Source organism: Schistocerca serialis, chromosome 4 (assembly GCF_023864345.2).
Source record: "Schistocerca serialis cubense isolate TAMUIC-IGC-003099 chromosome 4, iqSchSeri2.2, whole genome shotgun sequence".
In the NCBI taxonomy this organism is placed as follows: domain Eukaryota; kingdom Metazoa; phylum Arthropoda; class Insecta; order Orthoptera; family Acrididae; genus Schistocerca; species Schistocerca serialis.
This window is the reverse complement of record NC_064641.1, coordinates 635713682-636290397: the sequence shown is the minus strand read 5'-3', so window position 1 is coordinate 636290397 and position 576716 is coordinate 635713682. Positions and strand designations below refer to the sequence as shown.

Here is a 576716-nt window from a genome sequence, read left to right as displayed (position 1 = left end):
GAAACCAGATGGCAGTTATAAGAGTCGAGGGGCATGAAAGGGAAGCAGTGGTTGGGAAAGGAGTGAGACAGGGTTGTAGCCTCTCCCCGATGTTATTCAATCTGTATATTGAGCAAGCAGTAAAGGAAACAAAAGAAAAATTCGGAGTAGGTATTAAAATTCATGGAGCAGAAGTAAAAACTTTGAGGTTCGCCGATGACATTGTAATTCTGTCAGAGACAGCAAAGGACTTGGAAGAGCAGTTGAACGGAATGGACAGTTTCTTGAAAGGAGGATATAAGATGAACATCAACAAAAGTAAACCGAGGATAATGGAATGTAGTCAAAATAAATCGGGTGATGCTGAGGGGATTAGATTAGGAAATGAGACACTTAAAGTAGTAAAGGAGTTTTGCTATTTAGGGAGTAAAATTACTGATGATGGTCGAAGTAGAGAGGATATGTAAAATGTAGACTGGCAATGACAAGGAAATCGTTTCTGAAGAAGAGAAATTTGTTAACATCGAGTATAGATTTAAGTGTCAGGAAGTCGTTTCTGAAAGTATTTGTATGGAGTGTAGCCATGTATGGAAGTGAAACATGGACGATAACCAGTTTGGACAAGAAGAGAATAGAAGCTTTCGAAATGTGGTGCTACAGAAGAATGCTGAAGATAAGGTGGGTAGATCACGTAACTAATGAGGAGGTATTGAATAGGATTGGGGAGAAGAGAAGTTTGTGGCACAACTTGACTAGAAGAAGGGATCGGTTGGTAGGACATGTTTTGAGGCATCAAGGGATCACAAATTTAGCATTGGAGGGCAGCGTGGAGGGTAAAAATCGTAGAGGGAGACCAAGAGGTGAATACACTAAGCAGATTCAGAAGGATGTAGGTTGCAGTAGGTACTGGGAGATGAAGAAGCTTGCACAGGATAGAGTAGCATGGAGAGCTGCATCAAACCAGTCTCAGGACTGAAGACCACAACAACAACAACAACAATCGTGGTATTCCATGCACACCATGGTTACTCTGCAAGGTCGCATACTGCCAAGGATTGTGTGACCCTTTCGGCTGATAAGGTCCATCCCCTGGTACAATATTAGTTACGCATAGGTCATTCTGTGTCCCACCAGAACAGGGGACGTGATCACAAAGTTCGTATCGTCCGGGACTAGTTTTCTAAGCACGACGACGAATTGTCGCATCTCCCCTGACCACCAAACTCACCAGATATCATTGAACGTTTGTGGTCTGCTTTGGAGAGAAGGGTGCATGATCACTATCCATCTCTACAATCGTTACGCGAAATAGCCACTGTTTTGGGGGAAAATGGTATAAAATTCCGTTGAAAATCTTACAGGACTTGTCTGTATTCATTGCGAGATGACTGAAAGTTGTTTTTGCATGGCAAGGGGCTTCCTGGACAATATTAGGCACGGTAATGTTTTGTGTTTTTGGTGATTCGGTATATCTCACCAACGCCTGAAAGTCCCAGCTCACGCAACATTCGGTCAACAGATACTGAAATACTGCTCATCAGTCTGTACATATACCTCCGGAACTAATATGATAGAGAGAAGATATGCCGAAGAGTGCCGTGTGTTTTGCCATCACCGAAACAACACGAAGGGAGCTGCCTAAACAGCAACAGTAAGTCCGAGATGCGTTACGGATGACCTCAACAGAGTCCACTGGTATACTCATTATGGACAAAAGAGAAATTTAAGAGTAAACTTCAGGGAGCGTACATTCTAGGAAGAGTTGGGCAGCATAGTACAGGGTGTCCCACTAAACCTCCCTGATTTTAAGGACCCAGGATAGAAAAACCACTGTAGATACGACAATGAAAAACGCACCACATTGTAGAGCATCTCAAAGAATTTATATTCCCGTATCAGAAGTGCCAAGTACCGTCGCCAGAGAGCAGCATGGTTGCATGAAGTGAAAATGGCGACTCCACAGCAGCGCGCGCAAGCAGTAGTGTGGTTTGTAGAAACAAAATCGCCGATTACTGTGCAAAGAAATTATTGTCATATGTATGAATGTGATCCGCCTGATATGAAAACAGTTAAGGAATGGTATAGGAAGTTTCTGGCAACAGGAGGTGTTCTGAAACATTCTGGCAGTTCCCGTTACGGAGTTTCAGAAGAGACAGTGGAGGACGTAAGACAAACGTTTCTCAGACGTCCACGTAAGTCAGTTTGTCAAGCATCTCGGCAACTTAATGTACTTCGATCAACATTGCATCGTGTAGTTCACAAGCGTCTTCGTATGTGTGCTTACAAAGTGCAAATTCTGTAACATCTGATGCCGAACGACAAACCACGCCGACAACAATTTGCTGCCGATATGCTGCAGCGTATTGATATGGATGCCAGCTTCCTGGAAAGATGTTTATTTTCAGATGAGGCAACCCTTCATCTACCAGGAACGGTTAATAGGCATAATGTTCGGATTTGGGGTTCGCAAAATCCGCACGTTGTCATTGAACATGTTCGTGGTAGCCCTAAACTACACGTCTGGCGTGAGCTAACGCAAGACAAGATTGTTGGACCGTTCTTCTTTACGGAACAAACAGTGAATGGGTCAGTGTATCTGGACATGTTGGAGCAGTTTGTGTATCCTCAGACACAAGACTTGCAACTCAACATCATTTTTCAACGAGATGGAGCTCCGCCGCATTGGTCAAGGGCTGTTCTCATGCTCCTGGATAGGAAATTTCCCAGTAGTTGCATTGGACGCTGAGGACCCATTGTCTGGCCACCACGTTCACCCGACATTACGCCGCTTGATTTCTTCATGTTGGGATTCATGAAGGACCGCGTGTATGCGACCAAAGTGGACGATATTCCTACGTTGCGACATCGTATCACTATTGCGACTGCAACAATAACAGAGGAAATGTTACAAAGAACTTAGCAGGAAATTGAATATAGACTCGATATTCTTCGTGCTACAAATGGTCCACATGAACAGGTATATTGATGATAAATAAATTCTTTGGAATGCTCTACAATGTGGTGCACTTTTCATTGTCGTAATTACTGTGGATTTTTTCTGCGTCTTTGAAATCAGGGAGGATTGAGTGGGATACCCCGTACTTTCTTTACCAAAAAAGTCGTGAAGAGCAAAGGAGGTAGAAATCATTCGGAAGCTGACCGACAGTCATTCCTCCCACGCACCAGTCGCTAGTGATGCAGGAAAAGTGCCAGATGGAATAGGAATGAAAATTGGTAATATTTTTACGATTTACTCTCCATCATGAACTGTGCAGTGGCTTGCGGAGTTGTTATGTTAATGTAGATATACTTGCAATATTAAGTGAAATAATCGCATAGGCTCAGTCGCGGGTAAAGCATGTATCAGACTTCTACTTACTGGTAGAATACTCGCCAAATGCTATCCACATAGGAGATTGGCTACAAAACACTAGTGCGACTCATCGTAGAATAATACTCAAATGTGTGTGACCAGTGGCGTATAACGATACTAGGGAATATTGAACGTACACAGAGAAGGGCAGTACGAATGGATAGGTTTGTTTGACCCATCTGAGAGAGTAACGGAGATGCTGGAAAAAAAAAACTGAACTGAAAGACACTTAAGTGTAGACACAGACTATCCCGTACAACTTTATTCATAAATGTGTGTCTTGATCGCACATTGATATACAATTTACAATGACTGTTTTGGGCTTACTTCCATCATCAGATTTGTTACAGAATAGAAAAAACAGTGCTATCAAAAAAAGAAGTTCAATTGGCTGAAGGCCCATTACACAAAAATATCTAAGAAAGGAATATATGGCTGACAACCATAACATAGCATTAAGAGTATTCTGAGACAAGTGTCAACGTCATATAAATTGCACACAGGTAGATCAGTGTTAACGAATGCCTGTGGGATCATACTCCGTGAAAGCCTAGTTAGTAAGGCTCAAGAACGAACTTAAGTGAGAACTTTTAACACTGCACCGCGTCAGCAATCGTGAATAATTTAATGATTATAAAGAATCCGCCTGTATTGCAAATAGAAACCGGATGTTGACCTAGGTTTCGGCGCGGATAACCACGCCTTCTTCGGAACACACTAACTGTTGGACCATGCCTCTTTAGGCAATTTGTAGTTTTAGTGTGTTCGGAAGAAGGCGTGGTTATCCGCGCCGAAACCTAGGTCAACATCCGGTTTCTATTTGCAATCGAGGCGGATTCTTTATAATCACCAACTGAAGTGTTTAATGTAGGGATGTACTTTCCGTGAGGATTGAAAACACCAGATTAGACAATTTACAGAGCGCACACACTAGTTTAACCCTCGTAATACCAAGGGGTAGAGGAAGGTGAGGAGGGGTGCTTTCTGCCCACCTTTTGAAAGTATTTTAATTTAGTATTTACTTTATATTTTACAATTTCGAAAAAATATTTGTTGTTTCTAATAGATGCTTCTACAAAACTCCATATATGTTGTAAAATTTTATGTCAAACTTAACCCAAAAATTAAGTCTTAGTAGTTGATGTCACTTTGCCCAGTGAATCTCATACTGAATATTTTCAGCTTCGGGGCCTTATTTATGCATCAGTATCGTTTTAGAGAAAACCGTCGCGAGTAAAAGTGGTCATAAAGTACACCACCTCGGTAGTACATGATATTGAAAGTGTGTTGATATTGCTAAGTGTGTGCTAACAGATATTTTCATATTTTTGACACTGCTGACACTTCAGTACTTCTGAAACAGGTAAGTTGTTAATGTAAGTTAACAACAGTTGATGATTTTTTAATGTTTTGTAGGATGGGCATAAGTATCCTCCCTCAGCCCCCTTCCCTTGGCAACGCGCGTTATTGGAAATGCTTTGGTATTGCTAGGGTTAGGCAGTCATTCTTCCAGCGCTCCGTACGTAAATGGACCAGGAAGAAACTCTAATAACTGATACAACTGACACAGTGGGAGTACCCTCTGCCATGCTCTTCACAGTGGTTTGCGCTGTATGGATGCAGACTTAGGTGTGCAGTGGTACTAGAATTACCCACAGCCAGACATCTTACTGTGGGTTGAGGAGCATTTACGTAGATGTACGACAGGCCCTCTTTAGTCACATGGATTTGTCTGGTGTAGCTGCAACATTTCCGCTACTACGGAAACCGAATTGCCGCACGATATTCCTATTTATCAATGGGTTGCGGCATCTTTTTCCTTGCTACTGTGGCCTGATACGATACTGTGGCGTGGGAATTTCAATGTGCACAAGCCTTGGAACATTTACCTGTAAATCAAGAAAAATATTAATGACGTAACTTCATTTTTTCGAGGTGGTTGCTTGAATACCCCTAGCAGATCTCGAGACTAAAGCAGAAGTCTGTCTTGAAAGTGTCCAGCGCCAAAACCAAATGAAGTAGCGCGGCAGGTGCGGGGTGGTCGCCAGGTGGTCGAGGCTGGGGCCTTCCGGCAGAGCGCCAGCAGCGGCAGCAGCAGCAGCAGCTGCTGCAGAGGCGTCGCGGCGCGTGGGCGTCAGCGTCAGCGGCTGGGCTTGGGCCGCATGCAGTCGATACGGAGCGGCGCGCGGCCCGCTGCAGCCCAGGTGCGCCTGCCGCAGCTGTGGGAGGGCCTGAGTTACGCACACCCGCAGACGCGTCGGTAACACTGGAGGACAGTCCATAAGTCGTAGAAAATGTTTTTTTTTTGGCTTTCCCATTTCGAAGATGTGAACCAGCTTCAATAATCCCTCTGGACGAATTACGCCATCTGATCAAAAATATCCGAACACTTATTGGTGGACTTTAGTATGCGGTGTGTCCACCCTTCGCCTCTGTCACTCCTCGAACTCTGCGGGGGACACTTTCTGTGAGGTGTCTGAATGTCCGTCTAGGAATAGCAGACCATAATTCCTCCAGAGCCGAAACCAGAGAAGGTAGGGACGCTGGACAGTGGGGTGTGGAGTGAAGTCGACGTTCTAACTCATCTCTAAGGTGTTCCATTGGCTTCAAGTCGGGACTCCTGGAGGCCAGTCCTGTTCCTCTACTGTGTGTGGTACACAATACCATAAAATGTGCTCATGTAAGTTTTAATTTAGTTTTCCTGGCCCTCATAAGGGGACTACACCCTTGAAAAGGTGTTTATTTACACGATTGTGGGAGGATCTGTTGTAGGATGAAGGTGGTGAAACGTCCCCTTAGAAATTTAAGAATTACACTGCTGATAAACCTCTTACGTTATTTGTTTTTCAAACAGCTGAGCAGAACTGAACGTACTCAGACATTTCTGTCTTTACTTATTCTGATCAACACTAAACTGACACACAATATTTTTTGCGCAACGCAATCTGACATTCAATAATCCCTACAAAAGAATGGTCCTGACTAACAATAACATGTACCTTTCATGAATCACTTACCTCATAAAAATATTCGTTACTCGAACTACTGCAATACAGCGAGCGGCAATACTGCCAACTGAATAAAAGATTCTAACTACAGAAGGCACTAACTACTGATAAGCATAGTTAGCAAATGAAAGATTTTGATAGAGAACAAATAATGTATTTACCTTAATAGTGTTCAAAAGTCATTATATATATATATATATATATATATATATATATATATATATATATATATATATATATATATATATATATATATATATATATTATATCAGTTCATGACATCCAGTCTTACAAATTTACTCTTTCTGATGGACACAAGTCCAGATCGTCCGCTCTCAAAATTCTGCCATCTCTCTCCCCACATCCACCACTGCTGGCGGCTCACCGCCAACTGCACAACGCTACGTGCTGTTCACATCTAACTGCCCAACACTACAATAGCAAATATTCCAAGAATGCAAACCAGCCACAGACTACACACAGCACAGTCAGTGATTTTCATATAGAGCGCTACGTGGCGTTACCAACATAAAAACCTAAACAACCTACTTACAGTGGTAGTTACCAATTACGAAAAGGGAAACCTATACCTATTACTGATCCTCTTACTGATTTCTGTCCTGTTGCTATGTACACTCTAAAACAAAAAAGACGACACACCACGAAGGAGTTACCGAATGAGACGGAAATCACTAGATGTGATGTACGTGTACAGACAAATAAATGAATACAATTTCCAAACAAAGCTGAATGATTTATTCAGGAGAAAGAGCTTCACTTATTGAGCAAGTCAATAACGCGTTGGTCAGCCTCTGGCCCCTATGCAAGCAGTTATTTGGATTAACACTGATTGATAGAGTTGTTGAATGTTGTCGTGCCAAATTCAGTCCAACTGGCGCGTTAGACTGTCAGAATCCCGAGATGGTTGTAAATGTTCTTAGTTGGGGAGAAATCCGGCGACCTTACTGGCCAAGGTAGGGTTTGCCAAGCACGAAGACAACTCTCGTTGCAGGGGGGCAGGCATTATGTTGTTGAAAAGTAAGCCCAGAATGGTTTTCCATGAAGAGCAACAAACGGGGCGTAGAATGTTGTCGACGTGCCCCCATGCTGTAGGGTTGACGCAGATGACAACCCAAGGGTTCAAGAATGGCTCTGAGCACTATGGGACTCAACTGCTGAGGTCATTAGTCCCCTAGAACTTAGAACTAGTTAAACCTAACTAACCTAAGGACATCACACACATCCATGCCCGAGGCAGGATTCGAACCTGCGACGTAGTGGTCTCGCGGTTCCAGACTGCAGCGCCTAGAACCGCACGGCCACTTCGGCCGGCAGAGTTCAGTTACATAAGATGTCTACTCACAAGAACAGGATGGACTTCTATGGATCAAGACGTTCCACATGGGTGGACATTGGCTCCTTTCGAGCACTGAAGTCATGGCACCAATTTTGACTCTAAAAGGCTAAGTTCTCTCGCAAAGGTAATTTGAATACCAACAAACACGCACTATCCCGAAAAGCGCTGATGCCATCAGGATTTATCGCGTCATATTTTCCTACCTCTTGCCAATGAGATGTCTCGCTTTTAAAATAAGTAGGAAACCTCGCTTCTGCCGTTGAAGTTAAACCTCGTGTACGCCGAACGCATCACATAGGCCACTCAGAAATGTGTCAGTGTCCAGCCAGCTTGTTTTTTGGGACGTCCATCCTGCTATTCTCCCGACGAAGCTAACGGAAACACTCCCTCGCCTCTCCCAGCAATACAGAGAAGAACCCTGCTTCAGTCCACTGCTAACGTTAAAACATGCATCTCATGCAGGGTGCAGAATATGCACAGCCTATAGGCTGCTGATCATATAGAGCGATACAGGAAACATGAAATAAAACATATATCCCTCTCAACTCGTCCTCTAGACATTAGTACAAACAAACAGTATATGAGTCAGACAGGATAGTCAGTATCATACCTATACAAGTCAGAGTTAGCGTTAAATCTTTCACCCTAACTACGAAAAACACCATCGTATCATAACACCACCTCATCTGTACTTCCCTGTTGACACTACACACGAGCCGGCCGCGGTGGTCTCGCGGTTAAGGCGCTCAGTCCGGAACCGCGCGACTGCTACGGTCTACATCTACATCTACATTTATACTTCGCAAGCCACCCAACGGTGTGTGGCGGAGGGCACTTTACGTGCCACAGTCATTACCTCCCTTTCCTGTTCCAGTCGCGTATGGTTCGCGGGAAGAACGACTGTCTGAAAGCCTCCGTGCGCACTCTCTCTAATTTTACATTCGTGATCTCCTCGGGAGGTATAAGTAGGGGGAAGCAATATATTCGATACCTCATCCACAAACGCACCCTCTCGAAACCTGGACAGCAAGCTACACCGCGATGCAGAGCGCCTCTCTTGCAGAGTCTGCCACTTGAGTTTATTAAACATCTCCGTAACGCTATCACGGTTACCAAATAACCCTGTGACGAAACGCGCCGCTCATCTTTGGATCTTCTCTATCTCCTCCGTCAAACCGATCTGGTACGGATCCCACACTGATGAGCAATACTCAACTATAGGTTGAACGAGTGTTCTGTAAGCCACCTCCTTTGTTGATGGACTACATTTTCTAAGCACTCTCCCAATGAATCTCAACCTGGTACCCGCCTTACCAACAATTAATTTTATATGATCATTCCACTTCAAATCGTTCCGCACGCATACTCCCAGATATTTTACAGAAGTAACTGCTACCAATGTTTGTTCCGCTATCATATAATCATACAATAAAGGATCCTTCTTTCTATGTATTCGCAATACATTACATTTGTCTATGTTAAGGGACAGTTGCCACTCCCTGCACCAAGTGCCTATCCGCTGCAGATCTTCCTGCATTTCGCTACAATTTTCTAATGCTGCAACTTCTATGTATACTACAGCATCATCCGCGAAAAGCCGCATGGAACTTCCGACACTATCTACTAGGTCATTTATATATATTGTGAAAAGCAATGGTCCCATAACACTCCCCTGTGGCACGCCAGAGGTTACTTTAACGTCTGTAGACGTCTCTCCATTGATAACAACATGCTGTGTTCTGTTTGCTAAAAACTCTTCAATCCAGCCACACAGCTGGTCTGATATTCCGTAGGCTCTTACTTTGTTTATCAGCCGACAGTGCGGAACTGTATCGAACGCCTTCCGGAAGTCAAGAAAAATAGCATCTACCTGGGAGCCTGTATCTAATATTTTCTGGGTCTCATGAACAAATAAAGCGAGTTGGGTCTCACACGATCGCTGTTTCCGGAATCCATGTTGATTCCTACATAGTAGATTCTGGGTTTCCAAAAACGGCATGATACTCGAGCAAAAAACATGTTCTAAAATTCTACAACAGATCGACGTCAGAGATATAGGTCTATAGTTTTGCGCATCTGCTCGACGACCCTTCTTGAAGACTGGGACTAGCTGTGCTCTTTTCCAATCATTTGGAACCCTCCGTTCCTCTAGAGACTTGCCGTACATGGCTGTTAGAAGGGGGGCAAGTTCTTTCGCGTACTCTGTGTAGAATCGAATTGGTATCCCGTCAGGTCCAGTGGACTTTTCTCTATTGAGTGATTCCAGTTGCTTTTCTATTCCTTGGACACTTATTTCGATGTCAGCCATTTTTTCGTTTGTGCGAGGATTTAGAGAAGGAACTGCAGTGCGGTCTTCCTCTGTGAAACAGCTTCGGAAAAAGGTGTTTAGTATTTCAGCTTTACGCGTGTCATCCTCTGTTTCAATGCCATCATCATCCCGGAGTGTCTGGATATGCTGTTTCGAGCCACTTACTGATTTAACGTAAGACCAGAACTTCCTAGGATTTTCTGTCAAGTCGGTACATAGAATTTTACTTTCGAATTCACTGAACGCTTCACGCATAGCCCTCCTTACGCTAACTTTGACATTGTTTAGCTTCTGTTTGTCTGAGAGGTTTTGGCTGCGTTTAAACTTGGAGTGAAGCTCTCTTTGCTTTCGCAGTAGTTTCCTAACTTTGTTGTTGTACCACGGTGGGTTTTTCCCGTCCCTGACAGTTTTACTCGGCACGTACCTGTCTAAAACGCATTTTACGATTGCCTTGAACTTTTTCCATAAACACTCAACATTGTCAGTGTCGGAACAGAAATTTTCGTTTTGATCTGTTAGGTAGTCTGAAATCTGCCTTCAATTACTCTTGCTAAACAGATAAACCTTCCTCCCTTTTTTTATATTCCTATTAACTTCCATATTCAGGGATGCTGCAACGGCCTTATGATCACTGATTCCCTGTTATGCACTTACAGAGTCGAAAAGTTCGGGTCTGTTTGTTATCAGTAGGTCCAAGATGTTATCTCCACGAGTCGGTTCTCTGTTTAATTGCTCGAGGTAATTTTCGGATAGTGCACTCAGTATAATGTCACTCGATGCTCTGTCCCTACCACCCGTCCTAAACATCTGAGTATCCCAGTCTATATCTGGTAAATTGAAATCTCCACCTAAGACTATAACATGCTGAGAAAATTTATGTGAAATGTATTCCAAATTTTCTCTCAGTTGTTCTGCCACTAATGCTGCTGAGTCGGGAAGTCGCAGGTTCGAATCCTGCCTCGGGCATGGATTTGTGTGATGTCCTTAGGTTAGTTAGGTTTAAGTAGTTCTAAGTTCTAGGGGACTGATGACCACAGATGTTAAGTCCCATAGTGCTCAGAGCCATTTGAACCATTTTTTTTAACACTACACACGATGGAAAGTAGCGTTCTCCAGGTACTCGCCACACCCAAACCATTCTTTCGGACAGCCATGGGGTATACCGTGAATCATCAGTGCAGATGACTAGTTTGTAGTCATGCACTGCCTAGTGGTATCACTGTTTACACCACCTCGAGCGCCACTTAGCATTGACCGCACAAAATTGGAAATTTGTGGTAAGATCTTATGGGACCAAACTGCAGAGGTCATCGGTCCCTAAGCCTACACACTACTTAACCTAACTTAAACTAACTTACGCTATGGGCAACACACACCCAAGCCCGAGGGAGGACTCGAACCTCCGACGAGATGAGCTGCACGGACCGTGTCAAGGCGGCTACCCCGCGCGGCAACGCAAAAATGTGTAGCCTTTGAGGAGCTGTTTTACCATTGTACCCCGTTCTTTTCAACTCCCTGCGCACAGTAATTGTGCTAACTGGGCTGCTGATAGCACTTTGGAACTCACAAGTGACTCCTTCCACTGATTTCACCCGATTTTTTAGTCACCCTCTGCAATGCTCAGCGGTCCCCTGTCCGTCTTACACGAAGTCTGTCTGGACTTGGTTTACCTGTGAGTGTTGGTTAGCGTTTCCGGTTTACATCACGAAAAGTCGACTTGGACAGTTTTAGAAGTATTGAAATGCGCCTAATGGATTCGTTGCTAAGGTGACATCCAATCACTAATCCGTTGATCGTAAGAATAAACCTGATGTAAACAAACACAAACGCGGTGATTAGTCAGAAGCCGTAGCACACGTATGCTGATGTTGTTACGCTCTTGAAAGTACGTCCTATTTATGTATTATATATATCTTATTACTAATTTATGTTAAATAAAACTTTTAAATACTCAAATAAATTAACAGCCATCAATTAATGAAATTTTCACTCTACAGCGGAGTGTGTGCTGATATGAAACTTCCTGGCAGATCAAAACTGTGTGCCGGACCAAGACTCGAACTCGGGACCTTTGCCCTTCGCGGGCAAGTGCTCTACCAACTGAGCTACTCAAGCACGACTCATGCCCCATCCTCACAGCTTTAATTCCGCCTGTACCTCGTCTCCTACCTTCCAAACTTCACAGAAGCTCTCCTGCTGACCTTGCAGAACTAGCACTCCTGGAAGAAAGGACTCCTGGAAGGCGACAGAAGAAATTGGAGGTAGTAGAATTTTTCTGCAGTCTGTCGCGAATTTTGTTTCCTAAACGTGATCAACAGCTTTTTAGTATAAGTATAGTCTTCTTTCCCAAACACTCTCGTACCGATCGAACTCACTGGTAGCAAATCTAGCAGCGTACGTCTGAATTGCTTGAGGTCTTCATGTAATCTGACTTATTAATGATCCCAAATACTTGAGCAGTACTAAAGAATCGGTCGCCAAAGCGTTTGTACTCTGTCTACTTTGGAGGTGCGCAGAACTCTCCTTAATACCTGCGCTATACCCCAAAACTCTCCCAATAAACTATAGTCGGCCTAAGCCGAAGCTATGAAGGCAACTGGCCCTTCCCAGTCACTGCTGCGCAAATAGTTTGCTAGCGCAACGCTAACTTCCGTCAGGATCATTTATCAGCGTCAGTAGCTTGTGACACACATCACTGTCGGCTCATTTATTGATGGTCAGATGAGACGTCTTACAACACGAATCATCAGTCCGAAGGCTGGTTCGTACACCACATGGCTATACTATGCGAAACTCTTGGTGAAACCGGGATCTGAATCAACCTTTAGACTATAACATGTTTCTTAACCTCCCACCAATTCAGTGCTAGACAATGACAGAAATTCGGCACGCGAGAGGGAGAGGAATACTTGGTGTGAGTCCTATAGTATTACAATTTACATATTTTCATATTTTACCATATAATATTCTTGCTAGAAAGGCGCACCATTTTATCTTCTAATCATATAAAAATTGAGCAAATTTTTGTGTTAATTAATGCTTGAGTCGAAAGTTTGGTTTATGTATCGGCCTTGGCATTCGACTGTGTTAGTAACTACTCGTGTATAGTTACAGAATTAAACAGTAATTGGTGACGACATACGTAGCAGTCCACACTTTTTGGCTGGAAATTTAAAGTGATGTGTGTTGCATAAAGTGAATCTTGAAAAACCATACTTGAGCTACACCTTTATTTGGTAATACCATACGTCCGACATAATGACAAATGATGCGAAAAGGTCTTCGTACGCATATCCGCCATGCTCCACCTCTGAAGTGGAGAGCGTGCTTTATTTGTTCTACTGTAGAAAAGGCTCCTATAGAACATACGGAAAATTGATTGCAAAGTGTATGTCAAAGCAGAAAACAATCGAGCAAACTAAAACTCTGACTCTTGTTCGTCAGAGAAGAAAGCAAGACGTCGGTGACCGTCGTGCAACCAGGGAATGCAATAACGAACTTCAGTAAGCTAAAGACGAGGGAAAGGAGTTGCTTCGCTGTCGTTCGCATGCTATGTTTGTTTCGGTCATTATCATGCAAACTGTTGCGTGATAAATAACTGTTGCTTTGGAACCATTCTAAACTGAGACTGAAACTTGCTCTTGTCATGAAACAGAGATACTATCGGTGACAGATGGCAGCATTTTCGCAAACTGCCACCGTGCAACTCTGCTTCCATGTGGAACAGTAGCTAAGTAAATGGGAAACCGTTGTATTGATTTCCGTTACACTTGAGCTACACTTAAATCGTCATTCGAAGAACGTATTGCTAGAAGTGGCCTACTTTTGTGCTGCATATGCTGTGGATTTAGTTAGAGATTTTCACATTTGAAAGGATTATTTTACTTGGCTACTTGTGAATTCCAGTGTATAGGCGGATAACTATTCCGTTCCTGTTTACAAAGTCTAAGAAAAGACAGCCAGTCCAAGACTAGTGTAATGCGTCGTTTACCATGTTTCTCGTTCTCATATCGGCGATTGTGAGATGACGCACAGAATCCGAAATAGAGCTGAAAATGAATCGACACCCACGCCTTTCGTAATGTCCTGTCAGTAATAAGATGAGATTCATAGACCTTTTCCTTACTGTACTTTAATTTCATTCCTTCAGCACTCTGCCTCACGTTCTTCGTCGGTGTCTGTACGGTCACATGGTATGTACAAATTTCGTTTTTTAAACGTGTGTGAAATGTATAAGATAAAGCTGATATCAATCCGAAGGGTTGTTTGAAAACCCTCCTCGCCCCCTGCCTTATTAGTCACAGTACTGTTGAAGGGTGTACGCCCTTGCCTTCGTACAACCTTTGACCTGGCACACCCAGCCAGGGTGACGTATGGTTTAACGTGGACTCCGAATCATGGTGAGGGAAGGGGGGGGGGGGAGGGGGTTCCACTGGGGGCCGAACCGCACAGCCTGGGTTTTGTGTGGGGCGGCGGTGGGGTGAGTGGACTCCTGCAGCCTGTTGTGGGATTGTGTACCACTAAGGGCTACTGCGGGGACGAAGCCTCTCCGTCGTTTCTAGGTCTCCAGTTCAATACATACACGTATACCATTCTTTCCTGCAGAGGGCATTTTTCGTATGTAATCTCAATAATTACTTTCTCACATATTAGGTAAAGATACCTATTTCGTGACTGAGTGAATTTCTTGAAATACTTTAATAGTATCCTTAAATGTATATATACAGGTTGGCCAAAAGTCACTACCCATCATAACCTAATTGAATACCAAACAAAGAATTGGAATCCTAAAAATCTGAACTAATTATTGAAGTTACAGGATTACTAATAACATCCTTTCTCGCATTGTTTTCCGTCTTTGTTGATACCTTCTCGTAATTCATTTAATATTGTCTCACAAAACTGAAGCATACGATCAGGACCCATGTATGAGATGAGTTATATAAGGTTTGAATTGGGTCTTATGTAATATTTCCATGTAGATCTTTTAGAAATATGTTGTTCGAGAGATAGCCTGAGTAGACTTTTTAGGTATCTAAATAACTGCTTATAAAACTTTAAGCTCAATTTCATCACTTACTGATAGTCTACCTGACCTGTGGGAATCTGCTGCAGATCCACTTTTCTCAAGACGTTTCTGCAAATTGTAGACAACCTTCCTTGTAGGTGGAACAGTGTTGAAATTATTATTCCACTCATTTATTATTAAATTATAACCGCATTTGTACCACGTTTTAAAGCAAAAACTATTTCTTCATTAAAACATCTTCAAAGAAGGTTACAATCAACATTGAACAACGTCTGAAACGTTTGATTTAATAGCAGTGCCCTCTGGTGTTTGCATTAACAATTATCTGAAAAAATTAAGCAGTACACTCTGGTGTTTATATCTATAATTATCACAAGCGGACAAGATTACCTTAATTTATTCAATGGGACACAATGAGAATTGTTTTTGTACCACCCCATACATAAAGCAGTATTTGTGTATGTCCGGGAGCGCCCCCAAATCCTTCGATCAGTTTCAGCCAACAGCGGCACACAAATGGCGTACTTCACAAGTATCAACGCTGTGGTGTTTATATCCTCCTAGCTCCAATAGGAATGCAAATAAGGGCAAATAATATGTCTGTTCAGCTCCTGTCCTATAGTCTGCCCTGCAGGACATATCTGTTTAGTGAAATAGTATCAGCCTGCGTTATCGACCGGCTTTACTGGGCAACCTACCTCACGGACAAGAAACTGGTTTCAGGCCGATGACATATAGGCTGCCCTGCCTTATAGAAGTGTTGGAATAGTACTGGTATGCTTAATCGACCTGTTTTGCAGGGACTACACATGAAAATGGGCATGGCTGGGGGAAGGTTGAGATGGGCAGAGGAGATATGCACACTGAGAGGGGGGATAGAGAGGGGGTGAGAAAAGATGGACAGAGGGATATAGAGGAAGGGGAGGTGGGTAGAGAGAGGGAGGAGGAGCTGAATAGAACGGACATGGGGAGAGATGAAGGATACAGAGGTGGGGGAGGAGGGGATGGACAGAGAAAGAAAGAAGAGGAGGCATGTTGTACAGGTGGTATTGGATTGCCTTGCAGGGTCTACAGGTGTGGATGAGCACAGCAGAACAAAAAGAGGGAATGGAGAAGATGGACAGTAATAGAGGGGAGGGGGAAGATCAGAGGGACAGAGAGTACAGGAAAGAAGAGATGGGCAAAGATTGTGGAGGAAGATGAGATAGACAGTGAGAAAGGGGCAAGGAGGGGATGGCAGGAAGAGAGGAACGATGACATATGTCCTACATACGTGTCTAATGATACACTAGTAAGTAAATAAAACAGTAGTACACAGAAATAAGCACCTCAGGAAATAATATATAAAGAAATAGTGATTCAGATTATAAAGGAAAAATACGCTGTGCACGACAGAATTGTATACATAATATGTGGACGATCTGCGACGTTATCTATGTTAACTATACGTAAAATATCTTCGTGACTACGTTTGCTGTTTTCACCGTGTACTGTGCACTGTAAAATGTGTGAGTGATATGTGTTTCTGCGTAAATGCACCACAAGAAAACCGTAAGTAAAAAGTTTTATCCAAATTCTCAGTTAACTTAAGCAAAAAATCTATCATTAACTACTTATACTGGTTGCCCAGGAGGAATGATCGATATTCGGGGATATAACAGGACCGACCATTCGAAGCAAAGAGAGTCTAGTAATCACTGGCTCTAAAATGCATACCTTCAAAGCTGCGTGCATTTCTGCATCTTAGATACTGTGAAACAAATCTCTCCTACTGCAACCCCTACGCTTTTCGTATTTTGAGAGGTAGTAGTATGGACCAAACAAGAAATATTATTCGGTAAACATAGGCTATAAAGTGCATACGTTAAGAGATATGCTCACTTGTTCAGTAGAAGACATATGTTTCGAAGCAGCGCAGATGAACAAATGCTCATACATCTTAAGGTTTTTATTTTACAGCTCATGTTCACTAGCCAATTTTTTCTTCTCTTTTTGTTTTAGTCCAAACTACCTCCTCCTAAAATATGGAAAGCAAAGGGTTTTCACTAGCAAAGATTTGATTCACATTAACGAAGATGATATAGTGCTCGTAGCTATTAGAGAATGCCTTTTAGAGCCTATGTTTCCTGGATTTTTTTACTTCGATTGATCGTTCCTGTCATGTCCCTGAGTCTAGACCATTCCTCCTGGGACACCCTGTATATTACAGTAAAGGTCCCAGAATAATGCCGCCCGTCATACATCAAAAACGTCACGCAAAAATGGCGTAACATACGAAAAAGCGCACTTTAAATTGCGAATCATTTCCCGAAACGTGTCTTGCAAGAAACAAAGAAAATAAAATCGTGACTGGCAGCAAAAAAAGACACTTCATAAGCAGATTTTTACCAACTCTTTCTAATAGGTAAAATGAAGTTATCAAGGATGGATCGTTATTATAGAATAAGTGTGTAACTACGTTTTTCAAATACATGTTTGTGATTAAGCTCATTACATAAACAGCACATCAGAAAAAAACTTCTTAGTGTCTGTATCGTCTAATTTCTAATATGTGAATACGAATAGAGCGAGGTGGTGTAGTGGTAAGACACGGGACTCGCCTGCGGGAGGACGGCAGTTCAAATAGCCGTCCAGCCATCCATGTTCATGTTTTACTGATTTCTCCAAATCATTTGAGGAGAGTTCGAGGAAAGTTATTTTAAAAATGACAAGGTCGATTTTCTTTCCCATCCTTCCACATTCCGTACATTTGTTCCATCTCTAGCGACCTCGTCGTCGACTGTACGTAAAGTCCTAATGTTCTTTATTTTTTACATCTGCAGGACCTCATCATCCGTAGAAACTCGCTATCCTTTGAGCTAAGTCTCAACTTGAAGAGAAAAAGGCAATACGAAGATTATAAATGGTGCTCAGGAGATTTCAATATACTCCAGCCAAGTAGCAGGTACAAATTCTTAGTCTGTCTGCTGGAGGCTCGTCGTCATGCTACAATTAGATGTTTCTTGATCTTTGACCTGTTTCTTTCAGCAGCTCTGCTTTTTTTTTTAGCAACGCGTTTCGAATACTTCTTCACGCGGACCGATAAATAAAACGTCTCCTTGTCTCTGTGTGCCGTATGTTAGGGAAGAAGGAGAGAGAGAGAGAGAAAATGTTCTCTCCACTCAGAAGAAAATTGCGAACCAATAGATCTTGTAAATTTTTTTATGACTGGGGAAAGGTTTACGCATAGATCTAGCAAATTTTCAGCAAAGTTGCTGCCACTATTATTTTTTCCTCTAACTCATATTTCGGTCATAGCCTATCAACAGCGACGGCAGAACTAATAGAACGGGTTAGAGATCCAGGCTGCAGTGTGCAAGGACTTTTATTTTTCAATTTACGGTCGATCGCTAAATTAAAACCACGATGAAAATCCGGTGAAGTTTTGTCAAAATGTCTCTCTCTCTCTCTCTCTCTCTCTCTCTCTCTCTCTCTCTCTCTTTCTCTCTCTCTCCTATGCCCGCCTATCACGATACGTCGTACTTTTCAGTTCTGAGCACACAGCGAGCGTGTAAAGATGCGTAGAACTACAGTGTCTCCTGCCAAATGTGAAACCCCATTGAGGAGTTCCGCCCGATTTCAGGCAGCCCACATAACCTAACAGGCATGCTTTTTCTTCTTTGTGAGGGTTCTCGGCCGCATACTGCAGAGGCAACGAAGACTTTCTTGCAGTGTTTTCGATGGGGACTGTCTGATCACCAACCATACTCACATATCACTCACGTGAACTGTTAACTGTGAAGACAGCATTTTAGCACAAGTAACGAGCTGCAGGCCAGCATAGGGAATTGACGAAAGGCACAGGTGGCTGTCTTCTATGATGATGGTATTGGAAAGTTGGTACCAAGCTATGACAAATGTCTGTGAGGGGCTACGTAGAACAGTAGCTGGAAGATGTGGCAAAATCTTGCAAACAAAACATTTTTGATTTTCACTATGGTTTCCATTTCACAACCGATTGACGTTCGGAAAAAAAGAGAGAGGGAGACCTCATGTAAATGAACAACCAAAACGCGTTTTGGGGGTTTTCAGCCTCTTTCTGAGGTGGATATGGTGCTTTACATATGCATTTTTAAGTTATTCCACTAAGCTGAACACTGTAGGTTTATGACATGTACTCACCTTTTGCCAACGGATGCATTCAAAAACATAAACAATCCAAAGATTGTCTTATCGAAATTTGTATGCATATTCTTCAAGCTGCAATAAAGTACATGGCAGAAGTTATCTTATACCACTGCTAGTCATTCTCTTTCATGTTCCTCTTGCAAGCGAGGGAAATACAACTGACTGTATGATTCTGTATGAGCACTGATTTATCTTATCTTGTCTGTACGGTCCATACGCAAGAGGTAGGTTGGTGGTAGTAGAATCGTTCTGCAGTGTCTCACAAATAAGATACTTCCCATCCGTACCTATGCAAAGAACATTGACATACTATGAATCTTTGTATAATTATTCGAAGTGCCTTTTTAGCATTATATAGAAAATCAAAAATGCATACAAGTGTAAAAGTTTTTATACGGTTCCTAAATAAACACACAATCTTTTTCTAAACCTAAACTTAGTTTCTGTCGAATTTATTGTGGCACTGAACAAACATTCCGATAGCATGTATTTCAGTAATATGTATTGACAACTGAAAATTTGTGTCACTTCGGGATGTGCGTCTGTATTACCACTTTAGAGGTCGCAAGAGTAGCCACGTTTACGTCCGTGGCGAATTCTGCGTCTGCCCTCACACTATGTGTCACACGTAACCAGATAGTGGCGACCATTTCTCGTGACAGCTTTTTTGTTCGATCAAAAATAATCAGCCTCTGGGATATGTATTTACTAAGAATGATCTGTAAAATATTGAAAACTAAGGTGAGATTTTCATAAGAGCACTGCTCAGCTTATACAAAAGCCAGTACCTAATGACAAATGCCGAATAAAAAAGTGACTACTCGTGTTTCTTGCTCTATATTTGAATTCTTCGCCACACGCTTTGCGTACCTTATCTGGGTATTCCTGTAACGGGGGTGCTCGATCCAGCATTTCCCCAGATATTGCGTCACCGCCCCCACTGGTGCTGTCCTTCCATTCCAGATATGTTTCCGGGAAATGGAGCTGCGCACGGTGATAAAAAATTGTGGCTCTGTTCTGGTCGCTAGATCGGTACATCATCTGCGACAGATCCCCAGCTTACGTGTGTGTGTGTGTGTGTGTGTGTGTGTGTGTGTGTGTGTGTGTGTGTGTGTGTGTGTGTGTTTGGGCGCGCGCGCGTTGAGGAGGGGGGAGGGGGGACGGTAACAATAAAGTTCCAAACAGTCCAGTTTTCTTGTGTGAGGTTGAAAAAGTGTAAAATAGTGTAATTTACAAGCTAGTAAATGAAAAGCTGTAAAACGTTTCAGAACTCTAACGGAACACATTCACGTTTGTAGGCACACACACAAGTTCTGTCACCACACGTCAAATCACTATTGGAAATATTGTAGGAGGTGTCTTCGGGATTAAGACACTGCACTCGCATTTCGGAGCGTTGGATGGTTCAAATGGCTCTGAGCACTATGGGACTTAACATCTTAGGTCATCAGTCCCCTAGAACTTAGAACTACTTAAACCTAACTAACCTAAGGACATCACACACATCCATGCCCGAGGCAGGATTCGAACCTGTGACCGTAGCAGTCCCGCGGTTCCGGACTCCAGCGCTTAGAACCGCACGGCCAACGCGGCCGGCGGAGCGTTGGAGTTCAGATCTCCGTCCCACCATTGTCATGTCGCAGTCGGCCTGGCACACTACGATTTGGACAAGCGATGTAGGGAAAATAGTTGTATGATACGGGGAATGTGATTAGTCTACTAAATGGCCGGCCGGGATGGCCGAGCGGTTCTAGGCGCTACAGTCTGGAACCGCGCGACCGTTACGGTCGCAGGTTCGCATCCTGCCCCGGGCATGGATGTCTGTGATGTCCTTAGGTTAGTTAGGTTTAAGTAGTTCTAAGTTCTAGGGGACTGATGACCTCAGAAATTAAGTCCCATAGTGCTCAGAGCCAGTCTACTAAATGATAACCGCCATTTAACAAATTAACATTAAGTAAACTTGGACCGTGTGATCAATGTACTCGTATATATCAATAATCGATGTACCAGTCCTATAAACTAATCACGTTGATTTAGTGAGCACTGAGTTAATGCTAACTGACGTCGAACAGAGGTGTGCGCCTGTACGTGGAGGAGGCAGAACTTAATTGTTTACATTGTTGTTCCGTTTAACGGTTAGTTAACTTTTTTTCGACTTTCGTCTACTGTGCACTACGGGAAACAATTGGCTCGCTGATTAGTCTTCTCTTCTTTGGTTAAGGTTCCTCCTCCTCTCCTCCGGCTAAATAATTTTGGTCCCTGTACTTTGCTTTTTCTGAACATCTTCGTCAAACTTCATTCGAAATAGCGTTTGATCCTCCATTCCCTTCCTTATTCCTTCAACAGATTTTGTGGTAGCTTTTAGTTTGATAATGTAGTTGAAGATTTTTTTTTCTCCCATTTGCATTGGGTCGTTCTGCAGAGAACCCCATAAAACTTCATCCTTCTCTTGCGTGTTGTGTCTGATCGTCTCAACATGTTCATACAGATCGTTTTTTCTCTTCTTTCATGTCCCGCCGTATTACTTTTGCGGGCCAAGGATATTCTTTCATTCTTCTCTGTTTCTTCTATTTCTTGTTTCTTATTCAGTATCAGGCCTATGAACTTTAAAAGTGGTTCTGACTTCACAAATGAGATGTGATGCCTAATCTCTTCAGTTCTTGACAATCATTTTATGTAGTAAGCCCCTGTAAAGACGCATGTGACTATTATTCCAAATGTCGATGACAGTTAACCTTCGAAAGGACAACAGAAAACAGACTTGAATATCAGAAGAAAATAATTAAATTTATACGTGGTGAAGCCTTACTTAAGCACCACCACTAGTTCCTGAATACAAACCGAAGCCGGCCGCTGTGGCCAAGCGGTTGTAGGCGCTTCAGTCCGGAACCGCGCTGCTGCTACGGTCGCAGGTTCGAATCCTGCCACGGCCATGGATGTGTGTGATGTACTTAGGTTAGTCAGGTTTAAATAGTTCTAAGTCTAGGGGACTGATGACCTCAGGTGTTAAGTCTTACAGTGCTTAGAGCCATTTGAACCATTTTTACAAACCAAAAATTCACCTGAACTGACGAAAGCAGACCAACAGGGAGTGCTGACTCCGCTGTTGCGCTTACTATCAGTATCCTGTATGCTTACTTACCTAAATATGCTGAAAGTCACGCAATAATAATGATAATAATAATAATAATAGTAGTAGTAGTATTTTAGGAAAAAAACAACGAAGTTTCGCTAAACAGTCATATTCTAAGCATGTGCTCCGTTAAGAAAACCACTCATTTTGCAAAATAACAGATGTACATTAAAGCTCGTTAATCAACATCGAGATTCCAGCAAAGTACAAAACAAATAGGTCTCTTTACAGGCTCATAAAATTATGCCAAAGGATCAAACTGGCTTGTTACTGGGAGTTAGGGCGATTTAGCATCTCTTATGATCGCGGACTGCAATGTAATGTGTGGTCTATGTGTGCACACGACTCAAACCCATCCACAGAGAACCAAGTTCCGTTTTCAGTCAGAATGTTAAATAGAAGTAAACGATTTACTGCTCGTAAGCACGACATATAAGAGAAGGTTCTTCTCACACAACGCAGCCGATTAATTTTTCAATGCTTCGCTTGAGCCAAAAGGATGCAGCGATCCCGACAGACACATTTGCGGAAACATGAAGTGGAATAGCAACCGAAGCCCACGTGGGCGGACAGAACCAAGTCAATGGCTCACACCACGCAGCCGTTCAAAACGAACTCGCGTGGCATACGTTGATTGGCTTCCCCAGGTAATGATTCTTACCATGGGCCTTAGAATTTCTATTTCGTAGTCTTCTGCTGCCGATCCCTTCAGCGAGTTGTTCACTGCGATCTTCACCTCCTGCACCTCCGCATCACTTCCAAAACATTCCCTCCGAGTAACCCTTTGAGCTTCGTGTAAATCGCTAGGAGGATGATCTGGAGGGCGGAAGACCAAAATTTCCCATCCAAACTTTAACAAGCCCCTGATTTCAGGAGACGCAGGGTGCCGGCGAACGTTGCCATTGTTGTAAAGCAGCTCCTCAGTAACACGAGGAAGAGCCCCACACCAGCAATTTAGGATTGATCGCTGCAGGTTTTCACAATATCGATCTGCATTGATGGTAGAGCCTTTTGGCATGGAATCTGCTGAGAGGATATAGTTACGACCCCAAAAAAGCCGTTGCCATGAGTTTTCTTGTTGACATAATGTGCTAGAATTTACATGATTTTTTTGGGTGAACGGTGGTGTGAGGAGTGAAGTAAGACCCTTATGTGTCACGCCGGTAACAGTTTGATAAAGAAATTTTCATATTTCTTATAACGTTTTAAACACGTCAGTGCCGGAGCTATTCTCTGTGTTTTGGGATGGTCGCTAAATTTCCTTGGAACTCACGGTTCACAAATTTCGCTACATCCAAGCTGTCCGAATGCAATTTCACCACGCAAAGAAGCAGAAATAATTGGGAATGAAATAAGTAGCTCTGTTGGGTTTAACGTCTGCCTTGTAATATTTTGTTCTACTACTGATTGTTTATCTGTGATGAGTATCGACTCTCCGGTTCTAGCTTCGTCACGTACATTTCCTCGTCCATTGTTAAATACTTCACACCAGTTTCTTTATTTCACGCTAAATTTTCTGCATGTTTCAACTCCCAAACATTCAGAAATCGAATAACAATTTTATGTTAACTGAAGGGGAACCTGCTGTCATACAGTCTGTTTAAGGGGAGACGAAAAGCAATTTTTATCCCTATTCTGCCAATGCTATTTTACTCTTTGAATAGGTACACTTTCCAAAAGAACGGTAAGTGAAAAAACAATGAAATTTTTTACTGCATATATATATATATATGCCTCAATTTACAAGTAAAATGAACATAATACCTCTTATGGTTTTTAAGGAAAAAATTTATTCTTTCACTAGTAAAAATTTAACTTTTTTTGTACATTAATTATTATAAAACAATTTTGATTGTTTGTTGGTTCTCAATTTACTTGTAATAACTTATTACTATCTGCAGTACAAATTGACCAAATTTCATGTTTCCAACTCCATTACTTTATCAAATAATGGTACCTGAAAGTAAAAAATGTAGTTTTGAGAAAAATCCATTTAATGTTTAACATTGCAATTCTGGTATAGCTATTGATGAGAATTAAATACCACTAATATTTTCCTGCACCATAGTGAGCATCATCTGAATTATACCGATATTCTTTTCTTCTCTTGATCCCTCTTCTTTTCTCTACGGCTTCTTTTGTGCATTTTAAATTAGCAATATCTGCTTTGCGGATTCTCTCTTTATGTATTTGCACCAAGGATTTTGCAGTATTTCCACTAAATTTTATGCCCAATAATTCCAAAACATCCAGTTTTCTAATTACACCATCATTGAAGCATAAAATAGCATCATAAACACCAAATTTGAGGGTTGTAAGGTGAACAAAAAAAGTTTTCGGTAACCGGTTCCAAATGACAGAATTCACACATTCCTTTAAATTTTGGGTTTTCCCATGAAGACAGTTCTTGAACAAGATATCTTTAGACAGGTCTCTAAATATGGGTTTAATTTCATTCATTACTGATGAAAATATGAAATAATACACAAGGAGTAAAAGAATGCTGTGCATTGTCTATTCATAGCGCAAAAAGGAAGGTGTGGCATTTAAATGCCAGATTGCACAGAGCGTCAGGAAAACCATCATATCTCACAAAAAAACTGTCCTATTTATATAAAACATACGGCTGGTCCCGGCGGAGGTTCGAGTCCTCCCTCGGGCATGGATGTGTGTGTTTGTCCTTAGGATAATTTAGGTTAAGTAGTGTGTAAGCTTAGGGACTGATGACCTTAGCGGTTAAGTCCCATAAGATTTCACACACATTTGAACATTTTTATAAAACATAAACTGTTTCACACAGGAAAGACCAGGCATTTCGAATATGCTAAAATCTAAAAATCGAATTTTTTAAGCCCACTTGCCTTCCGTATCCCCTTAAAAAAAAGTCAGAGAATGCACTGTAACAATTTTTTAAAAGTAACACTTCCTGAATACTGAGACAAGATGTCAATATAACCATCTGACCTTTGGTGTTAGTCAGAGATAAATCTGTGTTTGGGGAACCCGCTGTAGGTCGTTACGTTGCCCTGAGTGTCTGGCGCCATACAATTGAGGCGGAGTCAGAAGCCTCTTGTTGCTGGTACAGAAGCGACCGCCGTGCGTCCATGCACCGCTGCGTGGCCTTATCAAAAGTTAGCCTTATTGCGAGGCACCTCCTGAAAGGCTTTCCTTTTTTTTTTTTCTCTTGCACGTCCTGGAAATAATGAATCCGCCCGCCGGCGAAAGAGAAGCTGCACAAAGCAGAGCAGCCGCTCCACGTCGACCTGTGTGCGCAGTTTCCTGACGATGGCAGAGAGCACACAACGTCGAAACCACCTCATATTCGCACCGAGGCATGCCACGTGCGTGCGACTTTTAGCCGTTACCAGCGTATCTCAGTTATTATAATATATTCCTAAACGGACTTTTCTTTAAAGAAAGCACAACAGGCCGGAATAAGAAGCAGGGCATTCAGTGCTGTAGTTGTAAGCAAGTATAAGTCACAGCAATTCCTCCGTAACAGTATTAAATATACGTCCAACATATTTTCTCCTTTTTTCTGTCGTTATAGAGCTTTCACTGTAACATCCATCTACATCTACATTTATACTCCGCAAGCCACCCAACAGTGTCTGGCGGAGGGCACTTTACGTGTCACTGTCATTACCTCCCTTTCCTGTTCCAGTCGCGTATGGTTCGCGGGAAGAACGACTGCCGGAAAGCCTCCGTGCGCGCTCGAATCTCTCTAATTTTACATTCGTGATCTCCTCGGGAGGTATAAGTAGGGGAAAGCAATATATTCGATACCTCATCCACAAACGCACCCTCTCGAAACCTGGACAGTAAGCTACACCGCGATGTGGAGCGCCTCTCTTGCAGAGTCTGCCACTTGAGTTTGCTAAACATCTCCGTAACGCTATCTCGCTTACCAAATAACACCGTGACGAAACACGCCGCTCTTCTTTGGATCTTCTCTATCTCCTCTGTCAACCCGACCTGGTACGGATCTCACACTGATGAGCAGTACTCAAGTATAGGTCGAACGAGTGTTTTGTAAGCCACCTCCTATGTTGATGGACTACATTTTCTAAGGACTCTCCCAATGAATCTCAACCTGGCACCCGCCTTACCAACGATTAATTTTATATGATCATTCCACTTCAAATCGTTCCGTACGCATACTCCCAGATATTTTACAGAAGTAACTGCTACCAGTGTTTGTTCCGTTATCATATAATCACACAATAAAGGATCCTTCTTTCTATGTATTCGCAATACATTACATTTGTCTATGTTAAGGGTCAGTTTCCGCTCCATGCACCAAGTGCCTATCCGCAGCAGATATTCCTGCATTTCGCTGCAATTTTCTAATGCTGCAACTTCTCTGTACACTACAGCATCATTCGCGAAAAGCCGCATGGAACTTCCGACACTATCTACTCTGTCATTTACATATATTTTGTGAAAAGCAATGGTCCCATAACACTCCCAAAGGAGTTCCATCGGGTTTAGATCGCAACTCCGGGCTGTCCAGATGTCACTGTCCACAAACCATTGCCTCACAAATTCTGATTGTAAGAGGGAGAATTGTTATACTGATACAATCAGAGTCTCCGAACTGAAGATCTGCTTTACGCAGTACACAGTGCTGTAAGATGTGTTAATATCCTTCCGCAGTGAGCGTTTTCTTAAGCGCAATAACGGGACCACACCCCTAACCACGAACAACACCCCCCCCCCCCCCATACCGTAAAACCCCACTGCTCCACATCCCTCCGTTTCGGACAAACAACGCCTCCTTTTACATTGTCGCGTTCGTCTCCCCTGGCATCTAGTGGTCAATTCCGCATTACACAGGGGTGCCCCGACGTTTTTCATCAAACAGCTGTCACACGTATCCAGTCAATTGCCAAACTCAAACCCTTCCATCGGATTGCCAATACAGTAGTGTCCCCCCTCCCTCCTTTTATGCTGTCGTATTAGTCTCTCCTGGCATCTAGTGGTCAATTCTGCATTACATACGGGTAGCCGGAGGTTTTTGATCAAATAGCATGTGTCTGGAACGGTTCGAAATCACTCATTATCTGATTTCCCGGAAACAATTAAGATGAGGGATTCCTATGGATGAACTAAATTTTCAAATTTTTCGTGTGCAAACGATTCCATCTGCTCGAAAACAGATTCAGCATTATGAACTTCTCTCTAGATTTGTTCAAGAACAGAAGTTTAGTGACCAATGCTCTCCCACAAGGGTTTCTTTGAAGTGGCCAGTGGTCCCCGACAAGGCCAACATGGCCGGCCGGAGTGGCCGAGGGGTTCTAGGCGCTACAGTCTGGAACCGCGCGACCGCTACGGTCGCAGGTTCGAATCCTGCCTCGAGTATGGATGTGTGTGATGTCCTTAGGTTAGTTAGGTTTAAGTAGTTCTAAGTTCTAGGGGACTGATGACCTCAGAAGTTAAGTCCCATAGTACTCAGAGCCATTTTTGGTCCCCGACAAGTATGCCGAAGCTCGTCCAGGTCGGGGGATGGTAGAGTGAGCCCTCTGCTTGTTAAGCTATCGGACGGTATTCTTTGTTCGAAACGGAGGACTGTGGAGCAGTGGGCAAAGCGTGAACTCGCATTCAGAAGGTGCGCGGATCTAATTCCCGTCAAAACAAGCAGTTTTGCCTTTTCCGTTGTTTCCCTGAATAACTTAGAGCAAATCCTTTCCTTCTGAAAGGATACGGCCTATTTCCTTCCTCATCCGTCACCAATTTCTGCTCACCAACGAAAGAACGTTAAGTACGGAACTTCTCTCCTTCCGTTCTGTGATAGCAGTTTTCCTGGAAATCGTGTTAATTCTAATCTCAGCCAGCCTTTTGTGTAAGAAACCGCCGAGAACCGACATACAGGACAGAGTTTTCCTAAGCAACCGACACAACGTGCGCTCCTTTGCACTCCCTAACAGATGGACGTTTGCTTCTGTCTTAAAAAGTAGTATCACAGATGTACAGCAGTTTCAGTGGCACAATATATTATTATACTGCATTTCACGAGTTCCGCTATCGGAGTTTTAATGGTGTGTTCTTCGTTAAACCGTCAATCGTTGCATACATTGTGTACCTTACGTAGTTGCAACAGTTTACAAACAATGCTTTCTCTTGTCTGTTGTCGATCTCAAGATGATCGCCGCTCCATCAAAATTGCTCCTCCTTGTATACATTCTAATATAGCTGTTTGATTAATATTCGTCCCCAATAAAACGTATTACGTAGCTGTGGGCACAATACAATCTTACATGTCAATGCATAGCATCAATAAAACTTAATGACTACTCTTTTTAACTGCTTGACAGGGACCTTGACCACTCGAGAAGCCTGTCAGAGCCAGGCTACTGTTGTCGGTACCTCAGTGTTCAGATCCCCGAATGCAAAGTAATGGCTGGCCCGTAGCAGTTGAGCCAAAGCCGTTCAGCTGTCACGAGGCGGCCCTTCCCTTCCGACGCTTTCGCTGGCCGGCCGTGGCTTCGCCAGCCCAGCCGGCCCCGTCTGACCCTTCTTCCCGAGGCCTCTCGGTAGACGCCACTCTATGCCAGTTGGCAGCTTTCCCGCCGCGCGCCACTAGCCCGTCTGCGCCTATTCGTAAATCCGACGCAACCCGCTCCCCACCGCAGCGTTGCGGGTCACCAACTTGCCGAGAGCTGGCACTTTCTCTAGACTGGAATCTACACCGCCGACCATTAAAGTTCCAACGCTGGGAAGGATAGCAAATGACGAAAATGTATTTAAGACTGAGTACCGAGTACATTGTTTTTGTTTAATCAAACTAACTTTCGGCTTATTAGGCCATCTTGAGGAAACAACTAGCTAGTGTCTGGAATGAACACTGGTTCTTAGGTAACCAATCATTATAGGCAAAGATACAATAACTTACATAGAGAGTAGTGCATCAAACTTGTTTCTTAAGTTTGAAATTACTCTTTACAAAATGGGCAATGTTAAGCACAATAAATAATTAAACCACACAATATTCCAGGTTATATACACTCTGACCATTAAAATTGCTACACCAGGAAGATGACGTGCTACAGAAGCGAAATTTAACCGACAGGAAGAAGATGCTGTGATGTGCAAATGATTAGGTTTTCAGAGCATTCACACAAGGTTGGCGCCGGTGGCGACACTTACAACGTGCTGACATCAGAAAAGTTTCCAACCGATTTCTCATACACAAACAGCAGTTGACCGGCGTTGCCTGGTGAAATGTTCTTGAGATGCCTCGTGTAAGGAGGAGAAATGCGTACCATCACGTTTCCGACTTTGATAAAGGTCAGATTGTAGCCTATCGCGATTGCGGTTTATCGTATCGCGACATTGCTGCTCGCGTTGGTCGAGATCCAATGACTGTTAGCAGAATATGGAATCGGTGGGTTCAGGAGGGTAATACGGAACGCCGTGCTGGATCCCAACGGCCTCGTATCACTAGCAGTCGACATGACAGGCATCTCACCCGCATGGCTGTAACGGATGGTGCAGCCACGTCTCGATCCCTGATGGGGACGTTTGCAAGACAACAACCAGCTGCACGAAAAGTTCGACGACGTTTGCAGCAGCATGGACTACCAGCGCCGAGACCATAGCTGCGGTTTCCCTTGACGCTGCATCACAGACAGGAGCGCCTGCGATGGTGTACTCAGCGACGAACCTGGGCGCACGAATGGCAAAACGTAATTTTTTCGGATGAATCCAGGTTCTGTTTACAGCATCATGACGGTCGCATCCGTGTTTGGCGACATCGTTGTGAACGCACATTGGAAGCGTGTATTCGTCATCGCCATACTTGCGCATCACCGGGCATGATGGTATGCGGTGCCATTGGTTACACGTCTCGGTCACCTCTTGTTCGCATTGACGGGACTTTGAACAGTGGACGTTACATTTCACATGTGTTCCGACCCGTGGCTCTACTCTTCATTTGAACCCTGCGAAACCCTACATTTCAACATGATAATGCACGACCGCATGTTGCAGGTCCTGTACTGGCCTTTCTGGATACAGAAAGTGTTCGACTGCTGCCCTGGCCAGCACATTCTCCAGATCTCAATTGAAAACGTCTGGTCAATGGTGGCCGAGCAACTGGCTCGTCACAATACGCCAGTCACTGCTCTTGATGAATAGTGGGATCGTGTTGACGCTGCATGGGCAGCTGTAGCTGTACATGCTATCCGAGCTCTGTTTGACTCAATGCCCAGGCGTATCAAGGCTGTTATTACGGCCAGAGGTGGTTGTTCTGGGTACTGAGTTCTCAGGATCTGTGCACCCAAATTGCGTGAAAATGTAATCACATGTCAGTTCTAGTATAATATATTTGTCCAATGAATACCCGTTTATTATCTGCATTTCTTCTTGGTGTAGCAATTTTAATGGCCAGTAGTGTAGTTATAATGCTTTCTTCTTTTTTGTTAGGTCTTGACATTGGTTGAGAAAGTGTTAAAGTGAGCATGCTTCATTTGTTTGGGCAACAAACATGTTTTTTTTAACCTTGTAAAGTAAGCTTTAGGCAATGGAACGTATTACACACAATAATTAAAATACCTGGCAGTGAGACCCGATCGCCTGGTGCAAGTCTTTTGAGGTGAAGCCACTTCGGCGACTTGCGCGTCGATAAGGATGAAATGGTAATGATGAAGACGACACCAACACCCAGTTCCTGAGCGGAGAAAAACCTCCATCCTAGCCGGGAATCACCGGACCTCCCAGCATGACAAGCCAGCGGGCTGTCCACTCAGCTACGGTGTCGGACATTAAAATACATAGTCTTACAGTATTAAAGGTTATATGGTTACGTTGCCGTATTTTTTGTGCGATCGTGACAGTGGCCGAGAGCTATCTGACTGAGCACTACTAACTTACGTGGAGCAACAAACATGTTTTACATTGTATATAACATTTTTATGTAATGGACAATATCAAACACAGTAAGTGCTTAAGATGTACAATTTTAAAGTGTTACAACTTTTAATAGTTGTATCAAGTTTCAATGGTTAAAATGCACAATATGAAAGTGTAACAACTTGTAATAACCTCTAACAAGATGTAATACTTTAATACTATACATTTAACCATGTACTGTGTTTATTATTGCCCAATACATAAAAACGTTATTTACAGTGTAAAACATGTCTGTTGCTCAACGTAAGTTACTAGTGCTCCGTCACATGGTTCTCAACCAATGTCACGACCTTAAAAACTATGGCATCGTAACCGTATAACCTATAATACTGTAAGATTATCTATTTTAATTATTGTGCATCATTCTGTTCATTGCCTAAAAGTTTGCTTTACAATGATAAAAAACGTCTTTGTTGCATAACATAAATCAAGAGTGCTCAGTTCAACAGTTTCTCAGCCAATGTCAACACCTCACAAAAAAATATAGCATTATAACCATTTGAAATGTAATATTGTGTAGTTTAATTATTTATTGTGTTCAACATTGTCATTGTGTAGAGTGTAATGTCAACGTTAAGAAAGATGTTTGATGCACTACACTCTTTGCAAGTGATTGTATCTTTGCCTATAATATTTGGCTGCCTAAGGATCAGTGTTCCTTTGAGACGACACTCAGTTGTTTCCTGAAGATGGCCTAATAAACTGAAAACTAGTTTGAAATAAACAAAAATCAGTAGAACAAAAACAGTGTGCTTGTTATTCAACATAAATATGGAATTGTTCTACGAAGAAGTAACAAAAAGATCCATAAGTAAAATGAAATTTTACTCTTATACGAGGGCTGATCAGCAAAGACTGATTTTTTTCGCAGATGTTTGTTACTCCATTTCAGTGTATACATGATCCTGTTCAAACTACTCCCCTCTACTTGCGTGCACTTTTTATAGCGGCTCTGCCAGTCCTGGAACACATGGTGTAGGCCATTCTTTGTCAGGTCCTTGAGAACCGCCTCACTTTACTTGAGCACTGTTTCAGAGTTCTCAAATCCAATGCCCCACAGCTTTGCCTTTAGTTATGAGAATAAAGAAAATCGCAGGGAACAATACCGAATCTATATGACAGACGCGGTACACAGGCAATGTTAAATTGACCCAGAAACTGCATTATTTGATTTGTTACGTGAGGCCGCTCATTGTCATGATGAAGTCACCATCCAATCCGAGAAAGTTCTTCTCGTTTTCGTGCCATGTGCTTCCTCATGTTAGCCGATATTGGCGTGTAGTATAGTGTCTGTAAGAGTAGTGTGAAGGGGAACTACATGCTGGTAAATCATGCCTTGACTGTCAAAAAATGTGATCAATGTCACTTTCTCTGCAGATGGCAACTTTCGCCTGTTTGGTGTTGGAGAACCTTGAAATTCCCATAGCGTGCTCGAAGAGACTCAGCACCTCAGGGCTTCTCTCCATTCACACGGCCTATTGTTCGGGAGTCGACAGTCGTGGCACCCAACGCGCACAAAGACGCGTCATATGGAGATGATCATGCATAATCGTAAAGACACCGCCAGATGAAGTTATTAATAATTCACTGAGATATTTAAAGTTATCCGCCAATCCTCAAGGACAATCACAACAGTTGTGTTGATGTTGACTTCAGCCACAGCAGTAGCCGACACACCAGGTCCGCCTTCCTTAACACAGACCAGTCGGCCATCTTTGAAGTCCTTGAACCACCTAAACACTGTAGCAGGACCTAGTGCATTTTTGCTATATGCTTGTTGCAGATTTTCGTAAGTTTCAGTGGCTGTATGGTTCAAACAAACACAGAACTTAATTGCGCCGTGCTGCTCCAAGCGCGTCACCTCCATTGTTTGGTATGCGAAATACAAAGAGTATCTACAGAACACAGCATTACTACCAGCTTACCGATATGTGAGTGAAGCTGCCTATGGAATTCAAACATAAAAACGCGCTCTTCTCAAACATTCATGATACATGGAACTACCACGGGAGCTACAGGAAAAAATCAGTCTCAGTCTTCGTCGATCAGCCCTCGTGTATACACAGCAAATACGCAGCACAGATTATTAAGTTTGTAGGTTGTTTGGGAGAATAGAAGTAAAGAAATTTAGTACAAAGTGCTGCCACCTCTGGCACCAACAAAGGCTCTAACTCGGCTGCATGTAGAGTCAAACGAAGCTTGGATAACAGATATAGGCACGTCATTTCATGATTTATCAACCCCATGAATCATACTGGCTTCTGATGGGTGGAGTGCCGCTCTCTTGGCAACCCGTAAAAAGATATTTTCGGTGGGAGAGCGATCTGCAGTTCTTGCTGGCCAGGGCAACAGTCTAACATCATCCCTATCGTGGAAAACAACGGGCAGCAAGCGGTCTTGCGTTATCGTACTGAAAAATAAAGTCACGGAGGCCGCTAAGATACTGTACGTCCACCTGCCTTAACACCTCGCGAACGTAACAGCTGCTTTCGGGCTTTGCGAACCAGTGGTCATCGAGTTGTGTACACATTGGCACCACATACTACATCTCTAGGTTCTGGGTCCGTATGGCAATGACGGATACCGTATAGAAATGTTCGTTCTCCTCGAACCCTCCACCTGCACATATGTTCATTTTGAAGCTACACTCCTGGAAATGGAAAAAAGAACACATTGACACCGGTGTGTCAGACCCACCATACTTGCTCCGGACACTGCGAGAGGGCTGTACAAGCAATGATCACACGCACGGCACAGCGGACACACCAGGAACCGCGGTGTTGGCCGTCGAATGGCGCTAGCTGCGCAGCATTTGTGCACCGCCGCCGTCAGTGTCAGCCAGTTTGCCGTGGCATACGGAGCTCCATCGCAGTCTTTAACACTGGTAGCATGCCGCGACAGCGTGGACGTGAACCGTATGTGCAGTTGACGGACTTTGAGCGAGGACGTATAGTGGGCATGCGGGAGGCCGGGTGGACGTACCGCCGAATTGCTCAACACGTGGGGCGTAAGGTCTCCACAGTACATCGATGTTGTCGCCAGTGATCGGCGGAAGGTGCACGTGCCCGTCGACCTGGGACCGGACCGCAGCGACGCACGGATGCACGCCAAGACCGTAGGATCCTACGCAGTGCCGTAGGGGACCGCACCGCCACTTCCCAGCAAATTAGGGACACTGTTGCTCCTGGGGTATCGGCGAGGACCATTCGCAACCGTCTCCATGAAGCTGGGCTACGGTCCCGCACACCGTTAGGCCGTCTTCCGCTCACGCCCCAACATCGTGCAGCCCGCCTCCAGTGGTGTCGCGACAGGCGTGAATGGAGGGACGAATGGAGACGTGTCGTCTTCAGCGATGAGAGTCGCTTCTGCCTTGGTGCCAATGATGGTCGTATGCGTGTTTGGCGCCGTTCAGGTGAGCGCCACAATCAGGACTGCATACGACCGAGGCACACAGGGCCAACACCCGGCATCATGGTGTGGGGAGCGATCTCCTACACTGGCCGTACACCACTGGTGATCGTCGAGGGGACACTGAATAGTGCACGGTACATCCAAACCGTCATCGAACCCATCGTTCTACCATTCCTAGACCGGCAAGGGAACTTGCTGTTCCAACAGGACAATGCACGTCCGCATGTATCCCGTGCCACCCAACGTGCTCTAGAAGGTGTAAGTCAACTACCCTGGCCAGCAAGATCTCCGGATCTGTCCCCCATTGAGCATGTTTGGGACTGGATGAAGCGTCGTCTCACGCGGTCTGCACGTCCAGCACGAACGCTGGTCCAACTGAGGCGCCAGGTGGAAATGGCATGGCAAGCCGTTCCACAGGACTACATCCAGCATCTCTACGATCGTCTCCATGGGAGAATAGCAGCCTGCATTGCTGCGAAATGTGGATATACACTGTACTAGTGCCGACATTGTGCATGCTCTGTTGCCTGTGTCTATGTACCTGTGGTTCTGTCAGTGTGATCATGTGATGTATCTGACCCCAGGAATGTGTCAATAAAGTTTCCCCTTCCTGGGACAATGAATTCACGGTGTTCTTATTTCAATTTCCAGGAGTGTATATACAGAACCGGAACTTGTCTGAAATGACGACTTTGTTCCACTCCTGTGTCCACTGTTGTCGTTGGGTCCATCACTGTCAGTGTACCACTCACTGCCGCCACATGAAGTGAACCTGCAACAATTTTTGCTATGCCGCCCGTCCGTGGTGCGCCATTCGTGACAATGTTGTCCAGGTAGACACCTGTCCTGCTGCAACAAGCCCAGTACTTGACGAAATGATCCTGAACGCCCGAACGAACAATATATCTGTCCTCTCGGGCGCTAGTCGTGTGGAGCCGCTGAGATCCTACGCATGGGTTTCAGTATGGTCTTCCTGAACTATGGATTCCACATTCATATGACAGTCGTGCCTCCCTGACCGACGAAACTAGCAGCTCGCGGAACGATAACTTGTAGCCTCAATAGACTACTATCCTACCGCTGCGGAAGCCATTTCTCCTTCTTACACGAGGCACAACACGATCTTATCAGAAATAAACAACATTCGGATGTGATTTCTGTATGAGAAAGCTGCTGTATGATCTATTCTAATATACACATCATATATGGTGTGATACTCTTACCAACTTTCTGCGGTTGTGCTAAAATGCTGATCTTTCGCATATCACTTCATCCCTGTTTGACGTTTGTTACGTACCGTCTTCATGGTGTTGCAGTTTTACTAGCAACTTGTGGATCTCCTCCCTTGTTCGAAAGTGAGGTTCAAAGCCGAATAAACTCCATTAATATTTCGCATTGCTCCACTCCTTGATGCAATCTTCATAACGGACTTTGAAAACTTGAGACCAAACCACATCTTTACCCGTCTGGATTGGCCTGACACAACTGCAGCCTTTTCGTGCTGCCGAAAACGAATTGCCTCACCATATTCCACTCTATCAAGGGCTGTGCCGTCTTGTTTTGGCTCCTCTAGCAGCAAGTTACGGTACTGTGACACGGGGATATCAGCATATACCTGGACTGCGGACATGTATTTGCAAACAACAAGACATTAACTACGTACCTTGATTATTCGGTTGTTACAATTACTACTATGACTTCCCCTCGTTCAGTGCTGTCTCATAAGAGATTCGGAGAGAAGTACTGCCAGCGGCTTCTCTCCGATACGTGTCGCTCCTTACTATTCCTGGTAATTATTGCTGGGACTTAAGCAAAGAAGGAGGGCGGGGCACTTGATGTTCATTATTTTTTGTTCCCCTGCTTATTCCAGGTGTAGTAAGAACTTTTTTTATACTGACAAATTCCAGTGCACTTGGATATTGGACGAAAGTCTATACCGTAATCCAATTTTCGACATAATTTTTATCAATATTGAGGCGCTTACCATAATAATTAATAAATCTGTTAATTTCATTTAAAAAAAATCTACCGCCTGATTTGCCAGCCGCAACTGAATGGCCGTTTTGACGTCATCGTCGTCGTTGTGCCGCTGCCCGCCTAAATAATCTCTGGATGTGGCGAACTGTTCCCAGAAAGCTAATGCGATAGTTCCTTAGATTTGTTGAGTTGTGGATATGTACCACCATAAAGCAAAAAAGAAATTGTTTTCATAAGGAATAGTTCTCGAAATTTTACGAAATTCTTTGGATAAGGACGAAATCCGAAAGCGCTTGTTTTCCTGATCTTCTGGACCAACTATAGGCATTTAGTTGTCCGTGTTCGCACATTGTTCCCCACTTCGCACGTCATCATGGACACTATGGCGTTCATATTTATATGCTCCGTCCTGTTTTCTCGCCATTTCAGCGCCCATAGTGTTTTCTCCATAGCCTTCACCAGTGTGTCGATGAACTGAGATTATTTCACGTTTTCGCATGCAAAAAAAAAAAAAAAAAAATTGCTGTGCGTATATAGAGTTGGGGGGATTTTCAATTAACTGAGGCATTTTAAATAAGTACAAACGAACACGAACGAACGGCCTCTGGGGGTATCCAGTATACAGGGTGTTACAAAAAGGTACGGCCAAACTTTCAGGAAACATTCCTCACACACAAAGAAAGAACATATGTTATGTGGACATGTGTCCGGAAACGCTTACTTTCCATGTTAGAGCTCATTTTATTACTTCTCTTCAAATCACATTAATCTTGGAATGGAAACACACAGCAACAGAAAGTACCAGCGTGACTTCAAACACTTTGTTACAGGAAATGTTCAAAATGTCCTCCGTTAGAGAGGATACATGCATCCTACCTCCGTTGCATGGAATCGCTGATGCGCTGATGCAGCCCTGGAGAATAGCGTATTGTATCACAGCCGTCCACAATACGAGCACGAAGATTCTCTACATCTGGTACCGGGATTGCGTAGACAAGAACTTTCAAATGCCCCCATAAATAAAAGTCAAGAGGGTTGAGGTCAGGAGAGCGTGGAGGCCATGGAATTGGTCCGCCTCTACCAATCCATCGGTCACCGAATCTGTTGTTGAGAAGTGTACGAACACTTCGACTGAAATGTGAAGGAGCTCCATCGTGCACGAACCGCATGTTGTGTCGTACTTGTAAAGGCACATGTTCTAGCAGCACAGGTAGAGTATCCCGTATGAAATCTGGCGGTGAATCGAGGAAGTACAGTACATACTGACGAAACTAAAATGAGCTCCAACATGGAAATTAAGCTTTTCCGGACACATGTCCAAATAAGATCTTTTCTTTATTTGTGTGTGAGGAATGTTTCCTGAAAGTTTGGCCGTACCTTTCTGTAACACCCTGTATACAGGTACTCAACGCGGATCCTCGAATTCTGTGTGCAGTGATCGTATTTAAAGGCTACTTACTGCTCACCAAAACTACGCGTCCTATGCTCAGCGCTGGGTTATTTTACCAAAAATGTAAAATGGCTCACATTCCTGCATTCGTGAAAACTGCAAAAATAAGCAATGATCATTCTAGCTGTCATCCAGCAGCACGTATTAGAATTTTTTATGAACCACTTAAAAGATGTGGAACGAAATGTTCTGTACTATGGACAACCTATCACAAAATGGTTCAAATGGTTCTGAGCACTATGGGACTTAACTTCTGAGGTCATCAGTCCCCTAGAACTTAGAACTACTTAAACCTAACTAACCTAAGGACATCACACACACCCATGCCCGAGGCAGGATTCGAACCTGCGTCCGTAGCAGTCGCGCGGTTCCAGACTGTAGCGCCTAGAACCGCTCGGCCACCCAGACCGGCAATCTATCACACCACAGTGAATTTTGCAGTCAAAGGGATCATCACAAGCGAATGTAGATGTCTCTCAAATGTATATCGAAGAATGAATCGAAGAAGTAATGACATTAGCTGCTAGTGGGAATACTGAAAATTTGTGCGGGACCGGTACTCGGACCCGGATTTTTCCGTTTCTCTCGAATGCTCGCGTTGACCGCATCGACTATGCGGACACGGTCCCTGCCCCACTCAAATTTCCAAGTTGTCCACACACTACTGACATGTCCGAAAGAACAGACAACATATGTGTATAGAACAGCTGCTTATGGTATTTGGGGAACAAGTTTTTGCAGCCAACACGTTTACAATATATTACAAAAATTGCTTTAGGGTGATTATGTTGCTGCAAGTACTGGAAATAAAATTATTAAGTTTTACAACATCAACACCTCGGGATTCTGTCTTAACGTAAAACCTTATAAATCTGTTCAAGCGCTAGAGCCATAGAGAGCAAATATTGTTGGGGAAGGCAGAGATTAGAATACATCCGATAAATATTTGAGGACGTTGTGTGAAAGCGCTACAGTGAAATGAAGAAATTGATCAATGGAAGAAATCGTGACAAGCCACATCAGACCAGTCAGAAGTAGTCAGTTGAAACAAGTTGTATGTAAAACATCGCCTCATCTCCCGAGGTGGCGCTTCACATATGTTGTTGTTGTTGTGGTCTTCAGTCCTGAGACTGGTTTGATGCAGCTCTCCATGCTACTCTATCCTGTGCAAGCTTCTTCATCTCCCAGTACCTGCTGCAGCCTACATCCTTCTGAATCTGCTTAGTGTATTCATCTCTTGGTTTCCCTCTACGATTTTTACCCTCCACGCTGCCCTCCAATACTAAATTGGTGATCCCTTGATGCCTCAGAACATGTCCTACCAACCGATCCCTTCTTCTGGTCAAGTTGTGCCACAAACTTCTCTTCTCCCCAATCCTATTCAATACTTCCTCATTAGTTATGTGATCTACCCATCTAATCTTCAGCATTCTTCTGTAGCACCACATTTCAAAAGCTTCTATTCTCTTCTTGTCCAAACTATTTACCGTCCATGTTTCACTTCCATACATGGCTACACTCCATACAAATACTTTCAGAAATAACTTCCTGACACTTAAATCTATACTCGATGTTAACAAATTTCTCTTCACATATACGTAAAAGTATAAGCGGCTGTTACAGTACAGTTAGGAACATTTATAAAATTGTTTCAGTTCCAGCAATACGCTTGTATGTAGGTGTCGAACTTTATAACTGTTGTACAGGAATTTCGAGTGCAGTTGTAAAGAATTAAATAATTCCAAAATAGTTCTAGTATTCCCGCACGGAAGTCCACCACTGTTGTGATTAATTTCTCAGACCTGTAAGACTTCGTAGGGTACTACCTTTGCAGAGTAGCGTGTTTCATAAGGCCAACTTGGGCACTTAGCACTAAACATACGGTGAATTATATTCTAAGAACAATATCCAAAAATGATGCAGGGAACCATATTTTACTTTACTGAAAAAAGTTTACACATAACACATGGCCCGTAGAAAGGTCGTAGTGTTTTTTGAGAAGCAGTCCCCAGCTGAGAGTCTATTTGTCACGGAGAATGCTACAGGCGTTAACGGTGGCCCTAGCCTACAAGATGACGTCAGTCGAGACCTTCGCGGCGCACCGGGAAGTCGTAGTAGTGCGCGCAGCACAGAATCACTCCATCAGCAGGTCCACAGCAAATTGGCGGAAACCTGCTGCGTTGCTGGAGTCCACCAACGTAGAAATTAACTTACCAGACGTATACGACTTCGTACTGTACTGCTTTTGCAGAAGACCGTGTTTCGTAAGCTAACTTCGGCGGTTTCCATGACGTATACGCAGAGGTAATAATCTGCAAACAATATCCCGCTATTTGTTACGCACTCGTACAGACTTTAAGGAGGTTTCTCTTTCTTGAAGTGCTAACAAACACTCTGACGAAAGCAAAGTGTGTTCACGGAAATGCTGCGGAAGAATGTTAGCTATAGATTATTATTATTTTCTTCAAAAATGTAACCGGCCGCGGTGGTCTAGCGGTTCTAGGCGCTCAGTCCGGAACCGTGCGACTGCTACGGTCGCAGGTTCGAATCCTGCCTCGGGCATGGATGTGTGTCATGTCCTTAGGTTAGTTATGTTTAAGTAGTTCTAAGTTCTAGGGGACTGATGACATCAGATGTTAAGTCCCATAGTGCTCAGAGCCATTTGAACCATTTTTCAAAAATTTAAAGTGTTTGTATTGTTTAAGAATTTCATAATATAAACTAGTTAGCTAAACAGTGTAGCGGCGTAATATATATTCTCGAAGGAGTTTTGAGAGAAAGGCTCTTGGCTTAGTAATGATAAATCATGTGCGAGATTGAAACGGTAGCCTGGATAAATTGAGACTGTTAAACCGATATTATTAATGAGAAACATTAGAAAATTTGAACTAGAAAGTCAAGAGGAACATTTGTGGTAAGTTATTACGACAAGTTAAGTTATAGAAGACTGCTACACCCAATTTTTGTAATACGATAGCATAGTATGGTTGAAGGTATGATGCAACTGAAATAAGTAAAATCATAAAAATCGAGGAAATATACATCAATCAATAATCTGTTTGCTGAAAATCTAGATTGCAACCTCTGTATGGCTATCATCAGTGCATATAATATGTACATATAATGTATGCATACAATAATACATTACTGTAAAATGCATGCACGGATCAAAATGTATTTGTTGTATAAGCTTCGTACAGTAGTAGAGGATAAAGTAACATATTGGTAAGACGTAAATCGAATCATCGTTATTGCTTGCCTATACAATTATCCCTTACTAGAATATCCATTTCCGTTCAAACTGAGGCCGCTGCTTACGATTACTACTCAGCTGACCCCTCGTATACATGTCTGTAAACAGCGGCCTGCCGCGCGGGGTTAGCCGAGCGGTCTCGGCAGCTGCAGTCATGGACTGTGCGGCTGGTCCCGGCGGAGGTTCGAGTCCTCCCTCGGGCATGGATGTCTCTGTTTGTCCTTAGGATAATTTAGATTAAGTAGTGTGTAAGCTTAGGGTTTGATAACCTTAGTAGTTAAGTCCCATAAGATTTCACACACATTTGAACATTTGAACAAACAGCGGCCTGAGTATGAACTGAAATATTGAAATTTTGGAAATTTGGGGTAAGATCCTATGGGACCAAACTTTGAGGTCATCGCTCCCTAATCTTACATACTACTTAATCCAACTTTAACTTATGCTGACAACACACACACACACACACACACACATACACACACACACACACACACACGCCCGAAACGTGACAAGACGCCCTAGATCGCACGGCCACCCCCCGCGGCAATGAAATACCGAGATGGATCGTCTAGTACGGGCTGTCTGTACAGGCAAGCGATAATGATGATTTGATTTACGTCTTACCGGTATGTTACCTTATTATCTACTCTTGTACGAAATTTATGCAGCCATAATACGTTTTGATTCGTGCATGTCTCTTATTGTAATGTATTATTATATGTTTTTAACACTGATGATAGCCACTCAATGGGTGAAATCTAGATCGGCAACAATAAGAATATTAGTGAGTGATTGCTGAACATTTTCTCAATATTAAATAAGTCGTTGACTACATTCGTTCCATATGAAATTGAACCTGAGAAAAGTAATTGTATTTCAATTCCAGTCAGCCCACTTCAAGAATCGTACTTCCCACAGAATTTAAAACATAACAGATTACTATTTATCCACTTATTCTGGGCGGGCACGACAGCCTCAATACATTTAAATTATTTCTGTATGTAACACTACTAACTGGCTTCGAGCTTGTGCTGATTCTCAAGAGCACAATAGATACAGATACTTCACATTCGTAAGTTGTACAAAACAAAGTAACGTTCTGTGCACAGTTATGCTAACTTTGTCGTCAGTGGCCAGGACGACGAAATAAGTATCCAGAAATGACGCATACGCATGTTTGGAGTTCCGCCACATTTGTATGTGAAATATTGTTGGTAACGACGATAGAATTTTGGAAATGAGGTAAAAAAATTGCAGCAGATAATGAACAACACGGGAAAATCGCAATAAAGTATACCGTGGTGTCATGATTTGGGGATGTAGTCTACTTCGGGAGTAGAACAACTAGTTTTTATAGAAGGGTACATCGACAGGATTCAATACTCGAAGCTCCTGCAAGAGAATGTGAAGGAAAGTGAACAAAAGTCGAGCCTTGGCTGCAACTGATAACAGCATCAAGACGACGACGCAAGGAATATTGCAGACATCTACCAACTGTGGCTACTGGCCGGCCGGTGTGGCCGAGCGGTTCTAGGCGCTACAGTCTGGAACCGCGCGACCGCTACGATCGCAGGTTCGAATCCTGCCTCGGGCAACGTCGCCCGAACATTGAAAACACGGCCACCAGATATAATCCATATGAAAGATTTGCGGACTAAATTCAGGAAAAGGTTGCGAAAGCATCACACCATTATTCAATCAGACTTGAAGGCCCTCCTAGCGTGTAAATGGACAAATGTTACACCATATACAAAATTTCACCGCGAATCAGTTATGACGAGTCGTACAAGAGAAGAGAAATACACCAAATACTAAAAATAAAATAAACCTGGTTGTAAAGGGTAATGCACAAATAAAGTTCTCAAAGAAGGAGTTGTCCTGCTAATGGATGAAAAGATCCAATATCGTTAGACTAATCAGCCACAACTTTCAGGTAAGCACACCGAAAAAAGTATTATTCCTCCCGTCGCCCCCTTTAAAACAGGATACTGTCAGTTCTGGAACGGTCTAAACGGCGTAGAAGAGGTGCCATGCGGTCATGTGACCCTCCAGCGATGACGTGTCGTAGCAGAAGGCGTGTGTTTGTGCCAATCGGTTTGCGAAATCAGTTCAGTAAGATGGGTCAACGTGGAAACCTGACAATAGTGGAAAGGAGCTGTCGTGTTTGGACGTGTCCAAAGCCACAACATCACTGACATTGATCGATTTGTTGGCGTATCAACATGGACTAGCCAACGTGTCTAAAGGGAGTGGTGTACCATGACAGCCATGTAACAAGGCGTAAGAAGAGTGGACGGAAGACTATAACCGACGGCGACCGGAGACGAGTACCACGTCTTGTCGACGACGATCCGCTTCGATCTCCTTGCCGAATCGAAGCCATTACCAAGGTTACGGATGGTGCTACATGGTATCAGCGTGATGACTGCTCGGTAAGACTAATTTTGTGTGTAGGGTGCTTATTGTGGAACATCTGTCCCGAGCGATTAGTTCATTCAAATGGTTCAAATGGCTCTGAGCACTATGGGACTTAACATCTGAGGTCATCAGTCCCCTAGAACTTAGAACTACTTAAACTTAACCAGCCTAAGGACATCACGCCCGAGGCAGGATTCTAAACTGCGATCGTAGCGGTCGCGCGGTTCCAGATTGAAGAGCCTCGAACCACTCGGCTACAGCGGCCGGCTGATTAGGTAATTAGTTAGTTACATGCTCTAAATATAATTCGAACGATTATTTTATCGAAATGATGCCGAACGAATCTGTTTACAGGATACGTATACATGGTTAGCGGTATCATCAATCAGCACATTATTTTTTAGTATTACTCCCAGTGTTTTTTTTTCCTTTAAATTGGATTCCATACCTCATCTGGATAAACCGGTACCCTTATAGCATTACTTTGCTGTCCGTCTGCCTGTCTGACCGTCTGTTAAGACCGATTTTTCTCAGGAACGGATAGGTGTATCAAGTCGAAATTTGTGTCAGATGCTAAAATATGCCGTCCCTTGGCGGTGTAAAATATTTAAGCTTCCAAGTCAATGAAATCATAAGATATCGTCATTTTTGACGCGTTTTGAAACTCGCAAACTCAGGCAACGAAACCAATAGATAGACATTGTACATAGTTAAGTTTGTACAGAACCCTCAGACCGCGAGTCCTATTTCCACTCGCCCTCTTTTTTTCTTTCTTTTTTTCCCACAGGCTACCAGGTTACAAACAGAAATGCGTCCATCTAATACAAATTGCCAAAGAGAAATGATTTTAGGCTAGATTTGAAACTTGCTTTGCTACCTGTCAGATATTTTTTATTTTTTTGGGCAAATGATCAAAGAGTTTTATTGATGAACTCCTTTCTGAGTTACTTATAGCTTTAACAGTTGGTAATAAAGGTCTTTTTTCCTCTTGTATTGTGGTTATGGACATCAATGTTCTACTCAAATTGTGATGGATTGTTTATGCCTAAATTTCATGAGCGAATATATTTATTATGATGGTGCAATTAAAATGCCTAACTCCTCGGGGGGTTGCTACATGACGACCGCGAGTGAACACCACGTATTACCCTCATTGCTCGCTTTTTTGCAAGCAATGCTTTCTTTACAAGTGATGAATTACCCCAGAAAATTATTCCATAAGGCATTATTTAGTGCAAATGCGCAAAATCCGTTACGAGATTCATTCGTTTGTTTCCAAGACGAGCAATTAGAGAAAAGCTAAAGTAGGTGAATTTAATTGTTTGGGAATCTCAGTAATATGCTTCTTCCAGTTCAAGTTTTCATTAACATGTGCACCTAAAAACCTGAAGTATTCTACCCTGTTTACTAACTCCATGTTCTACATCAATTGTTGGCATGACTATTGTTGGAATGACTATTATTGTGCAAGAACTGAATATAGATTTTATTCTCAAAATTTAGGGAGAGCCCGTTTTCAGTGTGCCACTTAATTTTTTAAAAAAGAAAACCTCATTGGCAATCTCTTCTATTGCTTTCTGTCTAAAGCTATTTATTACAATACTAGCATCGTTTTGCAAAAAGTACCAATTCTCTCTATTGAATGTTAAGTAGAAGATCATTCACATACACAAGGAATAGGAGTGGACCCAAAATCGAACCCTGTTTGATTTCCTTTGTGATTTCTCCCCAATCACTAAAATTTTTCATCCTTCCAACATTGTTTCAATGATTCAGCACAACTTTTTTGCATTCTCTTTGTTTAGTGTGATCCATACCAGCTAAGAGTAAGCCATTAATTCTATAAAACTTCAGTTTTTCTGACACTACAACACGATCTACACAGTCAAACGTCTTGGAAAGATCATAAAAAATTCTAACTTGCAGTATTTTATTATTTCAGGCTTACAGTATTTAGTGGTTAAATGTAAAAACAGCATTCTCAGTCGCGCAACCCTTCTACAATTCAAAGATTTAAGTAAATTGTTTCAACATAAATGTCATACTACTCTTGCGTAAATTAGTTTTTTAAATATTTTGGAAAGAAAGTCAGTAATAAAATTGGTCAATAATTATTTAAATCGTTCCTGTCGCCTTTGTTATAAAGAGAATTAACAATTGCATATTTTAATCTATCTGGAAAAATTATCTGTGCCGATGATACATTACATACAGTACATCACTAAGGACGTTACTTACTAAGTTACAGCAAGTCTTTAGAATTATATTTGAAATTCCATCACCAACATATGAGCTTTCGTTTTTTTTAAAATCAGTTAATTATAGTAAAGGATGCTGTTGCTACTTCTAGTAGCTTAAAGTTCCGTGGAACATCATTTTTAATATATTCTCTTGTTTCTTCAACTGAATCACACACACATATTTTTGCTGCTACGCTTGGAAAGTAACTTTTAAAAGTACTCGCTACTTCTGAATTATCAGTCACAATAATGTCATTAAGCTTAATTAAACATGAAATGTTCTCATAAATCTAGCCATTGAATAGGCAGATTCAACAAATACGTTTATTAAATGAATCCTCGAAATAACAATCCACGCAGAAAATAGGTCGCATACAACACCCTCGTTCGACGTATTCTTATTGTTCGTCGATCTGAAACACTTACAAAGACGAGTTAACAGAACAGATTAAATAGATCGAAAGAAGAGATGCACGTTTCATCAGTGATAAGTTCAGTAAACGTGAGAGTGTCACAGAGATTTTCAGCGAACTGCAATGGAAGACACCAGAAGAAACGCGTTGCGCATCGCACACAGCCTTCTGAATTCCAAGAGCTCGTGTTCCCTGGCGAGTCAAGAAACATGTTACTTGCTCCAAGACGCATCTCGCGTTATTCCCTCGATACTCATGTTAGAGAAACACAGGCTCATACAGAGGGCGTCTTTCTCACCGCGTACCGTACGTGAATTGCACAGGATAGTAGGGAATGGCGGGGATAAGGGTGGAGGGAGGAGGGATAGGGACATGTGGGTGTGTGACTCTAATAAATAATTCAACCCAAGTCACATATCAAATGGTAGCTCGCGGAATACAGATGTAGAAGTAAGGCAGTCTTTACACTTTACGTATACATGATGATGATGTTGATGATGATGATGATGATATTTTGTTTGTGGGATGCTCAACTGCGTGGTTATCAGCGCCCGTACAAATTCCCAATCTTTGTGCTCTGCAATCGCCACTTTCCCGAATGATGATGAAATGATGAGCACAACACAAACACCCTGTCCTCAGGCGGAGAAAATCCCCGACCCGGCCGGGAATCAACTCTTGACTCCGTGTTCCAGAGGGAGCAACGCTAGCACTAGACCACGAGTTGCGGACGTTACATAAACACTATCTGATCAAAAGTATCCGGACACCTTTGTGTAATGCGGAACTGACCACTATATTTCACGAGGGGTGGACTCGTCAGTGCTTAACGGAGGCGTTGAAAATTGTGTTGCCGGTAGAAAAGCTGTAGCAGCAGGATGGGCTCGTGACCTCGAACATGAACCTGAGAAACAATTCCTTCAATTCTTCTAAAGCTGCTCAGTTCGACTGTTGGTGATGTGACTGTGAAGTGGAAGTGCGAGGAAAAAACCACAGCTAAAAAGAGATGGACAAAAACAGACCTGTTTACTGGTGGGTGGTTGTAAATAACTATATGAAATCAGCAGAAGTTCTAAAGTGCTACCAGCAATCCAGGTAGCCCAATAACTGTACGTAGAGAATTAGAAAGAATTCACGTATTTCTGAAGTCAGTTCTAAGCGCCGCTTGAGGTGCTGTAAAAAACCACGCCACTGGACATAGGATGACTGCAAATGGAATAACGGAGAGTGATCAATCGCGCTATGCCATGTGGAAAACCGATGGAACGATTTGGATTTGACGAGTCCCAGGCTAACGTTACCTGACAACACACGCGCTTCCAACATTAAAGTACGAAGGAGGTGGTATTAGTTCCCTCGCTGCGCTTAAGAAAACGCTAAGCACAGAAGACACATTTTTTACAGCACTTTGTACTGCGCACATTAGAGGAACAATTAGGAAACGATGGTGAATTGTATCAGCAAACAAATACGTCTGTCACGAAACAGCATCTGTGAGACAATGGTTTATGGACAGTAACGTACCTGAAATGTCCTGGCCTCCCAAGAGACCCGACCTGAACGCAATGGGACACCTTTGGATTAAGTTACAACGTAAATTTTAGTTCATATCCCGGTCCAACATCGTTACCTTCTCTAGTTCCGGCTCGTGAGGAGCAATGGGCCGCCATTCCTTCACCGGCCCCTCATTCTACATCTACACGGATACTCTGCAAATCACATTTAAGTGATTGGCATTGAAAGTGTCCCCAACAGAGTTCAAGCCAATTTAAAGATCAAGGGCGGGCACACTCCATATTAGTATCCACTAATGGTTGTCCAAATACTTTTTATCAGAAAGTGTATGTGACATACAGTTGTCACTTGTAATATCTGACTGAGTGAGTCGAACAATGTTCGTACCATTACACTTCACTGGTTTGGCAAACTTATCGTGAATCACCGAGAACTCAACATTCTTTTCCATGCACAGGCAATTTCTTCCATGACTGTATACGTACGAATATTTTAACTCGCCGGCCGTTGTAGCCGAGCGGTTCTAGCTGCTCAGTCCGGAGCCACGCTGCTGCTACGGTCGCAGGTTCGAATCCTGCCTCGGGCATGCATGTGTGTGATGTCCTTAGGTTAGCTAGGTTTAAGTAGTTCTAAGTCTAGGGAACTGATGACCTCAGTGCTTAGAGCCATTTGAACCATTTGAATATTTTAACTTTATGTGGCTCTTGTCCCACAATAACAACCGGAACTGTAGGAAGCCTACCAACGTTCTGAATATCATAACACATGGAGGGTGTGGTATAAGACCGACGCGGTGCAGCTGTTTCTTGAAAGATCCGATATTACGGATCAGGCTTAGGAAGCGTTCGTAAGGTCTGCTTGTACCGGCAGCTGCATACCAGCGAGGGTATACTTGTGCGTAAGCTCTTCCATTACTTTTGGACAGCTCCTATCATTTTTTTTGTTCCACATAACTCTGACTGAATTTCTAACTCTAGGCAGGTCATATTTCGATTGTATTTAAAGCACTCGTCAATCACTGAGTGGTAAAAGCATAGTAGATTGGCGGAGTTTCAGATTTAAGACACCATACTAAGTACAGGGTGGCGCACAAAATGTGTTACCATTTTGTATTTGAATATAAACTTTATTGTCAATACAATCTGAAAGGAACGTATGCTACAATGAAGAGCCGTCCATGGAGATTTGTTATAGCTCAGCACATGCTCAATATGTCCACCATTTCGTTTCATAACTTCCTTCAAACGAACTCTGAAGTTAGTGATTACCCTACGGAACATGTCTTCCGTAATTTCACTGCAAGCTTGAAGAATAAGTCTTCTGAGCTCCATTAAATTCCACAGCTTCTTGCTACTGCCTTGCCCTTCAACATGCAGTGGTTCATGCAAGATGGAGCAAGGCCACATACTGCAAACACTGTGTTGGAGGTTTTACACGAGCATTTCGACATGCGGATCATTTCACTCAGGTTTCCAGGTCGCTTAAATGACGGACAAAATTGGCCCCCCAGTAGTCCAGACCTCAATCCATGTGACTTTTTTCTTTGCGGGTACCTAAAGGAAAAAATTTTCCCGAAACGTCCACGTGATTAAATGGAGCTCAGAAGACTTATTCTTCAAGCTCGCAGTGAAATTACGGAAGACATGTGCCGTAGAGTAATCTCTAACTTCAGTGGTCGTTTGAAGGAAGTTACGGAACGAAATGGTGGACATATTGAGCATGTACTGAGTTAGAACAAATCTCCATGGACGGCTCTTCATTGTAGTATATGTTCCTTTCAGATTGTATTGACAATAAAGTTTATATTCAGAAACAAAATGGTAACACATTTCGTGCGCCACCCTGTACGAGATGTAAGAATGTACTCGACCAATACCAAGTTCCGTTAAGATTCGGGTTTATCATAATTTAGCCTCCATAAACTTAAATAACAGCACTTCTCAGTGTTAAACGGCTGTTTGTAGAGAGTTATGTCTAACGAATGAAATGGATTCTTCTGCTCCTCGTATTATCATTACCTAACGTAGAAATTTGTTACACTAACGTATAACATACGAACGATGAATTATAAATAATAATTTAAATTTAATAAATTTAATAAATAATAATTTAAACCTTTTTCTATCAAAGATTCACAAAACACTAAGAATCACTATGTGTTGATAGTGTAATGCGTATTTTATTTATCAATAATTACTTTTGTAATTATGTAATTATCAAAGAATAGCTGTATGTTAAGATATGTGTGTCTTAGAGTTACATTATAATGTTATCTGAAGTCATGTTAATTTCTCGTTATTAAAAATAGCGCCATTACGTAGAACTTATTTAGCATTTGTAGTAATATTGACAGCGAAAGAAATATTTAGTTAATATATTAATTAATGCTTTCACTGACCTTATATAGCAAAATTCTTTGTTGTTCATAAAAATATTATAAGTGCCTACGTTCATCCAGGCCAAGTCTCAAGTTAAGCTTTACGTCAAAATTTAGAAGAAAATATTTAGAAATTGTACTGCTCAGCTTCTCTGTTGTTTTGAAAGTGAAACAACTCAATTTAAATCGTTGCAGGTATTGCGCCTTTGGCACGTTTAGTTTCAGTTCATATCTGTCGCGTTACAGTGGCTGCTGCAGCTCGTCAATGATGATGCTCGAACAGGTAAAAATGCTAAATTATGAAAAATCTTAATGAATTTAACATGGAAGAGTATCTAAACTTTGTGTTCTGCCTTACGGCAGGTCTTGTCGTGGGGGAATCCTCGTCAGAGAGGTCCACCGCATGAGCGTCTAGGGAAGTGACTCCAGTGGTGGCTTCCCGTTGCCTTCCACTGGTGATGATGAAATGATAATGAGGACAACACAACACCCAGTCCCTGAGCGGAGAAAAATCTCCGACCCAACCGGGAATCAAACCCGGGCCCCTCGGCGTGACAGACCGCCACGCTGACCACTCAACTATCGGGGTGGACGAAGGGTATCCACAGTACTTAAATAATTCCAACAAATGCTCCACTATCATATAGCGATTTACAGACACACACACACACACACACACACACACACACACACACACACACACACACACACCTCTGATTCCTCACACAGATACACTTCGACCATTAACATCTAAAGCAAATAGAAGAGGGTGCGAAACGTGTAATGGTTCCCTTTTCTTAATAACGTAAAATTAACATGACCTCAGATATTATTATAATGTAACTCTAAGACACATCTTTTTTATATATAGTTATTCTTTGATGATTACAACAATTACAAAAAATAATTATTGATAAATAAAATACAATGTACAGTTTTCAACACACAATGATTCTTAGCGGTTTGTAAATGATTGGTAGAAAAAGGTTTCCATTATTGTTTATTATTCATCGTTCCTAAGGGCATGTTATAGACAGAAAGAGAAAAAGTTGAAAACATATCGACTGAGTGCAATACCCAACACACCTGCGAACAGCACACTGGTTGGGAACGCTGGCCAGACATAGCTCTGCTTTGGGAGCACGAGAGCAAATCTTGGTGCTTTCTTCAAGCTTAGTTTCGGTTATGAGAAACACGAGTTCCAGTTACTTGAATTCCAGTATTCTTCAAGATTTTTGTTGAATTAATTAGAGGATCAGGGTAATATTTCTAGATTTATTCTGTTTCGTACTTTTGCAACAATTTATCGTCCTTCGTCTGTTGTTCTCTCTCTCTCTCTCTCTCTCTCTCTCTCTCTCTCTCTCTCTCTCGTTAGTATTATAGACATAGATCGAGAGCTGATTTGAAAAATCAGTAGTATTCTTATCTGCATCCACGCTACTGAAAGTGCACATAGACATTGGTCCTACGCTGTAGTAGAGCACGCACTTGAGTACTTGATATTGAATGCACCCAGTCCTTACATGATTCGATGCATTATGGATGAGTCTCCAGAGAACCGCTGTGCACTTCGCAGATGCAATTTTCTTCAGACTTTGGCAGTCCCGAACGTTTGTTACGTGGCGCAGTTTCGCAGAACTGGAGCCTGTTTCATATACTTCCATAAATATTTTGCTCCAGTTTCTTTCCTTATAATTTATTTTAAATCTCTAATATTCCAAAATTTTAATCACAGCAGAAGATCGCAATTTTACGTCAAACTCCGGAATATCAGGGCCACGTTTAACACAAAGGAAAAGAAGACAGACGGACAAACAGAGTACCGAAATCATTGTTATTATTGAAAAAAAAATTTTCTATAGGTTTTTAGAAATATTTAGGTAACTATTGCATCTGTATTTAGTGCAACCTGGAGAATAAAATTTATTAATCGAATTACTATACGCATAATGAATTCCTTACTGCATTTAGGAACCAAGGAATGAATTCCGCGCAGCATAAATTGCTAACGTGATAAATTCTTATTCGTGGCAACAACAGCTTTTATATGTCGTGACAGTGTCCACAAAAGGCTGCGGAGCTCCCCAGAGGGCTTTTTCTGCTGTAATTAGAATATTATATACAGTGTATGCAGTAGTTAAATAAAAATCTGTATAAACTATAAAACGCGAAATGCTGTGGGGAATACTTGATTCAAAAGAAACTATTGTAATATCACTGTTGTTGTTGTGGTCTTCAGTCCTGAGACTGGTTTGATGCAACTCTCCATGCTACTCTATCCTGTGCAAGCTACTTCATCTCCCAGTACCTACTGCAGCCTACATCCTTCTGAATCTGCTTAGTGTATTCATCTCTTGGTCTCCCTCTATGATTTATATCCTCCACGCTGCCCTCCAATATTAAATTGGTGATCCCTTGATCCCTCAGAATATGCCCTACCAACCGAACCCTTCTTCTAGTCAAGTTGTACCACAAATTTCTCTTCTCTCCAATTCTATTCAATACCTCCTCATTAGTTATGTGATCTAGCCATCTAATCTTCAGCATTCTTCTGTAGCACCACATTTCGAAAGCTTCTATTCTCTTCTTGTCTAAACTATTTATCGTCCATGTTTCACTTCCATACATGGCTACACTCCATACAAATAGTTTCAGAAACGACTTTCTGACACTTAAATCTATACTCGATGTTAACAAATTTCTCTTCTTCAGAAACGCTTTCCTTGCCATTGCCAGTCTACATTTTATATCCTCTCTACTTCGACCATCATCAGTTATTTTGCTCTCCAAATAGCAAAACTCATTTACTACTTTAAGTGTCTCATTTCTTAATCTAATTCCCTCAGCATCACAACAGGATTAAAATTTCTGAAATGATAACATTTGCGCCTTCGATTGTAATCATCGTTTATTTTCCTCTGTTGGTCACTCTCGGCTGTTACGCCACTGTCAAGTGGCAGTTGTCGTGCATGAGGGAAAGCCACCAAACCGTTCAGCACCAGCGTACTGCGGGCAAATTTAAATCTTACGACAGGTAGTCCTGCGAACAATTGGTTTAAAAACAGTTCAAAAGGTAGTATCATGGTACAGAATGCTGTCTAGTGCGAGTCAACTATAGTGCACTGTCCAGTCACTTTAATGTGGCCACCTGTCAGAGCCTGAATAACCACTTTTTGCAGCGCGGTCGGCTGCGAGACCTGCAGGAAGGTTGTCGTTGAGGTTCTGGAGGTTATCGACAAGGGCTGTGGAGCCCAGCCGACTCCAGTGCCGTGGAAAATTGCCCTACGCTTTTCGGTCGAGGATCCATGGCAAGCCGGCCGGGGTGGCCGAGCGGTTCTAGGCGCTACAGTCTGGAACCGCGCGACCGCTACGGTCGCAGGTTCGAATCCTGCCTCGGGCATGGATGTGTGTGATGTCCTTAGGTTAGTTAGGTTTAAGTAGTTCTAAGTTCTAGGGGACTGATGACCTCAGAAGTTAAGTCCCATAGTGCTCAGAGCCATTTGAACCATTTGATCCATGGCACGAACAGCTCGGTCGAGGAGATCCCACAGATTTACGAATGGGATTTAATCCGGGGAGTTCGTTTGGCGGAGAATTACGTCAAACTGATTCTGGTGCTCTTCGAACAACGCACGTACACTGAGAGCTGTGTGACACGTTGCATTGCCCAGCTGGGAGGCGCCATCGTGACGAGGAAAAGACAAACTGCTTGTAATGGAGAACATAGTCCTCAAGGATAGATGCATAGTTGCGTTGACCCATTGTGCCTAATACGAGGGTAATCCCAATAGCAAGGTCTCCTATTTTTTTATAAGTACATAGACCGGTTTATTTCTACAATGGTTTACACCAGTTTACAGCTTGAACCTTTAGCTATTTTTCGACATAATCACCATTTCTGTCGATGCATTTTTGTAGACGCTGTGCAGTTTTTGTATGTTCGTGTCGTACCAGCTTGCCGCCATGTTGTTCAGAAAGTTATGAACCTCTTCTTTCACCTCGTCGTCGGAGCTGAATCGCTTCAATGCGTATCCAGGTTAGGAGCCAGTTTTGCTGTAAGAGGAGGCAGATCTGCGTACTAAATTTCGCCCCCTGTGTATCATCGTACCACCTACAGACTTAATCACTCGTTCTTGCTACTGCACCGTATACAAAAATCTTTTGTTCTTTTTCTTGTGCCTCTTTCCTGCGTCGGCGCAGGCTCGGCACGTTTATTAACGGATTTGGCTTGGTTAATTTAAGGGGTGGCTGAAACAGTTTCTGTCACCACCCCCGGGAGGGAATAAGAGTACCCCAACTGTCTTCGTGTATTCATGTGAAAGTGAGCGAAAATTTTCTAACTGTTTACGAATCGTGTAACTGAGGCGGATCTTTGGCACCAGCCCGGTATTCACTTAACAGGGCTGAAAGTTTCCTTTGTAAATTCTTTACTTTTGATTCGATTTTGAACTCGTACTGGCTTGGTTGGTTAGTGTAACTTTGCTGTTGTTAAGCTCTGGGTGACGTTGTGCATTTTCAATAAAAATGACTTACATCGTCATGTGGACAATGTTCTCAGGTGAACTATTCCTTTAACAAACTGTTTTTAAATTATATGATATATTATTACTTGTATGCAATTCATGCTGCAACACTCATTAATATTAACAAAAATAAAGAAGAAAAATACCTTACAGCGAAAATTACTCTATCTTTAATGAAAAATCTAAAGTTCCCTGATATGTACATCTGATTCAACAATGATTCTAAACTACAGCCACTGCAGTGCCACTAAAGAAAAAATATTATCTTCATTCCTCTTCGTACTCTTTTCTAATCTCATTACATCTCATTTGATTCCAAATCACTAACGGAATCTTCCTCCTTTGTTTCACAGTATTCAAACAGATGCACTTAACTTTACGTCCACATTGTCACGAGTCCTCTGTTCGGCGTCTCTCTCACTACTCCTCAACGACAGAACTCCCGCGCTGCTCGCTGCCAAACAGCGATGACAAAACGAGCACACCCTCCAGCGACACAGCTACTCATCAAAGACCGCGCGCAGTTGATAAGCGATTCAAGATAATCGCTTCGCGTTTGAGACATCCAAAGTATGCACAAATTCCAAAAATGCAAATAAAAACTCCCACTCGACCTGTTTCAGGGTGTGAAGTCCCATGGTTCTTTACAGAGCGTAGGGGAACGATGCGGGAGACCCGCACCGCTTTACTAGGCAAGGTCCTAATGGAGGTGGTTTGCCGTTGCCTTCCTCCGACCGTAACGGGAATGAATGATGATGATGAAGAAGACGACACAACAACACCCAGTCATCTCGAGGCAGGAAAAATTCCTGACCCCGCCGGGAATCGAACCCGGGACCCCGTTCTCTGGAAGCGAGAACGCTACCGCGAGACCACGAGGGGAATACTGATGACCAATTATCTGAAAAACTTTGATAGAGCCCTGAAATTTTGCGAAGTGTGGCATAATTAATTTTCTGATTGCTGAACCAGGTTCAGAACATACAGACAAATAATGCATTATTTACAATTTTTTAAAATTATATTTAATTTTTTCTTTAGAAACTCCAATTTTTCCCTCTGTAAGTAAAAAACCGTTAGCGGCAGATGTGTCTTGGCGGTTCAGTAGCTACAATGTACTGAGTGGTAACAAAGTGTAAAATTAGCTGTAGATATCTGTAATAGTTCCTGAGATAATGGGTCATTTATTTTTAGGAAATCAAATTCAATGTTTCAGATAATATCAACTCACATGCGAGGCTTGGAAGCTCCAAGAAACAGCCGGGTCCATAATCGGCATTCTCTGTATTCTGCTCTTGATCGTCCTGCAAGCCTAGACTCTTTCTTCTTTGTTAGCCTCTTGCTTCTTTTATCATTCCTTTTGCTGCAAGCTGGGCTTTCATGATACTAAATCGATCCATTCGTTGGAAGGCTCCTATAGTTGGGTTGATCTAGGGGAGGAGACCAAACTGCGAGGATGGGGAAGGAAGTCGGCCGTACCCTTTCAAAGGAACCATTCCGGCATTTTCCTGAAGCGATTTAGGAAAATCACGGAAAACCTAAATCAGGATGGCCGGACGCGGGATTGAACCGTCGTCCTCCCGAATGCGAGTCCCGTGAGCTAACCACTGCACCACCTAGTGCCCCTCTAGTGTGGTTATGTTCTGTAATACTCTAATTCTTCCCTTGTTATCATTATTACACATTATCGCAGCATCAAAACACCCAGAATAGCATTCCTGGCGGGATCAGGGATTTTCTCTGCCTCGTGATGACTGAGTGTTGTGTGATGTCCTTAGGTTAGTTAGGTTTAAGTAGATCTAAGTCCTAGGGGACTGATGACCATAGATGTTAAGTTCCATAGTGCCCAGAGCCATTTGAACCATTTTGAACCCAGAATAGCGTTTTCATTCCCAGAAATACTATTTGTTGTATGTATGTCCAAATGACATCACTGAAAAACTAATTCGGGTTTTTCGTTCGATCATGGAGACATTTGGAAAGAAGATCAGGATGAGCTAACACTCTGTACAAAACTTTAATAGCTTCCACCATTGCAGAAGGTACGCTTTTTTGTGCCTAAGCTGCCTGAGCTTTGCAGTACTTGCACCGTCAATCAGCACCCAATGGACAAAGATCATGTAGGGGGGTGTCATCAGCGGATTATTTGGGGAAAAATTAGCCAACATTGTTTTTTTTTACTTTCTTGTAGGTCATATGGGGTGTATCTTATTGCCATTCCACGGGGTTTTATTACGTTTGCGCATTCACTTTGAAATGATGAAAAATACATTTCCAATTGGAAATATTCGACAAATAATACACAAAACTGTTCAGGAGAGATTAAATACTATTAAGAGATAATAAAATGTTACTTTACACCAGTTTCACAGCATTTAGTCGTCTGAAAACCTCAACCAGGCAAGCCGGCGCACAAACCCTTTTTTTAAAAAGAATTCTTTATTAACAAAACTATTATAATTATACAAAGTTAACCCACTTCCTTATTTCATTAGTGGGTCATAATACTTATACATTTTATACTTAGTTTGCAGCTAGTTACAGTTTTTGAGTGAGCTACAGTTAATTTTAACATACAATGGGCATCTAATTTCTAATATCTAATTCTTATAACTTAATTCCTATCGTCTGCAGCGTCACGTGTGTGCCAGTGAAAGATATAAACCTACTTTTAAGCTGCCTTGCTCTTCGAGCCAATCCCGAAGAGCGTGCCCCTGGCACTGGGCAGGCCACGATGTTAATTCGCTGCAGTTCCCTAGCATAGTTTCCTAAAAACTATGTCCTACAAACTAACTTATCCTACGTCATTTCAGGTGCGTGTCATTATCTGTGGTATTGACCCCTACTCCCCCTAATCCTGCGCGTGGCGGATTCCAACTAAGATGAAAAGTCGGCCAGTCCACGCACAGGCGGTATGGGAATAGGGCTCTGGACCCAGTCAGTGGTGGTTGTCTTGGTTATTTAGTTTATCTCTCTCAGGTATTCAGTTAAAACTTTTCGCGATACCTCGTTAGCCAATGTGTTTAAGATCTGGAAAGTGTCCCCCCGTCTAAGTAGTTGATATGTGTCATAGTTTGGTAGTCTGTCTCGAAGTGTGTTCGCAACATCATTGAAGAGGGGGCATTCGTAAACTACATGGTCGGGCGTACTCTCCGAATCGCCACAGTCACACGCTGGTGTAGCCCTCTTCCCAAACCGACATAAGTATGTCGGGTAGGGTTCATGGCCAGTGAGAAAATGGATCAGTCCTCGTGTGGGCTCAAAGTATTTCATTTCCAAGCGTTCCCTTACATCAGGTATGAACTGGAAAGTTCTACGTCCAACCTCTTCTACCTCCCAACACACCTGTCAAAGATCCTCCCCTCTTTTCCTTATTTCTCTTTTATACCCCACTCTTATACCCATGATGTCTGCAATCTTCTCATAATTTCCCTTTTTGGCCCAGTACCAAGCCGCTTGTTCCCTTATTTTGATGTCCAGAGGGCAGAGCCCCATTATGACTAATAGGGCCCCCCCCCCCCCTGGAGATGTTCTGTAGGCCCCCACAGATCTTAATATCATGCTTCTCTGGACCCTTCTCACTGTCATGGCGGGCACAACCCTCGTGAGCCTGTGCGCCCAGACTCCCTAGCCGTAACCCACAACTGAAGTTAGGATGCTATTGTGGTAAAGTTTAATTAGGTGTGATGGGAGATGGAATCTTTTATGACCTATTGAGATGAGGTTATTTAATATCTGGAGAGCTCTCTGGGTTATGGTGTCAATGTGTTTCCCCAAGCTCCACCTCCCATCAATGATAACTCATAAATAGCGTGTCTCACGTCGCCAGAGAACTGGTGAGCCGTCAATTCTGACAGTGGGATTTCTGATTAGATGTCCTTTTAGCAACAGGTATGTGGATTTGCTGGGTGAGATCGTCATTTTAGTCGTATGGCACCATTCTTGGAGTTTATCTATGGCTCTCTCTATTTTTGGTTCAATGTCTTCCCGGCTACGGCCGCCGACCAACAGGAGGTGGTCATCCGCGTAGGCTATCACCTTTACCACCTCATCACTTTGTTGTAACCTGTCTAATAGTGGCTCCATGTGGATTTCCCAGAAGAGGGGCCCTAAAACGGATCCTTGGGGACATCCTTTGGTGATTGTTTTTCCAACTCTTTCGCTAGGGGATGATAGCCAGACCTCCCAGTCCTTACAATAGCTCCTCAGGCAATCGTATAGCGGCCCTGGACACTCTTTCTCCCGCAAGCAGGAGAAGAGCGAAGGCCACCACAGGTTGTCGAAGATGCCACTGATATCCACCACGTATTTGTGCGGAGTCGAGCCGCAGACCTCAGCTGCCAGGGCAATTGCATCAGATGCCGACCGCTCCGGCCTGAAGCCGAACTGCCTGTTGCTCATCCCGCACAACACTCGGCGTGCCGCTAATCTGTCAGCTAGCAATTTCTCCAGTACCTTTCCGAATAGATCCAGCAGGCAAATCGGCCTGTATGACTTCACTTCTGCAGGGTCCTTATGAGGTCCTTTCTTTATTATAACTACGTTTGCCATTTTCCATTTCTTCGGAAACTTCCTTTGCCTAAGGCATTCTTTGTAAAGATGAGTAAGTGGCGCAGTCAGCTGGGGCGTCAGGAACTGCACCACCTCCGCCACAATGCCGTCTGGCCCAGGTGCTTTTCCTCTTTGCAACGCACAAACCTCTGTCGTTAATCTTCTTGGCGTATCCAATCCGGGGCCGGCGACCTCCCCATCCCAGAAACGGTGCGGCTATCCAGGCGGATACTTCAGTGTAAGCACACAATAATTAAATCGTCATTATTTGCAATCCTACCTGATATTGCAACTTTCACGGCCAACAGTGTAGAAAGGGAGTTCGCAGACTGATTGCTAGTTTCAACTCGTGCTACTTTATAGTAGAGCAGTCATTTAGACTTGGGAACAGTGAGCAAAGTATTACACGTGAGTGTCCCCACATTGCCGAAATAGAAATACTCATCACCAACCCCACCCCCTCCCCTTATGCGTAGTTCAGGTGACAATTTTTAATATCATTTATGTCATAAAAAGGCAAGGAACCCGCCCTCACTGAGGCACCAGAAAGTGTCACACGCAGATCTTGTCGTTTCGTGGTGCATTCGGAAATGCATTAAACCTCCCTGTCCACTCACTGGGGGAGGGTGGAAAAGAGAGATCCTAGCCCATGAAAACATCACGGTCTTTTTTATTATTTTTTTTCTGTCCTATTCGGTATCAAGCATAGTTGCACTGAGATTCTGACGGTCGGCTTCGGACCGGGTTCACGTAAGACTTTGGATTTCGCGTGGTGCCTCTCCTTACGCCCTTTTAGGAATCGAAATTTGCGCAGTTCCACTCCATAGACCTCGCATGCCTTGTAAACCTGTCTGTTATCGGTTATGGTAAAATGGTTCAAATGGCTCTGAGCACTATGGGACTTAACTACTGTGGTCATTAGTCCCCTAGAACTTCGAACTACTTAAACCTAACTAACCTAAGGACATCACACACATCCATGCCCGAGGCAGGATTCGAACCTGCGACCGTAGCAGTCGCGCGGTTCCGCACTGCGCGCCTAGAACCGCTAGACCACCGCGGCGGGCTCAGTTATGGTACCTTACTTTACTTTCGTGTTGGGGCCTTAGGATTTTCTTTCGAAAATTCCATGCAATAGTAGTCCAGCGCAGGTGTCTCTGCCATAGGACGCATTATCCTGTTGACTTTCAGCATTAGCCTAGAGCAGACGAGTATTGACCGCTCACAACGCCTGAAAATGCCGCATACATCTTTCGGTCACACCGGCGGTCGCAGGTACAGACGGCCATGCAGCAGAGTCCCTAAAAACAACAAACCTCAAATTCCTCTTCTTCACGGTGTTATTCCTAGGTTTTCTAAGTACCACTGAAATGTTGTAGACGGAGCTCTGTAACAGGGCGATAGTAAATTTACTCGGTATACGCAAATAACATCTCTAGCGTCACATTTCTGCCCGTAAGCAGGTGCTTTCAGGTACGTGACATTGGCAAGGTGACCGGCTGTAGCATCGATCGACCAGTGTTAGAGAAGGCGTCCGTGCTTGGTGCACAACGTGGTGGGCATGTTGACCTTCTGGAAACACGGTGACGTCAGCTGCACGGGCCGCACCCCTCTGCTGTTCCGCTCCCTCCGCGGGTACGGCCTTCGACTGCTGCAGCGGCGACCGACGAGTGCCGCGTGTCGCATCACTCAGACACAAGGTGTATAAAAGCGTCTCAGAAATTTCAGGGACTTATTCTTGACATCAAAACATTAGAGAAAGTTCATATGAATGTGGGCCATTAAGAAGGTACGAAAGGAATTCGCTGTAGTAACCTGTAGTGTAATTTATGTCAAACGGTATTTTTGCTCACTTTCTTGGACGTGGCATTTGTTTTGTTCTGCCTGATTGTCGTTTGTTCTGCTTTACTGTAACTTCCATCACAACGACGTATTTAATGTCCGAAATGAAAGACATGCTGTACGTCCATGGTCCAGCAGATGAGAACGCGGAAGCAGCACGTAAATTTATGCTAAAGCAGTTACTTTGTGCTAGAGCGTTTATACGACTCATCAAACGCTTGCGAGAGACATGCTCACTTGAGAAGAGAGCTACAGAATGTTGGAGATCACACAATGACGAACGCCTGAGCTTCAACGGGTTTTTTGTACGGTGGATGAAACTCCAGCTAGTACATGTAGAATTTAGAGAAGCGATCTAGAAAATTCTGCATGAAGATCTCCTGTACCCGCATCACTTTCAACGTTTGCAGGCTTCCAGCCATTCTGTCAACGCATGTTAGGTAGTGTGTTGTATGTCTGCTGTTCTTAGCATCTGGCTTATTTACTGATGATACTGGCTTTTCATGTAATGGGATCTTCAGTTCTTATAACGTTTGGGCTTATTAAAACTCTGATGAAGTGCGACGAGACAGATATCAACAGGCTCAACATGTAGGGTAGAACCATTCATGAACATCTCACAGGCCCCTACTTCTCCCCACAGCGTCTCACTGGAAAAACGTGTACGCAATTCCTCAGACACGAGCTGCTCATTAACTTGAAGATGTACCTCTGTAGGTCGTCCAACAAATGCGTTCAAAGAACGAGGGTGCTACACCTCAATTTAGGCAAACAGTTCGCCAATATCTCGAGAGCCAGTTTCCGAGAGGAATCCACTGCGTGGTCTGCCATATCCTTAGATGCAGGTTTCCTGGCCAAAATTGATATGACCAAACACGGAACATACCAGTAGCTTGGTTCAAATGGCTCTGAGCACTATGGGACTTATCATCTATGGTCATCAGTCCCCTATAACTTAGAACTACTTAAACCTAACTAACCTAAGGAGAGCACACAACACCCAGCCATCACGAGGCAGAGAAAATCCCTGACCCCGCCGGGAATCGAACCCGGGAACCCGGGCGTGGGAAGCGAGAACGCTACCGCACGACCACGAGATGCGGGCTTACCAGTAGCTTGCCACAACGTGCGGCAAAGTATGGAAAGCAGGCTCAGGGGATGCACGCAAGCAGGAGGTGGTCACTACGAACAATTTTTTGTGAATGTAGATTTTTTGGTAAACGTTATCACTTTTATGCTGTGGGTAATAAAACCTTTCATACCTCGCTAACGAAGAATTTCAGATCCGTGTTCATACGAGCTTTTCGCGATATGTTGAAGGCAAAAATAAGTGCCTGAAGTGTGTGGCGCATGTATACGGCCAGCACCGCGCTCAAGCCTGCACCCCACCTCCTCGGCGCTGCGGACCCGCGGCAGATACTGGGCTATCGTATTGCCGGCTGCTTCAGTCGCTCGTCGCCACTCAAGCTTGCGTGAAGATGCGCAGATGAAGTGAGAAACGCAAAATATATTAGAACCTGAGGCATCCGGCAGAGAAGGACAGGAACGGAGGCTTCATATCGACATTGCGTTAAAAAACCTCAGATACGCAGTTTTTGTCCTCGTTAGACTTAAGCTCAAGAGATTTTCCGTGCTTTGTGGTTATCAGAAGCTTGTTAATTACATTTCCCATTCCTGCCCTTAAATCTAGTAGCTTTTAATACGTTTCAGCAGTTTGCTTGGATAAAGAAGCTTCTTAACTAGTGTTCTCATTTTTCGGGCCACATTTTGTTTCTTTTAGTAACGATAACACCTTCATATATAGACACATCAAAGAATGTTTTGCATCATCCCGGTTCCCAGAACACTAGAAGATATACATTGACTTGAACATTATATCACAGACACAGTCCCTGTGACTGTTCAGAGATGTCACTAAACCCGCCCAAAGATGTAAACAACCATGCATGAAAATGGTTCAAATGGCTCTGAGCACTATGGAAATAACTGCTGTGGTCATCAGCCCCTACAACTTAGAACTACTTAATCCTAACTAATCTAAGGACATCACACACATCCATGCCCGAGGCAGGATTCGAACCTGCGACCGTGGCGTTCGCGTGGTTCCAGATTGTAGCGCCTAGAACAGCTCGTCCACTCCGGCCGGCCAACCATACATGAGCAGCACCTATTAGACGGAGGGGGTTCGGCAGCCGACCAGTTCGAGTCATTCCGCCAGGAAGGAGGTACACGGCTCGGGTTGTCTGTGGTTCAACTATGCCTAGACGGTCAATACCGTACTTCGATCGCGTCCGCATTGTTACTTTGTGCTAGGAAGGGCTCTCAACAAAGGAAGTGTCCAGGCGTCTCGGAGTGAACCAAAGCGATCTTGTTCGGACATGAAGGAGATAGACAGGAACTGTCGATGACATGCCTCGCTCAGACCGCCCAAGGGCTACTATTTCAGTGGATGACCGCTACGTACGGATTATGGTTCGGAGGAACCTTGTCAGCAACGCCACGATGTTGAATAATGCTTTTCCTGCAGCCACAGGACGTCGTGTTACGACTCAAACTGTGCGCAATAGGCTGCATATGCGCAACTTCACTCCCAACGTCCGTGGCGAGGTCCATCTTTGCAACTACGATACCATGCAGCGCCGTACAGATGGACCCAACAACAAGCCGAATGGGCCGCTCAGGATTAGTATCACATTCTTTTCACCGATGAGTGTCGCATATGCCTTCAACCAGACAATCGTCGGAGACGTGTTTGGAGGCAAATCGGTCAGGCTGAACGCCTTAGATACTGTCCAGTGAGTGGAGTGGCATTATGTGGGGCCGACGTACGCCGCTAATGGTCATGGAAGGCACCTTAAAGGCTGCACGATAAGTGAATACCATCTTCCGACAGATAGTGCAACCATATCGGCAGCATATTGGCGAAGCATTTGTCTTCATGGACGACAATTCGCGCCCCCATCGTGCACATCTTGTGAATGACTTCCTTCAGGATAACGACATTGCTCGACTATAGTGGCCAGCATGTTCTCCAGACATGAACCCTATCGAACATGCCTGGGATGGATTGAAAGGGGCTGTTGACGTGATCCACCAACCACTCTGAAGGATCTATGCCGAATCGCCGTTGAAAAGTGGGACAATCTGTACCAACAGTGCCTTGATGAACTTGTGGATAATATGGATAATATGCCACAACGAATAAAAGCATGCATCAATGCAAGAGGACGTGCTAATGGGTATTAGAGGTACCAGTGTGTATAGCAATTTGGACCACCACCACTGAAGGACTCGGTGTAAGGTGGTACAACATGCAATGTGTGGTTTTCATGAGCAATAAAAAGGGCGGAAATGATGTTTATGTTGATCTCTATTCCAATTTTCTGTACAGGTTCCGGAACTCTCGGAACCGAGGTGATGCAAAACCTTTTTTGATGTGTGTCTAATACTGGAAATGACTTGCACAAATTACACGATCCATCATAGCAATAGTGTGGCGCAGAAATGCGTGACGTAAGAGCCATAAAAATATTTGACCACTAACCCAGTGATGTACAGAATGTAACAGATAAAATTAACTTCAAATAAAAACTGAACTCATATACTTATCACACATTCAGGCATCCTTAGGACTGCCCCAGGGAAGTGGGACAGAAGAGCTCTTGTTCCCTTCACACCGTCTTTCAAAAATACTTTTACAACCTTAGGGGACAGGTTCCTTACAAGAGTGAACAAAAATAAAAGTGTAGTAAATATGGGCTCGAAAATGCATACCTTACGAGCTACGAGAACTTTTTTCAGTAGAAGATATGTGCTTCACAGTAGTCAAGACGAGCGAGTTCCCATAGCTCTTGAAGTATGCGTTTTAGAGCCTGTGTGTTTTAATCGACACTGCCTCCTCAAAAAGAAAAAAGGAAAGCAAAGAGCTTTCAGTATAAGAGACGTTCAACTGTACTGAGATGAACAAGTGCTCATAGCTCTTAAGATATGTATTTCTTGTTTCAGTGTAAGGAACCTGTCTCCAAAGTCTGCAAAAGATTCTTTAAAACTCCCTGTATACATAAATGATCAGACGGATAGAGTGAGCAGTAATTTGCGATTGTTTGTTGATGGCGCTATAGTGTACGGGAAAATGGCGTAGAGTGACTGCAGGAGGATACAGATTTACTTGAACTGAATTTCTTTTCGGTACGACCAATGGCAGCTTGTTCTAAATGTGGAAAAATGTAAGTAAATTCAGACGAGTAGGAAAAACAACCCTGCAACGTTCGAATACAGTATCAGTGCTGTGCTGTTTGACACAGTCACGTCAGTTACGTTTCTAAGCGTAAACCTGTCGGCACACGGACCGTGCATCAGTACGTTGAGCGTACCGAGTTTCTGACGTCGTAGCGTGGAATAGCACGTTCGGGAGTCTTTCCGAACGTGCATAGCAATATCTAGCATGTCAGATATTCTGAGCGTGCGTCTGAGCGTTGACCAATGAGATGGCACGACGCCTCCTACGTCACATGCACGCCGTCTCCCTTCAGCACAGAGTTGTGAGGCGCAATATTGACATTCATTTCAAGCATAAACGTATATATGCCGTTTCTGAGCACCAGCAAATTGAGAATCACTGGAAAACCCTTTGTTAACTGTGTGATTCGTTCCAATAAAATAATGAGAAACATCATATTCGTGGCAAAAGAATTATTGTAACTTGCATATTATAAGAGTATGCTATTTGAAGGCAGCGACACACTGAAGATCCACCCAAAACCCATTGCCCTTGGTGCAATTTGTTATAACTAAATTTCAATCAGTAACATATGTACGATTAAAGTTTTCAGCAAGTGGTAATATGCTATGATTGGTTAGCAGCAGTGTGTCGTAGCTTTAGCGTAGTGAGTAGCGTCACCAATCCTCAAAGATTGAAACCTAGGGCGGTGGTTTGCGTCCTAGAACTTTCGGTTTTTTTTCCTTTTGCGTTTTTATTAGGTTCGGATACTTTCTTATTAGTTTAATATAAGTATATACTATAATATTTGATGTTATGTAAATATAATTCACGTTTTTTCGAGGGGTGAGTTTGTTCGATTCGCTTAATTTACAGAACAGCTTGCACTACTTGTATAAAGATATTTTGCTCCTTTTTCTTTTACGCTGCGTAATTCACATGTTGCAAAGATTCTGCCACTGGATAGGAACAGTGATCAAGTATGACTGACCTTGGGGCTTTACTAAAATGTGGGAATGATGAAATAATGTTTATGTTATGTGGAGAAGTATTGCAAATTTGTAACGCACTGTTTGTAATCGAACTTTTATAAGCCTGTGTCATTGATTGGACATGGTACTTTCCTTTTCGTGGACGATGGAGGAAATGCGCGTTTAAATAGAGCTAACGTGGGAATTTTACGCGCGTCCGTTTAGTAAACAGTGTGATTTACGAACTAGAAACATCCCGCAACTGCCGCTGGAGTGCGTTGTGATCGTTGGGGCCCACGTACCGTAGGCACAAGTCGCATCATTTCTGAGCGTTCAGCAGCACGTTGAACTTAGCACGCTCATCGTTGACGTTCGACAGCACAGTCTGTGTGCCGACGGCTTAACGCTGCAGACCGATAGGAAATGGAGCGAGCGCACTGGGTAGGGGAAGGCGAATGGTCGACTTCGATTTATTAGGAGAACTGTAGAAAAGTGTAGTTCATCTATAAACGAGACCACATATAGAACACTAGTGCGACCCGTTTTTTTTATTCTGCTCTAGTCATTGGGATGCCCACCAGGCCGGATTAAAGGAAGACATCGAATCAGCTCACAGACATGCAGCCATATTTGTTGCCGGTAGGTACGACCACAGCACGAGAATCTTACGGAGGTGCTTTATAAACTCAAACGGGAGTCTTGGAACAATATATAAATGTTCAGTATATCGCCATATTTTTCTCTGAGAAAGAATTCAAAAAATGGTTCAAATGGCTCTGAGCACTATGGGACTTAACATCTGATGTCATCAGTCCCCTAGAACTTAGAACTACTTAAACCTAACTAACCTAAGGACATCACACACATCCACGCCCGAGGCAGGATTCGAACCTGCGACCGTTGCGGTCGCGCGGTTCCAGACTCAAGCGCCTAGAACCGCTCGGCCACTCCGGCCGGCTGAGAAAGAGTATTAAAACTGTAAAACTATCTCGTTCCACATCATATAGATAATCGCAGTTATAATATGCAAACAGCTAATTAATTTCGGTGTGCGTAATCTATATTTAAGTTTCATAGAAGAATAATACTTCTTTGGGCAGTGTTTTCCAATTACAAAAAAAATAACGCTGCATGTAGTCGAAAAATATCTCAGAAGAACTGTCTTTTTTTTAAATAGCCTTATGCAGATCATCTAGTTTTTCCTCGTACTATAGTGCAATAATCGTGGCATTGGTATCATTAAATGTAAGTAAGAATTTCCCTGAATGCAGAAGAATGCATTGTAAGATTTCTGGGGACCTGCTGCATTTTTATCATTTTTGTCCGGATTGAAACGACATATTCCTAGCGCCTTCTAACAGGTTTTACTTCCAATTAAAAATAGGGATACCATCTGTTGTTTCCTATAAGTAAACGACCTCATTCCTATAGTAACGCCGGCCGCGGTGGCCGAGCGGTTCTAGGTGCTCAGGCCGGAACCGCGCGACAGCTACGGTCGCAGGTTCGAATCCTGCCTCGGGCATGGATGCCTGTGACGTTCTTAGGTTAGTTAGGTTTAAGTAGTTCTAAGTTCTAGGAGACTGATGACCACAGATGTTAAGTCCTATAGTGCTCATAGCCATTTGAAGCTATAGCGACCCTCACACTGAAAATTACGTCTAAGTGCCATTTACTATAGCGTTCAATCAACACGTTCGTACCGTTGTAGCAGAAAACGTTCCAAATTGCCGGAATCCCGATGCTGAAATATCTATTCAGGCGTACAGCGACGAGATTCTACGTGACTTCGCGGGAATCTTATAATAATTAACTCGTCAGTCGTCTGGAGAACCATGTGCAGTGGCAACCGACCACCAGTTGGCCGGACATGCGTGAGTGGGAAAACACGCACCAGCAGTACGAAATGGGTCAACAGCGTGTCACCATGGGATGAAGAACGGCAACGAGAGACCACAACAAATCAACCCAGGTGAAGCAGCGAAGTTGCTTAACCTACGAAACACAGAGGGTAGGAGCTGTCGAGAAGTTACGGCGGCGGATACAACATTCAGCATTCCCCAGAGGTTTCTCACATATTAGTTAACACCTCCGTATATCTGAAGAATCTCTCTGATCCTTCGAAGTTGGTGTATCGTACTCTGACGTAAGTTTTATGATTTACGCTTCACGTGGACATGTGTGTCCAATGCTTGCTGCCTTTTGTGCGAATCGCAAAGCCCGTGCGACGCCACATCCGGACTCGCTCGTTTGACAGTTCCGCGTGCGCTGAGAGCGGCTGTCTCGCGCAGAGTTCCCGTCGGACGTCACTGCTGCGCGCTGCCCAGCGGACAAGCTGTCGCGCCCAACCACTACACAACACCTCGGGGATGTTTTCCGTCTGACGTGTCACAGCCTCGTTGGGGCGCCAGTGCACTTGGTTTGTATCATTCGAAAAGGGAAAATCGCAGCCTGTCGGACCGCACTACACGGCTCCAGTCGGTTATTCAGTTTGTATTGTTTGGTCGACTAGAGGCCTGCAGGTTTTTGTTCCATTGTGTGCATGGCTTAATTTCCGCCGGAACGCGCCGAAACCGCTTTCAGACGCCCACCGGGGTTTCTCTCTCCCTTTGTTTTTTCTTCTTTTTAGCTCTCTGGAACAAGTCAGCTCGGGAGATTTAAAACAGTACACGTGTATTAAATCACAACTTAACGGTAAAACTTGATCTTCGTTCCTAAGTTGTGTTGCGTTTGTATAAAACGATTACTCATTTACTCGTAAGATTTATTACAAATTTTAAAAAATCGAAACTTATAATTTCTGTGGCTGGGAGGGAGGGTTTGGGGGGGGGGGGGGTTGAAGAGATGCGTTCTGGCACTTAACTGTGTGCAATGCCATTTTGCGAGGTGCCGGACTCCGTATATCGAGTGCTTGCAGTGTCATTCTTAACGTTTCGTGACGAAGTGGGTGGGACAGAAAGCATTTACTGCCAGAACTGATAGTGTGGAATAAAAGACTGTTCATTCACGAGATTCAGAATGGCACGCATCGTCAGAAGCGAACACAGCTTTTGGCGTACCCCACTGCAGTGTGGTACAGTCTGTACTTTTAATTATACAGTGCACATAAGTACAGCGTGTCCTACCTAACTCTGCCACGTCATATATTTCCGAAATGAAACAAAATGTGAAAAATTCAGTTGGCCAGGGATGTACCTATGTCAGGGGCTCACGCAGTGGGCAGGAATGCATAATACATATAAGTCAATGAACATCACTTTCAACACAAAGTTTTTTTTATGCCAGATTTATGTTTTTTCTAAAGAAATAAATACTAGACGTACAATTAGTGGTGGTAGACTTGGTTCCATTGTTCTGAAACTTATACATTCTGAAATATGTGACTTCAACAAATTGACTGCCACGTCGTAATTTGGACCATGTGTTGCTATGCCACATTGAAATCACAAGTATTACTTCTGGAGCGGAATTGATTTTTTGCATCATATGTCTTCTTTTGAACATGTATAATTAAGTTACTTGATGAAATGTCAATTTATGACTGATCTGTACTGATAACAGGCGTGAGCCATATACGGCTCACGTGCCCCAACAACAATATTTTAATACAATTATAATCTGTGGCCACATGAGCCACATAATTTAAAACCACAAGAGGTATTAAAAATCATTTTTCAAGAAATGATTCCAACACTTAGTTTATTTGATTATATTAGCTACATATAATATTATTTACATTTTTTTTACTTGGTCTAACAATGATGTTCATGAATAAAGATCTTAGAATATTCTACTTCAACACAACATTGTAAATGTCACTAAAACACTCTTTGCAGATAAAATTGTCACATTTATTGCTTTTAGTGCACACCCTCTTCACTTTCTTAGAAGAATCTTTTCGCTATTCTGTTCTTCGCAGGCGCTTAAAATAGCCCAGACATCACCTTAGACTGCTCTGCTTTGGTCCCTCTACTGTCACAAGGCGATGGCTGTTATCATCGTGGAATGGTTGTAGTCTTGCTCGTGGTTGTGGATCTTTGGCATTCAATAGCAGTAGAGTTAAGCGCTCCCTGAAAGAAATTATTTATATGTGAGACTTGGATCCTTTGTTTGCCAACTTGTACAGCACTTGAGCATTTACATCAAATGATCCAAAAAGGATTTCAAAAACGATATTTCTGCACCATTTAACTGTACGCCGAAGTTAGGAATCACCATGGCTACCAACTGCAAAAATATTGAGTGCTACGAGCATGGGAGTATTCAGTGGGGACACCACATTCAACCCCTATAGTTGAAACGCATTATCTGTAAGCCCTATGAGGCTCAAGAGGCCTCTAAACACAACTCTTCATCTGAGCCTATTATGGCTCACGCGGCCCACAGTACAATGTATACGTGAACCAAGTATGGCTCATGTGGAGTCACAACCCATGTAACTGTGAGCCAACATTGGCTCACGTGGCAGTCAATGTGTTAAGGGATGGCAATGGCACTGCGGTTTCTGCCGTAATGCGCAGGGCAAGGGTTGCCTACACAGTCCTGCAGCCTGTTGCGAACAGACCACTACCAGTACGCACGTTCTGCCTACACTGTTCAGTCTATTAATGTTTCCTGCTCAGCCTACTGTGCCCTTGTGTGTGTCAAACAGAAAATACACTGACGCATTTCACATACGTTTCGGACAGTACTTTTCCTGTTTTGATGTGGCTTGTGGCATTTGCTGTCGTTTCGTCGATGTGCTGGTCTTCAGTAATGAATAAAAACTAGATATGATCTTAATTTATGGCGAATGTCACAGAAATGCAACCACAACTGTAGTAGCAGTTTACGCTAAACTCTACCCAGACGGACAGCGTCCTTCATGTCCTGCCATTTCCAGCACGTGTTCAAGTCTCGTGGAAACAGACAGTTGGACATCCAGAAAAGCGTCAACGCACAAACACGGCAACTAACCATGGCAACGAAATAATTGTTTTGATTCCTGTAGCGCACAGTCTTGAGGAGAGTGTATGACAGATTCCACGTGGTTCTGGAATAAGCCGTAGTGATCTGCAGAGAATTTTACAGTTTCACCCATATCATATCTCACTCTACCAAGAACTGTACGGGAACTACTTTGAATCTCGCATTGAATTCTGGCGTTTCGCACTTCAGCGGTTGTAGGGTCATCCTGACTTTCAACGTGATGCGTTGTTTACGGACGAAGCTTCGTACACAAATCATGGTCATGTGAATCGACGGAACATGCGCTACTAGTCCGTCCAAAATCCCATTGACTTCGCGCAGTTGATCATCAACGACAGTGGGATGTCAATGTTTGGTGCGGCATCGTTGGTACTCGTATCGTAGGTCCCTACTTTTATCAGGGAACATTAACCGGTCGGCTATATGCATCATTTCTGCAAGACACTCTACGCCTTCTGACGGAGTACGTGAGACTGGAAACTCGCCTATCAGTGATGTTCCAGCATGAAGCGCGCCCCGCACGCTACACTCGAGTTTTCATGGAAGTTGTGGATGCAATGCTTCCAAAGAGGTGGACAGGACGAGGAGGTCCTGTGAGCTGGACAGTCCCGTCTCCCGACTTGACGCAGTTAAGTCTCATAGTGCTTACAGCCATTTGAACCTAACATCTGAGGTCATCAGTCCCCTACACTTAGAAACTACTTAAACCTAACTAACCGAAGGACATCACAAACATCCATGCCCGGGGCAGGATTCGAACCTGCGACCGTAGCAGGCGCGCGGTTCTGGACTGAAGCGCCTACAACAGCTCGGCCACAACGGCTGGCTGACGCAGTTAGACTTCTTTCTCCGGAGTGCAGTGAAACAGTGTATGTACCACAAACCCCCAAGGACACCAGAGGATATACAACAACGCATTGCCGCCGTGTGTGCGGCAGTATCTGTGGAAACACTTTAAGATGTGTTACGGCTAGTTTTTCAGTCTCCACAAGTATACTGATGCAAGCGGTGGGCGCTTCGAATCTGTTGGCGTGACGCATGTACATCAGTCGTGACGTCACCGCTTATTTCTGGGTGAGCTTTCTGTTCTGGATGTCATGCACAAAATTTAAGTTTCTGTGGGCTATATGCCACTAACATTTGTGTTCAGGACATAGCAACCACGTCTTATCACTATATTGTACTTCTTATTTTCCACCGGCCGCTGTGGCCGAGCGGTTCTAGGCGCTTCAGTCCGGAACCACGCTGCTGCTGCTGCTACGGTAGCAGGCTCGAATCCTGCCTCGGGCATGGATGTGCGTAATGTCCTTAGGTTAGTTAGGTTTAAGTAGTTCTGAGTTCTAGGGGACTGATGACCTCAGATGTTAAGTCCCATAGTGCTCAGAGCCATTTGAACCATTTTCTGAAATCATATTCGATGGCTCCCCACACCATGGCGCCACGAGTAACACTACTATGTCTCTCCAAAACACTGGAAGAAAGGCACCTCTTCCCAGATCACCATCATACTCTGCGGCGATTGTCACCCAGGACAGTGCAGAACCGTGATTCGTCGTTGAAAACAATGCGACGCCTTAAATCAGTAATCGCTGCTTTCCGGCCACGGCACTACTACAACGCGGCCGTCTGTGTTGTGTTGTTAACGGCAGACTACGAATGGAGTGGTAATCGCCTAGTCCGGCTCCTATTAGTCTCCGACAAATGGTGCGTAACGACATACAGCGTTGCATAGAGTCCACTGCATGTTCTCGGGTGGCAGACGCAGATGCGAAGTAGTGTATAATTCCATTCTGGTGCTCAGAAGTGGTAAACTGGAACCTTGACGACGAGTATCAATGTTCTCCGTTCCCAAACAGTCCAGCATCAGGCCACTGTCATATTCCAGTGCCCCACAAATCTGTATATTGCACAATTCGACAAGTCGGCCAAATGGAGACCGGATAAGGATCCTTTCAAACTCTGTCAGGTGCTGATAACACAGTCTCACATGAGTGCATGGCACGTTCACACCCTGTTATGACACTAACAAAACTAAATACGCACTAATGCACGCTAATGAGCGTTCTACCTGTCACAGAGAACTGCAGATGTCATCCTGTAGATGTTTTGTATGAGTAAGAAGTTACATTGACATCCCACCATTTGTTCATGGTGCCAGTATATAAAATGCAGATTGGCAATAGCACTGAAAGTTGTTCTCAAAGCAGAGACTACTAGATGTTTGAGAAATGTGATGAGACTGACAACACTGCGAGCGATCTGTCAACGCTGTGTCGTTCTACTTGTGTAGACCGGTGTGTTCGTCCCTTCCAGATGCTCAGTCCGAGATTCAGCTGCGTACAGCCTTTATGTGATTTGTGAGACCGCCATGAGTGAAGCTGTGCTTTTGTTGTGTGTTACGAAAACGGAATAGGGGAATTAGAGCAAAGTTATAGCATCAAGTTTTGTCTGTACAACGAAAAACCAGCCAAAGCTGCAAATTTCACTTTATTTATTCACTCGATGAATAGTTTTGGGCCGGGACCCATTTTCAAACATTGTAACAGATGACTATCTGTTACGATGATTTGAAAATGGTTCTCGCTCAGAAATTAGTCATCGAGCGAATAAAAGAAAGTGAACTTTGCAACTTTGGCTGGTTTTTCGGTGTACTGATTAACAGAAGTTGCTGACCTACAATTATTCAAAGATGCTGGAAGTTCATCAAGTTTTGTGTTAAACTTTCGCTGGCACAAATCATTTTTGGAAGACCGAGAACATTTTGAAGCAGGACCCCGCGCAGAGAGATCTTCAACTTCAAAAACTGACTAAAACTTCCAACGTGTGCGTGCTCTTGTGAGATCAGACCGACGTTTAACAGTAAGGATGGTGGGTGACCTGTTAAAGACATTCACCGTGCATCAAATTTTGAACGAAGTTTCGCACATGCGAAAGGGTTATGCCCAAATGGTGCCGAAAAACCTCACAGCTGAGCAGGACAGTCGAAGAAATGTGTATTTTGATCTTCTTGAGAGGATTTCCAATGAACGCGAATGGTTCAGATGTGTGATCACAGGCGATAAGTTCTGGATTTTTGAGTACGACAAAGTGGAAAAGTGAGGAGTGGCACACTGGACCGGAAAAAGCTCGAATGAGCAAATCAAAGATCAAAAAATGCTAATTTGGTTTTTTGACAGTAGGGATACCGTGCATTAGGAATTTTCTCGTGCTGGCCCCAGGAAAAGAGTAAATCGAGTGAGACTGGACAAGTGGATGCTGCATCAGACAACACCCCATGTCATAAGACAACTTTCATCACGGAATTTTTGACCTTTTGTTACACAGCCTCTATTCTCCTGATATGAGTGCTTGTGGCTTTTTTCTTCTCACAAAATTGAAAAATTTCTTAAAAGGACATCATTTTGGAATTCTAGAGAACATTCAAAGGAGCGTGTTCGATTTGTTAAAGGCCCCACCAGTTGAAGCCTTTCAGTGCTGCTGTTAAGACTGGGAACAAGGTCTCTGCCGGCGTGTAGCTGTCGAAGTGTACTATTTTGAAGGTAACGATATTGTTATTTAAAAAATAAAAACTTTGGTAGATAAAAGATCTATCCCGTACTTTTCTCACAGACTTCGTTAAGTAGGGCTGATATTTACTCGCAGCGGGGAGGACACCCTGTGCAGGCGATGACAGCGCGTCGCGCCTCGCCTATGAAGGCGGCAGCGGAGCAGACAGGCTGGGTGCTGGATTCCCGCACGCCGCGTTTTCCACTCAGCTCCGGTTCCGTAGCGCGGCGTCCCGTGGCTCAATTGAATCCTGCGGCCGCGCCTCCTCTGGAGACCGCGGAGATCGATCAGCGAGCAGACGAGGCGCGCTGCCCTTCCCAGCCGCGGGGTCCCCAACTCGGTGGAGGCCGCCGGGCCAATAACCACGCCACATTACATCCTGCTTCGTAACGGCGAACGCGGCTACTAAAAACCTCGGCTACCACACATACATACAAGACCCCATGTCGTCCCATCCTCATCTTCCCAAATCTCCGCCTCTCCCAAGTTCTGCCAGTCCCTCCATATCCCCTACTTCCCGCATCCGCTTAACCTTTCCCAGCAGTTTCATGTGCTAGTCTAACCTCCAGCAAATTAAGAACCACTTCTACAGTTACAGTGTTTGCTGGCCATCAGACATTAATACAACTTTAATGGCCGCAAGAAAATATGTGGAGTAGAAGGAATTGACACAGATAGATCCAGAAATGCGGCGTCTATCACAGGATGCACCCAGGGACATTTGATAATGAAGTGAGCAAGTTCAGTGACTACCACGCGGTGTGGACGACAGTAGCACAGATCCTGAGAAAATGTTTCAGAGGCTATTTATTACCTGCAGTCCAGCACTGGAGTACAACGCTGCGAGACGACGAAGTCGCAAGGATACAGCAGCATGCGACATGTTCCCGAATTGAACAGTGACCCAAAAATAGAATGAATTTCCTATACTTCACAGCTATGGTGACAAATTTTTATGTCATCAGTCTAGAGGTTTCGGTGTATAATGACCGTCTTCAGATCTGCAGAAAAATATGGGAAGAAACACAAATACAACTAGCAGAGTGTCTACAGCTTAAAACAATAAAATAGACTATGATTACTGACATACGTGTGCATTTGTACACTTTAAATATGATGAGATGTATTTGTTTTATAAAATCATGTCTTAATACACTGGAGCCACAGTGCCATCCTCAAATGCTAAACACAAAATCAGCGCCAGCATCGTCAAACATATATAAATATTACTATACACAAGAATCATCTTGTCAGCAGCACTATTGTTCAAATCAAACTGCTGTACGGTAACTAAAAAAATGTTTGTGTCGTAAGTTCGCCAGACGTCGCTACTATAAGCGTACACATATTCTTTAGTGCTAATTGTACGATGTAAAATAAAGGCGATACAATCGGTAAAGTCTGTAATTGGATTATAAGGTACAAGAGGCATTACAGTAATAAAAAGCAATGAAATAAAGCACGACAGAGGTTAGACTGTTAAAAAGTAAAAAAGTTAAGAGACAGTAATTGACATACGCTCAAGTGGCGATATTGCTTTTTATTACTGTAATACCTCTTGTATCTTATAAGCCCATTACAGACTTTACTGATTGTATCCCCCTTTATTTTACATCGTATGATTAGCATTGAAGAATATGTGTACGCCTACAGAAGTCTTTTGCACGGCAGTCTGTTTTCAACTGCAGTGCTGCTGACAAGATGACTCTTGTGTATCCCATTATTTATATGTGTCTGACTAAGCTGGCCTGATTTTGTGTTCAGCATTTGACGATGCCACTGAGGCTCCAGTAAATTAGAACATGTTTTGATAAAGCAGGTATGTCTCATCATATTAAAAGCGCACAAATTCATGTATGTCAGTAATACTTTTCATCATAGTGTATTTCATTGTTTTAAACTGTAGACAATCTGCTAATTGTACTTGTGTCTTTCCCATATTTTCCTGCAGACCTGAGGATGGTCATTATAGACCGAAACTGGTAGTCTGATGACAAAAATTTGTGACCATAGACGTGAAGTAAAGACAATTTATTCTTGATGGGGCTTCATGAAGAGAACCATCTTCCGTCTGCTGTGCGGCCAGTTGTATCAGAATCTTTTTACTTTCCCACGCGGCTTAGATGCGTGGCCGGCGTAGTTACTACCGCTTATAGCGGAGCCACTAAGCCTACAACGTCCACGATCACTGCAGTCGATGCGTCTTGCTCCATCGACGGCAAAGATAAATGATGTACCATCTGATAAATATCCCACACCTCCTATCGTCAGTCCTGTACCTCGCTCAGTATCTAATCTCAACACCCACTCCATCCCCCACCTATGATAGATGCGTCTCTGTCATCAGGTTCAATCTTCCTTCCACTTCAAGACCGCTCACATCATTTCCCAGGGTAGTTTAAAACGCCTTCCCATCCCATACCACGAAATCTTTCCTGAAATCTGTCCATCCTGCCAGCTACAATGATGGAAATGGAAAGAGTTACACCAGGAATATCTTAACTGAACGGCACTGGGATGCCTGCAGTTTATGTTCGTTAAGATTTCACGCTTATGCCAGTTTTTTTTTTCAGTATAGCAAATGATCATTCTTTCTGTTGACGAATGGTGTGAATACATCATGTCTGTTGGGCGTGTCTAACGATACTGGAACTTTTCAGATGGACACTGCAACACAGAATGTTCACGTGCAGCTACATCTACACCTGTGCTCTGCAAACAGTTGTGAAGTGCATGGCCGGCGGTACGCCCCACTGTATCACGTATTAACGCTTCTCCCCGTTCTATTTGCGTATGGAGCGCGGAATGAATGATTGCTTAAATGCCTCTGTGCACGCTGTAATTAGTCTAACCTTGTCTTCGCGATCTTTATGGTGTGGGGCTGTAACGTGTTACTAGATTCGTCACTTACAGCTGGTTCTTGACACTTTCTAAGTAGGCTTTCATGGGATAGTTTGCGCCTAACTTCAAAAGTCTGCCAGTTCTGTTCTTTCAGCCACGTGACACCCTCTCATGGGTGGAACAAACCTGTGACCATTCCTGTTGACCCATGCGTGGCTCGCCGTCCCACCATTTGGTATTTTACATCCTGTTTTTATCTATTTTCATCTCACCACGTTGATTTAAATTAGTGGCGTTACTGAGTTGCTGTTTTGCCTGACCGTCATCGGTGCTAGTACCGCGTATCGCTATATCCCCTCTGATAGGATCTTTGCTCGGCTGCTATTACTTCCCTGTTGTCATCGGTCATGGAGTGAGTCGGAACGTGCGAAGAGGAGAGTTCACGGCGGCAGTTCGGGTCGTGAGTTGGGCCCTGGTAGTCAGTTGCAACGCGTGTGGAGCGCAGCCCGGGCCAGCCAGTCGCCGGCTTGCAGCAGTAGTGAGCCCTGCGTGGACATCGCCCGCCCGACCCTTGCCGCCACGCATCACTTAAGCCGGGCCTGACTTTAGGTGCATTGTTGGTCGGTCGGTTGGTCCGAGGACATCTCCGTGCGGCGTAGTCGACTGGGCCGCTGGCGGTCTCTGCGCAGTGTCGGAGTCTGTCTGGAGCTGTCCGATCGCTAGTCGAGCATAGTCGCTTGCCGACCCAGGATGTGAAAGTTGAGTGGTTAGGAGTATTACGTTGTTGGTTTCGGCGTTGCTGTTGTGCAGGTTTTCCTGTGAGCAACAACGAGTGAAGTGTTCGAGATAGCCGCCGTCAGGTGGAATTGATCAAATTAATTTACTCATAGTCAAGTGCACCAGCGGAATTCTCTGCCTTGTGGCCGTTAGTGTTCTGGCTATGTCCCCTGGCCGCTAACGTAGATTTTAGACTGTCTTTTCCTCACCTGTTGTTGCTGCCCAACATGGTGTGTAGTTTTGGCTGCTCAGTTCATATACGCGTTTTTTTGGGGATAGTGATACTTGCAATTTTTTGGGGGTCTTGAATTCTCGTGTACTCCGTCGTGGCAAGCAAGCGGTTGGTCGGTCTGTCCGTGTCTGTCCCTTGGTTGGGTTCGCACTAGTTTTAAGTGTAGTTGGACTCACCACCTGTCTCGCCTAAGTGAACGAGGGCAGACCGATCCACTGCAGACTCCTAAGTGCCGTTCTCTTAATTATCCTTCTGACAGTCTTAATGTTGTTGTAATTTAACTGTATTTTATATTTTTAATTTGGCAAGGTTAGTTGTGGGCCTTCAGCCCTGGAATCATGTTCTCAGCGTTTCCTTCAAGTCCAAACATTATCGCCTTCTGCTCTTGAAAGGTTATTGTAATTTCCTCTGAAAGATTTTACAAGTTATTGTGGGCCTTCCGCCGTTGGTGTTGCAAAAAGGAAATTTTTAAACTTAATGTATTGTTTTACCGATTGTTGCAATATATATCTCCTTAATTTGCAGAATTGAACTTTGCGGCCTTCAGATATCTTATTGCGTTGTTTATCTCCTTCTGTGCACCTTGTGGGCCATCGGCCCTGTTAGCATCTTAAAACATTGTGGCCTTCTGCCTTCAGTAATCATCATAGTATATTTGGAATTTTGAAGATTTAATCCAGCGGCCTTCAGCCGCTCCACTTGCTGATCTCATATATGTATACGATTTATCTTATTCGTAAATTTAACTGTGTGTCATGTCTTTTCAAAATTGAACTTATTCTAAATCATCTGTTTGGAGGCCCTCAGCCGCGAACCAAATTTCTTTCAAAAGTGAATTTGTGAACTAAATGATAATAAATTACAATTGTGAAATGAATCCGACCGTAACTCCCTTGGCCCTTTCCACAATCCTAATTACCTTTTAGCCCCGCGTGATTTAGCGAGCGTTTCACCTGTTGTCCTTCATTGTACGCGTCCAGTACTCTCCCGTTAATCCTGTGTGGTACACGTCCCCATCTCTTGAGCAGTATTCCAGGATGGGTCGCAAGAGTGTTTTGTATGCGATCTCTTTGTAGACTGTTTGCATTTCCCTAGTAATCTACCAATGAACTGCAATCTACCACCTGAATTATCCACCACTGAGATTATGCGATCTTTCCATTTCGTACCTCTACAAATTGCCACACACACAACTTTTTGTATGAGTCGACCGATGCCAATCGTGACTCAGTGTTATAGCCAACTTTTCTTCGTTTTATGAGGAGCACAATTTTACATTCTGAACGTTTAAACCACGTTACGAATCTTTGTACCACCTTGAAATCTTATCAATATCTGAATGAATAACTACGCAGCTTCTTGCAAACAGCACTTCAGTACAGATAACTGCATAATCTGCGACTAGTACGATATTCAACAAAACAAACATCAACAAAAGCAAAACAAGGATAATGGAATGTAGTCTAATTAAGTCGGGTGATGCTGAGGGAATTAGATTAGGAAATGAGACACTTAAAGTAGTAAAGGAGTTTTGCTATTTGGGGAGCAAAATAACTGATGATGGTCGAAGTAGAGAGGATATAAAATGTAGACTGGCAATGGCAAGGAAAGCGTTTCTGAAGAAGAGAAATTTGTTAACATCGAGTATAGATTTAAGTGTCAGGAAGTCATTTCTGAAAGTATTTGTATGGAGTGTAGCCATGTATGGAAGTGAAACATGGACGATAAATAGTTTGGAGGAGAAGAGAATAGAAGCTTTCGAAATGTGGTGCTACAGAAGAATGCTGAAGATTAGATGGGTAGATCACATAACTAATGAGGAAGTATTGAATAGGATTGGGGAGAAGAGAAGTTTGTGGCACAACTTCGCCAGAAGAAGGGATCGGTTGGTAGGACATGTATTGAGGCATCAAGGGATCACAAATTTAGCATTGGAGGGCAGCGCGGAGGGTAAAAATCGTAGAGGGAGACCAAGAGATGAATACACGAAGCAGATTCAGAAGGATGTAGGTTGCAGTAGGTACTGGGAGATGAAAAAGCTTGCACAGGATAGAGTAGCATGGAGAGCTGCATCAAACCAGTCTCAAGACTGAAGACTACAACAACACCAACAGTACGATATTACTGTTGATATCGTCCTTAAGATCGTTAATATACAGCTTGAATAACAAGTGTCCCAACACGCTTTCCTGGGGCATACTCGAAGTTACTTTTACATATATCGCTGACCATCCGTCCAAGACAACTTCCGGCGTCCTACCTATCGAAAAAATCTGCTTCCAGCCATGTATTTCGCTTGATATCCAATAAGATCATACTTTTGATAATAAACGTAGCTGCAGTACTGAGTCAAACGCTTTGGGGAAATAGAGAAATGCTGCATCTCCATGAGTACTTACCGGCATCTTTCGCATTCTGAGGAACGTCGAATTATTGGCATGAGGGACATGGCAGCATTACATCGACAGATCTCACAGGCTGTAATGTAGTGACCGCAGAACGAGTGGGTGGCGAGATGGAGTCAGGACAACAGTGTACAAAGAAGAGTAGGCACAAAGGACACCACGAGAAGATAAGAAGACTGTTCGAATGACTTTGGCGAATAAACGGACGACATGTACTGAAACCCGCTGAAAGTTTACAGGCAGTGTGTCACCACGAACCGTCGGGAACAGATTACTACACTACTGGCCATTAAAATTGCTACACCACGAAGATGACGTGCTACAGACGCGAAATTTAACCGACAGGAAGAAGATGCTGTGATATGCAAATGATTAGTTTTTCAGAGCATTCACACAAGGTTGGCGCGGGTGGCGACACCTACAACGTGCTGACATGAGGAAAGTTTCCAACCGACTTCTCATACACAAACAGCAGTTGACTGGCGTTGCCTGCTGAAACGTTGTTGCGATGCCTCGTGTAAGGAGGAGAAATGCGTACCATCACGTTTCCGACTTTGATAAAGGTCGGATTGCGGTTTATCGTATCGCGACATTGCTGCTCGCGTTGGTCGAGATCCAATGACAGTTAGCAGAATGTGGAATCGGTGGGTTCAGGAGGGTAATACGGAACGCCGTACTGGATCCCAACGGCCTCGTATCACTAGCAGTCGAGATGACAGGCATCTTACCCGCATGGCTGTAACCGACCGTGCATCCACGTCTCGATCCCTGAGTCAACAGATGGAGACGTTTGCAAGACAACAACCATCTGCAGGAACAGTTCGACGACGTTTGCAGCAGCATGGACTATCAGCTCGGAGACCATGGCTGCAGTTACCCTTGACGCTGCATCACAGACAGGAGCGCCTGCGAAGGTGTACTCAGCGACGAACTTGGGCGCACGAATGGCAAAACGTCATTTTTTCGGATGAATCCAGGTTCTGTTTACAGCATCTTGATGGTCGCATCCGTGTTTGGCGACATCACGGTGAACGCACATTGGAAGCGTGTATTCGTCATCGCCGTACTGGCGTATCAACCGGCGTGATGGTATGGGGTGCCATTGGTTACACGTCTCAGTCACCTCTTGTTCGCATTGACGGCACTTTGAACAGTGCACGTTACATTTCAGATGTGTTACGACCCGTGGCTCTACTCTTCATTCGATCCCTGCGAAACCCTACATTTCAGCACGATAATGTACGACCACATGTTGCAGGTCCTGTACGGGCCTTTCTGGATACAGAAAATGTTCGACTGCTGCCCTGGCCAGCACATTCTCCAGATCTCTCAGCAATTGAAAACGTCTGGTTAATGGTGGCCAACCAACTGGCTCGTCACAATACGCCAGTCACTGCTCTTGATGAACTGTGGTCTCGTGTTGAAGCTGCACGTGCATCTGTACCTGTACACGCCATCCAAGCTCTGTTTGACTCAATGCCCAGGCGTATCAAGGACGTTATTACGGCCAGAAGTGGTTGTTCTGGGTACTGATTTCTCAGGATCTATGCACCCAAATTACGTGAAAATGTAATCACATGTCAGTTCTAGTACAATATATTTGTCCAATGAATACCCGTTTATCATCTGCATTTCTTCTTGGTGTAGCAATTTTAATGGCCAGTAGTGTGTAAGTTAGGTTGAGATTTGGAGCCTCCATATGTATTTACCGCTGAAGACACAGACTACAGAGTCTTGCGTGCTGTAAAGCCGGAGTCAACTTGGACACTGACTGGCATTCTGGGACGTTCAGCTATGAGTCTCTCCGTAGGCGACTTGATGTAAGCTCACAGGAAGCAGTGAGTCTTGTGGCTCTCCCCTGCCCAGATCTTGGTATGATGGTGTGGGGGAGCTATTGAATATGGCAACAGCACTCAGTTGGTAAATGTTGAAGAGGCGCAGAACGCTCGCCAGAATGCAGCAAGAGTGGTCCATCTCTTCTCATGGTCTTCGTAACCAGAGTAACAAACGGTATATTAGAGCACGATATTGTGAGCCACACAGTGCAGTTCACACTACAAAAGCCTTGAGGAAGTATGGATCCCTGACTGGCGTACCTTAGTCCGCTGATAGAACATGTCTGGGATGCGTTGGGGAGACCAGTCTCCAGCCAGCAGAATAAATAAATTGACACAACATGCGTTTCAAGTATGCCAATAAATTCATGAAGCCGTCATTTACAGGCTGTTTGCTTCGATACTATAATGAGTACAAGAGTGTATACATGCTCACCTTATGTTGATGAAGATGGACATCTATTCCGAATGGAAGTTTAATCTTTCAATACGCGTTATGGAAGTTAGAGAAGTATCGAACTGATGTAAATTACAAAGGAATTGAAAATTATCTTCTCTGTCATTTCCAGTTTTCAGCCAAGCTTCGCTGGTAACAGGATTTCGGCCGCCCGTTCAAAGTACTCGACTTCTTACCGAGTCAAATTCTTAATCCATAAAGTAATTGCAAGCATCGGCCAAATTCGACCATCGTGATCGCGTCGCTAAATCGTGGTTATGTCTGATCCAGAAATATCCGTTTCAAATTTTCGAGGTAGAATAATTTTTAAATGTGGTAGTCTACGCTGGAAGTCCCAAGCACAAATACGGAGCCACGCTGCCCCTATGACCGTCCATAACTGCGAAGTTGTTGTCAGTGCAGGGTTTTGCGCACGAACTGACCTCTCGATTAGGTCCCATAAATGTTCTATGGGATTCATGTCGGTGATGTGGGTGGCCAAATCATTCGCTCCAATTGTCCAGAATGTTCTTCAAACCAGTCTCAAACAATTGCGGCCCGGCGACATGGCGGCGCTTTGTCCTCCATAAAAATTCCATCATCGTTTGAGAACATGAAGTCTACAATGGCTGCAAATGGTCTTTAAGTAGCCGAAAATAACCGTTTCTAGTTAATGATCGGTTCAGTTGGACCAGAGGACCAAGTCCAGTCCATGTAAACAAGTTTGCTTGTAGCGTCTGCCCCACGGTTTGCCAGTCGTCCAGGGTCCAACCAATATGGTCACGAGTCCATAAGGCCTGCTGCAGGCGATGTCGCGCTGTTAGCAAACGCACTCGCATCGGTCTTCTGCTGCCATAGCCCGTTATCGTCGTATTTCGCCGCACTGTCCTGACGGATCGTCCGTCGTACGTCCCACAGTGATTCTGCCAATATATTACGCATTGTTGCTTGTCTGTTAGCACTGACATCTATATGCAAACTCCGCTCTTCTCGGTCGTTAAATGAAGGCCATCGGCCACTGCGCTGTCCCTAGTTAGAGGTAATGCCTGAGATTTGGTGTTCTTGGCAACTCTTGACTCTGTGAATCTCGGAATATTGAGCTCCCTAACAATTTCCGAAATGAAATGTTCCCATGCGTCTAAATCCAACTACCATTCTGCGTTCAAAGTCTGTTAATTCCCGTCGTGCGGCCATAATCACGTCGGACACTTTCTCACATGAATCACATTAGTGCAAGTGACAACCCCATCAATGCACTGCCCTTTTATAGCTTGTGTACGCCATACTACCGACATCTGTATACGTGCATATCGCTTTTGTCACCTCAGTGTAAGTGCCTAACGCCAGACCGTGAGCTAATGTCCCCATTTGCTGACGATGGTCTATGCCGAAATGAGTCGCCTTTGAATGACTGTACGGGCGGGTTCAGGATGAATTGGACAGAATTTCTTATCGGCTCCATGAATTGGTTTGAATGTGGAGAACATGTAAGTTAATGCGTATCAGTAGCGGAAACATTCGTATAATGTTCGAATACATTACTAATGGTATGCTGCCTGGCTCAGCCACGTCCGTTAAATATCTAGACGTAATGTTGCGAAACGACACGAAAAGGAACGACCACATAAGGCTAGTTGTAGGGAAGTCGAACGGCCGACTACAGTACTGGGAAACGGTACTGCAACTATAAAGGTTTTCCCGTACAGAAAGCTTGTACGATCTTTTCGGCAGTAGCGCTTAGTTTGGGATCCCCATCTGGTGTGATGGCATCAGAGCAATTTTGATGCGCGTTAATAGACTGTCATCAATAGGTTCAATCAGTGGGAGAGTATTAGGTATATTCTCCGTAAGTTTAGATGGGACTCCTTCGTTGGAAGAAACTGTCTTTCCAGAAGACGCTGTCGAGGAAGTTTAGAGGAACAGCAGTTGCGATGTACTGGAAAACAGTTCTGTTGCCTTCAACGTAAGGGCTGTAAGGACAAATTAGGGAGATTTGGGCCTGCTCACAGCCATACAGGCAATCACTTGCCCTGACACTATTGCAAAGTGGTATAAAAAAAGGGAATGACCAGCTATGTTACAAAGTACCCTCCTTCATGCACTGCACAGTAGTTTGCAGAGAATGTATGTAGAGATGGAGTTTTAAATCCCCAGCACGGTATTGTGGAGTAAGGACATACGAGAGCAAGGAAAAAAGTTATCTGTCTGACAGCTTCACAGGTGTTTTTCAAAAAGATATGCTTTTATTTTAGACATATCCTATTAGACTCCAGACGTTATATACCCACTCATTGCATAAGATTTGTAATAGTGGAAGTCTTGAATTTTCCATCGGGGACATCTGAAAGCTAAATTTCTCAATTTGGTATTCCTTTGAAAAGAAAAAGTCCACAGTACATCATATCCTGACATCAGAAGCTTCTGGGGACAGAAAAATCGCTCCGGAACTGAATCCATGACGTAAAACCAACAGATGTTTCGCAAATCTTGGTACAGCTATGTACATGGAAGCGGCGATTTAGTTCACCACACACTACGCTCGCATTGTGGTGATTCACATCTTCTACAAAGTGGCAGTTCGCTCGGAAGTTACTGAATTAACTTTCAAGGTTATAACTGTGAGCCCCAGATCTGGTAGTTCAGACCTCACTAACATGTGGTTCAGACACACTCTGAGGTAGACGCTTTCGGTCCATCCCAGGTACTTTATTTCTCTGGTACCAATCATACACGGTTCGTATTCCTCTATCCGCTACCCAGGGAGGTGTCCGATGTGAGAGGTCAAATCCATACGTTGCTAACCGAAAGATACTTATAAATAAAAATCATCCTCTGGAAATGCAAAAATTAATCGCTGCAAGGCAGTAATTCGTCCAGAATGCACATATGCATCAGAGACACTAATTTTAGGCTCAATAAAAGAAAATGAATTCATGAAAAAGGAGAGAGAGAGTGAGAGGAAGGTATTAGGAAATATAATAACAGTGGACTCACGTAAATTGAGAAGCACTACAGAAGTATAAAGTCATGTAGAAACAATTAAATTGAGTTAGGAAAAGCACAACAATTTTCTGTAGGCACATCCAAAGAATGACTCCCACCGAACTGACAAGAAACACGGCACAGCATTTTGAAAACTTAAAAGACAAACCCAACTAGCCTGGAATAGTGCATGCGGACATAAAAGAAATTGATGTAAACAAGTAAGAAATTAAGGACGGAACAAAAGAGATGACAAGATTCAAAAAAAAAAAAAAAAAGGTCAGGGGATAAAATGCACAGCAGAAGAAAGAAAATTAAAAAGTGAAGAGATTGATTACTGGAGAAAGTGTAAAGCTAGCTAAGGGGCTTAAACGTAGTTCTTAACTGGCCTGTAACCAAAGATGAAGAAGACATGCAAATGCGTAATTTAAATAGCGAACTGTTCATCGCTTAGCTTATCCTGCATCCTGATATGAACTGCCGCTTACCTTCCTTAAACTTTTCAGTCTTGGTTGTCACAGGCGTCTATAATTATAATTCTAGTTCCTAAAACTTACAAGGGAAAGCATTTCGATTTCTCAAGCTGTAATCGCTTTTGTTAATCTGCTGATAAAACAGTACCTGACTATTTTTGCAGTTTCACAAACAACACATGCTATCTGCTATTGCATTACCAAATGAACATCTCGCATTTGTCGAAATACACAAACACTCTTCTCAGGTTTCCGCCATTTACTACCTCTTGTCGCCGGATGTTAAGTCATCGCCCCACCGTCCAGATCGACGTGTTTCGTGAATTCCCCAAATCTCTTAAGAAAAACGCTGGCCCAGTTCCACGTCTTTGTGCAATACGAGATGTGCACCTACCTCGTTGTTTACAAGACGTTAAGTGCGAGGGCCCGTTTCTGTTTCATGTTGCCTCTTAGTATGTCATATGGTAAGAGTCTGCTTCTTTTAATGTATGATTTGCTTTTACACCAGTAATGTTTGGAAATACGTCTCCAAAGCTGAAGTCACAGTCGCAATCTATTGTGAAGTCTTGATGCTATTCAAGAGAACGTGCTGTGTGCCGATCCCACCTTTTCTTTCATTTCCTGTCGTTCATGACTATCTTCCACATACACTTTAAGACAAAAAAAAGACGCATTCCGAAGGAATTATCCGAATGAGACGAAAATCGGTAGATTTGATGCACATGTACAGACAAACAAATTATTACAATTTCAGAAAAATTGGATGATTCATTCAAGAGGATGAGCTTCAAAAATTCAGCAAATCGATAACACGTTGGTACACCTCCTGCTCTTATGTAAGCAACTACTCAGCTTGGCATTGGCTGATGTAGTTGTTGGATGACCTTTTGAGGGATATTGTGACAAATGCTGTCCAATTGACGCGTCTGATCGTCAAAATCCGAGACGTTTGGAGAGCCCTGCCCGTAATGCTCCAAACGTTCTCAGTTGGGGAGAGATCCGGCGGCCTTGTTGAGAAATTTAGGATTTGGAAAGCGCGAAGACAAGCAGTAGAAACTCTCGCCGTCTGCGGACGGGCATTATCTAGTTAAAATGTAAGCCCAGGATGGCTTGCCATGGAGCGCAACAAAACGGGGCGTAGAAGATCGTCTGGGTGTGCTGTAAGGGTGTCACGGATGACAATCGAAAAGGTCCTCCAGTGAACCATGGCAGATCATCGCTCCCTCTAGTCGGGCCGTATGAAGGACGAATGTCATGTTGGTATCCCACCGCTGTTCGTGGCGTCCTCAGAGACGTCTTCGGCCTGGAAACTCGTTGAACGGATTAAAATTGTCTTCAGTGATGCATCCCGCTTCCAATTGAGCCCCTATGACCAGCGAAAAAGTGTCTGGAAACGCCCCAGGCAGAGGTGCGATACTAACCTCACTGTCACCCGCCAAACCGCCCGACAACCAGACGTGATAATCTGGGGTGCCATTTCATTTCATTGGCCAGCAAGATAGCTAGATCTCTCCCCAACTGAGAACGTCTGGAGCATTATGGGCAGGACCCTCCAACCAGCTCGCGATTTTGACGCTCTAACGCGCTAATTGGACGGAATTTGGCACGAAATGCCTCAAGAAGACATCCAACAACTCTCTCAATCAGTGCCAAACCGAATAACTGTTTGCATGAGGGACAGAGGTGGACCAACGCGTTATTCAAAAAATGGCTCTCAGCACTCTGAGACTTAACATCTGAGGTCATCAGTCCAGACTTAGAACTACTTAAACCTAACCAACCTAAGGACATCACACATATCCATGGCAGAGGCAGGATTCGAACCTGCGACCTTAGCAGTCGTGCGGTTCCGGACTGAAGCGCCTAGAACCGCTCGGCCACAACGGCCGGCCAACGCGTTATTGGCTTGCTCTGTTTGTAAAGCTCTATCCTTTAAATAAGTCATCCAGTTTTTTTGGAGCTGTAATCATTTGCCGATTTCCGTTCCATTAGAACAATTCCTTAGTGGGGAATCTTCTTTTTTTGTCATAGAGTATATAAAGATACGCGCTGAGTCTACTACGCAGTGGAAAGAGAGGGACACAACTTCCGTATTTCAGTACGTCCACGAAATATCGGTGAAAATGGGACACAACATCCGGATTTAACCTATACTGGACTGCATAATAAGTCAAACAGACAGTATTTTTCAAATCAGACTAATCGGTCGTAAGAGCACTCTACAGCAAGTAGCACTGTAAGATTTTGTGCAGAATCCATAGTATTCTCATCCAGGCGTATCCTAATAGGAAAATGTTTTTTGAAAAGCGACGAAATGCATTGGCAACGCGGATACATTAGTGTATGACGAGCCAAATAAGGTTCTGTCTCACTTGTCTCAAAGCCGGCCTCAAGAGGTGGCAGCGTGCTAGGAGCAGCATGCTCTACACTAGGGGCTCCTGCTATTGGATTTCTCTTTGGAAGTCGCCGTCTTATTGGCAGAGCTGTCCGATGGAGGAAAAGTATCAATCTGTCACAAGGACCATCTCCGCGAAGAGCCAGCGAGTAACCGGCGACACGAGTCTCTAAAACACTATCAGCTGGTCGTCGTATAACATGCTTATTAAAAAATTTATAAACAAAAGAAACTAATTAGTAAGTGAAAAACAAATATTATGAGAGAGTATACGAATAAATAAAACCTTACACAGAAAAGTTACTAGGCACTGCGAGAAGCTACTGTACAGAATAGAAGGAGTGAGCCACCAGGAAACTTTTCAACGTACGTTTGAACGTTTGGGGCTTATCACTCCTTTTTTTAAATTCTGCTGGAAGACTATTGAAAAAGAAACTTGCTTTATAACCTACACCTTTCCGTACCATCCTTAAGGAAGTAGTTCCAAAGTACAAATCATGTTCTCCGTCTAATGTACAGACTTCCACAGAGTGCTTCATCGCCAGTACCTACGGGCTATTGCGTCCCACCAACTGAGGCCATTTGGGTAACACCAACGGTTATTTTGGCCTATCAGTCACGATATAATCTGAGTAGGCTATATTGATTAACAACACCTGCAATTCACCGTGTACGTACTTTACCACGTGGTGGCACTGAGCACTAGTGCTGAAAACTGAGACGGACTCAATGAGCTGAGTTACAAAATAGCAAACATTTGTACATTTTTTACAATAACCTTGAAAATGCATAACAAATGACAGCAAACAGCCTTCAGTCGCAAAGTTCACTTGATCTCCAGCAATTAAGAACCTACACCTTTGAGTTGTATCCAAATGCCACAAATCAACTAAGTAACTCCTATCAATCACCATTAAACAAGGCTGAAGAATTTATAAAAGACTAAGAGCTATTATAAGACCATATCGAAAATCAGAACACAGTTAAAAAGCAGCTTAATGATAGTAATAGCGACATTTGAAACAATACTACAGAATGATTATAACATAAAAATCAAACGTTAAGAACAGCAGCTTCCCTTCAATAATTCGTCAATGTTTCCGGGTTGAAATCCCGCACAGTCTACTTGCTATTAGCCGGACATTGTGGCCGAGCGGTTCTAGGTGCTTCAGTCCGGAACCGCGCTGCCGCTACGGTCGCAGGTTCGAATCCTGCCTTGGACATGGATGTGTGTGATGTGGGACTGGTGACCTCAGATGTTAAGTCTCATAGTGCTTAGAGCCATTTGAACCATTTCGACCTGCTATTAACATCCACCTGCTTCCATTACACATGCGACTGGTAAACAATCAATCCTCATCATCAAGCATAATTTACATCACAATTAACAACGGAGATACTTACCTCAAACAATTCAATGTTAGTCACAAGACACAACAACATGTTACATCATCAGCTTAAATAGCATTAAATAATAACTGCTTCTGAAACGTTGCACCTATTAACAGGCCGGCCGCCGTGGCCGAGCGGTTCTAAGCGCTTCAGTACGGAACCCCGCGACTGCTACGGTCGCAGGTTCGAATCCTGCCTCGGGCATGGATGTGTGTGATGTCCTGAGGTTAGTTAGGTTTAAGTCGTTCTAAGTTCTAGGGGACTAATGACCTTAGATGTTAAGTCCCATAGTGCTCAGAGCCATTTGAACCTATTAACAGGAAAGGCATCTTGCGGAGTGTAACCTGGCCAGTACACAAAAAACAAGTTACACCAGTTTTCATGGGACAAAAACAATACAACCACCGCAGCTAAGCAAGGCAGAATTAGCAGAACATCAGCTTTCAGTATCTGAGCGAAACGTCACCTCTCTAGGCACATGCTAAACATATTTATTTGCAGGACTTGCAATAATGTAGTTCGTTCATCATGTCAGAAACCACAGCCATAGCTCCTCTCAAAGAACCAGAGAGCCACATCATGCAAACGCCATTGTTGTTGTGTTGTTAAGAAGAGTGACGCAATGTTCGTTTGGACATGCATGCAATTAAAATGTCCTCCACTGTACGTAATTACATAATGTGTGTACAAGTACAGGTTGTGACGCAGGAATGTTGACATACGGAAGTTTGAGTCAGGCTGTCAGTGGTTCACGGACAGCCAAAGCGCTTAACGCGACCGCTCTCGTAAGGCGGAAAATCCGGGCTCGAGTCCCAGTCAGACACAAATTTTCATTGTCCCTTGTACAGCTGTCGGTTGTTCCTATTCGCAACTGCGAATACATTTCATGATACGACACGAGCTGCCTCCACTGCGATGTCCGTTGCCGCTCGCACTCCACAGTCAACAACACTCCTCACTACTCACAGCGAAAACCCCATCCACTCACAGAGCCGCGAGATGTCACCGTTTTCGCCAGAGGAAGCAAGCACAATCTCTGGCCAGCGACTCAATGAACCACAGTAGTGCCAACCTTGCTACCAAAACAAAAATCTTGCCAGCCTTGACCCAACTAAAAGTAACAGTGAAACTACTATTCCAGGGAGTACGTATAAAGCTTATGTGAAATTACACTGTTTATAATTTACCTACATACACGTAAGTGAATCATTAGATGCATAAAATTTATTATATTTGGAAAGATACTCCACATCCCACTGCAAATGTATATTAAACAACTAGCTGTGCCCAGACATGTTGGTGTGGCTCATTCTGACTAAAGGAAAGAGAAAGAAAAGAGAAGCACACCCTAATTCCCCCCCCCCCCGTAACCTCCTCCCCCTCTATTTGTCTACCTCCTCCTCCTCCTCTTCCTCTCCCTGTCTTTCTTCTTCTCCCTCCTCTCTCTCCCTCTCTCTCTCTCTCTCCATTTCCTACCATCCCTCTGTTCTCTATCTGTTCATCTCCCCCTCTGTCTGACCTTCAACCACGTTTATTGTTGAAACTTCCTGGCAGATTAAAACTGTGTGCCGGAACGAGACTCGAACTCGGGACCTTTGCCTTTTGTGGGCAAGTGCTCTACCATCTGAGCTACCCAAGCGCGTCTCACGCCCCCTCCTCACAGCTTTACTTCTGCCAAACTCGTCTCGTACCTTCCAAATTTTACAGCTCTCCTGCGAACCTTGCAGAACTAGCACTCCTGAAAGAAAGGATATTGCGGAGACATGGCTTAGCCACAGCCTGGGGGATGTTTCCAGAATGAGATTTTCACTCTGCAGTGGAGTGTGCGCTGATATGAAACTTCCTGGCTAGTTCTGCAAGGTTCGCAAGAGAGCTTCTGTGAAGTTTGGAAGGTAGGAGACGAGGTGCTGCCAGAAGTAAAGCTGTGAGGACGGGGCGTGAGTCGCGCTTGGGTAGCTCAGTTGGTAGAGCACTTGCCCGCGAAAGGCAAAGGTCCCGAGTTCGAGTCTAGTTCCGGCACACAGTTTTAATCTGCCAGGAAGTTTCATATCAGCGCACACTCCGCTGCAGAGTGAAAATCTCATTCTATGTTTATTGTTATTGCAAATTCAGATTGGCTAGTCTGAATGTTTAATAGAGCCTCATTTGAAATTCGAAGTAAATCGGTCAAGAATTTTTCGAGATTTTTTGCTAATAACATTTCATTATTATATATTTATACATTATATACGTATAAACATATTGCCTATATTTGTCCAAACGCTTATAACAGTAACATGTAAAAATTTGAAGTAAATGACTCAGGACCATTTGGAGAATTTTGGTAACAATCATTTCCCTTCATATATTACATATATATTAATAGAATATATATTAAAAGTTTATATTCTATTAGCCTCTGAATGTTCCCGAGAGTTCCGTGTAAAATTTTAACTAAATCCGTCAAGAACATTTTGAGATATTTGGTAACAGTGTCTCCCATTCGTATACTAAGCCTGTGTCCGTCCGAATGTTCATTAGCGTATGGAGTTCAAAATTTGAAGTAAATCGATGAAGAACTTTTCGAAATTTTTGTAACACCGTTACCTAGTCTACGTCGGGCTTGAAGTAAAATCTACACAAAATTAAGTTAGTTTTGGAATAGTGATGATTCTTATGATTCACTATTCAAAAAATTACGTGAAATAGTAAAACTAGATTGCCAACCTGACGCTGTCACCATTGAGGTGCCAACAAACACCAGACCTGCTGTCATGAGTATTAAATAACAAAATGTTGAACAGCGTTGTGCTTCGCAAAACGCCTGTGACTTCTAATTGCAGGAAGAGGTTGACGTTTCATCAATGATAATTGGAAATTGTATAAAATCCAGACTCCGGCGAGCTCCATACCTTCCATTTTCAAGCTGTCTTTTTGCGGAATAATACTGTCAGATTTGGAGGCGCTACCTATGATTTAAAATTGGAAAACTATGTAAATTAGTGTAGGTAAGACGGCACGAAACCAGTTTTTTCTGGATCAACTTGCAAACGTAACAAGAATGACGATACGTATAAGCGCATAAACATCGAGCTGATTATATAGAGACATACCAGTAACAGTAATAGATTTCACGCCGGCCGAAGTGGCCGTGCGGTTAAAGGCGCTGCAGTCTGGAACCGCGAGACCGCTAGGGTCGCAGGTTCGAATCCTGCCTCGGGCATGGATGTTTGTGATGTCCTTAGGTTAGTTAGGTTTAACTAGTTCTAAGTTCTAGGGGACTAATGACCTCAGCAGTTGAGTCCCATAGTGCTCAGAGCCATTTGACCCAATAGATTTCACATCCAGAATGCTTAATCGCCTTACACAGCTGGTTTTTACAAACTACACATATGTCTACACTGTGAAGTCAAATTGTTGCGTTTCAGTTAACCAAGGCAACGCTAGACAGGGTATTTTTAAGGCAAAACAGCTTTTGTTTCAACCAGTTCGTATAAATGAATTCCGCTTCCGAGGACAAACGCCCGAAAAAGTCTGATTAAAGTGTCAGACACCGGGCGGTAAGCATCTTAAAGACATAACATCATCAAAGTATGGTGAAAACAAAGAGTTTAATGCCAGCTCGAAATATACACATAGAAGTAAATACCTGTGAGAGTTTCAACATATTTACTAATATAAAATTGCTGATCGGTAGGTATTGTAGTAGCCCTGTAGAACTTGATCCTTACTAGATATTACCTAACACAGTACCACTTAATCAACGGCTCTTCTGAATTTTATTTCGCTCGATGTTACAGCGATATCACTGCAGCATTATTCGAATTTGTTATTTATTTTGTTCCATACGTTTTCAAAGTGGTGGAATACGGATTACGTTCAGCTTGCCGTTTGTTTGCAGTTTAGGACATTTTATTCAAATTAACGATAGCAATACAAGAAAATTTAGTAAGCAACCGTACAACAAATGTCTACTACCATTATGTTCTTAGTCGACAAGAACATAGCTTTTAGTGCAGCCTGTTATAACAGGTAGTAATTACATCTACCTCTACACATCTACATATATACTCCGCTAGCCACCAAGCGATGTGTGGCGGAGGGCACAATTCGCGCCAAAGTCATATTTCCCCCCTCTGTTCCACTCGCAGATCTTGCTAGGGAAAAACGATTCTCTGAATGCCTCAGTACGAGCTCTAATTTCCCTTATCTTTGAATGGTGATCATTGCGCGATTTGAAAGTTGGTGGTAATAATATATCCTCTACATCCTCGGTGAAGATCGGATTTCGGAATTTAGTGAGCAGCCCCTTCCGTTTAGCACGCCGTCTATCTGCAAGTGTGTCCCACTTCAAACTTTCCATGAGATTTGTAACGCTCTCGCGATGGCTAAATCTACCAGTCACGAATCTTGCCGCTCTTCGTTGGACCTTCTCAATCTCTTGCATCAGACCCAACTGGTAAGGGTCCCATACAGACGAGCAATACTGTAATACTGGACGAAGTAACGTATTGTAAGCTATTTCCTTTGTTGAAGGACTGCATCGCTTCAGGATTCTACCAATAAACCGCAATCTAGACTTGTGTAATCTGATCATTCCATTTGAGATCATTTCGAATAGTCACGCCCAGATACTTGACGGATGTTACCGCTCCCAAAGACGGCATTTATTTTGTACTCGTACATTAATGGGGATTTTCGCCTTGTTATACGCAGTAGGTTACATTTACCAATATTGAGAGATAACTGCCAGACATTACACCACGCATTTATTTTCTGCGAATCCTCATTGATTTGTTCACAACTTATGTGTGATACTACTTTCCAGCAGACTGCAGCAGTCTCAGCAAACAGTCTATTGCCGCTGTCAAACCATCAACCAGATCGTTTATGTAAATCGTGGAAAGCAGCGGACCTATTACGCTGCCCTCGGGCACACCTGAAGTTACGCTTGCTTCTGTTGAAGTCACCTCATTCGGGACGACATACTGCTCTCTGTCTGTTAGAAAACTTTCTATCCAACCGCATATGTCATCGGACAGACCGTAAGTGCGCACTTTTTGAAGCAAACGACAGTGGGGAACTGAGTCGAACGCCTTTCGAAACTCTATAAATATGGCATCAACCTGAGGGCCGGTCTCTAGAGCCTGTTGTATGTCATGCACATAGAGGGCCAGCTGTGTCCCGCATGACCGCTGTTTCCTAATATCGTGCTGGTATCTGCAGATGAGCTTCTCAGAGTCTAGAAAGGTCATAAGATCTGAACACAAAAAATGTTCCATGATTCTACAACAAATCGATGTCAGTGAAATTGGCCGGTAATTATGTGCATCTTATTTTCTACCCTTTTTTGTAGATTGCTATGACCTGGGCCTTCTTCCAGTCCAGTGGAACTTTCCGCTATTCCAATGATCTCTCATAGATGCTGGATGCCTTCCTGGTGCCTAAGGATTTTAACTGTTTTACAATTCCAGATCGCCATCTTTGGTTGTGTGGAGGCGTTAGTTGTTTGCGGTGTGTGTATTGCCTTTCTGCGCATCGTGTATTATTTGTGTCTTGAAAATGACGATGTAAGAGTGAAACGCGAGTTTTTCCTGGCGTATAAACTGTCCAACAACTTGCAAGTATGCAGGCGGGCGACGTCTTCGACAGTCGTCGAAATTTCGACAGATGCACATCCTGTCATTTTGAAGGCACAGTCGGAACGAGAAAGCTCTGCCCAGAATTACGACCATGAACTATAACATGGTGAGCAGTATGGCAATCAATATTCATTATCGACAACTTCTGACGATGACCATCTTTGGTTGTATGGGGGAGTTAGTTGTTTACGGTGTGTGTATTGTCTATCTGCGCATGGTGTATTATTTGTGTCTTGAAAATGACGATGATAACTGTCGAAATATCGGCGGATTTCGAAGACGTCATCCCGCTGCGTTCCCGTAAGTTGTTTGAACAGATACATCTACATCATACTCCGCAAACCACCTAATGGTGTGTGGCGGAGGGTACTTTTTGAACCACAAACTGAGCCGTCGAACGCTGTTCCACTCGCGAATAGCGCTTGGGAAGAATGATTGTGGTAAGCCTCTGTGTTGGATCTAATTTCTCGAATTTTCTCCTCATGGTCATTAAGCGAGACGTATCTAGGGGAAGCAATATGTTGTCCGACTCTTCCCGGAAAGCGCTCTCTAGAAATTTCAGTAGTAAATCTCTGTGGTGCCCAACGCCTCTCTTGTAACGTCTGCCCATGAAGTTTCTTGAGCATCTCTGTAACGCTCTAGTGCCGATTAAACGATCCCGTGACGAAACGTGCCGTCCTTTGTTGGATCTTCTGTATCTCTTCTATCATCCTATCTGGTAGTGATCCCAGATTGATGAGCAATACTCGATAATGGGTCGAACAAGCTCCTTATAAGCCACTTTCTGTGTGGATTAGTTACATTTCCTTAAGATTCTTCCTATGACTCTGAGTTTGGCGTCTGCTTGTCCCACTTTCGTTTTATATGGCCATTCCACTTAAGGTCGCTCCGGATAGTTGTTCCTAGATATTTTACGGCTGTTTCCAGCGGTTTGTCATCAATAGTGTAGCTATACAGTAGTGGATTTCGTTTATTACATATGCGCAATATGTTCAGGGTCAGCTTTCAGAGCCTTCGCCATTCATCAATTCTCTGAAGGTTATTTTGCAAATCATTACTATCTTCAGGCGTTGCTACTCTGTTGTAGACAACCGTACCATCTGCGAACAGACGTAGAGAGCAATCGCCGCTTTCCACTAGACGATTTGTATAAACTGTAAACAGTAACGGTCCTAGCACACTTTCTTGGGCTACACCAGAAATTAACTGTACATCTGTCAACTTTGTTCCGTCAAGAGCGACGTGTTGACTTCTGTCTGCAAGGGAGTCTTGAATCAGCTCGCAAATATGCTCCGTTACCCGATAAGCTCATTTTTCTCACTAAATGGCAATGCGGAACGGTTTCAAATGCCTTCCTGTAGTCAAGGGACACGGAATCAACCTGAGCGCCATGGCGCTGTGGATCTCGTGGAGAAACAGAGCGAGCTGAGTTTCCGAGCGGTTCTAGACGCTTCAGTCTGGAACCGCGCGACCGCTCCGGTCGCAGGTTCGAATCCTGCCTCGGGCATGGATGTGTGTGATGTCCTTACGTTAGTTAGGTTTAAATAGCTCTAATTTCTAGGGGACTGATGACCTCAGATGTTAAGTCCCATAGTGCTCAGAGTCATTTTTCGAGCTGAGTTTCGCAGGATCTCTGTTTGCGAAATCCATGTTTATTTTTATAGATGAGATTTTCCTCCTCCAAGAACGTCATAATTCTTTAGCATAAAACATGTACCATAATAGGTCTATAATTTTGTGCACTTGTCCTACGGCTCTTCTTAAAAAAAAAAGGACTAACCTGCGCTTTCTTAGTCGCTAGATCAAGCGATCTACGATAAATTACGGCTAGAAGTGGAGCAAGTTCTTTCGATCTTTATAGAATCCTATGGGTATTTCATCTGGTCCTGACAAGTTTCCACTACTAAGCGATTGTAGTTGTTTTTCTGATCCCCGATCGGTTGTCTCAATATCCGTCATTTTGACGTCCGTACGACGACTGAAAGGAGGGACCGTTTTTACGACCTTCCGCGGTGATGCAAGTTTGGAAGACCGAATTCAGTATTTCGGCCTTCTCTCTGTCATTTTCCGTTTCGGTGCCTGCGTGGTCACTGAATCAATGAATAGATGATTTTCATCCACTTACTGATTTTGCCGGAGTGGCCGAGCGGTTCTAGGCGCTACAGTCTGGAATCGCGCGACCGCTACGGTCGCAGGTTCGAATCCTGTCTCGGGCATGGATGTGTGTGATGTCCTTAGGTTAGTTAGGTTTAAGTAGTTCTAAGTTCTAGGGGACTGATGACCTCAGATGTTAAGTCCCATAGTGCTCAGAGCCATTTGAACCATTTTTACTGATTTAAATACGACCAAAACCTCTTTGGGTTTTTACTCAGATCGGTTGACAAAGTTTTAATTTCAAAGTCATTGAACGCTTCTCTCATTGCTCTCCTTGCGTTCATTTTCAGTTCGTTCAGTTTTATTTTTGTCAGCTAGGTTTTTACTTCTCTTGCATCTGAGGCGAACCTCTCTTTGTTTACGTAGCAGTTCTCTAACACTGCCATTGTACCATGGTGCGTATTTCCCATCCCTTAAGACCTTACTCGAAACACGTTTGTGTAGGGCATACTGCTCGATACCTTTGAATGTTTTCCATTTGTTTTCCACGTCACCGAATATTCGATGCTGTCTGCTCAGATACTCTGAAATTTGTATCCTGTCACTCTTTTTAAACAAACATATCTCCCTACCGTTCTTAACATTCTTTGTCAGACCCGTTGTCATAGATACTATCATAGCCCTACGATCACCGATACTTTCCTCTACCTTAAGTGATTCGATAAGTTCAGGTCTGTTTGTTGCCAGGAGGTCTAAGACGTCACCCTTGCGGTTTGGTTCTCTATCTGTTCAAAGTATTTTTCAGAGAAGACATCCAGAACAATGTCACACGAATCCCTGTCGATGGCACCAGTTTTGATAGCATGACACTCTGTCTATACGTGGCAAGTTGAAGTCACCACCTGGTAGAACGGCATGATCAGGAAAATTACTAGCGATATTCTGCAAGCGCTCTACTACTAGTGCTCCCGACCCAGACGGTTACCATTTTTGACCGATCTTTGGTACTTAACTTCACCTCGATTAATACACACTCAGAATCCGTGACAGCCTCGCTAGATTTTATCGCATTCTTTACTGCAATAAACACGCCGCCGGCACTGGTGACTAACCTATCCTTACGATAAATATTCCAATCTGAATTTAGGATGCCGTTGTCATTAACGTCCGGTTTCAACCAAGTTACTGTTTCTAACACTACCTGCGCTTTACAACCTTCAGGAAGCAATACTAGTTCTGGTACCTTACCTTGGATGCTCCTGCAGTTTATTAAAATCGTATTAACTTTTTCTATCTCTAATCTGCAACTAAGAACGTTCTCTGAATACAATGTCACTAATTTATCAGGCAAATCGTGTTTGATCCCTAGGGTAGGTTTCTCTAACCTAAAAGTTTTGTAGGCGTCAATATTATGTTGCTACAAAGTGTCGCTTTGCAGCTGGTGACAAAGTGGCAATAAAGAGGACTACACAAGATCGTTGTCAATCTATGTATTCTCCACGCAGTAGAGACGCGTCGAAGCTAATCGAAAGACTCATAATAAAAGGAGGTAATAACACATTATAACGCTGCAGGTCGCGTTCTTCTGTCAGAATGTAAGTCGTTTTGGGATCAGTGACTGATCGGGACAACGTGTTTTTGTTGCCGCGTACAGATGCGAATTTCGCTTCACGTGGCTGATAGAATAGTGATAGGTCAAATGTAAAGGTCATTCAGGCTAGCACATCTGTTCTCAAATTCATTTCCAGCAAGAGGTAACAGTACATGCTTAGAGCCACAAAATTAATGAAGCCTCGGCATATGTTATTACGCTAATGTGTGTCAGCGTATACGATCTCCCGCTGCAGTTAGGGCGTGAACAGACATCAGACTGTTACATAGTCATCTCTGATCTACTCCTGTTCCTGAATATGTAACCGTTTTTTTCTTCCATCGCCAATATTAGGGAGGCAAGGGATGAGAAGTGGCAGCGTAAAATATCTGATCAGACTGTACACCAAAGCCCTGCTCAAATCCTAATCCTCTCGTTAGTGTCTCATTGGCTGAAAACATGTGACAACTCCCATTATGGTGATTAAGTTGTCACTCTTGTTTTCCTTTTTAGAAATTATGCCTAACGTTGCAAACATTTACTGTAAATTAGAACCAATTTTAATTTGCATTGAGATAATAGTTGTGGGGCATAGCTTCCACAAGCCAGTCCCACCAAGTCTAACTGGGAGCAGTGCTTCACTTATTTTACGGCGCTTTTTAAAAACAGCCTACTGAGCGACTGATCTGTCTCAATCGAAGCAGGGTCTATTTTCTCGTAAGGTATTTCAGTTAATATCACATAATTAAAACCTCATAAAAATGCATCCACTACTTCCCAAATATATTGCTTTGACAAAATTTGATTGAAAATTCGTACTTCCCAAATGAATTGCTATTGTTTGACTTACGCAATAGTAACATGTTAATCAATTTTTATTTTGGCCGTCTTAAGGCAAATTTTATGGCCATTGCGTCCTTACATCAATCCGGGTGAGCCAACTTACAGGGTTGCTCGTAAGTATCTCCGGGGTTTCAGAAGACAACTGTGTAAAAAAAACTGCAAGACGTACAGAAAAATGACACTTATCAGCGGACAGAGCATCTCTCCAAATTTCGATTCGTAACGCACGCCATGGATTGTTACATTAACCCTTTGACTACAAATATTCTTTCAAAATCATTCATGTATGGTTGTTTTAATTAATGTCTTAGTCAGAACTATCATTATGAAAAGAGTCTTTCCAATCGTTCCCTTTTCTAACAGGGTTAAGGGTGGGGGGGGGGGGGGAGGTGGGGGTAGGACACACAGGATTTTTCGTAAGTACCTCCAGGGTTTCAGAAGACGACTGCTCAAAACATACAAGACACACTGAAAACACACACACATTAGTGGGGAGAGCATCTCTCACTTTAGGTGCTCAATATGGCCTTCGTTTGTGATGTGGCAAGCATCAATTCGCAGGCGCAAGTCGTTGACGAGATGAAGCTGCGAAGGCAGCCCCCTTTGCGAATCTGGAAACTGGGATGCCTGTCTGCAGGTGCGAACTAATTCGATTTGACAATACGGAGACGAGAGTTCACAATGAAACTTGAGCTCAGCGCAACCTACATGTGCAGCTTGTAATTATAAGGCTTCCTTTTACCAGTAGGACACTGGTACATAGCAATAACATGCAACAAATTCCAGTTGGTTCTTTGATAACTTATCGTAGGACACGTGCGCTTCGATGGTAGTCAAAGGGTTAAGGGACAGGCGCATTGAGTTAGTTCGCTCCTGTACATAGACAACCCAATAAACATATTTCCAAATCGGGCTTTAGTCGCACCTTCCTGGGCAGTGTGGGTTAGCAACTTCAGTGAATTACGTTGCACGTATTGACGTTTGCTGTGCCACATTACTGGTGTTCATCATCGTGCCCGTGTTGAATAGGTTACACTTCATATGTCTTTATTGGAAGATGAAGGCCAATGTGCCGTACGGTTCAGCCTCTTGGAGTCGGTCCCAGAGCGCCGGTTTCGTATGCATCCAAATCACGTTCACAATACGGGTTTCTTCATAAGTAACTGTGGAGTTTCAGGAGAAAACTGTGTGGAAAGTGCAAGACGTACAGAAAATAGACGCATATAGTGGATAGATCGTCTCTTGGAGTTTTTAACTCACATTACTAGTGTTCAACATGGACACGATGTCGAACACCAGTAATATGAGTTAAAAACTTCAAGAGACGCTCTATCCACTATATGCGTCTATTTTCTGTACGTCTTGCACTTTCCACACAGTTTTCTCCTGAAACTCCACAGTTACTTATGAAGAAACCCGTATTGTGAACGTGATTTGGATGCATACGAAACCGGCGCTCTGTGACCGACTCCAAGAGGCTGAACCGTACAGCACATTGGCCTTCATCTTCCAATAAAGACATATGAAGTGTAACCTATTCGAGAGGAGTAGGCTGTCATAAGATTTCTCTCCTCTATCACCATCGTTGATGATGACAGCACACTCTAAAAATCCACCCATTAGTCACTCACATTTCGTTTACATTTAATCTGTCTGGCAGGCCACTGTCATCAGGAGGAAAGATTTGGATATTAAATTTTTATTGGTTTGGTCTCCTAAGGATTACATGAAATAACTTATGTCTTCTTTCTTTTCTCTTTTGTTTCATTCCAGCAGTTTTTCATTCTTTCCCTATGTTTTTGCCTTCTTTCTTCTGTCCATACTGCGTCTTCATTTCTTTGTTTCCTCCTGGAAACTCTTCATTTTTTTTTAAACTTTTTCTCTGAATTTTTTGATCCTTTCTCCTGTTTCTGTCTCCATTATTTCCATTTCTCTCAGGTGTGCTTTAACTTTTTTGATCCCTGCCATTGATGTTTTTGGGTTCCTGTCAAAAAACTGTTCTGGTAAAAATTCTTTTTGTTATCTTTTTATCTAGCCATTCTAGGTGTCCATAGAGTGTAACTCTTCTCTTCTTCATTGTGTCTGATATTGGTTCTATTTATTTTCATAAATTTTTTATTACGTCTTTATTTCCATTTCCGAATCTCATATTTTGGTCCCAAGAATTTCTTTCTTTCTTTTCTAATTCTCCTAATCGTTTAGCTGAATTTAACGAAAGTCATTCTGAAGCATTGGATATTATTATTATTATTATTATTATTATTATTATACGATTTGTGATGCTAAGACGTTGATAACACTATGTCTTACATTCTGATAACTCTCATTGATGCTAAGTGGTTATGGTGATAACAGCTTTGTTGTGCCGTAGCAGGTCAATAGTACTGTTACCGAAGTTTTTGGCTTTTTTCCTCTCTTTAAGTTACTTTCAGTTCTCCAGTTTTCCGTTAAAGTAGATACAAAGCTTATTTTACTACGTTCTGTGCACGTGTATCTGTGAACGTGTATCACATTTTAAACCTTATGTTGCGTAAGTAGAGAGTTTTGATGACATATTCGGACAGTATAGCGCTGACATTTCAAACTCTAGGTTTACTCTCGTGTACTTCTGTCACTACCGGTCTAGACAAAGGGAGATGAACGTGGTTTCTAACATGCAATACAATACTGGTTCGAATGCACCCCTGAAAAAAAGCCCATTGGGAGGGAGTTACAGTGTCGCAGTAATGTTTACTGGTGTGTTGAAAGATTTAGAGATCAGTAAACCCATGCTACATTATGCCTCCACACTAAACTTCCACTGAGCATATGTGGGATGTGTCGCCGACCACCCATTAGTTGTCTACCGCCCTGCTGCAGGAATGGAACGACCTGTCATAATAACTCCCTATAAACCTCGTGACCAGCATGGGAGCACGTAGCAGAGAGTGGGTTTTCGCCCAGGATAGTCACACACCATAATGAGAAATTTGCCCGCTGTTTGTGATGTCCAGTTAACCATCACGAATCACAATGACTTCAGTGTAATCATTGTCTTTCAATGAAAGTGTAATTTCTGTTCGTCTCTTAGCGTGTTTCTTCCAGTAACCCTTTGTACTATACTGTAGCAGTTCTTTGTATGTATGGTCCAAGTTTCATAGAGCTATGTTACTTGAAAGCGAAAGTTAAGCTCACCAGTGTATAACTAATATAATGTCCATTTGGGCTCTTCTGGACAGTGATTTGAGATTCAGTGATTCTACTGTGGTAACAACTGATGATACACACTACCTGAGTGGAGCCGTGCGTGCCCTTGTATCCGCATTGGCGGATGGATGTGCGCTTGAGAACTATTTGCGCGAGGTACGGCGGGTGCATAACATAGTCCATGTTATGAGCGCCCTCTATGTCTTCCGACCATAACTATGTGGCACCTCACTGTAGGCAGGCCACACCATATGGTTTTTCTCTGAGAACGGCTGTGTGCGGATGTACTGGTGGACACAGCAGACAGTATGCGAAGTGAAGTAACATCCATCCACCTACAACAACCTTCTGGAAGCAATGATGAGATGAGCCTTGGGAAGGATTAGGAAGGATTTTCTGGGATCCTGACAGCTGTCTCCCAATCACTACACCTTGAGAGGCACATAGCACAGTTCCAGTGAATCCTGACTTGTATCTCAATGTGCAGGGGCTAACTGTCTGGACAATAATAAATCTAGATTGGCTGTGATATCAATTACAGTAACTGGTGTAGTACTGTGTAGTGTAGTGTTGTGTGGCAGTGTTGTCAGAATTATAAATTACAATATTTATGACCTAACAATGCAGCATAGTGTAGCAGACCAGTAGCATGTGTCTTCTAGATTTCGGATGAACATATATCCGTGCACTAGATGGCCAAGTGGATTACGTTCACATTTTTTTCTTTTTCAAAAATTGTATTTTTATGTAGATATTTTGTGTAACTTTTTTCCCTTTAAATACCGTAATGTCTAGAATACTAATACATTTGAAACTTTCTTGTTGCTGCTTCAACCATGTACAAAATTGTAAAACATTTGAAATTACATTAAAGTATAATGTGTTATATTCAAGCCAATTCATGTGGAACATTTGGTCTGTTCTTGTGTCTAAATAACAGACTGAAAGAAAACAGCAAATAAATAAACTTCAATAAACTTCAATGACAAATGCTTCTAAGTGCTAATAAGGCAAATTAAGTGTTTCAGGAAAATATACGAGTACAATTTAAAAACAGAGAAAACCGGTCAGCGTTGCTAATTTGTCTCCATTACTCAGTGCTGATGAGAGAATAGTAGTTCATAAATCGAAAGATGCATTATATTTTAAGGCTGATTACATTGAAGGAAAGCGAGTAATGGAATAAGAGATAACATCTGTCCAGGGATGCAATATTTTTGCCGCAAGGCTGTTGGACGTGTCTGTGAATTTAACGACTGGGTGCTGCCAAAAGCATTCCAGCCAATTCGGGAGCGATGCCAGACGCAGTCGCTACTCTTACGTAACAGATTCCTACGCCAAAACAGATCTGGATGTTGATTAAAATGTGCTTGATTCTAATGAACTTGCGTGTCTGCAATGTAAGTGATGAACGGCGAAAGCTCCCGAGAAACATCTGTAGAAGTGAAGTTCTTGCTTCCTCCATCGTCCAAAGATGTTGCGCGTGAGTCGTCTTTCGCAATACCGATTTATGGCACCAGGCTAAACCATGGCTTTCGGTACACATAAACATAATGTTTCTGTCCGGCATGGATACAGAGTAATTATAATCCAGCCGAGAACCGTCATTAATCCTAGAACAATAAAAGGGGGGGGGGGGGGGGGGGGAGAATGTTACATTGCTACTAAACTATCGCAAAGTTTACTGCTCCACCTTTTATACAAAGAAGTCATATTTTATGGGTATGCATTAGTTAACTTCAATTATCAGATCTCCAATGGTATGTTACATACAAAATTAAGTACAAAATTTCCTATTCTATACATTGCTGCAAACGTAAATTTCAGGGTTCACTTGCCACACTGTTTCAAGACAACCAGTGAGACATTTTCCTTCGGAAATTTAGCCAAACATCACGTTTGATGCAGCTGTCTAATTGTTGATAAACATTTTGGCTTTGTTTATGAAGGCATTTCTGGCTACTGACATTTTGTTCCTCGACCAAAATTGTAATTACACACAAGTACAGGGTGACAATTATTGAACTATATGAAAAAATTTTAAATTAGTTGCAAACCACAGCGTGCAGTCACTTTATTAAACATGTAAACGTCGCTACAGATATTCGGATTTAGGTTATGATATGTTCGATATGCCTGTCAGCCTTGGCGATGATGTGGCGCAGACGAATAGCGAAGTTCTGCATGACCCGCTGAAGTGTCGGAACGTCCATACTGTCGATGACCTCCTGAATGGCTGTTGTCAGCTCAGCAATGGTTTTGGGCTTATTGCTGAACACCTTGTCTTTAGTATAGCCCCATAAAAAGGAGTCGCACATGTTCAGATCCGGAGAATATGGCGGCCAATCGAAGCCCACGCCAGTGACCTCTTGGTACCACAGAGCCAGAACGCGGTCCTCAAAGTGCTCCTCCAAGATACCAAACACTCTCCTGCTTCGATGGGGTCGAGCTCCGTATTGCATGAACCACATAGTGTCAAAATCAGGTCACTTTGGATAATGGGGATGAAATCATCTTCCAGAACCTTCACGTACCGTTCGGTAGTCACCGTGCGATCAAGGAATATCGCACTGATTATTTCGTGAATGAATAATGCACACCACACAGTCACCCATTGAGGGTGAAGAGACTTCTCGATCCCGAATTGCGGATTCTCAGTCCCCCAAGTGCACCAATTTTGCTTATTGACGAATCTATCCAAATGAAACTGGGCTTCGTCGCTAAACCAAACCATACCTGCGCACACTAATTCCCATCGTGCCCCGCGGCCAATCGTGCATTTTGAACGTCCTAACGCAAATCATTAAGAAGTTATGACAATTTTATTTAATATAGTTGAATAATTGTCACTCTGCATATAGCGGCGATTAGCAGGGAGATCGTACTTGAGATTAAGGTTACGAGTTTTTGGACAGATTCCACATAAATGTTTCTCACACATTATGAAAAGTTACTTTGAGGTCGGTCGTTTACATGAACTCTGAACAGGTTGAAGCCACCCTCTTTTGTAACCAAGGTCGCTAACTGACACTAGTGTTAAGTTTACGATTCACCTAACATGCAAATGGATTCATCTGAATTTATTCGATTATCTGGGAGCATTATACATGCAGTCGATGTAGTCATAATTTGAATAAATTAAGAATACACTTTACTAAAGAAAACAATAAAGCACAGCAGTTAAGATAACAATAAATAATTTCAAATTTACTTGCAAATTTATGGACAGTAAGAATCCAAATGTAAAGCCATCCTATCTGCAGCGAATCTCTGAGTTGTAAAAAATGTCTTGTTTAAATGGCATTTTGGTAAGTCGTTCCTGAAAGTCTTTAATTAAACAGGAGTGATTGTGGACGTTGTGCATTTAGAAATTTATTTCCCAGGTACATATAACTATTCTGAGTTTTGCCAAGCCTAGTAGTGAACTGCTCGGTCATTAGTTCGTGACGTGTATTACATTCAAAGACGAATCCAGGATTTTGGTTGGGGCGTGGACTGAGCTGATAGCAGTTTTGTACCATCGTACTATCTCTAAATTCTCTAGAGTAAGCAAAGGTGGTTTCCTAATCTGTTATAATACCAGTTACAACAGCGACAAACTTTTCGAGATTGTCAAGTCTGAAAGCCACGTTGAAAAGATTTTTTTTTTAAAAAAAAAAGGGAATACAGTTCCATAGCCATCGCCCACCTCTCTCCTGGATTCGCCTCTGATTACGTTGATAAATTACCTTAATGTGTACTTCTTTATCCTCTCACATACTTCCCATTGCGTGCGACTATTGGTAAACGTGTTCTTCGTGTTCAGTTGTCGCATACCAAACAAAGAAACCAAAGCTCGATTATAACGTTTCTTCCAAGGTTTAACGTATTTCTAGTCCACCGCCCATAAATTTAAAAACTATATAGACAGTTATCAGAATAATGGAAATAAAATGAATTAGCGTTCGACTATCATTAACTTGCAGTATAGTTGAATTCGTTATGCGGTGGATGGATACACTGCATAACTTGCCCCTACCCAATTTTATGCCATACCTCATACAGACCAACTCTTGGTGTCGTCAAAAACGTTGGGTCGCAAAATCTGTACCGAATTCTTTGCTGTAAAACAAACTACAGGCACTCCTCATTTACCAAGACGATGCAAACAGTCGGAAGGTAAAAGTCGTCGTCAAACTGCATCCAAAAAGTGATGACTTGTTCATCTGCGCTAATGTGAAATACATCTCTTCTATTGAATAAGTGCTTGCACCTCTTGAAGTATGCATTTTAGAGCCCATGTTTACAAGAATTCTTTTCTGCCTCGTCTCTGAATGTTGATCAATCCTCCTGGGACACCTTTATTACGTACAGATTTATTGCATACATTCAGCTTTCCTGTCACAAGTAAGAAGGTCAGTTTCTCCGTGATTCACAACAGTAGTACGCGTTTTCGACACAGTTGCGTATGCAATTAGTAATACCCAGCTGTACTACCCATTATAATCTCTAAGAGCACTGGCGTACCGCGAAGCTCAGCAGATTTGAATAAAACAGATATATTGTGATTTTTAAAACACCTACAAAGAAAGAACACTGACTGACGAGCTTAATTGTATTGAAATGGGTAGCGGAGAGACCCTCTTCATAGAACTTGGATAGAAGAATATAACGCAAAAATTACTCAGATAATTGGATAATGACAATCACGGGTAAATAAGTCTTCGACAATGAGGGAAGCGAGGGACATACACTTTCAGGTAATGATACAACGACAGTACAGCATCTGGCCTTGCCATAAGTGCTGCAAAAAGGGAAGGAACGAAAATTAGGTTCAAAGCCCTGTCGATAACGGGATCATTGCAGGCGGAGCACGAGCTCGGATTACGGAAGGATGGAGAAGGAAGTTCGGGCGCAAACCTTTTCAAGGGAACCATCCTGGCATTTGCCTTAAGTGATTTAGGTAAATCGAGGCAAATCTAAGTCTGGGTGGCCAGACGGGGATTTGAATCGGCTTTCTCCAGAATGCGACCCCACTGTGCTAACCTAAGCACTGCGCAACCTCGTTACGTCACAGTGGCTGCAAGCATAATGTAGTGGTTCGGTGACATTTGTACCCGTACATTCGCGCTACCATCACTGAATTAGACAGTAAAAATGTAAATGTCGTGTGACTAGAGTCTCCAATGGGGTGGAGCATTCGCCGGGTGCAAGTATTTCGATTTGACGCCACTTCGGCGACTTGCAGGCCGATGGGGATGAAATGATAATGATTAGAACAACACAACAACCAGTCCCTGAGCGGAAAAACTCTCCGACACAGCCGAGAATCGAACCCGGACCCTTAGCATTGACATCCTGTCGTGCTGACCACTTGTTTTTATTATTATTATTTTAAATCTCATTTTGTTCGCCTTAGTTCGTTGCATCTGCTTGGGGCCGGCATCGTAAGACATCCGTTGAAGTTCGTTGTGGATCGAGTAACTCAGCTTTTTTTTATTATTATTATTACAGAGGGCAGCTAACCCTCTGACCGAACACGCTGAGTTACCGTGCCGGCATAAATGTAAATGTCGTCTGACTGCCACTCAGCTACCGGGGGCAGACAATTAGACAGTTAGTCATTGCGACTCAACGAGCAATAACACGCTTGAAATGACTGCTCGTTGATACGGTAGCCTTGCCTAAGCTCCCGTCAGCAATTAGGTAAACTTCTGCCACCATGGCGCCTAAACTGTCGGTCTACGTGATGCAGTTGGTGCCTAACACTGGTCACCGGAAGCACCGTGTTGTTCGTTTGAAGTACAGCCAAAGAATAAGGGTAGCTGTTCCTCCGTGCTTCTACTTGAAAGTCCCCGCACCGCGCATTCGACTAACCAGAGTGGCACTCCTTTTACGGTTCGGCTTTTTGCAGCAGCTTCTGAAAGAACCATTCTGGTTGCCATGATGTGGCTACCTTCGTAAGGTCAACTTCCGTTTTCTGGTAGATCTCTGTTAGTGAAACCGAGCTCTTCTTTAAAAAGACTCTATTCTAACGGGGATCGCCATCTTGGCGATAATGTGTAACCTATTAATGCTTTTAATTATTTGGTCGTAAAATTGGAGGAAAATATTTGTATACCTGTGGAACATCGTTATCATCTCTGTCTAAAAAGCTAATAACTAATTTAATATGTCTGACTGACTACCTGAGCAATAGAAGCGCACTTGAATATCACGGAACAGGGTTCACTGTCCATGACCACACACATAATGGTGTCCCTTCTCCTGCTACTGTTACGCCAAAATAATTCAATAACTTCTTCTCTTATCTATGACAGGTGAATTAATTCCACATACGCAGATACGCACAGTCACACGTACATAAAACACGTACAAATAAGGAACCACGGTAACTTTTCTATAGCTATTCACATAGATAAGTTATTTCCCTGTTATGACTGACTTACTGTTTATTAATACAGTTAGCGCGACTTTTCTTGTGTGTAACTAGGAATGTATAAATTAAATTGAAGTGAATTATTGAAATTTATTGAGCAATCTGCAAGAAAAATTATAATCGGGCAGAAGCTTGTGACATGAAATGTCTACCGAAAGATGCTATCGTGTCAATCAAGTTTTGTTTTATTAATACATGTTAACGGGAAACGTTACAAATGGACGTATCTTTACAAACAAAAATTTAGCCTAAATTGCGAAGTCACTAAAGGCAGAGAAGTTAATAAATGAGACTCTGTTTAACGCTTTACTGTCAAGAAAGTATGATTTCACTACTGGAGCCAAAGAATGGAGCAAAACATTGGTCTGAGAGAAAATTCTGTGTTTGAGTGTGAAATCAAATATATGTCAGTTTATTGTTCTGAATTAATTGATGCGGTTTCAACTTTCTTCACTGTCATTTATCTTTAGTTAAAATCTGATATGTGCTATTTGGTTCCTGTGTAAAACATGCACGAATCTCAAAAAAATTTTGCCCAAAAATTAAAAGCTTTACTGGTAAACTAACTACAGAGACGGACGTAGCTTCGCTTCACCTACTTAAATTAATTCTTTTTTTTTTTTAATCGTACGATACAAGTTGCGTGGAGCGCCCAGGACTCGGTGTTGCGCCGGGCTAGGCGCTGTCGTCCCGGTGCGAAACACTTCGACTAATGTACAGCTCCAGCGATTGTCAGCTGCTGCGGGATACTGCTCTTTTGAGATTCGTGCGTGTTCTCCTCTATGCAGTCTTTCACATTCGACTTTGAGCAAACTGTTCGGTAAAAAAAATCGATTTTTCCTCATCTTGCAATGAGTCGTCTCGAACAGACGAGGTGTGATTGGAAAATTTTAAGAATGGATCCGCTACTGCTTACTGGTTTGGCGGGCAGGCACACGGAGGATGAGGAGCGAGTCATTGCCTTGTCCTTGAACGCCCTCTGATAGGAAACTGCGCTTTATTCAGTTCGTTCTGGCAGTTGGTTGAGTGCGGGTCTGTTAGGACTTGTTGCCAGATTCTGTCTATGTGAAAATGGATGTAAAAACAGAGCAACGAGTTTGTGTGAAATTTTGTTTTGAAACCAGGAAATCAGCTTGTGAGATACGAACTATTAAAAACAGCTTTTGGAGATAAATGTATGAGCCAGTAAAATGTTTTTGTCTGGTTCAACAGATTTAAAAATGGTCGCAAATCATCTGAAGACGAACCACTGTCTGGCCCTCCTTCCATCTCGAAAACGAAAGAAAATGTTGTGGATGTTCGCGACTTAGTGCGTTCTGATCGTAGGCTTACAATTAGGGAGATGGCTGATGAACTTAATTTAAGTTTCTATGCAGTTCAGTCAATTTTAACTGAAGATCTGAACATGCGTCGAGTGTCCACTATATTCGTAACAAAAGTGTTGTCAAGTGATCAGAGACAATACTGACTTGAAGTGTGCCAAGATCTTATTAATCGGAGTAAAAATGGCCCAGATTTGTTAAATAAGGTAATTACAGATGGCGAATCGTGGGTATATGGATATGATCCTAACACCAAAGTGCAGTCTTCGCAGTGGAAGACTCCAGGTTCACCACGACTGAAAAAGCATGGCAAAGTCAGTCGAAGGTGAAGACAATTTTGGTGATTTTTTTCGATTCTACCGGTATTGTGCATCATGAATTTACCCCTGGAGGACAGACAATTACCTAGGAATACTACAAATGTGTCCTTGAGCGTTTGCGCGAGAAGGTGTGGAAGAAAAGGCCTGCATTGTGGAAAGACAGGAGTTGAGTGCTTCACCGTGACAATGCTCTGGCACATCGTGTCTTTTCCATCGTTGAATTTTTGACCAAATTCAAAATTACTGTGCTTCCACAACCGCCATATTCCCCTGATTTGACCCCTATGGACTTCTGTCTGTTTCCTAAACCGAAATTTTCACTGAAAGGAAAGCAGTTTGACTCGACTGAAGACATCCACGCAAATATGGAGAGCGTCCTTGACACACTAGAGGAAAAAAAATTCCAGGAAAATTTCCAAAAATGGAAACACCGTTGGAGTGGGCGTGTTCAGTCAGAAATGGGCTATTTTGAAGCAGAAGCATCACAGTAGCATGTAAGTATCACCATTGTACAAGTACAAGCCCATTCTTATAACTTTCCAGTCACACCTCGTATGTAAAGTTGGCTGTAAGATGGTAAATGGCCTAAACTACTTGCTTGCTGATAAAGACTCTTTAACTCTCCAGAATGGGATGTGCTGGCATGGTATACGAATATAGTTTTAAGCCAACAATAGATGCTCGTGTAACAAAGTATTGGAGTGGCATCCATTTATTAATAATTTACTGCCAAATTTAATATTTTTTGGTCCTCACAGTAAAAGCTTTTAACGAACAGTTCCTCAATTCATAGTCCACTTCTCAAACAAACACAAATGATCGCTAGTAATCGCCTTTATAACAGAATCCATGCCACCGCAGTAGTTCACGGTGAACTTCCTCATTTCTTGCTCGAAATAATGCAGTCTCTGTTAGTGCAGGAATACTCGCGGCTTGTGCTGATGGCTGGTCCGTTCTCATACTTTCAATGTCTTGATCATCTTCTACCTTCAGTGTTGATCTACTGAATCTTTAGTTCTTAAATCTTGTCTCTTAAGTCTTCTTCCTCTTCTGTCTTTATTTTCTCCATTGATAGACTCGGTAAAATTGTGATCTCCTCTTAAATTTTGGTATTTCAGCGCAAAAATGCTGCTATTATTGTTTCTACTGGTTCTGACCATAATTCTCGTCTTGAAGTTATCCCTTCATGCTGTTAAAACAAAGAAAACTGCCTCTTTTCTGCAAAATTATCCCAGTTACCCACTAATAAACGACATGTCCCTTCTGGCTGTCCTTACATTGCCACGTCCCAGCTTAAATGGCCTTTTTCATTTCACTTCCCTCTTAATAGAAATTTTCGGAACTACATTTCTCCTATCAGCTCAAAGCATTCACTTTTCCATATAAATTACACACAGTCAAAATTAAGTAGAACGTAATAACATATTTTCAAAATACACTGAATTAGTTTACATTTATATCAAAAAATTAATTATGTACAAATTACATTAAATCATCATACGTATCATTGAAAATACGCTGTGTCAGTGTGCAACAGAGAAAATCTCCGTCACAAGTCGTCTCAAGAACATATATTAAATTAATATTCCATTTTTATTACTTATTGATTAACAAAATTTTCTAATTAATTATCGACTTACTTACTTCTCCCACAAATTCAACGTAGTTTTTGATTTTAACCTCGGTATGGCCACCCCTTAAGAGTGTGTCGTGACCATCCGTGGTGTATCTTTGATTGAGGAATATTCTGAAACTTCAGCAAAGGTTGCAACTGCACCTTCAGGAAGAAGGTGATTTAAAGCCCCCTAGAATGCCTGCAGAGGGAATCAGACAGTGATCCCCACATGTAATTTTTTTAGAAGCATTAAATCTTCAATGCGACAGTTAAGTGAGAATCGTTTCATCCGTTTCCAAATGGCAGTGATGAGTTGCATACAGAGTATTAAAGAGAAAACAGGATTGCCAGGTCAGTCGTATCAACAGGGAATGGCATCTGGCATCCCTAGACCACTAACATAGCCAAATCCAATGTGATGTCCCCGTGAAGACGCTGGGTAGAGCCAATAAAAAGACCACCACCTTATTGTAATTTCAAGCATTTCAATCAGTTGAATACAATTTCTGCTGGAAGAATTTTGCAGTTGTATATGTCTCTTCAAATGACGATCCAGCTAGTCAAAACCTGCAACAGACATCCGATCTAAATTTAAAAACTTGTTATTCAGCTTCTCAGTTACTCAAAAAGCACCAAGCATTTTTTTATGATTATTAATTGGATGACCCCACTGAACACTTTGGCACTGTTCCCTACAAATAGTATCCAAAACAAATACAATGATCAGCCAGAACATTATGACCACCAACCTACTATCGATATAAACCCATCCAGGCGACAGCAGGGTCTCTTGGCGAGGAATGACTACTAGTCAGACACACAGACGGTGCTTACACTCTGAAGAGCCAAAGAAACTGGTACACTTGCTCAATATCGTGTAGGGCCCCACGAAGTGCCGCAGCACAATGTGGCATGGACTTGACTAATGTCACAAATAGTGCTGGATGGAATTGACACCATGATTGCTGCAGGGCTGTCCATAAATCAGGAAGAGTGCGAAGGGGTGGCGGTCTCTTCTCAACAGCACGTTGCCAGGCATACCAGATATGGTCAGTAACGTTCATGTCTGCAGAGTCTGATGGCCAGCAGAAGTGTTTAAAGTCAGAAGAGTGTTCCTGGAGCCACTCTCTAGCAATTCTGGACGTATGGAGTGCCGCATTGTCCTGCTGGAATTTCTCAAGTCCATCGGATTTCACAATGGGCATGAATGGATGCAGGTGACAAGACGGGATGCTACCTACGTGTCACCTGCCAGTCATACCTAGACGTATTATTCAAACTGTACACGCCCCACATGATTACAGAGCCCCCACCAGCTTGAACAGTCCCCTGCTGACATGCAGGGTCCATGGATTCATGAGGCTGCCTCCATACTTGTACAATTCCATCCACTCAATACGATTTGAAATGAGACTCGTCCGGCCAGGCAACATGTTTCCAGTCATCAATAGTCCAACGTCAGTGTTGAAGGGCCCAGGTGAGGTGTAAAGCTTTGTGTCATGCAGTCATCAAGGGTGTACGAGTGGGCTTTGGTTCCGAAAGCCCATATCGATTGTTTTGTTGAATGGTTCATGTGCTGACACTTGTCGATGGACCAGCATTGAAATCTGCAGCAATTTGCAGAAGGTTTGCACTTCTGTCACGCTGAACAATTCTCTTCAGTCATCATTAGTCTCATTCTTGCAGGGTCTTTTACCGGCTGCAGTGATGCTGGAGATCTGATGTTTTACCAAATTCCTGATATTCACAGTACACTCATGAAATGATCGTTTGGGAAAATCCCCACTTCATCGCTACCTCGGAGATGCTGTGACCCATCACTCATGCGCTGACTATAACACCACATTCAAACTCACTTAAATCTTGATAACCTGCCATTGTAGCAGCAGTGACCAATCTAACAACTGCACCAGACACTTGTTGGCTTATATAGGTGTTGCCGATAGCAGTGCCGTCTTCTGCCTGTTGACATATATCTGTATTTGAATATGCCTGCCTATTCCAGTTCCTTAGGCGCTCCAGTATAGTATCAATGAGTGTGCTGTCCGTGTGTACAATGGGGAAGGCACGCAATCTATCCGAGTTTGACCAAGGGCTGATTGTGATGGCCCGAAAGCTTGGCACGAGCATTTCGGAAACTGCACGACTTGTTGGGTGTTCGAGGAGTGCTGTACTGTGCTGTGTATCTTCAACACGTAGCGAAACCGAGGTGAAATCACATCCAGATGGCATGGGATTAGGCAGCCGCTCCTCATTACAGATGTCGGACGTCGTAGACTGGGCAAACTGGTAAAACAGGACTGGCGACAAACTGTGGTAGAACTAACACCAGACTTCAGTGCTGGGAAGTGCACAAGTGTGTCTTAACACACAGTGCACCAAACACTCCTAACGATGGGCCTTAGCAGCCAATGACCCATGCATGTTCCAATGTCAACATCTTGACGTCAGCAACTAACTACAACTGAAGTGGGCACATAATCACAGGCACTTGATGTTGGCGCAATGGCACAGCATTGCCTGATTGGATGCATCCCAATACATTCTTCATCATGCTGATGGGAGGGCACGAATCCGTCGCCTTCCGGGGAGACAGCTCCTTGACACCAGTACAGCAGGATGGAGACAATCCCAGCTCCATTACGCTCTGTGAAACATTCACAATGGGCATCCATGCATCCAGTGGAGCTCGTGCAAGGCACCATGATGGCCAAGGAGTATCGTACAATGGGTTGACGATCATGTTTTGCGACGGCAGTGGCATTTTTCAACAAGATAATGCACCATCTCACAAGGCCAGGAGTTTGATGGAGTGGTTCGAGGAACACAGTGGCGAGTTCCAGTTGACATACTGGTCCCTACTTGCCAGAGCTGAACACAATCGAACACATCTGGGATGTGATTGAACAGGGTGTCAGAGCTCATCGCCCCCCTCACTGGAATTTGTGGAAATCAGTTGAGTTGTGGGTGCAGATGCAGTGCCAACTTCCTCCAGCGACCTGGCAAGGCCTCATTGCTTCCATACCACGCTGTGTCACCACTGTTATCCATGCCAGAGGTGGACAAACTGGCTACTAGCTAGGTGGTCATAATGTTCTGGCTGATCAGCTTAAATGCTTGTGATCCATCTTCTTTTCACATGTAGGTGCGACTGTTGCATCAAACAACTGCTGTGGAGAGTAGAAGTTCAGCAGTTGATCACTAGGGTCGATATTTTAGTTACCTAAAACACAGCAAGCACTTATGACAAAAAACTTATATAAATATGACCTAAAAAAATAAAATATGACTTATATAAGTTTATCCAAAAAACATTGTTGATTTTTTAAATATACATTGTGATACAAAATTCACTTCTAAAGATGATGTGAATATAGCACTTAAAACTAACTACCACTTACTTCTGAAATGTCTGCATGTGTTTGAAAAAAGACAAGAAGTATGGTGAAAACAAAGGCATGTATCCAAACAACAAAACCAATATTTTACTACTGCACAAAACTTGTTTACAGTAATCCAAATTAGATAACATGTCCTGTCAATCTTCAGTTTCCACTGATCTGCACTGTATAACAAGTTCCATTTTCAGATTTTCCATTTCCAAGATCTTCGGTTGTCAGTGAGGTTAGTATTATACCCAGAAAAGCTCCTTTCCATGTCACAGGAGAGTATTTGAATGAGGCAAGGCCACTCTGTCTTCTAATGTTGTGGCATTCCCAGAAAGACTGTCGCTAACTTTGGCATATTGTAGAACATGCAGGATTCTGCTGGAAAATACTTCGCAATTTGTTGTTCACTTTGTCAGCCACATGACCATGAGCTTGTGCAGCTCACTCAGCACATGTTGCACAATATCCAGGGCATCACACAGTTGAGTACCATCAGCTTCCAGGCATGTGGTGGCTGCTCATAACACTGAAAAGTTGGCATTCACATATGCCAAGTTTCCAGACAAGGTATATGTAAAGACCTCTTTCACAGTTTTGATGGAACTTTATTCATACTATCAAGCCCCAAAAAAAAAAACATCATCTTTATTTTAGTATTGTTAGTGCAGTAATAATCAGCAGAATTAAGCCAAGAAATGCATTGTGTAAGAACGGGTTGATGGCAGAGTGGCAGTGAAGGTGCTTGGTCCTTGAATTTTTGCAGCTGTAACAAAGCTTTCACATGTACTTTCTTGCCACAGTAAATTAATTAGTTCACATCAGGGTAATTTGATTGCACCTCCTCTGCCACTCTGTGTAACTCATGTGAAAAATGAGTGACATACAACATTGGGGGTTAGAGAAGCTGAAGCTCCTTGGCTGCTGTAGCCATCTATTAAGCACCATCTGTTACTAGCAGCAAAACATTGTCTCTGTTTACACCATCTGGCTGCAGTAACTTCATGGAGTTGTCAAACAAAAGGGCAACTATCGACTTGTTTACTCTCTCAAGAGCTTCACATGTTAGGAGGAACATTTCTCCAGGTCTGTCAGCTTTTAGAACACCAACAACAACATTTGCAACATAATGCCCACCCACATCAGTGGTTTCATCTATGGACACCCAGACCTTCTGATCAGCAACACTAATTTGAATTTTGCTAAACACCTCCTTGTACAACACAGATAAATAGTTCCTTATCAGTGGTGATTCATATGGAACTGGATGTGTTGTGTACTTTTCCAAGAAGTGGCTGAAGCATGGGTTCTTCAGCTTCTCCAATGAAATGCTGCAAGACACCATCATCTCACACAGGTCCCTGAAGGAGAATTGCATGGAACCTGTCTGCAAAAATAAGGGCTGTGGTACGCAAAATCTCCTGCACAAGTAAAAATGGAAGAAAAATAGTTGGAGAATTTAGGGAGATTAATTAAGATTGATAATTACCTTGTGTTGGTGAGATCAAGTGAGGGAAAAGGTGTCTTGAGTCACAGGCAATTCACTAAATTATTAATACTATATTACTGCTATATCTCTACTACCTCAAGAATCAATGTATATGTCATGTGGCACTGAATAAATGCTTCACAGAGTTCTTGCCATGTCAGATTTGTATTCAGTCTCAAGCTTTCAATGACTTCATCTGTTGTCATCATCTGGAGATTTTAGTAGCCCAATTGGTACTTGGTAGTCGGCAAAATTGTATCATATAGATGTCACAAAGTCATGGAATTCCCATATGCTACCAGAGATTATGCCAACATCTGTTAATGAAGAATATTGGTAGTAATGTTCATTTCATTATACGGTGGATGAGATAGCTTATTTCTCTGTAGCCTTTCTTCATCATGTGCCTGTTTACATGCACCACTAAGGGTATGGCTGCAGTCCCGGTTAAAGTTGTGGTTACACACTGTTTGTTGGATGTCTCATGGGTATCCACACTCATAAGCTGTAAAGGTTAATTTTATTTGCAACCATTGCCCACCCCTCGGTTACAAAGCATGTGCTTTCCTCTTAAACACAGCTATTTTACGGAAGTGGTAGTAATGAATGCTTGTAGCACTCTGTGTGTATTTGTATTGTTTATAGTTCTGTAGGGGTAGTAAGAGGAGGAGGAGGAATAAGCAGAGCAGGAGATAGTGAACAACAGAGCCAGTACATAGCCGGTACCACTAAGGAAGTGGTCCCCATCTGATAGATGGCTTACCTTCAACATTGTCACATGTCCTCACTCCAAGAGGCACTGAAGAGAGCTTTGGGATATGATCATTTCAACTTGGGCCTGGAGTTTGCTGACCAGGAACTGTAGCCTATCACCTGGCACCCAGCTCGCCAACCAAATACTGGAAATGAAAATTTCTTCCACCACCATGATTCAAATTGGCTACTCAGCTCAGATTTGAGTGCCCCCCACACGAGTGATAAGTGTTCATTATAGACCTCAGTGTAACTACAAGTAGTTCAAGAGTAACATCAGTTAGTGGAACTCAGGACTAACCCAAGCAAAATTACCTTTTACCAACTGTGTTGTGTCCCTTTACCAAGCCATACTGGTGGCGCACACGTGACACCAAGCTGTAGTTCATAAACCTGCGAGTATTATTTAGTAGCTAGTATACAATGACATACCTTGCCAAAGTAAGTTCATCAGTTGTGAACAGACTGCTCATAAATACATTTACATTTTTTAAGAACTCTTCTGCCATTAGATTTGCTCCTGAATGTTTTTCATCTTTACCAGAAACAGAACCAAAAAGAGACCATTGGGGTGGGAAGTCAGTGATGCGGTCAGTAGAGATGGACTACAAGCTTGGATTAGGAAAGGATGGACAAGGAAATTGGCCATCCACTATCAAAGGAACCTGTCATAGCATTGCTTTACATAAAAAATTTCAAAAAATTATGGAAAACCTAAATATGGATAATCAAAACTATCATCCTCCAGAATGTAAGTCCAGTGTCTTAACAAGTGAAAACTAACTAGTTTCAGAAGACCCAACACTAGTGCAATGAATCACTTCTCTTTTATGTAATTGTATTATGCAGTTATTCTGTAGCCAAAAGTGCTAACACACACTTGTGCAATGGTACTTAACTTGGAAGTGTCTGATTCGAATTCTGATAGGTGAAGAAATTTTCCATTGCCTCATTTGGCCAGCAAGTGGAGGAGAGGTTGGTGGGATACAACCCCACTGACTATGAAACTTTGCATCCATGTCCTAGGTTAAATTCCATACTCTCGACAGTGCATCATGAATTGAGGGCATATGACACTACCTACAGCTATCTGTCTGTAGGAGGTCAATGTTAGCCTCACAGCACCATTGGTACTATGAGTGAGGAGCAGGCTGTGCAATGTCCCCCCACCCCCCCCTCCTCTCTCACTCTCTCTCTCTCACTCTCTCATTCCCCCTCCCTCCCTCCCTCCCACCCTGGCCTCCCCCCCCCCTCTCTCTCTCTCTCTCTCTCTCTCTCTCTCTCTCTCTCTCTCTCTCTCTCTGTCTCTCTCCCTCTCCCTCTCCCTCCCTCCCTCTCTCTCTCTCTCTCTCTCTCTCTCTCTCTCTCTCTCTCTCTCTCTCTCTCTCTCTCTCTCTCACACACACACACACACACACACACACACACACACACATCTTTGTCATTAAAAATAACAGCAAAACAACACATAACATGACATGAAATCCTATATACATCCATCACTAACCACCTGCACTGGAGAGATAAAACTTTTACATAGACTTCAAAAAGAACGTGTGCCACTGTATATGAGCAAGAAAAGGATTTTGTGTTAGGCAGCTGAACAAAATCCCACATATCTCCTAGCCAACAATGCCATAATACTTTACCTTTTCACCTCAAAGAACATAGTGTTAGTTTCTCTACTGTTACTATTTGCAGTTTTTTTTATGAAACTATGTTATCTAGTTTTCATCCCCTCATTCTTTCACTCTCACCTTCCACAGCCTAAAATAGAACCCCTGTCAAAGCTTCCTCATGGGTAGGAGACACTAAATTGTGGTTTGACTTAATATGATAGTATCTGTTGTACTGATATTTCTGAAGTTTAGGAACCAGTGGTACACTGTTATATGTAAAGTAATCCCTTTGAAAACCAAATGTGAAAACTTAATCATGATCCTAATACACCACAACATATATAACAAGCATTATTTTGGCTCCTGACATTGTTCTTAGCTTAACTGTAACTTTATGTTTTGTCTGTGTTATGTTAAAAGTGAATAACTTGTTCTACATTAAAGAAAATGTAAATGAATAGTATTTTGATGCACTAATTAGACAACATACAAAAACATTTTGTAATTTGTTGTCTTGGTTTTTCATCTGCCACATAAAATATGCATGATGTTACAGTAAACGTAGAGTTGCAAGCAGAAGAAAAACTTCATATGATGTAAGCTAAAACTATTTTCTCATTTTGTTACAGGGGAAAGAATTCTCTAGAAACAATTTGTCTGCTGTTAGCATACAAACTAAAGTATCCCAATAACTTCTTCTTACTAAGAGGGAACCATGAATGTGCAAGCATTAACAGGTAATGGAACTTGCATCACTAATTGCAAATAACTTTTTTCTGACTCTGATATTAATATATGTTGTGTACAAAACTCTTCCATAATTCCATTCTTTTTTTCAGAGTTTATGGGTTCTATGATGAGTGCAAAAGGCGATATAGTGTGAAATTGTGGAAGACCTTCACTGATCTGTTCAACTGCCTGCCAGTTGGTGAGAAACACTTATCATTTTCACTTAAATCAAATTAAAGTTTGGATTACATGTAGTGAGTGAAAGATTACAATGATAGCTAAGTTGTCGAATTGAAAGGCTTTCATTGCTCATGCAGATTACCCAGATAAACTCTGAGAGGAGTAAGCAGTTGCTAAGAGTTGAGGAGTGTGTGGAGACTATACTCTGTACGACCTAGTCATCTTGAAAAGCCAAAACAGTGCTGTCAATAGTGATGTGCCTGACAGAAACTTTATAACTAACAGAGTTGATTCTGTTATGTACATTGACACTTTTCTTTCCCTTCTTTGGACCAGATTCTGATTATAATGTTTTTTTAGAACTGTGTCGGATTTACACTCATCAGCCTCAATTTGAATGTTGAGGCACCAGGAGGCAACAATCTCAACCTCATCACTACTCTCCCTCTAGAATCTAGACTGTTGAGCCAGAACTAAAATAAAATAAAAGTTTTAGTAAGAAGCAGACTTGTAAATATAGTGATTACCACAAAATTAATTGAAATTAAAAACATCAGTCCATTACTAACATAAATTTTTGTCAGGTTACACAATGCTGCATACAACTGACCTTCTTTTACTAAATAATCTAATACAAGAAATAGTTGCATGTTCTAACTTACACTGAAACTAGCAGTACCAACAAATAGCCTTTTTATTGTTATTGATGTGTCTGAGTTCATACATTTTACTACCGCATCATCTAAGTGAGAATTTTTTTCTGTCTCTGAAAGGACTGGCAAAAAATAGATTTCCCTAATTTTGAATTGAATACGTAAAAGTGAGTGATGATTATCAGGTTTTACAATGCTTGCCTGAGAGATAAAATGAATTACTTATCCCCGTTCTCAAAAATGGTGAAAATAGCTCCTCCAGAGTTACTGACCTATCTTTGTTGTGCCAATGATCTCAAAAATATTTGAACCTTTCATGTACAATAAATTTTAAAAAAATATTTTGAAAAACAAAATTTTTGAGGCTTTTGCTGCCACTTGTTTATTTCTTGCTCATTGGCTTTTATCCCAGGATCTTTGGCCAACATTTAACAATTATTCTGACATTTTGTGAGCACAAGTGGCTGATACTGAAAAGCATTCAACACACATTGTGCTGGTGCAACAGCAGCATTTATACATCATGCAGCCAGACCTATTTTGGAAGAATGTATCAACCAATTTAGCAAAGAAATCTTAGAAGTGTCCTACCTCATGTGGAAACAGAAATATATGTGTAGAAGCAGTTACCCCAGAATGACATACACTCCTGGAAATTGAAATAAGAACACCGTGAATTCATTGTCCCAGGAAGGGGAAACTTTATTGACACATTCCTGGGGTCAGATACATCACATGATCACACTGACAGAACCACAGGCACATAGACACAGGCAACAGAGCATACACAATGTCGGCACTAGTACAGTGTATATCCACCTTTCGCAGCAATGCAGGCTGCTATTCTCCCATGGAGACAATCGTAGAGATGCTGGATGTAGTCCTGTGGAACGGCTTGCCATGCCATTTCCACCTGGCGCCTCAGTTGGACCAGCGTTCGTGCTGGACGTGCAGACCGCGTGAGACGACGCTTCATCCAGTCCCAAACATGCTCAATGGGGGACAGATCCGGAGATCTTGCTGGCCAGGGTAGTTGACTTACACCTTCTAGAGCACGTTGGGTGGCACGGGATACATGCGGACGTGCATTGTCCTGTTGGAACAGCAAGTTCCCTTGCCGGTCTAGGAATGGTAGAACGATGGGTTCGATGACGGTTTGGATGTACCGTGCACTATTCAGTGTCCCCTCGACGATCACCAGTGGTGTAAGGCCAGTGTAGGAGATCGCTCTCAACACCATGATGCCGGGTGTTGGCCCTGTGTGCCTCGGTCGTATGCAGTCCTGATTGTGGCGCTCACCTGCACGGCGCCAAACACGCATACGACCATCATTGGCACCAAGGCAGAAGCGACTCTCATAGCTGAAGACGACATGTCTCCATTCGTCCCTCCATTCACGCCTGTCGCGACACCACTGGAGGCGGGCTGCACGATGTTGGGGCGTGAGCGGAAGACGGCCTAACGGTGTGCGGGACCGTAGCCCAGCTTCATGGAGACGGTTGCGAATGGCCCTCGCCGATACCCCAGGAGCAACAGTGTTCCTAATTTGCTGGGAAGTGGCGGTGCGGTCCCCTACGACACTGCGTAGGATCCTACGGTCTTGGCGTGCATCCGTGCGTCGCTGCGGTCCGGTCCCAGGTCGACGGGCACGTGCACCTTCCGCCGACCACTGGCGACAACATCGATGTACTGTGGAGACCTCACGCCCCACGTGTTGAGCAATTCGGCGGTACGTCCACCTGGCCTCCCGCATGCCCACTATACGCCCTCGCTCAAAGTCCGTCAACTGCACATACGGTTCACGTCCACGCTGTCGCGGCATGCTACCAGTGTTAAACACTGCGATGGAGCTCCGTATGCCACGGCAAACTGGCTGACACTGACGGCGGCGGTGCACAAATGCTGCGCAGCTAGCGCCATTCGACGGCCAACACCGCGGTTCCTGGTGTGTCCGCTGTGCCGTGCGTGTGATCATTGCTTGTACAGCCCTCTCGCAGTGTCCGGAGCAAGTATGGTGGGTCTGACACACCGGTGTCAATGTGTTCTTTTTTCCATTTCCAGGAGTGTATTTTAGACTCTTGCAGTTTCATATCTCATGTGGCTTACTCATGTCAGTAACATTTTAAACATAGAAAAATATGACTGTACAGTAGGCTATATGCAACACTTCTCCTATGGAGTACAACACCCCCACCCCCCTTTTTTTTATCTGGCGTAGAATACTAAGAACTGTGAATCTACTTATCCGTGTTGCTACATTCTTTGTCGAAAATAATATTAAAGTGTGTATTGCCAAAGAAGCAATTCACAAACACAACACCAGAAATAACACAAACATTGAAATTTTTCATGGCACAGGCTAGTAAGACGAGGAAACTCCAATCAAGTGAACGCTCTCAGAATTTTTAATACATTTCCTCTCTCCACACAATCCATGACATTTAAAAATTTCAAAACAATTACATAACTGGCTGACAGAAAATAGATGTTAAAATAATAAAGATTTCTATTATAATTACAATTTTGATTTTAATATTTGAGACTGATGCTTTCCTCTTTCATCTGATAGAACAGTGTTGTTTTTTGTATTAAAGATTCTAACTGTACCTTTAGGTTTGAGTACACTACCTATGACAAAGCCTATTTCATTGAGAATGATACATAAATTTAAAATGTGTAGCCTTTCCAATGTCTCACAATATACAGCTGCACGGATTGTTGTTCATGATAGCATTAAGTCTTGTGACCTCCTGAAGTGAAGAACTGCAGAGCAGTTTCACAACATGACTTGATGGACAAGTGACAAACTCATTTTTATAGTAGTACAAAGCTATTACTCTGCTGTCACATATGTTTCAGTAGTAATTATGTTGAAAAATAATTAGTATATGTTAAGTCTGGTGCAAAATTATGAGATAAAATTGCAGCCTATGATCTTCAGGAGCCATAATTTTCAGTTGTGCTGATAGACACATGTAAAAGTACATGAAACTGTCATTACTAAACTGACAAACCGCTTTAATGGGCATAAGAAAACTGTCTGCCTTGGGAGAACCTAGTGCCCAGTCGCAGCACATGCTCTACAGTGTGACTCAAAGGATCCGAGTGAGTGCCTGCTTCACGAGTGAGATGTATACACTGTCCTGTCACTTTAATGTGACCACCTGCCAACAGCCTCAATAGCTGCCTTTTGCAGCACAGACCACTGTGAGATTAGCAAAGAGAGTGTCAGTGAGATTCTGAAAGGTACTGACATGTGGAGCCATGCCGACTCCAGTGTCTACACTAGGTTTCTCGGTTGAGGATCCATGGCATGAACTGTCCGATCAATGTGATCCCACAGATTCTCAATTGGTTTTAATCTAGGGGGTCTGGTGGCCAGGGGAGTATGGTAAACTCCTCCTGGTGCCCTTGGAAGTGCACACATACACTGCAAGCTGAGTGACATGTTGCACTGTCCTGCTGATAGGTGCCATCGAGCTGAGGAAAAACAAACTTCATATAGGGATGGATGCATTATTGTGCTGATCCATTGTGCCCAGGAAATGCCACAAAAATGTATCCCAGACCATAACGTTCTCTCCTCCGGCATACGTATTTACTTTCGAATGTTTCATGCTGAACACGCCAATGGCCATCAGTCCAATGGCACATAAAATATAATCCATCTGGAAAAGTTACCATCACCACTCAGTAGACATCTAGTTTTGGTACTGGTGTGCAAATTCCAGGCTTCATCACTGATGAGCAGCACACAGCATTGGTGCTTGAATAAAGTGCATGCTGCAAAGGCCCATACACAGCAACATCACTGAACAGCTGTTGAGGGGACACTGTTAGTAGCCCATTGGTTCATCTGGATGGTCAGTTTGCTTAGCAGTTGCATGTCAGTTCACCCACAAACAACTCCCCAGTCATCTTTCACCCCTGTCATCTATGGCCCTTGGTGCACCACAGTTGCCTCGGCACCAGTTTTGGATAGTGCCATTTTGCTATAGACAATAGACTTTAACCACAGAAGCACACAAACAGTTTACTCTTTCCATTTTGGAAATGCTTCCATCCTTAGATGAAAAACCAGTGACTGTCCCCTTTTGTGTGTTGGATAAGTTGCTCTGTTTCCACATTATGACAACAACTGCCCTGTTTTCTGCATCCAGCCCGACACACTTTATATACCTTCCACTGTTGGTGCTGCCATCTGCCATCTGTGCATGGTTAATGAATGTTGACATTGAACATTGGCAGGGGCCTCAGCTTTCTGCCAGAACTAAGTTAGCTCTTTGCGAGCCTCTGATGGTGTCTGTATATTGGGCCACATGGGTATTGTTACTTCCTGGTTTCATCTTCATACAGCACTGGAAGTGGTGGCCATTCTGATCCATTTAGACTCTGCAGTAATGATATGCAATCTTTCTCTCCCCCCAGACCAGCCTCCTACACTTCTGCTCTTTTCGCCCTCCTTCAATAGCTACCTCCCCCCTTCTTTCTCCTTGGAGATTTTAATGCTCATAACCCTTTGTGGGGCAGTACTGCAACTACTGACTGGGGCAGGATTATTGAGGACCTGCTGACAGTGCTAGATCTCTCATTTCTCAACACTGGAGCCCCCACACACTTAAATGTGGCACGCAGCACTTTCTCAGCCATTGATCTTTCCATCTGCCTGGATTTGTCCCCTCTGTTCAATGGACAATTCATAACGATTTGCGTGACAGTGATCATTTTCCAATCATCTTATATTTTCATCACTATCAATCTCCTAGACCCCTTCCAGCTGGACCTTTACTAATGTGAATTGAGATCCTTTTCCTTGGCTACCATCGCAACCACTCAATCACTAGACACTGATGAGTCTGTATGGAGTTTGACCTTTGCCATCCTCTTGGAAACTGCTTATTCCTTCTTTCTCAGGTTCTGCCTGATGGAACACTATCCCTTGGAGGACACCTGAACTTGCTGTGGCTATTAAAGATCACTACAAACAGCATCCATCTCTTGAAATCCTCTTCAACTTTATAAATGGCTTTGTACTTTGGCCCATTATCCTATTAAATACCCAAAAAGGATTTGTTGGGAACAACATATCTTTGCCATAGGGCAATTCCCTCTTCCCAGGTATGGGAAAAGATCAGGTGCATTTTTGGCCTCCATATTCCTACAAGTATCCCATGAATTTCTCTGAATGACGTTATCCTCACCAGACCAGATTCTGCCTCTGAGGATTTTGCCCAGAATTTTGTCCAGGCCTCAGCATCAGTCCACTATCTGCCCACGTTCTATCTTTTCAAATACCATCTGGAGTGACTCCCTTCATATTTTGTTTCCTGCTGCCTGGAGCTTTATAACATCCCATTTTGTGAACAGGAATTCGCCAGCACCCTTGTTGTCTGTCCTGACATGGCTCCTGGATTGGACTGAGTTGGGTGCACACCCAAATCCTTCAGCACTTATTTGTGGCTAGCCATCATCTTACTAGCCCTTTTGAAGCATCTCTCAAGCGAGAGGGAATTCCGTTCCCACTGGTGAGAAAGTGTAAGTTTTCCAGTTTTGAATTTGGAAAATTGCTTCATCTGATGGACAGGTGTCGTCCATTTTAACCAATATCCTCTGCGAGTTACCTGAAAGTGTGGTAAGTGGAAGGCTGTATTGGATCCTTGAGTCCTGGGACCTTTTGGCTTTGACTCTGGGTGGTTTTCTATTGCAGATAATTTAGTCCACATTGAGTCTGATATCTGAATGGCTTTTACCCAGCATCAATATACTTTCCAATAGTCTTTGATCTGCATAAAGCTTATAATATCACATGGCGCCACCACATCCTTTCCACCTTACATGAGTGGGCCTCCATAGCCCACTCCCAAACTTGGTATTTTTTTCATGTCACACTTTCTAGTTACAGGTTGGCACCTCCCATAGCACCTCCTATGTACAGGAGAATGGAGTTCTGAAGGGTTTTGTTTTGAGAGTCGCTCTCATTTTAGTGGTGGGGTTTCGGGTGGTTGGTTTTCGGGTTCCGCTATATGCAGGAGGCGGCTACACAGGTAGCAGAGGCTGTGTGCCGTGGACTGGGCAGTTTTTTAGGTTAGAGGGTCTCAGGAAAACACAAGAAGGGCTTCAGCTACAAAGAATGCAGGCCAAACACAGGAAGAACATAGATACAGGAACCATTGGTATAACAGTTGTAAATTGTTGTTGCTGTGTTGGGAAAGTACCAGAGCTCCAAGCACTAATAGAAAGCACTGCTGCTCAAATCGTTATATGTACTGAAAGCTGGCTAAAGCCAGAGATAAGCTCAGTTGAAAATTTTGCAAAGAACCTAATGGTGTTCCGAAAGGTTAGGCTAAACACAGTTGGCGGTGGTGTGTTTGTTGCTATTAGAAGTAGTTTATCTTGTCACGAAATTGAAGTAGATAGTTCCTGTGAGTTAATATGGACAGAGGTCATCGTTGGCAGCTGGAATAAAACAGTAATAGGATCCTTTTACCGACCTCCCAATCCAGATCATACAGTTGCTGAAAGGTTCAAAGTAAACCAGAATTTGATCTCAAACATGTACCCGACTCATGTGATAATAGTTGGTGGAGACTTTAATTTACCCTCAATATATTGCTGAAAATACACGTTTAATTCTGGAAGTACACATAAAACATCATCAAAAATTTTGCTAGATGCATTCTCTGAAAATTATTTCGAGCAGTCAGTTCATGAGCCCATGCAAATAGTAAATGGTTGTGAAAACACACTTGACCTCTTAGCAACAAATAATCCTTAGTTAGTAACGAGCATCAAAATGGATACATGGATTAGTGAACACAGGGTTGTCGTAGCAAGAATGAATATTGTAACCCCCAAATCCTCCAAAAATAAACGAAAGGTATACCTATTCGAAAAAGCAGATAAAATTTCACTTGACACCTTCGTGAGAGGCAGTCTCCGCTCCTTCCAAATTAATGATAAAAGTGTAGACCAGATGTTGCTTGCATTCAGAGAAATAATATCAGCAGCAATTAAAAGATTTATGCCAAATAAATTAACAAATGACGGAGCTGATCCTCCTTGGTACACATAATGGGTCAGAGCACTGTTGCAGAAACAACAAAACAAACATGCCAAATTCAAACAGACACAAAATCCCCAAGATTGGTGCTCTTTTACAGAAGCTCAAAATTTACCACAGACTCCAATGGGAGATGCTTATTGTGGTGTCACCACCAGACACCACACTTGCTAGGTGGTAACCTTTAAATCGGCCGCGGTCCATTAGTATACGTCGGACCCGCGTGTCACCACTATCAGTGATTGCAGACCGAGCGCCGCCACACGGCAGGTCTAGAGAGACTTCCTAGCACTCGCCCCAGTTTTACAACTGACTTTGCTAGTGATGGTTCACTGACAATATGCTCTCATTTGCCGAGAGGATAGTTAGCATAGCCTTCAGCTACGTCATTTGCTACGACCTAGCAAGGCGCCATTATCAGTTGCTATTGATCTTGTTAATCATGTACCGTCAGATCGACATTCACCATTTATGGATTAAAGTTAAGTATTCCACCAGCTTCATCCGTTTTTCTAAAGTCTAAATTCCTTGTCCTGTTCCAGACCTCACGCCAGCCTGCGTGAGCTAAAACGCGTGCCTTTCGGCTTCCTCTAGTTTTCCTGGGTTGGCTCTCCTGCCAATCCACAACATTTATAACAGTTTCCACAATGAAACTTTGTCTCAAAACCTGGCAGAAAATCCAAAGAGATTCTGGTCATATGTGAAGTATGTTAGCAGCAAGAAACAATCAATGTCTTCTCTGCACGATAGCAATGGAGATACTATCGAAGACAGTGCTGCCAAAGCAGAGTTACTAAACATAGCCTTCTGAAATGCCTTCACAAAAGAAAATGAAGTAAATATTCCAGAATTCAAAGCAAGAACAGCTGCCAACATGAGTAACGTATAAGTAAATATCCTCGGAGTAGTGAAGCAACTTAAACCACTTAATAAAACAAGTCTTCTGGCCCAGACTGTATACCAATTAGGTTCCTTTCAGAGTATTCTGATGCATTAGCTCCATACTTGACAATCATACACAACCGTTTGCTCGACAAAAGATCCATACCCAAAGACTGGAAAGTTGCACAGGTAACACCTATATTCAAGAAAGGTAGTAGGAGTAATCCACTAAATTACAGGCCCATATCGTTAACGTCGATATGCAGAAGAATTCTGGAACATATATTGTGTTCAAACATTAAGAATTACCTCAAAAAAATGGTCTATTGACACACAGTCAACATGTGTTTAGAAAACATCATTCTTGTGAAACACAACTAGCTCTTTATTCGCATGAAGTTTGGAGTGCTATTGACATGGTATTTCAGATTGATTTATTATCTCTGGATTTCCAGAAGGCCATTGACACTGTACCAAACAAGCAGCTTATAGTGAAATTGTGTGCTTATGGAATAGCGTCTCAATTATGTGACTGGATTTGTGACTTCCTTTCAGAGAGGTCACAGTGCATAGTAATTGATGGGAAGTCATTGAGTAAAACAGAAGTGATTTTTGGTGCTCCCCAAGGTAGTGATACAGGCCCTTTGATGTTCCTTATCTATATAAACAATGTGGGAGATACTCTTAGATTGTCTGCAGATGAGGGCAAAACGATTTAGAAAAGATATCTGATATCTGAATGGTGCGAAAATTGGCAGTTGACACTAAGTAACAAAAAGTGTGAGGTCATCCACATGAGTGCTAAAAGGAATCCATTAAACTTTAGTTACATGATAAATCAGTCAAATATAAAGGCCATAAATTCAACTAAATACATTGGAATTACAATTACGAATAAAATTGGAAGGAACACATAGAAAATGTTGTGGGGAAGGCTAACCAGAGACTCTGTTATTGGCAGGACACTTAGAAAATGTAACAGATCTACTAATGAGACTGCCTACACTACGCTTGTCTGTCCTCTTTTAGAATACTGCTGCATGGTGTGGGATCCTTATCAGATAGGACTGAAGGAGTACATCGAAAAGGTTCAAAGAAGGGCAATACATTTTGTATCACGTAATATGGGAGAGTGTGTCACTGAAATGATACAAGACTTGGGCTGTACATCATTAAAAGAAAGGCATTTTTTGTTATGACGGAATCTTCTCACAAAATTCCAGTCACCAACTTTCTCTTCTGAATGTTAAAATATTTTGTTGACACCGACGGAGAAACGATCACCACTATAAAATAAGGGAAACCAGAGCTCCTACGGAAAGATATATGTGTTCGTTTTTTCCGCGCGCTATACGAGTTTGGAATAATAGAGAATTGTGAAGGTGGTTCGATGAGCCCTCTGCCAGGCATTTAAATGTGATTTGCTGAGTATCCATGTAGATGCAGATGTAGATGTATTGTCTATCAATGGCCCAGTGGCAGCTGCAGGTCCTACTGTGGCTCCTTTTTTGTATGCTGATAATTTTTGCATTTATTTCTGTTCATCCGTGAAGGATGTTGCTGAACACAGGCTGCGGGGTAGCAATATACTGAGCGCAAAGTTGGGCTCTCACTCATGGCTCCATTTTTAGGCTGCCAAGGCCTGTTTTATGGATTTCTGTCACCTCCACACAGTCCATCTCCATCCATATCTGTACCTTGATGGCCAGTCCCTCAATGTGGTGGACACCCACCTTTTTAGGAACTAGTCTTTGAAGTCCAGTTGATGTGGTTCCTCATCTTCACCAACTAAAGTGGCCATGCTGGTTGCATCTCAGCCCTTCAATGCCTCAGCAACATCAACTAGACCAAGGACTGCTCTGCTCCGCTATGGCTCTACAAAGCTTTGGACCAATCCCATTGAGATTATGGAAATCTTGCGTAGGGCATGGCATCGCCTCTGACATTACAGACATTGTACCTTATACACCTCTCAGACCAGCCCAGTGATCTCTTCTTTTTGAGGCAGGGGTTCCACCATTGCAGGTTATATGCCAACAATTGAATGGTTATGCGTTACACAACTGCGGATCCCCAGAGCACTTAAACTACCATATCTTCTTTCGAGATACAGAGATCCAACTCCCACTATGGTGGATCAGGTCTGGGGTCATGATCGTCATTCACATCCAGTCCCTTTTTTCAATACTCAAGCTTTCACCTCTATCACCTCTTCTCTGGACTCGCACATGTACTCCTGCATAGCACATCTCTCATACGCAGCTCTTTCTTGAGCTACCACAAGGTTCAAAAGACTCCACTCAGCCTGAGGCCCCTGCTGCCAATTCTTTTTCATTCTTGGCATGTTTTGGGATTCAGAAGTAGCCTGTACTGATGGCTCAATGGTTGCTGGTCAAGCTGGCTTTGCTTACATTCATGTGGGGTGTAATGAGCTCTGCTCCTTGCCAGATGGCTGCAGTGTCTTCACTGTGGAGTTGGTATCCATCTCTCGTGCTCTTGAGCTTATCTGTTCCTGCACTGGTGAGTCCTTTCTCATCAGTAGTGGCTCTTTGAGCAGTTTAAAAGCTCTTCATCAGTGTTATCCTTGCCATCTCTTGGTCCTGACTATGCGGGATTCGTTTTTTGACCTCAGACAATGTGGATACGTGGTGGTCTTTGTCTGCACTCCAGGTCATGTTGGAATCCCAGTGAATGAACTCGATGACAGGCTGGACAAGTTGGCTACTGGCAACCTGCCTCTTGAGATCATCACTCCATAACTGGACCTTTGATTGATATGATGTCATCAAGTGCTAAGGATATGGAATACGAAATGGCATACTCTGACTTTGCCAAACAACCTACAGTGCAAGGACTCTATCATCCTTTGCCACATCCACCATATTTGGAAGACTCATGGACATCTCCTCCATTGTGAGGATCCACCCTACTGTCATTGTGGTGCCCATTTGAGAATGATCCACATTTTGCTAGGCTGTCCTAACCTAGCCTCCCTGTGGCAGACTAAATCTTCCTGAGTTGCTCCCCTAGTGCTTGTGCAAGTCTCAGAGACTAGCCTGGTTTTATGGTTTATTTGAGGAGGAGTTCTTACAACTCTCTCTAAGGAAGAGCACCTTAGCCTTGTCAGGCCATTAAGGAGTTGACAGGATGCTATGTTGCCTCCTCTCAGCCTCGTCAGCCCATTGAGGAGTTTGCGGTATGCTATATTGCCTCCCCTGCATTGAACGGACAGTGACTGTCAGGGCTTGGTGGTGGCACCCCAACCCTTACCCTACATGGTCTTTTGCTCTTCTTCCCCCTTCTCGCATGTTTGATTGATTTAGTGTTCTCCCTTTGTTTTCCTATGCTTCTCTCACACTGAACCTGTCACTAGTCTTTTTTGGGTATTGTTGGGTGGGGTGCCTCTGGTATGTGGTAGGGGTATGACCTCCATCACACTTTCTGCCTTGGGGGCCTCTGGCACTCCTGGGACAGGGAACCCTGTATGCCTTTCTTCCTTTGCCCCCTTTTCTTCTTCCTTGTTCCTTTCTTTAGGTCTTGATGACCTCGATAGCCCTTGGGGTTTCTTTCCTTGAGTTTTGCACACTAGGACTTCCTTTGCCGTGTAGTTTTATTAACTCGCCTATTCCAGGTAGGAGGGACTGATGACCTTGTACTTTGATCCCTTTAATCAGTAAACCAACTAACCAGTGTACTGGGGTACTTTTATCATATCTTTTACAAAACACCATGGTCCTAGCTTTTATAAAATAAAATTCAGATCTTTGTCCGAGTAATACAGACCTTATACTTAGTGCTGTAGTTACGAAGTGTTATTTGTTGTTAAGAAATCAAGTTGGTCGCCCACTTCCAATATTATCAATACTGAAAAGCTGGACATCACACTCTTTCATACGTTTTTCTGCTGTGCTTACAGATGTTTTGAATCTAATGAATGCCCAGTTGTCTGTACAGTTGTAAGGTGAACATGTATGTGTACTCTCATCCAGTGCAATAAATCAACAGAATCAATTATTGAATCATGGGACAGCATACAAACATGTTATTTCTACACCTGCATCTACAGCTACATCTACACTATACTCTGCAAACAACTGTGAAGTGCATGTCAAAGGTTAACAACTAATCAATTAAATTCTATTATCTACTCCATACAGGATGATGTCGCAGTAGTATATGACTTTGGCACAAAAAATCAGTCTGTTTGGAAAGATCTTAATATAACAGAGACAAATTCCTACGTTCCCAGTCTACAGTAAATAAATGAATCTAGGTGTTTACAATGACAGTTTCAGTTGTCATTATTCCATCTTGTATTTTGCATTTCTTGGGTGTATTAAGAAGTTCCACACATATTTAAATTAATGGGCATCACTTTCTGGATGATGCAATAAAACGTTCAGGTGGAAAAAATATTACTAAATATATAATAGAAACACTGTTCACCTTAGAAATGAAATGTTCTAAATTGTCACTGATTCATCTCAATGTTAAGGGCAAAGAACAACTCTTTTTAAACATCATGGCTAAAGCTATAAACTGCTTAATGCATAACGAAGAGGAAGCAACAATGTTTTTTTTTCCAATTTTCAAACAACATGTTTGGGATCATGAGTACCTGAGAATACAAAAACTATCTTGTTGTTATGGGTTGCACAAGGACGTTCATGAAAGAATTGTAAGGGAGTTGTATGTGTGTACCAAGAAAATGCACATTAGCAGCAAAAATAATTTGTTGAATTTGTTGCCATCCCAGAGGGCTTCAGTGATAACTGTTCACTCAATGAGATTGTTTTCAGATCTTCAGCAATTGAAGATGACATACATCTTAATTGTATTGGTGGACCAAGACCCACTGGATAATTTTTTCTTGCACATTGGATGAGTTAGTCATTTCCACTTGAATCCTCTAACAGAAGTAAAATGTTGATTGCAGGTGCTACTTTTGTGGCACAACACTTATGATATTCATCTGTCAAATGAAACTTAGATGGAGGCAGACAACAGTGACAGATTCTTGACAGCATATCTGTTTAGAGGTATTTTGCCCAACATAGTGAAGCACTGAAAATGACAGAAAGTGAAAGAGAGCTGCAGGATATTAACTTGCCTTTTTCAACTGCACCAGAAGAATTTGCTGTTAAAGAGGAACCTGACTGCTCCGCAGAAGAATTCCATTACTTCTCTGGCTACATCACTCATTGCACAAAGAACTATGGTGACAAACTTGAAATGCCATCTAGTGGTTTAATTCTGCCTGCTACACATCTGGAACATGTTGGTTGGATTGAAGTTCTGTCATGTGATGGGCTTACAGTTTTGACAGAGGACTGTTTATGTAAACCACCTCAGTTCGAACTAACTTTTAATGAATTTAATGGTTTGGATGGTATTTGAAAAGAAAGAAATGTAGCAAAATCAATCTGTGCTGGTGCCCAAACAAAACTTGCTGATTTTTTGCCAGAAATTATAAAAAATTTCATGCAGTTCCTGAATATGAGGCTGAAAATGAAAAAGACTGCAGTTGTACAGATTTGAAAATCCTTTCAGTGGCCTCTTCATCCACTGCTAATGTCTAAACAGGTAAACCAACTGCTTTAAATAATTTTCTGGAAACTTACTGCAGTTATTTGTGTTTATGAATCACTTGGGTCATCAGCCATGGCCTTGTTTTGCTCTGATATGTCTAGTGATATGATTGTACCAGCCATTTTTGGCCTTACCTTTCTTTAAATAATCTTAGATTAAAGAAGGAAATTCTATGTTCATAGCATTTGCAGATTTATAGAAAGCAGTTGACAATGTTGACTGGAGTATGCACTTTAATATTCTGAAGGTAACAGGGATAAAATGCAGGAAATTATAAGTTTTTTGCAACTTGTACAGAAACAAGACTGTAGTCTTAAGAGTCAAGGACAAGAAACAAAAACAGTGGTTGAAAAGGGAAAGAGACAGAATGTTATTCAGTCTGTACATTGACCAAGCAGTGGAGGAAACCAATTAAGAAATTTGAAAAAGGATTAAAGTTCAGTGAGAAGAAATAAAAACTTTGCTGATGACAATGTAATTCTGTCAGAGATGGCAAAGGACTTGGAAGAGCAGTTGAATGGAACGGGCACTGTCTTTAAATGAGGTTATAAGATGAACATCAGCAGAAATAAAACAAAGGTAATGTAGTCTAATTAAATCAGGTGGTGCTGAGGGAATTAGATTAGGAAGTGAGACACCAAAAGTAGTGGATGACTTTTTTCTGTTTCAGCACCAAAATAGCTGATGGTGGCTTAAGTAGAGAAGATAGAAATGACAAGGAAAGCATTTTTAAAAAGGAGGAATTTGTTTAAGATGGAATATAAATTTAAGTGCTACCAACTATTTTCTGGTGGTATTTGTCTGCAGTGTAGTCTTGTACAAAAGTGAAACATGGACAAAAACCATTTTAAATCAGAAGAGAATAGAAGCAATTGTAATGGGGTGCTACAGAAGAATACTGAAGATTAGATGGCTAGATAGGATAACTAATGCAGTGGTACTGAATGAAATTAGGGAAAAAAGAAATTTATAGCACAGACTACAAGAAAGGATCAGTTGACACGTGAAGGGCTTGGAAATTTGGTAATGTAAGGAAATGTGGAGGGGAGGTGGCGCAAATGCAGAGGGAGGCTAAGGAATGAATATGGTAAGAAGGTAGAAATAGAGGTAGGTTGCAGTTTTCATTCAGAGATGAAGACGCTTACAGAAGATAGGATAGCATGAAAAGTTGCATCACCTGTCTTCAGACTGAAGATGAAGACAACAAATAACAACCTATTATTCTCTCATTCTCTCCTCCCCAAGAAAGGAACTAACAATTCTGAAAGCAGACTAGTCTCATATACTTTTATGTATGTCTATCAGCAGTACTAACAGTTTTGCCCAGTGAAGATAAGTATTGACCAGCAATTCTCATAATTTTATAATTTTCTAAAGTGAATTTTCCTTTTGAAACAAAGCTTGACATCAATACTTGTTAAAATATCAGAAAATGAACAAGCTGAAGATCAGAACATAATTGAAAACAACTGGATATCAAATGACCTAAGGCAAATAATGCCTCTAATTTCCTTGTTGATGTGTTGAAAGAAAAAGATACTTACTTTCTTTGTTGTGCTACTTTGGTGAGGGCTCATTTTTAAACGAGGGATGAATATACAAGAGAAAGATTGTTATTCAAGTGATTAATATTTATTTACAATGTTTTAATATATTAGCACTGATGTACACATTTGTTTACAGCTGCTCTTATTGAGGGGACAATCTTCTGTATGCATGGTGGCCTCTCTCCACAATTACAAGATTTGAATGAGGTAATTCTTCCTTTACCTACTAAGTATTTTAGTATTTTATAAATTTCAAAAGTAAGATATGTTATATTATCAATCAAAATAATCAGTGTTTGAAAATATGATATGGACGGTTAAAATATCTACTTGTCAAACAGCAAAAGGAGGAAACACATAAAAGGAATGGAAACATGCAAGCGCTTCGACACAATGGCTCCTTTTTCTATCAGAATGTTTGAAGGGAAAGGAAGAGGGATGAAGGAAAAGGACTAGTAAGGTTTAGGAAATGGAAAGAGTTACAGAAAAGTCATCCAGAACCTTGACTAAGGGGAGACTTACTGCATGGGATGTGAAGGAAAGACTGATTGTAGGTACCTGCACTAGATGAGATATGAAAACCTGAGAACATATAGGTGGAAGATAGGGTAATAAGCAAGATGAAGATTACTGAATAATAATGGAAGAGCCAATAAGAATGGTAAGCTCAGTGCACTGTAGATGGTAGAAAGTTGAGAGGCAGGAAAATTTTGACGTGTCAAAAAATAAATAACAAAAATATGTAAAAATAAAAGAAAGCTAAAAGAGGAATAGTTACTGAAATGAAATGTTGAGACCACAGAAATTAAAATAAAGTTGCATCAGGTGGATCGTGATAACAAAGGACATATTGTGGAACCAGTTCCCACGTGTGGAGTTCTGAGAAACTAGTGTTAGGAGGAAGAATCCAGATGGCATGTGTGGTAAAATGGTAACAGAGATCACAGCTGCCACTGTTCTGATGGCTATGATTTCCCAAAACATTGCCATGAAATGGTGTTTTGCCCAGCTCAGCAAGAATAGTTTTTCTGAACATAGCTGTCTGAAGTGTAGCCTACTAGTACATAAGTGAAACATGGATGATAAGCAGTTCAGACAAGAAGAGAATGAAGCTACTGAAATGTGGTCTTGCAGAAGAATGCTGAAGATTAGATGGATAGGTCATGTAACTAATGAGGAGGTACTGAATGGAATTGGGGAGAAAGAACTTCATGGCATAACTTGATTAAAAGAAGGGATTCGTTGCTAGGATTCATTCTGTGACATCAAGGAATCATCAGTTTAGTATTGGGGGTAAAATATCTTATATCTGCACAAATCTCCAGTGTACACACTATGACTTGTCTGCGCAGATGTGATATGTGCAGACATTTGTGCAGACAGATCATTGCATGTGGACCAGCCTTTACATTTGGTACAATCTCGATACAAAATATCAATATTTTTGTTTCAGTACCCATACAGTGTGGTAACTGTAAGTCACCCACATAGACTGGCGCAGCATGCAGAGCCATGTTGGGAGAGCAAGCCACACCTGCCCCATGCAGTGCTGGCAGCATAAACTGTGCTTCACATGGGAGTAAAATAGCTTTGTTGTTGTTCAAAATCAAAACTGAAATCATCTTACAAATTGATATGTTTAGTAAAGATCCTAACTTCTGCAATTATGCACACTTATTGCAAGGAAAGGAAAATCTCACAGTGGACAATAATGGGTACCCCACACGGTACTGTCAGCTAACTAACATCACCTGCAGCCAAGAAATAGTAGCTAATAGCAGAAGCCTTCCAACTTTTACTGACATCTGCTTATTCAAAATTATGGAGAAGATCAGCCAACTTAGGCACAGTTCTCACTAAGGCAGAATGATATGCGATATGATGCAGAAGCAACCCACAATGGTGGAGTGCACACAAAAGTAGTTGAAGCAAATTAAGTGGTTCCAGCTTGGATGACAGCAATACAATACAGACACATCTCTGTCAGTATTTTATTTCCCAGGACAACAGGGCACGCTGGTTGCTCGGTGAAACTGCATCAGATAACACAAATATCAAGTCATCACATGTGCCTTTAAAAAACTTCTTTTATATAAGTGAAGCAAAGCTTTATCCAATTCTTTACAGAGTTTCTAAGAAAAATTTTTACTGTTTGCATAAAAAATTGCATGAGTTTTCCAATCTGTAGGCTTTATCATTTGATTCTAAGGAAACTGTTTGGGGAAAAAAGTAAAAACAGTATTCCTCAACTAATAGTCTCAAATCACAGCTTGATAATGAGTTGGTTTTCCTTAGATTATTGCTCTAGTTATTGTGATATTTCACAAATAAGTAAAACACACATTATATTTTGAAATGTCTGCAGTAAAAAATTTAGTCACAGCTCAGTTTATGTTCAGTGGATTTTAGGCCATACTGTGCTGTGCACAAAATATAGTTAACATGTGGAAATTGTTTTTAACATTGGAAGGAGAATGATACCTCTTTCAATTATTGAGAAAAATATGAAATATTGGAATTATCCATGATGAGGTTGGCAGCTACATACCACAAGTGAGGTTACTGCCTTCTGCTATGTGGAGAGCGGAGCTGCCTCATGTTTCTCTTTTTTATTTGCCCATGATAGAAGCCAAAACTGGAAGTGGAAACCTATGTGAAATGAAAAGGCACCAGGACTCATCAGCTGACAATGCTGGCTGGATGTTCTGTCAGTCTATGCACCATGATTTCAGGAAGCTTTGTGATGTGGGTAAGAGAGATCTGAAAACTAAACTCCTGTTACTTTTGAATGAGCAGTTGGACAAAGCTAAGGACATGCCAGGATCTTCCTTTCATCATGGGCTTCCACCGCCCTTCAAACACATTGTCTACCCTATTCATAGTTCACCAGTCACTGGTACACCATTGACTGTGACTGATCTCACTTAAATCCAGCTGTGCTTCTTCTGAGTACTCCTCAAGCTGAACCACACACTACTTTGAAAACTGAACAACTGTAGAAACGCTATCCTAGTTTTCTTAATTTGTAACAATTATTTATATATGTACTGCACTGAATAAAGTATTGTACCAGGGAGTCTTGAAACAAATAAACTTTCCATGGAAGCATTTTTGACATCATTCACACATTTCCACCAACTAACCATTTTGTAATGGGTTGCTCATCAGCAGGAGTTACAGCAAGTTCAAAATTGTGTAAGAGTAGCTGATACTAGTTGCTCCAAAAAGTGGAAACTGTCTAGGGTTATTCTGTAGTATTCTTGGAATTTTTCATTCTGAGGAGCCTCATGAGAAAACACAACTGAACTATGTTTAATATTTATATTTTATAGCACTGTACAGATGCACCCAGTACTTTCCAATAACATCCTCTTCCAAAAAGATCATAATTGCAATGGAAACATAAACATGATTCATGCTGTCTTTTTGTTTGTTGTATGGTGAGTCACATCATGTAACATATTAATACAGTGTGAAACATGAGTGTTGGACTGATAAGTGTTGCATCACATAACCTTCATTGCAACATGTTGTATTGCATATCATACTGTCTTAGTGCAAACCACAACTTAAAGTTAGCACTCTGTACCTTGTACATGTTAACAACAGTAAATGCAATGACAGTGATAATAAGCAAATGAACCATCAATTTATTTTCAACTTGTATGAATACATTCTGGAGCAATGTTGTATTTTTGTTAGAGGCATGTGCAGTGTTCATTCTTGCTAGCATTAAAAGAATGAATTGTTATGTCAAAAATGTACATCAAACAAAAACTTGTAAACAATGAATTAAAATCTTAAAAAGACACCCTCTTTGAAAAATTATGTATAGTGCAGTACCTATTTGATGAAAAATACAAAATTAAATTTACATTCCTATAGCCAGAATATTCAGGGTTTTAGTACCTAAGAAAGAATACATGTCAGCAAACTCTGGGTATTACTAATAAGCTATAATAAAATGAAATGGAGCTGCTACTGGACTGAATGACAAAACTACTACATGCCTGCAATCCCATTAAGAAGGGTAGACATGGTGAGAGTTCCGTCTCAGAAATGTTTCCCTCCCAGGGAATTAAAAAGTCACCAGGAAGATCCCACATCACAATATTTGCACATCTTCATAAACCTCAAATGCTTATTGTCTGCTGTCATTTATTTCAGTATTGTTTGCCAGGGTATGACATTAACTCTATAGGAACTGCTCGATACGGCATGAAAATAACTGGTTAGTGACTGACGATAAGTGAGTTAATGATGGTTTGGACATGAGAGTTCGAAATGATAACGACTTGGAAATGAGTGGTGTTAATCCCATGCAGGCACAAGGGCCACTTGTGTTCCCAAGCATCATTCTGCTCTTAAGTCTCTAGGTTCCAAATGCACCGGTTTCAAGACATATGACAGGAAAGATAAAAATTTGTTGTCAGCATTTTGTATTGCAGTAGGAAGGCTGGGATGTTCACTACACAGGTAGCTCACAATCCTAATGATTTGTGAGATTTGTAATGCTCACTGCAAGGTTCAGTTCTGTAGCACTTGCAGCTTCCTTATCTCATCTAAAACAGTGTAGGGCCACTTGGGAGACACATGCTTTAAAATAAGATGATATCACTTGAAACAATCATTCGCAATTCTGTCAGTGCAATGAAATTATACTTCACTAATTTTACAGATGCCAACAGCCTTGCCGCAGTGGTAACACCCGTTCCCCTCAGATCACTGAAGTTAAGCACTGTTGGGCTGGGCTAGCCCTTGGATGGGTGACCTTCTGGTCTGCCAAGCACTGTTGGCAAGCAGGGTGCACTCAGCCCTTTTGAGGCAAACTGAGGAGCAACTTGATTGAGAAGTAGCGGCTCCAGTCTCATAAACTGACATACGGCCGGGTGAGTGATGTGGTGACCACATGCCCCCGCCCCCCCTCCATATCCGCATCCAGTGATGCCTGTGAGCTGAGGATGACACGGTGGCCAGATGGTACCATTGGGCCTTCCAAGGCCTGTTTGGACGAAGCTTTGTTTAGTTTCATTTTACAGAGGACTTGACTTTTTTCCTGGACAGTTAATTTAGATCCAATTGTGTTCAGTGCATAAGTAGTGAATGTTAAGCAAAATAAATATTAAATTTGTTTGTATGTGCTCAAACAATATTTTGCAGTAGGAAAACAGTTTATTGAGGAGGATAGGGTTTATGATGGGACTAACAGAAAACACCATAAATGACAGGACAATGGAAAATCTGAGAATGTAAAACCAGGTTTTATAGTGGCGATGTTGGTCTAGTGGGTAGATTACTACAGTCTGGCCATGGAGGTCACAAATTACATCCTGAGCAGGGGTGGGGACTTTTCCCTGTCTTCTGCCTTTAAGTCCCAGGTTTTTGAGTCTTGTCCAATGCAGGTACAAACAATCACTCTGACTTTCTCATCCCATCCAGTATGTTCTGAGGTTTTTTTTCAATTCCTCCCATTTTCTATACATCGCCATTCCTCTACCTTCAACCCTCTTCCTTCCTCTTCAACCCTTCTGCCAGAAGAAGGAGCCATCACTATTAAATGTTACATTATGTGAGTTATGTAGCCATGAATAACATACACCCACTCTACTAGTAAAATGTTTCTTTCATGTAATTATGTTTTTCATATTAATGTGACAATGAGTTTTGTTGAGCACCTATTACTTGCATTTGTATGTCAATTAACTTACCATTTTACTGAACTAAGCTTGAGTATAACATTACCTTATCAGTCATGATCAGCTGTTTATATTAATACATGATAATCTTACTATGGCATTCGAGGGCAACCAGGTGAATGGATAAAATCATACTTGTGCAACCGCAAGCAGTATGCATCATTAGGAAACTCATACCAATCAGAAACCAAACCCATCTAATATGGAGTGCCGTAGGGTTCGGTAATGTGGCCATTGTTATTTAATGTGTTTGTTAATGATATAGGTGTTGAGGAGGAAGAAAAGGAAATATTGTATGCTGATGACATGACAATACAAAATAGTGACCAAAATATGGAACAGCTTGAGAGGAGAGCATACATATCTGCAAATGTCACAGCTCAATGGCTGTTGGAAAATGAACTGGTTATAAATCTAAAAAAGACTATGTGTGCAGTGTTTAAAAACAAGGAGAAGGCTGTAGACATGGATTTAGAGGTTGATGGAACAAGGCTGGAAGAAGTAGAATCTGCTAGATTCTTAGGTATTCTTGTGGATAATGAACTGAAATGGATAAAACACATCAATAATGTCTGTAAGAAACTGAGCTCTGCCATATTCTTAATGATGCAGCTATCACAGTATTCAGACAAGAACCTTCTGTGTACAGTGTATCATGGACTTTTTGAACCATACTTACAGTATGGAGTGACTGTGTGGGGAAACTCAAACAAACAAGAGACGAAACGAGTGTTCACATTACAAAAGAAAGCAATTAGGACCATTTTAAGAAGAAACACCTCTGAAACGTGCAGAAACTGTTTCAAGAAGTTAGGTATCTTAACTTTTTCATCGTTGTATATATACAAAACAATAATGTACATCACAAAAGGTAGTGAGGACTGGATTACAAATGCTAGTGTACACACCCACAATACAAGAAGGAAAAATGAAGTACGGAGCATACCACCCCACAGACTGGCAATGCTAGAAAAAGGACCCCAGTACTCTGGTATCAGACTGCTAGGAAGTCTGCCTAAAAACCTGCAAGATAGGGTACTTGACAATGACTTTCCAAAGAAACTTAAAGACTATCTCATTGAAAAAGAGTTTTACAGTGTTGCAGAATACTTATGCCATTAAATTTGTATACATTGTTATTCATTATCAATTATGTAAAAATGTAAGCTAAAGCTGTAGAAAAATAAGTGATAATGAATGTTAATACTTTTGACATGTCCTATATTACACGTATATTTACTGTACACAATGTAATCTTACATGGTCAAATAAAATTCAATTCAATTCAATTCAACTAAAGTTACTAGGGTAGCAAATGAGGATGTTCATTGTAAAGTTGCAAGACAAGTGATGATTTCATCCCCATCAATTAGTTCATTCCATTTCAGTACATCTAATTCAGGTGATAAGTAGTAGGCCTCTGTAGTTTCTTACAAAAATACCAGTGTATCAAGAAAATGAAACATTACTATTAGAACATAAACAACAGTTAATGAATGTAACCAAGGGAGCAAAAGCTTTTTCAATACAGTCCTTTCCTTGTAATTTACCAAGTTAAATTTAGCTGCCATAACACTAAACAATATAGCCATAGTCTATTTTTAATACAGTGTACAGATTAAGTTTCTAAGAGCTAAAGGTTTTCATTTTGGTGGAAATCATGGAACATAATGAATGAATTAATGAATGAATGTACGAATGTATGAATGAATGAGTGAGTGAGTGAATACTGAACTGCCATAGAAATAAAAACTTTAAACAGCGTATCATTCCTCATTTTTTTTTTTTTTTTTTTTTTTTTTTTTTTTTTTGCAAGAAATGAATTAGTTACAAATCAAAAGATGAATAAACTGACCTAAATAATATCTCCAGATTTTTATAACTTGTTTCACAGATTCGAAACATTCCCAGACCAATTGATGTACCTGACTCTGGACTGGTTTGTGACCTTTTGTGGGGAGATCCTGCAGAGGTAAGAATTCTAAACATTTTTATAAGGAAAAAGCTTTTGTTCTGGTACTCTGCGTCGATTTCAATGAACTAGTTTCTTTCCTTTTCTTTTCTTGAAACCAACAATAATGTTTAACATGACAATATTTACAAGTATGGTCCATTTCAGTGTTATTTCCCTTGTATTGTCTAGGTGCTGATCCAACTGGCCTAAAGTTGAGTTTTAGTACCCTGCAGTGACAGTTTCATTTTTAAAGTTTTACATGTCTAATTGCCATTTGAAAGTATTGATGAAATTGATATGGGGCTCACAATGGGTAGGACATCTATGTAATTGAGAAGTAGTACATGACCTGCCCAACAGTTGTCAATGAGTTTCCTTGCAGGCTTTTTGACGAGGATGTCTTCCTTATCACATTATTTATCACATGATGAAGTAATCAGTAAAATTCAAATGTTTGGAGTGTGGTCTTAGGTATTGCTAGCCCAGTTGGACTGCAGTGCAGTGCAGTGCCAGCCACAACAATAAAACTGTGCTTGTGCATATGTGTGTGATTTTGTTAGTCACTTAGCTTTGAGGAATGACATTGTCTACTAGCTCAGCAATGGTTTCAATCTTGTTTATATGCCTGTCAATCACTCAATTGCACAACTCCTTTCATTATTTCTATTGAATCCAGGATTTTCCAGTATTGTATAAATATCAAAATCAGCAACAGATGATAAAGAGCAGCTATTTAATATAACTGCAGAAGTAGCATTTTTCCTATTTACCCAAAATAGCTGCATTTCTGTTAATTTCAGTGTGTTGGATTTAACTTGAGCAGACACAAACAATTTATAGCAGTTTAATGATAGTTAAATTTTAATTGAGTTTCAAGCAGCTGCTAATACTTGTTCATATAATAGCTTGACCTCTTAGTAGGTTGTTTCAGATTACAAATCCAGAGGTACTGGTTTGATCCCAAATTAATTCCCGGATTTTTTTCTGTTACTTACATTTTCTTTCACCTCTGGCAATGATTTGTAAATGTGAAAAGTGCCAAATTGCACTATGGTTCAGAGCCCATGTTAGTTGGTTCCATTGTAACTGCTACATCCTATAGCACCACTCATAGTAAAGCAAAATAGGGACACATTTACCATTAACTTGACTCATTCCATGCCACTGAAGTTTCTCCTCCATAATGATATCTATGGAGCACATTGAATGAATGAATGGATGGGTGAATGAATTTATGGTGTATCAATGAAAGCAAAGTTGTTTTATGTGTTGCATGCATTTTTTCACTGGACACAGGTGCTAAATTTAAAATATTTATTGAGGAATATGAATACTAAATTTGTAATGTGAAGACAGTGCTGGAAACATTCTTGTGGCATACGTTATGCTGGATCATTGAAACAAAGCTATATATTTCAATTTGTTATGAAATGTAAAATGTTAGGCGTGTTGAAAACATTATGACTACAGGCAATTTACTGAATCACTTATGCATTACTGTGTGCTACAAATTTTTATTAAAGTTAAGAAAAGAGACTAATTGCATTCATTGTTTATTTTCAGGGGCTGACTGGATGGGCTCAGAATGACAGGGGTGTGAGCTATGTCTTTGGTTCAGATGTAGTTCGCCATTTCCTTGAGAGGCATGACTGTTCACTTATTGTGAGAGCACATCAAGTTGTTGAAGATGGGTACCAGTTCTTTGCCCAGAGATCAATGCTTACTCTATTCTCAGCACCAAATTACTGTGGAGAATTTGACAATGCTGGAGCTGTCCTTGGTGTATCAGAAGATCTCACATGCTGGTTCAGTATATTACCGGTAACAGCTTATTCTGATTTCTAACTTTTATTCATGAGTGATAGAGCTTAAACCCAGTTTTAAAACCAGAAAAAATATCTAATTAGGTGCTGTTGCAAGATATTGTAATGTGTTGCCATACTGCCATGAGTAAAAACTGCTTAGAACCCTTATGCCAGTTTGTCTGAAGACAATGAGTGTAAATAGTTTTAAAATCAATAAAATGTTAACTGCTTTGTTATCAACCTGTCACAAATTCCTACAATAGCATTTCTCATTTATAAGCCCTGTAGCATTTATGAGAGTTAGTTACTATGAACACTTTATCAGTTGGATTATTCTCATCAGAATCAACAGCAAACCAATGACAACAATAGTGGTTCAGTTATCCACATTGACATCACAAGCAAAACATGAAGAGATAGAAAGAAAAAGTATACAAGAACACTGAATGTGTAATTCAGTATGTAATGCGAGATAAAAATCTAATAATCATGGGTCATCATGGGTCACTGCAATACTGTATAGGTAAACAAACAGAAGACAGAGTTAGAGAATAATATGGGCTCAGTGGTAACAGTGAGAGAGACTTAGTAAAGGTCTGGAGATGGAGGAAGATTCCATCTGGGTTATATAATGGTTATAGAGATTCCAAAATTAGATATTGGATTGTACCCAGGAGTAGATACACACCCCAGTTACAATTTATTAATGATGGAGTGTAGGTTAAACCTTATGACAATCATTAAGGAGAACCAATATGTAAAGCATGAGGATACTTAAGTATTGGGGAATGATGATTGTTTGAAATTCTCTGTGGCTATAGATAATGTACTACTGAATACCACAACTGCAAGTTTAGATGATGAGGAGTTGACATCTCTAAAAATGTTAATCATAGTAGTTGGACAGACAAATATTGGTACAAGGAAGGTAAATGTGAAGATACCTTGCATAGCAAAAGAAGATCCCCTGCTTATTAGGCAGGTGCATTAAACACTCCAGGAAGCAAATGACGGAAATAAAAGACAGGATCAGGAGTGGAAATAAAATTAAGGATGAAATATTATAGATTCTACACACTAACTTAATTAATCATGGGATGGCACTTCCCCAAATGATATTAGGAATACTGAAAGAATGTTATTTTTGCCTTCTGTCTTGTTTGATCACAAGTATGTAAACTGAAAGTGGAGAAAGGAAGAAAGGAAAGGACAGGAAAGGGAGGGGATCACTACTATAAGCTGCATCAAGACCTTACACCGAATCAGTGACGATGAGTGAAAATGTGGTGTACTGGACTGGGATTCGAAGCTGGGATCTCATGCTTACTAGGCAGGTGCGTTAGCCACTCAAGGAAGAAAATCATGGAAATAAAAGAGAGGTTCAGGAGTGGAAATAACATTCAGGATGAAACATCATCACTGCTAAGATTCACTGATGACATGGCTGTCCTCAGTAAAAGTGCAGAAGACTTAGAGGATATGTTGAATATAATAAACAATCTAACAAACACAGGATGTAGGCTAAGAGTAAACCAAAGAAAGAGGGAAGTGATGAGGAGTAGCATAAATGAGATTAACAATAAACTTAACATCAAACCAGAGGATCACATAATAGATGAAATGAAGGATTCTGCTATCTTGAAAGCACAATAGCACTTAAGAGTATATAAGAAGCAGTGCAGCATAAATAAAGAAGGTGTTTCTTCCTGAAAGAGAACTGCTAGTGTCAGATGTAGGTTTTAACCTGAGGATGAAATTTCAGAGCTGTACATCTGGAGAACAGCATTTTATAAAAGTGAATCATTGCCTGTGGGAGAAAGAATGTTTTCTCTGCAAAGAAACCTTTGCACAAGCCAAACGAAAAATGAGTCAGTGGTCTATTATAGACCCCTCCCCTTAAAAAAGGGCACTAGCAAGGTACTAAAGTGCTTTAATACTGTGGCATAAATAGCATCATAGCTAACAGAATAGCCACTTTTTGGCAACCAAATGATTTTTGTAATTTCTTAGGGGTTTCATTTTTAAAATAATGCCCTCAGTTGTGAAACAGTCTCTAAGGAATAAATCAAATGCATATGTATTTAATTGTTTATTAGGACATGCCATATCTGCTGTTGGGAAGGAATCATTAAAATCATTGGCTTTTGATTTCATTCTACCATCATCTCTGCCACAGCTGTTGTCTAGAATCTCAGTTTCCTTCACTTCAATCTTTTTAGTGTTATAATTGTTGAGTGCCCAAAAAGTGTTTCATACAGTAGTGTACTTTTTATCCATGCATCCTGTTTCCATGAAGAAATAGAACTGCATCTTTATTACAATAATCAATAGGGAGACCATATGGAAGAACATTGTAAATTAGTGTGTGACCTATGAGGTGACACTGGTTTAAAAATGTCACATGCTCAGGTGGAGTAGAAGTTCATATCAACAGTTACTAACAACAACAACTACTACTACTACTACCATTACCAATAACTCTACCACAAAGATGAATGTTTCATAAATTTTGCAATACATCCAATGAAAACTATATATACACTCCTGGAAATTGAAATAAGAACACCGTGAATTCATTGTCCCAGGAAGGGGAAACTTTATTGACACATTCCTGGGGTCAGATACATCACATGATCACACTGACAGACCCACAGGCACATAGACACAGGCAACAGAGCATGCACAATGTCGGCACTAGTACAGTGTATATCCACCTTTCGCAGCAATGCAGGCTGCTATTCTCCCATGGAGACAATCGTAGAGATGCTGGATGTAGTCCTGTGGAACGGCTTGCCATGCCATTTCCACCTGGCGCCTCAGTTGGACCAGCGTTCGTGCTGGACGTGTAGACCGCGTGAGACGACGCTTCATCCAGTCCCAAACATGCTCAATGGGGGACAGATCCGGAGATCTTGCTGGCCAGGGTAGTTGACTTACACCTTCTAGAGCACGTTAGGTGGCACGGGATACATGCGGACGTGCATTGTCCTGTTGGAACAGCGAGTTCCCTTGCCGGTCTACGAATGGTAGAACGATGGGTTCGATGACGGTTTGGATGTACCGTGCACTATTCAGTGTCTCCTCGACGATCACCAGTGGTGTACGGCCAGTGTAGGAGATCGCTCCCCACACCATGATGCCGGGTGTTGGCCCTGTGTGCCTCGGTCGTATGCAGTCCTGATTGTGGCGCTCACCTGCACGGCGCCAAACACGCATACGACCATCATTGGCACCAAGGCAGAAGCAACTCTCATCGCTGAAGATGACACGTCTCCATTCGTCCCTCCATTCACGCCTGTCGCGACACCACTGGAGGCAGGCTGCACGATGTTGGGGCGTGAGCGGAAGACGGCCTAACGGTGTGCGGGACCGTAGCCCAGCTTCATGGAGACAGTTGTGAATGGTCCTCGCCGATACCCCAGGAGCAACAGTGTCCCTAATTTGCTGGGAAGTGGCGGTGCGGTCCCCTACGGCACTGCGTAGGATCCTACGGTCTTGGCATGCATCCGTGCGTCGCTGCGGTCCGGTCCCAGGTCGACGGGCACGTGCACCTTCCGCCGACCACTGGTGACAACATCGATGTACTGTGGAGACCTCACGCCAATTCGGCGGTACGTCCACCCGGCCTCCCGCATGCCCACTATACGCCCTCGCTCAAAGTCCGTCAACTGCACATATGGTTCACGTCCACGCTGTCGCGCCATGCTACCAGTGTTAAAGACTGCGATGGAGCTCCGTATGCCACGGCAAACTGGCTGACACTGACGGCGGCGGTGCACAAATGCTGCGCAGCTAGCGCCATTCGACGGCCAACACCGCGGTTCCTGGTGTGTCCGCTGGGCCGTGCGTGTGATCATTGCTTGTACAGCCCTCTCGCAGTGTCCGGAGCAAGTATGGTGGGTCTGACACACCGGTGTCAATGTGTTCTTTTTTCCATTTCCAGGAGTGTATTTTCATTCCTACACAGTTACTCTTGAATGTGTCATGAGCTTTCACCCACACTGTCTCTTTCAAATACACAGTAAAAAACTGCTGTGAGTTTACTCTGCCATTCCGTTTGCATTATAATATTTTACAGTAATTTATGTGAAGATATCAACAAACTCAGAGGAATAACAAACCAGCAATAAATGCTTATGTATGAAGTAAATCATTTTCTGATGTAGGTTTGGAAAAACTCACTATTGGTAGAGGAGTGTCTACTATACATAATCTGACAGATGAAGAAATTGCTAACAGCCACTCTTTTTAGTATGCCAATATCCCAAAACAAATATTTAACATTGAACAATTTTTATTTCAGCCTCACAAGAAGAAGGTGTTTATTCGCTACAAATGAGACTTGCTTCAGATAGAAGAGGAATCCTAACACTTCTTGAAGGTTCCCACAATAAGAAAATATTTTAGATTACAATCACTATTGCACTGGGTGACCATTAAGCTCATGAATTCCAAGCTATCAAAAAATTACAGGAACAGGGAAAGAAAATAATTTCTGTCTAAAATGTTAATTGTAATAGCTATTTTTACATGATGTGATTCTCGGTTAAAAACAGCATTTCAACAGAAAAAACAGCCCTTTAGTTAATGGTATTTTTTGATCTTAATGGTCAGCCCTGTTAGGGACATCACTTTTTTATGCAGGCTTTGTAGAAATGAGAGTGATCAGCCACGCTGTTGTGTGCTTCTTCAGTGTTTGAAAAGCAACTCAGAAAATGCCACCTTAAAATGCATTTTGACCTCATTTTATTTTACTGGATTAGTGGAATTTTTAGTATTGAGGGAAATAATCCAACCTCATGAGTATACACTGACTGCCATTATTAGTAAAATTAATTTGCAAACTTGAGATGTGAAAATATTTTAAACAGATTATTTTTTATGGTCTAAAAGTATTGTTCTGCTACACTTTAAGGAAACAAACGAAATAATTGTAAATGAAAAGGTACTGTTTTTATATTTATAATGAATATTTAATGAACTGTTACATTTGAATAACAGAATAAATTTGAGAAATGTTGATTCTCAGTATGCTTGAAATATTTTGGCAGTTTTAGTGCTGATAGCACAGTTGATCAGTGACACAAACTCTTATCACACACAATCTATTTATTATGTTGATAATGAACTAAAACTTTAACTCTTGTAAGCTTGTGTGGTGGTCAATATGTAATGATAAGAGCTCTTAATTTATGATTTGATTTAGCATCTGCAGTAGTTAAAACTACTTGATCCACTGTTCTTTGGATTTCTGTGCGTCCTGTATAGTTTTACTAGCACTCTTGGTATGCAGAAAGTACCAACTGTGTTCTGTGTAGGCAATTCCTTGCCTTATGCTAGTGCCCATATCCAGTGGTCTTGCAAACAGAGAATATGCAAATCAAAAAATGGCGACTATGGAAACTTTGCAGCAAATGACTCAAAGACAGGTGCAGACTTTTTAAACAGCATGAAGATAAATATTAATGAAAGAAATGGAGAGTTTATATGCCAGAAGGAAAGAGTGATAGATTTATCAAGTAGATGGATAAATATACACAACTGAAAGGAGGTTAAAAAGGGAAACAGAAATGTGATGGTAACTACAAATGTGTATTTTAGTCTGTAAAAGATTATCTTTAGCATCAGCATTTAAAAACCATAAGTAAGCCAAACCGTGTGCTGCCCTTTATGAAGCCAATACCGGTACTACATATAAATACTGTTTATAGTAAGCTTTGATAAATATATCCAAGCTATATTTAGCATCATAGTAAACATCAATAGTACTGAAAATGCTTCATTTTAACATTTTATAGATTGATGAATACTTCTACCTCAGTACAGTTATTTGTCTAAATGAATTCTGAAAAATTTCCTCTACTTAAATAGCTGCACTGTCCGTTAACACATTGCTGTTATTGATTTTTCAATCGTTCACATCATTAGAAACAATCTTTCTTCATCAGCTACAAAACAAGGAATTTCAGTGCGTTATTCACGAGAATGGAATGGCCGTTAACACAGTGGATCATTCATTGTCTGTAGTTGGTAAAAGTTAAAATGTTATGTGATGTACAGACAAGGAACAGTGTAAACAAGTTAAATTGTTAAGGAATAAACTCTACATGAATACTTAAAGGTATGATGTATGAAAAAATCTTGGGATAATATTCTAAGGAAACAAAAGAGAGACAGATAGAAATTAAATAGTATACTGAATACACAATTACAGTATTGCTTGTGAAAATGCCATATGCCTTAAATCAACAAATAATATTTCCACAAAGCAACATTTTCTTCTAAGGTTTGTCAGGAAGGTGGGTGGGGAGTGTGGGATGGAGGGGGGGTGGAGGGGGGGAGAGGGGGGGGAGGGGGGGGCATTGAAGATCAACATACAATTTCAACAAGGAGGAACTGTGCATCTGTCATAACAATTATTGCACATCTCCTATGAATTTCACATTTTTTAAAAAAGTGTCTCATTTATTTTTGGGATGTTTCTCTGGTCTCCCAGTACTACCATAGCCTTTTTTATATTAACGAAATGAAACACTTTTTTTCTTTGTTTCACAAAACTTTATAACTTTTGTGCTACCAGGGTTTTGTGTTGTAGTCAAAAACTTAGGCCACACAAAAATAATAAATATTTGTGAAACATGGCAAAAAAGTGTTTCAGTAGTTAACACAATACACAGTGTTTCACCATAAAACCACAGTTGAATCAATTAAAAACTGTTTTTACAGTGTTTCACAAAAACACACAGTTGAATCAATTAAAATGTGTTTTTTTTATCTCACTTTTGTATACAAAGGACGCATATGTACACTTCTCTGCGACCAATTTCAGGTTTCAGTACCTTATCTCTAGCATTCACTTCCACTTGCCTTTTCAGTGGATAGCCAACAATTAATCTTCTAGCTATTGCCACACAGCTCAATATTAACAAACTTCATCCATAAAGCATAGACAGCTTTAGGCAAATGCCAGACTCTCTCCTTTAAAGGGAACACAGCCCATTTCCTTCCCCATCCCTGTCTAACAAAGCTTGTGCTCCTTCTTGAATAACTGTTTTATCATTGAGATGTTAATTCCTAATTTTCTTATTTTATTTTGTGATTTCAATGTTATGTTTCTATCCACATAAACAGTAACTGCAATAATCTCTCCTGATTTCATTAACAGTTACAAACTTTCTTATTCTAAGGTTAGAGAAGCTTTAGTAAGACATATGATACAGATAACCACAGTACTACATATTCAGGTTGTGGTATTTAACTGTTTCACATAGTGATAAAAGTGAATCTTTTTTCTTTTCCTTCAACCAATTAATTAGTCAAATATCACAATATTAAGTGACAATACACCTTTTGAGGAGCAATGCAACTATTCCAAAAACTAAGGACAAACTACTGCTATAAAGAAATTTTTTCTGTTTTTTATGATATGAAATTAATCAAGAAGCAAATAGATATATCTGTAGGCATATTGATTATCTGAACATCACAGAACATTATTATTTACTTTATTTTTAAGAGAAAACAGAATAAAAACTGAATTAAAATTCATCATAAAATCCATACATTGGAATTAGAAAGTAAAATTCGAATTCTCTCCTCGGAAGATCTATGTCCCTACTCTGCAAACAACTGTGAAGTGAATAGCCAAGTGCATCAATTTGTCAAAAATTCAAAAACGTGCATAATTTTAAAACTTAAGTGTAAAATTTTAACAGAAATTATTTTTGTAGTTATTAAAGGCAGAAATGCTTCAACTGTTCCATAAAATCTGGTTTCATACTGTAAAGGAAATAACCACTGAATGAAACTTTAACTAAATGAAGGTGTTGCAGACTTTTGTGTGACATGTGAAAAATTAAGAGAAAGTTAGCAGAAAACTGAATAAAAAATGTGATCAAATCAGTGAAGTGTTGTCAAGTAGACTGGCACACACAATAAAAATTTTGTCTGTAAAAAGACAGAATGTAGACTCTAAGCATAGTCTGGTACACAGAATAATCTGGCAAAACACCAGCTAAAAATCTAGAAATTTTTTTAAAAAATTCAGCAAACTTTCAGCATATGTATTAACTCTATCTTCTTCTGTCAGTATAATGTTTCTAAAAGAGAAGCAGTACATATATAAAAAAAAACTTACAAATTTCAATCTGCTGTAATTATTTATTATTATTATTTCTCCTATTCATGTCATTTTTACACATCTGTTAGTATCATCATACATATGTTCATGATCAGTTGTTCATGATTTTTATGTTCTGCAAAATAAGTGCAGAAGGGTGGAGAGAGAAGTTACAGAAGACAGTCAACTATGATCTTACTTTAATGATATGATCTCACTGTAGTCTTGCAAATTGTGTATCTGTTTTCACATCACATACATTTTGGTACCAAGAGAAGAAAAGTTTGTGGCAGTTAATAAGGTAGTCTTAAAGACACACATAAACAGAATAAATACAAAAAGTTTTAAGTGAATGTTGAATATTTGAATTATTACTAATGTTGTATATGTATACAGAAAGCTGACAAAGTTGCTATTGTATCAGTGTGCCTGTGTTTGAATGTTGTGCCAATCAGTTTTGTGAGTATTATTTGTATAAAAAATTTTATCAACAGTTTTAATAAAAAAATTGCTCCAAAATACACCTTTTTATTCTTACACTGCAGTGTGAATGCCAGAAACAGTTCAAACGCAATTTTTTAAGATCAAAGTAGAACATTACACACTCTACAGACAAAGAATGTACTCTGTGATCAAAATAAACAAGCTGTGATTAATTGTATTTGAAAAAAAATGAGAAAATGGAATCAAAGAAAACCAATGTAATGAGTTTCATGTAATAATGCGATAATTTAATACTAAAACTAATGTCCAATATTTAATATTTTCAGAGTTTTTACAAAAATATGTAAACTCCTTTCTGGTGGAAATGTGCAAACCTGATACCATTGTCATAGCTGCATTGTCTTTGGCATCAACAGTGTTTCTGAAGTCCTCTCAAGTTGCTGCTCCTGGAATCAGTTCCTTGATGTTTATAATGAGCGTTACTACATAAATTGAAAAACCAGGCAGTAACATCAGTGCCATTAGAAGTACGCTGAAGTTTATTTTACTTTTCAACATATTCCCTTTATAAATTAAAATACTTATGGCTGTGTTTGATAATGTCTTGAAAACCTGCAGCATAAAATTCTTGCTATAGTTGGTGCCATATGATGGATGTTCCGAAAAAATGTTTGCATGGGGGGTGGTACAGTAGAATGCAGAATTAAGAGTTGCATCATGAAACTACTGTGATTTCAGTAATAAGACACTCTGCAGGCACCAAAACACCAACTCCAACACCAACACCATAGGCTTGTGTCCTGATGGAACCATCTTGAACATTTCATGGAGGACCATTTGCACTCAGGCTGGTTGTGGTGAACTCATGACTCATTCACTGTACTTATCAGCATTCCTCTTCACTGTTGCAGATGAGGGGCTGCATGGATAGGCCCATTACATCTTATTTGTACTCTCACAGGGAATGTAACATGCACAAAAATTCGTCTATTAATGAATGATACTGTATGTGGTTCAGTGAGAAAAACCTAGGGCACAAACCACATCAGTAGTTCCCACACAACAATTTTTATGGATCATTTCTTGCACACACTGCAATGTGATATTACTAGGAAACTTAACAGAGCAACCAGCGGGGCCCATCTCCGTCTTACTCATATTTTGATAAATTCCTGTGTCTAATAGGATGTAGCTTTTTGTGAAATAGAATTCACACCAAAAACAAGATGCATCTCACGATGAAATTCCTCTGTGGACAGGCCCTTAGCACATAAAAATTGCACAACTGTGTTCTTTTTTAATCAGATACATTCTGGTAATCCATCTGCCATCTTGCTCTGGCTGAAATTCAGTAAATGTTAACAGCAAAATCAGCTGTCTTTCACCCAACATGTACTGCCACCATCTAGAAATGCAAGGGTGTGGACTTCATTACGAATTTGCCGTACCTTGCCATTTCATATTTAGGAATTGACTCATCCTCCTATTTTCTCTGTTGACTTGTTGTCAGTCTTTTTGCATTTACCTCCATCCACTAGCAAGATTTTTCAAAATACTGTAATTAAATTATCAAAATAGAACATTACCAGAAAACTGAGACTAATATTTCACTCTGCAACACTATTTATTCTTTGGCATTATCAGAAACACTCATAAAATACAGATTTTTGTGTGTGTATATACATTAATTTCATTAGTAGCTCATCACTGTGACAGATTTAATTTATCTTAAATACAGTTCAGTGAAATGAACATATCTTTTACAACATAGAGCAAACAACATGAAAGAAGCCATTTTCTAGTCTGAGACAGCATATGTGACCACCCCGATAGGACTGCACAACACCAGTTTGCAATTTAGCATGACTTTTTCATACACTTGATTACAAGATTACAAACTAATTAACTTCAATCAAAACTTTCACAAGTTCCTCAATGATGTTTCCGGTTCATATTTAACCACAAACTCTTGGTTGCTGAAGAGGGGCAGCAGCCTTTTCAGTAGTTGCAGGGGCAACAATGTGGATGATTGGCTGATCTGGCCTTGTAACATCAACCAAAACAGCTTTGCTGTGCTGACACTGCGAACAGCTGAAAGTGAGGGGAAACTACAGCTGTAAATTTTCCTGAGGGCTTCCAGCTTTACTGTATGGTTGAATTATAATGGCATTATCTTGGGTAAAATACTCCGGAAGTAAAATAGTCCCCCATTCGAATCTCCAGGCAGGGACTAATCAGAAGGACATTATTATCAGGAGGAACAAAACTGGCATTCTAAAGATCAGATGTGGAATATCAGATCCCTTAATTGGGCAGGTAGGTTAGAAAATTTAAAAAGGGAAGTGGGTAGGTTAAAGTTAGATATAGTGGGAATTAGTGAAGTTCAGTGGCAGGCAGAGCAAGATTTCTAGTCAGGTGAATACAGGATTATAAACACAAAACCAAATAGGGGTAATGCCAGAGTAGGTTTGACTATGAATAAAAAAAATAGGAATGTGGATAAGCTACTATGAACAGCATAGTGAATGCATTATTGTAGCCAAGATACACACAAAGCCCACATTGACCACAGTAGTACAAGTTTCTATGCGAACTAGCACCATAGATGAGGAGATGATTGAGGAAACGTATGATGAGATAAAGGGAATTATTCAGATAGTTAAGGGAAGAGAAAGAAAAGTAGTGGGTGACTATGGGCTGGGGGTACGGAATCAAAGAGGAAGACACCTGGTAGAATTTTGCACAGAGAATAATTTAATAATTGCTAACAGTTGGTTTAAGAAGCACGAAAGAAGGCTGTGTACATGGAAGAGAACTGGAGATACCAGAAAGTTGCAGATTAATTATCTAATGGTAAGACAGAGATTTAGGAACCAGGTTTTAAACTGTAAGACATTTCCAGGGGCAGATGTTGACTCTGACTGTAATTTGTTGGTTATGAACTGCAGATTAAAACTGAAGAAGCTGCAAAATGGCAGGTATTTAAGGAGATGGGAACTGGATAAACTGAAACAACCAGAGGTTGTAGAGAGTAGCAAAGGAAGAATTAGGGAACAATTGACAAGAACAGGGGAAAGGAATACAGTAGAACAACAATGGGTAGCTTTGAGAAATGAAATAGTGAAGGCAGCACAGGATCAAGTAGGTAAAGAGATGAGGGTTAGTAGAAATTTCTGGTTAACACAAGATATATTGAATTTAATTGACAAAAGGAGAAAATATAAAAATGCAATAAATGAAGCAGGTGAAAGGGAATACAAACATTTAAAAAATGAGACTGACAGGAAGTGCAAAATGGCTAAGCAGGAATGGCTAGGGGACAATTGTAAGGATGTAGAAGGATATATCACTAGGCGTAAGATAGATGCTGCCTACAGGAAAATTAGAGAGACCTTTGTAAAGAAAAGAACCGCCTGTTTGAATACAAAGAGCTCAGGTGCAAAACTAGCCCTAAACAAAGATCGGAAAGCAGAAAGGTGGAAGGGGTATATAGAGGGTCTATACAAGGGAGATCTACTTTAGGGCAATATTGTGAAAATGGTGGAGGATGTAGATGATGAGCTGGGAGATATGGTGAAGAATTTGACAGAGCACTGAAAGATCTAAATCAAAGAAAGGCCCCGGGAGTGGACTACATTCTGCTAGAACTACTGATAGCCTTGGGAGAGCCAACCATGTCAAAACTCTTCTATCGAGTGACCAAGATGTATAAGACAGGTGAAATACCTTCAGGCTTCAAGAAAAATATAACTATTCCAGTGCCAAAGAAATCAGGTGCTGACAGGTGTGAAAACTACTGAACTATTAGTTTAATAAATCATGGTTGCAAAATACTGACACAAATTCTTTACAGAAAAATGGAAAAACTGGTAGAAGCAGACCTCAGGGAAGACCAGTTTGGATTCTATAAAAATGTAGGAACATGCAAGAAAATACTAACCCTACAACTTCTGATAGAAGGCAGGATTAGGAAAGGCAAACGTACACTTCTAGCATTTGTAAACCTAGAGGAAGCTTTTGGAAATGTTGACTGGAATACTCTCTTTCAAATTCTAAAGGTGGCAGTGGTAAAATACAGGGAACGAAAGGCTATCTACAATTTGTGCAGAAACCAGATGGCAGTTGTAACAGTCAAAGGGCATGTGGTTGAGAAAGAAATGAGACAGGGTTATAGCCTATCCCTGATGTTATTCAATCTGTATACTGAGCAAGCAATAAAGAAAACAAAAGAAAAATTTGGAGTAGGAATTAAAGTCCAGGGAGAAGAAATAAAAACTTTGAGGTTTGCCAATGACATTGTAATTTTGTCAGAGATAGCAAAGGAGTTGAAAGAGCAGTTGAACGGAATGGACAGTCTCTTGAAAGGAGGCTATATGATGAACATCAACAAAAGAAAAACGAGGGTACTGGAATGAAGTCAATTTAAATCAGGTGATGCTGAGGGAATTAGATTAGGCAATGAGACCATTAAAGTAGTACATGAGTTTTGCTATTAGTGAAGCAAAATAACTGTGGATGATCAAAGTAGGAAAGATATAAAATGTAGACTGGCAAAGGCAAGAAAAGAATTTCTGAAGAAGAGAAATTTGTTACCACTGAGTACAAATTTAAGTGTCAGGAATTCCTTTCTGAAAGTATTTGTATGGAGTGTAACCACGAAGAAGTGATCAGTTGGTAGGAGATGAAGTGGCTTGCACAGGATAGAGTAGCATGGAGAGCTGCATCAAACCAGTCTTTGGTCTGAAGACCACGACAACAACATTTAACATAAATTCAAGCAATTGTCTGAATAACTAAAAAGCAGTTAGACAAAAATAAGAAAATAATCAACTGAGAGATAAGATATGGGAAGTATCACATTAGTTTCTAGTGTCAGACAATATGAAAAAATGTAAATAAATGTTACTGATTGTTTAATCAAGCTTCAAATAAATAAAAATTAGTTCTTCACTTCATGCTTCCACTTTGACAGTAACACACTTTTCTGCAGCTTATGTCACAGGAGTGTACACTTGAAGTTGCTTTCTATTTTTAAACAAAAAAGAAGAAGGGGAGGAAATGAGGGAGGGGGAGGGAGAGAGAGAGGAAGAGAGAGAGAGAGACAGCATGCACTACACAAAATGGACAGTAAGATCAAAGTCAAAGAGAGTGATACATTCCTGTAAATTACAGTTACCACTTCCAACAGTTCAGCTACCAGTAAGAGTGCTGTATTTTACTTAACTTGAATGATTCAAGTAACACTGATCATGACAAACAAATATTATATCTACAACTTTTAAAACACCAGGGGAGTCAAATTATGCCTCTGACAAAAATAAGATGTACATGACTACCACATAATTGGAAAAAAAATTTGAATCACATTATTCATAGAAACAGTCCACAACATATTGCTTTCCCTTCTGGTTATGTGTAATTTGTGAGGCCTGCACTGCAAAGAAGCATATGATATAAGTAAGTGCTGATGCTGAAGTTGTAGACAAGGGACACTTAGAGTGACAATTCATTGAAGTTGTAGCTATGAGGTGCTTAGAGTCAAAAATTGTTCCAGTACATCAGCTTCATTTTAGTGCATTAGGAAAGGAGCTATTGGCCACAAACATGGTTATTTGTGAATTGAGGAAACAAATTGTAGATAGTAAAGTTACCAGTCTGCTGGAATTACACAATGAAAAGACTGTTACACAGTATAGTCTTCAACCTAAATCTTTTTCAGCAAAGAAAACACATACACACATTCACACAAGCAAGAAAATGTCATGCACACATACACCACAAGCAGCTCCATCTGGAATCTGAGTCACATAATATGGAAGGAGCAGGGCAGGGGGAGGGATGTCAGGGTGCGGGTGGGGGAGAGAAGAGTGCTGTCTGGTGGGCCATGCAGGGAATAGAGACTGACAGGAGCAGCATCAGGAGGAGGGGTGAGGGGGAGAAAACAGGGAGCAGAAAAGGAGAGGAATGGAACCCTGCTCCCCTCCACCACCAGCTTTTCTGAACTGTGCAGATGGGCATTATCCTTACAACACATTCTCCACTCCCAAAGTTATCCTGATCTCAGCCTACGGTAACCCACTTTCCCTGCACCTTCCACATGGCTGTTTTCACCCCCTCATCCTATCACTTCCTGACTTTTGTCATTCCTCCACCCTCTTTGTGTACTGGCCTCTACCAATGTACCTACTCGTCATTTCCTCTTTCCCACTCCCCACTTTTCCCCCCTACACCCCACTTCCCGACACAGCACCTGGCAGTCTCTAGTCCCTGCAAGCCCCATCAGACAGCTCTCTTCTCTCCTCCACATGTATGCTGCTAACCTTCCTCCTTCTCTACCCCACTCCAGATTGCAATCCACACGACAGTCACATTCTGGTTGGAACTGCCAGTGGTAGCAGTCATGTTTATGTGAGGTGTGTGCATTCTTGAGTGAATGTGTGTGTGTGTGTGGGTATGTGGGGGGGGGGGGGGGGGGGGGTCCAGAAGAGGACTTTGGGTGGAAGCTGTAATGTGCAACAGTCTTTTCATTATGCCTGTACATTACTCAATGGGTCACCTTACAGTGAGTAGCAGTCTACCCTTTTCCTATCTTTGGAAAGTGTTCAGTGGAGAGAGGTCCTTTTTAGGATTTGTTCATTTTTACTCCTTCACCTACCCTTTCCTTATCTATTGTTCAGTGCTGTTTGGGATTTAAACACACCAAAATGAAAAACTAGGAGTGTTGTATCTTACAATAACCATTTTTTAGAATATCAAATGAAAATTATAGCAGTACTCTTTTAATCTGAAAATTTATAAGTGTTTTTAATGAACATTCTTTTTCTCATGATGTGATAAGACATGGCGAGACAGAACCACTGCTTTTTCTGCACAATAGCAATGGAAATAGTATCAATGACAGTGCTGCTAAAGCAAACTTACTAAACACAGCCTTCTGAAATTCCTTCGCCAAAGAAGATGAAGTAAATATTCCAGAATTCGAAACAAGAAGAGCTTCAAACACAAGTAACTTAGAAGTAGATATCCTCATAGTAATGAGGCAACTTAAATCACTTAATAAAAGTATGTCTTCTTGTGCAGACTGTGTACCAACTAGGTACCTTTCAGAGAATGCTGATGCAATAGCTCCTTACTTAACAATCATATACAACTGCTCCCTCAACGAAAGATCCATACCCAAAGACTGGAAAGTTGCACAGATCACACCAATATTCAAGAAAGGCAGCAGGTGTAGTCCACTAAATTGCAGACTCATACAATTAATTTCCATATCCAGCAGGATTTTGGAACATGTATGCTTTCGAACATTATGAATTACCTTGAAGACAATGGTCTATTGACATACAATTGACATAGATTTAGAAAACATCATTCTTGTGATACACAACCAGCTCTTTACTCGAGCAAACTGTTGAATGCTCTTGACAAGGGATTTCAAATTGATTCCGAATTTCTATATTTCCAGAAGACTTTTGACACTGTACCTCACAAGTGGTTTGTAGTCAAATTGTGTGCTTATGAAGTATCATCTCAGCTATGTGACTGCATTTGCATTTTCCAAGGCCCTCTGCTGTGCCTTATCTATACAAACAATTTGGGAACAATCTGAGCAGCTGTATTAGGTTGTTTACACATGATGCTGTCATTCATCATCTAGTAAAGTCATCAGAAGATGAAAACAAACTGCCAAACAATTTTGAAAAAAGATATCTGTGTGGTTGCAAAATTGACTATTGACCCTAAATGATGAAAAATGTGAGATCATCCACATGAATGACAATAGGAATTCATTAAACTTTGATTACATGATAAATCAGTCAAATCTAAAGGCTGTAATTCAACTAAATACCTAGGAATTACAGTTACAGACAACTTAAATTGGAAAGAACACATAGAAAATGTTGTGTGGAGGTCGAAACAAAGACTGTCATTTATTGTCAGAACACTTAGAAGATGCAAGAGACCTACTAAAGAGACTGCCTTCACTATGCTTGTCCATCCTCTTTTGGAGTATTGCTCCATGATGTGGGATCCTTACCAGACAGGATTAATGGAGTACATCAAGAAAGTTCAAAGAAGAGTGACATGATTTGTATTATTGAGAAAGAGGGGAATGAGTGTGACTGATATGATACAGGATTTGGGGTGGACATCACTCACACAAAGGAATTTTCGGTTGCAGCAGAATCTTCTCACAAAATTTCAGTCACCCACTTTCTCCTCCAAATGAAAAAAATATTTTGTTGACACCAACCTACATAGGAAGAAATGATCATCATAATAAAATAAGGGAAATCAGAGCTTGCACAGAAAGATATAGAGGTTTGTTTTTTCCATGCGCTGTTTGAGGTTAGAGTAACAGAGAATTATTGTAAAGGTGATTTGAAGAACCCTCTGTCAGGCATTTAATTGTGATTTGCAGAATATCTATGTAGATGTAGATGTATTCCTGTCCAATAGAAACAGTTATACATAGGTAATGAAACAGCTGCTATTTCAGTAATTGAAATACTTGGATGGTTATCATACCTACACTTTTTGTAATTTGAATTAAAAAAAGTTGGTGACCTGAGTGACTGAAAATGAGGTTAGAAATTACTCTTGCTGCTCCAACTGCCCAGCAATTGCTTTGAAGGATGACCAGCTGTGCCTCAGAAGCTGCCAGTAAAAATTGTACAGGGAACTGTTTTGGTAAGTTCATTTAATAACATTTCGAAATTTTATTTTCTAACAATTTGCAGAACATACAAACTTAACAACTGACATTGATAAATAGTTTGTGAGTGCGTTGATGGCCTCATTTGGCTTCTTTTATCAGTCTGTTTGTTTTGCTATTGAAAATCTTTCTTCTGAAGGCATTTTTAGGGCCAATGAATACAAATGGGGATAATCAAGTTTTCTTCATTCTCACCATGACAGAAGTTCACTATCCATTGAGAGCAACATTTCAGAAATGTACTAGTTGATTTCAATGACAGCAATAGCCTGTGAACTGTTAGATTTTTTATATAATTTTTTTAGCCATTTCTTTGTCAAAATCTTCCCACAAATTAAAATTTTCTTATTATCGAGTAAAGAGAAAACAATGTTCATCTTGTGCTAACAATTGATTAATTTTCTTAATGATTCTATCACATGCCTGCCCAGACTTGTGCTGCCTGTGTTTTAAACCCAGTTCTCTTAAACTGTGGGTCAAGGAATGCCATTTGTCCAGTATATTAACAAGCTGGTCTTCAGCAGCTTTATCATCCTCTTGGACATTTGAACTATTACTAGTTGTGTCCCTTCCTAGTTTTTAAGTGTAGAAGCACCATAGTAAAATACTCCATTTCTGGTAACAACACAGTTTAGTCAGTTCTATCTCATAAAAGATTTGATGTGACTTTATTAAATATTCAATATTCTCCTGTTGTTCTGTCACCAATTTATGTTCATCATTTTCAAGAATAGTTAAGTGGGAATTATTGGCACTTTGTTTTCAAAAATATCAATTAGCATCCAGAATGAGATTCTCACTCTGCAGCGGAGTGTGCGCTGATATGAAACTTCCTGGCAGATTAAAGCTGTGTGCTGGACCGAGACTTGAACTCGGGACCTTTGCCTTGTTGTAAGGTAGAAGACGAGGTACTGGCGGAAGTAAAGCTGTGAGGACAGGGTGTGAGTTGTGCTTGGGTAGCTCAGTTGTTAGAGAACTTGCCTGCGAAAGGCAAAGGTCCTGAATTAGAGTCTCGGTCTGGCACACAGTTTTAATCTGCCAGGAAGTTTCATTAATTAGCATGTTGAAAAGTCCGTTTCCATGAGTCCAAAATTCTTATTTCAGTTTTAATATGGCTCCATGCGACCAAAATTCTTGTTTTAATTTTAATATTCACAAATTCATTTACTGCTGCATTTCTTACAGTTTATTTGGTGTAAATTAACTTTTTTAAAAATATTGAAGAAGAGATTTAATTTCTTCAACCACACTCGCTAGGGATTATATCTGGCCTTACAATTAAATGGACAATATAGACTTACCAAAGGATATGATCCCATTAACAAGCTTTGCACCAGCAACAATATTTGCTGCCTTGTACAACACATCATATACCCATCACAATAGCACACAGCACTAGCAGCAAAACTTTGTTTACTTAATGAAGACCACCCATCAGTCATGAAAGTGACTGCTATTGTAAAGTTCAATTTCTCTCACAAATTAGTGAACATCTGATTTGATGGTTGTGGCAGGGTGTTGGTTGAAAATGTTTTCCTAATCAAAAGTTGGTGATTGGGCAGAGCAAGGAAGCAAACTTCCTCAGCTCCATATCTTCCACAACACTAAACTTAGTTAGTTAGTTACATGTTTCATACATCATTTGAATCACTCTTTTATCTAAATCAGGTGGAATGAGTCAGTTTACCAGATATATAAACATGATAAATATTAAAATTTAGGAACACATTATTATTTTTACTCCTACTTATGCATCTACACTTTTTTCTCCTTTTTTGGCTACCAGTTTTTAAGCAGAAATTCATCAATGGTGTAGAAGGAGTTGTCCAGGAGGAATGGTTTTAAATTAGATTAAAAACTTGCTTCACTACCTATCAGATTTTTATGTTCTTGGGCAAATAATCAAAAATATTTGTTGCTTGTAATGTAACGGACTACTGAAACTACCGATACCACCGGCTGGCGAGGTGTGCGGTGCCGTTAATCAACTTGAAGGAGCAAGTGAACTTTAACTAAGTAAACATAAACTGAAATATTATTATTTTGTTACCAAACTGTTAATATGAGGACAATCATGAGGTATATTGCCACAGAACTATATTATAAACACTTTTCATTTTTCATACTATGTTTTTCATATACGTATACGTGTGCTGTGTAAAATATCGATATACAACCAAGGTTGGCAGTACTACACAGTTTGTAATCTCTGTGAACAGGAGCCAGTTGTTGGTGGGTGTAGAGACAATGGGCAGTTGGTGTTGAGACATCTTGTAATACGCTTGCTTTGAGAAGGTCAAGGATAGAGGGAACAAAATGATGTATTGGAAAAGCTGTTACATTGAAAATTATTGAATATCGTCACAATCAGCAATTATAAAATAAAAGTTGGAAGTTTAAATATGTGTCAGTTCTTACTCAGCAGAATACACACCCTGGACCTCAAATTGATTTAACAAACAGCAGATGGCGAGATTCATCACTGGACCATGAGCGTGCAACAATGACCAATAAAGGTAACAAAGTTATATTACTCTAAATTCAAATTGTGATGATACCTTTCTTTCTCCATGTCTTCAACCCCGTATGTACTCTGTTGTTAGAGTGAACAGCGTAACGGGGACTTGTGCTCGACTAGGCACACCAGGGAGACCACACAGGTTTAAAATGATAATTTGTAGCTTAATATACTACTACTGATAATAATTAATATTTGTCCCCCGGAGAAAGAGGTAGCATTACATGCTGCATATTGAACTCCTTTCTGAGCCACTGAAGCTTTAACAAAGGGTAATAAAGGTCATTTCTCTCTCTAGTTTTGTAGGTACATGTGTCACTGTTCTTCTCAAATTGTGATGGATTATTTTTGATGACTTTCATTAGCAGATATAAGCATTGTGACAGTTCTGTGGGTGAGCACCACATATTACTCTTACTGCTAACTCTTGTGCAATCGATACTTTCTTTCTAAGTGATCGGTTATCCTAGAAAATTATTCAATATGACATTATTGAGTGGAAATATACAAACTGTGTCAGGAATTTGATATGTTTGCGCCCAAGATTAGCAATTGTACGAAGAGTAAAAAGAGGTGAACTTAATTGCTTGAGAAGCTGAGTAAGATGCCTCTTCCAGTTCAAATTTTCATCAATTTTAACACCCAAAAATTTGGAGCATTTTATTGATACCTGCTCATATGCTCCATCAGTTGTTGGTATTACTCTAACTCTTGCACAGAACTGAGGTTTTTTTTTTCAGAGAACCACTTAATAATTCTTTTCTTTCTCTCTGATGGGATTTATTACAACATTAGTATTTCCTACCTTTCTGCCATTGTCTGAATCATTCAGCACAACTCTTTGCATTCTGTTTGTTAAACATTACTCAAACCAGCTGTTTATAAAGTCATCAGTTTCATAAAACTTGAGTTTTTCTATGAGAGTATTATCTCCTATAAAATAATATGCCTTGGAAAAATCACAAAAAATACCAACTGGTGATATATTATTATTTAAGACTTGTACTATTTGATGACTGAATATATAAATAGCATTATTAATTGAGCAGCCTTTCTGGAATCCAAACTGTCATATGCTAAGTAAATTGTTTCTACTTAAATGGGCAACTACTCTTGAGTATATTACTTTTTCAAGCAGTTTGAAAAAAGGACTCAGTGAGGAAATTGGATGATGATTGTTTAAGTCTTTCTCGACACCGTTCATATGAAGTGGTTTAATAATTGCACATTTTAATCTGTCTAGAAAAATTCACTGTGCCAATGATGCATTGCATATATCACTAAGGATATTACTTTTTAAGCTGGTAAAACTTTTCAGAATTCTGTTTGATGTTCTTTAGAAATTTTATAACTCTATTACTTTCACTGAAGGATGTTGGTGCCATTTGCTGTTGCTTAAAATTTTGTGGAAGGACATTTTAATGCATTCTTTTGCTTCATTAACTCGACCATTTCATCTTATTTTTGCTGATACTTAGAAAGTGATTGTTAAAAGTATATGCAGCTTATGGGTTATCAGTAACAACATGGTCATTTAGTTTAATTGTTATGGAGTCTTGTACAGTGACTAACTGTTCCATTCCCCCTTTGACAATGTCCCCTATAATTTTAATTTTATTATTGGCATTATTTACTTCTGTCAGAACATGCATACTTCTGCACATTTTAATGACTTTCCTTAAAATTCTATAGTATTTTTTGTAGTATGCAATGTAGTATGTAATGTCGGGTCTTGACTGACTGTAGCCCTCTTCTTATTACATGATATTTATCCCTTAGTTATCCACAGCTTACTTGTTTTTTAATGGATCTTCTGGATAATTTTTTAGGAAATCAACTCTCAAACATTGACACAAAATTATTATGGGACAAATTGAACTTGACATGATGATCTATTTTATTTATTTCATTCGTGTTGTGTAGACCCATTAGCGATAAATCACTTGGGTGTAGAACGTGTCATTTACATAGATTTGAGACATTTGTTTATAATAATAGGTTGTACAATGAATAATATATTACGTAGAAAAAAATGTTTACAAGAATTGTTTTTTGTAAAAAGTTACAAAATACATTGAACAGACTTACAATAGATCAAAAACAATTACATATTCTCATACATAAATTTGTCCAGTGAGTAAATGGTTTTACTTAGGAGATATCGTTTAAGTTGATCTTTAAAACTAGGTGGATCAGTAACCAACATTTTTATTGCCTGAGGGAGAGCATTAAATATTTTTATGCAAGAGTAGTGTACTCCTTTTTGTACCATACTTAGATTCTTTTGTTCAAGATGTAGATCATTTTTTACCTTAGTGTCATAGTTATGATACATGCTGTTCATTTCAAAAAGGGAATGGTTTTTACACAAGAAACATATGAGAGAGAAAATGTACTGAGATACTGTTGTAGGTATTCTCAGCTCTTGGAAGAGCTTCCTGCAGGAATGTCTGTAATTGTCACCACACTGAATCCTAATGACCCTTTTCTGGGCTATGAGGATTTTGTTTGCCTTTGGCTGGTTTCCCCAGAATATAATTCCGTAGGCCATCAGGGCATGAAAATAACCAAAATAGGCAGCTTTCAAAGTACTTAAGTCACTGAGGAAACATCGCACAAATAGCGTAAATTGCTGAGCTTAGCTTTTTATGTAGGTAAGGAATGTGTAAGGACCAGTTTATATTGCTATTAACAAGTAGACCCAGGAACTTTGTTGACTCAACTTAACTAAATTCCCATCATTGTATTTAACATTAATCTCGCCTTCGATATTTTGGCTTGTATGGAATTGAATCAATTGCGTTTTTTCAAAATTTAGTGATAATCCATTAGAGGTAAACCAGTTAAAGGTCTCCTGAAAAATTGCGTTTACAGTGATCTCAAGATTAGTATTTGTTGAATTGTCTACCAGAATCGTCATGTCATCAGCAAACAAAGTAAATTTTACCTTAGCCCTTGTACACATTGGAAGGTCATTTATGAAAATAAGGAAAAGTAGAGGACCCAGGATAGAGCCCTGTGAGACCCCACAGTTTATTGTGCCCCAAGAAGAGGACACTGGTTTCCCATTAGTGTCATTTACCGTGACTTTCTGTTTCCGGTCCTTTAAATAGGAGGCAAGCCACATCCCTGCTTCTCCAGTTAACCCATAAAATTCTGCCTTTCTCAGAAAAATCTCTTGGTTCACGCAATCAAGCGCCTTATAAAGGTCACAAAAAATTGCAGTTGGAGACATTTTATTATTGATTGATTCAGGAATTGCATTGGTGAAAGAATATATTGCATCTTCTGTTGAGATGTTTTCCTGTAAACCAAATTGACTTTTATTGAGAATATTGTATTTACTAAGATGTTCAAGAATCCTTCTGTGAACAAGTTTCTCGAGAATCTAGGAGAAACAAGTTAAGAGTGAAATAGGACGATAATTGGTTACTTTGTTTCTGTCACCCTTCTTGTACAATGGTTTCACCACTGCATATTTAAGCCCATCAGGGACAATTCCTAGTCTCAGTGATTCATTAAAGATGTGGCACAGGACTTCACAAATGAAAATGTGTGTGTGTTTCAAAACTTTGATGGAAATACCATCAATACTAGTGGAGTTTTTGTTGTCCATGGTCCTTATTATCTTCTTAATTTCCTCAACAGTGACAGGAGGAATGCGAATCTGGGGTGTTGCACTAAGTCCACTTCTTTGTAAAAGATTCAGAGCCTCATTTATAGAACCATTACACCCTATTTTATCCGCTGCAGTCAAAAAATGCTTGTTGAAAATTTTTGCAACATTTTCACCTTTATCAATGATATTCCCATTATGTCTAACTTCAATATTTTCTGCATGATTTGAGTAACTACCAGTTTCTCTTTTAATAATACCCCAGATGGTTTTTATTTTGTTGCCAGAATTATCTATTTCTGATTTGATGAACATACTTTTTGCCTTTATCAGAACTTCATTTAAGATCTTGCAGTACCTTTTATAATGAGCTCTTATTTCAGGATCATTTGTATTTCTGAGAGAAACATAAAGCAGTATTTTAGACCTACATGATGTTTTTATTCCTTTGGTGAGCCACTGTTTGCTGGTATGACTCTGGTACTTGTTCTTTGCAGTTCTTAGAGGGAAGGCAACTTCAAAGTGGCACATAAATTCATTTATAAATAGGTTAAATTTGTCATTGACTTTCAGTGCTCTATAAATTGGACTCCAGTCAATGAGTTGAAGATAACTGTTGAAGATCATGAGATTTTCATTATTAATTAGCCTAAATGACCTTTTACAGACTTTGTCCTTCTTGTGTGGGCATATATCATTGATAGTGGTCTGAAAGACCATTTAGGACTTGTTTTACTGTTGCATTGGTGTTTCTATTCTCATCAATGAAAATATTATCTATAAGACCTGAACAGTAGTTCGTAACCCTTGTGGGGAAGTCTACCATGGGTGTGAAGTTGTATGTGTTCATTATATGTAGCAGGTCAGCTCTACTACTATCATAATTTAGAAAGTTAATGTTTAAGTCTCCTAAGACTATAGTATTTTTATTTTTTGAATATATATGGGATAGAAGAGATTCGAGTTTCTTAAAGAACATACATTGCTTCCCTGATGGGGCCCTATACACTGTTACTACAATGAGTGACAGGGTCTTGGTGCTAATGTCTATACCACAAGCTTCAAAATGCTGATCAAAACAGTATTTTGTGGGCTCTAAAGATCTATACATTATATTCTTTTTTACATATATTATTACACCACCCTTCTGCACATTGTTTCTGCAAAAGTGAGAGGCAATATGATAGTCATCTAGATTCAGCATATTGATACCCTCCTTTACATGGTGTTCAGTAAAACAAAGTATATAGGCATTATCAATAGTATGACTGTCACTAATATTCATTGTCAACAGTTCTAGTTTACCTCTTAGCCCCCTTATATTTTGATGGAAAATACACAGTTTGTCACATTAAGTATAGACTTTCTGAGGAAGTGAGTTGCTAGGTTTCAAGATGGGTGAGTTTTTGCACATGATAATTATATTCTTAGCCTACCTTTACAAGTTACCTATATACTGTGTACTACTACAAATATACATCGATACATATAACTGCAAATAATCAAAATAGTTGGAAACTGAATAGTGGAGAAGGGAATTGGCCATTCGAATCATCAAAAATTCAAAGTATCAATGATGTGGCTCTTGTAGGCACTTTGTAAAAATTTTGAATTCTCCCCCCCCACCTCTCCCCCCAAACCACCACCCCCACCACCACCCAGTTCAGTCCCATTCCACGTAGAATGGAGCTGTGTGAAAATTAATCTCAGTAGGATAAGGGGAAAGGGGGCACATGGGACTTCAGAATGGAAAAACCCAGAAAAAGATATCAAATTTGCAAAACTATTATCTCTGCATGATAAATTCATTGGAACCTAATGTTGACTTCTATTTCCTTAGCTGCATGTATTCTCAGAAAATGTCATGCTGGTCAGGTGGCATGATGGGTCAGTGATCCCAAGCCAGTACAGAGAGGGCACAGCATGCTGACCCTAAACGTTTTACTACCCAGCTCAGATGATCTCAGTCATCTTTCTCTTAAATGGGGTGTTGTAGTCATAGCAAGGACAATGTCTTCATCTTCAGTTTATTTACACGGTTTATTGGTATTACTCACATGAAATAAATAGAAGAAATATGCCAGACAACATTAATACTGTTTGCTGGTTTGTCAATTAACTGCATATAAAACTGACACATTAGCTGTGCATGAAGTGAAGGTTTATTTGGAAAAATAATGAATTCCAACACATGAGCTGTGTAACTGCATACTAGAATTAGTTAACTCTAAAAATATGCTCCAAGATCATCAAACTTATGAAAAGAAAAACTTTTTTGAGGAGAGGATGAACTGTAGAAATAGAAGTCTGACTACACCAGCCTTGAAAAAATTTCAAAACACTTGGTCCAGAATCGATGCAGATCAATTTCAAACAGGGATTCAGCATGGGGAGATCAAAGAATACTTGGATTAAGTCCGTATATCTCTAATCCTCGATTTTACTTAAGATACCTTGAAAGAATCGCACCCTAAAGAGAAATATAATGAAATTGTTTAACTGTGATCTCTTGTCAAAGAACCATCTCATGGAGTATCTGTCTGTTCTCAGGAGGCTATCCATCATGCAAGGCAATTGGCAAAAGCTATCACCTGAAAATATTTCTAATCTATGAGAAGTTCAATTATGACCAAACGAACAGGCTGATGTTTGTTATATCTGGTGTTTCACAGTTCCTCTTACAGGCTTCTATGGGTTGTAGAAGAGACGTATATTAATGGTTTCTCAATAATGTGTCTACTGTTATGAGGGTTGATTGTGGTGCTCCATGGGTGCTCACAGCCACATAAGTCTTGGGGCAGTAAAGAGAAGAATGAGCAGCTTCAGACTCCCTTGGGTTCTCTTCGGAGCAATCAGTTGAGTGGCCATTGGCGATGCACTCATATCACAAGTAGTACGGGTGCACTCAGCTTGGCAGGGACCATCCCTGGCTTTCATCAAGTTGACATTCCTCTTACACTATTTTTCCCACAGTTTTTGGATGTACACCTGACAGTACATCTGAACAATTTTATGCAGAATGTTTTTAATGCAAGAGTTATTTCCCTACGAATGATTTATGACTTTAGCCTACCAGGCAACTTTTTGTAAATTAATGCTTAAATATGAGAACTGTATCTTGCATGATGGGCAGTGCAGTCAAGACAGCAGATTTTACATACAAGGAAATTTTGCTATCACGTGGCACACACTGTTTGCTGCCATCCACTCTATTGTTGATATACAGTTAGAATTCAATTAATGATTATGAAGTCTGAGTGACTCACTAGAGTGACAGAACAGAAGAGGGAAGAAAGGAGGATACTTTGTTTCGGATTAGATATTATGTTGAAATAAATTGATTCTGAGCTAATTGTTGAGCTATCAGTGCCTACAGATGGCACATGTTTTGAAACCACATGATGTCTGATAACTAAAAGTGGCTATTTAACAACTTTGGCTACGCCAAAAAATGTTTAATGGTATGTAATTCAGAAAATTATGGGATGATACCAACCAAACAGTGCGTGATGGAAAAAGATAGTTTTAGCTTTATAAGTTCACTGCATAGCCTATTCTATATCTGCACTTCTTTCTGTACTAGTACAACACTTCCCAGAATTCCCTGAATGAGGAACAGCCAGTAAACTAATTAATATCTTCATGATGGGCTCTGAAGTTCATAAATGGATCAAATCACAGATTATTCTTAAGTATGCTCCATATTATCAATAACATTTTTGCAGTCCTACCATACTTACCAATAATGAATTTGTGAACCTCTGATATTCCACATCAGATCATAATGCAGTATATATTGTTGAAAATATGTCATCACATTAGTTATATACAGATAACATGAACACATCACAAGCCACCTGTTGTTCCAAATTTCATGTCTACAAAAGTGAAAAATGTTGATAGCTACATTGTCATGTAGAGTTTATTTCAGTGTAATACCATATGCATTTTAAGTAAATTACCTAGTACCACACAATCTTTCATGCAACCTGTTCAGCTTACAGAACATTTTAGCAACAAACTAATAAACCCCTGTTTATTTAAAGAATTGAACTCCCATGCATAAAACAGCTTGAAACTTCTGAATACTTTACAAATAAATTAATGTATTCAATATCTGTTTGTCAGCATGTAATCAAGAAAAAAATGTAGCTGCTTCGCTATTACATGGTGTTCTGAACTACCTGATTCACTTATAACTAAACTGTTGTCTGAGTTTTCAGCATCACTGTAATTTTTTGTAGTTGTGACTTGGCAACTCATGGAGACTGTTTGCACATGTTAAACTTTATTGTTCAATCAGTACAGCTACATGTGACAACATGAAAACACGAATACAGATTTGATAGCCACCGCACATAAGCTCTGATTTGCATGTACTGTTATTTATTTTCTTCACTTAATATCTCTAATTACCTTTTTCACAAACCTTGTCTCCAGTTGTTAGCTGTAAAGAGATCTTATGCCACTACCTTATGGCTGGAATCTTTGATGTTATTTTGCATTTATTTAAATGTATTGTCCTGTCATACAATTTCAGAAGTGCCATATCAGTGCATGAATTGCAATATCTAATCTCTTAGGTCTAATTCCTTTAGTTTATGTCTTTTATTATGCCACACATTAGTTCTAAGTGTGTGTTTGAACTCAGAACTGCACATTGGCAGTAGCAATAGAACCAGTTTAGGACATTTGATTTATATATGTTTTCAAAATAAATCAGGGTCCCCTTTCATATGATTACGTCTTCATTGGACAAATTCTGAAAATCCTCCTGAGCTTTCTGCTCTTTTTAAGTTTTAATACTTTTGTATACTTCCACCTGTTTCTTGCATCCTCTGATCTTGGAGATGTATTTTCTTCAAGCACAGTAAAGATCCCAGGAAAAGTGTAATCTGTGTTTCAGTGGCTCTATGACATTTGACAAAATATTGTGAAATACCTCTGCTGTATCAGACCAAATGCATTTGATTTAAGAAGGCTTCCCACAGCAACCTTCATAACAATTACTAATTAACTGTGCAAAAGAATTAAAGCATCACTTTTTTGACACAGATCCATTTTGCGCCACTGCGACACAGGAGTTTGAAATTTGGCTCTCCTCTGTAATGGTGCAAATATATGATGTCCTGCAGATGTCACCCTCAGGCTCAACAATGCTTCAGACACCTAGGTGTAGACACATGCAAAAAAAAAAAAAAAAAAAAATGCCACAGCTCATAAGTTCAAGTGAGGTGCAAGGTGAGTTAATGATGTCTCATTGGCACCAAATTTTACCACAATTCTGTCTAATGCCACCATGGACATGTCACACAATGGGAGGGTTGTCACACACTCCCTCCCCCCTTAGCCACATCACACCCCTTCTCTAGACACCTCTGTGACAAAGATCAGAACCACAATGCAGAGTGTTGAAATCACATGGTTTCCTTATGGGTTACTGAGAAAACATTTCAGATACACTGTTACTCAGAACTGACATGGAAAGGACGCAGGATTTGGCATAAAGGGTGTCACTGAAACCAGATCTTCCCTTGGAGCATTCATTTACAAACATTTTGCAGCCAAAAAAGTACTGTTTGCAGTGCAATGTGGAACACAATGGCATTCTTGACAACCTTTGATGCTGCTGACACCCTCTAACAACACAAACCTTCTCCAAGGACATCATGGCACTGCAGCCTCACTGAATGTGATCTGACCCCTTTGGAGTGTAGTGCAACCACTATTTTTGCTCGGTGTACAGGGTGAACCATTAGCAATGATTCAAAACCATTCAACAACATCTGTATGTGATCCAAAGCAACAAAGTGTTTTTATGCTTTTAAGGACATCCAATTTTGTGCCCTCCTGTGGCATATGGGGAAGGGAGGGGGGAGTGTTTGACACTGACATGTACGTGATACAATGGCAAAGTGTTCCTGTAAGACCACTCCTCCCTCTCCATTGGCAACATCCTCCATACCACTTGCACAACTTTGTTGAACACTTTAAAACTGCACCTGCACATATTGCACATGCCCACAAGTAGACACTGGAGCAGCAGTGTAGCACCAGTCAGCTGAAGGGTGTTGGAGGGATTGCATGCCTGCAGGCTCCAAGGAATCAGTCAAGGGTTGTCTCTGTACAGCTACATCTTTAAAGAGGTCAGGAGAGGTGCAGAGGTGGCACTGAGGTTGTTACCAAACTGAGGGTCTCAAGGGACTCTTTGCCATTGTATTCATGCATGTGTCTATGTCATATTTCCCCGTGATCACACCACATGAGAGTGTGAAACAGAATGGCTGAAAAACTATCATCACCCTTTGATGTTTTGGATCACATTCAAATTTCATCAAATGGTTTTGAACAGCCCCTAATTATTTCACCCTGTATACCATAGCAAAAACTGCGGTTGTGCTACAGTACAGTGAGATCAGACCATGTTTAGTAGGATTGCAGTACCACATGTTCTAAACGAAGGGTTAAGCTGCCTGGGGTGTGTCAGTGATGTCACAGGTTCCGAAGAACATCATTCTGCTCTACATCACACTGCAAAGTGTCGTTTTCGACCGCAAAATTGGTGTGCATGAATGCTCCAAGCGAAGGGGTGGTTTCATTTACACATTTTTTGCCACCACCTTTGGCTTTTTCATGTCGATTCTGAGCGGCGGTGTATGTGAAATGTTTTCGTCAGTCACCCGTCACAGAACAGCTTGATTTCAGCGATGGGCATAGTGGTTCTGACCTGCATGGTAGATGAGTCAAGAGAAGGGGGGAGACACGGGAAATTTCAGGGGGTGCCAAATTAATATTCTTCAAGAAAAAACCCACGTTTCGCACAGCGCCTAGCATCCAGCGCACGTTGGTCTATCGATTATTAATACGATTTTTAAATGCATCCCTGTTGGTTTCTGAACATTTTTAAAGAACACATTCTAAGTTGATTTCTGAACGGATCGTAAGTTGATTTTTGAATGCGTGCATAGTGTACGTGGTGTCTCTGCCAGGGGAGCCCCCGTCGTATTAAGAAATAAAGGACTTATCTGCAGACAAAAGGGGATGGGGCTATATGAGCTGAGACGAATAAACCCTAATTGGAGAAAACCAATCACTTTTTCTCTTTGGTTGATTGGGTGTGCTGAATGACAAGCGCTGTTATAATTATTAGCGAAATCCATAGATACAGACAACCAGAGTAGAAATAAATGATTAACAGGAATAACAGGTAACAAAGATTACGTATTATTTTCTCGGTGTATCCAAGAAAATGAAATTTTGGCAGAAACTTTTTTCCAGATAGCTACACTACTAAGGGCCAGTTGTACCGTTCCCAGCTAACAGCCGCGTTAAGTTCTATTCTCGGATTAGCGCGGAAAATGTTTTGTACGAACGCGTAATAGTGCCTAAACCGAGTGATAAAATTGCTGCCGGCCGCGGCGGTCTCGCGGTTCTAGGCGCGCAGTCCGGAACCGTGCGACTGCTACGGTCGCAGGTTCGAATCCTGCCTCGGGCATGGATGTGTGTGATGTCCTTAGGTTAGTTAGGTTTAAGTAGTTCTAAGTTCTAGGGGACTGATGACCACAGATGTTAAGTCCCATAGTGCTCAGAGCCAACAAAATTGTTAGAAGGAGGAGAGACGGCAACATCACACAAATTATATGGAAGAATATGACAATTCCAGATTTATACATAAATTTCTGCTGCTACTACTGCTTTCCGATATCATGCTTGGGAAACTGGAGCATATGGATGAAATGTGAAACTATTTCCTAACATAAAACTCTTTTCTTGTAATAGGCGTAATAGGCATCTGATAATGGTACTTCGTCAATTATATTCTTTCGTGTTATTTCTGTAAATGAAGTAGATAAAATTGACCATTTGTGCCAAAACTGTCTCGCTTATTTGGCGTGTGTTAAAATTACTGCAATATTGGAAAGGCCTATTTCATTTTATCTAGCAGACAGCGACAAAATAGACGTAAACAAATCGAGAAGCCACACGACTCTTGAGTACTATTCATATTAACAGCTTTTTCGGTATTAGACAATGACATTTCGATTTTTCATGTAGCAAATCGTTTGATGAACTTCGATGCGGCTAAAGATTTCTTCGCAGAAAGGTAAGCACGCGGTTAAAGCTGTAGCAAAATTAGGGAGAAAAAATTTTGGAACCTAAGGATTAAAGAAATGTGTACTGTCTGATTGTCTCTTGTCTTTACCGGTTTTATGTTTTCCATATTTAATTTTATATCACAAAGAAGAGAAAGTTATTATTTAATAGCAATAAACAGTACAGATTTTCTGAAGAGTTCTTACTCTCCTGGTCACAAATAATCTCTCCAAGTATTCTGATTTTTTTTGAGGGGTGTCAGAAAGACCAACTGGAAATAGAAGATGCCCAACAGGGCATTTTAATTTCCACTGTCGTGAAAATTGGTTTGATGGCTTCCGTTACATAACACACATGTTTGAATTCCACAGAGCGAAATACAGTGACGTGCGACAGAAAAATGTTGTGTGGAAAATGACGGTTTATCAAAAAAGTGACGCTTTAATTGTTTCGCGCAATGTTCTTCCATAAAGGGAAGATAATTCCTAAAGTAGAGCGTGAAGGCACAGTTGTTCTCAGTGGCGGTCAGGGCGGCGAATTGCCAAGCAAAGGGGTCCGGGTTCGATTTTCGGCTGGATCGTAGATTTTCTCCGTTCAGTGATTAGGTGTTCTGTTGCCCTTACCTTAGTATCGTCATAACTGACATTACGCTACTAACATGGTTGAACGGGCGCGTCCCGAAAGCTAATACATTGGAAAAAAACGAAGGCACAAGGGAAGCCATAGCGCAAGTCACCCAATACGAAAACTGTTGTTAACTCAAAACCATAGGTATTTAATCCATGTGTGCCGAACGCGAAAGTGCAGTTAGCATTGTACCGACGCAACGCTTTGGTCTAAGCCTCATTCAGTCTTCGCGGTTCAGTTACGGATAAGTCTCTGATTTTGCTACCTGATGTTTCTAGAGCTGCACTATAGAACCTATTTCTAACATATATTTACTCAATATTCTCACTAGTACTCTCATTTGCGTGTCTCACGGCTTCAGACTTAAGATTATAGTCTCATACTATATTGTACATGTCAGCAAAAAGATTTGCATTGAAAATTTTCCGGTGATTTCTTCATTGTCTCCTCTTGAAAGCTTTAAGCGGCCTAACTGAATGAGGCCGACGTGTCTTTGGGAAAGGAAACAGTTACTCTACCTGTGGAATGACACGTAACACCCTTGCTGACCTCGCAGTGAGCTCCGATTTTGTTGCTACCAAACAACTATGAGGCTTGTTTGCTCTTCTAGGTTTGTAAACATCGTTATCATGGGAGGGTAACAGCAATTTGGAACTATTATCTGCATCGCTAACTTGCTGTCCCATGTTGTGCACGAGTATTTTTTTTCTGAGTTTCCACATTTGTAATACGTTCTCTCTACAAAATTAAAGAGTTTCGTGATCTACGGGAATCTCGTGGTGAACGGAATAATGCTGACGCATCTGTATCACCTGCAGACTTGTATCTGCGAAGTAGACACAAAATGTTGTCTTCGCGTACTTTGTGGTGTTTAAGAGTCTCCTAAAGTTATCATGCTAGACACCGCCTGCTTAGGTGAGTGGGCCGGCACGGCAGCTCAGTGTGTTCGGTCAGAGGGTTCGCTGCCCTCTGTAATAAAAAAAATTTAAAAAAAACTGAGGGAACGAATCGACGATGAACTGGAATGGGTGTCATGGGACGTCCACCCAGAACAAATACAACGAACACTAACGAACAAAATGAGTTTAAAAAAGTGGTAAGTGGCCACGCAGCGGGCCCGGGTTCGGTTCCCGGCCGGGTTAGAGATTTTCTCCGCTCGTGGTTGTGTTGTCCTCATCATCATTTCATCCTCATCGCCGGTACGCGAGTTGCCCAATGTGGCGTCGACTGAAGAGAAGACTTGCACTCGGTGGCCGAAATTCTCCGGATGGGGCCTCCCGGCCAACAATGCCACACGATCATTTCATTTTTTACCATGCTAGAAATGTTATAATCACAAATCTTGCACGTAAATTTCTGAGCCACATTATTCACATGTTTGGCATTAATATGCCTTTGCAAGTTACTGTATGCGTTGAACGTTGCACTACAAAACACACAAGTACTTATACAGCAGTCCATTTTTCAGTAATGTTAGAATGGCAATGAACATTGCGAAACCAGTAGCCTACAATCGGTGCTGCGATTTGGCCAATTTTCAGCATCTAAACCGGTTTAAGTACAAACACATATAGCGCGAACCTACAACAGCACTGAGCATCAAAAAACATCACTCGGCAAGAACCAAGGCACAGCGCACTACAATGGCACAAAATCATAAACTGTTAAGCATTCGAGTTTACGTATCGTACCTGCCATACTCAAAGGCTACTCCTGCATTCCTTGTGGTTTTCCACCGAAATATGGATGGCCAAGCTACAAGAGCCACACAAAAGCATTTCATTCTCCTTCTATAGCGCAGCGTGCAGTTAGCGAAGCCAGCGAATGTGAACTCAAAGTAAAGATTGTGGTACCAGATTTACGTGTGGCGTATTTAAATGCATTTCGCTGTATTTCATCCACTTTTCGTCATAAAAACTAATAGGTAAATTCAGAAAACGTATATTAGAAAACGAATAATCGCCCGTTTCTATGCACATTGTGTACGTGTATCGTACCTAAACTATATAATTACGTACCTTTTACCCACATTTCGGTCCGTCTTTCCTCACCGCATTTGTTATTGCTGCTACAAGGCCAAGATCTAAGGCGGGGGGGGGGGGGGGGGGGGGGGGCAGGCAACCGGAGTAACTGCCCCGGCAACAATTTAAAGGGGCGCCAAATCATATTCTTGAGGAAAAGAACTTTTGCTTCAAAAAGCGCCTAGCATCCAATGCACGTTGGTCTGTCGATTATTCATACGATTTTGAAACGCATCCCAGTTGGTTTTTGATCATTTTCAAACACATTCTAAGTTGGTTTCTCAACGAATCATAATATGTTTTTTGAATACGTGCATATTGTACATGATGTCTCTACCAGGGGAATTCCCGTCGCATCTAGAAATAAGTAACATTTACGCAGACAAAAGGGGACGGGGCTATATGAGCTGATGTTGTTGTTGTGGTCTTCAGTCCTGAGACTGGTTTGATGCAGCTCTCCATGCTACTCTATCCTGTGCAAGCTTCTTCATCTCCCAGTACCTATTGCAACCTACATCCTTCTGAATCTGCTTAGTGTATTCATCTCTTGGTCTCCCTCTACGATTTTTACCCTCCACGCTGCCCTCCAATGCTAAATTTGTGATCCCTTGATGCCTCAAAACATGTCCTATCAACCGATCCCTTCTTCTAGCCAAGTTGTGCCACAAACTTCTCTTCTCCCCAATCCTATTCAATACCTCCTCATTAGTTACGTGATCTACCCACCTTATCTTCAGCATTCTTCTGTAGCACCACATTTCGAAAGCTTCTATTCTCTTCTTGTCCAAACTGGTTATCGTCCATGTTTCACTTCCATACATGGCTACACTCCATACAAATACTTTCAGAAACGACTTCCTGACACTTAAATCTATACTCGATGCTAACAAATTTCACTTCTTCAGAAACGATTTCCTTGCCATTGCTAATCTACATTTTATATCCTCTCTACTTCGACCATCATCAGTTATTTTACTCCCTAAATAGCAAAACTTCTTTACTACTTTAAGTGTCTCATTTCCTAATCTAATCCCCTCAGCATCACCCGATTTAATTTGATTACATTCCATTATCCTTGTTTTGCTTTTGTTGATGTTCATCTTATATCCTCCTTTCAAGACACTGTCCATTCCGTTCAACTGCTCTTCCAAGTCCTTTGCTGTCTCTGACAGAATTACAATGTCATCGGCGAACCTCAAAGGTTTTACTTCTTCTCCATGAATTTTAATACCTAGTCCGAATTTTTCTTTTGTTTCCTTTACTGCTTGCTCAATATACAGATTGAATAACATCGGGGAGAGGCTACAACCCTGTCTCACTCCTTTCCCAACCACTGCTTCCCTTTCATGCCCCTCGACTCTTATAACTGCCTTCTGGTTTCTGTACAAATTGTAAATAGCCTTTCGCTCCCTGTATTTTACTCCTGCCACCTTCAGAATTTGAAAGAGAGTATTCCAGTTAACGTTGTCAAAAGCTTTCTCTAAGTCTACAAATGCTAGAAACGTAGGTTTGCCTTTTCTTAATCTTTCTTCTAAGATAAGTCGTAAGGTTAGTATTGCCTCACGTGTTCCAACAGTTCTACGGAATCCAAACTGATCTTCCCCGAGGTCCGCTTCTACCAGTTTTTCCATTCGTCTGTAAAGAATTCGCGTTAGTATTTTGTAGCTGTGACTTATTAAACTGATAGTTCGGTAATTTTCACATCTGTCAACACCTGCTTTCTTTGGGATTGGAATTATTATATTCTTCTTGAAGTCTGTAGGTATTTCGCCTGTCTCATACATCTTGCTCACCAGATGGCAGAGTTTTGTCATGAGTTGATTGTGAGCCGAATAACCCAGAACGCGTGAATGCCAATCGCTGTATGTTTACGTGGTTGACTGGGTGTGCAAATGATCAGCATTCTTATAATTATTAGCGAAATCAGAGTGGAAATAAACTACTAACAGGAATGACAGGTAAGAAAAATTACGTATTATCTTCTCAGTGTATCCAAGAAAATCAAATTTTCAAAAAATGGCTCTGAGCACTATGGGACTTAACTTCTGAGGTCATCAGTCGCCTAGAACTACTTAAACCTAACTAACCTAAGGACAGAACACATATCCATGCCCGAGGCAGGATTCGAACCTGCTACCGTAGCGATCGCGCGGTTCCAGACTGTAGCGCCTAGAACCGCTCGGCCATCACGGCCGGCAAGGGCACTGCAATTCCACGTACTGGTCCGAGATAATGTTGTCAGCACCTGAAAGATTTTGAAAGGTGTCTCATTGTCGATCCCCATTCAACTGGCTAGTCGAATCGTGCAATATCCAGATTTATGGACATCCTGATGTGACATTGGCCCAGTGCTGGACTCTATGGAAACACAAGGGTAGACACATTTGTTGTCAAGGTTCCAGTCAACCACATCTGACTACCACAGAGGAGGATTACCGTATTCTGCACCATGTAGCTTCTCAATGGAGAGAAGTCTTCCGAAGTAAGAGTGATTTCAGGTGTGCCGCAGGGGAGTGTCATAGGACCGTTGCTATTCACAATATACATAAATGACCTTGTGGATGACATCGGAAGTTCACTGAGGTTTTTTGCGGATCAGTGGACAAAGTTCAAAACCGTCGTACATAATGCGTTAGATGAGTATGTGCCAAGCAAGATCGTAAGAGATGGAAAAGAGCCACCGTGGTACAACAACCGAGTTAGAAAACTGCTGCGGAAGCAAAGGGAACTTCACAGCAAACATAAACATAGCCAAAGCCTTGCAGACAAACAAAAATTACGCGAAGCGAAATGTAGTGTGAGGAGGGCTATGCGAGAGGCGTTCAATGAATTCGAAAATAAAGTTCTATGTACTGACTTGGCAGAAAATCCTAAGAAATTTTGGTCTTATGTCAAAGCGGTAGGTGGATCAAAACAAAATGTCCAGACACTCTGTGACCAAAATGGTACTGAAACAGAGGATGACAGACTAAAGGCCGAAATACTAAATGTCTTTTTCCAAAGTTGTTTCACAGAGGAAGATTGCACTGTAGTTCCTTCTCTAGATTGTCGCACAGATGACAAAATGGTAGATATCGAAATAGACGACAGAGGGATAGAGAAACAATTAAAATCGCTCAAAAGAGGAAAGGCCTCTGGACCTGATGGGACACCAGTTCAATTTTACACAGAGTACGCGAAGGAACTTGCCCCCCTTCTTGCAGCGGTGTACCGTAGGTCTCTAGAAGAGCGTAGCGTTCCAAAGGATTGGAAAAGGGCACAGGTCATCCCCGTTTTCAAGAAGGGACGTCGAGCAGATGTGCAGAACTATAGACCTATATCTCTAACGTCGATCAGTTGTAGAATTTTGGAACACGTATTGTGTTCGAGTATAATGACTTTTCTGGAGACAAGAAATCTACTCTGTAGGAATCAGCATGGGTTTCGAAAAAGACGGTCATGTGAAACCCAGCTCGCGCTATTCGTCCACGAGACTCAGAGGGCCATAGATACGGGTTCACAGGTAGATGCCGTGTTTCTTGACTTCCGCAAGGCGTTCGATACCGTTCCCCACAGTCGTTTAATGAACAAAGTAAGAGCATATGGACTATCAGACCAATTGTGTGATTGGATTGAGGAGTTCCTAGATAACAGGACGCAGCATGTCATTCTCAATGGAGAGAAGTCTTCCGAAGTAAGAGTGATTTCAGGTGTGCCGCAGGGGAGTGTCATAGGACCGTTGATATTCACAATATACATAAATGACCTTGTGGATGACATCGGAAGTTCACTGAGGCTTTTTGCGGATGATGCTGTGGTGTATCGAGAGGTTGTAACAATGGAAAATTGTACTGAAATGCAGGAGGATCTGCAGCGAATTGACGCATGGTGCAGGGAATGGCAATTGAATCTCAATGTAGACAAGTGTAATGTGCAGCGAATACACAGAAAGATAGATCCTTTATTATTTAGCTACAAAATAGCAGGTCAGCAACTGGAAGCAGTTAATACCTTAAATTATCTGGGAGTACGCATTAGGAGTGATTTAAAATGGAATGATCATATAATGTTGATCGTCGGTAAAGCAGATGCCAGACTGAGATTCATTGGAAGAATCCTAAGGAAATGCAATCCGAAAACAAAGGAAGTAGGTTACAGTACGCTTGTTCGCCCACTGCTTGAATACTGCTCAGCAGTGTGGGATCCGTACCAGATAGGGTTGATAGAAGATATAGAGAAGATCCAACGGAGAGCAGCGCGCTTCGTTACAGGATCATTTAGTAATCGCGAAAGCGTTACGGAGATGATAGATAAACTCCAGTGGAAGACTCTGCAGGAGAGACGCTCAATAGCTCGGTACGGGCTTTTGTCAAAGTTTCGAGAACATACCTTCACCGAAGAGTCAAGCAGTATATTGCTCCCTCCTACGTATATCTCGCGAAGAGACCATGAGGATAAAATCAGAGAGATTAGAGCCCACACAGAGGCATACCGACAATCCTTCTTTCCACGAACAATACGAGAATGAAATAGAAGGGAGAACCGATAGAGGTACTCAATGTACCCTCCGCCACACACCGTCAGGTGGCTTGCGGAGTATGGATGTAGATGTAGATGTAGATGTATATCGTAACCCCTTCATATGTGCACCTGCCATTCAAGAACATGTAATTGACTCCCTACAACATTCTGTGTCATTAGTTGGCAACTAGCAGCAACCAGACAAGGGATTTCCCATCCTGTGCTTTGGCTGTCATTAACACAACAACTCAAAACAGCTTCGTTTGGAGCTGTGCTGTCATTGGGAAAGCATGGAGTGGCGTTGCATTGTGTTCAGCGATGTAGTGTGGTTCTGCACTACCCTGAAAGACCACATCAGTGAGTATGGCAAAGAGTTAGGGAGAGGGACCCATTCATCAAATGTTCTGGGGGGACACAGGTATGTTACTCCAGGAATCATGATGAGGGAAGCCATTGGGTATGACTTCAGATCGTGCTGGTAGTGAGCGAGGGAATTCATATGGTACAACAGTACGCCATAAACGAACTGCATCCTCATGAATTACCTCTCTTGTGGCAATATCATCGTGCTAATTTTCAAGAATACAATGCTCGTCCACACATGACAAATATATCTGTGAACTGTTGTCTTGATGTTGAGGTACTCCCATGGATAGCAAGATCCCCAGATTTGTCCCTGATGGCACCTTCTCGGTCTTCAATCTGTTCCATTGCTGGTATCCAGGATATCAAGGACAATACACTACAGTTGTGGGCCATAGTTTCTCAGGAGGGAAGACAACGCTTCCATGATACCATTAGTCAGATAGTGTATATAGACGGTATTTCAGGAGGAATATCACATCATTTGTGAGGTGATCCTATGAACATGTGTCCGATTTCCGTTCGTTACAGAACGGGAGCAGGTTGAAGACTATACACATGCATGAATGATTATAAAGACAAGTGTGAATATTACTTACCGAATAGCCGTGTAGGCGCTTTGATGGACAGAATAGTGGTGGGACAAATGACTGATCCACCCTGCAAGAGGTGTAGGGGTTCCCCAACAAATAACAAAAAAAGTGGTTCAAACGGCTCTGAGCACTTTGGGACTTAACTGCTAAGGTCATCAGTCACCTAGAACTTAGAACTACTTGAACCTAACTAACCTAAGGACATCACACACAGCCATGCCCGAGGCAGGATTCGAACCTACGACTGTAGCGGTCGCTCGGTTCCAGACTGTTGCGCCTAGAACCGCTCGGCCACCCAACAAATAACAGCACAATGATGTCACACCCAGGAACAGCTGGAATCTTACCCAGTGTGCAGTATTGGGTTGGATCAGCGAGCAGTCTTGAGGCTGTGTGCATGTCTCACTTGAGTGGTGTTTAAGTGGCCAAATTCATTGTCTCCATGAATACAAAAATGCCACAAACATTCACCCATGCAGAATACGCAGACATTAGTATATGTACAGGTACTGTAATGGCAGGGCCCATGCAGATGTAACAGAATACCAGAGACACTTCCCTGATCAATGAATCCCCTGTGCCAGGATATTCCCCAGAATTTTTCAAACATTACGTGAATCTGGAACACTACCCAATAAACACATAACGTCAAAACGTGAGGCTGTCCAGTCAGCTGAGGAAAAGGAAGACGTTACTGCGATGGTAGACTGGAGTCTCACCACGAGTACGTGGCGCATTAGCCATCAAATCAATACTCCACAAACATGAGTGTAGTGTACGCTAAATTCTGAGGGCTGTTCCCATTCCATGTGAAACCTGTCCAACTTCTGCAGCCAGGTGAATCTGTAGGCAGATAACAATTTTGTGACTGGTTGGCAGTACTCAGAGATATCATGAAATACACTTTCTTTACAGATGAGGATACATTTACACACAATGGTATAACGAACACCCGAAATTCTCCTGTATGGGCGATTGAGTATAATACTAATACTGCTCCGTATATGAATGGAAGAAAAATTAATTTAAAGTTTATTACGACTGCAATATTAGAAATGTTGTGCTTGCATGGTTTTTGGCAAAGCGGGCTTCCTCTTTTACATTTCAATTGTAGATGCATGCAGTGGACTTCAGGTACACCACTGCGTGTCAAAAATAAGAAAATCCTCATTACTTAGTTCCACTTCACTTCAACAAAAAATACTTAATACTGATATCAAATCTTCTCTTATTTCACAACATACATGACACAAAACACTCACAGCCCGTCATACTCCGAGACGCACTTCTTAATAGAAACTTCTACATACAAGAGAGTCAGAAACAAAATTGTGTACAAGGAAAAATTAATGATGTTTTTTTTTCTTCATTTGTCTGCACCTTACCGCGCATTCATAATTAACGTTTTTGCCAACGCTCATGGTCGATCGGTGTTTCACTTTTTGTTTTTAATAAATTTTAACTTTACGATATCCTGGGGCCTTTCACCATGTACCTACACAATAGCCCCCATGTTGACATGGTATGGAGACGTACAGTGGTTTTTTTCCCCAAATACCTATATATATTTGATGATAGAGTTCGAGGCCCTTTATTTGTCGGCTTCTCTTTTATTTTATGGAATGGATATGACAGCTTATCCTATGTCTGTTAGAGTTCCACAAAAAAATAAAGGATTATATACATAATATGATAGTCCATTACGTATTTGAATTTAGCGCACTGACAATAACGTTCAGTTTGCTTCGGCTTCGCTGCCGGGTTTCGCGCTTGCGCACTGGCAGATTTGGCAGTAAGTACTAGTCGCTTACGGTCAACACGTTGGTCGGTACCGTCGCAAGTGCGTGCACTCGTTTTCTTAGTGTTGATTTCACATTGAGTGTCACACTTTCACCTGAGTAGCACGTGTTAAAGAATTGTCATGGCGTTTGTCTTCATTCTGGGTGCAATGGGTGTGTGTTTACTTTTATTGTGCAAAAATCCGACGCTTTGGCAGAAGATCTCCATTTCTACGGCCCAGATGTCATTATTACTCGTCGTACTCGCATTTTCAGCGGAGAGAACGCAAGTCAACAGCAACCGCCGACGAGGTAAGTACTGGCTCGAACAACTATGGTTCACTTATTAATGTATCAAGCGTTGTGAGCCACGATACTCAGAAATTATTTCGTTGCACACGCATGTTAATGTTACCACACTTGACCATCCACTTGTTGAAACACACATATAGCCGTCCAAAACACTGCATAAATTGCTTGTCTTTAAAGTTCATTTCTTGACATGGAGTTTGGTTTCCAGTGCAAATTCATACTAGTATTGAGTTACAACAATATGCATAACATGATAGCTTATACCTATGGCTGACATTCCATCCATCGCTTATACTACGAACATAAATTTCTTAAGTTTAAAACGTCATAAAATTTTCATTAACTGGGTTCTGTCACTACAGTTTGTTTCTTAGTTTTAACTTATCCTCGTTCACATCACATATACAAATTAATTACATAACACATTATTATGATACAATAGCATATGATACATTTATACTTCATTTTTGAAGTAGGCTTTTCTCACTTATGGGAGCTCATTCCATCCTTAGGTAGAGGAGGGAGTAAAACATTGGAATTAGGACTAGAACATTACACATAGCTGGTCTAACTACGCTTTGCGCCACCTCCTTTGATGGGAGGGAAGAAAGGAAATACTCATCTACTGGTTCAAGGACTTATGAGGAAATGTTACTTGTACAGTCATGGATTAGTTGGCAAGGAACTTTTGTTTCGTGGAAATAATGTGTACTGACTAATCATTCACGTAGTATCATGTTGTTTCTTCATGTGCTAGTGCTGTTTACTTCAATTCACTTGTAGCTTCGTGTGAAATACGAAGTTTTAACCATCATAGACTTATCTTTCTCGAATACCTGGAAATGTCATTATCCAAGCTTTCATGTGAAACGATAAAAATTGATTGGTTTTTGCAAAATCTCATGCTTAAATGTTTCTGTGTACTCTGCAACGAATAGGTATTGATAAATGTCACGGAGATATGCTGCGACTATGCATATTTTCAATTTTCATTGCCTAATGACCTTTGTATAAATATCCTTATAACTAAACTGTTTACTCCAGGTGCGACCCATTTCTTCATTTGGTACCTGCTACTCTCGACATAATTCTCTTCTTCTGGGCCACGACGATGTGCTGGTCGCTGAAAGAAAAAAAAAAAACTTAAAACTACTTGTATTACATAGCTCGGTGGCCACTGACGCATTTGGTCATTACATCCATCTGAAGATATTGTCATACTTTGTTTAAACACACAGACATTCGTTTATTTTAATACCCTTTATGATTACTTACCCTGCAAAGAAAATTATTTGACATTTCTTACGGTATTTTGTCGTTTCTCCTTAGCTTACACGTCTAGTATAATTTTTCATAATGCTTCTTTTTGCTTGTAGATAAGTTGTATACAGGGTGGTCCATTGATAGTAACCGGGCCAAATACCTCACGAAATAAGCATCAAACGAAAAAAAACTATAAAGAACGAAACTCGTCTAGCTTGTAGGGGGAATCCAAATGGCGCTATGGTTGACCCGCTAGGTGGCGCTGCCATAGGTCAAACGGATATCAACAGCGTTTTTTTAAATAGGAACCCCCATTTTTGTTACATATTCGTGTAGTACGTAAAGAAATATGAATGTTTAGTTGGACCACTTTTTTCGCTCTGTGATAGGTGGCGCTGTAATAGTCACAAACGTATAAGTACGTGGTATCACGTAACATTCCGCCAGTGCGGACGGTATTTGCTTCTTGATACATTACCCGTATTAAAATGGACCGTTTACCAATTACGGAAAATGTCAATATCGTGTTGATGTATGGCTATTGCGTCAAAATGCCCAACGGGCGTGTGCTGTGCATATTGCTCGCTATCCTGGACGACATCATCCAAGTGTCCGGACCGTTCGCCGGATAGTTATGTTATTTAAGGAAACAGGAAGCTTTCAGCCACATATGAAACGTCACCCACGACCTGCAACAAATGATGATGCCCAAGTAGGTGTTTTAGCTGCTGTAGCGGATAATCCGCACATCAGTAGTAGACAAATTGCGCGAGAATCGGGAATCTCAAAAACGTCGGTGTTGAGAACGCTACATCAACATCGATTGCACACGTACCATATTTCTATGCACCAGGAAATGCATTGCTATCGTGATCCAGCGACAACGCCTGACAACACGCGTCAGAGCATGGTCAATGCATGTGCGAACATTACAGAAGGCGAACTACTCACTGTTGAGAGGAATGTCGTTACACGTATTGCCAAATGCACTTCATTTTGAGCATTTATTGTATTAATGTGGTATTTACAGGTAATCACGCTGTAACAGCATGCGTTCTCAGAAATTATAAGTTCACAAAGGTGCATGTATCACATTGGAACAACCGAAATAAAATGTTCAAACGTACCTACGTTCTGTGTTTTAATTTAAAAAACCTACCTGTTACCAACCGTTTGTCTAAAATTGTGAGCCATATGTTTGTGACTATTACAGCGCCATCAATCACAAAGCGAAAAAGTGGTCCAACTAAAACATTCATATTTCTTTACGTACTACACGAATATGTAATAAAAATGGGGGTTCCTATTTTAAAAAAAACAGTTGATATCAGTTTGACCTATGGCAGCGCCATCTAGTGGGCCAACCATAGCGCCATCTGGTTTACCCCTTCAAGCTAGACAAGTTTCGTTCTTTGTAGTTTTTTCGTTTGACGCTTATTTCGTGAGATATGTGTCCCGGTCACGATCAATAGCTTAGTATTTAATTAAATCTCTGGGTACATATATCAATAGGTTCCTTAGTTCTTAGACAGTAATTGTAATTGCGTAGTATTTCTGTTTACTTCGTATTTAAGTTAAGTACTTGTACATGTCGCATTCCTACTTGATTGCGCCTTCTGCTAGTCTGGCGCTCATGCGCAGAGGTCAGTGCCTCCTCTCCTACTACTGACATCAACACGTTTTGTTGAGTGCGGACAGCTGAGCCATAAGCTAATTTTGTTTATAACTTCGCTTCGCATAAAGGGGTGTATTACTTCTTATCACTCTTCATTTTATGCCTATGTGTACAAATCAGAAGAATTACTTATGCCTATACACATTACTTTACCTTAAAATACACTCGAGAAGAAAAATTTCACTCAGAGTTATGTACACTATGTACAATTATCTTACGATAAAAAGAAAAAATGCTACCTAGCTTCATCATTCTATAAAAGCTTTTATATCTTTGTGAGGGTGGAGACCCTTGTCACGCCCTATTTTCTCATAGACTTTGATGTGTTGGTAAATGTGCCAACACCTTGTAGATAGAGGCGGCCGAAATCTAACGCAGACGGGCGTGAATTCTGGAACAGGATAAGTAGTGAATTCTCATAAGAAAAGTATGCAGCTCCTCGAATACTTATCTTTTATTCTTTGATGTGAATACAGCAGTCTGGATGAGACATTTCATACGATAACTATCAAACTATGTAAGGCTAATGGCGCCTTGCTAGGTCGTAGCCATGGACTTAGCTGAAGGCTATTCTAACTGTCTCTCGGCAAATGAGAGAAAGGCTTCGTCAGTGTAGTCGCTAGCAAAGTCGTCGTACAACTGGGGCGAGTCCTATTCCGTATCTTGAGACCTGCCTTGTGGTGGCGCTCGGTCTGCGATCTCACAGTGGCGACACGCGGGTCCGACATGTACTAAATGGACCGCGGCCGATTTAAGCTACCACCTAGCAAGTGTGGTGTCTGGCTGTGACACCACAGACTAATCTGTACATACCAGGATATGGTATTTTGGAAATTACATATGGTCCTGAATAGAGTAATTGCCACTTCTTATCCACTTTTCCAAATTTTGTCGCTTTAGGGTGTGTCCTTAAGAGGAGTCGATGCTCTTCAAAAAATTGTGTAACACGTTTGTTTCCTATTATAAATTTTCTTTCTATACTCGGCCCTGTTTTCTAGCGTAACTATGGCTTGTCTGATTTTTGTCTTGTAGTGTTATTTCTGTAGTGGGTACCTTTGGTATGGGCGACTCTCACTCATTCATTTGTTTTATCCAGAACATCAATTCGTTAGGTGTGAAACCTGTTGTATAATGTGAAAAGTTGTTGACAACTTGTATGAAAGGAGTTACGTATTCTATCCATTGGGTGTGTTTGTGAGGGGTGTGTCCTAATAAACCGGTTAAATTCCTTAAAGACTCGTTCTACTGGCTTGCTTCTTGGTGAAAAAGGCTTATCAATACATGTTTTATGCCCTGTGAGGTCCTAAATTTTTTCTACTTTTGCCCAATGAAATATGAAATATGAAGCATTATCAGTTATTAGTAGCTTTGGTTTACATACTCTTCTCAAATAGTCTCCCTCATTTCTTTTTCTGATATTTGTGGCTTTTGCATTTTAAGGGCATACATTTTGATACCGATATGTTCCCAGAAAGTATTGTGTAGTGCTACTACATATCTTACTTCTCCTTTACTTCTTGGGTATGGACCAGCTATGTCCAGGGATACTATATCTAGAGGGTTTTTTGTGAGTGTTGGGTGTAGCTCAGTACATTTTGACACATTGGATTGTTTTGATTTTTGACATATCGCACACTTTCTTAATACCTGTAGGACTCGTCTTCTTAAATTTGGAAAATAAAGTGTTGCAATTTTTTCAGTAGATTTGCCTGCTCCATAATGTCCCCATACTTCATGTGTGTGCCTTATAAATTCGTCGTATAATCTTCAGGAATACACACACACACACAGCATTGATCAGATTTTTCATGAAAAAAACGTCCTTGTACTCCTGATACCATTTCTTACGTTTCCTGCTTAAGGTTTTGCATGATTCTACTCTATCTGCGATCTTGCTGTTGTATAATTTACAACTGCTTACAAAACTTATGGTAATTAGACTGTCATGTTGTACCTTGCATTTATAATGTTTTGATTTCTGCATCTTGCTCTGTTAATTCCTCTAAACCTTGTGGTAACCTAGACAAGGCATCTGTAATAGCATTCTGAATTCCTTTAATATGATCTGGAAATTGAATTCTTGTAAATATGTACAGCACCCAGCTAATCTACAGTGCAATACTTTACACATTAAAAGAAATTACTGTCGCTGATGGTCACATTCAACTTTGGTATTCTTGCCCCACAAAAAATATTAAAAGTTCTTAAATACCCACATTACAGCTAAGCTTTCTAATTCTGACACAGAGTAAGGTCTTTCTGCTTCTGATAATACGCGACTAGCAAAACTGATGACCTTGGGTTCTTCTTTACCTTCTTCTTCTCGCCTCTGGAACAGGCATGCCCCCAGCCCTTGAAATAAGGCATCTGCATATAGGCTAAAATCCTTGGACATATCAGGATGGCTAATGCCTACTTAATGTTATTAATGTCCTCCTGACACTTATCATCCCAAAAACAAAACCTGTTTTTTCGTAACAAATTCAGTAATGCATCACTGCTCATCAGTTGCCGTGGTACGAATTTACGAGAAAAGGATGCTAGTCCTAAAAAGGCTTTTAGTTGTTCTTTATTCCTTGGAGCTGGACAAATGCCTAAGGCATCAAGTATTTTTCGGATCAGGTAATATACCTTGTTCAGGCACAACATGTCCTACAAATTTGACTTTGTCTCTACCAAAACTAGAAATTTTTTTAAATTGGCTGTTACTCCACAATCTGCAAATCGTTGAAGCGCCTGTTCAACGAGCCTGATGTGTTTTAAGCAAATGGATGTGGCTATTAGCATGTCGCCTACATAAGCAGTGACTTTGCTAAGCAATTCTGGTCCTAAAATCTTGTCCAATGCAGATATAAACACAACTGCGCTAATGTTCAGTCCAAAAAGTAGAACACAGAATTCGTAACGTCTGCCACCACAAAAAATGCCGTATATTTTCGACTTTCTTCGTGGAGCTTAATTTGCCAGTAGGACAGCTTGTGATTGAGTATACTGTAATATTTTGTACTCTAAAACTTTATAAGCTGTTCGTCCAAGTTGTCTGGTCTTATGTGTAGTGGTACTATAATCTTATTGACACGTCTAGCATCGATAACTAATCTTATGAAACCGTCCTGTTTACTTACTGGTAATAGAGGACTACAACAGAGTGAAAATGAAGGTTGTATAATTCCCCATTTAATCATATGATTGATCTCTTCCCTTTACTGCCTCTCTTTTCGCCCATGGAATAGGTTATGACATTATACAAAGTGTTTCATGTGCATAGACTTCAAATTTATGTTCATAGTCTTTGATTAACTCTGGTTCCTTACTGAAAACATTTGCATACTTAAATACCAAGTTAGAAAGTTCTTATCGTTGCATATCATTTAGTATCTGTGATTCACTTAGTTTGTGCTCTACCATTTCGTAACTAAACTCAGTGTTTGCTTCTTGTTCAGTATCAAATTAATTTGTGAAACATACAGCTGGAAAGGAATATTGTACTATTACATTTGACTCTTGTTTGTTTTTGTTACTTTCATCGGTTTTTTTTATCAAATCAAAAGAAAAAAATCAGATCCTTTACATGCGACTGACTGTTTCTGTTCACATTTGGTTATAGGGCCTTGTGATGGTAGATTGTAATTCGCTCATGCACTGAAATTACTCCTGTTGTTTTGAAAATTTCTATGAAATCGTTTGTATTTTCTGTTCCTGTTACCATACTCGTTACCTCTGGGTATGTAATTTTGCAGTTGTGTGTACCGTCCTTGTCCTGTGTTTAGATCACGTTTTACTGACTGATTTACATAACAATGTTGTTGTTGTGCCTGATTTTCTGTTGCTCTATTGGGTACAGGTCTTTCCTGATACATGAAGTAGATAGATTCAAGCACTGACAGAAGATATTCAGTGTTGTGCTCTGGAGTTTTTTTCTAATGTGAAATGGTAAACGACTTCTCCATATTTTTAACACGTCTACCTGTGATATTGGGTTCGTCCAATAGAGTGTCTTGTTCAGGTATTTTTCAAAGTAGCTATGTAGACTACCATATTTGCCATAGAATGGTGTGGGCTAGAAAACCTCGCGTCTGAGTCTTTCTTGCACTGCCTCAGACCAGTATTTGTCAAGGAAAGCTCGTTCAAATTGGATATAAGTGCTTCAATGTTTGGCCACTTCAGTTGCCCATGAAAGAACGTCGCCTTGCGTATATTCCACGACAAATCTGATTTTCTGTGCTTCTGTCCAGTTGCGTGGAAATAAATGACGAAAAACACTGATAAATATTACTGCATTCATTCTTTTACCTTCGGTAGTGAATCTAGGAAACTGTCGATTTCTCAGCAAACGTTCGTCTGCAAAAATAGTTGACAGACACGTGGCATCTTCAGTCGTATTTATGTTGTTATTGTAGTTACCTGTAGTTCCGGTTGGTAATTGCTCAGGTATTGGGGTTGTGAGTTTGTTTACATTTTGCAATCTACAACTGTCACTGGTACTTGCTGTGGGACTCGTAACAATTTGTGGTTAATTATCAACAGGTTGTAATTTGTTCCATAGCTTATGTATTATTTACATGCATATTTCGAGATATGGTAATATTTTCTTCTAAAAGATTGCGGATCCTCTCTTCCACAGCTTGTAGATTAATGTTTACCTTGTTCACTATTTCATTTTATTTTTTCTGAATAGCCTTTTCTACTACATCTCTGTATAACTTACAATCGGTTACTAACTTCTCCGCAATAATATTATCTTTATCTAATGTACCTGCTTCAGCTTGACTAATGATATCATTCAGATTTTCATTGATCTCTCTCTCCTTCTTAACACATGCTGAGTCAACTTCTAACGTTGCTACCCTTAAAGTAAGCTCTTCTACAATTAGTGGTACACCTTCACAGTTTTATTTAGTTTGTTGACGATAGCGGTTACTTTTTTTTTACTGTCGAAACCAACTGGTTTTGTGTGGCTTCATTATTTGTGTTTATGGCTGCGATTTTCTTTATGTGTTGCTCTACTCGATCATGATAATCGTTGAAAGATTCTACCTTCTGCTTTAGCTCCGTAATGTTACTGTTAACTTCAGAAAGTACTTCTACTTTACTTGGTTTTTCATACCATTCAATGTTTCGTCGATTTCAGTGTGAAAATTTTTGGATAAGTTATCGAACGTCTGTCAGACCATGTCTTGCAAATCCTTGAATAGACCTACTTGTTTTTGTTCTTGTTTCATTGTATTTAGATCTTGTGTAACAGTGTATCGTTGCTGTTTTACCATGTTCATATCTTGTTTCATATCACTGAAATTTGTATTGATACTATCTAATTTCGTGTTTATGTTAGATAATAACTGCCATAGCAGTGCTTTAGTTGTACTACTATGATTGCTGTCAGCTGTACTCTCCAAGTTAATGTTTGTGTTGTGACCAAGTGGTGTTTGTAGCGTGCTGTCAAAATTCATATTGGAATCGCTCCCCAATGTTACATTTATGAGCGGCACGTCGCTCTGGAAGATGCATGACATTATCTCGTCAATTCTAAACATTGTGTTGTCAAGGTTATTCTGATGCGCAGCGTCGCTATCATTTGTCACACTTGTGACACTCATCTCTGACCTACAAAAACCTTCTGCAGTAGGCATGCATGGCGCATGAACTTCAATTGTTCGGTCTCGCAATTGTACGCCATCTTGGCTGATTGCGTTTTCGCTATTGCTATCAATAACTGACATATTTTTCTGCCATGCTATATGAATATGCAAAAATTAAAATTTCACAAAAATGTTAAAATTTCATGTGCTTATTATTACACTTGATAACTGTAATTTACGTGATGTCAAAGCCTGTTTTATGTCTATTATGATGCGCAAACTATTGTATTGCAATTATTTAAATTTTACTGACAATGTATATCCTGAAAAATTCCTGTAAATTTTTGACAATAAAATTCAAGGAAGGGAATAATGAAGAAAAGGTTTCTCTCTACTTCAAAGAGGCACTACCAAGTGTACCCATGCAAAAAAACCTTGCCTAGCCATCCTACCTTTGCCGCACTGAACAAAACAGCTTAGTATGGAAAATTTTACGTGACCTGGGTCCAATTCTTATTGCTTTCCCAAAATTTTTACCTCAATTTTTGCCTTTTTGCTTTACTTGCTTCCCAATGTGATTCATGCAGACAGAAAATACCGACAACTCGTTTTTATTACCAATAACAATTTCATAGAAATTTCTTACTATAATAATAGTTAACAAACTCTAATCACTGGAGGTGCCCTGAAGTCCTCGCTCTCAGGTCGTTAGTTGTGTTGTAATAATAAATAAAATACACTATAACATTAATACTGCTACATATATGAATGGAAGGAAAATTACAACTGCATTATTAGAAATGTAGCACAATTTTTGGCAAATCGGATTTCCTTTCTTACATTTCAATTGTAGATGCAGGCAGCGGATTTCAGGTACACCAGTGCATGTCAAAAGTAAGAAAATCCTCCTTACTTAGTTTCACTTCAATAAAAATACTTAATACTGATATCAAATCTTCTCTAATTCTGCAACGTATATGATACAAAACACTTGTAGCCTGTCATACTCCGAGCCACACTTCTTAACAGAAACTTCTACATACAAGAGAGTCAGAAACAAAATTATGTATGAGGAAAAATGAATGATGGTATTTTCTTCCTTTGTCTGCGCCTTACCATGCATTCATAATTAATGTCTTATGTTCGATCAGTGTTTCACTTTTTGCTTTTAATAAATTTTAACTCTGCAATGTTCTGGGTTCTTTCACCATGTATTGTAAGTAGGCTGTTTATGTGTTTGTATGTTGGCAGTGCTATGTAGTGCTCTGCATTAATAACTCTGACAGCACTGTGCGCACTCTGTAAGAGACTCTGTGGCTGGTCAGACTAGGGGTTGGAGGTGAACAGCCAGCAGTGATGGAAGTTGGGTGTGAGTAGTCAGCAGTGAAGGGGGTTGGAGGTTAATAATTAGCAGTGTTGGAGGTTTGCATTATTAGTGCGATTGGATGGTCTGAATGTATACCACCACTGAGATTTATTACTGATGATTATATATTTTTTTGAATTAGATGTCACATTATTAAGGTAAAAATATATTGTTTTGCTTTGTAACAAAATCTTTCCTTTGCTAACTACATGCCTATCAGAAGTTAGACACTTGAATAGTTAGAATCTTTTATTTAGCTGGCAGTATTGGTGCTTGCGGTACTGTTGTAGTTCGAGTAATGAAGGTTTTTGTGATGTCAGTGACTTATGAAATGTATAGGCTATGGTCAGGAGTTTCATTAATTCAGGGTCATTTTTTTGAGTTAATTTTAAAGCAGTCAGATCACATTATCCTTGAATATTGTTTAATTAATGAACAGGGAAGTTTTAGTTCTGTTTGTCAGGGCAAATTCAGTAGGTCAGTGTTTAAACTATAAAACAGCAAAGAGACAGTAGGTTCAGTAGGTCAATTTCATTCAGCAGTTTCAGAATTAAATTTAGAAGTTTCAACTTCTTAGTTATTTCAGTTTAATAGAAGTTTCACCTGTCGACTCTTAGCCAAGTATACCTCACTGGAATCTTCTGATTTTCTTGTAGTTTGAATAATTAGCACATGATTATAAATTGGTTATTGTTTACTGCTTGTGTGTACTTGTATAGAGAATTTCCTTTGTAGTTGTAGTTTTTATTGTTGTACAGTATTGAAATGAGCAAAGCAGCTGCGGCATGCATGTGGATTTGCGCCAAGCATCTTGCAGTCGCTTTTGCAATTAATTAGATATTTATTATTTTTAGTGTTATTTTAGTATGTCTTCTTATTTTAGCTTTTCAAATTGTGTTTTGTGTGTTATTGTGTAAAACAGTGTGTTAATCATGGTGTGTGAAAAGCGCAACACTAGGCTCCAAAGTAAATTGAGAAATGGCAGTGAAGACGAGTGTAGTGTGTTAATACCACATTGTAACAAAGTCGTAAATATTCAAGACAGTAATTTGATTATTGTGCATAGGGACATAGATCAGGCAGTAAATTATGGCGTAGAAATGGAAGCACACAGTGGACAAAAAAGTATTGTCGATCCATCGATCAGTAACTCTTCGCCTCAGGAATGTGGAATGACAGAATGAAATATTGCAAATTCCATAGATTTAGGTTTTTGCGTCATTACTTATTTTTTAATTTACTCAAGACACACTTTCTGTTTTTCGATATATAAGTATTGCCAGTGTTGATACATTGCCGAAAAGCGCATTGGCACATGTTTCAGTCACTTATGTATTGTTATCGCTATTACTTCAAAAAGTTAATCAAATGAACCAGGAGCATCAAAATTTTAACACAATTGAACAAGCACTTGAACAAACATGTGAAGATTTAACTGCTGAGACGCCCAAAATCTTATCGGAAGATCAAAAAGTTTCTGAAATTGTAAAAACGCCAATTTTTGAACTTTTCCAGCCTATCTTTTCGTGAAATGAAGACATATTACAGAATCATGAAGCTGACACAGAAGAACTGCAGACTATTGTTCACGGAAATCACGACACCTTGCAAGCTAAAATTGACTCAGTTGCATCTACCGATACATTTATGCAATCTGTAAAAGATCAGGAAAAATTAAAGGACACAGTAGGTACGATTACAACACAAATGGACACACTAAAACTTGGTTCAGAAGAATACACGGAGGGAATCAGCACATTATCCGAAAAGGTTGCCAAACTTTCGGACCACTTAGCAAATGTGTCTAAGAAGGTAGGTGATGATCTGAATGATACAAAATCAGTAGCTTTCACTGACACATAAGAGTACAACAGAATTAGGAAAGTTATACAAAATCAGAATCAAATTGATACACAGCACAAAAGAGAAATGCGGAAGGTACAAGATCACTTGGCACACGTGGTACAAGAACTACACATTTCAGAGGATACTCGCATTCTGAAACAGGAAGATAGATTTAGAAATACAGAAGAGTCACAAAGTAATAACATTGGGTATTTTGGAGATCTTGAAAAGAGTCAGCAAGGTACAGCGAGCCTTGAGAAAGAACTGCCGTCACTACGTAAGAATGACAGATTTGCGACTCGGCGTCATGATGACTTTCACTATAAGCTCTTCATCACAATGTGTAAATTCAGAATATTCAAGAATTGTAGTAATGATATAGATCTACAGGCTCGGCTTCATCAATTTTCTTATTGCTTTCCTCCTAATTGGTCATTAAAGTATCAAAATAGAATTAACCAAAGTTTATACGATGAATTGGGGTGACTTTGAACATTTTAAATTCATTTTTGTAAATTAAACAGAAACTTCTCAAAATATTGACATGAAATTTTTTGGGAAGTTGCAAGAAATGTTGCTGAAGATGATAAAGCACATTATATATTTTTATCCCCCATGTTTAGTTTATTTTTTCAATTTTTTACTGTTCAATTTCACCCCATGGTTGGGGGTCACTTTTAACATGGAAACATTTGCTTGTTCTGTAGAGGTCATGTCAATTACTGTTAAATGAAACCCCTATCACATGAAACAGCATGGTTGTTGTTGTTGTGGTCTTCAGTCCTGAGACTGGTTTGATGCAGCTCTCCATGCTAATCTATCCTGTGCAAGCTCCTTCATCTCCCAGTACCTACTGCAACCTACATCCTTCTAAATCTGTTTAGTGTATTCATCTCTTGGTCTCCCTCTACGATTTTTACCCTCCATGCTGCCCTCCAATGCTAAATTTGTGATCCCTTGATGCCTCAGAACATGTCCTACCAACCAATCCCTTCTTCTAGTCAAGTTGTGCCACAAACTTCTCTTTTCCCCAATCCTATTCATCACCTCCTCATTAGTTACGTGATCTACCCACCTAATCTTCAACATTCTTCTGTAGCACCACATTTCGAAAGCTTCTATTCTCTTCTTGTCCAAACTATTTATTGTCCATGTTTCACTTCCATACGTGGCTACACTCCATACAAATACTTTCAGAAACGACTTCCTGACACTTAAATCTATACTCGATGTTAACAATTCTCTCTTCTTCAGAAACGCTTTCCTTGCCATTACCCAGTCTACATTTTATATCCTCTCTACTTCGACCATCATCAGTTATTTTGCTCCCCAAATAGCAAAACTCCTTTACTACTTTAAGCGTCTCATTTCCTAATCTAATTCCCTCAGCATCACCCGACATAATTCGACTACATTCCATTATCCTCGTTTTACTTTTGTTGATATTCATCTTACATCCTCCTTTCAAGGCACTGTCCTTTCCGTTGAACTGCACTTCCAAGTCCTTTGCTGTCTCTGACAGAATTACAATGTCATCGGCGAACCTCAAAGTTTTTATTTCTTCTCCCTTGATTTTAATACCTACTCCAAATTTTTCTTTTGTTTCCTTTACTGCTTGCTGAATATACAGATTGAATAACATCGGGGACAGGCTACAACCCTGTCTCACTCCCTTCCCAACTGCTGCTTCCCTTTCATGCCCCTCGACTCTAATAACTGCCATTTGGTTTCTGTACAAATTGTAAATAGCCTTTCGCTCCCTGTATTTTACCCCTGCCACCTTTAGAATTTGAAAGAGAGTATTCCAGTCAACATTGTCAAAAGCTTTCTCTAAGTCTACAAATGCTAGAAACGTAGGTTTGCCTTTCCTTAATCTTTCTTCTAAGATAAGTCGTAAGGTCAGTATCGCCTCATGTGTTCAAACATTTCTACGGAATCCAAACTGATCTTCACCAAGGTCGGCTTCTACCATTTTTTCCATTCGTCTGTAAATAATTTGCGTTAGTATTTTGCAGCTGTGGCTTATTAAACTGGTAGTTCGGTAATTTTCACATCTGTCAACACCTGCTTTCTTTGGGATTGGAATTATTATATTCTTCTTGAAGTCTGAGGGTATTTCGCCTGCCTCATACATCTTGCTCACCAGATGGTAGAGTTTTGTCAGAACTGGCTCTCCCAAGGCTGTCAGTAGTTCCAATGGAATGTTGTCTACTCCCGGGGCCTTGTTTCGACTCAGGTCTTTCAGTGCTCTGTCAAACTCTTCATGCAGTATCGTATCTCCCAATTCATCCTCATCTACATCCTCTTCCATTTCCATAATATTGTCCTCAAGTACATCGCCCTTATAGACCCTCTTTCCCCTCTTTGCTTGGAACTGGGTTTCCATCTGGGTATTTGGTATAAAAATATAACTTCGAAAGTTATTTAGAAAAATTTTACTATTTTTATGTTTTCTTTAATCACCTGAAACTGCTCGTATAATTACAGCTTAATTTTGCTAATAATGGAAATGGGTGCTGAGCTACTTATGAAATAAGAAAATTATTTAAAAACATCTTTTCAAAACAGTCTGTATGACTTTAATAAAAGTAATGAAAAGAAAGTTATCACATTTCAATGAAATACATCTGTAAACACTCTACAGGAAAAGAAGTTGCCAGGAAAGAGTGTCACTCTAGCAGACATCATAGACATCAAATTTAAACTCAAAATGAAGCCTTCCCATTCTATCTACCTTAGAATCAGGTAGAAACCTATAAATTTCATCTTTTTCAAAATCTGACACATTGTGAACATTAGGTCACACACACAAAAAGAAACTTTATCTGATTCCACCTTGGAATGCAACTTCCTCAGAAATGTAACTTCATGTCAGTCATAATATGTCCAACATAATATTTTACACTTTCCTTTGAAGGAAACTTCACTAAAACATATTTCCCACTGAGCTGATGTGTCGAAGAACATGGAAGGCGCTGTTCAAAGTCACCCCTTGAAAGACAAGTCTTCACATTTTATTTTTTTACATCACCAAAGAAGTAATATAACATTTTATGCTTTCTGTAAATGATCATTCAAGTGTTAACCTTGCCCATAAAAACTCGTTTCAAATTCTAAACTCAAAAATGCTTCTAATAATAGGCAAATGTTTTTGCAGTTGTGAAGGAGCTTACATTTCCAGAAAATTATTTTATTGTCTGGCATTGGTATACAATGTTATTTCATATCGACTGTCATATTATCTGAAGGTACCGATTATTGGCGATATTTAATGACTCTGGCCTGAGTTTCATATTTACACACTAGAGGGCAGCATTTACTTTAAAAAGATGCTAAATTGCTGTTCAAAGTCGCCTCGTCATCCAAAGTCACCCTGCTGTACAGTACCACATTTCTCGTGTAAAAACGTTTATTGAGAAACAATTTGCTTTCTGTCTTATGGTAGTCTTTGCTATTAAATTTGTCACTTAAGCTTACTATTATGCTTTGTCACATTTGGCATGCAAAGATTTTTTGAAGTCAACTATCCAGTCAAGGACCTATGGAACATATTAAGAAAATGATTTTACGAGTTCACTTTTATTAAGAACAGACGACACAGTCTCATGTTCTGTACATTTTTGCTTTGTTAGTTGCACAATTACGTCACGTGTATTAAGCCCACGTTCTTGGAACATACACTCCTGGAAATGGAAAAAAGAACACATTGACACCGGTGTGTCAGACCCACCATACTTGCTCCGGACACTGCGAGAGGGCTGTACAAGCAATGATCACACGCACGGCACAGCGGACACACCAGGAACCGCGGTGTTGGCCGTCGAATGGCGCTAGCTGCGCAGCATTTGTGCACCGCCGCCGTCAGTGTCAGCCAGTTTGCCGTGGCATACGGAGCTCCATCGCAGTCTTTAACACTGGTAGCATGCTGCGACAGCATGGACATGAACCGTATGTGCAGTTGACGGACTTTGAGCGAGGGTGTATAGTGGGCATGCGGGAGGCCGGGTGGACGTACCGCCGAATTGCTCAACACGTGGGGCGTGAGGTCTCCACAGTACATCGATGTTGTCGCCAGTGGTCGGCGGAAGGTGCACGTGCCCGTCGACCTGGGACCGGACCGCAGCGACGCACGGATGCACGCCAAGACCGTAGGATCCTACGCAGTGCCGTAGGGGACCGCACCGCCACTTCCCAGCAAATTAGGGACACTGTTGCTCCTGGGGTATCGGCGAGGACCATTCGCAACCGTCTCCATGAAGCTGGGCTATGGTCCCGCACACCGTTAGGCCGTCTTCCGCTCACGCCCCAACATCGTGCAGCCCGCCTCCAGTGGTGTCGCGACAGGCGTTAATGGAGGGACGAATGGAGACGTGTCGTCTTCAGCGATGAGAGTCGCTTCTGCCTTGGTGCCAATGATGGTCGTATGCGTGTTTGGCGCCGTGCAGGTGAGCGCCACAATCAGGACTGCATACGACCGAGGCACACAGGGCCAACACCCGGCATCATGGTGTGGGGAGCGATCTCCTACACTGGCCGTACACCACTGGTGATCGTCGAGGGGACACTGAATAGTGCACGGTACATCCAAACCGTCATCGAACCCATCGTTCTACCATTCCTAGACCGGCAAGGGAACTTGCTGTTCCAACAGGACAATGCACGTCCGCATGTATCCCGTGCCATCCAACGTGCTCTAGAAGGTGTAAGTCAACTATCCTGGCCAGCAAGATCTCCAGATCTGTCCCCCATTGAGCATGTTTGGGACTGGATGAAGCGTCGTCTCACGCGGTCTGCACGTCCAGCACGAACGCTGGTCCAACTGAGGCGCCAGGTGGAAATGGCATGGCAAGCCGTTCCACAGGACTACATCCAGCATCTCTACGATCGTCTCCATGGGAGAACAGCAGCCTGCATTGCTGCGAAAGGTGGATATACACTGTACTAGTGCCGACATTGTGCATGCTCTGTTGCCTGTGTCTATGTGCCTGTGGTTCTGTCAGTGTGATCATGTGATGCATCTGACCCCAGGAATGTGTCAATAAAGTTTCCCCTTCCTGGGACAATGAATTCACGGTGTTCTTATTTCAATTTCCAGGAGTGTATATTGATAATGATGTGTTTCTGCAACATTTTGGTTTATTTGCGAAGACATTTTTTAATTAAAGTATTTTCTGAGAGGTTACAGATGACTCAGTATTTGTTTTTGTTTTTTACAGCTATACGATTATAAAACTACACTATTTATGAGTGACACAATTTTCATTCTTGCTTTGGCACTGTATCTGTTTTATACCTAGACAGTTTTTCTACGTCTTCTGAAAAGTAAAATATGTTTCAGTAATGACTTTTGTGGCATAGCTACAATGAGACAGATATGTTTCGTAACAAAACAATATGTTACAGCATAGTACTTTCAAGGTCACGGCAATGAGCGTATGACAAGGTAAGTGCATTGACTTCTGGAGAACTTTGCTTATAGACGACGCTAACTACGACACTTGGCACATTTTTACTGTTACTCAGTGACAGAAATTATCTTACAATAAGAAGCATAGTTTAGCGCTATAGGACACGCATTTAAGTGATTAACTTCTGTACTTGGAACATTTTTAGAGATATTTTTGAACTACTTTGATACAGAGAAGGTTTTCGGTGATACATTTCGTTCCGCAGTTTTAATCTGTAATGTCTGAGGGTATAATTACGTTAGCCCTATGTCTACTTTGTGTACCATGCATGTGGCAAATGCAAGGAGCCCTAGGTAATATGGTATTTGCTTATACAATTTTACACATTAGCACCATATTCCTCTAAACCACAATTACACAGCTATCTCATCATTTAACTGAGAGAGACAAACTTTTTTTTTCACTACGTCTCTGACACATGTCTAGTTAATTACGTAGTTTGATTACTTCAAACTTCTGAAATTGTACTTTGTTCTTTATTTTGTAAACTGTTCATATGTTTTCGGAGCCATTTTGACACAGAGAGATTTGAGTGATGTATTTTGCATGGGATCATGATTTTTGAAATATGTTTGAGGTAGATGACACAATTGAAAAGAGCAGAGAATTTTGTTAAGGTTTTGAGATTATGAAGGAAGCTATGACGATTTCGAGATTTGATTGATCTGTTATGATGTTATTATTATGGCAACAATGTGCATTATGATGCCGAGATATGGTGATGATCCCTAAGGTGAAGCTATATGAGGACTATGCTTATGCTACATGTTTATTATTATGATGAAATATATGTATATGTGCAATGAGGCTATTAATAATGAGTAGTGGTTAGGGACTCTGGTTTGTGAAAAAAATGTTGGAAACCATGAATCGTACTTGAAGAGGTATGAAACGTGAGTATTTTTTGAATGTTGGTACCATAATGCCGACAGAAATTTTTGGACACTGTTATTCATGAGATTTCGTTTCTATACACTTCCAACGTAAATTTTCAACCTGTGAAATTTTTAATTTGCATGAAACTGTGATTGTAGCTCAAACAGCTGTCCTGAATATTTTGGTAAAGAGTACATGTGACCTTCACGTAATTCTCTGCTTCACCCAGCTGTGCATTAGCCACTTTGAAAAATACCTATTGTTGTGTGGACTTCCAAGTTTACTGGTGCCGCATAAGCCGCTTTGAAGCTCGCCACACTTCCGTAAGCGCTCGCATAGCTGTAGAAAAGAGAGGTCGTTGACTTCGCCATTGATATTTCTTTGCAAAACGCACCACAAACACAACACACTATTACTTGGAAACATATGATTACACTTTGGAGCTCGTACTTTGTGCTATTTACTGAAATTCTTATGAAACTTATTTTTACATTTGCACACCTAATTATGACAAGTGTCTTTCTACAAGAGTTGAAAGAATTTTTACTGACTTACGAAATGCCACATGGCTATTTGGTGATGTTTTCATGCTTTGAACATATTTGCTTATTTTATTTAATATCTGGTTTCTAGTTGTGCTGCAGCACTGGTTTTATAAAATAAAAGAAAAATTTAATACATATGCTAATGTAAATACTTCCTGTCAACACATCCATTAAATAATAATTTTATGATCCACTTTCTTAAAAAAGGAGCACTAGGAGTGGAAAGAAGCATAAGCAGGAGAACGGACTAGTAACAGTAATTGCATACATAATTTTCTTTTCAAGGACTTGGTAATTTTTTGTAGAATAAGTTGTCGTAGTGCACCGCTCCAGTGTTAAGATGTGACATGGATATTAAGGTGTGAATAGACATTTCCCTTATCTGCATTGCTGCCTTCACTGTAATATTTTTGTGCTTATGCTTGCTCATGTTTAGGTATAAGTTATTGCATTTGCTGCTGCTATTTGTCAGGCATTGTTCTACTGAATTATTCGTTGTATTACTGTATTAAATCAGTTTTACCAGCGATTTATTTTTCTTGTTTGCTGCATATTGCTTTACATTAGTTGTAATGTTGGATTTGCTTTGCTAATTTAAATGTGCTGCTGCTTGCTTCGCCAATTTGTATTTTTTGTCATTGCTGTTTGTGTTAATTGTTTTGTGCTGCTGCATTGTCTCGTTCTCTAGTTTATATATCTGAACTCAGTAGATTTAAATTAGTTTAAGAAGGGTATGCGATATAAGAAAATGAGTTGTGATGAGTTGGGAAGAAATGCATTATGAAACTACAAAAAAATGTTTGGCCAAAGAGTATTGTAGAATGGTGAATAATTATTTTAAAAGAGGAAACGAACAGATGTAAGTAGGGAATAGTGACGAGAGGTTTAGGTAGGATATTTATTGGAAACAAATGATGAGGTAAGAAATATGTGCAAGTATGATTCCAAAGAAGTATACTTAGATAGGACTTTTTTGGGAACAATGTTAAAATAAAGGAGATCTTCGATAACAAAATGAAATTGTCGATTGGAAATGAAGTGCCACAAATACTGTAGTACCAAATGTTATGCTGAAAACAGACCCTGTCCTTTACTTCTGTGTTATTCTGCTATGTTTCTTTGTATCCTTGTGTGTTTGTGTTCTTTCTGTCTCTGTGTGTTTATCTGATAAGATAAATTTGGTAGAATTTTTTTCTTCTAATATTAAGCTGCATTCAGTATGATAAGGAATACTGTTAGCCTCAAATTTAATTTGCATTTTTTAATATATTCTTCTCTTTGAAAAGATATTCAGACATTATTTATTCTATTGTTTTCTTTTAATGGTCGTGTGTCAGGTTAATATTTCAAAGAACATTAGAATTTTTTCATTTGTTTACTTATGTCACAACTCCTGTGATATTCATGTAAATGTTTATTTCTCTTATTTTGTAAAGCCTGTTTTCCTACAATGTTATCTGTGTTACCTTTTTTTGCCTGAATGGTGTTTTCTCTACCTTTTAAATTGTACTCTTATGCTGTAAAATTGTATAGACACCATTTCTACAAGTTAAGTAAGTAGTTGGGATTCATTTTACTGCACACATTTCTGTTGGTTACAGTATATGTATAAAATGTGAGAGGTTATATGACTGTGTTAGTGCTTACACATGTGTTGACAATTCAGCAAGGACTGGTTAACAGCATTGCTGGTTCTAAGGATATTGCAAAACGTTTGTGAGTGCATAAGTGGTGGTTTATGGTCTTGCTATATTATCCACAAAACTCTTCAATTGTGACTGTGCAGCCGCACAGTCGCAATGGGTGGCTGCTAGCCATCTCTTCAAGGACTACAGTAGGTCTGCACCTTTGGTGGCCCACTACTACCATAATCTCTACAAGGACTACAGTGGCTCTGCACTTTTTGGTGGCCTATTACTGCCATAATTTCTACAATAAATACTGTGGGTCTGCTCTGTGGTGACATACCAGTTCTGCCAATATTCTTCATGACTTCGACTGACTCTGCTGTGGGTTTGCTTTGTAGTGGCCCATTACCAGTCTTCATGTCAAGAGTCAGCATAGTCAGCATTGTGTTTCTGTTGGGAGGACAGCTCTACTTCTTCAAGACTACATGGAAGTCCACTACTTACATGTGCATTTTCTTTTACTGCTCATACTTTGTGCAGAAAACTGTCATTAACTACTCTTTTGATTAGTGAAAGGACTGCCGGCCTTTGTGGCCGAACGGTTCTAGGCGCATCAGTCTGGAACGGTGCGACCACTACTGCCGCAGGTTCGAATCCTGCCATGGGCATGGATTTGTATGTATTGTACTGTATTGGATGTTAACCGGGGATCCAGAAACGACGGAGAGGCTCCATCCCCGCCACAGCCGCAGTGGTCCACAACCTCATGACGACTACCTTAGTCCATTTCACCCCTCCGCCGCCCCACACCGAACCCAGGGTTATTGTGCGGTTCGGCTCCCGGTGGACCCCGCAGGGAGATGAAGCTACATTTACACGCAATCATATCATGAACATTCGAAATTCTCATATATGAGTGATAGAGAACCCACATGACACTAGGAGAACAAGACTCCGAGTTAGGTTCTTAGTGCACGTCTAGTGTGGTGTGTTTGATGACCAAGTGATAACGCCTGTGTTCTTCCCAATCGCATGACAACCTCATCATATGCACCTATCGTGATAGAAGACCTATCGGCACTTTTGGGAGACATGGCATTAGAGCAACGATGGCAAACATACCTGCAACATTATGGATCATCAATTCACTGTACCTGACAACTATCCCAGTATCTGAATAACACATTTCCTCGGTGTTGTATCGGCTGTGGCAGGCCCATTATCTGGCATGCTAGATCACCTGACCTAATCCCATGCGACTTCTGATTATGGGGCTGATTAAAGGAGAATGTGTATGCTACTAAGGTGGATACACATGAAGAACTTGTAGCTCTCATAACCGACTGTGTTGCTTACATTAAAGACCGCCAAGATGATGTTTGATCTGCAACACAACACACCCTCCAATATGTTGACAAGTGCACTGAGATGGGTGGGGAATGTTTTGAACACTTCATGTAGGATGCACTAGTCATCTGTACCACCATTATTCTCTCCACCACAGCGCCTAAACAGCATTTCAGTAAGCAATATACACACTTATTTTCATAATCATTCATCAATGTGTGTAGTCTTCAACCCACTCCAATTCCGTAATGATCGAAAATTGGACACATGTTCATAGGACTTTTCGGTTTATTTTCACAAGTAGAATCACCTCACATATTATGTGACATTCCTCCTGACTCATTCGGTATACTGCTTTTTATTTACAGACCTAGTTACATGGAATATGAGGTTCGCAATTTGCAAGCATACGGTCGCACAATAATGAGACGAAGTATCTATAATTGTTTCCAGCTGTTTTATGCAGAAGATTTTGTCTTGAGACAAGCTTCTTAGAGAAGTTTGTGCAGTGGTGTCTGAGTGAGAGCTTCCAAGCAATTCTCTGTTTTACTTTGGTTTGGCTGGAGCCTCCAGTTGCAAAATGTAATTCCCCACATTCCCATGCTGTTGTAGATTAGATATGGAAGGTCACCATAAGATGATCAGTGAAATTTTGATGAGCTGTAATTTGTTGAGAGCGATCAGTAAATTGCTGAATTTGATGCATCAAGGGGCTCACACACGAACCGTGAATCGCCAGCAATAATGTAAATGTCTGCAGTTTGTCGCTTGCTTCAACCTTACCACAAATGAGCATTTTACCAAGCAATGTCAACCAGTATTTTGACCACCATTGTCATGAAGTTTTAAAGGTTTATGCACTAAATGATATAGTAGTAAATCACAGTTAATTTCGTATATTACCAGTTGGTGCATCTTTGAAAGCAAATATAATAAAAATATTCTCTTTATTCGAAGTATAGGTGCTTTAAATGTCTTTGCATGTTCAAGACATCCATGATACACACAGTCTCTGGTTCCTGAGATCGCATTATTAGGAAAAGTGTGGGCAAGCTAATAAGTAACCATCAAATCAAGTTGTAGCCAGGGTTGTCAACTTGGCGATTTTTTCTCCTAAATTTAGGGGTAAGACCTTCAAGTGAAAATGTGGCGGGAAGTGTGCCTTGTGAGGAAATTTTAAGGGCTTCTCGACTATGAATAATGCATATCAGCTGGGCGCGGTAGTCTAGCGGTTCTAGGCGCTCAGTCCGGAGCCGCGCGACTGCTACGGTCGCAGGTTCGAATCCTGCCTCGGGCATGGATGTGTGTGATGTCCTTAGGTTAGTTAGGTTTAAGTAGTTCTAAGTTCTAGGGGACTGATGACCATAGATGTTAAGTCCCATAGTGCTCAGAGCCATATGAACCATTTGAATGCATATCAACAAAAAATTGTTTAGCCCTAGCTAACATTGAAACATTTTATTCTTGATTCTTCGTGGGCAGCTCTTCTTTACGACCACTTTCGTAACTTTAACTTTTCTTGAATTGGGGATTACCTCGATTACGATTAGTCGATGTCTCGAGAGAAAGAGTATAGATCAGATAGGTTAGTAGCATTCAGTCAATAAAAATGAACTGTACAGTGAAACTTGTGAATTGACATCTGAAAACGTTTTAAGTGTGTGTACATATATTAAGTGAATATAGCGTTCAGAGACAAAGGGTGTTTCCAGAGATACACAAAGACATAAGAACCAGATCCATTGCTGAAAGGTACTCCATCTCTTGTTTGTTTGATTTTATGTACAAAACTGAGCAGTGACAGCATTTGTTTAGCTTTTCCTGTACCCTGGATGCTACGATTTACATCTTAATATGTAATACTACCGTCTTTTTGTGAACACTAAAGTGTACAGTATTAAAATTAGTATTTTTCTGCAATGAACATTTGTGAAGAGTGCACGAATATGTAGCTCAACATGCAGAGTTTTAATGAAGAGTTTTATCTGTCAAAATTACCAGTATTACTGCTCTCTCTGTGTTTGATGCATGATATTAATTATTGACTGATTCCCTCCTGATGCTTTTCAGATTGGTTGGCCTCTGACATGGCCAAGAATGGAAAGCCTTTAGCAAAAATTTACGTTCTGCAGGTAAAGTTTATAAAAAGGGTCTATCAGATCATGCAAAAAGTAAAGAAGTGCAAAGAAAAATGTAAAATGGGAAAAATAGTAAAATCATGCCAAAAATTGAAGTCTCTCTAACAACCATGTTAAAAGGGCAGAATTAAAAGTTCCTGTTCATTTTTCACAACATTTGCCCAATTAACAATGTAAATCACCAAAGAGAAATGTTGGCAATGTCAGGACCTTCAACTTCTTTGCAAGGTCTAAAAATACATAGGACGAAATGTATGATGAGCATTAGAAAGGTAATTGGTGCTAGAGTGCAATAGGATTTAATCCTAGAAATAGCTAGTTTTCGATATTCTTTAATTATTGATGAAAGCACAGATGTAGCTTTGCACCTTTCAGTTTTGAAGAAATGCATTACAACTACATTTTATTGCATTCTTATGATACTCAAACTATTTCAATGTCGTAAATTCAACATTAGAAAGCGATGGTTTTAAAGTGGAAATATTTGACAGGAACTGGGGTGGATTGTGGAAGAATAATAATAAGAGTCCCTTGTTCTGTAACAGCTCTTCTGAAAGAAATAGATCCAGACTTAATTGTTGTTAAATCCACCTGTCATTCTCTTCATCTTTGTGCAGAAAAACTTCAGCAGCCTTCCCACACCAATTAAAATTCCTTATTACAGAAATACACAATTAGTTTTTGTACAGTCCTCTGGTACACGTTGGCTAGCTAGGTATTCTACAGTTGATACAATTTTGAAGCTCTGGGAGCAACTGAAGTTGATATTTCCTCTTGCTAAAGGAGACTAAAAGGTTCTGCGTAGCCTGAACAACTTTACAAGATAATAGATTGTCCACCATACAAAATCTTATTCGTGTTTCTAAGGAATGAATTAAAATCTGTAAGCAGAATAAATTTTGCATTTTCAAAGTGAGAGTATTGAGACTGAGACTCTTGAGAAGATGTCTTGCTGATCTATAGATATCTACTCAGTAAGATTGATGTTCCCACTAAGCTAGAAGAACCAAAGGATGACAAACTCGTAACATTTCATTTTGAGAATCACATAATGCATACTTCAGCCTTGTAACTGATTTATGAATTTCTATCTATACCACAAGTTCTTAATCCAGAACAACGTTTCGATGTGCCTGAGAGATGCAATAAGTTTCTGGTAGCATTTTGTAGGGTATTTCAAAAGTGACTGCCAGAAATAATAGCAGTTTTGCAAAAGATGACTATATTTGACCTTCCACTGCAACTTTGCAGCAGAGACTGCATTTTCTTCCAATTGTCTCCAGCTTCAGAAGTACAAAGTCAAGTGGTAAAATAGATGACATCATCTCAGAATGGTACACACTTCCAAATAACAAGTGGAAAAACGTTTCAGCCTCTGTAAATTTCTCAACAGATATTGTGCAAAGTGCAGATATAGCTGGTAACGCCCAATTTTTGGATACTGACAATTTTGCAGCTGCATTGCTAACGCTGCCTATATCAAATGCTACAGCTGAACGTCTATTTTCAGTACTTTCTTGCATGAAAAATAAATTCAGGAATAGGCGCTCTATAGATTTAGTAAGTGCTTTGCTATCCACCAGATATTGCTTAAAAAGGGAAAAACCACACTGTACTGGTTTTGAATCATCCTTCAAAATGCTGAAGAAGTCCAACATGTGTCTATGTGACCACGAACAAATAGAATCAAGCAAAGAAGAAGTAGATGTTCTGGACATCATTGGAGACATCTAGAGACTACTTTTGTGAGGTACATAAAGAGACAATGGGTTCTAAGTAGTTTAAAACATTATTAAAATCATTGTAGCATGAATAATGCAAGGTCGGAATTCGATGTGTAGTCTTAGAATAGTAACAAAATGATACTCGAAACTCCTCAGATCTCTCACAAAGAATGCAACCACGCAATTCCCTTGAGAGGTTCACAATAGTCTAATGTGTTATCATTCTTTGCTGAAATTTACGCGCTACTGGTATAGTTTTTTGCTGCTCCACATGTTCACACTTTTACACAGACGGCCAGTGAGTTATAATTGGCATATTTGTATTATATACCTCAGTTATTTTTACAGGTATTATTCCATCTCGTCGGAACGAGCGTATGCCCTACCCAAAATCATTAAATTCCTTATTTTCTGCGGAAAAGTCTCCTTGATTGAATACTGGTAACTTCAAAATTTTCTAACGAAATCTTTCTTATTCTATATGGGGTTTCTCTAAAATGTAACACAAAGATGGTGGAAGCTGGTTATAAACACTGTAAAGTTATAGCGAGAACTTCATGCAACAGCAACTTCTTTGTAATGATTTAAACACTGAGGTGATAACAACTGCGCCATCTAAAGTGTTACAAATTATTGAAATGATTTCAAACAATCCCTGCACCCCCCCCCCCCCCCGCCCCGAAAAAGGTAGAAAACTAGCAACATAACAGTTTAGTTTGGTAAACTATTTAGGGGATTTTGGCCCCATTTAGAGGGATTGTAATGCGATACAGGGGGAAATTGTGCTTCAGGGTTGGCAACATAGGTCACAGCATTGAGCAGTAGTAATTATGGAGTCATAGAAAGAGGGTGCTGTATCATGGCAGAATGAGCAGCTTGTATAGTGCATTTGCTGCACAGAGATTTCTATTTGAAATATTCCATTACAAATTGAAGGATGATTTTTAAGAAGATTGGATAAAGCGACAGCACTTCAGAAAAGGGTAATTTATTTTGAGTCTGCAAGCGAGAGTCCATTAATTTTTGCTGTACAAAGATTTAATTGTATTCAATAATATCTACATGTTGTCAATGAGGGAGAACTATCAGTCATGTCTTCAGTATTCTGCTTAACCCTCCTCTATTTAGATTAGTTAAATAATATTGTATTAGGAATTCAAGAAAACAAGTTTTTGCAATAAAAATATCTTGTAGAAGCAGACAATGTGCAGAGAGAGAATGATGATTGTTCGTATTAGTTTCAGTTGATGAGAATTTAAAAATACTGTCTTTTCTCGTTTATAGATCTTCACAAGCATATTCCCACTGTTCCAAGAAACAAATTAGCTTAAAAGAAAAAGAACAAGAAGGCAAACTGCCACAATTTCCAGTCGTCATTTGCAGTCAATCCAGAACAGGGTAACGTTACCCATTGCAAAATAAGAATTCGTTGTATGGCTTAAATGAACATATTTGACAGAATATTAGGAACAGTTTTCAGTTAGTGAAATTTCATGTAAAGTCGACAATTACGTTTTTTGGTATGGGGTACATTTAAATTACATAACACTTTGCCATTCTGAGTATTTCTGTAAATTGTTCTTTTATACAATCTGGCTTACAGACAGTCAGAGGCATTTCAGATTAACTGTAATCATATTCCTAAAAAGTAATTTCGATAAAAACATCCATGTTAAAACGTAGGGTAACAATGCCAATTCTACATACGAATCTGTAATCAGGATTTGGAACTGAGACAGTATCACACATGGTTATTGAGACATTCAGTTACATACAGTTTCAGTATACACCTCCCAACTATACAGGTAACTTTCAAGTTCTGCTGTGATAAATGAACTGCTGTGTGTAGCAGCAGTGGCAGTTGGTATTTTTATGTCCAATTATATTTGCAAAAATATAAATAAAAAACAAGCGAATTTTTATTTATTAAATTCGTTTTTAAATGATTTTCAAGGCAATTGCAGGCTGTGTTACAGAATACAGCATGTTCCTCAGTTAAATCAGATGTGCTGTGTATAGCTTTCTGTCTGTATCTCACAAATACATCAATTCTGTTCCCATTTATTAGTCTTGTAGCTTAACTACAAGTATGTGCTGTCTCGATATTCAATAAAAGAGTTATCAAATGCAGCACTGGTGGTTCCCATTATTTCGTTATATGAGGGCATTCAATGAGAAAGGCAACCATTTTTTTCTCGGCCAATTTCGGTGGAAAAAATGAGGAATTTGTTGTTCCACTTCAGCCTCTATAGTTTCATGAAGTTTCGATAGGTGGCAGCCTACACATAGCCTTCAAAATGGTGTCTGTAACAGAGAGCTGTCATTAAGTTTTCTTTAGCGGAAAACAATGACATCCCAAATACTCATAGGCAGATGTGTAATGTCTAGAGACCTGGAAGAAGCACAGTGGGTTACTGAGCGAGGTGTCTGTCATCATTGCAATGAAGCTGTACAAATGCGTCTAACCTCCTATGTGCTGGGTGGCTGCACACAGCTGTGACTCGTGCAATGCTGGAACATGCAGAAACACTCATCTGAGGTGATCAACTGAACACAATCAAACACCTCACTGCATATCTGGACGTTTCTGTTGGTAATGCTGACACATCTACCAGTTTGGATACTCACAGGTGAGTATCTCCTAGGTTTCTTGCTACCTAACGGAATACCATAAAGAGCAATGAACGACCATCTGTTCAGAAATGTTTGTAATTTCCTAGGCTGATGGTGACAATTTTTTATCAAATATCATCACAGGCAGTGAACCATGGGCCGCACCCTCAGCCGTTAATGTCATGGCGACAATCTTCTGGGACTCTACAGCGGTTATTCTGTTTGATGTCATCCCTTGTGGCACAACAATCAACTCTGAAATATATTGTGCTAGCCTCATGAACTTGAAGAAGCGGCTTCGCATGTTCATTGTCACAGGCCCTGCATGACAGGCATGCTCTGTTAGAGTAGTGTTAGCTTGCTATACTGATCTGCTTTTCATGGAAGCACATATTTCAGGGACAAATAAGTGAATTTTAAGCCTATGATGTGGTCTTCCCTGCATGACAGGCTTATTTTGGGAATTGTATGGCTGGCTTTATTGAACTGTATGGCAGGAGCTACACATGGCAATGATCATGGCTGAGGGCAAGTTGGGTTGGATAGAGGTGGGATGGACAGAGTGAGGAGAGGAGAAAATGGCGCAAGAGAGGGCAGCAGGTGGAGGTGCGTGAGGCCTGTGACAGGTGTAGAGGGGTAGTGGACAGATAGAAAAGGAAAAGAGGGAGGTGAAGATAGAGAGGGTGGAAGATATGATCTGAGAGGGGAGGAAGATATGGTCGAGTGCGGAGGAGTAGATAAACAGATAGCAGTGGTAGAATGAGGTGGACAGACAGAGGGAGTAAGTGATGGCTGCAGAGAGGGGGAGGAGGAGGTGTGTGTTCAGTATATGTGTCAAACATATATATGGTTGAAGTCATAGGGAAAAGGCTAGTTTAAATACAACATTCGTCAAATATATGCTAATAAAACATACATAATCATCGATTTTTTATGAATAAATGCACATGTTCTTCTTTATAAATACATATTGCATGAAAAAATTCAGTTTTCATTGCAAATGTAAAGCCTTAATTATCAATATTTTATGAAAGGAAGTTAATAAAGATTGTTTAAATGAAGAAAACACTACAAATTAAATTTTTTGGACAAAAGTGAAAAATTAAATAGGCTGCTCTTTATTTGGAATATGTCCATTGCACAAATGTGGTATCAAATGAGCCAGAGTGATAAGAGTAATAAAAACGAAGAAAACAATAAGTCTAATAGCATCAAACCCACTACTGCATTTTTACAGATTGTTGTGTGCATTCACCGTACGCCGCTGTGTAAGGCGTGTGACCTTGAGTGGGACTTAGCCGCAGAACGAGGCTGTGGCGCGCGATTCAAATGGGCTGGGCAACACGCCACCATACCTCCACAATCTGAACCCAATAGAATAGATCTAGAGCCAAGTTAAGGGATTTGTTGCAAGAAATAACAAGACATTTAAGCTGTTAGATATACTAGGAATAATCTGCTTCTACATCAAATAGCCCATAAGTCACCTGACGACGCATGGTGGAGGACACTTCTGGTGCCATAGGTGGTCTGCCTTTCCACTTCAGTTCGCAAATAGGGAAAACTGATTGTTCGGAAACCTCTGTATTAGCTTTAATTTCTCGAGTTTTCTCTTTTTGTGGTCATTTTGTGAGATGTAAGCAGAAGGTAGTAATTTGTTGTCCGAGTATTTGCAGGAAGTACTCACTGAAATTTCAATAGTAAGCTTCGCTGTGATGCACAATGCGCTCTTGTAGCGTCTGCCACTGGAGTTTTTTGGGCATCTTTGTAAGTCTTTCTCACTGACTAAACGATCCCACGAAGAACTGCTCCGCTCTTCCTTGGATCTTCTCTCTCTCTTCTTCGGTCCTACCTGGTAAGGGCCATAGATTGATGAACAATGCTCTAGAAGCGATGGAATAGACGTCTTGAAAGACACATCTTTGGTGGATCAATTACATATGCTTAAGATCCTTCCTATGAATCTTCAATCTCACATTTGCTTTTCCTTCTATTTGTTTTATGTGGTCATTCCACGCAAGTTTGCGCCAGATAGATGCTCCTAGCTATTTTTTATGGTGGTTACTGCTTCCAGCAATTTGTCATGAATAGTGTAGTTGTAAAGCAACGTATTTCTTATCCTATGTATAAGCAATATATCACGTTTATTTCGTTCACGATTAACTGCCAGTCCCTGCACCATTCATTAATTCTCTGTAGGCCCTTCTGAAAACCGTTACTTTCTTCTGTCATTCATACCTTCTTATAGACAACTGCTTCATCTGTATACAGGCTTAAAGAGCTTCCAAAACATTTTACTGAATCATTTACATGTTTTGCAAACAGTAAGGGTCCTATCACACTTCCTAAGGCACCCACGAAATTGTCTTTCCACCAGTCTATTTTCCTTTGTTAAGAACGACATGTTGAATTCTTTCTGCAAACTAACGGAGAAAGCAACATCACACATCACCGCTGAACACTGACAAGATACAGAACAGCACATCCTAAAAGAAGAGGAGAAAATGTGGGGCTTAGTTGGCTCTGAGGACTCTATTGTTGATAACCTCGTTATCAACATAGCAGATTATAATTATAATAATTAAATGTATTCCATGGATTCAGATATGGACGGTGTTCAGTCATTACCAGACAGCTGACTATGACTAATACCTGCAGTTGCTTCAATAGTGAATCATAAGGTGAAACTCCCATGTAATACACATTTCCATGACATGTGGCTCATGCAAAAAGTTACCCTGTGCTTAAGTGAGGAATTCGTCACTCTTGTTTTTGATTACAGTACTGTGATAGCTAAGAATGAGAGCATGTTATGTTTTGTGTCCGATCCCTTAAGAAGTTTATTGCCAGAGTTTTTCCCTGTATTATTTCACTACCTTTAAAAATTAAACGACGTTGTAAGCTATATTGTTTCTCTCCTTGTCTCTTTGTACAACTACAACTGTTCCCATCACTGCAGACTACTTATACCAACTGTCCAAATTAAATGCACCAGTAAAGCTGATGTCCCGTATTATCGCTGAGTCGATGTACGCACAATGCACAACATAGAATGCATCCCTTTTATTGTACACGACTTAACTCGAGATAGCTTGGCTCCTGGTCCATATGAAATGAAGCTCAATTAGATTCAAGCGAAAGCGGAAGACTACATAGTGTAAAGTTTACATCAGGTTTATTCTTATGATGAAAGCAGTGTAGACAGACGAGACACAGACAGATAGCCATTTCCCCACACATGGCTGATTAGTTCCATGCGATTCCAGTCTGTATTGGAATTCTGAGAAAACAGTGACTTGTGTGTGGGGGCCTTTATAGTCTCATGCTAGAGATTGAAACTTAATTGCGTTTAACGTATTTTTCGAGAATGAACAAAGACACTCCATCAACGTTTTTAGTCTTCACGGAGCTCAATGGTAAGTAGAATTCATTTATGAAAAATTCGTGTGCATGCTGAGGGTGAGGTTCTAAATACAGTCTACTTGTGTATAGCTGTTTCTTCCCAGTTTGTTCACAGTTTTTCACTGTAGCTTTTTAAACATTTATTCGTCTGACACAAACTGCATTAGCTTTTACATGTGTGTTATTCTTGGTACAGGGAAATATATATGAAATTTCTTTATAAGATTCCAGTCTTTATGTCTGGATACCTAAAATTCATTCTAGCTTTGTTCTTGTAGCATTTGTCTCTTTTGTTGTGTCTGAGATCTTTCAGTCGATCTGCAACTGTTATACCCCTGTGTGACTGCTGATATTATGTACATTTCGTCACATTCTCGCATTCATCCAGATATTTACAGATATCGAAATCCAAGTAATATAACCTTCTTTGCATTAGATTGTAGAGCATCACCAACTCTGTCATAATTGTGTATGATGTGATTCTTGAGTTTCTCCCGGCGTATTTGATAATCAAAATATCCACGGGTGTACTGCCGGTCTACAGCGTCCAACGGGCACAATATTTTGGCGATCATACATGTCGCCATCATCAGGTGAACTGACGGACTGAGCTCCTGTGAACGTGCCGGCACGGAGATCCGTACGCTATGGCTGCTCAGAGGGAACTGGGTTCGGTCGCGGCGGCGGTCGATTTAAATATCCTCCGCCCGCGGCGCGCTCCCTCCGTTGTCCGCGCCACGGTCACGCTTTGGAACAGATTGCGACGGCGTCTGAGATGACGTCGGAGTGATGGCTCTGTCCGCCGTGGTCGTCACAACTATACGTTTGCTCGACAGCGGAGGCAGCGCGCCGCGGGCGGAGGGTATTTAAATCGGCCGCCGCCGCGACCGAACCCAGTTCCCTCTGAGCAGCCATAGCGTACGGATCTCCGTGCCGGCACATTAACAGGAGCTCAGTCCGTCAGTTCACCTGATGATGGCGACATGTATGATCGCCGAAATATTGTGTCCATCTGTCATAATTGGTTGAGGTTGGAGAGATCCATTGGCTTCAGTCTGCACAGAGAAAGTTCCATCGAAGTTGCAGGACTGAGGTAATAAATGGAGTTTTCATATTATTCTGGATGATGACTAGACTGTGTTGACTCTGTGGAATTGACAGATTTCCTTTGTGTCGCACTTTCATTGCCGAAATTCGGTGAAGGCCTACACAGGGGTCAGGAGGATACCACTTCTGCTGTCTGCCAGATGTAAATGTACCTGTATGCTTAAAATTGTAGACAAGATGGAGGATGTTCACCTACATTTAGTCACTGAGAGTATTTACATTTGCATCTTATTTCACATGTTTCCTTTCATGAGTATAGGTATTAAAATTCATAGCATATACTACAGGCTGACTGAAAGACCTTATGTAGAGGGAGAGAGGGAGGGTGGCTAACAGGCTGTCAGACATGATATTGTAAAGGTCAGCTGTCAAGACAAATGCGTCTGCTGATTGAACCTCATGAGTTACTTTGAAATCTGTATGCGGTGACTTGAGGTATGCAGCAGTTCCACAGTGTTCATGATCAGTTACCTCAGAAATAGTGTAGCCATACATTTTCTTCTCCTATACAGATCTGCATCGTCCATAGCATGGATCTTCTATATTGCTATTGGGTCTTCTCTATTATTATTGCATCTACACCATTCTTCAGAGATGAGAGATATTCTTTTTTTGGTAGTGTGGTCGAGTCAGACCTAAAGTAACAGACTTGTAGCCTGTAGCCAAAGTTAATTGAGTTGCATGCGGAGTCAGTATGCCACTGAGAAAGTTTACTTTGTCCTCCATTAGTTGCATATCCTCTATTACTGTGTAGTATCGCCGATTTGGAGGAATTTGCCGACATTACACAGTCTCACAAGGCACACTTGATTGTAGTTTCCATGAAATTTGAGGAGGCTTCATCCAAGTCCAGTCTATGCATCTATTCATCACATAATGGAACTGATTTCTATCCCCTATTGAATTCACATCCACAGTGGGTACAAACATAAGGGGCGAGGCTCAAAGTTTACTAGTAGACGATTATCAGTCCCACATTCTGAATTCTATTTACTTATGTGTTCGATGTATCTCCTTCAAAGTAGTGTCCATTAGCTTTAATGTGCTTGTCTAAGTGTTTCATCTATTGAAGGAAATAGTTTTTAAAGACATTTGTTTGGCATATAGTATGACTAAGAATTAGTTGCTATTTTTTAAATGTCTTTGAAATACCTCTCTTCCATATTTCAGTTCTTTGATCACAAGTGGTGTCTGTTTTACGTTTAGTGCCTCATGTAATAGTTTTAGCACTTGAAATTGGTAATGATAGTTAACTGTCACATCGTTGGAAATAAGTGCATGACATTCTCTACCATTCATCTCTAGCACAATAATTTACATTACTTCTCATATATTTTCGTTTCTACAACTATGATGATAAGGCAGTTTTCTATTGGTTAGATTCATGCTTGGTCTTTGGATTATATCCAGAAGGTTACCACTTCTGATTTCTTTAACAGAAAACAGAATCTAGTGTCAGCATACTTTTCTGTGATACCTAGTGTTCGCAAAAATAAAAGCTCTATTCTAAATGACTCTTTCTCATGGATGACACAGTTAAGAGTTGGGTAACTGATTCAGAATCATACATAACTGCAGAGGAATTAATCACCATCAGCCCTCCACCCATTAGAATTATCAATTATTTTGAGATCCTATTCGTTGTTTCCTTGTATAAACATTATGTTCTTGAAATGAATGCCACACACCTCAGTGTTCATATTTGTAAAAATGTTTTTGATATACACTTATACAGTGTTGTTTGAAGACATAATCGGGCTGCCATATGAACTGTATAGGAAACATTGATCATCTTGAAAAATATACACTGTGTCTAAATAACTGCAAATCACTGCCAATAAAATCAAGAGATATGTCCATTAACACTACAAAAAAGTCAAAATGTAGTATGAAACTACAATTTAATATAATTATGAGGACTGAGGTAATCATCATCATTAGCTCCACATTTTGGCCCTAGTGGGCCAATTGGGGCTGACCAATCGCCATGTCATCTTCTGCCAATGGCATCATCAGACGAGATATGGAGGAATGTTGGATCAGCACAGTGATATCCTGGCTGTTGTCGGCTTTCTTGACCTTGGTGCCACTACTTCCTTTTCAAGTAGCTGCTCAGTTGGCCTCACAAGCCTGAGTGCACCCCTGTCCAGTCCTTCCACCAAGAAAAAATCTCTAGCAGTTCCAGGAATCGAACCTCTGTCCCTCACATAGCAATCATGCATACTGACACTGAGCTATGAAGATAGACAAAAGATATAGTAGATGGTGACAGATAATAAAACAAATATCATATCCACTTCAAGCAGCAACCATTATAGTTAAAAATCGAAGGAGAGTTGCAAATATTCTTTGGAGTGTTGATACAAATGTGATAAACTTACGAGGAAAAAAGGCTAATTTAAATATTTGCTTCACTAATGTACCAATAAAGTAATTTTTGCAGATGCCAGTTACTAAACAAAATGTAAAATAAACTACTTATAATATAAAATCTGTGGAATCTTCTGGTGAAAACGAAGTATCAATTCATTTTACAAAATATATCAGTTAAATATTGTTAGACCATTGACCTAGACATAGTGGTGGCAGAAGGAAGGGCATCCATTCACCAACTGACACCTAAAATTGCTTTAACCCATTAAATAATGCCGACCAGGTAGAGAAATAGGAAAATACATAGAAGAAGAAGATGAAATAGTTTGCCAGACGAATTGAATTTTCAGAAATTAAACATTTCTTGGAAACGGGAAAATGTTAAGTTACTTTACAATTTCTTAATTACCAGTTCAATAATTATATACAAACGTCATTCACATCTGACTTCTAAAAGGCCCTGGTAATCCATATGGAGAGCTAATTAATTACATATATGGACAATTCAAGTTCCATCACAACACAAGGCCAGAAAGAAGTAAGACAGCTGTTGTTAGCATAAGAGAATATATTAAACTGCTATTAGAGGAAAGAAAATTTATGGTGAAATTTCCTGACATGTTAATATTGTATATCAGACTGGACATGAACCTTGTCTTTCACAGAAGATGGCGTTACCACCAGAGATACCTGGGAACTTCTATTAACCTGTCCTCAGAGCTACATTACCTCTCTCTTACTTTCCACACATGACAGAAGTATTTCTGCATACAATTAAAACAAAATCTTATTACACGTATTATTACAGTCTTATAAGTTGCAATTGAACTTATTTCTACAGAGTAGAACTACAGCAGAAAACTGTTGACTGATCGATACCAAGAGTCAGATCGTAAGTCATTTTCAAGTGGTTCAGGTAGCTGAACATTTCTAGTAGTAGGTAAACTTTTGCATCCTACTTACTGTCTAGTCCACGTGAATAATTTTTTGGTGGAGCAATGCATGTTAAAAGGAGGCGGATAGAGAAGACAAATGTAGGAAATAAACTGAGTCCATTCATACTTTAAGAAATGGAACAGAAAATAAAAACTTTTCACAGTGCATTTCAGATTGCACCATTCACACAGATCGGCAATGGAAACGAACATACCGATACGTCAACGTCAAACTTGCTGATAAAGAAAGTTTGGATATTTACTTTGGTCAGCGAAAGGGTTGCTAAAGTTGGAACTATTCTCTCTGCACTCATAGATGTTATAGAAGTGTAGTAAAGGTTCCAAAACGACTTGGAATATTTTTCCTGTGAGTGTTCTTCACTAAAAGAGCTCATTTATCTGAAAGTGAAAATTGACCTAGGTTTTACAATACCTGGACAATGAAAGTCCACTCTGTGCAAAATAAGAATATAAATGAATAAAGCAATTTCCAGCAATCAACCTTTCGATAACAGCGAAAAAGTCAGTTCCACTGATGGAAAAAATAAAGTTCTTTATTTTATCTGGTACTAAGAAAAAATACAATGTATAATGTAATAAGACTCAATGTATTGCTTTCTGAATGTTGTTTTATGTGTTTATATATGCAGAGTTGACTTGTAAAAAAAGAGGTTGCAGTACTGAAAGCTTTGATGGAGGGGTGTTTGAATTTTAGACTTCTTAAAATGTTATTTTAACGCTTTTCTGTGCATTTTAAAAGTGTGAAATAACATTTGTTCTGGTAAAAAGTAAGTTATATTGTACCACATATAAAAATTTGCAGTACTGTTTCTTTTTTGTTACAGATACCAGTACAGAACACCAATGCATATCACCTCAAATCAAGCATTGTATTATCTAGCAATTGGTATGAAATAATTGGAATACACATTTCCTAATCCAGAACGACAATCAGACTCTGCAATGGAGAGTTTGCTTATACACTAAAGAAACTGGTATAGGCATGTGTATTCAAATACAGATATATGTAAACAGGCAGAAGATGTCACTGAGATCGGCAACATCTATATAAGACAACAAGTGTCTGGTGCAGTTGTTAGATCGGTTACTGCCGCTACAATGGCAGGTTATCAAGATCTAAGTGAGCTTGAATGTGGTGTTCTAGTTGTCGCAAGGACGATTGGACATAGTATCTCCGAGCCAGCGATGAAGTGTTGATTTTTCTGTAAGACAATTTAACAAGTGTAGTATGAATATCAGGAATACAGTAAAACATCAAATCTCCAACATCACTGCAGCTGGAAAAAGATATTGCAAGAATGAGACCAACGACGGCTGAAGAGAATCGTTCAACATGAGAGAAGTGCAACCCTTCCACAAAATGCTGCAGATTTCAATACTGCGCCATCAACAAGTGCCAGCGTGTGCACCATTCAACGAAACATCATCGATATTGGCTTTCGGAGCCGAAGGCCCACTCATGTACCCTTGGTGATTGCACAACACAAAGCTTTACACCTCACCTGGGCCCATCAACATCGACATTGGACTGATGATGGCTGGAAATATGTTGCCTGGTCAGACAAGTCTCGTTTCAAATTGTATCGAACAGGTGGAGGTGTAAGGTTATGGAGACAACCTCATGAATCCGTGGACCCTGCATGTCAGTAGAGGACTGTTCAAGCTAGTGGAGGTTCTGTAATGGTGTAGGTCATGTGCAGTTGGAGTGCAATAGGACCTCTGATATGTCTAGATACGACTCTGGGAGGTGACACATTTATAAGCATCCTGTCTGATCAGCTGCTTTCATTCGTGTTCATTGTGCATTCCAGCAGGACAGTGCGACACGACACACGTCCGTAATTGCTATAGAGTGTCTCCAGGAACACTCTTCTGAGTTTAAACACTTCCACTGGCCACCAAACTCCCCAGACATGAAAATTATTGAGCATATCTGAGATGCATTGCAATGTGTTGTTCAGAAGATATTCCACCCCTCGTATTCTTACGGATTTATGGACAGCCCTACAGGATTCATGACGTCAGTCCCCTCCAGCACTAATCGGACATTAGTTGAGTCCAAGCCACATCGTGTTGTGGCACTTCTGTGTGCTCGTGAGGGTCCTACACGACATTAGGCAAGTGTCCCAGTTTCTTTGGCTTTTTAGACCTGAACTCGAGGTCTTTGCCTTTGCAGGCAAGTTCTCTACCGACCGAGCTACCCAAGCACAACCCAAAACCTGTCCTCTATTTCCACCAATACCTCATTTCCTACCTTCCAGATCTTACAACAGCTCCCCTACAAGAGCACTCCTCTAGGCACTCGCTCGCGGAAGGCAAAGGACCTGAGTTTGAGTCTTAGTCTGGTACACTGCTCTAAGCTCCTAGGAAGTTTTACTGTTTCACTTTTCTATCGTTTCTGCAGGTTATCGTGCAAACTTTGTCGAGAACATCCATTATGAATTTTCCTTTGATCTTTAACAGACAGTATCATCACTAGTTCCTTAATTTTGACAGTCTATTCCGACGTTATGTTCACAGACTGTGCTTCATAACTTTACTTTCACCAGTCGATACTGCTCTAAAAGCCAGTGATTATGCAAAAATATGTCTGTGTTTGCAATAAACTGTTCCAAATCTCGTGTTTCTAAACTGTTTCAGTCTACTGTTGGCCCACTGTCTGTCCATCTAGGAAAGCACTTTCACCAGAAGTGGCTACGCACTTGCAAGGATATTTCAGTTCAGGACACTAACTCGTAATAAAGAAGATTGTTCTGTGATCTGTTTTCTGTGAACGTGTACTGCAAAAAAGAAATGTACTAACAAACTGTCAGGCATGAAGAATTATCTAAATGGGGAAGACTTTTAGCTGCCTTTTTAGATAAGTAATTTATTGTACAGTTTTATTTCTTGGTAGAAAATGCTGTTTTGAGTTTTATGTTTATTTTTTCTAGTTAAATGTAAGTTGAGTCTGTCTCTTGTTGCATGGTCATGGACAGAACTGTTTGGCAGTAATTACCAGTGTTATTTTTGATGTGTACAACTGACTGGTAAATGTATTCACATGGAGCAGTTAAAATCCTCAGTGTTTCGAACAGATCTTTACAATGAGCTTAAATAGTATTTTTTGGTTATTATTTTTCTGGTTCATTTCTGAAGTTTGAAAATTGTGTTAATATTGTGTGCATTTGTTCCCCAAAAAAGAATGCTGTAGCTAAGACTTGAGTGTACTTATGAATAATAAATAACTAAAAAGACTCTGCATGTTACACACTGATGATAGGATTCTAAGGGCATGACATGCTGATGACATTCTGTTTGCAAGTACCTCTCTGTGTTCACCCCACTTCAACTGAGAATCAGTATTCGTTCCTAGAAATTTTGCATTTGTTACACAGTCTATAGAGTTGCCATCTACATTTAATTTAAAATTGTTATTTTTTCCTCTTCAAACTGATATTCATTGCATTAGTTTTCTTCATGTTCAGTGTCACTTTATTGCTTATTGACCAGTCGTAAACTTTCTTGAGGGTCTCATTTGCTTTCTTAGCAAGGAATTCTCTTGTTTTCTCAGTGACTATAATATTGCTGACATCAGGAAAGAGATTTTTTTGCCATGAGTAACGCTACAGGGAAAGTCATTGATGTATATCAGGAATACTATTGGTCATAATATGCTACCTTGCGGAGCCCCTATATTAATGTATTTTGGTTCTGATAAGTGTTTTACTAACTGTTTATATCTATTTGAAGTATGTTTTATCTCTGCTCTTTGTTCCCTATCTGCTAGGTATGATTGAAACCAGACATTAGCTAGCCCTCGTATTCCTAAAGCTTCTAATTTATTTAATAGAATCTTGTGGTCGACTGTATCAAACGCCTTAGAAAGATCCAAAAATATCCCTGTGTCACACTCATCTTTATCAAGGGCATCAAGTACAACTTTTGTGTGTTCTACTATGGCAGATTCCATATTTTTGCCACTTCGGAAACCAAACTGTGATTTGCTTAAAATATTGTATTTATTGAGGTAATTCATTAATCTGTCTTTCATAATTGCTTTTATTATTTTTGAGAATGCTGACAGAAGGGAAACAGGTCGGTAATTTTCTATGTCTTCTGCATTACATTTCTTAAGCAAAGGTACAACTCTTGCCTGTTTTAGCTGCTCTGGAAATTTCTCTGATGTGTAGGATTCATTTATTATATTTGTTAAGAGACCTAGTATAATCCCTATGCATTGTCTCAGTACACGCATTGGTACTTCATCTAAGCCTACTGGCTTTTTAGTTTTTGAACAGTTTTATTGACTTCATTCTCTGTGGTAGGAAGTAACATCATTGTATTTAGTGCAACATTATTACAGGTGTTATATTTGTTTTGGGGAATTTTTGCTGTAACTTCTCCACAGTGCTTGAAAAATGCTTGTTTACAAAGTGTGATGTGTTGTGGATCATTTATTACCTTATCCCCCTCCATCAGCATTTGTTTGCCTCTCCCTGTTTCCTTTTTTATAATATGCCAGACTGCTTTGCTTTTATTCTCTGCATTATGTATTATTTTGTCATTATATGACTTTTTTGCAGCAATCAGCACCTTCCTATAGATCTTTTTGTATCTATGATAGATATTTAAGAATTCTGGATCGTTGTGAAACTTTTTCATGGAACTGAGGTGTTTATGCGTTTGGGGGAACTTCTTAATAGCAGCTGTTATGCATTTGTTTTAGTGAGATGTTGATTGAGACATACATACTTTTGGAAATGCCTTTTCAAAGCTCAGTTTAAACAATGTGGGGAATTTAGAGAATTTCATATTCGGATTGATTTCCTTATACACTTCATCCCAGCTTTGGTTTTCTAGTTCTTTTGAAAAATCATTTATTTTGATTTCTGACAGATGTTGTTTGTAGGCTTGTAGTTTAGGAAATGATTCAATGCCTGATTTTACTGTTGTTATTTGATGTAGATGGTCTGATAGTCCGAGATCTTTTCCAGCTGCATCACATTTTTCCCTGTCCATATTTGTGGCCGCATGGTCAATTACTGATGCAGTCATTTTAGTAGCCATTGTTGCACTGTCGACCAATAGGGACATGCCAAACCTTTGAAGGATATTTATGCAGGTGCTGCTGGATTCATTTATGATATTAGTGTTGATGTTAACGTCTCCATACAGAGTTATGCTGACCTTTGTACTTGAGATTTTATCTAAAACTTCTGTTAATTTCTTGAAAAAAGTGTCTACACTACCACTGTGAGATTCACACACACACAAAATGATTAATTTCTTGGTAATATCAAGCCCTGTTAATTCAATAGCTGATATTTCAAAGTGTTTGTCTTCACTTACTGTACTGAGGTAATGTCTCAATTTGCCCTTTCATACAGTTATAATACTACATGTTGGATTTCTGTGTCTCTACACCAGTGCTCAGTAATACAAAATATTGTGCAGTTCAGAGATTGGAGCTCAACTTCTAATAGTTGTATTTTATTTTTTATTAACTGCATGATTTCATGGAGGTTTGTTAAGTCTGTGAAATTCCCCGTGTTATTCTTTCCAATGGTATGTTTTTCTTTTGACATCTGGTGTGTGTGATGTTTGAAGTGTTAAAATCTGTCTTGTGAGTGATTGATTCAGTACTTTTTAAACTGCTGGAGATACTCTTTAGGTAGGGGAACATTTTTCTGGATTTATCCTAAAAAGACCTAATTTTCCTACCTATGACAACAGGTATTTGACCATGTGTCACCCGAGATCCAACCCTTATACTTTCATGAATCAGCTGTACAAATCTTCCTTTCCCAGTCCTGTTTAGGTGTAGGCCATGCCTAGTGAAACACCATTCGTTGATAGTCCCGACGGGCACCAGAGAAACATGTACAAAGTTGGCTGTCCTCAGAGCCATCCCTAACGCCACATTGATTCGCCTCACAGCTCCATCAAGGTGTGGTCGATTATGACGCTGGAACAGCTCAACAAAGTGTACGTTGGTGCCATGAATGAGGGAAGCTATCTTGTCCAGGTCACCACCTATGTCATATGCCCCATCCCTGTCCAAACTGTTTACTGCCCCACCCACTATCACTACATGGCCCTTTTTTGTAAAGTCCTTACATAAAGACCCTAGGTCCTCTATCACATGACTTAGCCCTGAATTTGGCTTGAAGATACTAGTGGCCTGGTATACTGCACCTAAACTTTCCTGTAACTGAGGGCCTCACCTCGCCCATGGCTACTACCTAGCAGCAGCACTTTCTTCTTCCTAACATTTTGTACATTCCTAGGCTTCTTGGCGTCAGTTGAAGTGTGCTGCACATTTCGTGCTCCTCGTTCTACTTGAGGCCTTTCTCCACTTAACTCTGGCAGTGGTAGATACCTGTTTTTGGTGTTGATGATAAAACTGTCAGATCACATCCTCTTTCTTCCTATCCTCCTACCAGCTGCCAGATCCCAATCACCCTCCTTCCTCCTATCTCCCTTGATCCTTATCAGTTCCTTCTTTGCATTCTCCAACTGTGCCTGAAGGGCACAGATTTTCCTTTCCTGTTCCCCAGTCAAAATGTTCCTAATGCATACTCTGTAGGATAGCGTCGGAAGTTCCATGCGGCTTTTCGCGGATGATGCTGTAGTATACAGAGAAGTTGCAGCGTTAGAAAATTGTAGCAAAATGCAGGAAGATCTGCACCAGTTAGGTACTTGGTGCACAGAGTGGCAACTGACCCTTAACATAGACAAATGTAATGTATTGCGAATACATAGAAACAAGGATCCTTTATTGTATGATTATATGATAACGGAACAAACACTGGTAGCAGTTACTTCTGTAAAATATCTGGGAGTATGCGTGCGGAACGATTTGAAGTGGAATGATCATATAAAATTAATTGTTGGTAATGCGGGTACCAGGTTGAGATTCATTGAGAGAGTCCTTAGAAAATGTAGTCCATCAACAAAGGAGGTGGCTTACAAAACACTCATTCGAACTATACTTGAGTATTGCTCATCAGTGTGGAATCCGTAGCAGATCGGGATGACGGAGAAGATAGAGAAGATCCAAAGAAGAGCGGAGCGTTTCGTCACAGGGTTATTTGGTAACAGTGATAGCATTACAGAGATGTTTAGCAAACTCAAGTGGCAGACTCTGCAAGAGAGGCGCTCTGCATCGCGGTGTAGCTTGCTCTCCAGGTTTCAAGAGGGTGCGTTTCTGGACGAGGTATCTAATATATTGCTTCTCCCTATTTATACCTCCCGAGGAGATCACGAATGTAAAATTAGAGAGATTCGAGCGCGCACGGAGGCTTTCAGACAGTCGTTCTTCTCGCGAACCATACGCGACTGGAACAGGAAAGGGAGGTAATGACAGTGGCACATAAAGTGCCCTCCGCCACACACCGTTGGGTGGCTTGCGGAGTATAAATGTACATGTAGCTCCAGGAGAGAGCCTCTTCTGTTCTCCCAACACCTCGCCACTGCATCCCCCCCCCCCCTGTGAAAATATATCCTACAAGATTGGCAACAAATCCCTCTACTCACTACCCTATAACAGCTCTCACATTTCTCACTCATGGTCAGTTTCGAAGGAATAATTAAGTTTAAAGAATGTTTTAAATTTCCAGACTGAGATTTCCACTCTGCAGTGGAGTGTGCACTGCTATGAAACTTCCTGGCAGATTAAAACTGTGTGCCAGACCAAGACACGAACTCGGCAAAGGCAAAGGTCTCGAGTTCGAGTCTCGGTCCGGCACACAGTTTTAATCTGCCAGGAAGTTTCATGTTTTAAATTTGTCAAGGACACGAGATTGGCTGTGTGTAAGCAAAAAACGACACAAAGGTCTTATGTGCGGTGGTTGTTGTTTTTGTACTGAATTAGAGGTACAATGACAGAAGAATGAATTTGTAATTACTTTGCTCTAAACGCCCGTCCACACACAACGATCTGTCTGCGCAAATGTCTGCGCACATCACATTTGCGCAGACAGATCGTTGCGTGATGACAGAAGATTTGCACCAACCTGAGATGTGTGTTAAGCCCGGTCCACACGCAACGATCTGTCTGCGCAGACATCGGCGCAGATGTCTGTACATGCAAAAGATCGCTGTAAATGTGGTGTGTTCACACGACACAAACCCCAATCTACTACTCGCCCGCCATCTGTCGGTGTAGAAAAGAAATATCAGTGGCAAGCGACTACGCTCCCCGAAAACGTCAAAATTTAATTCAGTTATTTTGAAAAATAGAAATGGAGGAAGCTCTGTTGTGGTCTGTGTTCGCAACTTGTGTTGCAAAAAACATTCAGACCAACCGCAGGAAACAGAGAAAGCGGTCAAAATGGTGCAGACAGTGGCTGCTAAAGCGAAAGCAGTTTTGTCACGTAAATTTACTGCGAGAGTTGCAGGGCGAACCTGTTTTGTTTTACATAACCTCGTGTTCCATTTCCTTGCACATTGGCACTCCAATTTCATCTTCAATTGTACTCCTGCTTGGTCTTGGCGTTTCTTGATCACTAAGAAAGCCAAGTAGATCAAAATACCACAACGTTGGCTGGTATACTTGATCTACTCCTACACCAGATCTTCTAGATTTCTGAACTTTGGATAACTCTTTTCGGTAAACAGTTCGCTGACAGACTTATTTACTAGACTTGCCTTTATGAACTCATCTTTCAGGAAAGCGTAAATAGCTTCACATGTGTTGGGTATTATTTCACTCAATGCTTGTTTCGATATTGCAGATGAAAATTCCAAATCATTGTAGCTCCTTCCTGTTGCTAGGAATCTTAATGTTATTGCCAGGCGTTCATGAGGAGAAATTTCCCTTCTCGTACAAGTATTTTTCTCACAATATGAGGGGTTACATGCTTTAAGAGATAATTATAAGTTTCGACATCCATCCGCAAATAATTTTGCCAGTTCGCAACGAAATTATTTTTTTATTACCGTTTCTCTGTTTGCCGAGGCGCCAACTGCCCGCAATTTTTCAATTAGAGCATTGTATGCTGCTGTCTTTTTGTCTCGGTCACTATATTCTTTACCTTTAATCTTCCACAAACATGGGTGGTTTCTGTATATTTCAATGAATTCACTTACAAACTCTCGAGAACACTGACGAGTATCAGCCATTTTAATGCCCTGTGCACACAAATACAAACACTAGACTGAGCAAACAGCTGTTTCGCGCCAGATTTGCGACGATCTCCTGTCCACACGCTCCAACTTGTCTGCGCAGATGTGGTTTGAACCGACAAATTTGAGAGGTTTCGCTCAAACCTCCAACTCCAACTTCCAGGTTTGCACACACCTCAGTTTGGTGCAAATCTTCTGTTCACACGCAACGATCTGTCTGCGCAGATGTGATGTGCGCAGACATTTGCGCAGACAGATCGTTGCGTGTGGACGGGCCTTTAACCTGGAAGTTGGAGGTTTGAGCGAAACCTCTCAAATCATTGGGTTCAAACCACATCTGCGCAGACATGTTGGAGCGATTGGACAGGATATCGCCGCAAATCTGGCGCGAAACAGCTGTTTGCTCAGTTTAGTATTTGTATTTGTGCGCACAGGGCATTAAAGTGGCTGATACTCGTCAGTGTTTTCGAGAGTTTGTAAGCGTTTAAATTTCACACTATTGTTTTCTTTTTTACCAAGGCATGCTCAAAACTGAAGTGGGTGCTGAGGATCCAGGTGTACCTTACGCATCAAAATTTTTAGGTGGGACCACAATTTGGATAACTTAAACAAAATTGTAAGATTTGCTTGCTTTGTCCTTTGAAATTTTTTAAATTTTTCTTACCTGCAACAGGGATTGTTAGCACACTTCCACTCAGTACTCTCCTATGCCATAATCTTATGTGACATTGTAGCAATAAGAAAAAGCATGCCCTATCTGTTCTGAAGAAAGTGCAGTCAGAAGATTGTGTTAAGATAATATTGGACGGACTTGCAACTGTGTGTTCTGGACAGAGGTATTATTACACTTGTTTTACTACCTAACATGTGGTTCATAACAATAGTAACTTAGATATTAACTACAATATTCACAACCACAGTAGTACAAGGAAAACTTTTCAGGCAGATAACGAATCTCTGTCTGGAATTCAGAGTGGAGTTTTGTATCCTGGAACAAAAGTTTGTAACAGGTTGCTTCTACACAGTAGCGAACTGAAAATGCCTACTCAGAAACAAAGTACAAAAACCATAGCTCATTGGCCATGTAGGTATATAATCTCTAATAGTATAGGCCTACTGTGTTTTAAACACGTCTACAACAGCAAAAATATTATCTGTAACTTGACAGACTTAATTTACTTGACTTGCCTTCATGAACTCATCCTTCAGGACAGCGTAAATAGCTTCAAATGTGTTGGGTATTGTTTCACTCAACGCTTGTTTCGATATTGCAGTTGATAATTCGAAGTCCTTGTAGCTCCTTCCTGTTGCTTGGAATCTTAATGTTACCACGAGCCGTTCATGAGGAGAAATTGCCCTTCTCATACAAGCATTTTTTCTCATAATATGAGGGGCTACAAGCTTTAAGAGATAATTATAAGTTTGACATCCATCCGCAAATAATTTCGCCAGTCGTTAGGTTCGCCCTGCAACTCTCACAGTAAATTTACGTGAGAAAACTGCTTTCGCTTTAGCAGCCACTGTCTACACCATTTTGACCGCTTTCTCTGTTTCCTGCGGTTGGTCTGAATGTTTTTTGCAACACAAGTTGCGAACACAGACCACAACAGCACTTCCTCCATTTCTATATTTCAAAATAACTGAATTAAATTTTTGACGTTTACGGGGATCGTAGTCGCTTGCCACTGATATTTCTTTTCTACACCGACAGATGGCTGGCGAGTAATAGATTGGAGTTTGTGTCGTGTGAACACACTACATTTGCAGCGATCTTTTGCATGTACAGACATCTGCGCCGATGTCTGCGCGGACAGATCGTTGCGTGTGGACCGGGCTTAAAACCAAAATTTACTTTATAAGGCGTGTTCAGTCAGGTTTTTAAACGTTTATAACTCGGAAAACCTAGACCTTGATCGCGTCAATCTAAATAGTAAACAATACGAAATGTGTTAGTTAAATACGATTTAGAAACGTTTAATTACACTTTTATTGCGACAATAGACACTGATGAAACTAGTAGCTGTCTTTTTTAAACGAATTTTGTACTATGAGGAAAACTTGAATAGAATTTTTTTGTATTTATGTCACGTAAAATTTCGGATTATACCACTATTATTGGGATTTCAGCTAAAGAACAAGGTTTTTCAAGAACAAGCTCTGCTGGGACTCTAATATTCAGTTGTGTGACAAGAACGGACACTACAGCAAGTATGCAAAACAAAGAAAATTTAAACTTGACACTATTTCCTCTTAAATAAGTTCTTTTAGTGGACGAAGAAATTACCTGTATCTCGCTCGTTGGCAATCTTGCTCATAAACTTAAATAAAACAACTGAAAAAAAGGTACTTACAAGCTTCCCTGCTATAATCTTTTTAATTTGCCAGAAGGTCGACATGACATTCGTCGCAAATAACATCTCTGTAACTGTACACGCCGATTACTACAATGTAATATCTTTGAATTTCGCGTACCCACAAGTCTTCATTGAGTCGATGCCTCTTTCCGGTTTGTGAAGATGGTGGGTGGACATGTGGCATTCTTTATTTACAAAAATCAGTTTACATCGACTTCACTGTGTAATATATTCAAAATTGTGAGATATAGGTTGTTTTGCTATAAGTTGTGTGTTCGTTTTTGCAGGGTATTGATATTAACCACAAGTGGGACCGCAAGGTTCGGCGCACTGAACCGAAGTCGCAAGATGTATACCTTAGGCTTCTGGTTAAGGTAACGATGTTATCAGTATTTCTGCCCGTTCTGTGTGTTTCTGTGTTGTTTAGTGTGATGTATTTGTGATATAAGCCTTTAAAAGAAACGCGCGTTTTTCTTGCGATTGTGAATGTGACGTATTTGTGATAAGTTTCGGTAAGAAATGGCTCTGTGTTTCAGTTGTACCGATATCTCGCTCGACGTACGGAAGCGAAGTTCAATAAGATAATATTACGGAGGTTGTTCATGTCAAAAATAAATAGGCCACCTATTTCGCTCGCAAGAGTAGTGCGTTTTATGAAGAAGCCTGGCCGAGAAAACCTGATTGCTGTTGTAGTAGGAACGGTCACGAATGATGACAGAATATTTGAAGTTCCAAAACTAACAGTAAGTACCTTGAGAGAATTTGACATGGTGTGTACAGTAGTTTATTTTGAATTTTATTCTACCAACTTACTGTAACTGGCTTTTCTTTTGGTTTTGACATTGTCCCAAACAACTTGAGTACTCTATGTGAGAGTGTATCTGCATGGGGATATTGTTCATTGTGCATATCTTTCAAATAGTTATAAGAGATCCCCATTTCAGATTTGTGCATTAAGAGTGACTGAGAAGGCACGTGCACGCATCCTAAAAGCTGGCGGTGAAATCATTACATTTGATCAGCTTGCTCTTCGTGCACCAACTGGAAAGAAGACCGTTCTGATGCAAGGTAAAGTATATGCTGTGGATCTGTTCTGTTGCTTTCCACGCACTTGTCTTGAATCTTTACTCTCTATTAGCTTGAACTTGGAACACTGGGCATGGTTGTGGCTTGAGATACTGTAGGAATTATGGGTGTTAAAGGTATGGCAGTAGCTCTGATGTTTTTCAGGTGATGTACTGATGGTGGACTTAATATGCCTTAAAATATTCACTAGCTTCAAGAAATAACTCACTGTATGCTTTGTTGAAACAAGAGTTTAATACTTGGCTTCCCAGCTGGATGTGGTTAAAATACAAGTGATCATAACATAGATAATGTGGTTGAAACATATGATAGACTGCCAGGCCCAAACAACTTTTACTATAATACTGGAAGATTTAAAATAGCATATTATGATTTTGTGTGGAATGATGTTGGTAAGTCTGGTGGTGTGATGGTAGCTTGTCATATTACACATAGTATGACAATCTACTGTTAGACCAACCAGACTTAACCAGTTTCATATGTTTGTGTATTTAGATCTTCTTATACTCTGATCAAAACTGCTTGTTAGTTAACTTTTGACATAGTGACAGTTGCAACAGGTAACTTCCAAAACTGTTGCTCATGTTTCTTCAGGCCAGTGTTAATGCCTACTGTGAGGGGTGGAAGAACACAAACAAGATACTGTGATGACAGATTGTTTCAAGTTGCAAATGGGAGTAAAGCAGATGTGCAGTGTAGCATTTAATTTAAATGAAAGTTGACCACAAACTTTCAAATCTGCTACTGCAGAATTATCATTTATTCTACTGTGAATAAATCCGTGCGTAGGAATAGGAAATACTTTTGTGGCCGAATTTGGTGTTATTTTCTGACAGATTCAATGCAGTTCTGTTGGCAAATGTGGGTTGCGTTTTTTTTTTTTTTTTTTTTTTTTTTTTTTTTTTTTTTTTTTTTTAATTAAAGTTATCTTCCCCACTTGTTATAGGTTTCCCATGATTTCCCTAAATCACTTCATGCTAATGCCTGGATGGTTCCTGTGAAATGGCTTCCCCATCCTTTCCTAACCCAATGACCTCACTGTTTGGTCCTAACCCCCACACTAAACAACCATTATTGTCTTTATATTTTAAAATCCATTTGGATGTAGAGTAAGCTTTTTGAGATTTCTGGTCTACAATCTGGCTCACTCGTAGTGAAGTTTTCAACTATGTACAATTATTGTTTTGGTACTTACAAATGCATGTTGTTGCACAACTGCAGCTCACAATGCAGTCCAGTGCTTATTCACAGCCCCTTCTTATTATGAACAGTATATTACCTGATAAGCATTAACATAGTTTGTACTACACCGTTAGTGGCTTTGTCAAATGTTTGTTTTTACTTAATTGGCTCCCCATTTTTTCGGTACAGGGTTTTTGTAATCTATTTGAGTGTACATAATTTTCATAGGCTATGTTTGCAGCATGCGATACAGATCTGAAGATGGTTATTGAACTTCAGTTGTGATAGGAAAATTTTGGACTAGGCATTAAGTGTTTACTCCCATCCTCAGGCTTCAGCTGTGTATTTTTTGCAGAAAGCCATATTCACTACTAAGATTTGAATTTGTGTTGTTTTCCTGAAAAATTCAAAACAATTATGGAATGTTGTATAAGAAATTAAGAACAATAAATGTTTTTTTTTTTTTTCAAAATTTAAGAATATGAAGTACATGATTAGATTAGAATATTTTCAAAAGGTGAGCAGTTTTCTTGATTTCTGAAAAGCATTTGACTCATTGCCACACCTATGCTTATTGTCAGCAATACGATCATATGGGGTATCAAGTAAAATTTGTGACTGGATTGAGGACTTTTTCGTTGGGAGGACACTGCTTGTTATCTTTGATGGATAGTCATTGTCAGATGTAGAAGTATCTCTGGGTGTGCTTCATATTGTGTATTAAGGACCTCAGGATTTTGTGGATGATGCAGTTATCTATAATGAAGTACTATCTGAAAGAAGCTGCATAAATATTCATTCAGATCATGATAGGATTTCAACTTGGTGTAGAGATTGGCAACATGCTCTAAATGTTTGGAAGTGTAAAATTTTGCACTTCACAAAATGAAAAAATGTAGTATCCTATGACTATTAATAATCAGTGAGTCAGTTATAATTGGCCAACTCATACAATACCTGGGTGTAACACTTTGTAGGGATATGAAATGAAACAATCACATAGGTTCAGTCATTGGTTAAGCAAGTGGTAGACACAGAAAAGGTCAGCACGAATGGTCACAGATTTGTTTAATTTGGGGGGGGGGGGGGGGTCGCAGAGATATCTAAGAAACTGTACTGGAACACTATTGAAGATAGACATAAACTATTCTGAGAAAGTCTTAAAAGTTTCAATAACCCTTTTGTGGGCCTTGGGGATATACTTCAAACTACATATATTTCTTTACAGCATTTAAGGGAGTTTGTGTTACCACTTCTCAACACTCCTGACATCTAGTGGCAGTCTGCAGCACCAGCTGTAGTGTCTGTTGTGAAATATAGCCTTAAGGACTGTGGGAAGAATATATCCTGCCAGACAATGGTGTTTTAACGGTTATTGGGAAGTATGGTTACCACCAAAGTATAGTTCCTGGCAGGGGCTTGGGAAGTACACTTACCACAAAATTAATCTGACATTTGTGGTCCCTGGAAGTTATACTTGGGAGTGTCCCAAAGCTTTTCGGAATACATCTTACATCTGTCTATGCCTGACATCTTGTGGTAGTACACTAAACCAGGTGTATGAAAACAACTACAATCAATCAGCTTCTGTTTGTCGTTGGGTCACTACCGTTGTTGATACATATTGCTTTGCTCTTCCAGTATACATTATTGTGAGCTACATCAGTTCATATCTTTCCTGCATGATTAAGTGTGGTACATAAAGTCTGTGCTGGATGGTTAAGTTGGTAAATAAATGTTAATATCAGTAACAATTATTTTTTAAATAAAGTAAAAGAATGTGTAAAACGATAACAGAAAACACTGGGCATTATTTTTTTATTTGGAATGGCAACACATAACAGCTCACAAAAGGGAAATTCATCTACCACCATAGTTTTAATATCTCACAAAGCTGCCATGGTGATACAGACTGAAGTGCCAAAGAAACTGGTATAGGCATGTGTATTCAGATACAGAGATATGGAAACAGGCCGAATACGGCGCTGCGGTCGGCAATGCCTATATGACAAGAAGTGTCTCGCACAGTTGCTAGATTGGTTACTGCTGTTACAATGGCAGGTTATCAAGATTTAAATGAGTTTGAACATGGTGTAATAGAAGGTGCATGAGTGATGAGACACAGCATCTTCGAGGCAGCGATGAAGTGGGGATTTATCCATATGACCCTTTCACAAGTACTGTGAATTTCAGGAATCTGGTAAAACATCAAATCACTGACTGCGGCCGGAAAAAGATGCTGCAAGAACGGGGCCAACAACGACTGAAGAAAATAGTTCAGTGTGGCAGAAGCGCAACCCTTCTGCAAATTGCTGCAGATTTCAGTGCTGGGCCATCACCAAGTGTCATTTTGTGAACCATTCAATGATACATCATAGATATCAGTTTCCGGAGCCGAAGGCCTGCTCTTGTACCCTTGATGACTGCACGATACACGGCATTATGCCTCGTCTTGGTCCTGTCAACACTGAAATTGAACTGTTGATGACTGGAAACATGTTGCCCGGTCGGATGAGTCTCTTTTCAAATTGTATCGGATGGATGTATGTGTACAGGTATGGAGACAACCTGATAAACCCATGGGCTCTGCACGTCAGCAGAAGCTGTTCAAGCTCGTGGATGTGCTCTAATGGTGTGGGGCATGTGCAGTTGGAGTGCAATGGGATCTCTGATATGTCTAGATATGACATTCACAGGTGAAACATATATCAGTGTCCCGTCTGATCACCCTCATCCATTTATGTCCATTGTGCATTCCGATGGACTTAGGCTATTCCAACAGAACAGTGCAACACCCCATATGTCCAGAGTGGCTCCAGAAACACACTTCTAAATTTAAACACTTCCACTGGCCACTAAGTGCCCCATACATGAACATTATCGATGTCCCTGCGGGAGCCCTACATGATATTACGCAGGTGTACCAGTTTCTTTGGCTCTTCAGTATATGTACCACCATAGTTTTTGGTCCTAAATTATAAAAATAGTCAATTGACCACAATTCTAATAGGATAGCAATACATTATCTTCACTCAATTGCTACAAAAAAATGCATCGTCGAAAGGGTTAAATGATCACTCTAGGAATATACTACAACCTGCTATGTATCGCTCACATAGAGATGTTAGGATAAGATTAGAATAGTTACTGCACTTGCAAAGAATTCAGTTCATTCTGCCCGCGCTCCATATGTGAATGTAACAGAAAGAAACCCTAATAACTGGTACAATGGGACGTATCCTCTGCCCTGCACTTCACTGTGCTTTGCAGAGTGTAGATGCAGAAGGCAGTATTAACAAAAACCTCGGACTCCAACTACCGGAATCTATTTTTGGACGGAAGTACTTTTGGAAAAGACCATGCTTCTATGGCCTTAATTGGCATGAAAAGTTTAGGTGTTGCAATTTAAACTAAATCAAAGAAAGCTAAAAGTCACGACAAATTGTCTGTCAGAACTGCATAGAAATAAAAAGGTTTAATACATCAATTTTTCACTTGGCGTAATGTATGTCTCTTATTACTGGTATCTGGAGAAGTGGTGTTGGTGTGGGATGTTTATAACTGTTTCTATAATCAGTTCATACTCTCTGCTTGTATCCTAGCAAAAATTGCTGTTTCAGTAGCTGTTATTTAACACACACAACCTGATTTCAGTTAATACTATTTGTGAAAACAGACATTTCAAGAGTGTGGCTGTGTACAAAATGTATGTTTATTCTTTCAAGGAGGCAGCAGCAATCGGCCACTATTGATGATGTTATACATTTGCACCAACTATGTTGTTTGTGCATATAAATAGTGGCTGACTGCTATCTTATTCTTTGAAAGAATTGATCTAGATTTCAATAAGTTTACATTAGTTTGCTGGAAATTTTAAATGTTCTATTTTCCCTAACCCCACAGTATGGATTTCCTTATCTTTCAGTAAATTGTGTGTACTGGTGGTAGTAAGTTAGGAGAAATTTGTCATGATTTTATGTTTAGTTAGGATCTGTTTCTTTTTGTAGATAAGTTAGGCAAGAACTAATAATAAACAGTAGTTGTTCATAGTGGAATAAATGCATGTGACTTTCACTTTCAGGTCGCCGAAATGCACGAGAGGCTGTAAAGCACTTTGGTTTGGCTCCTGGTGTGCCCCACAGTCATACAAAGCCCTACGTGCGGTCTAAGGGTCGAAAATTTGAGAGAGCTCGAGGACGCAGGCGCAGCTGTGGTTACAAAAAATAATTGTAATTTACTTTCTGCTTGTGGACATCTACTGTTAATTATTTTGAAATAAAATAATGGACCCTGTGAAACTAACAAGGAAAACAAAAATTTACCTGGCTCATTGTTTTTGTAGTTTAGAATACTGTATTCTTAATTTTGTATGCTTAAGATATTATCTGTGTGATTGAGAGAAACAGGTTTGCTTTTCTTTAATTGGGGGGGGGGGGGGGGTAGGTGAAACTGTCTGGTAGGTATGAAAACAGGAATATGTAGAACTACAAATGAAATAGTTTATCTAATACTCAACAAATTTGATTGTGTTTCTGGAGATTAGGTTGTCTGGCTGTTTTCATGTGTATGGAATTCCAAATTGTCATTGGTTACACATACTGTGTGTTATATTTCTGGCTTGCAACAATAGTTTTTTGCAAGGAGCATATTGTCACGAAGTCCTCGTGTGGATGTCCCTTAATACCCAAGATGTTGACAGCAATTTGTTGCTACACCACACTTAAGATTCTATTAAGTTTTTGTGTTCTTTAGTTCTGATATGTGGTTCATTTTATTCGCCTAATTATTTTTGAGACGTTGTTGACTTACTTTATAGTCTTGTAGAATCACAACTTTTGCTACTCCCAGTAAGATCTGGTGCTTTCCATATAATGTTATTCAAACGGAATGCTACATAATTGCCTCCGGAACCATGATTGTATCTGGCAATTAGAACTGATACTGTGAGTTTCTCTCTAGAAGAGGAGCTTTAGAAGGTAAGAGAAATTTGTACTGATTAAGAATTTGAGTAAATGTCCAATGACATCTGAAATGTGCCTGATGGATTTTATTTCTTGGTATCCGAATCAGGTGATTCCATCTTTCGGTGTTTCAAAACTATTTTGGCAGTTTTCATATGATTGAAGTTGCACATCATGCAGTTTAGCAGTGTGCTAAATATTGCGTTCCTATCAGGAAATCCATAACTGTCAACATTTTTAATGTTCAGTCAAAAACAATTGTGTGGAAAGGTACAAAACCTTAGGTGATGACAATGTTTGTACTAGTTGTTATCCTAGAGTGGTTGGTGAGCAGCAGTGTTGAATTGGTGGTGGTTGGAAGAATCATCAAATGTGACATTTATGTGGAGATACAGCTGTCTAATGATTATAAGGTTTGTTGAATTTTGAGTGAGGGATCTCGAAATGATTAATCTTAAGTGTCTCATTTTTTGACTGTGGGAGAAACTATACATGAAAACAAGGCAGGTGGTAAAAGTAATGACCCTAACTAAATACTTATCCCACTGTGAGGTAAGACATGACTGTGTACAGACCCATGATTGTACCCAGGCATGCACCTTTTCATCTGAAGCAAATCTACAGCCTCAGGTGCCTTTAATAGGGCTCCACAAATATGGAAATCACATTTGGATGAGATCAGGGCTGTATGGAGGATATATAGAGGCTTCCCAGTGAAATTTCTGCGGTGTATTTGAAACACAATGGCAACATGTTGGAAGTGAAAGTATCTAATTACCATAAACTGGATATGGAGTCAACTTGTTGACTGCTTTTTATAGGTGTCTCATGTAGAACTTAGGTCATGTAGAAAACTGAAACAGTACTGTATTTACTCGAATCTAAGCTGCACTTTTTTCTGGTTTTTCTAATCCAAAAAACCGCCTGTGGCTTAGAATCGAGTGCAAAGTAAGCAGAAGTTCTGAAAATTGTTGGTAGGTGTCGCCACAACTAATGCTACCCAGGCATGCTTTGCAGGCACAAAGATAAATACTGGCGCCAAAATCTGTGCGTCAGTAAATAAATTTAAAAAAAGGTGGAAAACGAGCTTTTTCTCCGTCCCGAGTTTCGACCACTGCATTTTCATACATTATCCAATTAAGTAAATACAAATTCCGTATTGTTCATCTTCGAATGTAGCAGCATTTCAATGTACTACAAGAATCCGACTGGCAAGACTGTTTGGGATGTTTGTCAATATGGCCAACTCTACATTCTGAATTTTTTCCTACCTGTGAGAAGAGATGGTTGCTAATAGGAACTTTTATGAACTGTGAATCACATGCAGTAGGCCTATTCTCTTCACCATAAGAATAATACGAATATAAACATTTTGCCATGTATTCTTTCGTGTTTGTTGCTATCTCATTTAAATCCTGTCTGCCTATTAAACTACGAAACTAGAGTGAGACAACAGCAAATGCGGAAGAATATACATATCATGTCATGTTTATATTTGTATTATTCTTATGCCTAATAGTGAGACAGTCAGAAATGAAGCACGGCAATCGACTAGATTTTTAAATCTAAGATGACTCTAATTTCTGTTCAGAATGTAATGTATTAAAGAGGCGTCTGCAAAGATTTTCAAACGGAGAAAAATTTTCGCTAAACTCTCGTTAAGAATATCTATCATTCTTGTTGATCATTATCAAAGACAGCAGCAGTGTAAGTAACAACAAATAGCAGTCTCTTGCCATTGTTTCGCTAATGAGACGATTCCTCTCTTATTTTATTTTTTTTATTGTAAGCGGCGGTAGCGCGCACAAAAGCAAGCCGTACCGCGAGCGGCGACAGGCCGTAAACTCTCATTATCAGAATGTGACAAGCAATGCATGACACATTAAAATAATGCATTTTCAGCTTAGAGTGATGTAAACACCTATAAAAAAGAGAACGGCATTTATTAGATGAAAGAAAACTAAGCAATCGATTCAAACCAGACGAAGCACGTGAAAAAGGAAGGATACCCGTGTAAATACAGATGGAGCGCCTGACGCATAGCAATGGCTACCTGGTAAAGCATAACTGCTAACCTTAAGACTCGAACCAAACAACTGTAGCTGTATCGTCATTCGTTCGACCTAAATTGAGTCTTATATTACAATGGACCAACTTTGTTTCGATTTGGAGGTGCGGCCTAAAACTTTTCTCCCCCCTTGAATTTAAAGTCTCGGATTTGAGGTGCGGCTTAGTTTCGTGAAAATTTTTTTCCTTGATTTCGAGTCTCATTTTTCAAGTGCGGCTTAGATTCGAGTAAATGCGGTACATTAAAATTTAAAACTACATGTTGCTCTTGTATACATAAAATTAATGACTTGCAAATCTCAATCTGCTGCTTAAACAAATTTGATGAGCATAAATTTAAGAAAGTAAAGGTTTGTACATTTGGAAGGATCCTTCGTCAGATTAAGCCAGTAGCAAATGTTAAGAACAGGCCTTCGGCAGCTTTAGGCCACAAAATTTAGGGCATTAAAATAAGTTCTTGACGAAAGCACTTTTCTCAATTTAATTTCGTCAAAACTAGATAACACTAGTTAAATCATTGTGTGTGATGCACTTTAAAGTAAAAAGAGAACTTTCTCCACCACATTTGGTGATCATCAAAGACAAGTAATTGCATAAGACTACTTCTACGTGTAGGAAACAAGATTCCAGTGAATTTTCAGTTAAAGGATTTATAAAACTGCAGTTCCATTCGCTCATGTCTATTTTGGGCAGCTCAGCATACTACACCAGTTCATTTCCTGGGCTTTCATCCAAATCGTTTGGATAAGCACTAACAACAGTTGGGGTTATTTTCAAGATTCCTTCTGCTGTCAGACTTTAATTGCTGAAGTATTCCAAATAGTCAATGGTTCACTTCCTTGCGTTTAGCTAATGCAGACAGCACATAATCAGTAAGGAACACCTGGATTTCAAAACCACCATACAGCAAGACCTTCAGAGGTGGTGGTCCAGATTGCTGGAACCTCTTGATACCCAGTAGCACGTCCTCTTTCATTGACGCATGCCTGTATTCGTTGTGGCATACTGTCCACAAGTTCATCAAGGCACTGTTGGTCCAAATCGTCCCACTACTCAACGGCGATTAGGTGTGGATCGCTCAGCGATTGGTGGCTCATGTTGTCCATAAACAGCCCTTTTCAATCTATCCCAACTCATGTTCAGTGGGGTTCATGTCTGGAGAACGTGCTGGCCACTCTAGTAGAGCGATTTCATATTGTCATCCACGAAGATGAATGCTCACCAATACGATGCTGATATGGTTGCACTATCGGTCGGAGGATGGCGGTCACACATCATACAGCCGTTATAGTGCCTTCCATAACCACCAGCGGCGTACGTTGGCCTCACATAATGCCAACCCAAAACAGCAGAGAACCTCCACCTTGCTGCATACATGTCTCCGATGATTGTCTGGTTGGAAGCATATGCAACACTCATCGGTGAAGAGAATGAGATGCCAATCCTGAGTGGTCCATCCGGCATTTTGTTGGGCTCATGTCTGGTTGGAAGCATATGCAACACTCATCGGTGAAGAGAATGAGATGCCAATCCTGAGTGGTCCATCCGGCATTTTGTTGGGCTCATCTGTACTGCAGTGCATGGTGTCATGGTTGCAAAGATGGACGTCGGGAGAGAAGTTGTGCATCATGCAGCCTATTGCGCACAGTTTGAGCCGTAACACGAAGTCCTGTGGCTGCACAAAAAGCATTATTCAACATGGTGGCGTTGCTGTCAGGGTTCCTCTGAGCCATAATCCGTAGGTAGCTGTCATCCACTGTATTAGTAGCTCTTGGGCAGCCTGAACGAGGTATGTCACCGACAGTTCCTATCTCTCTGTATCTCCTCCACATCTGAACAACATCGCTTTGGTTCACTCAGAGATGACTGGGTACTTCCCGTGTTGAGAGTTCCTGCAGACGCGAACTAACTGCGGTATTGACCATCTAGGCATGTTTGAACTACAGACAACACAAGCCGTGTACCTCCTTCCTGTTGAAATGACGAACTGATCGGCTGTCAGACCCCTTTCATCTAATAGGTGCTGCTCATGTGTGGTTGTTTACATCAATGGGTGGGTTTAGTGACATCTCTAAACAGTTAAAGGGACTGTCTGTGATACAATATCCACAGTGAACGTCTATCTTCAGGAGTTCTGGGAACTGGGGTGATGCATAAACAGTGTATCCTGTGTTAAGGGTTTGATCAAACTGCAGCAGCGAAGTGCTAATCACTTGGCAAACATTCTAGAATTTGATTCCAAGAAAGTCATTAATCTCTTTTCCGACTAGTTGATTTTTGAAAGTAGTCTGTAAGCCAGATTGTGACACAACTTTTTTGTCCATGATATTAGATATGGTATCCAAAATCTGCTTGATAGTGGTAAAACCAGATAAGTGGCTTCGTAGCATCTGCTCGGGCTGACCACGTTGTGTCCAACAACTTTTTCAAATCTGAATTTTTGAAATAGTTTATTTTGGTGCTTTCAAAATAAGATACCATCAATAGGTATAAGTGGAAAAACTGTGGTTATGAAATTTAGTGAATGAATGCCTGTGGCGTATTTATTTATCTTAATTCATTCTTTTAAGCCACAGTGCTTTTCATTTATGTTACTGGCATTGTCGTAGTTTTGTCTGCAACAGTCTTTCATAATCTCGTTATTTTCATGTAAAAACCTAGTTAGCTTCAGGCAAGTTTATTTGCGTTTCTTAAATTCGTAAATAATATGATCCTGTATGTATGACTCATTTAGACGTATAAATTCGTCACATGTTGTTTTCAGCAAATGACATACGTCTGTTTATTTGCACGAATATGTATGTTTTGGGCAAGAAGTCAAATTTGCCTATTAATTCTAATAATCTAAGTAGTTTCCACTGTGACGTGATCCCACAGTTCTGTAACTATTTTCTCACATTTCCACAAACAATGGTCCACCAGGGTGGATGGCTGCACAATGTGAAACCTGACACCCAATCCTAAACCACTATATGGGTAGTTTCAAATACGCAATATTGGTGTCTCAGTGACAAATCTTTTCTGTATTTGGAAGTAAATTAAGTAGTGATAACATTTTATCATCAGATAAAAGACTGATAATTTATTATCTTCTACAGTTATTAAACAGTAGTATTGTGCCCTATAAGTCCACAGTGACTGTCAAAGAGAACACAATAAACGCAGGAACTGCAAAACTCAACACACCACACGATAATAGCCTATCAGCATGAAAACAACCTTTACTTGTATCAAAAGTACAGTAAGGAAAGTAAACACACTTAGAAGTAATGAATGACTGAAAGGCTAGGCGCAAATTGAGAAGCGTATAGCACGTGTGACGTGACACTAGACTACAGCGCGACACACGCGGGTCCAGCGCATATTGCGACGCGTACACCGTACTTCGCACGCGCCGACTGGCGACGCTCTGCGCTGACTGAACCGAAGTGCGCGCAACCTCTTATCTTTCTCAAACGATTTTACAGAAACTATTCTTTGAAAATATATTTTTGCCTTACTTGTAGCGTTATATGTCAGCTTCGTGCCCATCACCTCGCTAATGACCATTCTTATTGTGATGTACACATTTTAGTAAGACACTACGCAAAATTCAAAAAGTTTGCAACGAAAATTAGGGGTCGCTATGATTTTGCGTTTGGGGTGTTTTACACCATATGTTGCGTATGAAATTTAGCTAACATGCTGAATTTTTGTTTAGACTTGGGAGGAGGTCTCTATCTGCCTCCGATCTCGAGAAAATGGATCCCATGTAGCGCGCTCACTTCCGATCCCCCGCGAGAATGAAATACTCGCAACATCTCTCGTATCTCCTAAACCGCTCGAGACATCGAAACGAAAGTTTGGCGAATGATAGCACATAAGGAGGAGAGACTTTTGCCAATTATTGAACACACGGAACTTTCTTATCTATGGCGATATATCACTACTTTTTTTATTTATTTCACTCCAGTGACTGTAATTTTTGAAGAGTTATCGACAGCTAGCGAAACAAGAGCTTTCTAGTATGAAAATAAACATGAAATTTCTTCTTTTATGTTACTGCAAACCGATACTATGCGGTTTTTCGAAAGCTATTGAGCTCTGTAATTGTCAATTACTTGTTTAATGAGGCCCTACGTTTCGGAATTCTGTCTCAATAGCTGCAGTGAGACGAGTTTGGCAAATTACATTGTGACAAAGAAAGTACAATTAAACCAGTCACAAAGAGAAATGTAGCCTTTACTCATAAATGGTGATGCTTCTTCGAATGCGAAAAGGTTAACAACTCACACAAAAACAGATTGGCAATTCTGTTGGAATCCCCGTAACGCATCGTATTTTTAACACTGAGCGACGGGAATGGAAACTTGCCAAAGGATTTTATTCCTTCTCTTGATCTGAGCTGTATTAAAATAATGACGAGCGTTCCTTCAGGCGGAATGATAGGCACATGCCAGATACTGTTTACTCACCTAGGGCTTGCCAAACTGACAATGCGTGATCGCGAATAAAATAGTTGTTACTGAGAAAAATAAACAATTGATCTGTCGCACAACACAATGGTTAGTGTATTGTCAGCAGCGAAGGATAATGCGCGCGCAGGAATGCACAAGTTAGCCAAGTGTGCCTTGTGAGATGGAGTTCGAAAAACATTGTCATGAAAGTAGATCTGCCTTTGTCAGCAGCACATTTCAACACATTAAATACAGGGCGTTTCAAAAAGAAAGAGCAGATTTCAAACATTTATTTCTCAAAAACTACAAATGATAGAAACACAATTCAAACGTTTCTTGTCAGAGAAAGGTTCAAAGTTTTTCAATGGTCCGCGCAGAAGTTCCATGCAAATCCGCAGTGGCGCTGGCGTTTGTTTGTAGGAAAATGGCGACGACACCACAGGAACGATCATTTTGTGTGCTGCAATTTGCAAAGTTAGAGTCCATTGTTGGTGTGCAACGTGCATTCCGCCGTCAATTCAACAAACAGCCGCCTCGTCATAAGCAAATTTATGAGTGGCATCACAGATTCGTAGAAGATGGTTGCATCTGCAAGCGAAAAAGCACGGGTCGTCCACGCACATCGGATGAAAATGTCGAGCGTGTCCGTGCAGCTTACGAAAGGAGCCCTAGAAAATCCACGGCACGGGCAAGTCACGAACTAAACATGTCTAAAACAACGGTATGGCGCGTTCTGAGTAACCGTCTGCACATGAAGCCGTACAAACTGCAGTTATTGCAAGCATTGCGTCCTGACGACCACAACAAAAGGTTCGAATTTTCAACTGCAATTCTACAGGACATGGAAGAGGACAATTTTGCCGAACGATTAATTTTTTCAGATGAATCAACGTTTCACATTTCTGGTAAAGTTAATCGGCATAACGTACGAATTTGGGCGAGTGAAACTCCGAGGGACGTTATTCAACATGAAAGAGACTCACCAAAGGTTAACGTCTTTTGTGCAATTTCGGTAAACAAAGTTTATGGACCTTTCGTTTTCATGGAGAAAACTATCACAGGAACCATTTACCTGGACATGTTAGAAAACTGGCTATTTCCTCAACTTCAGGAAGATTCAAATCACTTCATCTTCATGCAAGATGGCGCCCCACCACACTTCTCTGAACCTGTACGACGGTACCTAAATAACACCATTCCAGGACGGTGGATTGGAAGAGCAGGAGCACAAGATCAATGTCATCGTCTGTGGCCTCCCAGGTCACCAGACCTTACTCCCTGCGATTTTTATTTGTGGGGGTACATAAAGGACTGTGTTTATGTCCCACCTATGCCCGCTACTCTTCAAGAGGTACGACATCGAATTGTTGCGGCCGTGAATTCGGTAACTAAAGACCAGTTGCGTCGTGTGTGGCAAGAAATGAGATACCGGTTTGATATTTGTCGTGTAACAAATGGTGCTCATATTGAGGTACAGTTTTGATATTTGTTGTGTAACATTTGGTACTCATATTGAGTGAAGGACCGTTGGAATTGTGTTTCTATCATTTGTAGTTTTTGAGAAATAAATGTTTGAAATCTGCTCTTTCTTTTTGAAACGCCCTGTATATCTAATCATAACACTCTTTTAGGATATTCCTACTTTCGTAATAATACCGACCATTTTCTTCATTTGTGTAGCCTGTTGTTGTATAATTAGTTTATTAATGATGATAATGTCCATGCAACAATTGAAATGTTTTTTCTCATCACAGAGAACCAATTAAAACATTGTCATTTGTGACTGATTTTCGACTGTTTCTAGCTTGCAGTGGAAATATGTTGTTCACAAGCATGTAGTACAGTGTGTCGTATTACATTATTACATACATATCAGAGTAATCACAGTGAAACTTCTATACTTCAGATCTTGGACGCTTTTTACCACAAGAACAAAGGGATCACACCTGTGGAGATTATCCCTTTCTAAATTTTTGTAACAGATCGTACAGATACGCTAGCTTACTAGGCAGCGAGAATATAACCTTGGTTTACTTTCCTGCCTTGATTCTTAATCACATGATTTTATAATATTCCTTGCTTCCTTATTCACTACCCTCTGTCCCTTCTTGCGATCTGAAAACATCACGGAGGCATATGGTGCAAATTCCAGCGGCCAATGGCTCATCAGTTACTGAAGTATACATTTTTCTTGACAGAAGAAAAACAGAACAAAACTATGCAGATATAAATAACAGGAAAGTATAACGTGCTAACGAAGAAAGCTGGAGCGTTTAAATGGCGAAAAACGAAACACTATCCAAAGACAATAAAATTCAGTACACAGTAAGGCAAAATTTATCGTATTGGCAATACTACTGATATGCGCCGTTCTGATGTGAGCATATGGCTGGGCTACTTTTCCGTTCCCCTTCTCAAATTTCCCACTATGCTGGCGAGGCAAGCGCGACGCGCGGCGCGAGAAACTGTGCCTCAACCACAAGGCCGCGCGACCTGGCGCAGGCGCGTGTCGCGTCCCAGTCGTGTCGCATCGCAATTTGCGCGGTCCCTAATAGTAGATTTAAAGTACGGTATTCTAGCTCATTATTAAGAGTAGCCTGAACATCATTTGGGAATTCCTGTGCTCTTGTCAACTTAAGACACACTGAATGAAGCACTAACACTCACTTTTGCAAATGAGCTAAAATTATTACTCATTGTAGGTTTGGACACCACTGTCTTTCCACTGGATGATAGGTGGAATACCATTCATATCTAACTTCATAAATTTTTTATGCTCAGGCACGGGGCTTGTGGCATTTGCTAGCTCTTGCTACGTGGATAATCTGGCACTACATGGACCTAAATCCCAATTCTTAAATGCTTAGTGTATCTGTGGAATGGATTCAAGTGTCAGTATTGAGATGTTTTACGCAGATACAAATTTCTGAAATAACAAACACACACACCCACCTCACCCTCACTTCCTTCGAGATAAAGAACGCAGACAAAAAGGCTACAAAACAGCATTTATTCTTCCTGTTACAGCAGTGCTTGTAAAACCTTTTTGCTCAAGAGCCAATACTGACACTGTAGGGCAACACCTCTTGCCTCTTGGTTAAGGGGGGGGGGGGGGATGGAGCCTCCCAATAATTTAAGAAAATTATTAGTTATATTATGATTTGTAAAATCACAAAATTATGTTTGATTTTTTATTTTTCATGTTTGACGATTGTTACCTTTTAAAATACAGTCAGTAATGAATGAAAACAAATAATTATTACAAACAGGTTAACTGAAAACGAATGGTGTGAATCATGATAGTGTTGCGGTGGTGCATGCACACTTCCGGTGTGCGAACTCGGGGTAAAGTCTGGCACTGGCGTGCCAGCGGTGCGGCCGTGGCGACATCAAAAGGTCTGGAGCAGAAGCGACTGGAACCCTCCGCCTCCCGCCGCTTTGACGCTTCGAGACATTACAATGCTGCGGCTGTATAAAGCCCATCCTGCTGTCGCAGTCATTCAGTGTGGATTGTTTAGTTCAGAGCATGATGCAGACATGTTTAGTGGTCAGGCTTTAGTGTCTAGTGGACTATTTTATAAGACTATATTTTATTCGTTTTTTAGTTTCTTAGTGTATTATGAATTAAGTTTGCAATGGATAAATTTGTTACCTAAAAGGCACGCTTGGAAGTTGTTGATACTGCATGTCAACCTCCAACAATTATTCTGGCGTCAATTGCTTCGTCATCTTTAGGTGAGAATTGTTCACAGCTGAAACCTGGACAATCTGGTAACGGAAGATCATTTCAGAAGTCTTGGTTGATTAAATATACATGGCTAGAATATGAAGCACTTATCAAAATAAGTTTTTTGCAAAGAGACAGATGCTAAGTCTATTACGATATTTTTCAAAAAAAAAAAAAAAAAAAAAAAGATGCACTTACTTCCTTAGGGTTTTCTAACTGGAAAAAACGCTTTGGAATAATTCTTTCTTTATGAAAATACGTTTATTCATAAAGAAGGTGTTCTGAAACTAAATTCTACCACTAACCGAAGAGTGCCCCCCCTTCCCCCGCCCCCCAATGGAATTAACAGTTAAGATAGTAATATGAAGAAGGCCGTTTAGCTCTTCAGACAATTTTTACTACCGTGCAGTTTCTATGCCGACAAGGACAAGCAATTCGAGGGCATGAAGATGTAAACTCTAAATTTTTTTCAATTGTTGGAGCTCCGAAAGAATGACATACTTGAGTTTAAAGATTAGTTAGGGCGTTCGGGGTGCAAGTGGACGTCCCATGATATTCAAAATGAGATCATTGATCTACTAGGAAAGTCTGTGTTGAGAAAGGTATTGGCTTCAGTCAAGAAGAATGAACATTTTTCTATTATGGTTGATGAAACAAATGATTCTTTGAGTCAAGAAAAAGTGTCATTTTGTATTCGTACTGTCGCTGATTCCTTAATCATCGTCGAGGACTTTATTGGCTTATACACGACCCCCCCCCCCCCCCCCCCCAGCACTGAATCACAAACTCTGTTTAGTATTTTAAAAGAATTTTTGCTTGTCTTGATTTGTTAATGGATAACTTAAAGAGGACAGTGCTACGATGGTGCCTCGAATATGAGAGGTAAGTTCAACAAAGGACTAAAAAAGTTAGTTTTGGATGTACAACCAAAAGCATGTTATGTGCACTGCACTGCTCACAGTTTAGGCTTGGCAGTTGTAGACAGTCTGCACCATCTTACGTCTAGGTGAGGGATATTATGGCTTTAGCCAAGGTCCTAATAAACACCTTAAGGCCGGGGTCACACGAGCAGATTGTTTCCGCAACGGTCGACGGCCTGCGGCTAGACGCAGAGTCCTGTAGCCGTGCGGCTAGCTGCGGAATGTTCGTGCGGAGAGCCAAATAACTAATCATCTATTTTGTCTCGAAAAAAATTGTTTCATGTAAACGAAGGAAAGCTACATCTGTCCATGTAGTTAGTTTATCATTAAAACTTATACTTTTCGTGTAAAAAAATTAAAAACCACTGTTTTGTAATTCGTCCGTGTTCTGCGCTATGCAATCTCTCTCATTCGATTGTGAGGAAACTATTCGACGAAAAAAATTTATTTTTACGCATGTTATAGACTGATATCACAGCTTGATAATGAACTGGTTTTCTTTTCGCTGCTGCCAATGGTTATCGGGATACTTCATAATTAAGTAAAATACAGCGCATATTTTGAAGTTTGCAGTAAAAAATGTCGCTGGCTACTTTGCGTTTGGTGCATTTGAGGTCGTATAATGCTGCTTACGAATTGTAGCTAAGAAATCGAAATTGTTTTTAACACTGGAAGGAGAGCCATATCTCTTTCCAGTCTCGAGTAATCGAGTGATACATACTCGTATTTGCGCTTGGCCGCAGCTGCCTACGGCGCGCCACGCTCGAGGCTATTCTCACTCACAATGCAGAGTTGTGCCGTGTTTATTTTCCGCATGTCGTCTATGAAGGCATTTACAGTCACACTTTATGTTAACGTTGCATCGTTAAGAGGCTCATCACTTTAAAAGTAGAAAAAGACATTTGCAGATTCAGGTGCAGAGTTAGCTATTTGCTGTATGTGTCATTTTTTCTTGTCTACACTGTTTCATTCATGAAACATTAAACAACTATTATCAACACAATTTTTAAGAAAGTAAGTAAAGTCGACCTGGTAACTGCTTACCTTGCGATTAAATGACAACAGAGACGAGAAAAAAAATACACTTTTCATTCTAGTACAGCGCGAAATGTTCTTAGAATGAAGATAGTTCGCTTCGTAGCCGCGAGGAGGCCAAGCAAATAGACTGAATTGTTCTCTCCTTTTTTTTAAGCTGGTAGTCGCGATGGATGCTGGACACTGTGCAGTAGTGGCATACGTAGGGTTAAATACTGAAAAAGAGAAAAATACACCGAAAGTACTGGGTGCATCCAGTAGTGAGTAGTCGGTTATTGCAAGGGGCGTTTTACGTTATATTTAACGAGCTACGAGAGGATGAAATGAAATTTTTCAACTATTTCAGAATGTCTTTCTCAAGCTTCGATGAATTACATCACACGATTAGAAGCGCATTACAGAAGCAAGACACGAACATGAGACTCGCTATACCTTCAATGGAAATGCTGGCTATAACTTTAAGGTAAGTGAATTCTAATGTGTAAGTATCCTGTCTCAGCCAAAAATTATCTCAGCTAAAATTAAAAAAAAAAAAAAACAGTAATGTCTAGCACTAGTTTTAACAATACTTTCATTTCAATTAAAAAAAAAGATAATGATTAGGTCAATAAACGAACAAGTTTAATTCTCTTTTCTTTATTGATATTGAATGAAATGTTACATTTAAATCTGTCTTTTGAGGATAAGAAACATCAATTAACTGTAAATGAAGTTAACAGAATGGACATGCGAAAAGGGAAAGTAACTCCTTTTAATTCACTTTTCTGCAAAAACCCTCTACTCAAGAGTCAGAATCAATTAACTCTGGTGAAATAGAAGGCGATTGTTCTCTAGACGTCAGAATTCTTTCAGCTCGATACTGTTGAGACTGCATCTGCACTAATTGAGGAGCTGCACGCTGGTTGTACATATTTCCTTGTGTATGTAATGTTTGGAAATGTCCTGGGCTTACTGCTTGCGTTGGTGCATGTTGCATAGGTTGCTGACACACTGCATAACAGCCATGAAATGGTTGCGATTTAGCGTTTCGGATGCGCTGAAGTAGGCGCAAAACTTCCATACGGAATTCTAGTTTTTGATCTAAATCAAACTTACGTAACGTGGGCAACAAGGAATCAAAAAACGATTTATCTTCGTCCTCAGCGGACGGAGAACGACCTGGAGGACTATCCAGAAATTTGCATAATTTAGCTTCAAGACCTGTTTTCACACTTCTCACTTTCGTTTTCTTTTGAGGAACTGATGAGCCTACTGAAATCTGCTCAGGTGTTGAGGCGTCAACTGATGTTACTGGATTGCCGGTGTCGTCTTCTGCCAGGGAAAATTCCAAAGGATGTTCCAAGTGCTGAATTTCGTCTTCTGGTAGACTTGAAACTGAATCTCTTGTTTCCAAAACAGGCGCTGTGGCGTTCGCTGTGTTATTCAGTGGTTTGGTATTTAACTGATTTGAAAATGAAAATCTTATTTTATTACATTGAGTAATTACTAAATAATTTTTCTCCCGGCTAAAGATTTGGTCAAGTTGCTAAAGAACTCCAAGTTAACGTCGTGTTAAAGTGTTGTCTGTAAGTTGTGTAAGTGCAAGTGTCACTAAATCACAGTTCATACAACAGATTCTATACAACTATTGATTATGATGGAAATAGTTATCTTCGGCAAAATGATCATTAAAACCACCGAATATCAGCCGCGCACAACACTGACGTATGTTACCTGAAACAATATTCTTCGCAACTCGTGCGTAATTAATTTCGGCTTCATACATCAGCTAGAAAAGTTTCTTATAAGGATCGTGCTATGAGCACTGTTTTTAAAGAACCAATCTGATTCGAATTATTTTCATTAAAATGAGTTCGGGACCACCGGTGCACATTTAATTTTACACATTCGTATTACGTTCGGCATTTATGTCTGCAGAGTTGTGTAATTTCAATTTTCAGCTGAGATAATTGTTAAGATGGCGGCAGACAATTGATAGAGACTTTCTATTGTTAGACCAAATAAGTATTTGAAATGCTTATTAAACTCTATAAACTCTACTTTCGTATTGTGCACTATTTAGACTTCATCAAGCAAACATTTGATTTGTTTCTAAGGAAAACACAGACAAAAACGCGATACAAATCGCTATCATCAATGGCTGCGCTCGTTGCAGCGGAAAGAAATAATTAACACAGATAATGCTTACTGAGAGAGGAATTAAAGTTACAAATAATTATTCACTCATATTTATAATATTAATGAACTCTATTTTCAAGTAATAATTAACAAATAATTACAATTTCTTAACAGACCTCAGTTTGATTTGCGTCCACAACCTACAAAAGCCAACCAACAAAAGGTAAAAACAAAGGAAGACAAACGCAGATCATAAAAGGAATTTACAATTATCATTGTCTTTGTATGATACACATCGTTATGTCCAATTACATCATAGAATATTATATAAATAATTTTTATCATCGTTTTCACTGTTTTTCATACGTCGAATAGATAATGTTTATAACTGTTAGAGGCATAATTTCCTCTCGTCGCACTGTAGCCAAAAATTTATCACGTGGATGTTACAGTGCCAAGAACCCCAGCTGGTCAGCGTATACGTATTTTAATATTCTTACTGATTCTGAACCAGATTTCTTCCTTTCCTTACATATTTCCGATAATAGTCCCTAATGTTACGCCACTTTTGCTGTGCCTTCTGGCCTACAAAGGAGAAAAAAATAAACGGAAATTTAACGTAACTTTAAAATCTTTAACATCATTAAATAGTGACTAAATATTGAACGTAATTTTTATACATTTATAACTTTGGTTTTAGGTATTTGGCTACTGGTTGTCACTTAGTTGATCTGCACTATACATACAGAATAGGCAAGTCAACAACCAGTGACATAGTGAGGAAAGTGTGCTGTGCGATTTGGGGCTGCCTGCGAGACAAGTGTCTGCCTCAGCCAACAGAGGAGGAGTGCAAGAATATTGCCAATGAATTCCAAATCCGTGCAAATTTCCCAAATTGCATAGTGGCAATCGATGGTAAACACATTCGGTTGGTCAAACCTAAGACGAGTGGTTCACTGTTTTATAATTATAAGGACTTCTTTTCCATTGTTCTTTTAGCAGTGGCAGACTCAGATTATAGATTCGTTTTTGTTGACATTGGCTCGTTTGGAAAAGATTCAGATAGCACAATTTTTAAAAAATCTACCCTGTGGAAACGTCTGAACGGCAATACATTTGGTATACCAGAGCCCTCTGGCTTACCAAATGCCACTGGGATAGTTACACCGTATGTGTTTGTTGTTGACGAAGCATTTGGACTCTCAGAACACGTACTACGACCATATGGTGGTAAAATGTTGACACGCGAGAAGAGAATTTTCAACCACCGTTTGCCACGGGCTCGTAGATACGTTGAATGTTTCTTCGGCATATTGTCGAACAAATGGCGCGTGTTCACAGCGAGCCATGAATGTGAAATTGGATTTTGCTGTTGACATAACAAAAGCATGTTGTGTTCTGCATAATTATGTGCGAGAGAGAGATGGGCACCAAATTGAAGACACATTTATTGTGAATGGATTTGAGACTGCCACAAACTTGGATGAAAGAAGATGAAGTGTGTCAGCAATAAGAAACAGAGACGTAATGGCAAATTATTTTGTAAGTGAGGCTGTTAAAGTGCCTTGGCAGGACAGCAAAATCTGAGGTGTTACATAGAGCAGAAAATGAACTTTTTTATGCATTTTCCTTAATATTTACAGTTTTATTAATTTTATTGTTCTAGTTTGTTATTATCGGTAATTACACCTGAGACTTAATAAAACTAACTAATCAGCTATTGTTGACTCTTTCATACACTATCCAGAAACTCGTTTGAGAGCAGTGCTTACTGAACCTGGTTTGTTTAATGTTCTATTTTTAGTGATTTATCACTCTATCCAATATTGTAACTGTCCAAGGCGATCATGTGGCTTAATTCATGCGATGCAAAAGAATCGATACCATTATTACCAATTCTTACATATTATTGTCCAAATATGCTGTTATTTTCTATTGTTATATTTGTGCATTGTTGTTACATTATCAATGTGTAACATGTCAACGATAATAGAAATGCAGGACTTTCTCAGCACTTATCATTGTTTAGCAATCTCTAAACAAAAATACTTAACGAGTTCCATAAAACTAATTCGCTAACTATGTTGCAATTCAAGAGTGAACTTTTAACCAATTGTATTATTCTAATAGTGGACAAAAAACTTACCAACGGATTTTTTCTCTGTGCTTGAAAGATCTACGAAATCATCGAATAATGCACAGCAGATTTCATGCTATGCTGCATCCTTCTTATTTCTGTCCTTGTATTCCTCGGTCCTTACATCCCAAATACAAGGCCTTTTTTCCACTTCCATTATCAGAATCTCCATATCTATTTTCTCAATGTCTAGTGGTTACATCGTGGAAGTCACTTTGTAGTCACACGGAACGGAGCACGCAACTGCCTGCTGCAAATGGCCACTCTACTCCGCTCCCAGCACTGACTGCTGTCAGCTGGCCCTTCTCCGCACACCTGTCGCACCGCCCGTGTGAAATGCCCAATTGATTCTCATGGCCCATAGCGCTGCGTGTGCCGCAGCGGGTTTTCCGCCTCGCTATGGGCGATGCGGCTGGCAAGCGGCAAAATTCCGCAGCCGCACACGTTCCGCCCCGTGTGGACTGCTGCATCTACCCCATGCGCCATAGCGGTGCGGTCATTTACCGCGCGTCTGACGTTCCGCAGCTATTCCGCTCTTGTGGCCCCGGCCTAAGGGAATCCAACAAGAGGATGACTTTCCAGAAGCATATGCTGTGAGACTGCCAAATACCTAGCTAGTCTATGAGCCCTTTGTCCAACTCGATGGACTATGCGAGCTTCTAGTAGCTTGATAATACTGAAAAACTTTGAAGAACAAAGGCAGGTTACAAATGTGCAGGCTACCCTGAGTCAATGGTACAAAATAAAAAAAGACTCATTTCTTTTTATGTCCTAATTCCCATGCAATGAATCCAGTAGAGGCTTTCAATGAAAAAATTCAGTGCCGTCACTGAGTGTTGCTGATCTGGAAAAAAAATATGAGGGCTTGATTTGTATATTGAATGGAAGGTGTGATAGTTTTTGAACACTTTTGGGTATTATGTTAGATGATGATCCTACGCTTCCTCAGAATCTAAATAGACCAAAGAAGTACGAAGGCAATGAAGCACACTTTCAAAACCCAAAAGGAATACTAAACAGCTATTAACAGTGAAGTTTGTGAAACAGTGAAATCTTTCATTACTGAGTGGTTTGCTTTAACTGGACTTGCACAGGCAGGTCATTGCAGTTGGACAAGAGTGCTTGCTTTTAGTAAACAGAGGTGAAACAAATTTGGAAAAATCAACTGAGTTTTTCAAAAATGACCTAGACGTTGAGAAACTGTGCTTACACTTTAATATGTTAGCTGATATCGCAAATAAAAAACAACCGGTATTGAGAAAAATGTGTGATGTAAGAAACTACATTACACAAGAGCCTGCAGTTGGAGAAATGTTATGTGATGTAGTGAAGTGCATTAAGCTTCTCCAAGTAGCTCCAATCACGACAGCAACAGCAGAATGGTCATTTAGTGCCCTTAGACGTCTGAAGTCATATCTCCAATCAACAATAGGACAGAAGCAATTGAATGACTTGGCTGTTCTTCATGCGCACAGAGATATTTTGGGTGAATTGGATATCTGACAAGTCATCGATGACTTCATATTCAGTAATCCAGTCAGACAGTCGACATTTGCACCTTTCTAAAGACACTCAGTCCTAATAAAGGCATTTAGAGCAATATTAAAAACCTTTACAAAATAGAGAATTAAATACGTACATAATGTTTAATTTTCAGTTTTGAAATATTAGTACTGTATTAGTTATTTACAGACTTTTTGACTGAAAGTATTAGGCATATTACATTAACTTTATTAAAGTATTGACTTTGAGATATTATTTTTATATAATGAACCCTGAGCCTTATTCAGAGTAAGCTTAAATTAGCTATTTCACTTATTAATCAAAGCATTATTACTGTGTGACAATAATATTTTATGTTTTATTCTTTTAAAGATAGTTTAGGATTTATTTAAATATAATTTCAGTCTTTTCAGAGCTATATACTCACTGCTCTGTTAGTCTATAAGCACGATTATTACTGTGAATTAAATTAGCTTTTTACGAAAATACCATGCATGTTTGTTTTGTTTCTTTTTTCAAAGCCAAAGCCAAAAAATGTGTCAGGCTTGTCAAGTTTCCTGGAGTGTCGAGAGTTCAGTCTAAAATGCTTAAAGAAACTTTAAAACTCACTATTTTTCATCTAAAATTTAGAAAATTTCCTGGGGCGAGACCCCCCCCTCCCCAATATTTTTTAATATGTCGGCACCCTTATTGGGAAGGGGGGGGGGAGGTGGAGGTTAAAGTGGCCACTCAAAGGGAAATTGAATTTTCACCAAACCTAGGTTACTGATGGAAGCTTACCACTTAACACATTTCAAATCTACATGTAAGATATCACACCTAATTTTTTTTAGTGAAAAAAAAAAAAGTGATGTAAAGGGACTAAAAGCATTTTTCTGAAGGCTAAAATAGTGACGATGGCCACTGCCATTGCAGCAGTATCCCATGTCTCTTTCTGATTTCTGGATATATCTTTTTCCCCAAATATTAAAGCCAAGTGGTTGCAGCTGACGAACAGAATTTTCAGTGTGTGTGTGTGTGTGTGTGTGTGTGTGTGTGTGTGTGTGTGTGTGTGTGTCATGGGTCAGTTTTACATTGTACTATGCATGTCTTGATCACTTTTCCCAATTGGATGCTATGATGTCATCCACAGATGAAGTTTATAAAAAATGGGGATCTATTTATTTGGAGGACAAAACACGTTGTTCAGACATGGATATTGTAACAAGTAATACAAGTAAGCTAACAATTTTAAACATGGCTGACAGCAGCAACTGTGCATAAAGTCTCAAGGCTTATTACAATACTTTCTGTAACTGATTGATTGTGTATATCATGATTTGCCTTACATCAGATAACTCAAGATCAAAGTTTTTATTAAAAAATAACACAACAAGCTTTCACTTAGTCTCACTGACAATATTGGTGATGTATTATCAGAACCTTCTTGACTACTACTCAGCAGGCAGAAATACTGTTCTAGCAAAAACTATGCAATAATTACTTTTCTGTCCTGGGCACTTAGAGGGGCGTTTGAAAAGTCCGTGCAAAGTCCGAGAGATGGCATCATCGGCGCATATTGAGGTCATGTTTAGTTAGTAGTAATAATAATAATAATAATAATAATAATAATAATAATAATAATGGTTTATTTGTCCATAATATCCTTGGAAAGAATGCACACCAAGTTTCAGCCATATTGGTCTATTTCTTTGTGTTTTGAAATCGTGTGAATCAAGGAAGCCGAGTGGTTGTCAAAAAATGGACGAAAAAGAATTTCGTGTGGTGATTAAAAATTACTTTATGAAAGGCAAACCACCTCAGGAGACTAAAGAGAAGCTTGATAAACATTACGGTAACTCTACACCTTCGATTAGAACAGTTTATAAGTGGTTTCAAAATTTTTGGAGTGGCCATATGGGCACAAGTGATGCTGAACGTCTTACATCCTGTGGAGGTTATGACTCCAGAAATCATTGATAAAATCCACGATATGGTGATGGATGACAGAAGAGTTAAAGTGCGTGAGATTGCGAGTGCTGTGGGCATCTCGAATGAACGGGTACATAATATTTTGCATAAACATTTGGACATGAAAAAGCTATCCGCAAGATGGGTTCCGCGATTGGTCACGCTTAACCAAAAACGGAATTGTGTGAAGTGTTGCAAGAATGGTTTGCAGCTGTTCAGGAAGAGTCCACAGGACTTTAAGTGTCATTTCGTTACTGTTTAAGAAACATGGATACATTACAGTAGTCCTGAGACCAAACAACAATTTTTGCAAGGGATAATCCTCATCGCCTATCTGAAAAAGGGTAAAAGTATTACAGGTGCATATTATTCACCGTTATTGGGCCGTCTGAAAACCGAGCTGCAAGAAAAACGCCGGCGACTGGACCGCAAAAAAGTCATTTTCCATCACAACAATGCACCAGCACACACCTCAGCAGTTGTGGTCACAAAATTAATGGAAATAGGATTCCAACTCATTTCACATCCCCTCTGTTCTCCAGACGTGGCTCCCTCGGACTACTATTTGTTCCCCAATTTGAAGAAATGGCTGGTGGGACAAAGATTTTACTTCAAATGAGGAGGTGATTGCAGCAACTAATAGCTATTTTGCAGACTGGGACAATTCCTATTATTCGGAATGGATCAACAAATTAGAACAGCATTGGACAAAGTGTATAAGTCTAAAAGGAGACTATGTCGAAAAATAAAAAAGGCGTACTCCAAACACGTAAGTACTTTTTATGTTTGCAAGGACTTTTCAAATGCCCCTCCTACTTTCTCCTATCGGTCTTACTATCAGCTTGAAACCAACATAAATTGTTAATGAGTAACAGTAATTGCAATATGAGACACAATCACAAATGTTTACTGCATGCCTTGTTTTTCAACTCATTGCATTGTATTACAACAGCCTTGATTTCATTTCATATTATGTGCTACAACCATGTACCACGCTTGAAATTTGTACCAGAACAACTGAATGCGGTTGTGCACTTGAGTTGTCAGCATTGGAAAAAAAAAAATCATCATCTCCCTGTAATGTGGTTGTGGCCATACTGGCTACCCCTTACACCTTAAAGTGTTACCATCTCTGTTAGCATTTTTGTTTGTTACTGAACAAGAAAAATAATCTCTTAAGACATTCTTATTGCTAGTTGAAGTTTTTGGATTCTGGTGTTAGTCGCTAGAAGCGTATTATTACACACGGTCCAGTCACATTAATATGACATGAACCACCACATGTTTGACATCAAGTGTGCTCAAAAGTGGCAAAGGGTGGAAGCATTTCCAAGATGGCTAGGTTTGTAAACTGCTCGAGTGCCACCGTCGTCGTATACTGTGCTTGGCAAAATGGTGCTATCTAAAACTGGCGCCAAGACAGCTGTGGTGTATCACAGGCCATACACAACAGGGGTGAATGATGGCTGTGGAGGTGAGTGCAACAGAATACATGTCTAACTGTTGAGCAACTCACCATCTAGATGAACCAGCGAACCATTCAGTGAATGTTGCTACTTATGAGCCTCCAGAGCTGGAATTTGCTCACCAATACTACAACTGCGTGTTCAACGAGTGCCTAGATGTTGCCTTTTCACTTCAATCACATTTTATGCCCTATCAGACAGATGGCTGTTGGCGTGTATGACGTGAAATGCCTAAAAGCAAACACACTGCAATTGTCAAAAGGGTACAGGCTGGAGGAAGGAGAATTAAGGTCGGATGGGGGGGGGGGGGGGGGGGGGTGATGGTTTTGTTTCTGTCCCTGGTTGGTGATCTCGTTCTGGAAGGTGCAATAGAATCAACACAAGTATGCACATATCCTTGGGGGACCATGTCCACACCTAAACACGGTTCGTTTTTCCTCTGAACCATGGCATCTGCCAGCAGGACTATGTAACGTGTCACACAACTCAAAGAGCATTGGTATGAGTTTATTGTACACACCTAGCCACCAAATTTAAACAGAATTAAAATTCAGTGTGACCATCTCCTTCGGGCTGTACACGCCATGAATCCTCAACTGAGAAACATGGTGCAGCTGGCCATGGCATGGAGTCAGCATGGCTCTACATTCCTGCCAGTACCTTCCTGCCTGTCTCAGTGTTCTGTGCTGCTAAGGATAGTTAATTAGGCTTTTGACAGTTGGTCACATTGTCACAGGACAGTGTAAAATGCAGCTGAGAACTGTAGGCCACAAATACACAATTTGGTTCACATGCAGGCTGCAGTTTGACAACCTCTGATTTACAGTGTCCCATATTCATTCCTTACTTCACACAGTACAGAGGTATTTCATCAATGTTTTACTCATTAATCCAGGACCTTTCAGAACTTTTTAACATATTAGCATTAATCAGGATAAAGTGGAAAACCTCAGTTAGCCAACATAAGAACTTCAGATATAATTTTACTTTATATTGATTATGTCATTAAATTATATACATTTCCCTTCAATAAATGGTCATTTACATACTTTTACATTGTATGTGTGTCTAGTGTCATACCATTTTCCACGTATACATTATTGCAATCTGCCATGTTTCTTAGCTTCATAAGGTATTAACAGAAAACTACTTCGTCTTCTTAAGTCATTTGTGATGGCAATTATACATTTTACACGTAATGTAATGTAATATTAGCAAAAATTGATGATATTAATGGTGATGATGATAACAAACATTTGTACAAAGTAAACATAATCTTCTGAATTATTTACATTATGTGCAATATCACAATGATCTAACTACACTTCTTTATACTTTGTTCAGTATAGTTTCAAAAGCAACTAAACAGCTGTAGCCCAGAAGTTTAACAAACTTCTGTCATGGTCTTGCGCTCCCAGTGCTTGCATCAGATTGGTGACATCCTGTGTGTGGGCTGCTAGGTGGTGCACCTGGCTAGTTATCTTCGCTATGCTGTGTAAGAAAAGAAAGTCTTGCAGGATTAGTTGCAAAGAGAAATGTGCAGTGAAATTATTTCTCACTAGAACAGGCACTTAATTGAGACAACAGAGCTGTCTCTCTCAATAAAAATCAGTGATCATACCAGTTACCTAAGAGTAAAACTATGGTGTTTTAAAATGCACATGAGAGTTTTAAGGCTTTTTACACTTATTACATTCAACTTACAATTATGACTAATCCATCAAATCAAAGAGCAACTCAGTTTTTCTTACATGTTAGCACCATTCGTCACACAACACAAACCGAGTCAATAGGTGAGTTTTTCCTAAAGCTTGATCAGTGTGTCTGGAGCAATTATTGAATCAACTGCTTCAATCCTGTTTCTTATGTTTGTTAGATCAGCTGGTAGTGCACATACACGGGATCCCTTATGAACTATAAAAATGGCATAGCGTCAGATTCGGTGAGCATATATATGTGAAACGAGCTCTGTCATGTGGCCCCTTGCAACCAGTAACAACATTGTTTATCCAATCATGTACTGTGTTATGCCACTGAGTTGGTGCAACATCTTATGGTCAATTAAATTCCTGAGTTCAGCTTCTTCCAATTAAGGAAAGAGACACATTTCTAGTACATCCAGATGAGAACACCAGCTACAGTTGTTTCACTTAAAAAGGAAGGCCCATAAACTTTTGTCAGGATATGGCACAAAAAACATTCAATTTAGGGGAATCTTCTTGCAACTATACCATCTAGTGGGGATTTGCTGACATCCAGATGTGTGCATTATGTGTGTTAACATTTCCACTTGGGTAAAATGTCAATTCATCAACGAAGATGACATTATCCAGAAAATCATCTTCACCATGCAACAGTATCTCATTTGCAAAGTTGGCATGTAAATCATAGTCTGTAGGCTTTAGAGCTTGTAACACCTGCAAACGGTAAGGACATAGATGTGTCTCCTTAAAAGTCTTCAGACAGATGTCACTGGAATTGCTAATATACGACTAGCCTTCCAGCACATGTGACAGACTTTCATACATTCAGCATGTTCCTCAGTCACTCTTGGTCATCCTGTACTCTTCCCTTTGCAAACACAGCCAGTGTCTTCAAACTGATGATACCATCTTCGGATAGTGTTATTACTTGGAGGTTTACAGTGGAATGCAAATGGCATTGTAACAACAGGTTCAGTCCCTGCAAATTGTAAAATACAAAAAGCTCTCTGTTTAATAGTCACCATATTTGCTTTTGCACATTCTAATGGAAGACAAAGGAAAGAGTGCATGTGCACAGGCATAAAAACTAAGGTGTTTGAGTTGTTCTTCCATTTGATGTATTATTTATAAGCTGAAAACAATAAATTCAACGAAGCCTGAAAACGCCTAATTCATTTTGAAACACATTGTAGAACATTCTTTCAAGTGTATTTCATATGGTTTTCTGTAATGGGATTTACTGCAGCTTGTCTCTACTGTGGTACGGGAGAACTTATATTTGATTCCTGACAGCTTACTACTATTATAACCAATCCACCAAGTGTGTTATATACCAAATTAATTATCAAATGTGCAAATTATTTATTATATATCCCCCATAAAAATATTCCAGTTAAATTTTTGAGAATTAGAACACACGCCAAGACTTTCTGGATCAAACATTCAAACGAAATACTCAACTTGCAGGTTATGCATGACATACATGCATCTGACAATACATAATCCTTAACATCTGTAAAGTACTGATGTAATGAATGTCTAGCAGAAATATACTGTTTAATCTGAATCACAAGATAATGGTTTACTATTGTCCTCATGAGAGTTAGTTCATATTGTTGTGACTCGCCGATCATTCAAAGGGCCGGCGTGCAATTACGCGCGTCCTCTATGTGCGGCGCTGTCTGCCAGCCATGCAGCAGCTGTGTCACCTAAGCGGCCAGCCGAGCAGCGGCCGCTAGACTGGGACTCAGTGCTCATTCGAATGCTAACGTGTACACATGTCTTGTTTGTCAACTTACTCTGTGACTTATATGTGTTGTGTCGTTCTGAAATATATGTGTTAAACTTGACGTTATAACAATTGGCGACGAGGTAGTGGATTTTTCCTTTTCACCGTTGACCCACAGCGTTCCATGGCTACTGTCGAGCAACTATTGCAAAATCTCCTTGAACAGCAAACACTTCTCTAACAGCGGCGATTCGTGATTTCGTCACGGCGTCAAATGCGGGGCATTTCTCATCGTTGGCTATACTTCCTTTTCCTCCTTACGACGAGACGGCGGAAGACTGGTCTGATTATGAAAAACGTCTTCGACAGCACTTCTTGGCATTTCATGTCACGGACGAACAACCATGTAAGTCTCTGTTCCTTTCCTGGATTTCACCTCAAATTTATCGGTTGTTGTCACAATTGGCTCCTTTGAAGGATCCTGCGTCTTTGTCCTTTGCTGAAATGTGCTCACTTCTGTCTGTCTATTTTCAAAAGCAAACGCATGTGGTAGCCTCTCGTGTTGCCTTTTATCGTTGTCAAAAACAGCCACATCAATCCTATCGCGCTTGGGCTGCTGAACTTCACGGCCTCAGTCAAAAGTGTCAATTTGTTACTGACGTTCACAAAGACTCCTATGCCGATTCCATGGTATGGGATGCTATTATCAGGTCGGCACCCGACAAAGAAGTTCGGCAACGTGCCCTTCAGTTGGCGAATCCGACTCTAGATGAAGTTCTCTCCATTGCGCAGTATTTTGAAATTTCTCGCGCCGCTGGGGCACAAATAGAGGTGTGGGGTGATGTCGGGGAAATACAACCTCTGTGCGCTGTTGACGACGCGTGCGGCGCGTCCCCGCCGGCCGACGTGGCCGCCGTGTGATCCCACGCGCAGCCTTGGCCTAGACGTAAACAACCCGCTAAGAAACTGCAGCAAAACCCCCGGCAACTTCCTTCATGTCCGCGGTGTTTTACGAAACATTCACGCGAGGATTGTCCCCAACGTTGGGCTGTGTGTCACAATTGCAAAAAGAAAGGTCATGTGTCTTCCATTTGCAAATCCGACCGCATACATGATGTTCATGAACGTGACGCTGATTCTGTGTTGTCTGCCAACTGCACTTCTTCCCTTTCAGGGAAGTTATTCCTCACTTTCCAAATCCCTGGTCGAGATGTTCGCATGCAAGTGGATACCAGTTCTGCTGTCAGTATAATTAATTCTCAGACGTATCTTCAGTTGGGTTCTCCACTCCTGTCACCTGTCACTCGGCAATTACGGACGTACAATAAACAGAAGATTTCTCTCTTGGGACAGTTTAATGCTGAGGTATCTTACAAATCCGTCGTTCGCACTGTTCCCATATTTGGGGTCGACCAGAGCAACGCAGAAAATCTTTTTGGTTTCGAAGCCTTTCACGTTTTTGGGTTCTCCATAGATGACTCTGTCAATATTGTCTCTGATGCTATTTCTTATGCTCAACTGGATTCCTTGTCGACGACATTTTCGTCCCTTTTTTCTCCTGGGTTAGGCCGTGCAAATGACTTTGAAGCTCATATCATGCTCAAACCCACTGCTCGACCTAAGTTTTTTCAGGCTCGGCCCATTCCTGTGGCCCTTCGTGATCGGGTAAAACGGGAGTTGGATCGTCTCACTACTTCAGGGGTCTTGCTTCCTGTCACTTCCAGTGAGTGGTCCTCTCCTGTCGTTGTCGTTGCTAAGCCAAATGGTGATATTTGTCTCTGTGGCGATTTCAAAGCCACTGTAAATGCTCAATGCCTCATCGACACTTTCCCTATGCCCCATCTTGAAGAACTGTTCACTAAACTTGCTGGAGGCCAGTATTTTTCTAAAATTGACCTATCAGAAGCTTATCATCAACTTCCTCTCGACGCTGCTTCCCGGCAGTTTCTGGTCCTTAACACGCCTTTCGGCCTCTATCAATACCAACGCTTGCCATTCGGGGTTGCTAGCGCCCCTGCTCTCTTTCAGCGATTCTTGGAACAATTATTGCTCCCTGTCCCTGGGTGTATCAATGACATGGACAACATTGTTGTCACTGGCTCCACCACAGAAGAACATCTTCAAAATCTCCGCACACTATTTCATGTCTTACAGACTGCCGGTCTTAAGTGCAATCTTCAGAAATCACAATTTTTTCAGGCATCTATCACGTACTTGGGGTTTCAACTCTCTCGGGATGGTATTCGTCCACTTCAGCAAACTATCGCTGCGATCGATGCCCTTCCTCGCCCTACATCTGTTAAGGAACTGCAGGCCTTCTTGGGGAAAATAGCATACTATCACAAGTTTTTACCGTCTGCGGCTTTGGTGGCTCAGCTGTTGCATCGCCTGTTGCATAAAAACGTGTTTTTTCACTGGTCCGCGTCATGCGAAGCGGCTTTCCAGAAATTGAAGACTATGCTGAAACAGGCCCCGTGCCTGGCTACTTATCGACCTGGCCAACATCTTGTTCTTGCCACAGACACCTCCCAATATGGGGTCGGTGCAATCCTTGCGCACCGTTTCTCTGACGGTTCGGAACAACCCATTGCTTATGCCTTCAAAACGCTCACGGATGCCCAACAAAAGTATTCTCAAATTGAGAAAGAAGCTTTGGCCATTATTTATGCTCTTCGTAAGTTTGGTGTTTTTCTCTATGGCTCAAAATTTCATCTTGTTACGGATCACAAACCACTTGTTTCCTTGTTTCATCCATCAATGTCACTTCCCGACAAGGCTGCACACCGCCTCCAGCGTTGGGCTCTTTACTTGTCTCGTTTCAATTATGAGATTCATTTCCGGCCAACGGCAACATGCGAATGCTGATGCTCTGTCTCGCCTTCCCATGGGTCCTGATCAGGCATTCGATAGGGACGAACTTTTGTGTTTCCACCTGGATGTTGCCGAGCAGCGGGTTGTGGACGGGTTCCCCATCACTGGGGACAGGCTGGCGGCTGCTACGGGTTCTGACCCTACCCTCTCCAGGGTTTTACGCTGTATTCAGAAGGGTTGGCCAGATCGCCTGTCCGCTAAGACTTCTGATCCGTTGCGGAACTACTACGCTTTGCGCTACCGCCTCACGGCTAGGGATGGTGTTATCCTCCTCTCCACTGACAATGCTTCGCCGCGTGTTGTGGTACCTGCGTCTTTGCGTGCTTCGGTCTTGCGCCTCCTTCACCAAGGGCACTGGGGTGTGTCTCGCACAAAATCTCTGACGCGCCGTTATGTGTACTGGCCTGGCATCGACTGAAATAGCACACATGGTCGCTGCCTGCGGCCCTTGTGCGTCACAGGCCGCTGCCCCGAAGTCATTTTTGTCACTGTGGCCTTCGCCTGAGAAGCCCTGGGAGCGCATTCATGCTGACTTTGCGGGACCCTTTTTAGGTACTTATTGGCTCCTCGTAATTGACGCCTACTCTAACTTTCCTTTCATTGTCCGTTGCACGTCGCCTACCACCGTGGCAACCACCAGTGCTCTCGCCCGCATTTTTTCTTTGGCAGGCCTCCCCTCTACTCTTGTTACTGATAATGGTCCGAAATTTGCCTCTTCCGAATTTGCGGATTTTTGTGCTCGACACGGTGTTATGCATGTCACGGCCCCGCCGTTCCATCCACAATCCAACGGTGAGGCTGAACAACTGGTCTGCACGTTTAAGGCTCAGATGCGGAAACTTCTGACTTCTTCTGCTGCTGATGATGTGCTTCTCCAGTTTCTGGCGTCTTACCATTTCACCCCCATGGGCGACCACAGCTCGGCTGAGCTCTTACATGGCTGACAGCCCCGCACGCTACTTCATCTTCTGCGGCCTTCCACCTCACGGCCGCGGGTGACTTCACTTGGCCGGTTCACCACTGACGGCCTCGTCTGGGTACAAGGATATGGCAGGCGACCAAAATGGAGCCCAGGTCGCATCTTAAGACACCGTGGCAGACGCCTGTATGAAATCCAGACGGACAAGGGTGTTGCAGTGCGTCATTCGGACCAGCTTCGGCCTCGTGTGCCAGCAATGCCTGTTCCGAATGCCGCTACACCACCTTTGGCTCTACCTGACGCTCGGGATCTTGGCATCTCTCAACACTCACAACGCAGCCCTCTCACCATCATCGCGATGCCAGCACAAGAACGGATGCCACCAGGAGATGTGCCCATGCAGGAACCGGATGACCATCCTCTGTCAGAGCAAATCTACTCACCTCCTCCTCCTATGGACACCGACACATCGCCCATGTCTCCTGTCATATCAGCTGGACTTGCCGCAACGGGCAGATTGGTGCATGGGGCCTTAGCAGATTCGACCCCTACGTTTCCTGTCATCTCGACCCGTTATCATCGGGGACACTTCCGTCCGTACGGGAAGCCTCCTCCTCGAGACTTTACGGCGAGTCACACAACGCCTATGGACGTTAGCCAGCTCCAGGACACCTCCATCAAGACCAGTGCAACAATTTCAAATTTCAAAGGGGGGAAAAGTGTTGTGACTCGCTGATCATTCAAAGCGCCGCCGCGCAATTACGCGCATCCTCTACATGTGGTGCTGTCTGCCAGCCATGCAGCAGCTGCGCCACCTAAGCAGCCAGCCGAGCAACGGCCGCTAGACTGGGGCTCAGTGCTCATTCGAATGCTAACGTGTACACATGTCTTGCTTGTCAACTTACTCTGTGACTTATATGTGTTGTGTCGTTCTGAAATATATGTGTTAAACTTGACGTTATAACACATATATGCAACGCCTACCAGATAGGAAATGTAGATTTTTGTGAGTTAATATACAAACAGGTAAACAACGGTGAGCATACAAATTCAAGTCCAAACATGCACTAAAACTGCAATGTGAACATGTCAACAAAAAACTTGTCCATACACCTATGCTAAACTGTTTAATGAGGCAAGTGGAAACTTAGTGCAACAGGGCTATAGCAACTGTTTGAAGGGAACAAAACGACCACACACACACACACACACACACATACACACACACACACACACACACACAGATATATTAAAGTACTTCTACCAGTAAACTGAACTTTTAAAATGTGCATGTGCACAATATAAAAACTATATGACATACAAATGTAAGCTTCTGCAATTGGTTGTGCAAAAGAAATAAATAAAAACAGATACAATAACCTTAATTAAATGAGAACAATGCCCAAGTAAACTATCGTACAAGGAAAAGACAATAGTCATAATATAAATGGTAATCTTAGGAAGTCAGTGTGTATTCATATGTTCTCATTAGTGTCAATGCACGGACTTACGAAAAAGGCAGGAAGTGGTAGCTCACAAATTTTCTTACCACTGTTGATACATAAAAATTCCTTTCTACCATGTGCCTAACAGCCAAAGTGGTTTGGGATTGGCATTGGAACTTTGCTATTTTGTGGAGAACCAACCATTCCCATATGCAGTCTATTATAATGGGATTGCCACTCATAGCTACTGCCAGCTTCCCACTGGGGAGGAATCTATGTACCCCCAAATTATATCTAGTTTAATAGAAGGTCAAATATGACATTTACCTGAAATGGTACACACGATAAGCCCAGTATTTACCTAGGTGGATGAGGGAACCTGTTTAAAAACCACATCCAGGCTGTTTGGCACTCCGGCCCCTGTTATTAGTCACCAGGTGGATTTGATTGGGTGGCCGATGTGCATCCTGGTATCCCAGAAGCGGGTGATTTAATGCATTCAGCTATCTGTGTGTGACTAATGAATACAAACATAATTCCTTATCATGTAAAAAGCAAACAGGCTACATAAACCAGTAGGTGCAAATAAAATATTAACAAATATTTATTTTCTTGTGGAGAGGATAGGGAAATGGGGAACTTCATTGCATAGCATACAAAATAATTATAATAGAGGGAAACATTCCACGTAGGAAATATATATCTAAAAACAAAGATGATGTGACTTACCAAATGAAAGTGCTGGCAGGTCGACAGACACACAAACAAACACACAAACACACACACACAAAAAAACAAACACACACAAGTGTCTGTCGACCGGCCAGCACTTTCATTTGGTAAGTCACATCATCTTTGTTTTTAGATATATACAAAATAATTAACAATATATAACATGTGACCAAAATCAAAGCACATGTCACAAACCTTTCCCACAAACATGGCCTTGTTATGTTGGTACTAAGAATGACTGAAAGCACAGGGACACTACAGCCGTTACACTTCCTGAGGACATGCAGCTCTAATGTATAGTTAATCATGATGGCATCCTCTTGGGTAAAAGTTTCTGGATGTAAAATAGAGCCCCATTTGGATTTCTGGGAAGGGCCTATTCAGGATGATGATATCACAAAAAATAAAACTATTTTTGTATCGTTTGTAGCATGGAATGTTAGTACGTGTGAGTAAAAGATAATCAACACAAAATTAAATAAGATAATGCAAGAGTAGGTCTAATGTTGAATAAAGAAAATAAGAATGTGAGTGAAGTGCTATGAACAACACAGTATAGGACCAAGCTAGATATGAAGATAACACAAACCACAATAGTACAAGTTTATATGCTTACTAGCTCTGCAGATGATGAAGAGATTGAAAGGACTGATGATGGGATGGAAAAAATTATTTAAATAGTTATGGAAAATGTAAATTAGTTTGTCAAGGGAGAGTGGAATTATATAGAAGGCAAAATTATGAGGCAGCAGGGTCTGGGAGAAAGGAAAGTAAGGGAAGCCACCTGGTAGAATTTTACACAGAATACAACTTAATCATTGTTAACACTTAGTTTAAGAACTATGAAAGAAGATTAAAAATGTGGATGAGACTTGGGAGAAACAGAAATTTTAAGACAGATTGTATAATGCTGCAGCAGACATTCTAAACAGATTTTAAACTGGAAAACCTTCCCAGTATCAAATGGGGGGACTGTAATTTATTTATTTTGAACTACAGATTAAAACTGAAGAAATTGTAAAAAAGGAGGAAATTAAGGAGAAAAGTAGGAAATTAAGGAGATGCAGCCTGGATAAAGTGAAAGAGCCTAAGGTTTTTGACACATTCTAGTAGAATTACTGGATAACACAGGAAATTTTCAATTTAACTGATGAAATAAGAAAATATAAAGATGAATCAGGTGAAAGGGAATACAAAAATCTAAACAATGAGAGTGACAGAAAGTGTAATCTGGCACTGCAGGAATGGGTAGGGAAGAAATGCAAGGCTATAGAAATGTGCACAACTAGGGAAAAGCAGATGTCTTGTGGGCAAAAGCAGCTGTAAGGATATCAAGAGCTCAGATGGGAAACCTGTAGTAAGCAAAGAAGGCAAAATGTGGAAGGAATATATACAACAGCTATATAAGGGAAATGAGCTTGAAGGCAATACTATAGAAAGGGAAGAGGAAATGAAAGGAGTCATCATACTGTGACAAGAATTTGACAGAGCTATGAAACACCAAATTCAAAACATGGCACCCTCAGTATAATTGGTGTTCTTGATAGACTCAGCCATTCCAAAACTATTCCACCTGCTATGCAATACATATGAGAAAGGGGAAATGCCCTCAGACTTTATGAAGAATTTAATAATTCCAGTTCCAACGAAGCCAGGTGCTGATAGATGTGAAATATTACCAAACCACATATATACTGCAACAGGAACGTGCAAGGCAATATTAATCCAACTTATCTTAGAAGATAGGTTGAAAAAAAGCAACCACACAATTATGAATTGTAGATTTACAGAAAGCTTCTGACAATTTTGCTTGGAATACACGCTTTCAAATTCTAAAGGGAGCAGTACAAAATACATGGAGTGAAAGATTGTATACAGTTTGTACAGAATGAGACCACAGTTATGCAAAATTTAACGATATGACAGGAAAACAGTAGTTGAGAAGAGAGTGAGACAGGGTTGCAAATTATTCCTGATGCTACTCAATTTGTTAACAAATCATAATAAATGAAACCAAGGAGGAATTATTAAAATATAATAAAGTCCTAGAAGAAGAAGAAATAAAACCTTCTAAGTTTGCTGACAATATTGTAATTCTGTCACAGACACTAAAGGACATGGAAGAATTGTTGAACAAAATAAGTAGAGTATTGAAAAGAGGTTTTAGGATGAATATTAACAAAAGTAATGGAACATAGTTGAATTACACTATCGGATCAAAAATTTACAGACACCTAATAGTGGACATTAACATGGGACAGCTTGAACCTGCTGGGGACACTACTAATGAGATATCTGAATGTTTGTGGAGGAATGACAGCCTATTCTTCAAGACCCTAAACCAAGAAATTAGTGATGATGGAAGCCACAATCTAATGCACCTCAAAGGTGTACCACTGGCTTCAGATCAGGACTCTGGGCAGGCCTATCCCTTTCAGTTATGTTATTGTCCAAAATCTATAGCCTCACAGATGCACTGTCATGCTGATACAATCAATCATTGTTTCTGAACTGTTCCTCTACTGTATGCAGTACCCAGTGCTGTAAAATGTGTTCATATTCTACTGCATTTAGCTTTTTCTTAAGTGCAATAGCCAACTCACTCATTTCGAGCCACCCACTGTCCAATGGCATTGCTGTTTACAACACCTCAAGTGTCACTTACAACACCTATAGAAATGAGTGGCTTGCAAGGAGGTGCTCGACCATTATACCCCATTCTTTTTAACTCCCCACATGCCATTGTGCTGGCTGGACTACTGGTAGGACTTTGGAGCTCACGAGTGATTCCTTCTTCTGATTTCATGCAATTTTTTATAGCCACCCTTATCAATGATCGACAGTCCCTGTACATCACTATATGAGGTTTGCCTGGTCTCAGTTTAGCTGTAGTTGTACCTTCACATTTCCACTTCACAGTCACATCATCAACAGTCGACTTTGGCAGCTCTAGAAGGGTTCAAATGTACTTGATGGATTTGTTGAGTAACATCCAAAGCCTCGTCCATATCCAAGGTCACTGAGCTCTCCTGACTGACCCTTTCTGCTATTACTGCTTCTTTACTGTTGACACGATACAGTCTGCCTCCTTTTACACTGGCAGGTCCTCCTCTCGTCACATCTAGTGGTCAATTCCACATTACATAGTGGTGTCCATATACTTTTGACTAGACAGTGTACATCAAGTGATACTAAGGGAATTAAATTAGAAAATTAGTTGAGTTTTAGCATTTGGGCAGCAAAATAATTCATGATGGCTGATGTAGAGAGGATGAAGCTTTTTTGAAGGTATTCATCTGGAGCGTGGTCTTATATGGAAGTGGAACATGGATGATAAACAGTGCGGACCAGAAGAGAGTGGAAACTCCAGAAGACCAGATAACTAATGACACGATACAGACTCAAACTGGAGAGAAAAGAAATTTATTGTATAATTTGACTACAACAAGGCATCAGTTGATACGGCACATCCAGATGCATCAACGAGTCATCAATTTGTCAATGGAGGTAAATGCTGCATGTCAAAATTGTAGAGGAACATCAGGGCTTGACTACAACAAGTAGGATCAAGGGGATGTTGGTTGCAGCAGGTATGTATAAATGAAGATGCTTGCTCAGGATAGATTAGTATGAAGAGTTATATCAAACCACAACCTCACTTTACTGTAATTGTGAATACTTTCAGCGTTTTAAGCTAGTATTCAGTTTTTCAACAGTGTAGAATACATGTGTATGCGAGTGTATACCTGTCCCTTTTTCCCCCCCAAGGTAAGTCTTTTCGCTCCCGGGATTGGAATGACTCCTTACCCTCTCCCTCAAAACCCACATCCTTTCGTCTTTCCCTCTCCTTCTCTCTTTCCTGATGAAGCAACCGTGGGTTGCGAAAGCTTGAAATTTGTGTGTGTGTTTGTGTTTGTTATTGTCTCTATCAACGTACCAACACTTTCATTTGGTAAGTTACAGAATCTTTGTTTTTAGATATATATATATATACATATATATATATATATATACACATAATTATTTAAAATATATATAATTATTAGGTGCACACAACTCTCAAGCATTTGTGCCTATTAGGTAAAAAAAAAAAAACCCTCACTTCTGCAGCCATTATTCAACATGGCTAATGCTGTACTGATCAATTATGTCAAGTTAACGAGACAAAACAGTGTGCTGAGCCAGGACTCGTAACACATACCTTACATCAGCAACAATTTCCCAACCTGGTTACCGATACACAGGTCGAGCCAACCTGGTTACCCATACACAGGTCGAGATGAACCATGGATGCCCAAGCTGCCAGAGATGGAGGTCATATGTACGTGACGTGTGCTTCCTTTTGTGTATGAATAGTGTTTGTTTCTCCTTTTCTGATGAAAGCCGTGGCCAAAAGCTTTGTGTAAGTGTCTTTTAATTGTGTCTGTGTACAACTTTAATGTGTCATCTTTACAGTAAGTAGCAATCTATTTTTTCCTACATTTCAGTACATAGTGTACTATGACACAATTCAGCTCAGTTGCAGCTCTGAGGCTATAGTGAAGATGAAGTCTCCATGCCAGTCATAAACCATCATGTGAGAGCTTCTGTGTAGTTGGAAGAAACAGAAGGAGCCAGCGAGAATCTGAAGCTTTGAGTTGCTTTGTTGGTCGTGCTTAAGCTGCTCAACAGGAAGAGAACTTCTGGTAAAAGACAAGTGTCTGAATTCATGTTTTAAGCTGTCACAACTAATGCAATTTTATGCTGGTTGGAGGGAGATTTAAATCAGCTGTGCAGAGATCAATACAAATTATTGAAAGACAAAACATTGTCTCATGACACAGCAGCAAATATGGATAACGAATACCAGATTATATTCAGCATTAAAATAATACTGAAAATTCAAGCCAGTTTTAAAAAAGAAAGTCAATTATACTTAATTTTCACAGAATGAAAAATACTAAATGGAAGACAAATCATAGTATGAGGACAGAGGGATAGGTTACTACTGCACACAGAAATAATGGTGATTGTTGCCCAGTTTCCACACAGACATAGTATATGCAATGTTTTAAACTGATTGATTTTAAGGATCGTTGTGGGTAGCAGAGAAAGCATGAACCACTCCACATACAGATTGTTGCAGAGGTGGAGTGATGCATGAGTGGAATTCTCAACTATATTTTGTTTGCACTTGAGGCACATTACCTGTGTCTCACATCAAGTAGCTCTTGAAAGTACTATAGACACATGAAGCAAACAAAGATTTAGATATTTCAAGTAATCAAAATTGAAATTAAAACTGTTTTTGTAATGATATTGTCACAAGTATAACTGCCATCACAGATAATCTATTAGCACGCAGTATTTGTTGGTAGCTGAGGTTGGCAGTGTCCAGAAACATAACATTACAGGTCAATAATATTCTGACTTCAAGCAGTTCAAATTTAAGGAGTCCAGATGCTAGATAAAGTGCATGCACAACACACAATAACCCTTTCCAGGTGTCAAGATGTTGATGTTACTGAACAAATGCACTAGAATTTAACAACAACCGCAATGTTCCAAGAATTAAGGGACTCAGGTTGAAACTTCCAAACAGATTATAACTCTATGTTGGAGTGATACTTGAATCAGGACCACTGTCTTTGCAGACTTTACTGTAAGCTGTAGAGAGGTGTTGACTGACCAGTGTCGTCGTCTTGTCCCCCCACCCCTTACACACACACACACACACACACACACACACACACTCTCTCTCTCTCTCTCTCTCTCTCTCTCTCTCTCTCTCTCTCTCTCTTTGCTATAGGCAATGAACGTGACTACTGATATTCAAAAGAAGCAGACTGAACTGTTCTCAGATAAGTATATTTCAATACCGAGGATAGTTTGAAAATTGCAATATTACAGATTCCAGCAGATGATTAGTAAATGCTTTCATCATCAGCATTCTATGACCCCTGTCCCCTAATGCTGACTGAGGATTATAATTAACATACACTGCCTGACAAAAAACAGAGGAAGGAAACAAATTGAAACTTCACAAATTGAGAAGGTATGTGATGTTATTTTAGTGATTACAAAATCGAGTAAAATTAACAAAGAACTTGGTAGTATGAGCCCACTGATCAGTATGATGTTGCATCCTCTCTGGCCTGGGTTATCCATTGATTCAGTTAGGAAGTGTGCCATAAGGCCTTTGTATACCCTCCCGAGGCAAGCTTCCCACAACTGCTGTAACTGGTCTTCGATATCCTGGATACAAGCACTGGGATGGAGCTGACGTCTGAACCGATCTCACACATATTCTGTCAGGGACAGATCTGGGGATCTTGCTGGCCACAGGAATACTTCAACATCATGCAGACATTTCATAGTGACATTTGCCATGTGTGGACGAGCACTGTCATGTTGGAAAGTGGCAACAGGATACTGTTGCATGAGGTGTAACACATGAGGATGTAGGATGTCCGTGACATACCACTGTGCCATCAAAGTTCTCTCCATCATACCAGCCACAACCTATAGTCACATCCAACAGCTCCCCACACCATGATCCCATGATTAATACTGCTGTGCTTCTCCAAATGGGACCTGTCCCCAGGTTGCCACGATACCTGCCAACAGCTGTCATCAGTGGTAGTGAAGAACCATATTCATTGCTGAACACAATTTGATGCCACACTTCAGCAGTCAGTGTTTCCCAGTCATGAAACCACTTCAAATGCAGCAGTTAGTGTTGTGGTATTAATGGCACACTGCATTGGACAGTAATTCCCTACTCCAACTGTTGCTAGTCATTGATCAATGGTGTAGGGTGACACAAAATGTTGTGGTGCAGATGTGAAGGGGTTACAGGTGGAGAGACATAGTCAACAGGAACATTGATGGAAAGTATGCCCACCCTCATATTTCAATATAGTCCAACACTGAACCAGTGTCACATCCAAATGCCCCACAAATCTGGATGTTGCACAATTCAACCAACTGGCTAAATGGAGACCCATAATGAGACCCCTTTAAAAACTCCATCAGTTGCTGATAATGGTGTTTTACATGAAGACACGGCATCTCTGTGCCCTTTGTGGTAATCACTCAACCTGTGACACTGCTCATGCCCCTTGTATACTCTACCAAGGCTGGTAACAACACTAAACATGAACAACACTTATGCACTCTAGTGGCCATTCTACCCATCGCAGAGAATTACAACTCTACTTACATACCGGCCAATGGACATCTCTAAAATTACACTGACATTCAACCATGTGTTCTAGGTGCTTCACTTTTTTTGTTAGGCAGTATATAATTAAACCCATCTAGGACTTTTCCTGTATTACATATATGATGGTGGAAAGTCCTGGTGGAATATAAATGGTGGAAGGAGGAAGGGTAATCATTCACCATAAAGTTGAACAGTTAATAGTTGCCTATAATATCGCACCTCGAGTCATTTGGCTACCAGTGATACAAGCCTTCTTCCTGGATCTGGTCATGAAGGAATAGCTGACAAAAGTACATTCTTCTTAAATGCAACAGGAAAATATTTTTGAAAGGTAAAATTATGACATAGCTATCTGTTACTCCTCAAATGATATATAAATTTCCCTAGTTTTAACTCAATTTGATTGCTGGCCATTTTTATGGCTGTTTTAGAAACTACATGTCCCTTACAGCACAGTGAATACTGATTAAGCCTGTCAGTGTAAATGATTTCATTTTTAAAAGTGGGAGAAATGACATGATCAGCAGTTACTGAAATTTTAAGGTCCCATCAATTGATGGCATTGGCAGTTAAAGTGTTAAATTCAGGTGTTTGCGTCATGTCAGCATGGCTATTAACTTTTATTATGTGTTTACATATTTTAGAGTGAATTAGGAGAGGGAATGCCATGGATATCAGATGCAAAGTGGGATGGCAATCATTAAAACAAAGGTATTTTTTCTCTCGAAATTTCAATCAGCTACTTTCCCCTCAGAGTGCGAAAATATTTTGTTGGCACTCACCTACATACAGAGGAATGATCACTGTAATAAAGGGAAATGACAGCTCACACTGAAAGATTTGTGTTTGGTTTTCCCACATGCTGTTGAAGAGTAGCTTAAGGTGGTTTGGTGAACCCTCTGCCTGGCACTTATTGTGAACCACAGAGTAACGATGAACATGTAGAGCAGTTGTATTGTGTGATATCAGTGTGTAGTGACAGACAGATGCATTGTAGCAGCAGTACTTAGATGACATCTAGTGACTGGCTGCTTTAGTGTTACATGTTTTGTTGCATTGATGAATGCAGGTTAAGCTTCAGGCTTCTGCCATGTGCACAGTGGTGTTGAGACAACTGAAGCAAAAGCTGTAGTATCTCTGGTGCCTATAGTGCCTGCTGTTGCAGCAATTTCTTTCCACTGCAGTCAGTTGACATTCCCATGAGTGTGAATTGTGAATGGTGGCCAGATGTAAATCTCTGGGTGAAAGGCAAAAGTTGGCACTGGCCACGTGGCTGACTCATTACACTTCAAAAACAGGACTGAGTTTTTGCCACATCTGAAAGAATATCTGAGACAACACAGGATCTGTTGGGACTGGGGGCTATTCTTCCTGAGAGGTCTGAACAAGCACATATGGTGGTTTTGCTGGCCACTAGGAACTCCAACATTAGCAAACTAGCAGGCAGGCCTCAAAGGAAAACCAGTGTCCACTCCATATGCTTGCTAGGGAGTCTCATCTGGGACATGCAGGAAAACCTAACAATGGGTATTTAGCACACTGGATGCAGCCGGCTGCAAATTCTGTCTCATGTTGGCGTGACTGATATCTGCCGCCAGGTGTCTCAGGGGCCATGTTCAGCTTATACAAGTGGCTGACTGCATTGGTGAAAACAGATAGCCTCATACGTGGATTGGAGCTCAGCTACCATTTTGCAGCATTGTTCCCTGAGGTTATTGCAGTCCTTTAAATTACCTTCAGCAAAAGGCTCAGACAATTTTGTGACAATCTTGGATGCAAATTTTTTGACATCCACTGTCAAGGATTGTAGGAACGCAATAGGTCAAGTGTGCACCAGACAAAGGAATTATCTACAAGTGTACAGAACATGTGTAGTACACTCATGCAGGTTTTTTAGGGTAGATAAATCCCTGCAAAGACCCAATAATAGGAGTTCTGGTTTCAGGGAGAGAAGAATATCAGCCCAATTAAGAGTAACATATGTTACCACCTATGGAGTTGAGTGGGTAATATGTCTGACTGCCATATGGAGGACAAGGTTCAATTCCTGGTACCATTTTTTTTAATGGATGGATTGAAAGAGGTCCAGTCAGCCTTGTGAAGTGAACTAAGGAGCTACTTGAATGAGAAGTAGTGGCTCCAAGGTTTGAAAAGCCAACAACAGTTGAGAGAGCAGTGGGCTGGTCTCGCACCCCTTTACACTGTATCCAAATGGTGCTGTATGCCAGAGGATGACACAATGGCCAGTCAGCATCGCATGTCCTCTTGGCCACTCTGCAGAGTTAAAAAGTTAAAACATGGCTGCAGGAGAAAGACAATATCAATACAGTATTAGTTAACTGCAGGAGTGTCCTTGAAAATCTCCCAGAGCTAGGGCTGTTTATAAATGGTAATAATACCCTATAGAACAGGGACAGAAATCTGGCTGAAACCAAATGTTGAAAGCAACAAAATTCTAAATTATAATTCAAATATAGATAACAAAGCTAGACTAAATGCCAGTGGTGGAAAAAATTTATAGGCATAAACAAGACAAGACTACCTAGTGAGGTTAGTACAGAATATGAATGTGGAATAATTTGGGTAAAGATTAAGTGTTAATGGTAATCAGAAACTTTGAATAGACTCCCTGCCTCCAGAGCAGCAGTGGATCCTTTATTGGTCACATTATTGTATTAGGCGGAGATTTCAACAGCTGTACACTGGAGACTATAGTGAAGGGCTGGTAGTGGGGGCATGGAATCATGTAAATTGTTCTGAATGCCTTATCTAAAAATTATCTCCTGGTTACAAACAGGTCCAAACTTCTCGACTCATTTAACACAGAGCAGGGAATCAGCAACCACAATGAATCACTACCCACATGTGTAAACAGGAATGTAAAGAAAGGTGCAGTGATCAATAAGTGGAACAAGAAATACACTTTACATTATATGAGCAGTCAACATAAAACATTCCTGTCAGAGACTGAAAATGTTGAGAAAAAGTATTGGACAATATGCCTTAAACAGGTATGTACCATGCAAAATTTTGAGGAACAGGAAAGACACACCACAGTTCAACAGCCATCTTAGAAAGCATCTCTGAAAGCAAAGAGAAATTTACTGCAGGTTTACATGCTGCCAAAACCTTGTCAACAAATAAAATATAAACAAAGCAAAAATTAGCATAAGGGCAGCCACATATGAAGGTTTCAAAAGTAAAATGATACCCACCTGACAGTAAATCCTAAAAAGTTTTGGTCTAATTTTACATCAGTTAATAGATGAAAGCCATCTGTCTAGACACTTAGTGACCATAATTGCATCAAAATGGGGGATCTTAAATTCTCTCACTGATGACTACAATACCATGGTTCCCTCTTTCATTTGTAGCATGAACATCAAATCAGCAGATGTCTAAATAAGTAACCACAAAACAGAATCCCAAGTAAAATCACTCAAAAGAGAAGATGTCCTACACAGAATATGCACAAGAATGTACATATCTTCTGATAGCATTCTATCGAAGGTCACTGCAGCAAGAAACGGTCCTACAGATTGGAAAAAAGTGCAGGTCATTCCTGTTTTCAAGAAGGATCACTGAACAGATGCACAAAACTACAGGCTTATATCACTGACATCAGATGCTTGTAGAATTTTAGCACACATTTTATTCTGACATATTATGACCTTTTTGGAGACAGAACATCTCCTCTGTAGGAATCAACATGGATCCCACAAATAATGATTGTGTAAGACCCAGAAGGCAGTAGATACCAGAACACAGGTTGATGCCATGTTCCATGCCTTCCAAAAAGGCATTCAGTGCAGTTTCTCACTGTCGCCTACAAAATAAAAAAAAGCTCTTACCAGACAGAACACAGAATATCATTTTTAATGGTTGAAAATCTTCAAACTCACAATAAACTGAAGGTGTACCCTGATGGAGCATTGTAGTACCATTAATATTCACTATATACAAATATAACCCAGTGGATAGCACCTGCAGCTCCTTGAGGTTGTTCATTACCCTCAACATAAACAAATGTAATATATTATGCATAAATTGGCAGAAAGACCCAATCTTGTATGATTATACGACTGCTGAGAAAGCACTGTGGTGAGCTTCAGCCCACAGGTGGACTACAACTGGATGCAACTGACTGGCGTGAATAGGATTATTGTGATGATTGGCGTCTTATGGCATGACAGTTATTGAACACTTATCTTCTTTCTCTGCATTAGTGGACAACTGTCTGTTCTTTTGTAGGGCACTTTATTTGGAGAAGGAGATGGTAGTACCTGCACTGGTCAGATGCCGGATTGTTGTTTTGGTGGCAGTGGTGAAAGTCTGAGTTGGCAAAGTCCATTCTTCATGGCATTTTCTACTGGTAGTGTAGTTTGGTGGCAAAGATCAATACTAAATCTCTTCTTCAACACTCTCTGTCACCTCCTGATGCATCAGGTCGACATTCGACGCTGCTATCTCTTGTGTACTCGGTCTGACATGTCTGGTTGCTTACAGTGCTGTATCTCTGCTATTACTATCTGGCATATAAAAAAGGTGAGCTCATGGTGGTCTTCCACATCTGCTATAAGGACCATATTCACAAGTCGGTCATACCTTTTTTGTCTGACTTTTTTTGTGTTGCCTTTGCTGGGTTTGCTGGCACCACTTGATGACTTCCTCTGTTGTTGTGACATCTTTGCCAAAAGACCTTGGTACATGACTTCTGTGACTCTTTTTATCAACTACGAGATTTTGTCAGATTCTGTCATGTGAAAATCCATGATGTGGCATTGGGCCAAAACGTTGTGTCATTTTTCCATGACAGAGCCCTGGTCTTCAATTGTTCTTCTGAAAAGTGGACTTGCTGTGAACAGCTGCCAAATGTTTTCTTCAAATCAGCCTGGAATTTATCCCTGCCACTGAGCTTCTTTTCATTTTTCTCAAACCTGTGCCAGGCTGTGCCATCCAAGTAGAAGTACACATCTGCCATATCCACCATGCCATTTCATTTGCTGTATTTTGAGACTTGGTCAAATCCTTTCAACCATTTCATTGGCTCCTGACCACCATCTCTGGAAAATGCTGATGGACACTGGTTTTTCAGCTGACTTACTGCTGCTTTTGTATCCATCTGCTCCTCAATATATGCATCTTAAGAATGATGTACTGTTTGCAATGGCTCTTATGTTGCCTAACTGGAGCCGTGATCACATAGGTGTTTTGAAGTATTCTGCATCTCCACAAAACAATGTCAGGTCAGAACCACAATCAAGTCCAAATCTGAGAGCTGAGTTGTCAGAGAAATAGAATGATTAGAACTGAAAGCACGTTTATTACTAACACCAAAGTAAGATCATTACATAACTGACCTCATGGACAAAAAGTGCACAAACATGGCGACAGATTCAAGTGTTCGTAATATTCCTGTGCGCGAAAATTACAGCTCCGTAGTGAAAAACAGTCATTATGTGAATGATAATGGTGTTACAACAAAATTAAATGAACGTATTATCAGCCTACAGAAAATTGTTGAAGTGCTTCGTAAAGAAATTTCATGGCTCAAGAAAGAAAATTATGATCTCTGATCAAAACAAGGTATGTGCTACACGCGGGACTCGGTGCAAAACATTTCACCTGCTTCCAAAAACTGGAACAAAGCTACGTTTAAAAACAACCAAGCTACGTTTAAAAACAACAAACAAGAAGTGTTAAATCGTGTGAACAATGACCGCAACGTAAATTTCGTGCATGAAAACTCATTTGAAGTACTCGCAATTGTAGACAGCGAGGGTAAAACGAGCCGTTACGAGTCGCTTGGGAAGAAAAGCATTCAAGATAGTAGGCCTAAAGCCACTAGTGAACAGTCTAAACACATCAAAAAATCTCGAAACAGCGATAAAGTGTCGTATGAACTTCATGAGACAATAGTGGTACAAAATGACCTTGAAGTACGTCACAAAATACCGATACAAACAGACACTCAAACGAAAAACATTGTAACAGATAACTCGCACAATAAAATACTCATGCTTTCAGATAGTCATGGCCGTGGACTCGCAAAGAAAATTAAAGAGAAAACTAATAAAAGTTTGTGTAGCATAGTAAAACCGGGAGCCCCACTAGCGGAAATAATAAAAACGACTGAATCTAGAGAGGTTAAAAATCTGCACGATAAAGACTGTGTAATACTTATCGGAGGTTCAAACGATATATATAAAAATGAAACTGCAAATGCTACACGTTATCTTAAACAGTGTCTGACGAACCTCACGCATACAAATGTGATAATCGTGAATACACCACATCGGCATGATCTGGATAACCAATCATGTGTAAACACAGAAATACAAAAAGCCAACTATCAGTTTGCCAAAATCTGTAGACGTTTTAAAAATGTTAAATGTGTTAATATAAATAATATAGGTCGTAGATTCCATACACAACATGGACTACACTTAAACAGTATTGGGAAAGAATATCTGGCGAACATGATAATGAAGGAATTAAAACTACTTCAAAACACCTTCAACACAAAAACAACTGTTATACCACTATCAGTAATAGAACATTCCACAGTACAAGAAAAATCAACAAAGGCAGTCATCTCATCAGCAGCAGAACTGACATCAGCAGAACCTTCACCACCACCACCACCACCAACAATAAGAGCAGGAGACACAGCAACAGTGGGACAGACAACAGCAAAGCCAACAACAGCAGTAGCACCAGAAACGACAGTACCAATGGAGAAGCCACCAGCTAAACCACACCCCATCAGAAGGAGCCAGAGGACAAGAAAGTACATCACTCCAAAGGAGGATTTTTTATGGTTCAGCACCAAGAGGAGAAAAAAACTGGGACAAACTGGCGCAAAGCATCAGTCACTGTCAACAAAATGCAAACAAAAGATACAGGCAAGGTAAGCTGTGCTCGTTTCTCAGTCTTTCATCAAAATATACAATCTATCAGAAACAAAGTGCAACAATTAGAAGTGGAACTACAAACTTTAAACAGTTCAGTCACTTGCATTACTGAACATTGGTGTAGAGGAACTGAAATAACATTAATAAATTTAAACTCATATATACTAGCATGTCATTATAGTAGAACCACCATTAGAGGAGGTGGATCATGTATATATGTTAAGCAAGGAATTGCCTATAAAATTAGAAATGATATTAATTCTGTAAGTGAGGAAAAACATATAGAAATATCAGCCATAGAGATAAGCAAGACAGATGAGGCACAAAGGTTAACTATAATATGTATTTACCGTTCACCCAGTGGTGATATAGATACTTTCACTGCAAAACTAATCCAGATTCTAGACATGGCTTCGAATCCTAAAGGGAAGGTTCTCATTTGTGGAGACTTAAATATAAACACACAAAACCCAGATAGATTCTGTAACTCATTCTTGAATATATTGCGCTGTTATAAGTTATCACCATTAGTTAACAGAGCCACGAGGATAGCCAAAAACTCATCATCAACAATTGATCACATCATCACAGACATAGATAAAGAAAGTTGTGAAATTATTGTAGATAACCTTGGCCTTTCTGATCACTCCTGTCAAATCCTAAAATTAAACATAAATATAGACAATACAACTAAAACATACACATACAGAAGGGTTTTCTCCAAACCAAACAGATCAGAATTTGCCAAGCAAATAAACAGTATAACTTGGGAAGAAGTGTATGCTGAAACTAGTGTAAATAAGAAATTTTCTAAATTCATGTCACTATTTAAACTCAGATTTGATGAAGCATTCCCAAAGATGCAAACTGCAGTACACTCACACAAAAGAAATACCTGGGTGACCAAAGGAATAAGGAAATCCTCTGCAACACTCAAACAACTGAACAGGTTAAAAAACTACCATAGTGATCCTGGTTTCCTAAACTACTACCACACATACAAAAGAATATACAGAAGAGTATTACGAGATGCAAAAAAAGCCCACAATGACAGTATTATAGAAAAGGCAGAAAATAAAATTAAAGCAGCCTGGACTGTTACCAAACAGGAAACAAACAGTAATAAATTAAAAACAGTAAACATTCAAATTAAACATAATGGTGCTATTATACATAACCCAAATACACTAGTAAATACTGTAAATGAGTACTTCAGCAGTGTTGCTACCAAGCTACAGCAAAAGTTTGGCAAAAAACAGCCTGAACAAAAATTGAACTATATGGATAACTCAATGTTACTGTTACCGACTTCTACAGAAGAAGTAAGGATGGTTGTGAAGAATCTACAGAATAAAACATCAGCAGGTTTAGATGAAGTGCCAGTGTGCTTACTGAAGGACTGCATTGACAGCATACAACATCCTTTGGCACACATCATAAATGAATCTTTCACTGCAGGCTGCTTCCCAGAATACTTAAAATGTGCAAAAGTCCTGCCTCTATTTAAGAAAGGCGATCCAGAAAATATAGAAAACTATAGGCCCATCTCATTACTCTCATCCTTTTCCAAGGTAATAGAAAATATTATGAAAAAGAGACTAATGGATTTCCTAAACAAGTACAACCTACTGTGTAAAGAACAGTTTGGTTTCAGGCCAGGAAGAAGCACAGGTTCAGCAGTAGCTCACTTCACAAACTTTGTCTTAGAAGCACTTGACGAAGGTGAACATGTAACAGGCATATTCCTTGACCTTAGCAAAGCATTTGACACTGTAGACCACAAAATACTACTAAACAAAATGGAGGCACTAGGAATAAGGGGAACAGTAAATAATTGGTTTCAATCGTACTTGGAAAATAGGGTACAGTGTGTAGAGATCTCACAAACGAAGTTCAGCAGATTGACAAAACACATTTCCAAACCAGAACATATTAACATAGGAGTACCTCAGGGAAGTGTGTTAGGGCCAATACTCTTCCTAATATATATCAATGATTTTCCCCAGAGTGTGAAATACGGGGAAGCAATACTATTTGCAGATGATAGCAGCATCCTTATCAGTGACGAGTCACCAGACAAATTGAGAGACAAAGCTGAAGAAACTCTCGATCATGTATGCAAGTGGGTAGTAAGCAACAAATTAACCCTCAATATTAAAAAAACAAACAGTATTAATTTCCACATAAATAAAAAACATAATAGCATAGGCCTAAGAGTTAAAGATGAACTTATAGATTGTGTCACAAACACAAAATTCCTAGGAATGCATGTTGACTCACAGCTTAACTGGACTGACCATATTGTAGCACTAGAAAAGAAAATTGCTACTGCTTGCTATGCACTCCGGATAATTATGTCAGTATGTAATAGTTCATGTGCTAAGACGACATACTTTGCATATGTGCATTCAATAATTAGTTATGGCATAACCTTCTGGGGTACAAATGTGCAGAACATACAAGCAATTTTTAAGCTGCAAAAGAGGGCAGTACGAATAATAACAAAAAGCAGCAAGAGAGCTCACTGTACTGATTTATTCAAAACCATGGGAATCTTGACAGTACCATGTGAATACATCTTTCAGACTGTGATATATATAAAGAAACACATTGACCAGTACACACAAAACAGATCTATACACCAACACTGGACTAGATCCTGCCACCATTTGCATCTCATACGAAAAAACAAAACAAAAACCCAAAATAGTTTATTATTTAATGGATTAAAAATGTATAATAGACTTCCAGAGGAGATCAAAGCTGAAACTGAAATACATGCCTTTAGGAAAGCTGCAAAAAATTATTTAGCAGATAAATGTTACTATACTGTCAAAGAATACTGTAAATGACATGTGTTCACCTCAATTCATGCAAGAGTACCTTTGTAAATTTATATTTATCTTTAATTAAGATTGGTATGTATTTGTTTTGTGTAATATATGCAAGAATACATTTGTAAATTTATATTTATTTGTAACTAAGATTGGTCTGTATTTGTTTTGTGTACAAACGATTAAGTTGCACCATAGAAATATGTACTACCAGAAGTACTATTATGTATATACGCATTCCTTGTATACAGTTGACGACATCCATACAACACAAGTTGTCTACGGATGAATAAATAAATAAATAAATAAATTAATTAAATAAATAAATAAAAATACAAACATAAAATATTCTAGAGCACTGGTATGTACACAAACATTGAATATTCAAGAATATACAATCATTACAAACATACGAGGCTTCAAGAATCTTCCAGAAATGATAAATATGAAATATAAAAATAATGCTGGTGGTTGGGTTTGAACCAGTGATCTGCAACATGCTAGCCAGTGACTCTAACCACTGCACCAAACTAGTGAGTGAGATTTTCACTCTGCAGTGGAATGAGGGTGGGTTGTGAAAGGCAAAGGTCCTGAGTTCGAGTATCAGTCCAGCACACAGTTTTAATCTGCCAGGAAGTTTCATGTAGCAACATATCTCGAGAAAAGACCATATCGAGAAAACAGAGTATTGAGCTCACATGGATTCTTACCAACAATTCTTCCTTCACACCCTTCCTTCGCAGTGACAGTTGTAAACAGAATACTCTCCACTGCACATGATGAGATGGCTTGTGGTGAGTAGTTGTAGACTTAGATGTGTGAGTATTAGAGTATGATCATGTGGCTTTGATACAGATGAATTTCTAACACTGTACTCACACCAGTGGCAGGAGCTTCAATAGGATGATGTCTCCTCTGTTTATTTGACTACCCCCTCTATCTATGCTGGGACATTGTATAACCATTATAGAGATTGACAAAATAAAATTAAGTTGGAAATTACAAAAAGAACAAAATCAGTCAAGACCAAATGCTGACAACAGATAAATTTCTGTCTGGATTGTCTCTTACACAATTGCTAGGAACAAACTGTGGATTTGATTCAGAAAGAGTCTATAACAGAAATGTAAAAATTTTCTAATAACTTACTTCAGCCATTCCTCCTTCAAGGCTGTTAGCTGATACTGGACAACAGTGTCACTTAGTTTTGTATTTTCCAGGGCCTTTTCAATTTTTATGAGCACAGTTGGGCCTGTATAAATGAAAAGTATAATTAGATATAATGTTCTCCCTAACAAAATGTTATGTAACACATTTAATATTATTTCTTGTTGTCTCTATGCTCCATGCATCAGTCCGCTATAGATGACTGGTTGCTTTCCCTTATTTTATGTATTGCTCCATCCAGGAATTTCCATTATTGTTATACATTATATTCAGTATAAGAAATGTTTGTAGTATTTAAGGACTGGTCCAATGTTTGTTGTACTCAGTACAACACTTGATTTATAGGCATATAAAATAAATAACTAATGGTATCAGTTAACTCAACTACTCACCATATAAAACAAGCATTGAGCAGTATATGGGCACATCAACAGGGTGTTGACTGTAACTCAGCTTTAGAGCTTGCATTATTTCTGAGAGAACACACATACAGACTGGGTATTATTAATTATTACTCAACAGAGACTAGGAATTGCTGTGCAATTTTTTCAACTACTGCCCAATCTCATAATGTTGTTAAATCTCAAAATAACATTGAAATTTTATACACCTGACACTATGTAGTTCAGCAAGTAACAAACTTCTCCTGCCTAATTGTTTCAATCCACAACATACAGAAGCATTCCTTACACATTACATCCACAGAGATTATTTGTTGAATTTATTGCAATTCTGTATGTAAGACATACTACTCACTCTTTTTGTTTGCCAAATCCAGAATTATATGCATAAAGGGTGTTAACAACAGTCCGGCATCACAAGCCATGAGTGGTTATTAAAATTTTATCATGTTTTTATAGTATGTGACAATGCCAATCATGACTACAGACTTTATTTGCCTCTTTTATGAACTTCAATGAGACAGTTAAATCTAATGATGATCATTATGATTGAAACCAGTTACTTTATAAAACAAATATTTGCAATGACAGACCGTTTTGGTTTCTACATATTGTCTTACACTGGATCACTGTTATCTTCAAGATGATCACGTCACCCCTCATCACAGTATGTTCTGGCTTGGGTATAATCATGTAACATCTAGAAGGCATGAAAGCAATGTGGACTTCTAAAACTGGAATGCCAATCAATAATCAGACTACTCTACTGGAAGAGTTTCATGTGGAAATAAAAACTGCGAATGAAAGTAAGTGACTTCTGTTGTTAGGTATTGTCAAAACCGCCAAGCACAAAATATTACAGAACCCCCCCCCCCTTTTTTTTTTTAAATATATAAATTAGCATTCACATTCAGTATCTCAGTATCTGCTATGAGCATATTTTGGATAATGTGGTAGTGAGTATAGAGAAATAATGACTCATGTTCAAAGGCGTAACTAGGGCAGCTTTGCCCCTCTTCACATCTGCAAACCCACTTTTTACCTAACCCTCAGCCCGCCCTCCCTCAACCTTTGTTATTTTGCTATGTATGAATAAATTAATAAAACAAACTAACATTGTCTTAAGTGAATGTTAAGTGTTCTATGCAAGAGTAATTTTAAATCAGGAAGTTTTTGGTTATCTGTTCCACCAAGAAGCCACCAAACTTTCAATTTCACTCACCAAACCACCTAAACTTGTGCACAGTTGCAAAAATCCAGTGAGCTGATGCTTAAATATTATTATGGTTTTACCATCAAAAATTGTTAGTTATTGTGCTCTGTGGTAACATCATTATCAGCACCTTGAACAGTTTCCAGGGCCAGGCTGGGTTTGTTTGGTACATAAGCCTTGCCATCTAGTCCTGTTTTCCCATCATCTTTCTGTGTTCACTCTGGTTCAATCCTTGTCTCTTTTTCTGACACACTCCTCCATACCTTTCAGTCTTCTGTCCCTTGATCTCCCTCTTGATTGTTTCTCTTGAATCACCATCTCATGTATCTTCTTGGGAATCCTCTTGTTTACCATTCTCTTAAAGTGTCCATACCATGTTAGCTTTGATTTTTCTTTTCTGCTTTGCAAGAATTCCTTTTTCACAGTTTCCCTTACTCTTTTATTTCTCATCCTGTCTCTCCTTGTTAGTCCTATCCTACTTTTTAGGAACTTGATTTCACCTAACTGTAACGTGGTTACATTTCTTTTCTTCGTTTCTGTGGTAACAGGCAACCTTAATGTTAAAGTTATGTTACTGCAGGAAAAGAGGAACACAGTATAATTTACCTGTTAAAATCAGTTTGTCAAACAATTTAAAATGTAGAATGTACACCAAAAACTCAAAATTTTCTGCAATAAATTATTATTTATTGTCTCTAGGTAAATGTATATTTTTCAACATAAAAACTTGGGAGGTCTTGTGCTACATCTTAAATTTATTCAGACACTACAAAGGAACAAAAATGAAAACTGTAATCAAAAGGAAACTTGCCTTGAGAGTAAAAACGAATTTGCCTCAGACTACAATTGAACTATCTCAATGATCAATTTCAAGGCCATTAGCCTCATCTTCAGACGTACCCGTTCGCATATAGGAACTACCATAAGCCAGTGCATCCATAATGCATTGGGGGCATTACTTATAGGTAATGTGTTACAAATTCCTTGATCTATTCCAGTTGTGAGATGAGTTAATGCCCTTATGCTCAAGTCAAAATGAAGGTAAAATTACAATTTCAAATAGTGATAGGCAATAAACATTTATACAATGATATCATCCAATTTAGAGTATCACCTACCAGTTTTGTCAATTAGTTAATACCTTAAATTAAGAAACATTTGCAAGAAGAGAGAGGGGGGACAGAGACAGAGAGAGAGAGAGAGTCACTCCAATGTTGTTGCAGTTTTTTCAGCATCGGGGAAAAAGTCAAAACCTTGTGATTAAACAGGGTAACAAAAGGGTAGAAATATTATAAGATATGGTTCTATGCCACATGGGCTGGATGGACATAACCTAAAATTTGGTATGAAGTTCTCCTGTCAAGATGTAGTAGGATGAATAACACTTACTAAAATTGTTACATCCAGGCATTTGTATGAGTTGTCTGATTCCAATTGTGACTGATTGATGTTGCTTGTAGTCAAAGACTACCACTTTTCTGTATTTTGGGAAGTGTGCCATTTTAAGTTTTTGAACATTTGAACAAGTTGCTGATTTTTGCAACATTTTGAAATGTTGTCAAGACCCGATTGGATGTTTGTACAGCTGTGCGGAAAAGGTCTGAAGTTATTATTAATACTGCCTGTCATGTCATTAACATACAATATGCACCACAAGGGTCTCAACACATTTCTCTGGGACTAACCTGAAGTTACATCTAAATCTATTGGTGATTCTAACATGCACTCATTCTTCCTACTATGAAATTCTCAATTCAGTCAGAAATTTAGTTTGATGCCCCATGTAATGATACTTTTGTTAATAAATACATTAAATGATTTACAGAAGTCAAAAACTAAACTGCATCCATTTGATTGCATTTATCTTGTAAGAAACATGTAAGTTTGATTTCTTATTACTGTCTACCCTCCTCCCCTTTACAGAATCCATGATGGTTGGCATGGAGGAGGTCAATCAATTGCAGATAACAGACTAACAAATGTAGGCTGTCATCACCAGTGTTTGCATACTTTTATTGCTGATATTTGCCTTATGGGCATAAGGTGAAAGGATACGGCATAATTCTCTGCTTATTGTCTCATCTTTCAATGCTTGAGATATCATCAGAGGCTTTAACAACTGAGAAAGCAGTTATGAACTCAAACAAGCTCAGCAAGCTTAACTGCTTATCTGTATCCAAGCAACAAATGGTTCATGACAGCATCAGACTCTTGTCTAAAACCATGGAGTCACACCGACATATACTACAAAGGTTGAAATGGTAAAGAGTTGTGCTGTTTGTTTTATTTAGCAGAAAGGCCCACAACTTGTCTAATTGCAATCCTCCTTCTTCTTTTCTCTTGAATTTTTTTTTGCGATTTTGAATTTCTACAGCCTCTGTGTACAACGAAGCATAGTAACTATTAGATCCTGCTAAAAACACAGTGTCAGAGAAACGAATTTGGTGGTTTCCCAGTCCTAGTGCATGATCTGCTACTGTTGATTTATGTCTTGCCCAGGCAATAACTGCTTACATTCTTTAAGGCTGGTGTTAATCCTTCTTTTTGTAATTCCTATGTACATTTGGCCGCCAAGTGCAAGAGATTATATATACTCCTGCGGTAGCAAGCAGCAGGCGTAGGTCCTTTGCAGTGTTCAAATATTCATGCACCTTTTACATTGGGTTAAACATGGTATCAGTACTGTATGTTCTAAGTATTTTACTGATGTGATCTGTGACAGTTTTTGCAAATGGAAGGAAAATTTTCCCTTTGTTTGGTTCTTTTTTCATTAGAAGTTCTACACTTTTTAGGATGTAGATGCTCTATTTATCTCTTTGTCAGGGTAGCCTTTTCTTCTGAAGGCCATTCTTAAATTATCGAGCTTATCCTCCAAGTATTGTGGTTCACAGATTCTTCTAGCCTAGTCCACCAATGTTCTAATCACTCCTCTTTTCTGTCTGGGATGGTGATTTCTGTGCAAGTATCTATCAGTATGAGTGGGCTTTCTGTAGACTTTATGCTCCAAAGTTCCATAAGGTTTTCTACGTACCTATACATCCAAAAATGAAATCTGATCTTCTTTCTCTTTTCCATAGTGAAATTTACATTAGAATTAATTTTATTCAGAAACTTTAGAAATTCAGGTAGTTCTTTTTCTCTTTGAGTCCACATAATGAAAGTATCATCCATGAAAAGGCAACATAAGGGTTCCTTCTTTGCCATCTGAAGGGATGCTGCTTCATATTTTTCCACATAAAAATTCATTAAACTGCAATAAGTAGGTTCCCCATAGCCACACCATCACTTTGCTCATAAATTTGTTATCCCAGTGAAAGTAAGTCAGCATGAGACAACATTAAGAGATCTGTCATATCCATTGCAAAAATACTTTCAAACTGTGACATCACCTCATTTAGAGGAACTGTTGTAAGCACAGAAACAACATCAAAACTGACCGTAATATTACTTCAACTCAGCCTGAAGGATTTTAATTTTCAGTAAAATTACCAGAATCTTTAACGTGTGTCAATTTTTCCTATAAATGGCTATAGGAGAGTGGCTAAGTGTCTGGTAATCCGATAGGCCAGACAATCAATGGCACTAACAACAGGTCTCAGTGAAATGGCCTGTTTGTGAATTTTTGGTATGCCGTACAATCTTGGTGCCAATGCTTCTGATCTGATAAGACCCATCTTGTCGATGGGAGAAACTTAAGAGGCCTTCATTAGCTTATTCGTTATACTAAGAAGAGAAGTGGTGAGATCTCCCTTAAATTTTCTGTATCTTCCTGGTTTTAATAAGTCCAAAATTTTATCTACTCGAACAATTAGAATGTCTTCATTAGTATCTAAATCTCAGTGATAACAGCAGCGCTACAGTGGTATTAGTAGTATGTGTCATCCACCACAAACATAAAATCTTTATCCAACTTTATTCAACTCTCAAGGCTTACAACGAAGACACCCTATTCCTTGTACAGGTCTGATTCTTCCTGAAGAGGCTTGGCCGCTAACGCCCTGTCTTTCTTCACAGAATTTGTCAGATATCGTTTTCAGGTCTAGTGCAGAATAGTTGAAGTTCATTGAAGGACTTTGGAGCCCTTTATGAATTCTGCCCACGGAGGTAATAGTTTGGTCCCGGAATCACAGCAGTTACGAAATCTTTACAGTCTCTTCCTGATGGGATGCACATAAATCTATTCAGACTATCTAGCTGGTCTCAGATACACAGTTGAGGACCATAGGCATGGCTCCTTTAGGTGTCTTTTAGTATAATGCCAATTCAAGAAAAGACAATGCAGAATTATTTTGTAGTTCCAAAGAATAAACCATCATTGCATCTTGCCCAGAAATTTCTTAGAACCAGACATCACTGCAGCACTGTCGTAGCAATGTCATCTACGATGTCAAATACAATTCTGTCCTTTTCCAGCTGGTCTAAGATATCTTTCATAAGGTTTTTGTCATCTTTATGGTTTATTTTGATGAAAAGACTTGTGAAGATGTCACAGTTTTATCTTCAAAATCTTTACATATTATGGTTAAAATGATATTTTAGCCTCAATGTTTTTCATGTACAATGATGGGTGAACAGGTCTCTCTTACTTTGTAGCTAATGACAGACTATTACATACATGTGTCTTGCTTTTACATTAGAAGTCGATGGAATGACAGTTCCAATACTGATTCTTTAGTTGGTTTTCACCATTTACATTCTTGCACACATCTTTCTGCTCCTAGACCTCCATGGCACTGCCAAATCATGATGTCCAAAGAACAAGCACTAAGCCACAGCAGTATGAGAGGTTTATTCAGTATCGCGCTCCGCCAATGTCTGGAGCTGGCAAGAGAGCTAGCACAGTGTGACATCCTACAATTAACAACTGTCCAAACTACATTTTCACTTCTAACAAACATCTTTCATTGGCCTAGGTGGAAAAAAGTGGAACATGTTACTTCCAAGAAGCTCACATTAGACATCACGAGTTATCTTTGTGGTGGCATGAGGAATAAACTGGGGCTGTACTTTTGTATCTTCCTTAATAAAGGAACATTTTCCTTAGTAAAGAAACATTTGAAAACAGGACTCAGTATTTCTGCTTTTGCTGCAATAATCTCATTTTCAGTTTCTGAGTCCTCTATTAAGGAATTCTATACATGATCAAACGATATGTCAATTTTCACAATGTTTGTTTTACCAAATGTCTGGCTGTGTACAGTGCTGGATGACATTTCTGTCTAGCATAGATCATCTTTGAGAGAAATTTTGACTAACTAAAAGTATGACAAGGTAGTGGACCTTGTTTGTGTTAATTTTTCACCGCATATGTTTAGTGAAAGATACATTTATTACAATTCATCTCACTGTATCATGAGTTTCCACAACCACAGTAATTATGATCAAGGATAAAAACAAAACAACACTGAGATTTACCAAAATAGTAATGGTGACACATCTTTCCCAGTCACATACACTCATGTTCATAAAAAACAAATCACGTTGAATGACTAGAGATACGGCATTCATAATCACAGGACACATACATTAGTATGTTCTGCAGAAATGATTAGTATTTCAGTCACCCTAGTTCAGCATGTGTCCCGCTGCCTAGTAGGCAGAGGGTCCGCCATGGGCCCTGGTAACACGTGATGATAATGTGTGTGAGGCACAAATAGTGTGATTTGGTATAGCCATCCACGTGGATCCAAAGTTCATTTGTGGCACCTGCCATTGGGTCACAGCACTGGACCTATCATTTCACTGTATCCCACACATTTTCAATTGGTGACATGTCTGATGATGTGGCAGGTCAGGGCAAAAGACTGACATCCTGTGACATCAAGAAGGGATGTGTTCATGCAGCAATATGTGGTTGTGCACTGACTTGCTGAAAAATTGTGTCTGGGGTGTTGTGCAGAAACGGTATGGCTACGGCTTGTGGGACATCATTCACGCAGGTCACACAGGTTACAGCACCCTGTGCATACACCAACTGTGATTTGTGGTTGTACCCAATAGTACCCCTCACCATAAGGCCTCGAGTTGGTGCTGTATGTCTTGTGTGAATGCAGTCACTGTGATACCGCTCCCTATGTCTGTGGTGAACCAAAATGTGGCCATCATTTTCACATAAACAGAACCTGGGTTCATCCAAAAACACTATCTGTTTACAGCGACGTCGTTACACATACAATTGCTATCTAGCATGTTTCTGCACATCTGTCAATGGTAGGCAGAGAAGTGGGTGACACACACATAACCAGAGCTGTAATAAACAGTGACAGACTGTCACCCCTGATAGTGTATGACATGTTACACTGTTCCACTGTTGCTCCAGAGCTGAGGAAGATGCCGATATGTCTTGCAATGCCATTCAGATGAAGTGTCGATCTTCTAAGAGTAGGAGAGGGGGGAGGGGGTTGGGGTTGGGTGGTGCAACCTGAACCATCTCATCATGTTCTACGGCTTTCCGTGAACCATTCTGCACACACCCATTGCATTGCTGAAACACTTGCTCCGACATGAGCAGCAGTTTTCCAAATGGATGCATCACAATCTCTCATGCCAGTAATGCACCCTATTTCAAGTTCGCTGATTCGACAGTACAGTTCGCGCAAATGTCTCTGAGGCATCCTCCACATCTGCTCAAGTCACACTGATTCATTGCCTTGGTCTAGAGCAACAACGAGAGCCACAGGCACATTTTACCAGTGGTTGGTGTTGCGCCACAATATCGATGGAGACCCTGAACCCACGGGCCAACATTATTCAAATGCTAAGCATTTCTGCAGAACATACCAATAGAAATGTCCTGTGAATGTGAAAACGCCACCTCTAGTCATTCAGGATGAGATTCAGAAGAAATTGATACTCTATGCATAACATACAAGCGAGAGAGCAATGAAGTAATAAAAAAATCTAAGTTCACTGGTTCTTCCATAGACAATGAGTGCTATGTGATATTTTGAGAAACTGTCTGTCATTACAGAACAAAGTAGAAGAGAATAAATTTTTGCATACTTGTGCCTTCTTTTGTAGTGTGAGGGTGAAGTAACTCAAACAAGTTTCACTGTTTATCCACAGAAAGTTGATGTGATCATCACGTTCTGAGTGTAGCAATTCCTTTAACAGGTTTTCATGTGTATATTATCTATATCCACTTCAATGATTCACTGGGCCAGTATCTTGTTTACTTATTCTTCTTTAAGCACAGTGCCAAAGTCAATGCCAGATATTCTTCATCTGCACTTCTAGCCATTCTCATTAATGTGAAAATACAGAGTACATGAGAAGTGTCTGCTTCAAAACCAAGGTTAAATTGACAAGCTTTGTTGGTACATGCTGTCTGACACATCGATGGCTAGGTAAGAGAGAATTTGATAAACAAGCTATTAAAGGTTTCATTGACCATTCAAAGAAATTTGATGTAATCATCAGGTTCTGAGAGTAATATTTCCTTTAACAGAGTTTCATTGGTAAATCTCTCTCTCATTTTAAGCAATTCCCTAGATCAGTGTCTTGTTTTCTTCTTTAAACACAGTGCAAAAAGCCAGAACAACTTTGTCTGCATATGTGGCCATTCTCACTACTGTCAGAATATTCATGAACACAAACAACATCTGCATCAAAGTGAAATTAAACTGACAAAGTTTGTTTGTATGTGTAAGTGTGTGTTTGACAAATCTGCAGCTAGACAAGGGCGAATTTGACAAACACATTTGCTCACTTATGGGGGCCTTTAGTGTCTAGACACTAAGTAAAAATATCCATCCCACCCACATCTCAGTGCTGGTTTTCTACAGCTTAACTTGTTTTGAAATTAGAGAGGCATCAACTTTTAAGCTTTATTATATGCAGTTTATATCAATGTAATATTACACTTTTTCTTTTTTACAGAATAATGTGAATATATCCATTGGACTTACACTTCATTGGCAGAGTCCCTCCCCAGGTCAGCTTGTACTGAGGCGGGTTCGTTGGGAGAATGTCCACACGTAATACAGTATAACTTGGTTGTGGTGCTGCTACCCATGAATCAAGGCCAAGTAAATTGCAATGAGTGGGATCCAAATACTCCTCAGAGTGAAGAACAGCTCTGCAACATGTCTGCGGCACAAGGACCTGCAGAAGTATCACACATACAGCAAACATTTTATCACTGGAGGTAGTAAAGCAAAATACAAACAAAAAGAAAATATGTGCGATAAAGAAACTGTCAGTTACAATGTCACTACCACCTGTTTGAAATAATTTTCTCTTCCCAGTTCTTATGATTTTTAGAGTTATATGAAGTTATTTTCATTAGACTACTTTTTGTTCCATAGACAAGGTATATGACAGTGTACATGGAACGTGACACTTCTTTAAGACTGTATTCACGATGCTTCAGTATATATGATCGTATAGCAACATTTCAAAATTAATGTTACAAATAAAGGTATCACAAAGTTTGACAATACAAACAAATTCAGCTGACCATATAAAACACTATTTCTTTACAGCTAAGTGTTCAACCTCACAACATTAGCTACCATGAAGAAACATAATTCATTTTAAAGTTCTTTTGAGAGCTGATACATTTAGAAAATTATAAAACAGTTTTGAATATAACTCACATCTAGTGAGCCACTAGCAGTTCAAGAAAGGTCATTTTACCTGCTGGTGTAGTAGTTTGAAACTTTCAGATATCGCTGATTTATCCATAATGCAGTTCATATGGTTATGGCAGTCACCTTAATATCTGATGCATTCAAGTTGCTAACAAAATATACAGAATAATGCAAAAGAAAGCTGAAGATAAACAATGGAAAGTACTGGTTGGGACACCAACAATTATGAAAAGGATAGATTGCTACTCACTGTTAAGATGACACATTCAGTTGCAGACACACACAATGAAAAGCTTTTGGCCAGAGCTTGTATCAGAAAAGAAAGGAAAATGCACACACATTCATACATGCACACACGAATGATATCTACCTGCTCTAGCCAGACTGCAACTGTTGTGTTGAACAAAAGCAGCACTTGGAAGTGGGGCAGTGAAGAGGGAGGGATGGCAGGGTGCGGGTGGAATAAGAGAAGAGCACTGACTGGCAGAGTGAGCAGGGACTAGAAGACAGCAGGCCTAGGCTGCCAGATGCAGTGTCTGAAGGCTGTGGGGAAAGGGGGTGGGGGTGGGAGGGGAAGGGGGGAGCAGAAAAGAAGAAAAGCAGAGAGGGGACAAGACTGCTGGGTGTGTTGATAGAGAGCAGAGCACAGTAAGGGTGGGGAACACCTATTGGGAGTAACTGAAAGGACAGAGGGGCAGAAACTGTTGGGTGGGACATTTGGTTATTGCAGGTTGAGGCCAGAATAATTTCGGGAGTGTAGAATGTGTTGTAAGGGTAACTCCTTTCTGCACCATCCAGAAAAGTACCCATTGAAATCAAGCATGATTTGTTCAGCTGGATATAGTGCCACAGGGTGGTACACTTTGCTCTTGGCCACAGTTTGGCAGAGGCCATTCATTTTGGTGGACAGCTGGTAGGTAGTCAAACCAATATAAAAAGCTGTGCAATGATTGCAGCACAGATGGTATATGACACGGCTGCTTTAACAGGTAGCCCGGCCTGTGATGAGGTAGGATAAGCCTGTGACAGTACCGGACTAGGAAGTGCTGGGCAGGTGGATTGGGCAAGTCTTGCAACTGCGTCTTCCACAGGAATATGATCCCTGTGGCAAGGGACTGGGGTTCATAGTGGCATACGGATGAACTAGGATGTTATAGAGGTTGGGTGTGTGCAGAACACCACTTTAAGAGATGAATCTTAGGTAGAATGTCTCTCATTTTAGGGTATGATGATGGATAATCAAAGCCCTAACGAAGGGTGTTGTTTAGTTGCTTCTGTCTGATGAGGTATTGGATGACGAAGGGGATGCTGATTCTTAGGGGTGGTGGGATGATAGGGGTGTTTGGGGATAAGGCATGGGAAAACTGTTTGCAGTCTAGATCTGGGGATAGTGCTTGTCTGTAGGCCTTTGTGAAACCCTCGGCATATTGGGAAAAGGAGTTCTGTCACTGCAGGTGCACTGCTCCTGAGAGGCCAGGCTGTATGGGAGGGATCTTTTGGTGTGGAAGGGATGGCAACTATCAAAATGCAGGTTCTGTTTGTGATTGACAGAGGTGTGGATGGAGCTGTGAGAGAGGAGGAGGTCAACTTCCAGGAAGGTGGTATGCTGGGTTAAGAAGGACCAGGTGATGTGGATGGGAGAGAAAGTGTTGCAGTTGTGACGGAATGAGGATAGATTGTCTTGGCCCTGAGTCCAGATCATAAAGATATCATCAGTGAATCAGAGCCAGACCAGGGGTTATGAGTATTGGTACACTAGGAAGGTTTCCTCTAAATAGGCCACAAACAGGTCGGAACAGGAGGTTGCCAAGCAAATGACCATGGCTTTGCCAATTTGTTTGTACACCTTTGCTTCAAAGGAAAACTAGTAGTGTGTTAGGGTAAAGTTAATAATGTTGTTGAGGAATGAGGTAGACGGTTTGGAATCTAAAGGACATTGCTAGAGGTAGTGTCCGATAGCAGCAAGACGATGTGCATGAGGCATGAGGGTGGTTTGAAAAGTTCTTGGAATCACCAAGAGAAGTCAGTGCTAGCAAAACGAGTTGTTCACGTGAAATTCATTGGACTGTTGTCTGTAAACAAGTGCCACATCAGTGCTCTTGGAAGAGAGCTGTGGTGGTGATGTGGCTCTGTTGTTGTTCCTGCATAGTGATTTGCAAAGATGGAAAAAATCGAGATTCGAGCAGTGATTAAGTACTTTGTAAAGAAAGGCATGAAAGCAAAGGACATTCATGCCAATTTCCGGAATACACTGGGGGACTATGCTCCTTCATATTCAACTGTTGCCAACTGGACAATTGAATTTAAATTTGGTCGGGAGAGCACAGATGATGATCCGTGCAGTGGTCAGCCAAGATGTGTCACTACTCCAAGAATCATTGCAAAAGTGCACAAAATGGGCATGGAGGATTGCCGATTGAAAGTGTGTGAAATTGCTCACGCTTGCCAAATGTCATCTGACAGGATATATCAAATTTTAACTGAAGAATTAGAAACGAAAAAATTATCTGCAAATTGGGTGCCACAACTCTTGAAGCTGGATCAAAAATGCATGAGAACGGACATATCGGACCAATGTTTGGCCCATTTCAGGAGAAACAAACAATATTTTGTGCACCAGTTTGTGACCACAGATGAAACTTGGGTGCACTAATAAGCCCCGGAGACAAAACAACAGTCAAAGCAGTGGAAACATGCTGATTCTCCGCCCCCAAAGAAAGCAGAGACAATTCCTTTGGCAGGAAAGGTCATGGCATCAGTGTTCTGGGATGTGAAAGGGATTCTGTTTATAGATTATCTCCCCACTGGGCAAACAATTACTGGAGAATACTATGCTAACCTCCTGGACAAATTGCAACAAAAGATACGTGAAAAAAGGCCAGGTTTAGCAAGAAAGAAAGTCATCTTTCATCAAGACAATGCACACCCACACACATGTGCCATCGCTATGGCAAAATTACACAAACTAAAGTATGAATTGTTGCCACACCTGCCTTATTCCCCTGACATGGCTCCATCAGACGTCCATCTCTTCCCAAAACTGAAAATTTTTCTTGGTGGACAAAGATTCACTTCAAACGAAGAATTGAGAGCTGGAATTGACAACTACTTTGCAGGCCTGGAGGAAACTCATTTTTGAGATGGGATCAAGGCACTGGAACATTGATGGATCAAGTGCATTAATCCACAAGGAAACTACATTGAAAACTAAAAACAGTTTCAGTGATGTAAGTACTTTTTTTCTATTCTGTTCCAAGAATTTTTCAAACCATCCTTGTATGTTGGTGTATAGGGAAGTGAATCAACAGTGATGAGTAAGATACAGGAAGGAAACAGTCTGGGGATTGTGCAGAGTCGGTGAAGGAAGTGGTTGGTACCTTTGAGGATAAATTTTGCCCAACCAGTTGGAGCTGGTGTTAGTCGATGAGGGTCAAAATTCTCCAGTGGGGGCACAATAACTGGCTACAATGAGGCATCTGTGAGTGTTAGATTTGAAGATTTTGGGTGGTATGTAGAAGGTTGGTTTGGGGGGGGGGGGGGTGTCATAGGGTGTGGTGAGAAATAGATGTAGGGGAGAGGTTCTGGGGAGGGTCTAAGGCTTTAAGCAGAGATTGGAGATGATGTTGGACTTCAGGGATGGGATCACTCTGATAGAATTTACAGGTGGAGGACTTGTCAAAGACTTACTCTCTTCTCCTATTGCCTGAAATGGAAACACTTCCTTGCCATCAATCCCTCCAACTGAGGCCAACCTAATCTCAACATTTAATCCTGTCTATATCAGCTCTTACCACCATCAAACTGTGATCCTCCCCTCCCAGCTAAGCATCCCCTGGTCACCTTCCAAGATTACCTTACCTCCAACTTGGCTTCACCATTATTCCCCATGTCCCTTCTTAAGAACAATAACCTTCCAGCAGAAGAAAGGACAGTCATACACAGCCTCAAAATAGATCCTCACCTAATCATCCTACCTGCAGACAAAGTTTCCATCAATGTCATTTTGAATCACAGTGAATATCTGGTGAGAGGCCTCTGTCAATTGGATGACTCCTCCACCTATAAACTCTGCTACTATAATCCCATCCCAGAAGTCTAACATAACTGCCACTTCCTGCTGAAACCTTAGGCCCCTCCCAGAGCCTCTCTCCCGAATCCATTTCCCTCCTCATGCCTATGGCACCCTATACACTCATCTTCTACCTGTTCCCCAAAATCCACAAATCTAACAATCCTGGGTGCCCCATTGTAGTTGGTTATTGTGACTCCACTGAATGAATTTCGGCCCTCAATCACATCCAACCAATTGCCCAAAATCTAGCCCCCCCCCCCCCCCCCCCAATTTCAAAGATACTAACCACTTCCTTCACTGACTCTCCACCACCCTCATCCCTTTATCTCATGGATCCCTACTCATTACTGTAGACACCACTTCACTATCCACCAACATCCCTCATGCCCATGGCCTTGCCACTACTGAACACTACTGCTCGCAGTGTCCTTGATACTCCAAACCCATTACCTCATTCTTCATACAGCTTACTAACTTTATCCTAACACACAATTACTTCTCCACTGAAGGGAAAGTATACAAACAAATTCGTGGCACAACCATGGGCAATCACATGGCACCCTCCTATGCCAACCTGTTTGTGGGCCATCTAGAGAAAACTTTCCTTGTCTAACAAAACTCTACACCCCTGGTCTGGTTCAGGTTTGCTGACAATATCTTTATGATTTGGACTTGGGGTCAAAGACATGCTATCCTCATTCCTTCACAACCTTAACACCTTCACTCCCATCCATTTCACCTGATCCTTCTCAACTCAGCATGCCACCTTCATGAAAGTGGACCTCCTTCTCTCTGATGGCTTCATCCACACTTCTGTTGACATTAAACTCACCAACAGTACCTGCATTTTGATAGCTGCCATCCCTTCCACACTAAAAAATCCCTTCCACACAGCCTGCCCACCCGATGACAGCATACCTGCAGTGACAAGAGCTTCCTTGCCCAGAATGCTGATGGTCTTACAAAGGCCTTCACAAACGGGCACTATCCCCCGGAACTAGTCCACAAACAAATTTCCTGTGCCATATCCCCACAACCCCTAATCCTCCCACCACTCCCACGAACCAGCTACAAAGGAGTGTACCCTTCATCACCCAATACCACCATGGACTGGAACAAATGAACCACATCCTTTGCCAGGGGTTTGATTACCTATCGTTATGCCCTGAAATGAGGGACATCCAATCCAAGGTCCTTACCACTCCACCAAATGTGGTGTTGTGTCGCCCACCCAACCTCTGCAACATCCTATTCCATCCCTATGCCTCTCCAAATCCCATACCTTGTCACAGGAGTCATATCCCTGTGTAAGACACAGGTGCAAGACCTGCCCAATCCACCCACCCAGCATTTCCTATTACAGTCCTGTCATGAGCTCCTACCCCATCAGAGGCCGGGCTACTTGTTAAAGCAGCCACATCATATACCAGCTCTGCTGCAATCATTGCACAGCTTTTTATATTGGTATGACTACTAACTGGCTGTCCACCAGAATGAATGGTCACTGCCAAACTGTGGCCAAGAGCAAAGTAGAACATCCTGTGGCACAACATGCAGCTGAACAAAACATGGTTGATATCAATGGCTATTTCACAACCCAGGCCACCTTGAACCTGCCCTTTAACACCAGCTTTTCTTAACTGCACGGATGGGAGTCATACTGACAACATATTCTCCACTCATGAAATTATCCTGGCCTCGACTTATGATAACCTAATGTTCCAACACCCTCCACCTAACAGTTTCTGCACCCTCTGTCCCATCACCTCCCCACACCTTAGGCCCCCCACCCTCAATACGCACCACTTACTGCCAACATACCCACAAGTCTTTTCCAGTCTCTTGTCTTCTTTTCTACTACCTGCTTCCTCTTCCCCTACCCAACAACCTCCTGATGCTGTGCCAGATAGCCTTGTCCTGCTGCCTCCTAGTACTGCTTGCTCTGCCAGACAGCACACTTCTCTCCCCCCACCTGTGACCTGCTGTCCCTCCCACTTCCTGCCCCACTCCAATCTGCTACTTCAGTTCAAAGCAGTGGTTGCAGGTGGCCACTGCAGCCTGAGATAGTGGTTATAAGTGTGTGAGGTCCGCATGGTTGTGTGATTGTGTGTAGGGTTTTCTTTCTTTCCTGAAGATGGCTTTGGTGAAAAGCTTTGTTTAACAGACTTTTTGTTGTGCCTGTCTGCAATTCAGTGTTTGATCTTTACGGTGAGTAGCAAGGTTTCCTTTTCATAATTGTTAAAACTGACGATGTGTTATACAATTATCAGTTTGGGTTTAGGAAAGATGTATTGGCTGTATTTCTTATATTGGATTTGATAATGGAGGCAAGAGATACTAAAAATATAGACACATTCATATGAATTGCTTATCCAGAAAAAGTGTTTGATGGTGTAAAATGGTGCATGATGACCGAAATTCTAAAAGTCAGTGTAAACTATAACATGTATAATAACCTTTGAGAGTAGTATTAAAATGGAGAACTCGGCTGTGGAAGGACGTGTGCTGTATGAGACCGACTACATACTAAAATTCGTTGATACAGTAGTTCTTCTTTTGAAGAAAAGCTACTACATCCATCTGTTCAGAGAAGTCATGAGATCCACAAACATGACAATAGTTTCAACAAGATAGAGAAAAGTCTCACGGTAAGTGGATCCTGGTTTCCTGTACTGACCATTGCAGGTAACAATGGGAGAACTAGAGTGTTAATGACCACAGGATAGTCCACAGATGTTGGCACAACAGGTACATATAATTTTCAGCCAAGACCTCGACTCCAGTCCGCAACCAGGAATGGACGGTGATGCTTTGACATCCGAAAAATCGTCAAACAAATGTCAGCCAAAGAACTTGAGACAGAAGCCAACTGACAGTTTATTTACCACCCTGATTATTGTTTGAGATAACTGTTAGAGAAAATCAAATGTGTTTGATTCTTCTTACAATGTGCGCTTATATAAATTTTAATGTATGGCACTTTTCTACAACTGCCTGCCACTGGAATTGAATTAGCATCTCTGTAACACTCTCAAGCTTACTAAATGAACCCATACTTAAATATACATGCCATACTGAAATATACATGTCATTTGTATACTGTAGTTGTAAACTGACAAATTTCCCATCATGATGACATCCAAATTATGATCCATGGGATATGCAGATAGCTAAAACTAAAATATTATAATTCCACACTTTCCCCGTGTGTTATCAGATAACAGGCCGACATTCCAATATTACTCACCACGATATTTACATACATAATGGACAGTTGTTATTGTTGCTTTGTTGTTGAGATCTGCAGTCTGAAGATTGATGTGATGCAGTGCTTCATGCTAATCTATCCTGTGCAAGCCACTTCATCTCTACATGTCTATTGCAACACGCACCCACTTCTGTTTACTTTAGTCAACTCATCTAAAAATAAGCTGTTACCAACACAAAGGTTGGTTTGAATGACACATTGCTTTACTAGGCATGGTCCTATTGGAAAAGGTATGTCCTTGCCTTCTTCTGGCCGTTGATCTGACGTACCAACCTTGTTATAGGGAGACCTCTGGTTCACTGTGGACTTCCAGTGCCCATGTAACTTGCATTTCCCATTTTAAAAAATCACTGCCAGAGATATAAGAAATGGATTTGTTGGTTGATTCTTATCTGCTGAGGCACAACATCCTCTCTAATTGCTTGATGAAGTTTAAAAAATCTGCTGTTGGCGACCTTTACACTGTCAGAAATGCAAACTTCTATTTTTGCAGTTCTGTTACAAAAGTACAACTCTCAAACACCTGTTAACTGCAGTATTCATTTAAGTCTGTGGCCACGCCACCTTTTCTTGTATTATACCTAAAGTGCTGTGATACTAACTTGTATCCACCTAAGTGTCACTGTTCAATACCTGTGACTTCCAAATGATGCTCTATTATCCATACCATTTCATTGTAATACCTATAGATTTGTCAGTTTCCTGGAGTGTATGCGAAGCTCATCTTTCTCATATGTAAGTGTTTATTATGTTTCAATGCGGAAATCTAATTGTATTATGATTATAACTCTTCATGCTGTACAAGGTGTCTTTTTTTGTCTCTCCACTGCTTGATACAGCTCTGTCTTTCAGAAACAAATGGAAACTCTAGACAATGATGCCACCTGCAATAGGATACAAGAAATTGTACATGCTGTCCTTTTTTTTATGCTGTTTGTTGTAACCCTATCTTTAAGAAACAAATGAAAACTCTAAATGACATCACCTATAACAGTATACAACAAATTATACCCAGAAATGCAATAAAATCTTTGCCAGAAAACACACAGTGGTCACTGTGTGAAGAAACCAGAGTTGATTTTATTGCACTGACTACTGTGAAAACTTTAATATACAAACTCCCATTAACGTTCATCTTGGATTTGGCACAGTTGGAGAGCAAAAAGATGTGTAATGATTGGAGACAATATTTTTCTGCAGAAAAAATGAGACTGGGGTAGTGTTTACAGTGAACTGAGTCTGAGCAGGAAACTGACAGTTTATAATCACATTGAAGAGGAATTATCCACCAGAAATATGGAGCACATGATGAGGTTACTAATTTCCATAATCTCCATCATTAGTCAGGATACAGGATGCTAGACACAGGAAGAGCTCCATTTTCAAATTTTTGTATTCATTCATAAGCCATAAGATATCATGAGTCTTTTACTTCTGTGTAAAGGAGGGTGACACCATGAAGTTTCATCACATTAACATTGTCTTAGTGGGTGATGAGATTTGCAGGTGCAGGTAGGCAGAGAGTTTGTATGTCTGGAAGCATTACACACCATTATATCTACTTAAGTTTTCATAATGCTGCAGCATTACTTTCAGTGACTGAAGAAGAAGGGAAACACAAGTGGGAACTGTCCTCAAAGATCAAATTAGCTTCTTGAAAAATCTCTGAATGAGTAGAATGTGCATAAGCATTATGGACAGTCTTCTCTGAGCACTATTCACACTTCCTGCATCACTGATCCATTGTCAGCCTACAGCAACAGATCTACCACTTAACTGCTTGCTACTCTACTTTCCCCTACTGTGACATGTCTTGATGTCAACTGATCAACAGCAATCACAAAACTGACTAGAGCAGGACAAGCACTTAATAATGTAGGTATGGACAAATCAAAACATATGCAGAAGAATGTTGTGATCTGTCTACTTCAAGTGGAGCCTCATATTTCAAAACCTTTCCTGTATTTTTAGGCTATCTGGTTCATGTCAGATTCTAAAATTAATCAAACATAATATTTCCTCTTTGGATAAAACAATTATTGCTGGGCCTTACCAAACTAATACCAATGCCCAAAGCAGCAACCTTGTACAGGTCACAGAAATTGCACAACAAGTGTGCCAAAAGCTGTCAGTGCTACTCGCAGTGTAATGTACTTCATATGGAATGTTCGGATCAGTGATTACCACATAGCTCTGCATTTTCTGTGGTGTATATGAAATCAGTGCTTGTGGTATTGGCATCAGCTTGACGAGACTCAGCAACAATAGCTCATCTAAAGACAGCAGTCAGGTGGACTGTTGACACATTATGTCAAGTTGATCTTAGGAGCTGGCAGCAAACCGAGGAAGAATATCATAATTACTACATCAGGAAAGACTACTTAGTCATATTCTCAAAATAAATTAAGATTTTATAAACTTTTTTCTCTTTTTGCAATACAATAAAACTAACGTTCCTGTAAAACAAAAAATTAAATCGACAGATAAAAGCTCTACTCACGAAGTGGCAGCATAGGAACACACACACACACACACACACACACAAGGACTTAAGTTTTACAAGCTTTCGGAGCCAGTGGCTTCTTCTTCTTCTGGAAGAAGAGTTGAAGGGGAAGGAAGAGGGGTGAAGGAAAAGAACTAGAGAGGTTTAGGGAAAGGGATACAGTTCAGGAAAGTCACCCAGAACTCTGCATCAGGGGACCAATCTTCCCAAAATCCTGTGTGGTAAGTCTCTCCTGACTCGGCTTCTGAGTGGCTTTTCGGAACTTTACCCCTTTACCTAAACCTCTCCAGTCCTCTTCCTTCACCCCTCTTCCTTCTCCTTCAACTCTACTGCCAGAAGAAGGAGCCACTGGCTCCGAAAGCTTGTAAAAGTTAAATCCTTTTGTGCATGTGTTTCCCTGCACCGCTCAGTGCACAGACTTCTTATCTATCCATTTACATTATATTATCAGTAACTGTTTATTATTGTTGTTGTAGATAGTTAAATTGTGGCAGATGTAGGCTATATTTTGAGTTTGGTTTGAAATCAATATCATATGGTGCAGTAATTTGTCTTCTTTGTACACTACTGATAAAATGTTGTAATACTGTATATGTATTAAGTAATTGGATAGATACAAAATATACTCACAAAGTGGCAGCAGGAGAATATGCACATCCTTGTGCTGCCACATGGTGAGTAGATTTTTCATCTATCCAATTACATTATTTTTCAAAAATGTATGTATTAAAATGTTAAACTAGCTACAACTAATGAATAAGACCTAGTATACGTAAGTAAAAACTAACTGCCCTAAAAAGAGATGCAACAATAAAATGAAATTGAATAAGGATGCTAAATGTAAGTGAACATATTTTTTTAAAAAAAAATGTTGTTGTTCCTTAGATACTGGCAGAAATTAATGTTACATTACTGACCTACATATCATACAGCGTACTTAAGATACTATGTCACTGTATTTTTTCCAGTGTTGAAATCATGCAGGATTTGTCTGCAAGAATTTGGACTGTTGTTTTAATAACAGTAATTTGTAAACAATATTAATATTTTTTATTACCTTAAGATTCTTTATAAGGGATATGACGAGAGAGCGTGGCTGGCCACGAACAACAACTTGGTAGCCAACCATAAGTGCATAAGCAAGTGTCAGGAATGACTGCGTGCCCAGGACCTCTCGGAGGGCACGCAGCTCTGACACACATTTGCTCTCATCATTATTCAGCTCATCGTCTACCTCCTGGGCTGAGGCAGGTGCAGCTCTTTCAACTGGCACATTTCTCCTGGACGGCTGTGGAGGTGTGGCTGCTGTCACTAACATGAAGCCTTCTTCTGTCTCTATTATGTGAATCACATAGAGAGACAATAAGATGAAGGATATTAACATTCCCAGAAAACAATATTTTTATTAAAATATTTAAGCATATATTATGTAAGGAAATATTCAAAGGCAACAGAATTCTATTACATGAATCACATGAAGACATACATTTTTTCAATAATCGCAGGAAATGAAAACTCATGCAGCAAATTATAGGTAAGAAAAACATGCTCATAGTTCATACTGTGCCAATAGCAGAAACCTTTAAATAAACATTAATGTAATAACCTTGAACAATGCTATATTTTATTACTTTAAGATACTTGATAAGGGATATGACAAGAGTATTAGTTACAATTTTCCACTACACACAGTTGGTTCCAGAAGTTCTGGACTTAATTTTTGCACGAGATAAAGTGGTGCTATTATCCAAATACATATGGATCCATGTAGAATGCAGTTTCCTGTACTAACAGTAATTTGTTACTGCTGTAGCAGTTCACAAAAATCTGTTTTGATTATGTGAGACCTGTGATGGTGTGTGTTTATTTCTTTTTAGTCTTTTCTGGCCCACAGCAGTGTTCTTGTGCATAAGTTATTGGCTAAAAGAGGGACAACAGTCCTCAAACAATCCCCCACCCCCATTTTCACCTGATTCTGCCCCAGCATCACATTGCCCTTTTCCAAACTCAGATCTGTCCTCAAGTAGGAGTATTTTAAAGGTGTTGAAACGAATCAATGTAATCTGATAGCATTTCAGTTGAATGTTTTTCCGAGATGTTCCAGAGACTGTATACCAGTGTTGCAAGTGTGTGGCAAGGAAGCAGATTTATGTCAAAAACTCATATGATGATAAATATTTAACATCATTTTGTATTTTATTTCAATAAACTCCCAGATTATTGATCCTATTGAGTAAACTACAGCACAAGGAGATTATCAACTAACTACACTTGTACTATCCATATGTGCACACAGAGACAGATACAGACATGGACACACATGCACACACACGCATGCACGCGCACGCGCCCGCGCGCGCCCACACACACACACACACACACACACACACACACACACTGTAATACTGTTTTTTTAGGCCCTTCTCCAAAACAGGGCACAGAACAGAATGATAAGAGACACATCTGGCTGCCAACAAATACAGCGTCCTCCTAAAAAATTAAGGAGTAGCAGAGTTCATTTTTATGGACCTCCAAATAAAGGAGGAGTGCAAATTCTAACAGAACCATGGAGTTTTCATATTCCTAGAACTATGGAGTTTTCAAATTCCTGGGACTTTCATGGATGTATACAACCGGCTTAATAACAGCAGAGTTAATACATTCTCACTTCAGTATGACTTCCTTACTGAGATTCCATACTGTGGTGAAATGATCAGATAAAATATTTATCCAAGAAACAACATACCTGCTGCTAAATCATTTGCAGGGACATATTGTAGCCACCAGGTGTGACTTAACACCTAATTTTGATGTGAGGAGTAATATTATTTATAAACCTGGATTGTAATTTCAGAAATAAGGGGCTGTCATTTCTATAAATACTGCACTTCAAACAAAAGTCTCCTAGTACAAATATCACCCAAGAATTTCAAGGTATTACGTGACACTTTTAATCCTTAGTCACACATAGTTAACTGTTCACTGGACAATGAAGACAGTTTTCTCAATTCCGTAGTACATGGGCATTATGTCCAAGAAGATGAACAGTTGTAATACAAGATACCAGGTTTAACATTATAAAATCATATGCAAATAAAATTAATGTTTTTTTTCAGTCTGCAGAAAGGCCTCTTCCATTTTATTTCATAAAGGAACAATCAAACTGGCCATGAAAAATCTTTACTAGAATATTAATAATGGTATGAGATAAGCCAAAATCATCTTCTCAGACAATTTTATTCAGTTTTTTGGAAAATTCATTTGTAACAGTTTTAGAAACTTCAATCATAATATCAATTCATTATTCTGGTTATATTTCTTGCCTGAACTAATGTTGAACTTTGAGGTGCTTAACAATTTTCAGTTCAGGTCAAAATTATGAGGCATTTTTCTTTCTTTAGTCCTTACAGATAAAACGCGATTCTAATTTATGAAGCTTTCATTACTTTAGTCTGGTTTGTTGCAGTTCGTCACTCTAGTCTATACTGTCCAAGTCATGTTGTATCTAGACAACTACTGCAAGCTACATCCATTTTAATCTGCTTTCTGTAGTTATGCCTTGGTCTCTATCTCTACAATTTTTACCACCCACTTCCCCTCTATTACCAAATTAATTACTCCCTGATGCATGAGGATGTGTGCTATTGCCCCATCCTTTTGTTTAGTCATGTTGTAACACATTTCTTTCCCCTTCCCAATTTGATTCAATAGTTCAGTACCTCTTCAATAGTTATACGTCCTATTCGTCTAATCTTCACCATTTTTCTGTAACACTTTCCAAACGCTTCTATTTTCTTCTTGTCTGTTCTTCTTACCATCTACATTTCACTTCCAAATAATACTACACTCCACACACATACTTTCAGAAAAGACAATGACATTTATTCTTGACATTAGAAAATTTCACTTTTTCAGAAAAGCTTTCCTTCCTTTTGTGTCCGAATTTTCATCATCTTTATTTCTGCTACTGTCAGTTTTTGCTATCTAAATAGCTAAACTCTACAACTAATTTTAGTATCTTGTTTCCTAATCTAATTTCCCCTGCATCATCTGACTTAAATCTGACTATACTCCATTACCCTTGTGTTACTTTTATGGAAGTTCACCTTATAACCTGTTTTCAAGACACTATACATTCTGTAAAGCTGCTCTAATTGTCTGACAGAATTACAATGCCACAGCAAGCCTTAAATTTGTTATTTCCTCTCTCTGAAATTTAACTTCTTTTCCAACAAAATTTCTCCTTGGTTTCCTTTACCACTTACTGAAGGTCTAATCATGCAAATTCTGCTTTTTGATTCTATTACTAAGTAAGACATTCAGAAATCTAGATTTCACAACTATTAATGACAGTATTTCTAAAATTTTGATTGGGAATATTTCCTCAAGTACTGGAAGTAGTCTCTGAAGTAGAAGATGTAAAAGTTCTCTCATGCAGCATCACTAGTCTTCTATTGTTCTCCAACATGGTTTCTTATGCAGGCTGTTTTTTCATTTTGCTATCTTTTGATTGCACTTGGTCAAGGATCTTACCTTCCTTCGAAGACATTCCTTTTCTACATACAGCATCCAATAAAAACTTATATGAAACAAGAAATATAAAATTATGAATGAAATTGAAACCAAAATGCATCATTTGGCCTGCCGCCTATAAATCCAGCATCCCTGAAAACCATAAAACCATCAACAATACTTCTGGCTATTTACCCCTACCTCTCCCCATTTTCAGAGATACTAAGAGCAAGTGCCTACACTTTCAGTCATTTATTTTGTACATAATTTGCATGTTTACGATTTCAGTTAATGATCTGTTCCCACTCTAGGTGGGCCTAACACTGTGCAATAGTTGCATAAATGTCCTTAATCTGTGATTAACAAGGGGGTTGAAGACGCAGGTTAGAGTGTTCTAATTTCTGATGTACATTGTATTTAAGTGTTTCACCTCTTTTACACTGACCCAGGACCGGAGGAGAGCCACCAAAATCCACTTTCATGAACTGAAGCCATTGATAGGAAGTATATTCTCCTACAGCACCCTGTTACTAGTGGAAGCAGATTTTATAGTTACGAAGGTCCACTTAGCATTATGGTGCTTGCTGTTGTTGATGCTAATTACAACTTTTTATATGTTAGGTTGGCTGCCAAGGAAGGATTTCAGAGGGAGGTGTTTTTAAGAATGCCTCTATAAGTGAACTAATCCCACAAAAAAAGGCTAAACTTCTCACCTCATGCCACCTGGAGGGACAAAGCCACTACCATATGTATTCTTGGCAGACGATGCTGTCCCATTACAAGAAAATTTTATGAAGCCGTATCCAGAAGGGAATCACCAAGGCTCAAAAGATAGAATTTTTAACTACCAATTGTCTAGGGCAAGGATGGTCATAGAAAATATCTTTGGTATTCGCATGGAGTGTAGCCATGTATGGAAGTGAAATGTGGACGATAAATAGTTTAGACAAGAAGAGAATAGAAGCTTTCGAAATGTGGTGCTGCAGAAGAATGCTGAAGATTAGATGGATAGATCACATAACTAATGAGGAGGTATTGAACAGAATTGGGGAGAAGAGGAGTTTGTGGCACAACTTGACTAGAAGAAGGGATCGGTTAGTAGGACATGTTCTGAGACATCGAGGGATCACCAATTTAGTATTGGAGGGCAGCGTGGAGGGTAAAAATCGTAGAGGGAGACCAAGAGATGAATACACTAAGCAGATTCAGAAGGATGTAGGCTGCAGTAGGTACTGGGAGATGAAGAAGCTTGCACGGGATAGAGTAGCATGGAGAACTGCATCAAACCAGTCTCAGGACTGAAGACCACAACAACAACAACAACAACAACAACAACATTACAGCCTCAGTGTTTTGTTCTTCCCAAAACCAATGTTGTTGCAACCTGAAAAGGCATGAACTACCACTATGACAGCAGTGTGTTTAAATAATTTCTTAAAGAGAAATGCTTAGTCAAGGAGCTATAACAGCTCACAAGAAAGCTTCAATTTTTGTTGCTTAGAGACAGGTGAAGTGATCCCAAGGGTACGGAGACGTGATACTGCTGTATCATCTGTTACTGCATTCCCAAATATACCACAGGGAACTTCAAGCACAAATAAATTCATGACAAATTTGTAAATTACTTTTCTAAGTCCGCACAGAGTGGTACCATGGCAAAATAATTACAGCTGAATATCAATGTAAAGTACAGAATACAAATAAACATAAGCATAATCTTGTTTACATCTTTTTTGATTGTGTCTTTTGTTTTGTTTGGTTCCCAAACATCATCAAGGACTGTAAACAATCAAAACTGTATCACTCTGGTTTACACAGATATTTAGTACCACTGCCAGTTTCTTGCTCCTTTCAATTTTTCTTTTCTCACATCCATACTGAACTATGACAGGACTAAGTTTCTACTCCACATCATTGCTGCTGGTGCTACACAGCATAATGACTTTCTAGGGTGAGTTCTCCATCATTTTAATATTTTTGTAATTGGAACTATGTACTTTCTAGAGGCACTCTTCTGGATCATAGTATGTCCACTCCAATTTCCAAAATGAAACTTAACATGCAACACAACACAACATGCAACACTGCACAAAGTAGGACTGAGCATAAACACACACTACTGTTGTATAATGGCATTTAGTGCTAGCAGACCATGCTAGCAGACCAGAAACAATGTTTACTTTGGTCTGTACCAACACAACCATGGAACACTATACAGCTGTGTCAAATGAACCATTCGATACCACTCTACTGTAATGATGTTCATGTGTAATTGTAAAACTTATTTTCATTATGGGAATTTTCATGACTATTAAGATGTTTGTCAATAACTGTTTGATATTTCACTTATAATATTGCATTTTTACCATTATATTATGAAAATCAATTTCTTTACGACTCTGGAAATGTTAATTATCGAATGAAGTCAGTTTTGTTTGATTTGTCAGTTATGGGCAATTAAGCTTACTTTTGGCAGTACACAGAGTATTAAAAACCCATTATAGAAATTGTAATTAAGATTACCTAAACATTCTTCTTTACAAAATATGTTTGTATTCCAAATAATATTTCCCACACAAAAGTTATTGCAGCCTTACTGCAATGTCATCCAACAAACTCTTTGTACTGTCAAAAATGTAAGTTTATAAATCTTAGGGAGAGCTGGAAAGATCTATGTGAATGGAGGGAATCAGGCTTGGAGAGTCAAGTCAGGGACTTGTCTCCATTCTAACTAGGTAAAATGTCTTTACTGAAATTCTATGACGCATGAAGACATTTGTATTCAAGAACTGTTTGCATATGTTCATAGTGAAATATAAGAAAAGTGGATTATAATAAGCGTTTATTTGAAAAGATTAGAAGTTTATTAAATCACACTTTTAGGTAATTGAACAAAATCTTATTACTGACAGAACTTATTTTTAATAATCATTATTACCATGAGTATATTTTGTTCTTAACAATGTCAAGAGTAAGGCCTCTGCAGAGATCATACCCTGAATTTTTTACAGAACAATAAGTCAAGCCTACATTGACAGCAACTAGAAATTCAAGATACGTATATTTTTTGACTTCAGTTTATTGCAACAAACAACATAGGTGCTGCCTATCTACAGCCTTGGTTCCCAGACAGTAATACTATACATTTCTGCTTCCATTGATGCCAACTGAAATGTCCAGAAACTAATTTTGTGTTCAATTAATTAGTGTTTACTGGCTTGAGGGAATGGATTGTTAGACATGGTATATCCTTTATGAAATACAAAATGCTAGTGAACATGGTAATAAATCTTAGGGATCTCCTAATTGTAGGTCTTTTCAACTGAGAGTAATCTTTGCCACTGTGTACAAATAGTGTTTGATTTCTGTCAGCTAGATGCAATGATAATTAGCTCAGAGGGTTTCTCTTAGAAGCCATACCTCATATGCTTAAGGTGAAGCAAGTCATTGTTTATAGCATTATGGCTTTCATGATATGAATAAGGTTTGTTAAAGCCTTTTGTAAAACTTTTGGTTACATAGGGTAACTGCAGTGTGATGAATTATAACTTTCTATCTGATTACCTGCATCTCTTTAAAATATTTTGAGAAAAATAGTAACAATGAGACACCTGCATCTATATGCACATTCAGCAAACCAATGTACAGAGTATAGCAGAGAGTGCTTTGTATCATTGCTAGTTGTTCCCCTTTCTGTTCCACTTGCAAAAGCAAGGAGAAAGACTGATAGTATGCCTCCATTCAATGCTAATCTCCTATAATTTTATTCCTATAATTTTCTTTACTACTCTTATGTCAGATAAATGTTGGCGGCAGCTGAATCATTCTGCATTTTGTCATAAATGTTGGTTCTTTAAACTTCCTCAATAGTTTTTCACAAGATTGTCAAGGATACCAACCGAAAATCATGGAACATTTCCACAAAACTCTTATTAAACTGTTCACTAGTAGATCTAGCAGCATGTCTCTGAATTTCTTCCAGGTGTTCCTTTAATCCAACCTGGTGGTGATTACAAACACTTGAGCAATACTCAAAAATGGCTTGCACAATGTTCTGTCAGCAGACTTGTTTATAGGTGCACAATTTACCAGAATTATCCCAATCAGCTGTAATCTGTTGTTTGCATTCTCAACACCTGACCTAATGCACTCATTCTATTTCTTATTGTTTTGAAGCAATACACCTAGATATTTAAGTCATGCAGCATACAATTAATACTGTAATCAAAAATTACGGCAATGTTTTCCATACCTCTTTGCATTAACTAACATTTATCCATATTTAAAGCAAGCTGGCATCCATTCCTCCAAAAAGAATGTATGTTGTCATCCTGAATCCCCATAGTCATTCAACAATGACACTTTTCTGCACAAATCAGAATCATCAGTCAACAGTCTGACTTTTCTGCCCAGGTTGTCTGGCAGTTCATTTATATTCATGAAGAACAGAAGCATTTCTATCTCATTCCCTGGGGCACTCCTCGTGTTACTTTCTCTAATGATCAATCAGTGTCAAGCAAAATGTACTGAATTTTAGGACTTATGAAATCTTCAAGCCTGTCACATATTTTAAAATATAGTCAGTATACTTGAACCTTTGTTACCAGTCCATTATGTCATACAGTGTCGACTGTCACCACAAATCTAGGAATATATAATCTGCCTAGTGCCCTGTAGTGTGTGAAAAGAGTAAATTGTCTTTTGCACAATCAGATAAACAGTGTTTTCTAACTCCATGCTGACTTATGCACAGAAGTCTTTATCCCTATAGGAAACCAATTATAATTAAATTTAGACCATGCTCAAGGATCCTACAGCACACTGGCTTTTGAATATTAGTCTACAACTTTATGCATATGTCTATGACAATTTTGTGCATAAGTCTATGCTTCCCCATGCCATTTTCATATACTTTTTATGAATCTGTAAAATTTCTACATATTTCAGTTAATCACAGAAGCAGCCTTCATAATGAGAAATAGCGCATAAAGAGTCTGTATGGTGCAAATTATCATGTAGCCTCATTTCCATATCTGCTGTGTAAAGAAGATACTGATATCTCTTTGTGGTCAACATTTTGACATGTTTGTACATGGTGCTATCTGTGCTTGATTTAATGGACTGATAAAGAGTTCCATTTAGTGACAGTGCCCATTCCACCCCTCTTCAGTTGTCCACACCATTTGAAAGAAATGTATTTTGGTACACCGAGACAACTAAATTATCTTTTACCAGTCCCAAATGCCCTCATTAAGATATGCAAAAAATATTATTTTTGCCATATAGCTGGGAGACACTACTGATTTGTCTCAATCTCTTATTAGCGTATGAAATGTTCACTTTAGATGGAAGCTGTGGTTCATTTGCCCTGTCATTATAAATGTTTTTCTTGAGTACAGTTCTCATGTGCTTGGTCCACATTCCTCAGTTTCCTTTGTCAGAGATGACTTAAGCTCAAGAGCTAACATTTTTAAGATTCCTGGAAGTTAATGATTATCATTACAAGTGGCTACTTCTAGATAGTGCTTGATTTATGTGGTACACATCGGTATTCCTGATGAAAAAAATCAGAACCGCAAATTTTGAGATGTGGTACAACACAACTCCTGCTGCGGTTCAAGCGAAGTAAAACTGTGCCTATTTGGTGCATTGTATTCACACTTTTGAACGTCTTAGAAAAGCATTAAAATAACATTTTAAGAAGTTTAAATTACAAGAGCACACCTGGGAAGGACACAGTACAGGGCCCTCTCTCTTTCAAATCAGGCATCGCTTTTAGATACAGACTGTAATCTCTCTCTCTCTCTCTCTCTCTCTCTCTCTCTCTCTCTCTCTCTCTCTCTCCCTCTCTTTTACATCTAGCTTGAATATTACAGAATGGGAAAGACACATTCTTGGTGAATGTGTCATGAAGCATTTTAAGATGGTGCAAGTTTTATTCTACTTTCTTCTTTCATGGCAAGAAATGAGAAATAGATCATACTTCTGGTGGAAATTATGAATGTTGCATCCAGTCATTTCAAGTCTTTTGTCATAATCTATGTTAATGTGCACTTTGACTTGATCTATAATTCTGATGGCTCTCCTTCTTGATGGGATCTACAGAATGCAATGAATGAATGGAGGAAAGATGGAAGGACTGGAGCCCCACTTAACATTCATCAAGCAAAATTGGTACTTTCTGCACACTAGTGTTATAATAAATTAGAGAGAAGCAACAAGAAAATGACTTCTCCCCCAATTTTGAGAAAGCATATTACATTCAGTTCTGGACAAAAAATAAGTCATACTAGTAAATGGTGTAGCACATGAAAAGGAGTTGATAAACAGAGAAGTATGTGCAAATTTTTGGATGTACACATTGATAAAAACTTGACTGGAAGAAATATATTACTGAATTGCTCAAAGAATTAAGTTCCACTACTTTAGCTCCTTGTATAATTGCTAGTCTTGGAAACAAATGAATAAACCTCCTAACTTATTTTTCAAATGTCCACTCAATAATGCCTTATGGAATAATTTTCTGGGTAACACATCACTTAGAAAGAAAAAAATAGATTGCCCAAAAGCAAGCAGCAAGACTAATCAGTGGTTTCTGCCTGCAGTCATCTTGTAGGCACCTCTTCAAAGAGAAGGCATTTTAATTGCACCATCACAATACATGCATACATTTCCTAAACAAAAATCAAACAGGGGAAAATCCAGGACGGAATGTAACAATATTATAAGAAGGAAAGTTGCTACTCACCATAAAGCAGAGATGCTGAGTCGCAGATAGGAACAACAAAAAGACTCTCTCAATTAAAGCTTTTGGTTATTAAGGACTTTGTCAACAATACACACACACACACACACACACACACACACACACACACACACACACACACATGGGCAATGCAACTCACACACATGACTGCAGTCTCAGGCAGTCTCAGCACCAGTGCATCATGAGAGTGGCGGCTAGGTGTGGGTGAGGAGGAGGCTGGAGTGGGGGGGGCGGGGGGGGGGGGGGGGATAGTACGGTGGGGGTGGTGGACAGTGAAGTGTTGCAGGTTAGTTGGAGGGGTGGGAAGGGGGGGGGGAATAGTTGAAAAGGAGTGAAATAAAAATACTGGGTGTGTTGGTGGAATGACAGCAGTGTAGTGCTGGAATGGGAACAGGGAAGGGGCTGGATGGGTAAGGACAATGACTAATGAAGGTTGAGGCCAGGAGGGTTACGGGAACGTAGGATGTATTGCAGGGAAAGTTCCCACCAGCGCAATTGAGAAAAGCTGGTGTTGGTGGGAAGGATCCATATGGCACAGGCTGTGAAGCAGTCATTGAAATAAAGAATATCATGTTTGGCAGTGTGTTCAGCAATAGGATAGTCCACTTGTTTTTTGGCCACAGTTTGTCGGTGGTCATTCATGCAGACAGACAGCTTGTTGGTTGTCATGCCTACATAGAATGCAGCACAGTAGTTGCGGCTTAGCTTGTAGACCACATGACTGGTTGCACAGGTAGCCCTGCCTTTGATGAGATAGGTGATGTTAGTGACTGGACTGGAGTAGGTGGTGGTCGGAGAATGTATTGGGCAGGTCTTACACCTAAGTCTACTACAGGGGTATGAGCCATGGGATAAGGGATTGGGAGCAGGGGTTGTGTAAGAATGGACGAGTATATTGCGAATGATTGGTGGACGGTGGAATATCACTGTGGGAGGGGTGGGAAGGATAGTGGGCAGGACATTTCTCATTTCAGGGCACGACGAGAGGTAATTGAAACCCTGACGGAGAATGTAATTCAGCTGCTCCAGTCCTTGGTGGTTCGGACCTTTCCCAACTACCAATGGATTCCGAATCAATAACCTCCTTCCTAGTTGCCACGACCAACTATATCCTCACCCACAATTACTTCTCCTGTGAAGGCACTACCTACAAACAAATCTGGGGTATGGCTATGTGCACCCGCATGGCACCATCCGATGCCAACTTATTCATGGGCCATCTAGAGGAATCCTTCCTAAAAACCCAGAATCCTAAACCCCTCACCTGGTTCAGATTCACTGATGACATGTTTGCTATCTGTTTCGAAGGTGAGGACACCCTATCCACATTCCTCCAGAACCTCAACAACTTCTCCCCCATTTGCTTCACCTGGTCCTACTCAACCCAACAAGCCACCTTCCTAGGTGTTGACCTCCACCTCAAAGATGGCTACATTAGCACCTCCATCCAGATCAAACCTACTAATGACCAGCAATACCTCCGCTTCGACACCTGCCACACATTCCATACCAAGAAGCCTTGCCGCCTGTGGCCATCACATCTGCAGTGACAAGCGGTCCCTCTCAAAATAGGTCAATGGTCTCACTGAAGCCTTCACTGACAATAATTGTCCTCCCAACCTTGTACATAAACAAATCTCCTGCCTTATATTTCCAGTCTCCCATCACCTCCCAAAGTCCCACCATCCAGCCGCAGAGGAGCATTCCCCTCGTAACTCAGTACTACCCAGGACTGGAGTAACTGAATTAAATTCTCCACCAGGATTTTGATTACCTCTTGCCATGCCCTGAAATGAGAAATGTCCTGCCCACTATCCTTCCCAACCCTCCCACAGTGGTGTTCCACCAGCCACTGAACCTACACAATATACTCGTCCATTCTTACAAAACCTCTGCTCCCAATCCCTTGCCCCATGGCTCATAACCCTGTAATAGACCTAGATGCAAGACCTGCCCCATGCAACCTCCGACCATCACATATTCGAGTCCGGTCACTAACATCACCTATCTCATCAAAGGCAGGGCTACCTGTGAAACCAGTCATGTGGTCTACAAGCTAATCTGCAACTACTGTGCTGCATTCTATATAGGCATGACAACCAACAAGCTGTCTATCTGCATGAATGACCACCGACAAACTGTTGCCAAGAAACAAGTGGACCACCCTGTTGCTGAACACGCTGGCAACATGATATTCTTCATTTGAATGACTGCTTCACAGCCTGTGCCATATGGATCCTTCCCACCAACTTCAGATTGTCTCAATTGCATAGGTGGTAACTTTCCCTGCAATACATCCTATGTTTCCGTAACCCTTCTGGCCTCAACCTTCGTTAGTCGCTGTCCTCACCCATCCAGCCCCTTCCCTGTTCCCACAGCAGCACTACACAGCTGTCATTCCACCGCCACATCCAGTATTTTTATTTCTCTCCTTTTCCGCTACTTCCCCCCCTCCCCACCTCTCCCCTGCCACTGTCTAACCTGCAGCACTACACTGTCTGCCACCCCCACTACTCTATTGCTCCCCGTCCCCACTCCAGCCTCCTCCTTACCAGCACCCAGCCGCCACTCCCATGATGCACTGGTGCTGCTGCTGGCAGTGTGGTTTCAGTCACCTGAGACTGCAGTCGTGTGTGAGAGTTGCATTTGATCGCGCGCACGTGCGTTTGTTTGTGTGTGTGTGTGTGTGTGTGTGTGTGTGTGTGTGTGTGTGTATTAATGGCCAAAAGCTTTAATTGAGAGAGTCTTTTTGTTGTGCCTATCTGCGACTCAGCATTTCCGCTATATGGTGAGTAGGAACTTTCCTTCTCATACTAATTTTACATTTCCTAAACGAATTTGCCATAAACAGTCCACCACAATTTGACAAGAGTAGCAATGTCAATATCTACTATACTACAATACTAACAGAGCAAATGACCTTTATTACTTATTAAAGCTGTCTTTGGTTGAGAAAGGAGTTCAATATAAATTAGCAAAATTTTTTGATCATTTTGCCAATAACATAAAATGAGTGACAGGCAGCAAAGCAAGTTTTAAATATAACCTAAATTCATTTTGTCTGGAGAGATTTTTCTATGCCATAGACGAGTTTTTGTTTAAAAACTGGTAGAATGTAGAAAAAAGAAACTAGTTTTAAGTACAGCAGCAGAGTAGGATTAAAAAATAATATGTTCATTAATTTGAATGTGGGTCACTGACTTTTAGGAACATGTAAATGGCCAGCATGTAGCCACCCACTGTAACTTACCAGGTACACATATTCTGTTAACTGGCTTATTCCATATCATTTTCATAAAAAAATCACTCAAATGATTTATGGAACCTGTAGTTATCCAACTTCAGAAGTAGCTTTTTGTTTCATAAATTATGACTTAATCAGTGTTTGTTACTGATGGGAAAACAATATTTAACATTAAATGCATTAATTCACTGTTGAAATATGACAGTTCATATACGTAAATGTTTGGCACTAAAAGTAACAACTTGTTTTATGAGCCCTCTCTTGATGGCTTTTATGTTTGACCTCTGATACATGCAATTTCTATATGATGGAGGGCACATTCAGTCAAATATCATGTGTTTCCTCCTTTACAAAGTAGCTCAACAAATTTATCTTAAAAACAAATAGCTTTAATTACAGAGTACCGGTTATTATTTACTTACCATGCTGCTGTTCCCAGGCAGGTGTTGGATCCTTTACTGGAAGAACATCAATAGCACGTTCCACCATATAACTAGTTCCGGACTTAAGGAGCCACGTAAACCACCAATGAAGTCTAAAAATAAAAATATGATGCAGCTTCTTAATCACATCAATGGTGTAGACAAGTAAATTAGTGAGTTAAGTAAAAAAATCTTGTATTATCATCAGTGAACACTTAATGATTCACAATATGAGGAAAAAAATCAATTGTTTTCCTGCACCATCAATTTATTTTTTTAAATAATTGCCAATCTGATTAAAATATTTTCCTGGTAATAGAAAAAGTAGCATATGCATATTCAGCTGTTCCATAACTTTGACCATACCTATTCAGAAGTGAAAAATCATCTGTCCACAACACTAAGAGAATGTAAATAAATATAACAACCCCCCCCTCCCTCCCACCCTACCTCTCTCTCTCTCTCTCTCTCTCTCTCTCTCTCTCTCTCTCTGTGTGTGTGTGTGTGTGTGTGTGTGTGTGTGTGTGTGTGTGAGAGAGAGAGAGAGAGAGAGAGAGTGAGAGAGTGAGAGAGAGAGAGAGAGAGAGAGAGAGAATCTCATGGAACTTGACTGAAAAAGATGCAAGTTTAAAAGCTGAGACGCAATGTTCAATTTGCCTGCACTTTACGTGCCTATAAACAGTTTTACATACTGAGTGGCTGTCTTTCTTCATATTTTTCTCAAAAATAACAAAAAAACAGCTTTACAAATAAACAGAAGACTATAGTATCTAAATATCCTGGTAATACACTATGTGCCACTTGCATAAGTTGTTTCAATCGATACCAAACAGCACAGAAATGTGATAAGTGCACCTCATAAAACAAACTGAGTATAGAAATCCATGTCTGCAAATCACACCTATTAACACTGCAGAGCATACCATCAACCCATCTGTTCAGTACTGGTAATTATGTTGTGTGCTGTCAGATAAAATACAGTGTTTCTCAGTGTCAGTTGCTGATGCATGAATGACAAAATCAAGTGAACACTGAACAGTCTGGTTGTTCACTTGTTTGCCATTCATTTATGGTGTAAAAAAAAGGTTGTGGTGGTGGTGGGGGGCAGGAGATGAGTTAATGGAGATTAATCAAGGAAGTTGTTGAGATAAAGGGACGGTTTGGAGGTTAATTTCCCCATCTACAGAGCGCTTGGGAACAAGTGGCAGTTGGGATCTAAACAGCCTGTATGGTGTAGAACATGTTTGGCCAATGGGTAATGGGTGCCCCAAAACAAACTGGTGGTCATAGAAGAACTGTTTACCTCAGGGACATCCAGTTGTCAAACACTCTCTACAGCATGACTTGAGGGACCTCAGTGCCTGTTATGCCACACGGGCTGTTTGCATCCTCCCACCCACACTAGATCCAGAATTTTCCCTCTGACACGTCCTCGAATTCCAACACCTCCTGAACTTCTTCTCCATCAACCTATGCCCTCTCCCTCCGTTTTCACTTAGCTCCAGTTTCTTCCCCCTCCCTCCCCCTCCCCCTGGTGTCCTGGTTCTTAATTGCACTAGTCATATCTCTTCTCCCTAATGCATCTTCAATCTTCGCTTCTCACTCTGGTCGTGTCAACCCCGGACTGCAATTGGCATGGTGCCTATCAGTGTGACACTACTGACCTTTGACTCTCTGTGATGCCTATATCTATATCTACATCTACATCTACATGCATACTCTGCAAATCACCATACGGTGTGTGGCGAAGGGTACCTCATACCACAACTAGCATCTTCTCTCCCTGTTCCACTCCCAAACAGAACGAGGGAAAAATAACTGGCTATATACTTCTGTACAAGCCCTAATCTCTCTTATCTTATCTTTGTGGTCTTTCTGCAAAATGTAAGTTGGTGGCAGTAAAATTGTACTGCAGTCAGTCTCAAATGATGGTTCTCTAAATTTCCTCAGTAGCGATTCACGAAAAGAATGCCTCCTTTCCTCTAGAGACTCCCACCTGAGTTCCTGAAGCATTTCCTAACACTCGCGTGATGATCAAACCTACCAGTAACAAATCTCTGAATTGCTTCTATGTCCTCCCTCAATCCGACCTGATAGGGATCCCAAACGCTCAAGCAGTACTCAAGAATAGGTCGTATTAATGTTTTATAAGCGGTATCCTTTACAGATGAACCACATCTTCCCAAAATTCTACCAATGAACCGAAGACAACTATCCGTCTTCCCCACAGCTGCCATTACAGGCTTGCCCACTTCATGTTGCTCTGCAATGTTATGTCCAAATATTTAGTCGACGTGACTGTGTCAAGCGCTACACTACTAATGGAGTATTCAAACATTACGGGATTCTTTTCCCTATTCATCTGCATTGATTTACATTTATCTATATTTAGAGTTAGCTGCCATTCTTTACACCAATCACAAATGCTGTCCAAGTCATTTTGTATCCTCCTACAGTCACTCAACGACAACACCTTCCTGTACACCACAGCATCATCAGCAAACAGCCGCACATTGCTATCCGCCCTATCCAAAAGATCATTTATGTAGATAGAAAACAACAGCGGACCTACCACACTTCCCTGGGGCACTCCAGATGATGCCCTCACCTCCGATGAACACTCACCATCGAGGACAACGTACTGGGTTCTATTACTTAAGAAGTCTTCGAGCCACTTGGGAACCAATCCCATATGCTCATACTTTAGTTAGGAGTCTGCAGTGGGGCACTGAGTCAAACGCTTTCCGGAAGTCAAGGAATATGGCATCCGTCTGATACCCTTCATCCATGGTTCGCAAGATATCATGTGAAAAAAGGGCGAGTTGCGTTTCGCAGGAGCGATGCTTTCTAAAGCCATGCTGATGCATGGGCAGCAACTTCTCTGTCTCAAGGAAATTCATTATATTCGAACTGAGAATATATTTGAGAATCCTGCAACAAACCGAAGTTAAGGATATTGGTCTGTAATTTTGAGGATTCGTCATTCTACCCTTCTTATATACAGGCATCACCTGCGCTTTTTTCCAGTTGCTCGGGACTTTACATTGGACAAGAGATTAATGATAAATGCAAGCTAAGTAAGGAGCCAATGTAGTAGAGTACTCTCTGTAAACCTGAATTGGAATCCCATCAGGACCTGGCGATTTATTTATTTTCAACCCATTCAGCTGCTTCACAACCCTAGGGATGTCTTTCACTATGTCCTTCATACGGGAATCTGTACGAGACTCAAACAGCGGTATGTTTGTATGATCCTCCTGCGTGAAAGATTTCTCAAATGCTAAATTTAAAATTTCAGCTTTTGTTTTGCTGTCTTCTGTTGCCAGGCCAGACTGATCAGTCTCCATTCACTTTGTGTATTCTCGTCCTCACTACTGTTGAGTGAGAATGAGGGTAGAAAAAGATGAAGGGGGAGGCATAAGAGAGAGTATAAGGTACACTGATAAGCACTGTGGCAGCTCCATTCTAGGGGTGATAAGGATAGAGTGAGAAGTGGATCCCTCTTATCATGGGGTCTGAGTGACCTGCCTTTCCTTTTTAACCTTCTGCAACTTATCCCTCCCTCCTCCCTGAGGAAGGAAATAATAGTTGCAAAAGCTAGAATAATGTCATCATTTTTCCTTTTACGTACGTCCATCAGGCATACTGAACATTTTGCCTCCTGAAGCTAATTACTGGCCACCTGCTCTGTCTCATATTCATTACTGTTATTGACAGAATTTTCCTTTGATACATCATTATCTGACATATGTGAAGCATGAAAGACCAATATGTGTTACCAATTGGTTAAGGAAATTACTCACAACAACAAGGACATCCAGGTCCCAATTCCAGTCTGGCAAAAATTTTCAACTATCATGATACATGCATCACACATTTGACTCCCATGGAGTATTGTCAGTTTCTAATTCTGGGTTTGACAAAGTCTGCCACAAGTTAACCTCAGCTGGAATGTTTTACTTTGGCAGACAAAAACATTAATTCTGTTGAAATTTTGTTTTTACTTTCATTCAAAGCTCTCACATATTGGTTAAAAGATGTCTTGGTCCTGCTGTGTCTATCATATTTGAATAAAATGATTTAATAATCATTATTGGCCAGTTTTGACCACCAGGTCATTATAATTGCAGAGGCTTTTTAAATTTACAATTGCATGTATTATCTGCTCTTAGCAATGTATGATTGTAAGTACATGACACTTGATGTGTTCAAAATTGGTCATGAGTGACAAATGAAATATTATATGCAAATAAGACAGCCTCGACAGACTGATGGCATTTTTTAACCTTTATCTGTTGAAATCAGCAGCAGTTCCACAAGATTTACTATTTAAATGTACCTAGAATCATTAAAGTGAGGCAAACAAATTTTCACGGGAAAGAAAATAGTAATCACTGAACAACAATGCACAATGGTTCAATGGAAGAACAAGTAAATGTAGATTCCATTTGAGTATTGTTTACCATTAACTGTCACATGCAATTTATCAGCCATGATTGGAACAGGCAGTTAGAAAGGATGTGCAAAAGCAAGCACTTCAAAATATGCTCTCTCATGTATGTGTTACCAACAGTGACGGCAGCTCTAGTTTGGAGCAGGCATACAGGGTTGGATACCCACTGGGAAACCATATCACTTACGTAAAACGAACTTTAAAAAAATAAAATAAAATAAAATAAAATAAAAAAAACAAGGATCTATAATTTATAACTTGCCATTCATTTTGGAAGTAGCGGCGAAAATACAACTCAATGATTGCTAAGAAAAGAAGTTTCAGTTCCAAGAACTGCAAAGACAAGGTACAACAATGCTGAGTGTGTCATAAGGTATTTAACTCAATGAATAAATACTGCCTGTGGCTTCACATCACGTAGCATGATCAGCAGTGCAAGTAAGAAATGTTTGCACCAGATACTTAGCTCCACTCCAAACACTAACTGAAGATGCGAAGGCTTAATGGAAATTATTTCTCTGCCCCGTATTGTGATTAAGCACATTACAGTTCAGCTAAAACTGTTTTTTATCATCCATAACAAAACCATTGAGGAGTAAATGTACTGGAAAGTGAGGGTAAGAATTCCAAGATCCTTAATAAGTGCACTACCCCAGAAGCTCATAAAACACGGAGGGAAAATGCGTGAAATAAGCTTCCACACTTGTCTTTAGGTTAAAACAATAAGAGATGCTTCTATGGACAAAATAGGTTGATTTGAGCTTATTGTTGTTGTTATTGTCTTCAGTCCGAAGACTGGCTCGATGCAGCTCTCCATGCTAATATAACCTGTGCAAGCCTCTTCATCTCCGAATAACCACCACAATCTACATCCTTTTGAATCTGCTTATTGTATACTCTCTTGGTCTCCCTCTTCAATTTAACCCCCCCCCCCAGTGTATGTGCGCACACACACACACACACACACACACACACACACACACCACACACACACACACACACACATACACTCTCTCTCTCTCTCTCTCTCTTTCTCTCTCTCTCTTCCCTCCAGTACTAAATTAGTAGTGATTCCTTGATGTCTAAGGATTTGTCCTATCAACTGATCGCTTCTTATAGTTAGGTTGTGTCACAAATTTCTTTTCTCCCCAAATGTGCTGCTTCTATTTTAACTTGTTATCCAACTGGACTCCCAGGAATTTTGCACACAGAGTTTCATTTAGTGCATGGCCTTTAATTCTCTTTCTAATTAATGCTGGCAGTTGTTGTTGTTTAAGTAAAAAAATTATATAATTTGACTTTTTGTGAGATTACAAACTAAACTGTTTGGTATGAACCCGATGAAGTTCTTTTCAGTTACCATCTGAGCTCAGCTTGGTAAGGTTGAGTTTAAATCCTTAATTAGTATGCTGGTGTCATCAACAAATTTATAGTTTTTAACCCCCTATAGAGCCACTGGAAGGTTCTTTATGCAGGTTAAGAACAAGACTGGATCCAGTACTGATCTCTGTGGGTCCCCACATGTTATGTTCCCCCATTCTGGGCTTAGTTTAATTCCTATCACAATATCTGTCAATGTGACTCTAGGCTATGGTAAGACCACATCTATGCAAAAGCCCTATCCAAATGCCATTATATTTTAGTTTTCCAAGCAAAATAATGTGATCCACACAATAAAGGTTGCCAACTATACGAATAGCATAAGGTTTTTCCTGTTAAGTTCTTCAAGCATTTCATTTGTGAGATCTTGTATGGTGTTCTCTGTGGAGAATTCTTTCCAAGAGCTAAACTTAGAGGCAGATAACCAGCTCTGCTCAAAAACATGAGGGCTATCCAGAAAGTATATTACATTTTGGTATTAAAAAGAGTGTAGAGAAAAAAATGATGTTTTATTCATTTGAAAGTGACACTTAAATATTACTTTTCAACATAGTCTACACTCAAAATTAGGCACTTATCACAGTGGCATACTGCAACCAGTTGGTCACACTCTCCCATAGTTCCACATCATCAACAAAGCGCAGTGCTGTGAGCCAGTCTTCATCACTGGAAACAGATGGTAGTTACTGGTGCAAGATCACTACTGTACACGGACCCACTTGGAAGCATCGAGTAATTCTTGAGTGCGGTTTGCCGTGTGTGGTTGAGTGCTGTCATGCAAGAGCAAAACTTTTTGAGCTCAACTTCCCTCTAAGCTTATTCTGAAATGCTCTTCTCAAGTTTGACAATACCTTGTAGAGGTTATTGTCATGTCACACTCAAGAAAATTGACAAGAAGCGCTCTTTTCTTGTCCCTAACTGCGATTTGGTCTCGCAGTTCACATGTTTGACACAAGTGTCATCTCCAGTTACGATACGATCAAATAATGAGTCACAATCTTTCTTTGTAAGAATCCAAAAATATCAATGATGCAGCCATATGCTGGTTCTTCGGTTTGCTGTCACGATTTTGGTACCCTTCTTGCCCTAAGTATGTGATATCCTATGTTCTGTGTTATGATTTGATGCAACAAACTTTGTGAAATTTGTGGAAAACTATAAGAGAGCTAGCTCCATCACTGTGAATCAGCAGTTTTATTGAATTTCCTCATTGAGTTTTGCAACTAGTTCATCAGTCACAATGTTTTGTCATCCACTTCACTCTTCATTCTGAACATTAATTCAGGCACTTTTAAACCTAATCCACCATTGGCACAGTCCACCTTCAGTGATTATGCTATTTCCACACACTTTACACAGTTGGCTATAAATTTCAACTGAATTATCATTTTCTGCCAACAAAAACCTTATTACCGACTGCACTTCACAGCCTATGGAATTTTCAATTGCGGCCTACATCTAAAACTTTTACTGCAAAATAACAGGAAACAACACAAACCTCATCATGTTGGCATGGTTGGACGCCAAATGAATGGACAAATGCTCAGACAACAACATGGCCCCACCCACTGTTACTGCAGGCAAAAATGTAATCTACTTTCTGGATAGCCCTTGTAATAGCCAGTATTCTACAATAGGCCATTAGATAGGTCAATCAGTTCTTGAATTATATTTTTCACTATGACTTAAGCTGTTGGAAGAAGTCAACAAGGCATCTTATGAAATTATGATCATAGGAGAACAGTTAGTTGTCTTTTGGCTGATCAAAAAGTTACTGCTACAGGCATCTACATTAATTCCAGAGCCATTTCAGACAAATTTATAGTGGTCGACTGTATGCTCAGAAACCCTCAGGATCCATTTAGTGACTTTTGCCAATGCTCTTGTCTGAGTGCTGCAGTGTACAGCCCATCATGACTGGGATAAACAGCAGTACATGGTTCAAATGGCTCTGAGCACTATGGGACTCAACTTCTGAGGTCATCAGTCCCCTAGAACTTAGAACTACTTAAACCTAAATAACCTAAGGACATCACACACATCCATGCCTGAGGCAGGATTTGCACCTGCGACCATAGCGGTCTCGCGGTTCCAGACTGTAGCGCCTAGAACCGCACGGCCACTCGAACTGCAGTGGAGATAAATGGAACATATTGCCTTACCATTATGGACTGGAACATAACAATCCTAGTGGACATGAATGTATAGTCTGGAAGGGTATCATGGGCTACACAATAACAACACCGTGGTTATCTTCACAGTAGAATCAGTTCCAGAGAAATGGTGCTATACCAAGACAGTGGAAGGACTTTTTCAAGCAAGTGACCATGCTGTTTTCACAATTGATAACAGCCACTCCCTCAGAACTATCAGAGTTCATGAGAAACTGATTACTATAGTTACAAAACCATGTAATCAGAGTGGCCTGGATATCTGTAGAACCTGTAAGCCACATATCATTTTTGGGATGGTCTTGTGACCTATGTTAAACACACGGTTTTAGGCCCCCCCACCACTGGGCTTTGATAGTGCATGATTTCATGGATGAAACATGTCCGGATCGGTGGATTGGAAGGAATGGTCCAACACTCTGGGCACCCCACTGTCTGGACATTATTCCCCTTGTCTTTTTCTTCTGGGGCTATATCAGGGACAGAGTCTTTATCACACCAGTTGCTGATGTCAACAAACTGGATGTTAGGATACTAGCTGCTGTGGGTACTGTGAAAGAACACATGTTATGAAACACCTGGCGGGAACTGGAATACCGCCTCAACATTCTCCAAACTACCAATGGAGCACACATTGAGGTTTACTAATGTAAGTGGTCTTAAAACAAAAAAAAAAAAAAAAAACTAGTAACACTAACCTACGAAATGGCATCAAATGTAAATTATTATGTCAAATGGTTATTCTCTAATATTGTTATAATCAGGGCAAGTCTTTGTGCTCACCCTGTATATTCGCATTTTCAGCTGTTTTGAATATTTAGTTTATTGTTGACAGTTGAGAAGGTTATAAATGTCATTGAGTACTCAGCTAACTTTTACTTTCAAAAAAGATGGATCAAACTATTTGCATTAAATTTCACCTGAAACTGGAACAAATCACAGCACTGCATTTGAAATGTTGACTGTGGCTCTTGGCTACTATCAGTAAAAGAAGAATTTTATAAGTGGTATAAATGTTTAAAGAGTGTCAAGAATGTGTTGAATACAATGACCGCCAAGGATACCATAGCACTTCATTACTGATGACAATGTCAAAGAAGTAAAGAAAATGGTTATGGGAAATTGCCAGGTCACCATCAGAGAGGTTGCTGATGATGTTGGCATATCCTTTGGCGCGTGCCAAGCAATTTTTTGGATGTTTTTGGCATGAAACATGTAGCAGCAAAGTTCTGCAATTGTTGAATTTCACCTGAAAATGATGTCGCGTAGGCATCGCTCAGGAATTGCTGAATGAAGTCAACAGAGATCCAAAACTTCTAAATAAGTTTGTACTAGGTGATGAAACATGGGTATGATGTTGAAACCAAGGTCCAATCATCCCAAAAGAAACTACCTGAAGAACCAAGACTGAAAAGAGTCCAGCAAGTCTGATCAAATGTAAAAGTTCTCCTCACTATTTTCCACATTACAATGGGACAGAGCATCATGAGTTCCTGCCTAATCATCATGCAGTCAAAAGGAATATCATTTGGAAGTTATATGCTGTTCGCATGAAGCAATCCACAGAAAACCACCAAAATTGTGTCAAAACCACTTGTGGAAACTGTATCATGATAATGCTCCCACTCACACCTCAGCACTTGGCAGTGACGTTTGGCAAATATGTTGCCTGAGCCATTTGTGACTTCTTTCTATTTCTGAGGCTGAAGAGAACTATGAAATGATTTCAAGCATAACTTTTTTTTTGTCCTGTATCTATATCTATTGAAGAGATGATTTTGATTTGATGTCACTTTAGAAGAAAATTACATGGCAATTCAACCACTTCTCATCTGGCCTCATGAGACTGGCTGGACCCCATGCAAGGCCATTTTAGACCAGAAAATTCTGAAATAGTCACCAGGAATCAAATCTGGAACTTCCACATCAGTAGCCAGTGACACTAATCACATGAGAACAGAGATAAATCATATATATGTAAGTCTGGAGTATTCTATAGACATGAACATTTTAGGTTAATCTTGACCGAGACATGAATATCAACTGAAAAGACAAATTATTTTAATCAGTCACATTTATTGTTCTTTTCACTGTGCATTTTTAAGAATTATACCTCCATCATCAGGTTGATTTATGTCAGTTCATAAGTTATGGGCAGTTTGTATGTACAACTCTTTGTAGCCTAACTGTGGCGCTGTCACTTTGTGCCACAAGCCACATTTCCAACTCTATTTACATCACATACAGTGGTTGGACAAAAACATGGAAAACCATGAGAAATGTGTGCTTGAACATAAATGCAGGTGCTTGCCAAGCCTGCAGGTTATGCTGAAGTATTTGACCACAAACAGCACATGTGCAATGTCCTTACTACACTGTAACTTTCAGTGGATGTTAGACCAGCATTCTGTGTAGTTGTGAGTGCATTATATTGGAGCTAAGTGGATTAGAACATGAGTAATTGTTAATGTTTGTTTGATGGGTGCTTCAGTAATCAATGTAGTTGAAGTGCTCAGTTTCAAGAGGCACTGTAATGAAGGTTTATAGTACATACAGGGAAAGCAGAAAAACATCACCTGCTAAGTCAAAATGTGGATGGAACTTTGTGTTGAGTGATAATGATGGATAGTCATCGAAGGGATTGTGATGAAAAATATGAGGACTACAGCTGCAAAAGTCACTGCAGAACTGAATGCTACACTCACAAACACTGTCAGCACCAGAACAACAGGAAGGTAGTTCCATAAGCAGGGAACTGCAGCACTAGCTGGAATTCCAAAACCACTCATCAGTGCTGCAAATGCCTATAACAGGAAAACGTGGTGCCAAAGCCATAAAATCTGGACTATGGAGCTATGGAAGAAAGTCTTTTGGTCAGATGAGTCTTGTTTCACAATGTTTCCAACTTTTGGCCAAGTTTATGTCCTAAGAGTAAAACATGGAACAGATTTGCCGATGATATGGGCAGCCGTGTCCTGGTATTCCATGGGCCCCTTGGTTACTCTGCATGGTCACATTACTGCCAAGGATTATGTGAACATTTTGGCTGATTGGGTCCATCCCATGATACAATGTTTGCTACCCAACAGTGATGCTGTGTTCCAAGATGACAAAGCCCCCATTCACACAGCTTGCATTGTCCAGAACTGGTTTTGTGAGGATGAGGATGAACTGTTTCATTTCCCTGGGACATCACAGTCACCAGATCTCGATGTTATTCAGACTTCGTGGTCTACTTTGGACAGAAGGGTGCATGATTGCCATCCACCTCCATCATCGTTATCTAAACTTGCCACTACTTTGCAGGAAGAATGGTATAAGATTCTCTTGAAAACCATACAGGACCTGTATTTGTCCATTTACAGATGACTGGAAGCTGCTTTGAATATCAACAGTTTTCCTACATCATATTAGGTATGGTGATATATTATGTTTGTGGGTTTTCCATATTTTTGTCCACTCTCTGTACATTTTCTATAAACCGAACTAAGAAAGATGCAGCATTTAGATTGTCTTAATATGCCCCTTTGCTTAGTTCGGTTAAATACAACTGGAAAGGTAATTTGTGACCACTGAAACACAGTGCCACAGATTGGTAACAAAAAGTTGGATGTACCAATGGTCCACGGTTTATTAATTGACATATACCAAGCTCATGATGGAAGCGCAATGCTTCGAAATATATAGTGGAAAGAATAATAAACACAATTGGTTACAGTTTATATTTTCAATTTACTCTCTCTATATAAGCTATTCCAGCTCGAGTTCCCACTCATGGGCAGCAGAGAGAGACAAGTGGCTCATACACGTGTAGAACTCATGCAGTAAGGCTTTCTGGCAGGTAGCCTATTCAGCCAATGCCTGCCTGTGGGCATTCAAAGGTGCCCGTGCCTCAAGCTCTACATGTTCACATTGTATTTGAAATCTCATATCAATTTAACTTATCAAATTTTGTAGTTGTTGCATTATTAGTAATTTGGAAAAAGTAAACTGAACATTCAAATTGAGGTTTTCTTGTATAAACCATGCTTGTGTTGAAAGCAGGAGGGCAATGGCTTGCAAGTTGTGAAAAAGCTTTACTGCTTAGTTCTTAACAAGGCTAGTGGGTTAGAGGGCAATATCAGGAATGGCTGAAGAGTGTGGATATCCAGGAGGGTTCGAAAAAGAATACAAAAGGTACTCTTCTACAGTAGGTAACGCAACTTAGCTCCTGCCCCATATCAGAATGGTATACAGACAGGTCCTTTGTGACATTCCTATAGGAAACAATTGGAAACATAAGGACTCACATGATAAAGAGTCTCACGAAGATATGAAGGTGAAACACTGACACTTCTGCTCACCTCACAGCTGGGACTGAGGAAGTATCTGTTTTTTCTGAGCCCCATTACAAGGGAGGCTAAGAGAAACAAGTTGTCAGTCCTGACATCATCACATGACAAAAATGAACCTTTTTGATTGGCTGCTGTTAATGTGGCCTGGTGCTGTCCAGTTGCAAAAGGCTTTAAACAGGCACTTGCACCTTGCCAATACATACTACAACTGTGCCCATAGTTTAAGTATTAAAAATGTAAAGCTGGCTGAGTGACCTGTACATAACATACTCAGGTCAGTAAAAGCTAGAAGTTAATATATGACTGGCTCTGTGCACTATTCAATCAGTATATTTACCAATGTGATCATCTCTAAAATGCATACAAACACCCAACAACTCTGGTTATTTATTAATCTTAATTAGCTTTATATTAAACAAGGATGAAGCTGAGACACACACTTCATACAATTTGCAGAATGTCACACAGTTATTACACACATAGCATAACTTACTAAATTTGTTTCAGCTAAATCCATTATCTGATGTGCCTCTTTAGTGACATAAAAAGCACCAAACTCAATCATCTTCAAAAACAAAAATATAGGCAACATTTCTTGCTTTATGACTGGAATTGAACTTATGAAAAACTATGACTGAAAACTATTATATATAGTGTAAGTGGGAAAACGCACTGTGGAATCATATTTAACATAAAATATTGGATCAACACCAACATTTCAAGTCTAAAATATACAAGAACATACGACAAAAAGAGTCACACAGTTCCATTTAGCATCAAACTTACTGTGGAAATATGTTGTTATCACTGGTGAGCTCAGCTACAGAACGAGACGGTTTATTTGCTGAGTGTTGTTTGTATACTGAACTGTCTGCTGACAATCTGAGGGCGCGTTGTGGGCACTGAGACTGCTCATATTCATACACCTACAACAATTGTTAAGCACTGTGATTAAACTGAAATGTTCCAGTTAAGTGCAAAAAATAAAGAACAGAATAATTACATGCCATCTCTTACAGTGTAAATTTAATTTCTATTAGGGGGAGAAGGAAAAAAAATGAAAAGGAAAACAGGAAGTCACAAGCTTTGACAGAGAGAAAAATTGTCCTGAATTACGCAAGATATACACATCATCCATACACTAAATCTTCTTTTAATTAGAGTATTCAGTTCACCGATCAAATCATTTTCAAATCTGCTGCCTCTCCAACCCTCTCTCTTTTCCCCTTCTAATAATTTCACATCTATTCACTATCTGATTTTCTCTTTCACCCACGATCTTCCTCTCATTCTTTACCCTTTTACAACTACAGACAATGTATCTTCACAGTACATTTCCTAGTAAACTCAAGAGCTTTATATTGTAGAGTTCATCATCAAATTTTGTGGAACTAATCTCAGTGTTTTCATTCTACTCTTTCTGTCTTTTTGTTGGCATATGTTTCGAGTTTTGAATAACTCACCAGTCCTTTTATCATGACTCCAGTTTTTAACACTTACACCTTAATGATGAAAACTTCAGGCTTCTCATTAATATTTTTCCATTTTTTTCAGCCCAGCCACTTATTTGCAATTTTATTTCTCCAGATACTTGGAAAAAAACAAATGCTTCTCCTGAACATACACTGGATTACTTTTATTAAGCTGTTTCCTGGCTGGCTGTTTTGGGGAAGGAGACCAGACAGCAAGGTCATCGGTCTCATTGGATTAGGGAAGGACGGGGAAGGAAGTCGGCTGTGCCCTTTGAAAGGAACCATCCCGGCATTTACCTGGAGCGATTTAGGGAAATCACAGAAAACCTAAATCAGGATGGCAGGACGCGGGATTGAACCGTCGTCCTGCTGAATGCGAGTCCAGTGTGTAACCACTGCGCCACCTCGCTCGGTAAACTGTTTCCTCTCCAGCTCTTAAGATTGAGGGAAGTCACCTCGTATGGACAGTTTTATTTTAAAATAATAACTTTACTTAGCTAATTTGCCTCCTCCGACACTTTCAATCTACCTCAGTTACCTGCACCACAGTAAAAATTATAAGCCTATAGCAACACATATTCCACACATTTGTTTGGAGGAAGCAACAAGTGGTGACATCCTTAGCAACGGTTTGTCACAATCACAGTAGTTATGAGAACAAATATCTCAGACATGATACCTATACATAAAAAGAGAAAAAATGTTAGCCTTAGGGCAGATTCTGTGCCAGTGTTTTTTTGAGTCATCAGTCTTCTGACAGATTTGATGTGACCCATCAGAAATTCCTCTGCTGGGCCAACCTCTTCATCTCAGAGAAACAACTGTTACCAATGTCCTCAATTATTTGGTGGATCTATTCCAATCTCTGTCCTCCTCTACAGTTTTTACCAGTGTGCAACACATTAAAATGTATTAGTGCAACATTTAAAATGAAAATAAACATGATGTGGTTAGTATCTTAAAATAAAATTAACAGATATAATAATTAAATACTTAGTGATTGTGAAGATCAACAAGTTATACACTTTGCATACACTTACATTTTTTTATTCCAACAACCTCACAAAATCAGAAGCATATACAGACAACAAAATTTTTGGGTCAAACAAGTCAGCAACATTAAATATTTAAAAATTTGTATATTATGTTCCTAAATTAGATTTTCTTGTGGTAAAGAAATGCTTAAAAACATTCTATTTTTATGTGTTCTTCTTGTCCTCAATTCTAAATTCCCTTTACTGGTTTCTACTTCTTAATCCCTGACTTTCAAAAGATATTTTTTAAGCAATAATACCATAAATTTCTATTCTGATGGTTCTCTTTTTTACACACATTTACTCAACTTGATAGTTCCATTTCTGAGCCCAACAGTGCCAGAAGGTGACAAAATTTTAGCTACCATCCTTTTTATGGTCTTATAGCTAGGATTAGTGTTTTCAATTTAAAATGTGCCTATTGGCATTACTGGAATTTCAGCTCCTGAATGTAAGTAATGGCCAGACATTCTGGCTCTCTGTAATTTTACAGACTCTTTACATTATGGATTACATCACTCTTTTCCCTTCACACTTTGTCAATTCCTTTACTTCAGTTAACACATGCTAAGTTTTGACATTTAAAGCGAGCAGCTGAACATCATTACTAGCTGCTGCTGCTGTTGCTACTGCTGTTGTTGTTGTTGTTGTTGCCTTCAGTCAGAAGATTGGTTTGATCCCATACTCTACACAGTCTATCCTGTGCAAGCCTCTTCATCTCTCAGTAACAACTGCAACCTTCATCAACTTGAACCTGCTTACTGAAGTCAAGCTTTGGACTCTCTCAATAATTTTTATGCCTCACACTTCCCTCATTTACCAAATGGACAACTTCTTGACCTTCAGGATGTGTTTTTTCAACTAATTCCTTCTTTTAGTCAGTTTGTGCCACACATTACATAACTTTCCAATGCAATTAAGTTAATCTTCATTAGTCATGCAGTCAACCCTTTTAATCGACCACATTCTTCTGTAGAAACACACTGCATGAGGTTCTATTCTCTTCTCTTCTGTACTGCTTATTGCCTGTGTGTCACTTCCCACTTCCGTGCAAGGCTACATTCCGGACAAATACAACCAAAAAAGACCTCCAAACCCTTAGATTTATAGTGGATGTTAATGTATTTATCTTTTCTTGCTGTTACCATCATCAGTTATTTTGTTATTGCTTTTACTTCCAGGTGCATGATGTATTTCACCTCCAGGTGCATAATATATCTGCCATCTACTGACACAACACTTTTAAATTCAAACACAGTCTTCTGCAGACTACATGAAATAGAACTGACATCTAATATTACTCTTTTTGGGTAACAAGTCCCACATAAGCAAAAAGTATGAAGGAGATATCTGTTACTAATTCCCATGCATTAAATCATCTTGCTGAGGTTGGTGCTTCTTGTTGTCATTTTTCTGAGTTTGCAAATTAAATTTAGTTTTTAATAAATTCTACCTTCTGCAAAAGAAGACATAATTTATTAAAAACAAAAATTCCCGTAAACTCTATCATAGCACCATTGATTGTATTATAGTAAGCCTGAGAATAGTGTAATCTAGTATACATATTATTGTAATATTTAAGAATATTTTATTCTTGACATACTATAGTGTAATGTCTGGTTCAGAGATGTTGCTGTCAGTGATTATCGTAACAGTCAGATAACAAATAATTATAAAATGATGTCTATGATATCTAACTAGAATAACGATTATAGAATTTTTTCTGATGCTAAATGACATAGGGGTTCACTTATTTGTTTGTAATACATCAAGTGATGAACTATATAATGTTTACATTTTATGTGTGTTCACAATATTATATCTGTCAAACAAACAGAAATATTTTGCACAAAGCAGCAACACAATAAATTCATTATTCTGTAACACCGTGCTTTAGTCTTTACAAACTTACTGTGTTCTCTAAATATGTCTAAACTTTTCAAAAAATTATCTCAATGACAGTTGTGACTTATATTTAACTTTATGTCTGATAGATTTAAATTAAAGAACACTTTCTAGCCACTTGTAATTACATAAAAACATGCTACTAAAAATTTAAATGATAAAATATTGCCAACTGGTATTTTTGTGAGGTGTCAAAACAATGTGATTATGCAATTCACGATATTCCCCAAGAGAAGCTTGAATATTATGGTATCAGAGATCTGGCTGGTAACTGGTGTGAATCCCATCTAATTGAAAGAATGCAGAGTTTCACATAAAGAAACCCAGGGAGAGTCACATTAAAACTGCATCTTTGGAACAGAGAATTATCTATAAAGATATACTACAGGAATCAATACTGACTCCAGTCTCATTCTTGTTATATATGAATGATCTGTCATCATACAATCAAGAAGCATAAACAGTTCTCTTTGCTGACAAAGTAAATATTGTAATCAAAACTAAAGGCAAGACTAAAACACTTGAATATGTTAATGAAATTTTCTTGATAATTAATAACTGGTTTTCTGCAAATGATCTGTCACTGAACTTGGACAAAACTAATTAATGCAATTCTGTACTGCACAAGATCTGTCATATAATTAGAAAAATGCATGGGGGTCAGTCAATACATGAAACAGTGTGTTCCAAATTCTTAGGTGCTTATATTGATGAGAACCTGAACTGCAGTCACATGTTACAGATCTTCTGCGGCTATTGCACAACAAATAACACCAGATTTTGGAGATGAAAATGCTAAAACGTTATCTAAGTCTTCTTGTTTTGATTCATCAGTGTCACATGAAATCACAGTCTGGGGAAATTTGACACTGAGAAAAAAGTTTTTGTTGCACAGAAGCTTTAATACAGAGAATACGCGGTGTCCTTTATACAACCACCTGTAGACAAATCTTTAAACAATTGGGCGTACTGACAATATTTACTCCCTTATGAAGTTTGTCATCATCGATCAACCACGGTATGAAAACAACAGTAACATTCATAAATAATAATAATAATAACAATAATAATAATAACTGCATGTAGCTCAATGGCTGAGTGCAAGTTTTTTGATCGGATGTCACAGTGGTGACTAGTGTGTCCTAATCTACCTCAGTTATCCAAATGGGAAAAGGAGACCTACAGTTTAATGTGGAACTTGAACCATATGTCTTTCTTGGTGACTCCACATATTGTGGAGAAGTGAGGGTTGGATAAGGCAGACTGAAAATTTCCTTGCTCTGACTGGGATTCAATCCCGCAATCTCTCAGTTTCCAGGCACATACTTTACCACTAGACCACCAGACCCCGCTTTTGTAAATGTAATACTACAGATAGAAATGACTTAAACTGTCCATTACTCAGCCTTAGTGTGGCACAGAATGGAGTGAGGTACTCAGTTATAAAACCTTTGACCACCTATCCTCTTGAAAGCAAGTTACACACAAAACAAGCAGAACCTAACCTCTACTGATTTAACAGAGTAAGATCAGTTATAGAACACTTCTCAAGCACTCCAAGCTATTTTAAGTAAGCAATCCAATCAAAGGCCATTTTGCACAAGAGTTCTACCAATAATGGATAGAATTGTAAATACTGAAAACCAAACCAATATCAGATATGCATGCACTTCACTAATCAAATTACAACTGCCTCAGACCAGCACAGGGACAACCTATATGCAAGAGCCTGGCACTGTCCTCAGAGCAAGTGCCATCTAGTTAATGGTGCCATGGCAGTCAACAGTAATGTTGAGCCAGCTACTCATTTTCCACATTGAGATAGGATGACATGACTAAATCCCCCCAGCAGTGACCAGTGACCACTGGGGGAGGGGGGGGGGGGGGCGATGTAGGTAATGCGTGATTGGAGGAGCTGCCACTGGGGGAGGGGGAAGTTGGTGGACCAATGTCCATGGGTGCTACTCTGAAAGGCTGAGGCAGGACAAGGCTCAATGAAAGATGCACAAGCTAGAGGCCCATCAGGGGTGGAGAAACAGAGGGCTGTTGAACAAAGTGTTGAAGGCAAAGTTGATTTTAGTGGCACTGCAGAAGTCCATGGGACGAGGGCACAATATATATATTATGGACCCACAGCAGACAAATATTGTCCCATGGATCCAGGTTGAGTAATATCAAAACTCATACACTCCCACTGGGAGGACCCACCCAGAAGAAAGAGGCCTTTATGACGACATGCACCAGTGCCAGGTGCAACATGTCTGAGTGGGTGCAGCGATAAATGACCATGAAGCTGCTCTGTTGGGCTGTGGCCTTCAATTGTGGTGGCCCTCTAAGTTGCTACAAAACTACAGGTTTGGGCATCACTTTTCTGTATGGGACAGCCACTATATAATCCTCCATTTGTTCAAGTCCATTGACTAAGAGGAGGAACACAAAATACATCATGGATGGTTGTGAGTTCAAGGTTAGGGAGACGGATCTCTGGAGATGCACTGATAACTAGGATATCACAAAGGTATGTGGCATAGTTTGAAAGACCTTGTATTAATTGAGCCATAAAATTATGGAATATGGCAGTGCTGAAGAGATTTCAAACTGTTTCCAATTTTAATGTTACAGGCCATATGGTGTATTGAACTCTATGTAAGCTAGTGCTGCAGTGTCCAAGAGAATTTGAAAATATGCATCTGAAAAGTTAATTTTACTGAATAACATGCAATGGGCTAGTTTTGAAAAGTTTTGGTAGTTTTCATCTGGGTCAGTAGGGGATAAGTTTCCACTCTAGCCAGTGCATTTATCGTTACTTTACAATCATCATGAATTCTTATGGTATCATTAGGTTTCTGTACTGTTACCAATGGAGTGGTCCATATACTATGGGCAATAGGTGTTAACACAAGTCTGTCCAGTTCTGTTTTAAAAGCATCTTTCGGAGCCATGGGTGCAAGGCAGGCTTCAAAAAGTGCAAGGTTGCAGTCTCCTCAAGTTACATGATCTTCAAAATCAGTTGCCTCTCTTAATCCAAGTGAGAAAATTTGAGCACGTCTATCACAGAGGGCCTTTACTTGATGCAAGGCCCTTAGGACTGCATGAAATGTACTGTTTGATAAACAGAAATCCAAACGGTTGGAAACAGAGTATTCTAAAAACGTTATCCACTGTAGCATCAGCTACCACAAGAAAATCCATTGGATGAGTGATCTGGTTGTAAGTGAGTACAACTGGAAGTTTTTCTAGCAAGGGCACGTGATGACATCCATAGGCCCAAAAGATTGCCTCGGCTGCCTGCAAGAGTGGCAACCATAATCTCAAGGAAGTGGACTGGTTTACAAAGGCTGCAAAAGCATCAGTATCCAGAAGTATTTTTACAGGGTGTTTGCCTAGAAATACATCTAAGTACATTTGCTAGTTAGTATTCTGAGACATGTGCACTTCCACAGATTTATCATTCACTTGGCTCACTTCAATAAGTTGGGGCACATTTGCATTTGAACTATTACAGCTAAGTTCTTGCAGATGTTTATTTTTGTCACTCCTGTTGCATGTTGCAAGCCAGTTAGGGACCAGCTGCTGCTGGTGTGGCCCATCGTCAGTGGTGTAAGTGTTTATGAAGTCATCTAGGCTCCAGAGCAGGTGAGGGCACCGCTGGAGATGATGTCCCACATTACAGGTGCCAGAGAACTGACAGCCACAATGTCGTTTCCCATCATAAACAAACTAAAGGGTGCATGAGCAGTTTCATGGGCTTCAGTTATTTGCATTGCTTCCATCAGAGAAGGATCCAGTATCCTTAATGTGTGGTCCCTCACTTCTGACAAGGAACCCCTTGAATGCAAGGTTGCAAAGGGCCAATGAAGTTTACGGCATTCCCAAATATTGTCTACCATGCAACCACAACATTGGCTGTTAATGGCAACAGGGGTCGGGACTGGCGGTATCCACTGGTGAACACAGCACAAGGCTAAGGAGTGTAGTTGAACTGCTTTGTCATCGAGTAACTCACAACAGTGCTACAGTGCTAGTGGTGTTGATACAAAGCAGAGAAACAGATACGATAAACAAAGCAAAATTGCATTACATCTACAACAATAGTTGCCAAAGTTGACATTTCATCTGAAAGGAACCCACGGAATTTTGCAGAGTGAGACTGAAGAGGCAGATGAAATATTAGTGTTTCTGAAAGATGAGTCAGTGGAACACATGGTGTTGTATACATTCAACTGTGCAGACAATGTACATGAGGAGTACAATGACGACGACACATGCTTAACAAGTGAAAGTATACTGATATAGGTATTGAGCCACATAGTTACCCATTCTTGTCAGAAAGAGAGCAGCTGTGGCCAAGTGGTTCTAGGCGCTTCAGCAGAACCGTGCTGCTGCTACGGTCACAGGTTCCAATCCTGCCTCGGGCATGGATGTGTGTGATGTCCTTAGGTTAGTTAGGTTTAAGTAATTCTAAGTCTAGGGGACTGATGACCTCAGATGTTAAGTCTCATAGTGCTTAGAGCCATTTGAACCATTTGAAAGGGAGCAGCAAAGCCCATCTCCAGTGAAACATAGTAAAAGCCAAGTGTTGTTAAACATAATTATTCAGATGGACGATCCTCTACAGCATAGTGACAAAACAATTATGAACAGATTTTGAATAAGTCTGCAATAATATGACTGTAGTGCATAAGAAAAATTACAGATGTATAAGGGAGGACAAGGCACACTTGTTACAAAAACTAGTGTTTGCCCATTTCAAGGATGCTCGATACAAATTACAGGATGTGCATGACAGTGACCTACTATGTTATGCACATCAAATTACACAAGGCAGATTATAGTGATTTCAAGGGAAGCAGTTGATGGTTGCATAACTTCAAAGAGTGCTACAGAATTGGAAGACATAAGATAATGAAATTTCAAACAAAGTGTCAACTTAATTCTTTAGTTCAGTATGAAATTTGTCTCAAACTCTGGCCAATTGGAATTTGAAGAGGAAATGCATATGAAAGGAACCATGGAAATCAGAGATGTATCAAGATCACTTAACATCAAGAATGCATTTGTGTACAATTATGCCAACTGTTACATGGATAGTAAACTGGCTGGAAAGTTATTTATTGTGCTGCGAGAAGTTGGAGGTGCTCTGCCACCTATGATTCTTTCGCCTTTGTGTGATCTTACAAGGGCACTAGGGAATATTTACATCACAGCAAGCAAGAGTGGTTGCAAGAACAGCTGGTTAATATAATTTGCTTTTGCCTGATTCCTGGTCTGCATATAAAAATTATACAACTTCAGAGCAAACTATCCTTCTGAAAAGTGTGTGACATTACAGTTCATACTACCTGGAACCACTGGATAAATTCAGCCACCAGAAGTTTTCTTTTTCTCCCCTATAAAACATATTATCACACTATCTGCAGCTATGCCTTAAAAGATAGCCAGTTTCACTATAATCCCCACGACAGACTGTTTCACATTCAGTTGCATGCTATCACATTCCATCAGTTTTCGTTGCCCTGTTACACCAACATGATTCTATACGCATTCTTTAAGAGTGGATACCTAGCTGAACGTCCTGGTTGGTTTGTAACTCCCAAGGAGTTTGCCTTCAATATTGATAGTGTGAACTTTTGTGATCATTCTGGGATGACATTTTTCATTCAGTGTTCAGAGTGCAAGTTAATGGTTTGTTTTGAGCATTTCTGGAATGTTGACCACATCCTGTAGATTGATTTCTGCACCTTCCAGTCTCTTTTCCTGTCACCCTCCTGATGCACATGGTGAGTCATTAGCAGCTAATATTTTTCCTGTCATAATTGTTAACACATTGTTTGCAAATGAGCCTTACTAAGGATTGAACTTGCACTAAGGGGTTCCTTGTGAGTTGGACAAAAGCCACACAATCATGCTGTAAATGCGCATGGCACAGAAGACATACTGGTTAAAATTGCTAGTGCTTGCACTGGCTGTAATATTGCTGCTGTAAGGTAATGATAATCTCACTTGGTTGGTGTCAGTAGTTGTTGACGTTCCTCCACAGTTGAAAAACCATGCTCTTGTCTAATTACAAAAATTTCCAAGGTTTCAATTTGCAAGCTTCACGGTATCACATCATTGCCACTTTTGTAAAGGCGAGTTACACACAAAACACGCTGGCAAGTGGGAACTCACACCGATTTATTTGACAAAGTTATACTGGTTACAGACTACTTCCAGAGGAGTGCTAGCTGTTTTAAATAAGCAGTCAGTCAAAAAGTCCAGCTCGCACAATAACAAACAGAGTCAGAATTGTAAAATCAATATACCAACAGGTGGCACTTCATTGATTGAATTGCGGCAACTCAAGACTGGGCCAGTTTATATGAAAAGGTATGGCGTGGTCACATCAGAGGGGCTCCTGATGATAGGTATCATCTGGATAGTGGCACCACAGTAGTCGGCAGTTGATGTTGAACCAGCTACTCAGTTTCCATAGTGATGTTGAGTGGTACCACTACAATAAGTTGGTTGGTTGGTTTGCGGGGGTTGAAGGGACCAGACTACAAAGGCCATCGGTCCCCTACAATAAGTAATAAAATTAACTTCAAACACAAACTGAAATCATATCTACTTGACTACAATTTCTTCTAAAAATAAAAGTTACATCATCTACCTTCCCATCTCAAGTCAACATGATTCTGCACACAGTTCACAGGCATGAAAGAGTGTCTGTACTAGACTTTAAATTCCAATATAAGTTTGTAGGATTTGATAACAATAGAAGATCTGATATTTATTCCATGGGCCCACCTACAATTTATAATTTCAGCTTTAAGGCAAATGAGGGTCTGCATTTCTTATAAATCTATGTACTTCATCAGCAAACATGCAGATACTACTCTATGTTCTGATTCAGTTTATGGCTGCAAATGGTTGTGAGAATGTGCCCCCAAATAGTCTACACTAAAAGTGGACTGTAATTTTCTGCACTAAATGATCTGTGACACAGTTCATTGTTTTATTGTTCATTAATGTGGAACATTCTCACTTGTATCTTCATATCAGCAATGTGCTAACATACACTTGTTATATTAATGCATACTCTCTTTCCCTCTAAATGGTGATCTATCTTTCTATAGCTCTACAGTCATATTATTGTCAACTCATGTGATCATTATTGCACAAGAGGACAAGACACTCTATTAAGTTAATGCATCCACACTTTCATTGTACTAATTTATATGACTTGAGTTATAACTTCATCCATTGCAGGGAATTTTATTCACTTAATAAAGTTACTATTAGCAGATGTTTTCAATTTTGTGTAACCCATACCTTATGTATTACTTCTTTACACTGAGCAAATGACAATAAATAAGGCACAGTACACGTGGTTTTTGAATGCAAACTTTTAATAAACTGAAGGGAAACCTCATAGTTTAAAACAACTTAAACATATTAGATCAGTAACATTAGCTTTGCATGTAATTGTCTATTTTCATGAAGGCAATGCCAGAAATTTTGCTTCTTATTATTTGTCAATGTTACACAGAAAAATACTCAAAGACAATATTCTAGACTTACATTGGTCTAGCCAAATATGGCATGCTGCGTATTAAAAAACATATATTTTTTGTGCTCTTCTGATTTTAACTTATACACGAGTTTATAAACTTCTAAGCAAGTAGGTGAAAGGAGCCTCACACTTATTAGTCTTCACCTCATTCACGATTCAAAGACCCCAGTCCGACAACACTACAATGTGTCTGACATGAAGTTTTCATTCTTTCTAATAGTCTGTCTCTCAGACTTTCTATTTTTCATTTTGACGCATATTTATTTCTTTGTGTAATTTTTTTCTGTTTATGGTACTCACCTTGGTCCTGCACACTGTTTTAATCTACCAGGAAGTTTCATATCAGCACACAATCTGCTGCAGAGTGAAAATCTCATTCTGGAAACATCCCCCAGGCTGTGGATAATGCCATGTCTCCGCAATATCCTTTCTTTCAGGAGTGCTAGTTCTGCAAGGTTCGCAGGAGAGCTTCTGTAAAGTTTGGAAGGTAGGAGACGAGGTACTGGCAGAAGTAAAGCTGTGAGGACGGGGTGTGAGTCGTGCTTGGGTAGCTCAGTTGGTAGAGCACTTGACCGCGAAAGGCAAAGGTCCCGAGTTCGAGTCTTGGCCCTGCACACAGTTTCAATCTACCAGGAAGTTTCATATCAGTGCACACTCCGGAGTGGAAATCTCACTTTGAAAACTACATTTATCTATTATTAATTCTTAAAATACCCACAATTAAATTATTGTAAGAATAAATACCTCATTTTGAGGTCTTTCTCTCAAGTTCAGACATTTAATAATTATTTTTAGACACTGAATAAGTTTCTGTACATCCATGAATTTCAGTTTATCAAACTGCTTACAAATTGCAACGACTTAATTTCAAATAGTGCAAAAAGTGATTTATTTCCTACCTTACATGCTTTGGCCTGCATCTCTTCAATAATTGCCTTCATGTTCTTGACAAGAAATGGCCACGAATTCAGTAGGAATAACTTATCTCGCATCAGTATTGTTAGGCTATACCATCGATGAAAGCCCCTCGCTTGTGCGTCTTTCAGAAAAAAGGTATGACTTAAAATGTGACCTCTTATCTCATCCCCAAAGAATACAGGCCCTTCTTTCCCTGGGCTTACCTAAATATGGAAAAAAGCATAATGAAATGCGAAAATTCATACCTCTTACATTGCAAGGAATACACTCCTGGCATACATTCCAATTGTGATATAAATACTGTAAATCAACATGAAAATTGTGATTCTTATTCTTCTCTTACCTCACAACTAAGACTACGGATGCAAGCCTGACGAACTAATGTTGCGATGCTATGGTGAAGCGGATGGCGTGTGCTGACATAACTTGTACGGTTTTCATGGTCATTGCTGATGAACCCAAGATATTGCATATTGAATGACTGGCATGCCTATGAACAAATATTTCACACTATATTTATATTCCAATTTAATTACTTGCATTTTGTTTACACATACTTCATCAGTCAGGCCCTAAATTCCACACTGTTGAGAGCCCTAAATCATATTGTCATAAAACAAGATGATTACTAAATTTCAATGAGCATATTATATTACAAAGAAAGCCACAATCAAAAAAAAATAACTAATGTTCTTACTGAATAAACATATCATCCCTTTTATAAGTTTGACAAACCTCACAAGAATTGCTTGCAGGAGAATCTGCAGCTGAGTTGAGAACATTAACTTTTCCATAGAACTTTTTGCGTTTACTTTCATCTGTAGCAGCATTATACAATGGATCATCTTCAGTATCATGAAAGGTCTGTGTACAAAATAACACACTGGGTCCATGGAGTTCACAGAAATGGTTCAATGATATCACAGCATTCATTTCAATTGATCACATTAGTACCTGAAAATAAAAGTATTTTTTCACCACCAAGGAAAGCAACATCATTATCTTGGACACATTTCAAAGTTAACAATGTTGTTAAACTTTTTATGATGCCATTGTAACTATATGCTATGGACATGCAAAATTCTGGTCACAATGGAAGCATGTAGAAGTGCCACCATTATTGTCTCATAAAAAGAGAACACTCCTGTGCAATTCAAACAAATTGCTCTTACTCTATCTGCAAACAAATTAGTAAGTTAATGTAAACTGACACACATTCAATGAAAGGAAACCTTGGGAACTATCCTAATGGCCTACTGTAGATTAAAGCAGTCTTATTATCAGAATATTTCCTTGTAAAATACTCAGAATTTGTTATGATGCCTTCATGACGACTAACATCAATGAAAATGCACTGCTCCTTCTTAGCACTTGATTTATTTTAAGAATTACTGACTCAGTGAGGATATATCAAATATGTATCTGCAGCTCATAGGAAGAGAACAAAACAGATTTGGACATTGTCTGCTTCATATCTAGTATTGTATTCCCTCTCAGCACAATTAAGTATGATTTTTCCACCTTCCTCATTATAACGAAGGTGTGCTGAAAAGTAATGCCTCCGAATTCTTTATCCTGTTCTCAGTACTGGATGAGATGTTACAGGTCAAGCATATTACTGGTCGACTTTCCTGCTTCACTGATGCAAGTTGCTCTGTTGCTATGGGGCTCTGAACTGTAGCGTGTAATATGGCGATAAGTAATCTAACTATGTCAGTGCATGAGAAACAGTGTGGCATAATAGAGTTTCTAACTGCAGAAAAAGTTTGTCCATACATGGAGCACCCTTACCTTCAGCATGACAATGCAGACCACACACAAGCACAACCACTGCAACACCTCTAACAACCCAATGCTTTGGGTTCACTGTCACTGATACCCTCCATATAGTCCGTCTTGACTCTATCTGATTTTCACATGTTTTCAAAACTTAAAGAAAACTTTCGAGGACTTCATTTTGACAGCGATGAAGTGGTGCAAGCAGAGGTGAGTTTGTGGCTCCATCAACAAAACAAACATTCTACAGTGACAGTAACAATGAACTGGTCTCTCACTGGGAGAAATGTGTTCATTACCAAGGTGAGAAACAAATATGTAGACATGAACCATAAGAATATGGAATGTTAATAAAGTTTATTTTATTTGAAAAGCCTTAAGAGTTTTCACATGAAAAAATCTGGAGACATTACTTTTCAGCCTCCCTCATAAAATAGCAAGAGTTATAGTCCAATTTTAGCTCAGAATTAAATATCAGTGAGCTGAGATGCTAACAGATTGTAAGATAGTCCTCTCTTTAGAGGATACTTCATATTTATTCATTACACATAAAGTAACCAGCATTGTTTTAACAGCATTCCATTAATCATGTAAATAAGTTCTAGAATAACTCCTGCAGAATAATTCCTGGTAGTGGCAAAGCATCACCAGAACATTTGGAGGTATTTGATGGCTTAGAGTGAAGTTTTAGAACTATTCTCAATTTCAAAGCAACCGAGTGTCAAACAATAGAGATCATGCCTCTCCAGAGCAGGAAAGCTTCTACAATACTTAATATGCACAATATTTTACAGACTATAAGACACACTTTAATTATTAAGAAATCTTTTTGAAATAACATTTCTACCACTGTTGTTATTAGATTGCAAAGCCATAGTAAAAAAATTCTTAGTTTATAAAACTGAACTGACCTTTAAAATCTCTGAATATCATCACCTGAACTTTCTACTTCTTCTTCTTCTTCCTCCTCCTTCTCCTCCTCCTCATTGTCATTGTTGCACTCTTCATGTATAAGATGGTCTTCACTGCCATCAAGAGTATTACTTATGCCACACTTATTGAAAGATTTAACAACAATGTCTTCTCTTGCTCTAAACCATGACAGCATGAATTCATGTCGGGTTTCATCCATCACCCATTTGTACCATTCCATTCTTATATACGCTTTAAATGGTTTATTTATCAAGACATCAAGAGGCTGCAATTCTGAAGTCAGTCCTCCTGGAATAACAGCTAGGTTAGTATTTCCATCTCTTATTTTCTCTTTCACAGAATTTTTCAAATGTCTACTAAACTGATCTAGTGCAAGAAGAGAACTTTTTTTCAATAAAGCGCCTTTCCTTCTCTCCCACACTCTGTTAATCCACAATTTCGTTCCAGTCTCTTCCAACTAACCCTTGTCATGTACACTGCTGGTATTTCAGAAGGTTTTGGCACTTTTTTGGACTTGAAAATGATCATTGGATTAAGTTTAGTACTGTGTGCACAACATGAAAGGGCCACAAGATAGTGCATCTTTTCATGTCCACTTTTTTTGTAGCTACAGTTTTAGCACCTTTTATGGCAACAGTTCTGTTACTCTTCACATCAAATGTCAGAGGAGTTTCGTCCATATTTGTTATTTGGCTTAGTTCCACACAAGTTTTCTTTCACTGTTGAATAATAAAGCAATGGAAAGATAATATTTTCTCTTCATAGTTTTGAGGCATTTTCTGAGATATTTTCGTTTTGGTTCGCATGCTAAGTCCATGATGCTTCATAAAGCTGTAGCACCAACCAACTCCACCCTTAAAGTCTGTGCTAGCTACTGTAGAGCTAGCTTATGAGCACGTTTTTAAATCATTTTTGTATTAATTTCAATGGCATTTTGACGGTATCCTTGAATCCATTTCAATAAATCATCTTCTAGTTTTGGCCATTTTGCATTCAGTCCTCTACTTGCACATTTAGTCTTCCTCATTTTCTTTACTTCTTTACTACATACCAATAGTGAATGGTTTTTTCTGTTGGTGGAGGGCCGAAATGCCACTCAGCTACTCTGTTTCTTTGTTCTTCTGCATATGCTATTACTTTCCATTTAAAGCCTGCATAACATTAATGCCTTTTTTTTCCCCCATTACAAAACTAGCTATTAACAAAAACATTGTACTGTTACGGATAACACAAATCTCTTTCAATTCAAGTTCACTGGCACCGTAGACTGCAATGATGCATAATAGGCCAGGCAGAGTTCTGAGTTTTTGATGGTGGGGCGGGAGGGAGACAGTGTTAGAAAGCTTGTGAATCTCTGCAACTCATGTTTATTGCATCAGTGCACTACTGCTGCCAGTTGAATCCAAAGTTGCCACATACAGAATACATGGCCATTTTTAAGACTAGCAGGAATTTTACACTACTGGCCATTAAAACTGCTACACCAAGAAGAAATGCAGATGATAAAAGGGTATTCATTGGACAAATATATTATACTAGAACTGACATGTGATTACATTTTCACGCAATTTGGGTGCATAGATCCTGAGAAATCAGTACCCAGAACATCCACCTCTGGCCGTAATAACAGTCTTGATATGCCTGGGCATTGAGTCAAACAGAGCTTGGATGGCGTGTAAAGGTACAGCTGCCCAAGCAGCTTCAACACGATACCATAGTTCATCAAGAGTAGTGACTGGCGTATTGTGACAAGTCAGTTGCTCGGCCACCATTGACCAGATGGTTTCAGTTGGTGAGAAATCTGCAGAATGTGCTGGCCAGGGCAGCAGTTGAAAATTTTCTGTGTCCAGAAAGGCCCGTACAGGACTTGCAACATGCAGTCGTGCATTATCCTGCTGAAATGTAGGGTTTCACAGGGATCGAATGAAGGGTAGAGCCGCGGGTCATAACACATCTGAAATGTAACGTCCACTGTTCAAAGTGCCGTCAATGCGAACAAGAGGTGACCGAGACGTGTAACCATTGGCACCCCATAGCATCACGCCAGGTGATACTCCAGTATAGCGATGACAAATACACACTTCCAATGTGATTCACCGTGATGTCGCCAAACATGGATGTAACTGTCATGATGCTGTAAACAGAACCTGGATTCGTACGAAAAAATGACGTTTTGCCATTCGTGCACCCAGGTTCGTTGTTGAGTATACCATCACAGGTGCTCCTGTCTGTGATGCAGCGTCAAGGGTAACCGCAGCCACCGTCTCCGAGCTGATAGTCCATGCTGCTGCAAAAGTCATTGAACTGTTCGTGCAGATGGTTGTTGTCTAGCATATGTTGACTCAGGGATCGAGACATGGCTGCACGATCCTTTACAGCCATGCGGATAAGATGCCTGTCATCTCGACTGCTAGTGATACAAGGCCGTTGGGGATCCAGCACGGCATTCCGTATTACCCTCCTGAACCCCCTGATTTCATATTCTGCCAACAGTCATTGGATCTCGACCAACGCGAGCAGCAATGTCGCGATACGATAAACCGCAATCACGATAGGCTACAATCCAACCTTTATCAAAGTTGGAAACTTGATGGCACACATTTCTCCTCCTTACACGAGGCATCACAACAAAGTTTCACCAGGCAATGCCGGTCAACTGCTCTTTGTGTATGAGAAATTGGTTGGAAACTTTCCTCATGTCAGCATGTTGTAGGTGTCGCCACCGGCGCCAACCTTGTGTGAATGCTCTGAAAAGCTAATCATTTGCATATCACAGCATCTTCTTCCAGTCGGTTAAATTTTGCGTCTGTAGCACGTCATCTTCGTGGTGTAGCAATTTTAATGGCCAGTAGTGTAAATCGAACACTAGACATTTTTAAATTAATTTCAAGCACCTGATTTTGGAGGCAATTTTTTGAAGAAAACAGTGTGTCTTGTACTCCGTAAAATATGGTACTAAAATGCAGACATTCTGTCAGACAAATGTCTTATACTGAGGAAGTTAATATTTGTGTTTTATATACCACATGTATGATAAGTTATTACAGCCCTGTCATTACCAAAAAAAAGGTTGAATAGGTGAAAAAATTCTTGTATTCACAAATTTTTGTACAGTAGTAGGAGGGGCAGTCATGAATAACATACTAAACATCTTAATGTAATTGGAATTGGACAGATAAAAAATCTACTCACCAAGCAATGGCAGGAGAACACAGTCTGCCTAGTTGAAACTGCCATCTGTTTTCTACCTTATGATCTATCCAGTTACATTATATAGCCAAAAATCGATTATTTTTGTAGCTGTACTATAAATCTTGATTGATATAATGTGAGCATGGGAGTGTGGGGGCCTTCAAACATGACTTTTTTTAGGTATCTCTTGAATAAATTGAAAATTATGGCTTGTAGTGAAAAAGTTCTCCAGTAAAAAATTAACTACATTAAATTTACAGCAAAAGAGGCCCTTTTCATTTGTTTTCTTTAGAACTAACAGTTTCCACTTTGGGAGGGGGGGGGGGGGGTGGAAAAATCAAAATCACATACTAATAAAAATAGTGCTGTAATGGTATAAAATTAATGTTTATTTTTAAATGAAGGAGGTTAAGATCAAATATTAAATTGTGTACCGCATGTAAGTGCAGTAGAGCCATATTAATTATAAACTCGGTTCCCTGGCTGTAGCAGGGTGGTGGGAGGAAGATGGAAATTAGATGCATAAGGGATTGTGGTCATGCACTTCCCTCCTTCACAGGTCTGCAAACTGAAGAGAGAGCAGGTGATTCTTCATTCTCTCTGCCCCACTATGTCACAAAAAGCAGCTACAGGGTGTATCATGAAGTTATGTCAGTGCTTCTACAGCGTGCCTTGTGGTGATGCAGTGTGCAAACTTGCATGGAGGATGGCGAAGAGTTCTCGGGCTTCCAGCCGGGTGGCGGTGTCTTCAAACTGTGACGTTTCGACGAGTGACATACTCATCATCTTCTGGCAGTTTGAAGACACCGCCACCCGGCTGGAAGCCCGAGAACTCTTCGCCAGCTGTATACGCTGGGAAAGCATACATTCACATTTGCATGGAGGATGTTTATTTTCCACAATGTGCATTAACACTACATGGAATATATGTATGAGTTACAAAAAATACTTACACAGGAAACGCATATGGACAGAATCTATGTAAATCTCTGCACACAGCTCTACACTGCTAGAGGGTAAATTGATTCTTAGTCATCATGTATGGCAGTAGTTGTGTTATGGTGAAAGAAAATTCTCTCACTAAACCACTGCTGACTTTTCAGTTTACAGGCGAACTATAAGTCCCTAGCATTTCCTATTCAGTTCTCTTATGCGAGTAGAGAAACTAACTTCACCAAGATTGACAGTCAATTAACTGAGAACTTATTTCAGTTGTTAAGTGAGCTTTTATATAAAATATGTTGGTATAAACAATGCAGCATATGTATGATGTTCTCAGAGACTTATCTAGTACTGGAGGAAAGGGATTGGATTGGTAAATGTGGCATGTTATTGCCGTCTATCGTAAATCTGTGTAACCACATTGTAGTTACTTGGTTGTGAATTAATGGATGACCAAGAAGTTAATGGGCTCCTCTCACCATTAATTGTGTTACTGATAAGACTACATAAATCTTTTCCATTCAGGAACTGCTGGCTCTTGTGGAGTGGGCTGCAATGATTGGAGCCACTTGCCAAACATCCAAAGTATATCTTCCGAGGTGGGCGTGAATGTGTCTGATGGAGTGGGATTAATCATGTTAAAGTCTAGAACAGTAATCTGCTGCAATGCATTGCTCGACTTATGTTGAAATGTCTGAAGTTGTTTCATAACATCTAGATGACCTACTTCTGTTGCAAAGAGAGTCAATTTAAGCCATTGGGCCTCTTCAGATGTTGTAAGAGCTGAGGCTGAGGTGATGCATTTCATAACCCTCATGCTCTGAAATGTATTCCAGCCATTGATAATGGAACCAACATTGCTGAAAATGTTGTACTTAGGGGCAGCTCTTCAGAATGGTAGAGTGTTGGAAACTACAGGTGTTGGACTGTCTTACATAATAGCCCGCTTAACAACTGCAAATAAGTACTCATTTAATATACTGAAAATAACTCTTCTATGTAAACACAAGCTCAATTAAGTTACTTTATCTACTCACATAAGGGAATTGGACAAGAAATGCTGGGGAGATATAACCTGCCTATAAACAGAGAAGCAAGCAGCACTTCAGGTGGGGGAACTTGCCTTTCAGCAAAGAACACTATAGCCACTGTACTTGATGACTAAGAATCATCTAGCAGTGCAGAGCTGTGTGGAGAGATTTATTCAGATTCTGTCTACACGAGCTTCCTGTGTATGTGTTATTAGTGACTCATATGTACATTACACACAATGTTAAAGCACTTTGTGGAAAATAAATACCCTTTGGGCACTGTGTCACCAGTGATTCACAAGGTGTGCCATAGAAGGGGCGATCTAACTTTGTTACACATGTTGTATTTGCTTCTTGTGATGTAATGCAGTAGATTGAGGGAGGAATTGGCAGCTCACTCTTCATTTCGCAGATCTATGAAGGAGGGATGTGCATGATCACAATCCAGCGACCTGTCTTCCCTCCACCAACCACCCCTCCAGCCTGTTACAATCCCAGATCACAATTTCTCTCTTAATATGGCTCTACTGCATTTACATGTGGTGCATACATATAATATTTGAGCTTAATCTGCTTGACTTTAAAATAAACATTTAGTTTATACCACTGCAACACTATTTTAATAAACTCTGATTTTTGCATCCCCCACAGCATGGAAACTGTTAATCCCAGAGAAAAAATAAAAAAGATTTTTTTGTAGTAAATTTAATGTACTTCAATTTTGTACTGGGAAACTTTTTTGCTAGTAGTCATGATTTTTTATTTAGTCAAGAAAAACTTAAAAAAGTTACCTTTAAATGCCGCACCACACCCCCACTCTCACACACCATTGATCAAGATTTTTAGTACATTGCTCATGGAACTCCCTCCAACTGTACAAAAAATTAAGATTACATGAATTTCTTCTGCCAATTTTTCTTTGTTGGCTGCAGTACTATGAAGGTTACCATTTCATGATAACTTTCTGTATAAATGATGACTAAGTATACAATTACACATGTAAAGTGATAACTGTAGCAATGGAACATCATCAGTTACAGGAAGAGAAATAAATAAGTGTTAACTGCCTGCCTCTTCTGTTGGGACTGAGAAAATTCCTCCAATGGGTTCCAGATGGACATACAAGAAAAAAACAATTTTTTAGTTGTTGGGAACTCAAACATATATTACTTATGAAGCAAGTAAGGAAAAACAGCATTCCCGAAACATTAATTAGTTATGAAACACCTTATAAAATCAGTATTCAAAAAAATAAACAGAACAGTTGTACAATGAACATGATAGCTGGGCACCTCAGCAATAACTTTGAGGTTACTAAACACAAAAGAACCAATCAGCTAAAGAAGACTGAAAAGTCACGATCATGGACATTCATTTTAATTCATTAATACATCATGTTCCATAAATTCTATGATGAATGAGAGCCTTCATGGATGTAGAATGAAGCAAATTATACACTAACAGATAGATGCAGCAATTGCGTGCTATGTCTACAAAGTTAACTGTTACAGTGCAGAATGTACAGCTGGGCCGATGTGTGCAAATGGCTGACATGCAGGCAGTTTTGCAGCCGGGCCATAGCATACATGATTGTACTCTACTGATCAAGCATCTATAGGCAAGGGTGGCCAAAAAGCCTGCACTTGCATATAATGTATGCAATGAGCCCCTCTGCCAGGTAGCCTATACTACTTGTACCTGCCTGTGAGCATGACAAGGTGCTGGTATGTGTGTCCCTGCTGCATGGAGCCGCATTGGAAGAGCCTAGTATAAAGTATACTCAATTAATTACAACCAGTGTGTGTGTGTGTCAGTCGGGTTGTCAGCAACCTTGTTAAAATAGTCTGAGAAAAATAAAACTAAATATTAAACTACTGTACTGCCACCAATAATCATGGAAACTAAGTACTGAAAAAAAGCCACTTTTGGGAAGGAAAAAAGTCTGGTGCTGCACTCCCTCTTAAACAACTCAGTTACTGTTTTTATCTGCTATTTCATACTAATTGTTTATGTAACTATACTGATTTTAGATAACTCTACTGGCTTTCTGAATTCTGTAAAAGTTGAAGCATGTTTTATAGTAACATTATTCCTCATGTCCAAATATTCTGATAAATTATAGGAGGAATGGATACTAAGATACTCTAAATTTGTCTCTTAATATCTGAGGATTTTCAGTTTCCTTTTTGATGTCAGCGAGCAACTATTAAATATTTTTGCTCTAAAATTCAAAAATTCCATTTTGAATCACAGAAAGGGTCACATAATCTGTAAGGAAACTACTCATTTTTACTTTTGGTATTTGTGGTGGTGAATTCCACAGTTCATCCTATGTTCACTTTTGTCACTCTTATTATTAACCACAAATACCATTACGACAAAAATATTTCAGCAAGTGTACGGAAGAGCCCCATGATCACTGAGGAGAGTTCTGCTACGAGGGCCAACACAACTGAGATTTTTATTTGACTTTAATGTGTGGTGGTGCCACTTCAGTTTGTCCCCCTCACCCCATACACATACACTTATGCAGAATGCACAACACCAGTATCACAGTTGAGCAGATGGACTGAGGCAGGAGGTTGTATTCAGTGGCACGAGTACAGAGAGAAAGAGGCAGGAATTGTGATGTCGGACTGGAGAGAGGCAGCTGGTGCTTTGGAGGGAGACAGCAGGTGTGCAAGGTAGGAGAGAGAGAGATGCAGCAAGTGATGAATTGGCTACGAATGTGATGCAAGGCACCATAGCCCATGAGTCTGTGTGGTAAAAGGAAGGAAGGAAGATTAGGGTTCAACTTCCCATTAACATTGAGGTCATTAGACACAGAGCAGAAACTCGGATTAATTCAAGGATGGGGAAGGATATCTGCCATGTCCTTTCAAAGGAACCATTCCAGCATGTGCCTGGAGTGATTTAGGGAAATCACAGAAAACCTACATCTGCGTGGGCAGACTTGGGTTGGAACTGTTGTCCTCCCAAATGTGAGTCCAGTGTGCCAACCACTGCGCTACTTCACTCAGTGAGTCTGTGTGGTGTACAATGACAGTGGTGTGGAGGAGTGAAATGGGTGGGGAGGGGAGGGGAGATGATTACTGGGTAAATGGTGAGGGTGCACTGGTTTGTGGAGACTGAGGCCAGGAGAATTACTTTGTGTGTGTGTTTCTGCATTTCATGGTTTATTTATACTACTGTTACCACAAAGTTTTTTTGGTATTTGATAACAAATTATAAATGGTTCCTAAATCTCTGTCTTACCATTATATAATCTATCTAAAATCTGTCAGTATCTCCAGGCTTCTTCCAAGTATACAACCTCCTTTTATGATTCTTGAACCAAGTGTTAGCTATGATTAAGTTATACTCTGTGCAAAATTCTACCAGGTGGCTTCCTCTTTCATTTCTTAGCCCTAATCCATATTCACCTACTACGTTTCCTTCTCTTCCTTTTCCTACTGTTGAATTCCAGTCACCCATGACTATTAAATTTTCATCTCCCTTCACTACCTGAATAATTTCTTTTATCTCATCATACATTTCATCAATTTCTTCATCATCTGAAGAGCTAGTTGGCATATAAACTTGTAGTACTGTAGTAGGTGTGGTCTTCATGTCTATCTTGGCCACAATAATGCATTCATAGTAACTGATGGAAAGTCATTGAGTAAAACTGAAATTATTTCTGGCGTTCCCCAAGGCAGTGTTATAGGCCCTCTGCTGTTGCTTGTCTATATAAATTATTTAGGAGACAATCTGAGCAGCTGTCTTAGGTTATTTGCAGATGATGCTGTCGTTTATCATCTAGTAAACTTATTGGAAGAGTAAAACAAATTGCAAAACAATTTAAAAAAGATATCTGAATGGTGACAAAATTGGCAATTGACCCTAAATAATGAAAAGTCTGAGGTAATCCACATGAGTGCTAAAAGGAATCCATTAAACTATGGTTACACATTAAATCAATCTAATGTAAAGGCCGTAAATTCAACTAAATACATAGGAATTACAATTATGAATAATTTAAATTGGGAAGAACATACAGAAAATTTTGTGGGGAAGGCAAAACAAAGACTCTGTTTTATTGCCGGAACACTTAGAAAATGTAACAGATCTACTAAAGAGACTGCCTACACTATGCTTGTCCATCCTCTTCCACAGTAGTGCTGCACAATGTGGGATCCTTACGAGATAGGATTAATGGAGTACATCAAGAAAATTCAATGAAGAGCAGCATGTTTTGTATTATTGTAAAATAGGGGAGAGATTGTCACGGACATGTTACAGGATTTTGGATGGGCCCCATTAAAATAACGGCATTTTTTGTTGCAGTGGAATCTCCTCATGAAATTTCAATCACCATCTTTCTGCTCCAAATGCAAGAATATTTCGTTGACGCCAACCTACATAGAAAGAAATGATCATCATAATAAAACAAGGGAAATCAGAGCTCGTATGGAAAGATATAGGTGTTCGTTTTTTTCCCTGCACTGTTTGAGAGTAGAAAATAGAGAATTTTTGTGAAGGTGGTTTGATGAACCCTCTGCCAGGCAATTCAGTGTGATCTGCAGATATGTAGATGTGTGGCGGGAATAAAGAGGACGTGGGAAGAGGAAGAAATACCAGTGTAGGGATGGGGGAAGATGGTGTGCTGTTCATGGGGTGTGTAGGGACATTGTGGGAGAGGTATGGTAGGTGCAGTCAGGTGGTTTCAGGGGGGACAGGGCCAAGAGGGGGAGGGGAGGGGGAGTGGAAAAGGTGAGAAATTGAGGAGGGGAAAAAGACTAGTGCCTGTGTTGCTGTAATAGAAAGCTGTGTAGTGCTGGAGTGGGAGCAAGTAAGGGGACAAGTACATGAAGGACAAGGACTAGTGAAGGCTCAGGCCAGAGGGGTTACAGGTACATAGAGCACTCCACAGCAGGCAGAGCTCTCACCTGTGCAATTCAGAAAATCTGGTGTTGGTAGGAAGGATCCAGATGGCAGCAGTCACTGAAATGAAGAACATTGTGTTGGGCAGCATGTTCAGCTACTGGGTGGCCCAGCTGTCCCTTGGCCACAGGTTGTCGATGACCATTCATGCAGACAGACAGCTTGTCAGTCGTCATGCCCATGGAGAAAGCAGCACAGTGGTTGCAGCTGAGCTTGTAGATCACATGACTGCTTTTCAGGTAGCACTGTGTTTGATGGGATAGTCCACTCCTGCTCCCAACCTTTTGTCCTATGAACCATATGCCTGCAACAGACCTAGATGAAAGACCTGCCCCGTACTTCCTCCCGCCACTACCTAGTCCAGCCCAGTCACAGGCATCTCCTGTCCTATCAAAGGCATGCCTACCTGTGAATGTAGTCATGTGATCAACAAACTAAGCTGCAACCACTGTGTTGCTTCCTATTTGTGCATAACAAGCAACAAGCTCTCTGTCTGTATGGATGGCCACCAACAAACTTTGGACAAGAGACAGATGGACCACCCAGTTGCTGAACATGCTGCCTAACACAACACACTTCACTTCAATAACTGCTGCACAGCTGGCACCCTCCGGATCCTTCCTACCAATAACAGGTTTTCTGAATTGCGCAGGAGGGAACCCTCCCTACAATGTATACTATGTTCCCTTAACCCCTCTGGCCTTTCTTAATTTAAGGTGTGTTTGGTTTGAATTTCTCAGCTGTAGACTTGGGTTTGTGCTAAACATTTGGCATGTCATGCTAAAATGTCTAGCAGTAGTTGGTCAACATGACTCCACCCTCAACATGCCTCAATGAAAAAGTTCACCATGTCTGCCACTGGTTGAACCAAGGTTTTCAGAGAAAGAGGCAAGATGTGAGTTGATGAAATGCATTTTCAAGGACATGTTGCAACCCAGCTCTCTGTACACATCTTTAAAACCAGAGGTTATGGAGCAAATAGGTTTTGAGATTTGGAGTCATTATGCACAACTGCATTATAAAAACTAAAACTCATGGCAGACATCTACAGCTTGTTTAGAAGTATAACATGCCTTTCCATATATTCATGTGCAATTTGTTTATGGGGAAGGTCAACTGCCAATCTCTTCACTGTAAGAGTAAATTCACTGAAATGTGGTATTTGCTAAGTTATAGCAGGCAATGTGGTGAATTGTCTAATTCTCTGACACATACAAGGGATTTTTAATGTTTATAGCTGCTGAATGATGACACCATTTTTTTAAAGTGAAGCTTTTTTTGGAGGTGTGGGGGTTGGGGGCACTGGAACCAGTCTTCAAAAAGAACTTCAACAACATAATGTGTGGAACTTGACCAAGTAGTCACCAGATAACAGAACAACAAACCACTATTCTGCTGTCAGGAGATGAGGTCCAAAAAACATCTGTCATGTTGTACCAAATGTAAGCAAACATGTAAGTTAACTGTGATTCATGTATTTACTTGTGTGCTTGAAGCCGGCAGTCTGTGCTTTGATGTAGAGCCAATCAGGTAACTTGGTTATAAAGTTGTTGTTGTTGTTGTTGTTGTTGTGGTCTTCAGTCCTCAGACTGGTTTGATGCAGCTCTCCATGCTACTCTATCCTGTGCAAGCTTCTTCATCTCCCAGTACCTACTGCAACCTACATCCTTCTGTATCTGTTTAGTGTATTCATCTCTTGGTCTCGCTCTACGATTTTTATCCTCCACGCTGCCTCCAATACTAAATTGGTGATCCCTTGATGCCTCAGAACATGTCCTACCAACCGATCCCTTCTTCTGGTCAAGTTGTGCCACAAACTTCTCTTCTCCCCAATCCTATTCAATACTTCCTCACTAGTTATGTGATCTACCCATCTAATCTTCAGCATTCTTCTATAGCACCACATTTCGAAAGCTTCTATTCTCTTCTTGTCCATACTATTTATCGTCCATGTTTCACTTCCATACATGGCTACACTCCATACAAATACTCTCAGAAACGGCTTCCTGACACTTAAATCAATACTCGATGTTAACAAATTTCTCTTCTTCAGAAACGCTTTCCTTGCCATTGCCAGTCTACATTGTATATCCTCTCTACTTTGACCATCATCAGTTATTTTGCTCCCCAAGTAGCAAAACTCCTTTACTACTTTAAGCGTCTCATTTCATAATCTAATACCCTCAGCATCACCCGACTTAATTCGACTACATTCCATTATCCTTCTTTTGCTTTTGTTGATGTTCATCTTATATCCTCCTTTCAAGACACTATCCATTCCATTCAACTGCTCTTCCAACTCCTTTGCTGTCTCTGAGAGAATTACAATGTCATCAGCGAACCTCAAAGTTTTTATTTCTTCTCCATGGATTTTAATACCTATTCCGAATTTTTCTTTTGTTTCCTTTACTGCTTGCTCAATATACAGATTGAACAACATCGGGGAGAGGCTACAACCCTGTCTCACTCCCTTCCCAATCACTGCTTCCCGTTCATGTCCCTTGACTCTTATAACTGCCATCTGGTTTCTGTACAAATTGTAAATAGCCTTTCGCTCCCTGTATTTTACCCCTGCCACCTTTGGAATGTGAAAGAGAGTATTCCAGTCAACATTGTCAAAAGCTTTCTCTAAGTCTACAAATGCTAGGAACATAGGTTTGTCTTTCCTTAATCTATTTTCTAAGATAAGTCGTAGGGTCAGTATTGCCTCACGTGTTCCAATATTTCTACGGAATCCAAACTGATCATCCCCAAGGTCGGCTTCTACTAGTTTTTCCATTCGTCTGTAAAGAATTCGTGTTAGTATTTTGCAGCTGTGACTTATTAAACTGATAGTTCGGTAATTTTCACATCTGTCAACACCTGCTTTCTTTGGGATTGGAATTATTATATTCTTCTTGAAGTCTGAGGGTATTTCGCCTGTCTCATACATCTTGCTCACCAGATGGTAGAATTTTGTCAGGACTGGCTCTCCCAAGGCCGTCAGTAGTTCTAATGGAATGTTGTCTACTCCCGGAGTTTTTTTGCGACCCAGGTCTTTCAGTGCTCTGTCAAACTCTTCACGCAGTATCATATCTCCCATTTCATCTTCATCTACATCCTCTTCCATTTCCATAATATTGTCCTCAAGAACATCATCCTTGTATAGACCCTCTATATACTCCTTCCACCTTTCTGCTTTCCCTTCTTTGCTTAGAACTGGGTTTCCATCTGAGCTCTTGATATTCATACAAGTGGCCCTCTTTTCTCCAAAGGTCTGTTTAATTTTCCTGTAGGCAGTATCTATCTTACCCCTAGTGAGATAAGCCTCTACATCCTTACATTTGTCCTCTAGCCATCCCTGCTTAGCCATTTTGCACTTCCTGTCGATCTCATTTTTGAGACGTTTGTATTCCTTTTTGCCTGCTTCACTTACTGCATTTTTGTATTTTCTCCTTTCATCAATTAAATTCAGTATCTCTTCTGTTACCCAAGGATTTCTATTAGCCCTCGTCTTTTTACCTACTTGCTCCTCTGACTTTTACAATATATATGTCTGTAGTGTACCTTACAGCTTAAAGAAAGAAAGATATTACAAGTGATTGTGTGCAGGCTTTTGCTGAGGACATTAGTAAAACACATGGTTTAGCAGGCTTCAAAAGCTATGTAAGTTCCATACAGTAAAATATCTACTTAATACACAAAGTTGTACTTGTGTGTAACTCATGACATAGGGTTACATGTATAAGAGGTGTTCAAAAAGAAAAGAGCTGGAGGCATCATCACAGAAATGAGAACCTATATTTTAGAAGTATTGACCCTGGCTGTTGAGACACGTCCCTCTGTGACACAAGGTGGTGACTGGCTGTTTCATAGAATTCCCAGGGCTGCGATGTTAACCAATTCCACATGTACAGTTGGATGTCGTCATCCGAGGTGAATCGTTTTCCCCTATGCTGACGTTCTTCTTTGACAAAGATGGCCCCCTTCTGATTCACTTCCTGCAGCATGAGACAACTGTGAATGCCCAGCATTACTCGCAAACCTTGACCACCCTTCACCAAGAGATCAAATCAAAACAACCAGGCAATCTCACACATGGGGTCACTCTGCTCCACGACAATGCAAAGCCTCATATCACCAACACAGTCATGGCACTCATGCAGAAATTCAAATGGGGAGTTCTCAGCCACCCTCCCTACAGTCTGGACCTATCTCCCTGTGATTACACCTATTTGGTCCCGTTAAAAAGGTTCTAGGGGCAAGACGATGTCCAGCTGTACGTGCGGAACTGGTTAACATCACATCCTAGGAATTTTATGAGACAGCCATTCACCGCCTTGTGTCACAGTGGGACAAGTGTCTCAACAGCCAGGGTAAATACTTCTAACATACAGGTACTTGTTTCTGTAATTATGCCTCCAGCTTGTTTCTTTTTGAATGCCCCTTATATAAACCTATGGGACACTATTACTACAGAAAGCTAACTGATTGTTCATGGAGTATCTTTCTCCAGAAAGAGCTGTTTTGATGGTTACTGCAGAAGGAGGATACCAATGGTTTTGAGATGTCCTCCAAAGCAGCAAAGTAAATGGACTTATCTAAGTTCATTAATCTGCTCCCATACACTAAGTTAATGACCGAATAATAAAGACAGAAGTGTCTAAATTTTGTTCTCTAGTCTTCATGCTTGGAGAAATAAGCAATTAATTATTGAATGCCCAACAAACAAAAGGTTGTTAACTGTTCAAAACACGACTTATCTGGTTTGGTGGAAGTCCCATAATTATTAAAAGTGTTACTTACCTGTACAAGCTCTAACGCATCTCCCAAGTCTCTGGTGTGGAAACCAGTCTAATATAATGGATAAAAATGTAAATGTCAGGCGACTAGGGCCTCCCGTTGGGTAGACCGTTCACCGGGTGCAAGTCTTTTGATTTGACGCCACTTTGGTGACTTGCGCGTCAATGGGGATAAAATTATGACGATTAGGACAACACAACACCCAGTCCCTGAGCGGAGAAAATCTCCAACCCAGCCGGGAATTGAAACCTGGTCCTTAGGATTGACATTCTGTCGCACTGACCACTCAGCTACCAGGGACGGACAATACAATAGATGAAAAAACAAAGAGATGTGCATATTTTACCAGTCCCCTTGTAGCTAGTTAGCACATACAAAGAAATAAAGATAATGTAAAACTCATTGACAATCAGAATTCATCATAAGTATAAACTACTATGAGAATTCATATTTGTATTGAATGATCACTTTGTGATGTAACCTTGATCAAATTGACATTATTCAAGTTCATAATTATGATTAGTGGTTCAGAATTCTTTGTGAAAAATCCTCATATTATATATATGAATAAGTAAATTTATTGTAAACAAGATGCACCAATAGCCATGTGAAGTACAATGAATGAACAAATGTATTACACACAAGTTGCCAATCATTTTTATTTAAGGAGGTTAGAATTAGATCTCAAATTCAAAAGTTAATTGTTTTTTGTCTTTACAAGAAAGATGACATCATTTGTCTAATGGAAGGAATTTGTATCATAACATATCACTTGATGAAGATGAAGTGAAGATGAAGATGTTGCATGCCATCTACCGAAGCAGTGTATCTGCAAGCCAGGATGATGAAAGCAATCTGGAAATATTTTTTGATACCAGCTGTTTGGGAGGTTTATTCTGTGTTGTCAGCTCCTGCCTTGTAGATATGGTGTATGCCATACAAGAACAATGGCCATCATAATCACAATGATGTCATGGGAAGAAGAAAGAAACTGTTATCTGCCAAATTAAATTTGATTCTGTTACCTGGAACTGACATTGTCCATACCAACATATATGTGGTGTTCCAAGTAACAAGAATTTTTTATGAACAGTCATTATAGATGGAGGGTGCTTGTCATGTTACTTCTCAGAATTTTCATTTTTATTTGGATACTGGATTGTACTCTTGACTGCCAGTGATAACTGCAGCACTTTGAGAAATGAAGCCCAATGGTGAGATATTGGTGATTGTGAAGAAATAATCAGGTGAGCAAATCAACAACAGGGAATTGTTTCTCACAAACTAACTTACCATTGCCACTCAGTAACACTGGAACATTGCATGTCAGCAAATGGCTAAAGCAGTGGTGTGGCTGTACACGGAAAGGTATCCTGATTCCGCCAGATCTAGATTTGTTTTTGTAAAGATATTAAAAAAATCAAGAAACTACAAATGTGAAGAACAAAATATGACAATAAAAAACAACAGCAACTGATGAGAGAAATACAATTCACATTTTAGCAGACGTAACACACAGTCTAGATATCATTATGAGGCACCTGAAATGTGTGAGTGGGATCAGACAGATACTATATTCGAACACATTTTATCCTTTCCACATTTTGCTCCAGCAATAACTTCATGGCACATAATTTTAAAAATCTGTCACAGTTCTACAAACAGTATCTACAAAAATTGCAAGTGATGCAATATTTCTATGCAAGAGTTTGTTAATGAAAGAAGTAACTTTTACAGACCATGGTCAAATCAATCTTCACAATATGCACTACTGGTCGGTTGAAAATCCACTCTGGCTGAGAGAAGTGGATAAACAATTACTATGGTCTGTCATGATATGATATAGAATATTCAAGAATTGTGTCATGGGTCTCTATTTTGTTGCTGAGTCTCTACTTAACCACAAGTATCTACAATACCTGCCGTAATTATTGTAAGACATCCCACTGGACATAAGGCAATCCCTGCAGTACAAACATGATTGATGTATCACTTATTCTGGACAGATAATTACAAACTCTCTTGATAAGACATTAGTCATTGGGTCAGTTGTTCAGGAATACGAAATGGGCTGCATGCTCATTAGTCTTAACACCTATGAATTTTTATTTGTTGGGAAAATTAAAACAATAGCTTTACAAGGAAACCCTGACAATCCTAGAGACATGAGATGCCATATAAGCAGACCTATGTTGTGATAAGCTTGTATGAAATTCAACAGGCAGTATTGCCGTTTCGAAACACTTAATAGTCTGAGTCAACATTTTGTGCAGTTGCTATGACAGTCATAACAAAAAAACACACAAACCATACCTGAGTTGTGTGTTTTCTTGCATTTGATAAAGTAGGACAGATATTCTTGGGACCTCTTCTGTTGGTGATACCGTGGTTCGAGGCATTGTTATCGTGTTACTTTTTAATCAAGATACACTCAAGTTGGTGACATAATTTGGCAGTTATAAACATGAAAAATTACTTACATATGTCAGATAATTCACCGTATTGTCTGCTATAATATAGTATAATTTAAAATAGCTTGCAAAACAAAAGTTAAAATCTAAATTATAGAGCAGTATATTACCCATTACAACAATATTGCTAAGATATTAATAAATAGCAAATACTTCAGGATTAAGGGAAATCACTCACCAAAAAGCGTAAGTTATCATACTTCAGCTCATCATACTTTAGCTCGTCAAAAGATAAAATTTGAAAGGTAGCAAGTTTTCTTGGTTTTGTGTGTGCCTATTGACAATTCAAGGCTTCTGCTTTCTGGTGAGTCATCTTCTTTGATCCTAAAGAATTTACATTCTACACTGACTTTTCTACAGTATTCTTTAACAGCAAAGACATGATCAAAGTGGTGTATGTAAGATCACCTACAAGTACTGTAGAAAAGTATATATATATAGAGCTGTAGCACTACTTTATCAGAACACGAAAGATGCTGAATACTAGGAAAAACAGATACAACCTGTGCAGAATATCTTTTAATAGAAAACCTTCTATATGGTGAACACTGACATTGTCAGGAAAAGATTACAGATGTGAGATGACACTACTGGAAATACTTGAAAGCAATAAACAATGACACAGAATGTTACCTTAATATTGTATGGCCAGGTACAATTTCCTATTTCCCCTCTGTTAAACTACATTTTCAGTTTTGCATATGTGAGAGAAGTGGATTGCAATAGTAAAATCAACTTCTTTACTCCTGCTTAAAACGTAAATATTTGCTTTGTATTTTTTAAATGTAATGCTTTTCTTTGTAATAATGGCTCTGTATCTGTATCACTAGTATCTGGGTAAGTAAAACATCATTTTATCTGTGGTTGCAGCATTCAGCTTCCACCTGATAATTGCATAAGAAGCCAAAATACAGTTTCAGAGCATAAAAGAAACATTTCCTTTTTTATTAAAGTTTATTTGATCATTTATTCATACAATAAATACAGGTATACAATCTTCATCAGAAAAGCATTTGACTAACTTCATAGGAAGTCCTAAGCCACACACCAACAGTGTATGCACCAGGATCGGGAATAACTGAAATGCCAGTATCAGGTCGTAATTCCGCTGTACGCAATGCAGCATTTTCTGCAGCCTTCACCACTGCAGCTAGCCTTGTGACCCAATCAGAAGGGGACTTTTCATCTAGAATCAGCTGCTGCCGCCACTCTTTCACTGCAGCTGATAAGGCATCAATCATAGTGCCATTTGCAGTTGGACTGCTTGTGCAACGAAACAATCCCTCAGTTCCAAGCACCAGAGCTTGCAGCCACAAGTGTTCACTTATAGCTTCTTGTGTTTCGACATCACGGAACGCCTGGATCAAATGATGACTTGAGATGCAGATGAGTAAGCACACATGGGTGAGGAGGAAAGAAACAATGACAGCTGAAAATATGGAAGTAAATTCACACGTATTGTGCCCTTTAAATTAATATTTATTCCCCTTTATTTATTTCTTCATAATCTCCTTGCATACTTCCCCTTCCATAAATTAATTTTTAATTTTATTGGTTAACTATTCTGTTACTTAGTACATTGAACAAAACAATTATGACATTAGATGAGTTATCACACTTTCTTTAAAGGTAACAATACCAGAGAAGGAAAGTTGCTACTCACCATACAGCAGAGAAGCTGACTCATGATAGGCACAACAAAAAGAGGGGATAGTATGGTGGGAGTGGTGGACAGTGAAGAGTTACAGTATAGACAGAGGGCAGTAGAGAAGGTGCGGAGGAGGAGACAAAGATGTCATCAATGAATCTGAACCAGGTGAGGGGTTTAGGATTCTCGTAGCAACCACTGTGCTGCATTCTATGTAGGCATGACAACCAACAGGCTGTCTGTCCGCATGAACGACCACCGACAAACTGTGGCCAAAAAAAACAAGTGGACCACCCTTTTGCTGAACATGCTGCCAAACATTATATCCCTCATCTCAATGACTGCTTCACAGCCTGTGCCATATGGATCCTTCCCATCAAAACCAGCTTTTCTGAATTGCGCAGGTGGGAACTTTCCCTGCAACACATCCTACATTCCCGTAACCCTCCTGGCCTCAACCTTTGTTAGTCACTGTCCTCACCCATCCAGCCCCCTCCCTGTTCCCATTCCAGCACTACACAGCCGTCATTTCACCACCAAAGTCAGTTTTTTAATTTCTTTTTATTTCTCTCCTTTCTGCTACTTACCCCCCCTCCCTCTCTACACCTTCTCTCCTGCCCTCCGTCTAAACTGCACCACTTCACTGTCAACCACTCCCACCATACTATCTCCTGCCCCTCCCAGCTGCAGCCTCCTCCTTAACCCCACCCAGTCACCACTCTCATCATGCACTGGTGCTGCTGCTCGCAATGTAGTTTCAGCTATGTGAGACTGCAGATGTGTGTGAAATTTGTGTTTACGTGTGTGTGTGTGTGTGTGTGTGTGTGTGTGTGTGTGTGTGTGTGTCTACTGCTGACAAAGGCCTTAATGGCCGAAAGCTATAATTGTGTGAATCTTTTTGTTGTGCCTATCACCACTCAGCATCTCCGCTATATGGTGAGTAGCAAGTTTCCTTCTCTGGTATTGTTACAGTCCATCCTGGATTTTCCATTGTTTGATTTCTTTAAAGGTTACATTTTAAATCACAGTGATAGGCACAGGAGGATGTATGATATATTCATATACAGTATAATATAATTAATAAACCAATCTGCTTACTCTACACAGCAGCAGGCAATTTTTTTAACTAACAATGTAGTTCAGCAACAGGTAAAGCAACTGTCCTCTAACGAGGTGTGTGGCAAAACTGTATCACACTTACATGGGATTGATTAAATGTAATTACTGATGGTTCCAGTCCTCAAGAAGCTGTGCAGTCACTATGATAACACTATTCAACATTCACATGACAAGGGTCTAAAGAGATTATTTATCAAATTTATTTCTCACAAAGAGCTATTTTCAGCTCTGGAAAAAACACAGAAGGTGTTAATCTAGGTGTAACACATTTCCCAAATGAACCCCAAACATATTTCAATAGGATTAAAATCCCAGGGTAGCACTGAGCATGGGTTCCTGTAAATGACGTACACTAAATGACCTCTGTGAGACTCACCATTTATGTCTATAAAAACGTGATCACCACCTACTGAATAGACACAAAACTATTGAGGCTGCTTTCATTTACATGCATAAAAATTGAGCAACTCAGTGCCAATAGATGAACACTTTACCACAGCTCCACAGAAAGCTAGACACCAAAATGGCCTGAGCACTGAAACAAATGAATCTGTGGACATAAATGGGTCACACATTGAAAGCAACTATCACTAATTCAACGTACACAAATTTTCAGTATCAGTCTCATTTCTATTGTACCATACCTCATACATAGCAGCTTCCTGATGGAGCACAAGAACTGTTCACAGTAAAATGCTTATCCACTACAAATGGGTTGGCAGATTCTGATGAACTTAATCAATACTAGTGGACACAGTTTGTTGAAAAATAGTCACATGTATACCACAACTCATATTCCTTGATTATACAAAATGCCTCATCTCATTTGTGTGAAGGTTCTAAGACACAAGTGTATAAAAGATTTGGATGATGTGCCAGTTTTTCAGTCTGCCAAAAGTTGTAATTGCCCAGCACAGTTTTCAGATGTTTCACACATGTATGTGTGATTGTTCCACAACTTATACTGTCTCCAATTTTAAGTGCTTGGAACATTGACCTTGAAAAGAAAAATGGATCCACTTCGAGAACAAAAGATGGCTCAACATACTGTCTCTATCCACAATGTTGCTACACTCGGACCTTCCTGTGGTATGGTGTCATACTGTTAATGGAATACACACCTTGGGACCACATAAACTTATATGACGAAAAATGTGTACATTTTTTGTTATTTTTATATGCCTTGTTACCATTTGCAAGACTCAACTGACACGGTGTAAGAGGTATCGATCATCCCTTGCCATAACTGCTTGGGGAGTTTATTTTGAATACCTTATTTTTGTTCAACATTGAGCTCACAGTCCTTTAAGGCTTCCAGGTTATAGTATTCCAATGTAATCTGTTCTCTCACCCTAGCAACTGTTTCACAAAATCCATATTTCGCAATGTCATATTGCACTGTATATATATATATATATATATATATATATTCCCAAAAGTAAGGCCTCCTATATTTTTATACGTAAAAGCAACATTTTATTTTCTGTAACAGCTACAGCATTTTAAACGTTCTACATAGCCTCCATTTCAACAAGTGCAATTTTTGTAGATACCATGCTAGTTATACAATGTCCATGTTATCCCGTCTCACCACCATGTGCTTCAGGAAGCATTGAACCACATCTTTCACCTCATCGCTGGAGCAGGACCACTGTCCAGATAAAAGTTCCTTCAATTTAGGGATTAAGTGGTAGCCATTTGGTATCATGCCCTGACTGTATTGTATGTGGCTTAGCACACTCCAGTGAAAGTTTTGCAGGAGATTTGACAGTTTGATGGGTGATGTGTGGGCGGCAGCTGTTGTGGAGAATGCTTATGCATTTGCTCAACATTCCTCTTCTCCAATTTTGAATTGCCCCTCTGTGTTTTTTCACTGTTTCACAGTACCTATCATTGTTTAAAATTTTGTGGTTTGTGTGAAAAGGGATGTTGACACTCATGTGACTGTTGTTTTGTCTCAGGTGTAAAGCAGAATGCCCAGGTTTCATCATCACCTGTGAAAACTGAGTCCAAGAAGTTGTCATTTCAACCTCCAAGAAATTCGCAGGGATTGTCAACTCACAGCTGTTTGTGGTCTTCTGTCAGCATACACAGTACTGATCATGCACACAACTTCTGATACTGCAACTTTTCCATTAAAATCCTGTGGATTGTGCTAGGGGAAACCTACGGAACCAAATTGTGGAGAGCATTTAGAATGATTCCCATGATTCCCCCCCCCCCCCCCCCTCCCGATTCATTTTGAATGGCTACCATACGAAAACTACTGCCATCTGGTGGCAAATAGCAGAACTCCTTGGAATCATCTATACATATTACTGTTGTGTGTCAGTGTATGCTTCATACCAATGTTGTGTGGCAGAGGGTGCTCCATACCAATGCTGTGTGGCAGAGGATGTTCCTTACCAATTTTGCATGGCAGAATATGCCTCATACCAGTGCTGTGTGACAGAAGTGGGTGATTTATACCAATGATGTATGGCAGAGGGTGCTTCTTTCCAATGTTACATAGTAGAAAGTGCTCTGTACCAATTCCGTATGGTTGATAATCCTTCGTACCAATACTGCCTGCCAGATGCTGTTTTGTACTGACATTGGGTGGCAATGTGTGCTCCATGCTGACTGTATGTGGCAGAGGATCCTTCATACCACAAGTGCATGGGACATGGTGTTTTGTACTGATGCTGCATGACAGAGGGTGCTTCCTACCAAAGTTACATGATGTAAGGAGCTTCGCATCAATGTTTCTTGGCAGAATACACCTTGCTGTGATGTTACATTGCAGAGGATGTTCTGCACCAATGCTGCATCACAGAGGGTACTTCTTACCATTTTTTCATGGCAGAGAGTGCTTCATGTCTGATGATGTGTGTCAGAGGGAGCTTCTTACTCAATGTGCATGGCAGAGGGCACTTTGTACTGATGTTGCATGGAGGCTGGTTTTTATTGAAGTTATGTGGCAGACAGTGCTTCTACCAATGTTTCATGGCTGACGGTGCTTCTGCCGATGTTTCATGGCAGAGGATGCTTCATAGTGATGTTATGTTGCAGTAGAGCTTTGTACCAACACTGCATGGAAGAGGACGCTTCTTACCATTGTACATGGCAGAGGGTGCTTCATAAAGAGCTTTCATGGCACAGGGTGCTCTGTGCCAATGTTGGGTGGCAGATGTTGTTTCATACTGACGCTAGAGAAATGAGGGTGCTCAACACCAATGTTGGGTAGCACAAGAAGCTTCCTAATACGATGTGAGATGGAGGGTGCTTTGAACTAATTGTGCATGGCAGAGGGTGCTTTGTACCAGAGACTGTTTCACATCACTGTTTCATGGTAGAGGTTGCTTCCTACCAATGTTGTCTGGCATAGCGATGCTAAATTGGCAAACGCAGAAAAAGTCACATAGAAAATGCAGATCATGCTGGACTGTCATGGCCGTACAGTAGCCAGCAAGTGACCGCAATTCATGCTGAACTCTTTATGGATGGGGAGGGTTGTGTCATACTGGCACTGCAGCCACACAGCTGGCAAGTGGCTGTAGCTCACGCTGAACTGGTACTGCTGTCAAACAGACAAGGGCAAGCTACGGCATCTCTTGTTTCTTTACTCGTTCTGAATCCAAACTGGCCTTCCCCAGAATTTTCCTCAAATTTATTTTGAATTATCTTCAATATGACTCACATTACACCCTTTGCAACATGATATAAAACTAATTGTCCTATAGTTGCATTCTTTTGTGATGCACTTTTTAGGTAGAGGTTCTGGAATGATCTTAAGTAGATCTTGGGACCACGCTCCTGTGTCATAAATCCTGTTTACTACCTAGGCCAATCTGGCTACTGAATTTGGATCTAATACTTTCGTGCCTCAGATGGTTTTCTGTCACATTCCAATGCTTTCTTTTCCTGGTGCTCCTGCATTGCTCTCTCCAATTCCCATTTCAGTATCTCAGGACCCCTGTGTCCTTCATCCTGTCCCCCTTCACATTCCAAAACAGGTCTGGTCTTATCACACCTGTGCTCTGTGCAACTTTTCCATATAAACCTTTCTTCTCCTCTACTGTACATACTGTATTTTACCCATTTTTATTTAACATTCAATATTTGCTTATTTTTCTTTGTTCTCTTTTTATTAACCATTTCACTGTTCAGTACATTTCTTCCAGTTTTCCTTTCTTATTCAATTCTTCACGCTGTTTTCTCATCCTATCCTCTCTAGCCTGGCCAGTTAATATTCTTAGTTCACTGTTCAGTTTTCATAAGTGTTTTTCACATAATCCACAAATTACCTGGTATTCATACTGCATGTATTCCTCACTCTATACTAAAAAGAAACAAAATGAGTGTTCTGCTAATCCTCAGATACCATGCTGATCATACAATTTCAGTTGTGCACTAGAGGTTCCCTTGCAGATAATGATGATACCGATGAGAAAAATCATTACTACTACTATTATTATTATTATTACTATATTATCATCATCCTCCCAGTAGAGGAAAAGTGACTAGAGCAGTACAGGATTTTCTATTGTGGCATGCTACCAACTTGCATTAAGGAGAATGGGGCTCAAATTCCCATCCAGATTTAGGATTTCCAATGTTTCCTCACATCACTTTTCCCCCCCATCTCATTAACGTGGTTATTGTCATTCAGATTGTTAATTGTAATTATTTTGTGGAGCTTATCCATTTGGCTGAAATATTACTGATACTTCTGTACAACACCTTGCTCCACATTCATAAAGCATATGACCTGTATCATCTTGCAATGACATGAGTATTCTATATATAGCTGTAATACTTGTGATTATATGAAGAGTGCCACTGTAATATTCTGCTGTATAATTTGTGGACCTAAAATATGAAAACAAGCAATAGCTTGCTTCAGTGTGGCTCAGCTGGCATTAGCTACAGTCTAAAGATATTCTTATCTCAGGGAACCAAAATGCAAAATGTCCATTCCGGTCTCGAAAGATATAGTAGTAAATCTTGCAGATGTATAAGAAAGGAGAAGCAAATATTATTTGCGAAGGTAAAAGTAAAAAATGTGTATGTATACACATCTAACCACAGTCAAATAAATACTCAATTCTCTCTCTCTCTCACTCACTCACACACACACACACACACACACACACACACACACACACGCACACACATACACATACACACGCACACACATACACACACAGAAAGAGAGAGAGGGGGGGGGGGAGGGGGAGGAGAGAGAAAGAGAAATTATCTTCAGGTTAAAAAATTACAAAGTTTTTGGGATATTCTACCCGGAGTCTTGTGACTATCTGTACTGCCCTTCTTTGTATACCTACAATATCCCCTATTAGTACTATTGAGTATGGGTCCCATATCCTAGGACGAATAATACGAGTGTTTGTAAGTTACCTCTTCTGTATAATGACAGCATTCTCCCAGTATTCTACCAATGAACTGCTAAGCCCATATGAAAATTCTATTCACGTCTCTACAACTTGTTATATCGCAGTTGTGACTCACTGATATTGCAGCCCTAAGATACTACATTTATGAGTTTAGTGAGGTGCAGGACTTTACATTTTGAAGCTCCAATCTTTGCACCACATTGACATCCTTTCAAGATCTGAGTGAATGTTTGTGAAAATTTTCATAAAGTTCTTCTTTACAGATAAGTACATCCCATGCAAAAATTCTACATTTATATTAATATTGTCTGCTAGATCATTAGCAAATACAGTAATATGAACAGCAAATTTCCCAGCTCACTTACCTGGGACATACCTGGAGTTACTTCTACACCTGTCAATGACTCTCCACCCAAGGTAACACACTATGTTTGTGATATCTCAAATAATCTTACTTCTGTTAGAAAGCCTGCAGGTAGTACCAAATTATATGGTTTTCAAAAGTAAAGTTACTGCAGGTGCCTGACTGCTGTGATCATTGTCCTTTGGATGTCATGTGAGAGAAATTCAAGTTGGGTTTAACAAGTCCAATGTTTTTGCAATTGTTGCTGGTCAGTATCCAGGAGATCACTCTGCCCAAGATTACATTTGAGATCCGAAAATGTTCTAAGATTCTACAACAGGGACAATGGACAGTGATTTTGGGGTTCACTTCTGGCAAATGTGTGTGACCTGTGCTTCTTCCAACTACTGTGTGTGTGTGTGTGTGTGTGTGTGTGTGTGTGTGTGTGTGTGTGTGTGTGGCTGAGGGTTTTAGTATCCCTGCCAGAGGACACTGTGATGGAGGCAGATGAGCTGTGGTGGGTGGTGCAACAGAACAGTTTGGAAACCTGCCACGGAGAGTGCATGTGACATGTAGTATTGGCAGATTCGATTGATCTAACCCTGTGCTTCATGCTGTGCATTATTGTCATGTGTTCAGTCATTAGCCACCTATGCATGCTGCAAGCTGAGTTTACTGCCCTGCATGTCTGTATGTGGCTTCAGATGCTCTGCTTCCCATAGATCGACTCACGTGGTGAGTTCGTTTCCTCTCGCGGGGTTCTGTTCGTCAGTTGTAATTGAGCAACCATCAGCCTCTGATGTACCCATGCCAACAGCATAGAGTAATAGCACTACCAAGCTTGTGCAGAATGGTGACGAAGGACATTCTGAAGCAAGTAATGCCACAATTCTTTTCTCCATTTTTGTAGTGTTAACTTTGAGCCACAATGGATCTGGTGTTTGTACAATCCTGGTGGGAACCGTTATGCCTACAGAATGAACATGCCTACAGAATGAGCAGCAGCAGCAGCAGCAGTGGCGGCGGCAGCGGCAGCAGCATTAGTAACATCAACAGGTACAGATGCAGGCACTGATGCCAACTTCCTTTGCACCCTTGCTTTGCCACAGGAGGGGGCAGGCACCCACTGGGAAGTTTTCTTCTCTATCCCTGACACCATTCATCAGCTTCAATGAGTGTATGCAAAGGTAAATTTCCACCAGTTCTTGCTGGACTGCCAGGAAATGTGTATCATCAACCCAGCTGATAAAGTTCCCTTCATGTCATCCAGTAGTGTGGGCTTGTAGAAAACTGTCCAAAATTTGAAGCCCTCCATTGAATCCAAGAAACATCCCTTTGACAAGCTTTGTCAGTTGCTTATGCACTATTTTGGTCATCAAACACAAGTGGTGGTGGCATGGACGCAGCTGAACCAACACCACAAATGCCCTGGGCAGTCATATGCGCCCTGTGTCACCAATTTGCAGGGCCTCTCGTACAGGTGTTGTTTTGAGTGCCCCAAGTATGCTACCTCTTGTGCAGACTCGCTAATTTGGGAAATGACTGTCCAATTAGCTTCTGATCCTGAGGTTCACACCAGGGTGCTGACTCTATCTGAGCCTTCTTCAGCCAATGTTGTCCTCAATGTGGACTTGCATGAGCTTATGGTGGCGGTGAAGGACATCCTTTCTGATAACTGACAAGTGGCATGATTAGGTGTGCATGGTAAATGGCTCCCAGTGCCCTGTGGGGTACCCCACGTGGCCTCACCTCCTGTCCTGTCATTACATGTCACCGCCATTGATGATTCCAGTGCAGTGGCACTGCGGCAATGCCTGTCCTAACCCATTCAGGGCTCAGTGGGCTCGTATATCATCCGCAGCATAGTAATTCCCATCCACAGCAGTTTTTGGGTCCCTGTTGTCGTTCTCTTTCTGTTCGTTGGGCGAGTACCAATTATCACCAACACTTCTTGCACGTGGAGCCCGCGTGTGGGGCATGCCTACGGGTAAAGCACTTGCCAACTGTTTGTGAGAGTTGGTGGGCCATGAGTCAGTCGTCGAATGCCCCGGCATTTTCCATGGACTCAGAGGTAGAGTGCTTTGTGCATACCTTCTGTGTCTGCCTCTTTCTGTGAGCATGTGTTGCCAAGTTTTCTGGTTACATACTAGGCAACACCAGTCAACAGGTGCAGTCCGAAGTTATGTTTGCATGGGTGCCAGTCAGAGGACCTGCTAGATTTGTTGCACACTGAGCCACACGCCACAGACCACTGTGGCCCCATGCATTATCCTCCCAGGGCTGCTGTTTGAGCCAGATCCTTTGCCCAGTGGCAGGGTTGGTTGCTGGGTGTCATGGTGGGCCACAAGATCAGCAGTTGTTTGTGGTGAATGTTAGTAGGGAGCAACTGTCCAGTCATGCAAATCAGCTCTGCCTGTCCCCATTGGGACTTCACTGCCGCGGTCTTCTGGTCAGATGAGTGGCAGGGTTGGTCACGACATTGCTCCAGTTGCAGACTCCCAATTGCAACAGCGTGCTTCCCATTGCCATCCCCTCTGCTGTCCTCCCATCACCTGCAGTCTCGGCCCACACTGAGGCTTCTACCTGTGCCTGCCAGTGCAGAGTCCAAGGATTCTGATCTGCCCATCTCCAGCTCTGCGACGAGGTCATGGCCCAGCATAGCCATTTCAGGGTGAAGGGATTTATTACCCTCACCAGCAAACATCACTACGGAGGCAGAAGAGCTGGTGAAGCTAGTGCAGCAGAACAGTGTTGAAATCTGCTATGTAGGGCATATGCAGCAGACCTGATGGAGGTATTTACCTGTGAGCGGCAGTAAACCAGGTGTCCCAGTGCTTAACCGATTTCAACTACTGTGGAGTTGTTAGCTGACAGAATGAGTCATGTGCTGATTTTGTTGCCATGCGTGTGTCTCAGTGGGTTCAGACATTCTGCTTCCCGCAGACTGACTCGCACAGCAAGTTTGTCTTCTCTTGAGGGGTCCTGATTGTTATTAAGCCACTACTGGCCATGAAGTACCCACACCAACAGTGTAGAGTAACAGCATTGTAATGGCTGTGCAGATACTAAAAATGTTATGGTTAAGAGGGGAGTAAACTCAGCTGTAAATTCTGTATAGAATATGATGGATATTCCATTGGGCCCTGAAGGTTGGTCCAATTTTAGCAATGCCACTGACACTAATATGAAAATCGCTCACCTTTGTAGTGGCGCATGGATTAAAGTGGGGCAGCACTCCTGTTGGAGTTCAGCATTACTGCTTTTGCTTTACTAGCCTTAATTTTACTTTCTGAGTGTCTGGACCATAACTCTGAAGCCACTGGCAGCCTTTACAGATGACCACAGTTTCTTGGATTTTGTGAGACATCTTTTGATAAAAATTCTGCTTCGGTAGTTTTCGAAGACTTTGTGCATTGCCATTCTGACAGCTAAATGCATTTCATTTAGCATTTTTCTCTCTTTACTATATGCTTTATTTTACACTGATTTTGCAGTTTTCATTGCCTTTTAGAATTTCCTTTACATAAATTGCATATCATGCAGGGTCCCTCCCACCATGAGATGCTCTACTAGGTAGGGGAGAGGCTTGAACCTTGAGCTGGCATGTACCTTGAGCCAATCTTGTATCTCTGCTCTTAAATCCAACTTCAGTCTTTTTACACCATATTTTGCCTACTATGATATGAGTATAGACTGCTTTTGTTACAGAAGCAAGGAGCAACTATTTCAATTTCCTACATGTATCACTGTGTGTGTGTGTTCCCCCCCCCCCCCCCCCACTTAGAAGTTAGTTTTTCTGTTCTTAATTCAATGTTATTCCTGCTATATATCCAAAAATAAAATTGAACTTAAATGGTTAATAATGATGGAAAACATTTATCTTAATAACCAGGCTGTGAATTTTCCTGCCATTTTATTATTTTAGGTTATGTTAAACATTTACTGAAGTGGGAGGAAAGCTGTACCTTGAGCCAGTTGGTGATACTGCACCATGATCACCACCCACGGTACTTTGGCAATAGAGATTAACAATATAGAAATGATACTTAGGCTTAAAACGACAAAAGTAATTTGTTGCTTTTAAATGTTTACCAACATGAATTTTTAGGTGTAATTTGTGAACCACAAAAATTACTCCTGTGCATTTTTACTTGGATGTTCTGTTTATTAGCCCTTTGGTTATGTTCAATAAAATCTATTCATAATATATGACGTGTCCATTTATTTTAAATTGTGGCTCATGATACATTACCACACTGTACCTTGACCAAATACAACAGTTTGGAACATGACCTCTATGGTATAACCTTTTAATAAATTGAGTATATACTGTGATTCATTTGATGGGAAATAAGAAAAGTAATGAAACTGATGGAAAAATTCTAAACTTGAGCCATAGTTCCTTGAGATATGACATTACTGCCTTATTAGCTAGTTTCCTGAATACATAAATCTTCCTACTTGTTTTAGTAACCCTTTGTACTTAAGTAACCATTTCTGCTACAAATGCCTCATGGTCCCTGATACCAGTTCAATGTAGACATTGCCAAGGCAGCCAGGTCTATTTGTTGCTATCAGATTTAATATATTTCTGCCATGGATTGGCTTCCAAACTACCTGTTCCAAGAATATTTCAGAAAAGGCATTTAGTATTGTTACATAGGACACCTTGTCATACCAATGCTGCAAAGCTGTAATCATATCAATTGAGTTTTGGGTGATTAAAGTCTTCTTAAACAATAGCAGTATGATTGAGGAACTTATTAATCAGTGAGCAGAGGTTTCCTCTTAACTTTTCAGTTACATTTAGAGGTGAATCTAGTGATCGTAGAAGGACCCAATTAAAAGTTCATGCCCTTACTTGTTACTGAGTTTTGCCCAAACAATCTCACATAGTGCTTAAATTTCTGTCTTCATTCTAACAGGTACTGTTCCCAGTAACATCACTGAATTATTAGTTCTATTAACGAAAGACAAACTCACAAACAAATTTAGTATAACATACAGAAATATTAGTCACATAGAAAACCAGGTAAAAAATCTTCATTGCCACTGATGCTACGTACATGAGACAGGAAGAATTATGTAAGGCAACTTCGTCAGGTTATACAACAGAATTCTCTCGTTTTACCTCCATTCCATGCAGTTTAATATTATCGTAGGTTGGCTCATGTTCCTGTAGACTTATATATTAATACCCACATTATAAAAATAAAACAAAAACAGTTCTCTTCATGACAATGAAGCATAACAATCAAATACATTGGAGGCACACCAATGGAAGATACAGTAAATAATATTTTTGATTCAATTATTGACTGATTTTCTGCAAATATAACCATTGAGAAAATTTAAGAAAAAAACAGTACAGAATGTACACTTATGTATAGCACAGAAATTAACGCAGTTTATAATCGGGTTTGGGGTACAAGATATAAATAAAATGGAAAAGTTAAACATTTTAGATGTCTGTATTACTAGAAAATTTGAAATGGAAATCACATTTTATGGGTCTTCTTAAATACTCAAGTTCAACATCATCTACTCTGCATGTGAATACAAATTTTGCTGCTGAAAATGTCAGAAAGTTGGCTTACTCTGCATATTTCTATAAGTTAATGTCTATTTGGGATAATATTCCGAGGTAAGTCTACATTTATGAGGCGTGTTCAAAAGAAAACGTACTAAACAACACTGAGGATATAACTGAAGTCTTTATTCAAAATTAATCACTAGAGGCCTGAGTGCAACTATACCACTGTCTCATGAGTCAAAGAATCCCCTGTACCCAGAATTCCTATGGCTGTGACAGCAGCCAGTCACGCACTGTGTCCTTCAGTTCATCATCCAAGCTGAGCCACCCTCCTTTGCGATGTTTTTTAACAGACCAAACACACGAATGTCACAGGACAGCTGCTCAGGCAGCTCTCACTTGAACTTGTCCATTACACTTTGTGTGACCTCAGGGTCCATCATGAAAATGGGAACTCTATTTTCTCACTGACTTGATGGACACACAGTCTCCCCCAAAATATGGACGCTCCCCGGTGATGAATATCAGCCAGTTTAACCCCTTCCACAGTTACAAATTTGATAACACCTCGCTGCTCCTCAACTGTCAAACTTTGCAATGTGTATATCATGACGTCTCAAATGGATGGAACACTCAAGTGCCTGCTTCTCTCCTGCACCATTTGCCCACACATGTATATAACCATGCCCAACACTACATTTCCATTCCTACATGTCTCATTAGATTACCCAAAGTGGCATATGCAAATTTTAACTAGTTTGTTTTTCATCAAGCACTTCTTATGACATGAAGTATTCATTACACAATAAGTACAACTAATTGAAAACCTTTAATGAACTTATAAATAAAGGTTACTCATTAAATGATGAGCATATGACTATTTTCTGCAAAAAAATGTATTTGTAAACCAGTTGACATCCTTCATATAACAGTGAGATGTTGCAAAAATATTAAAAGGAACACAGAAATAATTATCAGCATCAACATCACTTTCATTAAAGGTGACTGTGTAGATAAGTATTACTGTGCTCAATGTTTCTGGGCTTCAAAAACTATTCTTCTGACAGATTGATTTGAAAAGGAGAAAAAATAACTAATTAATACTAAACAAATATTCTGGAAGAAATGGATGGAAATATATGTGATAGGGGCTTGGCAGCTTCCCACAAAGGGGCTGTGACAAAGGGAAGCTGTGACTTTAATGATGAATCATTCAAACATTCACTATGTAAAGCAGATCTGGTACCGTCTGGCTCCTACATATGGCAACATCTAAAGAAATTCATGGCTTGAGTAGTTTGGAATCAAATTATTTAGTATTTTGCAGAGTTTCCAGAATGAGACTACAGGGACAGTATCAACTTATTGAAAAATACCAGACTAAGTATAATGGCCTAAGAGTATTAAATGGAAAAACAAGTGCATGTCTGACATGTGATAAGAACTTCTGTGCTAACAACTTACATGATTGCATTCTCGTATGTACCCACTCAACGAAAGGCCTACAACACACCCAACACATTGATGGAGTTACTTACTCAAAAACACAGATACTATGTCGAAAATTAGTTAAACTGCATTATGGATGACTCTGCAGAAACTATTCAGGAGGTTCACTGGACTAGTTGTTTAAGATGTAGGGCAGTAAATGTACATGCAGTTACTAGCTCAAGAAAATAACTACTGCCATTGGGAAAGATCTTAAAAGTTCAAGTAGCTGTCTCTTCCCCAGTTCCACGCAATTGCTCATGGGGGCATGGGCTGGGACACACACAAAATTGATCTATGGATGACTTAAGGAACTCTCAACCATGTAAAATGAAGTGCTAAAGAAACTGGTATAGGCATGCATATTCAAATACAGAGATATGTAAACAGGCAGAAGACGGCACTGGTCGGCAAAACCTCATAAAACAGCAAGTGTATGATGCAGTTGTTACATACGTTACTGCTGCTGTAATGGCAGGTTATCAAAATTTAAGTGTGTTTGAACATGGTGTTGTAGTCGGCACACAAGCAATGGGACACAGCATCTCCGGGGTAGCGATGAAATGGGGATTTTTCCGTACGATCATTTCATGAGTGTACCGTGAATATCACAAATCCAGTAAAACATCAAATCTCAGACATTGCTGCGGCCAGAAAAAGATCCTGCAAGAACACGAGCAACAATGGCTGAAGAGAATTGTTCAACGAGACAGAAGTGCAACCCTTCCACAAATTGCTGCAGATATCAATGCTGGGCCACCAACAAGCCCACTTGTGTACCCTTGATGACTGTGCAACACAAAGATTTACGCCTTGCCTGGGCCCATCAACAACTACATTGGACTGTTGATGACTGGAAACTTGTTGCCTGGTCAGAAGAATCTCGTTTCAAATTGTATCGAGCGGATGGACATGTACAGGTACGGAGACAACCTCATGAATCTGGACCCTGCATGTCAGAAGGGGACTGTTCAAGCTGGTGGACGCTCTAATGGTGTGGGGCATGTGCAGTTGGGAGTGATATGGGATCCCTGATATGTCTAGATATGACACGACAGGTGAGGATCCTGTTTCATCACCTGCATCCATTCATGTCCATTGTGCATTCCAATGGACTTGGGCAATTCCAGCAGAGCAATGCGACACCCCACACATGTTACCGAGTGGTTCCAGGAACACTCTTCTGAGTTTAAACACTTCCGCTGCCCACTCCCTGGACACGAACATTATTGAGCATATCTGAGATGCCTTGTAATGCGCTGTTGAGAAAAGATCTCCACCTCATCGTATCTTATGGATTTATGGACAGCCCTGCAGGATTCATAGTGTCAGTTCCTTCCAGCACTACCTCAGACGTTAGTAGAGTCCATGCCACATCGTGTTGCAGCACTTCTGTGTGCTCGCAGGGGCCCTACACAATATTAGGCGCGTGTACAGTTTCTTTGGCTCTTCAGTGTAAATCTCAGTCATCAATATTGACCAAAAATTCTGTAGTAGTACTTTTTCAGATTTTTCACACAATGAAAGGATCTATAATCATTTTCTCGCCTCTTGTTAACTATTAAATGCTCAACTTTCTTAAACAGACACGATCTAAATGAAAGAGACTTTGCTGACTTTGTGTATTCTAACATGTATGAGACTTAAAATATATATGAAACTGCAGTTTTGATTTGAAAATGTACGTCACCTCCAAAAATCGGTGCACATTGTATCTGCGGGCCCACTGCGAGCGATAAACATAGAATGTACGAATCTGTCAAGTCAGTCTCACATATAGTCGCGACACACCCTGTTGTGAAAGATAGCATTGTTTGACTGCTGGAGCGACACTATCGCTCCATGCGGTGAGAAAGCAGTCAGTTATCTGTGTCGTAAGGACAACGTTAGGTTATAACTATTTTTCTACTTAATTAACGAAAGCGTTATGTTTTGCTTTCCATACATTAGTAAATTACTAAGAGACGTAAATGTAAAAACAAAAATCTTCCTGATTCAATGACATAAACAACTTATTCATGTAGAAATACTGTACAATATATGTACAACTGCGGCCTACCCCACTGAAAGCAAAAGAATATAAACACACATTTCATGCCTGAGAAGCAAAAATTTCCCTTGTAGTCTTTTCTTATTATGACAGGGACTTTCCTTGACACACAAAAATTTGTTAAGGGAGACTAATGATTCGCCCATTCTTACACTTCACTCGACTTTCTAATACATGAATATTGTCGTAAATGTAATCACTTTTGCTTCAAAAACGAATATGTTGAAGATTCTTGCCGTTTGTGGTTCAAATGTAGCAACTATTGTGGAATTGGTTTCTTCTGTGTTGGGAAGCAGTTTTGTTCCTTTGGTTTTTTATTATCACGTCTGTGTGACTTGCCTTTCAGCCACATGTATGATGGCTTGTCTTGTATGTTAAGGAATGTCGATATTTCATTCCGTAGAGTTTTCCTACGTCCCACATTCACTGATTTGGATGAAAGTGTGGCAGTAAAAAACTTTGCGTTGCTGGGTAGATATACGACTTCTTTCTGCAAGGTCAGGTATTCCGGTGTTTACTACCATTTTTTCTTCTTCTTCTGTTAAAGGAGAACGACAATCTTCAGTATGACAGCGGAACGTCGGCTGAGAGCAGTGAAATACTACGCGATGGAGGTACATAGATTACTGAGACGCAACTTTTCGCTACAAGTATGCAGTGACATTACTCTCGAACTCAGGCTTTACACAAAGTGAAGTGAGCAATTGCGGGTCACTGGCAGCCCTGTACGCCGGTGGAGATGTGCGCAGTGTAACTCTCGGTAGTTATCTCTGAGATCCTGGATTCGCAGGCTCCATTTTATTTGTCGGAGATGAAGACGTAAAATGCTTAAAGGTGTGTTACTACTGAACATCGCTACGTACATTGAGGACCAATCACTGCAAGAGTGTAACTGTTCTGTTTCATTAATGGAAATTTGATGGGGAAGTTGAGACAGCAAAATGGTTAGAAGTTTGTTTCTGACAAACAACTTTATAATTACTGATGGTTTCAGTCACAGTAATTCAGAATGTACTCTAAGGTTTCTGCACAACCACATACTCATAAATCATGACACATGTAAGTTGTAGCTTTCCTATTCCGCTTCCATTAAATAAATAATACTGTTAGTCTCATGTCACAGTCTAACATAAGTCACGACACTCTCCGCTGTGAAAGTTGCCACCGTTTGACAGCTGGCGGACAATAGCGCTCCAAGCGGTGAGAAAGCCGATATAGTCGCATGTTTGTACTGTCAATTTAACTGCCGATCGCGATAACTGTCTTTGCATACCAGTTAAATTAGAACACCGATCCCGGATGGTGTATCATGTACCAGAGTAACGTCACTGCATACTTGTAGCGAAAAGTTGCGTCTCAATAATCTATGTACCTCCATCGCGTAGTATTTCACTGTTCTCAGCCAACGTTCTGCTGTCAAAGTATAAAACAATATCCATATTTACCCAATACCCGCTTAGAGACTCGGCAACAGTATACCTTAACAGTCGCGACACTCCGTCTGTATTTTGTTACCCACAGCGGCAGCAGCGCACCAAGCGGCCAGCGAGCGACACTATTGAAAGCAATAAGAACCCAGTATTGTCATTTGTATTGATTTTTTTTTTTTTATACAGTAGGGAGCATACGTAGTGCAATAAAAATCGAGAATAGCTGAAAAATAACAGCGCATTTGTCATTCTTCAGTTTCATAAAGACTATGGGAGGTATGAAACGTGGTCCACGGTTTGAAGTTGTAGACTCTCTAAAAATCCGTCTGTACTGTACGACGGCTCAGTACGCACTGCCATTGCTTTGCAACACGTTCCCACTATTTTGTCTATCGGCAGGTATTCAGGCCGACGGATATCTGACGCAGCTAACTTGCGCCGGCCATGCGCGGCTCTTATCCGTTCACGCATTTTTGCGGCACGGCTGCTACAGTTTTATTGCTTTTGACGATTTATTATCCCGCCTGTGTCTTTCTCTCTTAAGATACAACTGTTGTGGCTTCTTTCGTACATTAAATACTGAACGTATTACATTCTATATGGGTTTCCTACTTTCCAAATTCACTGATTTGGCTGAAAGTGTCACGAACAAGACTCCACTTTGTCGGATAGGAATACGTCTTTCTGCATAAGGCCAAGTCTTCCTGTGTTTACGAGCAATTTTTTATTATTAAAGGGAAACGATGTTATTCGGTAAATATCTGCACGTTACAAGAGAATCGTAAATAAATTGTGCTGTGATGTATCGTTTCCTATCTTTCAAGCATCCTTACGTAACTAAAGAACGAAAAAAGTCATTTTGTAGTTACTATCTATTTTTATGGCACTACGTATACGCTCTATTGAAAAAAAAACTATGTTACAAATCAGTATCAACTTAATATTCGCACTCATCCGACATGGTATTCGAAGGTGTAGCTTGGGGCGCAGCTATCGTTGTACGTAACAGAAACTTCACGGAGAGTCGCGAGTGTTACATTAAACTGAGCCCATACAGTGACTGGTTCTCGATGTATGTCGTTATGTTCAATACATTACCAAGTAGTATCTTCCCGTTTTCAATACGTTTGTCCTTTGTCGTATCTCCTGTCTACATCTCGAGTGTCAACAGTTTGATATATATCGAAATCAGTCTGCAACTCCGATGTGCATCGATTCTTGGAAATTACCGATATAAAATACTAATATCTCACTTAAGTTAGTCACTCTACAAAACAAGTACAGGTAGTGGTTCTGTGAACAACCAGGAGGAATCTGCAATACTAGCCATCCGCTTTAACAAGTACAGGAACCGGCAACAGGCTAAAATTAGGATGTCACTTTTTGTTACGTATTTGGGCTTACATTTCTTTATAGCGTCATTCGTTGCCATATATCTGTTGGTTTTCAGGAAAATCGTTTTTTAATCTTAGCTGCGTATGAGAAACAAAATATTGTTTGTTATGTTTTGGAGGGGTCATAGTATTTCGCTGATTATCAGTCTTTTTTACTGTTCCTCTCCACTATAGCTATAGCGTTTATTTTACGATACTTGCTTTGTTTTGTTTCCAATAAATAGTTCTCCTGTAATAACCGTTAAAATTTAAGATACACGTATATTCGTAAATCGATTTTAAGTTCAATTTCTTTACAATATTTTTCAAAAACTAATATTATTCAGTTTCAGACAGTAAATAAAAAACTAAGTTCCTGAAATGTAAATAAACAAACAGAAAATTGATGCAGTACCACATACGAAATTCCTAGGCATCCGGGTTGATAATCAGTTAAAAATGAGACAATTATACAGCTGCTCAATGAACAAAAAAATGGTTCAAATGGCTCTGAGCACTATGGGACTTAACTGCTGGGGTCATCAGCCCCCTAGAACTTAGAACTACTTAAACTTAACTAACCTAAGGACATCACGTAGCGGTCGTGCGGTTCCAGACAGTAACGCCCAGAACCGCTCGGCCACTCCGGCCGGCCTCAATGAACAGCTCACCCTCTTTGGAATCATGGTCATTCTCAAAATGATAAATAATTTTTCCAGTTTTCGACAATGTTGCCTCTATAGGAAAAATTAAGTAGGTCTGCACAAGGCCCAGATTCGAATCCCGGCCTTGTAACGAATTTTCATTCGTCACTTTAGTCCATATATACAGTATACACTATACAATACTGTGTTGAAGCGTCACACTGTCCACTAAGAACTACAAATTAACTGTCAAAATACCGACAAATAGGACCTACCTATCCTCTATAACAACAAGACAACGCAGTGTACAGGAAACGTAATGAGGTTTACCTTAGCAGCTGCCTCGAAGAATATAGTATACAAAAGGCCAGAGACACCCGCCCGTGCACCTTCCACAATTTTGCTCATATCGCGAAATAATGTGAACAAATTGTGACCGTCGAGATCTCCGTTAGTAACTGCCCTCTCGATCGCTTTCGACACCTTCCTCACATTCGTTCCGCAATCTCTACCTCCTCCGAACTCGTCGTACAAATTCAACTGTTTTTCACAGTCGATCAACGACTTGACAGTGCACTTAATCACCTGCAGCACACATGAAGCAAACTTATCCGTGACAGCGTACTCCGGTTCGGGAAGAACGTCCTCGTCACCCTGAGAAAGAGTGGGCTCCACAGTCAGTGGCAGCTCGACCGTCACACTTTCTGCACCTGCAGGAGTATACTGGAGGTGGCGAGGCCAACTCACGGCAGTCGTAGGCGCGTCCAAGTACTTCAGTACACAAGTGAAGGATATCCGAAGTAAAGTTACGAAAAATGTAGCGTCTTCTGGGGACGTCATAAAAGCGCTGCAGTACGCCCTCGGTACTTCGTAGCCCTTCTCGCGCAGGCAGCTGACGGTCTCCCACACGACGAGATTCTCTTCCAGCTTGGGCGACTTCCCCGCATTGTCGATAAAGACGACGACCTGGTGTTCCGGATCGATACGTCTGTTACCTTCCGACGCGTCTTCGAAGAACGGATTCAGCGCCGTCCGCACGGCGTCGGGACTGGCCGAGAGACTCGGGTGTTGTTTCTTCGCGCAACGGTAGTGCGTGTCACTGTCGCCGGTGACGAAGCCCGCGAGAGAGGGCGCCGCCAAGCTCGTGGAGACGGTCGTCAAGTCGTTAGTAGCCAGAGTCTGGCACAGGTGAAAGATTTCGTCGAGCGAGCAGCCGCTCTCAGCCATGGCGCCCGCGATCTTGCAGAGGACGGCGGTGGCGTCGATGTCGCGCAGCGCTCGTCGCTTGTCTGACGGCCGGGCGACCGCCCCGACCAGCAGCATCCTCACGTCGATGTCTTCGGCGCGCGCCTTCTCGACGGCGGCGCCGAAGTTGAGGCGGTTGCCCGTGATGTTGCGCGCGAGCACGAGGATGCCCTGGAAGTGGCCGCAGGCTAGGTGGCGGAAGGCGCGCAAGATGAGGCGCGGCGGCGGAGCAGTGTTGGCGTCTCCCAGCACGGCGGCGGCCAGCAGCCCGGCGCCCACGTAGCCCGCGGGCCACGGCTCGCGGCCCGTGCCGCCGCCCGACACCACCTTCACCTTCCCGCGCAGCTGCTCCTGGTCGCGCACCATCACCACGCGCTCGCCCTCCAGCAGCGACAGGCCCGGGTTCGCGAGCACCGTGCCTTTCAGCACGTCTTCCACCATGTTGGGTAAGTCGCGCAGTCTCGAATACATCTCGCTGTGCGTAATGTCCGTACGGCGCGCGATTTTCGCTGGTAACCGTTGCTACGCCCGACAGCAGAATTTAACCGTTATTACTTCCGACAAGAGCAATTTCAGTAACGGAGGGCCTGATGTAGAATATTTGCTTTTTCTGTGCACATAAGAAGCGGACGCGTAACTTTTTATTGTTGTCTGTTTTTCTTTGACTTCTGAAATCCAAGGACTGCGTTTGAACCGTAGACCATAGATAACACAGACTGCGCGTGACGTCATTTTACAGAAACCGAGGCCCACGAGAAAGCAAGGCCGCGGTGCGTACGCCACATGATTTCATTTGTTGGGTCAACTCTAGTGTCCGATACCAGCCGTCGGCTTTGACCAATGACGTAATGTGTGATGTTATTTTGTTTGTGCCGCAGATTGCTGTCGATTAAAGCCCGGTCCACACGCAACGATCTGTCTGCGCAGACATCGGCATGTCTGTACATGCAAAAGATAGCTGCAAATGTGATGTGCTCACACGACACAAACCCCAATCTACTCCTCGCCCGCCATCTGTCGGTGTAGGAAAGAAATATCAGTGGCAAGCGACTACGCTCCCCGTAAACGTCAAAAATTTAATTCAGTTATTTTGAAATATAGAAATGGAGGAAGTACTGTTGTGGCCTGTGTTCGCAACTTGTGTTGCATAAAACATTCAGACCAACCGCAGGAAACAGAGAAAGCGGTCAAAATGGTGTAGACAGTGGCTGCTAAAGCGAAAGCAGTTTTCTCACGTAAATTTACTGTGAGAGTTGCAGGGCGAACCTAACGACTGGCGAAATTATTTGCGGATGGATGCCGAAACTTATAATTATCTCTTAAAGCTTGCAACCCCTTATATTATGAGAAAAAAATACTTGTATGAGAAGGGCAATTTCTCCTCATGAACGGCTGGCGGTAACATTGACACTCCAATTTCATCTTCGGTTGTACTCCTGCTTGGTCTTGGGCGTTTCTTGATCACTAAGAAAGCCAAGTAGATCTAAATACCGTAACGTTGGCTGGTATACTTGATCTACTCCTACAGCAGATCTTCTAGATTTCTGAACTTTGGGTAACTCTTTTCGGTAAACAGTTCGCAACGAATTAATTTTTTTATTACTGTTTCTCTGTTTGCCGAGACGTCAACTGCCCGCAATTTTTCAATTAGAGCATTGTATGCTGCTGTCTTTTTGTCTCTGTCACTATATTCTTTACTTTTAATCTTCCACAAACATGGGTGGTTTCTATATATTTCAATGATTTCCCTTACAAACTCTCGAGAACACTGACGAGTACCAGCCATTTTAATGCCCTGTGCGCACAAATACAAACACTAGACTGAGCAAACAGCTGTTTCGCGTCAGATTTGCGGCGATCTCCTGTCCACACGCTCCAACTTGCATGCGCAGATGTGGTTTGAACCCAGAGATTTGAGAGGTTTCGCTCAAATCTCCAACTCCAACTTCCAGGTTTGCACACAACTCAGGTTGGTGCAGATCTTCTGTCCACACGCAACGATCTGTCTGCGCAGATGTGATGTGCGCAGACATTTGTGCAGACAGATCGTTGCGTGTGGACAGGCCTTTACGCTCGTATATTAAAAATTCGAGGTAGATTCTTTTGTTTTCATTTCGGAATTTGTTTTCGCCGTCTTTTGTTAATGAAAGTAGTCGTGATTTATAAGGTCTTGATTTCTCACTCTGTTCGTTATGGATGAGTCAGTTGTTTTTACTGCGAAAATCCTGCTTCAGAAAATGAGTGACCGTAAATCAACTATAAAATTTTTGAAATCATTGGCCGTCACTGCGGGGAAAGAGAAGGATTTCTGTGTTGCAAGGCCATTTAGAGCAATGGGTCGACAGAAGCGTCCGATCCAACGCGTCGGCTTTGACCCGTGACGTAAGGGTGTTGTGTGTGACGTCATGACGGCGCGGAGTTTGGTTTGAGTGTGGCTGTCTCCAGTTCTGTTTTATCTTATTTTATTTACTTTTCTGATCTGTTCGTTCTATCTCGTGAGTTTTTTTTTAAATTTAAAAACACTTATTACTTATTTTAACTATCTATTTCCTCGAATTTCTGTTTTAGTTTATTATATTTATCTTTCTGATCTGTTCGTTCTATCCCGTGAGATTTTTTTTTAAAAAGGCAAAAAACACTAATCAGCTACTGAAGCATCTTTATTTTCTATGAGTTGCAGGGGTTACGACCCCTGGGGAGGTGGGTGGGTATTCATGCATGGCTGTCTTCACTTACACGTTGTAGCTGCGCAAGGCGTCTAAATTTGTTTATATTTACCAGAATGAGATTTTCACTCTGCAGCGGAGTGTGCGCTGATATGAAAAGGCAAAGGTCCCGAGTTCGAGTCTCGGTCGGGCACACAGTTTTAATCTGCCAGGAAGTTTGTTTATATTTAGTTTGCCCCCCACCCAAAACACCCCATTTCCCGCGCTTGTCCCGTTAGTGTCATTAGGCTTCTTGTGGAAAGTGTGTGTGTTTGTTTTTGTTTCCGCCATATTTGTGACGTCATGGGTCAAAGCAGACGGGTGGGATCGGACGCTTCCGTATTTCCAGAGCAATACTGTTGGAGGAAGAGTATTCCTAAAGGTTATTGTTTATTTCTTGCATTTATGAAAGTAGTCAGCAAAATGTACAGGACTCGTTTTGTTAGTTAGGTGTTGGTGGATCTGACACTTTTTTCTTGTTTTACGTTACGTTTTTTCATGTTACTGTATTGTGCGAGTGCTAGTTTTTTGGTTTCTCTAGAGGGAGGTTTTTCTGTCGTTTTAATATTTTCTGGTTACAATGGTGGGCCGAGGGGTATTGCTGTGTCTTTGCCGGAGGGTTTATGTGATTGACTCGTAGTTTCATTTTTTTTATTGTTTTAAAATTTTGCGTCTGATTGAGGGCGGGAAGAACTGATTTGAGTGGTACCTCATTCGTGCCTTAAGTTTGTGTTTCTTATTATTTTTTCATTAGTTATTCTGGATTTTGCTTCTTTCGTTACAGTTTGACCTTCTAACATTATCATGTCTTGTTATGCCCTTATTTCGTTCTTGTCAGCCTCGATCTTTGACTCGTTTGGAAGCTCATATGCGGTAAGTTTCTTTTAATGTAATCACTATTATCTTTTCCTTTTTAATGTTTTTGCTACACTTGTCTTATTTTTACTGTCACTCCCGGGGTATCGGTTTACTTGGTGTTATTTGGAGCTACATCAGCTGGTGTCACTTTCGTGTAGTATAGTTATCGATTGCAAGATTCGGTCTTTTCTTTATTTCATTTCTTTGGTGTGCAGTAATGTGTGTAAAGATTTCCATTTTTTGAAAGTTTAATCGTATTCTGTAGTTCACTAACAAGATCATTTTTACGCACGTTTCTGATGTGTTAAAAGACTTTTGCGCAACAAACAGTAATATTGGAATCGGTTACTAGAAATGACCTCCTACATAGTTTGCTTCTAGTTACCGATTCCAACTATTCGACGATTCATTATTTAGATTGTTTTTTTCAGTACGCATGGAAAATATAATAGAACAGGCTCTGCTAACGGTATACTACGCCTTCCACATCGCTGGCAACAGGTTCTACACAACAGTGTTCAACTATATTACATAATATATGCACACGTAATTGCTCTCGTGTTCTTAGTTATTTCGGGTCAACAGAAACATACGATCTCACGCGTCGGCTCTGACCCGTGACGTAAGGGTGTTGTGGTGTGTGACGTCATTACGGCGCGGAGTTTTGTGGCTACTCGTTATGTCTAATGAATCAATATTGTTTTTTTCTTTTTTTTTTATTTGTTTCTTTTTTTTATCTTTTGATTGACCTACACATTGATCTGTAGCGTAGCCCTGAATACGAGGTTAGGTTGGGAGTTTTTTTTTGGCGGGGGGGGGGGGGGTCAGGGGGGGCGCAGCCCCCCCCCCCCTGCCTGGCCTTGAGTACCACTTGTTTATTATTATCTTTGTTTGCTATCAATGTTAGCAGATTGTTCTTGTGAAACCTTTGTGTGTGTTGTTTTTCTATGTGTTTTCGTCTTTGTGATACGTATGCAACGTTTCTATATCCGCCATATTGGAATTGTCGTTTCCGCTATATTTGTGACGTCATGGGTCAAAGCCGACGGGTTAGATCGGACGCTTCCGTATTTCCGTTATTTCAGTCCTCTACACTCGTTTAAATGAAATTCACGCGTAAATAATAGTCGCATAAAATGTATTATTTTATGGCACACTACATTCATTTGTTTACGAGTATAATCCATTCGATTCATAGATTGTCCATTGCAGCATCTTTGCCTTACGTATGACGTCATTGGTCAAAGCCGAAGGGTGGTATGGGACACTAGAATTAATCCCAATTTTTTATTGTTGTCTGTTTTTCTTTGACCTCTGAAATCCAAGGACTGCGTTTGAACCGTAGACCATAGATAACACAGACTGCACATGACGTCATTTTACAGAAACCGAGGCTCTCGAGAAAGCAAGGGCGCGGCGCGTACGTCACATGACTTGATTTGTTTGATTTTATTTCGTGTTCCATAGGTCCAACTGTGTTGGGTTCACAACGCCGTGGCACGAGTCAGTCTTTTATAAATACAATACGACAATCTTATAGCCCATACAATATATGTAAGTCAACAGAAGTATGGGATACAAATATTATGTTACGTAGCTCCTTGAGCCATCGGCAGTACTACTATCTACGTAACAACAGACTGTTAGTGGTAGCGGACGCGAAAGAAACAACACATGTAAAATTTGTATCCCATGTTTCAGTTGGCCTATATAGTTCAGCTGAACAACATGATATTAATGCTAAAGAAAACGAAGAAAGCGACGTACGCTAAACTTGTAATCCGTACTGCAGTTAACCAATACAGTTCGAATGATGTTCGAGATACAACCCATGTATATATGTGACGTGAGGTATTATATGCTACCAATATTTCCATACATTTTTCCTCTTCATTTTCCACAGAAATAATACGATAGAAACACACGATATCCTTAACGTGAAAATATTACTTATCTTGATATATGTCAAACATATTTTTTGTCTTTCGTATTCCTTTGTTTCTGAACGCTCTTGTCAGCTGTTACATCTATGTAAGAAATTATCTCTCCAAAATTCTGACGTCATTGGTCAAAGCTGACGGGTTGTATCCCATGCTTCACTAGATCCGAATTTGAGTACAAAATTATATAAAAATTTATACAGGAAATTCTTTGAGCAGCAATACAGAAAAAAGACTACACATATTTTCTTAGAATCATTAAAGTGCCACGGGAAAGACAGATACAGAGCATAAATGGATACAGAGCCCAAGTTAAACAACATCCTTAGTGGCATTAGTAAAATTTTACAATTTATTTACTAAATAATTCATAGAGACTGTAAAAAGCTTTCTCCAGCAGAAATATTTTTAATGCTTTCTTAAACTCACTCTAGTTATGAATCTGTCTTTATTTCAGGAGGAAGAGCTTTGTTCCAGTGTAATGTACACCCTTTTGCTCCAAACTCAAATGTATATGCTCGCTGTGTATGTCATTCTTCCTCCGAAGGCAGGCCTGAACTCACTCACTCACTCGCTCGTTCAGCTCAGCTCAGCAGACAAAATGCATTTCTAAACCTGTTAACTCGCAACTGGGCGCGTGTGTACTAGAGAGATCTGCATCTTCTACCGGAATCTGTAATTATGAAGTCTTACCGATTAGCAGTAAAGGAAACAAAAGAAAAATTCGGAGTAGGTATTAAAAACCAAGGAGAAGAAATAAAAACTTTGAGGTTCGCCGATGACATTGTAATTCTGTCAGAGACAGCAATGGACTTGGAAGAGCAGTTGAACGGAATGGACAGTGTCTTGAAAGGAGGATATGAGATGAACATCAACAAAAGCAAAACGAGGATAATGGAATGTAGTCGAATTAATTCGGGTGATGCTGAGGGAACTAGATTAGGAAATGAGACACTTAAAATAGTAAAGGAGTTTTGCTATTTGGGGAACAAAATAACTGATTATGGTCGAAGTAGAGAGGATATAAAATGTAGACTGGCAATGGCAAGAAAAGCGTTTCTGAAGAAGAGAAATTTGTTAACATCGAGTATAGATTTAAGTGTCAGGAAGTCATTTCCGAAAGTATTTGTATGGAGTGTAGCCATGTATGGAAGTGAAACGTGGACGATAAATAGTTTGGACAAGAAGAGAATAGAGGCTTTCGAAATGTGGTGCTACAGCAGAATGCTGAAGATTAGATGGGTAGATCACATAACTAATGAGGAAGTATTGAATAGGACTGGGGAGAAGTTTGTGGCACAACTTGACTAGAAGAAGGGATCGGTTGGTAGGACATGCTCTGAGGAATCAAAGGATCACCAATTTAGTATTGGAGGGCAGCGTGGAGGGTAAAAATCGTAGAGGGAGACCAAAAGATGAATACACTAAGCAGATTCAGAAGGATGTAGGTTGCAGTACGTACTGGGAGATGAAGAAGCTTGCACAGGATAGAGGGGCATGGAGAGCTGCATCAAACCAGTCTCAGGAATGAAGACCACCACCACAACAACAACACTGATTAATAGTGCTACAGGGTGCTGCTCGGGAACTTCCTTATTTTAAAAAATCATAAATTAGAAAGTATTAGAGACATCAACTTAATTCTTGTTTCTTTGCAAAGAGAAATCTCTAAAGTTTTGTTCCATTGAGTTTTGAAAATCATATCTTGAAGGTGGCCTCCGTTCTGCTCAGTGCATTTGGAGAGTCTAAATCGGAAGTTTCGATCCATTTTTCCGACAATTTCTCTGTCGATGTTGGCAACAGCAACACGAATATTGTTCCGTAGGTCAGCCAGGGTCTGCGGAATATTGGTGTACACCAAGGATTTGAGAGAACCCCTTGCCCTCTCGATGTTTTCAGGCGCTCTGGTGGTTCTTGGAGGTCTGGTTTCTTTTTCTGTACACTTCCAGTATCCATAAGGGTGTCTACCCACATAACTATTGATTTCCCATCAGGAACACGACCTGTAGGGGCGATGTTGAACTGTTTCCTGAATGCACGCCGAGTTCTGATGACCGAACGCCCATTCGAAAAGTAGGTGGCAACGGCGAACGCCGCTCCTCTCTTGTCAACTGTATGATCGCTACTAAACTAACCTTGAAAAAAACTTCAAGTCTCGCACTTTTGATTGCACTGAAACCCACGCAAAAATGAGAAACAGCCGCTGTGTGCTGCGCTTTTCAAATAAGGAAGTTCCCGCGCCGCACCCTGTACAACAAAATTTAATTTAAGATCAGTACTCTATATAAATGGTATAACGGCTTGTTTATAGCATTTGGTCTCTTCTGCTTAACAGTCTTCATTTCATGCAAGGAGTGGCGCCTTATGCAACTGATAATCTGTTTGGCATGATTTTAATTTTACTTTAACCCAGTGCAGCCGTAACACATTGTAAGTAGGCCTGTGGACTTCCCATCCCTGTAGGACTAATAACAGTAACTTAACTCCATAATAGCGGATTCCAGTAAAAGATGCAATTCTCGTTTTGTACGTACACGCCCAGTTACGAGTTAACAGGTGTAGAAACGTAGTTTTCTGCTGAGCTGAGCGAGCGAGGGAGCGCAGACATATCTTTTTCGTAGGCCTCGACTAAAACAAACATCTAAGTCACGTAACTTGGGGCACGAGGCCGAGCATTTCATTACGCATTTAAAGTGCAGATTTATGATATTTTTGTTACAGATCAAATGTTGTGCTTTTTACTAGATGCAGAAGTAAAAACCTTCATACATGCTCAGGTTAGTCTTGTTTTGTATCCTACAGATTAGGTAAAATTGCGAAAATCTGAGTTGTGTAAATTAACTACTTTAAAATACTTGCAGAGGTATTTACATAAGTTGAAAGTAAGGCTGGATGTTGGTCTATGGATGTAAAACTTGGTGAATGACCACGATTTTGAGACGACAGATCACTACACGAGTAACATAATACGTTTCCTATCTTGATATCGTTTCAGTATCTGTAATGGATTAAGCACAAGTCAGAAAGCGTTCTCCTTATTTTGTGTAAATGCCTGACATTTTGCACATTAACGAATTTCCTTTCTTACAAAAGCATTTCACACATATTCTTGTGGAATCGTTAGAAAACTAATGCTGCGTTCGATATTGTTATTTTGTCTTCCACTCCCGTGGTACAGCGAACTACACGAACACGCAGTTGGAAACAAAAAAAATACGTTTCAACTTCACCACATGTAAAAACTGCAGCCATTGCTTTATTATCAGGAATTTCGGAGAAACTAGGTTAACTGCACTACTACACATGTAATAGTAGTACCACAGTCGGTTGAATCGTCGAAACAGTGCTTGATGCAGCTACAAATGAGGTAAACTGTAGCTGTCAGCTCCATTTCACACAGCGCGTACTGACAGGACCTCTGCTTTCTGCCACGAGTGGCGTGACTTCGATGTTGGTTTCAAGCGTTAACACGGCAGAGATATTGACAAGCGCGGTCTATGTTATATAATTATGGTCTATGGTTTGAACCATGGACGCAAAAAAAGAAGGGACGTGTCATTGCGTCATAAACTTGAAGCCGATGACCGCCATCTTAACTAGCGCAAAACATTAACCCGGGTTCACACATCGTGCTCTACCGCTCACACAGGACACCACAAATTCTACGTGGCTGCACAGCTTTCAAGATCTCGTCAATCGAAATCATATGAGCGGGCATGAATGTTACAGTGAAGGTTATCGCATTGTGAAAAAAAGTTAAAAGAATCGAGTAGTCATACTCAATCAACAGCCCGACAAGTCGATTGAACAATTTGTCGGTCCGTGCGCGGGTGTCTGGGGCTCTAACGTGGCGTTATCAACAATTTTCTGAGTAAGAAGTACTTTTTAGAGCGTTTATTCACTGATTAAACTGCTTTTGATATCTCGACTTCCGACATTTTGCTGAGCTCACTGATTTTGTCCCACTGTTCCTGAGGTACTTTCTTTACGTCGCTATGACCTGCAGTATGATGCCGTAGCTTATAAAATGGAATGCTATGTTCCTCCAGCAGTTTTAGGTCACATTTAAGTGACAAGTCTAAAGAGGAGTGATCGCTGCTTAGAGCTTTGCAAAGGGACTATATTTCAGTATTCAGACCATGTATGCTTAGGTTCATCGTCATGTTGAAATGCGTTTCTGGCTCTGGCCTAATCTCTGCACTACAGACAAGCACCGACCTGCTAGAACAATATGGTGCGGAAGCTGATATAGGTTTTGCATAAGGAAGAGGATAGCGGAAACTAGGCACAATTTCTTGCAAAATAAAATTCGGAACTACCGAAAAACTGTGTTTATTAACACGAAACATACTAATTCTACAACTTCATTATAGATACCTACAATGTTCTTAACTGAGGGAAAGGGTACGAAGTTTGTAGGGGAAGGTGGGGTAAAATGACCACTCTAAGGAAAACTGAATTTTCCCAAACCATGGTTGCCACTAACACATTCTGAATCAACGTTTTATGAGGTATCACACCAAATATTTTAAGTGGAAAAGAAAATAACATACAGGAGCTATACACATTTTCGTCTGAAGGCTTACATTATGGCTACTTTTCCCTACCTAAGGGGTTAATTTGGCAAGTGCCATCACAACATCACATGTTTGTTGTTCTGATTTCATTACATATTTTTTAGGCATCTCAATGCCCTAGTATCTGAAACAATACAAGGTGCCTGAGGCAGGCGATGTTCAATCGGATTTTTGTATTAGGCCAAATATCACTGAACAGAGGCAATTTTAAATTATATAATTTAATTGATTCAAAATAGTCAGAAAATTATAGGATGACAGCTTTGTATACAAAAGGACTTAAAATTCAATCTGATATGCAATATAAGTTGCATTTAAAAAGAAACAAGCTTGAAAAGCACTGGAGGGATCATAATGTCATTGCTTAAGGAAGAAAGTGCAGTACCCATGAGAGCGCTGAGATTCCAAACTCACCAACAGAAGAACTGTCTTGTGTTTGCTGAACTATGAGAGTTTCTTTTAAACAAATTCAGATTGCCAGCTTCAAATCTCATAAGAGATGTGTAATACCCCACTTTGTTATATAAACACTTAGATGAGCTTATTGAAACTGAAACTGCATTTGTTCTAAATGCCTCACTTTTGGGTTAAAAATACTATTTCTACTTGAACTGGTTTGCATCCAGATGTTATCTCATATGAAATTAAAGACTCAAAAGTATGTGAAGAAAACAAATTTTATTGTATCAAAGGCACTAATCATCAGCAATATCTTAAATGTTCAAGTAGCTGCATTCATCTTCTACAGGACATACTTGACATCTACATCTATACTCTAAGTAACCATGAGGTGCATGGCAGGTGGCACATCCCATCGATGATTACCCTCCATCCTCAGTCCAACAAATCTGCTGTGTTCTGATTCAGTAGTAGTGTTACCAACATATGAAAGGTGATTGTCAGTGGTAACAGAAAAATGTGTAAAAAATGGGTGTGTATGTTCTATTGCAAATAAAGAGTCAGTTTAATTTTTGTAAACCATGTGTTATTTTAACTGAGTCAGCTTAATATTTGCAAACCACATGTTATCTTAACTGATTCAACTATGGCTTCTTGATGAAACATTATATACTGTACTAACTAAGCACTTCTTGTCTTGTTTCAGAAGGCAGAAAGTGTTTTGTTTAGTTAATACAATAGCTATTTCTCTCCACAACACAGACCATGCTAAATCTGCTTACTTAGGTTTGAATAAACAGCTTCAAAATGCTATGGTATATCTGAAGGCAAGTCATTAATGTAAAGGGTGGTTATAATTGAATTTCGGTTACTTGAACCAGTGTAAATGGGAAACTATGAAGATGATTTCAAAAGTTCTGCACACTGTAGACAGAATTGAAGAAAATAATTTATTTTACAAAATACATTTACAGATCATCAATGTAATTTCCATTCTTGCTTATGATAACTTCCCAGTGTTTTGGCAACTTCTGTATTCTGCGTAGGGCACCTTCACTGTTGAGCTGTCTGATTACTTGGGTCACCTCACTGGAAGCTTCATCAATAGTATCAAAGTGGGTTGCATAGAATTGTTCTTTCAATTTGGGAAACAAATCATCTGTTGAGCTCAAATCAGGATTGTGTGATGGGTGAGGAAGGACAGGGTGATTAAAAAAGAAAGGATAGATTTCAATTGTTTATTACAGAGAAACTATGAAAGACAGAAACACACTGCGCATGTCACTGAATAGAGCAATGTTTGTAACCTGGAATGTAGACATTGTATGCAATTAACAAATGTTATCCTCCCATGTGGAAATTAAAGTGTGTTTATTTCACTGGATTATCCATTATTTCTCTTCCACATGTCCTCACAAATGTTTCCACAAAGTTTCATTGTCCTTCAATCACTTGTTTTTCTTGGGGGGCCCTCCCATGTAGTGAAAGTTTAATTGTAACAAACCTGTCGATCAGGAACAGAAGTATGTTACCCTTACATACATCCCACAATACAAGGCAGACAGATGTTGACTTATGTCTTCCTACTACAGATAAGATAAGATTTGATCTAACACAATTCTTTACTTAAATACCAAAATGTTCTAATTTCTTCAGAAACATTCCATTTTATACATAGGTGAAAGCCTTCAGTAAATCACAAAAGATACCAAACAGCCACAGTTGTTTTTCTTTCAAATAATTTTTTATCCGTGCCTTTGGCCAATGAGAAATTTATCCCCTGGTCAAGTAAAGAGACATTCCAAAAATTGAACTGTGATTTAGTCAACAAGCTGTCCTAAGATAAATAGAAAAGTCCTCTATTTTACTGTGCCTTTTCAAACATTTTAAAAACACAGGCATCAATGATGTCTGCAGACACCAAGACAATTTTTCTTCTTTTTTGTATGGAGACACCACCACTGAATACGTAAGTCTGCCCAGCAAAATACAAATCTGAAAAGAAATGCTATATAAGTGCCTTAGCATCTGTAGATGTGTGCATGAGCTGTTTTCTGTTGTTCACCCACCAAACCTACACTAGCAGCAGCCTCTAGCTGAATCACAATAATCATGGGAAATGTGGGCACAAATTCATTCATTTTGCATTTATTATTTCTTTTAGTTGTGTATATTAAGCTATGGCAACCTCCTTCCCCCCCCCCCCCCCCCTTCCCCTTTCCCTATCTCTCTACAGTTCAACACGTTTTCTTTTTTGCAGTAAACATAGTGCGTAGTGGGGCGATCACACTGTTGTAGAAGTAATTTAAAAGCCAAGATCGTTTAAATACAGTTTACTGGATAACCGGTTTCAACACACTAAAGGTGCCATCATCGGATCTGTGAAGATATAACATGACAGGTTTGAGGAAGGGCTTACATGAGTTACGCTATATACATTACTGTTAGTACAGTACCACATACCTGAATGTAGATTAACATTTGTAAACCATTTGGATATAATGATACATGAGGCAGACCAGCTGATATAAAATTGTCACAAAAAATAAAAAACAACTGCTCTCATGGTCATTCTTTTCCAAAAGATATGTAAAACCACAGTCACAAGATAAAACTATTTGGTACATGACCGCTGCTTGACTAACAACGGTCGGCACCACAGACATGCATACCAAGATGCACAGCCACTCCATGTGAGCTCCCATTGGCATGGCACTTGTTCCGTCCATTCAACTCACCAAATGGGGAGTAATGGAAAACCATATTTCTACGATACCAAGAAAACACCCATTCTGGCCAGCCATACACAAATATATCTGTGGAATATAGAAACATGACAAAGACACATTTGGTGGGCAATGGTAATCATCAAGCAATGATTTACTGGCGAGGCTCACCAACTACACGTCAAGCATCATAACAAGCATTTACCTTAACATGACAGGTCACGCCCTGTAAAAAACGTGACTGATAAATGACATTAGCAGTATTTTATAGGTGGTTTTCCGAGCATAATAGATACACAACACCCTTCATAGTGTGTGAATAGGCCACACGGGATCTCTAGAGCACCACATCAAATATGTCAAAGAAACTATGGTCCGCCGATTCTAATTAGTCGTTCAGCAATTTGTTTGGAAACCTCTTTCTGTTTTTGTAAATTTCAATGTTTTCGAAAACGTCGAGTTTGTTTCCTTTAGGTGCTTTATGCAAGATTTTCATACATTGTTGCATATCAGTAATTTTATGGCTCGAGTCCCGCAGATGGTCACCCAAAGCGGACTTATTGCGGGCACTCATGTGCCCACGAAAACGCGTAAAAAACGATCTCCCTGTTTGCCCCACATAAAAGCTTTCACACCCACCACATTGTAATCTGTATACCCCTGTATTTCTAAGTTTATCAGTTCTATCTTTAATCGTATGCCTAAGTTTCAAGCACAAACTATTTTTCATGCTAAATGCCAGGACCATGCTGGACTTACGAACCTGTCGGTCTATTTTGTCAGAAACAGATCCTTGATCTGTCATTGGAAGATACTTTTTACCCCTACTATTGTTAGATGGCCTTTCCTTCTTATTCTTACTTTTTTTAAATTTTTGTATACAACTTGTCAAACCATGGACGCATCTTAACCATTGCTACATGCAATATACTTGAGGACATCTATCTCTTGCCTAACGCTGCTCCGTAGCAATGGCAGCTTTAAGAGCCTATGTATCATTGAGCAAAAATAGGACTTTTTATACTTAGATGGATGGTTGGATATACTTAGATGGATGGTTGGATTGCGCATGAATAAGGTCTGTAGCTACTGGTTTCCCGTAAATGCTAAATGTACCATTGCCATGTACCATTACCTGCCAAATGTGTCTTCGTCATGTTTCTGTATTCCACAGATATATTTGTGTATGGACAGCCAGAATGGGTGTTTTCTCGGTATCATAGTAATATGGTTTTCCATTACTCTCTATTCGGTGTGTTGAAAGGATGGAATGAGTGCCATGCTGATGGGAGCGCACGTGGAGTGGCTGTGCATCTTGGTACGCTTGTCTGTTTTTTTCTCCCCTGTTTCCGTGCCCCCTCAGTTTGTCTCTCAGCCCCCTCAGTTTGTTTCTCACCTGGCATTCCTTACTTTCATGTGCCTATGCAGGTATTCATAGTCAGTCCGTGTTGTGTTCATAATGAGTGTATAAATGGTGAGAGCCTTTTATAGCAGGTTGTATTGTTTTGGCACTTACAGTACCTAAGACTGTAGTGCCAGACAGGTAAATCCCAACATACAGGTTATAATTACTTGTCACATTGTATCTAAGTCATGTTATGAACAGCTTACTGTGTGAATATTCATGACTTCCATACATGAATAAGGGTAAATTATAATATGTAGTTCTGTATGGCACTAATATGAATAATGCCTTTGATTCAGATGTTTTTACTCTGTAATTGAAATACTTTATAGTATGCATGGTATGTATAGTATGTACAGTAAGTGTATGCAAAAGAGTTCTTTGCATGGGTACTCGATTAGCAGTAATAGTAAAGTTGTATTGTAGCAGTAATGAGTGGTTATACCGTGGGACTGTGTGTGCACTGCTTGGACAGCGCTATCTAATGGCCGGTTGTGAATCACTAGAATTGCAGCAGGTATACCTGCGTGGAATAGGACAGTGTGATGCCGACTGTTGTTAGTCGAGCAGTGATCATGTATCATATAGTTTTATCTTGTGGCTGCAGTTCTACATATCTTATGGAAAAGAATGACCACGAGAGCAGTTGTTTTTTATTTTTTGTGACAATAATTTTATATCAGCTGGTCTGCCTCACGTATCATTATATCCAAATGACTGTACAAATGTTAATCTACATTCAGGTATGTGGTACTGTACTAATAGTAATGCATATAGTGTAACTCATGTAAGCCCTTCCTCAAACCTGTCATGTTATATCTTCACAGATCTGATGATGGCACCTTTAGTGTGTTGAAACCGGTTATCAGTAAACGGAATTTAAGCGATCTTGGCTTTTGAATTATTTCTATATTTTCTTTGATGAAAAGCTAAAAAAAATGGAAGCTCATTTATTGGAATATAAACTAATGGAGTTCTACCCAAAACTGTAAGTGAACCTAATCCAGAGTGATACTTGTGTCCTGTTGGAAAATCTCCATCATTCAACATTGGATTAAAGTAAGTGCAGAAGGAGAGGAAGCCAATCAGTTAGTAAGAGTGTATGAAAAAATAATGACATCATTTAGGGAAATGACAAGCGATGGACATGCGAACAATGTACCTCCATTTGTACATCACAGGGCTGCCCCGGCAGCAACTGAGGGATCTCAGTGCAATAAACCATTGTCTGTGATCAATTTTGGAACAGAAGATGTATGCTGTGTCGGTTCTGAACATAGTTTGCATATTCTGCCAGATGAGAACTAAGAATAACAGATCATGGACATTTGCTTTTAAGTGATAACTTCGGAGGGGATGTTAGCTCTCTAGTACATGTATTTAGCTTCAAAAAAACTTTTTAAAAACCTGCTGCTTCTGCAACTGTATTAAATATATGCTATTTCAACTTAATATTTACTTAAGTACATATACTAGAAAAAATCGTCAGTGTACAACATATGCTTGCCATGTAGTTAACAGAACTTTTCAATCATTCGATACAGCTATTTAGATAGCTCATCGAAACAGTGGTTAATGAAATATAATTTCAGTGTGCTTTTGAGTTGGTTGAGACTCTAGATTTCTTGCTTTCACTATGTTAAGTACAATGTAGCTGAAAACCTTTGCACCAGAATACTTAATTCTGCTATTAGTATATACAGTGAGGCAAAGTCTTGTATTATGTTTGTATAAATTACAGTTTGTCTGAAACTGTCTTTCAATGTCAGCAACAAAAACATAAAGGAATTAATGTGCTACGGTATATGAGATTAAGAATTCCAAAATCATTACAAAGTGGGCTGCTCGGGAAGGTCATTTTATAAGACAACAGGAAGTGAAAATACACAAAATAAGCTAATACCAGTACTCTTGTCTTTGGATCAACATAGATGCTTCTAAGAACAAAACATGCTGATGTGCTTCTTGATAACGATGGAAGCTGAAGAAATGAATTAAAGTTTGTGCCAATGCAGGGACTTGAACCCGGATCTCCTTGCTTACTAGGCCGTGGCACAAATTTTAATTCATTTCTTCAGCTTCCATCATTATCGTAGATAAAGATGAGACTTAAATGTCTTGAGGAAAATTAATTATAAGAGCTTCTAGGTAGTTTATCTACATGTTGACTCTATTTTAATTTAATTATCCAACAGGATATTAATATCATTTTACATACAATGTTTCATTCAGTATAAGATGATTAATGTCTACTTCTGGTACTAGCAGTGGTTTTTGGTTGTTTGAAATCATGTTATATAGGGAAACATTCCACGTGGGAAAAATATATCTAAAAACACAGATGATGTGACTTACCAAACGAAAGTGCTGGCAGGTCGATAGACACACAAACATACACATGAAATTCAAGCTTTCGCAACAAACTGTTGCCTCATTAGGAAAGAGGGAAGGAGAGGGGAGAGGGAAAGACGAAAGGATGTGGGTTTTAAGGGAGATGGTAAGGAGTCATTCCAATCCCGGGAGCGGAAAGACATACCTTAGGAGGAAAGAAGGGTTATACACTCGCACACCCACACATATCCATCCGCACATACACATGTAAGTATTTTAAGGGAGAGGATAAGGAGTCATTCCAATCCCGGGAGCGGAAAGACTTACCTTAGGGGGGGAAAAGGACAGGTATACACTCGCACACACACACATATCCATCCGCACATACACACAGACACAAACAGACATTTGTAAAGGCAATGAGTTTGGGCAGAGATGTCAGTCGAGGCGGAAGTACAGAGGCAAAGATGTTGAAAGACAGGTGAGGTATGAGCGGCGGCAAATTGAAATTAGCGGAGATTGAGACCTGGTGGATAACGAGAAGAGAGGATATACTGAAGGGCAAGTTCCCATCTCCGGAGTTCTGACAGGTTGGTGTTAGTGGGAAGTATCCAGATAACCCGGATGGTGTAACACTGTGCCAAGATGTGCTGGCCGTGCAACAAGGCATGTTTAGCCACACGGTGATCCTCATTACCAACAAACACTGTCTGCCTGTGCCCATTCATGCAAATGGACAGTTTGTTGCTGGTCATTCCCACATAGAAAGCTTCACAGTGTGGGCAGGTCAGTTGGTAAATCACGTGGGTGCTTTCACACGTGGTTTTGCCTTTGATCGTGTACACCTTCCGGGTTATAGGACTGGAGTAGGTGGTGGTGGGAGGGTGCATGGGACAGGTTTTACACCGGGGGCGCTTACAAGGGTAGGAGCCAGAGGGTGGGCAAGGTGGTTTGGGGATTTCATAGGGATGAAGTAAGAGGATACGAAGGTTAGGTGGACGGAGGAAATACACTCTTGGTGGAGTGGGGAGGATTTCTTAAAGGATGGATCTCATTTCAGGGCCGGATTTCAGGAAGTCGTATCCCTGCTGGAGAGCCACATTCACAGTCTGATCCAGTCCCGGAAAGTATCCTGTCACAAGTGGGAGGTCCTGGGTTTGAGGAGATGAGGAAGTGGCTCTGGTTATTTACTTCTGTACCAGGTCGGGACGGTAGTTGCGGGATGCGAAAGCTGTTTTCATGTTGTTGGCGTAATGGTTCAGGGATTCCGGACTGGAGCAGATTCGTTTGCCACGAAGACCTAGGCTGTAGGGAAGGGACCGTTTGATGTGGAATGGGTGGCAGCTGTCATAATGGAGGTACTGTTGCTTGTTGGTGGGTTTGATGTGGACAGACGTGTGAAGCTGGCCATTGGACAGGTGGAGGTCAACGTCAAGGAAAGTGGCATGGGATTTGGAGTAGGACCAGGTGAATCTGATGGAACCAAAGGAGTTGAGGTTGGAGAGGAAATTCTGGAGTTGTTCTTCACTGTGAGTCCAGATCATGAAAATGTCATCAATAAATCTGTACCAAACTTTGGGTTGGCAGGCCTGGGTAACCAAGAAGGGTTCCTCTAAGCGACCCATGAATAGGTTGGCGTACAAGGGGGCCATCCTGGTACCCATGAAGGCCTGACATACCAACAATTAGAGGGAACAGTCATGGGTACCAGGATGGCCCCTCGTACGCCAACCTATTCATGGGTCGCTTAGAGGAAGTCTTCTTGGTTACCCAGGCCTGCCAACCCAAAGTTTGGTACAGATTTATTGATGACATTTTCATGATCTGGACTCACAGTGAAGAAGAACTCCAGAATTTCCTCTCCAACCTCAACTCCGTTGGTTCCATCAGATTCACCTGGTCCTACTCCAAATCCCATGCCACTTTACTTGACGTTGACCTCCACCTGTCCAATGGCCAGCTTCACACGTCCGTCTACATCAAACCCACCAACAAGCAACAGTACCTCCATTATGACAGCTGCCACCCATTCCACATCAAACGGTCCCTTCCCTACAGCCTAGGTCTTCGTGGCGAACGAATCTGCTACAGTCCGGAATCCCTGAACCATTACGCCAACAACCTGTAAACAGCTTTCGCATCCCGCAGCTACCCTCCCGACCTGGTACAGAAGTAAATAACCAGAGCCACTTCCTCATCTCCTCAAACCCAGAACCTCCCACAGAAGAACCCCAAAAGTGCCCCACTTGTGACAGGATACTTTCCGGGACTGGATCAGACTGTGAATGTGGCTCTCCAGCAGGGATACGACTTCCTCAAATCCTGCCCTGAAATGAGATCCTTCCTTCACGAAATCCTCCCCACTCCACCAAGAGTGTCTTTCCGCCGTCCACCTAACCTTCGTAATCTCTCAGTTCATCCCTATGAAATCCCCAAACCACCTTTCCTACCCTCTGGCTCCTACCCTTGTAAGCGCCCCCGGTGTAAAACCTGTCCCATGCACCCTCCCACCACCACCACCTACTCCAGTCCTGTAACCCGGAAGGTGTACACGATCAAAGGCAGAGCCACGTGTGAAAGCACCCACGTGATTTACCAACTGACCTGCCTACACTGTGAAGCTTTCTATGTGGGAATGACCAGCAACAAACTGTCCATTCGCATGAATGGACACAGACAGACAGTGTTTGTTGGTAATGAGGATCACCCTGTGGCTAAACATGCCTTGGTGCACGGCCAGCACATCTTGGCACAGTGTTACACCGTCCAGGTTATTTGGATACTTCCCATTAACACCAACCTGTCAGAACTCCGGAGATGGGAACTTGCCCTTCAGTATATCCTCTCTTCTCGTTATCCGCCAGGCCTCAATCTCCGCTAATTTCAATTTGCTGCCGCTCATACCTCACCTGTCTTACAACAACATCTTTGCCTCTGTACTTCTGCCTCGACTGACATATCTGCCAAACTCTTTGCCTTTACAAATGTCTGCTTGTGTCTGTGTGTGTGCGGATGGATATGTGTGTGTGTGCGAGTGTATACCTGTCCTTTTTCCCCCCTAAGGTAAGTCTTTCCACTCCCAGGATTGGAATGACTCCTTACCCTCTCCCTTGAAACCCACATCCTTTCGTCTTTCCCTCTTTCCTGACAAAGCAACCGTTGGTTGCGAAAGCTTGAATTTTGTGTGTATGTTTGTGTTTGTTTGTGTGTCTATCGACCTGCCAGCACTTTCGTTTGGTAAGTCACATCTTCTTTGTTTTTAGATATATTTTTCCCATGTGGAATGTTTCCCTCTATTTTTATATATATATATAAAGGGAGAGGGGAAGGAGTCATTCCAATCCCGGGAGCGGAAAGACTTACCTTAGGGGGGGAAAAAAGGACAAGTAGACACTCGCACGCACACACACACATATCCATCCGCACATACACAGACACAAGCAGACATTTGCAAAGGCCTTTACAAATGTCTGCTTGCGTCTGTGTATGTGCGGATGGACATGTGTGTGTTTGCGAGTGTATGCCTGTCCTTTTTTCCCCCTAAGGTAAGTCTTCCCGCTTGTTAAGTCACATCATCTTTGTTTTTATTGCTAGCAGGAACAGTTGCACCCACAGAAGGAGCAGTAACAGCTACAGCAACAACAGCTGCAAGAGGAGCAGATGCAGGCACTGATAATCCAGAATACTTCATGCTGTTGCTTCGCCAATGGGGGCCTGGCTTCATGTCCACACATACTCTAGTTGTGTGTCTAGTATATATATATATATATATATATATATATATATATATATATATATATATATATATATATAAAGGCCTTTGCAAATGTCTGCTTGTGTCTGTGTATGTGCGGATGGATATGTGTGTGTGTGCGTGCGAGTGTCTACCTGTCCTTTTTTCCCTCAGATAAACACCTCCACTGCAGATCTGCCCATCACGTGTACTGTGCCCATCACGTGGAATGTTTCCCTATATATATATATATGATTAAGACTTAACTACATGCTATGGAACAGTCATAGGCCTGTTCATCTAGCAATGTTGTGTTTGGACACTTGATTAGTATGCTTGTGCCATCAACAATTGTTACAGTTTCTGAACTATCCCTTATAGTCACTGTAAGATCATTTACAGATGTTAAGAATGAGAGTAGAACCAGTACTGGTCCATGGGAGATCTTACATCTCATATTCCCTCATACTGATGTTGGATTCACTCCTGTGACAGAATCTGTCCATGTAACTTTCTGATCTCTGTTATAATGATAAGACTCCAATTATGCAAGAAGGATGCCAGGATACTTTATTTTGCCAAGTAGCATTTGGTGATCTGCGCAATGAAATAAATTGGCTAGGTCACAAAATGAAACAGCAGGATATGTTTCTTGTACTGTGCTGTCATGACTTCATTTGTGAGATTTTTATTGCTTTCTCTCAAGAGTATCCTTTACAAATGCCAAACTGAGAGGCAGTTAACAAGTTCTGGTCAGATAAATGAGTCAATATTCCTGCCCATTTCCTCATTTAAAAAAATAAATAAATAAAATAAAATAAAATTTGGGTTAGTGAAATGTGTCAACAGAGGTGTCTACTAACTTGGTTTGTAATTGTGTTGAATGTGGTACAATGTTCTTACCAGCAAAATCTTAGTTCTGTGTCATAGCTTGATGAACATCAGAACACATTTTACACAACTTACACTCAGTGTCCCTTATTCCAGTGTTAGGCCTATTTCTTTATTTTCCAGTTAGGTCAAATGAAAGTTGTAATTCCACCAGTCTACTTCAACCCACAATGTAACTGTATTTGTGGTGTGTGGTGGCATTGTGATTTTGAGTTGGGTCATGTTTGTAGATGGCATGTTGTAGTATTTGCTGCTGCTCTGCTGTGTTGGTTGTTTATGTCTCAAAGTTGCTTGTCAGGTATTTGAGGTTTTCATCGGAAGAGTTTGTGCCTGTTCACTAGTGAGTTACTTCAATTCTGTGTATTGTTCATGATGGATTTGTGTTTGTATCTGGCATTATAAGTGTTGTGTGGTTCTTATGATCAAAAATTTAACTTTTTTTTTTTACATCACTGTTGGACATGAGAGAGAAATTTAAGAGCAGGTCATTGCTTGTTGCTTTTTATTCCAATATGTATGGTATGTGTATTTACATTTGCAGTCATTTGTGTGTACTGAAATTGGTTCTACTGCAAGTTTTCATCGACTTTGGGGTTTTCCTTGTTATTTTTTTGTGACTGTATCGTAGGTTAGGTTACGTTTTTTATATTAGTTATGGGAGATAGTTTTTGTTCACTGTTATGGGGACTTCATTTAGATAGATTGGGTAAGTGAATGTTTGGATAATACATTCGACAATTTGGTGTTGTGGGTTTTATATTAGGTGCCATGTAGGTCAAATGATACTTGAGGTACAGGGGAAGAACTCAGCATATGGCTGGTGCAGACGGCTAATGGCTAAGCACTTGGCAGAACACTCAGCACTATATGGTAAGTGAGGACCATGTTGGTTGAACTATGAGTAAGCACTCACCTCCACAGCCTACGAATGCCCTCAGATAAACACCTCCACTGCAGATCTGCCCATCTTTCATGTCTTCTGCACCCTCCGTACTGCAGTGCTGCGCTACCCATGCCAGCTCAACTGCCTCTTTCGTGTAGTGTGCTGATGGGGGATATTAAATCCCCCCCCCCCCCCCCGAAAAGGCCAAAAAAGACCAAAAACAACCAGGCTTGGGCCACAGCCTGCTGCACGAAACCAGAGAGGGCCCTGGAGAATACAGCGGACCAACCACTAGAGATGGCTTTACTAAATGGCGGAAGGGCACAGCAGCTGTAGCAATGGCAATGGGACATCCACTGGTGGTGATTCCACCTCAATTGGCGAGGAGAGGGGGGGGGGATGAGGGGGCAGCAGAGGGAGGGTGGATCAAAATCAATGAGCTCCACAATGGCACATGTGAGATTCACTGGGAGGTCCACTGCTGTAGGCGACAGGATGACAATGTGGAGGGGCTGGTAATGGGGAAGATGGGGAAGCACACAGCTGCAAGTGGGAGCCCTCACCTGGAACAATGTCATGAACCAACATGAAGCCCAGCAAACCATCAGACTGCAGTGGTGATGGCCCAACAGAGCACGAGTGCAGCTGATTTGCATGGCAGGTCAGCTCTTTCTAACAACGTTCACGACAAACAACTGCCAATCTTTGTGGTCCACCACGACAAGAAGCAGTCACCCCTGCCACCATTTGAAGGACTTGGCACTTACAGCAGACCCAAGAATGAAACACGATGGTCCATAGCATACAACTCAGGTGCAGCAAATCCAAAAGCCCCCTAACTGACACTCATGCAATCACTCTGCTGGACTGCACCTGCATCATCTGCCTGATATGAAGCTAGAAAGCTTGATAATCTATCATCATGGGAAGTGGCAGACACGGACTTTTTCATTTGGGCCTTTCATGTACGCATGAAGTTACAAACTTCTAAGTTACAAACTGGGTGAAAAGAAGAAGTTTCCTATGGCGGATACCATTGTGAATGTATGGTCCTCAAACTCGCACAACCACAAATTTCTGACAGTTGTCAAATACCAGGGTCCTGGGGATCCCTCAATGGCAAAAATAACCAACAATGTGTGAACCATGGCTGTCAACGACATGGAAAACAGGTTGGCTTATGAGTGGGAAATTGGACAATTCACAGAGCACCAACAACCACAAGCTATCCAAAAAGAGCGTGGCAAAATTGATGTGAACCATGTTCCCTGGGGATTCCAGGACCAGTCAAGGAGAGAGTTGGCAATGTGGTGCAGCCTGGTTCTATGTACTAGCCCTACAAGAATGCATCAGATGTTCAATGTCACAATCAATTGCCAGCCAGTAGACATGATGCCATGCCAATGCCTTCACACAAGTCATAACACACCGAGTGACACACGCCACAACTAGAGTATGTGTGGACACGAAGCCAGGCCCCCATTGGCTAAGCAACAGCATGAAGTATTCTGGATTATCAGTGCCTGCATCTGCTCCTCTTGCAGCTGTTACTGCTCCTTCTGTGGGTGCAACTGTTCCTGCTAGCATTGCATAAGTGCCATGTCCATGGCAGTCCAAGCAGACACTAAGAAAAATGGGAAAGAAAAGACTGGGGCATCACACGCATAAGAACATACTTCTATGCCACTTTAGTATCTGCATAGGCGTGACAATGCCTCTTCACTATATGGTAGTTACGGATGCTTCAGAGGCTGATGGTAGCTCCAAAATAGCTGGTGAACAGCACTTCATCAGACAAAAATTAACTCACCATGCGAGTCAACCTCTGGGAATCAGAGAGTTCAAAACCATGTAAAGATGAGCACGCAAAAAACTAAGCATGTGGCTGGCACAGATGGTTAATAGCTAAGCACTCGGCACAACTCATGGCACAATACACTATGTTGTGAGGTCTGCATTGGTTGAACTCCAAGTAAGCAAGCACTGGCCCACCCGGCCTATCGCCACACGTAGGTAAGCACCTCTGTCAGCGGGTCAGTCCATACTGTGTGTCATGTGTACTGTCCATGGCAGGTTTCCATACTATTCTACTGTCCTACCCATACCAGCCTGTCTGCCTTCATTATGCCATCTGCTGGTGGGGATACTAAAGTGTACAAGTAATTTGTCACCACCTCTAAACATCTACTTCTTGCTGTTGTGCCATTGTTTCATTTTATAAATATAGAGATAAATATTTCATATGTTATTCAAGCTTATTCACAGGTGTAATGAGTGGTGTCATGATCGTCATATTGTATGTACTTGAAATAGGGGTGTCTGCCATCTTGATGGTGTCATGGGTCAGGGCAGATGGGTGGAATCAAAACTTTCTGTAATCCCTTTCAATTTCCGTAAATGTAGTTTTAAATATGTAACCCACTGTATTTGAGTATGCATGATTTTCAGGTCACTATTAGTTAATTTCCACAGATTGGCGAGATAACAGCAGCTGTCAGGTCATCTACTGGATTAGATGAGACACCACCACCACTTGACTCAAAACTCAGAACAGGCACATTCTCAAATAAAAGTATACTCTACTTCCCTTTACAGGCACTGAGGACTTGTAGTGGCAACCATGACTTAAAAGTTTAGCATAGGAACACAGATCCAGAATTGTACCATTTTGCCGCCACACGCAAAATACCACAACACACCTGGCAGTCTCCCACATTTTTGGAACCACTGACTAAGATATTAGGTATGTCATTCACCAATTATCTGATGTCCCATGCCCATTACAGGTTTTTTCACATGGCATGCAGTTGAGGTTGTGATTTTCCCAGAGAGGGTTGTACCTGCTTGTAGTCTTTGTTAGTACTGTACCATTGTACTGCAGTAACCATTTACTTCAGTACAGGATGCAAGCTGTATGTATGTTTCATTATTAGTGTGTTGCTGTTGACCCTGGTGAACCACACTTTTGCAGAATATGCCGACATGATGTTACTGTACGGTGAAGCTCGATGCAATAACAGTGCTGTTCATCAGTTGTATGCAGAGCGTTTTCTACACTGCCAGGCAACTTCACAGTCCCTCTTTGCTATGGTATGCCAGTGGGCCTTGGAGATGGGTACATTAATCGCCAGTAGGGCTGACTATGGTGGTGCCACATACCAGAGTTTGAAGATGCTATGCTCCATACAGTGGAAGAGAATGTGATGACGAATACTGGAAACATAGCAGGTACACTGGACGTGTATCACCAAACTGTCTGGAGTGTTCTGCATGAGCAGCAACTGACCCATACACCCCCCCCCCCCCCCCCCCCCTACCGAAGGCACAGGCAATGCAGCTACAGAACTTTGCACCAAAAGCCTACTTCTGCAGGTGGTTTCTTGCACCACTGTGTGAATGAGCTCAGCTTCCCACGGCAGATCCCTTACGCAGATAAAACAGAATTCATCAAGGAATGTTTTCTCAATTCCCACAAGCCATGTTTGGGCTGATGAAAACCTGCATTCTGTACAGGAGCAATCCAGTCTGAACATTTGGGCAGAGTTCCCACATGAACTTGTGACTGGGCCATCATAATGCCACCACATCTCACAGGGGTTGTGTACACGCAATCCCTTAAATCCCTTATGGTCTCTTGGAATGTGTGCCACTGCATGTGCGTCAAAACACTTGGTTCCAACACAATGGTGCACCACCTCATTTTTGACATATGGTCTGTGATCATCTGGACCAGTTATTTGGGAAACAGTAGGTAGGGCGTGGTGGTGCATTTGTTTGCCTTGAACATTCTTCTGAAATGAATCCACAAGACTACTACCTGTGGAGTCACATGGAATGCTTGATTTAAGAGGACGCTGTGGCATCTGAGGAAGGCCTACAGGTGCGGGTTATGGCTATGGTGGATGCTGGTGGACCAGGGACTCATGATCGTGTATACCGGAACATGGTATGGAGGTAATGTATGTGTGTTGACGTCAGCAGCTGTCACATCAAGCCATACTTGTAACTTAGACAACGAGCAGCAGGAATCAGAGGGCAATATGTGTTGTGATGTGGTATTTTGCATGTAGCAGAAAAATGGTACATTTCTCAACATGAGGTCTTACGCCTAACTGACCTATCTTAGCCCCCATTACAAATACTCGAAGTACGCAATGGGAATTTATTTACAGTCAGTATAACAAAGTAATCTTCATAAGATGGATGTTATCAGTACTTTATACAACTGGTGACATGAATCTTCCCGACTTCTTAAAATACCATTTGATTCCTAAGAATCTCATTTATAGTTATAGTGTACCACCTGGTACACAGCATGGAATGTAATCAAACTGTTGGTAAAAGAGAGAGCTGTTCATACTATTGCTTCAGAGAAAATAAAATTTCCTTTAAATTACATGAATCTAATAGCATTACCATCTATAACTCACTAATGTGACATGTATATATCTGTGATGTTATGGTCTTTAGTCCAGAGACTGGTTTGATGCAGCTCTCCTACTCTATCCTGTGCAAGCCTCTTCATCTCTGAATAACTACTGCAACCTACAACCTTCTGAATCTGCTAAGTGTATTCATCTCTTGGTCTTCCTCTATGATTTGTACCCTCCACGCTGCCCTCCAGTACTAAATTGGTGACCTTTTGGTGACTCAGAGTGTGTCCTATCAACAGATCTCTTCTTCAATTCAAGTTGTGCCACAAATTCTCATCTACCCAATTCTATTCAGTGCCTCCTAATTACTTATGTTATCTACCAATCTAACCTTCAGCATTCTTCTGCAGCACCTCATTTTGAAAGCTTCTATTCTCTTCTTGTCTAAACTGTCTATTGTCTATGTTTCACTTCTATACTTGGCTACACTAAATACAAATACTTTCAGAAAAAAACTTCCTGACACTTATACTATACTCGATGTTAATAAATTTCTCTTCTTCAGAAACGCATTCCTTGCTACAGCCAGTCTACATTTTATATCCTCTCCACTTCAACCATCATCAGTTACTTTGCTCCCCACACGGCAAACCACATTTACTACTTTAAGTGTCTTATTTCCTAATCTAATACCCTCAGCATCACCTAATTTAATTTGACTACATTCCATTATCCTAATTTTGGGTTTGCTGATGTTCATCTTATGTCCTACTTTCAAGACACTGTCCATTCTGTTCAGCTGCTCTTCCCGGTCTTTTGATATCTCTGACAGAATTACAATGTCACTGGCAAACCTCAAGGTTTTTGTTTCTTACCCATGGATTTTAATTCTTACTCAAAAATTTTCTTTTGTTTCCTTTACTGCTTGTTCAATATACAGATTGAATAACATGGGGGATAGGCTACAACCCTGTCTGACTCCCTTCTCAACCACTGCTTCCCTTTCATGTCCCTCGACTCTTAGAACTGCCATCTGGTTTCTGTACAAACTGTTAATAGCCTTTTGCTCCCTGCATTTTACCCTTGCCACCTTCAGAATTTGAAAGAGAGTATTCCAGTCAACATTGCCAAAAGCTTTCTCTAAGTCTACAAAAGCTATCTTCTAAGATAGTCGTAGGGTCAGTATTGCCTTGCATGTTCCAACATTTGCATGGAATCCGAACTGATCTTCACCAAGTTCTCCTCCTACCAGTTTCTCCATTTGTCTGTAAAGAGTTCGTGTTAGTATTTAGCAACCGTGACTTATTAAACTGATAGTTCAGTTATTTTCGCACTTATTGACACCTGCTTTCTTTGGGATTGAAATTATTACATTCTTCTTGAAGTCTGAGAGTATTTTGCCTGTATCATACATCTTGCTCATCAGATGGAAGAGTTTTGTCATGGCAGGCTCTCCCAAGGCTATAAACAGTTCTAATGGAATGTTGTCTACTCCCAGGGCCTTGTTTTGACTTAGGTCTTTCAGTGCTCTGTTAAATTCTTCACACAGTATCATATCTCCCATTTCATCTTCATCTAAGTCCTCTCCCATTCCCATAATATTGCCCTCAAGTACATCACCCTTGTACAGACCCTCTATATACTCCTTCAACCTTTCTGCTTTGCCTTCTTTGCTTAGGACGGGTTTTTCATCTGAGCTCTTAATATTCATACAGGTTGTTCTCTTTTCTCCAAAGGTCTGTTTAATTTTCCTGTAGGCAGTATCTATCTTAACCCTAGTGATATGTGCTTCTATATCCTTACATTTGTCCTCTGACCGTCTCTGCTTAGCCATTTTGCACTTCCTGTCTATCTCATTTTTGAGACATTTGTATTCCTTTCTACAAACTTCATTTACTGCATTTTTATATTTTCTCATTTCATCAGTTAAATTCAATATCTCTTCTGTCACCCAAGGATTTCTACTATCCCTCGCCTTTTTACCTACTTGATCCTCTGCTGCCATCACAATTTCATCTCAAAGCTATCCTTTCTTCTTCTACTGTATTTCGTTTCCCTGTTCTTGTTAATCGTTCTCTAATGCTCTCTCAGAAACTCTCCACAACATCTGGTTCTTCCAATTTATCCAGGTCCCATTTCCTTAAATTCTCACCTTTTAGCAGTTTCTTCAGTTTTAATATACAGTTCATAACCAATAAATTGTGGTCAGAGTCCACATCTGTCCCTGGAAATATCTTACAATTTAAAACCTGGTTCCTAAATCTCTGCCTTACGATTATATAATCCATCTGAAGCGTACCAATGTCTCCAGGACTCTTCTATGTATACAACCTTCTTTCATGATTCTTAAACCAAGTATTAGCTATGATTAAGTTATGCTCTGTGCAAAATTCTACCAGGCAGCTTCCCCTTTCATTTCTTTACCACCAGCCATATCACCTAGTACTTCTCCTTCTCTTCCTTTTCCTATAATTGAATTCCAGTCCCCCATGACTATTAAATTTTCATCGCCATTAACTATCTGAACAATTTCTTTTATTGCATCATAATCATATATTTCTTCAATCTCTTCATCATCTGCGGAGCTAGTTGGCATATAAACTTGTACTGCTGTGGTAGGTGTGGGCTTTATGTATATCTTGGTTACAATAATGCGTTCACTATGGTGTTTGTAGTAGCTTATCTGTTCTCCCATTGTTTTATTCATTATTAAACCTACTCCTGCATCACCCTTATTTGATTTTGTATTTATAACCCTAGATTCACCTGACCAGGAATCTTGTTCCTCCTGCCACCAAACTTCACTAATTCCCACTATATCTAACTTCAACCTACTTATTTCCCTTTTTAAATTGTCTAACCTACCTGCCCGATTAAGGGATCTGACATTCCATGCTCTGATCCTTAGAACTCCACTTTTGTTTCTCCTGATAATGAAGTCCTCCTGAGTAGTCCCTGCCCGGAGATCCAAATGGGGGGCTATTTTACCTCTGGAATATTTTGCACAAGAGTACACCATCATTATTTAACCATATATTAATAAAGCTTCATCCCCTTGGGAAAAATTATGGCTGTAGTTCCCCCTTGCTTTCAGCCGTTGGCAGTACCAGCACAGGAAGGTAGTTTTGGTTGATGTTACAAGACCAGATCTGTCTATCATCCAGACATACATAGATATATCCATATAGACATATTCCAATCTAACATATTCCAATCTAACATATCAATCAGTTTACCATCATGACGAAAATTAAGTGAGAGATCCTACCAGACTCATTTAGGTGGAATGAAATGCTATGACATTACATAAACTCAGCTAAATATCTTTTTCTGTAATAATAACAAAACAGCCAGTTTTATCAATTTTGTGTCATAAGTTAAGATCAGTCTTCTCTGTTAAAGTCAGTCTCTCTCACTGTACTTTAGATCCATATATAGAATACAAGGTGCTGTACTTGACTCGATACCCATTCGTCATACTATAGTAAATACTGTACACTTCACTAAGTAAAAACCCTCTTGAGCTATGCACACTTACCCACAATTTAACAATTTCATGGAGCCTTTGATACGACCTAGGGCTATGGAAGTTGTTATTTTTATATTAAACGCTTGAGCATTGATATTAGAAGTAAACTGGTGGCTTGAAAATTCTTAATCCCATTACATTATCACTGTACAGATAATATACTAATACACAGAGGGGGGAAAAAACTGATGAAATAATGAAAGAAACGAAAGAAAAAAGGTGTCTGCTCATGGCTTTTAGTAAAAAGCATCAAATACTTCACTGAGTGTTGAAGGTTAAAATCAGAATATTGCTTTAAATAGGTACATGCAGGTAAACATAAATACACTATGCAATATCATATACAATGGTAGGCTACATCATGGAAGATGGAACTCATGCTACAGGAACAGGGTGCATGTACATTTTATTGTAATGTTTGTTACACAACAAACAGAATAAACATAGTAAAAAATGGGAAGCCTGGAAGTCAATGATAAGTATAACAGACAGAGAGGAAATAATAAATAGGGTGTAAACTTCAAAATATTTAGGTGCCCAAATTGATGAGAACTTAAACTGAAAAAAAAATAATAATATTTTTATTGTGTTCAAACATTATGAATTACCTCAAAGACAATGATCTCAAGACACACAGTCAACACAGATTTAGAAAACATCATTCTCGAGAAACACAACTAGCTCTTTACTCACATGAAGTGTTGAGTGCTATTGAAAGGGATTTCAAATTGATTCCATGTTTTTAGATTTCCAGAAGGCTTTCGACACTCTATCTTACAAGCAGCTTGTTATCAAAAATTGTGTGCTTATGGAATATCATCTCAGTTATGCAAATGAATTTGTGATTTCCTGTCAGAGAGGTCATAGTTCAGAAACAGTTGACGGAAACGCATCAAGCAAAACAGAAGTGATTCCTGGCATTCCCCAATGTAGTATTACAGGCCCTCTGCTGTTCCTTATCTGTATATTTGTTTAGGAGAGAATCTGAGTGGCAGATGGGTTGGGTTGTTTGGGGAAGGAGAAAAAAAAAAACAGCGAGGTCATCGGTCTCATCGGATTAGGGAAGGATGGGGAAGGAAGTTGGCATTGCCCTTTCAAAGGAACCATCCCAGCATTTGCCTGGAGCGATTTAGTGAAATCATGAAAAACCTTAATGAGGATGGTCAGATGCGGGATTGAACCATCGTCCTCCCGAATGCGAGTCCAGTGTGTTAGCCAGTGTGCTACCTCGCTCAGCTGAGCAGCAGTCTGTTTGGTTGCAGGTGACACTGTCTTTTGTCACTTAGTAAAGTTATCAGGTCAAAACAAACTGCAAAATGATTTAGAAAAGATATCTATAAGAAGCAAAAATTGGCAATTGAAGCTAAATAATGAACAATGTGGGGTCTTTAACATGAGTGTTAAGAGGGATCCATTAAACTTCAAACACATGATAAATGAATCAAACCTAAAGGTCATAAACTCAACTAAGTACCTAGGAATTACAATTACAAACAAATTAAACTGAAAAGAACACACAAAAATGTTGGGGGGGGGGGGGGGGCTAACCAAAGACTGTGTTTTATTGACAGAACACTTAGCAGATCCAACAGGTCTACTAAAGGTACTGCCTGCGCTATGCTTGTCTGTCCTCTGTTGTAGTATGCACAGAGTTAACGGAGTACATTGAGAAAGATGGAATAAAGACAGCATGTTTTGCATTATCGATAAATAGGAGAGAGGGTGTCTCAGATAAGATATAGAATTTGGGGAAGCCATCATTAAAACAAGGGCATCTCTCGTTAACGCAAGATCTGTCCACGAAACTTCAATCACCAACTTTCTACTCCGAAGGAGAAAATATTTTGTTGACACCAACCTACCCAGGGAGAAATGATCACCATACTAAAATAATGGAAAGCAAGAGTTCACACAGAAAGATACAGGTGTTTATTTTTTCTGCATGCTGTTTGAGAGTGGAATAACCCGAGAGTTATTGTGAAGGTGGTTTGATGAACCCTTTGCCACTCACTCACGTGTGATTTGAACAGAATTCATGTAGATGTAAGTCATCTTTGAGAAAGGAAGTCTTCACTGCTCAAAACCGTGCTGTAAGAATAATAAGTGGTGCTCACCCACGATCACCTTGTAGACATCTTTTTAAGGAGTTAGGCTTTCTAACTAGTGCTTCACAGTATACTTATTCCCTCATGAAGTTTACTGTAAATAATCCACGACAGTTCAAAAGGAACGATGAAGTTCATGATTACAATACCACAAGGAAAAATGACATTCATCACTCCACATTACGGGTATCTTTAGAATGAAAAGGGGTGCACAACGCTACATCAAAAATATCTGATCATTTACCAAAGATATAAAACGTCTGAAAGACAGAAAAGTGAAATTTGAAAACATGCTTTTCTATAGAAGAATTTTTATTATTGCAAATTATAAAAGGTGATGGGCAGGAGTCACAAACTCAAGTTTGCGTTTTTAAAATAAATAAAGCTCACATATCATGTGGCAATATTTAAAAATTCATTTTCGATGTCAATGTAAAACGACTCGTTCCACATCATTATGATTAATCATGCAAAATGATTCATGGAACATGAAATTAACTACCGCGTAATCAAGTAAACTTGAGATAGAGCACAGACGCTACCTCAGAAATCGTTGATGAACAGCTGAAAGAGTTGTGCCATGAGAGAAAGTGTACTGCAACGAATAAACAACAGAGTGCTGTCATCTCCATCAATTATATTCATAGGAAGCAATGATTTTTTTTTGTTATTTTCAATGTACTTGCTGAAATGCTAATAAAATACGATTTGAATCTGTGTATTGCTACAGCCGCAGCCACGATTTATTGCGATGACAGATGTGTTGCAAATAGCCGTACTTGTAAGCAGCATAATCTATGTCACATACACACTCATATCACATATGAATAAGATAAATACTTACTGTCACTATAGGATAAACGTGAGACCAAAATGAAATAACGCAGTCCTCTGCAATATTCGATGACAACACAGACGCACAATATTTTGTTTACGTTCTCTCTGTTGACAAAATACGATTATTACTATGCACTTACTATGAAGATTGTTCACTTTTCTTGTAATCGTGAAATTATTTTAATTGGTATTTCCATTCTCCAATTTGACAACCATAAAGTGAGTGTTAGTATGTCAGTAAATAACATTGTTTGTTTTCAACTGTAAAGTCCGTATCAATAAGATAGTTACGTGCTTCTTCATTACATAGAGGCGTCGACCTTCGTTAAAATATGTATAACAGGGGTCTATTACTGGATTTTTATTATTCATTATGACAGTCCATATTTCCTTGAGTTTCTCTGAGAATTTTGACCACCAAAGAACTAAATAGTCTATGTTGGTACTCGTTTTTCTACAGCCAAGCAACTGACATTTTGGTGGTAGGAATCCTCCTTTTTAGCAGTCATCACTGGCGGCCGTGGTCGCGGTAAACACTAAACAGGTTCAAAGACATCTATGGCAGGCGTATTATCTCTGAGATGTAAGGTGACAGTTGTTATTTAGGTTATTGAGGGATCTAATGTGATGAAACTGCAATACACGAGAAACAAAAATATTTACAATGGTTACCGCTATGCATCCATTCATGGTACTTACTTTCGCCTAAGACTACTTGCTTTGCATTTTGATACCGGCACTTATAGAGCTTAACCTCACTTTTTTTGCACAGTTTATTGCTGCCCGAACTGATAATTAAATTTACTGAATTGAGAGTAAATAAATTTATTCCCCATAAATGCATCCTTCATCCAGAGGTAAACAGAGAATTGCAAGTCCATAATTTGCACAAAAATTTTTGGTTGCAGGATGTTGAGAGTTCTCGGTCGTATATTGACGAGTTGTATTCCGGTGATGCTGAGAAGTGTTTGCAGGCAATCGTGTAAGTAATGCCAACTAGCATAACGATAATGTTGTTAACGCTTCATAGTAATGCCTCCTCTTTTTAAACAAAGTCATTTATGGCATAGTTTACGCATCCCTTATGTTCTTCTGCTGATTAAATTGGCAACAAGACTGTGACTGCCAGTAAATAAAGTGTGGAATAAGCTGCGCTTGGGGCAAATTGGGGAGGAAACATTCAGCACAATCACTAAAAGAGAAAAGTGACTATTGTCACCAGAGTTTTGTAATGATTGTTATTTGTAAATCTGTCATCCCACAGCTACAAAGATAGCATAGATACAGTGTATTCAGTCATGATTCAGCCCGTTCTGTGTAACTCGATAAATACTGATAAAATTAGCGGCAGTTTTAATTTTTTTTTATTTCTCATCTGATCTGTTAGCGCATATTTAAAATCTGTGACGGGAATGGGTAGCTATGCATTTTTTTTTAAGTGAGTGAAATGATTTTACCTTTTTCACCTTTTTCCAGCATGCCTACATTCATAAAGTACACGCTATTGACATAATTTTATTTAAAACAAATGTTCACTTATTCACCACTAAATATAAAATCAGTAAATTTCCATATAGCAAATCTCTAAACATTGTTCAGTTATGTGTAATAATAATTGGTACAGCTCAATGGGTGCTTATGAACCTCAGCCATCAACTTCAGTAGTATAAACAGGATTTCTTTTTCATGTGTAAAACATATACAGTTTGTCAATGTTACTAAATATAATCTTTAAAATATTTGCATTATTTGCAGGCTCAGAAGTACTGCATAGTTAACAAGAATATATTATAAAGGTGGTGTTTACAAATTATTTGTACAATTGTCTTTAATATACAATGTAAAATATAATATTGTCTAAGAGGTTTACTATTGTTAGTTGGAAAAACAAAATAATGCACTGAATGAAATACCTGTATGTCCAAGTATGCTTTTGGCCTGTTCCGTGCTTCACTTATACATGTTCACATCAATTATATGACTAGTCTAGACATCCTTGATGCACACTGTGGAATATGTCACGTTTGCAACAGATTGAAGTGTAATTATACAGTATAACTTCAAAACAAGCAAAAATGACCAGTCTACTCAACTGAACACGTTGTCAAGACACTATTGGTAAGTGGGACAATACTCACATATTGGTCCTCCTGGTGTTAGGTGTGTTCAGTGTTAGTAAAGATTTGGAGGCATGTAAATGTGGTGCAATGTCTCAGTTATGTGACAGGATCCCATTTCAAGTTGAGACAATGATAGGAGGAAGCTACCTAATCATAGTGTGTAGTAATAAATGACACTGGACTATCCTAAAGCATCATGTTATGATGTCATTAAGATAACAGACATCCCTAATTCGAGCTTAAACAGTATGGCGACCATGATGTCACTCATAACACATTACAGAAGCGTCCAATTCCACCCGTCTGCTTTGATCCATGACGTCACAAATATGGCGGAAACGACCATACACCACGTTTCCAATATGGTGCCTATGACTTCATTACATAAACATGACAACAAACACGAAAATACATCGAAAAACCAACACACATACGTTCCACAAAAAACCTAATCACACTAACGGGACAACTGTGGGAAACTGGGAGTTTTTGGGGACAAACTAAAAAGAAACACACGCCACTAAACCAAATGACAAAAACGATAAAATGAACTGACCACAACCTTCCCAAAATCAACTAAAAATAATATCCACTGGAATCGAACACTTCCCTTGACCTAAATAGATCAGCAGAAACTACCGATACCAAATCGTGAAACCCAAAACTATAACCTCGTCCACAATCATCACTACCTCAAAAAACACAACAAAATTGGAATGGAACACTTCCCTTGAGCTGTTATCCCTACGACATCTCCACATATAGCCGTCCCTGATCTGAGACTCATTTCTTCACGACACACTGAACACTTCATAACTTCAGCCAACAGGCTGAATAGCTGAAGAAATTTTATTAGAGACAACGCACTGTCCTCCATCATTGCCGACAACCGAAAACGGTTGACTTTGTCAGTCATATCCACACCTACCAAAGACATAAACAAAGCGATTTACCAAAATTGACACACGACGAACAACAAAAAAAAAACTACAATAACATCGACATAACAAAACCAAAATTGTTAACTCACTGAAAAATATTCCACTGAAAGCAGTCACCACCAATACCACAGATGTGCAATGCTACCACGCAAATGAGCACCATATGCCACATAACATGCTAACCATAAACACACCACCAAAGAGAACCACTGACAACAACAATATGCAACCTAGAAACATGCCATACACACAAACTAAACCAAAAACATCACATAACACATAAACACACCACCAGGGAGCACCACCGATCACATCAAAACGACACCTACAAACACGCCACTCTCACAAACTAGACTCTGCCCCATCATGACACCACACACCACAACACCCTTACGTCACGGGTCAAAGCAGACAGATGGGATCAGACGCTTCAGTTGACCCCCAAACAGGCACAAGTAATACAAAAAATTTAATTACAAAAACAGCATGAAAGTAATCGGACAACAGACAGGAATTACAGGCTTTTAGGTGCAAACAAAATAAATGTATGAAAATCCTGGTTATAAAGATATACCAGAACAAGTACTTAATGCAAAAATGAAGCAACTGAAACCCTCAGCAATCAACAAAATCACAATACCATGAAATTTCACTTGACTTGTAGCTCAAACAAATTCCATGATACCATGAGCCATCACATAGCTCCAAAACCCAATACCGGAAATTTCAGTTGACCTATGTGTAGCTCAGATGAAATCCACGGTACTGCAAAACCATACACATCTCGACAAATCTGGCACCTAGCACTTACCTATATAGCTGGAACTCATTCCAAGGTACCAAAAAGCAAAATTCGCTCATACAGCTAACATCAAAAACCTGATCTCAACAATATAGGTAAAACAAATTCCACAGTATCTACCAATCACAATCCAACATAATTGCCAACAACCAACGACTCAACACAAATTTGTAAAAAATTCTATTAACACTAATTTCGATGGACAAAAAACACACAATTATGCACGTAAACACACATTCCATGTATACAACAATTTAAAAAAAGTAAAACCTTAAAAGCGTACTTACCAGCCAAATTCAGCTGGCACACAAGTATTGAAACTTCAAAAATGATACATTATCAGCACAATCTCTCAGACGACTAACCTAGACTTCTGAAGCCAGGAACACCTCCGGATAGACTGCCATTCGTTATCCCACTGACAATGCCACATATGCGTACTGGCCTCTGCTCGGAGATGTAGCGACTTTGGTCAGTTTCATTCCTTCACCACAAACATAAAACTTCACATACTCAACAATTAAACCATATAACTATAGGATTTTAATCATGATCAGTATGTTATCACCCATTGCAGTATGCAGCGACCTAGTTGTGAATTTCGTTGTCATGTCCATAATGAACAAAAAACGAAAAGTTAAATTAAATCTCCAACTATAAACAACACAACATACCAATAAATCCAAAGCCAAAATATAATATATTGCCCACATTCGCTAACAAACCACCAGAAATCTTCCAATGTATTCCCATGAAGAGTCTTCAAGAAGTCCAGTGAATCAGTAACGGTACTCACAAACAATTTGGAAACATAAACATCCCACAGTAGGGAGTTCCACTGTGTACTCCAACACGCACTTTGCACCACAATCCATTTCAAATACATTGTGCCACCATGATGTCACAAAACCCAACAGTTATGTTGCCGGTGAAAGGAGACAGGGAGTACCGCAGACTTTGATTAACCCTGCCAGTCAGATATGTATTTTAAAAATTACAGCCAGAGACAGTCATTACGTCATGGTGCTCACAGACGGGAATATGTACTATGATGCAGAATCATTAAAAATAGTAACTCAAAAGTGTCTAGCAAACCTGTAGTTACACCATTGTCCTGTATGTTTCTAGGTAAAACACGAACAGTACTAGAACATATAAAATACACATGCTGTCAGCTTCAGACTTTGATGCATCCAACAACAATACTGCACACTGGAGCAGCACCACATCATCTTTTCAGATGAGTCCTGGATCCACATACACCATCATGATGGATGTATCACTGATGAGAATGAACGTTGCCAAATGAATGATTTGTGAACTCTGGCCGCAAGTTGAAACAGCTTTGAATGACATAACCATATCTGTCTTCCAATCTCAGCATGCCCATCCAGGTTGGAGGCATTGTTGCTGCCAGGAATGTTAGCTGACATTGTGAGAAGTACTATTAGGTAAAGAACACAATCACCTCTGATTCACATAGCTGGTAATGTGGACAACAGACATTCATTTCTGACATGTTAAAGCTGGCAGCTGTTCCATATCTTTGAGGTCTTTGTGATATTATCTTTCAACAAAAGAATGCACGTTGCCTGGGCCGTCCTGAACTACCTCAGTATGGAGGGTGTTTGACTGTTGTCCTGGCAGCACACCCTCCAGATCTCTCACCATCTGATTGTGGGCTGCTGGGAGACTGGAACATTATTGCTTACCACCACTACGATTTATGAACTCAGGCCAAAAGTTGAAACAGCTTGGAATGACATAACCGTATCTGTCTTCAATCTCTGCACGCCCAGCCAGGTTGGAGGCATTGTTGCTGCCAGGAATGTCAGCTCTGTGTACTAAATTTTTCATGTCCTATCCCCCAAATCACCTATAGATTTAATCACATATTCTTCCTGCTTTACTATATATACATGATAAACAAATTTCTGTTGTTTGCTATCCTTCCTAGTGTTGTAATCTTAATGTCCAGCAGTGTATATTATGGAAGCTAACTTCTTGGAGGTCAGTGATTATATCATGATCTTCAGTTAATTCTTAATGACTGGTGATCATCATCACATCATTAGATATGTGCCATTTAATTTTCTTACACCGACACAGAAATTTAGACCTGAAACTTCACCCCAGATCAGAACTGTTGGCTGGACCAGGGGTTGAACATGAAACCTGTGCCTTTTGTGGTTTGTGGTTCTTGCTTGGATAACTCAGTCAATTCTGCACTGATTCAACAGAAAGACAGAGGTTCCAGCTTTGAGTTGTGGTTTAGCACACTGTTTTGATCTGTTAGAAAGTTTTAAATCAGTGCTCACTCCACTGCAGAAAGAAAAATACATATGCTGTGCACACACACAATTATGTATTTATTTTTGTGGGGGGTTGCTTGGAGCAGAGGAATTGGCAGAAGCCATTTCTTGTTGACTTACCTTTGGTTAGTACCAACCTTAGTGAAGAATACTTTTTGTAGTAGTGTTATTAGTGATATTCTGTAATTTGTATCAGTAAGATTTCATCTTTGATTATACAGAACATTCCATGTCATTTTTGCCATTTTTGTCATTGCAGAACAGAGATACATATCTGTTTCTTTTATAATCTGTTTTCTATGCATCCATACAAGAGTAATGTGACTGATACAAGAGTAATGTGACTATGAAGTGGGGATGAAGCAGATGCATTCACAGCACCCCCATGAGAAGTGACAAATTATTGTGTGTGCACTGTTGACATTCTGCTTTTTTTGTAATGTATATTTTAGTTATGTAATTTATATGTAAGCCTGTTTCTCTTTTCTGTGAATTGTTGCAGCATGCCCTTTATGGTTGTTTAAATTGCAATTCTTGTTTCTATCTAAGCTCATTTATTTATTTAGATGTCTTAAGAATTCTGTAATTGGAAGCAACAAGCAGAAAGGAAATGTAATATCCCAAGGTGTGGTGCCACGCCTGCTGCAGCTACTGGCTGATGCAGCTATACCAGTACAGATAAAAATTGAAGCAACTATAACTTTGGGTTCATTAGCAAAGGGAACTGAAGATCATATTAAGGCTCTTATTGATCTTGAAGTGGTCCCAGCTCTCATAAATGGTAAGTGTCACTACAAAGCAATCTGAAATTTGAAGGTACAAATGTGGGGTGTGCCGTAAGTCCGTTATCACTAGTAATCCTCGTACTTTGTTTTGTCTAGTGTAGTGGTAGTCAGTTGTCAAATGGACTATTGTGTGATAGGCATAAGTCACTTGACACTAGTAATTTGAGATTATGATCTTTGTTGTTATGTGAGAAACAATGAATAGAAAGTTAACTACAGAGCAGCATGTATTTGTTTTTTCATAATTACAGTGATGTTTGTGATTTGCTTGTGGGACTTCTTCCAAACATCCATCCTCCATCTTGATAAGGTATTTGTGAATATTTGTGAATTAAATGTAAGATTTGAAGACTACATTTCCCTTACACCAAATAAATACAGTTTCATTTACAGATATTTTACGTCTATTTCTAGTATACAGAACAAAGGGGGAAGCTGACAAATAAGTAGATTTACCAAAATCTTTATTGGCATTTTCTGTAACATGAAATGTTTTGTAGGCAATGATGTCTCTGTCCACAAACGCTTCAAGTCCTGAAACATTCGGAACACCACTACCTCCTCGTACAATAGCTACAGTAAACCATCCGTTGCCATGCGTAAATGTATCATTAGTGTCAATGCTGAAATTTAGTTTACATCCACAAAAAACAGCCGGTCTGTCTAGCAACGAGTGTGCAGCGACAGACTTAATAATATTCTTCTTCTTGTCTGCAGCTGAAGTAGTCATTTCAACATCTTCCACAGTTTTATATACTGTTGGCCTTGCGCGACGTCGGAGCCTTCTATACCGCATGGCTGTGCAGTTGCTTGTGCGACAGCAGCAGCGCGTCTGATCACGAAGGCGGTGACGCTCGCTTACGTCACATGGCGATAACGGCTAGCGGCTGGGCGGTTGCGCAATCGGCGGCGCGCCGCGCCGGGCAGCTACTTGCTGTGGCATGCTCTATGCGTTGCAGGGGGGGGGGGGCTGCGCCCCCCCCCCTGACCCCCCCTGCCAAAAAGAAACATCCCAACCTAACCTCAGTCGGGCTACGCTACAGATCAATAACCGGGGGGGGGTACCGGTCAATAACTTTATTTATGAAAATACATTGTACAATCACCAACAAATTTAACATATTCACAAACTCCTTTTCCCTTACACCAAATAAATACAGTTTCATTTACAGATATTTTACGTCTATTTCTAGTATACAGAACAAAGGGGGAAGCTGACAAATAAGTAGATTTACCAAAATCTTTATTGGCATTTTTTGTAACATGAAATGTTTTGTAGGCAATGATGTCTCTGTCCACAAACGCTTCAAGTATTTATGAAAATACATTGTACAATCACCAACAAATTTAACATATTCACAAACTCCTTTTCCCTTACACCAAATAAATACAGTTTCATTTACAGATATTTTACGTCTATTTCTAGTATACAGAACAAAGGGGGAAGCTGACAAATAAGTAGATTTACCAAAATCTTTATTGGCATTTTCTGTAACATGAAATGTTTTGTAGGCAATGATGTCTCTGTCCACAAACGCTTCAAGTCCTGAAACATTCGGAACACTGTGCAAGATGTTGAAATGACTACTTCAGCTGCAGACAAGAAGAAGAATATTATTAAGTCTGTCGCTGCACACTCGTTGCTAGACGGACCGGCTGTTTTTTATGGATGTAAACTAAATTTCAGCATTGACACTAATAATACATTTACGCATGGCAACGGATGGTTTACTGTAGCTATTGTTCGAGGAGGTAGTGGTGTTCCGAATGTTTCAGGACTTGAAGCGTTTGTGGACAGAGACATCATTGCCTACAAAACATTTCATGTTACAGAAAATGCCAATAAAGATTTTGGTAAATCTACTTATTTGTCAGCTTCCCCCTTTGTTCTGTTACTGCAGAAAACAGTGTTCTACTGCAGAAAACAATCTTAATGTTGTTGCACAAGGTTTCATGTAATCACTGACTAAAAGTTAAAGCAAAATGTGCAAGGAGTATGGAATAGTGAGAGCAAGCCTACAAAGGATTCAGAGAATGCTGAAAGTGAGACCATATAGGCCTACTTTACTTAAAGTCCTAAATGAATATGATTGGACAGGCATACAGAATTCTGCAAGTTGTACACAATCTGACAAGAAGGTGATCCCAAGTTCTAGAAAAGTGATTTTGTGTACAAGGGTTGGAACTTTAATAGTGGTAACTATTTATTTAGAGCTCGTACAAAATAGGTAAGTGTCTCAAAGTTTTATTGACCTTCAAAGTAGTCAGCAGCATTGTGTATAACCTCTTGCCAGCAATGTGGAAGTCGTAGGATACTCTTAGCAGTGCCAGTTGTGTTGACAGTTCGAGCGGCGCGGTCTGTTGCCCAACGAATTTGTAGCAGTTCTGAAGCGAATGCCGTGAAGTGTTTCCTTCAGTTTAGAAATTGAGTTGAACAACTTACAAGGGCTTAAGTCAGGGGAGTGCAGTAGGTGGTATAGCACTTAGCAACCCCATCAGTCATACAAATTAGTAACAGCTTGCACTGTATGTGATTGAGCATTGTCCTGCAAAATGATGGTTAGGTCCTGCAGAAAGTGTCATCACTTCTGTATCTAAGCTGGTTGTAGGTTGTGTTCCAAAAATGAACAGCATAGAGACAGAAGTGACGACACTTTCTGCAGAACCTGACCATCATTTTGCAGGACAATGCTCAATCACATACAGTGCAAGCTGTTACTAATTTGTATGACTGATGGGGCTGCTACATGCTATACCACCTACTCCACTTCCCTGACTTAAGCCCTCGTAAGTTCAACTCGATTTCTAAACTGAAGGAAATACTTCACAGCATTCACTTCAGAATGGCTAAAAATTCGTCCGGCAATAGACTGCATCGCTTGAACTATCAACACAACTGACACTGCAAAGAGTTTCCTATGACTTCCACACCGCTGGCAATGGGTTATACCAATGCTGGTGACTACTTTCAAGGTCAGTAAAACTCTGAAACACGTACCTGTTTTGTATGAGCTGTAAATAAATAGTTGCACTATTTAAGTTCCAACCCTCGTATATGACTGAAGTGGCAAGTGAAAAGTTGTGCCAAGGCCAGGAATCAAACCCGGGTCTGCTACTTACTTGGCAGGTGCATTTGCCACAAGGCCACCTTGGCACACCAGTTCACACAACTGCGTGGATTACCCTGGCACGTCTCCCTCATTGATCCAAATTCTTACTGCTGCCCCAGTCTGCTTTAAATTCCACTTTACACACAAACAGAATTGCTAAGGCTCTCCATGTTCTGGAATACCACCTCCAGCATCAAACATACAGATGAAATGACCCAATTTCAGAGAGTTTACTGGTCTCATAAAAATATGATTTTGTGTGTATAGACTGAGGTGGTGAGTGAAAATTTGTACCAAGGCCGGGAACTGAACCTAGATCTCTTACTTACTGAGGTGCTATTCCAGAACATGGAGAGCCTCAGCCATTCTGTTCATGTGTAAGGGGAGATTTAAAGTAGACTGGTGCGGCAGTGAGAATTTGGATCGAAGAGGTAGGCAAGCCAGGGTAATCCATGCAGTTGTGTGAACAGCTGTGCCAAGGTGGTTTGATGGTTAACGCACATACCTCATAAGTAGAAGACCCGTTTTCAATTCATGGCTTGGTGCAAATTTTCACTTGCTGCTTCAGTCTATATACATAAAATCATATCTGTATGAGACCAGTCAAGTTTCTGAAATTGTGTCATTTCATTTGTATATTTTACAAAAGCGTTATTTAGAGTGATGAAGCAATTGTTAGTGTGAATGGTAGAGTGAGCAGACACAGCTGTGTCTGCTGGGATTTGCAGATCCACATGTGGTGATGGGGACAGACTTAAACTCACATGGTGTGAGTGTATTAGCAGGCATTTTCAGCAGTGGGTGAATCAGACTTTTTTTTAATAGTATTGTCAGTTCTGTAAATTATGTACATATGCTTCAAGAACTATTGCTAGAACTGGAAAATAGTCCAATTTTTGAACATCTGGAGCTGGTTAAGGGAAGGATATTATGGCAACAAAAAGAAGTGTATCTGCGTCATAGAGTTTTTGTGAGAGACTCTAAATTAAAACTTTGATGAAAGGATTGGCAGATGGGGTGTTGTTGAGGGCATGAGAGTGTGGTGCAAAGTAATGCCTCCAAATCTTTTATTCTGTTCTTAGTATCGGTGAAGGTGTTACACATGATGCATATTACTCAGTTGACTTTCCCACTTCACAGACGTAAGCTGCAACCCTCTGCCTCTAGAGGGCTCCAAATTGTAGCATGGCCATAATGAGAAGTTCATCCACACCTGGAGCACCCTCTCCTTGAGCATGACAGCACCAGACCACACATGAGCGGTGTGACATCCACAACAGTCCAATGCCTTGGGCTCACTGTTGTCACTCATCCTCCACACAGTCCTGACTTGGCTCCATTGAATCGTCCAAAACTTAAAGAACATCTTTGAAGACTTCACTTTGTTTGTGATGAGGTGGTGCATGCAGAGGTGAGGTTGTGGCTCCATCAACAAAGTCAAACATTTTACAGTGATGGTAGCAACAAACTAGTCTTTGACTGTTGAGAAATAAAAAAAATTCTTAGGCATTACTTTTCAGCACTCCCTCATATTTACAGTATCAAAAGTTATGTCAGAAACATTTCTGATATGAGAGGTAAGTGCATGTTCTGCCATGATCAATTGAAATTAAGGTGGATCTACCTGCCATGTCAGTCTACAACTGAAAAGACTCACTTCATCACGGTGATCAAGAAAATCAAGATTTACATTTACTGGTGCAGTTTCTCCCCCTCCCCCCTCCCTTTCCCCTCTTACCTGATCTCCACAGTAGAGCCATTTATTTTCACTTCAAATGTTACTGTGAATATTTGTATTTTTCCTTGTCCTTTTGTGAGAGAAAACATTTTTATTTTTAGATTTGCACTAAACCATTGCATTAAAGCAATTTGTGCCTACTATATTAAACAAAACACCTTAAACTTGCAGTGAGAAATGATTCTCAGCTGTAGTGTAGAGAACAGATGTGGAAATATGTGAAGTACAAACAAAATTTTGTATATATTTATTGAGTCCTTATTGATGGCTACTTCATTTACACTATTAGTTTTGCTCCCCTCCCACCTCAGGTGTTTTATGCGTAAAGGGGAGTGAAATGAAAACCTGAAATACTTTTTTAAATTGAGCAAAAGTGGAACACAAGTGTGTCATTTTTTGACGTATATTGTCTCCCTGTTGTTCAACACACATCCTCCTGCACATAGAAAGTGCATAGAATCCAGCTACTTGTACACTGCTTGTTGTGCCTCTACAGTCGTGATTCACACATACCTTACTGTCAGGCATCAATTTCTACGGGGGTAAGAACAAACTACATATCAAAAGGCTGGAGGTGAAAAATAAGTGTGGCCTGCAACACATGGATTCCCAGACTTTATACACCCAGTATTTGAGAATGAGAGTACTTGGCAACTTGCACCAAATTTTACATACAATTTGCAGTCTTTACAGAATCTTTTTCTCACTGACAATCCCTACAAAATGATAAAAGGAAAAAAGTTTGTCACTTACTACTTTTCTGCTGTTGATGCAGTAAAAATTCCGTATGAGTCACAACATTATAATTTATTACTTCTTTACTACAAACTGTATTTGTGACGTATTTTGCAGACAGTATACACATATGGCATTGCATGTAACTACAAAATTGTATCATTGTGTGATACATAGTTCAGGAGATGTGATGTCATAAACAATAAGATGCATGAAAAACTGCCACATCTTGCGTGACATTTAAATTTGTTACTTCTTTGCCACTAACTCTATTCACAATAATTTCTTTTTGCGGACAGTATTCACATATGTCACTGAATGTTCCTACAATATTACATCATCATACGACACACAGTTAAAAAAATATGATGTCATAAAATTGGAGACATGTGAAAAACAGCTACATTGTGCATGATGATTAAATTTATTACTTTGTTAATACTAACTCCATTCCATTCACAAAACATTTTACAGACAGTAACTACATATGTCACTGAATGTCTCTACTAAATTATAGCCTCATTTGACACATAGTTCAAGAGATATGATGTTATAAACATTAAGTACAAGTGCAGACACTTCGTGATATGGGTGTGGACGCATAGCTATAAATCAACACCTGGGCAATGTTGGTTTCTCTCTGTGTGTGGGAGGGGGATGAAAGAGAGAGAGAGAGAGAGAGAGATTGCTGGCATGTATGTGCATCTGGGATTTTTATCACAAAAAAAATCAAATTTTAATCAAAAATATGTTTTTTTAAAAAAAATGCTAATTGAAAATGTGTGTCTATGTGTAATTCTCCAGGTCTGGTGAGTGAAAGTACAAAGTTAGTTGAAGTGAGTCTCTGCTGCCTGCGGACAATATTCCAGTCTCCATGTGCACCGGTGGGGCTAATATGTCAAGATGAGGGTCTTCCATTACATTTGTTAAACCTTACACATCAGTCGGTTTCCAACCAAGTGTGTGTTACTACAATACTTTCCGCAGCATGCAAGGTAAATTATTCATCCCACGCCTGTGTATATTTACTCTTATAGGTAATACAGGCTGTCTTTTTCTGTGTGCAAATTGTCTTTCATTCAAGAGTAGGGAGTGGTTCATTGTAATGCCTGGTATTTTTTGGTCTATTTAAAATCAGTGATTAGTTTCTTCAGAATAAAACATAATAGAATGAGTACAATCACAAAAGATGATGAAAACCACCACAAGACTAACAAACACTTAAACTATTGCACTTCCAGAAAGTAGGTTCAATTTTCTTGACTAATGGTGAAGAAACTGATTATAGAGAACACAGAGAATTGAGATGAAAGGAGGGTGCAGGTAATTCAAAGCCCAATCAAGATAAATTTATTATTTGGGAGACTTGAAAGAACTCTGAACAGAGGATTGGGTGACTGATTTGTCGAAACCTCCTGTAGCATAGTCACTACTCTAAAATAAAACAGTATTATTGCAGCAGTAAAGCAAAGATAAATTATCTACAGATTATTAAATAATAATGGTGTTGATAACAATAATAATAATAATAAATGTGATAAATGAATATTTAAACTATAAATCAAGAATTGAGCAATCCCAGTTGCAGCTGTGCGTATTCAAAAAAAAATTTAGTGAATAGGATAATAATGGTTATGAAATGATGCTCTAAATAGCAGAATACCATTGTGACATCAAAGAAGAAAAATTTAATTGGGAGAATAAATAGTGAGAGACAAAGCAGTGTTGGATGTTGAGAAACAGGAAGCAACATGGTTTATGTTTGATAAGTTCATGTGTATTTCTCATCAGTCTGCAATCCTTACCAGGTTGGTGTAATAGGAGAGAGGGAGGGGGAGAGAGAGAGAGAGAGAGAGAGAGAGAGGGAGGGAGGGAGGGAGGGAGGGAGGGAGAGAAGAGGAGAGGAGAGATAAAAGATCCAATAAAGAGTGATTCATTTTGTGACAGGATCATTTTGTAAGTGCAAGACCATTATGGAGCTGCTCAACAAATTCCAACAGCAAAGCTACTAGTTAGGCATTGTTCTTTATGGAGAGGTTTGCTGTTCAAATTTTGAGGACAAGCATTCTAGAAGGAACTGAGGAATGAATTATTTTCCTCCAACCTACATCTTGTAGAATGATTACCACTGAGAGAGTTAGAGAACTTAGGACTTGTATTAAAGCTTATAGGCCGCTGTTCTTCCCTTGTACCTTTCGCAAATGGTATAGATAAGAGGGGGAAGTGATAGTGCTATCAGAAATAATCTCCACTTCAAACTGCAAGGTGGTGGTGGTGGTGGTGGTTGTTGGGATGTTTAAGGGGGACTAAACAGCGAATGTCATCAGTCCCCCAAAACTGCAAGGCAGCTTGCAAAGTGTAGAGTAGGTGTATGTCAGAAAAGGAATGGAGTGGACAATGAATATGTCCAGACAGTCTGAAAGAACAGAGCAGCTAAATGTGGGAAATATTGCAAGAGTATTTAGGATTATGAAAGACATATATGAAGGTACAGTGAGTGAGATATGATAAATGACAGCACAGACCAGAATGTAGAGAATGGGGGTAAGAATAGAATGTTTTTAAAAGTGTTTACTGCATATTCTAGATGGCTGGAAGAAAATGCTATACATAAGAAAACTTTGATTTCCTGTCAGATTAAAACAGTGTGCCAGACAGGACTCAAACCTGGGACCTGGGGTAAGTAAAGCTGAGAGGGACAGGTCATGAGTCATGCTCAGGTGGCTCAGTTGGTAGAGCACTTGCCCAGGGAAAGGCAAAGGTCCCAGGTTCAAATCCCCATCTACTACATAGTTTTAATCTGCTAGGAAGTTTCATATCAGTGCACACTTCACTGCAGAGTGAAAAATTCATTCTGGCAATACATAATGCTCCTACTTCTGAGTGTTGCAGGAACTCATGTTAGGCAGATCATATAAAATAAATGAGAAACCATTGGGACTCACTGCAATGTTGTGGGAAGTTTACCCTTGACCCTCTCACCTTGGGTCATTTCAGGAAATAAATTTAGTGATGAAAACGAGCATTCTGTGCCATGGGGTACTATGAATGCATAGTTTTTGTGTGCCTATTCAGGCAAAAGTAAATTTTTTTGAGGTTTATTCGGTTCATAGAAATCCACATTATACATTTTAGAGCTGATGAAATAAATGAATGCTTTCTGAGATGTTTCTCCATGGTATAAATTCCTGCAGTTAAAAAATAGGAACAGATTGCATCTGAAAGCATGACAGCAGAGTTAGTGGTGCAATCTTAATTTCTCGCTGACACAATTTTCTTATTTAGGTTTCTACATATTCTTTTCTCAATCTAGATTTTAAGACTCAAGAAAATGTTATGAGACGAGGAGAAGATGGGCGAGAATTGGAAAGAAGGTAAACAATAATGGGAGAAATAAACAAAATAGTTGCTAGAAAAGTCACTAGCATGTATCTGTTGTGAACTAGGTACACTGCTGAATCAAGTTACACTGTACGTGAAATTTTCACATCCAGAATTCTGAGGACTGGTTCTGTAGTGAAGGAGCTGCCAACAACACAGACATCATGTTGTCAGCAACATAAAGTGCTAGGGTATCGTGTGTTAATAGTGTCACTCTCTTTAAATCCGTTATTCTCAGTGGTATCTCTATGCTTATCATACCAAAACAGAAATCTGTACAGTGGATATTTATATTCAGTATATGACATGAGTTTCCTCAAAGGTTTCTGCTGTTGATGAAATATGTGGGGCTAGATTAGGTAGTATCACAAGAAAGTATATAGAACAAATTTAACAGTAGTAGTTGTCAGAAAGATATGAATCTTATGACAAGTAAATGGGGATGGGGTACACATTCAGACAAATATGATACAAGGGTGTCAGAAAGTTACTTTACGTGATGTTTGAAAAATTGTCAACAACACATTGTGTAGACTACATTTTGTGACTTGAGTATAGGAAATCATTTTTTTGGCAGAGAAGTTCAGTACTGTAGTCCAGAAAAGTATAGTATTATGTGACAAAGTGCACACATTTGTTGTATGGTTATCATCATTATTTCTTTTGCTGAACTTCCTGTCTTGTTGCATGTAGTAGTAATAGTAGTATGGTATTCTGCCTTACGGCAAGTCTTGTCATGGATTAAGCCTCTTCCACATTTGTCTGTCCATAGCCAGTCTTTTCATTTCTGAATATTTGCCTCCTTTGATATGTCCAGCATTTGATATCTTCTTTTTGCTCTTCCCCTTTTTCCCTCCACCATTCCATTGCATGTATGGAACTATATTTTTAATCAAATTATTTACTAATTTTTGAAGTCTTGTAAATGGCTAGTGATGGTAACTATTATGCTAATTGTAATCCATAGATCAATTTTTGCTTGTGTTTGTATTTTAAACTTATGTGATCTTGTGCAAAGTTAATAGCAACTTATTTGTTTTATAGACAGTGGAAAACCAAACACTACTATGTAACCAAGGAGCAATTCCTATTTTAGCATCACTGCTGTGTTCTCCACATTACAAAGTGCAGATGCCAAGCCTTAGCTGTTTGGCCAACATGTGTTTCAAAAATCAGAAAGTTTCTGCTATTGTAGCAACAGCAAGGTAATTTTTGCTACAGCTAAGGATTATTATTATTGCTCTTGTTGTTGTTGTTGTTACTATTACTACTGATTTTACTCATTGATGTTATTTTCTCAACTAGTGTAGAATACATCTCAGAATAAAATTCCACCGTAAGTCGCACATTTAGGAAATGTATTTCATTTTACCACTTTCAACACATTAATCTGTCATCTTCAGAAGCTGAACATTGTTGTAGCAGATGTCAGTATTTTCTTTGCAGAAGCATAATGCCATGACATGTCAAAAAATTCTCTTATTTTATGTGTTTGCTATAAACTCTTATTGATAATTTATAGTGAGTGAATCATGTTTATGTACACAGTCAAGAATTATGTACTGTATATAAATGTGATTGATTCACTGTAAGACTGTGATGCTTCTGTGATGAAGATACTGACCTCTGCTAAATCAATATTAAGCTTCTGAAGAGAGACAGACAGATCTGTTGAAGCCAATGAAACAAAATAAATTTCCTGGTTGTGCAACTGATGACTGTTTCATCCTGAAATAATAATAAGTATTTATATATATATACCAAATGAAAGCACTGGTATCATTCCATGTGGGAAAAATATATCTAAAAACAAAGATGATGTGACTTACCAAATGAAAGTGCTGGCAGGTCAATAGACACACAAACATACACACAAAATTCGAGCTTTCGCAACAAACGGTTGCTTCATCAGGAAAGAGGGAAGGAATCTTCACAGTGTAGGCAGGTCAGTTGGTAAATCACGTGGGTGCTTTCACCCGTGGCTCTGCCTTTGATCGTGTACACCTTCCGGGTGACAGGACTGGAGTAGGTGGTGGTGGAAGGTTGCATGGGACAGGTTTTACACTGGGGGCGGTTACAAGGGTAGGAGCCAGAGGGTAGGGAAGGTGGTTTGGGGATTTCATAGGGATGAACTAAGAGGTTACGTAGGTTAGGTGGACGGTGGAAAGACACTCTTGGTGGAGTGGGGAGGATTTCATGAAGGATGGATCTCATTTCAGGGCAGGATTTGAGGAAGTCGTATCCCTGCTGGAGAGCCACATTCAGAGTCTGATCCAGTCCCGGAAAGTATCCTGTCACAAGTGGGGCACTTTTGGGGTTCTTCTGTGGGAGGTTCTGGGTTTGAGGAGATGAGGAAGTGGCCTGGTTATTTGCTTCTGTACCAGGTCGGGAGGGTAGTTGCGGGATGCGAAAGCTGTTTTCAGGTTGTTGGTGTAATGGTTCAGGGATTCCGGATTGGAGCAGATTCGTTTGCCACGAAGACCTAGGCTGTAGGGAAGGGACCGTTTGATGTGGAATGGGTGACAGCTGTCATAATGGAGGTACTGTTGCTTGGTGGGTTTGATGTGGACGGACGTGTGAAGCTGGCCATTGGACAGGTGGAGGTCAACGTCAAGGAAAGTGGCATGGGATTTGGAGTAGGACCAGGTGAATCTGATGGAACCAAAGGAGTTGAGGTTGGAGAGGAAATTCTGGAGTTGTTCTTCACTGTGAGTCCAGATCATGAAGATGTCATCAATAAATCTGTACCAAACTTTGGGTTGGCAGGCCTGGGTAACCAAGAAGGCTTCCTCTAAGCGACCCTCGAATAGGTTGGCGTGCGAGGGGGCCATCCTGGTACCCATGGCTGTTCCCTTTAATTGTTGGTGTGTCTGGCCTTCGAAAGTGAAGAAGTTGTGGGTCTTGATGAAGCTGGCTAAGGTAATGAGGAAAGAGGTTTTAGGTAGGGTGGCAGGTGATCGGCGTGAAAGGAAGTGCTCCATCGCAGCGAGGCCCTGGACGTGCGGAATATTTGTGTATAAGGAAGTGGCATCAATGGTTACAAGGATGGTTTCCGGGGGTAACAGACTGGGTAAGGATTTCAGGCGTTCGAGAATGTGGTTGGTGTCTTTGATGAAGGATGGGAGACTGCATGTAATGGGTTGAAGGTGTTGATCTACGTAGGCAGAGATACGTTCTGTGGGGGCTTGGTAACCAGCTACTATGGGACGGCCGAGATGATTGGGTTCGTGAATTGTAGGAAGAAGGTAGAATGTAAGGGTGCGGGGTGTCGGTGGGGTCAGGAGGTTGATGGAGTCAGGTGAAAGGTTTTGTAGGGGGCCTAAGGTTGTGAGGATTCCTTGAAGCTCCGCCTGGGCATCAGGAATGGGATTACCTTGGCAAACTTCGTATGTAGTGTTTTCTGAAAGCTGACGCAGTCCCTCAGCCACATACTCCCGACGATCAAGTACCACGGTCATGGAACCCTTGTCCGCCAGAAGAATGACGATGGAACGGTCAGCCTTCAGATCACAGATAGCCTGGGCTTCAGCAGTGGTGATGTTGGGAGCAGGATTAAGGTTTTTTAAGAAGGACTGAGAGGCAAGGCTGGAAGTCAGAAATTCCTGGAAGGTTTGCAGAGGGTGATTTTGAGGAAGAGGAGGTGGGTCGGGTCCCGCTGTGACGGAGGACGGAACTGTTCCAGGCAGGGTTCAATTTGGATAGTGTCTTGGGGAGTTGGATCATTAGGAGTAGGATTAGGATCATTTTACTTCGTGGCAAAGTGATATTTCCAGCAGAGAGTACGGGTGTAGGACAGTAAATCTTTGACAAGGGCTGTTTGGTTGAATCTGGGAGTGGGGCTGATGGTGAGGCCTTTGGATAGGACAGAGGTTTTGGAATGGGGTGAGAGGTTTGGAGGAAAGGTTAACTACTGAATTAGGGTGTTGTGGTTCCAGATTGTGTTGATTGGAATTTTGAGGTTTTGGGGGGAGTGGAGCTGGAAGTGGGAGATTGAGTAGATGGGAGAGACTGGGTCTGTGTGCAGTGAGAGGAGGTTGAGGTTTGCTGGAAAGGTTGTGAAGGGTGAGAGAGTTGTCTTTCCGGAGGTGGGAAAGGTTGTGAAGGGTGAGTGAGTTGCCTTTCCCTCTCCAATCTCCCAATATATATATACAGTGTGAGTCACCTAACATTACCGCTGGATATATTTCGTAAACCACATCAAATACTGACGAATCGATTCCACAGACCGAACGTGAGGAGAAGGGCTAGTGTAATTGGTTAATACAAACCATAAAAAAATGCACGGAAGTATGTTTTTTAACACAAACCTACGTTTTTTTAAATGGATCCCCGTTAGTTTTGTTAGCACATCTGAACATATAAACAAATACGTAATCAGTGCCGTTTATTGCATTGTAAAATGTTAATTACATCCGGAGATATTGTAACCTAAAGTTGACGCTTGAGTACCACTCCTCCGCTGTTCGATCGTGTGTATCGGAGAGCACCGAATTACGTAGAGATCCAAAGGGAATGGTGATGGACCTTAGGTACAGGAGAGACTGGAACAGCACATTACATCCACATGTTAACACCTTTTTATTGGTCTTTTTCACTGACGCACATGTACATTACCATGAGGGGTGAGGTACGCGTACACACGTGGTTTCCGTTTTCAATTACGGAGTGGAATTGAGTGTGTCCCGATATGTCAGGCCAATAGATGTTCAATGTGGTGGCCATCATTTGCTGCACACAATTGCAATCTCTGGCGTAATGAATGTCGTACACGCCGCAGTACATCTGGTGTAATGTCGCCGCAGGCTGCCACAATACGTTGTTTCATATCCTCTGGGGTTGTAGGCACATCACGGTACACATTCTCCTTTAACGTACCCCACAGAAAGAAGTCTAGAGGTGTAAGATCAGGAGAACAGGCTGGCCAATTTATGCGTCCTCCACGTCCTATTAAACACACGTCAAACATGTACCTCACCCCTCATGGTAATGTACAAGTGCGTCAGTGAAAAAGACCAATAAAAAGGTGTTAGCATGTGGACGTAATGTGCTGTTTCAGTCTCTTCTGTACCTAAGGTCCATCACTGTTCCCTTTGGATCCCTACGTAATTCGGTGCTCTCCGATACACACGATCGAACAGCGGAGGAGTGGTACTCAAGCGTCAACTTTAGGTTACAATATCTCCGGATGTAATTAACATTTTACAATGCAACAAAGGTCACTGATTACGTATTTGTTTATATGTTCAGATGTGCTAACAAAACTAAGGGGGTTCCATTTAAAAAAACGTAGGTTTGTGTTAAAAAACATACTTCCGTGCAATTTTTTATGGTTTGTATTAACCAATTACACTAGCTCCTATCCTCACGTTCGGTCTGTGGAATCGATTCGTCAGTATTTGATGTGGTTTACGAAATATATCCAGCAGTAACGTTAGGTGACTCACCCTGTATAATTGGTGCTTCTTTCCCAGTGCATGTTCTGTGATTTTCCTTGTGGTCAATGGCACAAATGTCGATCTATGAACATTTCATTTATGTAACGTTTGCGACTCCTGTACTCCTTATTTTTGCCAATATTATCTGCAAACACTATGCTAAACGTAATTGTATTTAACACCAACTCTCCACCATCCCCACCCCTTTACCTCCTGGATCCCAACTCATCACTGTTGATGTCGCCTCCCTATATACCAACTTCGCTCATGCCCATGGTTTCACTGCTGTTGAACACCACTTTTCCCGACGTCCTTCAGACTCCGAACCCACTACTTCATTCCTCATACACATAACTCATTTTATCCTGACCCACAACTACTTCTCATTTGAAGGTAAGGTATATAGACAAATCTGTGGCACAGCCATGGGCACCTGCATGGCATCCTCCTATGCCAACCTTTCTATGCCCCATCTAGAGCAGACCTTCCTAGCCTCCAAAAACACCAAACTCCTTGTCTGTTTCAGATTCATTGATGCTATCTTCATGATCTGGATTCAGGGTCAAGACACACTATCTTTGTTCCTACACAATCTCAACACCTTCTCTCCCATCCACTTCACGTGGTCCTCCTGATGACTCCATCCACACCTCTGTCCACATTAAACCCACCAACCACCAACAGTACCAGATTTTGACAGCTGTCATCCCTTTCACACTAAAAAATCCCTCCCGTATAGCCTGGCTATCCAGGGACGGCGTATCTGCAGTCGCAAAAACTCTCTTGCTCAGTATGCTGAGGGTCTCACCGATGCCTTCACTAACAGGCACTATCCCCCAGATCTAGTCCACAAACAGATCTCGCGTGCCATTTCTCCTCACACCCCAATCATCCCACCACGCTCAAGAGCCAGCCACAAAGGAGTGTCTCATTCATTACCCAGTACTACCCTTGACTGGAACAACTGAACCATATCCTTCACCATGGCTTAGATTACCTATCACTGTGTCTTTAAATGAGGGACTTTCTACCTGAGATACTTCCCACCCCTCCTCAAGTGGTGTTCTGTTGCCCACCCAGCCTCCACAACATCCTAGTCCATCCCTATGCCACTCCAAATTTCAACCCTTTGCCACAAGAATCATACCCCTGTGGAAGACCCAGGTACAAAACTTGTCCAATCCACCCACCCAGCACTTCCTATTCCAGTCCTGTCACAGGTTTATCATACCCCATCAGCACTCGGGCCACCTGTGAAAGCAGCCATGTCATTTACCAGCTCTGCTGCAATCATTGCACAGCTTTTTATGTTGATGTGACTACCAACCAGCTGTCCATCAGGCTGAATGGCCACTGCCAAACTGTGCCCAAGAGCAAAGTAGATCACCATGTGGCACAGCATGCAGCTGAACATCACACACTTTATTTAAATGGCTGCTTCATTACTCAGGTGAACTGGATCCTTCCCTCCACCACCAGCTTTTCTGAACTGTGCAGATGGGAGTTACCCTTAAAACACATTCTCTGTGCCTGTAATTATCCTGGCCTCAACTTATGGTATCATACTGTCCCCACACACTCACACTCCTCTCAACAGTTTCCACCCCCTCTATCCTGTCATTCCATCTCCTACTCTGTGTATTTGCAGCCCTCTACCAGTGCATCTGCTCGTCTTTACCCATTCTTCTTCTTCCTTCTCTCTCTCTCTCTCTCTCTCTCTCTCTCTCTCTCTCTCTCTCTCTCTCTCAAGTGTCACAGCCATCTTGAAGACATGCTGTGACGGCGCTACTCACGGGAACAGGTTGAACTAATTTTGAAAACAAGTGGGAAGGATGTATCTACACACTGTAAAACTTTCACACATGCAGAATGAAAACTGTATTTTTACAAAAATAGTGTGCATTTCTTTTGGAGTGACCCTCGTACATTACTGTGAATGGTTCAGCTGTTAGTAGCCATTTTTTTTAATGTTCATACTCCCTTTATAATCATTTGTGGCCCATTTTGATAATTGTTAGTGAGGTGGCAGGTCTTCATCTGAGTGTATCGTAATTTCAGCATCAAGAGACAGTTTAGTTTCTGACAGTGATAAAATGAATATGCAAGTTGTAGTACATTATGACAGATTTTTGAAGTGGTGACCCTTAACATAATGGAATTTAGTAGTATGAGGGTACCCTTTGGGGCCACACCACTTCTGGGCACGCCACTGGTGTCTGCCCTTATAGGTGTATGTGGGTTATTCAGCACCATGTATGTTGGCAGTGGGTGTACCAGCAGTGGAGTTGTACGGTGTTGATGTCCTAGGCATCAATTTGTCAAATGTGGTTGAAGAAGTACAATGGGTGTTTGAGTAGGCGCCGGAACACCTACTCCATGTTCAGTATTCACTAGTATCTAATGTTGTATTGAAGCTTCTGTGTGGATGTGCTTATCCTTAAACGTATATGTAAATAATTCTCTTAATGATGGTAATGGGCATACTCTGTTTGCAGAAAAGTGCTGTGGAAGTAGTATGCTAATATACTTGGCAGAAATTTAGTGAATAAAGTGAGATAAATCCTGCCAACATGAGTGTAATGGCTTCTGTAGTTATTGCCTAAGAATGTTTGGTAACATGGACTTCACTGTGTCTAGGTCAGGCCAACTGAGACCTTTGCGATTTCACTTTCAGTCTAGATTCTTTGGCAGTACTACCTCCACAAGGTCCCACTCAGCTGCTGCTTGATTTTGTTACAGATGGCTAGTGGCTAAAGGTGTTACATTTTGGGTATTTGTCTCCTTCAATGGGCTAATGTTTGATGGTTAGTTTCTGATGCAGCACATGTGGCTGTTAGTGAGTCACTCCTGGCTTGATTACCAGCAGTCTGATTGACTGCTTGCAGACAAAAAGACTACTTTTGACTATGACTTGTTTAGCTACAGAGTATTGCTTAGGACAATCTTCAGCCAATAGAATATGACAAAAGAGAAGAAAAGAACATTATGAATTTTGATCTACAGTTTTTGTCTGCATGTTTTTGTTTTAGCAGCTTTACATGTAATTGAAGGTAAGATATTTGTGATGTGTGAATGACATTGTGGATTATCAGCTTTTGTCTTATGCATTTGTGTTTTTTGATCTTATTTCAATAGTTATGGTGGCAAATCAGTGCCAGACATCTTGGTGTCATTAATGGCAAGAGACAAGCCGAGTGAGATGCAAATGGCAGCTGCTAGATGTATAACATATATGCACAGAGCTGGTGCAATTAGTGCAGAAGACCCCAAGATACTATACAAAACACTTCCATGTTTGGTAAGACAACACTTAGCTATGTTTATTATTATTTGTGTTGTGTCCCATATCTTCTATTGTAATAAAAAATGTTTCATTATTACACATGTTTGTACATTACACTGACATAGATTTGTGTTTGTGATGCAGAAACAGGGCCTATCTTGATTTGCTCATTGTTTCAGGCATTATTTTTTTTCACCATCGTGGCACAGCATAAGACATGTCACCTGCGTTTAGGAAGTAATTCGCTCTTAGGACAAAGGAAAATGATGCACAATGAAGGAGTTATCCAAATGGAATGGAAATCAATAAATGTGACAAACAAATGATTACAATTTCAGAAAATAGGATGATATATTCAAGAGAAAGAGTTTCACTAATGGAGCAAATCAATAATGTGTTGACCCATCTCTGTCACTTATGTGAACAGTTATTCAGCTTGGCATTGATTGCTAGAGTTGTTGGATGTTCTCCTGGGGGATATCGTGCCAAATTCTGTGCAATTCGTGACATAGATTGCCAAAATCCAAAGTGGACCAGCACGTTATTGACTTGCTCAATTTGTGAAGGTCTTTGTCTTGAATAAATGAACCAGTTTTTCTGAAATTTTAATCATTTGTTTGTCTGTACATGTACATCGCATCTACCAATTTGCGTCCCATTTGGATAATGTTGTCATTGCATGTTTTCTTCTTCTTCTTCTTCTTCTTCTTCTTCTTCTCCTCCTCCTCTCTCTCTCTCTCTCTCTCTCTCTCTCTCTCTCTCTCTCTCCCCCCCCTCTCCCCCTCCCTCCCTCCCTCCTCCTCTCCCCCTTCTATCTCCCTTCCTTCCCCTCCCCCTCCTCCATCCCTCCCCCTCCTCCATCCCTCCCCCTCCTCCATCCCTCCCCTCCTCCATCCCACCCCCTCCTCCATCCCTCTCCTCCTCCACCATCCCTCTCCCCCTCCACCATCCCTCTTCCCTTGGACAATGGGCAGACAAGTAGGAACAAAAGTTTAGCTGGCAAAGGAGGGAGAGAGAGAGAGTTTGTGTTCGTATGTATGCTTGAGACAACCACTAACCAGATTAAGTAGCTTGTTACACTTCCTAGTCTTGAAATCAAAGAATCCAGTCAGCAATCAAGATCTTGACTGATGATGAGATAATGCTCCCCAGTCTGTAGCCTGTAAACAAGAATATGAATCTAGGCACTTTTTTATGGTGTGAGATTAGAAAGTGTCCCAAACAGACATTGAAACATATCATTATTTTCACGATGATTTATATTGTTGGTGTTTTATGCGAGTCCTTTCATGCTTTTTTCCAGTTCATTTTAATTTTTGTTTCTTTATCTTCCCGCAATTGGTTATGAAAGTCATTGAAATGTATTTCTGTTTCTGCTAGCTCTCATTCCAAATGATTTTTAGTTCTACCACCATCAAACTACTATTTTCGTGCACTAACCTTGCTGCAGTCTGGTATTTAGTCTTGTAATCTTTGTTTTATATCTTTGCCATCTTATTTTTCTTTCTTAAGAGTTTTCTGTAGCACCAAAGAATAGACAGATTTATTCAAGAGGGAAAAAAATCAGTGAATCATATTTATTACTTTCTTATGGCCATTGAAGATACCTCCATTGTCTGTATAAAAAATAAATGTGTTTTAATTCTGAAAATAGAGGTGTTATGACTTGCATTCTGTCCTAGGTGAGGTTGTGTAAGAAAGATCGTCCAAACACAGAACGTGTGCTGGCAGCTGAGACATTGGCATACTTAACAGAGGTGGACACAGAATTACAGAGATTGGCCTCAATCTCAAATCATCTTGTTTCAACACTGGCTGAGTTGTTACGCTATGAGCCAGACACTAATGGCCTCAGCCCATCACGCACTGAACAAGAGATGCGTGTAGCTCAGGACATGAAACATGCAGCATTCAGGGTACGTTTAGAAAGGTTTTGTATTTGAAATTCAGCAAGTTTAATTGTTTTTCATCAGTAGCACAACTGAAAATAGATATGTATGCCACTATTGTAGATGCAGAATTCCAATCAATTTATTTCTCTCAAATGTGTTACAGTATATAAAACTGTACATATAATCCATTTATTTACTCATTTAATCTCTAAACCTGTGATTAACATACAGTCTAAGAACACAGTTTTATGAATTTATGGCAAATGAACAGAGAATAATGGGAATATGTTACTACAGCACAATGTCACCAGTGAATAGAAGCGAAACACTTTAAGTCTCTGTATGTCCATTTTTTTAGCGATGGTCACGGGACTCGGCTGTTCGATTGATGATGTCAAATTAAATTCCTATCAGCCATCAATTTTCAAACTTATTTTATTATACAACCAGTTTCGGCACTTTATTGTGCCATCTCAAGGCCCCTGACCAATGTGTAGGAATAATCTACCTTGCTTGTGATCGAAGCAGGAGCCAGCAATATTGGTATTATAGATATCTACTTGCTACAGTGACCAGTTCAGACATCACCCGCTGACAGTCCATTAAGTTGGGTGATAACAGCACTGGAGGTGTGGACCACTGTAGAACAGTTGTTGCAGTCTGTGGAACAGTTTTAGAGTTTTAGAGTGATATATGTCAGGTAACCGTGACTCCGAGTGTTGAGATACTTAGTGCCATGCAAACTCTGATTTTGCTCTGCCTTGTTCTAATGTATATGAAGCCTGTCTGCAACTTTACATGTCTTCTTTGTGGTAAGTAGCAATCTATGTGTATCTTTCCCTACATTGTTAAATTCCCAAAAGAATGCACTTTCACGATATCTGTTTCTGACGTGTCAACTGTGCAATCCAAGTATATGCAGTGATGTCATTGAAAGTGTATTGATTTATATTCGGTTAATTGTAATATCCATTGTTAGTTTATCAGAAAACTCACATTGAAACAAAGTAAAGACAGTTCTGTTAAATAAGCAGAACAAAGTTTGGTATCTGACTCCTATGCCTCACATAGTGAAGAAGAGTAACTTTTATGAGACCACTTTACAGCTTCATTTATTTTTATGCATTGCTGTCTTACCACAAGGCACAGTCACCCATTAAACATTAATTACTTTGCTGCAAGAGTGCAATGATTATGTGTGAAAGTCACAAATGTACTGACTGTGTGCTAAAAGTAGATATCACTAGGTGTGCTAAAAATAGATATTACTAGCTATTACAACTGTGGAAAACCTTGGCTGAATGTCTTAGATTTCCTTCTGTTGTAAAGAAAAACTGTAATATGGGTTCTGTGATGTAAAAAAATTAAGGAAAAAAACACCTGCCCACCCACCTGCTTATGGTGCCACTACTACAGCTGTGAGATGACAGCCTTTGTACTCTTAGAATGTATTCAGCAGTGAAACATTAGTGGCAAATGAAAGTTGTGGTCAAAATTTGGACCTGACTGTAGGCTTTTGTATGTTCAATCTTACTTATTGCACTAATGGACTCAGAGTCTGATTGTTGGCAGTGTTTAGAAAGACACAATGAATTCAGTTCTCTTACTGTGTTTACTTCCATGTCCACACCTGGACTGATTGCCACTCAGTGATATTTTTTCTTTTGCTTACTGCCAGCATTTATTGTAACTCCTGTTGGAGTGCATCACCATATTTTGTAGTAACAAATTATTTGAAATCTCTTGAAGTTTTATTTCTTCTTTATAATAGTGTGTTCGGCCTTGGTGTCATGCGGGCTGTTTGTGACTGTGCAATTGTACTGTGACTAATTTTGATATTCTGCCATTGTCAGTTTTGTTGTTACTACATTTTGACAACACAAACCATCTGATTCATTGAAACCAACCAATAAAATAAAACCAATATCCTTCCTTCTATAATTTCATATCAAATGAACATATATAGCTTTTACTATGTAGTAATTACAGAGATCAACATTCAGTAGTATATCGACAAGGAGTATTAGCACACTGAAAGTGGTATTCATCACCTTAACTATGATCATCTGCAGTAATGACAAAAATGAAGGATTCAGTTCATTACTTTGTGCAGCAAAACACAAAGAAAATTTAAACATAGACTGAATTTGACTGTGAAAGGAGTTCACAACAGTAATATCATTTTACTAACTGATTTTTCAGGCATTTGCTTCACTGGGAGCAAATGATGAGGATATACGAAAGAAAATTATTGATACAGACAATCTTATGGACCACATAGTGAGTGGACTTCAAGATCCATGCCCAAAAGTACGACTGGCAGCTGTCAGGTGTCTGCATTCCTTGTCACGCTCTGTACAGCAGCTGCGAACAACATTCCAGGTATTTTATTGTATTTTGATTTCCTGTCTTTTCTCATGTTGCTACCATGGCAATTTTGCCCAGCGGTCAGTTGAATGCCATAGTATTATGGCAACATTGTCACTTAATGAAAATGAATAGACTGAGGATGAACACTTTTTGCAATAGTATTTTAGTTTGTGTGACGCTGTGTAATTTTATACATCCAACATTTGTAATACAGGAATATTTGAAGAAAGGCTTGAGTCATTTGTACTCATCATCAATTTTGACAATATCTTGTGGATTTCATGTATGTATTTTCGCATTTGATACAGTCTTGTTATGGGTGAACATTTTTGCCTGGTTGCTTTTGCATTAAAGCATTAGCAGGGAAATCACAGACTGCCTTCCAGTGTGGAAACTAAGGACAGCATTTGCTGTTCATCAGCACTTTCAGGCCTAGCATCTGCACATTCAGTCAGTAATAAGAGTTATGCATCCGGACTTAAATTTTCATGCCTAAAAATGATTTTTTTTTTTTTGGCAAAGTTGTGCAGTGATGATTATGTAAACTAAAGGGCTTGTGCACAGGCTATGCTGGAAGTGTGATTTATTAGATTTGTCTGCTTTAATTGATAACAAGTATACTTCCAGATTATTCTGAACTCCGCCAGTACCTTCAAACTGTTTGCTGAAAATACTGGGTGTTGTGGTGATTAATCCAGTTTTAAGAACAAATGAAATTTTTGGAATGCACTAGGCAATAATTCTGACAAACTATAACAAAGACAAAATGATACTGTGGTATGACGTCAATTTGTTAGGATCATTGGTCTGTTCTTTCCCAAGAGAAGGATCATGCAGTGACAATGAACAAAGATCGCTGTATTGGGATTTTTAGCCACTAATACACTGCAAACTATCATGTGTGATTCCAACTAGAGAGCAGAATTAAACATACAACTAGGTTTCAGTTAAAATTATGAACCACCAGTTTCTGAACATGTTACGTCCCATTGTGACAACATCTGTATTCTGCTACTCCACATGACCGGGTTGGTAATACATGTGTTTCCATGTATCCTGCTGCTCCACTTGTCAAGGGTGGTAATATATGTGTTTTCTATAAATACTTCCACAGCAAATAATCTCGGACATCATTTGCTGTAAAGATATTTAAAGAAATGGTGTATGTTACCAAACCCCAAGTCCTACCCATTGAAGAAACTGAAGGAGAAAATTCATTGCATGGTTAATGTGATACATCAAATACAGACAAATTTATTACATGGAATACTTCTGTGAGTATGTTTGCATAACAATGAATAGTTCATCCATTTATCTTAAAAAATAAATAAAGCTGGATTTCAAAACACTCTCTCTCTCTCTCTCATTACATCTAATACTTCCGTGAGTATGGTGAAGTTCTTGGGCTTCCAGCCAGGTGGCGGTATCTACAAACTGTTTGAAGACACCACCACCCAGCTGGAAGCCCAAGAACTCTTCACCAGCTGTATACGCCAGGAAAGCATATGTTCACATTCCATGAGTGTTTGCATAGCAATTTATTTTGCAGTTTTGCTGGCTTGCAAAACTCTCCCTCTCCTTTGTGTGTGTGTGTGTGTGTGTGTGTGTGTGTGTGTGTGGTGTGGGAGGGGGGGGGGGGCGTGCACGCTTATACATGCATGCACATGTGTGTGTATGTGCACTTATTGCAAATAGGGCTGACCTTAACTGGCAATTCATTTCTATATGCCTGTCTGCTCAATGACTTATCTGTTGGGTTAGGACTGATATGTTCTTATATAGATGATCATTATCCAGCCTATATTTTCTGTTGCTCTATTTCCATAAATGTCCTCTATAATATACACTGATCAGGTAGAACATTGTCACTACTGAATTAGTATCATGTATCGCCCAGTACAGCACAAAAAACTGTAACAATAATGGCATCAGTTCTACAAGTTCTCTCTATGGCCAATTGCAGTTATACTTGCTGTCCAATTAATACATTTGCTGTATGATTACTAGCAGGTGGGTTACAGGATTGCAGCTATCTAGTAAGCTGTGTGTGTTTTATAGAGCTGATATTCATCAAATTTGTGGTCTAAAACATCAAGTGGTGCTCAATTGCCAAGCTCCTCTAACCAGAGAAGCATTATTCTGGCCTTGTTGGATAGCCAGTGTCCCCAATGAAAAAAATATGAAAGTGATCATCAATAATACTGACACAATTTCAGTTATGATGACGCCTTCTGGAACAATCACATATCCAAGGAAAGCCCATTTGTAATACTTCCACAACATACACCACCATCTTGTGCATTTTCTGTTATATTTATGTCAAGGTACAATTAATCTACATGTCCATTTTGAATGGTCTTGAGACCAAGTACTAGTCCATCCCCCCAAGAGTCAATATTGGTGAAATTAATTTCAAAACTGTGTGGTGACCTCACCACAGTGCGTTTTCATGTGATGGTCTCCAGGCTGTGTCCATCCACTAGATAGTATTTGTGGCCACTAGTTGACACTTTTCAAAGTGTATTTGTTTGGGGGAAAACATGTAGCCACTGCTGTGTTGGTACTATTTGTTTTGAAAGAAAACATGTGAATGGAAAAGACTGAGGACAATATGCTGACTATGAATTTAAATCAGATATATGTTTGTATGACATGAAACTACTATAGTCTGATTAAAATTAGTTAATGAGTGACAACAGAGTGTGAGTTCAATTGCAGTGTGTAAGTTACAGAACACTGACAGCAGTCAATTTAACTATCACTGGCTGCAGTGGAAACATATGTGACAATTTCCAAATAATGAGTAGTTTTAATCAATGAGTATACATGAAAGTATAAGCAGGTAACATTATTGTGGAGAATATTTGATTATAATTCAGAATTTTATCTGACAGTTTCAGAGTACTTCTTAAGACAAGGCTCTTAAACTCAGATATGGTGTCAAACATTGCACTAGCAGTATGTGGCTACTACAAATTTGTATTGTTGCAGAATAATGCCACATTTTTGGCTAGTAATATGGCTGATTATGAAAAAGGCACAAGCTGAAAAATGGTACCTGGTCTTTAGGATGATGAAGTAAACACATGAAGTCCATTACAAGAGGAAAAAGAAATAATGAAATAAGACACACTCTGGATCAGTTTCTTTATGATTGATTTGGATCTGATGAATACCTCATTTTCAGATCTAAAGAGGAAGGAAGGGTGGTGGGGGTGGGTGAAGAAAATGGTGGATAGCCAAAGCTATAATTTATAGTTTATGTATATAAAGGTTAGGGTCTGGATTCTGTGTGGTAGTGGGAGGGAGTTTTGGAGGGTGGGATCCCTGCTGTGGAAACACCTTTTCAACACCAACTCTACCAATCAGACTCAACCAAAGACCAATGTTGAACCCTGCCTGTTTCAGTCCACTCCTCTATCTAACCATGATCCAGCCCCACTGCCCCCAAATCACCCGTTAACTTTCCGGAATGTCCTAACCTCGAACCTTGCCTTGCCATCATTCCCCAAATCCCTCAACATACAAACTAACCTTACATCCACAGAAAGAACCACAGTCCACTATCTAAAAACTGAGGATGACCTTATGATCCTACCTGTAGACAAAGGCTCCACCACCTTGCAGGACTCCTCCAGCTGTCAGATACACCCACCTACAAACTTTGGCACAGTGACCCCATTCCAGTCTCTCCTCAAATCCTTGTGCCCATCCCAGAACCTCTCCCCGGAGTCCATCTCTCTGCTCACCCCTACCACTCTTGTGCACTCCTACCTTCCACATGCTCCCTAAAGTCCATAAACACAACCATTCAGGATGACCCCATTGTGACCGATTACTGTGCCCCACACAGTGCTGTGCTCATCACTATTGATGCCACCTTCCTTTACACTAATATCCCTAATGGCCATGGCCTTACTGCTGTTGAACACTACCTTTCCCAGTAGCCCAATGAATTGCAAACCAACAACCTCTTTCCTAGTCGCCAAGACCAACTGTATCCTCACCCACAATTACTTCTCCTTTGAAGGCACTACCTACAAACAAATTCAGGGTACAGCTATGGGCACCCACATGGCACCATCCTATCCCAACCTATTTATGGACCATCAGAGGAATCCTTCCTAAATACCCAGAATCCTAAACCCCTCACCTGGTTCAGCATCATTGATGACATCTTTTCGATCTAGATCAAGGGTGAGGACACACTATCCACAGTCCTCCAGAACCACGACAGCTTCTGCCCCATTTGCTTCACCTGGTCCTACTCAACCCAACAAACCGCCTTCCTAGATGTTGACCTCCACCTCAAAGATGGCTACATCAGGACGTCTGTCCATACAAACCTACTAACCACCCAAACATGCAATACCTCCACTTCGATAGCTGCCACTTTTTCCATACTAAGAAGTCCCTTCCATACAACCTAGCCATCTGTGGTAGTCGCATCTGCAGTGGCAAGCGATCCCTGTTGAAATATACTAATGTCTTCACAGACTGTAATTCTCCTCCCAACCTTGTACAAAAACAAATGTCCTGTGCCTTATCTTTCCAGTCTCCCGCGACCTCCCAAAGTCTCACTGTCTGGCCACAGAGGAGCATTCCCCTCATAACTCATTACCACTCAAGACTGGAGCAACTGAATTAAATACTTCTGCAGGGTTTTGACTACCTCTCGTCATGCCGTAAAATGAGAAATGTCCTGCCCACTATCCTTCCCACCCCTCCCACAGTGGTATTCTGCAGTCCACCGAACCTACACAATATCCTTGTCCATCCCTACACAACACCTGCTCCCAAACCCTTGCCTCATGGCTCACATCCCTGTAGTACCAAAATTGTAGTACCATCCAAGGTTATTAAAATGAAGGTTGGGCCTCAAGAGACACGGACTGCGATTGACTGGCGTAGTGACATCACTACAGGAGCAAAGCAAGGCAGCCGCTGGCACAGCAAGCGGCTCTTTATGTACAAACAACCACTCATGACTGCAACAAGTTCTCGTAAAATTATTTAAAATAGTTGATTTCCCTGTTTAGATGTTAGCAACGGATTAAGAGTGCCACTGTCAGGATTTTCACTTTTGTAGTGCTATCGCCTTTTGCATATTCAGCTTCATAGCAAGGAAACACATGCAAATGAAAAGTCTTGTTTTAATGAATAGCTTGATGATTTTTTGTTGAAAAATCAGCGTATTTGGCTTGGACAGCAGTGTTGATTGTTTTCCTTGAATTTATTTCCTTCAAAATACTTTCTAAGCCATTAAATTAATTAAAAATAGGCTCAAACTGTGACGCTTTATGTAGCGTCATGAGATAGGACCTCAGGCCAGCGAAAATGTTCCACATATGTAGCAGAAGGGCTTAAAATATCACTAGGTAGTGTTTGTAGTATGTCATATTTTTTGTACAGTACGCAATGTAACCAGCCACATATCAGAATCCTTCTGCAGAATAATCAGGTCCCTCTTTGACAGCTGAGTCTTCTGGTGCAGATTCAAGATGAAAGTTAATATCTTGCAATTGTTTTGCACCATCTACCATTTCCTATGCTTCGTCTCGACGCGCGAAATTCCTTCGAATAAATATGCCATCAAAGAAGCATCACTGTCATCTGCCTCTACTGAAGTTTCATTTGGTGGAGGAATATTAAGAGTACTTTGACCCAAAGTAGCAGGCATAATTTATGCTTCACTTCAGTTGGAGAAGGGTTCAAGTGAAATGACCGAGTCCTCTTATATGTGAGAAAAAATTTTCCAGTGGGGCTTGGTTCAATCGTGCAATTAAAATATATTTCATCTCCAGTGGCTGGAGGTCTGAAAACAGTCCAAATAAGAGTGAACAGTTGTCATGATGTCTTTCTGGAATGAGAGCAAATGATTAGTACTGCCTGCATGCATTTTTTCGTGTACAGTTCCCTTAATATTCTTTCCTGAACATCCATATGCATCCCATAACCACAGGATAACATATTCTTCTCGTTCAATTTTCAGGCATTCAGAATGTGAAATGTGTCATTTGCAAGCTGAAAAAACTTTGTTGCTTCCTCTTCTTTGGGCATCAGGTATCTTATGGCTTTAAATGTTTCATACTAAAAAAAAAAAGTTGCGTAGGTAAACAAATGTTTTGATGTTCTCTGCCCTTGACAGTGCGGTGAATTTGTGATGGGTTAGGAGAAAACTTCATTTCACTCCTATCTAATGCAAGCAGTCTTTCTACAACACATATATTAACAATTTTTGCCATCTGTAAGTCTTATTCTATCATCCAGAAAGCCATTCCTCATTAATTTAAATAAATGTGGAACATCTGAAAATGCCCAGATTAATTTATTTTCATACTACAGATTTGGAAAATAGGAATTTGTCTCTGTCACATTAAGATCTTTCCACACACATCTATTTTTTGTACCAAGGTCACACACAAGCATGACAACGTTATATAGTCAACATCGTGTGTGGATCAGGTGATAATGTTTAACCGATCAGTCATTAGCTATGTGTCAAGTTCGTAGCAGACTGGTTGCTTCCATCCTGGAAACGAACCATGTAGCATGACAAATAACACGTTAGGGGGGGGGGGGGGGGCTCTATAATACAATAATAATAATAATAATAATAATAATCATAGAATCATATGGAACACTGCTGTCTGTGTTTATTTCGTCGAATGAAAGCACACAAACATGTTCAACTTTTGACAATACAGATGACTGGGCTTTCATCAGCTGCAACATATCAGTATGCACACGAGGAAAACATCTGAAAGGGCCTGTCATCCATCTTTACATTGTTGATAGTCCTGGAAGTGGGAAACATACCTGATTTTTTTTAAAAAAAACAAATAACGCTTCCTAGATACAGCATGAAGAGTAACTGCTTTGCAAAAGTCTTCTCTTTGTCACTTTGCTTATTCCTTTCCATTCAGCAAGCAGTTTATCTGTGTTCCTGAAAACTGTTTGTTTAATATTTCAGTCACCTTCTCCTGCGCTTGCATCATTTGATGGTTTTGCTAGTGTTTTATTTTCTCAACACAAGCATTCACTTTAAGTTTCAGGCACTGCTCACTATACCTCACTGTTGCACACAAAGCTGTCAGTCTGTTGTTCCTATATTCTAATTGTTATATGCATTAACGAAGTTCCTGGATTTGTTTATTGTCACTCATCTGTAGCTGTTGTTTGGCCCCCTTTTTTTTGGGCGGCACATTAACCATGTACTGAAGTGCACTTTGCATTGTCTCTCTTGCCTCCTACATGTCTGCCCTATATGGAGAAACTACATTATCTAAATTTGCATTACCACTTACACTGGGGGACACTTCCTGGTGTGTAATGGTATTGCATCTGGATTAAGTTCTTTCCTAGGTAAGAAGTTCTGCACACAAGTCACGGATGTCATCATCAGGCATGAAATGTCTGATGTCATAACATTTAAGATATCTTTTTGATGGCTCTTCATAATCCAGATGTTTTGCAATTGAATGTCTTTTGAGGATGAATGATGGTTACATCCAAGCCTTTTGTCTTTTTGCTGTTTTGTTAAGCACAGCCAGGTATTTTAAAACAAAACTTTCAGCAAACACTGCATAGCACCACAAACAAAAGCAAACAACACAACTCTGTAACGCATGTCGATACAGAATGGAGCTGCGCATTTCCATGTGCTCCTATGACGATGACAAGCATGGAACAACAAAATGTTCAGTGATCTGCACATCCCATTTGAGCTCTCCCTGGTACCACTAATAGGCACATGTATAAGTAAAAAGTAGGTATTACCCAGCGTTTGGAACTAGTAATTTCTTCATCAGGGATAGGGGTGGTGGTGTACATTGGGGAAGGTCAAGTCTCTTAGACTCCAGGATGAGAGAGACAGTTCACCTCTTGAAGGGACATAATAGCCGTGTGTGTGTGTGTGTGTGTGTGTGTGTTTTCCAATGTATCAATAGCACTCACATCATCTTCAGTTATGATAATTAACGCCAAAATTCTACAAAAGATCATGTGAAACAAATTTTAAAAAACTACATTATAACATTTGAAGATGAGTTCATGTCACAGCATCTATACTTCACAACCTAGACAAGAACCAAAGGAATATTTCATATATGTTATCTTTTAGGCATCTTTTCTGCAATGAAAATTTTACTATTTGCAACAATCAATATGTGTATTAAATTTATCTGTGTTATACAAGCAGACAGCCCAGGAGCAATAAATTTCAAAGCACTGAAGTAGGAGTTTTAGTTGTTTATGGTCAGAATCTTCTGTGGTAGTATCTGTGTTTTCTCAGTGTTTAAGTTGCATCCCATGGGGGATGCAACTTGTGCTTTCAAAGATAGGCGCCACATTCTTCATCATGAAATACTACATGTCTGTGCCTTTTGCATAATTTGACAGGTAATTATTTGTTGTTTCAAAGCCTTCTAACCTAAAAGTTACTGTTACAGTGTATCACAAAGAATAAAGTGTCTGCTAATAATGTCCACTTATTGATTATTTTCATTTCTTTAATAATAATGTCTGTTTCAACCAATACCCAATAATTCCCATCCAGTTCGTAGCTTGGCAGCTATCACACTATTACCTGCCTATACAGATGTGACTACTGATGGTCATTTATGTGGTATGGGCATAACAAGACTTGTGAGAAACACTTTTTAAGGCTGTTATGACTGTATGGTTTTAGCTTGGAGGTGGTGAATACAGGGATTGAGTAAAAATATGGAAACACCTTGAGAAATGAAATGCATGCTGGAACATAAATGCAGATGCTAGCCAATCCTGCAGGTTGTGCTGTTGTATTTGACCACAAATGACATGTTTGTAAAGTGCTTAATATGTTGCGAGTGTCAGACATGGTCAGAATAGTGTTCTTTGTAGTTGTGAATGCATTACTTCAGAGCTAAGTGAATTCAAATGTGGATGACTTGTTGATGCTCGTGTGTGGATGCTTCTGTAACCAACGTATGGAAGTAATTTGTATAGAAGATTTATACCACATACAGGGAAAAGCAGGAAAACATCATCCACTAAGTCAAATGTAGACAGAAGCATGTGTTGAGCAATAGTGACAGGCAGCCATTGAAGAAGATTGTGATGAAAAAGAATTGGACGACAGCTATGAAAGTCATTGCAGAACTGGATGTTACACTCATGAACTCTCTCAGTGCCAAAAAAATAAAGGGCATTGTGTAAAGGCAGAATTGGACGGCAGACTGAAATTATAAAACCATTCATCCATGATGCAGATGCGCATGAAAATGTGGCATGGAAGCCATGAAACCTGGACTGTGAGACAATGCAAGAAATTAATTTGATTGGCTGTGTCTCGTTTCACACTGCTCCAACTTCTGGCCAAGTTTACATCCTAAGACTGAAACATGGCAGGGGTTCAGTGATGATTTCAGCAACCATATGATGGTATTCCATAGGCACCATGGTTGCCCTGCAAGGTTTCATTACTTCCTAGGATTATTCCACCATTTTGGCTGATCAGGTCCATCTCATAGTACAGTGTTTTATTCTCCAGTGGTGATGCTGTGTTCAAAGATGACAGTGCCCCTGTTAACACAGCTTCCATTGTCCAGAACTGGTTTTGTGAGCACAGGGCTGAATTGTCGCATTGACCTGGCCACCACAGCCATCAGATCTCAATATTATCGAGCCTTTGTAGTCTACTTTGGAGAGAAGGGTGTGTGATCACTATCCACCTCCATCATCATTTTCTGAACTTGCCACTATTTTGCAGGACGAATGCTATAAGATTTCCTTGAAAACCGTACAGGAGCTGTATTTATTTGTTCATTCTCAGATGTCTGGCAGGTGTTTTGAAGGCCAGTGGTTTTCCTGTACCACATTAGGCATGTTTTTTCCCACGTTTCTATATTTTTGTCCACCTTCTATATTTGAAAATCAAAAACACTGTTCACCCAAAGAGTTGACACTAACCATAAACTGATAATTAGCAAACCTGAGGAACATGAATAGCATGTGCCTGAGAACTGAAAGTTTTATAGGGCTATAGAAAAACTGTTAAGGTGACTGACTCCTTACTCAAAAGTTTTGGGGCAGCTGCTGGTTGAAGAAAATACAGGTAAAGAACAGTTGACGGTGGGCAACAGGTGTGAATGAGTGGAGCAAGGCAGATTAGACTAGACGTTAACTAGCAGCCATTATTAATACACATGACGGTCAGAAACAGTCAGCAAAATTCTTAGGGTGTTGGTGTGTAGTTTCAGCTGAGAAATAACTGTTAAGAAAAAAATCAAACAATGGAAAATCCAGGATGGAAACTAACAATATTATGAAAAGTGTGGTTTCCGTTATCTGAGACTGTAGACGTGTGTGCAAGTTGCATGGACGGTCTCTGCTATATGGTGAGTAGCAACTTTCCTTTTCATAATATTGTTAAGAAAATAAATTCAATATGTTGCACTGTTTTCAAGTTGAGTATCATTGAAGTTAGCTAATCAGGCCATTGCACGTGCAAATTCAAATGGCCTACCAGAGACGCCATTGCCATATGTGTTCGTTTTTTGGTTTCCTAAAACTGAACAAGAGAGTGAAACAAAAGCTGCACGTGGGATGGTAATAAGGATCGAACCCGAGCCAAAGGCTGAGCAGTCTAGTGCATTGCCATTTATGCTATGAGAACAACTGACACTAGTTGTATCTGGTGGACTGCTTGAATTTGTTTGTGCAATGGCCTGATTGGCTAACTTCAGTGCTAATTATCTTGGACATGGCACAACATATCAGTTTTTTTAAAATAATTATTTCTCAGCACAATCAATCTGCAACACCCTTACAGACATTTCAGACTGTTTCTGGAAATCCTGTATATTGGAAGTGAATTTATCAATGCCTCATTCCATGAATGTGAATGTTCAGGGTTGCTCACTGTATGTTGTAGACAGCAACCCAGCTATCGGAGGAGAGACAAATATTTTGGAGCACACTATTCATTGTATGTCATTACAAATGGTTCATGTCAGAAATTGTACACTCACATGTGTAAAATTTCTAACGTATAAACATTTATTTAAGACTGCCATCAGCATAGCAAAACAGCAACATGCACTGCTTCGCTGCAATCAGGCAGTGCTTAGGTAGCCTTCTAGAAGTACAAACCATTTTCTTTTCCTCCTCCTGAAGATAAAGCAAAAATGATAATACTGAAAATGTCTTCTTCCTTCAGGTCAGCAGACTTCTGACTTTTGGAAGATACTGATTCCATTATTTGTCGCCAAATTGTCTGGTTAGTTACCAAACGTGATAACCTTCGGTAGATTCAAACAAATATTGTGTTCCTTTATAGGTGTTGCAAAATTATGACCACCATAAAGCTTCATTGTATTTATATTGGACATTAATATTAGCTTTGACATAAATGTATTATTTCACTACATAGCACCAAAATCATGTTATAAGTGAACTAAAATTTAATAATGTCAATAATATCTCAGAATTTTGGGCTAAAATGGTCAGTCCAATGAAATTTTTGTATTTGTACTGCAAGTGGCTCCGATATGTGACCCCACACAGAAAAAGACCCCATGGAAAAAGACCTGTCTGGTGAATTATACTTGATCATTATACTTGTTGTTATGTCTTCTGTGTATATGGGTCCACAATCGCACCAGATTTTTTTGGGGAAGTCATTATCCTCCATAGCTTGTTTTTATTTTGGAAATAAACACTTTATTTCATGATTTTTTTGCTAATAGTTAATTTTGCTCCCTCGGGCATTGTCAACTCACATAATGGTTGGATTTTATCATTTTACAGATGGAATTTACACCTGTATAGCTTTAAAATGCCCAATGTGGGTGAAACTAGTTAATAATGAAAAATCCTGATATAAAAGGTTTATTTCAAAAATAAGAACAACCTATGCAGAACAACAAAAGATGCAAATTATGTCTCTAAAATGATGAAATGCAACCCTTGCTTTGTTGCCGTGACAGAATCAGCCACACTAAATCCATTGGTTCCTGTATATGGATCCACAGGTGCTAGGATTTTTTTCAGGGAAGACAGTGACTACATCATGTGCAGTTTTATTTTAAACATGAAGCAAATGAATTCAGTGTGGCTGGCATAGTGACAAAAAAGATGGAATTTGCACCTATATAGCTTTAAAATGGCCAAGAGATTGAAACTAGCTAACAGTGAAAAATCATGATGGAAAAGGTTTTTTTTTCAAAAATAAGAACAACCTATGCAGGATGACGACTTTCCTGAAGAAATTTTATTATGTGTGTGGAATTTGAATCTCACTTGTTAAATCATATTAATACTCTACTTTGCAATTATACAATGTCCATTGCTCCACTGCAACTTTTCTATATCCAAATTTTCTGCTGAAAAGTAATGCCCCGAATTTTTTATTTTGTTCTCAATACTGGTTGAGATATTGCATGTCGTGCATATTACTTGGTTGATTTTCCCACTTTTGCAGTGTTTAATGTAACTATGTTGCTGTATGAGAAACAGCTTGCTGTAATCCCTCAGAAAACTGAAAGCACAAATTCGAAGAGTTTGTCCAAGCATGGAGCACCCTCTCCTTCAGCATGACAATGGCAGACCACACACGGATGCTGCAACAATCTAACACCTTGGGTTTACTATCATTATTCACCCTCCCCATAGCCCCAATTTGTTCCCATCTGATTTTCATCCATTGCCGAAACTTAAAGAACATCTTCAAGGACTTCACTTTGATAGTGATGAAGTGGTGCAAGCAGTGGTGAGGTTGTAGCTCTGTCAACAAAAGTCAAACATTCTACTGCTACAGTATCAACAAACTGGTCTTTTGTTGGGAGAAATGTGTTTGTTGCCAGGGTGGCTTTGTTAAAAAATAAATATACAGACATGAATAAAGACACAGTTAACGTTAATAAAGTTCATTTTATTTAAAAAGCTTTAAGAGCTATCGCATAAAAATTTTGGAGACATTACTTTTCAACACGCCTTCATACATCGTCTTGAGTTCCTAATGAAAGGCTGTTTAATTTTAACGTTTTCTGTCTTTTCCTGTCGTCGTTTCATGTCATCGAGGTCAAACTGCTTCTGCTTTGCTAGCTTACATTTATGTGCTCCCCGGGCACATTTGCCTGGTTTGTAAATGTGCAGGGGACTGATGACCTCAGATGTTAAGTCTCATAGTGCTCAGAGCCATTTGAACACTTTTTTTTTTTTTTTTAACGTGCATCCCCTTTAGTATATATTTTTGAGTACTTTTTAGTCATTACGCATCTAGAAAAAGGTAGAAATATTGTTGTCAATTTCACTTGTGCAACGTACCAATTTGCAAATATGTCAGATTTTTGCACTAATAGCTGAGGACAATGCAGGGCACATACATTCAATAAAATATAGGTTCCTGACTGGGGAGTCTAGATTTGTTACTACAACATTCCATCTGAACTTATTTAGCTTACTCATGATGTGCATCAACCATTTTTCTTGTGTGTGTGTGTGTGTGTGTGTGTGTGTGTGTGTGTGTGTGTGTGGGAGGGAGGGCAGGGGTCACTTTGAGTCAACATGAGAGCAGTTAGAAGTCATCTGCTCTAGGCCCCATGTTCAGTAGTGTGCACTGGACGGAATGTTTGCCGTACTTGTGCCTGCAGCAGCTTTGTGCTGTGTTTTCAGATCTGTCACAGATTGTCACCCTTCATGCTTAATGGAGTGGGCAAGTCACTGACTTCCAAGTACTTTGATGATACGTGGATGCCCAACACCGGCTACTCCTGGCTTAACTGCCCATGAAACACTTTCCATAGATGCTCATGAACAGTTGAATAGGTTCACCATTTCCGAGATACTTGTTTGTACTTGTTGGGCCGTAACAGTGTATCATTTGTCAAAATCACTTATGTCAGTGGATTTCTCTATTCATGTTTCCTGTATCTTCACTAGAATCGTTCTCTATTCATCTCTGCTGTGTTTTATTCTTTCCGTACCATGTCACGTGCCTGAAGTGCCACCAACCAGCATTTAATCTTGTGGTGAGTCATGGTCATAATTTTTTAGCTCAGTGTATTTGTCCCTACTGATTAGTTTTGATACATGAATAGCATCAATTCCAGAGTAAATTCACTTTACTGGCTGTTATGTACAGGTGATTGGTAAATGAGTGCATGCGATATTAACACCACAGCTATATAAATACTGCAGCCTTCTAATTCTAATGTTTGTATCTCAGAGCACTGTTATGTTTGTAGTAAATGTGTAAATGCTTTTAGGATTATCCCACTGATTTCACTGACCGTTCTTGTTCAGGACCATTCCGTGTGGCGTCCGTTGATGGCATTGCTGCAGGGAGCTTCTGACGACATTCTTACTGTTGCTTCCTCGACACTCTGTAATCTTCTTCTTGAATTCTCACCTTCAAAAGAGCCGATTCTGGAATCTGGTGCTGTTGATCTGCTTTGTGGGCTCACAAAACACAAAGATCCCTTTCTGAGACTTAATGGAATATGGGCATTAATGGTAAGTGTTTTGGTGCAAGGAAATCTTGATGTATTTTAAATCATAACTGATTGTACAGTCTGCTATCGTATGTTTCTTGAATTCTGTATTTAATAATCTCATTAATGTAACTGAGATACAACAAACAGCTCAAAAAATTCAGGATTAATATTTAAGCAACAGTGTTCTGGGTGAACAGGGCAAGGTTAGTAATTTCATCTCTACAGATGCTTTTCTTTGTTTTTTACTTTAAAGTTAATGAGTGGATAAAAATGTTATTGTCATAATGTTGTTCTGATTTCAGCATTATCATAACTGTAATCAAAAAAGTTACTTCAGTTGAAGCAGACAACAATAATTTGTTTGTTGCAATAGAGTTTGTGTAGTCATATAACATCACAGTATTATAGAAGAACACAACAAGAATTTTGTCTGAAAAAAGAAAGAAAAAGAAAGCTAATACAGATTAACTAAGAATCAGAAATCTGATAATAACAAATGATAATTAAGTCCTTTGGTTTGTGGTTATTTAAAAGGGAGTCAAAGCTGGTAGTTAGTGTGTTAATATCTGTCAATCATGTGAAAGCATGATTAGGTTTCAGTCGAAGGAAAATTGTGGCAAACACCCATGCAGAGAAAAATTTATATAGTTGAGTGGCCATGACCACGACATTACATCACAGTAGGCAAAATCTGGTTTCTGTGAGTGGACATCTGACAGCTACAAATGTTGACACAACAATAGCAAGTGGGAGTTACTAACAGCTTTAATACTTTGGAGACAATTAGTGGTGGGTTAGTGAGAATATTTTTTCTCAATAATGACGGACTTCATGTAGGAAATGGCACCGGACATTGCCAAAGAATATTAAACAGTTACACAAAAATTAAAGTTAATGTGCTGAGGTGAGTGAACAGTTTATTTCAAAAGAAAATGTGAGAGAGAATTATAGCCCCACTCTACTTCAGTTCAATACAGAAAATATGGGACATCCAAGAAAGTGAAGTTCATTGTTACATTTGTCATATTCCATGGGTCTCATGGATTCTAGTTTCTGAGATGTGGAAATAAGTCAAAGATGTACATGTAATTTAATTTAAGTACAATACAGTGAAATGACTTATCATTACTGTATTACATGCAAATTCTGAAATATTTAATAATCCAAAACATCAAATTTAAGTGTTCCTGAGAAGATATATTCACTGGAGTAGAAGGAGTTTGCCCTGCAGAAAGTTCTTTAATTCACTCTTAAATTCCACCACATTATGTATTAATGTTTAATGTGCTCTAGTAGGTTATCGAATACATATGCACCAATATATCTAAACACTTCCTGTACTACTGTTGTGACCCTCTGAAGTATTTGTAGAAGTTATGTTTGGTCCTGGTTATACAGGGTGTCCCAAAAAGAATGACCTGATTTTAAATAGAATTATTTATTAGAAAGAAGGGCTTAACACTAACAAATTGCATATTAAATTACTCAGAAAATACAGAAGTTTATAAAAATCCATCATAAATGTTCAATATGTCCTCCATTGGCTGGACGGACGACATCTAGTTGATAGCCAAATTCATCCCAAACTGAGCATAAGGTGTCTTCTGTCACGGAAGCTACAGCAGCTGATATTCTGGTTATTAGTTCATCAATGTCATGAGGTAAGGAAGAAACGTTTAGCACAAAATCGAATATGAAATGCCCACTGAACTGCGATCACTGATTGAGTACGACTAAATTCAGTAACACAATATGCCTTCTGTTGCGTGGACACCATATTGTGCGAGACTGGGTGCACGCTCTAGGTCAGTGCTCGTAATGACATCTAGCGGATTTTTTCTGAAACTCTAGACCGTGCCGATTACATCTAGTGCTGTTTCAGTTACCTATTGACATTTGTCTCAATTATTACAAGATAAAATTGGGTCATTCTTTTTGGGACACCCTGTATATTCATGCTTTTCACAATTTTGCCATCCTTTACATGTCATATGTTCTCTCCCATACAGCTTTGGCATTCAGGGCAAATGTATTTATTTGGATGCAGACTCTTTGCAGCAATACACCACCAGTCTCACTTCAGCCTTCAGTGGATGTAATTACCCTACCAGCCTAGTTCAAAATCAGATATCCCAGGCATTACATCCAACCCTCATCTTGCTGACCCCTCCAAAAGACAACTTTGGAGCACACCACTTGTCACTCAGTATTATCCTGGTCTTGAATCTATTAATCAGCTACTTCGACAAGGCCCTGACTTCCTAAAATCATATCCTGAAATGAGTATCAGTCTGTCTGAGATTTTGCCCACAAGCTTTGAACAGCTTTTCATTGCCCTCTCAATCTCCACAATATTTTTGTCAGACCCTGTGCTCTCTCTGCACCCATCTCTCTGCCCTATGGCTCCTACCCCTGTGACTGTCCCAACTGCACTCTCCTACCACCACCTATACCAGCCCTGTAGCTAGCAAAACATATAGTATCAAAGGGAGAGCCCTCTGTGAAACGACATGTCATATACCAGCTGTTATGTAAACGCTATTCAACCTTTTACGTCGGCATGATTGCCAGCAAGTTATTAGTTAGGATGAATGGGCGTAGGCAGGGGTAGTATACGGGAAACACACAATATCTTGCTGCAGAGTGTGCTCTACAACATGGCAGTTGTGACCTCGGTGCTGTGTCATCACACGTGCTATCTGGATTTTTTTTCCCGAACTCTGCAGGTGGGAAGTGGTGCTGAAACATGTCCTTAGTTCTCGCCACCCACCGGGCCTATTTACTTTAATTTCTCCATCTCAGCATTTCTGCACAGTATCTACTCCTTTTTTTTTACTCTTTTTAGTTGTCTACATCTTTCGTTTTCTGACCCGTCTATTTTACACTGTCCTCCACTCACCACCATTACATAAAATAAACTTAACTTTTCACTCGTATTAACTCTTTCACTATGTTTCAGCAGTAATCTCTGCTTGCATATTACCCTGTCTTCCACCTTTAAGCTCTCAAGTTTTCAAATCTTATCCAGTGCGGTCCCCAACAATCACTCTTTACTTCTTATCCCTTCCGGTAAGACTCCCCTGGTGCTGGGTGACTTTTCTGAACTCTGCTGCTTTTCATAAACTTCTTCAATCCTTTTCCTTCACCCCTCTTCCTTACCCTTCAACCCTTCTGCCGGATGAAGGAGCCACTGGCTCCAAAACATTGCATACCTAAATCACATTCCACGTGGGAAAAATACATCTAAAAACAAAGATGATGTAACTTACCAAACAAAAGCGTTGGTATGTTGATAGAGACACTAACAAACACAAACACACACACAAAATTCAAGCTTTCGCAACCCACGGTTGCTTCATCAGGAAAGAGGGAAGGATAGGGAAAGACGAAAGGATGTGGGTTTTAAGGGAAAGGGTAAGGAGTCATTCCAATCCCGGGAGTGGAAAGACTTACCCTAGGGAGAAAAAGGGACAGGTATACACTCGAACACACACACATATCTATCCCCCACATATACAGACACAAGCAGACAGATGCAGGAAGCTGAAGGAAGGAAGGTGTGAAGGGGCAGTGGGCAGGTGGAAAAGGAAACAGATCAAGAGGATGGGAAGAGGATAGAGACAGGTGGAGGGGGAGGAGGAGATGGACAAGGAGAGCAATGAGCAAGGAGATAGACAGAGGGAGGTGGAGAATGAAGTGGTAGATAGGAGTAGGAACAAGTCGACAGGAGAGGCCGGAGGAGAGTGTGCAATCTATGCATTGAATGCATGTGCTATTGATGCCATGGGGAAAAGGCTTACACACACACACACACACACACACACACACACACACACACACACACACACACATATATGAATTAATAGAGGGAAACTTTCCACACGGGAAAAATATATATGTGACTTACCAAACGAAAGCGCTGGCACGTCGATAGACACACAAACAAACACAAACATACAGCGAAAGCTTGAATTTTGTGTGTATGTTTGTGTGTCTGTCGACCTGCCAGCGCTTTCGTTCGGTAAGTCACCTCATCTTTGTTTTATATATATATATATATATATATATATATATATATATATATATATATATATATATATATATAAGGAAAGTGCTGGCAGGTCGACAGACACACAAACATACACACAAAATTCAAGCTTTCGCAACAAACTGTTGCCTCATCAGGAAAGAGGGAAGGAGAGGGAAAGACGAAAGGATGTGGGTTTTAAGGGAGAGGGTAAGGAGTCATTCCAATCCCGGGAGTGGAAAGACTTACCTTAGGGGGAAAAAGGACGGGTATACACTCGCACACACACACGTATCCATTGCTTGTGTCTGTATATGTGTGGATGGATATGTGTGTGTGTGCGCGAGTGTATACCCGTCCTTTTTTCCCCCTAAGGTAAGTCTTTCCGCTCCCGGCATTGGAATGACTCCTTACCCTCTCCCTTAAAACCCACATCCTTTCATCTTTCCCTCTCCTTCCCTCTTTCCTGATGAGGCAACAGTTTGTTGTGAAAGCTTGAATTTTGTGTGTATGTTTGTGTTTGTGTGTGTATCGACCTGCCAGCGCTTTCGTTTGGTAAGTCACATCATCTTTGTTTTTAGATATATATCTATCCTTGGATCAAATTCAACCAAATTGGGCACACAAACAGTAAATTTCACAAGTATCAGCACTGTGGCATTTATAACCTCCTACCTCCAATAGGAGGAGAGATAAGGTGGGCATAGTATCAGCCGGCCTTATTGACCTGCTTTACAGGCCAGCCCACAACATTGGGGTCAAGGAAAGGTTTTCCCGCAACTGACTTGTAGCCTGCCCAGCACAACAGGTGTGTATCATTGGAGTACTATCAGCCTGCCATGTGAGCTGTGTTGTAGGACAGCCTACATGTTGAGGGGGAGGGGAGGGGGGAGTTTTCAAGTCACTGGCATGTAGGCTGCTCTGTGCAACAGTCATGTTGTGTTGGAATAGCATGAGATTGCGTTATCGGCCTGATTTGCAGGGCTACGTGCACATTTTTTTTAACAACATTTAATTTCCACTATCCTGAATATAGTTTGATGGCATCCAGTACAAAATATACACATTTCAATTCCACGGAGTGAAATACAGTGACAGGTGATAGAAGAATACTGTGTGAAGAGGGGTGGCACTGCACTCTGGCACACTTAAGACAAAATAACGTCTTAAATTTCCTCAAACATATATGTTTTATGTATCAGACTCTTCAGAAAGATGTGCACTATAAAATGAACGTATTTTTGAAAATTCGATTTTTTAAATTTTTGACGCATCTCAAACGCTTGAGACAGGGTGGGGGGTTGGTGGCGCCACTATCTTAGTATTGCCCCGGTTTGGAAATATCTTAGATCCGAGGCTGATGCACAGAGCAGTCTGAGTTATAGTGGGGAAGTGTGTAATCTCCACGTGACCCGTGTTTACATTGAATGATTTTACTGTTTCCTCTTAGTTTATTGCTCTCATGTCAAATGAAAACAAAATGGTTTTCTGTGGCCGATTGCTATCAAGTGAATTAAAATACGTTCACATAATTACAGAAGGCTAATATACGTTATTAGTTTCAGATTTTATTTTATTTCCACTTTTCTGACGGCCATACATTAATCGTCTTGTAGAACAATGAAGTTATTTTTGTCGGTTTGCTAAAGAAATTTGGTTTTTATTAATCTTTTACGCTGAGGCAGTCAATGTATTTGAAACAAAGTGTTTAGTTCCACACTAATGGCTAATTTCAACTGCTCGCTGCATTTCAAGTGTGCGTTTTCATCTTCTAGCGTGTAAAAGTGTGTTTTCATCCGGGAGAAAGTGTATTTTTAACTGGGAAATCCGGCCTAAATCCGGAATTTTTTTTCCTTCTCTGCGTATACACCCTGGAATAGAATCCATCCGCCTACAAGCTAAATTAAAAGTTCTTGATTTGCTTCTAAAATATCTTTCTCTTTTTTCAGGCAGTTCACTGATGTAGGTAGTAAGCAGATGCAGCACACCTCCTTGGTAGACCTTACTAGTTCTGTGAAATCTCATCTGTATTATTAAACTACTGTCTCTCTAACTTGAATCTCCAAAAAAATTGCAGAATAAACTAATTTCTTCATTTTTAAACCACCCATAGGCGTAATCGTAGTTACTGGGGACATAGCTTACTAAGCTACTTCATTAATTGTAGGCATTGGGCCGGCCGCGGTGGTCTCGCGGTTCTAGGCGCGCAGTCCGGAACCACGCGACCGCTACGGTCGCAGGTTCGAATCCTGCCTCGGGCATGGATGTGTGTGATGTCCTTAGGTTAGTTAGGTTTAAGTAGTTCTAAGTTCTAGGGGACTGATGACCACAGCTGTTAAGTCCCATAGTGCTCAGAGCCATTTGAACCATTTGTAGGCATTGGGTTTGCAGATAAATTTTTAAGTCATCTGTAGGCCTAAAACTTAACATTTTCTACTTCTTGTATTTCGTTGGCTGGAAAATGTATTTTAATAGCTTGTGCAGTTAATAGTCTGTGATGACTGCAGTGTAGATTTTCTAAATGTTTCTGATAGGGAAAATGACCTGGAATTCTTATATGGATCCTACAAGTTGATCTCAGTGATGAACTTTCTGACATTGGTGGATAAAGACAGTAGGATTATAATTGGTAATGTTTTCTTTGATGGAGCTGACAGCAAGAAAACATTATTTACCCAGTAACAAAGGCTCCCCCTTATCATGATTCACAGTTAATATGGATACTCCTCAGTGGAAATCAGTTACAGCAGTAATCAGGGAAAATGTTTTTAAGAATAGTTTACAAGAGAGAACCTGGGATGAAATTTATAATGATCCAAATGCTAACATAAAATTTAATCTCTTCCATGATAAATTCATATCATTATTTGAAAATAGTTTTCCACATAAGCTAATCAGAATGGACTTTAAACAGCCACATAAAAAAACAGGGATCACTAGTCACTAGAGGGATTAAAGTAGCTTATCAAAGGAAAAGAGAAATATATGTGTTGGCAATAAGAAGGAAACTCCTACAGGAGTTGTACAGTTAAAGGACTACTCAGAATTACTAAGAAAGATTATTAAAAAATCAAGGGACATACACATAATGTCGGAAATCTTGTAGTTACAAAACATAAAAATATGTCTTTGTCAGACATTTTGACAGTTCAGTTGACAACTGATTGGTGGTAGCGGTCATGTGTGCATGAAGTGTGCTTTCTTTCGTGAAAGTGTGTGTGTGTGTGTGTGTGTGTGTGTGTGTGTGTGTGTGTGTGTTTGCTTGTTTTCTCTGCTGAAGGTAGGTTTGACCGAAAGCTATAATGTGTAATAGTTTTTTCGTTGTGCCTGTCTGCAACTCAGTAGGTCGTTTTTAGGGTGAGTAGCAATATATCCTTTTATTTGTATTGTCAGTGCATTACTACGTTCTACAGAAGTACTGTGAAGAATGGCTCAGTCATTGATACAGGCTACCAGCAGTACGTAATTGAAATGCAAAGAAATGTTACATCAAGAGCCAAAAGTATGAAATTAGATGGACTTGCAACGCACTTACATTTAGCTATGTCCAGTGCATACCTGCTTAAACTGCTTCAGAAAATAAGACATACAGGTGTTGATACGTGAGACAGTGTTGAATTTAGAAAGTCTGCTTATACAAATTGATCAGCCAGAACGATTATGACCAGTGATCTATTATAGATATAAACGTGTCCAGCTGATAGCAATATCATCTGATGAGGAATAGCTGCTAGCCAGACACTCACACTGTGCAATTACAATCAGTGAGCATGCTGTCCATGTGTAGAATGAGGAAGGTGCATGATCAATCAGATTTTGACCGATTGCGGGTTGTGATGGCCTGGAGTCTAGGCATGAGCATTTCAGGAACTTAACAACTTGTCAGATGTTCGAGGAATGCTGTGGTGAATGTCTTCAACACATGGCGAAATCAAGGTGAAATTACGTCCAGACATCGTGGGGTTGGGCAAGTAGCCCTCATTACAGCTGTCAGACGTCGTAGACAGGACAGGTAGTGAACTGTAACTGAAATAACATCAGGCTTTAATGCTGGGCAGATTATAAAGTGTGTCTGAGCACACAGTGCACCGACACACTGTTAACAATGGGCCTCCGCAGCCGACGACCCATACGTGTGCCAATGTTAACACCACAACATCGGCATGTATGGCACTGGACATTGTTGCAGTGGCAGAGCATTGCATGATCTGACGAATCCTGATACCTTCATCATGCCGATGTGAAGGCGCAAATCCATCGAGTTCCAGGGGAACAGCTCCTTGACACCTGTGCTGTGGGACAGAGTCAAGCTGCTGGTGGCTCCATTATGTCCTAGGAACATTCACATGGGCATTCATGGGTACACTGGAGTTTGCATGATGGCTAAGGAGTATTGTACGCTGGTTGCAGACCATGTACACCCCTTCATGGGGATCACATTTCTCGACAGCAGTGGTGTTTTTCAACAAGATAACATGCCATGTCACAAGGCCAGGGGTGTTTGGAGTGATTCGAGGAACACAATGGCGGGTTCCATTTGTTGTGCTGTATCAATTTAGGATCTACTTTGTATATTTCCAATATCTGTAGTAACCATGAGTGGGGTACACTATCAAAAGCTTTTTGGTAATCAATGTATGTGTAGTGTAGTGACCTTTGTTTAGTTTTAGCTTGATATGTCACCTCTGCATCTATTATCAGTTGCTCTTTGCATCCTCGTGCTCCTTTGCAGCAGCCTTTTTGTTCTTCATTTATAATTTTGTTCTGTGTTGTATGTGTCATTAATTTCTGTGTAATGACTGAAGTTAATATTTTGTAGATTGTTGATAGGCATGTTATGGGGCGATATTTAGCTGGGTTTGCTGTGTCTGCTTCATCTTTAGGTTTCAGATAAGTTATTCCTTGTGTAAGTGTACTAGGGAATGTGTATGGGTCTGCAATGTAACTGTTAAATAATTTAGTTAGATGTGAATATGTTGATGTTAACTTCTTTAGCCAGAAATTTGCCATTTTATCTTTTCCAGGGGCTTTCCAATTGTGTGTAGAATTAATTCCTCGGGTGACTTCATGTTGCAAAATTAGCACTTCAGGCATTTGTGGTATCACCATGTATGTGTCTGTTTCTGCTTGTATCCACCGTGCATGTCTGTTATGTTGTACCGGGTTTGACCATATGTTGCTCTAGAAGTGTTCCATGTCTGTTATGTTTGGTGGATTGTCTATTTTAATGTGTGTGTTATCTATTGTCTGATAAAATTTCTTTTGGTTTGTGTTGAATGTTTGGTTTTGTTTCCTTCTATTTTCACTTTTTTTGTATCTTCTAAGTCGTTTGGCCAATGCTTGTAATTTCTGCTTCTGTTAATCTAATTGCTCTATCGCTTGTTGTTGTGAGATTTTACCTAACCTTTTTCGTTTTTTGTCTGATATTTCATTTCTTATAAATTGTGTTAGCTGTCCGATGTCTTTTCTCAGTTTTTCTATTCTGATCTGTAGCCTGTGTTGCCATGCTGGTTTTGTGCGTTTCTTCTGTGTGTTGGTTGGTTCTGATCTCTGCCTAGTGTGTATATTTAGTGTAGTGAGTGCTCCTATATAAACCAGTAGTTGTAACTCTTCCATAGTTGTATTTTCATTTATTTTGTTGTGTATGATTGTGTTGATAGTTGTTATTGTTGTTTCGACTTGTGGGTTATTTGGTGGTCTATGCAAGAATGGTCTAATGTCTGTATTTGTGTCTTTGTATTCTATTATGTCAGCTGAAATTTTTCTTCTATATCTAACATGTGTGTCACTTCGTGTTCTATTTGTGCTTGTTCTGGTGGCTGTCTTAAGATTTCATTTTCCTCTGATTGTTTAATTGATGTGTTTTGTTCTTTGTTTGTTTGCTCTGGGATGTTTGAGTCCATTACTGTATTTTCTTCTTCTTGTGATTGCACACTATTTTGTTCCAGTATTTGTTGTACTTGTTGTTTGATGTTTTCTAATTCTGACTGGGGTATCCTGTTATTTTTGATAATTCATGGATCTGATCAGCTAGTCGTTTTTCTGTTAAAAAATTTAATTCTGGGTATCTGGTAATAAATGTTGTGTATACTTGTGATCTGTATCCAGTTGTGTTGGTTCCTAAGTTTGTTGCTTGGTAATAACAGAACATGAGGTGTCGGTTAACTTCATCTGACCATCTCATCCTCTGTCTTTGTTTTCCTTCTAGAGTGGTTGCAGGAAGCATATCCTGCAAAACACCTCTATTTAGATCTAAATCATTTTCTGTGTGGCTAGCAGTGTCGTTACCATTGTGGACGGGCGTAGGGTTCAAGCATTGTCCCCGACCATGACAGCGCTTGTCCAGGGCTTCATTAGTTCTTCTAATTATTATTATTATTATTATTATTATTATTATTATTATTATTATTATTATTATTATAGCTATATTTTATTAAATTTAATTTTAATGAGTTTGTATAAATCTTGCAGCAGACCACTTGTGTAGTTCAGTGATCTGCCGCAAAAATCTTGCAGCAGACCACTTGTGTAGTTCAGTGATCTGCCGCAAGTCTTTCAATTAGTCACAATTTCTGTGATTTGCAGGTCTGATAACTTACCAGAGTTATCCAACTGGAGAAAAGGGACCTACATGTAACGTGGAATCTGAACAATGTGTTGTTTCGGACAAATCATGTCATTGAGAGGCCAATGCAAGGTTAAAAGCAGGCAGAAAAACTTTGTGGTCTGACTGGGATTCAATCTCATGACCTTTTGGTTTCCTGTCAGCACTAGACCCATCAACACAGCTATAAAGATGCATAGAATATCTTTGATCAGTGTGTCAGTTGGAAAAGGAAGGAAGGAAGTGTACGGTTTGACTTCCCGTTGTCAACAAGGCAATTAGAGACTGAGCACAAGCTCAGGCAGGGGAAGAAAATCAGCTGTGTTATTTCCAAAGCCAACAGCATTTGCCTTAAATAAAATTCTCATCTAATATTCTTCTTTTACATAAGCACCAGACTACACATTACCCTAAAAATTACAGGGGAAATTATTGATGAGGCCACAGAATGTGTGTTTGTGTGTGATATATATATAATGGAAGGAAACATTCCACGTGGGAAAAATTATATATAAAAACAAAGATGAGGTGACTTACCGAACAAAAGCGCTGGCAGGTCGATAGACACACAAACAAACACAAACATACACACAAAATTCAAGCTTTCGCAACAAACTGTTGCCTCATCAGGAAAGAGGGAAGGAGAGGGGAAGACGAAAGGAAGTGGGTTTTAAGGGAGAGGGTAAGGAGTCATTCCAATCCCGGGAGCGGAAAGACTTACCTTAGGGGGAAAAAAGGACAGGTATACACTCGTACACACGCACATATCCATCCACACATACAGACACAAACAAAGATGAGGTGACTTACCGAACAAAAGCGCTGGCAGGTCGATAGACACACAAACATACACACAAAATTCAAGCTGTATGTGTGGATGGATATGTGCGTGTGTACGAGTGTATACCTGTCCTTTTTTCCCCCTAAGGTAAGTCTTTCCGCTCCCGGGATTGGAATGACTCCTTACCCTCTCCCTTAAAACCCACTTCCTTTCGTCTTCCCCTCTCCTTCCCTCTTTCCTGATGAGGCAACAGTTTGTTGCGAAAGCTTGAATTTTGTGTGTATGTTTGTGTTTGTTTGTGTGTCTATCGACCTGCCAGCGCTTTTGTTCGGTAAGTCACCTCATCTTTGTTTTTTTTTTATATACCAGCACTTTCATTTGGTAAGTCACATCATCTTTGTTTTTAGATATATATTTCCTACGTGGAATGTTTCCCTCTATTATAACCATATCATTAATTTGAACCCAACAATTATGTTTGTTATTGTCGCTGTTGCATCTCGAAATCTTTCCTGTCGTCTTATTTTCTCTTTCTGCTTTTAACAGTAGTCTCACTTTCTATTCACCTTCCCTTTTTACCCTAATACAATTTTATCCCGCCTATATACACTCTATAATACGTAACCCACTTCCAAACCATAACCAAAAAATTTTTGTTTTGCGCTTTCAACAATACCGCTGCTATAAAATCCACCGTTTCTAGTTCAATAACAGCTGCTTTCACGTATTAAACAACCATTTCGGCTAGTTCTAATAACTTTTACTTTATTTCCACTTCCGTTTTTCGTACATCACTGATCATTTTTAGCCGCTCTCCACAGGTTTTAACGTCATTATTTACAATTGTTAGCCCCATTTTCGTAATCTTTCACCACAACACCACGCCTTTTAATACATTTACACGTTTTTTCGAAATTTTCCCGAATTTCTCCGTCCTTATATATATATATATATATATATATAGTTATAATAGAGGGAAACATTCCACGTAGGAAATATATATCTAAAAACAAAGATGATTTGACTTACCAAATGAAAGTGCTGGCAAGTCGACAGACACACAAACAACCACAAACATACACACAAAATTCAAGCTTTCGCAACAAACTGTTGCCTCATCAGGAAAGAGGGAAGGAGAGGGAAAGACGAAAGGAAGTGGGTTTTAAGGGAGAGGGTAAGGAGTCATACCAATCCCGGGAGCGGAAAGACTTACCTTAGGGGGAAAAAGTTCGGGTATACACTCGCACACACACACATATCCATCCACACATATACAGACGCAAGCAGACATATTTAAAGACCAAAGTCTGCTTGTGTCTGTATATGTGTGGATGGATATGTGTGTGTGTGCGAGTGTATACCCGTCCTTTTTTTCCCCTAAGGTAAGTCTTTCCGCTCCCGGGATTGGAATGACTCCTTACCCTCTCCCTTAAAACCCACTTCCTTTCGTCTTTCCCTCTCCTTCCCTCTTTCCTGATGAGGCAACAGTTTGTTGCGAAAGCTTGAATTTTGTGTGTATGTTTGTGGTTGTTTGTGTGTCTGTTGACTTGCCAGCACTTTCATTTGGTAAGTCAAATCATCTTTGTTTTTTTATATATATATATATATTTGGCAGGCACTATACTTGCCATGAAATCAGGGACTATAGGTATTTGTTATTTTTTATGTATTGTTGTTTGCAATGATGCAGTTTGAATAGTGAGATGATGGTATTCACAATGGTACCTGCTTCACTGTCAAGGTCCCTCTTCTTATGGGACAATTTTCATAATTACTAAATTACTGTTATTTGATCATTGACTTACTGTAGTTTAATTTTCATAATTATGTATAGGATAGTCATGCTCCCATTACCCAATAAATGTGAAGGCTAAGGCCTTGTACCTTTCATCAACACAGCATCCCTCCATTCTAACTTATTCATATTTCCTTTTGCATTTTTCCTTCCAGTATCGTCATTGTCCTTACACGTTGCCCCTCCTGTGACAACTTAAGTAAAATACACTGTACATCTATTGCATCCGTTTTCATTTATTGCTTCTTTTTGTGTTCATCCCTCCATTAGAAGTGTGTGTTTCCCAAATTCCGTGTCTGCAATAGATCCCTTGCCTATTGAATCACCTCTTCCATCGCTCCCTTTCCATATCTTTACGTATTTTCTCATCTCCCATGCAATTTGATTATAGACTTCGTGCATCATTAGGAATGTTGTTTTGTAAACAGCAAATTGTGCATTCATTAGTCATACCAATGTTTTGGCTATTGAAGTAATAAAAAGAGATTCACCATTGAATTTGAAGTCTAAAATAATCATCCATGTGTTTCCTTTATCTGTAATTTTCAATTGTGATGTAACAGTGCATATGGCAGTGCTGTATTAAATATAGTGAGAAGGTGGGTTCAGATTCCACCGAGCCAGCCTAACTTATGTTTTCAAATGCAGGGCTCATTTGAGATGAATGTTAAAATTATGCTGCATCTACATCTATACTCCAAAAGCAACCTTACATTGTGTGGCACAGGGAAATTTGTGCACCACTATCACGTCTCCCTTTTGCTGTTCCAGTTGTGTGTGGTTCATGGGAATAATGATTGTTGGTAAATCTGCACCTGTGTTCAAATCTCCCTAATTTTTTCTTCATAATCTTTTTGCAAGATACATGTGGAAGGAAGCAGTATATTCATGGCCCTTCTAAGAGCATACACTCTCAGAATTTTAACAGTGGACTGCACCGTTATGCAAAACGTCCCTTTTGAAGCATTTTCCCCTGGTGTTGACTGAGCATTTCCACAACACTTGGGCGCTTATTTAATAAGCCTGTAGTGAAACTTGGCACTCTTCTGTGTATCTTCTCTATTTCCTCTATCAGTCCTATCTGGTGTGGACCCCAGAGTGACAAGCAGTATTCAGTTGTTTTTGTTTTGTAAGCTACATTTCCTGAGAATTATTCCAATGAATATCAGCCTGGCATCTGCTGTAACCGCAATTAATTTTATATTGTTGTTCCACTTTAAAGTGTTCCTTATGCATACTCCTCATTTTTTTATGGAAATAACTACTTCAAGTGATTTTTCTGCAGTCGTGTAATCATACAAGAAATGGTCTTCCTATCTGTCTGTTTGCAGTATGTTACATTTGTGTATTTTGAGGCTCAATTGTCACTGCTTGTATCAAGCTTTGATCTTCTGCAGGTCTTCCTGCATTTGGCTACAATTTTCTAGTGGGCAATCTGTGTTCTGTTTGCTACAAACTCTTCAGTCCAGTCACAGTCACAATCACAATCTGTACACTCGTATTTTGTTCACTAGGTGGCAGTGTGGAACTGTATCAGAACCTTCTGGAAGTCAAGGAAAATGGCATCTACTAGGTGGTGCTGAAAAGTTCCTGGCTCTGCATAGAAAGAATAGAGATAGAGTTTTGAAATCACCCAGTCATCCAATAGTCCTCCTCCTTGACTGATACACTGGATATCTTGTTGTTGCAGCTTTTCTAGTACATGCAAGTGAAACTCACATGGTATATTGCAAAACCAACTCTCTGCAGTCCATTTGACACCTTCAGTGTCCTGAAAATGGTTACTCTTCAGATATTTCTTCAACTTTGGAAACAGATAACAGCTGAGATGGCTAGGTCTGGCAAGCAGGGAGGATGGTTGATTAGTTGGAAGCCCAGGGTCAATTTGGCAGCTACAGCATTGGACGTGTGCGCAGGTACGTTGTCATACAGCAAAGGAATCCCTTTGGTCAACTTTCCTCAGCATTTATTCTTAATTGCTTTCTTCAACTGGTCCAGCAGGTTAGCATAAATTGTCTGGTTGTAGTAGATCACAGAGGTAAATAGTCCTCCAACAGAATGCTGTTTTTGTCCCAGAAAATGGATGCCTTCACTTTTTTGGTTGAATTCTGGGTGTGGAACTTCTTTGGCTGTGGGGACCCATTGTAGCATCATTCTTGTGATTCTTCTTTGGTTTCAAGGTCATAATATGAAGCTAAGTTTCATCCTTAGTCACTAAACTTGCCAAAGAGAACTGGAACTTCAAAATGGTTTTCATAGTCTCAACACACTTTCCTTCTGCTGATGACAGTACAGACATTTGAGCATCCATTTTGCTGAAACCTTGCATATATCTAGAATTGTGGTGATAATGAAACCAGCACACTCCTGGTAGATGTCCAGTATCTTGGCTATCGTTCTGCTGGGTATTCGTCGGTCCTGAAGAGTCAGCTCACACACAGCATCAGATGTTGCAGTTTGAGGGCGACCACTGCAGGGCTCGTCTTCAACAGTGAAATGACCTGTGTATAAATGAGATATCCAAGTTTTCGCAGTGCTGTAGGAACCCCACTTCTGTTCCATTGTTTGTGATATCTCAGTGTGAATGTCCTTTCCGAGACTTTCCCTGAAGTATCAAACACTTCACGATAGCCCATTGACGAGAAACCTGGCTATCACCTGCAACAGAACAAATCATATTAATAGTGAATACTTGACATTTACACAGTTACATATTAAAATCTCAAACTGTCAGATGGGCCCCCATTTGTTTTTTATTTCAACTTCAAGGCAACAAAGCCAGGAATTTTTTGTAGCAGGTCCTCATATCTGGACGCCTGTATCTACTGCTTTCTAGGTCTCATGGATGAGCAGAATCAGCTGGATTTCACACAAGTGCTGTTTTTGGAACCCATGTCAATTTCTACAGAAAAGATTTTTGTCTCCAGATATGTCATAATACAGTTTTGTGTGTCTGTTTGATGACTGTTTTTTAAAACAGGTGTGACCTGTGATTTATTCTAATCTTTAAGGAATGCTTGCTCAGACCTCTGGTACACTGCTGCTGGAAGAGGAGCACGTTATTTTGCTTACTCTGTATAGAATTAAACTGGTATCCCATCAGGTCCAGTGGCCTCTCCTCTGTTTATTGATTTCAGTTCTGTTCTATCCCTTGGTCACTTACTTTGACATCTGTCATTTTGTCATCCGCACGACGATTTAAAGGAGAAACTTAATTGCAATCTTCCTCTGTGAAACAGTTTTGGAAAAAGATGTTTAATTTTTTCGCCTTTTCTGTGTTAACTTCTTAAGATTTTCTGTCAACTCAACAACAGTGCCACGGCAAGTTAATATTCTCGCCCTTGTCTAGCTGTACTTGTTTTCTATCTGTTATGGCCTTGACATCAACAGTGTGTTAAACGGTAACCTCTCTTCCTGGCATATAGGAATGAGCTACTGATCTGTCACAATGACTGAGGTACATGTTTTTATATGACAGTGACAGTCACAGTTATTTTCTGCATGCAGCATGTTATTTTCAGTGTAGTCTTCCCATTTTTTTCAAGAGACCGTGTTCTTCACAAAACTTCCTTCAATAACCTATTCTACCGGATAGTTATAATTAAACTGATGGTGTTCACAGTGCTGCAGTGTGGACAGCACACATCGCAGGACACCAAAACATCATAGGTGTGTTCATTAATCTGTGTGCTTGTGGAGTGTGCTGAAAAAAGTATCAGTCATTATTTCTGCCACCCCCAGGTGAAAATATAGCACTGTAAGAAGTCAGAATGTGATGTGGTGGAAGAGAAGGGGAGGAATGATCGCACACATTATGATGGCGGTTCTGGCTCATTTATTATGACATGGTCCCAAGTTATTACTTGTTCAGTGTGATCTCGTAACTCAGCAACATACTGCATCCTTAACATGGAAAGTTCGTCAGTTGCTTGCAGCGTAAGCAGATCCTTCAGATCAGGAAAAGTCCAGATACATCCCCGATAGTGTTATGGCTTCTGCACCACTTGTTAGCAGCAGACACAGTGGCTGCACCAAAGACTGAGGCGGCATGTAGTTTTACAATTATTTATTGAACTTTCTTTACAATTTCTCCCTCTTTGTCACTGCCCAGCCCTACGGATCCCTCCACCTGGCTGCTGCTGTGTAGATTCTCCATCAGTATGCGCAACGCACGCCGCTGATCGCACTCGGGAGCCTCAGGCCACCAGTGCTCTGCTGAAGCCAGGATGCCCTGTGGTTGAGATGAACTCGGCGCCCCAGTACGGGCACGCCCACGGAGCCACGTCGCCGTGAGGTCAGCTCCCGATGCCTGCTGCACTAGCGGCTGGGAACCCGTCAGTCACAATGTCCTCGAGGTCCCTTCATGGACGGACCACGCGCCGTGGGGCCGGGTGGCTGTGAAGTCCAGGCGTCAGTCCCCGGCGGCACCTGTGACCAGGACTGCGCTGTGGCCGGTCCTCCTGGAAGTTCTCGCTGTAATTAGTCAGCCATGGTGCCGACCGAACTCGGGCCGACCTCCAGAGCTGAAGTTGACATCTGGCAGTGAACGGATAACTCCTACGAGCTGGAACAGACTTCCGGAATCGTCACCTACGAAGATTGAACATTCGGACACGGACTGTGTCCGTCCTGAGATCTGAACTGCTTCCTAATGGCTTCTGTCTGTTGCTGCCTGCACACCACTGTTTATATCCGGCAGGAGCACGTTTTTTACCCTCGGTGGTAGCTTTTTGTTATTACTCCCGAAGTATATTGCAGGGTAACTTAGCATGCTGGCCTCACTTCCCCTTACTCAACACTCTTTAGGCTTCGCTCGGCGCTCGGTCTGTGTGCGTCCTTGCATCAGTCTGTTGGTAGGCTGCTGCTGTCAGCAAGCTATCTGTGCGTGCTTCCTTCGCATCGCCTCGGTCGCCGGCGTGCCTCTGTTTTGCCGTTCTCCACTGCATGAAGCAACGTACTACATGTGGGCGCAACAATAGATGCAATCTTTCAAGTATCCCCAAAACCAGAAGTCATGTGACTTTAAGTCAGAGATCTACAAGGCCACACATCTTGAAATTGCCTAGAAATGATGCAATTGTTACTAAAGGTTTCTTGAAGCAAATCTTTCACCTGCCAAGCAACATGTGATATCACCCCATCTTGTGTGAAAATAGCGACGTGGACACAATTGCATTCCTGGAAAACTGGAATCACATGTTGCACAAGGAAGTCATTATAATGTGCAGATGGCACTGTACACCTAACAGGCCCGTGATGTTTCAACCCCTCTAAGAAAAACCGACTGAGAGCTTGTGGAACCACACAGTCACATAAGCTGAGTGTAGTAGACCTTTCTCCACAACATGTGACAGAGCAGAACCTCAAATGTGACAGTTCTGTGTATTCGTGGCAGCATGCAGAGTAAAATGTGCCTTGTCCATAAAATGTGCCTCATCCCTCCAAAGAATGTTCTGTGGCCAAATGTCATCCATTTCCGTGTGTGCCAAAAAATGAAGCGTAAAGTCACAGTGTTGTAGCCTATCTTGGGGCTTCATTTGGTGCACTATCTGAATCTTGTATGGATTCGAGTGTAAAGTATACTGCAAATTTTTTAAACTATTGAGAGTGGATTCCTGCGACACAGCTGGAGCACTAGCTGCAGAATTTGAGGCATGCAGCGCATGCTCAGCTTTAGCTGGATCAACTTCATTAACAAGTGCCTTAGAAATAGATCACCTCCCTCTTCCTGCTGCACCACTTAACTCACTTGTTTCTTCAGATTTATTGATCATGTTCTTTAGCCCATTTATTGGCAAGGGGCCTCTTTGCAGTAGTTTGTATTGGCAATATTCCCAAAATGCAGCACTGCTATTTCTGCCGTTCTGATAAAACAACTTTACGAAGAGTGCAACACCTTTTTTCTCAATAGCAATAGCATTTCTTACAGAAAGCTTCTATCTTCTTAACCCTTCACACTAACATTCACTTCACAAAAGAAATCAACACGCATCATCAAATGATAGTCAACATACTGATGTCAAAACAGGAAACATTTCACATTCTGATTGCTTACAATGCCATATTTTCACCTGGTGGCAGAAAGTGGATTTCTCTTTTTTTTCTGCCCAGCACATTCCATGAGTGCACCAATTAATGAAAACATACCTATGATGTTTCAGCATCCTGTGATATATACAGCCCCCACTGCAGCACTTGGAATAGTGTCAGTTTAATTATAACAGCCAGGAGCTATATTGTTTAATGTTGTTATCCAAACTCACAAAGCTCTTGACCAAATTACTTCAGATTTTTACGTGATACACTGATGAGTGGTGGACAGATAAAGGCCACTTATTAATATCTGCAGTTTATAAATATACGCAGGGTGGTCAGAAACAGTCTGAAAAGCTTGTAAGAGTGTTGCAGGGTAATCTGTGCTGAGAAATAATTGTTAAGAAAAAATTTGATAGGTTGAGCTGTTTCCAAGTTAATTAGCATATAAGTTATCCAATCAGGCTGATGTGCATCCAAATACAAGCGTCGTGACAAAGACAGTTCATCAAACATTACCTTCACGTGGTTTCTTAAAATTGAACAAGAGAGCAATACAAAAAGTGGACACGGGACAATAGTAAGGATTGAATGTCAACCAAAGGCTGAGCAGTCCTCATCACCTATGCTATGACAAAAAGTGGCACTAATTGCAACTGGTGAGCCATTTGAATTTGTGCACGCAAAGGACTGATTGGTTAACTTAAATGCTAACTAACTTGGAAACAGCACAACATATCAAAATTTTTTTCTTAACAATTATTTCCCAGTACAACCTACCCTGCAACATCCTGACAAACCTTTCAATTGTTTCTGACTACCTTGTATATAGTATATAAAGAGGAAACATTGTTAGCAAAAATCTCAAAACGTTCTTGATTGTTATACTTCAGATTTTTACACAATACTGTAATAAACAGTCAGATATACATAGACTACAAATTTTTTAAACCATAATTTACAGGTTTCCTGTTGAAATTGACCATGAGGGAAAAAAAGGCTGTGTTGTGAAAATGTACATTTCCATTTCATTTTCTTTCTCATGTCAGTTTTACCTATGACATGAGGGCAATAGAGCCATTAGAAAAATTGTTTCTCCCATGCAAATTCTTAAACAAAAATTGTATACACAATACTACATTGTTTTGTTTAACAGAAAAGAGGGAAGTTGTGTTTATGGCTTATCAGCGTATGGTTAGAACACTGCTATGGAATCTGAATTGTACAAAACCTTGTAATCCTACCCATTTGCAAGTTAAAATTATGTGAAATACTGTCATTGAAGCTACTATCCTCACAGATCTAGCAGCCGGAGAGGTGTCTCTCATAGCCTGTATACCAATGTTCCCAACTGATTTAACCATTCATTTTAAGCAACTTCAGTTCCCGATCAAGCTTTCGTTTGCAGTACCAATAAACAGGACTGAAGGTCAGAGGGGTTTGGGGGGGGGGGGGGGGGGGTGAGGAAACATACATAGAGAGGGGAAAAGGAGAGGATGGACAGAGTGGGGGTGAGCGAAGGAGGAGGAAATGGACACAGATAAGAGGGAGGAGGAGATAGACAGACAGAGAGATGGGGGAGAAGGAGATGAGGCCATACATCCAATTCCCATACATATTTAGCAATTGTGTTTACTTAAGAGAACTATTGCATTTTGTACACTGTGAACTTGAGAAATCAGGAAAATACAAACAGGTAGTTTTTGGTACAGTTAATTTAATTTTTCTTAGATGTTTCAGAAATGATTTATTTAAGATCTTAAGTAATATGTATATATTTTTTCTTTTCTTCAGAACATGGCCTTCCAAGCCGAACAGAAAATAAAATCACAAATCCTGGACACATTGGGTACTGACCAGATATTCCGTCTGCTGTCGGATCCTGAGGTGGATGTACTCATGAAGACACTGGGACTGCTCCGCAATCTTCTGTCTACCAAACCACACATTGACCTCATCATGGGAAGACATGGAAACCAGATAATGCAGGTCGTACCGGATATATTTTTCACACTTCAGTTCCAGCAGTTGTACTGGTGTTTCCTTTGTCTTTCACTGCAGATACCTTGTGGTCATCTTATGTAGTTACACCCACCATTTCTGCTGCCCTAGACCAGTCTTTTAATTTTTACATCCTTATTATTGTTCTCTCCCACTCCCCCCAAACACATGCAGCATTTATTCATTAATTTTGCACATTTATTTTACATATCAAGATGAGGCCACAAGGTTTGCCTTTACATCTAATAAGACATAGTTCATTAATTTATCATAACTGCTGGTCCTAGTTGATACAAATGATAAAAGGAATTAACAGCTGTAATGTCAAACATTGAAGTCCATTACAAATTATGTAAGTTACAAAAATAATTCATGCCATCAGCTATATTACTAGAACAGTAACTTGGAACGTTGTACCAGTTGCAGTATTAGGGCAACACAATAGAAATTCGATTTTCAATATTTCGCATAATTATTGACTGAATTTAAAAAAAAATTTTAAATGCTACCACAATCTACTCATTAAAAGATGTAATCTTATGTTAAAAGTTTGGAACAATATTACTAGTATTATATATAAAAACAAAGATGAGGTGACTTACCGAACAAAAGCGCTGGCAGGTCGATAGACACACAAACAAGCACAAACATACACACAAAATTCAAGCTTTCGCAACAAACTGTTGCCTCATCAGGAAAGAGGGAAGGAGAGGGGAAGACGAAAGGAAGTGGGTTTTAAAGAAGAGTATTATAGTTAGAAACTGTGTGTTTATCTTGAGGCAACATTAACTGATGGTGCAAAAATTCACGGACTTCATTCATCCAGTATTTGAGAATGAGACTGCTTAGTGATATGCAACAAATTTACACACACACACACACACACACACACACACACACAAATGATGAAAAGAAATAAAAGTTTATCACTCGCTACATTTTTGCTGTTCCTGCAGTCAAACTTCATCATCGGACATGATGTTTTAATTCATTACTTCTTACTACTAACTGTATTCCAAACACAGTCCACAGACAGCATCCTCATAGACCACTGAATGTACCTGCAAAATTATATCATTGTCTGATGTATAGTTAAGAAGATAATACATCATGAATGTTAGATGCGTGAAAATCTAGCTTTTGAGTGAAATTTTTTACTGATTAGAAAACATCACTTTCATATGACATTTTTAAAAGCAATTGGGAACACAGACATCTGTGTTACATGACTTGCAATTGTATCTTATCTCTTCCCTCTCTGTTGTCCCTTCAGCTTCATAACAACTTCCATCTTTTCTGTCCACAGTTAAGTTTTCATCACCAGCTCACATCAGTAATCATAGTCTCCTGAAAATTTGCTATTTTTTCTGAGAGATTATCTAGGTCCAAGCCGTTATGTTTGAGTTATTCAATTTCTAAATTCGACTAGCAGTGTCAGTGAGCCATATTACCTGAATTTGTGTTGTTGTTGTTGTTGTTGTTGTTGTGGTCTTCAGTCCTGAGACTGGTTTGATGCAGCTCTCCATGCTACTCTATCGTGTGCAAGCTTCTTCATCTCCCAGTACCTACTGCAACCTACATCCTTCTGAATCTGCTTAGTGTATTGATCTCTTGGTCTCCCTCTACGATTTTTACCCTCCACGCTGCCCTCCAATGCTAAATTTGTGATCCCTTGATGCCTCAAAACATGTCCTACCAACTGATCCCTTCTTCTAGTCAAGTTGTGCCACAAACTTCTCTTCTCCCCAATCCTATTCAATACCTCCTCATTAGTTACGTGATCTACCCACCTTATCTTCAGCATTCTTCTGTAGCACCACATTTCGAAAGCTTCTATTCTCTTCTTGTCCAAACTGGTTATCGTCCATGTTTCACTTCCATACATGGCTACACTCCATACAAATACTTTCAGAAACGACTTCCTGACACTTAAATCTATACTCGATGTTAACAAATTTCTCTTCTTCAGAAACGATTTCCTTGCCATTGCCAGTCTACATTTTATATCCTCTCTACTTCGACCATCATCAGTTATTTTACTCCCTAAATAGCAAAACTCCTTTACTACTTTAAGTGTCTCATTTCCTAATCTAATCCCTTCAGCATCACCCGATTTAATTTGACTACATTCCATTATCCTCGTTTTGCTTTTGTTGATGTTCATCTTATATCCTCCTTTCAAGACACTGTCCATTCCGTTCAACTGCTCTTCCAAGTCCTTTGCTGTCTCTGACAGAATTACAATGTCATCGGCGAACCTCAAAGTTTTTACTTCTTCTCCATGAATTTTAATACCTACTCCGAATTTGTGTATTTATGTGTTTTTAGGCATGTATCAGTACAGCAGTAATGTGTAAAAACTCAGGAGGTGATGCAGAATGAAACCACCTTCAAATACGCATGCACTTTGTGTTACACAGACACACACATTGAGGGGAAAAATAAGGAAATTCCAAATGTTCTTTTAAGTACAGAAACAGGTGTTAATCAATGTGAGTCAGATCAGAACTATAGGGAGGGTGATTGAGTTGTTGGCAGCCATAAGATGTGATGAGCTCTTGTGTTCATTGAACTACATGTGGCTAAACATTGTCTTGGCACAAAAATATCCCTGTATTGAACTTTCCATGCCTTTGTTTTGGATGCTTGGCTCAGTTTAGTTAAGGTCCCACAGTGTCTCAGAATTGATTGTGTTACCTGCAGATCAAAAGACCAAAAGCAATTTACTCTGCCTCTCCGAGAGCACAGCGTACATGGCTCTTCAAGATGGAACTGTTTATTTGAATTTAACTTTCTTTGGTAATTTTGAATGCTTCTGCTTGATGGACTGTTGTTTTGATTCTGGTACAACATAAGACACCCATGTTTTGTCTCCATTGGCATTTCAACTTAGAAATTTATCATTTTCACTGCTGTTCTTCTGAACAAGATTCAAGGCACTTGTTACTCAGTTTTGTGCACATCTGTTAGCAAGTTCGTTACCTAGTTGTTAACACAGTTACCCTAATAATTTCATAAAGGACATTGCTTAAAACTTGAGAAGACCTATTATATGAAGACAAATTCATAAAGCATCATTTTTCTTGAACTTTTACCTCAATTTTTGATGGTTTCAGTGCTGATAGACTGTTGACCACTTCACACTTCATTATCTATGTTAATATGTACAAGTACTTCTACATACACACTCCACAAGTCTCCATATGATGCAGAATTCTTATACACATTCTCAGTTGAAATGTAATAAATTTCCTAGAGACAGAAAATCTTCTGTTCAAAAATCAGCACAGATTTAGAAAGCTTCGCTTGTATGAAACTTAGCATGCCCTTTTCTCACACGATACCCAATGAGCTATGTATGTAGGGAAACGGGCAGATTCTGCATTCCTAATTCCTAAGGTGTTTGACATGGTGCCCCACTGCAAACTGTCGATGAAGGTCCGAGCATACAGATTAGGCTCCCCAGATATGTGAATGATTCAAAGACTTCTTAAATAATAGAATCCAGTCTGTTTTCCTCAGTGGTGAGTGTTCACAAGGGTATTGTAGGAGTGCTGTAGGGAAGTGTGATATTACCATTCTTATTCTCTGTGTACATAAATGATCTGATGAGCAGGGTGAGCAGCGATTTATAGCTGTTTCCTGAAGACTGTGTAGTGCACGGGAAGGTGTCATTATCGAGGACCTGTAGGAGAATGCAAATGACGTAGACAGAATTTCTAGTTGGTGTGATGAATGGCAGCTTGTGCTAAATGTAGAAAAATATAAGTTAATGCTGATGGGTAGGGAAAACAGTCCTGTAACGTTTGAATCCAGAATTAGTAGTGCACTGCTTGACATATCACACCTGTTGAATATCTAGGTGTAATGTTGCAAAGCGATATGAAATGGAAGGCATGTCAGGTTGTTAGTAGGGAAAGCGAATGGTCAACTTCGTATTATAGGGAGAATTTTGGTAAACTGTATCTCATCAATAAAGGAGACTGCATATAGAACACTAGTGTGAGCCAGCGTGTAATACTGCTAGAGTGTTTGGGATACCCAACAGGTCACATTACAGGGAGACATCAAAGCCTTATGGTGGTGGGCTGCTAAGTTTTTTACCAGTAGATCCAGTGAGCATGCAAATATTTTGGAGATGCTTCATGAACTTGAATGGGAATCGCTGGAGGGAAGACAATATTCTTTTTGCGAATCACTGTTGCGAAAATTTAAAGAACAGGCATTTGAAGCTGACCCAGAATGATTTTACTGCTGCCAGCGTACATTTTGTGTAAGGACCAAGATGACAGTATCTGTAGGGAAAAGCTCTGGGATGTGGTGAACGCAAAAGGGATAGATGAAGAGATAACACGAAAAGTCAGAAAAATGTATGAGGGGAGTGAGAGTTGTGTGAAAGTGGGGAGGGAACGTACTGCATGGTTCAAGCTGGAAAATGGGCTGCGGCAGGGAAGTGCACTTTCGCCTTTATTGTTTATTATTGTTATGGATGAAATCCTACAGCAAGTATCAGATGCAATTGAAGATCATAAAATGAAAGCAGTGCTTTTTGCCGATGACCTGATGTTATGGGGAAATTGCGAGAAGGAGGTGCAAGAGCAGTTAGATGTATGGGAGGCAATGGCAGCACAATATGGAATGCATTTCTCTGCAAAGAAAAGTGAAATAATTGTCACAACAAGGAAGAAGAATATGCCAAATGTGGATATAACTTGTGGAGGGGAAAAACTACAAGTGGTAGAGAACTTCAAGTACCTGGGAAGCATGATTGAAAGTAAGGGGGGAAACGCAATGGAAATAAATGAAAGTGCAGAAAAGCAGGGCAGTTCTACAAATGCATTAGGGGGCTTATTTGGAGCAAGGAGGTGCCACAGAAATCCAAGGGAATTATATACCGAACCTACTTTGTCCCCATATTGGCATACGGAAGTGAGACATGGGTAATGCACAAAAGCGACAAAAGTAGAATACAGGCTAGTGAAATGAAGTTCCAGAGGAGCAGGTTGAGTGTAACAAGACAAGACAGATTGCGAAATGTGTATGTGAGGGAAAGACTAAAGGAGGAACCAGTACAGGACAGGATAGAAAAATCAAGGCTGCAGTGGTATGGACACATGAAGAGAATGGATGAGGGAAGAATTCCAAAGAGGATGTTTGATCTGCAACTGGAGGGGAAGAGGCCCAGAGGAAGACCAAGAGATAGATGGGTGAAGGGAGTGAAGGAATGTGTGACGAGAAGAGGAGAGAACTGGACGAAGGTGGAAGAGGGGGAATGGTGGAAAGACAGAACACGATGGAGAGGCTTGTGTTCCCGTCAGACCCAGCCAGTGGCTGGAAACTGTCCAAGATGATGATGATGATGATGATGATGACCATGAAAATAAGATGACAGAAATTAGGGCTCATACAGAGACTTATAGACAGTTGTTTTCCCTATCTCTACAGAAAGGAAATGACTAGTAGTGGTACATGGTACCCTCTGCCATGTGCCTTATAATGGCTTGCAAAGTATGTATGTAGATGTAGATGCAGATGCAGATGCAGACGACAGAGGATACCTTTTGCCACTGTTAGTGATTTCCTATTCCACTTGCAAATAGAGTGAGGGGAAATGATTGTCTATATGCCTCTGTAATGTCTCTTATCATGTCTTAGGGCTCCTTGTGTGAAATATATGTTGGCAGTAGAATTGTTATGTAGTCAGCTTAAAATGCCAGTTCTCTAAATTTTCTTAATAATGCTCCTCAAAAATAACATTGCTTTCCCTCCAGGGCTTCCCATTTGAGTTCATGAAGCATCTCCGTAATACTCGCATGTTGATGGAACCTCCCAGTAAGAAACAAAACAAGTGGCTCGCCTCTGAATTGCTTTGATGTCCTCCTTTAATCTGACCTGATACGGATCCTAAGAACTTGATCAGTGCTCTAGAATTGATTGCACTAGTGTTCTGTAAGTGGTCTCCTTTATAGATGAGCTACACTTTCATACAATTCTTCCTATAACGCTAGTCAACCATACACCTCCCCTACTACCAGCCTTACATGCTCGTTCAGTTTCAAGTCACTTTAAAAAGTGTTGCACCTAGATATTTAACTGACATAACTATGCCCAGTAACACATCTTCAATCCTGTATTCTAACAGTATGGGATTGTTTACCCTACTCATCAGCATTAACTTACATTTTTCTACATTGAGAGCAAGTTGCTGTTTTCATCACACCAACTAAATTTTTTTAAAAGTAATCTTGTCACCTCCTACAGTCATTCAATAAAGATACTTTCCTGTACACCACAGTGTCATCAGCAAACACCTGCAGATTGGTGTCTGTCTGTCAGGTCGTGTCTGTACGCAGAGAATAAGAACAGTCCTGTCACACTTTTCCTAGGGCACTTCTGATAATATCCTTGTGTTAGATGACCCATGGATTGTCACCTGTGGAGAGTGAAATAAGATGTCAGAAAGGCAGTAGATTTGTTTAATTAACTTCTTTATTCTAATTAACTTCTTTATTCCCGACCTCGTCCATAGTACATGGAACACGTTGTTGGATGTGTCCAGTTGCCTCTCATGCAAGACAATAGCTGTCCAGCATTCTCATTGATGACAGCACAAAGAGCGGGCCTGGGTGTGACGTCACTTGAACGTTGCTGTCAGCGACATCTCCATCTGTGACTGTGATGACAGCACAGCAGCGCCACTGGCAATGCTGCGGAGGTGGCCATGACCTCCCCCCAGTGAGCGTATGCTTCCTGCTCTGGCAATGGCTGGTCTCATGACTCGGGGCAGGCTGCCCCACCCCTTGGTCGAACAGTGGACCTCGTACTGTCTTCCAGGATGTCACTCTGGGTATCACAGGCTAGTGATGTAGGCTGTGATATGGAGACGAGAATATTTTAGTACACGAATGCCTGAATACATAAACACTCCAGACTGTGTTCATTTAGAGCTTAAGGCATGTGCTCTAAACACTTCCATGGTGGCAGTTGAGGAATGGCTTCCATCCTTCTGCTAAAATATGGCATTGCAAGCTTTTGCTATACCATGTCCAGCTGGCTCTGCATCGCAGTGCCTGTCGGCCGCGTTTTGCTTCACAATGCATAACACCCTTGCCTGCCTGTGGCTGGCTCTGTTGCAACTCAGTTCTGCCCTGGTGTACCTTTTGACCAAATATGATTGATACTCTATATTTGAGTCCGGTGAACACTTGTAGCAAATGACAGTGTACTGGGATTACTTGCATAAGAAGTCTTTGAGCCACTTGCGTATCTGAGAACCTAATCTGTACGCTCAAATTTACATTAACAGTCTGCAGTGGGCACCATGTCAAACCCTTCCTGAATGCGTAATAATATTTAATCTACCTATTGCCCTTCATCAGTGGTTCGCTAGATATCATGTGAGAAAAGAGCAAGTGAGTGATGCTTTCTAAGTCTGCTGATTTGTGGACAGAAGTTTTTCTGTCTCAAAGAAATTTATTGTATTTGAACTCAGAAAATGTTCAAGAATTCTGCAGCAAACTGATGTTAAGGTTGTTGGTCTGTAATTTCATGGGTCTGTTCTTGTACTCTTGTGATATACAGGAGCCAACTACTCTTTTTTAGGAGTCACTTGGGACTTTGTGCTGGGTGAGAGATTCATGATAAATGCAAGTGCAGCCAAATGAGAGTGAAGCAAACAAACAAGACTTTTTTTTTCGATAATAAGAAGTGCAAGTGCAGGTCATTTTTCTACAATGCTCCCTGCTTTCAAAACACATTTCTTCCAATAACTAAGTAACAAAGATATGGTGTCCTTGTAGAATGAAGTCGGCATGTCTGTAGCCAGTTACGCATATAGCCTTCAATCCCAATGTCATCATTATACCTTTAATCTCCCACATCTTCTTTCAGTAACCAAGGACATAAAAACCACAGGGAAATAGGTCTAGGCTGTATGAAGGGTGTTCAAGTGTTTTCCAGCTGAATTGCGCCAATTTTTGTTTGGTCAGGGCTACTTTATAAAGTTATGCATTGCCTTGCAGAATAATTACTTCTCTCATCAGTAAGTCACGTCATCTGTGACGACATGAATGTCTAGCATTCGTAGTATACAGCACCACATGTAGAAAATTGATCTGCAAAAACACACACCAGTAAAAAAAAAGTAGGTTGCCATATGGTTTGGCCTCCCATTTCTTTCTCCACTTCCGGCTTGCTTCATTTCATTGGAGAATGTAATAATGAAACCACATACTGTCACAGGTGGTAATGTGAGCCAGAAACAAGTTTGCCTCCATTCCTCTGGGATCTTATTTGTTGATTGTCCTTGATTTGTGGCTTAGAAAAGCATTTCTCAACCATCATGTCATGACACATTGGCATATTGTGAATGCATGTCAGGTGTGTTGTAAGATTTTTAATGTATTCTAATCTTCCACAGATAAAATATCTAGAACATAAAAAATTTATCACCAAATTGTTTCTTGGAGTAATAGACCTGGAAAATTTGTATCTCATAGTTGTTACATAATGAAAAAATGTGTTGTATGTACTTTGTGTGATTGTTTTTTTATCTGAAAAAAATCCACATCTAGGAGTGTCACAAAAGTTTGAAATGTACTTTGGTGTGCCTCAAAAGAAAAAAGGGTTAAAAATGCGAGATTAGACCGTATTAAAAGTTCAGCTGTTATGATACTTCGAGTAGCTTCATTATTCTTCAAGATTTTAATGTGTTCTCTGATTTTTTCAGTAGCTGGATGCAAATATTCCTGATTATCACAAAAATATGTAAATTATAATTTTTTGACTCTGCTCTGGGTGGTTTCAGAGAATATCAAAATGTTTTACCAGTAAATAGGTAACAATGCTATGGGGTCCTTGTAGAATGAAGTCAGTCATGTCTGTAGCCAGTTGGGCATATAGCCTTCAATCCCAGTGTGTCATCATTGAACCTTTGATCTCCCACATCTTCTTTCAGTGACCAAGAGCCAACCACAGCTGTGATGCTACAATTGTGAACTGATGAAGATTGCAATGGATGCATCAAAATGATTTATTAATCACGGCTAGTTTGTGACTTTATAGTTACATCTCCAGGTAACAAACTGTTGACCTAAAGAAGGTACAATAACTGTAATTATAACTATCTTAACAAAACACAGAATTGATAAAATTCTGACTGAAATGTGAAATATACAGCTCTTTCAGTTTATAATGTCCTTAGAACTCCCTAAGGGCAAATAATAGAAGTTCTTTAAGGATTAAAGGAGACCACTCACTGAAAAGCACACACACAAGGAAGAAAATTTGCTAGCTTTCTGATTTTAACCTTTGATGAGCTAGAGTAAAACAACAACAACAACAACAACAACAACACACACACACACACACACACACACACACACACACACACACGACACTTCATGTTTAAAATTTTTGAAACCTGCCAAGAGAGACATAGTTTAATAGACACTGATGTCATAATTGATTAGATTGCATTGCTTTTCATAGTTATCGAATAATAAAAAGATTGATAGTCATGTTACGCATGGTGTTCAGAGTAATCAGTCCAAAAACTATTACTCCATTCCATCTTAAATGAAAGCGTGTCCAAGATTCGACTCTACACAACCATTATGTCTACACAACTCTACAAAGACTCTTCTGTTCCATATCTAAAACAACACTGCTGACTCCACGTCTAATCGAACACTTTTTTACTCCAGCTTACATGAAAGACTAATTTGCACAAATACTGATTAAAGACAACATGATACAAATCTATATAAAAGGTAGCACAACTCTTCGGTGCAAAGTACAAATGATACCTTTTTACAAAATTATCAAGTTCTTTTCTGAGATTTATGAAATACTGTAACAGTTTTTATTTTTTATTGACCATGTCAGATTTTCATAATCAAGTGTTGCAAAATGTGAAATACTTGTCAAAGCAAGAAACAAATGAAATTTATAGGATAATTAATTTTTTTTTAAGTCTAAGATTAAAATGGATTTCAAAATATTACACAAAATCTGGAAAAGAATGACATTTCAAATAAATCTTACCAAACAATCCGTCAATCCCAAAGGCTCCCAGTTTGAACATTAGATTTGCAATTTTCAGAATAACATTTTGAAAAATGAATGGACCTGTAGAGTCCATTAATCAGAATATTTATCACAATTTACTATTGGACAGAGGTCACTCTCTGCATCTACATCTACATGAATACTCCACAAATCACATTTAAGTGCCTGGCAGAGGGTTCACCAAACTGTCTTCTCCATAACATTTTCTGTGTGTTCCTTCCAATTTAAGTTTTTCGTAATTGTAATTCCTAGGTATATACACTCCTGGAAATGGAAAAAAGAACACATTGATACCGGTGTGTCAGACCCACCATACTTGCTCCGGACACTGCGAGAGGGCTGTACAAGCAATGATCACACGCACGGCACAGCGGACACACCAGGAACCGCGGTGTTGGCTGTCGAATGGCGCTAGCTGCGCAGCATTTGTGCACTGCCGCCGTCAGTGTCAGCCAGTTTGCCGTGGCATACGGAGCTTCATCGCAGTCTTTAACACTGGTGTTAATGGCGTGAATGGAGGGACGAATGGAGACGTGTCGTCTTCAGCGATGAGAGTCGCTTCTGCCTTGGTGCCAATGATGGTCGTATGCATGCTTGGCGCCGTGCAGGTGAGCGCCACAATCAGGACTGCATACGACCGAGGCACACAGGGCCAACACCCGGCATCATGGTGTGGGGAGCGATCTCCTACACTGGCCGTACACCACTGGTGATCGTCGAGGGGACACTGAATAGTGCACGGTACATCCAAACCGTCATCGAACCCATCGTTCTACCATTCCTAGACCGGCAAGGGAACTTGCTGTTCCAACAGGACAATGCACGTCCGCATGTATCCCGTGCCACCCAACGTGCTCTAGAAGGTGTACGTCAACTACCCTGGCCAGCAAGATCTCCGGATCTGTCCCCCATTGAGCATGTTTGGGACTGGATGAAGCGTCGTCTCACGCGGTCTGCACGTCCAGCACGAACGCTGGTCCAACTGAGGCGCCAGGTGGAAATGGCATGGCAAGCCATTCCACAGGACTACATCCAGCATCTCTACAATCGTCTCCATGGGAGAATAGCAGCCTGCATTGCTGCGAAAGGTGGATATACTCTGTACTAGTGCCGACATTGTGCATGCTCTGTTGCCTGTGTCTATGTGCCTGTGGTTCTGTCAGTGTGATCATGTGATGTATCTGACCCCAGGAATGTGTCAATAAAGTTTCCCCTTCCTGGGACAATGAATTCATGGTGTTCTTATTTCAATTTCCAGGAGTGTAGTTGAATTTATGGTTTTTTGATTTGACTGATTTATCGTGTAACCGAAGTTTAATGGATTCCTTTTAGCACTCATATGGATAAAGTCACACTTTTCTTTATCTAGGGTCAGCTGCCAATTGTTACACCATTTGGATATCTTTAATGTCTATGGTACAGATTTGTTAAACACTGTTTCTATCCTCTTTCTATGACTTAACTTTTGACTTGTTTTTGTAATACTGTGTCATGTTAATTTAATATCTGTGTGGTAGATGTAAACTATCCTTACAAAGCCTACTGAGAAAGTTTCAAGAACATGTTTTAAATGATGACTCTGGGAATATATTACAACCCACTACACATTGCTAACATAAGGATTGTGAGGAAGATTAGATTAATTACAGGCATTTAAACAATTATTCAGCCCACTCTCCATACACGAATGGAATGAGAAGAAACTCCAGTAACTAGTACTGTGGGACATTCCCTGTGCCATGCACTTCACAGTGGCTTGCAGAGTATAGATGTAGATGTAGATGTAGATAGATGCTTCTCATGTTGGCTTGCTGGCTCTTTGCCTGCTGTTTCAGTTCTCCTAGTTTCAGTACATGTTCCTATGTGCAGTCTTCCTAGGATGGGGTGTGCTTATTCTGTCTATGCGACACCAGTGTAGCTGGCTGCTGCCTGAGAAGACATTCCACATATGTCTGATAAACTTGTTGTTGGGGGGGGGGGGGGGGGGCGAGCTGTTTTTTTACATGTTTGGGATGCTGGTTTTTACCTGAAGATGTGACTACAATGTCACAAAACCAGTCGTGATTGATAAATCAATTTTGACCCAGCTGTTGAGGTTTTCATCAATTAAGATTTTGCAAGTACTTCACATTTTTCAGTATTATTCAAGCTACACCTACCATTTCATCTTTGAAACAAACACTCCATGAGCCACACTTGTAGTTGAGGCCTTAAAAAATTAGAATTTGTGCTAAATGCGAATATATATGCAAATTCTGCCTCAGAATACAAAAGTACGAATTTACACAATGCTATTTCATAGCAAATTATATCCAAATTAACTATTTTATCAGAGATAATTTGAACTGACTTCACAACATCTGGCAAAGCCAAATTTGAAAAGAGAATATATGTAAAATGTGTTTGCAGAATACAGATTGCAGCTATGCTTGAATGCAGTAATGTATTGCTGCAGTTTTACATTAAGCTCTGGTCCCACATCAAACAGTGGATGGCTGACTGGTCTGCATAAGATACACATCATATGTGGCAACGTAGAACTCAGCCGTGGGGCTTAACATCTTATAACAAGGGACTTGTGTGTTTTCTGGCTAAAGTTGGTATTATGGAAAACTGCAGACACTGTTATGTGGTAGCTTTGTGTGCAGTGTGTTTTGAAATACAGTTGCATAAGATACTGATAGAGCTTGGGCTTGAGCTACCTCACTTACACTATTGCCAACCTGAGCCAGCAACTGTGTGGTAGTTGTTAACAAATACTTTGTGCACTCAGCTTTGCATTGTGTGTAGCTCATTTTCTTTTCTTATTGTGCTGTGAGCAAAGAGGCTAATCCTAGTCCACCACAGGCTTAGATTACGATACCAGAAGGAGTTGTTGATCTGTGCATGAATTCTGCTTTCACAGAAACATAGTACATGGGTATAGGCTGGATGGCGAGAAGCAAGTAGGTCTTTTGTGCTGCCTCCACCCCCTGCACTGCTTCTCACCTACAGGGCAGTCAAAGGGTCTCATTTATTTACTTTCACAGCCCCCTGCTACATTGTAATACCTGCACGATAGTGACCATGCTGAGAGGCATCCAGTAAAACATGAATAGAGTTGTTTTCAGTTGTACTTCACTCTATGTACCTAGTCAGTTCTACCCATAACATTGTCAAGTAGGGGTTGCACAGCTCACAGAAGGGCTAATGCTAATCAGGGCTTATATGCTGCATGTTCAAAATCAGTGTTTTTCAGATTTCATGGTTATTGGAATGGGTGGTGGTAAAAGGAAGATACATAATACTGAGAAACATTTTCATGAGAAAATCTTTCTGTTCACCAGCAAGAAACTGTTATTGCTTCTCAAAAGAAACAAATCACTTGCTGAAAACTTAAACACAGAGAGGTCCAAAAAAATGTATCCACTGTTTAAAAGTCCATAACTTGCATACTAATTGGCAGAGTTGTCTCATTTTTGGCGAAAGTGTGGCTTAAAGTCCAACTTAAAGAAATCACTGTAGGTGTTCAAAATGGTAACCATTAATATCCACACACAAACGATGCCGCCGATCCGCAGCATGAACTACTGACTGCAACGTGTTCAGTTGGATATTTGCACATGAATGCACGATGGATTCTCGAAGTTCATCCAATGTGTGTGGCTTTTGTCGATAAACGACGTCCTTTAGAGTTCCCCACAGGTAAAAGTCCAGAGGAGTTCGGCCTGGGGAACATGGTGGATACTCCACTGCACCTCTATGGCCTATTCATCTTACTGGTAGATTTTCATCGAGATACGCCCTAACATGATTTTGGTAGTTGGCTGGGGCACCATCTTGTTGAAAGTAAACTCTTCCGTCTCCATACAAGTCTCGGATGGCAGGTAAAATGGATGTCTGTAGCTTCTGAAGGTACACCTCACCGGTAACTGTGCCGTCAAGGAAGAATGGCCCAATTGAGCCCCAGTAAGACAACCCACACCACAAATTCACGGCTTTGTCTACATGGACGTTCAGATTTTCAGCAGTCCAGTAGATGCAATTGTGGCGATTTACTGTACCATTGAGTTTGAACTGTGTCTCATCAGACCACACAATCATCTCTGCAAACTCTTCATCGTTGCACACCATGTTAGTAAACCACTCGCAGTACTCCATTCTACGATCTGGGTCATCCTCATTCATTGTGTGTAGCAATCGTGGGATGTAGCACTTCCACTTTGCTGTCGTCAAAATTCACTGAACATTTGAGTGACTCACTCCAGTTTCACGGGCACACTGTCTCACAGACTTCTGTGGTGAGCGAGTGAATTGTTGTAACACACAACGGGAGTTAGCTGGACTTGTTACTGTTACAGGTCATCCAGATCGTTGTTTGTGTACATCTTCAACACAACATTCGGCTTCAAATTTGTCTCGAATGCGACAAATCGTTAAACGTGTCGGTGGCTCTGTTTGATACTCATTTCACCATTGCTGTTGAACCTCATTAATGTTTTCGTACTTAAAATACCACTTTAAAACTGACTTCCTTTCGTGGAATGTAAGCCTTGCGCCAGCCATGTTTACTTGAGTAACTAGGTGCAACTAAGAACAATACACTGACTATCTGGCTACTGTCATCTGACAAAACGAAACAACGCAATACAACGCTTGTGTGACAATTGCCAGAACTACAGACTATTACACTACCAAAGATGAGACAACTCCATCAGTTAATTTGCCAATTATGGACTTTTAAACAGTGGATACATTTTTTTGGACCCCTCTGTAGAGCCAAAAGGAGAAAACAAGCTAAGACTATCTTGCAAATAAATAAAAATAAAAATAAAATAATCCCTGTTGAAGGTTTAGCAGAAGCAGATATTTCTTTCAGAAAGCTGTTATCATAGAAAATAAAAAGTATTTATGTCATTTTATTATTTTATATCCAGTAACAATTCTACGACAAAAAAAGGAAAAAAACAATTTCATCTTCAGCCATGTAGCTGGGCAGACTTTTATATTGTGTATCTAATCATAAAAAATGCTTATTACACCAAAAAATTGATGCTAATTTTACCAAAAATAGATGACATATTTTCAAGCCCCTACTAACTAACATTGTACATGAAAGACTTAGCCACATCCTCATGTCTTCATGTGTCTCACTGTTTGTGATCATTACACTTTCATGCCCTGGAGATCAGAGCTAAGAGTTCCAGTAGTTAAACATGAGAGCAAAAAGCTTCTGCATCAGGAAAATTTTAAAGGCACACATTTTTCAACATAAGCATATTTATGTAATTATTAACCAGCTTGCAGTGTTGAGAGAGAGAAAGAGAAGGAGAGAGAGAGAGAGAGAGAGAGAGAGAGAGAGAGAGGTGGGACAGTTTTGAAGACCAGTTCTCAGATGCTGTATTATCTACAATTGGACCCCTGCTAGCAAAATATTGAGGTTTACAAAGTAACCTTCAAGTTGGTTACTGCTTTATTTCACATAAAATAGCCAATGAAAAGACCTTTGAACGTTTGTTTAGTTTGTGTGTAATATGAGAACGGGTAGTGACTCAACATACAGAGAATGTGTTGAGCAGCAGGTAGAGACATAAAAAGTTGCTCAGGTGCTAGTAGAACGTGCACACTGGGGGTTCTGTACAAATATAATTATGTATATAGACAGTTCATCAGTTCCCAGAATTGAGAATCTTGACAATTTTTGCCTTTTATCATAATTGATGCTGGTAAGATGTCGGTCCCAGGGATTCCCAGACTGTCAGGAATGTTTAAATTTCAAGTTTAACGGTGGATAACAAATTAATTTTCATCTACATCTACATCTATACTCCGCGAGCCACCTTACGGTGTGTGGCGGAGGGTACTTATTGTACCACTATCTGATCCCCCCTTCCCTGTTCCATTCACGAATTGTGCGTGGAAAGAACGACTGCTTGTAAGTCTCCGTATTTGTGTGATGTACTCATAGTTACAATTTATCAGTTTTCTGATTTTTTTTTTCCTTTACTTGTACAGTGAAACCTTGCTTCTTTCTGAATTTCATGATTCTATGTCAGTGGGAAGTATTCTATATGTTTTAATGACTGAGTTCGGGAGTATCAAAATATGAGACATTAATGGCCATATCTTTTGATTGTATTGATCCAGAAGCCTAACTTTTTTACATGAATGATGGACTATAGGCCTCAGTATTTGATGTAAATTTCAACTTGATACGTCATATGGCTACCTGTTCCCGAGGAAAAGGTGGTTTAATGGACAGGCGGATGGATGAACAGACAGTCTGAAAAGTTCTTTTTTAAAATTTTGTGTGTGATATAATTACAAATTAACAATTTTAGATTTTTTTTTTCCTTTGGTTGTGCTGTGAAACCTTGCTTCTTGCCAAATTTCATGACCCTAGGTCAACAGGAAGTACCCAGTGGGCTTTGATGAGTGAGTTTTTGAGTATCAAAATAGGCAATCTAAGTGACCATATCTTATGATAGCACTGACTTAGAAGCTTACATTTTTTGCACTGCCAAGGGTCTGAAGACCTTAATATGTGATGTAAATTTCAACTTGATAAGTCTATCTGTTTCGCAGAAAAATGTTTTTGACAGTCAGACAGATAAACAGATGGACAACGAAGTGAGGCTTTAGAGTTCCGTTTGTACTGAATGAGATATAAAGCCTAAAAAGTTGTTGAACATTTAACTCAGCTCTTATACTTGCTTTCCTCATCAGGGACTCTATGTTAAGCATGTGCGTGATACTCATATACAGATGTTGCTGAGGGAGCTGCTATCTTACATTTGGTATGAATTATTACACCATTTCAGACTGCAATCTTTTGTATTCCACAGCTCAGTTCTCACTTCATTACAGCCGTTGCTCCTTAAAAACCAAAATTAAAATGTAGACCTGGTTGTTGTTGTTGTTGTGGTCTTCAGTCCTGAGACTGGTTTGATGCAGCTCTCCATGCTACTCTATCCTGTGCAAGCTTTTTCATCTCCCAGTACCTACTGCGTGGACCTGGTAACATTTATTAAATATATTTTTGTGAAATGGGTGAACATATAATTTGGAACTACTTAAAATAGTGTATTTTTTAGCCACTGTTTACATTCTTTATATATCCTGGAAAACTGAAAATAAATATTATGGGAATTACCTGTATCAGTTGCCTCAATACATGTCACATATTCATTCTCTTTCAACTAATCTTCTGTTTTTTGTGTCAACCATAAAATGAGAATTATTTAAAATAAGGTGTGTTAGTATGTGTTTTGAAGTGCTTGTGACAATAAATGACCACTGAATATTGTACCTTAATCAAATATCATTATTCAGTAATTTTGAGTCATAGGTTGGAATTTGAGAACCATTGGCTGTAAACTCGGCCACTTTCATTTTGTAGTTTTTTGTTGCTGGTAGGACAGAGATGTATGCTCTGTTGTCTACCAAAAACAGTAGCCCTTGAGGTATAATCTTTGACATACAGTCAATATTGGCAACGTGTAACAACATTTGTGGCAAAACACCTGGCCACCATTGTGTCTGCCTCATCTCTCATTTCTGATTTTGCCGTTCACAAGGTGGAGCACATTTTTCTTCACTCCAACTTGCTTCGAAAAGAAAATGATAGTAGCGGTACTTCCCTTTGTTAATGTATCTCGGTTGGCTTCTGCGTCTGTTACGAGAATGTTGTTGTCTTTGATTCCAGCTTTCTCTAAGCTTACTTTGTAGTTCATTGATCCATGCGTGCTATTCATGTAACTGTAATGTATAATATACAGCTGATGACAACCTCTCTTATGAAATTGAATGAATTTCATTAGCTGATCCCATTTCTATAATTCTTTTTACCACGAGAGCCTATTTATCTACACCCTCTTCAGAAATAGTTACAATGCTTCAAATATAACCTGTAAGTTGGTCTAATGACATAAAGTTTTCAGAGTCTTGTGTGCCACATTTTTTCCTGCACAACCTTTCATTATTAACAACAGCTGAGTTTGGTTTTTGGTTGCATAACTACAGTTTGTTGACTAAGCTTTTCATTTGGCTTACTTTTTTCAACACTGTTAAGAGGCTGTTTTGTGTGTGTGTGTGTGTGTGTGTGTGTGTGTGTGTGTGTGTGTGTGTGTGTAAGGAATGTTTATTTAACTTAGAACTGGTGATGGGTGCCCAAATATTTTCAACAAATTGTGACCCCAGGTACCTAGTAAATAATTAAACTTTGTAGATTCAGTTGTTATGCTGGCTACTTGAAATTGTGCTTCAGCTTTGCAGAAGCAGGTTTGGCAGCACAGAATGGTGGTAGTATCATGATGATCTTGTTCACTTCCACTTTTCCTGGAGCTGCAGCATTTTTGGTGGTGATTTCCGTGATCTTTTACTTTTTGTCGTACCTAGTAAATCTTGTTGGGATCACCACTTGAGTGAGCTCATTCCTTATGATTGGCACAAAATCCAATAAGCCAAACACTCATTCAGAATACAACACTTTTTATTTTACAACTCACTTGTCATGTCTTTGCAATCTATCAAAATGTAATCACAGTAACAGGTATGTTTATAGCGATACATTCATAAAACAAGTGAACATATAATTTGGAATTACTTGAAATGAATAATTTATATTTTTAGTCACCGTTTACATTTTTGTATGTTGCCATGCTACTCTAATTTGTGTTCACTCTAAGCTACAAATTGTTGTGCTGTGTCATAACATTGTGTGTTTAGGAATTTGATTAAATAATGGGAGCACTTGTCTAATACTGTGTAGCATCACTTTTGGCATCCTAAACTGCCTGAATCCTTCTCAAGATCCGTGATTATAAGTAAAAAAGCATACAATTGGGTTTTATAACTGCTTGCACTAATAAATTATTCTGCTTATTTGGAGTGCTACAGGAGGGTGATGGGCCATTAATTATTTTTTGATTAAAGGCAGCAATGATTTGATGGACCTTGTTTGTATCAATAACTTTCTCTTCCATTATCTTGTGTAGCGGGCGCTGTTTTCCCTTGAATTCTGTATGCTGCTGCCATGAGACTAGAGGCAGTAGCTGTTGATAATCATAGCAAATTTGCAACTGCTGTCAGTTATTTGTTCTTATTGAAATCCTATAATGTCTTACTTCACGGTAGATTACTAAAATACCGTAATAGTCATTAGATACTGGTGGCTCTGAAAACTCTGTTATAGCATGAGGAAAATCAAACGACAACCTCCATGTTTGTAAGGAAGTTGGAGAACATGCATCATAAATTAAATGTTTACCCCAAGATCATATGTTATTTTATCTAGCCCCTGTATTTCACCCAAGCTTTTCACTGTCATATTCATTATTTTTATTTATTTATGTGTAAGTATCTTAGATTTGTACATTTTACTGCAAGTAAGAGAAATATCCATTTTGTGCTTTAAAACAGTATCAATATTGGAATGGACAAGCTGGTGTTATTGTTGTAGGTCTTTGAATAAGATGTGCCACTCACAAAATTCTTTATTTTTTTCTGCTCCAGGCAGTCGTACTTATCCTTGAGGGCAACCACAGCGCAGAGGTGAAGGAGCAGGCGCTATGTATCCTTGCAAACATTGGGGACGGGGAAAGTGCCAAGGAGTACATAATGGCAAATGAAGATGTTCTGAAGAAACTGACAGACTATATGGTTAGTAGTGCTTTTTAAACAGTGAACTATTTTTTTTATTTTTTTTTATTTCCGTATAAGCGTTGAAAGTCAGTGTTGCTGCAGTTTTGTAAATGGAACTACTGAATACAGATTTGTTAAATATCCATCAGCCATTTATTTTAGCTCATAAGTAGCTACAAATGGTCTACAGTTGTATTTTATTGCACATTTTATAATTGTAAATAATTAATTTTAAAGCATTGCAGTGATGGATTTGTGTATATCTTAAAGGGCACAATATTCTGGAGAATTGAACTCACAGTGATAGTTGCATTTCTAGCCAGTGATCAAAGGGTGTGGTCTTCCATTCCTTTTTCTCTCTTATTTCATTTTTTATTAATATTTTTCTGTGAAATGTAATTGTTGTTATATATAGCTAAATAGATATAGTCATCAGATTGAAAGATCATTATGATCCTGCCCAAAAGGATACTGCTACAACTCAATCTGTTGAAGCAGAAACAAACTAAATACCGGAGTGAGTGTTACTTCCTTTGTATGTATTGCAGTGTATCTGCAGGTGAGTTACCTATCCCTGTGGCACCTGTTAGGTTCCTATGTTTTGTAGTATGTATGGATTGCAACATTGCATGTAAGAAAACTTCAAAGTTATATTACATTCTTCACACAGCAGAATATTTACTGTCTTATCACTACATTTTTCAGTCTCACAAACTAAAAACTGTAACAGCATACATTGAAATGGTTTGTGAATAACACAATTATTTCATAAACAACTCAAGGAGCTGTGCAGGGAAAACGTGGGTGATTGTCACAAAATATGTGAAGTTAAGAGTTGTGAGAGAGACAAAGAGCAACTTTGGAACAGGACTTCACACTATTGTGACATGCTGTATCGTTTAATGTTTCACAAGCATTGCTACCCACACCTATATGTGAGCCTCACTCATGCCAGTCCGTAGGAAGTCATATTGTGTCGAGCACAGTGAACTTTTCTTTTCAAACAACATAACGTAATTCTATTGTGCCAACATTTTCTAACAAATACTTTACAGCTCAGACAGGGTAATGCTGAAGAAGTGCTTCATCTGTACACGGGGAGAGGCCAGATAATAAAGCTTCAAAATACCAGAAAATTTTATACTACAAATGGTAGACACTGTTTCCAACCAATCATTTTAAACATGACAGATGCATGATCAGGCTCACACTTCTTTTTATTTGTCACATTCGTAAGTACCATCCACATCATGCCAAATGAGTTTGAAAGTTTGTGCTTGCAAATTTCTCCAATTGGACATGACAAGTATGCCTTAATGACAGCGCAGTTCTCCTAAATATGCTATCGAGTGTTCAGTGCACAGAATGCTTGCATCTTGTTAGTAGAAAACACTCATAAATTAAAGAAACACCAAATACAATTTTTGGAATGTAACATGTATTTACACCTACAAACTTTAACATTCCTACAAAAAACTTTCAAGAATAGTTAGAAACTGCCAATTTGGCTACATAAACAAAAATGTGGTTCATACAAGATTGTGCACCTCTTTCATTTTAGGAGACAAGTGAGCCATTTAATTCTATTTTTCATAATTATTGAAATATTTTCTCCATATCTAAATAAACGAGAGTGCTTTTTATGGGCCAACACGAAAAGTGGTCTGCAAGGCAGAAATAGCAGGTGCCATTATATTGCGTCATGCATTACTTCATGAAAATGGGAAGTGTCAGCATGAGTGTCCTCTTTAGGAGATGATGGAAGCCCATTTTCAACCTAGAGTGAAACAATTTAAACCATTCTTTTCGTGTGAGAATTTTGTTTTCAGAAACTTGTATTTCTGTGTAATTATTTTTATCCCTTGTTGTCGAAAATGGTAGTTTTCTTGAATATATTCAGTGTTTGACATGTGTTAATGTCACAAAAATGAGACAACATTATTTATTTGTGATACTATATAATTTACTGTAAATATTTTCTGTTTTTTTATGAAAATACACAAATTAAACTATTTAGTACATTAGTCAGTCAACATTTTCTTTTCATTTTCTCTTGATATTACAAATCTATGTTCTGTTGCTATATGCACAACACTATTCTAATTAAAGGTTAACCAACACATATTGTTGAGAGGAAATGGCAGATTTAATGTCCTTGTGTAGTAGAATGTTTGACAGAGTACTGCTTCCTAAACTTGAGCCTCCAAAAACTGCGTTGTAGCATTAGTTCTTTCTTCAGTTGTTGAAAAAGAATTATCATTAACCATTTGAATATATTTCACTGATGAAGTGAAGCATGACCATATATATGTTTGTTTTAACAACATTATGCAAGAATAGATGTTGCTTGCCACATAGAGGAGGCATAGAGTGGCAGGTAGGCACAGTGAGAAAGACTGCTTGATGATATTCAAGTATCAGACTAAATCCTACGTAAGATGTAGACAACAAAACTGACTCGCATTCACACAAGCACAACATACACATACACATGACCAATGTGTTCTCTGTGCCTGAAGACCTGACCTTTTTCACCAGGTTGGTGGGGAATATGGAGTAAAGGAGCTTGACTGGATAGAGGTCATCGTGGAAGAGTGAGTTCTAGCTGGATATGTGTAATTTGATGGTAAGGTCATTTGGGAGGATTCCAGGAGTAAGGAGACAATGCAGGTACATTATGTGAGTTTGGATTGGCATGAGGTAGGGAAATTTTCCTGTATTGGTGCAGATAGAAAGAACAAGGATCCATAGTGGAGGATAAAAAAAAGTTTAAAATTATGTAAAGATACATGAGCATAGACAAAAATACACAAACAAAATGTAATGAATGAAGTGCGGGAAAGACAAGGTGAAACCCAAGTAAGTGTAGTCAAAAATGAGATGAGAACGAAATAAAATAATCAGGAAAGCAGGACAAGATCAAAGTGAAAGTAAAAATAAAAAGAAGTTGGGCTTCTCTGCCCTACCCAGATGCAACAGTGGCCGTTTGGGTTGTGGGTGTATAGGGTGGGTGGGGGATGGGGGTTGGGGGGGGGGGGGGAGAGAGAGAGAGAGAGAGAGAGAGAGAGAGAGAGAGAGAGAGAGAGAGAGAGAGAGAGAGAGATGGTCCAATAGCTGAATAATATCTATCAGTCTCTTTCATTGTGCCGGTCTGCCACTCAGTGCCTCCTCTATGTGGTGAGTATCTGCCCTTTTATATTGTTGGTATTCCTAACATATTTAACCGAGCGATCACACTGGACTCGCATTTTGGAGGACAACGGTTCAATCCCATGTCCGGCTTTCCTGATTTAGGTTTTCCATGATTTCCCTAAATCACTTCAGACAAATGGTGGGATGGTTCCTTTGACAGGGCACGGCCTACTTCCTTCCCCATCCTTGCCTAATCTGATGAGACTGATGACCTCGCTTTTTGGTCTCTTCCCCCAAATCAACCCAACCCAACCCCAGATTTTAGTGTTGCTTTACTGACATATGGTGAGATTGGCCATATCTTCTAACAAATAACTTGCAAGAAATGCAGTATTATTACCAAAGCTGTATGATGATGAGGGTGAAAGTGAATAAGAAAGAAAAATTTTGTAAAATGCTCCCAACAGGCAAAGATGTTTGTTTAATATTATGTTTCAAAGATATTCAATGTCCACACGTTAAAATACGCACAGCAGTTTCCTCATACATCAATGTTCAGCCATATCTAGGCTGAGTACATGGGACTATGCCTTTTTCTACTTTTTCACATTGATTCATGGGTCTGTAGCTTACCCACATGTTATTATCTTTTATTACACAAATTAAGTTATATTTTAGTGTAACAAAATATGATAGTCACTTCATCTGCCTACATACATAAATATATACTCTGCAAGCCACTGAAAGGTGAATGGCAGAGAATACCATTTGCCACTACCAGACATCCCTTTTTTATGCCACGTGCAAATGGAGTGAGTGAAAAAAAGACTATCTGTATGAGCCCTAATTTCTCTTATCTTGTCTTCGTGGTCCTGGTGTGAAATTTAAATTGGTGGCAGTAGAATAGTTTTTTAGTCAGTTGCAAATGCCGCTTCATTAAATTTTCACAGCAGTGTTTTGTGAAAAGAGCATCCCAAACCCTTCAGCAGTGATTTTGCTAAACAGTAGATTAAAATAAAAAAGGAAGATAACAGTTTAACATCCTGGTGACATTTTACAAGCTTGGATTGGACATGATTGTGCAAGAAAATTGTCTGTGGGATTTTTAGAGGAACCTCCTAGTCATCCACATGGAATGATTTAGAGGAACCATAGATAAATTTAAGCTGGATGACTAGACAGAGATCTGAATTCTGCTCCTCCGAAACATGAGCACAGCACTGTAAGCATGTGGCATCAAACTCCGTGTATAATTTACTCTTGAACCTTTCTATGCCAGATGTGTTCTCATTAGACAGGGCAATTTAACATTAATATTATGTTAGATTTAATGTACTTTTCACTACAGTTGATCATAGTCAGGAGGTTGACGAGGATGTAGAACATGCCAGAACAACAAGAACACACAGTAAATATCTACAATGAAAGAAAAATATGAGTATGCTAATGCATATTCCACCGATCCCAAATGAATGGGTGTGGAACGAGTCAAACAATGTTTAAACATACTTTCTTTTATGAGGTAATAAACACTGAACCACTGATCAACCACAATCTATTGGTTATGAACTGTAGATTAAAACTGAAGAAACTGCAAAAAGGTGGGAATTTAAGGAGATGGGGCCTGGATAAACTGAAAGAACCAGAGGTTGTACAGAGTTTCAGGGAGAGAATAAGGGAACAATTGACAGGAATGGGGGAAAGAAATACAGTAGAAGAAGAATGGGTAGCTCTGAGGGATGAAGTAGTGAAGGCAGCAAAGGATCGAGTAGGTAGAAAGACGAAGGCTAGTAGAAATCCTTGGGTAACAGAAGAGATACTGAATTTAATTGATGAAAGGAGAAAGTATAAAAATGCAGTAAGGGAAGCAGGCAAAAAGGAATACAAACATCTCAAAAATGAGATTGACAGGAAGTGCAAAATGGCTAAGCAGGGATGGCTAGAGGACAAATGTAAGGATGTAGAGGCTTATCTCATGAGGGGTAAGATAGATACTGCCTACAGGAAAATTAAAGAGACCTTTGAGGAAAAGAGAACCACTTGCATGAATATCAAGAGCTCAGATGGAAACCCAGTTCTAAGCAAAGAAGGGAAAGCAGAAAGGTGGAAGGAGTATATAGAGGATCTATACAGGGGTGATGTTCTTGAGGACAATATTATGGAAATGGAAGAGGAGGTAGATGAAGATGAAATGGGACATATGATACTGCATGAAGAGTTTGACAGAGCACTGAAAGACCTAAGTCGAAACGAGGCCCCGGGAGTAAACAACATTCCATTAGGACTACTGACAGCCTTGGGAGAACCAGTCCTGACAAAACTCTACCATCTGGTGAGCAAGATGTATGAGACAGGCAAAATCCCCTCAGACTTCAATCCCAAAGATAGCTGGTTGACAGATGTGAAAATTACCGAACTATCAGTTTAAAAAGTCACAGCTGCAAAATACTAATGCGAATTCTTTACAGACGAATGGAAAAACTGGTAGAAGCCGACCTCGGGGAAGATCAGTGTGGATTCCATAGAAATGTTGGAACATGTGAGGCAATACTGACTCTACGACTTACGTTAGAAGTAAGATTAAGGAAAGGCAAACCTGCATTACTAGCATTTGTAGACTTAGAGAAAGCTTTTGACTATGTTGACAGGAATACTCTCGTTCAAATTCTGAAGGTGGCAGGGATAAAATACAAGGAACAAAAGGCTATTTACAATTTGTACAGAAAGCAGATGGCAGTTATAAGAGTCGAGGGACATGAAAGGTAAGCAGTGGTTGGGAAGGGAGTGAGACAGGGTTGTAGCCTCTCCCCGATGCTATTCAATCTTTATATTGAGCAAGCAGTAAAGGAAACAAAAGAAAAGTTCGGAGTAGGTATTAAAATCCATGGAGAAGAAACAAAAACTTAGAGGTTCGCCGATGACATTGTAATTCTGTCGGAGGCTGTAAAGGACTAGGAAGACCAGTTGAATGGAATGGACAGTCTTGAAAGGAGGGTATTAGATGAACATCAACAAAAGCAAAACAAGGATAATGGAATGTAGTCAAATTAAGTCGGGTTATGCTGAGGGAATTAGATTAGGAAATGAGACACTTAAAGTAGTAAAGGAGTTTTGCTATTTGGGGAGCAAAATAACTGATGATGGTCGAAGTAGAGAGGATGTAAAATGTAGGCTGGCAATGGCAAGGAAAGCGTTTCTGAAGAAGAGAAATTTGTTAACATCAAATATAGATTTAAGTGTCAGGATGTCGTTTCTGAAAGTATTTGTATGGAGTGTAGCCATGTATGGAAGTGAAACATGGACGATAAATAGTTTAGACAAGAAGAGAATAGAAGCTTTCGAAATGTGGTGCTACAGAAGAATGCTGAAGATTAGATGGGTAGATCACTTAACTAATGAGGAGGTATTGAATAGAATTGGGGGGGAGAGGAGTTTGTGGCACAACTTGACTAGAAGAAGGGACCGGTTGGTAGGACATGTTCTGAGGCATCAAGGGATCACCAATTTATTACGAGGTTCATTCAAGTTCTAAGGCCTCCGATTTTTTTCTAATTAACTACTCACCTGAAATCGATGAAACTGGCGTTACTTCTCGACGTAATCGCCCTGCAGACGTACACATTTTTCACAACGCTGACACCATGATTCCATGGCAGCGGCGAAGGCTTCTTTAATAGTCTGTTTTTACCACTGGAAAATCGCTGAGGCAATAGCAGCACGGCTGGTGAATGTGTGGCCACGGAGAGTGTCTTTCATTGTTGGAAAAAGCCAAAAGTCACTAGGAGCCAGGTCAGGTGAGTAGGGAGCGTGAGGAATCACTTCAAAGTTGTTATCACGAAGAAACTGTTGCGTAACGTTAGCTCGATGTGCGGGTGCGTTGTCTTGGTGAAACAGCACACGTGCAGCCCTTCCCGGACGTTTTTGTTGCAGTGCAGAAAGGAATTTGTTCTTCAAAACATTTTCGTAGGATGCACCTGTTACCGTAGTGCCCTTTGGAACGCAATGGGTAAGGATTACGCCGTCGCTGTCCCAGAACATGGACACCATCATTTTTTCACCACTGGCGGTTACCCGAAATTTTTTTGGTGGCGGTGAATCTGTGTGCTTCCATTGAGCTGACTGGCGCTTTGTTTCTGGATTGAAAAATGGCATCCACGTCTCATCCATTGTCACAACCGACGGAAAGAAAGTCCCATTCATGCTGTCGTTGCGCGTCAACATTGCTTGGCAACATGCCACATGGGCAGCCGTGTGGTCGTCCGTCAGCATTCGTGGCACCCACCTGGATGACACTTTTCACATTTTCAGGTCGTCATGCAGGATTGTGTGCACAGAACCCACAGAAATGCCAACTCTGGAGGCGATCTGTTCAACAGTCATTCGGCGATCCCCCAAATCAATTCTCTCCACTTTCTCGATCATGTCGTCAGACCGGCTTGTGCGAGCCCGAGGTTGTTTCGGTTTGTTGTCACACAATGTTCTGCCTTCATTAAACTGTCGCACCCACGAACGCACCTCCATAACTCCATCACCACATGTCTCCTTCAACTGTCGATGAATTTCAATTGGTTTCACACCACGCAAATTCAGAAAACGAATGATTGCACGCTGTTCAAGTAAGGAAAACGTCGCCATTTTAAGTATTTAAAACAGTTCTCATTCTCGCTGCTGGCGGTAAAATTCCATCTGCCGTACGGTTCTGCCATCTCTGGGACGTATTGACAATGAACGCGGCCTCGTTTTAAAACAATGCGCACGTTTCTCTCTCTTTCCAGTCTGGAGAAAAAAAATCGGAGGCCTTAGAACTTGAATGCACCTCGTACTGGAGGGCAGTGTGGAGGGTAAAAATCATACAGTAAGCAGATTCAGAAGGATGTAGGCTGCAGTAGGTACTGGGAGATGAAGAAACTTGCACAGGATAGAGTAGCATGGAGAGCTGCATCAAACCAGTCTCAGGACTGAAGACCGCAACAACAACTAACGCTGAATAGAGGACTCATTTGACAATACTTATTTACAACGATAACGTCAGAGCACCAAGTTGTACAGCAGTCAGATTGTACTAATATTCACATTATATTATATTATTAATCAAATACACACAGAGACACATGCAAATGTATATATAAGTTTATTGGTAGTTAAACTTTTCTAGCTGCTGGCAAGTTACTGAGAATGTGTGTTCGTGAATAATGGACACCTTTTTATACCAAAGTAAGTGACTTTAAATCTTTGTGAAGGTTATTGTTATTTCTAGTATTGATTCCATGAACTGAGCTGTTGGTTTGAAAAGGGATATATTTTTAGTGGCAAATTTCCTTAAGGAATATACATATTGGGAAGCGGCAGTTAATATTCCAATTTCCCTAAACAGGCCTCTGTAGGATGTTCTTGAGTTCAGGCTACAAATAATCCTTATTACAAGTCTTTGTATCCAGAAAACTTTAGCTTGGCTTGATGGGTTAGCACAAAAAAATAATCCCACATGGCATTTTGGAATTAAAGTGAGCATAGTATATCAGCTTTTTCATTTTTTGTGTCCCCTACGTCTGACAGCATTCACATTGCAAATAGAGATCATTGCTTCAGCAGTTTTGTAGTGTGTTCCTCCCAGTTGAATTTATTATCGAGCTGTAGTTCCAGGAATTTAACACTTATTTTATCTGTTGGTCATCATATTTTAGGCATGTACTGGTGGGAAACCTGTTAAAAGTTCTGGATTGCATGTAGTGTGTTTTTTCAAGTGACGAGGTATTGGCGAGGAACAATTTGTTAATGTCTATGAAAATTTCATTAGCCAATCATTCTAAGACTACACTTGATTTGTTGTTTGCTGCAATGTTCATTGATACAAAAAGAAAAATCAAAGGCCCTGAGATGGAACATTGTGGGACTGCCCATATAATTATATGGATATGGTGTCTGTTCTTTCGGACATGTCTGAATGAACAGACACCAATGATGACCTGCAGCCATCTAGAACGAAATTAGAATTATATTAATACCTTCAGCTGCTAACGGGCATTGATATATATCAAGGACAGGTGAAAATGAGTGCCCCGACTGGGACACGAACCTGGGATCTCCTGTTTACGTGGCAGACGCTTTATCCATCTGAGCCACCAAGGGCACAGAGGATAGCGCAACTGCAGGGACTATCTCACGCACGCCTCCCGCGAGACCTACGTTCTCACCTTGTATGTCCACACACTACATTCGTAGTGTCCCACCCCAACACCCTCATTACTCGTGGAAGACATTCTTACCAAGTCCTGAAAGAGTTCGGGGAATATGTGTGCATCCATACAGAAGGAGGCCATGGCCGGTGTTGCCAGAACTTTGAACACACAACTTTTATGCCTCCGGAGAATTTTTCTGACATGCACTTACTGCATAAATTGAACATTATATGAAAGTGACTAAATCCAGTTACCTAACATTGTTCCCTGAATTTTTGTCATAAATATATCCAGTTGCCCATCAAAAATATTATTGCTGTCCAGCCGTATATACTCATTACTACCCATTTGAAGCTGGGGTGGATTGCTTGTTGTTTATAATTATGATAAAAGTGTGATAATTACCAGGCAATGAAAAGTATCATACAAAGTGATTATATTGAATGACTAAATATTGAATTTACAGAGCTATGTCATTGCTTTTTCAAACTTGAAGAGAAAAGAGCAGATCATGGTTTTTGTAAAACCTGCTCATTCATTTTTGTCTTTTCAGCTGCTAAAATTTGAGATGATAGAATTATTTTATCTTACTATCAAATGTCTACTGCAGCATGTTTTGTATTATCAATACTTATGTGCTCTTATGCCCATTCGTAACCAGCTAATTACGGGTAATGTATATGATTGTTCTGTTACTGATGACAGTGTGTTAACAATTTTCAAATAAAAACTGGAATTGTTGGCAGATGAAATGAGATCTTTTGTGTTATAAGGGCCAAACTAGTTTGTGTTCATTATGTACTGTCTATGGCTTTATACATGGTGGTCCATTGATCGTGACTGGGCCAAATATCTCACGAAATAAGTGTCAAATGAAAAAACTACAAAGAACGAAACTTGTCTAGCTTGAATGGGAAAACCAGATGGCGCCATGGCTGACCCACTAGATGGCACTGTCAGAGGCCAAATGGATATCAACTGCGTTTTTTTAAATAGAAACCTCATTTCTTATTACATATTTGTGTAGTACGTAAAGAAATATGAATGTTTTAGTTGGACCACTTTTCTCGCTTTGTGATAGATGGCGCTGTAATAGTCACAAACGTATAAGTATGTGGTATCACGTAACATTCCGCCAGTGCGGACGGTATTGGGAAAAGGTCGATATCGTGTTTATGTATGGCTATTATGATCAAAATGCCCAACGGGCGTGTGCTATGTATGCTGCTCGGTATCCTGGATGACATCATACAAGTGTCCGGAGCGTTAGCCGGATAGTTAAGTTATTTAAGGAAACAGGAAGTGTTCAGCCACATGTGAAATGTGACCTGCAACAAATGATGATGCCCAAGTAACTGTTTTAGCTGCTGTCGTGGCTAATCCGTACATCAGTAGCAGACAAATTGCGCAAGAATTGGGAATCTCAAAACTGTCGGTGTTGAGAATGCTACATCAACATTGATTGCACCCGTACCATATTTCTATGCCGAAGGAATTGCATGGTGATGACTTCGTCGTGTACAGTTCTGCCACTGGGCACAAGAGAAATTACGGGACGATGACAAATTTTTTGCACACGTTCTATTTAGCGATCAAGCGTCATTCACCAACAGCGGTAACGTAAACCGGCATAATATGCACTATTGGGCAATGGAAAATCCACAATGGTTGCGACAAGTGGAACATTAGTGACCTTGGCGGGTTAATGTATGGTTCGGCATTATGGGAGGAAGGATAATTGTTCCCATTTTATCAATGGCAAACCAAATGGTGCAATGTAAGCTGATTTCCTACATATTGTTCTACCGATGTTACAAGATTTTTCACTGCATGATAGAATGACGATGTACTTCCAACATGATGGATGTCCGGCACATAGCTCGCGTGTGTGTTTGAAGCGGTATTGAATAGCATATTTTATGACAGGTGGATTGGTCATCGGAGCACCATACCATGGCCCGCATGTTCACCGGATCTGACGTCCCCGGAGTTCTTTCTGTGGGGAAAGTTGAAGGATATTTGCTATCGTGATCCATCAACAACGCCTGACAACATGCGTCAGCGCATTGTCAATGCATGTGCGAACATTACGGAAGGTGAACTACTCGCTGTTGCGAGGAATGTCGTTACATGTATTGCAAAATGCATTGAGGTTGACAGACATCATTTTGAGCATTTATTGCATTAATGTGGTATTTACAGGTAATCACACTGTAACAGCATGCATTCTTGTAAATGATAAGTTCACAAAGGTACATGTATCACATTGGAACAACCAAAATAAAATGTTCAAATGTACCTACGTTCTGTATTTTAATTTAAAAAACCTACCTGTTACCAACTGTTCGTCTAAAATTGTGAGTCATATGTTTGTGACTATTACAGTGCCATCTATCACACAGCGAAAAAAGTGGTCCAACTAAAACATTCATATTTCTTTCCATATTACATGAATATGTAATAAAAAATGGGGGTTCCTATTTTAAAAAATGCAATTGATATCCATTTGACGTATGGCAGCGACATCTAGCGGGCCAACCATAGCGCCATCTGGTTTCCCCCTTCAAGCTAGACAAGTTTTGTTGTTTGTAGTTTTTACATTTGATGCTTATTTTGTGAGATATTTGGCCTGGTCACGATCAATGGACCACCCTCTATATTTATGCGTATGTGTCTAAAAGAATGTTTTGTATCAAAGAATTGAATTTCAAATATATGCATTATTAAATTTGTATTTAAAATATATAGGAAAAGGTGATTAAAAATTTGTATTCATTACAATATTTAGACCTAGAAAGATTGGAAAGATCTTGCATGTCCATCACCTAAAACATAGACAGTGGGATGCAGTATACTGGATAGGAAACAGAAAATTGTTTCAATAATGCATGCAAAATATGGCTTTGGGCATTAAGTTTCCACAGAGACTTATTATGTGAATACTAGCAGTGCTTTGAGAGTGGAATCAAAACATACATCATCCTGTCTTATAAATACTGTGACTGTCCTCCAGAAAGCAATCTAGCTGGAGCTTATGTTGTCACAGCTGTGCAAATTTGTAAGAAGTAACATAGTGAAAATAATATGCTCTAGTGTAAATGGAAATATATTACTATAAGTGAAGAACACACTGCTGCAAGGTGCATGTAACCGTAGAAATTGCACATGGTACTTACGAAAGATTTTATTATTGTTATTATTATTACAAATTTTTGCCTCCAGGGCAGTGGTTAACTTGAATGTTACATGATTATTCATTTTTTCTTTTTCTTTTTTTTTTTTTCTTTTTTTTCTCAAAACCATTCTTTGACTGTGTTCCTGTTTCCTTTGTTTTGTCCATATTTTGCCCATTTTCTACCTTTCTTTTACTTCAAATTTCATGATGTTAATTTTGTTTCTGAAATTGTCTCTTCAATTTATCATTTGAATACTGGTCCCTGCAAATTTAAATCTTCTTCTAGTTCTTGAAACCAATTACTTTTTCTATTGAACTGTTTACTACATAAAAAAATCCTCTTGTGTCTGTTGTTCATTCTATGTATGTATCCATAGAATGTTAGTCAGCATTTTTTGATCATGTCTATGAGCCTATTTGTGTGTTCATATAATTCTTTGGTTGGTTTCTTCATCCATGTACCATTTCTGTGTCTACATCTGCATTTATACTCCGCAAGCCACCGAACGGTGTGTGGCGGAGGGCACATTACGTGCCACTGTCATTACCTTCCTTTCCTGTTCCAGTCGCGTATGGTTCACGGGAAGAACGACTGCCGGAAAGCCTCCGTGCGCGCTCGAATCTCTCTAATTTTACATTTGTGATCTCCTCGGGAGGTATAAGTGGGGGGAAGCAGTATATTTGATACTTCATCCAGAAACGCACCCTGTCGAAACCTGGACAGCAAGCTACACCGTGATGCAGAATGCCTCTCTTGCAGAGTCTGCCACTTCAGTTTGCTAAATATCTCCGTAACACTATCACGCTTACCAAATAACCCTGTCACAAAATGAGCCGCTCTTCTTTGGATCTTCTCTATCTCCTCTGTCAACCTGACCTGGTATGGATCCCACACTGATGAACAATACTCAAGTATAGGTTGAATGAGTGTTTTGTAAGCCACCTCCTTTGTTGATGAACTACATTTTCTAAGCAATCTCCCAATGAATCTCAACCTGGCAACCGCCTTACCAACAATTAATTTTATATGATCATTCCACTTAAAATCGTTCCATACGCATACTCCCAGATATTTTAAGGAAGTAACTGCTACCAGTGTTCGTTCCACTATCATATAATCATACAATAAATGATCCTTCTTTCTATGTATTCGTAATATATTACATTTGTCTATGTTGAGGGTCAGTTGAGACTCCCTGCACCAAGTGCCTATCCCCTGCAGATGTTCCTGCATTTCACTGCAATTTTCTAATGCTGCAACTTCTCTGTATACTACAGCATCATCCGCAAAAAGGTGCATGGAACTTCCGACACTATCTACTAGGTCATTTAATATATTGTGAAAAGCAGTGGTGCCATAACACTCCCCTGTGGCACGCCAGATGTTACCTTAACATCTGTAGACGCCTCTCCATTAAGAACAACATGCTGTGTTCTGTTTGCTAAAAGCTCTTCAATCCAGCCACACAGCTGATCTGATATTTTACTTTGTTTATCGGGCAACAGCGTGGAACTGTATCGAACGCCTTCCAGAAATTAAGGAAAATGGCATCTACCTGGGAGCCTGTATCTAATATTTTCTGGGTCTCATGAACAAATAAAGCGAGTTGGGTCTCACACAATCGCTGATTCCTACAGAGTAGATTCTGGGTTTCCAGAAATGACATGATACATGAGCAAAAAACATGTTCTAAAATTCTACAACAGATCGATGTCAGAGATACAGGCCTATAGTTTTGCGCATCTGCTCAACAACCCTTCTTGAAAACTGGAACTACGTGTGCTCTTTTCCAATCATTTGGAACCTTCCGTTCCTCTAGAGACTTGCGGTACATGGCTGTTAGAAGAGGGGCAAGTTCTTTTACGTACTCTGTGTAGAATTGAATTGGAATCCCATCAGGTCCAGTGGACTTTCCTCTGTTGAGTGATTTCATTTGCTTTTCTATTCCTTGGACACTTATTTCAATGTCAGCCATTTTTTCGTTCGTGCGAGGATTTTAGAGAATGAACTGCAGTGCGGTCTTCCTCTATGAAACAGCTTTGGAAAAAAGTGTTTAGTATTTCAGCTTTACATGTGTCATCCTCTGTTTCAATGTCATTATCATCCCAGAGTGTTTGGATATGCTGTTTCAATCCACTTACTGATTTAATGTAAGACCAGAACTTCCTAGGATTTTCTGTCAAGTCGATACATAGAATTTTACTTTTGAATTCACTGAACACTTCACACATAGCCCTCCTTATGCTAACTTTGACATCGTTTAGCTTCTGTTTGTCTGAGAGGTTTTGGCTGTGTTTAAATTTGCAGTGAAGCTCTCTTTGCTTTTGCATTAGTTTCCTAACTTTGTTGTTGAACCACGGTGGGTTTTTCCCATCCCTCTCAGTTTTACTCGGCACGTACCTGTCTAAAACGCATTTTACGATTGCCCTGAACTTTTTCCATAAACACTCAACATTGTCAGTGTTTACTGGTCCAAAAATTGTTATCAGGATTTTACATTCTATTTTTTCTGCCTCTTGCGATTCCTGACGCTCCAATTGTGGTTGTTTCTGATGCATAGAGTGCTTCTGGTGATACAGCTGTTCTGTAGTGCCTCTGTTTGCCATGTCTTGAAACATTTCTTTTACTGTAGTGTGTCTATGTCAGTCTGTACACTTTCTGAAGTTTTTCTGTTCCTGCGTTGGATGCCTTGTTTGATCTTCCTGTTTGTATATATTTCCAAAAATTTTTGAATTTTTCCACTCTGCTAACCTTTCTGTATTTTGTGTACATGGCTTGTTTGTTCTTTCTTTCCATGTATTGCATTTTCTCACACAATGTCTGTAGACATATTTTGGTAGAAACTTCATGTAAGTATTCCAGTCCTTCTTGTTTGTTGTTGTTGAGTATTGTCAGGTCATCAGCAAATGCGAAGCATTTTACGAGCATCTTGTTTGCACCCTTCTTTCTAACTGAATTCCTTTTATTTTTTCTTCCCATTGTTTGATAATTTTTCCAAGATCATGTTGAAGAAAAGCACTGAATGATGATCACCTTGTCTGATCCCCGTATGTACAGGTATCTTGAACGGATGTAAGATTTCTCCCATAGATTTTATTTTGGATGTAGTGTCTGTAAATGTCTATTGTATGAGTGTCCAAGTTTTTCTGCCTAGTCCATATTCTTCTAGTGTGTCAAAGAGACTCTGACTGTCTGTGGAGTCTTAGACCTTCTTAAAGTCCACGAGTATGACTACAGTGTTGTTCGTCTGTGTGACCCTCATGAGTGTTCACAGGTTCCAAATCTGTTCGAGACAGAAGTTCGATTTCTGAAGCTTGCTTAGTATTCACCTGTCTTTGTATCAGCTTGTGGTTCTAGTCTGATGAGTAATGCCGTGGAGAGAATTTTGTAGGTGACTGGTAATAATGAGATACCTTTGTAGTTATCAGGGTCTGTCTTGTCACCCTTTTTGTAAAGTATGTAAATCAACCTACGTTTCAATTCCTGTGGAATTTTCTCTGTATTCCACATTTCTGTGAGAATTTTGTGGATTTTCTTTGTTATAGAATTTTATGGATTTTCTTTGTCATGGCTTGGTCTTTGAGTTTCCTGCTCTTGGAGGTAGTGCCGTCTTCTCCTGGGGCTCTGTTGTTTTTTAGCTGTTTTATAATCTCTTCTACATCTGTTATTGAACGTGGTTTAGAATCTGGGTTGGGTACTGTTTTCATGAATAATTTTTCTTTAGTCTTCTTACAATTAAGGAGTTTAACAAAATAGTTTTTAAGAATTTTCCTGTGTTCTCTAATATTTGTTTCCAGAGATTGTCAGTTCTTTTGAAACAAATATTTGGATACTGATAACCCTTATTAACTGTAGATTAAAACTGAAGAAACTGCAAAAAGGTGGGAATTTAAGGAGATTGGACCTGGATAAACTGACTAAACCAGAGGTTGTACAGAGTTTCAGGGAGAGCATAACGGAACAATTGACAGAAATGGGGGAAAGAAATACAGTAGAAGAAGAATGGGTAGCTTTGAGGGATGAAGTAGTGAAGGCAGCAGAGGATCAAGTAGGTAAAAAGACAAGGGGTAGAAGAACTCCTTGGGTAACAGAAGAAATATTGAATTTAATTGATGAAAGGAGAAAGTATAAAAATGCAGTAAGGGAAGCAGGCAAAAAGGAATACAAACGTCTCAAAAATGAGATTGACTGGAAGTGCAAAATGGCTAAGCAGGGATGGCTAGAGGACAAATGTAAGGATGTAGAGGCTTATCTCACTAGGGGTAAGATAGATACTGCCTACAGGAAAATTAAAGAGACCTTTGGAGAAAGGAGAACCACTTGTATGAATATCAAGAGCTCAGATGAAAACCCAGTTCTAAGCAAAGAAAGGAAAGTAGAAAGGTGGAAGGAGTATATAGAGGGTCTATACAAGGGCGATGTAATTGAGGACAATATTATGAAAATGGGGGATATGATACTGCGTGAAGAGTTTGACAGAGCACTGAAAGATCTGAGTCGAAACAAGGCCCCGGGAGTAGACAACATTCCATTAGAACTACTGACGGCCTTGGGAGAGCCAGTCCTGACAAAACTCTACCATCTGGTGAGCAAGATGTATGAGACAAGCGAAATTCTCTCAGACTTCAAGAAGAATATAATAACTCCAATCCCAAAGAAAGCAGGTGTTGACAGATGTGAAAATTACCGAACTATCAGTTTAATAAGCCACAGCTGCAAAATACTAATGCGAATTCTTTACAGACGAATGGAAAAACTAGTAGAGGCCGACCTCAGGGAAGATCAGTTTGGATTCCATAGAAATATTGGAACACGTGAGGCAATACTGACCCTACGACTTATCTTAGAAGAAAAATTAAGGAAAGGCAAACCTACATTTCTAGCATTTGTAGACTTAGAGAAAGGGTTTGACGATGTTGACTGGAATACTCTCTTTCAAATTCTGAAGGTGGCAGGGGTAAAATACAGGGAGCGAAAGGCTATTTACAATTTGTACAGAAACCAGATGGCAGTTATAAGAGTCGAGGGACATGAAAGGGAAGCAGTGGTTGGGAAGGGAGTGAGACAGGGTTGTAACCTTTCCCTGATGTTATTCAATCTTTATATTGAGCAAGCAGTGAAGGAAACAAAAGAAAAATTTGGAGTAGGTATTAAAATCCATGGAGAAGTAATAAAAACTTTGAGGTTCGCCGATGACATTGTAATTTTGTCAGAGACAGCAAAGGACTTGGAAGAGCAGTTGAACGGAATGGATAGTGTCTTGAAAGGAGGATATAAGATGAACATCAACAAAAGCAAAACGAGGATAATGGAATGTAGTCGAATTAAGTGATGCTGAGGGAATTAGATTAGGAAATGAGACACTTAAAGTAGTAAAGGAGTTTTGCTATTTGGGGAGAAGTAGAGCAGATATAAAATGTAGACTGGCAATGGCAAGGAAAGTGTTTCTGCAGAAGAGAAATTTGTTAACATCAAATACAGATTTAAGTGTCAGGATGTCGTTTCTGAAAGTATTTGTATGGAGTGTAGCCATGTATGGAAGTGAAACATGGACGATAAATAGTTTAGACAAGAAGAGAATAGAAGCTTTCGAAATGTGGTGCTACAGAAGAATGCTGAAGATTAGATGGGTAGATCACATAACTAATGAGGAGGTATTGAATAGGATTGGGGAGAAGAGAAGTTTGTGGTACAACTTGACTAGAAGAAGGGATCGGTTGGTTGGACATGTTCTGAGGCATCAAGGGATCACCAATTTAGTATTGGAGGGCAGCGTGGAGGGTAAAAATCGTACTGTACATCACCAAGAGATGAATACACTAAGCAGATTCAAAAGGATGTAGGTTGCAGTAGGTACTGGGAGATGAAGAAGCTTGCACAGGATAGAGTAGCATGGAGAACTGCATCAATCCAATCTCAGGATTGAAGACCACAACAACAACCACCCTTGTATTTTCCCTGCGTATTCAGTAGAAATTTCTCATGTTATTTCTCTTGATTTATTTGATAAAAGGGAAAATAATATTGGTTTTGCCACATTCGATAAGGGTTTAAGCTGAAATACTTAATAATACCGCATGAAGTAACTGATTTGACTTTGTTGGTAGTTCACTGTTAGTTAAGAGCTATTTACACACTGCTTAAAATGGATTACTTAAGGAAGCCAGCTACCAACTAAGTTATATTTTACATATGCCAAGGACAAGTAATTAACCTCTGTCAATGAATTTAAAGCAGTGAAATTTTTCATTATCTATATAATAATATAGTTTATCTAAAAAACAAAGATGATGTGACTTACCAAACGAAAGTGCTGGCACGTCGATAGACACACAAACAAACACAAACATACATACACAATTCTAGCTTTCGCAACCAACGGTTGCCGAATGATTCCAATCCCGGGAGCGGAAAGACTTATCTTAGGGGGAAAAAGGACGGGTATACACTCGCGCACACACACACACATCCATCCACACATATGTGTGGATGGATATGTGTGTGTGTGCACGAGTGTATACCCGTCCTTTTTCCCCCTAAGGTAAATCTTTCCGCTCCCGGGATTGGAATGACTCCTTACCCTCTCCCTTAAAACCCAAATCCTTTCGTCTTTCCCTCTCCTTCCCTCTTTCCTGACGAGGCAACCGTTGGTTGCGAAAGCTAGAATTTTGTGTGTATGTTTGTGTTTGTTTGTGTGTCTATCGACGTGCCAGTGCTTTCGTTTGGTAAGTCACATCATCTTTGTTTTTTAGATATATTTTTTCCCACATGGAATGTTTCCTTCTATTATATTCATATCATTAATAATATAGTTTTGTAGACCTTGTCAAGAACTTTCTTCATTTTGAAATACATCCCCTTTGTATAGCATCTTTCACAGAAATTTTACTACATTGTTTGACCAAAAGTATGCAACCCATTCTTCTTCAAAAGCCAAAACCAGAGGAGGTAGTGATGAGGGGTGCCGTGTTCTGGAACACAGTCAACATTTTAAACCATCCCAAAGAAGGTGTCCCATTGAGTTCATATCAGGACTCCAGGAAAGCCAATCCATTTCAGGATTGTTACTGTCCACAAACCAGTGCATCACAGATGCTGCTTTGTGACAGTGTGCATTATCATACTGATACAAAAACCCATTGTTTGTGAGCTGTTCCTGTACCATATGCTGCACATGATGCTATAAAATGTATTTATATCCTTCTGCATGTAGTATTTTCTTAAGTTCTATGAGGGAATCACACTCTAACCATAAAAAACCTCTCATACTGTCCATCACCTCCTCCATACTTCGCTGTTGGCACTATCTGTGGCGGCAGGTAATATTCTCCAGGCATTCACCAAACCTAAACCCTCGTATGAGATTACCACAAGGTACAGCATAATACGCCATGTCAAATCAATTAACTATAGAAATGTGTTCACTTAGAATTAATCATAGAAATGTGTGTCTTACGAGCGGTTGCTCAACCATTGTACCCCATTCTTTCTAACTCCCTATGGACAGTTATTGTGCTAGCTGGACAGCTGATAGCGGTATGGAACTCTTGAGTGATTTCTTCCACTGGCTTCTTGTGATTTTTTACACCTTCCCTCCATAATGCTTGCCTGGTCTTGGTTTAGCTGTGGTTGTCCCGTCATGTTTCCACTTATTAATTACACCACCAACAGTCAACTTTGGCAGCCTTTGAAGGATTAAAATGTCCTTGATGGATTTGTTACTCAGGTGACATCCAATAACTAGTCAACGTATGAAGTCACTGAGCTCTCGTGACTGACCCAGTCTGCTGTTACTGCTCCTCATTGACAACACGATAGTCCCTGCCTCCTTTTATACTGGAAGGCCCACCTCTCATGACATCAATTGGTCAATTCCACATTGCATATGGGTGTCCAGATACTTTTGATCTGGTAGTGTATGTCACATCTAACGTGCAAACTGTCACTTTTTCCTCAGTTTCAAACCTTGAAATAGAGCAAATAATAATGACAAACTCGGGCTACTGTGTGCACTCTTAGATATGTATATATTTTTAATATAATCCTTTGGCAGCAACTCAGATCTCTGCATGTTGATCCCAGTCACTGCATTATGGAAATATGTTCTGTATTGTATTTACCCTGTATATTTTCTGTTACGGAATTTTTAGGCAACACTGCAGGTCATGGTAGCTTCAGGTATGATCCTAATATGATAAATGTGGCAGATCAAAACTCATGTTGCAGCAATGTTACCCTGCTAACAAGATTGAGGGTAATGGACAACTATGTGCTGGACATCGTCAGCATAACACTGTGTTACTAATGTACGTAGAAGGAATAATGCATGTGTCTTGTTATTATAGTCAGTCATACTATGATGCCAGCACATTGAGTGGTGCCGACCATGCTTTGCAGCATTAGCAATAATGTCTTTGTATATAAAGATTTGAGGTTCAACTCTCCATCTAGCCATCCTGATTTATAGATTTCTCTGGTTTCCTCATATTACTTAAAACAAGACTTGAGAGAATCCTTTTGGAGAATTTCCTGTCCCATCCTTGTCCAATCCAAGCTTGTAATCAATCACCTTGTTGTCAATGTGACACTGAACACTAATCTTCCTTCCTTCCTTTTTTTTCCAAACATGTATTTTTAGTTACTGCTACTTAAACAAAAGTGGCATCCATAACTTCTTGAAGTACCACAATGGTCATTGCTAATTTTAGAGGTAGCCAAGAAAGCATTTCTGTATAATGGATGCATTCGCCATACAACTTTTTGGTTCTGAAAGTAAGTAGTAGCTCATACAGTGACTGTTACACAATCCTTCTGTTATCACTAGGTATAATCATCATGGATCTTTCAGTCTAGTGTCATTGATGGTTTGTGCTTTGTCTCATGTGCTGGTTATAACATTATGCAAACAGTCATACCTCCTTCACCTACATGTTCCATAATCTGTGTTTCATCTAACTATTTCCCTAAGACATATCACTTCTGAGTCTGTTGCTGTTGTGCTTACACAGGACTGCTGTGAACCAAGCTACCAGACTGTAGATTTTTGTGGAGGTTAAAACTGTGTTGGGTATTCCTACATTTCTCCTATTGTTAGGATTTAGTGTTCCCTCATTATCTGATGCTGACACACTTGCTTACTTTGATTTATTTTTACTGTCAGCTTCATTAGTTGCCAACATGCCAGACCATAATATGGAGTTGTATCTATCTATCCTGTTCCCTAGAGCCCATAATTTACTATTCTCATACCAATGCATTTACTCACTTGGATGCCAGAGAATTTGTGGTACTCTGTGGGAAGAAAATCCTCAGATTGGTTTGGTGTGAGGTTTTGTACAATATTTAAAATGCCATTTTGAGCTGTTCAGGTAACAACAATTTTGGACTTGGCAAAAGACAGTGTGTTCTTAAACATCCAGTTGCCTATGCTTTCAGAACACCTTTGTATATGAAGATGTGAGGTTCAAATCCCCATCTGGGCATCAGTTCATGTTCCAGGGGAGGTGCCAGTCATATGTCCCATTCAGATATTTAGTAATGCTCCCTAATGAGACAGCAGCAGGTGATCCTCACAAGCATCTTTGTGGCACTGAGTGATAGTCACCATTCTACAACCTCTCTCTGAAGGTAACATAACCCAGTTGCAAACACTGTGGTGTCTTACTTTTGCTGAATGATGCTACTGTTGTAGGAAGCAGGTGGTAAGTCTGATGTGTACACTAAATAAAGCATAGGTCCTTGCTCTGTGCCACTAAAACCCAAACCTCCAGATCTCAGACATTCACATCAGTACCAAACATTGTGTGTCAATAGAGTATCAACTAAAACACTGATTAACTTCGTGGTGTCGTCCAGTAAAAGACACATAAATGGTAATTAAAAGTAAAACCAGAATTAAGGAGTATAGGAAAAGCGTATCTGTGAGCTGTGCATGTGAAGATCATTGGTAGGTGAGTTGCTAGAGTGTCGGATTGTCATACTAAAGGTTCCCGCATTCGAAACCCACTGATGGCAAAGTTTTTTTAACAGTTTATGTGTGAAATTGTTATATGGGAGAACATTTTTCTGACACCTGAAAGGACATTTTGGAGTTTGTAGCACTGTTCTTTTGGCAGTCTGCTTTTGCCTCATTAGTTGAAAGCAGCAAACCTATTGTGTACATTTGTATAGATATCACCACACCTATGTATACAAATGTACTCTATGTGTTTGCTACTTTCAGCTAATGAAGCAAAATGAGACTTTCAAAAGAACTTTAGATGCCCACACAGATAAAAGTCACAAGTGGTTATATCTGGAAAATGAAGTGACTACAATCCTGTGCTGGGAGTCCTTGACTCGCTTGAAGTTCGACAGGTTTCCCCATCCTTTGGCAGGCAGCACATGTACATTCATGGGGGGGGGGGGGTCACTGTGCATAATCCTCAAAAGATTCACATACACCCAGCAGTTTCACTATTATTTGAAAAAACCATGTGTTCGGCAATCTGACTTGCTGACACGGCACACCACACTCTGATTTTTTCACAGTGAAGAGGTTTCTTACCAGTCGTATATAGCAATTGTTTGTTGACCAGTATCTGGTGTTCTGGAAGTTCACATTCCCTATCAGATGGAGCCAGGCTTCATCATTCCTGATATACCGCAGTGGATTCAACATTCGGCGCTCAATTGTTCGACATAGCCACTTAGAGCAAGTTACATGTTTTGCCTTATCTTCCTCCTTCAGTTCTTGGATGCATACCATTGCGACAATTTACATGTCGACCTCTTTGGACTCTGGATCATTTATACTTGAATATCTGCAATAACAGCAGATGTACAAACGGATGGGGCATGATTCCTTTTCGTGTTTGCTACTGACCCTGTAGTACACAACTTTGTCACCAAATACTGTATACTGCCCTTTGCTGATATGAAAACATCAGAAAAGTTCTTTACAGAAATGGCCTGCATATTCTTAAGTGAACCGGTAGACACATATGCTTCCAGTGTTGCAATTCTTCCTAGGAGAGGATACACATCACTGAGTTATTTACTTCACATGCCTTAACCAAGTTGCAACAGCCTTCATAGCGACAATACAAATTTTAGTCGAAACAGCTTCAAAAGAATAGATGGCAGTTGATGGGAAACAGTGGGCAGTCTAGTACTCAGGACTGGTTTTTTTATGCCATTGTGTATTTATAAGGGAGTAAGTTCTGTGTTTCGAATCAAAGGTGTCTCTGTAAAAATCGTGTTGCAAAGCTGCAGCATCACCCAAAATTCATCTATGCCAAGCAAGGATTTTTATGGAACAGTGTGTGACCACTGTGTTTTTATTATTTTGGACTGTCATTGACTGTAAATATAGTCGCTACCACTGCTGCTAGACTATATTGGTATGTAATGATGAGCAAGGGAAGATGTATGTGGCATCAGTTGTAAGAGCATGCTTGAATAATTGCTTAAACTTCAGGTTTCACATTCCCTGCTGCTGGCAGGTGACCATTCCTTAGCTGAACTGCTGCAGTAGACAACTTCCTACTAAGTCAACTGGCCTATTGGATTTTGCTGCATATCTGCATATGAAACAGTTTTCTGTATCCACATTGGTTTGGCTACCACAGACTACTTACTCTAGTAAATTCACAAACTACCACTAATTATGAGTTGTTCTCATCATCTAATTGCTGCCATTTTGAAAGCAGCATAGCCATAACACAAAGGTGCTGACCCAAGGTGGCATGCCTTCATCCTTTTGGAGACGATTTAGTGTTGTCACAGGCAGTTGTATTCTTCATGTATCACTCCAAAATAGGGAAGTGGTGAATGACATGGCCAAAAACCAGTAACAGCTTTATATTTTGTGTCTACTTATGCTTTGTAATTGGGTGCTAATAGTTGTTCTGTCACTGCTGTGCTAACAATAAGATCCAAAATTGAGGGTAAAATTTCAATATACTACCTTCAACAACATATCATTTCTGAGATTTTACATCAAAAAAGACTCTGCAAAATTACCTGTATTGCTAGAATGTAATCTTTTGCTTAGTGAAGTGTTATATTTCCCAGATTTCTTCTTGCCATCTTGACTGTGAATCCCATTTTCACAAGGTCTCAAATGCCTTTAGCAGCTTTCTGTGTACTGGTTTGCACAGTTGCCAGATGAAGTACTAGAGTCATTTTTGGTAGGTACATCAAAGCATTTGCAACTTCTTGACTCTCTGCATGATCTACCAAGATGTTGACAGGACTGACAGTATACAGTTTTGTGGCAGGAACCACACAGGCATCCAGAAGAAAGTCTTATTCTGTATCAGGGATGCACAATTCATTTGCATACAGGTCTGAGAGACCTCCACACGATTGCTCCACTTTATTATAGTCAAATTATGGTAGTAATGTCTGACATTATAAGTTTTGATTATTCTGTGTCAGATTCTGGCAGAAGGGTGGCCGCTGGCGATGAAACCAACAATGTTGATGTTACCCAAGCTCTGTGCATCTGTGCACGTGCATATTCTAATGTGAAGTGCCAAACAAATGAGATCTCTATTGTTTCAGCTGTAAAAATATAAATAACCATAACAAATTAGACAAGAACCATAGTTCGAATTTGTAGCACGTGTACAGTTTAGTAGCTCAGTATTATATACAGAACACACATGTAGTATGAGAGGCCTTTTTACAGCTGGTGGATAGTGCACCTTCTGCTAGAATATGATCGAAGAGTCAGTGATAGAATTTATGGGATATTTTCTGTTGTGGAATCTTAGTGCATGGTTTAAAACAATTCCATGGACATTTTCAAGGAGTTATTATGTTTACATGTAAAGTAAAAAGCAAAGTTGTCCTCAGATCGAAGGTTTTCAAAGGTTGGTTTGAATACCATTTTGCTTTTCTAAGCATGGTCCTGGTGGAGCTGATATTATGATCTTGTATTCCATCAACCTTTGAACTGATGTATCCAGCCAGTAATAAGAACATTTTTAGTTTAATTTTGACTCTGGACAAAAGTGAAGTATTATCTGCCTTTGTCAGTATGAATTTCAAATTGTAGCATCATCTTTCAAGTTGATGACATTTGATGTACTTATTTCATTTAGTCATTATGTGGAGTTGTGTTGTTTACTAGTCAAAAGAATTAAGAGCCACTTCTACACCTTAAGGACAAAGTGAAACTTCTGCATCAAGTACTACCACTCCTAAAGAAAAAGTTATTGATTTAAAAATAGCAGTAAAAGGCTCATGTACTGACTCTGTGATACCAACCTTGTATTCAACATGGATAAAACAGCTCATATTATCTACTGTCCATCAAAGAATCGTAGACACTAACAGGCCAATGACACTGATACCAACACTGTGGATATGTAATTCACTAAAATAGACTATTCAAGGAGATAAACTGCTGGAAAAAATGAGTAGCCTCTGCTACACCTTTGGCTTTCAGCCAAAGGGTCGTCTTGACTACCAAGAGAACTGTGCACTTTGCTCTTGTTAACTCTACTGTTTTATTTGGCATTGCTTTGGGAGGACAATTTTTTTAAAAAGTTATGAAAAAATTAATTGTGATGATCATGATAAGATTGCCACCACAATCACTTACCAAAGCAGTCTTAAAGAACTAAAAATCTCAGTCAAAAACAATAAGAACTTCAGGAAGGGTGTTACCTGTATAATGCTCCAGCATTGATTTTATTGTGTTGCTGAATGTGTTGTGATTGTGGGATAATTTACATAGGAAGTAGAACAGGAATGTTCTGGTACATGAAACACACTGTTGATCACTAAAGAAACAATTGTTGCTATCACTGTTGATACAAGAAAGCGGTCACAGAAACAATCACCACTGTCACTAAGCATTTCCATCAAAGGGCCAGCACTTAGTCACAAAACAGGACCCATTGTACAAGTGACCACTGGAAACACTGTGCTCAATCCGTCAGGGCAACCACCACAGTCTCTGATGTATTCCAACACACAAGTGAACATTGAAGACAGTACACAATTTGTTGTTCAGGTGACTCCTGAAATCACAGCATATCCTGTCGCACAATTGATCACTGATAACACTACACAGTCTTGCACTTTGTCAACCACTGAAATCGTAGCACTGTTACAGAACATACAATGAACCAGCATGCTCTGATCTGCATCTGTTCTTGTGCAGTTATATATGAGTCCAGGGAAGTTGCAGCAGTAGGAACAGATTAGACTGCTCTGCTACATAATCCTGATGGGCTCCCTAAATTGGGCACACAGTGGAATGATACTACAGTTGGTAAGAACCAGATGCCACACTTGGAAACTCTATTATTAAGATCCTGTATTTCTGCTTTTATGTGGACTGTTCCATCCGCATACTATATAGCAGTGCCGTGCTGTGATCAGTGCAGGTCGGCTAAGGTTGCTGGCACCAGTTTGTGCTTTAAGTTTGCATCTTGGAGATGGTGATAAGTTGGCTAGCTGTGGTTGGGAATCATGGATGGTAGTTGCTACACAGCCCCCCATCCTCCCCTCCCCTCCCTTCCTGCGGGTAGTAGAGTGTTGGAGAAAATTGAGCTCACAAGGGCATTTGTCATCCAGAGCAGGATTGATAGTCTCGAATTGAAGGCTGTGCTGACTGGAGAGGCATGGTGGGACCATCCGAAGGGGTGGAGGGCTTATCATACACCCGCTTGGCTACAGCTGCATTGAGGAGTGCAGTAGTCCATGCTGTGTTATGGGAAAACAGAGCAGTTTTCAAAGAATGATACCATCGATGGGTGTTGTGTGGTGATGATGGGTTCCACAGAGTTGGGAAAGCTTGGTGAACAGGTGGGATTCAAACTGCCGCCCACAGTTCATGGTTATGTGGAGTGGGGAACCAAAGAGAGCTATCAACATAGGCATAAATGCACGTGCCACAGTTTCAGCCAAGATTCTAGCAATTGGTGTTGGCTCTGGCCAGCATCTGAAATGATTGGTGATATTTAGCAGGTACTGCTGACTGTCAGAGATAAGGGGACTAACCTTGTTATGGATGTGAGTAAACCTCACTACACTCTCGGGAAAATCACCAACTGGAGTATGGACATGCTGCCCAACCATACCATGCTCACAAACAACACAGCAGCAGGTCCAGCGCCGGCCGCGGTGGTCTAGCGGTTCTAGGCGCACAGTCCGGAACCGCACGACTGCTACGGTTGCAGGTTCGAATCCTGCCTCGGGCATGGATGTGTGTGCTGTCCTTAGGTTAGTTAGGTTTAAGTAGTTCTAAGTTCTAGGGGACTGATGACCACAGATGTTAAGTCCCATAGTGCTCAGAGCCAGCAGGTCCAGCTACAGCAGTCTGAGCAGGTGCCAGGCCACACATAGCAATGCATAACAAGCGTGGCAGAGGCTGTAAAAAGTGTAGCAAAAAATTTGGACATGCCCAAAAGAACAGACAATACGTATCCATAAAATTGATTCACCTAGATGGGCAATTGATCCACCTCCTTCTGTGCAGATGCACAAGTATGTCTGACTTCCTGTGAGAATCTGAGTAGCGAGCTTGGAGGAAATGGATTGGGACTGTAGATTGGGAATGTGGGTGTGCGCTGAGATAGTCCATGGAGTTGTGGTAACACTTTGTCTCAGATGGCGCAGTGGTTAATGCACCTGCCTAGTAAGCAGGAGATCCCAGGCTCTTCATCTCAAGGATTGCACTTACACCGGTGCCTTCTATTATTTGTTGAATATATTGCAATCTCTGCCTTCTTCTACAGATTTTACCCTCTGTGGCTTCCTTTAATCCATGATGTCTGAACACATGTTATGATCCTGTCCCATTTTCTAGTCTTTCCCTCCCCCCCCCCCCATATGTTCCTGGTCTCACCAATAATATGGACACACTCTTTATTTCCTGTCTTATCAGTCCACTTAGTTTTCAGCATCCTTATGTAACAACACACCCTAAAACACCTTGTGGCCAAGCAATTCTAGGTGCTACAGTCCGGAACCACACTGCTGCTATGGTCGCAGGTTCGAATCCTGCCTTGGGCATGGATGCGTGTGATATCCTTAGGTTAGTTAGGTTTAAGTAGTTCTAAGTCTAGGGGACTGATGACCTCAGATGTTAAGTTCCACAGTGCTTAGAGCCATTTAAAAACACCTTGATTCTTGTCTTCTCCACTATTCCTACAGTTCCTGATTCACTTCCAATCAGTACTGTGCTCCAGATAGATATTCCCAGAAATGTGAACCTTAAATTAATGGCTATTTTTGATGCTAGAAGACTTCTTGTGGTGACAAATTCTCTCTTTGCCTGAGCTAGTCTGATTCTTCTGTCACCCTTGCTGTATGCAGTTGCATTATTTTGCTTGTAAAGTAGCAGAATTGCTTCAGTTAGTCTACTACATGGGCTCCCTGTTTCGACCCTTTGTTAGTAATCTCTTTTAACTCTTAATACTTTCGTAGATTTACTCTGTTTCTGCAGACGGTAACCATGTCCTTAGTGAATTTTATCATGGATGTCCTTTCACTTTGAGTATTAATCCCATGTCTGAATCTGTGTTTTATTTCTTTCATTGTTTCTTTGATATAAAAGTTGAATAGTAGAGAAAAGTGACTTCATTCTTGCCTCATACTATTTTTAAATCAAAGGGCTTCTCTCTTGATCTTCTATTGTTATTGGTCCCTCTTGCTTCTTGTCCATATTGTATTGTGCTGGTCTTTCACTATAGTATATACATATTTACCTGAGAATTTTGAACCTCCTGCATCATTTGGTGTAGCTAAACACTTTTTCTGTGTCAACAAATACAGTGAATGTGTCTTAATATTTGTCTAATTCCTGCCTCCATTATCAAATGCATCATTCTAAAGCCCAACTGATCATCATCTGACAGATCCTGAGTTATTTTTTTCGATTCATCTATATATTATTGTCTTCAGTAACTTGGATTTATGAGCTGTTAAGCTGATTATGTGATAATTCTGAGATTTCCATCACGAGTGAGTGGAAGTCCGAAGGTGTGTCTCCAGTCTCATGGATTCTGCACTCTAGCTTGAATAATTATTTGACTGCCACTTCCCCTACTGATTTAGAAATTTTGGAAAAAAAATGTTGTTTATCCTTTCTGCCTCCAAAAGCTGTGTCAACCTCTGGCTCTAATACTGGACCCCCCATGTGTTCCCAAATCAGCAACCATTTCTTCTTCTATCACTTCAGCTTGTAGTTCCTCCTCCTTATAGAGATCCTCAGTGTACTCTTTCCCCCTATCTGCTCTCTCCTCTGTGAATAACAGTGTAATGCCTTTTATACTCTTTGCCTTTAATTTCATTGTAGATTATATTAAATTTTCAATAAGCTGAAACTGTCCTGATGATCATTTACTTTTTGATTTCTTAACATTTTCCCTGTAGCCATTTTGCTTTAGCTTCCCTGCACTTTCCTTCATTCCTAAGTGACGTATGTTACTGTATTCCTGTCTCTTTTTAATGAACATTTTTGTACTTCCTTCTTTCATTGATCAAGTAAATTAATTCATCAGTTACCCAAGGTTTCCTCACAGTTACCATCTTTGTATCAATATACGTCTGCCCAGTTACTGTGGTTGCCTTTTCTCTTTTCTCTAGAAATTTCCATTGGTCTTCAACGTAATCACCTATTATGACATTATCATAGCAGCTACAGCACCAGAGAACTACACACGCACCACGCACATGCCACCGCCCCCCCCCCCCCCCCCCCACCACCACCACCATTATCATTCCTCAACACTTTAGTATCACACATTGGTTCTTCTTGATGATCTCCATAAAATTCAGCTTCCTTTTCATCATCAGCAAATTGTTTCCTGCGTCTATATTTGCTCTCAGGTACACCTTACATTCCAGTATTTGATTTCAGCTTCTCTCTCTCTCTCTCTCTCTCCCTCTCTTTCTCTGATTTAATCCAGCTGGTTACATCCCATGTCTCCAGGCCTTTTTCAGGTACTGGTATATTCTCTCCTCTTATGATCCTTAAGCAGTTTATTTGCTATTACTAGCTGAAATTTATTGCAGAACTCCAAGGATTCTCTCTCTTCTTTTATTCCTGCTAATGAGCCAATATTATATCTAAATCTGTCTTCAATCAATTATTGATAAAATTATTTAATTGGGTAGATAAAAAAATCTGTTTTCGGGTTCTTCCGCTGGTATAGCATTGCAGTCTGCCATGATTACATAGTACACAGCTTGTTATGTACAATACTGCTGTCAAATTTTAGGCAGTGGCAGTTCTTAATAGTGTTGGACATAACTGTCATATAGACAGGTTTATTGTATATGGCAGTCATTTCAAACATTATCAAGAATTGTTACTGCCTAAAATTTGACAGCAATAACGTACATGACAAACTGTGTACTATGTTATAGTACGTATTTCAGATTTTGTTGTATTAAATGACAAGTTTGTTATTGCATCAGAAGTGCATAATATACCACTGATGATGGGTTATAAACCCAAAAACCAGTTTTGTCAGGTAAAACATATCTAGTATAGATCATATTGTATAGAAGATATCCTTTAATATATATCTGAAAGCTGCAGAGCACCAAGCATTCAAGGGTAATATTTGTTAATTGCATGCCATGTTTATGTTCCAAGTTACAAATGTTGCTCAATGTGATAACCATATACATTCATGACAGCCTGGAACTGCAGTAAGGATATCATTTCAGAATCGTTTACAGCACTTTTCGAACAGTGGACCCTGGAATGTTCAGCTATCGTGACACAGCTCGTGTGCTACTTATAGAACGCACATTGCATCCAGCATTCTCCATCATGGCAACAGTAACTTCAACAATTTGTGCCACAATTGGCTATCACCTTCCCAAATCACCAGTTAATTCAAACTTCCAAATTGTGTTCTTCAGCCTCGGTGTGGAAAGAGGACCTTTCCTTCTTTCTTTAATGGCGTTGATACTTAAGAACAGCAGCACTGTTGCTGTTGTTTTGATAAACACATGTAAGAGTAAAGCCCCGCTCGTCTTGTCCAGACCTAAGTTGACTGTGTGGAACTGTAATGCAAACTGATGCCTGTTTTCAACCCTACAATGCCATACCAGTACCGGCACGTAACAAGAAGTCATGACACTAACACCACTAACAGTACAGATCTTGCAGCACACAGTCTGCATCATAATTCCTATAAAGTTGGATACCCATATGGTAAATAATTTTCCATCTACTTTGGCTCAAGTAGTGAAAGTGTAATTATAACCACATTGTATACCTGAACTATTGTTGTTGATTCAGAACAATGCTATCACTGATCTCTTTGCCCTTTATTTTTATTCATAACAAAGTCTATTCCTTTTATTTCATTTTTTCTGCTGCTGTTGATGTTAACTTACATTTGTCTGATCAGAAATCCTTATCTCCTTTTCGTTTCACTTCACTGGCGCCAACTATAACCAGATCGAGCCTTACGCTTCAGACATGCCACACTTGCAGAATAGTACCTTTTTCAATATTTCTCCCTCTTTGCAGTTCACTCCAAGAGACCCAAATGGGGAGCTAATCTGTAATCTTTTACCAATGAGAGATCATCATGATACTTTTTCAATTACAGGCAACATTTCTTATGGATATACATTGCCTTCTGCATCCTTATGCCATTGATCATTGTTGGGTCTGTTGCGTTTAGGGGCAGTTCTTCACCAGAGGCAAGAGGATACACTGAACTTTTATCAGCCCCTCCACCTTCTTTGACAAAGATGTTGGCAGATGACTCTGTATCCAAAGTTTTCAGCCACCGTTGTTGTTGATTTTAATTCAAAATCTGAGCAATGGCTGGTATTGAATCTGAAACCATAGCTGTTTTGATTAATAGTCTAACAGGCTAGCCTTAAGATCATGACGACATGCTGTTGACTATCTTCTTTCTGTTAATGTTCTTCATTTTATCTTGTTTTCATTCTCAGTGCTAGAGAAAAAGGAAATGAAATAACATCGGCTATTATGTCAATCACACAGTGCTCCCCCACTCCCATTTTTCCATTGTCTCAACATGTTAACCATCATTCTTTTGTTCTTCAGAATGGTGTCTTGTTACTTAGTTATTTGTTTCCTCTTCGTACCTCTTTTTGCAGTTTTGGTAACATAATACTGGAAATACAAATATTGGAAGGAATAAAAGTAACCACTCACTGTATAGTTGAGGACATAAATAAGATTGAAATCATAACTGAGATTTCAGACAAAGCTCAGAGTTAAAAGAGAAGGGGGATAAAAACCACACACACACACACACACACACACACACACACTCACACTCACTCACTCACTCACTATAATGTCTCCCAGCTATTGGTCTATGATAAATGTATCTGTGTCTGTTTCCAATTTTACTGGTATCCTGTACCTAGTGGTACCAATTGGTCAGTCATATTTTTTTGTTTATTATTTTTGTTCCCCGGTTGAATGTAACTAGTCTCTTTGGCCATGTCAGCTAGATGAATGTTTTTCACTTGCTTTCCAAATTTGAGTGGCTTCACTTAATTTGACATGCTTAGCTAGCACAAGTCTGTGACAATTACATCTGTTAGGACTCTGGGTCTCAGTGATTTCACTTACATACTTTTTCAGCTGTTACAGTTAGTGAACAATGACTAGGGTTGCACACCTTTTTAGTGGCAAACAATGTACTCGTATGTTATTTCAAGGAGAACTGAATAAAGAGTACATTTCTAAAAATATTAGTTTGTTGGGGGAAACTCATTTTACTTGTTTCACATTAAGGAACTATGAGCAGACTATTACTGGGTCCTGTACAAGGGTAAAAACCAACAGATGTGCTAAGAATTGCTTCAGGTGATCGGAAGGTTTCTACTTACATTAAGAAAGTGTAACAGTCAAATTTATGGATACTGTCTGTGGCCCCATGTATACTAATGACAGGAAAGTCTCAATTTATTTAGGATGCCTTTTTGTTGTATCATTATTCTAATGGAGAGTTTTGTATCTCACTTCACTGTTCATATTATGTTGGTGTAGGGAAAAGATTGGCTTCTGGAAAGCTGAAATCACACCTTCAAGTAAACGTCAGTTCTGAAACCAAGAATTTAGTACTGAATATTTTTTTGTTATCACCTAGTAGAATGGAAGAGAAAAGGGAGAAGAGACAGAAACTGTCAAGATTACACTCAGTATCTCCATTTGAGGCTGAGCCATATGAGCAGGCAATGGACTACAATTTGGGAGGAGACAGAGATCAAATTCCTATCCAGCCACCCTCATTTACATTTTTGATAGTTTCCCTAAGTCACTTTAAGTGATGCAGGAACAGTTTCTTTGAAAAATGACATCACCCATTTTCATTAATTAATTCAGCTCTTCATTCACTGTGCTCTTTAGATACCATAAAAGGAAGTTTCTGGGTTGTGGGACAAGAGAAGGTTTATCTTAGCAAAAGGCACAAATCATAGAAACTTAATCTGTGCACTGCATTGACAGTAAATTACAGCTATATTGCTTGCTATGTGTGTTAATGTCAGCTAAATTAACCTAATAAATAATAAGGAAAGCTGTTACTTTGAAAAAAGCTATTGCTTCTTTTGCTCTATTAAATAGCTGTTGTTTACCTGCTGTTGGTAGCTTAATATTTACTTAAGTACATTTTCAGAGAAAGTAGTTTCCAACAATGTAACAATAGAGACTTGTTTACAACACACTACTGCTTGTCATGCAACTTTGCAAAGAATAATACTACTTGCAGTGTAGATAATTGAGATTTTCAATCCTTTTATCTAGATATTCAGATAATTCACCCAAAGAGTGGCTAATGAAGTATATTTTTAATTTTTAATTGCCAGGCAGTCCCAGGTTTTTGCTTTATGTTAATTTTAGGCAGCAGCTTGTGTAATACCTTCTCACCAGAGTATGTAACTCAGTTCTGAACCTTAAGCAAGAAGACAGAGTCTACATGAAATTTATTCTTGTGGCTTGTATTATGATTGTGTGATTTTTTTCATCGGCAATGGAAACGATTAGGAGTAAATTAATTGTGAAAGTTAGCATAAGAATTTCAATGCTTAAAAAAGCATCTGAAAGATGTGCAGTTATCTAATTTACAGATTATTCTGATTGGTTGCTTCTGTTTAATAAATAGTTTCTTTATTTATTTTAGGTTGTCTGCTCCATAAGACAACATAGGGTGAAAATATGCAAAATAAACCAACACTTGTTTTTAGATCAACTCTGTGAGATATATTTCTAAGATCATAAACTGCTGTACCGAGCTATGTGTTGACTCCATTTTAAATTGTTATGTAGTTGGACAAGAAAGTATTTTGCAAAGTGTTTCATTTAGTGTATGGCCATTAATATTTACTTCTGGTGCCATCAGTCTCTTTTGTTTATTTGAAATTACATAATATGAGTCTCTGTGAGATTAAGACTTCAACTACACTATCCAGTCACATTAATGTTACTACCTGTCAGAAGCTTGAATAACCATCTTTTGCATTGCAGACCACTGTAAGATGTCAGGATGAGTGTTAGTGAGGTTCTTGAAGGAACTGACAGGGATGTGAAGGCCTGCCAATTCCATTGCCTTGGTTGCTTGCACTAGGTTTCTCAGTTGAGGATCAATGGTGCCAAGAGCCCAGTGAAGGTGGTCCCACGGATTCTTGATTGGGTTTTAATCTGGGAGCTTGGTGTTCTTCAAACTGCACACTACACTGAGAGCTGTCGATATATTGCATTGTTCTGCTGGTAGGTGCCATCATGCTGAAGAAAAACAAACTGTATGTAGGAATGGGCATGGTCCCCAAGGAGAGACGCGTATTTGTGTTGATCCATTGCACCTCCCAAAATGATGAGATTCCCCAGGGAATACCACGAAAATATTTCCCCGACCGTAATGCTCCCTCCTCTGGCCTGGACCCTTCCAGCAATTGTTGCAGGCTGTTCGCTTGTTAGACATTTCACACCAACGGAGCATAAAATGTGACTCATCTGAAAAGACCAGCTGTCACCACTCAGGACATCCAGTTGCAGTAATGGTACGCGAATTCCAGCATCATATCGCCGATGAACAGCAGTCAGCATGGGTGCATGAACCAGGCGCTTGTTGCAGAGACCCATACACAGCTACACTCGCTGAATGGACTTGGAGGAGACGCTGTTGGTAGCCCCTTGGTTCATCTGGGTGGTCAGCTGCTCGATAGTTGCATGTCTACTTACCTGTACACATCTCTGCAGCTGTTGTTCACCATTGTCATCAATGGACCATGGTGCACCACAGTTGCCTCAGGACTGGTTTTGAATAGTGCCATTTTGCCATGAACGGTATACTTTAACCACATCGGCAGTTACAAACTTAGCCATTTCGGATAGGCTTTTACCCTTGCCCCAAAAGTCAATGATCATGCCCTTTTGGACGTAGTTAAATCACACCATTTCTGCATTTCGACTGCACGGTTTTCCGCATCCTGGGACACATTTCATGTAGAGTATCTTAGTGTATGACCATTAATGTCTGCCTTCTGGTACCATCAGTTGCTTTTGTTCATTTGAAATTAAATAATATGAATCTCTGTGAGATTAAGACTTGAACTACACTGTCCAGTCACATTAATGTGACCACCTGTCGAAAGCCTGAATAACCTCTTTTGCAGTGCAGACCACAGTAAGACATGCACGAAGAGACCACCCGAAGGCACAAAAATGATTTTTCCAAACACTTTATATACATCCCACTGCTAGTGTTGCCACCTGATGTCTGGGAGTGGTTCTTGCATGTTGATGTTGAACATAGGTGATCAACACATTAGTGTAACTTGGACTGTACATTAGCTGTAAATCTCTTATAGGTCTATTCAGGTGTCTAGCAAGACTGAGTTTTGAATCATCCTTAAAATCATTGGACAGTCATTTATGCAGAATTAAGATCAAGAGTGAACCCACTGTTGATTTGTGTTTTCATTTTTTAATTAGGATGCAGAATTTAAAATTCTGCTGGTGATCATTTTGTAACTCTTGTCTACAACTCATCCTTTGAATTAGACAGAGCTCTTTCTTTCTAGCGCTACTTTAATATCAAGAGCTAGTCATCCCTTATCCTTTTTTGTGCTCATTTTTTTTGGTAAGGAAATTAAGACTCAAAGTGTGAGGAATATGTTTACCTCTTTCTTAAATTTTCCATCTTCACTGTGTGTCTTAAAAATCTTTTCCTGGCATTCTTCCCATAAATTCTTTATAGGCACTGTTGTTGAGTCATTGTTTGTGATTAAATGCTTTTTCTACAAATTGGACATAACTGCTCAGCATTTTTTATGGCCAACATTTGGCCATTTTGGTCAGATAAACTGCTATCATTCTTACAACTACATCACAAAAGGTAGTTGGTCTGAACCAAATTGTACATGGCTGTTGCAAACAGTATTTCCTTCAATCTTTATTGGGAATTTTAGTGTGGTTAATAATCAAAACCTGGACTTCAACAATCATTGGTGTCCTGTATTTCTTTGATTTGAATGATTCCTATGTGATGTTCTAATAGTTCTAATAAGCACAATGCATGTGCTTACATCCCATGTGCTCTTTCATTTTCCTGTATGTGTGTTGGAGGTTCACCTTTTAATTATTAAGTCTTCCGATATTGTGGTTGAAGATAAATATTCTTTAATATTCATGACATGCTGTGCTTGTAGCTGTTTCTACTATGTTTACTCTGCAGCTCTGGCTATTGGATGAATTTACCTAAAAAGGGCCTGGGGAACATGTTGGAAATCACATTATAGGATGGATACTGCTTTGGTCAGAGAGAATACTTCAGTAATTAACCACACGTCGTCTCATACCAGAAGTATTGAGATGAAAACCATACCATGATGCAACTTAGTGAGGGATGAGGCACAGCTCACACTCATTTGTGAACACCTCTCTCTCTCTCTCTCTCTCTCTCTCTCTCTCTATCTATCTGTCTCTCTCTCTCTCTCTCTCTCTCTCTCTCTCTCTCTGGATTTCATGGTGGAGCAACTGCTCATAAGCCACACATCCAGTAAATGCCAAATAACACCTCGCTTGGTGTAAGGAGCATAAACATTGGACAATTGAACAGTGGAAAAATGTTGTGTGGAGCGAGGAATCACGGTACACAATGTGGCGATCCAATGGCAGGGGGTGGGTATGGCGAATGCTGAGTGAACATCATCTGCCACAAGGAGGGTGCCTGCACCCCTTGTTTTGCATGGCACTATCACAGCACACGCCTACATTGATGTTTTAAGCACCTTCTTGCTTCCCACTGTTGAAGAGCAATTCAGGGATGGCAGCTGTATCTTTCAACACGATCGAGCATGTGTTCGTAATGCACAGCCTGCGGCGGAATGGTTACATGACAATAACATGCCTGTAATGGACTGGCCTGCACAGCGCCCTGACCTGAATCCTATAGAACACTTTTGGGATGTTTTGGAACACCGACTTCATGCCAGGCCTCACCGACCGACATAGATACTTCTCCTCTGTGCAGCACTCTGTAAAGAATGAGCTGCCATTCCCCAAGAAACCTTCCAGCACCCGATTGAATGTATGCCTATGAGAGTGGAAGTTGTCATCGAGGCTAAGGGTGGGGTAACACCATATTGAATTCCACTATTACCAATGGAGGGCACCATGAACTTGTAAGTCATTTTCAGCCTGATGTCTGGATATTTTTGATCACATAGTGTATGACAAAGAGGATTTCTGATTCCTTTACCAAAGTAGTTCAAAACTTTTTTCACCAATGTTCTCAGAAAGTTCCTCACTGTACACCAGATTTTATGTGATCTACTTATCTAATAGGTAGGACTGTGAATTCTGTTGCACTTTTGATTACTTATGTCTTCATGGTTTATATCTTTTCAGACTTCATTTTATTGCTTATTGTACATACATTTTTCAAAAGAAGTCAGACATTTATGATTCTTTTTTTTTTTACAGTTTCAAAACTTTTATGCTATTATTATTTCTTAAAGATCTAAGAGACCATTTTCCTGCAGCATAGTATTATGTGCAAGTTATTCTGGCAGTTGGATGTTTTTTAACTTAGGTTGGGTAACCTAAGATATGTTGTTTCACTTCATGCAGCAGTGCAGAATGTGTGTCCACCTGCTAAGTCTGTATCAACCTACTGTCAAAAGGTGTACACAGTTTCTGCTTTCTACTATTACTCTCTTACTATAGTCACAATTAGATGACAGATGCATGTAGGTGTGCTTTCTGATATTGTTATTGCTACTGCAATCTTCAGTCCAAAGACCAGTTTGATGCAGTTCTCCACACTCCATTATCAAATTAACTATTCCTTGATGTTCAGGATCTGTTCTTTCAGCTTACCTTTCCTCCCCAATTTGATTCTTTACTTCTGCACTAGTTACTTGATTTACCCATCTAATCTTCAGCATTCTTTTGAAACAACAGACTTAAAAACTGTCTGTTTTCATCTTGTTTGTACTGTTTACTGTGCATGTTTGATTCCATATAAGAGTACACTCCAAATAAATACTTTCACAAATGATTTTCATACACTTAAATTTAGAAGCAGTGTTCAAAAAACATTTTTCTTGGTGTTGCCACTCTGCATTTTATATTGTATGTACTTTAACTATAATCAGTTGTTTTGCTAACCAAACAGCATAATTCATCTGCCACTTTTTTCATCTTGTGTCATTATCTAATTTTCTCAGTATCCCCTGATTCTCAGCATTACCTTCAAGACACCATCCATTCCATTCAATTGATCTCCCATGTCCTTTATCACTTCTGATAGAATTGAGTCATCACCAAAAGTTAAACGTTTTATTTCTTCTCACTAAATTTTCATTCCCTTCCCAGTATGTCTCCTGGTTACATTTACTGCTTGCTCAGGACATATTGAATAACATAAGGGTAACTACACCCTGTCTCCCTTCCTTCTCAACTACTGCTCCCCTTCCACGCCCTTGGACATATAATTGCAGTTTTGAACCACTTGCATATCGTAAATGTTTGTGGGCTTTAGATACAAGGGAAGCAATGATTGAAAGAAATACTTTACTGTGAAATACAAAACAAAAAGTGACTAAAAAAGGCAGCTGTTTGAGGTGCACATTTTGACACGTGTGTGAAATAAAAACCTACTGCTGGATAACATTCAGTGTTGTGTTCCTCCACCCCCACACAGTGTAACATCCTCACCATGCTTTTGAGAAGGTGTTCGAGATGTTGCTGCTTGAGCCCCAACCATTCTTCAATGGAAGCCCCATCATGAAGTGCGCAGGTTCATAGTGGTTATGCATAGCAAGTTTCAGTTGACTCCAAATGTGTCCAATCAGTCCACATCAGTATATACCAGAAGCCTCTTCATTTGGTCAGTTCCTGCCTCCTAGGCGAAGGTATTACATGGGTGTGGTGTGTTCATCTTGAGAGGCAAATTAATTGTCTCAAATTATTCTCCATAGGCAAAGGCATTCAGCATCTGTACATGGTATTGTTCCAAAATGTGACTGATCCACCTCCCTGCACAAGATGATTGTCATTTGTCTGACATATCCTGCATTCATTTGTGAAAAGAACTCGGTGCTAGCAATCCAGATTCCATTCGAAGTGTTACCTTGACCAACTTCTTCACCCACCGCAGTGGGATTACATACTGTTGTCTGCAATGGATTACCAAGAAGCTAAAGTGAATATGGGAAGATAGGTCTTCGGAAAGGCAGCATCCAGATTTGGTGCGTTCTCCTTGAGGTATTACAGCCATAGTGGACATTAGCTGGCAGTGCTGACATTGGGCATCTACTCCAGGGCACATCCTCAGTGTTTTATGTCTCACGATAGTAGCTGAATGTTCAAATGATGTCACTGTGGTGTACATCACTCAGGAGACACTTCCCATGCTGACGACTCTTTTTGCCATAAAATGAGAATGAACGTAGGGCCTGAGGTTGTAACAATCTTTCGAGGCACATTGACGGACTGAAAAAGTGTGCACATGCTATATTGTCCCATTTATGTTTAGAGGCACAGGGCAAATTGTTTAACTGCTCTGAGAATGCAGGTGTACCTCCATTACACAGCTCGAGTACATAGCAATTTTTTAAGGGCAAAAGAGTGATTTGAAGTTGGTTTCCAATCAAAAACACAACTATGCAGATTGTGAGAGTGGTGTAAAACGTATTTTTTTGGACAGTTTCAAGCATGACTCATACTGCAATTTTAGCCACAGAATTTTTACAGTAAGTCTCTCAGCAATGCATGGCACATTTACCACTGAACTTTTTACTTGGTTTAATTATGTGTGTTAACAGGGACAGCAGAGCACAAAGGATAATTAGTAAACTAGCAGTGACCGAATAATGTAAGTAGCAGACAGACAGTGCAGTACGGATAAGCATACGAGACAGGGCAAGTTAGGCAAGGAAGAGAAGTTGACTGATCTGAAAAGTGCTGGTAGATGCTGGACATGGCTATGGTTTTTTTTTAGCATGGTAAAAAAAAGAAGTTAATGCTACCATAGGAACTGTAACAAGCTGTAAGAGTACTGTGGCTGTGTGACTTGCTCTCAGTCCACATCTAATGCAGTCCATGGTAATAATAGACACCTAAAGAAAAAAATATATATATTTACTTATGGCTTTAATACTTTATTAGGAATGTGACAAGAAAAAAAATTCTAATTTTCAATGAGGCCTACTTGTTTGAGTTTAGTTACATGGAACAATTTGTAAAAAAATTCAAATATTATTGAGAGCAACAATGTTCAATATGATTAGTGCGTACCTCACTGGGCATCATAGCAAATTTAAGTTTTTTATTTACTTGCTGCAACGTGTGCAAGGTTTGTGTGTGTGTGTGTGTGTGTGTGTGAGAGAGAGAGAGAGAGAGAGAGAGAGAGAGAGAGAACTGACTGGAAGCGAGTTGTATTGTATAGTCCATGTACTCTTGTTGCCTTATTGTTATTCTCTGCAGATGGACAGAAGTAAAGAATTATGCCATAGATGTATGTTTCCTAATTGGAGCACCATCTCTCAAGAAGTGCCAAGTGCCTGCTGTGTACATGCATTGCTTGATGAACTTGTAGAAGTTCAGTACCTCTGCCCTCCAAACTCAATCAACCAGTTTGAATGTTACACAGTAATGAACTGTATATAGCAGTGCCCGCCTGGTTGGCCGTGCGGTCTAATGCATGGCTTACTTGGCGGGAAGGAGTGCCTGGTCCCCGGTGAACTGGCCAGTCTGTGGATGGTTTTTAGGTGGTTTTCCATCTGCCTTGGCAAATGCAGGCTGGTTCCCCTTATTCCGCCTCAGTTACACTATGTCGGCGGTTGTTGCGCAAACAAGTTCTCCATACTCTACCACGCAAACATAGGGGTTACACTCTGGGTTCGGTGTTGGGCGGCGGAGAGGTGAAGTGGACTGCAGTAGTCATCGTGGGGTTGTGGACCACTGTGGCTGCGGCAGGGACGGAGCCTCTCCATCGTTTCTAGGTCCCCGGTTAACATACAATACAATACAATACAATACAATACAATACAATACAGCAGTGAAACTGGTACAGAATTCCTGCCCAATCCTTGTTGATGAAACTACAGTCAACACGCCGTAAGAAGACCCCAGCAGCTCGCAGCGCTGTTGCTTGCTTTCAACGTTGCTATAGAGATGTTTACAAAATATTGATACATTACTGATTGAGGTAGCTGCCGCACCCAGCCCACTGCAACTGTCAGGGATCAACTTACACCGACTCAGCTATAAGTGCTGTACATCTTGCTGAGTGGTCCACAGTTTAAATATTTCTGACAAGCTAAAATTCAAGACTGAATACCTGTGTTTCATAAACTGTACACTACCAGTTATACTATACAAATACACTTCATGGACTGATTCAGAGTTTCACAGTGATAGGTACAAATACAGATTTCAGTCCTAGCATGGGACATAATTTTATTACACATGTTTGTGGCAGTGCATAATCTGCTAAAAAGAAAAAATGCATAATCTGTCTAAAATTTATTTGATAATAACGCGTACATTCCACATGAATTACAACAAGAAAAGGGTGGTCCAGGGTTCGTGCAAGAATTTCAATTATTCTGCTAACCATACTGTAACTTATTATTAAAGAGATTTTTGTTGTATATATATGTTTGCGCTTAACACTTACAGGCTTACGATGGCTTGAACTGGTGAAGATCCATGATCTTGATGATAACAGACTTACATGCACCTCTATTTGTGTCAGTTTGTAGGGTATATTAAAGAAAAATTAGGAATTGGTTATATGACATACATTGAGACCAAATATTGATTTTTCTGCTTGTGTCTGATGTGTTGATGACTGCAGTGAGTACATAAATCAGCATGTAAGGAATGAATATGTGTTGGAAACTTCACATTTGATACTGTTGTGAACACACATGTAGCAACTTATTTTCCCCCCTGAGACAAGGTGTTGAGAGATGTCCAATGTTTAACTGAATAATTATTTGCAAATATTTATGTAAGTGCTTTGTTTTCCCTTTTCATGATTAGCAGAGCACATTAAACATTGATAAAAGAATAAATGATAAGGAATAATGTCTCAGTATACTCATAAAGAACACTTTAGCACAAAAATAAGTCTTATTCTAATTTTTTGTGGCAAATATTTTCAGATGCACTCAAATGTTAAACTACAGATAGCTGCCATATTCTGCATTTCAAATTTGGTGTGGAGAGAGGAACCTGGTGCCGGTGAAAGGCAAGCCAGGTTACGGGAGCTGGGTGTGGTCAAACTGCTTCAGCAGCTTATCCTCACTAGTGACACACTGCTCTTTGACAAGTGAGTTTGATTGATTTCATGTCTTACTTATAACAGATAAACAAAATATCAGTGAAATTAAGAAATAGACAAACACAGATAATGGCTTTTTGAGTGTTATGAAGTAGGTGGCACTATTTTATATGTTGGGAAACAAATTCCACATGCTAATGTTGGAAGAGTATCACCTACAGTATGTTCTAATGCCACAGTCTGCAGAGTGGCAAACATCATAGTGGAGCTGCAGTTTGTGATTAAGTATCACTTTTAAAAAATGATTAATGTTCTATTGTAAATGGGAGCAATACATGTTTTTCATTGTTGGCAGTATAGGCAGACAAGAAGTTCATATTGACCCACAGGTTTCTGGAGACGTCTTGTGTTATTTAAATTTGTCAGAACTTATGTGGTACCAACAGCCAACATTGTCAAAAGAGAGCAATTGCAGAAGAGCAGTTCAAGAAAGTACTGAGTTAATTACATATTCTGCACCAACTTTAAAAACTGGAGGAGTGACAGTTGACAGCCTTTGAAATACAAACAATATGATTTATATGGAAAAGGAAAAATCAGTTAGAAAATTACAATCACATGAGAACAATAAAATGAGCATAATCTGTCAGTTAGTAATTGTTATTAAGGTAAACCATGAAATCACATCACCAAGTTATACTACAATGGGAAATTAACAGCACAGGGCTATGGTGGTTGCAGTCTGCATATCCTGTCATTTTGTGCACGTAGATATTATTATATGAGCCACCTTTCATGTGGAGTAAGAACAGATGTTTCTTGAAAATCTAAAAAATACTACGGATTGATTCTGCAGGCACATCAGCCTCCTCCCCCCCCCCCCCCCCCCCAAACACTATTATTTTATGAAGGATGCTTTAAATCTGTAGTATGCAGCAGGTAATAAACCATTCACAATGTTACGAGAAACCATAATTTTACTATTTAGAAGAGCACTCACTGTGTTTTACATTTATAACATGTTAAAAGTAGTTTACCAGAAAAGAACCCAGTTCCCTATCTTTCACAGCTGTGCACGAATAACTGCGCATACCTCATAGACCAATTATCTGCCACTCTATGACCTGCAATACGGTAAAAAATGTCTATGAAGTGTGCGATGTTGAACTTAATATTTATTACTCATGTGGAGAGAGATTATTCACCAAGAATCCTCCAAAAACTTATTGCTTTCGCAAAAATTGCTTATATGATTTTTGTTTGGACGCGAGAAAATAATTTGATATGCCCTTTCAGCACACTGAAGTATGACTTCTCTTTAATGCTAGTACAAGAGTGTGGCATGCAATGACTTATGCAACATTTAAAATTTGTTGTATTGCAAAAATTGTTAACACTTATATCAACAACTATGTAGTTGCATTGGAATGTCCTGTACTACAAGACAGCTGCCTCAGCAAATCTGTACTGTTGTTATTCAGTATCTAAACTGTTATAAACATGTTCTTTTATTATATTATTGATCAAATGGGGGCAGAGCCTGCTGTGAAGTGTCATGGGCACTTTTCCGGTTTTGCAAATTGTCAAACGGCACATGCACTAATTTTATTTACTATGTAGGAAAAGAGTGTCAAATTGCAGACAAGCACTCACAAATAACTTTCGAGCATACCTTATGTACACACAACTGCCAACTCCAGCATTTCAGGCTGGAATTCCGGCCCAAGATGCTAGAGTTGGTGGTCGTGTGTGTCCCCTTTACTGATGAACGCTGTTTTAATCGTGCCTGTCTGCAAGTTGACATGTCTTCTTTACGATAAGTAGCAATCTATCTTTTCATACATCATTGATATTCCTACCTGGAGTTTCCGTCATTTGATTTATTTATTATGTGTTTGTTTCAAAGTACGATTGAGGAAACAGAACTTATGCACCAATTTATCTTCTCTTTACAGGGTAAAGACAGCATTGACGCAGTTTTCAGAGGGTTGACTTATGGACAGTTGGTTAATTTCACAACATTAATTTGTCTTTTTATTAGAAGACTGTTACTATGTAATACATTTTACAAAAAGTAGTTTGAAGAGAGACTGTGGCATTAATTCACAAGGCAAAGCTGTTAATTATGTCATTAGAACAACTGCTTTGTGCATCTGTTTGTATGAATAAAGAAAAAAATGTATGTTAATAAACATCTACATTCTTTCTTTAGAGTCTAGCATCTAAAACCCATAATAAAACAACCCCCCGCTTTATGAGAATAGAGGCTTATTCCCTTGCAGATCTAGACAAGGTTAATTGGAGATTTTAACTAGAGAAAAACTTTTGCTTCTATCAACAAAGTTTCCCACTACAAAATTAGAAAATTTAAGCAGTGGAAAATGTGGAGTTAAGCAAAATGAAAACTTTTTCTGATGAGGCATCATAGTATTCTTAAAACATGAAAAATCCTCCACTGACTATTAGGATATGTCACTAATGACGAAGGGAAAAAAAAAATCTTTCCAAAATGACTAACGGCTGGTGGTGTCTAGTAAACATTGTGATTTTGATGAATCTTCCACCATTTGAAAGTATCCTTCATTGACCCACACAGTACACTAATAAGATATTCAAGCAACCTCATGATCCAGTGAAAACAATACCTTCTTAACTTACTAATTTGCTCTTTTAAATTAATATTCCAACAGCACATTTATAGTATTACTCATTACTAAAGAGAAGTACAATCCACTATCCAGTGTGCTGTTTGGGATGGATGGTTGTTACCAATTACTGACACAAACATGATACCTGCTTCACTATCTTTCTTTTTTTATTAATTTGGCAGAAAGCTTTTTTTAAAGAGCACTGTATCCAACCTAGAAAATGAAACAATAATACTCTCTAAAACTCATACATCATCTGCAAAAGGTTATAAGATCTACAGACACTGACACAAATACTGTGAATAAGTGCAATATTCCACCAGTTCGTCATGCATACCAAATATGTTAAGAATCCTCTGGGTCTGTCACTTCCCGTCCTCCAGTTATTTACTCTTTACTAATATCCTTTACTTGTGTGTGGCTGCCTGTAGACCTCCTTCCTCAATTCCATCTCAAATAATCTGTAAACACCTTTGTGGTGACTGTTCTCACTTGGCTGCGAAGGAATAATTAGTAACAATGAAGGGCATGCACGTGAATTTTGAGAGTGCCTTTAATTTGAATACATTTTTCAACTGTAGCAGTTACCACTCTGGGCAGGTTTGATTTGTACTATGGCTGATAAATAGAACAGGCTTGTGCATACAAAAATCTTACAATAATCTGGTTATCAATATACTAGAAAATATTCTCACATTAAACACAGAAAGTGCATAAAATAAGAACAACTTGTGTCAATAATTTATATGTTGAATATTTTTCACTTGAGGGCTGGAATATAAAAATAAAATATTATGAATCTAAAAATTATATACCTATTTATGTTGCAAACAATACTGCATTAACACAGCAGATCCCTGTTGTTGTTGTTGTTGTTCTTCTTCTTCTTCTTCTTCTTCTTAAATCCCATAAGTTGTTTCATGGTGAAAGTGTGTGTTTGTGTGCCTGCACACATGCGCTTGAATTACACATAGAGGTTGAATGGCACAAAAATAAAATCAGTGACATTTGAAGTATCTGACAGAGCAAAGCGTAGTTTTCTCTCTAGTAGGCATATCCTAAGAAACTAGTGAACATTAGCATTAGAAGAAAACAAGATATTTGAAATACTTCATAAAGTGACTGCCACTTAATCTTTAGAATAGTTCCAGTGTTAAAAGCCACCACAACTGATAATGAACAACTGGAGCTCTAAGCATCCCAGAGAGCTACAAAGAAATGAAACAAAATATAGGATGGCAAGAGACTATTCACAGTTGTAACCAGGGAACTGTTGCAAGTTGTTGTGAAACTATATTCTGCAGACAGTCTCAATACATTCTTCCTATTCAAATAATGTTCTTTGCATCAGTTAAAGTTCTTTACCCATTGAATTGTGGAGCATGTTGTACAACTGTCAACCGATGTCACACTACACTCAATTTCCTGCAGGCAGAAATTACCAGTTTGGTGAAAACAAGGATCTCCCTATTAATGCTGGCAGTAGTGCTGCGTGCTTGTGCTATTGTGTATAACATTTTCAAATAGTGTAATGTGGGTAAGGGGACACATGCTTTAGTATGTGATAGTGGCCGAGGAAGGTAGTAATAAGATATGCACTATTATAAGTCACACTCTCACTCTCTCTCTCTCTTTTCCTGAGTTATTTCTCTCTTCCTCTACCATCTGTGCTACACATGGAGACTGTTGGCATCAGACAGTGTGTGTATATGGTATGCCATACTGTTCAATTTTATCAGAACCTGAACCACTGAGTGGCAGAATGTCAGTGTCTTCCTTAATTCTTTTGAGGTCCAAAGCTAAGAAAAAGTTATCCTTAGGAGAGCAAGCTATTGAAGAGGTAGTCTGTGGAGAGGGCATACACATTGGTGTAGAAACCATCGAGATTATTGGGACTATACAGTAACCAAATGTCCAAAACTCTGTCAGTGCTCAGGTAGAGAGAGCAGCAAATCAAAGATGGCCCACAGATGGCAACAATGAAATCACTCATGGGAGGATTTACATGCTATTTAAAACACCACTTTAACAAACAATAAGAGGGTAATGTTGCATAAAAAGGCTAACATAATAATTTAAGTTTGTTAGAATTACATAGGCCTACCTTAGTATTCATAGCCTAGAAATAGACTGCTTTTCACCTCACTAGTGTGTATTGCGGTAGTAAAATATTATTTTATACAAGAACCCATTGAGATCCCATCTTGAAATTTTGCATGCATGTAGTCAGTTAGACTGGACAACACATATAATTTTTATAAAGAAATCCGAGGGTACGTATTTTGGAAATCTCAAAAACTGTTTTTTTGAAATAGTTAAAAATTTTCAGATTTAGGTAGCATAGTCATGTTACATATCAAATTGAAGGGAATTTATAGAGGAAAGCAATGGTGCAAGTTGGAGCTCTCTAGCATTTTAAAACAATCATCGATTGATCAAAAATGGAGGTTTTTTTGATTTTTAAACCCTTGAAACTCAAAAACCAAAGATCAGAAAAATTTGAAATCTCAAATTTAAGCTAGTGATAGTGGGTACATTACCTGAAAAAAAAAAAAAAAAAAAAATTCATCCAAATCTGAGAGGTCATGGTTCAAATCATGTACTACAATTGTTTGATTTGACATGGAATGACCCGAAAGTGTTACGGAGATGATGGATAAACTCCAGTGGAAGACTCTGCGAGAGAGACTCTCAGTAGCTCGGTACGGGCTTTTGTTGAAGTTTTGAGAAAATACCTTCACCGGGGAGTCTCCTACGTATATCTCGCGAAGAGACCATGAGGATGAAATCAGAGAGATTAGAGCCCACACAGAGGCATACCGACAATATTTCTTTCCATGAACAATACGAGACTGGAATAGAAGGGAGAACCGATAGAGGTACTCAAGGTACCCTCCGCCACACACCATCAGGTGGCTTGCAGAGTATGGATGTGGATGTAGATGTTACAAGCTACAATTTGGAGCCAGCTAGTGGCAAGGAGCTACAAATATGAAGACATGAAGAATAAAGGTGTGGAATGTTAATAATGTTTGTTTTAATGAGTTTTCACATGGTGGTGGTGGTGGTGGTGATGATGATGATGATACGCCATCAAGTACCAGCTGCTAGAAGCCTACAAATACCTAAGCTTTTTGCAGCTGGAGAACATCAAAGCATGGGCAAGTAAGAAGTACAAAGGGTCAAAAAATTTTGAAAAGCAAACTGAATGGCAGCAATAACATCAAGGCAATAAATATTCAGAGCACACCTATCATCACATACACTGCAGGCATTGTGAACTTGCCAAAAGTGGAACTGCTCGCAGAGATGTCGACAGGCTGTACTTGCCTTGAAAAGCAGATGGTAGAGGATTCTTGGCAGTATGTGGAAGAAAAGTATGAGTTGGCGAACTATGTGAAAGGTAGCTAAGAATCAGGTCTAATTGAAGTCAGCAACAGAATACTTCTCGAAGTAAACCAGACCAAGAAATAATACCATAAAGCAGCAATTCAATGTGGGACTGACAGTCTGTGCAAAACGGCATTGCATGGGCAGTTTTTGGAGAAGATTGGGGACATAATACACACAGAAGAAACCTGCACTTGGCTGACCAACAGAATCCTAAAGAAGGAAACTGAAAGACTGAGTTATGCAGCACAAGAGCAAGCCATCAGAAATATGTGATCAAAGCAAGAAGCAAGAAAGCAGCACAAGACCCAAAGTGCAGACTCCTGATGAAACAACTGACACTATCCTGTTGTTGTTGTTGTTGTTGTTGTCTTCAGTCCTGAGACTGGTTTGATGCAGCTCTCCATGCTACTCTATCCTGTGCAAGTTTCTTCATCTCCCAGTACTTACTGAAACCTACATACTTCTGAATCTGCTTAGTGTATTCATCTCTTGGTCTCCCTCTACGATTTTTACCCTCCACGCTGCCCTCCAATGCTAAATTTGTGATCCCTTGATGCCTCAGAACATGTCCTACCAACCAGTCCCTTCTCCTTGTCAAGTTGTGCCACAAACTCCTCTTCTCCCCAATTCTATTCAATACCTCCTCATTAGTTATGTGATCTACCCATCTAATCTTCAGCTATCCTGAGCTGTTGGGCTTTGGGCTTCAGACAGATCTAATAGTGGGACACAATACACCAGACGTAACAACTGTCGAGAAAAAGAAAATGTATATCACCGATAGCAAATCGATGAGAAACAATTTGAAAAGTTTGCCAGATAAAACGATTTGAATATCAACCTAAAGCGACTTTAGCATAAACCAGTGAAAGTGGTCCCAGTGGTTCTCTGCACACTGGTAGCAGTACCAAAATGTCTTAGTGGTTACTTGAAAACCATCTGCCAACTACAAAAAGCCAGTTTACTGGGACATGCAGAAATTATCTGCCAATTAATGATGCAACCTTGACATTTGGGAAGTGCCTAACCAGAAGTAAAATATGAAACCCAGCACAGAGAACAAATTTGCTGTGTCTACCATTGTTACCATAAATAATAATGAATACTTTTGGATAAAATGAGACAACTCACCAAAAAGCAGAAGCATTAAGTAATCGAAAAGTGTGCCTACTGATGACTCAATGCTTCTGCTTTTTGGTGAGTGGTCTCCTCTGACCCAAAAACATTTACATTCTACTATTCCTACAACATTAATAAGAATAATAAAATAATAGTAGTAGCAAGTATAAAAAATAAAAATAAAAAATTACACTCTTAACTAGTGATAAATGTTACTGCTGTTACAGATTACAGTGCCACCAGAGAACCATTTAATAATGACAACTACTTGATAAATTCTAATGAAATGGGTACTTTCATACAACCAAAAAACAAATCATATAATAATGGAGAGAAAATGAACTGGTTTAAAGTTTCAGCAAGTGGCAAGCTATAATTTTGCGAAAATTGATATGTCCATAGAAAAATTTTAACTCTGTAGGGTAGAATGAGGTTTCTGCAAAAACAATAGTACCAATACTGATACTCCCAGTTGTTTCCTTGATCAACTGAAGAAAACTGAAGTAATTCATACAAAAGATAAACAGGATAAAATGGAGAACTATAGACTTATTCCAGTGTTACCCATTTTCTAGAAGTTATCTAAATAACCTGCATTCATCACACAGAGTTACCCAACATAATGAGTAGTTTCAGAGAAACGTATAGTTAACTTTTGCAGCAAACAAATTCATCACAAAAGAAAGTAGTTGCCTTGATAAAAGCATGTGTGTGTGTGGTATCTTTTGTGATCTCTCAACAGATTTTAGTATTGGAAACCATGACTTGTTTTACAAATTTATGTGCTATAGTTTCCCAGAACACTCTCTGAGCTGGATAGTATCATCGTTAATGAACAGAACATAAAAAGTGCTTCACTACAACAGCAAGAAATTCCTCTCTGGCTGGTAGGACACACAATTACTTGTTCTGAAGAGTCTATATTATGGCTAACATTATATCTGTATCACATAAATACAATATTATATAAATATATTATACAAATATATAAACATATATTTGGGTTATATAAATGATATGCCATTTAGTCCGAAATCATCCTCTATGCACATAACTCAACAACAATTTTCTGCTGTAAAACTGAAAGGTTTAATGAAAGTGTTTGGCAAACAGTGAGGAAGTAAAAATGTGAGTTGAAAAAATAATTTGAAGCTAAATTATTCTTCAACTTTTGTAGCCCTGTCTTCCTCAGTTGCGTGTAATATCACGGTATATTGATAACTTTTACTTATGGGCTGTCTGACAGCAACTGAATATTATTCGTTTCACCATAAGTCAATTATGCCTCACAAAACTGAAGTAGGCTATAATAAAGGGGTGAAACTGGACACTGTCATACTGCATCAAATGCAGTGGTGTGCTGGTAAATAAAACATGCTGAGGAGTAATATGTGGATATAAAGGTGAGTCAACTGAACATTCTTGTTTATCTCACAAACCTCTTAAATCTGCATACAAAACATAAACACAATAAAATGGAGAATTATAGATTATCTCATTGTTGCCCATTTTCTTGAAGTTATCTAAATAACCTGCATTCAACACTCAGAGTTACCCAACATAATGAGTAGTTTCATCAAAAGGCCACCTGGGATGGCACATCTGCAGTGACAAAAACTCTCTTGCTCAGTATGCTGAGGGTTTCACCAAGTCCTTCACAGATAGGCACTATCCCCCAGACCTAGTCCACAAACAGATCTCCCATGCCATTTCCCCTCACACCACCCCAAGCACCACAATGACCAGCAACAAAGGAGTGACCCATTTATTACCCAGTACCACACCAGACTGGAACAACTGAAATAAATCCTTCACTAGGGTTTTGATTGCCTATCATCATATCCTGAAATGAGGGACATCCTACCAAAGATACTTTCCATCCTCGTAAAGTGGTGTTATGTCGGCCACCCAGCCTCCACAACATCCTAGTCCACCCTCCCTATGCCACTCACAATCCCAACCCTTTGCCTCAAGGATCATTCATCTGTGGAAGACACAGGTGCAAAACTTGTCCATCCCCCCCCCCCCCTCACACACACACACACACACACACACACACACACACACACACACACACAACGCACTCCCTATTCCAGTCCTGTCACAGGTTCACAGGTTTATCCTACTCCATCAGTGACCAGGCCACCCGTAAAAGCAGCCATGTCATTTACAAGCTCTGCTGCAATCACTGCACAGCTTTTTATATTGGTATGGCTACCACCAACCAGATGTCCACCAGGATGAACAGCCACTGCCAAACTGTGGCCAAGAGCAAAGTATACCACCCTGTGGAACAACATGCAGCTGAACATAACACACTTGATTTTAATGGCTGCTTCACTACCCAAGCCATCTGGACCCTTCCTTCCATAATTCCATCACTAGCTTTTCTGAACTGCGCTGATGAGAGTCCTTATAATACATCTCGTAATTGTCCCGACCTGAACCTACAGAAACATATTCTCCCCACAGCCTCCACCCAACAGTTTCCATCCTCTTTGTCCTATCATCTCCTCCCCACTCTCATCTCTTATCTCTTATTTGCCACCCTCTGCCGACACATCCACCAGTCTTTCCCCACTCTTCTCCTTTTTTCCTCACCTCCCTGCCCACAACCTCCTGACACTGCACCTGTTGGTATTCTAGTCCCTGCACACACTACCAGACAGCATTCGTCTCTCCCCCCATCCATACACGGCTATCCCTTCCATTTCCCTGCCCCCCTCCAGATTGCTGGTTGCATCCCATGTGATAGTTGCGTTCTGGCCCAAGATGCTGGAGTTGGCGTTCATGTGTGCATGAGGTGTGCTTGCTTGTGTGTATGAATGGTAGGGTCTCTTTTTTACTGATGAAGGCTGTAGCCAAAAGCTTTGTACAAGTGTCCTTTAATTGTGACTGTCTGCAACTTAATGTGTCTTCTTTAAGGTAAGCAGGAATCTGTCTTTTCCTACATTGTTGACATTCCTACCAGGAGTTTCCACTGTTTGATAAAACCTCTTAAATAATATCCCCGATTTAGCTTAAAAATGAGTACCATGGATCTTTTGCTTCAGTCATTGGACAAAGCATAATTTTCTGGGGGAGCCGGGTTACCTAATCCAATCAAAACTTTTACTCTAAAGAGTAACTGTGGGACACACAACACTGCAAAACATTTAATGAGAACTTACATCTAGAGTTACATAAACAGAAATACAGAACCTTTTGAGGATACTTCCTTCCCTATCAGCACAACTCCAGGCACACGCCAAAATACATGTTACGAAGCCATAGACTGATCCTGTAGGGAAAACTCCAAATTATATACCATGGCTGCAAAATACAGCTTAAAAACTGGGAGGAGAGCCTTCAATAACATCTTTGTGAGGATTACAGGAACCAATTAACGTAGAGTCCTACATCCGATCCAGAACTTCACTCCACGCAACTCTTAGTACCCATAAGGTACCAATTTCAATGGATCACTTTAATGAGAACAAATATGGATCGGCTGGTCACCATTAGCATTTAGACAGTATGGTGAGACAAAGTCCACTATTTCCCGCAATAAATAACTGCAATGTTGACGATAAACAAACTGAGTGTCTGTTAAATCATGGTATGGTCTAGAGACTTAAGATTCTGGTGACAAATGACCACCATGAAAACTGTTTGTGTTGATCAGAAGCTCTGGGACACAGGAGGTCTGGGCTGAGATTGCTGTGGCATACATGGCTCACTGAAGCCTAGCACAGTTTCTATGTCCGCCAAACTCTTTGAGCCCAGTATAGGTTGTTAAAGGCACAGTTGCCATAAGCGAATTCCTAGAACACTGCTAGTTCAAGCCAGATTAAATAATACTGGAAGTGTTGGAGCCAAAGAAAACCACTACACTCCATTTGGCAAAGTAGATTATGACATTCACCTTATAATCTTGAAACTGATGATACCTCTAAATCGCCAGCCGCGGTGTCCGAGTGGTTCTAGGCGCTTCAGCCCGGAACCGCGTGACTGCTACAGTCGCAGGTTCAAATCCTGCCTTGAGCATGGTTGTGTGTGATGTCCTTAGGTTAGTTAGGTTTAAGTAGTTCTAAGTTCTAGGGTACTGATGACCTCAGATGTTAAGTCCCATAGTGCTCAGAGCCATACCTCTAAATCACTTCATGACTGTCTTGAGGCATTTAATGTGATAACAAATGTTTGCTATGACATTCTATTCAACTTATTTTCCATTTTTATGCACAGTGTGGTTCACAATTAGCGACAAAAACACACAGAACTTAATTCACATCATCTGATGATGATGATGATGATGATGATGATGATGATGATAACTAGATCAGTCTTTGAAATACTGTGTGAAAATTAAGTAGTTAACTCTTTTTTTCAGCAATAGTACACACATTGTTTCTGGCAACAGCACACACAATACTACACACATTCATACACACAACCACACAGACAGCAATGCATGGTTCCATGGCCATGACAAGACTCTTGTCACGGCCACCGAAGTGTGCACTTAGGTGTCTGTGTGAATGCGTGTACTACTGCTAGAAAAAGAGCTAGTGCTCAAAACTAGTGTGAATGCTGTTTTCCATTGTGTGTTACTATGCTCCACATATCAATCCACTACAGATGAGCACTTGCCTCCGTTCTTTTATGTACTACTTTACCTATATTCTCTAATTTTGTTTCAGAATAAAGCATCATGTTTGTTCACCACCATCAATTGTATATAACATATTAAACAATTAGTTGACATCTTTTTCACGTGTCTCCAGTGCGGCAATATGAACAAAAACTGCAAGGAAATATCAGATTGCATTAATCTTCAGACATCTTATAACATGAAAACTGTAACACTGCATATGACATTAACTGCAAAACAAATCAGAGAAGTTCCATTGGCTTACAAGCCAGTGGAAATGAGAAACGATAAAAATTATGGATATGCAAAAATTAGTCACAATATATAACCATACAATGACATTTTACTGGATAGAAATACATCACTACAAATACAGAATTTCCAATTACTGGAACCTGATGTAGACAAATACAGAAGAGTATAGATTTACTTACCACAAGAAAGTTGCAACATATTATCAAACACTAAATAGTCATATAGATAAACAATGCTGGAAATCAAACAACTCAAATCTACGGTACCAGCAATCAACTTCCCCCCCCCCCCCCCCCCCAAAATCATTGTTGCTGCTATCTGTGAAGTCTCTTATTCAACAGCAGCACATTCCAAAAACCATTACTTCTTTCCATACTGCACCTTGCAGCCAGTTACAAAACATTGTATCACATTTGGTCCTATTAATTTTTTGTTGAAGACTAGTGGTACAAACTAAACATCACTGCTCCACTGGTAATAGGAACACGGGGTCATAATACAAGTAGTACACCAGAGATACACACTAAAATAACTGCTTTTAAAGTGTCAATAAGCTTAATATGGATTTTAACACTGCATTTTGCCTTATGTATACACTTTAAAGAAAATCCTTGTACATGTTGAACACTGACTTATTACAATGAATTACAGTTTCCAGAAAAGTTAGTTAATTGAATATATAACTTCAGAGTGTATGGAGGAATCAAGAAGGTTTGGATTAGGATTTCACTCTCAGCTCTCATTATAATTAAAGACAGAAATACTGAACTTGTCACATATAATTTTATTATACTCAGTTGCACTGAAAAAAAAATCTTTGGGTAAAACACTCAACAACAAAAATTCATCACGTTTACTGTCGATTTCCAATTCTTCACAGAAATATCCTCGACATGATAAATAAAACACAAGCATATTTATAAGGTATAACTATTTCAATTTCAATTATTCGAATTGCCATTGTGAATGGTGCTATAAAACTAAATTATTACTTAAATTAAACTCCACAACAGAGGTGGGAAGAGAAAAATTTTGGTTGGGCATTGACTAGGAGTCCAGAGACACTTTCAAGGGTGCTCTTTTAAAAATTCGTACTGCACAAAATAACAAGTACTGTAGAGATCTTTAGGTTTTCATAAAACATCAACAAAAAATGTAAACACACATACAAAACCACTGAAATAGTAATAAAAATCATAATGGAATGTTTGGATTACTTCATAAAATAACAATAATAATAATAATAATGAGACACGACACTCTTGGACAGTCTTTTAACAGTTATGTTCTCCATCCGTATTCTTTGAACCAAGGGCATCTGGATCAGCAAGAGGATCCAGTTCAGCAAAGAGATTGAACCAAGCAGCTTTCTTGTCCTGAAAACATGTTTTGTCATGATTGTCATATTAATATGCTACCCTCTGGATATCTAAAGAGGAATTTGGAATAGAACAAAACATTATCATTTAAATAATGAATAATCATACGATTGAGCCCAGTGTGACAAAAAAGAGATGGCAAATCATAAAGAAAGGGAGTCCCATCAAAAATGTTCTAGTCATCAAGTATACCTCCTGAACAGATATCCATGTTTTTATCCTGTAGGCATTGCAACTTACATCTCTCTCTCTCTCTCTCTCTCCCTCTCCCCCTTTTACTCCTCACCCCTCCTTTGGTCTATCAGCCCCATCTGTCACCTGACACATAGGTCCATCTACTATACACACACATTCACACATCCATTTACTGTTCAAACAAATATAATACCTTACATATTTTTGAATCTTCAGTAACAATAAAAAATAATTACAAAATATTTGCAGACCACATCACTCTTTAGCTGAGAAAAATAAGGTAAAATTAGCTGGTATTCTACAATCTCAAGATTGGCTGTTACAGAGATAGTCACAAATTCTATGGATCATATTATGATTTGATGAAGAACGTATCCTTTATGCAACAGTCACACGTATCATAACACAAACTGCTCTCAGGAAGGAGAGATTTGGCTGTGTGTTTACCAACAAACAGCTGGAAATGGGCTACATATTTCTTGATGGACAATCAATATAATTTTTCAGTCTTCTTCTACATGGTCCAATCACATTAATGTGAGCATCCGTCAAAAGCCTGAGTAAATACCTTTTGCACCATGAATATGTGGGAATGGTGTCAGATGAGGTTCTGGAAGATACCAATATGAATGTGGAGCCATGATGACTCCAGTGGCATGGCCAGCTGTGATAGGTTTCTCAGCTGAGGATCCACGGTGCAAACAGCAAGATCGATGTGACCACACAGATTCTCAATTGGGCTTAAATCTGGCGGTGGTGGTGGAGGGGGGGGGGGGTGTTTGAATATGGTCAACTCATCCTGGATCCTGGGGTATTCTTCAAACCATGCACTTATACTGTGAGCTGTGTGCCATCTTCCACTGTCCTACTGTCAGAAGCCACTGTGCCGAGGAAAAAGAAACTGCATGTAATGTAAATCTGGACATAATCCCCAAGGGCAGATGCATACATGAGTTGACCCATTGTGCCTTCCAGAATAATGAGATCACCAGGGAATGACATGAATACATGCTCCCTCTTCCTGCCTGCCAGCAGAGCCACATGTACCAAAGAGCATCTGTTTGATGGAACATAAAACATGATTCATCTGAAAAGGCCACCTATCGCCACTCAGTGATGCGATACTGATGTGCAAATTCCAGCCTTTGTCGCTGATCAACAGCACTCAGCATAGGTGCGTGATTCAAACAGCAGTCAATGTGGATGCATCATCCAAGTGCCTGTTGCAGAGACCAATACGCAGTAACATTACATGTGCAGTCATTGAGGAGACACTTTTGGTAGCCCCTTGGTTCATCTAAGCAGTCAGTTGCTCAACAGTTGCACATTTATTCACCTGTACACATCTCCGCAGTCGTTGTTCACCCCTATCATCAATGGCACATGTGCACCACAGTTGCCTCGACGCCAGTTTTGGATAGCACCATTCTGCCATGCTCAGTACACTTTAACCATAGGCATAAGCGAACAGTTTACAAGCTTAGCCATTTCAGAAATGCTTCCATCCTTGGCCTGAAATTCATGATCATGCCCTTCTTGATGCCAAATAAATCATCCCATTTCCGCATTACACCAACAACTGCATGGTTTTCTGTGTCCACTGACACGTTTCATCTACCCTACCCTGCTAGTGCTGCCATCTGCCATCTGTGTGTCATTACTGCACGTTGATTTCAAATATAGTCAGTGGTCACATTAATGTGATTAGACTGCATATATCAAAACTCCAAAATACAATCTGTAATAAGCCTCAGAATTCATTATAAAACTGATTTAAAAAATTCTGCCTAGCTTTCATTAAAACTGACACCCACTCATCCACCCACTCTCACACCCACCCTACCCCCTACCTACCTAACACCCCGCCCCCCCCCCCCCCCCACACACACACACACAAACAATTATTTTTAAGATGTGTGCAATGTGAAGACAGTAGCATTACAGATATGCCTAATATAAAACATGTCAGAATTCTTTGCCTCCCACTTAATTCATTGTAAAAACTAATCAGAAAAAACTTTTTTATACTTGCCTTTTCCTTAACTCGGCTAGGGCCATGAACTGGGGAACTTACAGTTTTATTTTCTGTCACATTGCCCAGTGCCATATTTGGAGAACTGAGTGATGTATTTGAGGTAACCTCAGCTGAAAGAGCACATTCACTATTTTCATATAAGCCACAAAAACTATCTGAACAAACCACAACTTATAAAAACAAAACATTATGAATCTCTAACATTAATTGCATAATTTACCATTATCATTTGTAGTCTGAAGCGAAGCTAAGTGATCCAGCAAGAAAGATGTTGATGAATCCTCTTGTGGGTTGTCACCAAAAACTTCATCCCACTGGGAGCCGAAACTGCTCTGTCCATCACTTGCCCCAAAAATCTCATCAAGCAGTAAAATGTCATCAGCACTGTTGGTCAACAAATCTGTACCTGCAGCATTTGCTGGAATGAATTTTGTTGAACAAAAACATTTTATAACTTTCTCCTTACATCTGATGGTCAATTTATACATTTAACACAGTGGAAAAATTCATATTTGAGACGTAACACAGTAGAACTTGATCTCATAAAATTAAAATACATCCCATCTACATAATTCACATTTTCATGAACAATTTTTTTGGTTCTTATATAACAGACATTCTGGAAGTTTTGAGGATGACTGACTTCTGCTCCGCACCCGTACTTCCAAGAAAGATGCAACACTGTACAACTATTAAAGACATAAGAAAGCCCTACATTGTGCTGCAAGCAGTATTTGGTGTTTTCCACCATGGAACTGAAATAAAGAATTACTGTGCACTTATTCTTTTAAAAATTGCATTTCAGTGTCCATCAGTGTCTTCAGGTATTTCACTTCAGATTTGAGTGTCTGTCACCTTCCACTCTTTCCTTCCATATAATAATTCCAACTAATTCAGAAAAACAAAAATTTTCTTGTAAATGATACTGATAGAAAGCCTTTTTCTATTTGAAGAATGAGTGAAGCATACCTACTGCATCTATCATCACATTTTGAGCACTCTTCTAATGAATACACCAACAACTTAAAGATCTTGCATCAAATTACCATGTCAGTAAAGCTTCCAGTTGGTTGATGCTAACTATGTAATCACAGAATTAAACCAAAAGTACAGAAAGAAAGCTCATACTTTAACATCACAATGAGAGCAATAGAGATAAGAGCAAATGCTTAGATCGGACAAGAGGAGGAATACTGACCATGGTGAAGTTTTTTGTACCCAGCATCCACCTTGGAATGATTGAAGGGGTGTTTAGATTATGTTTGCTATTCTCCTGTTCTTCAAATTTTAATCATTATGTCAAGACACTTAAATTACATAATTAATTCTTTGTTTGTTTGCAGGTATCTTTTACAGTCCAGGTCCACATTAAAGCCAGCTGCTAGAGGAGTCAAAATAATGATGAAGCCTACTGATAAAGTTGAGTACTGTATAGTAATTCGTTCACAACATATGAAGGGGAACAATGCTAAAACAATCCATGCCGAGATGTGAAAGTGCGCACAACAATGTTTCATCATATAGCACAGTGGTTAGGTGGAGCTGACATGTCCAGTATGGTCAAACAAGTCTGAACGATGAAGAAAGAAATGGCAGGTCGTCTGCATAGGATTGGGAGCACCAAGAGAAACGGAGGCCCTGGTATTTAAAAACCAACATATCACAACTGAGACAACAAGGGAAAAAAAGAAAACCAATAAATAATTTCTTTTCAATATTTTGCACATTTTTTTAAATATGACAAAGGTCACTACCCACTGGGTTCCATTACTGCTGACAACCACTCACAGAGCACACTGAACTGAGACAGCAGTGAAAAAGCTATAGCTGTGTCAAGCCTATTTAGCTGTCTAACCACAGACTTAATGTCAGGATGACACTACAAGCATGAGACAAAGGAAAAAAACAAGCAGTGGAAATGCGCAGATTCACAAGTATCGAAAAGGCGAAGACTCAATCATCATCATGAAGAAAGGTTCTGGGTCTGGAATGGCGTGCTGCAAACAGGTTTTGTTCATGAGCAATATATCACAACATATCACAGTGATACATGCTCCTCTTTCGGACTGTCACATTTTGCACTGCCGTACCTCCCCCATATTCTCCTAAGATGGCAACCAGCGACTTCTTCCTGTTTCCTCAGATGAAGAAAACATTGTGTGGCAGACGTTTGCAGAATGATGACAAGCTGATTTTTGATATGGAACGCTTTCTGAAAATACAAAACACTGCCTTTAGAACCAATGTCTCCACTAATTCACCTGTTGTTTGGGAAAATATGGTTGGATCGAAGGATGAATGTGCAGAAATTCCTAACACCATCATCAAGTTTCATGGTCACAGCTGGATTAATCTAAAGTGATAGTTATAACTTTGACTACTCCTCGAATACCTATACCACTGATGTTTACAGTTATCATCAGCATCACAAACTTTCCTCAGTTTAGTCACGATACAATTATTTTAACCTATTTTCATTTTGCCCCTATGTAGGAGAGCATGTGTTTCTGATATACACTCCTGGAAATAGAAAAAAGAACACATTGACACCGGTGTGTCAGACCCACCATACTTGCTCCGGACACTGCGAGAGGGCTGTACAAGCAATGATCACACGCACGGCACAGCGGACACACCAGGAACCGCGGTGTTGGCCGTCGAATGGCGCTAGCTGCGCAGCATTTGAGCACTGCCGCCGTCAGTGTCAGCCAGTTTGCCGTGGCATACGGAGCTCCATTGCAGTCTTTAACACTGGTAGCATGCCGCGACAGCGTGGACGTGAACCGTATGTGCAGTTGACGGACTTTGAGCGAGGGCGTATAGTGGGCATGCGGGAGGCCGGGTGGACGTACCGCCGAATTGCTCAACACGTGGGGCGTGAGGTCTCCACAGTACATCGATGTTGTCGCCAGTGGTCGGCGGAAGGTGCACGTGCCCGTCGACCTGGGACCGGACCGCAGCGACGCACGGGTGCACGCCAAGACCGTAGGATCCTACGCAGTGCCGTAGGGGACAGCACCGCCACTTCCCAGCAAATTAGGGACACTGTTGCTCCTGGGGTATCGGCGAGGACCATTCGCAACCGTCTCCATGAAGCTGGGCTACGGTCCCGCACACCGTTAGGCCGTCTTCCGCTCACGCCCCAACATCGTGCAGCCCGCCTCCAGTGGTGTCGCGACAGGCGTGAATGGAGGGACGAATGGAGACGTGTCGTCTTCGGCGATGAGAGTCGCTTCTGCCTTGGTGCCAATGATGGTCGTATGCGTGTTTGGCGCCGTGCAGGTGAGTGCCACAATCAGGACTGCATACGACCGAGGCACACAGGGCCAACACCCGGCATCATGGTGTGGGGAGCGATCTCCTACACTGGCCGTACACCACTGGTGATCGTCGAGGGCACACTGAATAGTGCACGGTACATCCAAACCGTCATCGAACCCATCGTTCTACCATTCCTAGACCGGCAAGGGAACTTGCTGTTCCAACAGGACAATGCACGTCCGCATGTATCCCGTGCCACCCAACGTGCTCTAGAAGGTGTAAGTCAACTACCCTGGCCAGCAAGATCTCCGGATCTGTCCCCCATTGAGCATGTTTGGGACTGGATGAAGCGTCGTCTCACGCGGTCTGCACGTCCAGCACGAACGCTGGTCCAACTGAGGCGCAAGGTGGAAATGGCATGGCAAGCCGTTCCACAGGACTACATCCAGCATCTCTACGATCGTCTCCATGGGAGAATAGCAGCCTGCATTGCTGCGAAAGGTGGATATATACTGTACTAGTGCCGACATTGTGCATGCTCTGTTGCCTGTGTCTATGTGCCTGTGGTTCTGTCAGTGTGATCATGTGATGTATCTGACACCAGGAATGTGTCAATAAAGTTTCCCCTTCCTGGGACAATGAATTCACAGTGTTCTTATTTCAATTTCCAGGAGTGTACAAGTACAGTTTGGCACAAAATGTGTGCTCAGTGAATACAGTGAAGCATTTTATCTTTCTGGACTTTATTAATTGCTCTTGTTAAGTGGTATTGTCCATTCAATTTCTACTTCTGCAAAATTTAAAATCTGATACTATTGTGGCCATTTTAATTTTTTAAATCCAATTTCTTTTTTAAGATATTTCTAGCAGTCATCTGTAGCTGCATTACCTCTCTGGCTATTATAAAATTATTTGCAAGCACAAAATCATGGTGATAGTCATTATACATCATTCTTCAATCAAAACAGTGAAGACTAAACATTTTCTTGTTGTATATCTACAATTGTCCCAAACAGCAGTGTCACTGAATATGGATAAAGGCAAGACACACAGCCAACGGATACAAGCATTATGGAATGCCACTGTGCCCCACTCAACATCACAGTCAGTCTAGTAGCACATGGCTTTTCATAAGAACCACATCTCTCACCACAGTCATTGGCTCATTGAATAAAGGAAGGCATGAAAATTCACTCTTTCTTGTAACACTGTCACAGGCTTATTCTATGAGGAGCAATATGACTCCCCTGATAACAATTTCTGCAACATACGAACTGCGGTTTCTGGCATGCATTAGTGTTATTGTGATGGTGCAGATGACAAAGTTACCCTGTGTTACAAGATTGTTTTCATGCGCTATCTGAACACAGCACCAATACCTTGAAATAAGGAATTTAGTGCATTACTATTTTTTGAAATGTGGTCAGGCATATATTATATTATTTCAACTGTACACGATAATCAAAGGTGTCTTATGCTATACAGAACTTTTCATATATAACAAGCTAAACATTGTTTAGTCTGTAAAATAAATAATTATTTATTAACCTATGACAGTTCTCCAGCTGCTAGCAGTAGAAGTAGAAGAAGGAGAAGTAGTAGTAGTAGTAGTAGTACTAGTAGTACTAGTAGTAGTAGTAGTAGTAGTAGTAGTAATAGTACTGATCACAATTCCTTGAAACAGAGATTGGATGAGATAGAGAGGGTAAAAAAATTCAAATACCTTGGTGAAGCAATACAAGAGAATGAATTGGAGAAAGCTGCTGTGGGGGACCAGGTCTCAAAAATGGAGAGAGAGCTTACAGATTAACTAAAAAAATTTACAATAAAAAATGCATCTCTTGGAATTCCAAAATAAAGCAATACAATGCTGTGGTAAAAACAGAATGCCTGTATGCCAGTGAATGTCTGTCAATGAATTACAAGTTGTAAAAGTTGGAGATGTTAGAAAGAAGAATATTACAGAAAATCATGGGTCCAGCCCACGTTGAAACTGGCTGAAAACTTTGGAGCAACAATGAAATCTACAAATAGGTGACAAAAATCTTCGAGACCATGAAAAAGAGGAGGTTATCATTTCTAGGACACCTGTACAGAACGGACTAAACCAGATTAACCAAAAGGATACACGACTACCTGTGGAGAAAGAAGACAACAGTGACATGGATTAAGAACGCTCATAAAACCTGGAAAGGTTCAACATTCGGGA

At 40.2% G+C, this 576716-nt stretch overlaps 6 protein-coding genes and 1 pseudogene across 8 annotated transcripts in view; 4 read left to right on the top strand and 3 right to left on the bottom strand.

Annotated features, from left to right (window-relative positions):
- The window catches only part of LOC126475483 (serine/threonine-protein phosphatase PP1-alpha-like), a 552942-nt gene extending 399603 nt beyond the window's left edge, over window positions 1-153339 (top strand). Inside the window, exons 3-8 of the mRNA XM_050103382.1 lie at window positions 121593-121700; window positions 121803-121891; window positions 137740-137810; window positions 145194-145271; window positions 146817-147074; window positions 151362-153339. Of these exons, the coding sequence (XP_049959339.1) occupies window positions 121593-121700; window positions 121803-121891; window positions 137740-137810; window positions 145194-145271; window positions 146817-147074; window positions 151362-151397 (640 nt within the window). The 3' untranslated portion in view covers window positions 151398-153339. The remainder of the gene's footprint in view (window positions 1-121592; window positions 121701-121802; window positions 121892-137739; window positions 137811-145193; window positions 145272-146816; window positions 147075-151361) is intronic.
- LOC126476205 (5S ribosomal RNA) lies at window positions 142284-142401 on the top strand (annotated as a pseudogene).
- An 82885-nt stretch (window positions 153340-236224) lies between the features above and the next one.
- On the top strand, window positions 236225-242711 carry LOC126475482 (60S ribosomal protein L18). The gene is made up of 5 exons (XM_050103381.1): window positions 236225-236291; window positions 236414-236500; window positions 236663-236869; window positions 237071-237194; window positions 242476-242711. Exons 1-5 carry the CDS (start codon window positions 236289-236291, stop codon window positions 242619-242621), a joined length of 567 nt encoding a protein of 188 aa, XP_049959338.1. The 5' UTR covers window positions 236225-236288; the 3' UTR covers window positions 242622-242711.
- A 22956-nt stretch (window positions 242712-265667) lies between these two features.
- On the bottom strand, window positions 265668-428190 carry LOC126475481 (folliculin). Of its 2 annotated transcripts, none has more exons than XM_050103379.1 (10): window positions 428062-428190; window positions 353182-353400; window positions 352790-352936; window positions 352428-352649; window positions 340349-340488; window positions 327225-327337; window positions 313338-313615; window positions 301754-301949; window positions 292215-292317; window positions 265668-266205 (listed from the first exon to the last, which is right to left on the bottom strand). In XM_050103379.1, the coding sequence occupies exons 2-10, from the start codon at window positions 353377-353379 to the stop codon at window positions 266076-266078; spliced, it is 1527 nt and encodes a 508-aa protein (XP_049959336.1). In that variant the 5' UTR covers window positions 353380-353400; window positions 428062-428190; the 3' UTR covers window positions 265668-266075. The 2 variants fall into 2 exon arrangements, with proteins under 2 accessions (XP_049959336.1, XP_049959337.1); XM_050103380.1 differs by lacking the exon at window positions 428062-428190 and adding an exon at window positions 407914-408057.
- LOC126474652 (triokinase/FMN cyclase-like) lies at window positions 373498-395203 on the bottom strand. Its single transcript, XM_050102130.1, has 3 exons — window positions 395096-395203; window positions 393848-394933; window positions 373498-373854 (listed from the first exon to the last, which is right to left on the bottom strand). The coding sequence occupies exons 1-3, from the start codon at window positions 395201-395203 to the stop codon at window positions 373498-373500; spliced, it is 1551 nt and encodes a 516-aa protein (XP_049958087.1).
- Window positions 428191-428591: 401 nt separating the features above from the next.
- LOC126475480 (armadillo repeat-containing protein 8-like) lies at window positions 428592-557784 on the top strand. The gene is made up of 13 exons (XM_050103378.1): window positions 428592-428745; window positions 428963-429036; window positions 434796-435010; window positions 441402-441592; window positions 445023-445183; window positions 452549-452711; window positions 454379-454612; window positions 456791-456970; window positions 471245-471454; window positions 492470-492664; window positions 512237-512383; window positions 555474-555640; window positions 557548-557784. Exons 1-13 carry the CDS (start codon window positions 428719-428721, stop codon window positions 557582-557584), a joined length of 2001 nt encoding a protein of 666 aa, XP_049959335.1. The 5' UTR covers window positions 428592-428718; the 3' UTR covers window positions 557585-557784.
- A 10614-nt stretch (window positions 557785-568398) lies between these two features.
- The window catches only part of LOC126475479 (islet cell autoantigen 1), a 49450-nt gene continuing 41132 nt past the window's right edge, over window positions 568399-576716 (bottom strand). Inside the window, exons 8-10 of one of the 2 annotated variants that reach the window (XM_050103375.1) lie at window positions 571467-571664; window positions 571244-571356; window positions 568399-569013 (exon numbers count right to left, since the gene is read on the bottom strand). In XM_050103375.1, coding sequence (XP_049959332.1) covers window positions 568912-569013; window positions 571244-571356; window positions 571467-571664 — 413 coding nt within the window. In that variant the 3' untranslated portion in view covers window positions 568399-568911. The remainder of the gene's footprint in view (window positions 569014-571243; window positions 571357-571466; window positions 571665-576716) is intronic. The other variant, XM_050103377.1, reaches the window with a different exon arrangement.

Bases quoted from the DNA above. Each gene is read 5' to 3' on its own strand.
- LOC126475481 (XM_050103379.1), bottom strand. From the start codon at position 353,379: ATGAATGCTGTGATATCATTGAACCATTTCTGTGAACTCCATGGACCC. The intron at 352,650-352,789 runs GTAAGAGAAGAA...TTCCATATTTAG, and splicing joins TCCGTAGTCTTAGTTGTGAG to GTAAGCCCAGGGAAAGAAGG. The intron at 327,338-340,348 runs GTAAGTTTGATG...TTTTATTTTTAG, and splicing joins GATAACAACATATTTCCACA to ACTTCATTGGTGGTTTACGT.
- LOC126474652 (XM_050102130.1), bottom strand. From the start codon at position 395,203: ATGGTGGAAGACGTGCTGAAAGGCACGGTGCTCGCGAACCCGGGCCTG. The intron at 394,934-395,095 runs GTGAAGGTGGTG...GGCCACTTCCAG, and splicing joins AGGAGCAGCTGCGCGGGAAG to GGCATCCTCGTGCTCGCGCG. The intron at 373,855-393,847 runs GTAAACCTCATT...CATTTGATCCAG, and splicing joins TCTTCGAGGCAGCTGCTAAG to GCGTTCCGTGATGTCGAAAC.
- LOC126475480 (XM_050103378.1), top strand. From the start codon at position 428,719: ATGGTTACCGCTATGCATCCATTCATG. The intron at 429,037-434,795 runs GTAAGTAATGCC...TTATTTATTTAG, and splicing joins AAGTGTTTGCAGGCAATCGT to ATGTCTTAAGAATTCTGTAA. The intron at 456,971-471,244 runs GTATTTTATTGT...GTTCTTGTTCAG, and splicing joins AGCTGCGAACAACATTCCAG to GACCATTCCGTGTGGCGTCC.
- LOC126475482 (XM_050103381.1), top strand. The intron at 236,870-237,070 runs GTAAGTACCTTG...TCCCCATTTCAG, and splicing joins TTGAAGTTCCAAAACTAACA to ATTTGTGCATTAAGAGTGAC. The intron at 237,195-242,475 runs GTAAAGTATATG...TTTCACTTTCAG, and splicing joins GAAGACCGTTCTGATGCAAG to GTCGCCGAAATGCACGAGAG.